The sequence below is a fragment of the Pinus tabuliformis genome, chromosome J (genome assembly GCF_031772625.1).
Source record: "Pinus tabuliformis cultivar Carrire ecotype Pingquan chromosome J, CPIR1, whole genome shotgun sequence".
NCBI lineage: Eukaryota > Viridiplantae > Streptophyta > Pinopsida > Pinales > Pinaceae > Pinus > Pinus tabuliformis.
This window is the reverse complement of record NC_142295.1, coordinates 230,385,416-230,962,131: the sequence shown is the minus strand read 5'-3', so window position 1 is coordinate 230,962,131 and position 576,716 is coordinate 230,385,416. Positions and strand designations below refer to the sequence as shown.

Sequence of the window (576,716 nt, the reverse complement as noted above, 5' to 3'; positions counted from 1 at the left end):
ATGCTCACTAGAGGTTCAAACATCGAAATCATTTATTTCTCCATATCTCCAAAAAGTATTGGATAATCATTCCAAGGTAATTGAGACTCGCAAATGCCTCCCACCTATTCATGACCAAGATCATGCTATTCATTTTATTATATGAAGTGTTCCTCCAAACATTAGACCTTACAGATATCCCTATTCTTAAAAGAGTGAAATTGAATGTATGGTTGCAAAATTGCTAGAGGTCGGTATAATTCAACATAGTCAAAGTTCTTTCTCTGCCTCAGTATTATTGGTGCACAAGAAGGATGGATCATGGTGTATGTGTCCGGATTATAGGGAGCTCAACAAGATCACTATGAAATATAAATTTCCCATTCCTGTCATTGATGAATTTTTGGATGAATTACACGGAGCAATTTACTTCACCGAGTTGGATCTTTGTTTAGGATATCATCAAAAATTAGAATGAAGACTGAAGACATTCTGAAAACAACATTCAGAACTCATGAGGGTCATTATGAATTTTTGTTCATGCCTTTTGGCCTTACTAATGCACCTTCCACATTTCAAGGTTTGATGAATTCCATTTTCAAACCCTTCCTTAGAAAATTTGTGTTAGCATTTTTTGATGATAAACAAATCTATAGCAAGTCTTAGAAGGATCATGTTCAACATGTTGACAAGGTGCGCAAATTATTGGAGGAGAAACAATCATATGCAAAATCCTCCAAACGTTTCTTTAGAATACAGGAGGTGGAAAACTTGGGTCATGTTGTATCTCATGAGGGTGTTAAGGTAGACCCTAACAAAAATAAAGCCATTAAGAAATGGAAAATCCCCACAATCATAAAGCATCTTCGAGGTTTTCTCAGGTTGACAAGGTATTATCACAAGTTTTATAAGAATTATGGGAGAATAGAAACACCTCTAACAACATTACTAAAGAAAGATGCATTTTCTTGGACTCCAGAAGCAAGGAAGGCATTTGAACATCTTAAAGAGGAAATGTGCCAAGCATCGTTCTTAGTTACGCAGATTTCACAAAAACCTTTATTGTGGAATGTGATGCTTCAAAAAATGGAATTGGTTTTGTTTTAATGCAAGAAGGAAGACACATTTCTTTTTAAAGTCGTCCAATCAAGGGAATGTATTTACACAAACCTATTTATGAGAAGGAAATATTGGCAATACTACATGCACTAAAGCAATGGTGACCTTACCCAATGGGAAGGCACTTTAAGGTAAAAATAGATCATGAAAGTCTTAAATACTTTTTGGAACAGATATTATCTTCAGAAGAGAAGAAAAAATGGGTCACAAAGATGTTGGGTTATGACTTCGAAATCATCTACAAAAAATGGAAGCAAATGATTGTGGCAGATGCACTCTCAAGAAAGGATGAGGATGTGGAAACATTGCTTTGTGCCATTTCTATTATCCAACTTGATTGGATAACCGAAGCAACGGATGAATGGAAGAATGATGAAGAGGTGTGGACACTCATTCAAAAGTTGCAATAATATACTAGTACATCTAATACATTTAGATGGAAAAATGATTCATTATGGTACAAAGATCGCTTATATCTTTGTAAGAATTCCCAAATCAAGCAAAATATTCTCTTGGAATTTTACAGCTCCCCTTAGGAGGGCACTCGAGATTTTTAAAAGCTTACAATAGGGTCAAGAAGGAATTTTTTGGGATGGCCTTAAATCTAATATTCAGAATTTTGTGGTAGAATGTTTAGTTTTCCAACAAAACAAAGTTGAGACAATGAATACCTCGGGTCTATTACAACCTTTATCCATTCCAAGTCACCGTTGGGAGGAGGTCTCAATGTATTTTTTCACAGGTTTACCCAAGTCTGAAGGAAGGAGTGTCATCATGGTGGTAGTTGATAGAATTACCAAGTATGCACATGTTTTCTACTGCATTTATGGAAACAATTCAAAATCTACATGGAAACCCAAAGATTATTGTAAGTAATAGAGATCTCATTTTCATAGGAAATTTTTGGACCGAATTGTTTTCTTATCTTGGTACTCAATGATCTCATAGCTCATCTTGTCATCCTTAATCTGACGAGCAAACTGACATAGTGAACAAATGTTTGAAAGGATATCTTCGTTGCTTTGCATATGATAAACAAACATAATGGGTCAAGTGGTTACCTCTAGCTGAATGGTGGTATAACACTTCCTTCCATACTGCAGCAAAAATGACCCCATTTATGGCACTTTATGGATATCATGCACCATCCATCACATCATCTTTAAGAGAAAATTCTAAGGTTCAAGTAGTGGAAGATCACATCGAACATCAACAAAAAGTTCTCCAACTCTTAAAGGATAACCTCACTCTAGCGCAGAATTGAATGAAACAACAGGAAGACCAACATCGCAGTGAAAGAAGTTTTGATGTAGGTGATTGGGTATTTTTATGGCTACAATCGTACAAACAAAAGTCCCTCAAGCAAGCTAAGAAGGATAACAAATTATCACCCAATTAATATGTTCCTTACAAGGTGTTTCAAAAGATTAGTATTATGGCATACAATTTGGAGTTTTTTGCATCTTCCTGAGTACACCCAGTTTTCCATGTTTCATGCTTAAAGATGGTTATCGATGACAAGCTTCCAGTTCAAACAATGTTTCCAGAACTTGACGAAGAAGGAAAAACCATATTTGAGGTTGAAGCAGTCATGAAAACAAGAACCTGACAGCTACGGAATGGATTAATTTCAAAGTATCTCATTAAGTGGAAGAACTTACCCATTGAAGATTCCACATGGGAGGATGCGAATTTTATACAAAATAATCTGTAACTACTCAAGTGTTGAGGAAAACAATTTTTTGAAGGAGAGGGGCATGTTAGGTCCCTATAATACTAGTGTATCCCCATTGTTATTATTGTTAATGTAGCATCTTACTGTTATTGTTGTGCCCATGTATCCCCCATGTTATTGTTGTGCCCCATAGAAGCCAACTATTATTATTGATGTGCCATTACATTATTATTGTTATGTAGGCTCTAATTATATTGTGACCCCTTAGACTCCTATAGATACCAAGGAGGTCTTATCATTTGTATCATCCAAGAATTTTTCATTTATGTAATGTAAAGGAGGTTTCCCCCTCGAAATGGATCAATTTTAAGTCGTTGATCTATATTTTCTTCTGCTTTGTGAGTTGGTTGCATAATAGATTTCCTATTGTCATAATGGACGAAAGATTTACAAAGGTGATATGTCACCCACAAGAAAATATTATGGTGCAACAATGGAGGAAGGAGGATTCCTTATTGTGAAAAAAAAAATATTTGGGTGCAAAAACACCACTCAAAATAAGAAGAAAAAAATTGATGCAATAAAGAAGGAAATAAGATTCCCTTATCAATGGAAAAGAAAAGAAAATAAGGTAATACACTTACTAAGAGAAAAAGTTGTGGCACAATAATGAAGGAAAAAAATATTTCCTTTATCGCCATGAAACTTTGGATGCAATAAAAGGCAAGAGGTTTCTTGTTTCACAAGGAGAAAAATATTTGGATGTTGTGTACAAGTGAAGAGTCTTCCCATTTCACAAGGAAAATACTACAATGATGTGATTAAGAATGGAAGGTTCCCTTTGTCACAAGGAAAATAAATTCCTTTTAATGCAAAAAGGTTTCCATATTTTAAAGACAAGAAGTTCCTTGGGATATGATATGTCACAGGAAAGGTAAGATCTTGGTGATATGTCATGGAAATGAAAATATTGTTGAGAGGAAATACATTGCATTTACTTTGGTGCAAAGATGAAAAAATAAAATCTTAGAGTAGGCTAAAAGTATGTACAGAAGTTGATGTGGATCATATCAATGGTAACATAGCAAGGTCCAAAGTGGAAAATGGGATGTTTGAAAGATGATGTGGAATGATACATAAGGTTAGATGTCACTATACAGATGTTAATGTGGAAATGTACATATGGTGACATGGAAGAGCCACGTGGTGACACCTTAAGTTTGTTTTGATGCCTTGGGAAAACATGCATGAAAACTTTGAGAGGCCATAACATCCTCCTCGTAGTTCACAATTGAGCAAGAGTACAGTCATTGGAAATCTCTGTTGTGCAAAATGATCTTGTATGCTTAGAAGTAGCTTTATATTGGTGCCTAGAAAGGTTGATTAAGTTTAGAAATTCATTACCCCACCAACCTAATGATGTTTAGGGGGTCGGGTACATGAGAAAATGATATCAAATATTTGATTCAAATATTTTGGATCTACTTTAGTCCAAGTGAATGCAAAAACGTGTTGTCTTGATAATCATAAGTATTGTCTAAGAGTATGAGTTCACAAATTTTCTTGTAGTTGTAATTATTGCTTATGCAAAGGATAAAGCATGTATGGTTAAATTCCTTGTGCTTAAGGAATTGATCTATAAGTTTGAAATGTGCTATAGTCATTCAATTTTCTTGTGGTGGATGAAATTAAGGATTGACTATCTAGATGTGAATATATGGCCATGACCATACTTGGAATCTTTGGAAGTGCACTCAAAATTGATAAATTGCCATGGTAAGGTAAAAACGATGTCCATGGTTGGATTTTATGTTCACAATGAACCCCCCCCCCCCCCCCACATGGTATGGTGAGATTATGTGAAGTAAACAGATGATGTGAACCCCTTTAGGGACTCTAATATGTCTAAATGTGGTGCTTCATGTATTTTTGAACTAGGTTGTATATTGCATCACTGATGAGACTTAGTTGTAACACTCGGAAGGATCATGTATGCATGAGAAAGTGAAGTTTTCTTATGCTTATAATCCAATAGAGTAAAGGTTTTTAATTCCTAAAGAGGAATATAAATGTTTACTTACTTGAATGCATGTCTATGTATCTAATGCGTGAATGTGTTGGTTGTGTAGCAAGATTTCTTGCTACCTAGTTGAATTTAGGTTGGAAGCCATGTTACATTTCACGAAATGCTTATAAAGAAACTATGCAAGAGTGACCTCTTGGAAGAGAGAAGTGCATTTGTGATTGTGTCTTTATATTTTCTTATGTGAATGAGTGTGAACTCTCATAGAACATGAGATCATAACTCTTTGTAAAAGTGCATGAGTAATGAGGAATATGTGTAGGTTATATACATGTGCACATGCATGCTAATATATATGTATGTATGTACATACATATATGCTTGAATGCATTGTTTGGTTGGTTGCATTGTGTGAAGGCATGCTTATTTTTATATATGTAAACATTTGAAATGATACAGTTGTTATTAACTCGTGAAATAATGTTCATTTTGAGAGTTATTGGATGTTGCAACAAGGGAGTTGTGTGGCAAAGTGATCATATGTGGATGTGTCGCATGAAAACTCTAACAAGAGAATAGAGTTATGAAAAATAACTAAAGAAAAGTAAATATGTAAATAAAGACCATATATGTCTTAAAATGTTATCATATAGTTAATCTAATTGAACTCATGGGCTATCCTTGGTGTTCTAGTATGTTGATTGCATTAAGGAAGGTAGCTCTACGTGAAGAACTATAAAAATTGATTGGGAATACCCAAACATGAGTGGCAACAAAACCTACAAAGGAATAGAATGGTGAGAAATATTTAGATAAAAGTGGGAAACTTTTCTCATAATAGAACTCTATCTTGTCAGAGTGATATGTTGATAAAGTAACAAGTATGGTTAGTAAAAAATTAATAAACATAGATGCTTGAATGAATCACATAGCTACCAATGAATTATGTGATTGGAAAAAAGGCCATGGAGTAGATTAGCTATGTTATTCATGTAAAATTTTTGAATCTGGGATATCATAAAAGCTACGATACCATGTAGGATTTTAATCACAAGATCTAGTTGTGACAAAAAACTGCAATAGCAATTGCAACACAAAAGAGAAGAGAAAATAAAAGATCACTCAAAAAACTAAGAGACTAAAAGACCAATCTAAATTCACTTGTATTACTTTCTTTGACTTGAGTACAATTAAATTACACTCTCATATAAAGGAATAATGTGCATTAAGTGTGGTTCCTTGTGCATGCGCAACTAGTAGAAATGAAAATTTTCCTTAGTTCCAGTTAAATAGGCCAAAAATTGAGTTAGGGTGAATAATAGAGTTGACAAAGGATACGATAAGCCAAAAATAAGTGACGACTAAAGATAGAACTTACACATAACTTTCCTAACTCCAAAAATATAGAAAAACCCAAAAAAATAGGACTAAAACTCAAAAGATAAGGTTTCATAGAATAAAGGGGTAAGTTGATAAGGGTATGGGTAAGGTTTTTATCCAAAAATAGGAAAGAAGTGTGCACTTGTGGATAAATTGGCTATGGATAAGGAAGTGCACATTAATGGATAAGAAACAGCCATGTCACTACCTAGTCAATGCCCAGTCGCTACCACATGCCATCCTACATGGCACCCTTTGCTAAAAATAGACATACTATAAATAATAACTACTAAGAATAGCAATATCTCCTAAAGGGTAGGAAATGTAGGGTAGGTAAGGCTAGGTAATGTGCATGTACTCCAAAAATGGATTCCAAACTATGCATAGCAATAGGAATGGATAATCCCTTGACTCCTCCCATATTGTTTATTATAGTTCTCAAGAAAGAGAAACCTAATATGTGTGAATATTCTAGGCATTGGAATGTTGATAATTAGAAGAAATTAATGCATTTGAACTAAAGAACACATTTGGAAATGATGTGGTAGAATGCATATGTGTATGTTAGATCATTTCTAATATTGTTAATTTAAAAGTGTTATGATGCATGTAGTAGGTATGGCATGATAATGAACATGGTTATGATTGATGTGTTGATTAAGAGTGCTTGAATACGTGGAGGGTGTAGTTGTCTACAGTGAACAACCTCATGCAAAGAAAAAATACAAGATGATGCTTGTTGAGAGGATGATTAAGGGATCATGTGAGTTCCCATGAGGCATCGGTTGATCAAATTATGTCAAGAATGTTAAATGAAACTATGCAGGTGTGAAAACTAGTCATGCTAATACAATTGGTGATTTGGAAGGAATCGGGTAAGAATGCCTTCAATCATATGTTTATGATTGAATAAAATTACATCATTGATACCTCGGGTAGGGTATGGAAAATATAGGAAGTTGCTAGCATATAAATATTGGTAGATTTTTTGTGATGCATTCATGAATTAATATGTCATGATTTAATGGATTGATAATGAGTAATCATACTAATGTAATGAATGATGTAGTACATATGTTAGATGCAATGAGGGAATACATGGTTGTGTGAAAGGGGATGCCAACAAAGCTAGCCATGTGTGAGACGATATTGATGTTGGATACAGAAAGGATATAGTTCTACACAATTGTCAAATGGTCTCCCTACTTGAATTGGGTTTTGGATTATATCTTTACCACATATATGAAGAGCACCCATAAATGGGAAGGCTTACCTACAGACTTTATAGTAGTGAATGGACATCCTTATAGTACATTTAAGGTATTGTGTAATAGAAAAGAGGTACCTAGCTCAAATTGTTGGGTTGAGTACGATGTCTAAATGGTCAATCAGGTATCAAGGAGTTGATTGGATAATGTGTTAAGGTTTGGACAGACCCTCCAACTAACCATGATAGAGTACTTGATAGAGAAATGTGTTATTTTGAAATCAATGTAGGAATTCATTGTGTACATTTGGCCACAAGTATTGTCACAATGATTTACTGTAGAAATTCTTGCAAATTCTCTACAAATCTACTTCTGAGATCTATGTAGAAAATCTAACTATAGATTAACTCAATAATTCAATATACCAAAGCAAAATACTATAATCTACTTCTACTATCAAACTTGCGGAAGTTTAAAGATCGAGCTAAATCAGAGCTGAACACATATAACCAAAAGAAGATCAATGCACGTGAAACACAGAAAATACTTAGGGGAAAGCCTCAGCTAAAAACCCCACTATCTGTATTATCATACAAGGTGGAAATATATCAGAATAATACAAAGCCTTAGCTCTCACAGCTAACCAACTCTCAGTACAATCCTCCTGGATGCTCACAGGCAAACAAGGCTTCTCACAAACCTTCTCCTCTGCCCTCCAAGCCTCCTATTTCCTTGCGCAATTTCTCCTGGGTGATCCTCCTGTTACCAAGTGTAACACTGATCTCACACCTTGTAAAACTGTACAATCCTCAAGGAACCTTCTTCCTTCTACATGCATGAGTTTCCTTTATAGGAGAAAACATGCAACTGATAGTACATTGTCCCTGTCTTTAATCTCAACTGGGTCTTTCTCATAATAGACATGCATGAGTTACTGATGAGAGAATATTAAGTTATCTGGAGTACACTAGCTGGATGCATTGAAGAAAACTAATAAACAAATAATAAAACACTCACACTCATAAAATAAATATCAGACATCTAGAAAAACCAAACATGGCGGAAAAGGCCTTAGCCTTATAACGTTCCTCACATTCTCATTATTAATCAATCCAATGTACAAAGGATGATAATAGGACAAATAAATACATGAGGAAGTTGGTCTCAAGATAGTACGTCTATCTTGGACAAACTTGGTTGAGACATTTTCTCAACAAAACAGTAATCTAGGAGAACTAGTTGGAGAGAATCTCTCATCCTAACTAAACTCCCTAGTTTGAGGAACTAACTCTTATTTCTCAAGATTTGATTTATTTAATTATGATTTTTGGATTTATAATTGTTTTATTATGAGAGTGAGGCTAACATTCCCCCCAATGATAAATCCAAAATAAGAACAAGGAACCCTCTTCCAAGTTCTCAAGTTGATCCTCAAAAAACATTTGCCTGAAAAACCGCCAAAGCTAGATGCTAAAGAAACTGCAATATGAAGAGACCATGAATCAGCTGAAAGTCTGAGTCATCTCTGAAATTCTGCTTGACAACTCCATCACGTGTCAAGCTACAAAAGGATCCATCTGTCCTTTGCTTTAAATCAGCATCATGTGTCCACTAACAAAATTTGATCAACGCTCACTGGCTGATGATGTTGAAAAATAACTCATTGTTGCTTTGCTGTGTTTGAAAAATGCTCACTGTTGACTTTGTTGTCGATCGCCCGCTGGCGAATTTTTTTGATGCTCACTCACTGATGAAAATGCCCACTGGCTGCTTTGCTGATGTTGTCGAAACTTTCAGTCTGACAACCACTGAAAATTCCCACTGGCTGCTTCGCTGATGTTGTCGAGAATTTCAGTCTGACAACCACTGTCAATTTCATTGACATTTTCCCCCCTTTGTCAGCTGAAAGGAGAGAAAATCATTTGCATTTGATATCTGAACTCCCCCCCTTCAGGTGTAGGAGAGTTTCACTGTTGTACTCCCCCATTCAACTACACGAGATGACCATCTTCATTTTACTATTGGCTGCAATATGTGTGAGTGAATTAGATTGTAAAACTTATACAATCTTCTAACCGTGGATGACCATTCCCAAGGATCAATCCATGAATAATCAATCTTAAATCTTCTTGATTTTTGTCGTGTGCTGCATTGTGTTGATGAATGATTTGACTTGCTACAATGGTGACAAGGATGGAGATCAAAACATTGATCTTCCAGATGACCGGTTCTTTGACAATCAAGGCATTTTGGTTTGACTACAACTTCAGTTTGCGCACATGTCTGTTTTCCTGCAACTTTCTCATGGCTTGTTGATGTCATTTGCACTGATGAAGTTTATCGACTTAGAATAATCAGAGATATGCAATTTTTTTTCATCTTTGGCATATCCTAATCCTCGTTGATTTTTGTTACTTTGGGTTTCTTCCCATGGCTTGATGATTGGTTTGGAAGAAAGTTGAATTGGATCAAGGACCACTTCGACACTTAAATTTGGTTGGATCAGTGACTTGGAATCAACATCTTTATCTTCATTTGTACGGATGAAAGACTTGGAAACATCACTCTTCTGTTGCAACTCATCTCTTTGAAGTTGTGAATCCAATTGAAGGAACTCAATCATTTCATGTGCATGTTGAAGATGCACTTGAATATCAGCAAGAGTTGTTTTGCTGATTTGCACCATGTCGCCAGCTGATGATAAAATCAAATTGTTAAGAATTTGGGATAGTTGAATGTGTGTCACCATGTTAGCTTGCTCACTTTGAATTCAGGCTCGCTTGTATTGTTGCTGATTGCTGATGCTTTAAACACTTGCTAGAGTTTTATAACTTGGTTGTTTGAACTCTTGATGCCACGCTCGCTTGATGACGATCGCTTTGCTTGAATGCTTCACTCACACTTTTTGAATGCTTCAATCAACTTCGCACTGGCTCGTTTGTTGTAGATGTCGTAATTTGAACTTTCACACTTGATTTTGACACGCTCGCTTGCTTGGTTGTTTGAATGACACACTTGCTTGCTTTGTTGTTTGAATGATATGCTCGCTTGCTTTGATTGTTTGAATGACACGCTCGCTTGATTTATTTCTTATTGCTCACTTGAAGAATAGAATACTAGAATTCACACTCGTTTGATGATGATTGTGTGCTAGATGGATTGCTTGAACTTGCTTGATTGATTACTGACACTTTGTGCTTTCATGAATGTACTCACTGAATGAGTTGATTTTAAAAAAGGAAGGGTGTCAAACACTATCGAAAATGCACCCAAGAGACAAATGACAAGTTCAATCTTGATGACTCAGTTGAAGACTTACTTGACTTAATGTATGCACCTTAACAATTCAAATTAGGGTGTCGGTTACAACCAAGAATGAACCCGTACAATTCAGTTAAAAAATGTTTATCTGCAAGTGATACAAAAAGTGTTGATGATGTTGATGTTGTCTTGGCTTGAAATGCTTGATTTTTGTAGCGTCCTTAACTTGATTGCTTTGATTACATGATGTGAAATGTGCTTGCTTGTAAGATCATCTTATCAAGTTGATGATGTGACACTTTGTGCTTGTGTACTTTAAGCTTTATTACAGGAGCTTGATTAAGCGTTCTTATACTTAAGCTTGCTTATGTGCATGTAGTTGTTTAAGAATAATACAAAGAGATAATTTGAACACAAGTCATGCACATGCATTTATTACACATGGTGTACCTAAGATCCCCTTATTCAATTTCAGGCGGATCTAGGACACAAGCACCATAAAAAGTTATGATTTTATTAATTACTGGAATACATCATTCTTCAATGTCACAACATTTTCTTGGAAACTTCTCAATGAGAATGTCACACTTGAAAACTTTGGAAGCAAATTGTCTTCAAAAACTACCTGTAGTGACTCAATCACTCTCAAAGTAAAATATTACTTTGGATTAGAATAATGAATTTCACTCAAACAAATTCACTTATCACTCCAAATTTACAACACCCTTATCACTCCACAAAATCACTTCAAAGAAATTCACACTTATACCTCCAGTAAAAAAAATGCACCTTTTCACAAAAATAATTTCACCTTATCACTCCAAAATATTAAAATATGTCCTTATTCCTCCAAAGGCTTGATATCAATTTATAATAAAAAAATCACTTTATGATGTAACTTAAAAAATTGAAATAAAGTGTATGAAGTCACTTATACAAGTGAAATGATTTCAAAAATTAAAATTTTGTGCTCGTTCCCTTTTAAAAAAATTAAAAAAATAATGCACATCTTTAATCTAGTTCGCCTCCACGTAGTTTTCAAAAGGTGTAGAAGCTGCAAATGCCAGGCTCATTTAGCAGCTAAAGGCATTCTGGCCCGTTCACTCCTTCTCACGATTGTTCAGTACTCAAGTATTTTTCCGATCATATGTTGGTAGCCGAGAAGCAAGAATCCGAGAAGCAGGAATCCAATCGGGCCCTAGCTGAGCAGATATTTTATCTACTAGGCGCAAGTGCTTATCTATTGTTGTCGCCAAAAATCAAATAATACAGCCATATTTTGTTTAAAAGGAAAGTTGTGAGCACAATTAGAGGGGCCGAGGGTTTCACTATATGCTGAACAAGATTCCCTTCAACACTTTCTTCAACAAGGGGCCGAGCCATACACTGAGGAAAAGGTTGATTATTCTGATGGAGCTGAATCCTTGCATTAAGAATTCATTGGGACAAATTATTGGAGCAGACTCAGCGTTTTAGCAGTGAATCGTGTCAATTCCTTATCTCAGTCGACTGGGTGCCATTTGCTTAGCCTTGGACGCAGAACATCAAGATTATTCCACTAAAAATTTTAGTACATGTTCAAATCCCACCTTGTTCTTAGCACAGCCACAGCTACTGTAATAGGTATTGGTAGCAACAATATCATTGCCCTAGAAGGCATTAAGCCCGGAAACTTATTGCTAGATTCCAAATGCACTGTTAAGATTGCAGAATTTGGGCTTAGTAATGTTATGCGCGATGGACATTTTCTTAAAACAAATTGCGGCAGCCCAAATTATGCTGCCCCCGAGGTAATATCAGGTAAATTATATGCAGGGCCAGAGGTAGATGTTTGGAGTTGCGGAGTTATATTATATGCACTTCTCTGTGGAAGTTTGCCATTTGATGATGAAAACATTCCAAATCTCTTCAAGAAAATAAAGGGTGGAATATACACACTTCCGAGTCATTTGTCATCTGGAGCAAGGGATTTGATCCCAAGGATGCTTGTTGTCAATCCAATGAAAAGGATGACCATTCCAAAGATTCATCAACATCCCTGGTTTCTAGAGAAACTTCCACGCTATTTGGCAGTTCCCCCACCTGATACAATTCAACAAGCAAAAAGATTGATGAAGAAATTCTTCAGGAGGTGATTAAAAGGAATTTTGACAGGAACCAGTTGGTAGAATCCCTTCGAAGCAGAATACAGAATGAGGCTACAGTTGCATATTATTTGATGCTGGATAATTGGTGTCGTATCTCCAATGGTTATCTTGTACAAAGAACATATATCCAAAATTAACAGATATTCCATCCGTGACTCAACAATTAGAGAAAATTACAAAATAATATGGCGAAATTTTCACCGGAACCAAGCCATTGTCGATTCCTTCCTTCATCTCGCCAAGGACAACTCACATCGCTTCTTGATCCTTCCTCTTTATCTTTGCACTCTGAGTCCTCACGACTGCTGGTTTACTAGAATAGCATGGAAGGCGTGCACAGATCCAAGGGGCATAAACTAGCCTTATACCTCTGCAATTACCAACAGGAACATTCACCTAAGTACCAAGCCTCCTCATATTTGGGATGAAATCAAAGATCATCACAAATTTTATAACAATAACAAGGGTCAATCAGCTCCACAAAACTGGTGGTTTGAAGATGTCGCAATGTTGCGCATTGATCATTTTGTTAGGGTTATCTCGACCATCAAAGTTAAGGGTATGGAACCCAACTTGGTAGGTGCAGCAATTATGCATTATTCCTCTACAGGGATATTAAACTTAGAGCAAAGTAGCGCTGTGACTAGAATAGAGGACATGAGTAGAAGTTGGGATGTTGGAAGTGATGGGTAGTAAAATTCAGAATCACAGGAGGGAGGAGAAACGACGAGAAGGAGAAGGCCAAGGTTAAGGTGCAACACGGAATTCCAGGTCTCCAGCTTGTGCTTGTACTCAACAGATACTGAAGATAACTCCCTCACCTCTGAGGCATCTCTCTGCCTTTGCTCACGTGCCACATACTTCTTTGTCAGAATTTGTGCACCGTATTCAGAATTACATATGACATGACTCCCTTGGATCAGTTACAAATTACATCTCATCCCGAGGCTCTCCACTCTGCTTCAATTCGTGTCTGCTTCTTACAGTTCTTTCACTTCTCCCACTCTTCCTTGCACAGGCTCCACAAAAATCAAATTTTCTCTGATACCACATGAAGAAAACTAATAAACAAATAATAAACCACTCACACTCATAAAATAAATATCAGACATATAGAAAAACCAAACATGGCATAAAAGGCCTTAGACTTACAGCATTCCTCACATTCTCATTATTAATCAATCCAATGTAAAAATAATGATAATAGTACAAATAAATACATGAGGAAGTTGGTCTCAAGATAGTACGTCTATCGTGGACAAACTTGGTTGAGATATTTTCTCAACAAAACACTAATCTAGGAGAACTAGTTGGACTAAACTCCCTAGTTTGAGGAACTAACTCTTAATTCTCAAGATTTTATTTATTTAATTATGATTTTATGATTTATAATTGTTTTATTATGAGAGTGAGGCTAACATGCATGCATGCATTAACTGACTGAACTCACAATTAGTTCCTCAAACAGTTTGGAGCTAATTTAACTGGACTTAACTCAGTAAACTAATTACAACTCAAATATAACTCAATCTTATCTCCTTAATTAAGGGATAATCTCCTTAACTTAAGGGATAACTATTGCATGACTTCAGAAAGACTTCTAACTTGAATTTATCCAACTAATTAATCCATAATGTTCAAGCAACTGGTGAGACTAAATTCGAATTTTAATTCAAGGAAAAATTAAAATTGGAATATTCTGGATTCTATTTTTATCATTTCTTGTTATTTTCAACACTCCCTCTCAACAAGAAAGGAATTCAACTTGATCCCGATCGTGAACCTTTGGAATGTTATGCATGTAACACTTCTCTCTAGTGTTGTTGCTCTAGCAACTCTAGAAACAAAAAAACATCCAACTTGAATCAGTATGATGCATCTGTCATCAAAGTCTCTGACTGCTATTGCCTTTGTCAACTGAAAACTTTGCGCTTCTACTAACTCTACCTTTCTGCACTGTTGTCAATCCTTCTCTGCACTCTTCAGTATCTGACTGCTCTAGCCTCTGTCACTTTGATCTCTGACTGCATCAATCCCACTGATTCCTCCCGCCACTATGTACTTTGGGCTCCCGTAGCTGTTGGCCGGATAAATCAATCTTGCGGACAAGACCGATCTCCCTAGTATCACAAGATAATCTAGCAACAAACAGACAAACAAATCTATATTTCTCTAGACATATGCAATTTACAAATAAAAACTATAGAGGTGTTACGATCCTACCTTAGATCCAATGCTTGTTCGTTGTAGTCATCCCTCGATTGTCCGAAAGAGTTATCTTTAAAGACCTGCAATCACAAACAAGCAAACATCAAATAGCACCTACATAGCAAATATCATAAATCATGTCTATTATGGTGATCAAGGAATCCATAAAATAAACCATTAATGAATAGCTTATTGAGAAAAACAAACTTATTTGTATTAACTTTGAAGTAGAAGAACCTTACAACCTTTTTCAGCCTTGATGTTGAACAAGCTCTTCCTGGGGTCCGAAACAGGAATTTCCTTTACTTTGACAAGCCTTGCACTCTTCCAAATGAGATCTTAGAGGTATGTAATCTCTCCTCATAAAATCTCAACTAAAGAAGACTAAGTTCCAGCAACATTTCTCCACAAAAATATTCAGCTTTCAACCTCCCTAGTAACTAGCCCAATGCTTCATTTTATAGTGCAAAGGAGGAGGTTACAGGTCCATCTATGAAGGGATAGAATCCTCCTTCAAAGGGATAAGCTCCTCACATCAAGGGGTTAGCTCCTTAAGGTATGGGGTGCATGAACCTTAGAAGAGCAAACTTGCCACCTCAAAATTCCTTCCAGAAGCTTCTAGAAATGACTAAAAGTGAGTTTTTTAGAATGTACTCGTGCCTTTTTAACTTTTACAAGGGTCCGCACCCATAACATAGATACAAAGCAGTCAGGTGCGCAGGGGACATGACCATTAGGTGCGGGACCGCAGGTAATGCAAAGGGAAAGTGTGAAACTAGAGTTTTAGGGACTTTTGAGGGATTTCTCTTATTTTCAAGGCTTGATATGAAGAACTGAGGCTTTAGACTTGCAAAGGAGGTAAGTATGAGTGGTAATGGACTCACACAAGTTACAGAATTTCAAGGTGACAATTTTTAGTGCAACAGATTGCCCCCTAAATTGCGAAGTCTATAATAGATGAAGATGGAGTCTTTCATGTATGAAGAGTGAAGTACTTTATCATTTCAAGGATCATCCTGTGGACACCCCAGTCGGAACCTATAAAAACATTCAATGCAAAATATATATATATATATATAGACATATCATCGCTGAGGTAGGCATTCCCATACTCAGATCAAAACTGACTAGAAAACTAACTAAATTGTTCTGATATAGGGATGATTTTGTAATACCTCAAGAGTATAGACATGCATAGACACAGTATCGACACAGCCATATGTTTATGAATATTCCACTGCATAATGAATAACAAAATTCCTCGCAGCTTGGATGGTAGAAACTAGATCCAGGGTCTTGATTTCCACTTCCCGAACTAGTACGATTCTATCCATGTGAATGAATGTGTCGAAGTCGAACATGGTAGAAACCACTTGATTACCAGTCAATGATGTGAACTATTAACAAGTGTGAGAGAAACCACCAGTAATTTCAATGGCTCTCAAAGTACCCAGTACAATCCATGAAATGTGAATAAATGAGTCGAAGTCGAACATGTCATAGAATCATTCGATCGAAGGTCAATGATGCAACCTATCGTCGAAGGCGAGAAAACTGCCATTAGGGCATGCAGCTTTCAAGGTACTGACGATTTCTAGATCAACTTCCTAGATAATGAGCTGAAGTCGATAGAAAGTGATCCGTCGTAGGCAAGCCCACAACACAAAATCATAGATCAAGTTTTGAAGAAATATATTTGCAAGGACTGACTCAAGGATGGTCAAAATGGATGACAGATATTTTGCAGATGAATGGTTTGTTTGAACTATTCTCTTGAACACATAATGACACTACAGATGGTTTGGTGACAATTGACCCAAAGCTAATACCCAGAAACCGGCTGAAGACTTTCAATATGGTTTGATTAACTGTTAGGCAAAGGATTTTCCCAACCCAGGTGAACAAAAAGTGTCATGTTCAAGAGTGGTTGACGGGTTTTTATAAAACAAAGTGTAACAAATAGGTTCATAGTTGAATTGAGGCTTCTGTGATCCATAATAGTTGAAAGAATAACTTCGGCGTAAATCACATGTAGACAGACATTTTTCGACACGTTTCCCCCACCATTTCTGGCAAGTACCTCTTTATTTTTGACAAGCTTGAGGAGGATAACATTTGCTTGTTTATAAGCTCATCCTTCGAATGAGTCCAACTTAGTTTAAAATTCGAACCCTAAGAAGGAGTGGTTCGTTCCTGTTTGAAATTGAACAGGTCCTTTACTGTTAAATTTTAATGAGTCCAGTATAGGAAAAACTTAGTGTTTTTCAATTTTAGGGAGTCAGAAGAAAAACTTAAGAAAACTCCATGGGGGTACTTTTTCGTAAAATAATCCCTTAGGCCTGAAAAAGGATAAAATAATACAAAAGGGATGACTTTTCAATACTTTAACAAGTTGAAAAAGACAAGCGCTCGACAATATTTTCATATTTAACGAGTCTGAAAAGGGTTTAAAGAGGACTCTATTGACCGTATTTAGTCAACGTGTACCTTTTTCGTAAATAGTCCATTTCAGTCCGTAAAAGGGGTAAACTTATACTAAAGGGACGATTATTCATTTATTTTAACGAGTTCGAACAATCAAGTGCTCGGCAATCTTTTCAATTTTCGAGAGTCTGAAAAGAGCTTAAAGAGGACTCCAATGTTTCGCTTTTTCGTAAATTTTTGAAAGAGTCCAAAAAAGTGATAAAAGTATGCTCTTTGTTGAAAAATGATCAATTTTCCCGAAAAATCCAATATTCTGCACAAAAACTCAAAACATTACACATATATGCTTAAGATAAATAAAAATGATTTTTAAAATTGCCTTTTTAAAGTGAAAAATAAATAAATTAAAAATTCATTTATTCAAAAAAACTTATAAAAAGGGGTTTTCCAACTTCATTTTTACCATTTGAGTTCAGAGTGAAAAGTGAGAGCTTTTGGGTAAGAAAGTTCCTGTGAAGATTCTGGAAAATCCGTCCGTCGAAATCGAAAACCGTCAGCTCCAGGTAATCCACGACCTCCTTATCTTGCATTTCATCCATTTACATTTTGATTTTAGGCTTTAGATTTAATTTTTAAGGGAAAAATTGGTTTAAAAATTCGCTCGTGGGGGTCCGCAGGCGCAACATGCGGCCCCTGTGGACCCCGAATTTTTCTACAAAGAAAAAAGTCGTGGGTCCGCACCTGTTGCTTACAGCCCGTGCGGACCTACGCACTGTCTGTAACTGGTGGGTGTGGACCCCATGAAAATGAATTTTAAAATTAATTTTTCTCCATTTTTGCCCAAAATTTTTTGAACTAGCTGGTTCTAATATGTCTTTTATGCATTGTAGGACATTCAAAATGCTTATTTGGCGAGAACGCGAGCATGAGGATGTAGATTTTGCCGCACTAAATCATATGCCCACAATGCAAGCATTGAGAGCATGCAGATTGCTAAAGTTCTGGGGCATACAGGGTATGAGGGCCCAAGTAGACCTCTTGCAATGGCTGGTAGACAAGTGGAACATACAGGACCAATGTTTCATCATTGGTGGCCATTGGCTCGAAATCGAGCTGGAGGACATATATTTTTTGACTGGTTTGTCCAAGAGGGGCAAACAATTATCTCTTTTCGAGACTAGACCAAGTGGCTGGTCTGTTGCTAGTCTCCGATTAGAGTTTTGCGATGATCAAATGAAGGACAAATGGATTGATATTAAAACTATCAACCGTCCTGAGCTTAAGGTCATTGCATTCACTGTTACCAGGTTATGCGGGAGTGTAGCATTGCATGTGGCTACAGGATCCTAGATGCAGATGGCAGTAGACTGTTTTCGAGGGAGAATATTCAACTAGTGTGAGGTTGTGTTGGCAAATGTGAAAGGCCAAATAACCAGAGCAAAGAACAAATAGTTGAAAAATTTTGGATATGGATTCATCGTGGTCAGCTTTTCTCTAGATAGGATCCCCATGCTAGCCCCGTAGCACATTCCTGTTGATGCTGGTCTTCCTCGAGAGCCTAGGATAGTTCATTGGGTTGCCTTGATGGCCCGCCACCCTGAGGAGGGTACAGAGGTTGTTCGATTTCCGCCCGAGTACTTTCGTTGGTTGAACAACCAAATTTTTGCGATTCAAGATTTTCCATACGCTGGGATGGATTATCGTGGTGACCCAGACATGATTCTCCCACCAGGAGAACAATGGGATGATTCAGGTAAAATCATTTTCAACACTTTCTAATATTTTTAAATCGTCCAAAACTGATAATCAAAATTTTAAATGCAAATGTGGGTCCATGATGACCAGCCGCTCTCCAGCCTTTTGAGAGGAGACACCCAGCTGCAGCAGCACCAGCCCCATAGGACCAATCAGCAGAGATCCTGACCGATTTGGAGCATCATCTAGAGCACTTGACGCTAGATATTCCAGAGACGGATATAGATGATATCCCACTTAGGTTGCAGAGATATGTGATTGGGGTCCCAGGACCTTTTAGGAGGTTCCTATGTAGGGTGGCCCGAGCAGTGGTTTCTTATCATGATCATTGCCAGGGATAGGATGATCGATTTTGTAGACTCATGACATTTTTGACTTTTTGTATTATCATTTTTGCCGATCATAAGGTGTTTTTCAACCTATGATCGAAGACAATGTATATTTTGAAACACTACTTCTATGCTATGATATATCATTATTACCAGCTATCTTGTGTAACATGTTATCGAATGTTATTAAATTTACTGTTTTGATTATTACAAATGTCTATTTATCATACTAGAAGCAACTACATCTGTTAATGTATTTAAATGTCTTAGAATATGCTGATATTCAATGTAGTCAAATTCACGTTCCAAGAGACGAACTCTCAAAAATAACCTTAATAACACTGGATTTCTAATGGCATAAACCCTGTTAAGCTGTAACACAACGAGTTCAGAATCCAACCTAACAATCAAACTCTGAATCCCAAATGAGATGGATTCAAATAATAACTCAATCACCGCACTATACTCTGCAATGTTATTCGTTGTTTGACCGAGGCTTACCCCATGCATAGATGCTAACTCATCAGAAGGTGAATAGATAACCCAAGCTGCGGAAGAAATGTTTCGTGTATTAAGACAAGCACCATCAACAAAACCAATGTATGTTTGAAGAGACATCGACATCTGCAATATCAAGAGATAAGCAGGAATAATGATAAGAGTGTTGAGATTGCAACAAGATGATGGAGCTTAGTGAAAAGAGTCGCCTTCACTAAGTGGGCCCGCAGGCTATTTTTGGCGCAAGTATATTTTTAGACTATGTCTATTTTTAGACATATGGATCATGTCTATGGATTGCAGGTTGCTGTTTATGGATGATTGATCAAGTTGGGAAAAAATAGATGGACTTATATTTTTGATGAAAGTGTGAGTGATCACAGTGTGAGTGATCAAAGTCTATTTTTAGACTAGCTGTCAAAAATAGAAAAGTCAAATATTATTATCTCACAATAATATTTGGACTATAAACTTAATCTTATTCTCTTGGAGCACTTCAGTTTGAGCTACAAAGGTGGCACATGCAGCTGTCAGAAGGAAATACGCTTTTCTTATGAGTCAGTTGAGTTGTTGCATGCATGACTTCAGTTAGAACTCAATCAGTTGAGTTTGGTGGAGTTGATTGTGGAGTTGATGGAGTTGTGTTCAGTTTAGCTTTGTTAAACTGGTTGTATTTAGTCTAACTGGCAAATAGACTAGAGATGAGTTGGGTGAATTAGTTATTAATTAATTCACAAGTTATTAACTCATAATACAACTAATGAATACATCAGTTAACTCAGTTGCATGTCAGTGCATGTTCAGTTCAACAGGGACAGGTGGTAGAGAATCAGATTGCTATCAGTTGTGACTATAGTTGTGCACCAGATCTTGCACAATCAAGGGATTGAGTATGCCAATGAGTTTGCTCACGTATTTTCCCACATTATAGCTTGTGCTCACGTCCAACAAAGAGTGAGTGACTATTTTGCAGGTGAAAAACGAGTTTGGTGAGCCATTCTCATCAGTTCTTGAGCAGGTATTGAGCAGTGGAGGCAGGCAAGCAGTGGAAGAGATTTGGAGATCAGATCTGAGCTGTATTGTGTGTAACAGAGGTGGAGATACTTGTGAGAAGTATTATGCTGTGTAATGTTACATGACTTAATCATTAATATACAGATAGTTGGGGTTTTTAGCGAGATGCTTTCCCCGGGATACATACTGTGTTAATGTGTGAATGCTCTTGATGTTTTATTGTTATTGATGTTGATATATTGATGATCAACGTAGAGGAGCTTATGTATTGTGTATGTTTTCCGCAATAGTACATGATCAGGATAATCTCCATTGAATATGTGTTAAATTATTCAACATTTCTACATGGTATCAGAGCGAGCTAGATAATTGTAGAAAAAGTTTCTACATGGTATCAGAGTTGTTGATCATCAGATCTACTATTCAGGAAGTGTTTACATTCTATTTCTCTAGGCAGAGCCTATAATCGGGCCAGGTAGCCTCTGGATTCATCCTTCCTTTGGAAGGTGATATATCTGGTGAATGCCCATACAGTCAATCTCTGTACGAGAAATATTGTGTTCTCACGAATTCTAGATCGGAAGCGGTTGAGTTGGAGCTGGTGGAAATTCGAATTTGCAGCAGTGTTGTTGAAAATGTCTTTCAACGGATTGCAAATGTTATTCCAAAGCAAGAGCGACCTGGCGCTCAAAGATAAACTCAGAAACATCAAATGCGAGAAGGGTGACAGTATTCCCAAGTTTCTCACGAAGTTCACTCAGTGTCGAGATGAGCTGGGAAGTGTGGGGGTTACTGTCGATGATGAGGACTTGGTGAGCTTGGCTCTCCTTGGTCTTCCAAAGAGTTGGCATTCCTATCAGGACTCTGTCAATGGTCGGGAGAAGTTGCTAGGATGGGAAAGACTATGGTCAGATCTTGTGCAGGAGGAGATCAGGCGGAGTACCAGGGACGGATCTTCGTCAAAGGGAGCTGATGAAGAGAATTGTGCTTTGGCTGCCAAAGCAAAGAAAGGGAAGTGCAAGAAAGCTTCTCAGTCTGGTGCGAAAGGCAAGAAGCAGGATATGTCCAAGGTGAAGTGTTTTCACTGTCACCAGCACGGACACTATGCCACAAATTCTCCGCAGAAGAAGAAGAACAAGCAAGCTGCTGGATCTGCAGGGGGAGAGACCTTAGCTTCTCAGTTTGAGCTTGATTTTTCATTGATCGCATGCTTGGTTTCAAGTGTGATGGGATCAGTGTGGTTCTTGGACAGTGGTGCGTCTTTTCACATGACGGGAGATAGAGATTTTTTCTCTGATCTTGGTAGATACAGTGCGACCGGTATCGGTACCATTTCCTTTGAGAGGGAGTCTGGTAAACCCTTTGTATTGAAGGAAGTCATGCATGTTCCAGGGTTGAAGAAAAATCTCATCTCAGTGGCGATGTTAGAAGACAAGGGGTATGATGTTGTTTTCAGCGAGGGAAAGGCCTTCCTACGCAGCAAGACAACTGGTGAGACCCGGAAGATAGGGGTTCGAGTGAGGAACCTTTATCAGTTGCATGTAGATGGATGTGCAGCAATGGCAGGCAAGGCAGAAGGATTGGTGAGCCGGGATGATGGCGAGTTGTGGCACAGGAGATTGGGTCACCTTCACCATGGAGCCTTGAAGATACTGCAGCAAATCACTACAGGGCTTCCTAAAGGCACACTTGCGCAGTCAGATCAGTGCAAGGGGTGTACTTTGGGGAAGTTTGTGAAAGCCACCTTTCACGAGAAGGATAGTCGCGCCACGAAGATCCTTGAGAGAATTCACACAGACGTGTGTGGACCTTTCTCAGTTGCTTCGACAGCAAAACACAGGTGTAGAGCCTCTACTTTACACTTGATTATCCATCATTACCTACAGTTTTCCCTCATTCATCTCTCTCTTTTGCCTCATTTTCCTTGCAAACCAACCCAGATCATTACATTATATGACTTTAAGCATGATTAAGGAATTTTGCTAATGTGTGACTGTTTTGTTTAGATTTTGACATATTTACAGGAATTCCGCAGCCATCTGATGATCCCGCAGCCTTTTTGTTAATCTCAAGGTTCCACGTGTCATTTTGCCAAATGAGCCACATGGGCACTTAGGAATCAAGGTGCTCGAGGTTCCTGTGCTATTGGTTCAGCCAGCCACGTCATCTGTACCTCCAGTCAACGAGGGTCAAGTTACGGTCAACAAAGGCAGCTTAACGGTGATACGTAAGCTGTTGGGTCACGTCAGTTCAAACGGTGATTTGTCCGTGTTACACAGGTTGTGGGGGACATAATCCAACTCTGGATTCAATGCCCATAACGACCAGAACCTCCAGCTCATCCACGAGGCTTATGACGTGTTATTGAACCTTAATTACGCATGACAGTTAGTTTATTTTTCAAGTTTTAGCTGTACGCATTAGGCCATCTTTCAGATGCCTATAAAAACTAGCGTTTGCATATGCTTAATGTTACTTTTTAGTTGCTGTGTTTTATGAACTCGTTATCATTTTAGTGCATTCCAAGACTCTGTTTTAATAGTGCTGTTCTAGCACTCTTGACTGTAATTTTCTGCACATGGAGTAATAGAAGCAGTGTTGTTCTGAAGTTTTCAATTCCTTGAGTCTTCTTTGGGTATTATGAATGGAGGGCCCCTGTTCATGACTGCCCTTGTATAGTATTTCATGTTTATATTCTTGCTATTTCTTCATTTTCCATTCAGCACTTCCTTTTCTTGAAACATGTACAGCTTAATTCACTTTCATGTTATTTCATTTCCAGCCTTTATTTTAAGCTGATCAGCATTGTTCTTTTGCAGGTTTTTAACCCGGTATTGTTTTTGTGTTTGTGTATTTGCTTTATATCTAGTGGTAGTTTCAGTTGACAGATTCGAAGTTGCTGCCTTTACTTTATTTTCATAGCTTATTTTTTTAGTTTACTTTCTCAAAGTTGTCTGCTAACATATGAATGATCTCTTTATCACAAATTGTTTATCTTTTAGAGATCAGAATACTAATAACTTACAGCTGGCTTTGAGTGCTTTTTAGACTAATCCTTAACTACTTTCTAATCGTGCTTTACACAGTACTATGTGTTAGAAGCAGAGAGTTAGAAAGAGCAAAACATTATAACTAGTCTTTAAAGTAGATTTTTCTCATTTTTGATCACTTTTCTAACTCATCTTTAGCTACTTTCTAATCGTGTTTTACACAGTACTATGTGTTAGAAGCAGGGAGTTAGGAAGAGATAAACATTATCATTGGTTTTTAAAGTGATTTTCTTACCTTTTATTTGCAGCAGCATGAATGGTGTCTAATGCCATTAGAAAGTGGTTCTTTGCTTTCAAGTCATTTCAAGTTATTTATTTCTTTCAAGCTTTTCCTTTTCAGCAAGTAGTTAGAAACCACTAATCACACACTCTCACTCATCTAGAACTCACCTTACACACACTATCACTCATCTGTTTATAAATCACCACTCCATCTTAGGAAGATAAATTAACCACAAACAACACCCCAAACGACAAAAAGCTCTAAGAGGTTGCTTAAGTACATATAGTACACCTTCACTTCATCAGCTTACGAGCCCCGGGTTGACAATTAATGACATCAATTTAGGAACACTAAATTGACTAAACATTTTGGCGCCATTGCCGGGGAAGTGAAATTAAGTAGCCATATTCTTAGAAAAAAAAAACATAAAAATTTCAAGGAAAGAAGTTGATAACCTATCAAAGTATGCTCTCCTCTTGCACTGCAAGGTGATCTGGAGGATCAGAAAAGAGAAAGTTATTAACTTGGTAGTTTCTTGAGTATGCTCTCTTCTTGCACCTAGAGTGAACTGGAAGATCAGAAAAAGAACTATTAACTTGACTTGAAGAAAATAATAAAAAATGACATGCATAGAGCTAGAGATTCTAGAGGAAGGTTTTTAGCTAGAGCTCGAAGTTCAATTTTTACAAGTCCATCTGCTTCAAGGGATAGACAAGAGACACCCCCCTTATCTCCAACCGAAACTCCTAGTCCTAGAATTCCTGGAATTCAAGAGCCAAGAGTTGACTCTCCTACACCTTCTATTGAGTTTGAACCAGGAAGAGACTCTTCTCTCTCTCCTACAGAAAGACCAATTGTAATTGAGGAAGTGGAATCATCTGAAGAAGAAGGAGAAATCTCTTCTCATTCACCTTTTGTAGAGGAACCAGAAGATTTTGAAATCCCTAGGAGAATCATCATGGCAGAGGAAGAAGGAGGTGGTAGAGGTAGAGGTAGAGGAGGAGGAGGAAACAACAATAACAATAATGGAGCTAGAGGTCCCCTTGGAGGAGGAAATAGAGATGGGGATAATTCATTTGGGTTTCCCATTGTTAATGAGGATTCCCGAGCCACCATGAAAAACATATCACCATCTGTCCTCCCTAACTTCCATGGGTTAAGGACTGAGGACCCTGAAACATTCTTATTTGAGTTTGAAGTGGTGTGTCGAACTTATGACTACCTGGATGACTCTCAGAAACTCAAATTGTTCCCTTCAACACTGAAGGATCAAGCCTTGAAATGGTTCATGGGGTTACTCACTCAATCCATTAGGACTTGGGATGAAATGAAACAGACATTTTTGGATAGGTATCTGGATTATTGTATGCCTACTAATCACAAGGACGAGGTTTTTAAAATGATACAAAGAGAAGATGAGAGCTTAGAAGATTTACTTGAGAGATTTCAATATAACTTGAAAAGAGCAAAAATGAGTACCTTGGATGAAGAGACCTTAAAAGCCCTCTTATTAAAAGCCATTAGGGATGAATGGATAGATATCCTAAACATGATGGGGAAAGGGGATATTTCTCAACTTTCACTCAATGATATAGCAGAACTTTGTATCCATCTCTCAAGAGGCAAATCAAAAACTCAAAAAAGGCCTAGAGATCCTTCTCTCCTTAGGGCAAATAAATCTGCAACAGGATCAGTAAGTAGGGCTGAAATCGGCAGTATGCTTGATGAATTTAAAACTGACATCTTAGGGAGTCTTAGTGAACAACTTGATACCCTTAAGATTCACAATAAACAAAAAGCAGAAGCTGAGGCTTTGGCTATCTTTTGCCTGAAGTGTAGAAAGAAACATGCTTTAAGGGAATGTCCCTTAGATGCACACGTTGCAGAAACATGTGTAATTTGCTCAGAAACTCATGAGACCAAGGATTGTCCTTCAAAACCTAGCCTCAAAGCAGTCTTTCAAGAGGATCCAGATACACTTGAATCTCTTTGTTTTATTGCAAGGAGACCTTGGCAAGGACAACAGAATCAAGGGTTTAACAACTCTATGAATTTTCAATCCCAACCAAATTGGAATCCTTGGCAACAACCTTGGCCTCAACCTCAAAATGCTTTTCAAGCATGGATGCAAAGCATGCAAAATCCTTATGGGAGATTTGCTCAATTCTATCAATATCCTCCATCATTTCAGAATCAGCAAGCCCCACAACTTCCAAATCAAGGTCAACAACTATCATTGCCATACCCTCAACAACAACAACCTCCTCCACAAAATCAAAATTCTCAACTATCACTTCAATCCCAGCAGAAATCAAATCAACTTCCCTCTCAGCCATTACCAAATCCAAATAATAGGAACCCTCAAATTGCTTACATGATGGAAGGTCAACCATTCCCTACCTATATGGTTGTTCCTCTCAATGAAGTACAACTCAGATCAGGTAGAATCTTATATCAACCTTCTACAAGTGTTCAACAACCAAGCATTTCTGAGGAAGAATCTCTCAAAGTCAATAAAGGTTCTGAAGTATCACTTCAAAACCAAAATATCCAAAAAGAAAAAGAAAAAGAATCAACCTCTACAACTCCCATAGTTGAGCAACCTACACCTTTAGCTACACCTCCTTTTCCTGAAAGATTGCAAATTGACAAAGGAGTGGAAAAGCAGATATGGGTGCCTGACTATAATTTCCTAGATGAATTGAAGAATGTCTGTATCAAGATTCCCTTGTTACAAGCCATTAAAGAAATTCCCATTCTAGCGAAGACAATAAAGGAGTTGAGTTTGAAGAAAACAGGAAAAAGAACCAGAGATACTAAAAGGATACATCTAGTTGGAAAAATTGCAGACATAATGATGGGTAAGATTACCATGCAAAAATATGTGGATCCCGGTAGCCCTATTGTCAAAACTCATATTAATGGGGTTGAAATCCCAAATACTTTGATTGACTTAGGAGCCGCGATCAACATCATGAGTAGACAGACCATGGATCAGTTAAAGCTTCCTAACCTTCTCTTTACACCTACTTTGCTGCAGCTTGCAGATAGATCAATCATTAAACCTGATGGTGTATTGGAAGATATTCCAGTCTCTCTAGATTCTTGGGAATATCCAGTTGATTTTATGATTTTAACTCCCAAGAACAATCTAGGAGGACATCCTCTTATTTTAGGAAGACCTTGGCTGGCCACAGCTGATGCTTTCATCAGTTGTAGGTCTGGGGACATGTATATATCAGATGGTAATTCCACCAAGAAATTCAACTTGTATCCTCCAGCAAAGGCAATGACAGAAATAGGAGAAGATGAGTGGGTTGATGATGAGGATACTATTCAACCTGTTCTAACCATCTCTGAAATCAGTGAGGATAGTCAAATTCTAAATACATTAGAAAATTTTGAAATACCTTTAGAATATGACTCTACACAGTTTCAGTTAGATGCAGACATTGAATATCTCTCCTCTAGACAGATGTCTCTCTTCTCAATGGAAGAGTTTGGTAGTTCTACAGTTGAAATCCTTCCAGGAAAAACATTGAACATTAACAAAAACTTGGGAAGACCACAACAAGAAGAATTAACCAAACTGTTGCAAAAACATTCCACTGCCTTTGCATGGGAATACACTGACATGAAAGGAATCGATCCTAAGACTTGTATTCATCACATCTATATTGAAGAAAATAGCAGACCTATTAGGCAACCACAAAGAAGGATGAATCCAAACCTTAGGGAAATCGTGAAAGAAGAACTCCAGAAATTGCTCAAGGTAAACTTCATTTACCCCATTTCAAATAGCCAATGGGTTTCTCCCTTGGTTATAGTGCCCAAAAAGTTTGGTAAATGGAGAGTTTGCATTGATTATCGAGAATTGAACAAGGCAGCCTTAAAGGATCATTTCCCTTTACCTTTTATTGATCAGGTACTAGACACTTTAGCAGGTAAAAAGTATTTCTCATTCTTGGATGGTTTTAGTGGGTATAATCAAATTCAGGTAGCACCTGAAGATCAAGACAAAACCACATTTACTTGTCCTTGGGGAACTTTTGCCTACCGAGTACTCCCTTTTGGATTGTGCAATGCACCCGCTACATTTCAAAGGGCTATACTAGGAATCTTTTCAGATCTGATTCATGATTGTGTAGAGGTATACATGGACGATTTCACAGTTTATGGTAATACATTTGAAGAAGCTTTGGAAAATTTGGAAAAAATACTGGTAAGATGTAAGGAAACAAATCTTTCTTTAAGTCATGAAAAGTGTTTTATGATGTTTACTGAAGGGATTGTTTTAGGACATCATATTTCAGGAGATGGGATTAAGGTTGATAGATCTAAAGTTGAAGTCATCTCTAAGTTACCTGTTCCAAATTGCCAGAAGGATGTTAGGAGTTTTCTTGGGTTTACTGGGTATTACAGAAGATTTATTGAAAACTTCACTAAGATAGCATCCCCTCTTTTCAAATTGCTTACCAAGGACTGTGAGTTCAAATGGGATCCCGAGTGTCAATCTGCCTTTGAAGCTTTAAAGACTAGAATATCTGAAGCACCCATCTTAAGGGGGCCAAACTGGAAACTCCCTTTCCACATTTCTACTAATGCTTCAGATACAGCTCTAGGAGCTGTTTTGGGACAAAAGGATTTGATCCCTTATGCCATTTATTACACAAGTAAGAATTTGACTCCCACTGAGTTAAATTATACTGTTACAGAAAAAGAGTTCTTAGCTGTGGTACATGCAATCAACAAGTTTAGACACTACATAACCGGCTATGAAACCTTTGTCCATACTGATCACTCTGCCATAAGATATTTGATGAACAAACCTGTCACTAATGGTAGAGTTACAAGATGGCTTTTACTTTTACAAGAATTCAACATTACTGTGTTAGATAGACCTGGAAAACAAAACACAGTAGCTGATTTCTTGTCTAGAATCCAAAACACTAATGAAGATTCTACAGTAGAAGATAAGTTTCCAGATGAATACTTGTTTGCAGTGACTACCAAGATTCCTTGGTATGCAGATATGGCTAATTATCTTGTTACAGGGAAGCTTCCTCTACACTTATTTCCTAATGAAAAAAGGAAAATCATTCAGGAGAGTGCACATTATTCTTGGATTTCTAATGAATTGTTCAAAACAGGGCCAGATTGTATAATCAGAAGGTGTGTTCGGGAAGATGAAATGCCTGACATCCTTAAGGCATGTCATGATGAACCATGCGGCGGGCACTTTGCTGACAAGAGGACAGCCTATAAAATCCTTTCTCTAGGATATTATTGGCCTTCTCTCTTTAAAGATGCAAAGCAGTATGTTAGAAGGTGTGACAGCTGCCAAAGAGTTGGGAAACCAACTCCTTCAAATGAAATGCCTCTACAGCCTCAGGTATGCATCGAACCCTTTGAGAAATGGGCTCTAGATTTCGTTGGACCAATTAATCCACCATCAAAGCAAAAGAAGTATATACTGGTTTGTATTGATTATGTTACTAAGTGGGTAGAAGCAAAAGCATTGCCTTCTGCCACTGAAAATTCAGTTTTTCAATTTCTTTTTGAGGATATTTTCACTCGTTTTGGTGTCCCAAGGGAAATTGTAACAGATCAGGGCAGCCAGTTTACATCTAAATTGATGGAGAAGCTGATGGAGGAATATAAGATCAAGCACAGAACATCTACTCCATACCATCCACAATCCAATGGCCAAGTGGAATCTACCAATAAAGTTCTTGAAGGCATTATCACCAAGACTGTTCATCTTCATAGAAGAGATTGGGCGGAAAGGCTCCCTGAAGCCTTATGGGCCTATAGGACTACATGGAAGAACACAACAGGACATTCTCCCTATGAACTTGTTTATGGGAAGGAAGTCCTGCTCCCCATTGAGTTCCAAATCAAGACCTTCAAGATGGCAGTCCAATTGGGAATGAGCCTCTCAGAAGCTCAAAGACACAGAATGGACCAGCTAAATGAGCTAGATGAAATAAGACAAGATGCAATTCTAAGGACCGATCTAGTTCAGCACCAAAGATCTAAATGGCATGATCGTCATATCAAAGAAAGAAAGTTTCAGAAAGGAGATTGGACTCTATTGTTTGATTCAAAATTCAAAGACTTCAAAGGAAAGTTTCAAACTCATTGGCTTGGGCCATATGAGATTGATGAAGTCTTTAGCAATAGAGCAGTTCGAGTGAAAACTATTGATGAATTTCATACTCCTCTTATTGTGAATGGCCATCGCTTGAAAATCTACCAAAAGCCATTCTCAAAAGAAGAGTTTGTCTAGTTGTTTAAAGAAGATTCTGCAATCAGGTTGGTGGAGAAGGATTCTTCTCCTCCATCAGCCTAATCTTTGTTTTTAAAAAAAGAAAGAAAAAAAAAAGAATAAATGTATGAGCCTGAAAACCAATCTCTGATTGGCAGTCTCATGCAGAAAACCTGAGGTGAAAATCAGGGTCACCTGACACCTCATGTTTTCCAAAAAAAATCTCTCTCTCTTCTATCTCATTTCGCCATTCCATCCACTTCATTCACCATCTCATCACTCTCACTCCACCTCATTTCTTTCCATCCATCCATCCATTCATCACATTTCATTCCATCAATAAAGTCATTTTTTTTTAACTGAAGTTGTTTTGTGCAGCCGGAGGGTATCACTGCAGTTTCCGCAGCTGTCTGGCAATTCTGCAGCCATCTAACGATTCCGCAGCTCTCTGCACCTGCATAAAAAAAACACAGTCTGTTTGAAAAGAAATTTACAGTTCAGAAGTCATCAACAATAAGTGGAGAAGAGTCATGCGACAGCAATAAAACAATGAAGGGTTAGTGGAAATTGATCAAAGGCAATCCAAGCGCGGATCTGAGGTATGATCTAAATCTTAAACTTACGGTTATCTCATTTTGCAAAGTTTCCGGGGTTATGTTTCTTGCCATTTAATGTAATGATTACCAGTCTTTCCCATCATGCGACCAAAAATCCACGAATCCCCCACACTTATCGGTCATGATCAACACGATTTTGAAACTCAACTGCGGCTGCTCTTCCATTAAGATTTTCGTACCTAAGTGACGTAGACTACTGTACTACGTCTCTCTACGTCATAATTCCCGCAGCCAAGTGTAAACCCATGACCGAAACCTAAGGACCTAACCGTTTCTACCCATCATTTCATAACCCTCATACTCTCGTATCATTCCATTCACGCTGTTTCATTTCCACAGTTCCCTTATTCCGCTGTGCTCACTACGCTGCTACCTTAGCCATACTCTGTTTTTCTTTTTCCTCTCTGCTAATTCTGGGTATCAGTGACCGTATGTTACGGCTGTTACAGTAGAGCCGTAAATTTACTGTGTTAGGGCCACTGTTGAAGCCGTGTAACCTTTTTTCCAAAAGTTTTAGAACAGAGCCGTAGAGCCAATGGGTAAACTCTTAAGAGTAGAACCCGAGGGTTCAAAATTTCTGGAGGGATATCCTCAAGTTAAAGAAGCTTTGCAGAAAGCAAACTGGCTACAATGCATCCAGAAATTCAGAGGTTACCACAAAGAGGTTACGAAGGCCTTTGCACGTTCCTTCAGAGACAAAGACAATCAAGTGGAGATAGGGGACCTGAAGTTTATAGTCACTGAGAGCAGTATAGCACAGGCCACTTCACTTCCACAAACTGGAGAAAGATGGTTTAAAAACAGATCAGTACAAGACCAACAGTGGAAGCAAATCTTAAAGAATCCAGGTATGGATACCAGCATTTTTACAAAAGGGATTCCTGTTACTTATGTCAAGGAAGAATGGACAACTTTACTTTTATTAGTGCAAAAATTCTTTACTTGTGAGGGAAGGTTTGGAGTTCTATATGTTTACCATGCAAAAGTTATGATGCATTTCCTAGGAGATGATATTAACCTTCCATATTTTCTACTCTCAAGTCTTAGAAAAATGTGTTCAATTGTCCAAAGGAACCCAAGAAACATTGAATCACATCTGTATCATCATGGTCTTGTTAAGATGCTAGTTGAGGAACAGTTGAAAGCAAAAAGAGATACCTGGGAGAGATTTCTTGTGAGAAACCATTTTGAAGAAGCAGGAGAAACCTCTGTGCCTAGAAAGAGTAGAAGAAAAAGAAAAGAGGCTACCCCTGAAACTGTTGTCCAAGAGGAAACTGTACAAGAACAGATTGAAGAAGAAACTGATGTACATCATTCTGAACATGAAATTGATCCTGAGCCTGCTGTGGACACTGATTAAACAGCTCAAAGAATCATCACAGAAACCCTTTCAGAACTTGCCCAAGAAGTTGCTCAAAAGAGAAAAGAGAGTAGAAAGAAACAAAAGAAAGATAAAGGCAAAGCTGTAGCCCAAGAAACTTACGCTACTCCTGAGAACTCTAGTGAAGAAGATACTCAGCCCTTAGCACAAAGAATGGCCAAACTCCATAAAACTGCCCTTTCCAAGAAGGTGGAAAAACAAAAGCAAAAGGCACAAAAAGAAAAACAGAACATCACCACCGTGAGAAGAAGCAGCAGGTTACAAAGAAAAGTGGGGGCCACAAAGGGTAAAAAGTCACTCATCATTGACTTGAGCACACCTGAAAAGATTGCTACAAGTCCTGACTTTGAGAAAAGCCCTCCACACGCTGAGTATGTTGAGACCAGTCCTCCACATGAGGAAAGTCCTTTTGAGCATGAACCTGAATATGAACATGGATCCAAATTTCAGTATGAGCCTAGTCCAAAGAAGTCACCTGAGGTTGACCCAGATCAGCAGAAAGTTTATAATTACCTGGAGACGTTAGAACAAGCAGCTGCTGGTCCAAGCACTGTTCAACCTTTGGAGCAGCAAGTTCAATCACTGAAGCAAGAAGTATTTGAGCTGGAGGTACTAAATCGCCACATCAAACAAGAAAATGAAAAACTGAAGATACAGAGCAATGTGGACAAGATGGTCCAAGATAACACCATGCTTCATATGGGCCTGTGGCAAAAGGAAAACAAAAAGCTCAAGAAGAGATGCAGGAAATTAAACAGAGCTTTGATCAATCTAAAATTCAGGTGTTTGATGAAAAGACCAAGAGTCAATGTGGCCACACAGAGAAAGAAGAGAAGGCTGGATGTCTTAGCAGAGGCATCCCAGCAGGTGGACTGAACAATGTTTTTGATTGCATGAGGACATGCAATGCCCTCGTAGTGGGGGTATGTAGAGCCTCTACTTTACACTTGATTATCCATCATTACCTACAGTTTTCCCTCATTCATCTCTCTCTTTTGCCTCATTTTCCTTGCAAACCAACCCAGATCATTACATTATATGACTTTAAGCATGATTAAGGAATTTTGCTAATGTGTGACTATTTTGTTTAGATTTTGACATATTTACAGGAATTCCGCAGCCATCTGATGATTCCGCAGCCATCTGATGATCCCGCAGCCTTTTTGTTAATCTCAAGGTTCCACGTGTCATTTTGCCAAATGAGCCACATGGGCACTTAGGAATCAAGGTGCTCGAGGTTCCTGTGCTATTGGTTCAGCCAGCCACGTCATCTGTACCTCCGGTCAACGAGGGTCAAGTTACGGTCAACAAAGGCAGCTTAACGGTGATACGTAAGCTGTTGAGTCACGTCAGTTCAAACGGTGATTTGTCCATGTTACGCAGGTTGTGGGGGACATAATCCAACTCTGGATTCAATGCCCATAACGACCAGAACCTCCAGCTCATCCACGAGGCTTATGACGTGTTATTGAACCTTAATTACGCATGACAGTTAGTTTATTTTTCAAGTTTTAGCTGTACGCATTAGGCCATCTTTCAGATGCCTATAAAAACTAGCGTTTGCATACGCTTAATGTTACTTTTTAGTTGCTGTGTTTTATGAACTCGTTATCATTTTAGTGCATTCCAAGACTCTGTTTTAATAGTGCTGTTCTAGCACTCTTAACTGTAATTTTCTGCACATGGAGTAATAGAAGCAGTGCTGTTCTGAAGTTTTCAATTCCTTGAGTCTTCTTTGGGTATTATGAATGGAGGGCCCCTGTTCATGACTGCCCTTGTATAGTATTTCATGTTTATATTCTTGCTATTTCTTCATTTTCCATTCAGCATTTCCTTTTCTTGAAACATGTACAGCTTAATTCACTTTCATGTTATTTCATTTCCAGCCTTTATTTTAAGCTGATCAGCATTGTTCTTTTGCAGGTTTTTAACCCGGGATTGTTTTTGTGTTTGTGTATTTGCTTTATATCTAGTGGTAGTTTCAGTTGACAGATTCGAAGTTGCTGCCTTTACTTTATTTTCATAGCTTATTTTTTTAGTTTACTTTCTCAAAGTTGTCTGCTAACATATGAATGATCTCTTTATCACAAATTGTTTATCTTTTAGAGATCAGAATACTAATAACTTACAGCTGGCTTTGAGTGCTTTTTAGACTAATCCTTAACTACTTTCTAATCGTGCTTTACACAGTACTATGTGTTAGAAGCAGAGAGTTAGAAAGAGCAAAACATTATAACTAGTCTTTAAAGTAGATTTTTCTCATTTTTGATCACTTTTCTAACTCATCTTTAGCTACTTTCTAATCGTGTTTTACACAGTACTATGTGTTAGAAGCAGGGAGTTAGGAAGAGATAAACATTATCATTGGTTTTTAAAGTGATTTTCTTACCTTTTATTTGCAGCAGCATGAATGGTGTCTAATGCCATTAGAAAGTGGTTCTTTGCTTTCAAGTCATTTCAAGTTATTTATTTCTTTCAAGCTTTTCCTTTTCAGCAAGTAGTTAGAAACCACTAATCACACACTCTCACTCATCTAGAACTCACCTTACACACACTATCACTCATCTGTTTATAAATCACCACTCCATCTTAGGAAGATAAATTAACCACAAACAACACCCCAAACGACAAAAAGCTCTAAGAGGTTGCTTAAGTACATATAGTACACCTTCACTTCATCAGCTTACGAGCACCGGGTTGACAATTAATGACATCAATTTAGGAACACTAAATTGACTAAACAACAGGTATTATGTGATTTTTGTTGATGATTTCTCTCGTAAGTGCTGGATCTTCTTCATGCAGAAGAAGAGCGAGACATATTCAAAGTTCTGTGAATTCAAAGCACTGGTCGAGAAGGAGTCGGGGAAGAAGGTGAAGGCTCTTAGGAGCGATAATGGTGGTGAATACATCTCGGACGAGTTCAAGGATTTCTGCAAGACAGAAGGGATTCGTAGAGAGCTCATAGCTCCCCATAACCCACAGCAGAACGGGGTAGCTGAGCAGAAGAACAGAACGATTGTGGATGTTGCACGGGCAATGTTGCATGATCATGGCCTACCCCTTCACTTGTGGGCGGAAGCATGCAATACAGCAGTTTATGTGTAGAACCGTTGTCCTCATAGGATACTTGGCATGAGTACACCCGAGGAGGCTTATTCTGGTAAGAAGCCTGATCTTTCTCATTTGAGGATTTTTGGTGCTAACGTTTACATGCATGTGACGAAGGATGCCAGGAAGAAGTTGGAGCCGACCGCAGAGGTTGGGATATTTGTGGGGTACACTGATACGCCCCACAACTATCGTGTGTATTTGCCAGACAGTGGTAAAACTGTTGTGCGACGGGATATAAAATTTCAGGAGGAGAAAGCTATGAAGTGTTCGCTTGAGAGGGAGCTACACTTGCATGCAGATGAGGAGCTATTAGTTCCTAAGGATGAGCTTCAGGACGTGGATCAGCCACAGGACGAGGTTCATGGAGTGGAAGAGACCACTCATGCAGCGCCAACCATCAGAGGGAGAAAGCACTTGACAGAAGCTGAGCGACTGGCTCAAGATGCAGAGAAAGTTGTAGGACCACCTACAGCCCAACGCAGGCAAAGACAGTCACCTGATCGGTACACTGGATACATGGCTCTTATGAGCAAGTGTGTTCTGACTGAGCCATCCTCTTTCGAGGAAGCTGTGGAGGATCCCGCATGGGTTGACGCCATGGTGGAAGAGTATGATTCTATTGTCAGAAACAGTGCATGGGAGATTGTTCCTAGACTGGAATGGAAATCGGTGGTGGGTTCGAGATGGATCTACAAAGTTAAGCAGGCAGCTGACGGGAGTGTGGAGAAGTACAAGGCAAGATTTGTTGCCCGAGGCTTTTCACAGATTGAGGGGATCGATTATGAGGAGACCTTTGCACCTGTCGCAAGGTATTCTTCCATACGGACGATTCTTGCTCTCTCAGCGCATATGGGATGGCACATTCATCAGATGGATGTGAAGACTGCGTTCCTCAACGGAGTCATTGAGGAGGAGGTGTACACTGAGCAACCCAAAGGCTTTGAAGTCTTCAGCAGCGAGTCGCATGTGTGCAGGCTCAAGAGAGCGTTGTATGGGTTGAAGCAAGCACCACGTGCTTGGTACACACGGATAGACAGCTATTTCACAGTACTTGGATTCTCCAAGAGCGAGGCGGATCCGAACCTATACCAGATTGTGGTGGAGGGTAAGTTGCTTATCAATGTACTGTATGTTGATGATTTGATTCTAACGGGTGATGAGCTGTTGATACTGTCATGCAAGAAGGATCTTGCTACAGAGTTTGAGATGAAGGATTTGGGCCTCCTTCACTATTTCCTGGGATTGGAAATATGGTAGCGCAGTGGTGGACTGTTTGTTTCTCAGGGCAAGTATGCTCGGGAGATACTGGAGAAGTTCAACATGCATGGCTGCAAGCCTGTTGATACTCCTCTTCCTGGAGGTTGGAGGAAGGAGGATGCCACTTCGGGAGAAGAAGTGGATGCCACTATTTATCGACAGTTGGTGGGGTCGCTGATGTATTTGGTCAATACACGACCTGATATATGCTATGCAGTTAACCAGCTTTCACAAGCTATGGTTAAGCCTACCAAGCTCTTCTGGAAGGCGGGCAAGCATGTATTGCGCTACTTGAGAGGCACATCGGGATATGGTTTGTGGTACAGACAGTAGGATGAGGTGAAGCTATGTGGCTTCACGGATGCAGATTGGGCAGGGAGCCCAACAGACAGAAAGAGCACATCAGGAGGGGTCTTCAGTATTGGATCGAAAACAGTTTCTTGGTACAGCAGGAAACAGAGATCCGTGGCACTCAGTTCAGCGGAGGCCAAGTATATGGCAGCAAGTTTGGCTGCATGCGAGGCTATATGGATGAGGAAGATCCTAATTGGTTTGTTCGGTTCTCATTTGGATCCTACTGTGATTTACTGTGATAACCAGAGTTGCATTAAACTCTCGGCTAATCCTGTATTTCATGATAGATCTAAACATATTGACATCAGGTACCATCATATCAGAGATTGTGTGCAGCGGAGGATCATGTTACTTTCGTACATTCCAACGGAGGATCAGGATGCTGATATTCTGACGAAGGCTCTCACCAGGAGCAAATTCGAGTACCACCGAGGCAGGATAGGGGTTGCTGATAATCCATATCTTGTCGAGAGGGAGTGTTGAGATTGCAACAAGATGATGGAGCTTAGTGAAAAGAGTCGCCTTCACTAAGTGGGCCCGCAGGCTATTTTTGGCGCAAGTCTATTTTTAGACTATGTCTATTTTTAGACATATGGATCATGTCTATGGATTGCAGGTTGTTGTTTATGGATGATTGATCAAGTTGGGAAAAAATAGATGGACTTCTATTTTTGATGAAAGTGTGAGTGATCAAAGTCTATTTTTAGACTAGCTGTCAAAAATAGAAAAGTCAAATATTATTATCTCACAATAATATTTGGACTATAAACTTAATCTTATTCTCTTGGAGCACTTCAGTTTGAGCTACAGAGGTGGCACATGCAGCTGTCAGAAGGAAATACGCTTTTCTTATGAGTTAGTTGAGTTGTTGCATGCATGACTTCAGTTAGAACTCAATCAGTTGAGTTTGGTGGAGTTGATTGTGGAGTTGATGGAGTTGTGTTCAGTTTAGCTTTGTTAAACTGGTTGTATTTAGTCTAACTGGCAAATAGACTAGAGATGAGTTGGGTGAATTAGTTATTAATTAATTCACAAGTTATTAACTCATAATACAACTAATGAATACATCAGTTAACTCAGTTGCATGTCAGTGCATGTTCAGTTCAACAGGGACAGGTGGTAGAGAATCAGATTGCTATCAGTTGTGACTATAGTTGTGCACCAGATCTTGCACAATCAAGGGATTGAGTATGCCAATGAGTTTGCTCACGTATTTGCCCACATTATAGCTTGTGCTCACGTCCAACAAAGAGTGAGTGACTATTTTGCAGGTGAAAAACGAGTTTGGTGAGCCATTCTCATCAGTTCTTGAGCAGGTATTGAGCAGTGGAGGCAGGCAAGCAGTGGAAGAGATTTGGAGATCAGATCTGAGCTGTATTGTGTGTAACAGAGGTGGAGATACTTGTGAGAAGTATTATGTTGTGTAATGTTACATGACTCAATCATTAATATACAGATAGTTGGGGTTTTTAGCGAGATGCTTTCCCTGGGATACATACTGTGTTAATGTGTGAATGCTCTTGATGTTTTATTGTTATTGATGCTGCTATATTGATGATCAACGTAGAGGAGCTTATGTATTGTGTATGTTTTCCGCAATAGTACATGATCAGGATAATCTCCATTGAATATGTGTTAAATTATTCAAAATTTCTACAAAGAGCACTCTCTAAACTAGGCACACTTTTCTAATCTAAAACACACCAGCAGTAAAGAAACTAATCTAACAAAAAATATCCACACCGAAATTAAGCATAATATCTCTTCAGATAAAGTCCATTTCTGGATTTACCCAAAGAGACACCGTCAAAATCTATCAATTCATAAGCCCCTTTTGCCAGTTTTCGCTCAACAATGTAAGGACCATGCCACATAGGTACAAATTTTCCAGCCCTAGCTTATATTTTGCTTGATCATATAGTAAGACTAGGTCTCCTTCTGAAAATTGCGAGGTGTAACATTTCTATCGTACTAAGCTTTTTCTCGTTTCACATGAGTCTCGTTTGCTACTGCAGCAGCACGTCGATTCTCATCTAGCTGAGCTAAGTACAAAAAACGTTTCTCCTCTTCAAAAGTAGTTGGGAGTAATTCTATGGCTAATTGCAATGACGGAATTTCGCATTCAATAGGTAACACTGCTTCCAAACCGTAGACCAGTTGAAAAGGAGTGAAACCAGTCGATGTTTTTACTGAGGTCCGATATGCCCAAAGTGATGAAAATAGCATGGTATGCCAATTCGACTTATGAATACCAATGATTCCTTTGATCATAGTGACTAAAACTTTATTAATGGCTTCAACCAGACCATTAGCCTGTGGGTAATACGGAGTAGAACTATCATGGCGCAGGCCAGGTTGATCTGCCAGTTCAGTCATCATGATGTTTCGAAAGTGACTTCCATGATCAGTAATAATAGCTTGAGCAACACCGAATCTAGCAATTAATGATTGAATATGAAAGTTGCAGCAGTCTTGCCATTTGCCGAAAATGTAGGCATTGCCTCGATCCACTTATTAAAATAATCTACCGCTAGGATAATATACGCATGCCCCCTGGCCGAATGAGGGTTACATGTAATAAAGTCAATACCCCACTTTTCGAAAGGACTGACAGCAATTATAAGGTGAAGAGGAGTGGGTGGAGCGCACATCTTACGATCAAAGATTTGACAATTGTGGCATTTCCGGACTGCATAGATACAATCTTTGAATAAGGATGGCCAGAAATAACTAGCGTGCAATATCTTTTGGGCTGTGGCATACCCAAACATATGACCACCACATGCTCCAGAGTGACAGTCATTTAGAACCTTTTCAGCTTCTTCATGAGTTAAACAACGTCGGAAAATAGAATCCGCTCCACGACGATAAAGTGTATCACCAATAATATTGTATTGTTGGGATTGGAAACGTATTTTTCGTCGCTGAGATCGTGAGATTTCAGGCCGAAAAGATTGGGTTTGGAGATAAACAATAATATCTCCATACCATGGATCAAGAGTACTGATAAGAAACAAGGATTCATCTACAATGGGCTCTTCTGCCACAGTTTCAGTATCAGTACGCGGGAAATCACACATCAGTTCGGCAAAAACCAAAGATTTATTTGCCTTGGATTTTTCAAATTCCAAGTCAAATTCCTGTAGGATAACTATCCATTTGGAATACTTGCCCCCTAGCAATTGTTTGGTCAAGATATACATCATAGGGTTACAGTCAGAAATTACCGTGGTTTTGCGTAATAAGATGTAGTGACGAAATCTTTGGACAGCTTGAACAGCTGCCAAGGCCAATTTCTCCACATGCGAATATTTAATCTCAGTCGAATGCAAAGTTTGACTAAGATAGTAAATCACATGTTCACTACTGAATTCATATTCCTGAACTAAAACCATCCCAATGGTGGAATGAGAAGCGGCGAGGTACAAAAAGTAATCCTGGTTGTAATTGGGAGGATGTAGTAATGGTGCATGGGTCAACGCATGTTTGAGTGCATCAAAAGATCGATCGGCAATCTCATCCCAAAAGAATGGAATATTTTGTTTTAACAGCGTGGTAAAACTTTTCGTTATCTCGGCATAGTTAGGAATGAAACGACGTAAAAAGATTGCTTTCCCTTGCAAACTTTGGAGTTGGCAAGTTTCGATTGAACATGAATCAAAAAACGACTGTACAACCTGATATGCAATTTCAAAGGGACTTAGAGGCATCGTGCCACCAAATGAATCCACCTCAGAATCGGAAGGTAAGATCCAAGGATCATCAAAAATAAGAGTATTCGATGAAATCATATGAATAGTTGCAATAGAAGGCGATACGTTAGGAGGAGGGAAGGAAAAAGTTCCTAGTAAACCAGAATCTTTAATCAAACCTAGCCAACATCCTTGTAAGGGATAGTCATTTTACCAATGTGCTGAATACTATCTGTAGAGGCTAGGTCGGATGAGAAATAAGTCAGATGGTCTATTGTAACGATCTTTCCATTATGAGGAAACTTGATAAGCCGAAAGACCGATGAAACAATAGCAGTCATAGCATAAGACCAACTATGACCCAGGAGAAGGTTGTAATCTAGAGGGGCATCAACCACTTCCACATCTAGATTTATGGTTTTTCCCTTGACCCCTATAGGTAAATCCTGCAAAATGCCAAAAGGATGGAACTTGCAGCCATCAAAAGCCTTTAGAATTGTCGGAGACTGATTGAGTGTGGGAGAACCAAGCGATTTCCAACACTGGATCGACATAATACACGTAGAAGCCCCTTCATCAATCATAGTCCTAAAGCAAGGTCTATTTTTTACTAACACTAGAATCTGGAAAGCCATTTGATGAGGGAGGTGGGGTGTACTATTCTCTAAATCGAAAACCTTGAGTAGCGAGACCAGTTCCAGGAGGAGGATATCCAGGATAACCTGGAATCGGATTTGCATTAGGAATGTTATAACCTCCTGGGAAACCAGGATTAACCGGACCAAACTGGGGTTGTTGAGGCTGTTGATAAGTATAGCTAGGATATGGTTGATACTGATAAACTGGGTTTTGCATAGTAGGACCGAATTGATACTACCCCTGGTATGGTTGATACGTAAATTGTGGTTGACTTGTAGCAATTGTAGCAATCGTACTAGCTTGTCCTGCAGGCATCTGGACCGAAGTCTGAACCGTAGGTCCTGACTGAGGCACAGAGACTTGAGGAATTTGCACTGATGCAGGGGTAGTAGAAACCGAAGCTGCTGATACTCCAGAAATAGGTGTTGTAGGTTGAACAGAGGTTGTAGTAGTTGCAGCAGTTTGGGGTGGAGTACGAGGTGAACTAGGCCCAGGTTGCTGAACTATACCAGATGCAGGGGTTTGAATAGTAGGTTGGACAGGTTGCTGGGTTGGACCAGAAACCAAAGGCTGTCTAGGTTGATTAATTAACTGCACATTAGGTTGCAAAGTCTATTGAGTTTGAGACGGATCCCACACCATGTTCATTCCGGAGTATGGACCCACAAAAGGTTGTGCATATGGAGGACCATAACCTGGTTGAACGTAGGGTTGATAATTAGGCGGTACATTTCCAGCTCCTTGAAAAAATGGTTGACCAGAAGGCGGTTGGAAACCTTGAGTTGGGTACTGACCTTGGGGTTGATAACCCTAAGGCACGTACTGAAACTGGGGTTGACCTTGAGGTATGTACTAAAACTGGGGTTGACCTTGGGGTATGTACTGAGTCTGAGGTTGACCTTGGGGTATGTACTGTCCTGAAGGTTGATAAACTTGAGGAAGCCCTTCAGGCAGTAACTGACTACCTTGGGGTTGCCCCCCAGGTGGTAACTGACTACCTTGGGGTTGCCCCCCAGGCGGTAACTGACTACCTTGAGGTTGAGGATTTGGAATACTACCAGACATCATAAGGATTTGTTCTGCGTTCAACACTTGAGTTCCATTACTTCCAGATGATAACACTTGTTCAATCGGTCGAGGAGATGCTCTTGAAAAAGTACCAGAGAGTGACTGGTACCCCGAAGGAATAGAAGGACCGCCAGATAAAAATGTTTCCGGTGTTTGGGAAAACATAGATGACTGTCTTGACATAATCGATGATGGATAATAACCTCTTGGTGTAGGATGAAAAGGAATTCGAGGTGGTGAAAAACTAAGACTCGGGTTTTCTAAAAAAATTGTCAATGAAACATACCAAGCATCACTCCTAAAAGGACTGTAGAATATTGATTCACGCTCCCTAAGATTTAAAATCTGTTGGTTTTCAGGAAGAATTACGTCTTCTTCTGGATTAACAAGTTCTTCAATAGAAATGAGGCCAGAAGGAAGATTTTGAGTAATGATATTACTTACCCTAGGTGAACCAGGATTACTAGAAGCTGGAGAAGAAAATCCTGAAGTTGGAGTAACAGCAGGTTCAGTGTCAAGCTCAAAAATTTCAGGTTCTTCAGCTAATTCACTGGAAGGAGAAATACTACCAGTAACTTCGGAAAATGAAATTGGCTCTTGAATAGACTATGTTGTTTGTATTTGGTAATCAGGATGAACAATTAAAGATGACTCTCCGGCTTCTGGTGATCCAACTCTACTGTCACTAGGTGATACAAGAGCTTGTAGCCCTTCAAGCTGGCTTGGTGAATACTCAGGAGGTTTCCCCTGAAGTCTACGAGATTGTCTCGGTAATTCAGCCACGATTAAATATTAATTACTCACACACAAACAAAGAAAATTTCAATAAAACCACCTAAAGTCTCTAAAGAAACAAACAATTGAATCACACACCTAAAAAATCTAAGAGTTCAAACCACACACAAATAGTAACTTCCCATACTAAAAACACTAGTTGGTGATGAAATCCAACTTAGTAGAAGTTTAATACAGAAAGGGCAGTTGGAACAGTTACCCCGACAACCTACTTAATGAAACAGACTAGCACAAGTTTCTTCACAAAACCATCTCGAGTGAAGAGAACCCCCCAGAGAGTCCAAGTGAGTCTAGTTGACATCTGCTCTAGGTACAGTGAGACCCGTCCTTCACCATCACCTTAGGAAATAATCTTAAGTTTATGGACACTAAGGTTACCAACATTAACAAATACAACTGGGGGAACTGTCTACAATCCGATCTACGCGCAAGGGCAGAGTAACAAAGCTCAATCCCCTTGAAGGCTCCTCGACATGATCAATCTGAGGTTTACCAACAAGTGATCCCAAGCTCCTCGACAATGGTTAATTCGAGGTTTACCGTTTATAATACGCGCAAATCTTCTATCTTTCCCAATGAAACAGACTTGATTGTCTCAAAGGTTCAGACATGATCTCGTGATTGACTCCTTTAAGAGAAGCTTCCTAGAATGTATCAATTACAATTGGATTTATTTCCTATCACAAGATATAGCTACTTGTTTGTTTTAACTATCTTGGAGAGTTAATTACTCCCTACTCCAAGATACTAGCCTAAGCTATATTGGTGATAAGAGCCCTAGAAATAAAAAAGATTACTAGATCAATTTTAATTAAGTGTTGCTTTTATGGGTTGTTCCTTAAGTCAATAGGTATGGAAATGAAACTTTGATGGTGTGAAGACTCGACTCCAAACACTAAGCACCTAAAATGAGAAGCAATTCATTTTCCTTTCAATGAAATTCTAGCTAAAAGGAGGAGTTCGAGAATGCAATTCTTTAAGAAACAATTAAACTTTCAACATGGAAATGAAAAGAAAATCTTTTTGTCTTTTTCAATAAGAACTCATAATGAGACTAATAATGAATGCTCACAATAAATCCCTTTCCTTTTTCAAAACTTGAAACTACAAGAAAAACAATTTGATTCAAAAGAGATCTACAAGTTCTAGAAAAGCACTCAAAACTACAAAAACTAATTTTGAGATCTAAAAAATTTAAAATCTAAATTGAATAAAAGCTTCAATTCTTTTTTAGGACTTTTTACTTAGTTGTTCCGTAAACTAAGGATTCATTTGTTCAGAATAACAAACCAATCAAAAAACATCCAAATATGTTTTCTTTTGTAAAAATGAAATTCAAAACTTATAACAAAGTTTGTTCAAAGATTTGCAACGAGAAAACTGAATCTATTTCTCATAAAGGATAGATTTCACAACCAAGTCAAACTCATCAAGAAGACAAAAAGACACTAGGGTGATCTAAGGTTTCTCAGGCTTCTAATCTTTGAATCACTACAGAGACCAAGTGAAAACCACTCCAAGCATGCAAACTTCTAGAAAATCATCTAAAACAAAAATACTATTGGAACTCACTCACAAGAGGTTTTTGACAGGAAAAACATAGATCTAGGTAGACCCTAAAGCTTCTAAATCAAACCTAAACCTAACTGGAAAAAGGTATTTTAGGTTTTTCAAAAAAATTTACAGGGTCCGCAGGCTCCAGAAGTAACAGGTGCAGTCCCGCTCTGTTTACTAAAGGAAAAGTGCGGAGATGCCTGCACTGTCTGTGAAGAAAAAGTGCAGTCCCCTAAAAACTTAAGAAAAAAACGAAAATACTTCCAGATTTTAAAAGCTACCCAAGCCAGTATACATCAATCAAAAACCAGAAATGAAAACACTTTTCTCAAGTCAAAACAAAGGAAAACCAAAAACCAAATCCATTCCCCAGTGGAGTCGCCAATTTGTTGGCCGGATAAATCAATCTTGTGGACAAGACCGATCTCCCTAGTATCACAAGATAATCTAGCAACAAATAGACAAACAAATCTATCTTTCTCTAGACATATGCAATTTACAAATAAAGACTATAGAGGTGTTACGATCCTACCTTAGATCCAATACTTGTTCGTTGTAGTCATCCCTCGATCATCCGAAAGAGTTATCTTTAAAGACCTGCAATCACAAACAAGCAAACATCAAATAGCACCTGCATAGAAAATATCATAAATCATGTCTATTATGGTGATCAAGGAATCCATAAAATAAACCATTAATGAACAGCTTATTGAGAAAAACAAACTTATTTGTATTAACTTTGAAGTAGAAGAACCTTACAACCTTTTCAGCCTTGATGTTGAACAAGCTCTTCCTGGGGTCTGAAACAGGAATTTCCTTTACTTTGACAAGCCTTGCACTCTTCCAAATGAGATCTTAGAGGTATGTAATCTCTCCTCATAAAAGCTCAACTAAAGAAGACTAAGTTCCAGCAGCATTTCACCTCAAAAATATTCAGCTTTCAACCTCCCCAGTAACCAGCCCAATGCTTCATTTTATAGTGCAGAGGAGGAGGTTACAGGTCCATCTATGAAGGGATAGAATCCTCCTTCAAAGGGATAAGCTCCTCACATCAAGGGGTTAGCTCCTTAAGGTATGGGATGCATGAACCTTAGAAGAGCGAACTTACCACCTCAAGATTCCTTCTAGAAGCTTCTAGAAATGACTGAAAGTGAGTTTTTTAGAATGTACTTGCGCCTTTTTAACTTTTACAGGGGTCCGCACCCATAACACAGATACAAAGTGGTCAAGTGTGTAGGGGACATGACCATTAGGTGCGGGACCACAGGTAATGCAAAGAGAAAGTGTGGAACCAGAGTTTTAGAGACTTTTGAGGGCTTTCTCTTATTTTCAAGGCTTGATATGAAGAACTGAGGCTTTAGACTTGCAAAGGAGGTAAGTATGAGTGGTAATGGACTCACACAGATTGCAAAATGTCAAGGTGACAATTTTTAGTGCAACAGTAGCAAGGTACAATGATAAAACCTCTCAATGGACCCTGCCCAATTTCAGCCTTCTTGGGACTATCATTTCACATCGCCCCGTCTCACACCTGGAGGTATGGCTGCATGTGCTCCCTCAGCCCACTTGGCTCGAAATTTCCCCCTACTGGAGGTCTCTGCATGAGCGGATGCCTCCACTCAGTCTCCTCTCAGCATCTCCAATTGTGGCTTCTCCACAATTGTCTGAGACTTCTTATATAGTTGTATGTTGAGAGGTAATTTACTCTCCCTCTCAACCACCAAGTCTCTAACATTTGCCTTGCTCCTCAAGGCTTTGCATGCATCTTGAACCTCAAGAATATATAGGTTCTTGACTTGTGAACCGATCTATTTCACATGTCTCGTGGTGATGTGTCTAAGGAAAACCTTTCCCTTACTAAAAACAACATCGTACCCTTTGTCCTCCAACATCGCGATCGATACCAAATTCTTCTTCGGTCCAGGCACATACTTCACATCTGTCAAGGGATAAGAGATTCATGCTCCCTCTTAAAAGAAACCGTTCCCACTCCTGAAACACTATACCTTTCATTGTCACCCATCTCTATGTGTGTAACGACCTGCAATTCTAGGCGCGCGGGTGGAACGTGCGTGCGTGCGGGTAGCTACGGTTGGATGAAGTGCGAGCTCTCTCTTGAGTATGTGATAGTGTTATGCGCATATGTGGAGGGTGAGCGAGTGTTTATACGCATGGAGCGTGGGATAAAACATATGGAGGCCGACCAACATTGGATGAAGGGCTGACTTGAAGATAGGAGCTTTTGCGATGGAGCAAGGGCGTGGGAGAGGTCGGTTGGGCAAGCTACGACCTCCCCCTACAACGCATATATATTGTAGAGCATTGGAACTCATTTGGAGCAACTCATTCGTTCAACATCTTCGCTCTACAAGGTAGAGGCGCAGGTCTAGTGCGCAGTTCTAAGGAGGAAGCGCAGGTTTAACAATGCACCCATTCTTGGGCAAGACTGCACGGTCATAGCACGGTTGTGGGTGAAGGTGCGGGCAGGAGTGCCCGGTGGTTGGGTGAGGGCGTGCACGGGTGTGTGGCGCTCGGTTTATGTGATGGAGTGCCCGAGGGTGAAAGGTTGGTGGGCGCCCGGTTTGTGCGACAATTTGGCACGGGTTCTTGGGCAACTCGGGTGAGCGCCCGCCCGTCGTGCAAGTGTGCACGGTGTGACTTTTGGTTGAGATTGTGAACGGAGGTGTGTCTCAGGCAGAGGCACCCATGTGTGGCGACTTGGAGGCACGCCCAAGTTGGGAAAACAACACGATCGTGCGACAAGGTGAACGAAGGGTTGGTGAGTCGTGCGGAGGCGCCGACGAGCTGGGCAACCGATTTTGCCGAAGTTGTGAAAATTGGCTATGTAAATTTGGGGTTTCCAAAGATTTAACTTGTAAAACTTTGTAAAAGTGAAGATTGTATAATATATTGATTCGAGCAGACTCATATTGCAGGGAGTTGCCCCTCCCTTATACTGTTGTGCATTTCTCTTGTATAATGTTGTTTATGTGAATGTTATGGGCTTTCACTTGTATAAGGGAACACATTAATAATACTTGGTAACGAAAATAAAACTAAGTATGGAATGTTAGGCGTAGTTTACAATCGTAAGTATTGGTGAAAAGAAAACGATTGGTAGTGCCGCACCTCGCTATAAGCGGTTGAAAGACTACCGCAGGTGTAGGGGCGTGACAGTTGATATCAGAGCTGGTCCAAGTTTTACAGGAAACTTGGTGTACTGAATCAAGGCACTGATTCTACGAAGACCAAAGACTTGGCAGGAGGTTCAAGTTTTGCAGGTGACAAGTGGAATATCAGGGTGATTCAGGTAAAGCGTGAAACAGGTTTAGCAGAGGTGAAGCTTAGTGCTTGGGCCAAGCTGAATGACAAGACATGGCAGGCTTGGAAGAATGCAAAGGGAAGCTCTTGCTTACCTTATACAGGTTGAAGCGGATGAAAGAAGAGAATCCCCGGATTCGAAAGGAACTTGAAGTCTTGGACAAGAATGTTGAAGACGAACTTCTTCAACTTGGTTGGACAATGGAGCAAGATGAAGTTGCAGATTGTGCCGACAAGGAAGAGGAAGCCGTGATGATTGAGGATGTTGCAGATATGACAACGATGGAGATTGAACTTGAGATTGATCAAGTTGGACCAGGATCGTGCAGTTTGTAGACATGGATGAATGAGGATACTCATATGGAGGAGCCTTATGATGATGATGTAAGTATTATTGATACTTGTGTTTCACTTGAGCATTTGGTAGATGGACCGTATGCAGGGAAGGGCAAAGTCAGTTTGCCGATGCAGGGGAGGATCTTACCATGGATAGCTATGGTAAAACCTTGTATGGAAAAGTAAGGATTATCGACTATTGCAGGACTTGTTGGGGTTGTTTGTGACCTTCTGATAGAAGGTGCAAAGGCCCGTGACAAGCACTACAACAAAACAGGCAATTTGCACCAGATTTAGCACCAGATTTTAGTGCATTTTTTTCTCAATTGGGATGAGCAGCCTGGCGCTAAATCTGGCTCTCTTGTACAATTTTTAAAATGTCCTCTTTTGCACCATATTTTGCATCTTTTTTACGCCAATTTTTCCATCATTTTTTGCATCATATTTTGAACCAAGATTTTCATTTGGTTTTACAATAGGTTTTGCTTCTAGTTTTGTGCCATTTTTTGCATCTATTTTTGCATCATTTTTTGCTTCCTCTTTTGTGGCATTCTTTGCTTCTAGTTTTGTGTCATAATTTGCATCGGGTTTTACACCTTCTTTGGTATCTGATTTAGTGCCTTTTTTTACATCTAGTTTGTGCCAATTTTTGCGTCTGATCTTATGCCATTTTTTGCTTCCAATTTTGTACTTATTTTTACATCTATTTTTGTGCCAGTTTTTCTACCTTTTTTATACCATTTTTTCCATCCAATTTTGCACCATATGTTGAATCTGCCAAATGTTGCATTCATTTTTGCACCATTTTTTGCATCCACTTTTGCGTTTTATTTGTCCCCTTTTTTTGCATCCTATTTTGCACCATATTTTGCATTTAATTTTGCATCATTTGTTGCATCCAATTTAGCATCATTTTTAACACCATTTCTTGTATCCAATTTTGCATCCTTTTGAGCATCTAAATTTGCATCCTATGTTGAACCATATGTTGCATCCACCTTTGCATCCCATTTTGTGTCTATTGTTATGTTCAATTTTGAGCCATTTTTTTCGTCTACTTTTGCATTTGTTTTTGCACCAAGTTTTGAATGATTTGTTGCACCTCATTTTACATCCAATGTTGCATTCTTAATTTGCATCCAAATTTGAACCATTTTTATGCCCATTTTTTCACCATTTTTCTTCTTTTGTGTCCAATTTTGCACCATTTTTTATGGTCAAATTTGCATCCTTTTTGGTATCTAATTTTGCATCCTATTTGGCTTCTAGATTTGCATCCTTTTTTCTACCAAATTTTGTGTCCACATTTGCATCTCATTTTGCACCTAGATTTTAGTTTGAATTTTCATCTAGTTATGCATCATTTTTGACATCCTTGGTTTCACGCTTTTTTAGTCCCATTTTGCATCTTGTTTTGTGTCTTTTCTTACATCCTTTTTGCATCCTAATTTTACACCATTCTTTGCATCCTCATTTTGGTGCCCATTTTTGCATCCTTGTTTGTGCCCAATTCAGTATCCTTTCGTATGCCTTATTTTGTTCCCTTCTTTGTGTCTAGTGTTGCACCCTTTTTTAATTTTACTTTAAAACCCTTTTTGTGTCATTGTTTGCATCTTGTTTTGATGGCTAGTTTAACATCCAATTCTACTCCCAATTTTGCATCCATGGTTAAATCCACTTTTGGCTTTTTGTTTAGAGTTTTATTTTTATATCCATTTATGACCCCGTCTATGGGTTCATTTTACTATGTTCATTTACATAGTGAAATATATTAAAGTTTCTAAATATCATTTTGTTGTAGGATTTAATGCATGGTTAGATGAAAATAAAACCCTTTAAATTTATCCCGAAAACCTAGGACAAACCAACTAAGAGAAAGGTTGTTCTAAGGCTTAGGATTCTTAGTAGATCAAGATGTAGAGTATAGATTAAGAAAAAGAGAAGGAATTCTTGTGAGTCCTCGCATGCAGGTCTTCTTGGAGTTTTTAGTATAGCTAGGAAACGCTCCTAGCTAGCTCCAAAGCTTGGTCCTACACATAAGAGAGAGAATAAAGAAACCTTAATAGCATAATATCTTGATAATCAAAACTATTAGAAACATATAAATATTATTGAATAAATAAATATAAACCAAAATCCCATACATCCATTAGTTAAATAGAAGAAGTAAAGAATGAATAGAAACATATGGAAGGAAAAACAACTGATCTATATTAATAAAGGAGTTGGAGGAAAGTTACAACAATCAGATGTAGTTGCAACATCACCTCCCCCAAATCATAGCTCCAAAACTCTCCCTCTCAAGATAGATCTCAGCAACGTGACAATACAAAAATTCCCATCATTTTTTCAATGGGCAAGCCTCCAATATATAGGAAAGTTAAGGCTATGAAGATTTCCCAAATTCCTCATTAGTTCAATTTGGGAAAAATATTTTGGGTGAATAATGTTTCCTCATATAAAAATGGCTGTTTCCACTTTTTAGATGATTTTGTGCTTAGGAAAAAGCTTCCCCATGCTTTATGGCTCTTTCTCGCTTTTGTGTGCTTTTATTTTTTAGGAAAAAGCTAAAGATGAGGATAAAGAGATGACATTCCACCATATGAGTTTCCGAAAGTGAACAAGAGTGTCAAATTCAAATTCTAGTTTGCTTATGTTTTAGTTTTTTTTTTTAATATATATTTAGTTTTAGTATTTTTTGTTTTTCTAAAAAAATATATTAGTTTTTGGTATTCTTTTTCTATAAGAAAAATTATATTTTGTTTTTATAAAAATGGATTTTAAATATTCCATTCATGATAAATTTGTGATTTTATGATAGGAGTTTAAATTATATATAAAAAAGTAACTGAATGCCATGTGTTGTGTCGTTGAGATGGGTGTTATACATCTCTTCCTTGCTAAGTTATAGACTTTGCTTGGGTTTCTTAATGCGATAAAACTAATTATGTTCTTCACGATATCTTGAAATGTTCATCTTGAACCAAGCTAATAAAACAATAAAGTTAAAATAAGTTTGCCTTTGTCCTTTGTAGATCCTTGTCCCCATTAATCTTGGTCTTAATAGATTAATTGTCTTATGGTGCCCTTGAGTGGTCACTTCCATTAGGTGCATGCTTTATAGTTTTATGTTAGTGACATTTTTTAGGCTTGATAATATGTTATTTAATTTATCAAAATGTGTTATTGTCCATATTATTGTTAAATATTAATATTAAATATGTTGGTTTTTTAGCATGGTTTAGAAAAACGTTCCCAAAATGTTTATAGATTGTATTTTATAATGCAATGATTCATTGCTTGATGAAATTGTTTTGGATATTTTTTTTAGTATATTAAATTGTATGTGATAAAGTCAAAAGTCACCTATTTTTTAGATTTTCATTGGTCAATTTCCCTTAAGGCCATCAAGTTCACCATTCGGTCCCAGGTTAAGGAAATATAGGAGTCATGAAGTGGAATTGTCCAAGCACTTAAATATTGAGACATGTTTTTTTTTAGTCACATTATACTTCCTTTCTATGTAAATTCTTGATGAAAATAGTCTCATGGAACATGAGGGGCCTCAATAGTAAAGGAAAACAAAGACTCATAAAAGAAAAATAGTACGCAAAGCACCCATCAATAATGTTGATATAAGAAGCAAAAATATTAAGTGAGGTTCTATCTCATATAATTAGAAAATGGGGGAGGAATTTCCAAGTAGTAGTGTTTGATGCTTAGAGATACTTGGGTGGAATGGTTATTATTTGAAATGATCAAGACATCAAGGTTACCAATATGTTTACCTCTTTTCGCATTATGAAAATACAATTTTAGTTAATTGACATCGAGGACTACTACCATGTATCCAATGTCTATGACTCCAATATCTCAAATGGAAAACCTCTATTTCTCAATTGTATTTCTAGCACAAGTAATTTATACTCCCCATCTCCATGAATTATTGGGAGTGACTTCAATATTATCAAGTGTCTCGAGGAAAAGAAAGGATGAATCACAATGTTTAACAAGACATTTTGTAATCTATACCATTAAAGCCATAAAGTAGCCTCCATTAAAGTTGTCAAGCAATGAGTCTCCAACCCACACATGTGGATCAATGAGATGTAATACATGTGTGTGTGGTGACTAACTTAATACACTGCTCTAATAACTCCACAAACTTATGTATTTCACTCCGTCACATAAATTGACAGTAGTGTGACATAAGTAAACCAAGAGTAGACATGAAAGCCTTAGGCAACAAACATTCCCTAGATCCTCAATTAGGTGCTTAAATGATGAAGTGAAAATGCAAGGAGAAAAGAGGAATTCATGATTTAACCATCACAAACATGTGATCAAGTGTGACTAGGAGTGTATATATTTATATATTTTCCAAAGAGGGAGTGAAGACATGAGTTACCATTCATTGGGCCTTATTTTTCTTTCTTTTTTCATTTTCTTATATAAAGGACTTAGGGAATAAGGTTTTCCTAAGTTTGGCACAACTCATAGATATAAGATTTACGTGAATTTTCACTTCAACTTTAGAGTTTAGACTTAGCTAAATAAATATCTTTAATGATTTTGTCTTTCACTTTTTGATTTTATTTCATCACAAACGACAAAAGGGGAAATATCTTTCCACAAATATATGAATGCTTAATCATAATGGCGTCATGTGATGAAAACAAATTAATGATGTTATTCTCTATGAAAATGATGGGTATTCTTGAGAAAATCTTATGCTTGTGGATGTCTCCTCTCTGGTTGAGAGGGAGTGAGGGTAGACACCATATTATCCATGTGTGATGTACTATGGCCAGGACTAACAATCGTAAGCCTATAAAGACACTATTAGGGATAATGGTGGATTGGATAAATATCTCGGACCAATATTCTTTGAGAATTTGGACTTTGACTAGGACTAATCGCCATAAGTCAAGTACATTAATCCAAGGTAAAAATAGTCATGAGGATTGACATTTCCTGGTGTCAAATATTATGATAGTGGATTAGAAAATGATCATGTGAGGACATACCTTGTGAACATCCTGGTGGGGTAAGTGCCTAGAGAGGCAGTGGTGTCCAAATTTATGCCTCCCAACATTGTGCTATGATCTAATGGAGAGATAAACTTTTTAGTCAAGGCCTTACTATTTTGACAATGTTGGCTATGATGATGTAAATCATCATTGATGCTTATCAATCCAGACCCCTTCTTATATGAATATTTCAACTTGAGAGTACTTTTTTGTCTCATTATGAGTACCTCCCTAGTTTAGAGGGAGGGTCATCATCTTCATTATCGCCATCATCACCACCATCACCGTCATCATTATTTTCATCATTTCATTATCGTCATAATCACCATTCATGTCTTCATCATCATCATGATTATGGACATTGTCGTCAATTGTTCATAATTATAGGTATCATAAGAAATATCATCAACCTAAAAAATGTTACGAGTGCTCGAAAAGGGTTGTTAGGACACATGATATATGAAAGAAAAATAACAACTTTATTTTTTAGAGATGATCGATGATCATCATCATCACTACCATTATCATCGTCATTATAATTGTCATCATCCCCATCATCATAACTAATATATTTTTTATCATAATTGTTGTCATCTTCATCATGAACATCATAATCATCATTCATGCCATTATTGTTCTTGATGATGACCAAGATGAAAATAATGATAATGATGATCAGATGATGATGACTTGGAAGATGATGCCAAAGATAATTATTATGATTATGACCATGACAACATTTAAAAATTGGGAAGAATGGCCAATGTCATTAGCATCATCATCATCATTATCGTTGTAATTCCCATTGTCTTTATTATCATTGTCATTATCATAACAATCGCAATTCATGTCATCATCATCATCTTCATTATCATCATCGTTATAATTATTGACATTGTCATCAGTTGTTCATAATTTTCAATGTCATAAGAAATATCATCAATGCAAAAAATATGATTGTGTGTTGGAAAAGGGATGCAAAAGTGAACAAAAAAATGGGGGTAAAAATAGATGTAAATTTTGATGAAGAGTGGACACAACATAAGTAGATGCAGAACAAGACAGAAAAATTGACACAAAAGTGGATGAAAAGGTAGATGCAATAGTTGATGCAAACTTGAACACAAAATAGGATTCAAACATGGATGAAAAAGTGGAAGAAAACATGGGCACAATAGTAGGCATAAAACGTAGCATGAATTGTGGTGAAACAAATGTGGATACTATAATGAATTTAAAAAAAAAAAAAAAAAAAAAAAAAAAAAAAAAAAGACACAAACTTGAATGCAAAAAGGAGGAAAACTTGGATGAAAAAAGGGATGTAAACATGGGTGCAATAGTGGACACAAAATTAGTTGCAAAATTGGACGAATCAAAAGTGGATGTAAAAGTAGATTCGAAATGGGATGCAAAAAACATAAACAATATTTGATGCAAACTTGGACACAAAAGAGGATGCAAATGTGGATGCAATAGTGGAAGAAAATGTGGGTTGCAATGATAGGCATAAGATATGGCACAAATCATAGCACAAAAAAAGTGGATGATAAAGTGGATGTAATAATAGACACAAAAAAAGATGCAAACTTAGATGCAAGACAAGATGTTATAAGGGATGTAAAAGTGGATGCAAACACAGGTGCAACATGAGAAACAAAACTAGATGCAAAATATGGATGCAATGGAAGTACATGCAAAAGAAGATACAAAATGAGACGCAAAACCCAACAAAAAAGTGGATGCATAAATAGATGCAATATTTTATGCAAAAGAGGATGCGAAGATGGATGCAAAATTGGAAGCAAACGTGGGTACAACAATAAGTACAAAACATGGCACAAATTGTGTCACAACAAAAGTGGATGTAATGATAGATGCAAAAAAATAAGCAAATGAAGATGAAAAATAGGATGCAAAAAGGGATGTAAAAGTGGGTGTAAACATGGATGCAACAATGGATGTAAAATAGGATGCAAAAGTTGATGCAACAAAATTCTATGCAAAAGTAGATGCAATACGAGACACAAAACCTAATGCAAATCTTGACGCAAAAGTGGATATAAAAAGGGATTAAAAATAGATGTAAAAGTTGATGAAAACCTAGATGTATATGAGGATGCAATCATGGATGCAAATTTAGAAACAAAAAAGGGTGCAAAGGGAGGTGTCAAACTAGGTGCAAATTATGGCACAAGAAAAATGGATGCAATAGTGGACACAATAACAAATGAAAAAGAGGATGTAAATATGGATGCAAAACAAGATGTAAAATTCAATGCAACAAAAGTAGATGAAAAATTAGATGCAAAACTAGACACAAACCTCGATGCAAAACTTGGCACAAAGGGGATGCAAAAAATATGCAAAAATGGATGCAAAAAATGATTTAAAAAATGATGCAAAAGAGGATGCAAGAGATGATGCAAAAGTTGATGCAAGTGTAGGCGCAAAAAGTGGATGCAATAAAGGATGCAAAAGATGGTGAAACAAAATTAGGTGCCAAACTTGATGCAAAACATGGTGCAAAGGATGGCACAAAACTTGGCATAAAACCTGGCGTAAAACTTGGTGTAAAATCTGGTGCAAAACCTATTACAATACCTGGTGCTAAACTTGATGTAAGACTTGGTGCAAAACTCGATGAAAACTTTGCATCAAGTTTTGCACCATATTTGATAAATGGACACAAATAGCACCAAAAATGGTCTCTAGATGCAAAAAAGGAAGCAAAAAGGGATGCTAATCACAGGGTTTTGTTGTAATGAAGGGAGGAACATGATGATCATTGTGGAGGATTGGGTCATGCTTTAGCCACATGGAGAATTCGCTAAGTGCCCGGCATGACTCATGGACAGATTAAAGGGAACACACTTGAGGTATGATGATGCTTGGGTGAACTTCTCATGGCCGAGACCAAGAGCAAGTCTTGGTGGAACCTTTAGTGGGGGAGCTATGATGGAAGGGACTCATGAGGATGATATGGTTGGGTGACCGAGTTCACTAGACCAAAGATTGCAGACTTGGATGAGGATGACTGATTACTGTGATGGGTCTACTTGGTTGGACTACATGGGCAACTTAGTCATGGACATCAGGTTGGAGACATGGAGCATGGCAGTCTATGTAGGGACATGATGCAGGAGCACTCGTAGAGGTGTCACTTATGGACATCCAATGAGGAGTGCCAAAGCAGGGATATTGTGCAAGTGGACTTGTTGATGTTACATGGAGATGTTTTACTTATGAGCCGATGGAGAGGTTGTGCACTCTTGTACAACAAGGCCATGGACTTGGATGGAGTTGTGAGCAGACTATGGAGCATTCCTACTACATGGAGAGCTGAGGCATCTTGCAAAGACCTTTGGGCCGAGACATGTATGCTTGCTAAGATGTTGGTTGGAGATGACTCATGGAGCTCGTGATGACATGAGGTTGTGACTTTTAGGGACTTCATATTTGGTGGACTTGGAGGATCTGATGCATTGAGGAGCTGAGGTCAGAGACTTTGATGCAGGATGGGGTGCATACTTTCAAGTACATGTATGGGAATGGCTTGAAAGAGTGACTTGATGTGGAGGATCGATATGAGACACTTTGGAGTGATGGAATTACAACGATGATGATGCCTTGGTGACAACACTTGGGCATGGGTTGAGCCGAGACTTAACCACTTTGACACATGGGGGCTGATTGATCTATGATCATGGGCAGCACATGGATAGTTGATACAGGTGTATACTTGTTTCTATGGCAGACTTGAGGGATGGCACATTGCAGATATGATGGAGGTTGCTTCATGGACCTGGATGTGGCACATCGAGAGTCAGAGTTTGATGAGATGGTCTCTTCATGTTGAGGAGGCACACATATGGATGATGATGTTGGGGTAGATGTGACTGATTTCATGCAGCACATTAGTACCAGACATCATGGACAGCATGTTGCAGATGAGATGAGGGCTACTTCATGGACTTGAGCATGGCTTACACTTATATGGAGATGGATTCTTGATCGAGTCGAGGATGTGACAGGATGTTCATAGAAATGACTGATGGTGGCATGAGGATGTGCATTCTCATGGTTTGAGCGTGACAGTTGGATTAGCTACCCAACTAGTTCAAACATGGGGGCCGGCATGTACAGAGATGTGTTAGCATTATGTTGGAGTATCATGGGAGCAGTTCACATGAGGACAACGCATAATGAGGTCGACATGAGATGTTGCAGGAAGCATGTAGCTTGAGATGGAGGGGCCAGCCTTCCACGATGGGGAGAATCATGTGGAGATTGCGGCAATATGGTCGATGGTCATGGATTCAGATGATTTCCGATGTATGACATATCGATGGGGTGTATACCTTGGTATGGTGATCTTGGTGACAGATGGTTGCTTGGATGAGACATGATGGAGACAGTGGTTCTACATATGATGCAGAGATGTTTGCAGTATGTTTAGGAGTTGACATCATGGATGAGACAGTTCTTATTGATCTTGGTGGATGGCTACCAAGATGGTATGTTGTCGAGGACGACAATGATTTCAGGTGGAGGAGGATGTAACGACCTGCAATTCTAGGCGCGCGGTAGGAATGTGCGTGCGCCTGGGTAGCTACGATTGAACGAAGTGCGAGCTCTCTCTTGAGTATGCGATGGTGTTATGCGCATATGTGGAGGGCGAGCGAGTGTTTATACGCATGGAGCATGGGATAAAACATATGGAGGCCGACCAACGTTGGATGAGGGGCTGACTTGAAGATAGGGGCTTTTGCGATGGAGCAAGGGCATGGGAGAGGTCGGCTGGGCAAGCTACGACCTCCCCCTACAACGCATATATATTGTAGAGCGTTGGAACTCATTTGGAGCAACTCATTCGCTCAACATCTTCGCTCTACAAGGTAGAGGCGCAGGTCTAGTGCGCAGTTCTAAGGAGGAGGCGCAGGTTTAACAATGCGCCCATTCTTGGGCAAGACTGCACAGTGATAGCACAGTTGTGGGTGAAGGTGCGGGAAGGAGCGCCCGGTGGTTGGGTGAGGGCGTGCACGGGTGTGTGGCGCCCAGTTTGTGTGACGACTTGGCACGAGTTCTTGGGCGACTTGGGTGAGCACCCGCCCATCGTGCAAGTGTGCACGGTGTGACTTTTGGTTGAGATTGTGAACGGAGGTGTGTCTCGGGCAGAGGCGCCCGTGTGTGGCGACTTGGAGGCGCGCCTGAGTTAGGAAAACAACACGATTGTGCGACAAGGTGAACGAAGGGTTGGTGAGTCGTGCGGAGGCGCTGACGATCTGGGCAACCGAGTTTGCCGAAGTTGTGAAAATTGGCTAAGTGTAAATTTGGGGTTTCCCAAGATTTAACTTGTAAAACTTTGTAAAAGTGAAGATTGTATAATATATTGATTCGGGCAGACTCATATTGCAGGGAGTTGCCCCTCCCTTATATTGTTGTGCATTTCTCTTGTATAATGTTGTTCATGTGAATGTTATGGGCTTTCACTTGTATAAAGGAACACATTAATAATACTTGGTAATGAAAATAAAACTAAGTATGGAATGTTAAGCGTAGTCTACAATTGTAAGTATTGGTGAAAAGAAAACGATTGGTAGTGCCGCACCTCGCTATAAGCGGTTGAAAGACTACCGCAGGTGTAGGGGCGTGACAATGTGCATCTTTAGGTCTTTATCCTCCAAGGTACTGAATAAACTTTTATTGTCGATCATGTGGAATGAGGCTCCACTGTCAAGATATCAACCACAACCCATCATCGATGACACCATGCATGCGATGAGGGTAAAGTCCATCTCGAATTGAGAGGCTAATGCCTCACCTTCAGATCCTTCCGAGGATCCCTTCTTGGACTTCTTCGATGGGAAATTAGTCGCATAATGACCCATTTTGTGACAATTAAAGCATCTCACTTTAGACTTGTCAACCTTCTTCCCTCCATGAGAAGAATTCAATTTGGAATGAGAATCTTTCTCCTTCCCTTTCCTTGCATTACTTGCTAAGGCCAGATTTTATTCATCATCCTTGGATGAATAACCCTCTCGTGTGCTTCTCTTAATCTCCTCCTGCTGAGATCCAACCACATCTGTTCCCAATCTGGCAGTTTCTCCCTTCCATTCACAAAGTCCTAGTAGCTATTCCAGCTCTTTGGAAGGCCAAGGATAGCGAGGCTCACCATATCATCATCAACAGTAGTTATTCCCACACTGCTAAGCTCATCTCTGCAAGTGGTGAGCTTGTTCAGATATGTGGAAATAGTATCGCAGTTCTCCATCTTGATTCTTCGAAGCTTATCCTTAAATGCCAATTTCCTTTGGTCGCTAATGTTCTGGTAGAGGTCCTTCAATGTCTTCCACATTGAATATGGAGTATCCTTTTCATGGAGACTTGAGACAATATGGTCTCGAACTCCCTCAAGGATGATCCATCTCACCCTCGCCACACACTTCTTCCACTCAGCCAACTCTTGTGCATTAGTTGAAGCTGGCTTTTGGATTTCTTGATCAATGAAATCCTTCAAGTCGTTGTCTTCTAATACAGCCTCCATGCGATCTTTCCATGCTATGTAATTTGAGTTGCCTTCCAAGGCATACTCGAGTCTCAAGCCATAGAATGCCATTGACCAACCTTGAAGTATGAGATGAATTCAATTTTCACCTGTAAACATGAACTTCAAACTTCGAATTCTCTTCTCCGTATACTGTTCACTGCTCCGATAAACTTGGCTCTGATACCATGTAGAAATTCTTGCAAATTCTCTACAAATCTACCTCTGAGATCTATGTAGAAAATCTGACTATAGATTAACTCGATAATGCAATATACCAAAGAAAAATACTATAATCTACTTCTACTATCAAACTTGCAGAAGCTTAAAGATCGAGCTGAATCAGAGCTGAACACATACAACCAGAAGAAGAATCAATGAACTCGAAACACAAAAAATACTCAAGGGAAAACCTCAGCTAAAAACCCCACTATCTGTATTATCATACAAGGTGGAAATATATCAAAATAATACAAAGCCTTAGCTCTCACAGCTAACCAGCTCTCAGTACAATCCTCCTAGATGCTCACAGGCAAACAAGGCTTCTCACAAACCTTCTCCTCTGCCCTCCAAGCCTCCTATTTCCTTGCGCAGTTTCTCCTGGGTGATCCTCCTGTTACCAAGTGTAACATTGATCTCTCACACTGATCTCACACCCTGTAAAACTGCGCAATCCTCAAGGAACCTTCTTCCTTCTGCATGCATGAGTTTCCTTTATAGGAGAAAACATGCAACTGATAGTACATTGTCCCTGTCTTTAATCTCAACTAGGTCTTTCTCAGAATAGACATGCATGAGTTACTGATGAGAGAATCTTCAGTTATATGGAGTACACTAGTTGGATGCATGCATGCATTAACTGACTGAACTCACAATTAGTTCCTCAAACAGTTTGGAACTAATTTAACTGGACTTAACTCAGTAAACTAAGCTAACTAATTACAACTCAAATATAACTCAATCTTATCTCCTTAATTAAGGGATAATCTCCTTAATTTAAGGGATAATTGTTGCATGACTTCAGAAAGACTTCTAAATTGAATTTCTCCAACTAATTAATCCATAATGATTTTTTAAATTATTTTTCAAGCAACTGGTGAGACTAAATTCGAATTTTAATTCAAGGACAAATTAAAATTGCAATATTCTGGATTCTATTTTTATCAATTCATATCATAGAGCAAGTGGGCGTGCATAGTTGTGCAAAGAATAAAACACATACCTAACAAGAGGATTATGTAAATCAATTTCTCCACTTCAAAGATCAAGTTATTCCCAAAAGCTCTTGTAAGCTCAGAGTAATATACATTCATGCTAAAATATATTAGACTTAAACATAAGTTCACATTGCAAATTCTATACAGCGAAAGGCATACAATTTTATTTCTAATTTACCAACAAAATTCCAAATTCCATTGAACAAAAAGCAAACATTTTTATTTATAGTTTTAAAAACAAAAATTCAAAGAGTAAATTAGCAATAATCACATGAACATAGACAACACTTATGTTAAATTCCAAGCCAACAACCTATTTTGGAAGGAGCCTCTTCCACCCAACTATAGACTTAGTTTCACATCAACTTTCTCTAGTCAACCACCCCTATGAAGGCCATGATACCAAGAGGGGAAATTTAGAACTCACTGGTAATTGAGCTAGGTGAAAACAACTTTCCTTAACACATATGATAGAGTTGGGGAGAGTCAGGGTTCTCCTTTATCAAATGATTTTGATCCTTTGTGATCTCTATATCCTTATATGCTTGGTTAGGAAAGTAACTAAGGAAATCCATTCATTTCTGTATAGTCCCTTCATGATTTCCCCACCTCTTACTTATCATGCTCAACCAACACACATCAATTTGTAGCCCATTCTACCCACCTAAAGTCCAAAACACTTTTGCAAGTGTTTGACAAGCAAAATTCATCTTTAGGGAACTTGAAACACACTAACATCATTCCAATCCACGACTGGTATTTTTCTAGGCATATTTGGGCACCCAAAATGTAGCTTAATCAGCCAAAATGCTTGCACTTGAGAATGGAAACATTCCACTCACAAATTTCACTACTTAGGAACCTATGTGTTTCTACTCCCAGTGGGTGTTTCTCCCTATGTCTGTATGACTAAATTCCTATGTGTATGAATGTCTCACACCCTTTTTTTCCTTCATGGGTCTTCGGCCCCTTCCAAAATTTTCCATAATCAATGCAGCCTATTATTGTATAGTCTCACATTTACCTCAATCTCCTAGGATATCCATGGGTCAATTTAAAAATCCAAGGAATGTTCTCAGCCCATTCCTTCCAATAAATTATGAAGAACTTGTTGTAGTGGCTACAACCACCCTCCAAAATTTTGCCTTAGCTTTGTTTTGGAGCCTCCCCACCGACCATCCTCAGCAACATGTCTTGCACTATCAAGCACATCAGCTTCATTTGTTTCATAGACTCTTGTCAGCCTGTGCATGCGAGTTTGTTCCACCTCCTTCAAAGGTTGATTTCTGGACTTAGTGTCAGTTGCTGGTTGAGCAGCTCCCTCTGGGAATTGCACAATTCTGGAGGGGAACCAGCCTTCCCTCTAGAAATTGCTGGACACCCAGCTGGGCTCCAGAATTGTGCAATTCTTCCTTACAGTCTTCCTCTCACAAATTTCGCAATTCATCCTAGGGCAACCGCTCAGGCAGCAGTCACCTGCTACTCACAAAAATTGTGCAATCGCTTTGATACAACCATCCCAATAGCTAGCAAAAATTGCGTAAATCAGTTAGGCACCCTACTAGGCTCAGAAATTACGCAATGCAGTTAGACAGGCTTCCCAGAGAAAATTGCAAAATCTGACCCAAGACAGCTGCTCAGCCTAGAAATTGTGCAATCCTAGGAGACAGTCACCTATTCCTCCCAAAAATTATGTAATCCCTCTGGGACGACCAGCTCTGCTCAGCCCAGGAACAATGCAGATTTTCATGCCAGGCTCACAGACCGATGCATGTGCCTTCAGGTTGATCGGTTCCCTCCAGGACCGAGCAAAACTGATTTTCATGCATGGACTGCTTTTCCCAAGGCATCATGCAAAGGCATCCCTAGATTTAGGGACCTATTTTTAGCAGTTGGAGGTTGCATGCAAAGCGCATTTCATAAATCTCTCACCAAGTGTTGGCTTTTCCTAGATTTGTGGCATGCGCATCATAACCTCGATCTTATCAAAACTCATCAACTGGACATTGCAGAGCTCATTCCTCACATCGACCTTGTAGCTTTGACATCCCACATTGCATCTAGGAGTCATCGGCACATTCATATCAGCTGTTTCAGGGTAAGCCCACTTTTCGTGTCTTACGCTGTGTTTCTGTCGCTTTTTGTGTTTCGCTTTGTGTGAGTGTTATCTGCTTGATTTCAGTGAGCGCTTGCTATCATTTTGATGTATGTTAGCTTGTAGAAGCACTGTTTCAGTTTTCGTTCGCATCTCACTGTTGTCACATGCATGATACTTTTTTTGCACCGACGGTCACTGTTGCGGCGACTCGCTTCACACACATGCATGTTTTCCCATTTTCTAAATCCTGCACTCACTGTTTGCATACATTATCATTCACTATTGTTTACACTTAGTTTCACCATGCATTCAAACTTCTCATGTTTTCAGTCGCCTGTCGGTCGTTCTGGGTTTCCTTGGCCCGGACCATGCCTTGCCCGGCTAGCACTGCGCATTTCTGAAAGAGGGCTTTGCCTTCCCTCCAAAAATTGTAGAAGTCTGGCCCAGCACTGACCTCCAAGCTTGCATTGTGCAATTCTTGGAGGCAGTGTCCTGCTGGCCCTAGAAATTGCACAATGCAGTTTGCTAGTTGCATGTCACTGCTGACTGAAATTTTGCATTGCGCAGTTTCAATCCTCAACATGCCATGTTGGACTATGAATTGCACAGTTCCAGTAGTTAGTCAGCCTCCTAACAGCCCCAACTATGCCTTACGCATTTTTGGCAATCAGTCTTCCGACCTCCCAGCGGAAATTGCGCAACCTTCACGATCAATCACACAGGTATGTTGCAAGTCAGTCCTCAAGTTTGTTTTGGTTTTCGACTAACAGATTTCTTGCCATGAGTGTTGCTATGTCTCTAGGCATCACAGGTGTTCTTCTGTCTCTTAGCGGCACAATTACAATGGCCTTCAGGAGAGCATAGTCAAAGGACATCGTTGAGAGAACAATGGGGGTTGCAGCCAAGCAAGTTTCTATGAGCTTTCCTACCTATGAAGACATCAAGTTGTTCGTAGACAAGGAAATCAAGATCATATGGCAGAAAAATCACAGCGAGTAGCACCATCAGTAGTAGCAGAAGTTAGCACACTCGCACACAATGAATGCAAGAGGAAGGTGGTTGACAACACGGAGATGGAGCAAAGTTGCGAGTTCAAAGCAAATCCACTCATGACGAAAGCAACTTTAGTGATTGAAGCTATGAGGTGACAGCACGACAAGAGGGTCACGCAAAGGTAGAGAAGGAACAGAGAAGGAGTTGTAGGTGATGAAGCAGAAACTCAAGGGAAAACAAGAGTTGCACAGACAAGAGAAGGAGTTGCAGCGGGAATAGGTACAACATGAGGTGCAACACACAAAGACTAATGAAACTAGCCCATACAAGTTATGGACCCATCCAATAGCGAACATGGAGAAGACTAGGTGAGCAGTGCTATCGATCGCATGCAAGGGTATTCAAGAGCATGGATGTCATTATGCGCACACATGCGATCCCACCCATTGGCACACTCACCGAGGCGAAGAAAAGAAGAAAGTCCAACTGAAGCTAAACATGTATTTCAACAAGTTGATGCGCATGGTCACCAGCACACACTCAGAGATCAGCATAGACACTATGCATCAGTATGTTGCTGGTCCAGCTGCACTCAAGACAATGATGTGCATGTTATCAGATGAGTTAGAGAGAGGAGCCATATTAGTGTACCCGAATGCAACGGAGGTAAGAGTTCACTTTCAGCAGGATGTCACCATTGAGCGCATGGACACCATCACAGATGACCAAGCTTGGCATCAATTCGACATCGTCAACCATCACAAGGATGTCGAAGAGTTGGTCTCACCACAATGGTTCGAGTGTCAGTGATGTCTTGCATGGCCTGCTCAAGCCATTTTGTCTCACATGGTACATGTGCAGATTGTATGTAACATCTTGTCAAGTGGAAGTTCAAGTGTCGATAGTTGAATGTAATAATTAGAGAGTATTTGAAGAGTCATGAGGGGAGATGAACCGTCACAAGGGGTAATGTCAAGGGTCACCCCACCCTTTGCTATAAATAGTCTCTCATAACTCATTATAGAGGCTTTTCGTCAGTCAAGCTTCCGATAGGAGTATCTTAGAGAAAGCTTGGAGAATATTGTAACGAGCCTTGGCTTCTCCACTATGCAGAGCTAGTATATCTCTTTGGAGGAGCAGGTGGCAGTGACTATAACGTTCCGCTGTCGGAACTAGTGGTTGGTCATGGTTGTATTGTATGACTGTAACTTTCACTTCTTAATATAACAGAGCCAGCACGTTTCATGCATATGTCGTATTGTATTTCAGCTATCTTGTTTACTCTAAATGATATATGTATATGTTTGCTTACGCATGCATGTGTAGCTGTTTTCTGTATATGTATGTATGAATCTTACTGAAATGTGTTTTTGGTTTAACCATCACTTTGGATTTCTAAATTACTTGCTTTCGAGTTTGTGATGCATCTTTGCTCGTGTTTTCCCTTCTTAACTCTGTGCTTTCATAGGTTTCCAAGGGGCACACTCAACTCACCCCCCATGTGATAGAATCTCTCATGCACCTTCCTTGACTTACTACATATGTCACACCCTTGCTACCAACAGGGACATCTTACTTGCCTCTGTGCACAATCGCGGTCAAGGCGATACCATACAACCCACTGTTGGGACTCCTACACCAAAAGGTCTGAGGTCTAGTTGGGTCTTATTACCGTGGAGATCCCTTGACATGATGGTGGGTCCAACACCATTAACATTTTGGTGCTAGAAGGAGGGCCAGATGATAATCTAAGTCCTCACATATGTTTTGAATCTCTTCATATCTATCATGACTAACTACAGAGTTTCTCCTCTGGAGTGTATATCTTATGGAAATAACTTCATTATCTCGGAGAAGCTCTCAGATAACTTGTCACTTAAAACATACGATGGTGGAGGCTATGTAGCCTTGGTTAGGCAAGCGGTCAGCATTGTAGGCTCATGTGAAAGACATGGAATCTTTTAATATCACATGACATACGCATTGTTTTTCTACACGCTTCGAGGACACCCAATGCACTGGTGTGCCACGCTGCCTGAAAAATCTATTCATTCTCTTTCTCATCTAGTTGCAGAGATAGACCATGCTTTCAATCACTTTAACCATAAAGCACTCGACAAAGAAATTCTGGAATTACGAAAAGCACCCGATGAATCCGTTGAACAATTTCACACACGCTTTTGTAATATTGCATACCAATTTCCTGAAGATGAAATTGATTGGGAATTTCTCGATGGAATATTTGAGTATCTTCTTCACATATCCGAAAATCCGCAATTCTTGAAATCATCTGAACCCTGCTCAGCACACTTCGGTGATGGAGTTGCGCAATCATAGGCAGGCACAGTTGTTGTCACAAGTGACTATCCGCCTTCACCTCATCAAACAACTCCACCACCGCAGAGTGATGTGGGAGATTATGCACACACATCTATTGAACTGTCACATCCTCCCACCCCACCTGCTCTTGATATCTGTGCAGATTTGGCTTGCAAGCTTGTTGGTTGTCACGCATATTCATTCCCTCAACCTCCGTCCCCGCATTTTGTTGATCCTCCAGATTGTACTGTCTTGTGTTCTTTGTGTTCTTCCATTCTGGACTCCTCACCTATTGTGAACGAGGATCAAGTTGTTGACGGAGTTAGTGTTATGTAGCCAACCTACACCATCATTCATGATGAGTATATGCAGGAATCTAAAGAAGAACTCACGGTGAAGGATGACTCCCTTCCAACCGCACCTCATCCACTTTATCGTGACATCCCTTGTGATTCTTCAACTGCTAATTTTCCCTGTGAAAACTCATTTCTGGATGTTTCTACTTTAGATTGTTCACAAGACACATCAGATGTCAGTCTGTTATTACATTGCGGAGAGGACACATCTTCCTCCAAAAATCCATCCAATTTTTCATCTTTCATTTCTGAGAACATAGAGGGTGAACATTCTTGCTTCTCATCTACCCATCTGCACGATTCATCAAATTGTGAGGATGTCGATGAACATCCTTGATTTTTTAATCTTGGTTGTCGTGATCTCTCTACTTCTTCATCTGATCACGATGTTCATTCACTCATTGTTAATTCGTCTAAGCCACTGGTCTACGATGATCTATCTGTCGACAAAGTCAAAACCTCACAGACTGTCGAGGCACTGCATCTTGAGCTGATGGTTATGTCAGGCCCTCGCTGTCTTGAGGTTGGCTTCGCTTCTAATCAAGAAATTTTTGAAACACGCAAGGCTCCTCATCACTCTCTACTTTGCATTCAAGATCAATCTAACACTCAGATTTCACTTCCTCCACTTGAACTACACGATCCCAACGCTCAAGCATTGGAGGAATCTTAAACTGCAAGCACACTTGCACAACGTAAGCAGTCTACCTTTCTCACGTTTGCTTGCATGTCACAGTCAAGAGAATGCATACACTCAACATCTGCATGTAGTGTAGCACAGCACCATGGCAAGTCCATAGAGTGCATGTCATGCGCTTTCACTCATTTTTGTTCTATGGACGCTTGTAAGCTCGAAGTGTGTATGTCTTCATCGTTATATCTTTCATGCTTGCTGATTTGCGCAACTGCGATGTTCGCGAACCATGCCTTCACCAACATGGGTCGACCAATGCGTCGGTGGTTGCATTGGAAGTATCACTTCACGTGAGACGACCCATGCACTGTTAGCTTAGGAGTAGGAGTATTTTTTTCTTTGAGTTGTTTTCTTGCATGCATGTTTGCTTCTTTCTTTGTGTGTTTTCTTGCTTGCTTGTTTGTTTGCTTACTCACTTTGCATATGCATTTGCTTCTTCTTCTTGCTTTGCATTTTGTTTTGTTTGCTATGTTTTCATTCATAGGTTAGTTTCACATGGACCATGTGCGAATCTTGAAACAAGCTTGGGTAAAGTACAAGAGGACTTGTACATCTATTAACATTTGGTTATTTGTTTTCCACTCTCTCACGAAAAACTTGTTACTTTCATTCCATGATACATCAATGGAAAATATGTACTATTCAAAGTGAACCTTGGTGAAAACACAACGCTTGCGCACGAACTAGTATCACCTACTCTAGTCGGTTATTTTTTGTTTAACCCTTGTCAGCTCAGTCAACTAGAGTAAGGTGAAGGGGGAAACCTTCACAAGCACGTCAGAGGAATATACAAACTACTTCTCTGAAGGAACAACCTCTTCTACTCTCAATAAGTCGGGATCCCTCTTCCGCCTCTGAGGAATGGAACACATAAAATATTGTAGAAATATAAACACAGAAAACGCATAAAACAAGAGAGACACAGATATACGTGGTTCACCCAGTTTGGGCTACATCCACGGAGAAATAGCCAGTCCTTCCTTTTATATTATCTAGCAAACTGAAGAGATACAACCTACAGCAGATCTTCTATAATTCCCTCTTCGCTCTCAATCTCCTCTTTCTTCCTCACTCAAAATACAGATATCTATAGACGCAATACAATTCCCTCATATATGGCAAGGGGTTTCCTTCTATAGTAAAAAACCATAAATTAAACATAACTTCTACCGTCAGATCTCCACCTAATGAACGGCCTAGATTGACTACGAAATTACAACATTTTACAAGGCAATTTTACATCTATTCTTAGCTTCGGGGGCGCTACCCCTAATCCCCCCGCCAAGGGGGGGCTCCCAAAGGTCGTAGCTATACCCTCTGGACCCCCCCTGTAGCGAATATTTTACGGTCGGAAACGTTACGAACTGGGGTCCAATGCGGTGATACCTTTGAATACATAAGATAATCAGGCTCCACACCCAACAATCTCCCACTTGGAGACTGATTATAGAAACTCAACTGCTACTTCATTTGCTGGACAATGACTCCACTTTGGACCTGGTTGTTTCTCATCTTCTTCATCATACTTGAAAACCAATTGAAACTGAGCAAATTCTCAGTTTCTCCCTGGTTACAAATTTTGTTAACATAGCTGCAGGATTTTGGCTAGTGTGTATCTTTTCCAGCGTCAACTTTCCATCTTCCAACACTGACCGTATGAAATGGTACTTGAGCTGTATATGTTTAGTCTTGGAATGAAATGAAGAGTTCTTTGCAAGATGTATGGCACTTTGGCTGTCACTGTATAACTTGCCCAACTCCTGCTTCTTACCCAATTCATCCAGAAACCTTTGTAGCCAAACCATTTCTTTACTAGCCTCTGCAGCAGCAACATACTATGCTTCTGTTGTTGAGAGTGCAACAACACTTTGCAATTTTGAGACCCAGCTAACAGTTGTTCCACCTACAATAAACACATACCCTGTTGTGCTTCTCCTGTTATCTCTATCACCCACCATATCTGCATCAACATATCCCTATAGAGCAATGTTTGAACCACCAAAGCATAATGCTTGATTTGTGGTACCTCTCAAATACCTGAGAATCCACTTCACCGCCATCCAATGTTCTTTTCCTGGATTGTTCATGTACCTGCTTACAACTCCCACTGCATGTGCAATATCAGGCCTTGTGCAGACCATTGCATACATTAAGCTTCCAACTGCTGATGCATATGGAACTTTAGACATATGAGCCATTTCTTCCTGAGTCTTGGGACACTCCTCCTTACTTAATTTGAAATGGCTAGCCAAAGGTATACTAACTGATTTTGCATTCTGCATATTAAACCTTTTCAACACCTTTTCTATGTACTCACTTTGAGACAATGTTAATTTTCAATTCTTCCTGTCTCTAGTTATTCTCATACCAAGGATTTGTTTTGTAACACCCAAATCCTTCATTGAAAATGAATTTGCCAATTTTATTTTGAGCGCATTTATTTCCTACATGTTATAACATGCAACAACCATGTCATCTACATACAATAATAATATAATATAGCTGCCATCATTTTTCCTTTTGAGATAAACACAATGATGAAAGTGACATCTAGTATAACCTTGTTCAGACATAAACCTGTCAAATTTTAGATACCACTGCCTTGGAGCCTGTTTTAAGCCATACAAGCTCTTCTTCAACCTGCACACTAGTTTCTCCTTCCCTTTTACCTCATATCCTTGTGGCTGCTGCATATATATCTCTTCCTCCAAATCCCCGTGGAGAAAGGTTATCTTTACATCTAACTACTCAAGATGCAAATCTTCAGCTGCTACTAGACTTAAAATAGTTCTAATTGAAGTCATTTTAACAATAGGAGAAAATATCTCATCAAAGTCTATACCCTTTTTCTGTGCAAACCCTTTCACCACAAGTCTAGCTTTATACCTTTTTCTACCTCCATCTTCTTCCTTCAACTTGTAAACCCATTTATTCTGCAATGTTGTTTTACCTGCAGGCAACCTGACTAAGTCCCAAGTCTGGTTATGTGCTAAGGAGTCCATCTCTTCTTTCATGGCTTGCTCCCGCATCTTCCTGGTTTCTACCTGCACTGCTTCTACATAACATTCGGGTTCACCAGAATTAGTTAACAATACATAATATAATGAAGGAGAGTATCGTACAGGGGGCCTACTTATCCTGGTAGATCTTCTAACACCACTTTCAGGTGTTTGAGGTGCTTTTTGCTGTTGTGGTTGTTGTTCTGGCTATTGATAATTATGAATTTCAGGCACCATCACTTTTCTTGTGATCTCGTCAAGCATTGTGTATCCTATGTTTTCTTTTTCTTGTTTCTTTTCCTGCAGTTGATCCTTACACAAAACCTTTTCATTGAATATGACATCTCTACTCCTAATGATTTTGTGTTTTTCATAATCATAAAAGCGATACCCAAAATCATTAACACCATATCCAATAAAGATACATTTCTTTGATTTGCCTCAAGCTTTGTTCTATTTTCTTTATTAATGTGGAAAAAGGCTTCACAACCTAAAGTCTTTAAAAAATAGTAGTTTACCTTTTTACCTATCCATGCCCCCTCTGGAATACCACCATCCAAGGAACTTGAAGGCCCTCTGTTTATTAGATAAACAGCAGTATCTACAACATCTGCCCAAAATTGTAAAGGCAATCCTGCATGCAATCTCATGCACCTTGCACGCTCCATGATTGTCATGTTCATCCTTTCTGACACACCATTTTCTTGTGGTGTTCCTGGAACTGTCTTCTCTCTACGAATTCCATTCTCTGAATAGTACCTATCAAACTCTTTGTTGCAATATTCACCTCCATTGCCTGATCTGAGACACTTCAACCTTTTTCCTATCTCATTTTCAACCAAAGCTTTCCATTTCTTGAAAGTATCAAATACATCAGATTTATTTCAAATACAATAAATTCAGGTTTATCTGGTTGCATCATCAATAAAAGTAACATAATAATGAGAGCCACCAAGAGATGATACCTGAGCAGGTTCCCATACATCTATATGCACAAGCTCTAATTTTTCGCTCTTCTTTTCTTTCCCAACTCTAAGGAATCTGACTCTCTTCTGTTTTCCATAAACACAATTCTCACAGAATTTTAAATCAACATGCTTCAAACCTGGCAACAAATTTCTTGAATGAAGAATCTGCATCCCCTTCTCACTCATGTGCCCGAGCCTATGATGCCATAATGTCGTATCTTCTCCTGTAGAGGTTAAAGCATTAACATAATTAGAAATACCATCGCATAAATACAATGTACCAACATTTCCTCCTTTCGATATTACCAGGGATCCTTTAGTGACCTTCCAGGTTTTATCTGTGAAAGTAGTTACGCAACCTTCACCTCCCAACTGCCCTGTTGAAATCAGATTTTTCTTCAAATCTGGAACATGCCTTACCTCCTTCAATAGCCACTGATTTCCATTTTGTTGTTTTATGAAAACTGTACCCATTCCAATGATTTTACAGGGTTTATCATCACCCAATCGAACCTATCCAAAATCTCCTTGAACATAATCATAAAAATGTTTCCTATCAGGTGTGGCATGGAATGAGGCCCCTGAATCTACCACCCAGGCATCAATAATATTTTCTAATGAAAGAATCAAAGCATCTTGCAACACATCACCTGTTACATTCGCTTCATGATTATTTTCTTGTTGCGTGTCTCCTTCTTTTCCCTTTCGAGACTTGCAGTCTTTCTTCAAGTGTCCTTTCTTCCCGCATTTCCAGCACACTATCCCTAATCTGGACTTGGATCTGCCTTTTCTTGACTTACTGCGATATCCAGGGCTCTTTCCTCTTTCCATTTTTCTTCCCCTAGTCTCTGCAATCAAAGCATTACCTAATGTCTCACCGGAGCTTTTCCGTCACATTTCCTCGCTAAGGATTGCACCGACAACATCATCAAACTTTAAAGTACTAGATCCAGAGACAGAGTTACTAATGGCCATAACTAAACCATTCCAACTTTCTGGCAATGAGCACAGAAATAACAAAGCCCTAACTTCATCATCAAAAGTTACCCCTACAGAACTTAACTGACTGGCAGCTGTATTAAACTCATTTAAATGATCAGCAACAGATCCACCTTCTAACATCTTCATATTAAATAAACGCTTCATAAGAAATACCTTATTTGAGGCTGAGGGTATTTCATATAGTTTGGCCAATGTCGACATTAAACCATTTGTTGTCATTTCCTTTGAAATATTAAATGCTACTGGTGCCGCTAGGCACAACCATATTGTTCCAAGTGCTTTTCTGTCGATAATATCCCATTTTGTGTCTGTCATACTCATCGGCTTCTTTGTCATTTCGCTCAATGATTGGTACAGATCTCTCTGGTACAAATAATATTCCATATGCTTCTTCCACAGCTGGTAGTTTTGGTCGTTGAATTTTTCGACCCTAAACCTACCATCTTCTGCCATTGCTCCCACACGAACCAAGAACCCTTCTCTCCTGCGAGTTTATCAGCCAAACAGACCTTCGGCTCTGATACTAGTTGTTAGATAATTATATATTACAGAGCAATGGAACACATAAAATATTGCAGAAATATAAAAACAGAAAACACATCAAACAAGAGAGACACAAATATACGTGGTTCACCCAGTTTGGGCTACGTCCATGGAGAAACAGCTAGTCCCTCCTTTTATATTATCTAGCAAACTAAAGAGATATAACCTACAGCAGATCCGCTATGATTCCCTCTTCACTCTCAATCTCCTCTCTCTTCCTCACTCAAAATACAGATATCTATAGACGCAATACAATTCCCTCATATATAGCGAGGGGTTGCCTTCTATGGCAAAAAACAGTAAATTAAACATAACTTATACCGTCAGATCTCCACCTAATGAACTGCCCAGATTGACTACGAAATTACAACATTTTACAAGGCAATTTTACATCTATTCTTAGCTTCGAGGGCACTGCCCCTGATCCCCGCGCCAGGGGGGGGGGGGGGGGGGGGCTCCCAAAGGTTGCAGTCGCCCCCCCTGGACCCCCCCTGTAAGGACCTGTGGTCCTTGGCACACCTGTCGGATGAAGTGCGACCACGAGTGGACAGCGTGCACACGGTTGGAGTAAACGAAGTGCGACTGCGATGGAAGTGCGAGCTCAACTTGGAGATATGTTATATGAGGAGGGCGAGCTGAACTTATACGCAAAGGAGCATGGTGTAAACCTTATGAAGGTTGACCCTTACTTGAAGGCAAGCCGACGATGCGTTTGTGAAGAAGTAGGGGCTCGTAGTGCATGGAGGATGAGTCGGCCAGGTGAGCCAACTCGCCCTGCCACACGTATATACATTGGAAGTGTGTGGAGGCATTTCCACATTTGATCACTCGCTCAATATCTTCGCTCAAGGAGTTAAGGTGCAGTTCTAGTGCGCAGAACTAAGGAGAGGAAGGCGCAGATTTGGATGCGCCCATTCTTGGGCTTGGTTGCACGGTGAAGGAACGCTTAACTCAGTTGTGGGTGAAAGGTGCGGGCAGGAGCGCCCGGTGGTTGGGTGAGGGCATGCACAGGTGTGTGGCGCCCGATTTGTGCGAAGGTGCCCGACGGTGAAACGGAGGAGCGCCCGGTTTGTGCGACGACTTGGCACGGGTTCTTGGGTGGCTCGGGTGAGCGCCCGCCCATCGTGCAAGTGTGCACGGTGACTTGGTGAAGTGTTGAGATTGTGGACAAAGGTGTGTCTCGGGTGGAGGTGCCCGTGTGTGGCAACTTGGAGGCACACCCAAGTTGGGCAAACAACACGATCGTGTGACGAGGTGAAAAAAGGGTTGGTGAGTCGTGCGGCGATCGTGCAGAGGCACCGACGAGCTGGGCAACCGAGTTTGCCGAAGATTGTAAATTTGGCTAAGTATGAAACTTGGAGTTTCCAAGTATACTTGTAAAGCTTGTAACTTGTAAAAGATTGTATAATATATTATCATGCAGACTCATTGTTCAGGGAGTTGCCCCTCCCTTTATACTGTGCAATTTTGTTCTCATTTATAATTGTTGATGTTAATGAATGTGTATGGGTGTTCATTGGTATAAAGGATAGCATAATAATACTTGGTTGCGAAACACAAACTAAGTAGGGGTAAGTGGTTAGGCGTAGTCCACGAACATAAGTATTGGTAAAAAGAAAGTGTTTGGTGGTGCCGCACCTCGCTAAGAGCGGTTGAAATACTACCGCCGGCTTGGGGGCGTGACAGGTGGTATCAAAGCTAGTGCCGGGGAGCTGGTGTTGGTGTTGAAGCATTGAAGCTGATACACACCTACACTTCATGACAGGTGGTATCAAAGCTGGTCCAAGTTTTGCAGGAAACTTGGTGAACTGAATCAAGGAGTTGATTCTACGAAGACTGAAGACTTGGCAGGGAGTTCAAGTTTTGCAGGTGACAGGTGGAATATCAGGGTGATTCAGGTGAATGGTGAAATAGGTTTAGCAAAGGAGAAGCTTAGTGCTTGGGCCAAGCTGAACGACAAGGCATGGCAAGTTTGGAAGAATGCGAAGGGAAGCTCTTGCTTACCTTATACAGGTTGAAGCGGATGAAAGAAGAGAATCCCCGAATTCGAAAGGAACTTGAAGTCTTGGAAAATAATGTTGAGGATGAACTTCTTCAACTTGGTTGGACAATGGAGCAGGATGAAGATGCAGATTGTGCTGACAAGGAAGAGGAAGCCGTGATGATTGAGGATGTTGCAAATGTGACAACGATGGAGGATGAACTTGAGATTGATCAAGTTGGACCGGGATCGTGCAGTTTGCAAACATGGATGAATGAGGATACTCATATGGAGGAGCCTCATGATGATGATGTAAGTACTATTGATACTTTTGTTTCACTTGAGCATTTGGTAGATGGACCATATGCAGGGAAGGGCAAAGTCAATTTGTCGATGCTAGGGAGGATCTTACCATAGATGACTATGATGAGACCTTGTATGGAGAAGCAAGGATTGTTAACTGTTGCAGGACTTGTTGGGGTTGTTTGTGACCTTATGGTAGAAGGTGCAAAGGCCCATGACAAGGGAGGAACATGATGATCATTGTGGAGAATTGGGTCATGCTTTAGCCACATGGAGAATTGGCTAAGTGCCCGGCATGACTCATGGACAAATTGGAGGGCACACACTTGAGGTATGATGATGCTTGGGTGGACTTCTCATGGCCAAGACCAAGAGATAGTCTTGGTGGAACCTCCAATGGGGGAGCTATGACGGAAGGGACTCGTGACGATGATGATATGGTTGAGTGACCGAGTTCACTAAACCGAAGATTGCAGACTTGGATGGGGATGACCGATTGTTGTGATGAGTCTACTTGGTTGGACTACATGGGCAACTTAGTCATGGACATCAGGTTGGAGACATGGAGCATGGCAGTCTTATGCAGGGACACTATGAAAGAGCACTTGAAGAGGTGTCATTTATGGGCATCCAATGAGGAGTGCCAAGGCAGGAGTATTGTGCAGGTGGATTTGCTAGTGTGACATGGAGACTTATTACTTATGAACCGATGGAGAGGTTGTGCACTTATGTACAACGAGGCCATGGACTTGGATGGATTTTTTAGCAGACTATGGAGCATTCCTACTACATGGAGAGCTGAGGCATCTTGCAGAGACCTTTGGGCCGAGACTTGTATGCTTGCTGAGATGTTGGTTGGAGATGACTCATGGAGCTCATAATGACATGAGGTTGTGACTTTTAGGGACTTCATATATGGTGGACTTGGAGGATCTGATGCATTAAGGAGCTGAGGTCAGAGACTTTGATGCAGTATGGGGTGCATACTTTCAAGTACATGTATGGGAATGGCCTGAAAGAGTGACTTGATGAGGAGGGATGACACATTGCAGATATGATGGAGGTTGCTTCATGGACTTGGATGTGGCACATCGAGAGTCAGGTTGATGAGAAGGTCTCTTCATATTGAGGAGATACAAATATGGATGATGATGTGGGGGTATATGTGACTGATTAAATGCGGCACATTAGTACCAGACATCATGGACAGCATGTTGCAGATGAGATGAGGGCTACTTCATGGACCTGAGCATGGTTTACACTTATATGGAGATGGATTCTTGATCGAGTCGAGGATGTGATGGGATGTTCAGAGAAACAACTGATGATGGCATGAGGACGTTCACTCTCATGGTTTGAGCGTGACAGTTGGATTAGCTACCCAACTAGTTCAGACATGGGGTCGTGAAGTGTGCAGAGATGTGTTAGCATTTTTTGGAGTATCATGGCAGCAGTTCACACGAGGACGACACATGATGAGGTCGACACGAGATGTTGCAGGAAGCATGTAGCTTGGATGGAAGGACCAGCCTTCCACAATGGGGAGCAGCATGTGGAGGTTGTGACAGGGTGGTTGATGGTCATGGATTGAGATGATTTCTGATGTATAACATACCGATGAGGTGTATACCTTGGTATGGTGATCTTGGTGACAGATGTTTGTCGGGACAAGATATGATGGAGACGGTGGTTCTACATATGTTGTAGAGATGGTTGCAGTATGTGGAGGAGTTGACATCATGGATGGTACAGTTGTTGATGATCTTGGTGGATGGCTACCAGGATGATATGTTGTCGAGGACAACAACGAATTCAGGTGGAGGAGGATGTAAGGACCTGCGGTCCTTGGCACGCCCGCTGGATGAAGTGTGACTGCGGGTGGACAGTGTGCGCACGGTTGGAGTAAACGAAGTGCGACTGCGGTGGAAGTGCGAGCTCAACTTGGAGATATGTTATATGAGGAGGGTGAGCTGAACTTATACGCGTAGGAGCATGGTGTAAACCTTATGAAGGCCAACCCTTACTTGAAGGCAAGCCGATGATGTGTTTGTGAAGAAGTAGGGGCTCGTAGTGCATGGAGGATGAGTCGGCCGGGTGAGCCAACTCGCCCTGCCACATGTATATACATTGGAAGTGTGTGGAGGCATTTCCACATTCGATCACTCACTCAATATCTTCTCTCAATGAGTTAAGTCGTAGTTCTAGTGCGCAGAACCAAGGAGAGGAAGGCGCAGATTTGGATGCGCCCATTCTTGGGCTTGGTTGAACGGTGAAGGAACGCTTAACTTGGTTGTGGGTGAAAGGTGCGGGCAGGAGCGCTTGGTGGTTGGGTGAGGGCGTGCACGGGTGTGTGGCGCCCGATTTGTGCAAAGGTGCCTGACGGTGAAACAGAGGAGCGCTCGGTTTGTGCGACGACTTGGCATGGGTTCTTGGGTGGCTCGGGTGAGCACCCGCCCGTCGTGCAAGTGTGCACGGTGACTTGGTGAAGTGTTGAGATTGTGGACAAAGGTGTGTCTCGGGTGGAGGCGCCCATGTGTGGCGACTTGGAGGCGCGCCCAAGTTGGGCAAACAACACGATCGTGCGATGAGGTGAACGAAGGGTTGGTGAGTCGTGTGGCTACCGTGCAGAGGCGCCGACGAGCTGGGCAACCAAGTTTGCTGAAATTGTAAATTTGGCTAAGTATGAAACTTGGAGTTTCCAAGTATACTTGTAAAGCTTGTAACTTGTAAAAGATTGTATAATATATTATCGGGCAGACTCATTGTTCAGGGAGTTTCCCCTCCCTTTATACTGTGCAATTGTGTTCTCATTTATAATTGTTGATGTTAATGAATGTGTATGGGTGTTCATTGGTATAAAGGATAACATAATAATACTTGGTTGCGAAACACAAACTAAGTAGGGGTTAGGCGTAGTCCACGAACATAAGTATTGGTAAAAAGAAAGTGTTTGGTGGTGCCGCACCTCACTAAGAGCGGTTGAAAGACTACCGCCGGCTTGGGGGCGTGACACCCCCTGTGGCGAGGGGGACTCCCAAAGGTTGCAGTCACCCCCACTGCAGCAAATATTTTACGGCAAACTGGGTTCCAATGCGGCGATACCTTTGAATACAGAAGATAATCAGGCTCCACACCCAACATGCATGACATTGTTTTTGCACCAACGGTCATCGTTGCAGCGACTCGCTTCACACACATGCATGTTTTCCTGTTTTCTGAATCCTGCACTCACTATTTTCATGCATGATCATTCACTCTTGTTTACACTTAGTTTCAACATGCATTCACACTTCTCGTGTTTTCAGTCGCTCGTCGGTCGATCTAGGCTGCCTTGGTCCGGATCGTGCCTTGCCCGACTAGCACTGTGCATTTCCAGAAGTGAAGGCTCTACCTTCCCTCCAGAAATTACACAAATCTAGCCCAACACTAACCTCCAGGCTTGCATTGCACAATTTTTTGAGGCACTGTCCTGCTAGCCGCAGAAACTGCGCAATGCAGTTTGTTGGTTGCTTGTCACTACTGACTGAAATTGTGCATTACGCAGTTTCAATCCTCAGCATGCCAGGCTGGACTATGCATTGCACAGTTACAGTAGTCATTCAACCTCCTGACAGCCCAGACTATGCCTTGCGTAGTTTTTGCAGTCAGTCTCGCGACCTCCCGGCGGAAATTGCACAACCTTCATGATCAATCACACATGTATGTCGCAAGTCAGGCCTCAAGTTTGTTTTGGTTTTCGATTGACAGATTGCTTGCCATGAATGTTACTATGTCTCCAGGCATCACATGTGTTTGTCTGTCTCTTAGCAGCACAAGTACAATGACCTTCAGGAGAGCAGAGTCAAAGGACATCGTTGAGAGCACAACGGGGTTTGTAGCCAAGCAAGTGTCTATGAGCTTGCCTACCTATGAAGACATCAAGTTGTTTGTAGACAAGGACATCAAGATGATCTGGCAGTAGAATCATAGTGAGCATCACCATCAGCAGCAACAAAATGTAGCACACCCGCACGCAACGAATGCAAGAGAAAAGTGGTTGACAACACAGAGGCGAAGCAAAGTTGTGAGTTCAAAGCAAATCCACTCATGACAAAAGCAGCTTTGGTGATTTAAGCTATGAAGTGACGGCATAACAAGAGGGTCGCACGAAGGCAGAGAAAGGAACAGAGAAGGAGTTGCAAGTGTTGAAGCAGAAACTCAAGGGAAAATCAAAGCTGCACAAACAAGAGAAGGAGTTGTAGTGAGAACAAGTACAGCAAGAGATGCAACATGCAGAGACTAATGAAACTGCACCCATACAAGTTATGGACCCATCCAGCAGCGGACATGGAGCAGACAGGGTGAGAAATGTTGTTGACCGCATGCAAGGGTATTGAGGAGCATGGATGTCATTATGCGCACGCATGTGATCCCACCCATTGGCACACTCACCGAGACGAAGAAAAGAAGCAAGTCTGACTAAAGTTGAACATGTATTTTGACAGGTTGATGTGCATGGTCACCAGCACACACTTGGAGATCAGCACAGACACTATGGATCATTATGTTGCTAGTCCAACTGCACTAAAGATAATGATGTGCATGTTATTGGACGAGTTGGACAAAGGAACCATATCAGTGTACCCAGATGCAACAGAGGCAACAGTTCACTTTCAAAAGGATGTCACCATTAAGTGCACATACACCAACATGAATGACCAAGATTGGCATCAGTTCGCCACTGTCGACCATCACAAGGTTGTCGAAGAGTTGGTCTCACCACAACGGTCTGAGTGTCAGTGATGTCTTGCATGGCTTGCTCAAGCCATTTTGTCTCACATGGGTACTTGTGCAGATTGTATGTAACGTCTTGCCAAGTGGAAGTTCAAGTGTCGATAGTTGAATGTGACATTCATACAGTAGTTGAAGAGTCATGAGGGGAGATGAACGGTCACAAGGGGGAATGTCAAGGGTCACCCCGCCCTTTGCTATAAATAGTCTCTCATAACTCATTGTAGAGGCTTTTGGTCAGCCAAGCTTCCGATGGGAATATCTTAAAGAAAGCTTGGAGTGTATTATAATGAGCCTTGGCTTCTCCACTGTGCAGATCTAGTATATCTCTTTGGAGGAGAAGGTAGCAGTGACTGTAACATTCCACTGTTGGAACTAGTGGTTGGTCATGGTTGTATTGTATGACTGGAACTTTCACTTCTTAATATAATAGAGCCATCACGTTTCATGCATATGTCATATTGTATTTTAGCTATATTATTTACTCCAAATGATATATGTATTTTTTTGCGTACGCATGCATGTGTAGCTATTTTTTGTATATGTATGTATGAATCCTACTTAAATGTGTTGTTGGATTAACCATCACTTTGGATTGCTAGCTTACTTGCTTTCTAGTTTTTTATGCATCTTTGCTCGTGTGTTCCCTTCTTAACTCTATGCTTTCACAGGTTTCCAAGGGGCACACTCACCTCACCCCTCACGTGATAGAACTGCTCATGCACCTTCCTTGACTTACTGCATATGTCACACCCTTGCTACCAACAAGGACATCGTACTTGCCTCTGCGCACCATCGCGGTCAAGGCGATACTGTACGACCCATTTCTGGGACTCCTACACCAAACGGTCTGAGGTCTAGTTGGGACTTCTTACAAGGGAGATCCCCTGACATGTTGGCGGGTCCAGCACCATCAACAAAACTATTATAGCTGCCACCCCAACTTCCATATTTATGAGGTTGACCATTCCAACTACCCAGTTATTCACAATACATTAGTTCTTGGGAAGGGGGAAAATGGCTCATATTTAAATTCAAATTTCATGGCAAGGCTTTGGCAAGATAATTCTTTGCAATAACCTCATCACTTTCACACTCATGGTAGCATATCTCGTATCAATTCTCCTATGTTCCCAATCAGTTGTGTCAGTTGGGTTCATCTAGTTTTTTTGTCACAATAGTGACACATCCATGCCAACATAGGAAATACAATGCCATCAGCATAAATAATTACAAATTAATCTAATGGCCAATATAGAGTTGTTACAATCCACTCCCCCTTAAAGGCACACCATCATTAATGTTCGTTGTTGGGGAATGAACATGAACAAAGAACAAATAACATAATCTAAAAGAAATAAACAAAATATTAATCGTGTTCCAATATGATGGATGGTGTCTAAAGACATTGTTATAGCACTTACGGCATGCATTATGATAAGAACACCACAATGCATGATAATGAGATAATACATCACCACCTCACTGATATGATCCATTCAATTTATATGTATTCGACCCATAAGGTCCTTTATTTATAGTTTTTTAATCTAACCAATTCCCTTGGATTAGGAGGATCTAGCCCATAAGAAAGCATTGACAATAGAAACCATTTTCATGAACTCCATTCTATTCCATGGGCTAATTGATTGTTTTATTTGACTTATCCTCCATTAGCTAGTTGACTACCTGATTTGACCTTACATTCAATCGATCGTATGATTGAATGCTCTGCTAGTCATCCACTCGGTTGTAGTTGATCCTTCGACTGACTATATCTTGTTAATCTATCCTTTGTTGGTTGATCTTTTGATTAACTGTGTGTAGAAGATTTAGAGGTTTGATGAACCAATAATATCTTAGGTTCGAAACACAACCCCCCCCCCCCATCAATACAACATTTTGGAATTTCAAGAGGTGAACTTATGTCTCTAAGACACCCACCCCTTTCCACAATTATAGCTTCCTGAAGTCGAAGCATACCATGTAGTTTAGAAAACTTAGATTTGGCCAATGGATTCACAAATATATCAACAATATGATCATTTATCCTACAATATAAAAGGGTGATACATTCTCTTGAACCAACTTTCTCAAGTATTGTGCATAAATTTTGATATGCTTCATCTTATTGTAGGCAAGGGGATTGTCAGCAACCTGAATTGCACTATGATTATCACAATAAAAAAACATTTGAGGTCTTAATATAGAACCTAAGCTCTCCCAATAATTGATGAATCCAAACTACCTATGTTACTGCATTAACAACTCCATGATATTCAGCTTCTATAGTCAATAAAGAGACTACACATTATTCCTCGCATGACCAAATCATGGGTCTAGCATTGATCCGTTAATGAAAATGGTATTATAAACTATGTGTGAATTTGCTTATGTCACTTAGTGCAATAGATCGAAAATATTGCAAATAACATAAACACATAAACAACTTGAAAACACATCAACACATCCAAATTTAATAAAGGAATTCACCAAACTTTCTGGCTACGTCTCCTGGTCCTTCCGCTTCCAGTGATGACCTCTTTATTTTGTCTTCAAATTGTTGTTACATGTATGAGCTCGAAAACAAAGTCTCAAATAAGAAAATGGACATCACCACTACGTTCAGCTCGAGATTTCGAGTCAAATGAGTATAAACTCGACCATATTTGGCCACTGTGACCTCTAGACCCCCTGGAATGGTCCAAAACCACCTCTGTCCCTGCAAAACCACCCTCTGTTTGGAAAAAACCACCTCGGCCTACATAAAACCACCTCAGACTGTGTGCTAGTGGTAGGGCAGGTTCGACACCTGTAATGGTTTATTAAAAAAATTGGTGGCTTGGTTAACCAAGTCCCACCCTTTGGCATGTTGGTTCTATTTCGGTGATATGGTATTGATATACCGTATGTAGTTGCAGTCTGCAGTGAATGTGGGATAATGTGATAACATAAAATCAAAGGACCGGCGGTCATGGGGTTGACCTCGACCGTCCAGCCTTTTTCCGGCAAAGATCCTGACACCAAAATAAATACAAGTTTATCATATCCATTACCAAGTCCTGTCCAATCCAATGGCTATCGTGTCACCCATTCGCCAACTATCTTGGCCGATCTCCACCGTCGATCAATCCCGCGTGATCCAACGGCTATCGTGCAATCTCGCGTGAATTCTTGCACGACCGATATCAGATCGAGAGCGCGCGAGAAAAGTGGTTTTCTCATGCTACGTGTCGCCCGCTAAGGTTAATCATGTGAAATTGAGGAATATCATTTACCATTTTATAAGCGCATGAGATACTGCTTACCGCTTACGAATACTACTCCTCTGTTCTGCTAACACATGGCTTAATCTGATCTCTTCATTTCTTAACTTTATTTTGCGCGACTTAATCCTAGTCGTCTATCTCCCTCACTCTTGTTCATTGATCTGACTGATCCAACGACTATGCTTCACTGCTTTGATACCACTTTCATCTGCATTTGAAGACTTTGATCCAAAGGCAAAACTAAATCCATTTTGGATCACTCCTCCCCACTGGAAGCTTTTGGTCCACCAAAAGTTGGTTTTAACTGTCGAGTAAGTGAGGATAAAGTTCCCTCACTTTTCCAATCTCTATCCATCATGCTTTACTAAAATTTGTACCTTTGAGTCCAACTCGAAGATACTCAACATTTCCCTGTCGCAAAGTCCTTATCCTCCTATCAAGAATTGTGTCCTCCTGTAGCTCATTGAGATACTCAGGAAAAATATATTCAATGGAAGGTAGCTGACCTTGCTCTTTTGGATCTTCAATCAATGAAGTCTCATACAATCGCAAGTTTTCAACATTTACGACATAATATATTTGCATATAAGCTGGTAGATCTAGGCGGAAAGCATTTTCACCAATTTTGTCAAGTATTTTGAAAGGACCATATCTAATTGGTTTCAACTTTTTATCTTCCCCTTGCAGTCTTTCTTTGCTGATGTACAACCAGACTTGATCACCAACTTGAAAACTATGTTCAACTTGATGCTTGTCATGTTGCACCTTATACTTTGCTTGGCTTCTTTCTAATTGTTCCTGTACTGCCTGGTGAATTTCCTAGATTTGTTCAATGAACTTGGTTGCTTTTTCCACATCACTGTGTCCATCAACTGCGATGTCTTTACCAAAGAAAAAATCCAAGGGAGACTTTGGTACAAAACCAAAACAAGTCTCAAAAGGAGATCTCTGAGTAGAAGAATGTTTTGCATGGTTGTAAACATGTTGCACATAACACAAATGCTCATCCCAAAGTTTGGGATGCTTGCTGCAATATCCTTGAAGCAACTGTATCACTGTCTTGTTGACCACTTCTGTCTGACCATCTGTTTGCGGATGAAATGTCGTGCTCTTCTTTAACTTTGTGTCCATTAACTCCCATAGACTTGACCAAAATTTCCCGACAAATCGAGAATCTCGATCGGATACAATAGAAGTGGGTAACCCAAAATGAACCCATACATTTTGAAAGAAAAACTTTGCAGTTTGTTCAGCTGTGACCTATTTATTACATGGTGTCAAAATACACATCTTACTGAACCTATCCACAACTACATACAAATAATCATGACTCTTTCTAGACTTTGGCATCCCCCAACAAAATCTATGGAAACACTTTCCCAAGGATGAGAAGGAATTGGAAGTGGAGTATACAAGCCTAATTTTCTATTACTTAGCTTGCTTGTAGCACACATAGTACATCCTTTAATATATCTAGAAATTGTCTCATTCATTTGTGGCCAATAGCAGAATCTTTGTAATTGTGCAACTATTTTACTTACACCAAAATGACCTGATATGAGAGAAGTATGTGCTTCTCGAATTATATTAACTCTTTCAGTTTGTGGAATGCATAACTTTCCCAAATGATATAAGAGTTTGTCCTTTATGAAATAATCCAATTCTTCTACCTGCTTGCCATGACTTAAAGTTGCATATACATCCTTAAAATCTGTGTCTTGAGCATATTGTTCAATGTAACTTTCATGAATTACCGAATTATGCTTAAGTATTGTGGATGCATTTATAATTGGTCTTGATAACATGTCTGCAACATTATTATGTATGCCCTTCTTATATCTGATAACAAGATGAAACTGGTGTAGAAAACCCATCCACCTGTAATTTCGTGATTGTTACAATTTACTTTGTGAGTGTAAGTATTGTAGTGGTTGATGATCTGTGTGTATGATTGTTTCTTTACCCATTATGTAATGTTTCCACTTTTTAACACTTTGAACTAATGCATACAATTCTTTATCATATGTAGGGTAGTTAACTATTGCTTATGTGAATGTCTCAGAATGAAAGCATATAGGTTTTTTGTGTTGCATCAACATTTCCCCCATGGCATATTCACTTGCATCTGTCTGGATCTCAAATGGATGCTAAAGATCTGGCAGTGCTAGTACTAGTGTCATACTGATCGTTTCTTTCAATGTGTCGAAGGCTTTCTGCTATTTGCCTCCCCACTGAAACACCTGTTTCACACTTGTCAAAGCATGTAAAGGAGCTGCAATCAAAGAAAAGTTAGCAATAAACTTTCACCAATATTGCGCTTCCCCTAAGAAACTTCTAATTTATGTAGCAGTATTGGGCTTAGGCCAATTTACAATGACTTTGACCTTAGAGGGATCTATCTTCAATTCACCACCCCCTATAATATAGCCCAAATAATTCAAAGATGTTCTGCCAAATTCACATTTTGATAGTTTTACATAGAGATTTTCTCTTTTCAAAACATCTAAAATCTGCTTTACATGGTTTACATGTTCATCCCATGTTCTACTGAAAACAAGAATATCATCTAAATAGACTATTACAAAATACATCATCTAAATACATCATTCATGACTCGCATGAATGTAGCTAGAGCGTTGTTAAGCCAAAAGGCACAACCATCCATTCATAGAGTCCTTGCTTTGTTTTGAAAGCAATCTTCTATATATCCTGTTCTGCAACTCTGATCAGATGGTAACCTCTTCGCAAGTCCAATTTAGAGTGTTGGAAATAATACTGAGAGGGGGGGGGTGAATCAGTATTATCAAATTCTTTTCAATATATCTTCCTTATTTATACTTTGAATAATTCTTCAAATATTGACCATTACTTTGTATGTCAGTATCATAAAATAATGAGCAGGAACAAGAAAAGCAAATAGTCACACAAAAGAACACCAGATATAAGGTGGAAACCCAATGTGGGTGAAAACCACCTGCTGCAATATGTCTCTATCTTCTTTCAATTAGAAAATTCCTTTTACAATGATTTTGTACTGGTGCAGTCCTTTACCAGTACGCAGGCTACAACCTGCAGAGAGCTACAACCCTCTCTCGTTCTCCAGCTTCTCCTGGAATGGAGCTACAACCCCCTTAGCTCTTGTACTAGCCAAGATACTAGTACGTAGGTGCTGGCCTACTGAAGGCTACAACCTTCTCTTTCTTCCAGGGACCACGTTTCATAAATTTTCAGACTGGATCCATGAACGTCAATCAATCATCAAGTATATCTGCATTAAACAATCTCCTTTCCCAATTAGCACTGAATCAAGTAAACACTTCTCTGACAGTTGTACCCAGAACACAGTAACAGTAACCACACACCAAATTCTGAACCCAGAATACTGCAGCAATAGACAGAGGCAGCTAGATCATAATTTAAAGATATACGCTACTTCAACAACCTGAAACCTGCGTGCAGATCTATAAAGGATAATTCCTTCTTTCAAATATTCAGACACTAATTAACCCAGATTGTCAGATTTATAGATCAAGCATGCGCCTCATATAACAGATCAAAATCATGCAAAGATACTATTATTCAAGCATAAAGATTATGACCCATCAAAAGAACTTATCCTCCTTTATGCGCTAAGGTTCCTCCTTCATTCAGATCCAGATCTGCACCATAACCCAATCACAAATATTTCAGATCTAGCACTTATTATATATTCAATTCATTCGATGATGCTTTGCCAAATGATCTCCTTCCTCTTTTATAGTCTTAGGCCTTCCACAATACCACGGTCCAAAACCATAGGATCAAAAAACTGTTGGACTAATACCATGAACCAACCATGAAAGTGCGTGAGATCAACTCTTTTGGATGCAATACCACAAGCCAAAATCATAGGATAAAAAACTGTCGGACTAATACCATGAACCAACCATGAAAGTGCGTGAGATCAACACTTTTGGATGCAATACCACGGACCAAAACCATAGGATCAAAAACTGTCGGACTAATACCATGAGCCAACCATGAAAGTGCGTGAAATTTTCTCTTCATGAAAGGAACTTTTCTCTGCATGAAAGTGCGTGAACTTTTTCTCTACAGGAAATAAACTTTTCTCTGCATAAAAGTGCATGAACTTTTCTCTACATGAAATAAACTTTTCTCTGCATAAAAGTGCGTGAACTTTCCTCTACATGAAATAAACTTTTCTCTGCATAAAAGTGCGTGAAATTTTCTCTACATGAAGGAAACTTTTTTTTTTATGAAAGAAACTTTTATCTTCATGAAAGTGTGTGAACTTTGCTGCACAATAATTTATCATCTGAGATGAGTGGGTTGCCATCAAGTACAACATATGTATCATAATGCCAACATAGAGAAGTAAACTGCATATTTTAACTGATCTAACAAATCATCAATACGAGGAAGAGGATAACGATTCTTTATTGTGATTTTATTTAATGCTCTAAAATCAATACACATTCTCCACGAACCATCTTTCTTTCGCACTAACACAATAGGTGATCCACACGATGATGTGCTTGGTCGAATAAACCCTTGATCAAGTAGCTCCTGTACCTGCTTCTTTATCTCTGCATTCTCTAGAGGTGATAACCTGTACATTCCAATGTTAGGTAGTGGAGCATCTTGCTACAAATAAATCTCATGTTCTATCTCTCGCTTGGGTTGAAGCCCTTTAGGCTCTTGAAACAGAATATCATAATTGGAAACAACTTTAACTAGATCTACTTTCTGTTTACGATTACAGCCTTAGAAAGCATCGGATTTATCAATATCCTTTTCTTTTATAATCGTAAGTAAAAATTGTTTACTTGAATTTAAAATTCTTTTCATCTATCCTGAATTTATGAGAGAGAAATTATCGTTGATTTTATGAGCCCTTACAATATATTTAGTTCCATCTTTAATGAGTTGATACTTATTTTTAGTTCGATAGAAGATAGCATTTCTATCGTACAAGTATGGACTTCCTAATACAATTCCACATATGTCCAATGGGACTATGTCTAACTCAACCTCATCTACAAACTTTGACCCAATAGAAAAATGAAGTTTACATTGTTTCGTAACTTGTAGCTTAGTTTTATCACACACCCAACCTAATGGATATGGCTTTTTATGAGGTTTTGTTTCTAGACCCAACTTCTTTACAATTGCTTCAGAAATCAAATTAACTTGTGACCCACTATCAAATAATGTATCAATTTTAGTATGCTTGGAAATGATTCTAATATGAAATAGCTCATTTCTTTTCCTCTCACCATTATCATTATCAACAGAATGCAAAGAAGTACTTGTAGATGCTTTAGAATCTTTACCTTTTATACCTATAGATGTAACTATTGTCTCATCACCTGGATCTAATCCCAAATCCTTTTGAATAGCAGCAACATTCTTTCGCTCTTTACTCCCAAACTTCTTAGGCTTCAATTCTGGATGCAATGACCAGTAGTGTGCCTCATTGTGTCCTTCCTTCTTACAATGAGTGCATGAAGGTTTATCTTTCTTCACAGTGTTTTTTTTCTTCTCCTTCCATTTAAGTTTCTTTTTGCCTTTATTCTTGCTTTCAATAGGTTTGGATGATTTCCCAACATCTTGGGTTACATTTTTGCCTCTAGCTTCTAGATGAGTTGCTTGAACCGATACATCATCTAATCTAGTTGGATTAAACATAAGTATAGTATGCCTCAAATAATTATGAAGACCACCTATTTATTTCAACAATGTCTCTGGTGAGTCCAATGATATGCCTAATGTTAAAGCTCTCTTACGGAATTCCTGAGTATAACTTTAAACACTTAGACCTTTTAATTGACATAGTGTTTTCCAACTCATCGTTGCTCATTGCATATAAGCCAAAGGATAAAATTGCTTTTTAATAGCAAAAACAAATTCATTCCAAGTTGAAATGATTTTACCATGCTTTTGGAGATCTGCTTGTGTCTTGCCTTCCCACCATACAAGTGCAGTTCCTCCAAGTCGAAGGCTAGCAAGCTGGATCTTCTTTCTTTCTGAAACAACTTTCTGCACCCTGCAATATACTTCAATTTTTCTTATCCAATTATCAAGCTTTTCAGCATTAAGTTCTCCATCATAAATTGGCAAATCAAATTTTACATCTAATTTGATCAAAGAGGATTTCTTCTTCTTCTTAGAAGGACTAGATTTATGAGAAGAAGAGGATGATGATGACGATGATGGTGATGATGGAGGAGATGGTGGAGGAAGCATTCCTCCCTTTCCCTTATCTTCTTGATCTTTAGGTGATGAAGTGCCTTCATCTTTGTTCTTCTTAAACTCGCGATACATCTCTTCCACCATTGCACGTATTGTCATGAAACTATCCAAGAATTGAGATTCTGACCCAAGTGGAGTTTCATCTGCCATCCTTCTTTGTGAAAAGACCCTTCCAATCTCTGGATTCACCTCAACAAGTTCACCTTCACCTCATCCGAGCCTCAACCTAGTAAGCATTCAAATCTCCACACAAACTTGTCAAACCTTAAAAACCTTGCCGCTCTGATACCACTTGATCCGTTAATGAAAAAGGTATTATAGACTATGTGTGAATTTGCTTATGTTACTTAGTGCAACGGATCGAAAAGATTGCGAATAACATAAACACATAAACAACTTGAAAACACATTCAAACACATCAACATAGCCAAATTTAATAAAGGAACTCACCAGAATTTCTGGCTACGTATCCTGGTCCTTCCGCTTCTAGTGTTGACCTCTTTATTTTACCTTCAAATTGCTGTTACAAGTAGGAGCTCAAAAACAGAGTCTCAAATAAGAAAATGGACATCACCACTGCGTTCATCTCGAGATTTCGAGTCAAACAAGTATAAACTCAACCATATTTGGCCACTGTGACCTCCAGACCCCCTAGAATGGTCCAAAACCACCTCTGTCCCTGCAAAACCACCCTCTGTTTGGAAAAAACCACCTCGTCCTGCATAAAACCACCTCGGATTGTGCGCTAGTGATAGGGCGGGTTCGGCACCTACAATGGTTTATTAAAAAAATTGGTGGCTTGGTTAACCAAGTCCCACCCTTCGGCATGTTGGTTCTATTTCGGTGATATGGTATTGATATACCATATGTAGTTGCAATCTGCGGTGAATGTGGGATAATGTGATAACATAAAATCAAAGGACCGACAGTCGTGGGGTTGACCCTGACCGTCTGGCATTTTTCCGGCGGAGATCCCAACACCAAAATAAATACAAGTTTATCATATCCATTACCAAGTCCTGTCTGATCCAACGGCTATCGCGTCACCTGTTTGCCAACTATCTTGGCCGATCTCCACCGTCAATCAATCCTGTGTGATCCAATGGCTATCGCGCAATCTCGCATGAATTCTTGCACGACCGATATCAGATCGAGAGCACGCGAGAAAAGTGGTTTTCTCATGCTATGTGTCGCCCACTAAGGTTAATTGCGTGAAATTGAGGAATACCATTTACCATTTTATAAGTGCGCAAGATACTGCTTACGCTTACGAATACTACTCCTTTGTTCTGCTAACACGTGGCTTAATCTGATCTCTTCATTTCTTAACTTTATTTTGCGCGACTTAATCCTAACCGTCTATCTCCCTCACTCTTGTTCGTTGATCTCACTGATCCAACAACTGTGCTTCGCTGCTCTGATACCACTTTCATATGCATTTGAAGACTTTGATCCAGAGGCAAAACTGAATCCAATTTGGATCAAGTGTTAAGGAAAAACATCTATCTAGAAGTATATTTTTTGTCATCATTGTCACCTACCCAATCGGAGTTGATGAAGCTAACTATTGAATGTAAATATTGATTGTATTCGACACCAAAATGAGAGGTATCCTTAATGTAATTAGAAATTATTTTTGTAGCTTTCCAATGGATTTCTCACAAATCATGCATGAACCAAGAAACCACACTAACAACAAAAGAGATATCAAGTCAACTATGAGTCAAATAAACGAGGCTACCAAACAGCAATTTATAAATAGAAGAATCGACTTTTAGGGTTTGACATTCTTTAGTCAAATTGACACCTGACTGAAAAGGTATAGCTCATGGCTTACAGTTTTCCATATTAAATAATTTCAAAAATTCTAATACAATCTTTGATTGAGAGAGAAAAATTCCATAAGATAATGGTAAAACTAAAAGACCAATAAAGATGCATAAGACCAAGGTTGGGCATCTCAAAGGTTTCAATAATTTGACTCTCCAATCAAATAATTTTTTCAACGTCATCACCAATGATAATCAAGTCATCAAGATATATACAAAAAATAAAAGAATCGCCATTACAATGTAATACATAAATATTGTGATCAAATTCACAATGTTTGAACCCAAGATTGAGAAAGAATCGATCAATTTTAGGATACCAAGCCTAAGGGGCTTGCTTCAAACCATACTATGAATTTTTTACTCGGTAGAAAAGATTTAAATATATCATAAAAACAGGGGGTTGATTCATATAAAATTTTTTAGATAAGTCATCATAAAGGAAGGATCTCTTAACATCCATTTGTTGAATTTTTCATCCAAAACTAATAGCAAGGGGTAGGATCAGTTGAACAGAATTCATCTTTGTGACAAGAAAAAATGTTTCAAAGTAGTTGATGTCTTGTTGCTATGAAAATAATTTTGCGACCAACTGAGCTTTAAGACACTCAACAATACTTTCATAAGTGAATTTAGTCTTATATACCATCAACACTTCACAGTATTCTTCCCTTATGATCGAGGAACTAAGTCCCAAGTGTGATTCTTCAAACAAAGTTGATTTTAGTCTACATAACATGTTCTCATTTAGATTTTCCTTATGCATCAACGTAGGATTCTAGATCACAGGTCTCGTAAACATGAGCCATCAATTCAATTTTGGCATGTTGCTTATGAATATGAGTTTGTTGGCATGAGGAAACATCGACAACATTAGGTCCAATAGCTTCAAATGTTTTAGTAACCCGTTGAAGTAAATAGGATTTGGAAAATTGGCATTTTCTTCAAAAAGTTGATCAAGAGAGTGTTGGCACACATGCAAAGTGTTGTAAATACTTATCCCTTTGTGAAATAAGAAACTAAAGTAGGTGGGGTCCCCTAGGAAAATTCTATCAACTATGTTGTAATATTACTTTCAATATGTATGATAATGGTTTGATTATTATTTTTGCATCACATGTGCTATTGATAAATAGTTTTTTGCTCATCATGAAAATTGGTTCTATATATATAAAGTTGTATACAGTATTAATGGAGAAACAAGTGGTGGTTGGATATTTCATTACTTCATTTTCAAAGCTCCATGATGGTTCTACTAGAGTCTATATGTGTTCTTTATGTGTTTGCAATAGATCGAATAAAGGATGGTTTTCTCAACATGTTACAAGGTATGTCGATCTTGATCTACATTGTATGCATAAAAGGTGTTGTATAAGCTCCTATTTTTTTTAGATAAAATATTTTTGACAATAATCATGGCTTGTATATAAATATCCTATTAACATGAAATCACAGTGTAAAGAGGTAGGAAATCATTCATGCTATGGCATTAATGAAAAGGTAATTTTTTAAAACACAGGAAGGTATGCATGAGGCTTTAAACATACATATGTATTGAGTCACATGTATGTTATACAAGTCAGGAGATAACGATGATAAAATGAAATGTTTTTTGAATACATAGGATTATGCCCTACCCATCATACTATACGAATGATGTGCATTGAAAATGCATTTATTATGTGATTTGGTAACAAACCCAAGGTGATATACTACAATCAGTAACATAGATGTTGTATGGTTAATATGAGGGTTGTGATCAAGTTTAGCGGTAGTGTGGGATGAGTTGGCTATGATGTAGCCCTCATGCATTTAAATGGCATCAATAGCACTAGCATTGCAATTGTCTTGTCTTGGAGTTGGTTATTCACATCTCAGAAACAATTTAATTACTCATTCCTCATTTTGAAACTTTGTTCTATATTCTCTATTATGAAAGAAGTTGGAACCATTCTTTGCTCGATAGTTTCTCAACCACTTGTTTAGGGACATAAACTCAACTCACAATGTTTTTATTCCTAGACAAAGATGAGTTTCTTCAATAGGGGCAGTAGATGAAACAAAAGAAAAAGGGGAAAGATATTTGGAAAAGCCAAGATCTGACTCTTTTTCTCAATCAACCGTGCACACATTCTAGGCCGAGGATGAAGACAAAAGAGAAGTGTATTTTAAATATATGCATCTCGAGATATTGTGAACTTTTATGTTCATGATGCTTATTTTTTGGATACTTGATACATTACATCTTTTATTTAATAACACATGACATTATGTTTGAAGAATTAAATAGCATACATTGGTATTTTCTATTTGGAAGACATAAATGTGATGGGATCCATAACTTTTTATGATGATGCATATGATATTTATATTTCTTTCATATGATTACTTTCTTTATCTTATTAATGGGAGTTACAAGGATGTAATGTGTGTGTGTGTGTGTGTGTGGAAGGCATAAATGTTATGGGATCCATGACTTTTTATGATGATGCATATGATATTTATATTTCTTTCATATGAATATTTTGTCGATTTTATTAATGGGGGTTACAAGGGTGTGTGTGTGTGTGCGCGCGCGCGTGCAGTAAATATAAAAAGAGCCTCATGAGCCAATGAAGTCAACAACCTTATTGAATTCTCGCAAGAAGAAACTGAAAAATCATGTGTGTGTGTGTAGTAAATATAAAAAGAGTCTCATGAGCCAATGAAGTCAACAACTTTATTGAATTCTCGCAAGAAGAAATTGAAAATTGTTAGTTCACTTTGTTAACAAAAATGAAGATCAATCATATATCATTCATCAACTATAATTTCAACTAAAAGAAACCGAAGGCGGGCTATTTGATCTCAAGTTTAAACATGAATTAACGATTGCAACATTGTGAGAGTATATTGAACAATGGTTAGCATGATTTGATAAGAATAATTGATCTTGATCCTCAAGACGCAGTTACAATTGTTAGGGCACCACCAAGTGATCAACATTTAAAGAAGACAACAACAAGAAAATGAGAGAGATTTATTCTAGCACAACGAGTAGAAAGGTTGGACATTTGACTAAGATGAATATGAGAAGTTTTGGGATCAATGAAGTGGTTTCTCTACTCACTGTGCTAGAATAAATCTCTCATTTTCTTGTTGTAAAAAGGTTGGATGTTTGACTAAGATGAATATGAGAAGTTTGGGGATTAATGAAGTGGTCTCTCTACTCACTATGCTAGATTTATTCTAGCATAGTGAGTAGAGCAACCACTTAATTAATCCCAAAACTTCTCATATTCATCTTAGTGAAACATCCAACCTTTTTACTTTTAAAGTCATTTTGAGTATCAAAGGTTGATTGTTAATTGTCTCTTATTTTGTTCTTATAGGTCCTTTATGTTTATTTTATGGTTCATGGGAGCCTCATCCCAATCAATTTGTATGAACACATTTTAATTTTTATAAAAATTTGCATATTTAGGGCTCCCAAAGAACTATTTGGGGCACATAGCTAGTGGGATCTCAAACTTTGAGTTTTAAGCAGGAAATTTCAAGCACATACCTCTTCAAATCCTTTATGACTTTTAATTAAAATATCATGTTAAGTTCTATGCATATGTGGTCATTTATTTTCATACTGCTAATGATATGTTTTGCTTTACTTGTGCTATGTTGAAAGTGATATGTTATGAAATTGTTTATTTTACTCTTTTGAGTCTTATATAATAATCACTATTGTGAATATTAATTTTCTTTAAATAAGCCCAATATTATCTTAGGTAGTTTCTTTACATATTGTATTTTTTTGGCACGTATAGCGAAGACCTGGGTTTAGGATGAATTAGCCAACAAAACCCCTCATACACCATCCCTTTCGGGATCACCCGTGAGTAGGTGAAGTCTCACCCGAGGCATCTATGAGGAACTGCATGAACCTGGATAGTTCTACAATGATGAAGGAGATGTAGATTCTACACTTATCATCAATCTTTATTCATTCATAATATAAAATTTTGATATACCCCTATTATGCGCATTAAATCCATTATATTCAATAGAACAATAAAATAGAAAACATATTATTCGTCACATTGTGCGCGGACACAGAAATTAATCCAAACCATATTTATTATTATTATTGTGAAGTATGCTTTACATTCCAATTGTCACAGCTCACCTGCCTAATAGATCAATTGTTATAGCTCGAAATTATTACATAACATCAAACTACATCATCAACACACACACAAGTATCTATTTCTATGTATATCTCTTCTACATTGCAACTGTATCTATTTATAAATTTACATTTGGGCACAAAGTCGAGAAACAACCCATTTTTACTATAGGTGGTAACTATTACCATGGGAAAAAAAGCACAACCTAAGCCTAATGGCTTTCCCTAGTTTTAGCATCTCGTGCGTTGACCCTTAACCAAATTTCCTGTGTGGTATCCTTTTTCTAAAACCTCCTATGCACAGCCCCAAATCTTTTCCTCAAAACACTGCTCCAACAAGCCCCCAACACTCACATGTGGTTTGTCGCAATCTGCTCAATCCTTTTTCTCTTTCATCTAACTTTCGTCTGTTAACAGACGAAGTTTTTATGCTTCACCAACAAACCCTCGAATCTCACAAGGTGTGTGAGATAATGGGACTAGGCTCGATCCTTAACGCCCTTGGTTTTGTGATCTACTATTTATTTACAAAGATTATTTACATCAAAGAAAATATAGACAATATAGTACAAATTTCAAAGAAAGTAAAGCATGTAAAATAGGACCAATATGTAACAGCAATGAAATAAAGATATGAATGGTAGTATAAACTAAAATGAAAGCTAATTTTATGAGCATATTTAAATAAATGTTTCGTTGGACACAAGGCTATGCAAGCATATAGCATATATTGATATAAGACTTATAAACATTAAATTATATTTTAGCATAAGATGTTCATGAATATAAATAAAAATCCAAAAAGGTATGCACAATAAATATGGCTGAAAATGATTGGTTTTATTGATCAAAAGTGTGTACAAGTTGTTGTTCGACTAGTTCCTGCAAGAAATATTTACCAGAACTTAATTCACAAGTGTCTATAATGTAAAGGAATTGCACAAAGACACTCAAACGAAAAAAACAAAGTAAGACATCATTGAAAATCCTTCTCGGGCCATTCTGATATAATAAATTCAACAAAGCTCTCAGCAAAAAATTTAGCTATTATCACTAGTATTAAATACCATATTGTTGTCGTTGCTACAACGCCCTCCAAAAATTTCACTATATTCAAATTTTGGAGCCCACTTCACTGTCGTATATATTGTCGCCTTAGTCATCAAGTGTCGTTACAAGTTATTTTATATGTTTTAAGTGTTCTTGATCATTTTTAAGTGTCGCAGTATTAATTAGAATATCTTTTGTGTACTTGATGGTCGTAACACCTTTGTTGTTGTAAAACAACACTTTTTCGTTGCAGTCACACACACTTCACCTATTGTACTTGGGGAATGTTTTTAAAGTGTCGTTTTGATGTTTACTCATAATTGTTCAAGCTTGTCTAAGTTTTCTTGATGAGTTGGTATGTGTCACACTTGGTTTTATGTCTAAACTCATTATGTTCGTCTCTTTTCCTATCTTCCTGACTTAGACAAACTTTTGTTTCAAATCGAACCCATTAAGGCAAAGAGTGCATGAGTGCACTCTAAAGACTTGATGAGGAATCCTTCGTTGTTTGGAAGTGCACCCTGTGCCCTCCAAGGGTGCATATCACACTCCTAAAGCACCTTCCCCTTCCTTTTTCTAAATTGCGCCCTTTGAAAAAGCTAAGTCTTCCTTTGAGTGCACTCCTTAGACTCGAAGAAGTGTGACCCCCTTGAGCACATGAGCGCACCCTGAATGCCTTAAGATCCACCCTTCAACCTTCCATAATGTGCCATGCACCCTCTTAACCCTTTGAGCGCATGAGCGCACTCCAAAGGCATGAAGATTCATCCTTCAACATTCAGACTTGCGCCATGCACCTTTTTTGGTCCCTTTGAGCGCATGAGTGCACTTTGAAGGCACGAAGCTTCATCCTTCAGCCTTTAGACTTACACCATGCTCCCTCTTTGGTTTCTTGAATGAATGAGCACACTTTGAAGGCATGAATCTTCAACCTTCAGACTTGCACCATGCGCCCTTCCTGGTTTATTGAGCACATGAGCGCACCCCGAAAGCACAAAGCTCCATCCTTCAACCTTCAGGAGTGCACCATCCACCCTCCTTCTCTCCCTTGAGTCCATAACGCACTTGGGAAGCATGAAGCCTTCTCATTCATCCTTTGAACATGCACCCTGCACCCTTCCTTGATTTTCTCTTTCTCTTGAGTGTAGGATGACATGTTGAAGCCTCGAAGCCTCTTCCCTTTAGCCTTTCAGCCCTTCAGCCTTTCAAAGTGTGCCCTTGTGCCTAGAAGATCTTCTTGTTCCTTCCAGTCACACTGTTAATGCATGAACAAAAAATATCCATAAAACATGTTAGAATAGGAGATTTTCAGGCTGATAGTTGCTTGTCATGAGCAATTGCAGCTACATGTACCTTAAGAACAGCATGACAAGCACACATGAAGAATATCAAAGAAGGCATCCAAAGGAAGAAAAAATAACAAAGAACACATTGAAGACTTGATAATCAAAGCACCCTAAAGACTCCATAAGATTGAAAACCCTTCAGAGGGTGAAGAATATCAAATATCAGAAGCTCCATCCAAAATGAAGACACAACTAGAAACCATGTCACCATTGAAAAAAAGTCCATGTCATCAACCACTACTAGTCCTAGTCATCAAGAATAGGGACTTGTTACATCTCATCACATGATGATGTGGAAATTATGATGTAATGATGTAATCATTGTAAGACAAATAAGTGGAAGTCCAAGACTCGTGTGTGGATGAAAGAGGCATGGAAGTTGAAAGGACGTGTAATACCAAGAGTCATATGTAATTCCAAAAGTCATTTGGAAGTCCAAAGGTCATTAGGAGTTGCAAAGTCAAGAGTCATGAGGATGTGAAAGGTCATGCCTCAAGTTACAAAAGGATCATCATTACTCATGCAAATGACTTTTACCCTTGGCTTCTCACACAAGGCATTAGAGAGAGAGTTATTACTTTTGGGGAGAAAGTAGTGGCTCTAACGCTCCACTATTGGAGCTGGTGATTTTCATTGTACTTGTGTATCTTGGAACTTTTGCTTAATACTTAAAGCCTTTTGGCCAACACATTTTCATACATAGATTGTGAATGATTTAAGACTATTCTTTGAATGTTTATGATTCATGTTTGCTTTCACATGTACTAGACTAATTGAACTACTTTAGTGACTTTGGTGCTTAACCTATTGGAAATGTGTTCTAATGATTGTAAGGATCATCGCATCTATGTGAACTATTTCACTTGATGTTAGACAAACCTTTCTCATGTGTGTGTGTCTCCATTAGGGTAGTACCATTACTTCTCTCTTAGAGGCTCACATTCTTTACCCTCTGTGGTGCAAGAACCTTAATAAATTTGTAATTGAACATTCACAAGGCACACTCTCTTTCTCATTCAAAAGAACCTATGCACTTCTCTCTCATGCTAAACAGTTAAAGCCAAGACATATCTTTAAGTAAACGACAGTCGAGCCATATTATGAATGGGAATCCTACACCAAACGACATGAGGTCTAATTGGGGACTCATACTGGGGATATCCCCTATATGTTGGCAGTATTCAACCTCGTCAACAAATACCTTCATAAGCATAAATAAATCCGGGAAATGAAAGACAACCTGAAAAGTTCACAGAAGAAAGAGATGAATTTGCTCTCCTCCTTTTTTTCACTCCTTTGTAAAATTTTGTTGTCACCAAACAAGTCAGCCTCTTATACTCAGAGAAAAAATGACAACTTTCAAATCTGGTGCATACCCTCCTCAACTATTTTCCATCCTCTCCTTCATAGTCTTCTTCCCTTTTTGTATTCTCTAGGAACAATTAGAGAGGCTAATTGTTTTTGTAATTACTTTTTCATTAATTCAATCTCTTGAGTTATTTTTATTATTATTTGGGAAGGAGAGTTCTAAAGGAATCTTTTAATTAAATTTTATAATAAGTTTTGGTAGGTGGGCTCCCCCCCATACATCTCATGAACTAAACTCACCCTTGTGACTCTCGCATGTGAATGTGCAACCACGGTGACATAAAACAATAATCTGAATGAAATAAAGTGATACGTCATCCATATCATGTAATATGAAATATATCCCTTGTAATATAAGTGCATAAATAAACAAAGTATGTCATGTTATTAAATCATGTTTTGTAAAAGCTAGGTAACACAATAAAACATTCATAAGAGAAATATGATAAATGGGGAAGGGAGTTACTCTTGCATGTTAAGAAATTTAAGTGTTCAAGGAAATCATGTCATGAAATGGACTTTATGGGAATAAAAGAGCAAATGATATGAGATATTGAAGCACTTTGACACAATATGTAATATGTATAAGCCTTTACCTTGAAGGGTTGTTTATATTTCACACACACACACACACAAGTGATAGGGTAAGGCTCATCACTGCTTGTATGTGTTCTGCAAATGGGAGGAGTAATCACATATAGGATGAGTCTTTATTCATCATAAATATTTTATCAGCATGCTTTTGCAGAGCAGTGGATGTACCAAAAGTCATAAAATGCTGTTCAGAAATCAATGATTGTTCCATGTATACCCTCTTTGCATTATAGTGTTTCCATTATGGAATGAATACAATATGGGGAAAGCATCGTTGCAACTCTGGGTGGTGAAAAGTGTTATTAATTGTGGGTGAAAACAATTTCTTTTTTGCTATTTTTCATATAAATCCTTTGAATAAAAGGGCTTTCTTTTGTCTTATGTGGAAGGGAAAGGTCAATGATGGTTGTTCTAGCTAGCTACATCGCTACGTAGTCAACTCGAGAAATTGGAATGGTGCACAGAGACACAAGAAATATCTTGACACATAAGTAAGTAGTGTGGATCGTGATAATTGATTGTACCATTTGAGTTTGACAAACTAAAGGAGGACCTGACATTAATTAGTCTCAACCTACATAATCGGTTGGTGACTTTTCCATAATGTAGAATTGGGCTAACAAATTTGAGCGAGGTCAAATAACAAAGCCATAATATGATATATTGTTGAGTTATTAGCAAAGGAATATGGAATTGCCAAGGAAAGAATCAATATTATCAAGTGATATGTATCAACATTTTCAATAAATTCTCCAATTACAAATCAAGTATAAAAACATAGTATTTACTAGAGGTGAGGTCAAATGCGTAGTGGTCTTTTTTCTTTTATTCTTCGAGCGATGGGGCCCTTTACCCAAATCTGAGAAAAGGTTCCTTGGACATATTCAACAATTTATGAAATTAGATGGGGAGAATAAGCATCGTATTGCATGTAGCAGTAAGTAGGCTCTGTAAAAGCCACCAACTAGAGAGAATGATGCTTCTAAATATTTGACCAAGGAACTCGAGTTGAATACATGAGAGAAATCAGGGCTCGGTCCTCTGAAATGTGCTTCAAGGGGGGAGCATATTTCATGCAGCGTGGAGGGTAACATACTAGTGGAACATGGGTCATAATGTTGAAAACATTCTACACATGGAACGAAAGGATTTTTTCCATCAAAGCTATGATTTGACTATATTTAGTTGCATGGCAGAGTAAGCCACATTGTGAACATCATATTTATTTAGACCAATTGCATATGTATCAAAGAATAGATAGTTCTTGATACGCATTATTTTTAAAACATGTAGAGCTAAAAACTCAGGGGGTTCGCAAGAGGAGTAGATGGTGAAAGGGGATTAACCCTTTGTAATCATAGAAAATAGACTTTGACTATGAAAATACTTGCCAAACAATTATCAGAATTGAGCCATACATTCTTCCAGAGCTTAAAAGTTGAGTAGAATGGCAGTTACAACTAGTTCTAGAGATAGGCAAGGGTTTCCACTGAGTTTTTAGCTCCACAACTAATTCTTGGTCCCCAACTAAAACAAAAACTGAAGTTTGGTATGTGATCGGTGGTTAGAGACTCAACTCTATTATTATAGCATGACTCATCTCATTACCCACTCAACTTCCTTTCTATTAAACTGTTGTACTACCAAAACTTAAACACCTCACATGTAAAGCTATGAAATATTATATCATATGTCAATCTGCAGTGGGTATTTAATCAAAGTTTGGTGTATCACCATATATCAGTTTCATGTGGCTACATTTATAGCATCTGCAATGTATAATATAACAAAGAACTTAATAATAGGCAAGTGGGATATACCATATATCAAATACAAGGATACAACATTTAAGTGAGACTCAATTTGACCACCTTCTATGATTTGGTGGATATTGGTGGCCACTTGCCTATTCCACCTAGACCCCCCAGTCAATTTCATATGTTTCCTTGTTCATTTCAGCATTTACTGTTTTTAGCAGTATTTCACGTCCTAAACTTCCGGAGCAATTTTAACCCCCTAAACGACGTTTTTTGGGGTCTGCAACCAGCCTCTAGGGCCATGTGGTGAAACCTGTAGTACTCGGCAAGACCTTTCCAACAAGGTATCATATGCACCAAATGAAGATAATATGACCAAGTTACGACCCCGGGAAGTTGGCTGCCCAACTAACCCCAACTCTTGGTATTACATCTCCTAGGGTTAGGGTTTTAGTTGTTTAGGGTTTTCTCATGTTTTCCAATAAGAAATAGGCCCTTGAGCCTCATTGTACCGCAGTTCAGAGGCATGTAGCCGCCACATCTCTTCTCAGAGATAAGCTACCATCACCCGAGCTATCTTATTTCCATTATGTTTGTAAGAATAGTTCATTATTTTTCTATTAATGAAATGAAGTTTTTTCTGCTTCATCTCTGTGTTTATGATTATATCTGTAAGTTGTTGCATTCTCGTTTATGTTTGGATTAGCGTTATCAGAGTGGTCTGCTCTTTCTTTATTTTTCTTTGCATGTCCCCAATGAGGTCAGGGTATAAGGAGTTAGGGCTTGATCTGGTTGAACCATTGCAAGATCAACCTCGCAAAACCCGACGACCTCCCATGGAGGAAGAAAATAAAGATGAGGGGGCAGGAGATCCTTTCAAAATGTTGCTCGAGGAAGCCCTCGAGTGACAGAGGGACACGATGATGGATAACTTTGCCCAAATCCTTCGACGACTACCCACAGGCAATGCATCTTCATCCAACAGCCACTCTAGAGGCACCACTCCTTTTAAGGTACAAGTTAACTTCAATATTCCCATATTCGAAGGCCTGATAGATGCAGACACCGTAGATAAATGGTTAAATCTGTTGGAAGGATATTTTTTAGTTCATGATTTTTCCAACCGAGAAAAGATTAGTATTTCACTTCTCAAAGCGCCCCACACGTCAAGGACTAGCAGGAAACCTACTGTGAACAAAAGGACAAGAGTGAACCCTCATTGTTTTTAGCTGCACCCACATGGAATTCTTTCCGAGACGCCATCAAGGAACAATATTACCCTGTCAGGAGCTATGAAGACAAATACATAAAGTGGACCATGCTACGGCAGGGAAGGGACCAAGATGTGCAAGAGTTCACAAATATTTTCCATACCCTTCGCATGAAACTAGGTATCAAGTATATTGAACGTCATTTGCTACTCAAGTACCACGGCTATCTACACAAGTACATCCAGGATGAGATGGAGTTCCTGGACATTTCCTCGCTCGACATGGTGTATCTATATGTTGTCAAGATTGAGTATAATTTTAAATAGAAGAAGTGAGACTTTGGATATGAAAATCCAAAGTAAGGAAAAGGCGCCCCCAAACCACAGAACAAAAGACCAATTCAAAGTGGGTCTACCCAAGACATCCCATCGAAGCCGCAAGCAAAGGACAACACCACGAAGATGAAGAAGGACACGGGAAAATGGTGTGAGTTCCATAAGAACTCCACTCACAATACAAGTGAGTGTCAAGCCAAGTAGTCACTAGTGGTCGAGCTGAAGGCTTCTGAATCAGACGCAGGTTCTGACTCTGAATCAGAACCTAATAAGGGAACTAACAAAGGGAATAAGATCATTGATGCGGAGCCCAATGCAATCGTGGCCACCACCAAGATCCATAAGATTGAGCCTGAAAATCTAGATGAAGGGGAAATGCCTCTTCCGCTCACAGATGTGGGTGAAGGGTTCTCTGTTGCAGTTCATTGTCAATAGCAGGAGCCAAAATAACCTCATTTCAATAGAGTTCATGAAGTGGTTGGGCCTAAACACTACAACACATCCACAGTCGTACACCATTGGGTGGCTTCACCAAGGATGAGATCTTCGCTTCAATCAGCAGTGTCGCCTTCCCTACAACATCAATCCCTTGACAGATGAGGTACTATGTGATGTTGCTCCTCTTGAATTTTGTGATGTATTGTTATGACAAACATACTTGTGGAAGCGACATGTTATATATGAGTCTATACCTCACTCTGTGATTATTACTTTGGCTATTAAGTTGTACAGGATACCGGAGGTAGCCCCGCCTACCGCGATCTCTTTGATCACTGCAAAGCAATGCAGTAAGGTCATTTCCTAGACCAGGAAATTTGTTTTCCTTATGATTAGCCCCCAGGGCAAGAATAAGGTTGTGGCCACGGCTTCTAGGCAAGGCTCCTCTACACGGAAACAACAGATGGACAAGATCATGGAGGAGTATAGGGATATTTTTGCCCCACCCACAGGGGTACCTCCACACTGTATGGTCAAGCACTCCATCGATCTAACCCTGGGCGCGTCACTGCCCAATGGACTGATCTATTGACGTTATGTTCTAGAGAATGATGAGATCAAGAGGAAGATTTGGGAACTATTGCAAAAAGGGAAAATCAGGCCAATCTCATCACATTATGGGAGCCCGATTGTATTGGTATAGAAGAAGGATGGGACCTGGAGGCTCTGTATTGACTATGGGATGCTGAACAAGATCACTGTCTAGAATAGGTACCCAATCCCACGAATTGATGGCCTTCTGGACCAGCTTAAATGGGCCAAATATTTCAGCAAGATTGACTTGAAGTCAGGTTATCACGAGGTTCATATCGAACCCTCTGATGTGTGGAAGACTGCCTTCAAATCCAAGGAGGGCATTTTCGAATGGTTGGTCATGTAGATCGAATTAACGAATGCCCCTGCAACATTCATGAGACTAATGGACGACATCTTGCAACCCATCACCAATGCATTTGTGGTCGCGTATTTAGATGACACCTTGATCTTCAGCCAAAGTTGGGAAGAGCACCTCCATCATATTTGACAGGTCCTTCAAACCCTGCGACAACACAAGTTGTGTGCTAACTTGGAGAAATGCACCTTTGGCCTAACCTAGGTTCAATATCTAGGATACATCATTGATGAGCAAGGTGTACATGTGGACCCATCCAAGATACAATTCATTCAGGATTGGCCAACCCCAACCACTCTTAAAGAGCTTTGCAGCTTTTTGGGTCTTGTCAATTTCTATCATAGGTTCGTGTTGGGGTTCTCTCATATCACTTGGCCTTTAAGTCAAGTCACCAAAGGCAGAGCGAAAGAAAAGTTTTTTTGGTCGCAAACCCAACAAAATGCATTCTCTAAGTTGAATAATCGCCTCTATTCTGCACCAGTGCTCACATTAACAGACCTGCAACAACCATTTGATATTGAGACATATGTCTTCGACTATGCTATTGGTGTGGTTCTTACTCAGCATGGGCATCCAGTGGCTTACCACAATGAGACACTTACAGACATAGTTTGAAAGTACCCCACTTACGACAAATAAATGTATTCCATTCTGCAGGCATGTTGTCAATGGAAACATTACATTCTCGGGAAGGAAACGATCATCCACACAGACCACCGACCTCTACAGTTCATAAAGACACAAGGGAAGTTGCAGATCGGTCGCCATAAGAAATGGTCCACCTATCTACAACAGTTCCATTGAACATTAAGTATAAGAAGGGCAGCACGAATAACATTGTTAATTGCCTCAGCCGACCACCGGCCATGGCGTTGATCATTGTGCTCGACTCTTGTGGGCACGAGACATCGGGGTGGCCACATCTTTACAAGAGCGATCCAGAATTCGACATCATATACCAGACACTCCTGGAAGGGAAGAAAGTTCCAAATTTTCACCTTCAAGATGCACTATTATGCCACCTAGGACACATCTGTGTTCCTTCAAGTGAGCATGCCAAGATTATTTGGGAGGCGCACTACAATCGAGTCGCTGGACATTTCGGAGTAGAGAAAACAGTGGCAGTATTACAGAAGTATTTTTATTGGCCGAAACTTCATCAGGATGTTGGGAAGTACATTAGATCTTGCACCACCTGTGTCATTTCCAAACCAACCATCAAGAAGCAAGGCTTGTATACTCCTTTACCTACTCCTAGTTGGCCTTGGGAATCTGTCTCCATGGATTACATGTCGGGCCTTCCTTCTACTAAGCACGACAATGATTGCGTTTTCGTGGTCGTCGACAGATTCTCTAAGATGGCCACCATGGTGGCCTACAAAAAGAGTATCACATCAAAGGCCACTGCTAAGCTCTTCTTTGAGCGAGTGTGGGTACACTTTGGGATACCACAATCCATTATCTCAGATCGAGATAACATATTCCTGAGTGCATTTTGGTCAAATATTTGGTCGATGCTGGTTACAAAACTTACTAAGTCCATGGCTTTAGATCCCCGAACAGAGGTTGCCAACAGGATAATCATACACATTCTACGCATGTACAACTCGAAGCATCCAAGTTCATGGGATGAAATTCTCCCATATGTCCAACACAGCTACAATAGAGCTCTCCACAACTCAACATGCCAGAACCCCTTTCAGGTAGGGCTAGGATTTCAACTATTATACCCCATTGATGTGGCCATACACATTACAGCCACTCAAGTAGATTCGGCTCACATTCAATCTGAAGATGAAAGGGCTTACAGCTTCATTGAGTGCATTCAACACATCTGCCAATAGGTCCATGATATATTGGACAGAGCAAATGCTAAGTACAACCAGCGCCATGATCAGCATCGAGTTCCGCACAAGTTCGAGGTGAGCGACAAAGTTTGGCTACATTTGCAGAAGGAGCGCCTTGCTAGACCTCACCACAAGCTCCGCCTGCTCAGATATGGGCCATACACCATCACTAGGGCTATCGGTGACAATGCCTTCGAGCTCAATACACCATTGTTCCTTGGTCTACACCCAGTGTTCATTGTAGATTGCCTTATGCCATACTTTCCACCATTGTTGGACACATCTGACATTATAGAACAACTCACACCATCAGATCTCAACTCGAACTACATGGAATAGGCCACAACTAATTAGATCATGGACACATAGATCAAGAACACTCGTCAATAGAGGATACAGTTATATCGAGTTGTCAAAGCAAGCCAACTCCTTCACTAGGGTAAGTGGAGGCTCTGCATGCAATGGAGACCATTATTTCCTAAGGGGGGAGCAATGATCCAGGTGGATATTGGTGACCACCCGGCTATTCCACCTATACCCCCCAGTCAGTTTCATATGTTTCCTTGATCATTTCAACATTTATTGTTTTTAGCATTATTTCGGGTCTTGAACAACCGAGCAGTTTTGACAGGGGCTCGTGGTGAAACCTGTAGTACTTGGTGAGACCTTTCCAACAAGGTATTGTATGCGCCAAACAGAGATAATATGACCAACTACGACCTTGGGAAGTTGGTTGCCCAGCTAAACCCAACGGGGCCCACAAACTCTTGGTATTACATCTCCTAGGATTATGGTTTTCATTGTTTAGGGTTTTCTCATGTTTTCAAATAATAAATAGGCCCTTGAGCCTCATTGTAACACAGTTCAGAGGCATGTAGCCACCACATCTCTTCTAAGAGATAAGCTACCATCGCCCGAGCTATCTTATTTCCATTATGTTTTTAAGCATAGTTCAATATTTTTCTATTAATGAAATGAAGTGTTTTTATACTGCATCTCTATGTTTATGACTATATCTATATTTTGTTGCATTCTTGTTTAAGTTCGGACAAGTGGTATCAAAGCGGTCTTCTGTTTCTCTGTTTTTCTTTGCATGTCCCAAACGAGGTCAAGGTATAAGGAGTTAGGGCTTGATCTGGTTGAACCATTGCAAGATCGGCCTCGCAAAACCCAACGACCTCCCATGGCAGAAGAAAATAAATACGAGGGGGCGAGAGATCCTTTCAAAATGTTACTCAAGGAAGCCCTTGAGAGATAGAGGGACATGATGATGGATAAATTTGCCCAGATCCTTCGATGACTACCCACAGACGATGCATCTTCATCCAACGTCCACTCTAGAGGCGCCACTCCTTATAAGGTACAAGTTAACTTTGATATTCCCATATTCGAAGGCCTCACGGATGCAAACACTGTAGATAAATGGTTAAATCTGTTGAAAGGATATTTTTCATTTCATGACCTTTCCAATCGGAAAAAGATTACTTTTGCACTTCTCAAAGTGCCCCACACGTCAAGGACTGGCGGGAAACCTATTGTAAACAAAAGGACAAGAGTGAACCCTCATTGTTTTTCAGCTGCACCCACTTGGAATTCTTTCTGAGACGCCATCAAGGTACAATATTACTTTGTCAAGAGCTATGAAGACAAATACATAAAGTGGACCACACTACAGCAGGGAACAAACCAAGATGTGCCAGAGTTCACAAATATTTTCCATACCCTTCACACAGAGTTGGGTATCAACGATACTAAGCGGCATTTGGTTCTCAAGTACCACAGCTATCTACACAAGTACATCCAGGACGAGATCAAGTTCCTGGACATTTCCTCGCTCATCATGGCATATCGATACGTTGTCAAGATTGAGCAGAAGTTTAAACAGAAGAAATGGGACTTTGGATCTGCAAATCCAAAGCAAGGAAAAGGTGCCCCAAACCACAGAACAAAGGACCAAGCCAAGGCGGGGCTACCCAAGACAGCCCACCGAAGCCACAAGAAAAGAACAACACCACAAAGACAAAGAAAGACACGGGAAAATCATGTGAGTTCCATAAGAGCTCCACTCACAATAAAAGTGAGTGTCAGGCGAAGCAGTCATAGGTGGCTGAGCTAAAGTCTTCCGAATCAGACCCAGGTTCTGACTCTGAATCAGAACCCAATAAGGGAATTAACAAAGGGAAGCAGATCATTGATGAGGAGCCCAGTGCCACCGTGGCCACCACCAAGATCAAGAAGATTGAACTTGAAGATCGAAAGGAGGGGGAACACCTCTTCCACTCACAGATATGGGTGAAGGGTTCTCCACTGCAATTCATTGTCAACAATAGGAGCCAAAATAACCTCATTTCAGCAAAGCTCATGAAGCGGATAGGCCTAAAGACTACAGCACATCCATAGTCGTACACCATCGAGTGGCTTCACCAAGGATGATATCTCTGCATCAGCCAACAGTGCCACCTTCCCTACAACATCAAGCCCTTCACCAATGAGGTATTGTGTGACATTACTCCTCTTAAAGTTTGTGATGTATTGTTAGGACAACCATACTTGTGGAAGCGACATGATGTATATGAGTCTAGACCTTGCTCTGTGATTATTACTTTGGCTAATAAGTTGTACAGGATACCAGAGGTAGCGCCGCCTACCGTCCCCTCTTTGATAACTGCAAATCAATGCAGTAAGATAATTTCCCAGACCAGGAAATTTGTTTTCCTTATGATTCGCCCCCAGGGAAAGAAGAAGGTTGTGGCCATGGCTTCTAAGTAGGGATCCTCTGCACACCAATAACAGATGGACAAGGTCGTGGAGGAGTAAAGGGATATTTTCACCTCACACATAGGAGTACCTCTGCACTGTCAGGTCAAGCACTCCATCGATTTAACCCCGGGCACGTCGCTTCCCAATGGACCAATATATCGACACTCTGTTCTGGAGAACGATGAGATCAAGAGGTAGATTCAGGAACTATTTCATAAAGGGCACATCAGGCCAAGCTCATCACCTTGTGGGAGCCCGTTTGTATTGGTACAGAAGAAGGATGGGACATGGAGGCTCTATATTGACTATCGGGCGTTGAACAATATCACTTACTAGAATAGGTACAAAATCCTATGGATTGATGACCTTCTGGACCATCTCAAAGGGGCCAAATATTTTAGCAAGATTGAATTGAATTCAGGTTATCACCAGGTTCATATCAAACCCTCTGATGTGTGGAAGACTTCCTTCAAATCCAAGGAGGGCATTTTCGAATGGTTGGTCATGCCGTTCGGATTGATGAATTCCCCTACAACCTTCATGAGACTGATGGACGACATCTTGTGACCCTTCACCAATGCATTTGTGGTGGTGTATTTAGATGACATCTTGATCTTCAGCCAGAGTTGGGAAGAGCACCTCCACCATATTCGACAGGTCCTTCAAACCCTGCGACAACACAAGTTGTGTGCTAACTTGGAGAAATGCACCTTTGGCTTGACCCAGGTTCAATATCTGGGATACATCATTGATGAGAAGGGTGTACATGTGGACCCATCCAATATACAAGTCATTCGGGATTGGCCAGCCCCAACCACTCTAACAGAGCTCTGCAACTTTTTGGGTCTTGCCAATTTCTACCGTAGGTTCGTGTTTGGGTTCTCTCATATCACTTGGCCTTTAAGTCAAGTCACCAAGGGCGGAGCGAAAGAATATTTTTTTTGGTCAGAAACACAACAAAAGGTATTCTTTGAGTTGAAGAATCACCTCTCTTCTACATCAGTGCTCACATTACCAGACCCGCAACAACCATTTGAGATTGAGACAAATTCCTCCGACTATGCTATTGGTGCGGTTCCTACTCAGCATGGGCATCCAATGGCTTACCACAGTGAGACACTTTTAGACACAGTCTGAAACTAACCCACTTAAGACAAAGAAATGTATTCCATTGTGTAGGCATGTTGTCAATCGAAGCATTAAATTTTAGGGAAGGAAACGGTCATCCACACAGACACAAGGGAAGTTGCAAAACGATCGCCAATAGAAATGGTCCACCTATCTACAACAATTCCATTTGAACATTAAGTATAAGAAGGGAAACACAAATAACATCATTGATTGCCTTAGATGACCACCGGCCCTGGCACTGATCATTGTGCTCGACTCCTATGGGCACGAGAGATCAGGTTGGCCACATATTTACAAGAGCAATCCAGAATTCGACAGAATTTACCAGACACTCCTGGAAGGGAGGAAAGTTCCAAATTTTGACCTTTAGGATGCACTGTTATGCCACCTGGGACACATCTGTGTTCCCTCAAGTGAGCATGCCAAGATGATTTGGGAGGCTCACTACAGTCTGGTCGTTGGAAATTTCATAGTAGAGAAAGCAGTGGTGGTATTGCATAAGTAGTTTTATTGCTCGAAACTTCATCAAGATGTTGGGAAGTACATCAGATCCTGCACCACCTGTGCCATTGCCAAACCAACCATAAAAAAGCAAGGCCTGTATACTCCTCTACCTACTCCTTGTCGGCCTTGGGAATCTTTCTCCAAGGATTACATGTCAGGCCTTCCTTCTACTAAGCACGACAACGATGGCATTTTCGTGGTCGTCGACGGATTCTGTAAGATGGTCGTCGATAGATTCTCTAATATGACCATCAAGGCGGCATGTAAGAAGAGTATCACAATAGAGGCCACTGCTAAGCTCTTCTTTGAGTGAGTGTGGGTACACTTTGGGATTCCACAGTCCATTGTCTCAGATCGAGACAATGGATTCCTAAGTGCATTTTTGTCAAGTCTGTGGTCGATGTTAAATACAAAACTTACTAATTCCACGACTTTCCATCCCTAAACTGATGGCCAAACGAAGGTTGTCAACATGATGATCATATACATTATGTGCATGTACAACTCAAAGCATCCACGCACATGGGATGAAATTATCCCCTATGTCCAACACAGCTACAACAAAGCTCTTCACAACTCAATAGGCCACAACCCCTTTCAGGTAGGGCTGGGATTTTAGCCATTATGACCCATTTATGTGGCCATACCATTTGCAGCCACTGAGGTAGATTCAACTCACATTCAGTCCAAAGATGAAAGGGCTAACATCTTCATTGAGCACATTCAACACATCTAATAACAGGTCCATGATATATTGGACATACCCAATGCTAAGTACAAGAAGAGCCATGATCAACATCGAGTGTCACACAAGTTCCAAGTGGGTGACAAAGTTTGGCTACATTTGTAGAAGGAGTGCCTTGCTGGACCGCATTGCAAGCTTCTCCCACTCTAATATGGGCCATAGACCATCACCAAGGCCATCGGTGACAATGCCTTCGAGCTCAGCATTCCACCGTTCCTTGGTCTACACCTAGTGTTAAATGTAGATTGCCTTTGGCCATACTTTCCACCATTGTTGGTCACATCTGACATTGCAGAACAACTCACACTAACAGAGCTCAACCTCGACTGCATGGAACAAGCCACAACTGATCAAATCATCGACACATAGATCAAGAACACTTGCCAACATAGGATACAGTTATATCAAGTTGTCAAAGTAGGCCAACTCCTAGACAAGGGCAAGTGGTTCACTAGGGACCAAGTTCAAAAGAAATTTCCTCACCTCATGGGGGCTCTGCACGCAATGGGGACCATTTCTTCCTAAGGGGGGAGGAATGATCAAGGTGGATAGTGATGGCCACCCGCCTATTCCACCTCGACCCCCCAGTCAGTTTCATCTATTTCCTTGTTCATTTCATCATTTACTATTTTTAATAGTTTTTTGGGTCCTCATCTTCCGGAGCAGTTTTGACCCCCTAAACAGAATCTTTTTTGGGTCCGCACCAGGCCCGTACCCATTAGTAAGGGTCTATGATGAAACCTATAGTACTCGGTGAGACCTTTCCAACAAGGTATTGTACGCGGAAAATGAAGATTATATGACCAAGTTACAACCCCGAGAAGTCGGTTGCCCAACTAACCCCAACGGGGCCCACAAACTCTTGGTGTTACATCTCCTGGGGTTAGGTTTTTGGTTTTTTAGGGTTTTCTCATGTTTTCCAAAAATAAATAGGCCCTTGAAACTCATTATAACACAATTAAGAGGCATGTAGCCACCAAATCTCTTGTAAGAGATAGCTACCATCGCCCAAGCTATCTTATTTCCATTATGTTTGTAAGCATATTTCATTATTTTCTATTAATGAAATGAAGTATTTTTCTGCTACATCTCTATGTTTGTGATTATATCTGTAAGTTGTTGCGTTCCTGTTTAATTTCAGATTAGTGGTATCATAGTGGTCTGCTCTTTCTCTATTTTCTTTGCATGTCCCCAAGGAGGTCAGTGTATAAGATGCCTCTAACTATGCTATTAGTGTGGTTCTTACTCAGCATGGGCATCCAGTGGCTTACCATAGTGAGACACTTTTAGACACAGTTTGAAAGTACCCCACTTATGAAAAAGAAATGTATTCCATTGTGGAGGCTTGCTGTCAATGGAAGCATTACATTCTATGGAAGGAAATGGTCATACACATAGACCACCAACCTCTACAGTTCATACAGACACAAGGGAAGTTGTAGAACGGTCGCCATCAGAAATGGTCCACTTATCTGCAACAGCTCCATTTGAACATTAAGTATAAGAAGGGTAGCACCAATAACATCGTTGATTGCCTCAACCAACCACTGATCATTGTGTTGATCATTGTGCTGGACTCCTATGGGCACGAGACATCAGGGTGGCCACATCTTTACAAGAGTGATCTAGAATTCGACAACATATACCAGACACCCCTGGAAGGGAAGAAAGTTCCAAATTTTCACCTTCAGGATGCACTATTATGCCACCTGGGACACATTTGTGTTCCTTCAAGTGAGCGTGCCAATATTATTTGGGCGACACCATATAGTCGGGTCGCTGGACATTTCAGAGTAGAGAAAATAGTGGTGGTATTGCAAAAGTATTTTTGTTGGCCGAAACTTCGTCAGGATGTTGGGAAGTACATTAGATCCTGCACCGCATGCACCATTGCCAAACCAATCATCAAGAAGTAAGGCCTGTATACTCCTCTACCTACTCCTAGCCAGCCTTGGGAATCTGTCTCCATGGATTACATGTCGGGCCTTCCTTCTACTAAGATGGCAACGATTGCATTTTCATGGTAATCGACAGATTCTCTAAGATGGCCATCATGGTGGCCTGCAAGAAGAGTATCACAGCAGAGGCCACTACTAAGCTCTTCTTTGAGCAAGTGTGGGTACACTTTGGGATCCCATAGCCCATTATCTCAGATCGGGATACTAGATTCCTGAGTGCATTTTGGTCAAGTCTGTGGTCGATGCTGGATACAAAACTTACTAAGTCCATGGCTTGCCATCCCCAAACTGATGGTCAAACATAGGTTGTCAACAGGATGATCGTACACATTTTGCACATGTAAAACTCGAAGCATCCATGCACGTGGGATGAAAGTCTCCCCTATGTCTAATGCATCTACAACAAAGCTCTCCACAGCTCAACATGCCACAACCCCTTTCAGGTAGGGCTTGGATTTCAGCCATTATTCCCCATTGATGTGGCCATACCATTTGCAGCCACTCAGGTAGATTTGACTCACGTTCAATCCGAAGCTGAAAGGGCTAACAACTTCATTGAGCACATTCAACACATCTACCAACAGGTCCATGATATATTGGATAGATTCAATGCAAGTACAAGCAGCGCCATGACCAACATCAAGTGCCACACAAGTTCAAGGTGGGCGACAAAGTTTGGCTACATTTGCAGAAGGAGCACCTTGTTGGACCCCACTGCAAGCTTCGCCTTCTCTGATATGGGCCATACACCATCACCAAGGTCATCGGTGACAATGCCTTCGAGCTCAGCATCCCACCGTTCCTTGGTATGCACCCAATGTTTAATGTGGATCACCTTCCGCCATACTTTCCAACATTTTTGGACACATCTGACATTGCAGAACAACTCACACCAACAGAGCTCAACCCGGACTACATGGACTAGGACACAGAGATCAATAACACTCACCAATAGAGGATACAATTATATGGAGTTGTCAAAGGAGGCCAACTCCTTCACCAGGGCAAGTGGTTCACCATGGACCAAGTTCAACATAAATTTCCTCACCTCATGGAGGCTCTGCACGCAAAGGGGACCATTGCTTCCTAAGGGGGGAGGATTGATCCATGTGGATATTGGTGACCACCTGCCTATTCCACCTAGACCCCCTAGTCAGTTTCATCTGTTTCCTTGTTCATTTCAGCATTTACTATTTTTAGTAGTTTTTCGGGTCCTGAACTTCCAGAGTAGTTTTGACCCCCTAAACGACATTTTTTTGGGGTCCGCGACAGGCCCATAACTATTAGCAAGGTCCTATGAAAAAACCTGTAGTACTCAGCGAGACCTTTCCAACAAGGTATCGTACGCGCCAAATGGAGATAATATGACCAAGTTACGACCCCAGGAAGTTGGCTGCCCAACTAACCCCAACGGGGCCCACAAACTCTTGGTGTTACATCTCCTGGGGTTAGGGTTTTGGTTGTTTAGGGTTTTCTCATGTTTTCCAATAATAAATAGGCCCTTGAGCCTCATTGTAACACAGTTTAGAGGCATGTAGCTGCCACATCTCTTCTCAAAGATAAGCTACCATCGCCCGAGCTATCTTATTTCCATTCTATTTGTAATCATAGTTTAGTATTTTTCTATTAATGAAATGAAGTGTTTTTCTGTTGCATCTCTGTGTTTATGATTATATATTTAAGTTGTTACGTTCCTATTTAGGTTCAGATCATTCTAGGCATTATGTGTGCGCATAAAATCTGTTGTAAGACAGGTCACACTTCATATTCCAAAACTTTGTTAATGTGAATAAAATCAAATTTCTTACCATGATATGTTGTTATGTTGGATTACGTTGTTTATACCATATGTGCTACATCATTCACAAGGCTTTCCCATTTAAACAAGTCACAACATGTTTTAATACAAATTTTTATGTTATCTTAGTGTTGTATGCCAAGCTTTGACACGTTAACTTGCAATGCGCTTTGTTACATAGAGCTTGGGATTTGGTTTATTACAATTGATATAATTCAAGGTCTAATGTTTGGGTGGGTTAATCACCCAAATCCTTTTTACTCCATGAACCCTTTTAAAGTTTGTGAGAGAAAAGAAATAAAGACCCTTTTGGGTACCATCCACAATCTATACCTTTGTAACTATCATGAGAGGCGAACTGGTTATATACTTTTAGGGGAAAAAATTGGATTTCACACCCTTTTTTTTTCGAGTAAAAATCGTAATTTTATTTAACTTGAAATAAGGAACAAAATTATTTTCTATAAATGCTAAAAGCATTCGATCATATCAGACTTTCAATCAATGAGCAATAAAATGGAAAAAATTGTAAAAATTACATAGTTTATGCCAAATTTAAGTGTGATAAAAATCACTTAACTTCTCCTTTTTTTCCTTTCTTTTTTTGAACCACGTGCCAAACCCCAAGGTTGGGATCAACTGTTATCATTGTCAATTCATTTCTAGTTGTATGCATTAAGGGAACTTATTTTTCTAAGTTCGAGGCCTCAGAGACATGATTTCTCTTTATACCCCCCCACTCCATTTTCTTTATGTGTTTCCTATCTCTGTTGTTATGATGCTTGGATCTTTGTTTTTTCAGCACCCTTTTGGATGTGGGTTGCGGTTCCAGACTAATCCACAACACCTCCATCTGTTTGGTTTCCATGTTGAGCCTGTGCATCCGTCTGTTGATGGTTCTCCATGGTTTCTTCTTCTTCTTCTTTAAAAAAGTGAGGTTTAGATACCTGTTATCCCTTTGGCTTATGCACAAGGGCTTCACTCAATGAACCTCTGACATATTACGTGCCTTCATGGCATATTAAACAATACCCTTAATTTGACTACATATTGGAAAATACCTCTAAAAGTCACATTATTTAACCCCCTATCAATATGAACCCAATACACCTTCCCAATTAAAAAAAAAAAACCTACTTTCACTAGATATTGTAGGTATCCAATTTTTCATTAACATTTTTTATACCCCTTTATATTTTTTCATTAACTTTGAGCTCCATTTTTTTATATCTGTCAATATAAAAACCCCTTACAACTTATATATCACCCAATATATTATGTCACTTTTTCCTCAATATATATCCCCCAATATGAAAGCACGTGGTATGGTATTACTCCCCCAATGAATCCCCCGTGGGCTTATGAACCCACCTCTTTTTATTTTTTGGGATCTTTCTTGCTTGTGGGATTGTGTTCTGCAAGTGTCCAGTTTGAAAACAAATTTGACATCTGAATGTCGTGTTCTCATAATTTAAAACTTGGGTCCACTGAAAGTTTTTATATTTCAATTGAATACAATCACGTAGACCTTTGTTGAGGTTTAACTCTACACAAATTCTAGTGAATGTAAAGATACATTTTTCAGTTCTATCAATGCCCATCTTTTTGAATTTTCTCAGAGTATTTCAATATACTCTAGGACCGGATGGTGCCAAAAAGGTATACGGAGATTGGGTAGTCTCACCCATACCGGCATTGTTGACATCACCATATTTGTAACATCAAAATCTGGAAACCATGGAGTTCTGAAGATCCTACCTCTGGCCCAAAACCATGGCCCATCATTTAGGATGTACTCTAAATCTTTTTGTTTGTTAATTTGAACAATGAAGAAACCTTTGGAACATAAATATATATCACAGTTTGGGGTCCAAGTTGAGAAAATCCACTAGTGTAATGTGTCGTATGTAGGCCATAGATATTTAATTCGCATATAAAAACCCTGGATTGGAGATTAGAAAAAAGAGAATTTACCTATGGATGATTAACTTCCATGGCTAGTGCTTGTTCCAATTGTTCTTTGATGTAGGGTCCTAGGTTTTTTTGGATCTAATATGATGGAAAGTGTGCCTTCCCTTACACTACATTCTTGAAAGAGACAAATCCATTGGGGTTTCTGGAGAAAGTAGCTTCTTTGTATGATACAGGGATGTCTGGTTTCCTGGTACCCGTAGCTCCACCACACAGCCTCGTAAGCATGACGATGGTGGAGTTTCTTATAATACCACACCTATGCAATGGAGATAAATCCATTAATTGCTTCCCTTTATGTAATAGGCATTGCAAAATCAAAGGTATACTAATATAGTGCTCTATCTTCTATTTTACATCCACCACGAGATCAAATCTAGACACCCATAAAAGGATCGAGCTCCCACTTAGGGTCTTCACAAAAATCTAAAAACCCTCCTCTGGATCTAGACTTTTAATCTAAGATCCTTCAATCTAAAGTAGAAATGAATCAAAGGAACCACTAACAAATATGAAAGCCCCGATCCACCAACATTATTGATCTCATCAATCATCCTTCGCCCAAATTTACTTGTGTGGAAACATCCAAGTTTCCTGCTACATCACTCCGAATATCCCAATCATCACTGAAAATTTTCTAAAATTTTACGTCTACATGAGTGTGGTCCAAGGGTTCCCTCCAAGCAACCTATGTTTCCATGAGAGCCACAGGACTGAGGCATGAGTGTTGGATGTCCTCAGAGGCATAAACTCTTTCATCTGCCATGTCCAGGCTTGGGCTTCAACCTCCACCACGTCACCAACCTCTTGGAAAAACTTCATACTCACTGTAAAAACGCTAGCAACCATCATTTCTTCTCTATCTTGATTTTTTAATTATGGTTTACCAAGTATGTCTCTTTATACAATCATAGGGTCCAATGATACATTCTTATGATTTATAATCTTTTCATTTTTTTCCCTTGGAAAAATTTGGGTAGATCAACCCCGAAGGGAATCTTTTAAAGCCTGTCGGCCAAACTAGCAGGGCCTAACCCCAAGGGCGTCAAGGAGAATTGACCCTGTGACCTCCCGATCAGTGAAGTACTTAACAACAGGGACTCGACCAGTTGAGCTAACCCTTGGGGCTTTATAATCTTGTCATTATTCATTGATGTGTTGCCAATAAAATCTAGCGATTACACACTTATTGCATTGTCAAATCCTTTTATTGCCTAGTCATGATACAAAAAACAATAAGAAAAACACCTTATGGAAACTTGTGCACATAAAAATACAACATAATAGTGTACTCATTTCCTTATTGCACCAAAGGAGAGGGGACCCCACCTACTATTTTAATTCAAATTCAATTTTATTCTTTGAAACTTTATAAAATAATTTCTTTCAAGAGAGAACTTATAAATTGTCACAGTGGTTTTCAATTTTGCAGGTAGGTGTGTCAACATTCTGGCGATTCCACAGGGATGTCTATGGGAAACAAATCAAAACTTAGGATCTATGGGGTCCAATGAATTAAACTTTTAGCAGTGAGAATGAGAGTAAGCAAGTTTTCATTTGGGGGTAGGAAGCAGGGGATGCAAGAAGTAGGGAAAGAGGAACAATCTATGGTATTTTATGTAGTAAAAGTTGATGAAATGACTAGAACAATGGAAGTATCATCTTATGCACAAGAAAAAAGGCATCATGTTTTCTTGTTTGAAAGTATTTTATTGATTAAAGCTAAAATATGTTAGCATAAAAATTTGCAGAGAATAAAACTTATATTAATCATATTAGAGAAGAACCCAATTGTAATAATGAAAGGGTTTTACTCAAGCATGAATAATGTGAAAAAGGATGAAGGAAAGTGATATAATCAACAAAGAAATAGAAGAGAAGAAAAATAACTTATTCATAAAGCGAAACAAGAAAGTAAGTTGAAATATGCAAGAAAGAAAGCAAAATAATTGACTACAATGTAAAAGAATAGAATGTAAAGCATATGTACAAACATAAAATAAAAGGCGTTATTTTATCCTTTGTTAAGATTATCACGACAATTTTCATTTTGCAGATAAAATATTATATCTTTGTACCAAGGATGATATACAAGGTCAATTTGATCCTCATTAATTAGAAAAAGGGTCGATAAAGATTCACCATTATTATCACGTTCACTAGGCTCAAGTTGTTGGGTCAGGTGAATGGTAAGATGATGTCCCTTAATAGTTTTTGAAGTAATAATCATTAAAATATGTTCTTGAATCTTGGCAAGTTAGTGTGCCTACTTTCTAGACAACATCATCTGAGAAAGCAAAAATTTGCCAGCAGGTAATGGGGCCCTTAACTCAGTATGCTTACCAAGAATGTAGTGATAAAGCTTTTCTATAACCTTAACCAACACATAAGCATGTTTTTCAAACATTGAGTACTTAAATTCATCATATGATAGGCTCTAATTCATGTACGAAATAGGGTGCTCCTCATTGATTTTTCATTTTTGCTCCCTCTTATGTTCTTTATTGTTAGTTAGCACATCGCTAGGAGAGGAAGAACTTTACAGAGGAGAAAGTTTGCTAGGGTACTTATTGTCCTTTAATGAGATTATCTCCTTTTTATTTGAAGGCTAATTTTGGATGAAATCACAAATTCTTTCATCATCAAAGGAAACTTTTCAATCCTCATCATTGTTCAGTAGGTGAGGCCTATATAAAGATTAAAGACTACAACTAGGCCTTTCGGCTAATATCTGTCTTGAAGGACTGGTACTGTCCATAACCAAGCAATCAGTTGGGGAATTTAATTCCCTCTGAACGAGAGTGATATTAAAAGCAAGGAGTTCAGAGATATTCTACCAATAAGCCTGCATGTATCAGTTAATAAATTTGTTAGAAGGAGAATAAACTTTTCCGACCAAATTAACACCAAGTTATGAATCACCAGGTGCAATGATGTATTTGCAACCTAGGGTAAGAGTTTGTTCATTTTCTGAAAGTAATGCTTCAAACTCAACGGTATAGTTAGTACAATCAAAATCAATTCTAAACACATACTTATGCATTTTCCCATGAGGGTAATAGAGCACAATCCCTACATCATTCCCTTCATTGGAAGATTCTCCATCAAAGTGTAGGTGCCAAACTTGGTCATCTTTATGAACTTAGGGAGGAGAAGGTAGATCTTCTTCAATAAAGAGAGAATAAACAACAATATAGTTTACATGAGGTTGAGGTAAATCTTCAATGTAGGGTGAAATCCTCCCTTTTGTTAGTACAATTATGTTCTTACCATCCTTAGGAAGATTCATATGGGTGCCATCCAAAGACAAATACCCACATGTTTTCATCTGTTAGTCTCTTTTGAGAATTATTGAATGGTTTCTTACCAGCATGTCCATCACTTGGATATCGTAGGTGGTTCTTGTCTCTGAGTAAGCACATAAGACCAACAAGAAAGTTTTAATTTTTTCGATGGTTTCTTGAAGTGAATTGTTGAAGGCCAATACTTTCTTAGGTGTTTGTTCAGAACAATGTATGCCTAGTTCTTCCATAATAATCTTTGGCATCACAATAGTGCCTGATCTGTCATCAACTAGGAAAAAAATTGTGATTTTGTCTTGAAACTTCATTGAAACATAGAAAGGAGGGTCTTTTGACAAATTCATAGAATTATATATAGTGAAGACCCTGTCTTAGAAAATATCCTCTTCTTGTTGCACCTTAAGAATATGTACAGGAGCAGGTATTCTCCCTTCAAGGAATTTTTTCAATTGTTGTTGTTATTCAAGGATAGTGGCCATATAGAACAGGGAAGCATCATATTTTATGTTGGCCATTTGTTTAAGAAATTTGAATCAAGGCAACTCAAAGAGGAAGAAGGATTAGAATTTACATTCAAGGGAGAGGGCATGGTGCTAGTGGTTTTTTTATTCTCGTTTTCTTTGAAAGATTAGTTTCTAGTATTCTGATTCCTAAAGTGTTTCTAGTTTTAATAGCCATTACCTAATTGTCATCATCCCAATCTAATGTGGAAATTATAGGATCAATATTTTTCCCAAAGATTTTGTCTCACACATTTTTTATTTTTATTTTGCAAGTTCTCTCATCGTGTTATTCTTCACTAAAATCACATCATGGACGAGAGAGGAGAGAATTTGGTTGATAAGCTTAGGGGAAATTCATATATTTTCTACCAAGAAGCCTGCAAGTATTAGTTAATAAGTTTGTTAGAAGGAGAATAAAATTTTTTGACCAAATTAACAACGAGTTATGAATCACCAGATGCAATGAGATATTTGCAACCTAGGGTAAGAGTTTGTTCATTTTCTGAAAGTAATGCTTCAAACTCGGTGATATTGTTAGTACAATAAAAATCAAGTCTAAACATGTACTGATGCATTTTCTCATGAGGGGAATAGAGCACAATACCTACATCATTCCCATCATTGGAAGATGCTCCATCAAAGTGTAGGTGCCAAACTTGGTCATCTTAATGAACTTAGGGAGGAGAAGGTAGACCTTCTTCAATAAAGAGAGAATAAAATACAATATCTTCTTCAATACAGTTTACATGAGGTTGAGGTAAATCTTCAATGCAGGGTGAAATCCTCCCTTCTCTTAATACAATTATGTCCTTAACATCCTTAGGAAGATTCATATGGGTGCCATCGAAAGACAAATACCCACCTAGTTTCATCTTCCAGTCTCTGTCGAGAAGGATTGAATGGTTTCTTACCGGCATGTCCATCACATGGATATCGTAGGTGGTTCTTATCTTTGGGTGAGCACATAAGATCAACAAGACATCTTTAATTTCACCGATGGTTTCTTGAAGGCCAATACTTTCTTAGGTGTATGTTTAGAACAATGTAAACCTAGTTCTTCCATAATAATATTTGGCATCACATCAGTGCCTGATCTACCATCAACTAGGCAACAATATGTGATTTGGTTGTGAAACTTCATTGAAACATAGAAAGGAGGGTCTTTTGGAAAATTCATAGAATTATATACAGTGAATACCCTCTCTTTGAAAATATCCTCTTCTTGTTGTACCTTAAGAATATGTACAGGAGCAAGTATTCTCCCTTCAAGGAAGTTTTTCAATTGTTTTTGTTGTTCAAGGATAGTGGTCATATCTAGCAGGGAAGCATCAACTTTTATGTTGGCCATCTATGTAAGAAATTTGAATCAAGGCAACTTAAAGAGGAAGAAGGATTATAATTTACATTCAAGGGAGAGGACATGGCACTAGTGATTTTTTTATTCTCATTTTCTTTGAAAGATTGGTTTCTAGCATTCTGATTCCTAAAATGTTTCTAGTTTTGATAGACATTACCTCATTGTCGTTAACCCAATCTAATGTGGAAATTGGAGGATCAATATTTTTCCCAAAGATTTTGTCTTGCACATTTTTTATTTTGCAAGTTCTCTCATTGTGTTATTCTTCACTGAAATTACATCATGGACAAGAGAGGAGAGCATTTCACTGATAATATTAGGGGTAATTCCTTATTAATGTTGAAGTTGAAGCCTCAACGTGAGGTTGTGTTGTGTTGTAACCGCTACAACAATACCAAAATTTGACCCACTTTAAAATTTTGGAGTCCTCCCTCCTCTCTAAACTTTTACATTCATTTACATTATGTTTAGGTTTCGCACTTATTGAAGCAAGACAAGTTTTCCTCCGGCACTTGAGAGATTTTCAATTTACAATTTTCAACTTAACTTTCTCTCAAAAGGCGCAAGTTTCAAGTCGCATCTGGAAGCCCTATCCTCAACTTAAAATATGTGACTTGTGACCCTTGTTAAACACACCTCATTCTGCCCAAATCGTTTGGTCATAGTTGCTTGGTCACACAACTTTGAATTTCATAAATCCAACGACTCCGTGACCTTGCAACCTCACAACCTATACTGCTCACTAAAGCTCAAGTCGCAAGGTCGCCTAGTCGCACAATTCTCGACTTTATATTTAGTGACCTAGTATTCTCTGCGACTTAGCAACCTCGTTAAGACATTTATCCACTTGGTTTCATGATTGCTAGGTAGCACCGTATGAGGGATTCTCACTCGGGAACATCCTTAGCTTGTGACCCAGTGACTTCCAACTCCACACGTGTGACCTTTTTTATATAAACCTCTCACCTTCATTTATCATTCATCGACTTGTTGGAGAGCTTGAAGTAAGCGGTTTTTGTGACTTGGTGTGCAAGCGACTTATTCTCTTAAGGTAAGTGACTCTTTGCCTACCCTGCAATCATTACTTAGGCCATGTGTCCTCTTCTCTTCACCTGACCCTGTACCTTACATTCTAGTTGGGATTTACTCACCTCAACAAGCCATTTCAAGACCAAGGCTCATCTTAAACCTTCCAACCCTTCATTGATTCATCCAACGTCGTATTTTGAGTGTCCCACTTCTCATCTGAGAAGTATCCCCTCACTATTGACTCACCTCACGATCCCCTCTACCCTTATCAGTCGACAGCAAGCCCCCACATCTCTCTTTTCCACTCAAGTTCTAACTGCACCGCCCAAATTCTCCTAAGGAACTAGGTCACCCTTGTAAAAAAATGAAACAACCTCCATCTTGTGACCTAGTGACCCAATCGCCTCATTAACCTCATGGTACCATTCACTTACCACCATTTATGAAACCCCCAGGTCGTGAGGTCGCATAATCGTGCAAGAAAGTTAAGTTAACCCTGCGACCCAAATATCTTATGAATCTGTGACCTCACCACCCAACGACCTTATTACTCTTCTCGTAGCCCTAAGTCGCAAGGTTGTAAGATCATACACTCGGTTATCCTACAAATTCGTGACCTCGTTATAGTGTGACGCGACAGTTATCCTATCAAGCTTTTGAGTTGAAAAGTCACCCTTCTTGCAGTCCTCCTTAACATTGTGACCCTACGACCTACTTGTAGGCCACCTTTGCGACTCAAGTACTTGTCTTGCATATTAAACCTCAAAACCCAGTTTACATGTTTTATTTTTGCTCTTATCAATATCAATTATGTTGTCGTTCTCTTCTTGGGATTGTTTGTTTGAAATGCTAGGTGACATTGATTTGGACCTCATATCTATATCATCCTTCTCTGGATAAATGGCATCAACAGTAGTCAAAGCCTCCCACAAGAGTGCAAGAGTGTAGAAAGCAACATCCAAGAGATAGTAGAGTGTCCGCCTCCACCACCAATCTACAAGGATACAACTTGAAACACAAAAAAAAAACCACCAAACTTGCATGGTGGGACATCTACTTAGATTTCGTAAAGAAGGACATCCCTAAATACCAAGAAGATTTCAATGTGTACATCAACGTTAAGAGGTCTTGGCTTCATAAAGTAGTTGTGCACCCACTAGTGTTCCCATGCACAGAGACCATTGAATGGATACTACATAACACTGATGCAGACCATTAGGTTATAAGGAGGCACACAGGTGAAGCTTTTACTTCTTTCACTGCTTCTAATATTGTTGCCTACTATAAGCTACCAAAGTGATAAAAATCCTTAAACACTAGGTGGTTGTCAAATTTAAAGCTACCAACCAAATACATTCTAAATTCTCGGTGGTAGGAACCCTCCAAGTTTAGAGTCAAGGCAAGTCAGGTGCATAGAACGAAGGGCCTTAGATAGGTTTATTAGCTTGCTATGGCAAGCTAGATATTAACACTTTTCTAGGAACCTGGGTCCCTATCATGTATATGGTAGCCACCTCAGGAACTATTTTCAACTAGGCAAGAATCCTAGCATCGACTCTGAAGACAAATATACAAGCAGCAAAGAACCCAAAGAAAGATCAACCATCAGAGTTATATATGGCATCATACCTCATGGATGCAATGTGTTCCCAATATCAATTCGAGGGATGGAGTTATGGCTGGACCCCAAAGATACCAGAGATTGTGCACATTCACTATAAAATCTTTTGGGATCCAGGTTACAAAAGTATGCATGAAACTACTTTTGAATCATTCATTGCGCCTTTATACCAGATGCTCTTTGGAGAAGATGCCCCTTGCATGTCTAAAAGGGCTAAGGAAACAATAAACAAGGTGGAAGATTGGTTTCCCATTGGAGAGGCCACCTATATTAGAGTATTCGACTCCTATAATCCTCCACATGCTCTTCCTACACTGGCAATAGACATAGTGCTCTTAAAAGAAGTTACTTGCCAATTAACTACAAGGTTCTCCAAGACGTTAGTCAAAGGCAAGAAAAAGCCATGACCTGTTTTCCCTATGACCATTGGGGTATACACCCTGGAGAACATCAAGAAGGATGAAAAGGAGGCAGAGGATATGAAAAGTTTCTACTTCACAGATTTGATCCACCATATATAGGACCCAAAGGGAATCACAACAACTCATTGCAAAAGGGCAGGTTTCAATTGGTCCTACATTCATACCAGGGATAGTCATGAAGACAAAGTTAGAAACTGGTACAATTCCACTATGGAAATAGGACCAAGCGAATAATAAGAGTAGGAGGATGAACAAGAAGATGACTCCCAAGAAAGTATAAGCCTAGAAGTTAAAGTCGCACTGCTTAAAAAAAAAAGAGAGCAACAAAAGGCAGATGGAAAACAAAAGAAGCATAAAAGAAATGACCAAGAGGACCCATTTGATGAGCAAGAGGGAAATAAAGATGAATAAACCCTGGAAGAAAGGAATGCATCTATTGCTAGGAATAAGTAATAGATAAGAAGGAAAATGGAAGAATAGATTAAACAATCACAAGGGGCATGAGACTAGTAGGTTGGGGAACTTCAACACCAGCAGCGGGAAGAGGAATAACAATGAGAAGAGGAAAGAAAGAGGAAGCAAGAGGAAGAAGAATGACTTAAGAAGGAAGAAAAAGAAATCAAGAATAAACAAGAAGAGGAGGAACTAAAGAGGAAGCAGGAAGAAGAGGAGCAAGAAAAGAAAATAATTGAAGAGGAATGAAAGAGGAAAACTGAAGAAGACAAGGAGAGTCAGGTTGAAGAAGAAATAAAGAGACGACAAGAAGAACTCCATAAGAAGGCTTAGCTAGGTCGCCTTAGCAAGCAACAAGGCAGTACAACAAATGACCAACAAGGGCAAGGTTCTGGGATGCAAATTGATTTATCTCCATTGGACATTCCTCCATCCACCCCAATTATTAGCAGACATCTTCCACTCAAAGAGTTGGGAATCCTAGAGGAATAAATATTGTACATTACTAGATTGACTTTTGATCAGGTCCACTGTAAGATTATGCAGGAGAGAAGAAAATGCTATGTCAAGAACCCTTCCAAGCCTTTATCAATGACTACAGAGAAGGATATTGTCCTGGATACTACAATGAACCCTGAAATGATCTCTTCATCTAGAGCCACCTTTGTGACTACAACAGATCTAAATGTGAGTTGGTTATACAAACAGGTTGCAGAAATTCAAGCCAAGCTCTACACTTCCGAGCAAAGAGCCGCTAAGGCCTAAGAAGAGAATAAATTTTTGTGCCTAGCCCATTCAAGTGCAAAGGAGTTGCAAGCGTCTATTGAAGAAGAGGTAGCAACATTAGAGGAAGCTATGACTATAGTCTATGAAGAGATGTTGAAGTTGCATCAGACTATAGCACCATTCCCAATCATACAGGCTAAAACTAAGGAGAAGACAACTATGCTCAGACAAGCCACCACAATTATCAACAACATATGTGAATGGACTACCAAATATCCAAATGCGCCAGCAACTCTCCCTACAAAATATTGGATAACTACTCAAAATGACAAAGTCCAAATTCACATCAAGGTCCAATCATGAGACAAACTAGCAAAGGATGTAGATAGAGTATTGGATTCGTATAAGCATTTGTTGAGTGGACTAGAATCTGTGATTGAAGTACACAAATTCCCTTCTATCAGATCGATCAGGGAAGTAAGGAAGTGAGAAGAGGTTCTCCAAGAAATTCAAGCATTTCTCAATCCTCTCAAACAGGCCTCTACTATGGAAAACTTGCAAGTGACAAAAGAAACAATTACTCAGTATGTGATAGAACCAGTGAGGATATATACCAAGTTGGTGACCTTATCAAATCAAATCAAGGTAAAAAATAACACTCTAATACTAGATGCCCTAGAGTGTCTTCACAGACATGGGGATGAGTAGAAAAAGGTGGTCAGCGTGGCAACAAAGTACAAGCTTTGGCATTCATATCTTGTGCATGAATTACATGTAGATATTCCTGAATTATCTTTGGTTAAATTAGTGGAGTAGAGCCATCTCTTTTATGTAGCATGTGCATAGTAGGATAGAGACAAGAGTAGAGTAGAGTCTCATGGGGGTGTGAAAGGTCACAAGGTAGCTCAAGAGTCACAGGTAGAAAAAAAGTCACCCTTCTTTCTATAAATATGTCCCCATGACACATTGTAAAGGACTTTTAGCTTTGGACTTATCTTTTGTGCATATGGTTTGAGAATTAAGAGATCTCTTAGTGAATGCAAGAAGCAATTTTCTATTTCCACTCTTGGATTTGATGGATGTCTCATGTGATGGTGCTTTGGATATTCTCAGCTTAATGTTCTAAGTTCTTTGAACTTTGGCATATTGTTTCCTCATGTATCATCGTGCATTATGGGATTCTTCTTGTGGCGAATGGCTAGTATATGATGTGCTTATCTTTTTCTAGCGTTGATAAACTATTTCATTGGAATTAGCATTATATCTTTGTGGAATCTTGTGCTTATCTATGCTTTCACATGGTTATTAATCATGAACTCATTTATGATTAATAGGGTTATCTTTAAATGTGTGTGAATCTGATTTAAGGCTTTTCTAACACTACTTTTCTTGAGGTCCACACTTTGAAGTTATGTTGTTTCTATTCATGGCATTTGTCATATTGGATTTATGTAGGTTACTTTCTTGCATTTGTTAAGTTTTACTTGTTCTCTCACGTTGACACTTTTTTTTCCAAAGAAAAATAGCACTTAATGAGATGGAAGTTGGGCCCACATACCAAATGGGACTCCTAAACCAAATGGTGTAGAGTCTGATTGGGATCCTACACAGGGGAGATCCCCTAGTTGTTGGTGGTACATTCCAGCTCGTCAACACGTTGTGATCTTCCTTTCAAAGGAAAGCATTATGTTTCTCATGTCTTGCATAAGTTGAAGGATTGACTCACACGTCAAATTGATTCATATGATCCTCTAATGGAACACTAGTTCGCCATGATTTCTTTTCATACTCCAAATAGATTTGGTGTTCATACCCTAGACTGTTAGCATTTTTCTCTTCTAATTGATGACAGTAAGGAGGGGGAAAAGTGGTGTAGTAATGTATCATGGTTTCTTGATTCTATGGCTTGATGATGTCAGGAACTGGATTGTATAATTTAGTAAAGCGTTGATTAAAATATTTAATAGATTCACCTTTTGAGAATGTGATATTATTGTATTCCTATAAAAGATCAACAAGGCTTTGCAGTTGGCCATAAGTGGATTTAAACCAATAGCACAATTCTGCCCAGGTAGAGAAAATCTTGAGAGGTAACTCGAAAAAATTGACTGCCACCTTCCCCTGTAAAGAGTTAACAAAGAGGCGCATACATGTGTCATTATCATTGAAGTTGATATTATGACAAGCATTTGAGAAGGCTTCATATGCTCATTAGTTTTGATTGTACCATCAGTCGAAAATTCAGGTAGATGGTCCTTGAACTTAGGTAATCATGCATTAGGTGGGGTCAAATTTAAGGGAGAAACCACATTCCAAGTGTTAGTTTTTGTAGCATCGGATGTGTTCTAGCCACGAGCTTTGGTGGAGAGGCTAGAATATATGTATTCTCCCATACCCAGAAATCGTTTCTGGGAATTCCACCTAAAGATGACTTAATTAGATTTATTAATCAGTTTTTAATATTTCCTAAGTCTAAACTTAGGAAATATGATCAATTATTTAGAATGAATTAAGTCATGGTGTGAATGTTCTAGAAACTCACATGGATCGATAGGGAAATAATCTGGGCCATCAATTATGTTTTAATCTTGGCCGTTGTTTCCCCAACAAAATACTATAAGAATAAGTCGATGGGTAGAAGGAGAACACACCAGTTCCATTACTTAGTTGCTTAGGCAAATCGATTTTCTCAGTCGCTGAAGTTCAACAAAGGAGATAGAGCCAAAGGGTGAGTTGCAGGGGGGAGAGAGAGGGTACCAGCAGTGGTCCGGGAAGTGCAAGACGAATTTAAGAAGAGATAGCATGAGGAGAGACACAGTCCACTATAGCATTGCACAGTCACTATGCAGAGGGTGATGCAGAGACACCAGTGTATGGGCAGAGGGTCCATCTTAAGGGTCAGGGAGTTGTTGTGGAGAGTGAGAAATTTGTTAATAAAATTCTCTCAGTATTTTTCCTCTGTTTTGTTGTCTGAATTCTTATACTTGAATTACAACTGAAAAAATAATAAAGAAACCCTCATCTGATGCACCAATTTTCCCGCATTGGTTTTTTCAGGGAAAATTGTCCAAAAATAACCTTGTCGATATCTTTATGTGTGTGCTAGAATTTCTCTAATTTTCCAACATTTATTTTTCTTCGGCAATATTTGTTTTGTGAAGGTTGCAGTGTATATGTTTCAATATTTGTTGTAGGAAACTGCAAATAGTTTGTTTAATTAATTTAATAAATAGAAGAAATATTATCATTTGCTGCATTAGGATTCCGGGTTCCAAAATTTTCACACCATGGAGAGGCATTCAAGTCCTCTTCAAATTGAAATAGTTTGTATTTCCTGATCACTTTAGCAAGATTCATTGTAGATTGAACAAGATTAAATGTAGAATAGAGATTTCCAATCTAAATAGAGGATAAATCGAATGATGAAGTTGGCGTAGAAGAGGAATAAGATTGAGTTGAGGATTGGGTAGAAGCCTAAATTCCATACATGGTTATGTGTGAAGGAGAGGTAGTCCTTTAAGAACAAGTAAGGTCCTAAAGGAATGGACGACGAGATTGGATGAAAAGAATAACCTTTCTTCTTTCGACCTCATAAATAGCATTATACTGGGGACTTTGACCATGAATTCCCATAGATAAACACAAATGTCAGATATACCTCTATCAAGTCCATTATATCCCTAGCAACGCAGTTGGGATGGGATATTCACCATATGGACACCAATACAACATTCTTGAATAGGGTGATTGAAGAAGAGGTGTATATAGAGAATCATGAAGGCTTCGAAACTCATGAGAAGCACACTCATGTATGTAGGTCGAAGAAAGCCCTATACGGGCTCAAACATGCACCTAGGGTGTGGTATGGTCGGATTGATAATTATTTATAGCAGTTGGGATTCATCAAGAGTGATGCAGATTCAAATCTCTACTACTTGATTGTGGGGAATGAGCCTCTCATTTTAGTTTTGTATGTAGATGACCTATTTTTGACAGGATCATCAGGGCTCATAAAGTACTGCAAAAGGAACCTTGAAGCAAAATTCAACACGAAGGATATGGGGTTGATGCACTATTTTCTAAGATTGGAAGTATGACAGAATAATGGGGAGATCTTCCTTGGGGAAGGGAGATATGCTACAGATATTATGAAGAGATTCAGAATGCAGGATTGTTGACCCGTGACGACGCCCATGATCACCAATTGGAATAAGATAGATGCATCAGGGGACAAGGAATTCAACCCCACCTTACACAGGCAACTCATTGGCCCGCTTGTGTATCTCGTTAACACTAGGCTAGACATTTGTTTCACTATCAATACCCTTAGTCAGTTCATGGTAGAACCGAAAAGGGTACACTGGGCAACAACTAGGCACATTCTTAGATATGTGCATGGGACAGTCGGATATGGGTTGAAATATACTCGAGGAGATGACATCAGATTATGTGGATTCACAGAAGTAGATTAGGTAGGTACTTCAGTGGACAAGAAAAGTACCTCAAAGTACTGCTTCAGTGTTGGATCAGGGATGGTCTCTTGGTGCAGCAGGAAGTAGAAGTTAGTAGCATTGAGCTAAGAAGAAGTTGAATATACGTCAGCCAACACAACTACAGAGTTACATAAAACTCTGAGAATCCAATATTTCATGATGGGTCAAAGCACATTGATATCATATGTCATTTCATCAGAGACTGCGTTCAGCGTGGGGTAGTCTAGTTGCATTATGTTCCCACGGGAGATGAGGTAGCAGACATACTCATGAAATCTCTGGAGAGAGATAAGTTCATCCAGTTCAGGGAACAGATGGGTACAGTGGATAACCCATTCTAGTAGCAGAAACAGGTGGATTCTCAGTTGCAGCAACAACAAATGAAAGGGAGTTGTAGCGCAGATGCAGTAGTTGGCAACAATACAGCAGGGTCAGCAGAAGTATAGATGCAGCGCATATCAGAGTTGCACAGTAGTTGGTGGGTAGCAGTAGCCAGACATCAGCAACGTGACAGGAGATGCAGAGACAGTTTGTTGTGGCAGCACTAGAACACTTTCCTCGCTAAGAGGGAGTGTTATTTTTTGTAGCATCGAATGTGTTCTAGCCACGAGATTTGGTGGAGAGACTAGAATATATGTATTCTCCAATACCTAGAAATCACTTATGGATATTCCACCTAAAGATGACTTAATTAGATTTATTAATCATTTTTTAATATTTCCTAAGTCTAAAATTAGGAAAATATGATTAATTAATCAGAATTAATTAAGTCATGGTGTGAATGTTCTAAAAACTCACACAGATCGACAGAGAAATAATATGGTCCATCGATTATGTTTTAATCTTAGCCGCTGGTGCTCCAACAAATATTATAAGAAGAAGTCGATGGGTAGATGGAGAACACACCAATGCAGTTACTCAGTTGCCCAAGCAAATTGATTTTCTCAGTGGCTGAAGTTAAGCAGAGGAGATAAAGCTAGAGGGTGAGTTGCAGGGGAGAGAGAGACAGTGTTAGCAATGGTCCGGGAATTGCAGGATGAATTCAGGAAGAGTCAGTGTGAGGAGAAACACAATCCACTAGAGCAATGTGCAGTCACTATGCAGAGGGTGACGGAGAGACACGAGTGTATGGGCAGAGGGTCCATCTCGGGGTCAAGGAGTCGTTGTGGAGAGTGAGAAATTTGTTACTAAATTTCTCTCAGCATTTTTCCTCGGGTTTACTATCTAAATTATTGTACCTGAATTATTGCTAAAAAATTAATAAAGAAACCCTCATCTATTGCACCGGTTTTCCCACATTGGGTTTTTCTGGGGACGATTGTCCAAAAATAACCGTGTCAATATCTTTATGTGTGTGCTACAATTTCTAAATTTTTCCAACATTTATTTTTCTTCCACATTATTTGTTTTGTGAAGGCTGCAATGTATAAGTTTCAATATTTGCTGTAGGAAACTGCAAATTATTTGTTTAATTAATTTAATAAATAGAAGAAATATTATCAGTTGTTGCAGTAGGATTCTGGGTTTCAGAATTTTCACACCATGGAGAGGCATTCAAGTCCTCTTCAAATTGAAATAGTTTGTATTTCCTGATCACTTTGGCAAGATTCGTCATAGATTGAACACGATTAAATGCAGAATAGAGACTACCAATATGAATAGAGGATAAAGCGGATGATGAAGTTGGCGTAGAAGAGGAATATGACTGAGTTGAGGATTGGGTAGAAGCCTAAATTCCATACATGATTATGTGTGAAGGAGAGGTAGTCCTTTAAGAACAAGTAAGGTCCTGAAGCAATGGACGACGAGCTTGGACGAAAAGAATAACCTTTCATCTTTCGACCTCATAAATAGCATTATAATCGGGACTTTGACCATGAATTCCCATAGATAAACACAATGCATTGGTCATAAGCCAATTATCTTTGAGCAACACTCTCTTGGAGATGCCTTTCTAAGCCTTCCCTCTTCTCTTGTATTTCAATGTACCATCTTATAACAACCCAAGAATGTTCAAGTTCAGTGAAAGAATTTGAATTATTGAGCATGTAACCAAATAAATAATGTGTAATATTTCATTGATCATTCAATTGGATTGGAATATTAGGTTGATTAAGGGACCGAACGCTCATATAACTAGAAATAATGATAAACCAGGGATATGTAGATCAATGTCCCCAGTATGGTCGCCAAAAGATGTTGACATATGAAGTTTCCATGCTTCATTGACAAACCATTGAATCTCACAGGGCATGTGAGATAATGCGACTAGGCTTAATGCTTAACACCCTTGGTTTTGTGATCTATTATTTATTTACAAAGATTATTTACAACAAAGAAAATATAGACAATTCAATACAAATTTCAAAGAAAGTAAAGAATGTACAATAAGAACAATATGTAACAACAATGAAATAAATATATGAACAATAGTATAAACTAAAATGAAAGCTAATTTTATCACCACATTTTAAAAAATGCTCCATTACGCAAACATATAGAAGAAAATGATATAAGACTCATAAACATTAAAGTGCATTTCAGCATAAGTTGTTCATGAATATAAATAAAATTCTAGAAAGATATGCACAATAAATACGATTGACAAATGGTTGAATGTATTAATCAAAAGTGAGTACAACTTGTTGTTTGGAAAGTTCTTGCAAGAACTGTTGACCAAAACTTAATTCACAAGTGTCTATGACATAAAGGACTCGCACAATGACACTTAGATGATAAAGACAAACTAAGACAACATTGAAAATCCTTCTAGGGCCATTCTGATATGATAAATTCAGCAAAGCTATTTGGAAAAAAAATAGTTATTAACACTAGTATTAAATACCAGATCTTCTATAGTTTTTTCATGTGCTAAATTTCGGCTAAGCGATACGAAGATAGGAGGGGAGTGGAGAAGCTAGGGTTGGAGTTGAAGACAGGGTTTTGGATTTAGGGTACCATGGCAGGGAGTGCAGGGGGGAGTGTTGCTCCCTCCTATAGCTAGGCAATCACAGGAGGAAGTCAGAATGCGGGAAAGAAACATTTCAAAAAACCACTGGACAAGATCTCAGAAACCAGAAGTCAAGGGACATTTGGAAGAAGCAGAGATCAGGATCAGGAAGGGGATCAACAAGAAACTAGAAAAGAAAAGGAGATTGGAGGCAGTAGTGAAAAACCGGCTTCCAAAAAGACTACGGGAGTCTGCAAGCCCAAGTCAGGCATTATTCCTCGGGTTGTATTAAGCGACCTAGCGATACAAGCTCATAGAGATCATATGACGGAGCATGCAATTATATGCAAGTTCATGGGGCTATGGCCGACGGAAAGGGCTTTACATGTCTGGATAAGGAGCCATTGGAAGCCAAAGGGGGAAATACATTTACATCTGGGTTCTAAGGGTTTTTTCACAGTAGTGTTCACAAGCCTAGAAGACAAAGACAGAGTGTTTGAAGGGGGACCCTATTTCTATGCTATGGCAGGACTCTACATGCGGCCATGGATGATGAAATTTGTCCCGGAACGTGAAACATTCACTTCAATACCAGTTTGGATCAGACTATATTCCCTTCCTCTGGATTATTGGTTGCCAGAATCTTTGAAAACCATAGGCAACAAGCTGGGACATTTTCTAAAAATCTCAGAGGCAACTCTGAAAGGGAGATATACCTCCTTTGCCCGAATATGTGTGGAAATGGATCTATCTAGAGCCCTGCCGAAAGCGATCATTTTAGAAGTATATGATGAAGAATGGGTGCAGACAATGGACTATGAGCACATACCATTCAAATGCCACAAATGCCATGAACATGGGCATCTATATAGAGACTGCCCTACAATCAACAAGGAAGATAATCAAAAAACCATTGTCGAGAGAGACCACGAGGGTTTCACCAAAGTTGGGAGTAAAGGAAAAGGAGGAAAGTGTCCACACAAGAAGGCAAATGAGGACAAACACACAAGACAAAATAGCTTCAAGATCCTGGAGGAAGAAGAGGGGAACAAGGAGACAGTCTAGGACATGGAGAATGTAACAAAAGAATAGGATAGGGTAGCTGACATGGAGGATATCACAGTAGACAACCAGCAAAAGGATGATCTACCAAGCCTGATGGAGATTAGTAGGGACCAGGAGATGACTCTAAGTGAAGCAGGTGTTATCACTCAGGTTGTCCCTTGGCTCCTTAAGGGATACGGCTGAGGTAACCACAAACCAATCTTTGGGCTGCAGGTCCTAGCCTACCTGCAGTCAGAGAGGGCTCTCTCTTTAAATTTTAGCTTTGTTTTGGGCTGATTTTAGGCTAGTTATGGTGTACATGGGTTTTGTTTTGATTTTGGTGGGAAGGATGATGTTTTCAAGCAGAGTTGGGATGCATAGAGTGAGAAGTTCAAACCATTGGGCATGGAGTCATGGATTAGGGCTTGCTGTTGCGTTTTCTTGGTCACAAGAGGAATACAAAGCAGGATAGCTACACATAGAACAATATCAAGCTGGAATAAAGATGGAATGAAGGTCAGAGATGAAAGGCAACTAAGAATCTTTCATTAGCTAACAGAGAGGGAAGGTGAATGAAAGTTTGTCTAGGAGCAATCAAGAATTCCTAAATAACAGTCATATGTGAAAGAAACAAGGTAAACATGATCATTTAAGTATGCATATTCATAACCATTTCAGAAGAAAACATATAGAAATAACAAGAACTGAGCATAGAGTGCAGTCAAGCAAAGCCTAAGCTATTCTTCTTTCTTGTTATTTAGATGGTAACACAATGGTGGAGTAAACATATATAAACTGTAAACAGAGGTAAGAAAACACTTATTGAGCCATGTAGTAGCACAGGAATTCCATAGTCACTCTTTGGCCATTAAATAACACAACAGATAGTTCTTCATCCAAAGCATTCCAGCAGTCTTTGGTTATAGAGCTCTCAAAGTATACAGCACAAGTCTAGAATGAGGATTATCAACCAACAACCGACCCCAAACATGTTCTGTGGGGCGGTATATATACAAAAAAATGAGCTACAAAATATCTAGTTGATGAGTTAATAACTCATAAGTTCTTTTCTAACTCTTGAGGAATAGTATATGAAAGAGTAAATGATGCAGTAGATATTTAGGGTATTAGCTATCCGTTCTGTCAGAGAATGTAGACTTTTGGGATCAACTGAGTCAGCTGAGGCGGTGCTTTTAATTTGCGTTTTTTGGGCCTGTTGCCCTGGTGCTTCGCTGAGTTACTGCTTTGTTATCCTGCTTTCGGTATAGATACTTGACCTTTTTATAAAATTGTCGTAGTTATATCTTGACTCCCTCTGCCTGCTGTCTTTTTCTTTAGTTCTCTATTTACAGCGTTGCCCCCTGCGAATTTTTGGGTTTTGCAGGTAGCCGAGCAATAGGAAGCTCTCCATTTTGAGCAATTTTTCTTAGCGATGCACGATTAGCGCTAAGCGCTAATCGTGCATCAAAAACTGCCTATGTTTCTTGTTTCAGGCATCCTTTGACGCGATTCTCGCCCTTTGCGCCTTTTCTGTGATGACGTCAGCATGACGTCATTGGCAGGTCCCGGGTACGGCAGGGTGACGTGGCAGTATGGCAAGGTGATGTGGCAGTGACACGTAGCAGTGGCGGGTTGATGCGGAGGTGACGTGAGCGGTGACGTGGCGCTGACGTCAGGGGCAGAGAGACAAAAGGCGGCTTGTGGTTTTATCGGACTGCCTTCTGTACGAGGGCGGTAAGTGTCAGAGGGGCTCCGATGCAATCGCGTGGAGACACACGTCTTTTGTACAGCGAAGAAACCGCTAGGCTACCAGAAGCTAACGGTCGGACGTCGGGGCGGCTCCGAAATGCACCTGGGCCGTTGGATCTGGGAGGGCGGATCGGAGGGTCGACGGAGCGCGGAGCTGGCGGCAGGTTAATGTACAGGGGCCCGCTATATATTTGATTTATTTATGTGGCGGGGGGGGTCAAACCTTTGGAAAGCGGGTTATTAATGCATCGGAAGGGGTCTGATTGCATGGAAGAGGGTTTTTATGCTTTGGAAGGGGTCCAAAAGCATAAGAAAATGTTTTAAAGAAGCAAACTAAGGGTTCTTACTAAGTTTCAAATAAACTTAGCAATTCCCAAGCATTATTTATGGTTATATTTCAACCAGAGGGAGGGGATATGTATATAAGGGGGATATTTATCATATTTTTAATAGGGGAAGGGGAAATAGATATAGATTTACGTAGTAAGTTAGAAATTAATGTGAATTTTGATTAGAAAGTGCTAAGGATAGAAATCTTAAGCTACAAAGGGGAAATAGGACTTACAGAAGAAATATGAGCACCTTTAAGCAAAGCAGATCTTTACTTAGGCAAATGTTTTGGAATATGATAACTCTTAAAGATATCAAGCAGATCTTAACATCTTATAGGGGAAATTAGTGAATGATTTGGGAAAAGGAAGAAGGGGAAGTTAGTCATGCCTCGCTTGAGCTGTTCCAAGGGAAAATTGCCTTGTACTTGTAATCTGAAGTTGATAAACACTTTGAAATACAAAATTGATCACAAATCCTCATTCTGCAACCACAAAAATGCTTACACAACCTACTTACCTAACATGTTTTCATCCTTCTGTATGGGTGCACTTAGACTTGCAGACCCTGATTATCTTCTTTTCTTTTCACTGCCCTCCTATCTAAGTGTACCCTTATCTCTTTCAAGGGCCCGGATTAAGCAGTTGGGCTCCTTAATTTCTCTACCTAGCTACTCATCTGCCAAGCTTAAGCTGTTTGGACAGATATTCATTCTCTATCTTCTAAAACAAGCAATTTAAACCTAGGGAAGCCAAGATTAAGCTGTTTGGCTTTCCCTTAACTGTAAAACTCTTCAAAAATGGTATGATTCTTCAAAATGGAACTTCTTGGAAATATGGAACCTTGCAACATGAAAAGATGACATATTTGGCATGTAATACAGTCAATCATGAAATATGAAACCTATTGCAATAGGAGGCTAATAGTGGCTCCACTTGGGGATGGTTTTTCAAGATGAAAAGCCAAGAACAGCAGGTCAGAATGCCTTGATCTTCAATTGTTGCTGTAAACTGAAATTCTCCTTCTTCTCAATGCCTTTGACTGAATTCTTATAAGCTGATATGCAGTATCCTTTTGAGCTGAATTGCAGAAAAATTACAGCTCTGCTTCTTGCCTTTTGGGTGCTTGTAAACATATTGAAATCTGCTTGAGCACTTCTTTGGGAATTATTTTAAAAACAGAAATATGAAATAAAGCTTTCTTTGATCTTTCCTTCAAAATTTGCTGCGTCGTTCCCTCTTATTGGCCTGCTATAAGAAAAAGTGCTGAAAATACAAATATTAATGTACAGATAGTATACAGAGCTGTGTTGCGTTCAACAAAATGGATCATGATAGTGCTTTAGCATTCGGCCATTGACAGGGCCTTCTTCAGTTGTGCTGCCATCCAAACTCTTCAGAAAATATGTGTTGTTGCCTTGAACAACAAAAATAATAAAGGGGCCTTTCCACAGGAAATCAAACTTGCCATGCTTTCCTTTGTCCTCTCTTCTTGAATCCCATCTTAAGACTTTGTTGCCTATGTAGAAATCTTCAGCCTTGGTTCTTTTGTCAAACATTTTCTTGAGCTTCTCTTGTAAAATCTGAGCTCTGTTGTACACTTGCTCTCTTGTTTGCTGCAAATGGATGGTTTGGTTTATTCTTCTTTGGATATCATTTGGCTCTGCCTGAATCTCTTGCAGCAATTTGATAACAGGGATTCCCAACGGAGAGGGGAACTTGGCCTCCATGCCATAGACTAACTCATATGGGCTCATCCCAATGGATCTCTTGGTTGACAATCTGTCTACCCATAGGGCATTTACAAGCTTTTTGTGCCAGTTCTTCTTGTTCTCCTCCAAGACTTTCTTAATTATGTTAATCAGACTCTTGTTGGATGATTCGGCCAAGCCATTACCTTGAGGGTAATAGGTTGTGGAGTGACCTAAGGTAATGTGGAATTTGTGGCAAAAACTGATCATTTTCTTGGATTTGAAGGCAGCAGCGTTATCTGTAATGATCTTCTCAGGACAGCCAAATCTGGACAAAATGTTGGTTTCAAGGAATTGGATGATGGTGGAGTCATTGGATTGCCTGCATGGGATGGCTTCAATCCACTTGGTAAAGTAATCAGTGGCTGTTAGAATCCACTTATGCTAGCCAGAAGAGGATGGATGGATTTCTCCAATGAAGTCAAGACCACATTGTTGAAAAGGCTTCTCGGTTGAAATGGGCTTAAGGGGCAAGGGCAGAAGCTTTCTTTTGCCTTCAAAGATTTGGCATTTGTGGCATGAAACATTGAACTTTCTCACATCAGAAAACAAAGAGGGCCAATAGAAACCAACCCTTAGTATCTTATCAGCAGTGGACTTCCAATATAAATGCCCTCCACAGTCCCCTGCATGAAATTCTTTCATGACACTGTCAGTTTCATTCATAGTTAGACAATTCAGCAATATTCCTTCATGATTTTTCCAAAACAGGGCACTATCTAAGACACAAAACTTTGATGCTTTCATCTTTAAAAATCTCTTTTTGGTTCTGGACAACCCTGGAGGAGCACAGAGGTTTAACAATATAAAACATATATCAGCATACCATGGGGATTGCAAAAAAGCTTCACTGATCTGTGGAGTCGCCAGCTCCTATTCATTGTCCAGTTGATTAATGTCTAAGGCTTGAAAATTGGTTTCGGACATCAGTTTGGCTAAACCTTGTCCCTTTATCAGCTTAGTGGGTTTTATCTCAATGTCATACTCAAGGATATTGGCAATCCATTTGCCTCTTTTTCCTTCTATGCCCTCTTGAGTTAATATGTCTTTTACAACAGCATTTGGCACATAAGCAATCACATGTGAATATAAAATGTAAATTCTGAAATCTTTGATTGCTTTAACAAGGGCATATGCTTGCTTCTCCATGATTTGGTACTTCAAGGGTGCATCTCTAAGGGCTCGGCTAAAAAATGCAATTGGCTTTTCATTTCCCTGATCATCTTTCTGCAAAAGGACAGCAGCAATGGTGTGTTCAGATGCAAATGAAAAAATGATGAAATCTTTATCAAATTGAGGACTTGTGAGGACTGGGGCTTGGGTTAAGGCAGATTTTATGCCCTCAAAGGCTTGCTTGGCCTCTAAAGTCCATTTTACCTTGGAATCCTTCTTTAACATTTTATTTAGCATTCTTATCAGCTCGGCCAAGTTTGGGATAAATCTCCTTAGGAAATTGATCTTTCCTAGGAATGCTTGCAATTCTTTGATGTTTCTCGGATAAGGGATTTGCAAAATGGCTTGGATTATTTCCGGATCTATTCTAATTCCATCTTTTGAAATGATATGGCCTAGCAATTTGCCTTCTTCTAGGCCGAAGAGAGATTTCTTAGGATTTAAGGAAATGCCATATTTCCTACAGGTTAGGAACACTTGCCTTAGGTGTTTAAGGTGCTCTTGATCAGATTTTGAGAAAGGAGTAAGGTCATCAAGGTAAACCACTAGGAAATCATGGATTTCCTTGGCAAATGCAATGTCCATGGCCCTTTGAAAGGTAGCATCTGCATTCTTTAGTCCAAAAGGCATTTTCACATATTTAAAGGTTCCCCACGGTGTTGTAAAGGCTGTCTTGTCTTGGTCATCCGGGTGAACAAGTATTTGATTAAAACCTGAAAAGCCATCTAGCAAAGAAATTCTTGAAGACCCCACTACTCTTTGTAGAATGTGGTCCATTTTTGGCAGTGGGTAGTGATCTTTAAGGGAGACTTGGTTCAGATTTCTTAAGTCCACACATAGTCTAATCTCCCCTGTTTTCTTCCTTGTGGGAACAAGATTGGATACCCATTCTGAAAATCTAATGGGTGCTATGATACCAGCCTCAAACATTCTTTTCACTTCTTTCTCAATCAAAGGGAGAAGCACAGGATTGATTCTCCTTAGTTTCTATTTGAAGGGATTTTGATTTGGCTTTAAGGGAATGGTATGTTGAATAACAGAGGTGTCATAGGACTTAAGGTCCTCATAACTCCAGGCAAATACATCTTGAAACTCTTTAAATAAATCAACATATTTTGGTTTTTGATCGGGAGGCAAAGACTTGGACAGTTTAATCATTTTGGGCTTCTCTGCTGTCCCAATATTACAGTCTTCCACAGCAGCGTTTAAGGGCTGCATCTTTGGCTTTTTGGGGACATCGTTTGAATTAAATATGTCTTCTAATGGAGTGAGGCCAGCAGGTATAAAATTGTCTTTTAAATCAATCACTTCGACCTCTGCTTCAGCTATTTCATCTAAATGCATTTGCTTCAGCTCTTGCATGTTTTTCTCATCAAAAATGGTTGGGTGCAGCATTTGATTTGTTGCTTCAGCTATTATAGTTTGCTCATTTTGGCTCATTTGTTGTTGTGGGTCATCCATGGCATCTTCATCAATGTTTAAGCTTGAGAATTCTTGCTGTAAGGTAAGAAAATTGTTGATTTGAGCATCATCCTCAAACACTTGCCAATCTTTGATATTGTTAGGGACAGCAGGCCTGTGCTTTATCTCAGCAGTAAAGTGGTGATTGGGCTCACAGGGCAACTTGCAAGTACTAGCAAAAGTATTTAGACTATGAGCATGCATGTTATGGCTTCTAGAAATCTTAGAAAGCTTGGATTCGGTGAAGGAATTGAGTATTTCTGTGGCAGCAGACCTATAAGCTCTTAGCCTATTGTCATTAGTAACAAAGTTACCTTTCATCTGTTGAATGATCAAATCGGAGTCACCTAGAATGGACACTTTTGCAGCTCCTAGAGCTTTGAGCAGTTTAAGGCCTAAAAAGAGAGCCTCATACTCTGCCATGTTGTTGGTGCATTTGAAGTTTAGTCTGTAAGCATGACCCTCTGCATGGCTGTTATGTGTATTGTGAATCCATATTCCTGCCCCTGCTCCTAGCTTATTAACAGAACCATCAAACTCTAAATACCATGTGATTTCTTGCTTGTGGTTAGTATTAAGAGTTTCAGTCATTTTAGGATTGGGTGGACCTAGGTTTTGTGCTTCATGTGGTTCTTCTTGTATGTTGGTTGCACTAATTGTTTTAACAGTTTCACGGGTATGGGAAACTGACTCTTGATTGATGCATGTTTCTTGTTCTAAAGGCAAAGGATTCTCATCAGTGGGAGGGCAGCTATCATCATTGAACAATATAAAGGAATCCATATCAAAATGGACTGAGTAAATGGGAAACTTTTGGGGTTTTTCCTCACTACTTAACACATACTTCATCAGTGTTTCTCTATACAGTCTCTTTGGTTGCCCAAAGACTGAAATAGTAGCATAGGAGAGGTCTAGTTGGAGAGATCCTTGGAGTTTTGCTCCCCAAGATTTTGATAAGAGCATGCCATAATTTGGTGGAATGTCAGCAACCACCACGTCCATTAGGATCGTTTTGTTGGGAAATTGGACTAAAGACACACAAAGGTCTTTGATTAAGCCTAAACACTTGACCTGACTAGAATCAAATGAGAATAAGTATTTGTAGGGTCTAGTGACATCAAGGTTTAGCTTCTCCATTACAGCTTTGGGCATTAGATTGGGTGAAGCACCTGAATCAAACATAGCATTGTGCAACACTTTATCATGAATGTGCAAACTGACATAAAAGGGTAGAACAGCTCCATGTCCTGATTTACCATTGACTTCAGGACCAAAAAGTAATTCAAGTTGATCATCTAAGATATTAACATCATCCCTGTTCTCTGGAATTTGCAGTGATCTTTTGATTTGCCGTCTGTACACATCATGTTTGGCAAGCTCAGAGAGAGGAATAGATATCTTAATTTACCAATTTCTGCTTCTAAATCAAAAGGTTTTTCTGATTGTGTTTTAGTATTGTGACTGGCAGATTTTCCCTTTTCAATTGTATCTTCAATGATCTTCTCTTGGTTATCAGTGATTTCTTGAGATTGTTCTGTTTTGGGAAGGCTTTGAGGAGTGCTATTTACATTGTCTTTTGAGGGAAAGGATACAAAAGGCTGGTTATTAGAGGGCTGCATGTCAGATGCATCCTATATGGTCACTTCTTTTAATTTTGGGTCTGTTTTATCAGTAGGTTCTATGATAGCGGCCTTGTCTTTTACTTTCTTAGCTTGCTTGGCATCCTTTGGCTTGATGGGATCAGACACATCAATGGTTCTTGATCTCAATTTGCATTGTTTATGGACTTCGTAGACAGCTGAATCATAGCCTTGTTTGAAGTCAAATGACTCTCCAGACTTGGTCTGAAATTGATTTATATCATGGTCATCTTGGTCTTCTTGGGTTAGAAATACTTGTTGTTCACTCTTCAAACCCATCAAGTTTATGTGAGTGTCCTCTATCTTCTCACTAGACGTGGATGCTTCAGCATAGTTTTCATGAAACGGAGGTCTTATATCATGGTCAGGACTTGCCCTTCCAACGTTTGGTTCTGATTTTTTCTAAAGTTTGGATTTCTGATAGGATTGTTTTGTTGTCCTTCACATGAGGCTTTTCTTTCAATAGTTCCCATTCTATTTTCAAAGTTGTCCATACCTTTGATGATTGTGTCCAATTTTTGCTCAAAGGCTGAAGGTTCATCTTTAAAAGTGGTTCTTCTCTCAGCTCTTGCTCTATTTCGCTTGGCAATCAGATTTGCCTCCACACTAACAGCTACATTCTGCATGTCTACTAAGTTTTGAGGGGCTCTTTCCCTTAACTGATAAGCCATGTCTGAGTCAAATCCATCAGGGAATTTGTATAAAGCAAGATCAGGTGGAGGTCTAAGGTTTTGTGGAATAGCGTTGTAAACATTGTTAAACCTGGCACAATAGTCTAAGACAGCTTCTTGAGGGCCTCTTTTGATAGTGTCATACTCGAATAATATGTGCAGAGGGTCCTTCTTCTTCTCCCATCTGTTAAGAAATGTTTGGTAAAGGGCCTCTGGGTCAGCTATGGAATTTGCAGGAAGAGCTCTAAACCAGGGCCTTACATCTCCTGTTAAACTTTGGACAAAAATCTTCATTCTTACACTATCATCATCTATTTCATAACTCTCAAAATAGTCCTGCATTTTCTTGGTATGTTGCAGGGTTGTGCTAGAAATAGTACCATCAAAATATGTGATTTTGGTTTGATAATCCTGAGGCATAGCCCCTGGATTTGCAGGTAACTGTAAAGGTGCATATCTGTTAGCCATATTTACAGGGATAAGTGGAACGACTGGAACAGCTGGGACAGCTGTAATAACAGTGGTGGTAGTGGTAGTATGCGTAGTGAATGGAGGTGTGGAAAAGGTGCTTGGAGAGGTGGATGACGAATAAGGGGAAGTGGGGTTTGAACGAAACAAAACTTTAACAGGGGTTGGAAAACAGCTTGGCTGAACTGTTTCAGGACTAGAATCAGCAAACACTTCTTGTTTTTGTTTGCTAAGGTTTCTAGAGATTAAATTGGGATTTTCAAAAACAGCTGGTGGATTTGGGTCTGGATTTGACCTAGTATTATGTGTTTTCTTCTTGGGAGCCAGCTTCTAACTTGTTTTTTGGAATTTTCTGAATAAGGTCCCCAGCGGAGTCGCCAATGATGTTATCACTCAGGTTGTCCCTTGGCTCCTTAAGGGATACGACCGAGGTAACCACAAACCAATCTTTGGGCTGCAGGTCCTAGCCTACCTGCAGTCAGAGAGGGCTCTCTCTTTAAAATTTAGCTTTGTTTTGGGTTGATTTTAGGCTAGTTATGGTGTACATGGGTTTTGTTTTGATTTTGGTGGGAAGGATGATGTTTTCAAGCAGAGTTGGGATGCATAGAGTGAGAAGTTCAAACCATTGGGCATGGAGTCATGGATTAGGGCTTGTTGTTGCGTTTTCTTGGTCACAAGAGGAATACAGAGCAGGATAGCTACACATAGAACAATATCAAGCTAGAATAAAGATGGAATGAAGGTCAGAGATGAAAGGCAACTAAGAATCTTTCATTAGCTAACAGAGAGGGAAGGTGAATGAAAGTTTGTCTAGGAGCAGTCAAGAATTCCTAAATAACAGTCATATGTGAAAGAAACAGGGTAAACATGATCATTTAAGTATGCATATTCATAACCATTTCTGAAGAAAACATATAGAAATAACAAGAACTGAGCATAGAGTGCAGTCAAGCAAAGCCTAAGCTATTCTTCTTTCTTGTTATTTAGATGGTAACACAATGGTGGAGTAAACATATATAAACTGTAAACAGAGGTAAGAAAACACTTATTGAGCCATGTAGTAGCACAGGAATTCCATAGTCACTCTTTGGCCATTAAATAACACAACAGACAGTTCTTCATCCAAATCATTCCAACAGTCTTTGATTATAGAGCTCTCAAAGTATACAGCGCAAGTCTAAAATGAGGATTATCAACCAACGACCGACCCCAAACATGTTCTGTGGGGCGGTATATATACAAAAAAATGAGTTACAAAATATCTTGTTAATGAGTTAATAACTCATAACTTCTTTTCTAACTCTTGAGGAATAGTAGATGAAAGAGTAAATGATGCAATAGATATTTAGGGTATTAGCTACCCATTCTGTCAGAGAATGTAGACTTTTGGGATCAACTGAGTCGGCTGAGGCGATGCTTTTAATTTGTGTTTTTTGGGCCTGCTGCCCTGGTGCTTCGTTGAGTTACTGCTTTGTTATCCTGCTTTCGGTATGCATACATGACCTTTTTATAAAATTGCCGTAGTCATATCTTGACTCCCTCTGCCTGCTGTCTTTTCTTTAGTTCTCTGTTCACAACGTTGCCTCCTGCGAATTTTTGGGTTTTGCAGGTAGCTGAGCAATAGGAAGCTCTCCATTTTGAGCAATTTTTCTTAGCGATGCACGATTAGCGCTAAGCGCTAATCGCGCATCAAAAACTGCCTCTGTTTCTTATTTCAGGCATCCTTTGACGCGATTCTCGCCCTTTGCGCCTTTTCTGTGATGACGTCATTGGCGGGTCCCGGGCACGGCAGGGTGACGTGGCAGGGTGACATGGCAGTATGGTAGGGTGACGTGGTAGTGACACGTAGCAGTGGCGGGCTGACGCGGAGGTGACGTGAGCGGCGACGTGGCGCTGACGTCAGGGGCGGAGAGACAGAAGGCGGTTTGTGGTTTTATCGGACCGCCTTCTGTACGAGGGCGGTAAGTGTTAGAGGGGCTCCGATGCAATCGCGTGGAGACACGTGTCTTTTGTACGGCGAAGAAACCGCTAGGCTATCGGAAGCTAACGGTTGGACGTCGGGGCGGCTCCGAAATGCACCTAGGTCGTTGGATCTGGGAGGGCGGATCGGAGGGCCGACGGAGCGCGGAGCTGGCGGCAAATTAATGTACAGGGGCCCGTTATATATTTGATTTATTTATGTGGCGGGGGGGGTCAAACCTTTGGAAAGCGGGTTATTAATGCATCGGAAGGGGTCCGATTGCATGGAAGAGGGTTTTTATGCTTTGGAAGGGGTCCAAAAGCATAGGAAAATGTTTTAAAGAAGCAAACTAAGGGTTCTTACTAAGTTTCAAATAAACTTAGCAATTCCCAAGCATTATTTATGGTTATATTTCAACTAGAGGGAGGGGATATGTATATAAGGGGGATATTTAACATATTTTTAATAGGGGAAGGGGAAATAGATAGGGATTTATGTAGTAAGTTAGAAATTAATGTGAATTTTGATTAGAAAGCGCTAAGGATAGAAATCTTAAGCTACAAAGGGGAAATAGGACTTACAGAAGAAATATGAGCACCTTTAAGCAAATCAGATCTTTACTTAGGCAAATGTTATGGAATATGATGACTCTTAAAGATATCAAGCAGATCTTAACATCTTATAGGGGAAATTATTGAATGATTTGGGAAAAGGAAGAAGGGGAAGTTAGTCATGCCTCGCTTGAGCTGTTCCAAGGGAAAATTGCCTTGTACTTGTGATCTGAAGTTGATAAACACTGTGAAATACAAAATTGATCACAAATCCTCATTCTGCAACCACAAAACTGCCTACCCAGCCTACTTACCTAACATTTTTTCATCCTTCTGTATGGGTGCACTTAGACTTGCAGACCCTGATTATCTTCTTTTCTTTTCACTGCCCTCCTATCTAAGTGTACCCTTATCTCTTTCAAGGGCCCAGATTAAGCAGTTGGGCTCCTTCATTTCTCTACCTAGCTACTCATCTGCCAAGCTTAAGTTGTTTGGACAGATATTCATTCTCTATCTTCTAAAACAAGCAATTTAAACCTAGGGAAGCCAAGATTAAGCTGTTTGGCTTTCCCTTAACTGTAAAACTCTTCAAAAATGGTATGGTTCTTCAAAATGGAACTTCTTGGAAATATGGAACCTTGCAGCATGAAAAGATGACATATTTGGCATGTAAAATAGTCAATCATGAAATATGAAACCTATTGCAATAGGAGGCTAACAGCAGGAATAGAGGACCATGAATTACAGGACATTCTGGATAGGGAAAATCTAGATCTAGAGAAATTTCAGGAACAAGGTAAAAAAATAAGGGTGGACTCCCTACCAAAAGAGGACTATGATAGAGTACAATAGCTCTTTCTCTGGAGGTCACAAACGAAGGGAGCGGAAGTCAAAAGAAATCATGAAAGCCAGGAGCCAAGTGGGGTCAAGATGATGGAGAATCCTCAGGCACAATCTCCAAAGAACTCAGGCAGGAAAAGAGGAAGAAAGAGGCAGAATGAACTATTGAACGAATGTGGAAAACTGTTGATCAACTCAGGTAAAATGAAAGATCTTACCACTTATTCCTTTACTAATCTTTCTTAATGAATTTCACAACCTGGAACATTAGAGGAATAGGTAATAGAAGGAAACAAAGAAATCTTAGTAACAGAATGAAAGAAGAAAAACCAGACATGGTTTTTATTCAGGAGACAAAATGTTCAATGGAAAAGATAAGAGATATTCATAATAAGTGGTTATTCAATTATGAGTATTTAGAGGTCAAGGCAGATCATTCGGCGGGGGGGATTCTCACTTTGTGGGACCCACAAAAATTGGGAATTCTGGATGCTAAAGCATCCAGGAACTACCTTTCCTTGATATGTCAACCTGTAGGGGACAAGGAGATATACATGATTACGAATGTTTATGGACCTCAAAAGCTAGCAGATAAGCTCAAGCTTCTCACTTCCCTGGAGGAACTTAGAGAGAGACATCCCACTCTGCCCTGGATCATTGTAGGAGATTTCAATATGATAAGATCTCTTTTGGGAAAAAAAGGAGGCACTAGACAACTAGGCAGAGACTCCATGGCCTTCCAGAACTTCATTAGGAACATGAGGCTGGTGGATATTGAAACAATAAATGGAACCTTCACTTGGAACAACAAAAGGGGAGGGGCCCATCAAGTTGCTTCCAAACTTGATAGATTCATGATTTTAGAGGACCTCTTTCTCTCAGGACCTGCCATGACAGCCTCCATTCTGCCCTTTGGAGGATCATATCATTGGCCTGTACAGCTGGAAGCCACCTTTATGGGCACTCCGAGAAACAAACCTTTCAGGTTTGAAAATTCTTGGCTCTCACATCCTAATTTCACTAATAACGTTGAGACATGGTGGAGAGAGGAGTTGAATATTCAGGGTTCAAAAATGTATATGCTCTAGCAGAAACTTAAACATATAAAATCTCGTCTTAAAGTTTGGAACAAAAATGAATTTGGAGATATCTTCAAAGCCAAAAGAGAAACTGAATTGAAGCTCTAGGAGATCAATCAGATCATCATCATAGATGGCTTCACCGAAGAGAGTCAAAAATTAACTGACTCTCTACAGGAAGAATGGGAGAATTGATGCTTACAAGAAGAAATTTTCTGGAGGCATAAATCAAGAATACAATGGATTAAAGAGGGAGAAAGAAACACAAAATTCTTCCACAAAACCACCATAGCTCACAGGGCACACAACAGAATCACAAAGATCAAAGATTCTCAAGGCATTGAGCTAGTTTCTCATAGTGATATGGAATCAGTCCTTGTTCAGCACTTCTGCAACATTGTAAAGGAGCCTCTGGAGGACAAATAAAGGTTCATTGAATAGTTCACTCAATATATCCCTCAACTGGTTACCAGAGAGGACAACCATAATCTCAACAAGCAAGTTTCGGAAGAGGAGGTCAGTGAAGTGATTAATGAAATGCAAAGTGGAAAAGCACCAAGCTCGGATGGATTCAATGTAGACTTCTTCAAGGCCTGTTGGGAAACTGTCAAACATGATATCCTCGAGGTGGTGGAAGACTCAAGAAGATCCAAAAAGGTACTAAAGGCTTTGAATGCATCCTTCATAGCTCTGATCCCAAAGCAGGAAAAGGCCATGACTCCGGATGGTTTTCGGCCCATAGCCTTATGTAATGTGATGTATAAAATTATCTTCAAAGTAATAGCCCATCGAATCAAACCACTTCTACCCTCTCTCATTTCGGAGGAACAAATAGGCTATGTGGAGGGAAGACAAATCCTCAACAATATCATCCAAGCTCATGAGGTGGTACACTCTCTCAAAAGCAACAAACAAGCTGGCATGATCATTCAGTTGGACCTCGCGAAAGCCTATGACAAATTGAGCTGGGCTTACATAAGAGCAATTCTAAAAGCCTATGGTTTTGATCAAAACTGGATAAGATGGGTCATGGCATTAGTTACCTCAACCAGTTTTTCCATACTGCTTAATGGAGCTCCTTCAAGGACCTTCACTCCCTCCAGAGGGCTCAGACAAGGAGATCTGCTTTCACCGTTCCTCTTCGTCCTCATGATGGAAGGGCTAGGTAGAGTGATTAAGATGGAAAATGCTAAAGGAAGAATTCAGGGTATCAAACTTACCGTAGATGGAGAGGCAAACACTCATCAACAATTTGTAGATGATACTATGTTGCAGGGCATACCTACCGTCAGGGAGGCCAGAGCAATCAAAAATATCTTAAATGACTTTGCTATGGCAGTAGGCACTGAGGTAAGCCTTAACAAGTCCAAAGTTTTTTTCTTTAATACTAATATTGCTATTCAAAGAAATATTACCAGAATTCTTGGATTTCAAAGAGAACAGCTACCTTCCAAATATCTTGGCATTCCTCTTACTGACAAACCGCTAAGCAAGAAAGTGTGGGAACCCATTTTAAATAAACTTCAGGACAAGATCAAAAAATGGACATGCAGATCACTAAATCTGGCAGGACGCCTTGTGCTCACACAGGCGGTCTTGCAGGCCATTCCCATTTTTATGTTTTCAGCTCTTCCTACTCCTCAAGGTATCAAGCAGCTAATAAGAAGCATTCAAAGGGACTTTCTGTGGGGCAGAGGGGAAGAGAAAAAGAAGTGGGCTTTAGTAGCCTGGGACAAGCTTTGTAAGCCCAAGAGCCATGGTGGTTTGGGGCTTCATGATCCTGAGACCCTCAACAAAGTCTCAGGAGCCAAGCTTTGGTGGAGATGGATTAAGGAACCGAATGCCCCCTGGGCTAAGCTTTGGAAACAAAAATATGCCAAGCACTGGTAGGAAAAGGATCATATTAGAATGTCAGGGCAAATTAGGGGCTCCCATATTTGGAACCTTGCCTGGGATAATAAAAACATTGTTCAACACCATTATTTTTGGGAAATTCAGGTAGGGGATCTTGCTTGATTTTGGGAGGATAACTGGCAACAGGAACCCAACCTTTATAGGGATGAATTTGCAGATCTCAAAAATGACACAGATAGCAAAGGTATGGTTCTGGTAAAATACTTATGGGATTAGGGAAGGAACAATGGAAAATGGAGGAAGTGGAAGGATCTAGGATACAGTGATGAAAACCAGCTGAAAACCAAGGCAGAAGCCCTCACCCAAGAGCTCGAGCATAGAAGGATTCTTGTCTCTTCCTCAACGGATCAATTAAGATGGGGAAAGAACACTGAAGGCAACTTTAATCTCAAAGAGGCCAAACGGGAAGTCACAGGATTTAACTTTGTGAATCCTGATCAGATCTGGAAGAAACTTTGGCAAAGTCCACATTGGATGAAAATAAAGTTTTTCATCTGGCTAGTGCATCAAATGAAGATCTTAACTTGGGAGAATCTCCTCAAGAAAGGCTTCATTGGTCCTTCTAGGTGTTACCTTTGTGGCACACATGAGGAGACGATTGAACACCTTCTCAACCTCTGTCCTTTCACTTCAAAGGTGTGGGACTGGGTGGCTGCTATCTTTAGACAAACTGATAGGGACAGTCTCAGCATATCCAACACTCTAAAGAACTGGAGGAAGAACTTCTCAGGGAATGAGATAGTTAATAAAGCCTGGATTCTGGTTCCAGGTTTTGTCATCTGGCATGTGTGGAAAGAACGCAACAGTCGAATCTTCAAAAACAAAACTCACAGGCCCCAACACATAATTGAGCAAATTCTAAGGCAGCTCAAAGACACAGTTAGAAGCTTGCTGAGGACCCTTCCTAAAGATCCTCCCCTGCCCCATGAGGAGAGAATTTTACTTCACTTGGGGCTCCAGTCTATTAATCCTTTGGGAATAATGAAGACAATGAACCTTCTAAACACGTGTGCTACCATCTGGAAGCCTCCTCCTTATGGTTTCTTAAAAATCAATATTGATGGAGCAGCTAAGGGAAACCCAGGATTAGCGGGCTTTGGGGGTGCCATAAGAGACGATCAGGGACAAATACAGATGATCTTCCATGGCCACTTGGGGAAGGCTACAAACAACATGGCTGAGCTCATGGCATTAGAGCAATGCTTGGAAATCCTGGTGAATTCAGGTTCACACAATGTTATAATTGAAGCGGATTTGGAATTAATTATTAGAGCGGCTAAGAAGATTAGTAATGGAACCTCTCCAGATAAAGTGTCGAAGCACTGGAAGCTCTTGCAGGTTTTTTACTGCATCTATTCTCACCTGCGAACCCTCAAAACTGTCAGATTTGATCATAGGCTAATATGTTAGCGGATCGGTTGGCGAATGGAGTCACAAATATGGACAGGGATTCTAGGTATGCTTTGGATTCGCTTCCCCTAGGTAAATTGCGGGAGGACTGTCTATGTAATGCTACCTAAGATATGGAACTATGGACTAATAGGGAGGATCAGAGGAACCCTGAAGACCAACAGGAGGTTGGAGGACTCCATACAGTCCATCCCTCAGGATTCCCTTTGTTTGAATGAAGAATGGTTTGACTTGGACTGTTCCATAGGGCGGGGTAGCCCTCGTCATTTGGCTTAGGTGGTGGTTGACAGAGAATCCAGGTGAATGGGATTGGCTCAAGTACTGCCCGCTAGAAGGAATTAAGGGACAGCACGTGGCGAAAGGTCAGGTGGGTTTTTACGTGAGTCAACCGGTCCAATACCACAAGCGGTATATCGGGCGGGGTCTGAATGGTTTCCGGTTTTTCTGTGTTTGGCTCTGATTCCACTCTTTGAGCGACACGTTGCGGAACAAGGAGAGAGAAAACCACCCTCATCGAGCGGTTAACTCTCGTGTTTCTCGTCCTTCCGATATCCATGATGACCGTTGGATCTTAATCAGTGGATCAATGGTGGCAATTGTGTGTGCACGTTGGTCGGACCCAAAAAATATTTAGAGTGTTATGCTTTAACTTCCTTCGGGTCCGTTTGTCCGTTTGTCAGTTTGTCAGTTTTCAGTTTTCAGTTTGACTTGTGGTGGGACCTCTTATGGTTCCATGGTGGGTTTTGGACTTGCCCTCCAAGGTTTACTATGCTCCTTGTGCTTTGTTTGGCGGTTCTCCCCGGTTTTCTAGTTTAGGTTCTCTTAGTTTTGGGAGATTGGTTTGGTTTGGCCTGCTCGCTGACTGTTGAACTCTCGCAGAGCGGGTGTGGCTCCTTGTAAATTATGTATATTTGACTAAGTTTAATAGAAGGTCCTACTCTTACTTGATCAAAAAAAAAATACCAGATCTTCTATAAGAATAAATATATGCAGGAAATGAAAGACAACTTGAAATATCACAGAAGAAAGATATGAATATACTCTCCTCCTTATCACTCTAAAAAATTATATTTCCATCCAACAAGTTAGCCTCTTCTACTCAAAGAAATAATGAATCAGAGAAAAAAATGACAACTTTCAAATCTGGTGCATACATCTCCTCACATATTTTCTATCCTATCCTTTATAGTCTTCTTCCCTTTTTATATTCTTGTGGAACATTTAAAGAGGCTAATTGTTTGGGTAATTAAATTTTCATTAATTCAATTCTCTTAAGTTTTATTATTATTCAGGAAGGAGAGTTCTAAAGGAATCTTTCAATTAATTAACCTTTAGAATAAGATTTGGTAGGTGGGCCCCCCTCATACATCTCATGAATTAAACCCACCCTTGTGACTCTTGCATGCAAATGTGCAACCATATGACATCATATAATCATCTAAATGAAATAAAAGGTCGCGTCATCCATATCATGTAATCTGAAATGTATCCCTTTTAATGTAAGTGCATAAATCAACAAGGGGGTCTCATACACCAATTTGGTGTTTGGCTTGGTCGTGACCTTAAAATTGGATATTAATAATAATAATAATGTCATAAAATCATGTTTTTGTAAAAGTTAGGGTACACAATAAAACATTCACATAAGAAAATTGATAAATGGAGAAGGGAATTACTCTTGCATGTTAAAAAATTTAAGTGTTCATGGATATCATGTTGTGAAATGGACTTTCTAGGAATAAAATAACCACTATTATGGGATTTTAAAGCACTTTGACTCAATCAATAACATGTATCGGCCTTTACCCTAAAGGTTTGTCTAGATTTCTTCTATATATATAGAGAGAGAGAAGAACTCTAGGCAAACCTTCAGGGTAAAGGCTGATACATGTTACAAATTGAGTCAAAGTGCTTCAGTATCTCATATTAGTGGTATATATGTAGAGAGACACAAAAGTGATAAGGTAAGGCTTATCATTGCTTGTATTAATGTATTTTACACAAGGGAGGAATAATCACATATAGAATGAGTCTTTATTCATCATAAATATTTTATTAGCATGCTTTTGCAAAGCAATGAATGTACCAAAAGTCATCAAACAATGTTAAGAAAGCATTGATTGTTCCATGTATACCCCTTTTCCATCTTAGCGTTGCCATTATGGAATGAATACGATATGGGGGAAGCGTGAGTGCAACACTAGGAAGTGAGAAGTGTTATTTATGATGGGTGAAAACATTTTTTTCTTTTGTTATTTTGCATATAAAGCCTTTGAATAAAAGGGAATTTTTTTTTTTAATCTTATGTTGAAGGGAAAGGTCGATGATGATTGGTCTAGCCAGTTGCATCACTACATAGGCAACCCAAGAAATTGGAATTGTGCACGGAGACACACTAAATATCTTGACACAGAAGTGAGTAGCATGGTTCATAATAGCCAACTGTATCATTCGAGTTTAACGAATTGATGAAGGAACTAACATCAATTGGTCTTAGCATGCATGCATACTCAGTTGGTTATTTTGCCATAATGTAGACCTGAGCTAGTGAAGTTGAGCAAGGTCAAATAACGAATCCACAATATTATAGGTTGATGGGTTATTAGCAAAGGAAATTGGAGTTGTCGAGATAAGAACTGATATTATCAAGTGCTATGTATCAACACTTTCGAGAAATTGTCTAGTTACAAGTAAAGGATAAAAACATAGTATTTACCAGAGGGGAGGTCAAATGTGTAGTGGTCATTTTTCTTTTATTTGTCGAGCAATAGGGGACATTTCCCAAATCTAAGAAATGTTTCCTCGGATATTTCAACAAATTATGAAATTAGATGGGGAGAATAAGCATTGTATTGCATGTAGGCAGTAAATAGGACTCTGCAAAAGCCACTAATGAGGGAGAATGATGCTTGTAAATATTTGACCAAAGAACTCGAGTTGAATACATGAAGGAAATCAGCGCTTAGTCCTCCAAATTGTGCTACAAAGAGAGATATTTTTTCATGTGGCATGGAGGGTAACATACTAGTGGAAATTGGTTCACAATGTTGAAAACATTTTACACATGGAACGAAAGTGCTTTTTTCCATCAAAGCTACAAGTTGATTGTATTTGGTGGTGTGGGAGAGTAAGCAACATCTGGACATCATATTGGTTAAATGCACATGTATCAAAGAGTAAAAAGTTCATGATACACATTATTTTCAAAAGATGCAGAGTTAAAAACTAAGGGGGTTCGCAATAGGAGAAGATGGCAAAAGCAGGTTAACCCTTTGCAATCACAAAAAACATATTTCAACTATGAAAATACTTTCCAAAAAATGATCAAAAGTGAGGCATACCTTCTTCCATAGCTTAAATGTTGACTAGACTTGCAGTTGCAAATAGTTCTAGAGTTGGGTGAGGATTTCCACTGAGTTCTTAGCTCCATAATTTATTCTTAGTTCCCAACTGAAACGAAAGTTGAATTTGGTTCATGCAGTGGATGGATAGAGACTTGGCTCTAGTTTTGGAGCATGTCTCATCTTTTTACTCACTCAACTACCTTTCCATTTAAATTGTTGTGCTAAGAAAACTTAAAAACCTAATATGTCAAGCTATGAAATATTGCATCATATGTCAATTTGCATTGGGTGTTTAACCAAATTTTGGTGTATCTTCCATATATCAATGTCATGTGGCTGCATTTATACCACATGTAGTGTATAATTTAACAAAGAACTTAATACAAGGTAAGTGGGATATACCATATATCATATCGCATATCACTTTGTTAATGCCACATGGTTAACATCAAATGCGAGGATCCGACATTTAAGTAAGATGCAATTCAACCACCCTTGAAGCATTATACATGCGCATAAAATATGTTGTAAGCTAGGTCACACTTCATATTTCAAAACTTTATCAATGCAAATAAAATCAAATTCATTACCATGATATGCAATTGCGTTGGATGGCGTTGTTTATACCATATGAGATTCATCATTCACAAGGTTTTTCCATTTATACAAGTCACATTCACAAGGTTTTTCCATTTATACAAGTCACAACATGTTACAATACAAAAGCTTATGTTGTCTTTGTGTTGTACGTCGAGGTTCAACATATTAACTATGCAATGTGCTTTGTTATGTAGAGTTTGGGATTTGATTTATTGCAATTGATGTAATTCAAGGTCTAATTTTTGGGTGGGTTAACCATCCAAACCCTTTTTACTCCATAAACCCTATTAAACCTTGTGAGAGAAAACAAATAAAGGCCCTTTTGGGTACCATCCACAATCTATAGTTCTATAACTATCATGAGAGGCCAAATAATTGCATACTTCTAAAAAAACATTTTTTTGGATTCCACACTTATTTGATTGTCAAATCCTTTTATCACCTAGCCTTGATACAAACAACAATCATAAACTCCTTATGGCAACCCTTGCACATAAAAATAGAACATAACAATGTACACATCTCCTTATTGCATTAAGGGAGAGGGGGCCCCACCTACCATTTTAATTTAAGTTCAATTTCATTATTTGAACCTTAAAAAAAAATTGTTTTCAAGAGAGAACTTATATATTGTCACAATGGTTTGCATTTTTGTAGGTAGGTGTGTCAACGCCATCTTCATTGCAATCAATATATCTCCCTATCTTTGCCTTAGTTCCATGTGCTTTATCCTAAATTTGGTGTGCTACTCCTACTTCTTTAGATTTTATTCCTTTCGTCACTTACCTTCAAGGCTACATGTACAGATTCTTTCCTCCCTAGTCATCTTTTGAAACCTTCCTAGCCCCAAACCACTACACCTAAATTTTCCACAAAGATCTGCATGCCACCTCTCAGCTAGTGCAGGTTCAAATCCTTCTGAATGTTGTAATCAACGTGACTTCGACCATCTTCATGCTACTTGTAGGTAATGATACTCCTCTGTGGGTCAGCTGCAACAACCCCATGGGCTCTAAGAAATAGTGTTGCGCTTGACTTCCTTGGTGGTACATATACTTTTGAAAACTACCCTGCATTATATCATTTGAACCTAGTATATTTAATGAATTTTCTATGGACTACACAAATTCTATAGATACCCCTGATGTCGTAGTTCTAGCCTTCTTATTTCATGTGCCTCTCCTGGTGGCTACCATTTGAGATTTTAATTGATTTCCAACTCTGCAATTATCTCTCTCTACCATTCTAGCTTTCTTATGTCGTTGTCTGCTCTCCATATGTCTTAGACACAATGAACTTGCTTGACTAAATTGCTAAAATTTATAAGTTGTTTCCATGTTGTGTCATAATTTGAAACTTTTCTGACTCAATTCCATATGCCATCACATTTAATTCTCTCGATGTATGTTGCCTTAGCGCGTGTACTTGGGTAATTGAGTATCCTATGCGAAATTGTTCCTGTCAGATCCATTACTTTGAATAGATCCTCGTCATTATAGTGAACTCATTTTGTCATTAATTAAGTGGATTTTAATCCTTGCCATGGTCATGGTGTCCATCCAACGTGGATGAATGTGTTGTTTTCCAGTACTTCTTTTGTTTTTAGCTTCCATTTTTCTCCCCTTATTAGTGATTTTGTCTATCATAAATATGTGATGTGCTCCGTCCCATGTGTTGTGCACGATTTGTAATCAAAATATAAAAATACTCTCTCAAATTTTCTTTTAATTTTTTTGTTTTATTTTTAGAACTGTGTAGATCTCCTCACTACGCAGTAGGTCAGATACTCTTATAGAGTTTCAATTGGCTTCCATTGAAAAATACCTCTATAGGTTCCCCATTGAGATTCTCTAGCTGGAAAACTCCTACCTCAGTTAGACATCTAATGGCATAAGGACCCAACCAATGCATCTTAAACTTCCCTAGATGCTTAAGGAATTTACTATCATAGAGAAAAACCAAATATCACGGCTGAAACTTCTTCTACTTTATACACCTGTCACGCCAATCTTTCTCATGTGATTTCTAAACATTCTAATGAAATCTTATGAATACACGTTCTTCCTTTAATTATAGCATCCCTAACAATCTCTTCTGTATCATGCGAGAATCAATAAAGGTTTGCTAATGTAGTAATGCATAAACTTGACACTACGAATTCCTTAGGAAATATTGCTTCTTGTCCATATACCAACCTGAAGGGAGTCTATCTTGTTAGTTTCTTACATGTAGTCTTGTATGCCCATAGAACTGTTGGAACCTATAGATCCCAATCATCTATGGTTTTATTGCAGAATTTTGTTAGAGTGTTTTCTATAATTTTGTTGAAAGCCTCGATAATGCCATTTTCTTGAGGATGATAGGGGGTACTCTTCTGGTGATAGTCATGAAATTATTCTATTAGGGTAACAATTGTCATATTTATAAATTGAGTACCTTGATAACTCATTGGTATTTTATTGCATCCAAACCTTGTAACCATGTTTTCAAATAGAAATCATGTGACTGTCTCTATGATGTAGTCTCAGACATGTTTTTATTTAGCCCATCTAGTAAGGTACTCTGTCACAGTTATTATATATCTAGTTCATGATATTTTTGTGGGCAGCATGATAGGTCCAATTAAATATATTACCCACTTTTTAAATACTTGTAGTGCTACCTATGGAAACAATGGCATCTCATCCCTTCTAGATGGCTTCCCAACCCTTTAACATATGTCCTAGTTTTGGTGAAATTCCTTAGCATCCTTGCGAAGAGTGGACCACCACAGTCCTACGTGCAACATCTTCCACATAGTGGTCTCTTGTAACTCCTTCACGTGCTTCTGGAAGTATTAATGATTTCTCGCGTTCCAACATTGTGACATCCCCTATGGGTTAATTTTCCTTGTAAAAATTTATTTGTAATTATGTAACCATAAATTAAAATGGTTGAGAGAGGGACACAGATTCCATTGCTTGAGGGAGACTGCTTGAGAAAATTGGTTATTTTAAATTAATACCAGTGATGGGATGACTGAGTGGTTTTAATGGGCCAACTGTGTATTAAATTTAGCTAGAAAAATGAAGGACAGACCCATGTGTCTTTTGGGCATATCTGCAAGCAAGAAAAGGACAAAACTTAATGGAGAGTATGGGTTGCACTGTTAAGGCGGGTTGGTCCTCGTATACCACTCGAAAGGGACAGAACCATCCTGGATGAGTTTGAGGAGGTGAGCATTATCATCAATCATACTCCACACACTAAATGGATAGGACTCCATGCGCATAGAGAGAGGACAAGAAAAAGTGGGAGGTTGAAAGGCTCTAGTAACATTCATGCTTCCATTCGAAATGGGAAGAGCTAGCACAAGGGAAAAGAAACGAGGAAACTCCTCATGAAGAGGAAGGGAACACGAAAGGAAATTTGATAGAGAGGGAGAACTTAAGCTGAAAACATAGCAGCTAAAGAAGCTAAGAGGGGTTTTTGGCGGAGGATAAAGAGAGTATTGGCTTTCCAAGGACTAATGAAGACGCCAAGAGTGGTTTACCTTGGACTAAAGAACCCACTAAGAATTTTGTGGATTGATGAAGCTACTGGCTAGGAGACAAAGATACTCAAGTACTTGAGTTGGCTGAGGAAACACTAGGTGTGGCTATGGGTTGGGAACATTGGTGCTTGCGCTCTCTTAAGAAATACCTAATAAGGGTATATCTGGACTCCCATGGTAGTTTATACAGTTGATGAAACTTCCCATGTTAAACTCTCATCCTCCTATGGTTTCCTAAGGACTAAAGAAACCACCTAGTGTGGCTTGCCTTGGGAATCATTGGGATTATTGTGATATGAAGAACCTACCGATTTATCAGTAGCTTATCAGTTGAATAACCTTCCCATAATTGCATATTGAGATTCCCTCCTCTTGTATTTGAGTAGTGGGCTATCTAGGTCTAAAGAAACCAAAAAGGTGGCTTGCCTTAGGACTGAAGAAACCACTGGGAAGCTTATGGCCTAGTGAACCTAATGATTGATCATTAGCTTGCCATTAAAGAACCTTCCCATGTTATAATAGTATTACTCTCCTAATTTAGAGATGTGATTCTCTGTGGAACAAGGGACCCTTCTGATAAAAGCTGACTAAGTTAAAGTTACTGAGATTGAATAGTGGCTTGCTTAAGGCTAAGGAATACCACTAGGAAGCTTGTGGTTTGAAAAAACTACTAATTTATTAGCATCTTTCCACTGAAGAACCTTCCCATACAACAATGAAATTATTCTCTTATACTATATATGGCAATCTCTATGTTTATCAAATACCCCCGTGATGAAGTTAACCATGAGCAGGCCCTGTGACATGATAATAGGAAAATTATTGAGAACAATTGATGGAATTAAATCCATGTGCATTTGGTTACCTAACTAGCTAGTGGGTAAAGGTGGGTTACTTTTGGAGGCCATGTTTCAGTTGGAGGCACTGCTTTACAATGTTAAGCACTCCTCCTGAAGCTCTGGAATCTAGCGCGGGGCCACTACTGCATGAAAGGCTTGGATGCAATATGTCTAAGGTTGGGTGGAGAGTTGAAGTCCCAATCTCAGTTGCTTAGCATATTTTATAAGATAAGTATATACACAAGCCTTTGTTCATTATTTGTTGTGCATGTGTTTAATGTGTTGGCTTAAGGCTTGTATTGATAATGATTTAATATGTTGGCTTATGCCTGTGATCTAATATGAAATGTGATTTCTTGCACATTTGAGGAATGCCAATTTTCTGTAAGATTTCTGGGTAATTGAATGGATTATCGTATGCATTCATGAGCTTGTTTCCTGTTTATTACTAACTTAAGAGCCTTGTAGATCTTTGAGATTTTATGAGCTTGAAATTGGTCCAATGGGTCTAAGTATAAATGAATGGGTAAAACTCTATTTTGTTTATCATGTAATTAATAGAGTTGGCTTTTAGCCTTGTTGTTAGTTGCCAAGCGTAGGAAGTGTAGTGTTATATATATGTATAATACATATATGTGTGTGTGTATGTTAAAGGGGATCAGATGATCCCTATTAAAATTTTAGGAAGGACATGACTCGACCTCGAAGTTCTAGTTATGGAAGTGGGGCCTACACACTGACACTCATAGACATCCTATAGGGACTCCAGATCACTCGAGAGCTAAACAACCACCCCAGGTGATCAATCCCAGAGCTGGAACCCTTTTTCTCTAACCTAGCATCCCAACTACATGCACAACAAGGCAAGAGTGTGGTTATAGGCCTCCAACTGAATGCACAAACCTCCTTCCATGTAGTTATGGCCTAAATAATCCAGTTTTGATCATGCGATTCCGGGATCTGTGCCACCTTTTCAGGCTAGCCTCTAGAACATCGCCCATAATTGCCTGAAACTTTCCAGAATGCAATCAAAACTCAAGCAAGAACTTGACCTAAATATGCCTAATCCATAACAAACATTTTGTCAAACATTTGGAAAACATGTAAGCTACCTGTCATGAATGCATATCTGTTCATAAACTGATAGTCTTCATCTAAGAATCACTAAGAAGGCTTTAAACCCTCTCTAGCTAGCTACAACAACACTTGTTAGTCCATATATTCATCAACCATTCGATAACTTAACAAATCATGACAAGATCCATATACAACATAAATCATATAACCAACAATTAACCAACATAGAAACCATGGAAAATCAGCCATAAGGTCAACATGATAACCAATACAAGTGTTGTTATGCAATCAACTCACAAATAGATAGATCAATGACTTCAAAATTATCCTCTTCGAGGGGGAAACCTCCTTTACATTACATAAATGAACAATTCTTGGATGTACAAATGACAAAGCCTCATTTGTATATATAGGGGTCTAAGGGTTCACAATATAATCAGAGCCTACATAACAATAATAATGAAGGGCACAGCAATAATAATAGTGGGCTTCTATGGGATCCAACAATAACAATATGGGGGCTACATGGGCACAAAAATAACAATAAGGGGGATACATTAGTATTATAGGGACCTAGCATTCCCCTCTCCTTCAGAATAGTGTTGTCCTCAATGCTTGAGTAGTTCTAGATGCTTCTGTATAAAATTCTCATCCTCCCATGTGGAATATTTAGTGGGTAAGTTCTTCCACTTAATGAGATACTCTGAAATTGATCGATTTTGTAGCTATCGGGTTCTTGTTTCTGTGACTGCTTCAGGCTCAAATATGATTTTTCCTTCTTTGTCAAGTTCTGGAAACACTATTTGAACTGGAAGCTTGTCACCTATAACCTTCTTTAAGCATGAAATATGGAAAAATGGATGTATTTCGAAAGATGCAGGCAACTCCAATTTGTATGCCATAGTACCAATCTTTTACAACACCTTGTAAGGACCATAGTACTTGGGTGATAATTTATTATCCTTCTTAGCTTGATTGAGAGACATTTGTTTATATGGTTGTAGCCGTAAAAATACCCAGTCACCTACATCAAAACTTCTTTCACTGCGATGCTGATCTTCCTGTTGTTTCATTCGATTCTGCGTCAGAGTGAGGTTATCCTATAAGAGTTGGAGAACTTGTTGTTGATGCTTGATGAGATCTTCCACTACTTTAACCTTATAATTTTCCCTTAAAATGATGTGATGGATGGTGGATGATATCCATAAAGTGCCATAAATGGGGTCATTTTTGCTACAGTATGGAAGGAAGTGTTATAACACCGTTTAGATAGAGGTAACCACTATTGTGTTTGTTTGTCAGATACAAAGCAACGAAGATATCCTTCCAAACATTTATTCACTATCTCAGTTTTCCCATCATATTGAGGATGATAAGATGAGCTATGAGCTAATCAAGTACCAAGACAAGAAAATAATCCCGTCCAAAAATTTCCAGTGAAAATGGGATCTCTATCACTTATTATAATCTTTGAATTTCCATGAAGCTTTTGAATTGTTTCCATAAATGTAATAACAACTATGTTGGGTTTAAAAGGATGAGATAATGCACATAAGTGTCCATACTTGGCAATTCTATCAACTACCACCATGATGACAATCTTTCCTTCAGACTTGGGTAAGCCTATGATAAAATCCATTGGTACCTCTTCCCAACGTTGACTTGGAATGGATGAAGGTTGTAGCAAACCCAGGGTCTTAGTTGTCTCAACTTTATTTTGTTGGCAAACCAAACATGCTAGCACAAATTTCTGAATATTAGATTTAAGGCCATCAAAAAAAAATCCTTCTTGACCCTATGGTAATTAAAAAAAAATCTTAACTACCCTCCTAAGGGAGAGGTGTGTAATTCCAAAATAATCTTTTGTTTGAGTTGCGAATTCTTACATAGATATAAGCGATCTTTGTACCATAATGAATCATTTTTCCAGCTAAATGTATCATATGTACTTGGATCTTGCTGAAACTTTTGAATGAGTGACCACACCTCTTCATCATTCTTCCATTCTTCCCTTGCCTCGGTTATCCACTCGAGTTGAATAATAGAAATGGCACAAAGAAATGCTTCCACATCCTCATCCTTTCTTGAGAGTGCATCTACAACAACATTTTGCTTCCCTTTTTGTATATGATTTCAAAGTCATAACCAAACATCTTTGTCACATTTTTGCAGCTCTTCTAAAGATAATCTTTGTTCCAAAAAGTATTTAAGACTATCATGATCTGTGTTTACCTTGAAGTGTCTTCGCATTAAGTAAGGTCGTCATTGCTTTAGTGCATGTAGTATTGCAAAAATTTCCTTCTCATAAATAGTTTTGTGTAAATACTTTCCTTTGATTGAACGATTTTCAAAAGAAATGGGTCTTCCTTCTTACATTAAAACAACACCAATTCCATTTCCTGAGGCATCACATTCCACATTAAAAAATTTTGTGAAGTCTGGCGTAGCTAGGATTGATGCTTGGCACATTGCATCTTTAAGATGTTCAAAGGACTTTGTTGTTTCTGGAGTCCAAGAAAATGCTTCTTTCTTCAGTAATGATGTTAGAGGTGCTGCTATTCTCCCATAATTATTGACAAACTTGCAATAATAACCTGTCAACCTAAGAAATCCTCGAAGATGATTTATGGTTGTGAGGATTTTCCATTCCTTAATGGTTGTAATTTTGTTAAGGTCTACCTTAACACCCTCGTGAGATACAATATGACCCAAATATTCCACCTCCTGTACTCCAAAGAAACATTTGGAGGCCTTTTCATATAATTGTTTCTCCGCCAATAGTTTGACCACCTTGTCAACATGTTGAACATGATCCTTCCAAGACTTGTTGTAGATTAGTATATCATCAAAAAATACTAACACAAATTTTCTAAGGGTTTGAAAATGGAATTCATCAAACCTTGAAATGTGGAAGGTGCATTAGTAAGGCCAAAAGGCATGACCAAAAAATCATAATGACCCTCATGAGTTCTGAATGTTGTTTTCAGAATGTCTTCAATCTTCACTAATTTGATATCCTGAACGAAGATCTAGCTTGGTGAAGTAAATTGCTCCATGTAATTCATCCAACAATTCATCAATGATAGGAATGAGAAATTTATCTTTAATAGTGAGCTTGTTGAGCTCCCTATAATCTGGACACATACGCCATGATCCATCTTTCTTGTGCACCAATAGTATTAGAGCAGAGAAAGAACTTTGACTAGGTTGAATTATACCAACCGTTATCATTTATGTAACCATACATTCAATTTCACTCTTTTGGGCACAAGGATATCTATAAGGTATGATGTTTGGAGGAACACTTGCTGGAATCAAGTGAATCACATGATCCTGATCACGAATAGGTGGGAGGAATTTAGAAGCCTCAAAAACCTTGGAATGTTTTGAATCAGTGACCGGAGAATCCACAGTTTGAACATTTTTATACCAACGTTTCGAATCCCAAATGGGATCCATCATCAGGATATGAGAATGATGATAAAAGAAGAGCAACTCAGAAGGAATAAATAGTGATGAGAATTAAATTTTTGAGAACAACACACTGTCGGCTCTAATATTAATTAATTTTTATAAACTAATATTGTTTTGCTTTAATAAATTACTTATTATTATTATTTTATTATTATTTATTAAGATTTTTGGAGGAGTTAATATATAGTACAAACCTAAGATTAAACTAGGGATAGAACTAAAAACTCAGATTAGCTTATTAAACTAAAATATATTCGTTTCTATATAAATTAAAATAATATATTAAACTTACTTATATTAACCATTATAAATAATGAATAATTATAATTGATTAATATAATAATTAATATATTAATTAATAGATATATAGAAATTAATATATTCAATCAATATAACGCTAACTATTAAGGTTACATCTAAAACAAAATTAGGCTAAAATATTAATTTTTGATTTTTATATAAGAACTAGGGAAATATATTAATTCCTATATAATTTTATTTAATATATTAACTAAATCATATTAACCATTATAAATAACTAATATTTATAATTAATTAATATAATAATTAATATATTACTTAAAGGTTCTATAGAAATTAATATAATAATAGTATTTAATGGAAGTTAATCTACTTAGATATTAATAGAAGGACAGACTAAAACAGAAGAAAGGAGAGGGAGAGGGAAAACTTACCTGTTGAGGGCTTTACCTGGGGATGTGTTTGCGATTTTTATTTTCCTGATCAAGGGAAACCAGCTCCCGCTGATCTCCATACCATTGTCTCTATTCAGATTATGAGGATGCTTGATAATTTCAAGTGCTTCTCTTATCTTATAAAAATGTTCAAACTGTGGATTCTCCGGTCACTGATTCAAAAGATACAAGCCACAGATCTCTTAAATCCAACACCTTGGAATGATTGTCCCAGACGTTTTGGAAATATGGAGAAATAGATGATTTCGATGTTTGAACCCCTAGTGAGCATAATTGTGCAATTACGCCTCATTGTTCTTTCTTCTGAAGCTTTGTCATGCCATTAGAGCTCATTATCTTTCTTGGTTTCCCTGCGATACCCATTAATTCAACTTCCTTTCCTTCCCAAAAAAAAACAAGAATAGGTCTTGAAAATTGAAAGCTAGCATCCCCAAAGATTGTAACCATTGGAATCCTAGTACAACATCAACACTCCCCATTATAATGGAAAGCATTGGACTATTCAAGACATAATCCCCCATAGTTAACTTGATGTTATGGCACTTTCCAAAGAAATTTATAGTTTCTCCATTTGCAACCATCAGTTGACACTTTAGTACTGGATATAGGAAGCAATTCAATTCCTTGGCTATCTTACAATGAATAAAATTATGGTTACTACCTGAATCAATCAACAATATTACCTTTTTCTTCTTGATATATCCTTCTATCTTGAGAGTTTGAGGAGTGGTAATTCCCACCAATGCATTACAAGATATGTTCAGATTCATTTCTTCTTTCTCTAGGGTTGGTTCTTGGTGTATATCCTCCTCTTTTGATGTTTCTTGTTCCTTTTCTTCCTCCTCTTGACAATCTATGTAAAATAATTTCTTCTCGGCACACTTATGACCTTTAGTGTACTTGATATCACAATGATAACAAAGCCCTTTTGTTCTTTTTTCCTCCAATTTTTGTGGTGTCAACCTTGTAGGTTGTGGAAGACTAGGAGCAGAAACACTTCCATCTTTATAGTTGTGAGTGGTAGACTTCCTTGTTGCCATAATTTTGCTTTCAACTTTTCTTTCCACCCTGAATGCCTTCTCCAATGAATCATGTTCCCAAAGGAGAACCTCATGTTGTATGTTATCTTTTAAAGTCTCTATGAAGACATCAATCATATGCTTCTCTGGAATATCAATTACCCTAATATTCAATTTTTGGAAGTCTTCATTGTGGTACGCCAATGAAACCTTTTGTTTGAGATTTATCAATTAGCTAAAGAAGGTGTTTCTCTTTGTATCTTCATAATGTGCTATCATTTCCTTCGTAAAAATTGACCAGGTGACAAGTGGTTTACGATAACAAAGCCATCTATACCATACAAACTAATTGGGTTCTAAATATAAAGATGCAATATGTACCTTTTGTGAGGGTTGCACATCATGTAGATCAAAATATTGCTCCATTTGTAGTATCCAAGTTACCAGATCCTTGCCATCAAACTTCCTCATATCTATCTTTGGAATGTGGTGGTTCTTAAACCCCACATTGGAGTCTTTAAAATCGTAATTGATATTCCTTTTATCTTCATCATGATTTTCATGGATTTCCTTGTCACCACTCGAACACTTTCTTCTAGCAACTTTGCCAAACCTTCCTTCAACCCCTCTATCTTGACATTCATCATTGCTTCCATGTATGCTTTTAAACCATCATTCAAAACTCCCATGTCCCTTTTTATACCATCTATCTTAGCTTCCATGTCATTCTTCAAACCATCCATCTTAGCTTCTGTTACTTTTTGTGAGAGCGAAATTTGTTGCACTTGGTCGCATAATTTTGATATATCATGTTGCATAACTGTAATTGGGATCTCCAAGGTCTGAAATTTCATCCTATGGTATCCCTCTGAGTCCTCTTTCCAACCCCGCAAGTATGATGGAGATTGGATTCTTCAAGAAAGAGTTATGCCCAATCTCCCACAATGACCTGATTATAGACTAGTTCAGTAGAGCGAACTTGTACGAAGTGCCACATATCACTGTTTCGACCTTCGGCCCTGAAAATGATATCCACAAAACTAAAGTTCGTCCTATTTTTGTCACTTTTTACGAAATTTAAATCTGATGCTCAAAGAGAAAGTTATGATGATTTTCCCAAGGTCACATGTTTGAGATGGAATTCTGAAGCCTGCAAAAACCCTAACTTCCTCGAATCATATCTCTGAAAATATAGTGAGACAAGATCTGAAATTCGTACACGGTTCACCAATATTTCAACTCCGAGTCATTTCGATTTTAGCTTCTGAAGCTTCGTATAAAAAAAGTTATAGCAGAAATTCCACGATGACCTATTTAATGCAGCGAAACCCTAGAATCCAAAGCTCTAAACCCAAATGGTATGTAACCAAATCACAAATAGATAGATCAATGACTTAAAAATTATCCTCTTTGAGGGGAAACCTCCTTTACATTACATAAATGAACAATTATTGGATGATACAAATGATAATACCTCCTTTATATATATAGGGGTCTAAGGGGTCACAACATAATTAGAGCATACATAACAATAATAATGTAAGGGCACAACAATACCAATAGTGGGCTTCTATGGGGTACAACAATAACAATATGGCGGCTACATGGGCACAACAATAACAATAAGGGGGATACAATAGTATTATAGGGACCTAACAAGTGCTCATAAATCACAATAGAAAAATAACTCTTACTAACATATGAAAATGCTAACCAAGTTAGGGATTTCCACGTACCACTCGACCATAGATTGGGTTGAACCAAATCTCTCTTTCAACCAATCACCCACGTGCCATATTCCAAGCATGAATGTGGGATCTCATGGAATAAACCAAGATAAAACCAATTAGGGATTCCATAGGCTAAACCACCTTAACCCTCAACCATAGTGATTCCACCTCTACAGTCTAGAAATCACTTACATCAACTAGATATGTCTCTACCCAAGTTGTCCTGGGCTCCATGAACTAGTAACTCAACCCACAACCTTCTACAACTTTAGAGCGTTTATTCCAACCGTGGCTCCAGGGACTAGTAATTCAACCCACCAAGGGCTCCAAAGCGTTTGTCCCAACCTATGGCTCCAGGAACTAGTAAGTCAACCCAAGTTGTTCTAGGGCTTCCAGAGCATTTCTCCCAACCTACGACTCCAAGTACTCGTAACTCAAACTAATTTGTTCCAGGGCTTCCAGAGCGTTTGTCCCAACCCACAACCATCAAGAACTTGAGCACCAATCAACAAAAACAAGTCGAAAACCCACAACACCATGTCTATCCAGGAAATGGAAAGGCAAGGCTAAAACCACTGTCAATCCAAGCAAATCTCCATGCCAATGATAACACACAACCAAAGAATCAATTGCGTATACCATGCAACCAAAAATCAACAAGGAAATCACTTATGCAACCTGTTACCTGCAAATCAATCCCATTGCCTCCTTGCACTTCCCTACTTTCCTTTTCCTTCTTTCTCCAATCCAAGTGAATGCCCAAATGCTTTAAGAATTCTCTAATATTCCTCTAAGTGTGCAAGAGTATGAGAGAAGGAGAGAATGAAACGAGAGAGCCAAAACTGAATTGACCAAAGCTCAAATGACCAAAAGTTGTGAATTGATTATCTAAAGCCTTTTTATCATTGATGCCTCTATTTTCTTTAGTTTCCTTCATTTTCCCTCTAATTTCCCTTGCATGTAAATATGTGTCTCTTCACCTTCCTTTTCTCCGATTTTCCTTTATTTTTATAAATAAATGCCAATTTTTACCTCTTGCCTTTTCCAATTTCCATAATCATTAATTAATCACAAGTGATGCCCACTAAAGTGTTTTGCCCAATATTTAGCTTGGAATACATGTCCCGTCTTATTTTATTTACAAAGAAAATCAACCAGGGGTTATTACAATCATTTTATCTAAGCTCATATTTCTCTACTCATATCATTATAGCCACTTTTTTTTCCCCTGGAAAAATCCGTAATTTTCATTAATATGAAAAATTACATGTGTAGATGCATTGAAGCATATGCCGTAGTCATTTTGTACATCTGTGCTTTTTGCAAAAAGATCGGTATGAGTTGCTGTACAGATTTACCACGCAGGGTATTCTGTTTGAGCAGATTACAGTGTGCCTTTCCGGCATCTATCTAACTGAAAACAAAAATAAAAGTTTGTCAAAATATATACTGCTGTCATATACATGCAAGTTCATTTAAACTGTTAGATGACCCGTTGTTGGATATCATTATAGCCACTTATTTATAGTTTATGCATAATTTGATCTAATACATCTTAAGGATCAAAATCAAAATATTATAGCTTAATTAGGCCAAAATTACAGTTTTTGCTTTTTGGATGCTAATGAGACACTTTGATACCCTTTATGGTGAACATGACGTAGCTCAAATTTCAAGACATTTTGAGAAAGTCAAAATTAGGGTTTATGTTAGTTCTAAAAATAATGGGCGCCTCAAGATTGCCTTTCTATTAATGGAGTTGTGTTTCCATTTTTAAAAGATGCCAAACATTTTTAATTTGAGTAGAAGATGAATAAACCATACTTAACATTTGACTTGACTTGCACTCCAAGTATTCTTTTTTCAAGTTAAATCGTGGGATAGCTACTTTCTATTTTAGCAAGTGGGTGTGTCATTTGAGTAGCTTTCCTACTTGATTTTTTTTGTTTCATATGGTTTATTATGAGTTGGAGGAGGACTGCACCCTAGTTAGAACTTATCCACATGCTTTTCTTGGAGATAAGACATGTTTTTCATTGTGGTTACACATCAATCAAATTCTATTTTGTTGGTCGAGTTCTACTCTAAGCTTTCCATCTTAGACTTGGGCACATGTTTTGAGGAGACCACTTACTTTCCATTTTTGAACTTTTTCTTATCCTCCACAAGTTAGAGATGTGGTGTACCCTCCTTGAGAGAGTGGCATTTGACTTTGGCTTCTCCAAGATGAATTCTCTCCCAAGTAAAGCCTCTATTTCAAGTTGACTTATTGTTTAAGCAAGTTTTTATTTCAAATTGGCTTGAACATAAAATGATCATCTACTCAAAGCTTGAAGAAGTGCACCCTACTTTAGAGATCATAGAATGCAATTCTAGGCTCATGCATATAATGTATTTTTAGCCAAACAAAGTGCTTCACATGTGAACCTTAGCTTTTTGGCCAACCTATCTATATTTTACATGCAAAGTAGGTGGTCGTTTATGCCTCAAGCAAGTTTTTCTTGTTGAATCTAGAGTAGTGCACTGAAGAGTTTATGGAGAACTTCTATCTATATTACATGCATTTCATATTGGTAGAAAGAAGGTGCTCCTCTTGTGACTATTGTGACAGCACTCATCAACTTTTATTGGTAGGCTAGTACACCTTGATATATAATATTTTTATGGAGTTCTTTTACTTTTTCAACAAGGCTCTTATTGGTAGGATGAGTATTTCGTACTTGGAGATCTTGTTGCTTCTCTCACTTTGTGATTTATTTTCTATTCTATTCTTGGTAGGATGAGTTTGTCTCTACTTAGAGATCTTGATGCTTTTCTTAATTCATGATTTATTGCTTTGTTGAAGACTCAAGTGAGGTTGCTTATCCCGGGCTTGGGCGAGGATCAAACAACCTAAAGCAAGTCACCTCCTATTCTTGACATTCTTTTACTCATTCCATTCTTGCTTACTTACTTTGGGCACTCTTATTCTCAATGTATACAAGCTTATGAATTAATTGAGACAATTGTTGTCTATTTCTTGAAACCATTCAATCTTTCATTTCCAGATTGAGCGAATTTGTAAGTAAGTATTGGAGTTCACTCTCATGGTGTTCATGTGGATGTCTCTCTAAACATGATGTGCATAAAGTACTCAAGAGGTCATAGTTTTTTCCGTGAATAGCTTATGGTGTAACCTTGATATCTTTAAACAACATTTTGACAACTCTAGAGTAAAGGTAACACTATTTTGGTAGCTGATTCTTATTTATGGATGAATTTGATTGATTGTTGTGGATTTTTACAAATTGACTAGCTTGTGGTATATTACTTACCCAATCAAGTTCTCTTTTCTTCTACTTCATATCCATTATATTTATGGTATAGGTAAAAAATGAGTAAAAGTAAGAAGTTTGTTTACTGAATTTTGTTATCATTACTTGCAAATTTGAAACTCATTATTGCAACTTTGAAGTTAATAATTTACATGAGATGTTGATTTTACATTCCTAATTGTAAATTTGAATTTGAATTGTACTTATTTGTAATTAAGTATTCAGTTACATAAAAGTGGGTTCTTTTTGAAATCAAATGTTTCTCATAAATTTGAAGTATTTGCAAGACACAATTGGATAACCTTTTCTTCATATTAATATGGATGCATGCTCGAGGTTAACAAAGTTTAGCCCAAAGCAAGAGGACGCTCTAAGGGGAAATTTGGTTATTTTTTCCAAGTGTTCGTTCGATTTGCTTAGGACTAAATTTCCAGGACGATTTGAAGCAATAATATTACTCATTTGATCCTCCATACATAGTTGTGCATTGCTACAATTTCACACACAACTCCACATGTCAATTTTCTACTAGTTTAAATCCTTCTTAACTTTAATTATCAAACATCAACATGGATCAAATCCTCTAAGGTGCAAACTTTTTTGAGGGTATGAATACTTAGGATTTGCACCTCAACAGATTTGATTCACTTATGTGCTTGATAGATCTAAGATTAAGATTAATCTAAGTAAGTCATTAACTTGTTTAAAAATTTTAACTTGATTTTTATTATTTTTATGATCATGTGACATACATTACACATCAATTATCATTTCAGAATGTGCCTCTCAATACAATGACGTAGATACCTTCGTCAACACTTCAATGTAAAGCTTTTTGGATGGAGAACCACACATACAACACCCACAAATAATTGATTTTTAGTTTGGTGGTTTCCACAACATCAATGCATCACTACAACTCCACATATAACTTTATGAATTGAATTTGTACCAATAACATTAGATACCTTACTAAAAAACCCAATATAAAGTTTTAACAAGTGTTGTAGGGCAACTTAGTCCATACCACTCAAGTTAAAAATTATGTTTTGGGAAAAATTGAATAAAAAAATTATAACCTACATTAGTCAATGTTAGCTAAATTAATAGTGTTTAATAGACAAATCAAATCGTATAGTTAAATTAATAGTGTTTAATAGACAAATCAAATCGTATAGTCTTGCCTTGGGAGGAACTCATGAATTGAGATGTGAAGTGGATTAATTAATTAATTTCTTTGCTCAGGCACATGGACTTCATAAATTTTGGTTAGTAATTGAGATTTACTCTTTTACTCTTAGATAAGTACTGAGAAAAACATATATAATGGGGACATGCAACGAGTGGTAAATATATTTATTTACATCTTATTCCTATTCATTTTTTTTATGTAAAGACTTGCTTAAATTATGGTGGGAAGTAACTAATGGTAAATATGTTATTTACTTCCTTCAAAATTTAAGAATAAAAAATCACTAAATTATGACCTAAAATATCCACAAATTATGAAATAAAATATGATATATGAGTCAATTATGCACATATCATTATCTTATACCATGATTCCGAGATAAAACTATTAAATTATGATCTAATCAAACCTTTGAATTTTTTTTAATAATATCAAAAAATAAATATTTATTAATCAATGCCGAAAGGTGAACCAACAAAGCAAAATCAATTGTTAGAATGTTGAAGACACTATTAACATATAGTTGGTTTAAAGTTTGACCTTACTTGACATAACTCCCCCACACAATCCGAGTCATAATTTCACTAGTGTGGAGGTGGTTTGTGGTCTCGAATATTGAGTTGGGGTCCGTAATGCTAGGCGACGTGCACCTATATGGTGAAGTTTCGGTGCTCACATTGAACTTTGTCATCATATAAAATTTAACATTGCATTACTACGAGGGTGCAGAGTATAGAGCAAATCTGTGCTACGATCGCTATATGAGTCCGGCAGAGAAGAAAAATGACGTTGCCACTCAATCAGGTCCAAAGGGGGAGGCGGAGATGATAACAACATCAGAGCATCGGTTCGGAGAGAATGACGATCCCGATGGATTTTCTGTTAGAGTTAGCGAGGTGGGTGTTTTCAAACTAATTGTTTCTCACTCTATTGGGTAGGAATCAGGCTGGAACGGTTGATGTTTTTTTCCATTTCAATTTGATAATCTGCCATTCTTGTCTCTGTCCACACATGTTTCTTGAACAAGGAGAAACCTGTTAATTCTGAACTCACATCAGGTGTTGAGCCCTTCTTCCTAAGCTCACATGTATTGGACACTGTCAAACACACATCAAGGGTGATTTGCAGAGTGCCACATTCGGACCACTATAATCAATTTCTATTTGTATTTATCCTGTATGGACCTTCGAAGCCATGGTGAAAACTTCGGAGACTAATAAGCATGGAATCCCGCTTGAGCCCTCCACTTCGCCAGCCTCAAACAAAAGTCAAAATCAATTCAAGCATCTTCTTTGGTTTCAAATTTGTATTTGATCATGGTAGATTTAGTTTGAATAATCATTGAGGCCAAACTACCGAACAATATCTTTTGTTGCTGGAAACCGAGGATTGCCTAGAGCAAGCTCCGTTTGCTCTTAAGTCTTGACCCATTGAGCAGCCCAATGACAGTGTAAAAGACTGCTATTATCTGTGGTTTAAAACAGTTATGGTCTCTCTAGGCAATCCTCGGTTTCCAGCAATGAAAAAATGTTGTTGAAATGTCTTCAAAGTAGTTTGCCCTCGCTCCGTTTGCTCTTAAGTTTTGACCCATTTAGCAGCTTAATGACAGTGTAAAAGACTGCTATTATCTATGGTTTAAAACAGTATGGTTGCTCGCTGGACCGTTGACAATGATTAAATTTGTAAATTGGTTTGGCCCGTGATTTCTTGCTATTTGATTAAAACATAATATTTTGGGGATTATTCTCATGCCTATATATTATATGCAAAGTTGTGAGATGAGTTGATGCCTCGTTTAAAATCCTCAAAAGGAATTTCCCTTAAACTTTCCAGACTAAGATACATACAACACACGAGGACTGCAGGAGATAACAGTTTGCACCATGATATTCATACCCGCAAGGGCACTATAAAGAAAGGGGCATGTAGTTAGGAGGTATAGTAGGTCACTGGCTTTTGCCCAGGATTGTCCAATATTCAATAAGGAGTCACCGATATGCCCCTTTGCCCACCACATTACGATTATTATCATTTTATATACTCTATGTTACCTCTCGAATCTTCACTCAAAGGTGTTAAAGTCCTAATTCACAAGGTGAAGACATAAGGGCAATTTGGAGGATTTATTCAATCTCACCTCAATAACCCTCACCCACTCTTTAGGTTGGCTCTTCTCCAAGTCAATTCAAGGGGGCATTCCCAAGGTAATTTAAGTTTATCAAATGATGGTGAGTGAAATGACTGCTTTGACTTAAGTTATATCTGATTTTAAATTTGAAAATATTGAAGTAAATTTCGGGTCGACCAAACAAAAAGAAGACTCCTTTACTTATTTGCAAATCTGGATTGTGAAATATAAGAAATAATTTCCAGATTCGAAAAACATAAATTAAAGAGTTGATCTTTATGGTGTTTATGTGTCTGGGATGTGAGATTAGTTCCTTTAACTTTTACTAGGCAAATGGGGTCTGTGAGAGAGTGTTGGAATGTGCTCTTTCTCATACAGTAAAGGCAAACTTAAATTAAAATGAAGAAATTACATCAACTTTATATGGCTGCCCTAGAATGCAAAAAATTTGCTTCAGGACCCTAATCAAGGGAGAATTTCAAATACATCAAGAGGGTTTATTCACTACTATGAAATGCAAATTTCAGCCACTTCACATTAAGAAATGCATTGCTCTAACCATTGTTAGCAGCAAGCAAAAGGAATTTAGATGGAGATAAATCACACATAAAACTCTTCCAAGAACAAAGTTACTCAGTTGAATTGTTGGCTTGAGGGGGCTTGACCCAGGTTTGGAGTTAATTAGCCAAACAAATCCCTATACTACTGGCCCTTTCGGCAACAGCCTGCAGAGCGCGGACTGAGGTCTCACCTGAAGTAGTATGGGGGGATGCTGGAACCAAGTTTCCGCACCCTTGAGATGTCTGAGGGGTCGGTTTAGTCCAACTGTGAATACCTTCGCGCAGGTCACTTTGCGCTCTGCCTTGACCTGCGAGGCCTTCGCGATCTATTATAATTACCTTTGCGCAGCCCTAACTAGGGGCTGAGGTGCTTCCGCGCTGCTAAGGCAACGATCTACGTTACTTCCCCAAGTTACACCACATATCTTACTTATCTTCTTATAACTGTTAGTTAACTTCGCGTAAACAGATACCTTATCTTATATTTGCTTAATCAACACAATCATATATGTTCGCTCAACATATAAACAATAGAAATGCAATTTATATCCGATACATTCAATGCGCAAACAGGAAAAAGATACACAAAAATGATGTAAAACTTCTCTTAATTACTTCTCCAAAGGTTACAGACTCGACTCGCCCTGTGCACTTAGTTGCAGGGGTCTGCGCACTCAGCTGCGGACTACTGGGCCTCTGCGCACTTAGCTGCAGGGGTTTGCGCACTCAGCTGCAGACTACTAGGCCTCTGCGTACTCAGCTGCAGGGGTTCGCACACTCATCTGTGGACTACTAGGCCTCTTCACACTCAGCTGCAGAGCCTTCTCCTACTCTACGACCCAAAGACTCAACTCTACACTTCAAACAAGACTCACTTCTTCATCTATTCATTCATGACTCTACTTCTATTCTTTTCTTTACAACTTAGAGCCTCGCTCTATTTATACAATCCCATGGTCCGCGGACCATGGGTAGATTTCTAAAGTTGACATTACATTACAAAAATGAGGGCGGACAACCCTATGACTCATTTACAATCTTCGCGCTCTGCGCCCACAAAACGCGAAGTCTTTACATCGGATTTGGTCAAAATCTGGGCTTTAAGCCCCAAAAATTCCCTTAGGGGATCCCGCACCCAACAGGCCCCCAACACAAACATCGTTACTCGCCCTCGAGTCACTCTGTTGGTGCGGAGATCTTTGCGTGGAGACCTCCCAACTTTCCCTGAACTGCTGCAAGATCGAAAACGCATTGAGCAACTCCCTGCTGTACCTCCTGCACGTGTTGTTCAGAGACCGCTGTATCAGAACTGCTGCCCTGCACCTGTTTATAGTCCCGCGCCTCCCTTCAGCTCCCTGGTGCGCTAAGACTGTGCTTCCGTCGGTTAGTCAGATAGCCGGGCCACCCGTGTATGGCTTAAATCGACTGCCATTCACTTTTCCTGGGAAAGGTTCTCCATTTAACTTTACCAACTGCACCGTGCCTCCGTTTGTGACCTCCTTAATAACATACGGTCCTAGCCAATGTATTCTGAATTTTCCCGGGAATTTATCAAACTTACTGTCATACAGTAACACCAAATCATTCACCTTGAAGGTGCGCAACTCAATATGTCGATCATGCCAGGCCTTCTCACCTTGCTTTTGTACCTGCTGATGGAATCCAGCAAAAAATCGTTCTTCTTCGAGTTCCTCCAACTGCGCGAGTCTCTCCTCCAGGGTGCCGCGGTCCGTCATACCTATGAGCGCTGCTATGCATAGACTAGGCATGATATATTCCATCAGCATTACGGCTTCCACTCCATAGACCAGTTGGAAAGGTGTTTGTTCTGTCAGTTTCTTGCATGTCGTCCTATAAGCCCATAAAACTGCTAGTACGCGTAGGTCCCAATCACTTCGCTGCGCATTACATACCTTGTTCAGTGCTTCGCACACTTCGTTAAATGCTTCTGCGTGGATAACCTCCTGTGCACTCGTTCTCTCCACACTCTGTCGTTCCATTTTGAGGAGCCGTTCACGCATTTGCCTCCCCAACACATGCTTATTGACTGTATCTCCCAACGTGAAGTTCATGTGCATCCGCGCAGGTTGTTTGCCATATGCGTGTACCCACCTGGACAGTTGTGTGCGTGGACTATCCCGTCCATTGTATTTATCTGCCAATCGCACTATAGGTTTCTCAAACTGTGAGCGCAACATTTTTCTACATGCGCGCCAATTTTCAAAGCTTCTTCTGTGCGTATCCCACCACCTTGCGGGCGTAGCGTATCCAAATTCAAGGCCTGGAAGCGTTGCTTTTCCGGCACCTCCCTTTCAAATCGGTCCAAGAAGGCATCCACCTCACTTAACCCATCATAAGTAGGTAGATCTCTCACTTCTGTCGATACGTAGCGCAGTGATCTTATCATCATATTACAGTTCAACATGGTTACCTCGTGCAACCGGTTCTGCCATCGCTCTATCTCCTCATCCGAATCCGACGTACAGGAGCTTTCGCGCTCCCATGAAATTTGTCCATCCGCGGTGGGATTTACCCAATCTTGCTCTCGTGCAGTTATTTTGTAGATGCAGTCCAAATCATCATCACTTTCATAATCGCGCACCGGCTTTGTATAGCGCGATCCTTCAGCGGGGTCCAAAGGTATAACTACGTGTAGTGACTTCTTTTCAAAAATCATCTTGCGCTTCTTCAGATTAATCACCCCGTTCATGTCAGTGGCCCAATCAATTCCTAAGAGCGTGGGGTAGGGATTGCTGTCATCAACAATCTCTATCACTTCAAAGTCTGCTAGCGTGCTCGCTCCCTCAATATCCACGGTGATTCCCTGCAATCTCCCCATAGGTATTATCTTTTGCTGGTTCGCCATTCGCAGCTGGATAGGAGACCATTGCAGTGTAGGCCTCCCCATGCGCTCCCACGTCTGCTTCGGCAGAACGTTTGCATCCGATCCTAAATCCAGAATTACTTGGTCCATCTTGTATTCTCCAATCTGCGCGGTTAACCTCATTTCTCTCCCCATCCTCGTCTTATGCTTTCCAATCTTCCAGACTACGCGTGGTTCTCCTGGCGTGGTCCTAGCGCATTTGTTAATGAGTTCCTGCAATCCTTGTACAGCCTTGCTGTCGCGCAGTAGCTTCATGCATGTTTCCAGGAACGTCGTAAGCATAGATGGGTCCATTTCTGGCTCCGGTCTATCTTTGCTTTTTGAAGTGGAGGCATCAATGAAGCTCTTCTTAGCTTCCATGAAGGTTTCCTTAGCGCGCTCCAAATAAAACTCAGCTTCTTTCGTCGGAGCCTTGCGAACCCAAGTACTATCTTCGGGTTGTTTGCCTTTATCATCTCCCGTCGCGATTCCACTTCGGAGCACAATGTTCACATTTGGATCTTCCTCGCGCGACTCAGACCTCATCATTTGTAGGTTCCGAGTCGGGGGAGGCAGTAGCGCTCCCTTGTCGTGTATCCTAGCTATCAACGTAGGACAATCTTCTATCTCATGATCAAACAAGGTACAATACAAACATGATGGATGCGTTGGATTCGTACAATCATGGGCATAATGTCCTGGCCCTCCACAATTGTAGCATATCAGCTGTCCGTGACCTCTTCCAGGTCCTCCTCCACCTTGGCCTCGTCCGCGCCCCTGAAATCTGGTTCGTGCCACTCCTGCGTTCTAGTCTAGGGGCCGCGTTTCGGCCTGAACTCTATAGGTGGGAGTTCTATCCATCATTAGCTCATAGCTTCTACAAGTGCGCTCATCGTGTCCAACCGATCTACAAAAATTACAGAACAACTGTTGCGAATTTTGCGTGTACTTCTGTAACAAATGGCAGTTGTCCATAGCATGCTTTCCTCCTATTTGACAAATCGCGCACCACAAATCACGCGTCGCGTTAGGTCCTGCTTGTGCCTCCGGTCTTAACGGCATCGATCCTCCTCCCGCGAGGTAATCTGCGAACACCAGGCAGTGGTCCTTATCTTGACCCTAACCCTTGCATTTTACGCACCATACTTCTTCGCGCACTTTTGGTCGGGCTGACTTGTCCTGTTTCAGACTCTGCATCTCAAGGCATAAGTTTTCAACTGCACATGGATCTGCTGAACTCCCAAGTTAGGATCCTGCATCAGGGTCTCATGAAGTCTCATCGCGATCTCTGAAGCCTCTACCTGAGTCATTAACTTCTGTTGTGATAGCGCGCTCCTCAGATGTGGCGTTAGCGACACTACAAACCATTCGCGGTGTTGTCCATTCGTCAGATTCATAATAGCTTCGCGAGTTGTACACTTCAACCTCTGATCCAACTCCCAAGGAGTTTCACTTGGTAGCATTATGATTTTTTTGAATCCAATGATCGACTGCGCCTCTGACTTCGGCCTGCTAAATTCTTTGTTTAGTGCTGCTTGGATGTCCGCGATTCCCGCATTTGGATTATCATTAGAATGCTTAATATACTAGGTCAGCGCGCGATCCTGCAGAGCGCTGACCAGTGTCGCTTTCTTTATATTATCATCTGTAACTCCCTGCGCTTCCCATACGGCCCTTATCACGAACCAAAACTGGTCCGGATCTTCATTTCCTACTCCCTTGAACACAAGCAACTTTATCGTGCTTGCCATATTGACTCGCGGTGGCGGCGGAGGTGGTATAGGTGAGGATGGAGGTGAAGGCAGTGAAAATGGTGGTGGTGTGGGTGGGGATGGTATGCGCAGAATCCTTTGCCTTATCAAATTGATCGCACTTCGCGGTGAGACCTTCGCGAGCTCTTCCTTGTCCCTTCGCAGAGGTGAAATCAAAGGGCTATTCTTTGGTCCCTTACTTCCTTCGTTTCTGTAGGTTTTTCCACTTCGTGTAGCTTCGGACATCAAGGTAATTGCATAAGCCTCTTTTCGCACAATAGCATTTTAATCTAAGTATTCAGAGACTTTACGTACTTACCTCACGGTCCTTTGAGAAAGCGTCGCTCTGCCTCGCTGTAGCTAACTGAAGTATTTATCGCGAACTCAGTAATGAATCCTTCTATAATCCGAACGACCAGTGATCAACAGCGCGCGCGATCTTATCCTCCGATGCTTCCAATCCGCGCACTAACTCTGGGGTCTACAGAATAGGATTGTCGAGCTTCCACCTTCCTTGGCTATCTGCTAGCTTCACAATCCACTCGTACAACTCAGTAGGGAAAGATGCGAAGAAGATTTCGTGGATCTCTGTGTATAGGTAGCAGTCTAACCACTCTTCTTTTGTTAGTCGCGGATTCCTGTTCTCCTGCGCCGCGAACTCGTGAATCCTCTTGTCCAACCAACCTTCAATTTCCTTCTTAGTTGGATTCCAATGATACGAGGTGGCCTGACCCAGGTTTAGAGTTAATTAGCTAAACAAATCCTTGTACTACTGGCCCTTTCGGCAACAGCCCGCGGAGCGCGGACTGAGGTCTCACCCGAAGCAGTATGGGGGGATGCTGGAACCAAGTTTCCACACCCTTGAGATGTCTGAGGGGTCAGTTTAGTCCAACTGTGAATACCTTCGCGCAGGTCACTTCGCGCCCTGCTCTGACTGGCGAGGCCTTTGTGATCTATTATAATCACCTTTGTGCAGCCCTAACCAGGGGCTGAGGTGCTTCCGCATTGCTAAGGCAACGATCTGTGCTAGTTCCCCAAGTTACACCGCGTATCTTACTTATCTTCTTATAACTGTTAGTTAACTTTGCGTAAACAGATACCTTACCTTATATTCCTTTAATCAACACAATCATATACGTTCGCGCATCATATAAACAATAGAAATGCAATTTATATCCGATACATTCAATGCACAAAACAGGAAAAAGATACACAGAAATGATGTAAAACTTCTCTTTATTACTTCTCCAAAGGTTACAGACTCGACTCGCCCTGCGCACTCAACTGCAGGGGTCCGCGCACTCAGCTGCGGACTACTAGGCCTCTGCACACTCAGCTGCAGAGCCTTCTCCTACTCTACGACCCAAAGACTCAACTCTACACTTCAGACAAGACTCACTTCTTCATTTATTCTTTCATGACTACTTCTATTCTCTTTTTTACAACTTAGAGCTTCGCTCTATTTATACAATTCCATCGTCCACAGACCATGGGCAGATTTCTAAAGCTGACATTACATTACAAAAATGAGGGCGGACAACCTTATGACTCATTTACAATCTTCGCGTTCCGCGTCCACAAAACGCGGAGTCTTTACATCAGATTTGGTCAAAATTTGGGCTTTAAGCTTCAAAACTTCCCTGGGGGATCTTGCGCCCAACATAAATGCTTTCTTGATATTCTTGAAAAAACCAAAATAGCTAGATTCCACTTCAGCAAAATAGATCCAAATACATCAAAGCTCAAGCTCCAAAAGCACCTATGAAGATTAAAAGCTATAGTCTCAAGTATCTCGACAAACTTCCAACAACCGTTACAAATGGAGGAGCCTTACTTTTACGAAGTTTTAGGCTCAAAACCTCTATAATAAAATAATAATGGCTATAAAAAAACCCTAGATCTAATCTAGGAATGCATAATCAATTCTCATTCCTCTAATAAATGATTTTACAAGTCAAAATAATAGTAAAATATGAGTGTGGCATAGCCACATGTGCAAGTCTCCCTAGTACAAACTCTCCAAAGTTGGGATGCATCCATAGAACATGCAACCCTCCAACTGGATTTTCTATTGGTTTGTTACCTGGGCCTATTTGGTTGGTTGGTTTGACCAATTTATGGTTCAAACCAACTAATTTTAAAAACTATGATGCCAACTGATCTTGAAATGAAGAATGACATTGATACCAAGATGTTGACATGAGCATAATGCAATCAAATTGATAAGGAGCTCCACTGAATCATCATGTACCATTGGAAATATCGATCCATATCTCCTAAGCCTAGTGATCTGATAACTAGACAATCAAGAAATAAAACCATGGAAAATGCCATCTTAGAATATCACCAAAGGTTGACTGTTGAATCCATGATCATTGGAAATCCTGTTAAACTCTAGGGGCATCAATCAATAACTTTGCACCAAACACTTCCTTTTGGACATCAGAAAACCTAATTGTTGAGGTAGCTAGTCTGAATAAGCCACAAGGGTAATGCCAGGAAAGTGTTTGTGTGACCATAATAGGCCTCTTGAGTATGATTGACCATGAATAAAAATTAATTTGTAAGTATCTTGCACATGTGATGGAATGCGTAAGGCAACAATGATGTCGCATGGTGGGTAACACTCTACATTCATGTTCATTAGCTAATGATCAATGATCTATAACTTGTCATGGATATTCTACAGGAACAATTTGTCACAACAATTCTTATACAATTTTGATTCATGATGAACCACAGTAAATGGTTCGAAACGCGTCGACATTAAAATTGTTATGTGATTTTTCTGGAATATATTCTGTATAAATCATGAATCACAGAAGCCTGCATTCTGATATCTTATATTATGCAGGTTTATCTTCTTAGAACTCAAATTAGTTATCTCTAGCTTATGGCTTGAATTTAAGAAATAACTGAAATATGAAAATGAAAGAATATGAACAAAATACGTATCATCCACACAAATGAACGCAATAGTTTTCTTGGGAAAACCCATATGGGAGAAAATCCAGCTAGAATGTGAGTCTTATGCTCAGCTCTCTTTGCTTTAGTTTTAAAAATGCACATACAAAGGAATGGGCACTTGCAATGCAGTTACCTCTTGACACTGTGGTTTGAATGGCTGATATAAAATCCTTCTCCTCCTTTGTTATTCTTTTAAAATACCATTCTTAGATGTTTTTCTTAGCTATAGAACAAGTACAACGCTAAATAATGGTAACACCCTCTCCTTCTAGCAGCCTAGGGTTAGGGTTTTGACTTCTTCAGCCCTCAATTAGTGATGAGGTTTTGGACCTATTGTCACTCAGATTGTATAGGCACTGCAACAATGACTCAGGTCAGGGGCTGTCACCCTGATCCCCAACCTTTCCATTCTAACTGTCTCCCAACAACAGGATATGGGGGGTAGACCCTATGGAAATGAAATGATGAAGGACAAGTTGGGAACCAACGAGTCCAGGAGACACAGTTGAGTGGCCTAGTTACTTGGTTAAATTTAGCAAGATTTTAAGGATTAGATTAAATTTATATTTGAGACCAGTGCCTTATGGAGTCAAAAATCTTGCTTATTGAATTAAGACCAAGTAACCAGATGGACAATTGCTGCTTGGATGCTTCACTAGCTTATATGAAATGTAAATCTTAAGACCTATGTGAGATGCAAAGATCTTGGTTATTTTTAATTAAATGCCTAATCTAAGTATGACCTTCCCTTAACTGTTTTGAAGCTAGGCTCCAAGGTAGGTTGTGGGAAGGAGGCCAACAAGAAGCAAGCAAGGGCTTGATTAACAATACCTTCTGTTAGGCTCCTATCACCCGATGCCTCCGGCGCTGCAGAGACTGTGGCTTTGACGACTGCAAGGTCACTGTGTTAACCACCGAAGAGTTGCTAAGCCCCTCAAGCTAGATGAGAAGGGTGGCCCTAGAAGTCTATCAACCAAGCTTATGCTTGGAGGTAAGTTATTAATGCAACTAAACTTAGGATGCAATGCAAGGATGTTGAGTGAGTCTTAGGTTAAGATTTGCTTAATGATTAAGTACTTAAGCTATAATTAAATCTTGAGTTAAGGAAACAAGTACTTGACAATAATATTCAAAAGACAATCTTAACCATAAGACAAGTGCCAATATGATATCAAGATATGCCCAACAAAATAAATGATTTATCAATGTGTTCAAATAGCAACAATAAGCCCAAAGTATTAATTAGAGCACTTATCTATTTAGAACACTTTGCCAATGATTAAAACTCAAAGATACCACAAGACTATTAATGCTCCTTTAAGGATCCCAAGATATGCCAACTACGGTTACTTAAAGGGACAACACGCTTATCAATGCTCCTATACAGCTAGAAACCCTCAAGATATATCAGCAAAATGATGCCAAATAACAATTTAAGAGAGATTCATCTAAATCAACAAGCCCCTAGGTTACTTAACTCTTCAATGCCAATAATAAAACAATAACGCTGTCAATGTCAGTGCTAGATTCTTTGAAAATTAGGAACACTTAGATGCAAATCACTAGATTCAAGATCACAAATTGCTCAAGATATATTCTTTAAACACAATTGCCAATTGCTTAATAGACATTCAATGATATTCTTTGACCTTAATGCCAATGTAAAGTTATCATTCACCAATAGATATTAGCAATGAAACAATAGATGCCAATATTAGGTATATTCACTTAATTAGATGAATGTGCTTTTAGGGAGTGAGTTTTTGAATTAGAAACCTTACAAAACAACAATGTTAGTGTTTCACCAAGGCAACCACCTTTCACAATGAGCAATTGTTATTACTAGAGCATGGCACAATGAAATTCCTTTATGCTGCAATCACATTAAAAAAGCAATGAATCAGCCTTTAGGACAGCAGAAAATGAATTATGATACCAGTAATTTCACCCAGTGACAAATGTGCCCAAAACAGTCCTAAACCATTGAATTGTAGCTCTTCATATGAGAAATGCAAACAGTGAGAAGATTTTTGATGAATGCAGTAAGATATGGGAGAGGCAGCCAAGGGAGGCCTAACACAATCTTTCACCAATGATGTGTGTGATCTTTCAACAATCTTTCACAATTTATCTTACATTCACACCATAACATTGATACATAAATCATATTAATTTAATTCTAATACCTTCCCTTTTATCATTTTAGGGTTTCCTTGTCGACTCTTCCATTTTTACCCTTCCCTTTACCTATTTATGTTAACCTCTTATGTGATCAGTCTTTCATATATCTTTTTATCCTGATGATGAACCACGATAGTAGGTTCGAAACGTCGGTCAAAAATTTATGAATGCAATGGATTTGGAAATCAAGGTGCAACAAGAAAATGGTCGCAAAAGTCTAAAATTTGAAAGCACCACTTGCCAACACATGACAAGGATCTCACACAACCAAGTTTGATCTCCGCTTGGGGGGATTGCCACTTGTCAAGGATCACACACAACCAAGTCTCTGCTTGGGGGGATTACCACTTGACAAGGATCATGCATAACCAAGTCTCATCTTTGCTTGGGGGGATTACCATTTGTCAAGGATCACGCACAACCAAGTCATTGCTTGGGGGATTGCCACTTGACAAGGATCATGCACAACCAAGTCTCAACTCTGTCATCCATGACGACCCCTTGTGGGAAGGGTCACATCCGTTAGTCCAAGCTGCTCTCTGAAAACCAATAACTTCCCTTTTCGTAAAGGCTTGGTAAGTATGTCAACTATTTGATCATCAGTTGCAATATGATGGAGTTTCACTGCTTCTCTCTACACGATATCCTGGATATAGTGATACTTGATCTCAATGTACTTGGACTTGTCATGGAACACGAGATTTTTAGCAAGTCGAATCCCACTCTTATTGTCACAGTAAATTATTGTTGTATCCAATACATGCTCAAACAACTCTCTAAAGAGCTTCCTTAGCTATACTACTTCACAACTAGCCATGGTAGGAACAATGTACTTGGCTTCAGCCGTGCTAAGGGATACAAACTTTTTCTTTCTGCTCATCCAAGATATCACGGTAGATCCTAAGATGAAGCAACACCGTTTTTACTGTCAGTAGAGTTACCAACCCAATCAACATCCCGAGTACCCATGTAGTCTTACTTCTCCAACAGTATATCTCAATCCAAGATTGGTGGTCCCATGCAAGTATCTCAACACATGCTTTGCAGCAATCCAGTGTACATGTGATGGCTTAATCATATATTGGCTCAAAGTGTTGACCGCAAAACATATATCTAACCTAGTATTCACTAAGAAGATCAATGCCCCAATCAATTTTCGAAACTCAGGAGGATCAGCCAAATCAGGTCCTATAACTTCACCACATAGCTTCTTAAAATTCATCTCCATTGGAGTATTCATGGACTTACATTTTGTCATGCCAAATATTTCTAGTAGTTTGACAACATATTTTCTTTGAGAAAGGAAAATCTCACCAGGTTTTTGCCATACTTCTAGACCCAGAAAATAGTGCATCAAATGAAGATCTTTCATTTCAAATTTAGAAGCTAACTCCTTCTTACACTAGAGGATAAGAGGTTCACCACCAGTCAAAAAATAAATCATCAACATATAATACCAAAATCAAAGGCATACCTTGGATTGAATTGAATTGCATAGTTTTAAAAACTGGCTGGCATGAACCGGAAACTGGTCAAACTGACCGGTTCATTAGGCAACCGGGTCGAACCGGGCAAAAAACTCGGCTTAAGGGTTGACTTCACCAAAAAATCACAAAAATCGGACCAAACCAATCGGTTTATGACGGAACCGACTGCTTTATGGTCAAACCGGCCGGTTCCATCATAAACCGATCGGTTTATTGCTAGGCTAGCTACGGACCCCACAAAATGCAGTTTTGTGAGTTCTGAAGTCCATCCTTTTACTTAAATTTTTAACATTACCATGAAATGACTTAGGATGTTTGAGAGTGGTTTCGACCTCATTGGATTTCATATGGAGAAACTAGAATTTTATATTTCACTCAAAATTCAGTAGAGTTAATGGCTTTCAGGATTTCATGTTTTGGGGGTTTGCAATGTTTCCATTTGATGCTATTATGCATGAGGGTATGAGATTGGCATTTGATCAAGAGCATGAAGCCCTTTAAGAACCTTGATGTTGGTGGCATTGATTGCTGAACTTTGTTGATGTTGGTGGTATTGATTGTTGAACTCCTCTACCATAGCCTTAACAAGAATGTACCCTTCACTCAAAGGAAAACAACTGGTTAGGCATGCTAATATTTTTCTACCACATTATAAGGTTGAGGAGATGAACCCTTCACTCAAACCAAAATCATTGTTTAGGCATGTTAAACTTTTTCAATTTGTATCATGTTACAGGGTTGAGCAATCCAAGTCTAAAGACTTTGAGCTAGATGACGTTTATGTATCTCTTGTTGATGATCCCATTTATAGCAGCGCTGAATCAATGATGAGTTTCATGAGTGACCATGTTGATCAGTGATTTGTAGTTTTGATGTCTATTTTTGCTACTACTACTACTACTACTACTAAAGTTGTAGATGAGTTTTAGGAGTCCTCAAAATCTGAGCCATATTATTTATGTAGCTCATGTTGATGATCCCTTGTCTGGTAGTGGTGATGAGTTTGATCATGACGAGGAGTGACCATGTTGTTGATCATTGATATGTAGACTTGTAGTAGGTCAGTGGCCCCATAACTTAGAGCATTGTTTTTGGAATCTAGAGGCCATTTAGAGCCTCATTGATTATGTATTTTGTTGCTGATATGTATTGAACTTGGTGCCATTTTGATATATTCACCTTTACATGGTATATAGATGAGCTAGCCTTGCATATTTTATCTCTATTGGTTTGGAATCATGGTTTTAAATCTTAAAAATAGTTTTTTTATTAAAAGCTAATTATTTCATGTATTTTTTTAAAGACCGATTCATTGAGATCTGGCCAGTCCTGTTTGAAACCTGGTTTATTAGGTTGACCAGTCCGGTCACCGGTTCCGGTTTTTAAAACTATGTTTTGAAGTAAAGATTTGGATCAACATTGCTTCTAGTAAAACCAAGCTTCATCAAGAAGCTATCAATGCGAGCATACCGAGCTCTTGGAGCTTGCTTCAAACAATACAAGGCTTTCTTTGTTGAAGAATGTAACTAGTGTCGGTCTTCATAATTATATTGAGTCATAATGTAATGTATTTGTCAAAAGAAAGAAAAATAAATTGACTTATTAAAGTATGGGTTTCATGCTTGGGTCAATGATTAATAGGTCAAAGTCTCCATTGTAGGATTCTAGGGTTTATGTCAAGAGTCCTTGTCCATTGCATCATGTAATAGACCCTTCTTGGGCTTTGTTTATCAAGAAAAAACTTATTTTTATGTAAAATGAGTTACTTAGGCCTCCTCCACCAAGTCGGCCTCAACCCAGACAAGTCGGCCTCATTGGGAGGCATAATCCACTATATAAGGGCAACAATTTGACCTCATTTGGAGCACATTCACAACAAGTTCGATCTGTAGTTGTTGGAGAAGAAAAGGGAAGAAGGAGAAAAACCCTAGCGAAGGAGAAGAAACCCTAGCAAAGAAGTTTGAAGATTATTTTCTCTCTCTTTTGACTCACATGTACGAAATTTTGAAGCTGGGGGCCGAAATTCTGACTTGAAGCAGTTTGACAAAAGTTGACTTTTGGTGTTTGCTTCATCATCTTGGAAGGTTGACTTGGTGGAGGAGGAAGGTTTTTTGGTCAGGTCTAAGGTCTTGGTTTGTCTCAATTTGATTTGAATATTTTAGTGGAAGAGTTTGACTGGGTTTTTGTTAATTTTAGGTATGTTCTATGCTAGAGCAATTTATTTAAATTTTCACAGTTAGCAATCACATCAGCATTAAGATAAACTACAGATAGAACACAAATATAAGTCGCAGAAGACATGCCAAGACAAGAGGACACAAGATGTGGCGCTAGCCAGAGACAAACCCCACAATGTGTGGGGAAACCCTTAATCAATTATTCCTTTATGTTCTTCAAAGTTCAACAGAGAAAGAGAGAGAGAGAGATAGTACATTTACAACAGAAGTCAATATTTTGACTTGTCTAGATCTAAGCATAGATCATCTCCTATAACGAAGAGATCAATTGAAGACATTCTGCCTCAACTGATACCTATCATCGTGCGGCATCTGGTCCTCTTGCTGCACCACCGCATACTGCACCATGCTGCACTAATCATGATTATTATCATGCTGCCCATGTCCATGATCTTATCATGCTGCCCTTCATGTCCATGATCTCATCTATCATCATCATCAAGCTGCCCATGCTCATGATTACATTCATCATGATGTTGTCCATGTTCCATGCATCATTGTGCTTCCCTTGCACATCATACATCATGCTGCTTATATATCATGCTGCCCAGATGCTGCCCATATACATCATGCATTATGTTGCTTATATATCATGCTACCCAGATGCTGCCCATATACATCATGCATCCATATGCTGCTTATATATCATGTTGCTCAGATGCTGCCCATATACATCATGCATCCATATGCTGCTTATATATCATGTTGCTCAAATGCTGCCCATATACATCATGCATCCATATGCTGCTTATATATCATGTTGCCCAGATGCTGCCCATATAACAATTTATATGTTTTCACCTGCGAGTATATATGTCCATTTTGTCAACCACATATATTTGCTGTGTATGACAATTTATATGCATTTTGGACCAGCGTATATATTACTGCCCAACATCTAGCGTTTGTGTTACAGCCCAATGACCAGTGTTTACATTCATCATAAATATGACTACATTCATAATGACTATGGCCCGTATATCTCTGCATTCCATATAATTGCGTCCATAATGAATATGACCCGCATCTCTGCATTCTATTCATCATAAATATAACACTGCGTATTTTATATATCAGCGGGTTCTGTGACTGGGTTCTTAACTGCGGCTCTTGACAGCGGTTACAGTGTGTCAAGATAACACATGAATAGCGTGCATATTGGCTGTAGTTTCAAGCTTTGACTGTGGCTCTTGACTGTGGTTATAGTGTGTCAAGATATTTCATGAAACCATGACTGCGTGTGCAATCAACTACCTTTTATGACTGCGTTCCTTGACTATGTGGATTAGGGCCTGCGTATAAGGGTTTCTTGCACAACGTATTAGAGTCTTCTTAGGGCCTTTCCTTTGGCTGCGTATGACAACGTCTATGATGCTGCGTGTGACAGCGTATGATGCTGTGTGTGACAGCGTATAATGCTGTGTGTGACAACGTATATATATTTGCATGAGTTTCCATGTCTGCGTGGAATCCTCATTACAGCGAAACCATCCGAATATATTCACGTGTGAGTTCTATTCTTTTATGGCTGCGTGAACAGGTCTTCTGGACATCGTATAAGTGCTTCCTTAACTGCGTTTAGGGTTTCTAAACAACATATGAGGGTATCTCCATTACAGTGCGTCCTATTACAGCGTGTAAATATAGCTGCGTTGTGTCTCCATTGCCTGCGTATATGTTTGCATAGACATGAATTAGGGCATCACTTTGAGGGCAACACGTTGACTGTGATTAGGGATTTATTTGCAGCTAGGGCTTCTTCTAGGCCAGCGTATTCTTTTGGTTTTCTCCTTCTCCAAAAACCCAAGATGTGGAGAGGAGATCACCTCAAGAATGTGTACAAATGATATCAAATCCTCATCTATTTATACCAAAAACGCATAGGTTGAATAGACATGACGTTTGGGCTTTTAGAGCTTACACAAGAGTTGGCCGGCTTGATAATAATTTCATAGTCAAAATAAATTCGTATCTCCATAAATACTTATCGGAATTGGATGATCTTTGGATCCAATAAAACTATCAGCTGCCATAAATAAGCTGACCCACATGGAGTTTGGCCCTAGTTGCCAATTTAACACTCCCTCTCAACTAGGGAGTACTCCATCCGGTGATCCATAAGTCTGACTGTACTATCTCTGCCATCAGTGCCCTGCACTGCTTTGCCCAACTCTGCTCAGCTCTGTTGGCTCTGCTATGCTCTCATGGCTCTGCTAGCTCTGCTCTGCTCTGCTCAGCTCTGTTGGCTCTGCTGGCTTTGCTAGCTCTGCTGGCTCTGCTCTGCTCTGCTCAGCTCTGTTGGCTCTGCTATGCTCAGCTCAGTTCTGCTGGCTCTGCTCTGCTCTGCTGAACTATGAAGAAGAAGAATTGATCGAGAATGTCTCATACCATTCTCCACTGACCCGAAGTCAGTCTCAGAGTGCATACCACTGGTCCCAGACCAGTCTCAACTGACCCGAAGTCAGCGTCATAGTGGGTACTACTCCTACCACTGGTCCTAGACTAGTATCGCAGGATTAGAGAGTGTACCACTGATCCCAGACCAGTCTCAACTGACCCAAAGTCAGCATCATAGTATGTACCACTCTCACTGGTCCCAAACCAGTCCTACACTGACACGAAGTGAGTCTCAGAGTATGTACCACTAGTCCCAGACCAGTTTCCACTGACTCGAAAAGTCAGCGTCATAGTGGGTACTACTCCTACCACTGGTCCCAGACCAGTATCGCAGGCTCAGAGAGTGTACCACTGGTCCCAGACCAGTCTCAACCGACCCAAAGTCAGCGTCATAGTATGTACCACTCTCACTGGTCCCAGACCAGTCCTACACTGACACGAAGTCAGTCTCAGAGTATGTACCATTGGTCCCAGACCAGTCTCAACCGACCCGAAGTCAGCTTCATAGTATGTTACAACTCCTACCACTGGTCCCAGACCAGTATCATTGATCCCAGATCAATGGAGGTCATCCTAGCGTAGGGAGTACGGTAGATACAACGATGCGTCCATCGATACTACTATGGTCCCTAACTTCATTTCCCTGCTCATTGATCAGATGAGAGGTACTTCCCATGAGTCCCAGATTGCATGGGTAGGATGCCTCGACAGGAGAACTAATCAATCCTGTCCTCACAGGAGAACACATCAATCCTGCTATAGTCGCCATGGAGAACACATCATTCCAGGCCGCCATGGAGAACACGTCAATCCAGGCCTCACAGGAGAACACATCAATCCTGCTACAATCGCCATGGAGAACACATCAATCCAGGCCTCACAGGAGAGCAAATCATCCTGTTCCACAAGAGAGCGAATCATCTTGTCCCACAAGAGAGCGAATCATCTTGTTCCAGTGTGCACCACCAGGGGAGGGTGAGTCACCCTGTGGTCGTATGTTGCTCCAGTAAGAACCGCAAGCCCCCCAGAGCTCCCAGAGCTCAATGTATGCAACATGCAGGACCCTTTTACAAAGGCCTCTTGACAACTCCAAGTCGTTCGGGAAAATCACAAATTTGATCTTTCCCCCGGGGCTTTAGCGACTTGTACATCATCTCAGTGCGATGGAGCCTCCTTGCTCATCGACTTTCCATATCCCAGATAAGGCAATATCTGATGTCTGTCTGCTGGAGCAATTGTCGAATACAGGATTCCTCAATAATCGAATCCCACCTCTGGTTGTCACAGAGAAAAACAACTCACTTAAGAGCTTCCGCAACCATGCAGCTTCATACGAGATCATACTCGTAGCCATGTATTCGGTCTTGGCGGTGCTTATAGTGACCGACTTCTGCTTCCTGCATCGAAGCAGAATCCAAAGAGAACCAACACTGAAAAGTGCTCTAGTGATCCTCCACACTGCCTGCCCATTTAGCATTCGAATAATAATGCAATTTCATCTTTCCGGCAGTGTATCTCAATCCATGAGAGATTGTGCCCTGAAGATATCTCAGAAGATTCTTGGCACCAATCCAGTGAGGCTCAACCAAATATGAGCTCACCATGCTAACTGCAAAACATATGTCCGGACGGAGGTTCACCAAGAACATCAATGCGAATGAGTTTATGAAACTCAGAGGCATTCCCAAATCAAGTCCGACATCACTACCATATAACCTCTGAAAGTTAAGATCTTCGAGGTAGTCACAGGCTAGCAGTTTATCTTTCCACATTCGGAATCCAACTCCCTCTGTCTTCTACAAATGAGAGGGTCTGTACCTATCAGACATAGGTGTCGGTATGAGAGGCCTGTCATCCACAACCTTCAGATGGTTTGGATAGATTTCACTCCTAGTGAATCTTAGCTTCATCAGACAGCTGTTGATCCTCTCATACTATGCTCGGGGTGTCTTGCTTCAAGCCATAGAGGGCTTTCTTCCACCAGCATACGTGAGATTCCTGATCATCAATCTCAAACTCCACGGGTTGTTCCAAACCTGTGGACCTGCTACATGAGGGGGAATGGTCCCCTTGTAAGATTTTCCTTCGATACATCTCAGACATGTACCTACATGCTCTTTTGAATTTAGGCATCTCTGTCACCATCTGACTCACAGACCTCTGGTGCTGTGTCTATGGTCCCCAGTGGACTTCCTGCAACTTGATACAACCCTGAACTCAAAAACATCTTTGAAAATTCAATTTTCAAACACGTACCTTTCCATTGACGAATGCCACCATAAAACCTTTGACTTCCATTCCCTTTTCAGGATAGGTGGCATCGGCTCCAAGTGTAATCCCATGATTGTTTCCATCTCTATCAAATTAGAGAGTGCACCCTTCTATCCGATGAAGTGCCTTGAAGCACTACAATCAATATGCCAGATTCCCAAAGAATCTAAAGGAGAGGGCCAATATAAGATAACACTTCTTTATCAAAAAACAATATTTGATTTTTCTTACCTGGGGTTCCTTGCTTCCTTGAAGAGTCGGCCGTGTCTTTGATGACCTGCATCTCTGTCATTCGGACACTCCTTCGCATAAAGGCCGAACTCATAACCAGGACATCTACCTTTCCATCCACCCTTAGATCCGAACTTCCCAATGAAGTGATCTTTAGGTATGCCATCATAAACTTCCGCTGCGATATTCTGATAACATTCTCTGCTTCAACTTCACTCTAGGTGAATTATGAGGAACCCATTGATCCTTCTGTCTTGTCCCAACTATCTTCGGTGATTGCTCTTTCACTCTTGCTTGGGCATTGTCTTCACCTCAGCTCTGATACCATGTTAATTTTAGGTATGTTCTATGCTAGAGCAATTTATTTAAATTTTCACAGTTAGCAATCACATCAGCATTAAGATAAACTGCAGATAGAACACAAATATAAATCGCAAAAGACATGCCAAGACAAGAGGACACAAGATGTGGCGCTAGCTAGGGACAAACCCCACAATGTGTGGGGAAACCCTTCATCAATTCTTCCTTTATGTTCTTCAAAGTTCAGCAGAGAAAGAGAGAGAGAGATAGTACATTTACAACAGAAGTCAATACTTTGACTTGTCTAGATCTAAGCATAGATCATCTCCTATAACGATGAGATCAGTTGAAGACATTCTGCTTCAACTGATACCTATCATCGTGCGGCATCTGGTCCTCTTGCTGCACCACTGCATACTGCACCATGCTGCACTAATCATGATTATTATCATGCTGCCCATGTCCATGATCTTATCATGCTGCCCTTCATGTCCATGATCTCATCCATCATCATCATCAAGCTGCCCATGCTCATGATTGCATTCATCATGATGTTGTCCATGCTCCATGCATCATTGTGCTTCCCATGCACATCATACATCATGCTGCTTATATATCACGCTGCCTAGATGCTGCCCATCATGCATTACGCTGCTTATATATCATGCTGCCCAGATGCCGCCCATATACATCATGCATTATGCTGCTTATATATCATGCTGCCCAGATGCTACCCATATACATCATGCATCCATATGCTGCTTATATATCATGTTGCTCAGATGCTGCCCATATACATCATGCATCCATACACTGCTTATATATCATGTTGCTCAGATGCTGCCCATATACATCATGCATCCATATGCTGCTTATATATCATGTTGCCCATATGCTGCCCATATAACAATTTATATGTTTTCCCTGCGAGTATATATGTCCATTTTGTCAACCACATACATTTGCTGCGTATGACAATTTATATGCATTTTGGACCAACGTATATATTACTGCCCAGCATCCAGCGTTTGTGTTACAGCCCAATGACCAGCGTTTACATTCATCATAAATATGACTACGTTCATAATGACTATGACCCGTATATCTCTGCGTTCCATATAATTGCGTCCATAATGAATATGACCCGTATCTCTGCATTCTATTCATCATAAATATAATACTGCGTATTTTATATATCAGCGGGTTCTATGATTGGGTTCTTAACTGTGGCTCTTGACAGCGGTTACAGCGTGTCAAGATAACACATGAACAACGTGCATATCAGGCTGTAGTTTCAAGCTTTGACTGTGGCTCTTGACTGTGGTTACAGCGTGTCAAGATATCTCATGAAACCATGACTGCGTGTGCAATCAACTACCTTTTATGACTGTGTTCCTTGACTGTGTGGATTAGGGTCCACGTATAAGGGTTTCTTGCTCAGCGTATTAGAGTCTTCTTAGGGCCTTTCCTTTGGCTGCGTATGACAACGTCTATGATGCTGCGTGTGACAACGTATGATGCTGCGTGTGACAATGTATAACGCTGTGTGTGACAGCGTATATATATATTTGCATGAGTTTCCATGTCTGCGTGGAATCCTCATTACAGCGAAACCATCCGAATATATTCACGCATGAGTTCTGTTCTTTTATGGCTGCGTGAACAGGTCTTCTGGACATCGTATAAGTGCTTCCTTAACTGCGTTTAGGGTTTCTAAACAGCATATGAGGGTATCTCCATTACAGTGTGTCCTATTACAGCGTGTAAATATAGCTGCGTTGTGTCTCCATTGCCTGCGTATATATGTTTCCATAGACGTGAATTAGGGCATCACTTTGAGGGCAACACGTTGACTGTGATTAGGGCTTTATCTGCAGCTAGGGCTTCTTCTAGGCCAACGTATTCTTTTGGTTTTCTCCTTCTCCAAAAACCCAAGATGTGGAGAGGAGATCACCTCAAGAATGTGTACAAATGATATCAAATCCTCATCTATTTATACCAAAAACGTATAGGTTGAATAGACATGACGTTTGGGCTTCTAGAGCCTACACAAGAGCTGGTCGGCTTGATAATAATTTCATAATCAAAATAAATTCATATCTCCATAAATACTTATCGGAATTGGATGATCTTTGGATCAATCCTACACCTCTCGACGAGAGGGATCCAATAAAAATATCAGTTGCCATAAATAAGCTGACCCACATGGAGTTTGGCCCTAGTTGCCAATTTAACAATTTTCCCTTTCTTAGGGGTTTTAGCCCTAGCTGAGTGCCTACTTCTAATGTCATTGATTTTTATGCTTTTGATTTGATGATTGCTTGCTGAGAAGAAGATAAAAGAAAAACAAAAAGAAAGCTAATAAGAATATAAGAATATCACAAGTAATTGTTAATATAAGAAAATCTTTCTGCCTTTCTGGTTTTCTAACATTCTTCAACCTACATATATGAGTTTTTCAGTCATGTACTTCCAAACCTTGTGGTTGCTCAACAAATACTTCTTCCTTGAGGAAGCCATGCAGAAAGGCAGTCTTCACGTCCATTTGGTGAAGAATCCATCCTTGGCTAGTAGCTAGAGCCACAATAGATTGAATGGTGGTGTATCGGGCAATAGGTGCAAAAATATTATCATAGTCTATTCTCTCTTTCTGAGAGAAACCTCTGGCCACAAATATAGCTTTATATTTTTCAATACAGCCATCAACACCATGCTTAATTTTATACAACCATTTAGAAGACACAACATACTTACTTTGGGGTCTTGGAACTACTTCCCATTCATCATTATGAATGATGGACTCATTCTTCAACCATTGCATCTTTCCACGCTTGCTCTGTCACAACTTCTTCAAAAATGCATGGTTCAACTTGAATAATGTTGCTCATGGCTACAACATATCCCTGGAACTAACATGGTTTCTTACTTTCTCTGAAGGTTCCTTTGGGGGCAGCATGTTTATCAACAACTTGAAGAGTGTCACAAAGCCATAATGGTCTTTTTCTAGCAGGAGGATCACATGGCGGAGGATCTAAGGGGTCCATGGACTCCAGGGGTTCATCAGCAAGATCAGTTTCAATCTTAGGATCTTCTTGTATTTCAAATACGTCATCTTGTATATCAACATTAGCAGGAGGAAGAGGAGTGTCTCTTGCCTTTCCAAGAGCTGCATCTTCATCAAATGTCACATCCTTGCCAAACTCTATATTTCTTTGTCTAGGTATGTATATTCTGTAAGCTTTGGAATTCTCATAATAACCAACAAACGTACCTTTCTTACCTGAAGCTTCCACCTTGTTCCTCCTTTCTTTTGGCACATGGAAGTATACAAGACAACTAAGGATCCTCAAGTGCCCTACCTCAGGCTTTTCACTAGAGAATACTTCTTCAGGAATCTTGTTGTTTAGGGTACGGTGAGGGGATCTATTTTGGACATAGACAATTGTGTTAGCAACTTCTCCCCACAGGAACTTTGGTAATTTCTAATCATGCAACATAGCTTTGACTACTTCCATGATAGTTCTATTTTTTCTTTCAGCCACACCATTTTGTTCAGGGTTATATGGTACGATAGTCTATTTCCTGATTCCAGCTTCTTTGCAGAAGTCAATGAAATCATTGGAGGTGAACTCTCCTCCATTGTCAGATCTGAAGATTTTGATTTTCTTTCCAGTTTGTTTTTCTACCAGAGATTTGTAGTCTTTAAATGTGTTAAATGCTTTTTATTTTTCAAAAAATAAATCAATGTCTTGCGAGAAAAATCATCCACAAAGATTATATAATACAAGTAGCCACCAAGAGAAGTTACAGGCATAGGTCCACATAAATCAGAATGTACAAGATGAAGTACTTGACTGGTTCTACTTTTGCTCGGAGGAAATGGTCCTTTGACTTGCTTTCCACTAGCACATCCTTGGCAAACTCCATCATGATTTGCTCTAATCTCTGGCATTCCGGAAACCATCTTTCTCACATGAGGTAATGCTTTATAGTGTAGATGAGCGAACCTTCGATGCCAAAGTTCACTTTGATGATTGTTGTCATGGATCAATGCATGAATTGGTCTTCCATTGACTTTGTACAAACCTTCACATCTTGATCCCAGAGTGAAGGCATCTCTCATGCTAGATTTCATCGACCAAGTGAGAACTTTACCATTTATGAAAGCAACTTTCATTCCTTTATCTTCTAAAGCAGATATGGATACAAGATTCTTCTTTAAACCAGGTACATATAAAAATTCTTGAAGTGTCATAGTTTTACCTTGATCTAGATGGAAAGAAACAGAACTAGATCCCTTTATAGGATATGTAGAGTTGTCTCCAAGAATGATTTTCAAATTTGTCTCCCTCTCAACCAGATTTGAGAGCACTTCTTTATAACCAGTAAAGTGCCTTGAGGCACCACTATCAACCAACCAACTGTCACAAGAATCTGCAAGAGAGGAACTAGAAAGAGAAGAAACAAGAAAGTATTCTGATTGTGTTTCAGCTGCATTGTTGTCTGTTACGCAAAAAGTTCGTACTCTACAATAATCTTTAGAACACTTGGTACAGGAAGACATCTATTATGGATAATATACATTGAATATTAAAATATATGAATAAGAATGTGATGATTTGATTACAAGTGAGAGTTCGTATATATAGCTAGGCAGGTACCCTTTCACGAACAGTGATGTCCATAGAGACATGCCTCTTCAATATTAATTAATTGTTAATTAATCATTATTTATTATTATTATTATTATTTATATTATTTGTATTATTTATATATATATTTTATTCATAACACTGCCTTCTTCTTCAAAAAGCTTTGTTCTCAAAGCTTATTGTTGACAAGGCATATCATTTGTTTCTTTGTCTTTTAATCCTTTCATATCTTTCGTAGTTCTTCGAGTTGTCATCTTCGGTGATACATGATGATATGATCCTAGTGACAAACAAAATTGTTGTACTGAGAAGGGATCTGACCATCCTAAATCAATCTTCTGTGGAATCTTGCGGTTACTGGAAATTTGAGATGGATTTTTACCACAAGATTGAATTGTGGTGACATCGATATTTTTTGGAACATAAGTCATTTGTTTTTGATATGAATGGTATGGATTTGCAAACTGGTTGAGTTGTCTTCTCTTGTGTGTCATATCCCCAATAATTAAATTTTTGTCTAAGGAGCATTTCCAGTTTTGGCAGTTTTGCTTTCTACTAAAATATTTTGGAGTTGGACTTTAGGAGTTGGGTTAGAAGACTTAGAATGAAATTTCTACAAAAGGGAAGGAAGGCAACTTAGGAAAAGTGGGTCATAAATTAAAAGGGGTGAGTGTGAGGACCACACAAAAAGGAAAATCGAACCCATAGGAGGAATTCGACCCACATGGAGGGAAAACACTCAAAGGGGCTCGATTTGGTGGGGACCACATGGGGAAGAGGAGAGCAGCTACAAAAGGCAAAGGCAAGCTCATTTTTGGGGTTCCTTGTTCATTCATCTAACTTAGAGTTTGCTTGTGCTGATTGCCAAGTCAACTGGTGCTTTGAGTGTAGGAATTTCCAAGGAGTTCGGTGGACTTTGAGTGCCACCCTATGGAGGAATTTCTGAATTTAGTGGGAGGTGAATTTGCTAGAGTTCGTGGTACCTTTCAGCCCATTTCTCAGCCAGTTCAAACTTCCAGGGAGGACGCAAGAGTCAAAGTCATACCACTGAGTTGAGAGAGATAAAAGTGGTATTTTGGCCAGAGGATTTAGCAGAAATTCCACTTAGTTTGGACCGGCAATTGCAGAGATTTTTAGGGTTGGGAGTTGTAGTTTTTGAGAGAGCCAAAAGTGTCACTTTAGGGCTTGCGCGGTAATGTTTCTATGCAAAACTCGTGGAGCTGGGTTCATTTCACTTGGGCCGGTTTTTGGGAGGAGATTCACCCAATTCTTCCAGGTGAAATTTTTAGGACATTCCTACAACTGTTTGAGGAGGGAAAGTGGCACATTCAGTAGTTGTGGTTGTGGAGGACGTAAAACTCTGCTAGGGAGGATGTAGCACTAAATTTGGGTAATTCCGGGAGGTCGGAATTAGCCCAAATCCTTTCTGGGTTTTGTTGGACTGGCTTCAAAGAGTACACTCCTAATTTTGTAGAATTTTTGGAGGTGGTTTGGGCCCTCAAACTTCAGTTCACCTACAACAACAGTGGGTATGAGGGCACATAAATGACCCCATGGGTCTCCATATGAATCGAAGATGCTTGTAGATCCTCTGCAAGGGTTCGAGTGGTGGAATGAACGCTGCCATGACATCGTACAGGTCTTGGGACACCTGCCAAGGGTGTGGGGCTCCTGTGGGGACCAATGGCTCTTTATGCACGCCAATGTAGAGCTCTGGGGGTTAGGATCCCGTATAGGGAGACCAAACCCAAATGGAAACCACCTATAATCTTGCATAAGATCCAATGCGTCCCCTAGGCTTCCAGTACAACCAGTCATTAAAATAATTAGGTAAAAGAGTTTACAAATCATGGATAACAAAGTGGGCACTTCATAATGGCATGCCCTTTCATAGTGGGCTTTGGCATGTGCTAGTGTCTCCAAGCTCCAAAGGGGGTTAACCAAGTACCTTATTAGGTGGTTTCAACCCTTAAAGGGGATAGTATGTCCAAGGTACATCCCTCTAATGGGGGTGGCAAGTGATAAATAAGTGGAATGGAATAGGGAATGAGAGGGGAAACCCTGGGCCACATATTGGGGCATAGGGGTAGTTGGATAAGGGGAAGCCCACACCTGGGTATGTAATGTGTAGGAGGGAGCAATCATGGTACACGAGGTGCCCCGACCTTGATTTTTCCACCCTTCTTTATATGCCTTTTGCCTTTTATGAATTTTCTTTCATTAACTGCTCGGGGCTCAAAGGACAAGAGCATGATGTGTAAGATATAATAGTGATTACCCCCTTTTAGGTAGGGCGGTTCATTGCCCTCCAGGGGTTGGGACAATCATGGGTTCCTGAATGATAAAGGAGGCTCATCTAGGGCCTATGGAACCAGGGTGATGACCATGGATTGGGGTAGAGCTCATGTATTGGCTTTTGCCCACGTGCTAATTATTTTTGCCCCAACCATCTTTTGCATTTTGTGGTACAATTTCTTGTTAAATGTGGCCAATTATGCTTTTTCTTTTTCTTTTAGCTGCTTCAACCTCCGGGGCATCATTCTAGGCCTGACCCAAGGTGGGGGCAAGGGGATAGGGAGGCTGGCCCTATGTGGACCTAGAATGGAAATGTGGACCCAGGTGGGAGAAATGATGAATGGGGGTATAGTGAGTGGAAAGGGAGTAATATATGTGGATAAAGGAGCGGGACCACGCACCCAAAGTCGGGTTTTCCCAAGTAGTACCACCCTAGAACCAAATGGTTGATAAAGGAGATCCCACGGGACTAAGATCCAAGGGTAACACCAAAAGAGATAAAGGGGACAAAAGCACAAACTAAGCCTACCCTTTCCACCAAATCCCCCCATCAATCCATACCCAGAAGTATCCATGAGAAGTAAACCCAATACTCAATTACCAAATGACAGGACATACCTTTAGATTCGGGAGGCCCACCTTCAAACATACGATCAATATAGGTGGGTGAGGGACCACATGGCTGGCTCAGGTGGCAGAGAAATGGCACAATGAGCTAGCAGGAGGCTGCAAGGGGCTGCTGGTTGCCGGCTAAGGTCCATCATGGAGAAAAAATTCTCCTGGGGATATCACCCACGAAGTGGTGGGTAATAGGCCCCACTAGCTGTCCCTGTTGTTGGACTAACGAAACTTCTGCTGATTGATTCTGATTCCCTGCAGGCATCTCTCAAGATCTCCTAAAAGCTCTGTCCTCCATGAACTTTACATCTCGTCTCACTACAATCTTCCTACTGCTAGGAATGTAGATCCTGTATGCCTTTGAGGTCTCACTATACTCGACGAGGAACCCCTTCTCTGCAGTCTGATCCAATTTACTGTGTTTTTCATCTGGCATGTGGCAGTAAGTTGCACTCCCAAAAATCCTCAAGTGACTTACTTCAGGCTTCTTTCCTGTGAAGACTCCCTCTGGCGTTTTCTTCCCCAATGCTCTATGAGGAGTTCTATTTTGAATGTACACTGTTGTGTTACATGCCTTTGCCCATAGGAATCTCGGCAAATCTTGATCATACAACATAGCTTCCGCAGCCCCAATTATTGTTCTATTTTTCTGCTCCGCTACTCCATTCTGCTGAGGGTTATATAGAGATATCCATTCTCTTTTGATGCCTTCCTTCGCGCAGAAATCTGTGAAATCTTTATCTATGTATTCTCCACCATTATCTAAGCGAAGCACTTTGATCTTCTTCCTTGTCGTGTTCTCTACGAGTGCCGTAAACTCTTTGAACTGATCAAAAACTTCATCTTTGGTCTTTAAGAAATAGATCTGGGTCTTTCTGGAATGGTCATCAATAAAGGTGACGAGTATTCGCCACCACTAAGTGCTCTAGTGGACATAGGGCCACAAATATTTGAGTGTATCAATCCTAACACGCCATTTGCTCTGCTTCTCAGGAATGTTGCCTTCGCGTACTTCCCAAGTACACATCCTCTACATACGTCATCGTGTTCCGTACTGAGATTTGGAACTCCTGTTACAATTTCTCTGAGCATTTTGAGTGCTCCATGGTGTAAATGTCCCATCCTCCCGTGCCGCAATTCGATCAACTCCTTTCCACTGCTACTGTCACTGCCTATTAGTGCCATTGGAGAATCGCGCTGCAACCTGTATAGCCTGTTGCTTCAAGCTCCAATTTGTTTCACCTTCTTCTAGCTTGAGTGTTTGACATACGCTTTCTTCCCTACGAAGTGTACGTCATACCCCTTGTCCTGCAAATGGGAGACTGAAATTAAGTTCATACCCAATCCAGGCACATGCAATATATTAGTAGCGCTGGTGCTGGCTCTTGACTCCCTCTGAAAATCTATGGTGCCTCTCCCTACAGGAGTACATTTTGTTCTATTGCCCATAGTGATCTGGAAGTCCCTTTGCTCTTTTTGATAGCTAGAGAAATATTCTCTAACTCATCCTGACTGTTAATTTTGTGCATAATTTTCTGTGCTATTTCTCTTTCCTCCCGACGCTGAATCTGCTCAGCAAACTGCTGCTGCTGCAAAAAAAAAAATTTCTGCGTCCAGCTAGAGATTTGCTCTGCAAAAAATATGGGGCTTCTCCCTCTGCCTCTGGACTTTCTTGATCTGGAGAAATCAAGTTTTTCTGTCACTCTCTTAAAAAAGCTGATTTTCCTCAAGAATTACGAATTCTTGGCCAACAGACTATGTTGCCCCGGGATTCGAATTGCTGCACATGCTGAGCAGTAAACCTTTTCCTTTATTTGCTACTGAGCTCTCCGACTGATCACATTGGCTCCGATATCATGTGAAAATTTCATCTATTGCAATAACTGAAAAATATTCTTCTAACTGTCAAATAGATTATGCAGTTTATTTGCTACGACAAATATCGAATAAGTTTACTATTGTAATTTTCACAATAAATTACTGCGGAAAATAAAATGCTGGAAATAGAGAAATTCTAGCACACACATAGAAAACATTAACACAGTTATTTTTGGACAATTGTCCCCAGAAAAACCCAATGTGGGAAAACTGGTGCAGCAGATGAGGGTTTTCTTATTAATTTTTGGAAACAAATCTGAATACAAGGATTCTAGCAATGTAGACAGAGGAAAAAATACTGAGAGAAATTTTATAAGAAATTTCTCACTCTCCATAGCAATTTCCTGACCAAGAGATGGACCCTCTGCCCATACGCTGGTGCCTCTGCGTCACTCTCAGGGTAGTGACTGCGTAGTTCTCTCGTGGAACACACTCTCCCTCACGTTGCCTCTTCTTGAATTCAGAAATCTGCCTTTTGGACTCCTGTTGCTACCCTCCCTCTCTCACCTGCTATTCACCCTTTGGCTCTATCTCCTTTGCTGAATCACAGCCACTGAGAAAATCAATCTGCCTAGACAACTGAGTAACTGCAATGGTGTGTTCTCCATCTACCCATTGACTTCTTATAATCTTTTGTTTGAGCACCAATGGCCAAGATTAAAACATAATTAATGGCCCAAATTATTTCCCTGTCGATCTGTGTGAGTTTCTAGAACATTCACACCACGACTTAATTAATTCTGATTAATTAATCATATTTCCTAAGTTTAGACTTAGGAAATATTAAAAACTGATTAATAAATCTAATTAAGTCGTTTCTAGGTGGAATTTCTAGAAACGATTTTTGGGTATTCTAGTCTCTCCACCAAATCTCGTGGCTAGAACACATCCGATGCTACAAAAACTAACACGATTTCATAGGCATCAAACCACATACATCAGAATGAATCAAATCCAAAGTTTCCATAGATCTTGTTTGGAAATGGTTTCTTAATGTTCTTTCCAAGAGCACATCCTTTACATACACCATCGTTCTTTATTTGCAATTCAAGAACCCCTGAAACTATTTAACTTAATTCAGGTAATGCTCTAGTATGAAGATGTTCATACCTTCTATGCCATAACTCACTTGGATTGATCTCATCATGTACTAGTGCTTGAGCTGGTTGACTCACATGTCTATACAATCTCCCATCACGAATCCCAATATCCCTAGCATCATCTATACTAGAGCCCTTGGACCAAACAAGTACTTTTCCTTCCACAAAAGCTACTCTTATCTCCCTTATCTCCCAAACAAGAAATAGAGACAAGATTCTTTTTCAAAAATGGTATGTGTTGTTGCACAAACTAACATGCCTTGTAAAGAGGCAAGAGCTAGAGAGCACAACAACACCCTGGGACAAAGACCCATTGTCACCGTAGCCTAAGTCCCCTTCTCTTCTCGGATTTTCACAGACTGGAGGAGTCCCAGTATCCCTCACTTATAATAGATATGATTAGGATGGGCTTGAAGTGAAGCAAGGTGGCTCATTCAATGGAAAGGTTCAATAAACGCACAATCTTTGGGAGAAGCTAGTAATACTTTCCACGAAAAACCCCTTGGAAAGGATCCTACACAAGACCTAGGGTTGAGATATATGATGATATATGGGCACATCCAAGGTCAAGGTAGGCAAGAGAAAAGGCTAAGAATGATATACTTTAACAAGTACTAAAGTGCAAGCCTTCAAAGAATCCCCAAGCTGAAGGATGGTTTCTAGGGTTCCCTCTTGGTGCGATGGCTAGGGCATCAAATTTTGTGAAGAATCTTGAGAATTGCCTCAATTCTGGAGGAGAGCTAGAGGAAACACCAATGCAGAAGGCTGTCCAAACGGTTTTGCAGAAGCTCTTCTCTAATGCAATTCACGTCAAGCCCTAGGGAGGCCTCCTTTTACTTAAAGGGGCGAGGAAAAGAAGGGAGAAAGAGGTGAAAAGAAAGATGATTCATTGAGTTAAGAGTGATCACCAAGGATTTAGGACCAACGCCTGGCTATTGGGAGAATAGGAGTAAAAATGATCTTGATTTGTTAACTTCGCTCTTCAAGGAGATCTAGAGGCAGCTTCACTAAGCCTTAGTGGAGGCAACTACAGGACTACTCTAGATATTTATACTTCGATGGAAATAATTAAATGGAGTTTCAAAGATGCAATATGGAAAATAACCTCTAGGAACATTCATTCACTCACTATCCATGAATAACATGCAAAATTTCCAATAGCTCCAATGTCCTAACAAAATTTCATTAATCATGGCACATTTTTTGCTTGAGAAAGAAACTCATAAATTTATTCATTTGAAAGAGGAACAAAGTTTAGATTTTGTATATGCTGAACGCATTCAAGTAATCTGCCTCACGATAGAGCAACTAAGCCTAAAGGCCACACAAGATGCAAGCACACAAGCCTGCTAAGAAACCCCAAAAAGGGCAACCAAAAAACTAGAAAAAAACCTTAAAGGGTGCAAAGATATATAAGCCAGTAAACCCCAACGAAAATGTTGGCCAAGTAACTAGCCATAGGCCACCTAGCAAGGCTCAACAAAAGCAAGACCAAAAGAAGCCTCGAAAAAGAGAAACAAGCAAGTGCCAAAACAAAAACCCCACGACACCCAAGTGAGAAGCAGCCTCAGAGAATCGACGACAAGGGTTGTTGGTTAGCAAGCTGCATTACGAAATATAAATTTTCACCGAGGGTTACCCATGCAGATGGATTGGTAGCATGCCACAAAAATGATTTTAGATAAGTTTGAAGCATGTTAGAGGCTAATGTCACCTAGTTATCAGATGGGTTTTCTCAGTTTTCTACTCATGGATGAATGTGTGTGAATGATCAAAACATGAAAGAAGAAACTACTATGAGAACCATGAGTGATGTGGTGATAATGGGCTTCCACCTCATTGTTGTCCCTTGGTCTAGTTCTTGTCTTGTGAGCCCTCTCACAAGACTTGCTAGATTTTGAGGTAAGATGGCTTACAATAGATGACCCACCTTCATCGGATAAGTAGGCTAGATCAATGAGTGCATTGATCAAAGAATGGATGAGAGTCACTAAGCCTAGGTATGTGTGGATCATGGTAGGGGTTGTTGGTTAACACGCTGCGTCATGAAAGATAAATTTTCACCTAGGGTTACCCATGCAGATGGATAGGTTGCATGCCACAAAAATGATTTTAGATAAGTTTGAAGCATGTTAGAGGCTATTGTCACCTAGTTATCAGATGGGTTTTCTCAGTTTTGTACTCATGGATGAATGCGTGTGAATGATCAAAATAGGAAAGAAGAAATTACTATGAGAACCATAGGTTGGAAGCTCTTTCTTTGGAAATAAATTTGATCTTTTTATATTTGAAATATCAAATATTATATGGTGATATTGGGTATGTAGATTGGTAGAGAACTTTTGATGGAGGTTACTTTGGGTTATTTAATCATGTCAGAGGTTGAACCCTTGCATAAGAGGAATAAAGGTTCTTATTTTGTTAGGTATGTAAGAGCATAATGTAGTGAATTATAGAGCCAATTGTAAGTACTTGCACTATGGATTTGATCTTCTATTTTGTACTGGGAAACCCTAGTGCACTTATACAACTTTTTGGAAAGGGATAATAGTTGTAAAATATAAAAAGGTGCATTGTCACTACTTACAACAAGGAGACGAAGGGTGCCAGGACACTGATGAGGAGTCCCTACGGAGTCCAACAAGTTGGAAGACTTTGAGCCAGATCTTGTAGTTCATGTGTTGGATCCCACTTTAATGGTGATGAGATTGATGATTAATCATGTTGATTAGTGATGTGTAGTAGACTAGTAGCTTGTAGCATCATGCATGTTTTTTTGGATTCAAGAGGCCATTTCGAGACTCATTGAGTATGTATTTTGTTTTTGTGCCATTTCGATGTTTTTCCCCTTACATGGTATATACATGAGCAGACTTTGCATATTTTGTATATAAGAAAAAAATTAAAACTTTATATATTTTTTAGTAAACCGAGTCATATAAATCAAACCCTATCAAATGTAACTTGCTACCAACAATATTTATGGTCAATATTCAACTAAGTACTCCCTTTCAATGCATCTTCAGATATTCATACTCGATCAGATTGGATTGCCAACAGGACTTGATCTGCTACTGGGCTGAAACTCATAAAAATATAAGGCTGACATTGCTAGCTTTGTCACAGTAGTGATACCTTTGTCTTACGATTGGATCGTGTCTGAGCATGCCCCATCGGGACATGATCGTGTCCCGATTCTAGGACACGTGTCTCGCTTTTTTGACCTCCGTGCGGCCATAAAAGGCCGATTTGGGCCATTCTAACATCACAATACTCATTCTCTCTTGCTGTGGGTGTGTGAGAGTGAAGAGCAAAGGGTGTGGGAGCATTTTGGAGGTGATTCAAGCAACAGGTAAGTGCATTTTCTCTCTATTTATTTTGCATTTTTATTACAACAATTTGCATGTGCATTTGTTTTACAAATTTGTGCATTTTTTCTTTATTTTTTTACAGCATTCATGGTTCAATCAAGGGCAGCAGGGAAGGGGCAAAGGAAGGGGAAAAATGTCCCCATTGGAGATGCCCTCTTCCAATTTCATCAGGGTCTGCAAGTGTTACCTCTATTGGAAGTGGGGTTGCAACAACAACTTCAAATCTTGAGGAAAGACAACAAACTCAAGATAACAAATATCCCTTGTGGAAATATGTCACAAGAGAGCAAGGGCTAGGAAGCAAGATGAAGGGAGGAGGCAATGTTGCTTGGAAATGCAACTATTGCAAAAATCATTTCATGAGCACATATTACTGTGTGAAAGCTCATTTGTTGGCTTTACCAAGTTGTGGAATTGCAACATGTACACAAGTGTCTTTAGCTAAGAGGAAGGAAATGGAAAAAGAGGCCAACGTTGGTATGGCAAAGGTGGCTGCAACATCTAAAAAAAACAAGAATGAAGACCCCCTTCCATTCTTGAGGAAAAGCAACAAAAAATTTCCATTTGAGAGTTTTGGTGGGGGACAAGCAACAAAAAGAAAGGCAATGGCACTTGGTCCAATGGACAAGATTTTTCAGAAAGAGAAACGGGAAGAGCTTGATCTCACCATTGCATTTTTTTCTCTATCAGAACTTCATATCCTTTAATGTTGCACGCTCACCTTTATTTATTGAGATGTGCCGAGCTCTAACTCAAGGGGCTCCATCAGGGTATGTGCCTCCTAGGTCAGAGAAGCTTAGAACCACATTGTTGACGAAGGCAAAGAAAGAGGTGGACAAAATGCTTGAGCCTATTAAATCAACATGGCCAACATCTGGGGTTAACATTGTTTCTGATGGATGGATAGATCCAGCACGACACCCACTCATCAACTTCATGGTGTCTTCCTTGAATGGTCCAGTTTTCTTGAAATCAGTGGACGCACTTGGACAATACAAGGATGCAAAATATATGCGTGAGTTTGTTTATTAAAGTTATTGAAGATGTAGGTGTTGATTCTTGTGTGCAAATCATTACAGATAATGCACCTGTTTGCAAGGCTGCTGGCATGATTGTGAAAGCTAAATATCCATAAGTATTTTGGACACCTTGCATTTTCCATTCTTTGAATTTAGCACTTAAATCTATTGCTTCTAATGTGCTTTGGATTGGAAGCATTATTGAGGATGCACGACATATCCGCAACTTTGTACAAAATCATACAAATGCCCTCACTATCTACAAGGAGTACACCAATCTATCATTGTTGAAGATTGCAGATACACGATTTGCCTCTTCATTCATCATGTTGAAGAGGTTGAGGGAGGTCAAGACTGCTCTTGGGGCCATGGTTATTTCAGAGTTTTGGTCTTTTTGGAGAAAGATAGATCAAGCAACCTCAAAAAGAGTGAAGGACACAGTGTTAGATGATGCTTGGTGGAAGAGGGTAGATCTACTTATTTAGATCATGGACCCTATCATTTCTTTCCTTCGATTTGTAGATACAGACCATCCCATCCTAGGAGATGAGATTCCATGATTGAGTCTGTGAGGAGCATTATTTTACAGAGTGAGTGCCTCGAGTATGAGACATCATCAGAGGCCTTCTTCACCACCATATAGGATATTTTTGTTAGCAGATGGGACAATAATTGCACACCTTTACATTGTTTGTCTCACTCATTGAACCCAAAATACTACAACCATGAGTGGCTGAATGGTGGACCTTCCTGTAGATTCCCTCCTCACATGGATGGGGAAATTTCACAAGGGAGGAAAGATGCATTGAGGTGGATTTTTCAGGATAGAGCATCCCTTGATGAGGTGGAGGATGCCTTTGCAGAGTTTTCCACTAGCACTGGTCGATTTGCAGGATATGATGTGATTAGAGATAGGGGGCTAAGAAGCCCTATTCTTGGTGGGCAACTCATGGGGCAACAAACCCTCCTCTACAGTAGTTAGCCATGAGGCTCCTCTCTCAGGTGACTTCATCCTCTTGTTGCGAGAGGAATTGGAGCACATATGGGAATTTGTATAGTGTCAAGAAGAGTAGACTTGAGCAGTCCAGGGTAGAGACAATGGTGTATGTGCACACCAACCTTCATCTTATTTACAGGTAGAGGGATGAGTGGGGAAAGACAAAGATGTGGGATGTCTTTCCTGATGATATGGGTTTGGACAACAGTGTTGAGTTGGCATTTGCCAACTTGGATCTTAATGAGCTAGTGTTAGAGCCTGTCACTTTTGATGATGGTGATACTGTAGAGGGGTCATCCTCCACACCAGTAGATGTAGAGATGACATTGGATATAGAGGAGGAGGATGCAGCAGAGGAAAGTAGTGGTGACCATGGTGATGAGTACAATGATGCTTATTTTGATGATGAGGATTGATGACTCATGAGCTACCTACTGCCTTGAGGCTTGTAGTTGTTTTGTATTTGCTATTTCTATTTGCCATTGGCATTGCTACTACCTATGTAACTCATTTTGATTTTGATGACTCAATGAGAAAACTACAATATCTTGTCTTTCTCCTATTGGATCATTGATGAATATGTATTATGTCACAATTGTATTGGTATGCATAATGTTACTTTGTAAAACTTACATCTAGATGAAGGTCTATGTTTGAATCAATGAATTTGTATCATGAATGAGAATTTGTGTAAGAAATATCTAATTTTTAATATATATATATATATATATATATATATATTTTAATAAAAAATATATAACGTGTCCTAATGTGTTCTGTTCCGGGGGGTCAATGTGTTCATGTTCGACACTCGAATCCTAGTGTCCTTTGTGTCCCGTGTCCCCATGTCAAGTGACTTAGTACAAAACTAACATAACTACCATAACCAACCAATTGACATATACTCGGAAAAATTGAGACAACAACAAAAGACACCTGAAACATCTACCCATCAAAATTGAGTACCATCTGCCTCCTCTGGAAGGCGGTTCAAGTCAATGCCCAAATTGTCAACAGGAATGTTGCTCACAGCACTGGTGACTTCAACAGACCAATCCTAGAGCTGGAGAGACTGAATATTGCCTTGGAGTGCATCCACCTCATCAGTTAATTGAGAGAAATTGGAATGGAGTGATTGGAGCATGTCCGAAACCCGAGCTAGCTTGGTTCCTTGCTAGTGCAGATCCATGCGAAGTTAAAAATTTTCCTTCTGGAGAGCCTCGTGAGTATTTTGGCAGTCACTGCAGATGACAGTGTCTGAGGAATCCAAAGGACTGGTGACAGAAGTAGATATACTGCATCGAGGGATCATTTTCAGAGGAGACGACCAAGGGAGGGAACGCAGAGAAGCCATGGAGAAGGGATCGCTGAAGGTCAACACGCAACCAAGAGCTGACGGGCCACCACAGAGGAGCGGAAGCATAATGGAAAAAGTTAAATCCCAGCATCCATGGGCAATTAGCAATGTAACTTCCCGAGAAACATGCTGCGTCTGGGCACAGAGTTAATCGAAATCTACTCATTTTTGTTTAAGAAAAAAATTGACATAATCAGCCCATAAATACCAACATTTTTTGACTCTGAAGTCTCTTGGATATCAATTTTACAACCTTCATTTGCCTTCTCATTAGCTCCTTAAAAGTCACAAAGTCTGCAACAATAAATACCCCTCTTTGTGTAGAATGAGGAACCAATGAACTTTTTTGAATATCAACCACCCCGATCACAAAGGAGACTCAATGATCAGATCTTTAAGCTGCTAGAAAGGACTCCTAATGCTCAAAATGCAAATGCATTTTGAGAGGTAACAATCGCAAGGTGAGTATTCAAATGCCTTCAAATTTGTTGGATGTCTTCACCTCTACAAGTCGCAAGTCACTTCAAAATCATCTGAAACAAGGTTTTGTTGCTTCATGGAGCTTCCAGAGGAGAAAAGATATCCAAAGAAATACCCTCATTGAATCGTTGTGGCCAATCTCCTTAATCTCGGGAACTGGACTTTGTCCTTGGCAACCATGCCAATTTGTTACCTTCTAGACTTGCACTCAAAGATATTCAAGTCCGTGAACAAAGTGCATATCTATGGGCACTCGGGAAGGTTGCCTATTCCCACTACAACCAATCTTCCTCTCACTTTAGGCTGTTTCTTTTTCAGCACAAGGGGGGAAACCCTAGAAAATAAGTTTATGATATTCTTTAGAAAGAGGGATGATGGACTACCAAGACTGGTGTCTATTCAATCGGGCAATCAAGTCAAGATCAAAGAGCAAGAGGGTTTGAGTATTACAGAGAAGACATAATTAAGCCATTCATTGATGCACCATAATTAGCCCAAAACAGATTTTCACATTGTACAGGAAGTGAGAGCCCTTATATAAGATGTGTCATCACAACTGTGAAATTACAGTCAAGAACAATCTGCAACAAATATTAAGGAATGACCATAATATGAAACCCTAGATGAAGTAGACAAAGTAGGATAACCTTCTTATTGAATGAACAAACAACAATTCATCATTTCTTCAAATCTGATTGCATAATAAGATCAAGAGGATCATCTTGGCCCTCAAAATGCTTATTTTTGAGGTCTTTTCCAACTATGATGATTTAAGGGAAGTTACTTTTTATTCCTGGCAGCTTGAAGAGCCCTTTGGGAAGCATTCGTGAAATAGCTTGTGTTGCTATGCAGCATCTGTTTAGTGGCTGGCTTATATATATGGTGATTGGTTGTGATATTGTTCAGCTTGATGATCTTTCAACTATGTTCTTAGACCATGTCATTGCAGATCAGCCATGACTGTGTTTGCTATGCTGATTTTAGAACACCAATTCAGGCTTAATCTGGGCAGCCTTCTAGACTGCCTTTTCAGTGGTTATCTAATGGTCTGATTCAGAGCAAGGGAACTCTGCTTTTAAGGGTCTACTAGCTACAGTTAAAACTTAAGCGGTATTTTATTTGATAAATCCCTGTAGTCTGCCAATTAACACTCAAATCAGCAGTCAAAGTACTGTTTGGAGCGATCTTCAAGTTTGGGATACATCATCTTGTAGGGGATCTTCATGGCTGTTTTGCAGACCACCTGTAGCAGATTTGTGAGCTTATCATGGGATGAGTTGGTTTACTTTCTTGGCTATTTTTACCAGCAGTAAAGACCTGAACTTCCAGCATATAGCTACAGCAGAATGGGTCATCTCCTGGCACCTTATTATGCATCATTCTTAGGTATGAAATGTGTTCAAAGTATTTTCCATCAAGTGTATAGCATGGTCAAGTGTTAGCATAAGATGCTGATCCATTCTTAAGAGTTTCTATTACTGATCTAAAAAGAATTATTGAGCTAGTTTGAGGAGCACTTGCTTGTTCATCACCTTTGGCCCTTGCATTTGGAGGATGTCCCGCCTTTCATGCACATTCTCCTAGGGTGCACCTTCATGGCTCCACCTTTGTGCCTATTGTTTTAGATCACAACACGTGGTATTTAACCCTATTTGAGAAATGTTCCACTCTTTTGACCCTTTGTTTGAGAATGATTGGTTGTTTGCATGTGGATCTATGCCTTTGCACATGCTCCTAGGTCACCCCTCTCTTGGAGGTTGTTACAACAACCAAAGTGGGCCTTCTTTGCACATGTTACTATGAGATCCATTGTTTGAGGAGTTGGTTATTGCATTGAAGGAAGTGACCTAACTAACCTTGCTATTTTTGGTATGATTTTGCTATCTCAAGGTGTTTGTCTCATTGAACAAGTGGAATGCTTCCCTAGTTGGCATGTTGGCACATTTATTGACGACATAACTACCTTGGCACACCTATCTAGGGCACTCAACTTAGAGGGAGTATCTTAATATTCTTGTTGGAGACGTTAGCCATCTTTGCACACATCTCAAGGGTACAACTGTTTTGGACTGTTTTATATTACTTTTTCTCAGTGAATGTGGTCCTATGGCCACCTTATTGTGCATTCTTCAAGGGTCTTGAATTATTTTATATTATATCATATATGACATGGTCAAAGTGGTCCCTTAATCATTTCCTTGAACACATCTCAAGGGGGCACCTCTTGTAAGGGGATGTCTATATTGTATTGTTGGTAAAGGGGCTTCTTGGAGAATGCCATATTCGTTATGATGACATATGGCATTATAGTTTCCTTTCTTAGAAAGCAGTCCCCATCCTCTGACTCGGTGCATATTCATATTTTATTGGAGATGATTGAAGATCATCCTTGAATGTAGGTTTTAACCCTCTACACAAATTACCTGCAAACAAATTCGTAAAACATAAAAATATACAATGGCGAGAACGTAAAACAAATATACACAAAGATTTTCCCCTGGATCCCAAAACCGCGAATATCAGATTGATTTTTCATTATATTCCTTTCAATGTTACAATACATACATATACATGCCAAAGCATTTATAAACCCCAATCCACTAACACTGGATTAGAACATAACCAAAGTTCCTTTGACTAGATCTACAAATACCATGGGAAAAAACCACCGTGCCCAAAAACCATGAGTAGGTCCGCCCACCATCTTCGGGTCTGCATAAAATAAAGTTTTTTCATATAACACACAACCAACATTCTCCCACTTGTTGTTTTCTTTTCACACCGGGGCTTATAGGAGAGCTTAGTGATTGGTCTAGGGTTGCAATGCCCATTGTTTCTCTACACCAAGAAAACTTCTTAGTGCTCATAGACTTTGTCAATGCATCTGCAACATTCTTCAAAGTGTCCACCTTTACCAGCAACACCTTTTTATCTTCAACCATATCCCTCACAAAGTGATATTGAACATCAATGTGCTTTGTCTTTGAATGATAAGCAGGGTTCTTTGCCAAGAAAATTTCACTTTGGTTGTCACAATCTATCCTTATAGCTCGTTGTACCAACCCCATACTTGAACACAATATTTGCAACCAAACTACTTCCTTGCTTGCATGAGTGGCTGCCATGTATTCAACCTTTATAGTTGAAAGTGCCACTACAGACTGTCTCTTGCTCATCCAACTGACTGCTCCTCCAAATAGGTTAAACGCATTGTAGATTTTCTCCGATCTAGATCTCCAACCTAGTTTGCATCAACAAAGCCACGAATGTCCAAAACTCTGTCCAATCTTGGTCTTCCTTGGTAGCACAAACCATAATCACTAGTGCCAAGCAAATACTTGAAAACCCGCTTCACTGTTGTCCAATGGTCCTTCCCTGGTGACAAAGGGGGGAAATGATAATGGAATTGAAGATGGTTGTTAGACTAAAAGTTTCGACAAACTCAACAAATTTGCCAGTGGGCATCGAAATTTTCCAATGGGAAAGCAATTGGGATGCTGATTGAGAGCATTTGTGGACATTCTTTTGTTCACTTGGATGGTCATTGGACCAAGCAAAGGATAGATGGATCCTTTTGCATTGCAGCTTGGCATTTGATGGAGTTGTTAAGCATTTTCAAAGTTGTATCAAACTTGCAGCTGATTCATTTCTCTTGGTGTGCTCTCTTCATATTGGAGTTTTCGGCATCCAGTTTTGGCAGTTTTTCAGGCAGTTCTTCATTGAGGATCAACTCAGCAGTTTCAGCATGAAGACTTGGAGATGGTACCAGGTTCTTACTTTGGACTTATGATTGAGGGGGGGAATGTTAGCCTCACTCTCACATAAAACAATCAATAAGTCCAAAATAATTAAAATTATAAAACTTGGAATAATTTCTACTTGTCTTTAATTCTAGAATGAGTCAGTTCCTCAAACTTGGGAGTTTGTTTAGGTCTAGTTGGTTGAGAGATTCTCTCCAACTAGTTAGGTTGCTAGATTAGAATGTGGTTGAGATATTCAATCAACCAAAGTGATTGTGTGTCCAAGATAGATGAACTATCTTGAGACATATTCTATTGAATCATTATCATTATTTTGTGAGATACAATACATTGAGGCTTAATGCCTTTTTCGCCATGTATATGTTTGTCTTGTAATTTTATTTATTTTTATTAATTCTATTACTCTTTGCTCTTGATGAAGCACTGTATGGGTTAAAGCAGTCACCAAGGACGTGGTATAAAAAAATTGATACATATAGTTCAAAGACCCTAGTTCAAAGACTTAAGATTTCTTCCTGAGGAAATATAGCCATGTATTCCTCGAGAAGTCATCTATAAATGAGACATAGTACACATACTTACCCAGTGATGGAACCAACACAGGTCCAAACACATCACTATGCACAAGCTCTAATACCCCTTTTGCCCTCTTAGCACCTGTTGACCACTGGAGTGGCACTTGATGATTATATGGAGACTACATGCCCAAGGATGATCCAGAGAACACTTGTACCATCAGATATCGTCACTCAACAGAGTTTTTTAACTCTACTTCTATCTTCTCATCATCTTTCTTGTATCCAGATTCCACAGCCTACGGGGAATTGTAATAATTGATACTGGTAAAGACGAGTTTTGAGTCTGTAACAGGCCTAGGATGTTGGGACTCGATCAATAAATGAGTACACCTTGGAGTGTTTTTTTTATCTGGTTAATTATCCCTTCTTTTTCAGAGGCGGATAATTTTCTGGGTTTTTTCACTCACGTTTTACCCCAAAGCCGGGGTGACGGTTTGAAGGTTGAGCCCCTGACACATCTTAGTGTCTAGAGTCGATGTATATTACCATACTAGATCACACAAAAAATTTCGTGGAATTTGGTTAGGTCTAGGTAGTCATTTTTTAATTTTTTAGATTTCCTGCAGGTCAAAAATTGCAAATAAAATTGTATTTAAATTGTAATAAGTGTAGTCTAAAGAAGTTGTATGGGGTATAAGTAATCAAAATTACACCTCTCATCAACTTTCTACTATAACATACTTCGAGGGGTTAATAATGTGTTTTGGACCCTCAAAACCCACTTTTCCTAAGTTTAGTGGGAAATCTGGCAATTAATTAAGCCAGAAATTAAATAAATGGAGAAAAATAAATATCCACATGCTAAATGAGGTGGAAAATTATGGGGAGTTAAAGTGGAGTCCAAAGGTGATGTGGACTCTTAAAATCAAGGAAAGGACATGTGCTCAAATAAAATTGAATTTCTGGCATTAAATGAAAAAGCTGCTTGGAAATTCGAATTTGTGAAGTTAATGCACATTTGGGAGGATTTGGGAGAATATTTGGTGGAGATTTTTGTGGGAAATTGTCTCCACATGGGTTACCACCCATATACACTTGTCATTCCACCATAAAATTCGAATTTGGCACATAAGGGAAGAAGAAAATGATGTCCACTTGCCAGAATTCGATTTTTACACTTGGCATTGGAGCTCCATTCAACAAATTCGAATTTCTCTTTGGGATTGTCACCTCATGCCACTTGTTTAATCACTTCTACATTGGGATTGGCTCCAATGCCATTTGTCATTGTCATTCTTCATTGGGATTTGCTCCCAACTCTCTATATAATAGAGCCATGGGCTCTCACATTGTATAATATTGTTACTAGCTATTGTGCTTGCGGAAGCGCTGCTGCCTTGTACACTTTCAGAAATATCAATAAAGACTTTGGGGTTTCATTCATGAGGTGTTCCTCCTTTTTGAGTGTGATGAATTGTTGAGCATTGGTATAATTCCTTTTACTCATGCTTTGATCTAATTTGCTTCCATATGCTCTTGTAGATTTGTTAATGTAGAGCTATCTTGCATTGACATTTGATTTAGAAGTATGCTCTAGGTATAGAATGCTCTAGTTGGTTTTAAATAAATCTCTAGAGTTTCTTATCATTGCTAAACCTATATGGAACTAATTCTTGATTGAAGTTTTGTAGAGAGAACATCTTGTTGGGATTACAGAATCAAGCGTGAGGGGAGGTCTTTGGAGAGACCAACCCATTCTTGATACATTCTTAAAGGAGCTCTCATTTGTTCTTTGAACCTTCATAGTCTTATCTTACAAAGTGGTTTTGCAGGGATTTCGGCACATAGCTTGTGCACAAGCCGAGAACTTCTAAATTTAAATCTCTTTTAAAAAAACATTGTACTTCATTTCTTTCATTTGCTATCTAAGAGCTTGAAGATGGCTAAGCAAAGACAAGAGTTTACTCTCACTCTTTAGCTTAGCCTTTTGTAAATTATAATTGTACATATACATTTTATCTTGTTGATTTTTCCATTAATACTTAACTTATTTTGCAGCCATTGTTTGGATTGTTTGCTAACTCTTGTGTGGCAGATTTTGAAGAGCAACTTCCCGCAACATCTAACAAGTGTTTGTAGGACCTTTGGCAAGTGTTGGGGGTTCGATTTCCAAGGATGTCGTGAGCCCTTTTGAGGCTTATTTTGGCCAAGTCGAGTTCACTAGAGGGCTGCCCATTTTCCTCTTTAAGCTGTGGGCATTTGGAGGAAACTCACACCTTGTTTCCCTTGCATAAGTTTTGTGAGATCTTGTCACTACTTTCTCAAGAAAGGAGGTCTAGTGTCCAAGTTTCAAGCAATTATTGTGAGGACTCTCCTTGAAGTATAGTTGAGAACTTTGAAGGGCCCTCTTCTCATTGTAATATTAATAAAAGATCTAACTTGCTTGTGGGAGCTTGGGATTTCTCCCATGGTATCCTATCTCCCCATTTAGAGGGAGGTTTCTCTTGGGTGGATTGACATTTGCATGGTTTAAGCTTTCATACTTCATTCACTTACATGCATGCTTTAATTGGAAATTAACACGTCACTATCACATTTCATTAAGTTAAAGTTTGTTACAATTTCATTTGAGCTTTGTATTTTCTTTCTCATTGTTGCTTGGAGCTACAAGCTTACACTTTACTTTGGGCAATTTATCCTTTACATGCAAGCATTTTATATTCTTAACAAACTTTGATTCGTTTCCATTTACCTTGGTAAATTGTTTCATGAGCACTTGAATACATGCTTTAATTTTATGCTACATTGTTATCTTGAATATTGGAGCAATTTATTGTCATTGTCTATTTGAAACAAATTTTACTTTCAAGCAAATTACTTGTATCATTTTAATTCATCGATGAAACACATGCAACACTTGTAAGCAAATTTTATTCCTCCAATTGAAGTTATAATTGCAACTTATGTTGAACACTATTTCATTTTCAAGCATTGCAAATCAATCTCTTTGAAGCATTTGCATGTATCATTATTTTAATTTGGGGAATTAACACAATTTGCATTTCATCTAGGCGTTTTAGTGTAGGAAGGCTCGAAGCCTCTTAAAATTTTACCTCCAACATAAGTTGGTTGAAGTAGACATCTTAGGGATCCTCTACTCTATTGACTCCTCACTTTGAGATCCATATCATGGGGCGAGGGTGAGGTCTGAGGATTGAAGAGTTAAATTGTAATCTTGTTGTAGACCTAATTAATAAAATTAACTAAGAGCACTTTCCATTACATTTACTTTACTTGTCTCTTGATGGTTTGAGTTTTCATATGCAAAGTCTATTCCAAAAGCAAGTATTGTGATCATTTCAAACAAGTGTTTTCTTTTCATGTTTAAAGTCTAATTGCATATTGATGTCTTGGTTTAGTACTTCCTTTCTTTTACATTTCCAAGATAATTACTAATTTCTGGGTTTTGGCAAGATATGTTTCACATGTTTTGATTTATAAAGTTGATTATCTCAAAAGCATTTTGTATCTTACATATCTTGTGCTAACAATCCTTATTTACATTTAAGGGTTACTTTGTTTTCTCTTTTGAGAGCATTGCATTTTACTTTGAGCAAATATATCTTTAAATTGTTGAGCAAATTCCTTATAAGGCACTGGTTTTATGGTTTTTAATCATATTAATGATTGGCATTTTTATTTCAAGTTGCTCACTTCATATTTGGCCATAAATCCTTAAAATTAATCCATTTTCACTATAACACTCTCCTAGAAACTCACATCTTTTAACTTAACTTTCATTAGGGACCCACCCCTTTAGCTAACCTAGGAGATGGCTCAAACGGAGAGAGTCGGGATTAGTGTGACAGCCCCTTCTCTGAGTTCCCTGCCACCAACCACACCTTGTGGGGTTGAAGACTTTTCTCATTGACTTGTAAGTAGGTGTAGGCGGCAGGGTCAAGAACACCAAAGGGGAAACTCATCCGATTTTGCTTCCCATATACACAATGTTCACAAAAATCGAAATCTAGAGAGAAATTAGACATATCTTTTACCATAACATTACCTTGTAGTATTCGAAGGCCCTTCTCTCCAATATGTCCAAGTCTTTGATGCCACAACATAGTCTTTTCTCTAGAGACCACTAGATTTTTTTCTCCACTTTCAAGAACCACAAAACTATTGCATCCATCAATAATAGTTCTACCCAGAAGCTTGTACAGAGTTCCAATCCGAACTCCCCGCATCAATACTAGTGCTCCCCGAACCATCCTGCAGGTATCTTTTTCAAACACTGTTTTTACACTTGCATCATCCATCTTGCTTATAGAAATAAATGCAGGAATATGCAGAATACTAGGAGGTGTTCTAATCCTTCCACCTTGCAACTTCAACTTGACTTTTCCACGTCCCATGATTCTTGCCTTCTTGTCATCCCCTAGACATCACCACCATCAGATTTCTCATACTCACAGAACCACTCCTTATGAGGAGTGAAGTGACAGGATGTACCTGAGTCAATCAACCATTCCTCATGATTTACGTGTGTACTTGAAGAAGAAGCCAAGTACACATCCCCGCTTCATCTGAGATAGTTTTCGCCTCTACAGAAGGAGCATCATCAGATCCTTTTCCTTTCTCAGGAGTTTTATATTTACAATCCTTTTTGTAGTGCCCTTCTTTTCCACATTTCTAGCATACCTTTACAGGTTTTCTTGGAGATTTAGATCTCCCTCTAGATTTAGATCTCCCACTTGAGGACTTATTTCTGTTTCTGTTATGGGACCGTCCTCTTACAGACAAGGCATCTCCATTCTGGCTCTCCATATTTTTCTGTCTCATCTCCTCTAACAACAAGGATGAGACTATTTCATCAAACTTCAAGGTAGTTGTATTGCTACCTATAGCAACAACCAGACTATCCCACGAATCTGGTAGAGAACACAACAGACTGATGCACTTATCTTCATCTAAAATTTTAATATCAACAGATAACAACTGACTTACCACAGTATTGAAGGCATTCAAATGCTCTGTCACCAAGTCTCCATCCTTCATCCTCAGGTTATACAACTTTTTCTGCAGGAACAATTTGTTCACCAGAGACTTAGATTGATACAAAGTCCCTAACTTGTCCCACAAAGCCTTTGCTGTAGCTTCCCCCGGGACATTCAACAATACTGAATCTGAAGGACACAATCATATTGTGCTCTTCGCCTTCCGATCTAACTTCGCCCAGTCTTCTATAGGCATTCTCGTTGGTGCCGAACCTAGATCTATAATGATCCACTGATCTCTACCCACCAACAAATCCTCCATCTTGAGCTTCCAGAACTCAAAACTTTGTCCAATGAATTTCTTGATCTCAATCTTTCCACTGTTCGCCATCTTCTTTTACCGCAAGAATCGATCCTACAGATCTCCCACTGTAACAGGGTCTACCATAGGCTCGAGCAAAACCTCTCAGCAGTGAAGGCATCCCCTTGAAGCCGAAACAACTTTGATACCAAATGTAGGTTTTAACCTTGTACAGAAATTACCTGTAAACAGATTCTTAAAACAGAAAAATATACAATGGCAAGAGCATAAAAAAAATATACATAGAGATTTTCCCTTGGATCCCAAAACCGGGAATACCAGATTGATTTTTCATTATATTCCTTTCAATGTTACAATACATATATGTACATGCCGAAGCATATATAAACCCCTGGATTAGAACATAGCCGTAGTTCCCTTGATCGAATCTACAAATGCTATGGGCAAAAACCACTGTGCCCAAAAACCATGTGCAAAAACCATGGGTAGGTCCATCATTGGGTTCTCCCGAGTCCCAACTACTATTGGGTCCACATAAAATATTTTTTTTTCCAGGGCGCTGCCCCAAACCACATGATGCGTAGAAAGAATATAACACACACCCAGCATTGAAGGGCCTTCCAATGAAGGAAAGGACAAGTGTTAGCTTGCATGATGAACTAGCCCAAGCTAGTGGGGCATTTTGCATATGTGGCATGTCACTTGTCATTGCTTCACTATTTTATTTGTTTATGAAGGCATTTTGCTTTGGAGAGCTCCATTGATTTTTTGTTTTGGTATTTTTCTTGGAGAAAAGCATGGATCTAGGTACAACTCTCCTTGGATTATTTTATATTATGTGACATTAATCATTTCCTTGAACACATCTCAAGGGTGCACCTCTTGTAAGGGGATTTCTATATTGTAATGTTGGTAAAGGGGCTTCTTGGAGAGTGCCCTATTTGTTATGATGACATATGGAATTATAGTTTCCTCTCTTAGAAAGCACTCCCCATCCTTTGACTCGATACATGTTCATATTTCATTGGAGGAGTTTATTGAAGATCATTCTTGAAGGGCATTCCAATGAAGGAAAGGACAAATGGCATCTTGTGTGATGAACTAGCCCAACCTAGTGGGGCATTTTGCATATGTGGCATGTCACTTGTCATTGCTTCACTATTTTATTTGTCTACGAGGGCATTTTGCTTTGGAGAGCTCCATTGATTTTTTATTTTGGTGTTCTTCTTGGAGAAAAGCATGGATCTAGGTATACTTCATTATAATTTCTAGGAGATGAAAGTGGATGTATAATTCACAAAATTATTTTTTTATTGCAAGGAGATGGAGCTAAGTCTAGAAGAGGACTAGCTCTCTCCATTGTTAGGCATGATTGGATTTGGGGAGATTCCCCCTTGCATCTTAGTTGAACATCCTTTTGAATTTAAATATGCAAGTTAAGTGTTTTTCTTGTTGAGGCACATGTTTCGGAATTCGGATTCAATATTGTTGAATATGGATGATAGAGATCATTTGCAACAAATATGCTATGAAGGGAAAAATTCTAGGTAACTTTATTCCTCTTTTTAGAAATACTTAATTGATAGTCATTTCCCATCTTATGTATCTTTGTCTCTGTGGATGGAAATGTATTGTTGTATCATTCATCTTAATTCGTGTTTGTTGCCACGTTCATATTATTCATTGGTAGGCACATGGTACACCCTTATGCATGTTTTAAAGGTTTCCTTCATTGTGATTCCTCCAAGACAATTTTTGCATATGTGGGCAACAAAGGTAGGACAATTGTAGTTTGTTTATCCCAACTTCATTTTGTTCTTTTATCGTAAGAAAACAACCCTTAAAGTTTTATTGTTTGACTCCATATCCCAAAAATGGATTGACACTAGTCTTGATCCACCCATCAATCATAATTCTAAATGCATAATACTTTTTTCCTATGGAAACCCCCTTGTGTCGGAGGAGAGTTGGCATAAAGTGAGAGATGATGCTATTGTGGTGATAGTGAGGTAGCCCTCTTAGCTCCTCTGAGGCCTTGTATCTTAGGACTTTATCACAAGAAGTGATAGTATGGGTAGTAACAAATCAAAGAGGTCTCACCCTAACCAAAAAATTATAGTGATAGATTCCTTTGATAATTCAATGTTACATCAAAGATTAGGGAGGGATTACAACCTATATCCTATTTCTTATGTGACAAACTTGCTCTTCTTCAAAGATTATTTAGTAGCAAAAACCATGGAAATTCTTGCAAAAACCATAATCATCTATGAAAAGAATAAAGATAAGGAAAAATCTCACATTGGATGAGTCTTTCTTTCAATCATCCAAGATATATTTAACTAAGCTTAGAGGGAAACTTCCATTCTTTCAACCATGCTTATAATAAATGAATTCTCTCCTATTTTTATATCTTTTAAATCAAAACCTAGTTCATAAAATAATATTTCTTTTCAGAAGACCCTAGAATCCTCCTTTGAGTGGATTGCTACCTTTTTCCTCGAGTGAATAAAATAGGTCCACAATGCCACTTGTTATCTTCATAAGGAAAATGCCCTTTCTTCTAAGGGTTTGATCATGTCAATGATGGCACAAATTGTCTCCTTGTCTCCAAACATGTAGAAAAAACCTCAAACAATGTGTCTATCTCCAAACAGCCCAGAAGGTGAAATATGCTTCCAAATATGTGAAAACAAATTAATAATGTGTCCTTACTGCCAAAAGTTCTCCTTAAAGGGGCAACTGTTGATTTTTGTATCTCAGGCAAGTACTTCCACACAGGCCTTGTGCCTAGGCATGTGGAAGTTGCCCACATCTCCTCAGAACACTTGCTCTAGGTTGAGCAAGTTGTCTAACTTAGGAAAATCACATATTAGTATGTTGGCTTATTGTGGTAATAGAAACTTAGGAAAAGTAATTTTCTTTAGTAAGTTTTAATCTTAGTCGTTGATTTTGAGTGAGGTGACATTTAATCTCGACCATCAATCACTTCAAAATCAGGGTTTTGGCTCAATGTAAAGTTATAAAAGCAAGGCTAGGGAGAGGGAGAAGACACACCATACAATGACACTAGTCTCAGGAGGGGTGTGATGCTCCAGAGTTCCAGGTTTGAGGGAGTGCAGAGAGGCTGAAGATCCAGATCTGCATAGAAGCTTGAGCACCGATCTAGGGCAGATCTGGTAGATCAGATCAAGGGTTATTTTGTATTCTGTATTTTCTCAGTTGGGTCGTTATCCCAAGACGAGAGCCTAAGTAAGTTTTGAATCATAGTTAATGATGAACTGATTTGATTGGGCAGAAATCTGTGTGTCATATGTTATTGAGATTCGTTGTGTAATTGTGATTCCATTGAATATTTTGTTAGGAACCTAGTCGTGTGTTTGTTCAGTAAGATTTATGCTAGGAATTAAATGCTAGGCGGTGGGTTCAAGAAAACTAACATCAACATTGTTGTATTGTTTCTTGAAGGCAGTTCTTCGCTGCGAAACTGCGCCGAGAAACCAACTTGACCAAACTTTAGGTTCAAGCTGGCCCTCGAACTAGAGGGGGCTCCCTCAAGTGTTACGAGGCTTTTTAATGTTGTTCATTGTCACTGGATAGCAGCCTATCAAGCAAAACAACTAGATCTAGGATTTGTATAGGTGGTTGCTGATGAGTATCCAATCTCTGCTCAGAAATAAATCCCTCTCTTGTAGAGGCCTTATCAAAGTTCCAACGTCCAGCTTTGACAAAATAACATAGCTTTAAAGAGTTTGGTAGAAGAATAGAAGAGAAATTAGATAATCAAGTATCCTCCTTGAATACTTAATCATCTAACAAGAGCAGATGCGTACAGGATAATCTCTGTAACCCACATAAATATGTTTAAGAGACGATAAAAGACAATAATTTAATGATGCAAAGGAACTAATTTAAACAGACTATTCAATTAGCTAGTCTTAGTGTAGATGATAACTTTGCAGTGGGTTGTCAGGGAGGTTGATACTCAAACCTAGCCTTTCCCTAACTTCTATATTACCTCAAACTTATGAAGAAACAAATTATGAAATCACTGGAAAAGACATACATGAGAAACAAATTCTGTCATAAAACTAAAGCCATAAACCTTCAATTAAAAACTCTACAATAAAAGTATTTACAAAAATGGCAGGGTTTTGGCATCAAAATCCAACCCTTATACAATGAAAATCAAATAATATATTGAGGATTACATCAAACTAACTGTGTCTAGCTTTCTGGAATAAAAATCTGAACAATATACTAAAAACAAAAACAATCTTTGAAAAACTGCAGGAAATTTGGAGCTGTTTGCAAGTCTTCTGCCTTGAAATCTTGAGCTGCTTAAACTGTTTGTTGGAAAACTACACTTTGATCCTTAGTTTGTTGATCTTCTGCTGCTAGGTGTTTTTTGAGTGCTAATATCTCTGCCTCTAAATCTGAATAAGAATGACTGTTGATCTTCCTCCTTCTTCAGATGCTAAAATCATGTCCATAATGTGGTTGACTGATCCTTTTTATAGAATTGATTAATCCCTTGTCTTTTGATAAAATCCTTTGATAATTCAATTGATTATCTTTCAGGTGCTTAATCATTGTCATAAAATTTGGAGATGATTTGGAAATCATTGATTTTCTGTCACTCTTTAGTTTTCAAAAATATTAATTTTAAGTTTTTGGGAATAAGATATTTTAATAAATTTTCCAAAAATCTATAAAATTATATTTCCATATTTCCATAAAAGTAATTCTTGACTGTGGTTTTGAAAAACCATGTCTTCAATAGAAAACCATGTCTTGTTTTGACCTGTAAAACTATTCTTTTCTTCATGAATTTCATAAATCAAATCTCTACATATTTCCTTAAATAATCTTTGCTCTGTAAAACCATCCATGGTTTTGAAAACCATGTCTTGTAATACTTTTCCATTGTAGCATTTATTTGTTTATGAATTTCATAAATGAAATTTACAACAATTTACCCAAACCATCCACTGTTTTCATATTTAGTTTTGCCCACTTTTGGTATACTTATGATTCATGAATAAATGAAACTTCATAAATAATTTTCATTTTTTTATGCAAACCATTTACTGGCTAGCTCCCCATGGTTTTGAAAACCATGTCTCCAACCATGTTTGGTAAATTATGAAAATATCTTTTCTATCCTCCTTTTTCACTCTTGTAAAAACTTTGGATATGAAATTATCCAATTTTTCTATTCACGTGCATTTTTCCTCTTTATAATTTTTTTCCTCCTTATACCATAGCAAAAAACATTCATTTGTCTGCTTTGTAAAATTTCATTTTCACCTCTGTAAAATTATTCCATAGGGAGGAAATATTTCCTTATAACATTGGAAACTCCATGATTTCTATTGAAATTTGAAATGTACTTCTAGAACATGTATCTTCATTTTTCCCTGCATGAAGATATATTTAAATTGTTGACCTAGCCTCCTCTTACCTCAAACTTTCACCCATAAGCTCATTCCAGAAAAATAGAGCTATAAAAATCTTCCCTTCATTCTCGCCTTAGATGCAGACTTTATAATTTTAAAAATTTCCCACCTCACATTTATAAATTCAAATCAATATGGTAAATGTTATGGCAATGGTATTTCAGGGGGGGGGGGGGTAGGTTAAAATTCAGATAGTCTGGGGTCCCCGCAAACCATCGATTTAATATTTCACACATCTCGAGGTATTATAGATTATGGTGTTTTAATGTGTGAAATGCAGGGTGGGGACATAGGTTTGAATGGACTTATTGATTTTGACTTTTGACCCCCGTAATATATGGTAATAAATGTGGTTGTCGTATTTAGAGATTGGGGTTGACTCAATATTTTTAACATAAGTTTAATATTTTAAATAAATAATTTTATAAAAATATAATTATCTATATTTTATAAAATTAAATTTTATTTAAAATGAAAAATATAATAAATAATACCCTAGAAACTTGTGTAAAAACCAAATTTTCCAGCGAGTTTCAATATACTCGAGGTTCTGGCCAAGAAACCAATTAGAAAAATTTTGTAACTTTTCTTGGACAAGAAAAAGTTACAACAAACACTTTTCCAAATATGTGGAGTATGCGTCGAAGAATGTGTAGTGACACCAAGGGACCTCTTTTAGCCATATAGATTCTTCTATTGTCACATGTCACCAGTCCAAGCAACATGTTCCTCCTTTGGCTTCTTTTCTTGGCACCTAAAATGTTTTGGGCCTCTTGCAAGGTAGGACATTTGCTCCCTTAGCCTCTTTCCCTGATACATATCATGGTCTGGATGCCCTCCAAGGTAAAGTGTTTTATGCTTGGGCCATGTTTTGACTTTTACTTTGAGGTAGGGCATTAATCTTCTAGGGCTTCTTGCTCGCATCCTCCATCTTATGAGGTCCTGAAGCCTTGGCTTCAACTTGGTTGTAAGACTCTTCCTCAATGATGCAAGAAAGCAGGGTATGAACTGTGTAACCATGCCTTGAGTATGTGTGAAGTGTGCCCAAGTGGAACCTCATGATGAATATGTCCTTGGAAAAGCCTCCACCAAACTATCAGTACTCCTTAATAGTTCTGTCCTTTCTCTGGATGTTGGGAAGTGCTCAGGCATGCTAGAACAAGGTGCGTGGCCTCCAACTCTCCTCTTGTAAGCTGTGATTGCCATTGAACTCTAATGATATCCTACTATGCTAGTAAGTGAAGAAAGACACATGAAAATGCGAAATGAACCTTGTATTTTCAATGGGTAACAATGTCCTCTAAGGAATGCTTTGGATTGGGAGGACTTGACTAGGTGTAGGAGGAACCTTGGAATGCTTAACTGAAGTTCTCCCATCATCCATGCACAAAGAGAAAAAATTGGTAATGGGTGTTTGACCAATCGATTTGAATTGTGAGTTAATATGCGAAGTTAAGCAACCTAGGGCAGGGTATGAACTAATCAGATCTATTAAATTCTATATTCTCTGATAAATATATTATTCACAATGTTAAAATTTATATTACCATTTGTAGATGGCTAAAAGCAATCAATGGGGATGGTACATGTTCAAAACATGCAAAAGGGAGTCCATAAATTACATCTGTCTGTCTAAGAGTAGCTTCTCAAGATCAAAGATAGATATCTAACATAGTTCAAAACATGAATCAACTTAGATTTAAGATGCAAAATCAACAAACCGTTTTGTAGTAGATACAGTGCTCTCTAACTACAGTAATCATGCAATATATCTACCAATGCAGATCATATGCCTTGTTTATTCTCTACGAGTAGAAGGTATTTATGGTGCTGGGATTGTTATTTTGTTTAATCATAACCTCATTACATAGTCATTGTTGTCGATTTATTTATTTTGGCCCTAGATAATCTAAATTCATTATTGTTTTGAATTGATTTGCTAATTTGTAGTTAAAGCTTTTAAATTTCTAGTACTTCATTTATTATGTTGTGGCACCAAGATGAGTCTATTGGTTTTTCATGGACTCTTTTATGTATCACTATGTAGTACCTTTCTGAAATTTAGGTGATGCAAGAAGATTATGGACTATTTGTGTGGCCTTGCAGCATTGTTTTGGCTGAGTATGTGTGGCAACAAAGAGTTAGATTTCTTGGTTCTAAAGTGGTTGAGGTAAGAAACCTTCATATAGACTCAATTTCATTGTTTATATGATTGCTACTATCCTTGTATCATCATTGCTTACAGATAGGCATGTTGTTTTTTACAATGTCAAATATTACTTTTATTAAACTTACATGGCTTTGAGGACTGGTGATTTAAAAGGGATGTATATAAAGTACCCTGCATGACATCCTAAAATATGGGTACATGGGCATTGGCATATAGTGCGAAGAATACAAAAAAATATGGATATTCATTGAAGCAATAAAGTAAAAATTCATAAGAAAACAGGAGTACAAAGACGTAAATGGGATCAGGGAACATTCTTTTAGGATGTGACAAGCAACCTGTTTGTGGAGATCTTGTCCTTTGGTCATCTTAACAGAAGTACATGAATGAATTGGAAGGGATTCTCATGCAGTCCTCATTCAAGCACATAGATCATGCGCTTTACAATGAGCACATGTCCCCAAGTTTATTATTATCCTTGCGCCTTAAAATGATAAGAAACCAATAATTACATTCCACTTCGAGGGGGAAGCCTCCTTTATGATAAATGTAATGAACAAGACAATATTGATGATTCTAAGATTAGGTCTCTATAGTGTATATATATATATATATAGGAGACAAATGATACACTTATATTAAAATGGGAGACAAAACATGAAGATCACAAAAAACAGAGAACACAAGATATAGGCTCCAAGCCAGGGCGAAACCCCTCCAAAGGGGAAACCTAGAAAAAATTCTCTTCTTATAGAACCAGATCAGAATGAGATATCCAAGACCCAAGACCAAAAACCAATGTTCCATAAGCACCAGGTCAACCCTCTATTCTATCCACAAGATGTAAAAATTATGTTCGTCAAAGAATCTTCAAAAACTCAGAAATCTTGTCTTCATACAACCTCTTCTCCTCCTCAATAGCATAAGGGAAATTCATATTCCTTTCCACAAGAAGTTTGCATCATACCTTGGGAGAAACTCACATCTAGCTTGAGTAAATTTGCTTGTCTTGACACCAAACTGCAAAAACAACTTGTCCAAATTGGAAGAGCACGCTGGCCAATATATAGTAGTTCGTGTGTTTGAAAAGTCACATTCTTTAGGCAGACCGACATGATCATCTGGTGGGCCAACCTGGTCTTGTGGGTACATATTTGACTCTTTTCATTTAAAAATAAAAAAAATGGGACTTTGACTCAATAAACCTAGGGGCATTGTTAAAATTGACAACTAGTGCCAAATTCCACTTTAGACAACTCATTTGATGGAGATGATCATTGCATTGAATTCTTCTCTTCGAGAGGACCAAAATCGACCTAAAGATCATCAAATTTGGATAAGCAGAAATGTGTTTTTGAATTTATGCCCACACGTGTGAATTGTCAAAGTCAGCCACATCATGTAGGCTCATGAAGACCAAGAGACATGTCACTTCACCCTCAATGACTTGTATAAATATGAGAGACCTCAAACCTCATTTGGCATCATCTCATCTCACACATTCTTCTCTTCCCTCATCTGATTGGTTTGTACAACTTATTGGGCATCTCTTTTCCTCATACGTGTGGCAGCGGAATGCTGAATTGTAGGATGAATTATAGGGCCGAAATTTCAGTCTGTTGTAGGTTTGTCCAGTGTTGACCAGAGGTATTTTGACCACATTTGACTGTGATTTTTGGGTCAGAATTTCATTTTTGGCAGGCCGCATTTATTGGCACAGGAACCGAGGCGTTTTGTTGACTTTGACCATAGACAAATCACATAGTTGACCATAGAGTTTGACAAGGTTTGACCACTATTTTCATGACTGTTTTGGGCTGAGTTTGACCACATTAGAAGGCTGAGTTTGACTGGGTATGACCAAGCTGCTTAGAGGATAGTTTGCTACTGCTTTGACCAACGTTGACTTTCTGGTTAGCGCTGTTGATTGCTCTAGAAAATTTCAGATTTGACAGGGCTGCTTTAATCATCAATTGACAAGTCAATTTTGACTTTATTGTACTCTCTCTGCTGAACATTTGATATAATAATAAGAAGAATTGATCAAATCGTTTTCCCCATCTTGGGGTTTTTCCCTGGCATTAGCCAAATTTGGTGTTCTCTTCTCTTGGCCTGTATTCTGCATTTTACTGTTCATGTTCTATCTACAGTTACTGTTGTTGAAATATGTAACTAGGTTCGGTCTTCATAATGACATGTGTAATCATGATTTTAGGTAATTGATGTTAGAAGAAAAATAAAAATTATTTTGTAATGCTTGAGTCATGGGTTTCATGCTCAAGTAATTTTATAGATGAAGCTCCCATTGTGAGCTATTAGGTTTGGTCATCAAGTCATAAGTGTTAGTTTTTGTAGCATCGGATGTCTTCTAGCCACGAAATTTGGTGGAGAGGCTAGAATACATGAGATCTCCAAAACGCAGAAATCATTTATGGAAATTTCGCCTAGAAGTGTTTCAATAAGATTATTTGATTTTTAAATATTTCCTAAGTCTAAACTTAGGGAATATGGTTAATTAGTCAATATTAATTGAGATAAGGTGAGAATCATCTAGAAACTCACACAGGTCGATCCAGAGATGATCCTAGCCATTGATTAAGTTCTAATCTTGGCCGTTGGTGCTCCAACAGTGGATTATACGAAGAGGTCGATGTGGTGATGGAGAATACACCAGTGCGGATACTTAGTTTCCCAGGTACTTCGATTTTCTCAGTAGCAGCAACTCAGTAGAGAAGATAAAGCTAGAGGGTGAGTAGCAGGTTGAAGAGGAGGGCAACAACATTCCGGGAGGAAGGTTTCTAGTCCCCGGAAGAAGCAAAGGAAGAAAGGCTGAAATTCTTAGAGGGCTAGCGTAAGCTCAGCGAAAAGGGTGACGCAGGGAGCTCAGTGCAGAGGCTAGGGAGGCAATTTCGGAGGCAGAAAATAACTGTGGGGTGAGAGAAAATTCTCACGATAATTTTGCCAGTATTTTCCTCAGATTAGATTGCCAGTTGGGCATCTAAATTATTGTACTCAAAATTGCTGTTGAAGAATAATAATAAAACCCTCATCTGCTGCATCGGTTTTCCCACATTGGGTTTTTCTGGGGACAATTGTCCAAAAATAATTGTGTCAAAATTCTTGTGTGTGCTAGAATTTCTCAGTTTTCAATATTTTATTTTCTGCAGTATTTTTATGGTGAAAATTGCAGTTGTGATTTTATTCGTTGTTTGCCGTAGCAAATAAACTACATAATTAAATTTTCAGTTAGAAGAATAATTTCCAGTTGCTGCAATAGATAAATTTTTTACAATAAGTATAGTGAGTCAATGTCATGTATTGAAGGCCCATTTGGGCATGTTACATATTGTAAAAAGAGAATTTGTTTGAGTCATTAACTCTCCTAGACCTTGTCACGAGTACTCCTTCAAGTCAACCCTCAAAAGGAGATGGAGATCATTCTAAAAGAGCATGCCGACCTACTCATTTGCACAAGTCAACTTATTTCATGGGCAGATCACTATATATAGTGAGGACTCAGCCTCACTTGAGACACCACTTGATCAAGCATCTGAAATACAACAAGAAGTGCGAGAAAAAGAGTAATAGGAGCCTCTCATCCAGCGAAGAAAGAAGAAGAAGAAACCAAAGTGTTTTTGGCATTGTTTTTGGGTTATTCTCCTCGCACGTGTGACAGGGATTAGGGTTTCTGCAGTAGGGTTACACCAGCCATTGAAGAAGCCTAGAAGAAGGTCACTAAACCAACATTCTTGCTAGCCGAGGTCACAAGGAGAAGCCCTCAAGTCAAGCGAAGAAGGAAAATACCATCAAGCTCCATCAATCAGCCCACACGTGTGAAATTGCAGAAGTTTCAGGCAGGCCAAGAATTGTAGGACTATGGAAGAGGGCCGAAATTTCAGAGTAACCGAAATTAGCAATGCTAGAAGTTAGTTTGACCAGTGTTGACTTGGGTAAGAAGGAGAAGCAGTGAAAAAGGGTCTTGTGACTTGGTCTTGGAGAAGTTGATAAGTCAAGGGTCTTGGTCTTGGAATTCGTCACTTGAAGTTTCTATAAGAAGAAGAATTCGTTTGGGTTTTCCTCTCAAGTTGGAGAGGTTTTGGCCCTGGTTGATTGCCTACATTTTGTGTCTCTTGTCTCATGCTTATTCATGATTTGGTAGCTACTTGATGATAGAAAACATTAACATAATCAAAAGAAAGAAAGAAGCTAATAAAAGACTAAGAAAAGTTGCATCACAAGCAGTTATCATTTAAGAGAAATCACCTCATCCCTATGCCCTAGATTTCTCAACAAATGTCAATTTGATTTATGGTTAATGTGATTGCTATTGGAAACTAATTTGGAAATTGTCATTGGGCTGCTAAAAGTACATTGAAGTACTTGTGCTAAGCATAGAACTTACCATTGTTAACTAAAATTAACATGGTATCAGAGCCCAGGTGAAGACAAAGCCCAAGCAAGAGAGAAAAGAAATCACTAAGAGAGATTTGTTGGACAAGCCTCCATGGCATCTACATCTTACTTCAAGATCGAGGACAAGCTCAATGACAAATATGACTATCATGCATGAAAAATGACTTTGGACTTGACTTTGGAAGAACATGATGCCATGGACTATGTGCAAGGAAAAGCGGTAGAGCCTCCTTCAAATGCACCGGTTGCTGCTAAGACAAAGTATAAGAAAGGTGAGGTCAAAGCTAAGAAAATTATCATTGGCTCCATTCAAAAGCATTTGATTGCCTATATTTCTGATTTAGGAACATCTAAGGAGATGTATGATAAGCTGGTTGGGATGTTCAAAGTGAACAATGAAAATCAAATCCTCTTTCTCAAAAACAAGTTGAAGGATATCAAAATGAATAAAGGGGAGTCTATCCAATCCTACTTCATTAGAATAACTGAAATCAACAATGATCTACTATCTATGAGAGAAGTTATTACTGATAGGAGCTCACTGTCATTGCACTTGGAGGTCTTACAAGACCTTGCGATGTATTTGTCACCATTATTACAACAATGATGGGATACCTGGTTTCGATGAGTTATTGGCTAGATGCACTCAAGAAGAGACTAGGATGATGGAGAGAGATAAGCCCTCAAATGGAAATGAACCTATTGCCTTCTCCACTCATGCAAGAAGGAAGAATAATGCTGGTTCGAGGAGTCAGGGTCAAGGGTTCAAGAAGGGATTCAAGGAAGGAAGAAAAGGAAGGTGCTACAATTGCAACAAGTTTGGCCACTATGCTAGAGAGTGTCCTCACAAGAAGAATACTCCAAGGGATGATGACAACAACAACCACAACAATTACAAAGGCAATGGCAATCAAAGAAACAATAGGTTCAACAACAAAGGAAAGAGGAATGCTCCCGCTGCTCGAAATGGAAATGGTCGACCTCCCAAGAGGACAAGAAATGCTAGGTATGATGAAAGTAATGTTGTAGAAAAACAAGATGAGTTTTATCTTATTTCCGCTCTATCTATTACCTCTCCTTCGGATACGTTGGATCATTGGTTGATTGATAGTGGAGCCTCAAGGCACTTCACTGGATACAAAGAGGCCCTCTCAAATTTGGTTGAAAAGAAGACTAATTTAGAGATCATACTTGGAGATAATGCCACCTACCCTGTGAAAGGGATAGGTATTGTCACTCTTCACTTGAATCAAGGTCAAACCATTCACCTACAAGAAGTATTGTATGTGCCCGATTTGAAGAAGAACTGGTGTCTATTTCTGTAATGGAAGATAAAGGTTTCAAGGTAGCATTCGTTGATGGAAAGGTACTTATTTGGCAAAGAAACCCTAAAGATGCATTTACTCTTGGATTTAGGGTTGATGGTCTCTATCAAGTTGGTGGAAGTCCTTTGGGAGCTTTGGCAAGCGATACTTCACTTCAATTTGAGCTATGGCACCGAAGATTTGCCCACTTACATTACAAAGCCTTATTTGGGGTAAGGAAGATGATCACAGGTATGCCCGAGTTCAACATGAATCATGAAGGTGTTTGTCAGGGTTGTGCTGCTGGAAAACTTACAAAGGGACCATTCCCTTCTAGTGAAAGCAAGACTTCCGATATTCTTCAACTGGCCCATTCCGATCTGTTTGGTATGTTGCCCGTAACATCGTTGGGAGGATACTTATATTATGCAACCTTTGTGGATGACCACTCTCATAAAACATGGATCTATTTCTTGAAGAGGAAGGATGAAGTGTTCAAATGGTTCCATTCCTTCAAAGCATTGGTGGAAAATCAAATAGGGAAGAAGATCAAGATATTGAGGACCGACAATGGAACCGAATATGAATTAAATGAATTCAATGAATTTTGCAAAGAAGCTAGCATTAAGAGGGAGACAATTATTCCATACTCCTGAGTAGAATGGTGTTGCTGAAAGAAAGAATCGAACAATCATGGAAACCACCCATGCCATGCTCCATGATCAAGGCCTGCCAAAGTTCTTATGGGGCAACACTGTCGTATATGTTCAAAATAGGATCCCGCATCAAGCCTTGGATCTCAAGACACCCGAAGAAGTCTTCATTGGCAAGAAACCTTATGTTTTTCATTTTAGAATCTTTGGTTGTCTGGCATATTTCATGTGCCTAAAGAGAAAAGAAACAAGTTGGAAGCATCTAGGAAGAAAGGTATATTCATTGGCTACAGTGAAAATTCAAAAGCATATAGAATCGATGTGCTTGGTCAAAGAGATGTGGAAGTAAGCTGTGATGTCACCTTTGAAGAAGATATTGCCCTTGGGAAATCCAAATATCTCTCCATCACAAGGAAAGACAATGATGATGCTGCTACTGAAAAACAGGATGAATCTCTGACAAATGAGCTTATGCCCTATGTTGAAGGCCCAATGGATCTTATTGATCCACCTCTTGGCGATCCCTCTACCTCAAGGAAACACCCACTATGGCTCAAAGATACTCTCGAAGATGCTTAAAGACATATTGCTCCAAGAGGGACATTTCGTGAAAGTAAGAAGCCAAATAGGTATCAAGGTTATTTAGCTGCTAGGAGTACTATTGTTCAAGTTGAATCTTGCACGTTTGAAGAAGCTGTAAAATGTCACGTATGGAAAGATGCGATGAGTGAGGAGCATGAGTCAATCATGAAGAATGATGTCTGGAATGTGGTGCCTAGACCCAAGGATAAGTCTATGGTCACTTTTAAATGGATTTACAAAATCAAACATGGAGCTAATGGAAGTGTTGAAAAATATAAGGCCAAGTTCGTTGCTCGAGGCTTCTCTCAAAAGGAAGGAGTGGACTATGACGAGATATTTGCACCGGTGGCCCGATATACCACTATCTAATCTATCATTGCTCTCGCTACCAACCAAGGACGGAGCCTACATCAAATGGACGTCAAAACTGCTTTCTTGCATGGCTTGCTTAAGGAGGAAGTCTACTAGGAGCAACTTCAAGGATTTGAAGTACAAGATCTAAGGACATATATGCAGGTTGAAGAAAGCTCTCTATGGGTTGAAGCAAGCCCTTAGGGCTTGGTATGAGAGGATTGACAGTAATCTCGTGAAGCTGGGATTTACGAGGAGCTATGTTGATCCTAACCTATACTTCAAGGTTGAAAACGACATACCTCTTATTTTGGTTCTTTATGTTGATGATCTCTTTCTGACTAGTGCAAATCCTCTCATTTATCAATGCAAGAGGGAGTTGACTTCCGAGTTCGAGATGAAGGACCTAGGTCTGATGCATTACTTCCTAGGCCTGGAGGTCTGGCAAAAGCTAGGTGAGATTTTCCTTTGTCAAGGAAAATACATTATAAAGCTACTAGAGAGATGTGGGATGGTCGATTGCAAGTCTGTGTCTACTCCAATGGAACTCAACTTCAAGAAGCTATGTGGAAGTGCTACTGGGCTCGAATTGGCAAAACCTTCCGAGTATCAACAACTTGTGGGGGCCCTAATGTTCTTGGTAAACTCCCAACTAGACATATGCTTCGCTGTGAATACTTTAAGCCAATTTATGGTTGAACCTCACCACATACATTGGATTGCTGTTAAGAACCTCTTGAGATATCTTAGTGGCACAAACAACTATGGGCTGAGATACACTGTCGAGAATTTGAGGCTACATGGATATTTTGATGCCAACTGGGCTAGCAACGTGGTGGATAGGAAGAGCACATCAGGATGTTGCTTCTCTTTGGGGTCTGCTTTGATTTCTTGGATGAGCAGGAAGCAAAAATCGGTTGCTCTAAGCACCGCCGAGGTGGAATACATTGTTGCTAGTATGGCCTGTTGTAAAGCTATATGATTGAGGAAGCTCTTCAGTGAGCTATTTGAGCATGTACTGGATACCACTATGATCTATGGCGACAACCAGAGTGGGATTCGCCTTTCAGAGAATCTCGTGTTCCACAACCGCTCTAAGTACATTGATATCAGGTACCGCTTTATCAGGGATATGGTACAACGGGGAGCAATAAGGCTCCAACACATTGGGACTGATGCGTAGATCGCTGACATTCTCATGAAGCCCTTAGGGAAGGTCAAATTCTTAGCCTTCCAAGAGAGACTTGGAGTCATGGAAGGAGCCTCCCATGAGGGTCCCGCTTGAGTTGGACATTGAGCTCTGGGAGCTCCTAGGGGCTTGGGGTACATCTTGGAGCTATGAGCAAACATAGGGTGAGTGGTTCACCTTCCCCTACAATTGATGACAAATGTGTGTAGGGTGAGTGATTCACCTTCCCCTACGATTGATGATATATGCATAGGATGAGTGGTTCACCTTCTCCTATGGCATATGAGCAGGACAAGCGATTCACCTTCTCCTGTGGATGCCCCAATATACATCCTACCCATGTAGTCCGAGACTCATGGGAAGTGCTTCTCATCTGGCCAATGAGTTGGGAAAAGTGGTTAGGGACCATAACACTACAGGTGGACGCATCATGTACTGCTGTACTCCTTATGTCTAGGATGCATGGTGTTCAACAACTTGATCTGTGATTAAGTCTGATTGGGGTTCTAAACCTGGACTGACTTTTGTAAGTGGAGAGTGGTAAGGTCTTGTGAATCGCTCTCAATCGATTCTTCTTCATTATCTATATCAGTGTTCAACGGAGTTGAGACGAGATGCAAAGATGGTACATGATGATAGGATGGCATGATGATGGATGGATTGGCAGGTGGAATTCTCCCTAGTTGAGAGGGAGTGTTAAAATTGGCAAATAGGGCCAATTCCACTTTAGACAACTCATTTGATGGTGATGATTATTGCATTGGATTCCTCTTTTTGGGAGGACAAAATCAAACTAAAGATCATCATATTTGGATAAGCAAAAATGTGTTTTTGAATTTATGCCTACACGTGTGCAAATTGTCAAGGTCGGCCATATCATCATGTAGGCTCATGAAGCCCAAGAGACATGTCACTTCACCTTCAACGACTTGTATAAATATGAGAGACCTCAAACCTCATTTGGCATCATCTCATCTCACACATTATTCTCTCTCCTCATCTGATTGGTTTGCACCACTTGTTGGGCATCTCTTTTCCTCACATGTGTGGCAGTAGAAGGACAAATTGCAAGACGAATTACAGGGCCGAAATTTTAGAGTTTGTTGTAGGTTTGACCAACATTGAGTAGAAGTATTTTAACCACTTTTGAGTCTTGACTACGATTTTTGGGTCAAAATTTTGTTTTTGGTAGGCCGCATTTATTAGCACAAGAACTGAGGCATTCTATTGACTTTGATTGCAGACCAATCACATAGTTGACCATAGAGTTTGACCAGGTTTGACCATTGTTTTCATGACTGTTTTGGGTTGACTTGACCACATTAGAAGGCTAAGTTTGACTAGGCATGACCGAGCTGCTTAGAGGACAGTTTGCTACTGCTTTGACCAATGTTGGCTTTTTGGTTAGGGTTGTTGATTGCTGCAGAAAATTTCAGATTTGACAGGGATGCTTTAATCATCATTTGGCAAGTCAATTTTGACTTTATTGTACTCTCTCTCTGTTGAACATTTGATATAATAATAAGAAGAATTAATCAAAGGGTTTTCCCCATCTTGGGGTTAGGGCTGTTGATTGCTGCAAAAAATTTCAGATTTGACAAGGCTGCTTTAATCATCATTTGGCAAGTCAATTTCGAATTTATTGTACTCTCTCTCTCTCTTTGCTGAACATTTGATATAATAATAAGAAGAATTAATCAAAAGGTTTTCCCCATCTTGGGGTTTTTCCCTGACATTAGCCAAATCTGGTGTTCTCTTGTCTTGCCCTGTCTTCTGCATTTTACTGTTCATGTTCTATCTACAGTTATTGTCAATGTGATTTATGGTTAATGTGATTGCTACTGGAAACTAATTTGGAAATTGTCATTAGGCTGCTAAAAGTACATTGAAGTAATTGTGCTAAGCATAGAACATACCATTGTTAACTAAAATTAACAGGCATGAAATGCATGGCTTGTCTAGAAAAATAATAATAACAAATTTCTTTTTTTTCTTCCTTCTATGTTTACAAAATACATTTTGATACAATTATGAAGACCAAACTTAACTATATTCTCCAACAAGGGGTTCTAGCCTACATAACAATATAACAATAGAAATGTAATCACTCAATATCTAGGGCTTAATAAGGGTTTTTTGGGTTAACATGGGCTTATATAGGGCTTAACATGCCCCTCCCCTTCAAAGAAGTGTTGTCCTCAACACTTGACTATCTGTGGGTGTTTCTGCATGAAACACTCATCTTCCCATGTCGCTTCTTCCACTGGTAGGTTCTTCCATTTAATGAGGTACTCAATAATTGCTCGATTTCTTAGTTGTTTAGTTCTTGTTTCCAAAATTGTTTCAAGTTCTAATATTATTTTCCTTTCATTGATCTCTGGTAGAATAATTTGGACTAGGATCTTATCATTGATGACCTTCTTTAAGCAAGAAACATGGAAGATTGGATGTACACGTGAAGATGGAGGCAACTCTAATTTGTAGGCCATACTTCCAATCCTTTGCAACACCTTATAGGGGCCATAATACCTTAGAGCTAATTTATTGTCCTTCTTTTGTTGCTTGAGGGACATCTATTTATATGGTTGTAGTCTCACAAATACTCAATCCCCCACTTCAAATTCCCTTTCACTACAATGTTGATCTACTTGTTGTTTCATCCTATTTTGTGCCATAACCAAGTTGTCCTTCAATAGTTTGAAAAACTCTTGTTGGTGTTGGATGTGGACCTTTATTGTTTGAGCCTTTATATTCCCTTTCAAGGGTGATGTGATGAATGGAGGATGATATCCATAAAGGGCCATAAATGGTGACATTTTTGGTTAAGTATGGAAGGATGTGTTGTACCACCATTCTGCCAAGAGCAACCATTTGACCCATTTTTTCTGTTTATCAGATGCAAAGCAACATAGATATCCTTCTAAACATTTATTCACAATCTCAGTTTGCCCATTAGATTGAGGATGGTAAGATGAGTTATGAGCCAATTGAGTACCCAAACAAGAAAATAATCCAGTTCAAAATTTTCCAGTGAAAATTGGATCTCTATCACTTACAATAATCTTTGGTATTCCATGTAGATTTTGGACTGTTTCCATGAATTCTTCTGCCATAGTACTTGCTTTAAAAGGATGAGAAAGAGAGAAAAAGTGGGCATACTTTGTCATTCGATCTACCACTACCATAATGACACTCTTTCCTTCAGATTTGGGTAAACCTGTAATAAAATCCATTGAAACTTCTTCCCAATGCTGGCTTGGTATGGCTAATGGTTGAAGGAGCCTTGGGGTCTTGATAGTCTCTCCTTTATTTTGTTGGCATACCACACATTCTGCCACAAATTTTTGCACATCTGCTTTAAGACCTTCCCAAAAAAAATATTTCTTGATCCTATGGTATGTCTTCAAGAACCTTGAATGTCCTCCTATAGGAGAAGTGTGTAATTCCAATAGGACCTTCTGTTTGAGTTGAGAATTCTTACATAAGTATAAGCAATCTTGATACCATAACAAATCATTTTTCCATGTAAATTTTTCTATTGCATCAGGGTCCTCCTGTAGTTATTGAATGATCTTGCATATCTTCTCATCTTGTTGCCATTCTATCCTTGCTTCTTCCACCCAGTCAGATTGTGGAATGGAAATAGTACATAGTAAACCATTTGTGTCTTCCTCTTTCCTTGAGAGTGCATCTGCCACAATATTTTGTTTTCCCTTTTTGTAGATAATTTCAAAGTCATAACCCAACATCTTTGTGACCCATTTTTGTTTCTCTTCTGAAGATAGTCTTTTCTCCAAGAAGTACTTCAAACTATCATGATCTATTTTTACTTTGAAGTGTCTTCCTATTAGGTATGGACGCCATTTCTTAACTGCATGTAGTATGGCCAACATTTCTTTTTCATAGATGGGTCTGAGTAAGTTCTTTCCTTTAAGTTCGCTACTTTCAAAAGCAAGGGGTATTCCTTCTTGCATCAAAACTGCACCAATGCCATGGCCTGAGGCATCACACTCCATAATAAATATTTTTGTGAAGTCAGGTGTCGCTAAGACGGGAGTTGTACACATAGCCTCTTTAAGTTCTTCAAATGCTTTGGTTGCTTCTTTAGTCCAATAAAATGTTTCCTTCTTCAATAATTTTGTTAGAGGTGCTGCTATTTGACCATAATTCTTGACAAATTTGCGGTAATATCCTATCAATCCTAAGAATCCTCTAAGTTTCTTCAAGGTATTTGGGATTGGCCATTCCCTCATAGCTTTGATTTTGTTAGGATCCACCTTGACACCATTGTGTGATACAATATGACCCAAATATTCCACTTCTTGAACCCCAAAGGCACACTTGGAAGGCTTTGCATATAGTTTTTTCTCTTCCAATAGTGTCAATACCTTGTCAACATGTTGTACATGCTCTTCCCAAGATTTATTGTAAATTAGTATGTCATCAAAAAATACTAGCACAATTTTTCTAAGGAAGGGTTTGAAAATAGAATTTATCAAGCTTTGAAATGTTGAAGGTGCATTTGTAAGTCCAAATGGCATAATCAAAATTCATGACCTTCATGTGTTCTAAAGGATGTTTTGGGAATGTCTTCTTGCCTCATTCTGATTTGATGATATCTAGAACAAAGATCCAACTTAGTAAAGAAAATTGCTCCATGCAATTCATCTAACAATTCATCAATGACAAGAATAGGAAACTTATCTTTGATTATCATTTTGTTGAGTTGTCTGTAGTCTGGACACATATGCCACGAACCATCCTTTTTGATAACCATCACCACTGGTGAAGAGAAATCACTCTGGCTAGGTTGAATGATGCCCGTGTCTAACATTTCTTGAACCATATGCTCAATCTCACTCTTTTGTGCATGTGGATATCTAAAAGGCCTAATGTTAGGTGCTATACTTCTAGGTTGCAAATGAATAGCATGGTCATGTTCTCGGATAGGTGGAAGACCCTTAGGCATTTCTCCAAATACCTTGGCATGATTGTTGATAACTTTTTGAAGATCCATTGGAGCAGAGGATAGAGATGTTTGAACATCTAATGAACACAATTGTGCAACTACACCTTGGTGTCCCATTTTTTTATTATCAATTTTGTCATGCTATTACAACTTATCACTTTACTGGGTTTCCCTTGTATACCTCTAAGCTCAATTTCCTTTCTATTTGAGAAAAATCTTATGAAAAGATCTTGGAAATTAATTGGTTCCCAATGATTGTAACCATTGGACCCCTAATACAACATCAACACCACCCATTTGGATTGCAGTCACGAGACTAACCAATAGATACTCCCCCATATTAAGCTTAATCTTATTGCACTTTCCTAAACAATTTCTCTTACCTCCATATGCAATCATCACTTGAAATTCTAGTGTTGGATATACAAAGCAATTAAGAAGTTTTGCTAGTTTCTAGTTGATGAAATTATGGGTACTTTTGCCGCAAAATCTAACAAACCTTGGAGAGGGAAACCTTACAAGGTATAAACTAGACCTATAAGCAACAATGGCGTAGTGGCCCACTGCCACCACAACCAAACCTCCCTACTCTTTACAGACTTTCACCGATGGGAGGAGTCCTGGTAGGATAGAGATCACTTAAATATGTATTCTATGGTTAAGGTATGAAATGATCTCACTAGGAGGTCTTCAAGAAAGACAATTTTGGTCCAAGGCTTCACAAGGAAGCAATTCGCTTTCTATGAGGACACCTAGAAATAAAGTTACAAGACCTAGGGTTTGATTGATTTGACAAGTGTTGTGTTGAAATTATGATGTTCTAAGCTGTAACAATTACTTATTCCAAAACTTCTTTTTGCTGCAATATTAGTTAAACGATTGTAGATAGTACATAAACCAAATGCACAATTGAAGGCAGCCAAGAACAAGATAAGACATAGAGAATTTAGGTCCAATGACCAAGGAAAAACCCACAAGTGGAAAACCCACACGGATTCTTCTTCTATTAGATATCAATTGTTCAACAGAGATACAAAGTACAATGAGAGATCAAGAGAATGAGTAAGTTCACCCAAATCTGAACAATCTGTAGCATGAAGATCACTGGTAATATCAAATGATGCAAACATTGAATCAACCTAGTTTTGCTCTTACTCCCCAAGTCTTTCTCTCTCACAATCTTCTTCAAGTCTCTCCAATTCTCTTTCTCAAGTTCGAATGCTTCTTTCGCAATGCACAAGTAGTGAGAATGAGATATATATATATATATATATATATATATATAGGAGGAGCAACAAATTCTGGTCATAAAAAAGGAGCAATACACATGTCTTGAGGATGAGTTACATATGCCATTTAGGGAGGTACACATGCCTTTGTAACTCATGCCATTAAGGAGGTATGCATGCATGCCTTAGTAACTTATGCCATAAAGGAAAGAATGTAACATATGCATTAAAGAGTGCGTAACTGGAATCTTTTATGACATCCTTTAATGAGTGTGTAAGGGGAATATGCCATGCTTTTAATGAGTGTGTAAGAGAGAGTGTAACATATCCATTAAGTGAGAGAGAGTAACATATGCATTAATTGAGGGGAGTTACATATGACATGATTGAGTGCCATGATTGAGAGACATGAATTTCCTTTTAATAATAATATAATAGTATCATAAAGGATAATAGTAATAATAATAATATTGATGATTAAGTCGAGATTGAACTATTAGGATTGATTAATGATAAGTTAAGTGATTTTCCATCAACTATACTTGATTACCAATTGATGCAAGGTGATTTACTATTTTTGGAAAGTCATACTTGAGATGCTAGACATGACTTTCTATTTTTAGAAAGTCACTCCAAAATTGTCAGAAATGAGATTTTAGATAAGGAAATTCATCCCTGAGCTGCCAATTTTCAACACTCCCTCTTAGTTAGGGAGGAATTTCTTTCTGCATCAAAGATCTCTGCTTTCTCTACTCATCTCTGTTCATTTCTTCTCTGTATCATCTAGAACAATGATGTCTCATTCTAACGATGATGTTCCTTTGACAGTTTTCCCAAGAGCACATCCTTTGCAAACTCCATCATGTTCAATCTTAATTTCAGGTACACCTTTAACAAAATCCTTCATTCTAGATAAAGCTTTATAATGAACATGAGCGTACCTTCGATGCCATAGTTCACAAAGATCAGAGGTGTTGTGTATCAAGGCTTGAATTGAGCGACCAAGGAGACGATATAGGCCTCCTATTCATACACCAATGACTTTGGCAGATTCAAAGGAGGAGTCTTTCTTCCATACTAGAACTTGACCATCAACAAAGGCAATTCTATATCCTTTGTCTTCAAGAGATGAAATGGACAACAAATTCTTCTTCAAACCAGGAACATATAAAATATTGTTAATAGAGACATTACCTCCTGATTCCAATTGGAAAGATGATGAACCAATGCCCTTGACTTCGTACTTGCCATTGTCTCCAAGCTCCACCCTTTGAGCTATCTTCTTTCAACCAATTCAGAGAGATTCTCATGACTTCCAGTCATGTGCCTAGAGGCACCATTGTCCACCAACCAAATTTCATCATGACCTGCAATAGAACCTGTAAAAGCAGAATAAAAGGAATATTCATCATCATAATCTTTCTTCCTAGACCTCCTCTTATGTGAGGGTTCATTAAGGTCAACTGCAGAAGCATGGTGTTTCCCTTTCCTTTTTCGATCATCATTCCTTTGAGGACACCTATTTTGATAGTGACCATATGCTTGGAAACAATAACACTGAACATTTGTCATGTCTCTTCTTTCTTGAGAGGGAGGAGGAGGTCTTCTTTGTGGAGCAGGTCCTCTTCCTGGAGCAGGTCTTGGAGCAGATCTTGAAGTAGGTCTTCTACCTGTACTTCTTTGAAATCTTCCAAAATTTCTTCTACCCTTGCTATTCTTTGAGTGGGCTGCAAAAGCTTGAGAATCTTCACTTGGATTTGGAATCTATCCTTTGGACATAAGCCTAGATTCTTCTTGAGGGCAAGCAACCCACAACTTGTCAAAGGTAGGTGCATTTTCTCTGCCACTAATGCTTGCTACAAAAGAATCACAAGAGTCAAGAAGACCACTAATTGCTATAACTACTAATTCATCAATAGCTTTGAGTTGATCTCTCAATTGAGAGATCCTTACGAAGTATGATGTCACAATATCATTCTTTGTCATCTTAACATCACAATGTTGAATTCTTAGACTGGTAGATTGATTAATGTTGTTGATGGTATATAATCCAATAAGAGCATCATACATTTCCTTGGAGGATTTGAGATCAACAATATAAGGAATCAAATGATCTCTAATAGATTCCACAATGATGCTCATGGCCAATATGTCATCCTCTTGAAAATTTTCCTTCAACTAGTTTAGTAACCTTTCCCAATATAATACTCATGACCTTATTATATGGCTTGCAAGGACAAGATCAATTCTAGTCTTCCACGCTCTGTAGTTTGTAGCTCCTTCAAGCTTGTTTTCTGTCTTCATGAATGAATTCATGATGAAGACGAGCAACCAAAACAAAAGGATGTAGGATCTCAAAGCTCTTTAAGGTGCTCTTCAAGGTGATCTCAATGCTCTTATCCCTTCACGAAATTTCTAATACCATGTTGATTTGCTAGTGCAATCAAGACTAGTACAATTTTTCAAACTAATAACTACTTCCAGTGATACAATTTGACTTCTTTAGAGCATTCCAATCATTAAGCAGTTACACATGAAAAATTTCAACCATTAACTTCTTCAAAAGAGCAATAGAGATCACAGTAAACAATACAACGAAAACCAAAATTTATTGGGACAAAACCTCACAAAGGGGAAAACCCAATAATCTTTCCTTATGAGAGAGTTCAATTCATCAAAATGTACATTAGAATATTCCAATCAAAATGCCAATCTCTGACCGCAATATCTGCTAAGTCAAAATCAGTCAAAGGAGAGAGAAAAAGACAATGCTGGTCCATAGTCAAAGTCTACACAAGAGGGCCGAATTTCGGCCTGAGGCTTCTGGTCAAAGGGCCAAAATTTGGCATGCAATTCTTTAGTCATAGTCTTGGTCAAACTTCGGAGGTTGACTTGCGGTCAAGTCTGGGTCAATGACCTAGAAACAGTGATAAACTTCGGTCAAACAAAGTCAACTAATCACAAAAATTCGGCCTCCGAATCTAGTCAAATGCTTGGTCAAACAACAAGAAGAATACCCAAGTTAACGCTGGTGAAAGACAGAAACAAGAGAGGTCAAAATTTGCTAGAAACTTTGTCTTCTTTCTCCTTCGCACGTGTGAACATAATTGCTTGTTTCAGATTGAATGGATGAGTTGTGATGGATGCCAAATGAGGTCAACAAATGTCTAATATATATGTGTGCTATGAGATGGGTTTTGACCTTGGGGTCAAACCCCCCTTCAAGTGTTGAGACCGACTTGTCCATTTGAGTCTGACTTGGACAACTTGAAAAGTACATAATTTCTTCTTTGTTTTGCCAATGAAAACACTGATCGAAGCTACCAATTTTCATATCAACCAACATTGTCACATAGCAAGGCCTTGACTAACAAATCTATCTCTCCACAAGATCTGAGCTCAACGCTGGTGAGACCAATGATTTATAGACACTCTCATCATTGTCTCTCTCAGAACATACCCCACCCGGGTTCTCAGGGTGTGTTCCATTAGGACTATTCTTATCTTGGATTCCTAGTCCTCAAAGAATATCGATCCTCCACGACTACTCTTATCTTGGATGCCCTATCTCATCCTCAAAGACTATCAGATGCCAAACTATTACCCAATCCTCTCATTCTATCTTCCCAAGTGAAGACTAGAATGATGTGTCTATCTCTCCCTCTCAATTAGGGAGGACATGTCTATTCCAATAAAGGAATTTACTCATTCCTATACAAGGAATGTACCTAAGCTCCCTCTTGGCTTAGGAATTTCCAAGTTTCTTCCAAGTAAGAAACTTTTCAGGCTCCCTCTAAAAATAGGGACCTACAACAGCTCCTCAGGTGGAGATGATGGGACAACCAGCTGCTTGAAGAACTCCTTCCTTCGATGTCATGAATTTCTTTGTCACAAAGTCTTCATCTTTTGGGACTTCTTCATAGGGCACAAACCATCCATCACTTTCATTCATGAGTTAGTGATGTCATCATTCCTTTTATCAGAAAGTGATCCATCCGTCTTCATCCTGTATTGCTTCATGTTATGCTACCTTCATCATGCTTTTCTTTCTAGAAGGTTCTTGTATCCTTCTACATGGTTCTTTATAGAAGACATTCATAGTTCTTCCCTTAGGTAGCCCTGCATAAGCCCATCTAGATACTGGTTCATTAATAATGAATATTTAAATCATAATTACCTTTGTGATGGTCTTTCATCATGACATCTTCCTATAGGCATCAACATCCTGCATATATGTTGACCCATCTCCTAAAGATATGTATTGTCAAGGGTCTCCATCTTTTTCCAGACTTCCTTCAGAGTCTCCATATCTTTCTGGGAGATATCATAGTCAATATATTTCTTGGTCTTTCGGATGTTGATTGCTTTTACCATTGTTGCGTGATCTCTTCCATCCTTTCTTCACACATTTCATTTCCAGGAGCTTCAAAGTTCCTCAGTTGTAGTCAACTACCTCATACTCCATATGAGGACATATTATGTTGATTTCATCTAATTAAATATGTGAACCATGCATTCTTGCATTCAGTGATCCCTGTTGTCTGTAACCATATGACATGACTTCCATAATATCAAATGTGAGCATACATGCCTCATCTTTCTTTTGGATCATCTAGACTTCCTGCAACAGTTTTCTTTGAATGAAGGGACTTCATTCCCTTGATCTGCTTCACAGTCATGTTATCGTACCATCATTTTATGAATTCCACAAGATTGGAATTCTTGAAGGACCACTTACTTTTCCTCTTGATCGGTGAATCTTACAATGAAGATTCCATCAGAGAATCTTGAGGATCTTGCATATCCTATCATGCAAATGTTACCTTTTGACAGATGTATGATAACCCTTTTTGTAGATGACTTCTTCCTTCTTCATAAGTATCACTTGAGATTTTAATGAGGTTTACCAAGAGCTATAACCTACATAGTTGACTTCCATAGGTTTTGTTCCAGACATTCATCATATTACATATGTCATGAGCTCTTACTTCTAATGCTTCTATCATGATGCCATTCTCTAATATGATGCATCCTATCTTATTTACAAAGTTTCCTATCTATAATACAACAAAAGAGTACCTTTTAGTGAAGGAGATTCTCTTAGTCATAGTAGAGATCTTTCACTTCCTCCTTCTTAGGCTTCTTTGTCTCAGGCTCTTCTACTTCTTCAGTAATATGGGCTTCTTCCTTATTCCTCTTGTTATTGTCCCTCTTAAGCTTAGGACAATCTCTTCGATAGTGCCCATATTCTTGACATCCATAACATTGTACTTTAGCCATGTTCTTCTTCTTTTGAGGACCGAATTTTCCAAACTTTCCTTTTCTTCTTGACATAGCAACATACGCTTGATTCTGCTCATTTGTTCCTACATCTGACTTTGCTTTCAGTCTGGTTTCTTCGATCTTACATAATGACCATAGATCTTGAAAGGGAGTGGCTTCTTTCTTCCCATAGATACTTGAAGTGAAGTTGCCCCATTCCTCCGGTAGTGCATTCAGTACTACAGTGGTCATTTCTTTGTCAGACATTATTTCACCCAGATCTTGAAGTTGATCTCTTATCTCAGAAATCCTCATAAAATATGAGGCTATTCCTTCTTCCCTTGAGATCTTTAATTTGTAGAGTTCTTGCCTTAGAGAGATTACTTCTCCAGCAGTACTTACGGAAAATAACTCTACCAATTTGTCATATATAGATTTTGCAGTGTCTAATTTTGATACATATGGGATGAGAGAGTCTTTGATGGATTCTATAAGAATCCTTTGGGCTCTTACTTCCCCCTTCATGAATCTAGCATGTGCTTGAGTATCTTCTTTGGGAGGTTGAGTTATTGACCCTTTGATGTGGTCCATGACTTCATTCTCAATGAGATTTAGGTCTGTTCTTTTCTTCCATGCAAGGAAGTTTGCAGCCCCAACTAATTTGTTGCTTTCCTTGCAAAAAGACATTTTGATAGTATCAGATGAAGTCATAAACTTACTTGAGTATTTGCTGCTTGCTTCCTCCTTAATCTTGATGTTGATAGAAGACTACTCCTTGAAATATTGAGAGAGAGTTTGCTTCACGATCCTTCTTGAATGTTCTAGCGATCTTGGAAATGCTTCTAGGGTTTTGGTCTTTCCTTTTGCTTCCTTCTTGAGTATGGTTTCAAGACTTCTTGCTAGAGTAGATTTCTTTGATCTAGGGTTTCAGTATGATGAAGATCTTGATCTCTTTGCTCCTTCTTTGAAACTTGATTCTAGTGTGTCTTCTTGATTAAATGCCCCTTCTTGACTTTAGCACCTAAGCTCCGATACCATGTTGAGAAATCGAGGGCATTAATGATTAGGGGATTTCTCTTCTTGATAATTGCTTGTGATATGCTTTTTCTTCTTGTATTATGATCTTCTCTTCGTTATGTATCAATGTGTTGTATTCATTAAGACAATTACCAAATAAACAATAGAAGACAAAGACACAGTATGTAGGCTTATCAGCCAGGGCCAAAACCTCTCACTCTTTGAGAGGAAAACCCAATCATAAATTCTTCTTATAGATATTCAATTGACAAATACCAAGACCATGACAAAGACCCTTGACTCTAGAATCCTCCAAGACCCTTGTCACTAACCTTGATGTTCTGCCTCTTCCCTTTCTCGGCTTCCTTCTTCTCTTGAACTGCTCTTCTCGGTCTCTATCCTTCCACACTACTCTTCTCGACTTCCTCTAGAGAATCTCGGTCTCTACTGCTCTTCTCGGCTTACCCAGAGAAACTCGGTCTCCTAGGTTAGCCCTAGATTAGAAACCCTAGAATAGTGTTTCTCCTCGACTTCCTTATTACGAGATCTATGCCCAAACAAGGTCACTTTAATGCAACAACAAGTTCTACTTCGATCTTCTCTTGATGCCTTCGGTCCTTCTTCTTTTGCACGTGGGAGAGTATATGACCCAAGACAAAAACCCCAGAAGAATCCTTCCTTCGCTATCCTTTCTTCGCACTTCTACTTGTAGTCCCTTTCTTCACACTTCTGCCTATGTTCTTCACCGAATTGCTTGCCTTTAAGTGAGCTGAGTGTGGCTATATATACACAGTGTCTCATGTTCTTTAGGTCGACGTGATCACTTTAGGGAGAGCCGACATGATCTTCTAGATTGCTTCATTCGTTGTAGGCCGACTTGAAGAGGGCTAGTGACAAGGTCTTGGAGGAATAATTTACGTAAACAAGAATTCCTCTTTACAATGTGTAACATGACTTCATTACATGACAACGACTCTTTTATTCTTTTATGAGTAGATGACAAAATTCCTAAAGGCTCTCAATGGGAGCCTTGACTTAAAAATAAAATCTCTTGCTCATGAAACCCATAATGCAAGCAATACAATAATTTTATTTTTCTCCTTTTCATCTCTTTACATAAAAATACAATTATATGTCATTATGAAGCCCGAACCTAGTTACACTTTTTCAACAAAGGCGGGCCTCCCGAACCTAAAGGTATGCCTTGTCATTTGGTAATTGAGTATTCTCGTTTATTTATCATGGAAACTTTGGGCATGGATTAATGGGGGGATTCGACAGAAAGAGTGGTCCAGGTCTGTGCTCTTGTCCCTAAGGTCTCTTTTGGGATATTAGCCTCGCACCCTAGTCCCGTGGGATCTCTTTTACTGACCTCCTGGTTTTAGGGATGGTACTACATGGGAAACCCTAATTTTGGTTGCGTGGTCCCGCTCCGCGACTCACATATATTACTCTCCTTCAGCTCATTACACCTCCAATCATCTCTCTTCCCACCTGGGTCCACATTCCTCCACTGGGTCCACATAGGGTCAACCACCCCCTCCCCTTGCCCCACATCTTGGGTCGGTCCTAGAATGATGCCCGGAGGTTGATGCAGCTAAAAGAAAAAGAAAAAGCATAATTGGCCACATTCAACAGGAAATTGTACCACAAAATGCAAAAGGTGCCTTGGACAAAAGCATCTAGCACGTGGGCAAAAGCCATGATATGAGCTCTACCCCATTCCATGGCCATCACCCTAGTTCCTACATGGCCCTTGATGAGCCTCCTTTATCATTCAAGAACCCATGATTGTCCCAACCCCCAGTGGGCAATGAACTGCCCCACCTTATAAGGGGGTGTCCACTGCTATACTTTATGCATCATGCTCTCATTACCTAGAGCCCCGAGCAGTTAACCAAAGAAAATCATAAAAAGGCAAAAGGCATATGAAGAAGGGCGGAAAAGCAAGGCCGGGGTAACTCATGCACCACGATTGCTCCCTCCTACACATTATTTACCCAAGTGCGGGCTTCCCTTTTATTAGCTACCCTTGTACCATGGCATGTGATCTAGGTTTTCGCTTTTCATTCCATACTCCATTCATCTCTTTATCACATGTCACCACCGTTTGAAGGATGTACCTTGGACATACTATCGCCTTTAATGGTAGAAACCACCTAATAGTGTACTTAGTTAACCCCATTTGGAGCTTGGGGACATTGGCATATGCTAAAGCCCACTATGGAAGGGCATGCCATTATGAAGTGCCCAAATGTTGTCCATGCTTTGTAAGCTCTTTAACTCAATTTCCTTAAATGACTTCTTGTACTGGAATGCTAGGGGGGACGCATTGGATCTTATGCAAGATTCCAGAGGGTTTCCATTTTGGGTTTGGTCTCCATATACAGGGTCCTAACCCTCTAGAGGGCTACATTGCCACATGTAGGGTGTGTGTAGAGAGATATGCGTCCCCACAACAGTAGACAACACTCCATGGATCCCCAGTGATGTTCAGAGATGTCTTGAGATTCAACTATTGGATGGGGAATATGCACCTGGTTCACCATGCCCAGTCGGCCCCATAGTTGTACCATGCACTTGGCAGATGAAATAGGACTTGTATGTTGATGTGGCATCACTTACACCATCATTTGACCCCTTATAGATGGTCTACAAGCATCTTCAATCTACTTGGAGACCCATGAGGTTACTTGTGTGCCTTCACACCCAATGGGAGCACCACAGGTTTATTATTTGGAGAATAAGGGGCCAACCCCTTGTCCATTACTTTTGGGAGTCCTATTCATAATTGTGGCACTTATGGACTTCATCAAGCTTCTTAGAAGGCCCAATGACATGTATTATTGATCATTCGACCTCTTGAGAGGCTTATTCTTTTGTTTATGAGCTAGTTTGGTGGGCTTGTCACAAAAAGTTAGTTGTTTTGCACATTATTTTATTCTAGGGGCTAATGTAGGCCCAAGTAGCTAAATCGAACTCATTAGAAGTGTATAAATAGAAGTGATGAGGATTCATTTTAGCATCATCACTTGGATTTGGAACTTGTATCTCTTTAGAGATTTTCGCTATCCTTCTTGGAGGACGAATTTTTGGAGCATGGAATGAATTTTGATGTTTGGATAATTTTCATATGTCTTGGAGCTTCTTGATGGCAAATTTTTGGATGGTTGGGTATATTCTTACACATGTAAGTACATTTTAATGCTATTCTTTCTTTCTAATTTTGTCACATACATTGTTGCTGGAATATCGCTCTACTAGGGCTTATTTGTTGCATCTCTTATGCGAAGTTGTGGAAATTTGTTTCTGGATAGTGACTACTTCATGTATGGGCCATGTATAATGAATGAATGTTCCTAGGGATGTTTCATTACTGCAAATCATCTTGACAAGCCATTTATCTTGCAAAAAGAAGTATAAAGTCATTAAAACTGCTTTTGCCGTTGCCCTAGTGCTAAGCAAAGTTGTCTTTGAGGCCTCCTTTACCTAGAAAATTCAAAGGTCCATAGTCATAATTCTACCTGACTCCAATCTCCCCGAAGGATTAGGCACTGGTCCACCCAAAGGTGATCACCTTAAACCTATTTTCCTTCTCCCATTTCCTCTTCTCTAGGTCTAGTCGTCGAGGTCACCTAATGCATCAATTATATCACGATCCAACCATCCAAATACTTCGATTTTTGGTCCAAAACTGCGTTGGTGTGTGCTGAAGAATCCCTCCAAATTTTATGAGCTTTCAATGGTGGGATCTTGAGATATTGCAAGCCCTAGCTCGAAGACCAATTCTTGCCCTTGGTTTCCCTTAGGCTAGAAACCTCACTGGGATCCCCGCATTGCCTTTCATTGAAATTTCATTCCTTGATCCCTTTCCCCTCCCTAATTATGTCAAGCATATCATTGGTTGCTAAATCCTATCACCTTGACCGAACCTCGAGTCCGTTTGGTCCAGTGTGGTCCCGTGCATTATCAAGGCTAATTGTTCAAAAACCACTTGGGAAATCAAGTTCAACAAGGATTTTAGGGTTTAGGAAGCTTATTTACAAGTAACATCCCCTAAGCCAAGCCCTCAAATCCCTATTCCCCTATCCTAGAGAACCTTGCAGCTTGCTTAAAAAGCGAGCAAGTCCCACTCTTGAGTCTGTTCCAGGAAAGGGTCATCGAGATCACTTCACGTCCATCTTAGTTGATCTATCCTTCATAAGTGATTCTCTATATATCGAGTCTCCTCCCATCAGTGAAAGTCCGTAAAGAGTAGGAAGCTTTAGGTGTGGTGACAGTGGGCTTTAGCTTCATTGTTGCTCTTGACCTAGCAAGTGCCCCTTTATGACCCCCTGCTAGTTTGAGCGGTAACATTTTGGCGCCATTGCTGGGGATGCGAAACGTGTGTTTTGTCCCCCCTACGACACATTGACATATCATTATTGGCGACTCCATTGGAAGAACAAAGCCCTAGTTCTTCATTGAACTTTATGGTCGATGCTTGTAGGGTGAAGCAAGCTCTAGGCATCTTTAAAATCACCTTGGTGACTCCTACATAATTTACATGTATACCCAATGTAGGGTGTCTTTCTTTAATGATTTTATTGCTTTGGACATCGCTAGCATCCTTGAGCACCCCAATCATGTCACTCGAAAGATGGTACATGGGTTACCCGTGTTTGATGGTGATCCACTCTCTGCAATTGACCATGTAGAAAGATTTAATGCACATGCTTCAAGAAAGGAGGTCATTCACCAAGATGTCCTTATGTTGTTGTTCATGGGATCTCTCGATGGCCATAACTCATGGCTGCATGATCATGAACCTAGGAGCATCTCATCTATTGACGAGTTTGTTGATGGATTTCTTAGACGTTTTCAAGTATGCCCCACATTAAGCATCCAAGAGGAAGCCTTCGTTTACCATCATCAAGGCAATGAGAATCTACGTAATGAACAGGAAGACGAGTCCTCCTCGGGTCCACATGATGAAAAGGATGATTTTGAGAACACATGTGTTGGGAAGGATGAAGTTGAGACCATCTTTACCTTTCTCGAGGATATCACTCATGATGACTCTCCTTTTGAGAACCTTGATGAAGGTGATCCCATTTGCCCCTTAGAAGATGACATTGGAGATTACTTCCATATTGAAAGGGAGAAATGGGAATGGGAGATTACTTTCATTCATGATGACATATCCATTGATACCCTTGGGAAGGAGAATTATTATTTTCCCTTGCATGAAGAGGGGCAATTAGAAGTGATCGATTCCCCTTTCAGGAGAGACCAAATCTTTGATACTAAGGAAATCAATAAGGCTCCCACCCATCGTCAGCGTGATTCTATATTCAAATCTCTCAAGCCTCTAGATTATGATTTTGGGGAAGAAGAACCCGTTGAATATACTTCTTTGCCCAACCCTTTGCCTTTTCCTCTTGTTCAATATCTTGAGTCTTCCTCAAGCGATTCCCTCACCCCTTGTCATATGATCCCGATTCCCAAGTGACCGTGAGCCTTTTCCCCCTTATGAGTATAGTGTCAAGGAGCAGCGCCTCATTGACCATACTTTGTCTCCTTGGACACACCCTTAGGGTTTTGATCACTCCATGACCTCCCACCTCCAATGTGACCATCACCTTGAGCAACTTATTTGTTGCCCTCCTTCTTTCCCTCACCCTTCATTCCCCTCTCATCACAACCTTGTAACATCTATAAAACACAGTACTATGAGCAATGATTGTGATGAGGTGTTCTTAAGGATAATCATTCATTCCACCATTGTGTGCTTAGAGGTAAGGTCTTACTTTGGTTTGACAAGCATGTTAGAGAGATAGCTAACAGGATCCAACAAAGTGGGCAAGCTAGGCTTCAACCAGAAGTAGCACCTTCAGTAAAGAGAGGAATAATTGACTGCTTGTAGTAACGCTTCAGCATGTTCCTTAGGTTAGATTCTTGTTCACCTCTTCTAGATTGACTCATGTTCCTTATCTTAGAGATTTCTCTCATCTCACATGGAAGCCATATTTTCCCACCTCCCGCCCACATCATCTTCCATGTGTTTGCGTTTGCAATTGCCTTGGGATTTGCTGCTTGAGTAATCATATAGGCAGACCTATTTATATTGATTTGATGATATGTTGGTTGCGCTAGCTTTATGATTACACTTTATATTAGCTTCGTCGTATGAATGTTAGAGTAGGATGCATTGTGTTGTCGCGCAGATTGACACGACAACCCTCAGACCGGGGGCTGTGACTCTGATCCCCGATCCCTCCGTTTAAGCCTGTCTCCTGCGGCTAAGGGGGGTAGTCCCTGTGAGATGATGAGACCAACTGTCGACCAGTTGGTTGGGAGACACGAGATACGATATGATAAGCACTAGATGGATTTGATTAATTTAACAGACCAGGGCCTTAAGAGATTGTGTTTAAAACGATTACTTGTTAAATGATATGGAAACATAAACCGTGAACAGCAATCATTTGTCATCAAAAGGTATCAGCTAAATCATAATGCTCTTAGAATGACCAAAACGATATCCAGCAACTGAAAATTTTGAAAAGATGAATGCTTTAAACCACCACGAATCATAAACCATTAACCAGATATCAATTTCGCATCTCGACTTGAAAATTTAGATCTCAGCATGAAAGATATGACAATTCCCGAAAATAACTGGATCTAAAAATTTCCACAATATTTTTATATTTTTTCGAATTTTTTTTTTTTTTTTTAAATGAAAATTCTAAATCTAAACTATATATAAAAAAATTAAACTAAACCAAAATTAAAATAAATAAATCCTTTTTATTTTTTAATTTTCATATAATAAAAATCTATAAAGAAAAAGAAAATGATTAACTATAAAAATTAAAATCTAAAAAAAATTTAAAATCTAACAAAATATAACTAAGGCTAACACATTAAAAATTTAAAAAACAAATCTAAATAAAACAAAAATTAAATCAAACTCTAATTAAAACTAAGTCTAAACAAATCTTTTTTATTTTTATTTTTTATATTTAACAAAATGAAACCTAAAAAAAAAAAGAATTAAAATCTAAAAAAAATAAAATACGTAACTATACAAAAATTTAACTCTAAACCTAAAATGAAACGTAAGTCAAAAAAAGGCTATGAATACAGCAACGTGAAACTACCTACGCACATGGATATCGCAGTCAAACAAAGGGTTTATCGAGCCAACCTGAGACTGAAAACGCATGGAAATCTATTTTGATGACCCACGCAGAGACTTTAGGGAAGCAACGACTTACGATATTACCTGAGCTGCCGAGAAAGAAAAACGTAACCCAGCCTCAGAACCAGAAGAAATTTGATGCGCTGAGACCATAGACCATTGAAAAGATGAATGCTGAGCGTTTGTCCTTGGAACGGTTTTGACTGAGATCAAATCTGAGAAATTCTGCAGCAAATAATTTCGTTTTGAATCGGATCTGCCGCCTGATCAAAATGACGAATCACGTCAAAGGCTCATGAACCCTGCAGCTTCCACGCTGAATAGCCACACTTGGACGCAGAAAGGAAACGACAGCAGGAGGAAAATCGATTTAAGCCTGATAGGATCACGTCAAAGGCTGCTCCAAAACACGCCCCTTTCCTGACGATTTCTGCGTCATATATCTGATATTACTTGCCCAGTGACTGGTTTTCAAATCGATTTAGGGGTGCTGATCAGATTAAGGAAATACGCAAATGTTGTGATCTGAGTAGAGCTGCGGAAGAGATCGTGACTGAGTTCAGGCACAAACAATGCACCTATACTCAAACAATCTGAACGATTTTATGTTGAACGATTTTGTTTTGAATCGGATCCGCTGACTGATCGAAATGATTGAGCACGTCGAAGGCTGCCACTGCACCTCTTATCTCGTGCCTTTCACTATCGCTGGATTCAATGGCGGTAAATACTCTGCTGCGTGACCCTCAGATCATTATTTGATATGCGTTTGCAGTTTGAGGGGACAGCAGAGGCTTCTGACGGCGGTGGAGCAATTGACAAAACGCTATATCTGCAAAAAGAAAACAAAAACCCAAATTAAAAAAAAATAAAAAAAATCTGTATAAAACAGAAATTTAAAACCCTAATGAAAAAAATTGTGAAAAGCAGGAATTTGAAATCCTAAATCAGAATAATTTGAAACCCTAAGACAGTTAAATAATTTACAAAATTTTTGGCCCCTTAGCAGCCAGATTCGGCAGTAAGCACAGAAATATTTTAAAGAAATAAAGATTTTCAGATTTTCACTGCGAAGAACTTTGGAAAATCTCTCATGTAAATTAGAAAAATAAACCGAATGATAGACCCAGGATCAAATCCAACTGGGCTCAGCAAAAATGCTTGCGGGAGTTGGCTGGTTCAGCCGAGAACTTCCCCTAACGCCCACAATTTCCTTCAGAAAAGGTTTTCTGCACAGCTCAGAAACAACCATCAGTAAAGAGGGCAAAAATGCTGCTAGATCTCAAGAAGTAATGGAGATACCTGCCATTACTTCCGAAACCCTAACAGCACCCAAACCCTAGCAAGTGAACAAGATACCTGTACTCACAATACTCTACAAAAAGCTATTATTAACGGCTGAAAATAACATATGCAGAAAATTAAACAATCTCACAGCATTTCAAGAGAGTAACACCAGCAAGATATGGACCCCAAAGTCTTCTTTTATTAACCAGAAACAGATTTACAAGAGAGCTTCTTCAGTCTTAGACTCACAGATCCCCTGATCTGAAATGACCCCTAGCACCCTATTTAAAGGAAATGATCCCAACGGCTAGTTCGAGTGATCCATGTAGAAATGATCTCGACCGTTGATGAGGATCAAGACATCTCTTGATCTCATCCGTCGATTTATTCACTTAAAATATTATTATTTTATTAGTTAGGGTTTTTGCTTTATTTTTTTAAATTTTTTATTTATTTCATTTTTTAATTTTTATTTATTTTAAAATGGATCATCGAACTAAGCCTTCGGAAACATCACCTAGGACCTAGGACTTAGGACTCATGAGGGGATTCAAAACATTTTTCGACCCTCAGGACACATTACATCATGACTTTTACAATTTACATCTTAAGGGAGAAAACCCCTTTAACATAGACCCTCACAAATCACCCAGTTCTGCGACACAACTATAATCTAGCAGATCAACACACTAGGATTCTCCTAAAATTCTAATGACAAAATCCGTCCCGGCTTTGGGGTCAGGTTTGAAGGAAAACTCTGCCGATCCATGGATCGGTGAGACGAAAAACCTTCCGGGACGTAGATTACCACTAGAAAGTTAGGTCCACCTAGGCAATTCACATACACGACTTATATCTGCTAAGATTATTTACAATTAATACATGCAGACTGGGTTTACAATTAGATTGATCAAGCTGCTGATGACTGCTGGATGGCACGGACACGCTGATCAGGTGCTGCCCCTTTCTTGCAAAGAAAAAGGGGGTGTACTGCATGGGTAGTTGACCGGTAGAGGTCAACATCTGGCTCTACTTGGGGACACGTTGATGCTTGCAGGAATGTGAGAATCCAGAATCTGCATCCATACAACACAAAAATAAGTAGCGTCCATCCAAAAATCATCATATACATTAAAAAGCTCTTCATTTATTAACTAATCTAGAAAAGCAAATCTAATCCTAAAACAGAAATAAAAATGCGGAAAAAACAAGGAGTAGGGTTAGAAATACGATACAAAAGATGCCCCATGGCATCAGATGTGTTCAATATAGTGCATACTGAGCATTTGCCTGCTTTCAGGCAAATCTGTCGGCTGCTTGTCGGATGTGCCATGTCCAATTTTGCATATGGTAGGACTTTTGCCTATCCGAAAATCAAGCTGCTCACGGCCGTCTGATGCGTCAAATCTTCTTCTTATTTTCTTTCTCTTGCGCTTTTTCTTTCTGGCAGGTTGAATTACTGATGATCTGGTACTTTCTGTTTCAAAACTATCAGATGAAGTGTGTAAGATATGCATGCTAAGTCTTTTTGTGTCTTGCATCTGATTTTTATCGTTTTTAAGCTTATCTGGATCATCTTCAATTAACCACCTAATGACCTCCTCATAATAAGATGGAACTTGTTGCGGCAAATGAGAAGGCTCCTGGTTTCTCTTATCATCTGACCATTGTTGAATCTTTTGAACTTGTATTCTAATGGCATCCATCTGACTAGAGCATTCATCCCTTATAGCACTGATTTGTATGGCATGGTGTTCTTGCATGTGTTTTATTACTTTATCATTCTTTTCCTTTATGTCCATCAAGCAATGCTGCATGAAATTTATTTCTTCTTTATGATTCGCTTGCATGTCAGCCAACTGATTGTTATGATTGAACGTCATAGAGTCAATTTCCCTATCATGATCAGCTTTCATGGTCACCATATTTTCCTCTAAGACTGACATCTTGCTTTGCATGCTTCTAATTTCTGTTTCATATTTAATTTTCATGGCCTCAATTTCCTTAGCATGCTGATTTTGCATAATCTCTATCTCCCTATTACGTTTTTCAAGGTGGGTGCACAAAGTTCTCACGTCATTGACATAATTAGTTTGATTAGCCTCCATTAGATCTTGTAAAATTTGCTTTTGCTCTTCCTTTTCATTGTCATTTGTCCCTGATTTTTCACTATCATGAACTTGGTCTGCGATATTTCCGGTGGATGACACATTCTGATCTTGAAAACTTTCTTCAACAGCTGGATTTTTTATAAGATTACTTTCTTTCGTTTGCACAATTTTAGAGGTAGAAGGCAAGCTGTTTGGACTATCATATCTATCTTTAAAAGCATTGAGAATGTCTTGTAAAGAAGTGAAAAAATCATTAGGAAAATTATTAAACCAATTCAAGGCATCACCCTCTAAAGAATGGACAAATAGACGCATCTTGAAATCTTCATGATTATATTGAGGAAGTCTACAATATATGATCATTACACAAGTAAACATGTTTAAATGATGTCTAACAGCGACCGGATCATCACCCGAGAACTTAAATAATTTAGAAATGGCCTCTTTCGGAAGATCATGGAGATTATCAGTAAAATGACATGGTTTACATGAATAATCCATGATGAACAACAAGGGATCAAATGGATGATAGAAAGAGATTTCTGCTCAAGAAAATTAAGAGATGAGAGAAGTGGAGTCGCCACTTGAACAATGAATCTGATTCTAGGATCCAAAAAGTAACCACAAGCAGATATGAGGAAAGCTTCTTGTCTGGGAAAAATGAGAAAGTGGAGTCGCCACCCAAACAAGAAACAAACCGAAGAGATGCTACTGATATGGCGAAAAATAAGGCAATAAAAGATCCAAATGATAACCCACAAGGTTGAATTTGCCAGCTCAAAAAGAAATAAGAACGATGGGAAGATGAAAGAAAAGTCGTTGAAACACCGAGAATAAAGACTCCCCGGCAACGGCGCCAAAAAATGTTGTCGCGCAGATTGACACGACAACCCTCAAACCGGGGGCTGTCACTCTGATCCCCGATCCCTCCGTTTAAGCCTGTCTCCCGCGGCTAAGGGGGGTAGTCCCTGTGAGATGATGAGACCAACTGTCGACCAGTTGGTTGGGAGACACGAGATACGATATGATAAGCACTAGATGGATTTGATTAATTTAACAGACCAGTGCCTTAAGAGATTGTGTTTAAAACGATTACTTGTTAAATGATATGGAAACATAAATCGTGAACAGCAATCATTTGTCATCAAAAGGTATCAGCTAAATCATAATGCTCTTAGAATGACCAAAACGATATCCAGCAACTGAAAATTTTGAAAAGATGAATGCTTTAAACCACCACGAATCATAAACCATTAACCAGATATCAATTTCGCATCTCGACTTGAAAATTTAGATCTCAGCATGAAAGATATGACAATTCCCGAAAATAACTGGATCTAAAAATTTCCACAATATTTTTATATTTTTTCGAATTTTTTTTTTTTTTTTTAAAATGAAAATTCTAAATCTAAACTATATATAAAAAAATTAAACTAAACCAAAATTAAAATAAATAAATCCTTTTTAATTTTTAATTTTCATATAATAAAAATCTATAAAGAAAAAGAAAATGATTAACTATAAAAATTAAAATCTAAAAAAAATTTAAAATCTAACAAAATATAACTAAGGCTAACACATTAAAAATTTAAAAAACAAATCTAAATAAAACAAAAATTAAATCAAACTCTAATTAAAACTAAGTCTAAACAAATCTTTTTTTTTATTTTTTATATTTAACAAAATGAAACCTAAAAAAAAAAAGAATTAAAATCTAAAAAAAATAAAATACGTAACTATACAAAAATTTAACTCTAAACCTAAAATGAAACGTAAGTCAAAAAAAGGCTATGAATACAGCAACGTGAAACTACCTACGCACATGGATATCGCAGTCAAACAAAGGGTTTATCGAGCCAACCTGAGACTGAAAACGCATGGAAATCTATTTTGATGACCCACGCAGAGACTTTAGGGAAGCAACGACTTACGATATTACCTGAGCTGCCGAGAAAGAAAAACGTAACCCAGCCTCAGAACCAGAAGAAATTTGATGCGCTGAGACCATAGACCATTGAAAAGATGAATGCTGAGCGTTTGTCCTTGGAACGGTTTTGACTGAGATCAAATCTGAGAAATTCTGCATCAAATAATTTCGTTTTGAATTGGATCTGCCGCCTGATCAAAATGACGAATCACGTCAAAGGCTCATGAACCCTGCAGCTTCCACGCTGAATAGCCACACTTGGACGCAGAAAGGAAACGACAGCAGGAGGAAAATCGATTTAAGCCTGATAGGATCACGTCAAAGGCTGCTCCAAAACACGCCCCTTTCCTGACGATTTCTGCGTCATATATCTGATATGACTGGTTTTCAAATCGATTTAGGGGTGCTGATCAGATTAAGGAAATACGCAAATGTTGTGATCTGAGTAGAGCTGCGGAAGAGATCGTGACTGAGTTCAGGCACAAACAATGCACCTATACTCAAACAATCTGAACGATTTTACGTTGAACGATTTCGTTTTGAATCGGATCCGCTGACTGATCGAAATGATTGAGCACGTCGAAGGCTGCCACTGCACCTCTTATCTCGTGCCTTTCACTATCGCTGGATTCAATGGCGGTAAATACTCTGCTGCGTGACCCTCAGATCATTATTTGATATGCGTTTGCAGTTTGAGGGGACAGCAGAGGCTTCTGACGGCGGTGGAGCAATTGACAAAACCCTATATCTGCAAAAAGAAAACAAAAACCCAAATTAAAAAAAAATAAAAAAAATCTGTATAAAACAGAAATTTAAAACCCTAATGAAAAAAATTGTGAAAAGCAAGAATTTGAAATCCTAAATCAGAATAATTTGAAACCCTAAGACAGTTAAATAATTTACAAAATTTTTGGCCCCTTAGCAGCCAGATTCGGCAGTAAGCACAGAAATATTTTAAAGAAATAAAGATTTTCAGATTTTCACTGCGAAGAACTTCGGAAAATCTCTCATGTAAATTAGAAAAATAAACCGAATGATAGACCCAGGATCAAATCCAACTGGGCTCAGCAAAAAATGCTTGCGGGAGTTGGCTGGTTCAGCCGAGAACTTCCCCTAACGCCCACAATTTCCTTCAGAAAAGGTTTTCTGCACAGCTCAGAAACAACCATCAGTAAAGAGGGCAAAAATGCTGCTAGATCTCAGGAAGTAATGGAGATACCTGCCATTACTTCAGAAACCCTAACAGCACCCAAACCCTAGCAAGTGAACAAGATACCTGTGCTCACAATACTCTACAAAAAGCTATTATTAACGGCTGAAAATAACATATGCAGAAAATTAAACAATCTCACAGCATTTCAAGAGAGTAACACCAGCAAGATATGGACCCCAAAGTCTTCTTTTATTAACCAGAAACAGATTTACAAGAGAGCTTCTTCAGTCTTAGACTCACAGATCCCCTGATCTGAAATGACCCCTAGCACCCTATTTAAAGGAAATGATCCCAACGGCTAGTTCGAGTGATCCTTGTAGAAATGATCTCGACCGTTGATGAGGATCAAGACATCTCTTGATCTCATCCGTCGATTTATTCACTTAAAATATTATTATTTTATTAGTTAGGGTTTTTGCTTTATTTTTTTTTAATTTTTTATTATTTTTTATTTATTTCATTTTTTAATTTTTATTTATTTTAAAATGGATCATCGAACTAAGCCTTCGGAAACATCACCTAGGACCTAGGACTTAGGACTCATGAGGGGATTCAAAACATTTTTCGACCCTCAGGACACATTACATCATGACTTTTACAATTTACATCTTAAGGGAGAAAACCCCTTTAACATAGACCCTCACAAATCACCCAGTTCTGCGACACAACTATAATCTAGCAGATCAACACACTAGGATTCTCCTAAAATTCTAATGACAAAATCCATCCCGGCTTTGGGGTCAGGTTTGAAGGAAAACTCTGCTGATCCATGGATCGGTGAGACGAAAAACCTTCCGGGACGTAGATTACCACTAGAAAGTTAGGTCCACCTAGGCAATTCACATACACGACTTATATCTGCTAAGATTATTTACAATTAATACATGCAGACTGGGTTTACAATTAGATTGATCAAGCTGCTGATGACTGCTGGATGGCACGGACACGTTGATCAGGTGCTGCCCCTTTCTTGCAAAGAAAAAGGGGGTGTACTGCATGGGTAGTTGACCGGTAGAGGTCAACACATTGTATGCTCAATTTTGCATTAGAACTAACATCATATGATTTTTCTCATGATGGATTAGCTGCATTTAGATTTAAAGATTGCATTTGAAAGTTTATTTTTATGAGTCGATTTTATTGGTCTAATCCAAGCATGTGCGATCATGAAATGTCGCGAAAGCATGATGCCCTGTGTGTTTCGTCGATTATATGTACAGGTAAAAGGTCTACGGTAACCAAGTGATTGCTAGAATTCTCGTGACCTCCCATTTGAGTAGCTTCGTCCACTTTTTCGAGAGATCACATCCTAGTTGGAGCCAGATGTTACCCACCATTTTGTGGGTGATATCCCTAGGAGAATTTTTTTCTCCAAGATGGTCCTCGGTCGGTAGCCAACAATCCTTTGCAACCACCAACTAGCTCGTTGTGCCATTTCTTCGCCACCTGAACCAGCCATGTGGTCCCTCATCCATCTATCATGATCGTATGTTTGAAGGTGGGCCTCCCGAACCTAAAGGTATGCCTTGTCATTTGGTAATTGAGTATTCTAGTTTTTTTATCATGGAAACTTTGGGCATGGATTAATGGGGGGATTTGGCTGAAAGAGTGGTCTAGGTCTGTGCTCTTGTCCCCTAGGTCTCTTTTGGGATTTTAACCTTGCAACCTAGTCCCGTGGGATCTCTTTTACTGACCTATTGGTTTTAAGGATGGTACTACATGGGAAACCCTAATTTTGGTTGCGTGGTTCCGTTTCGTAGTTCACATATATTGCTCCCCTTCCGCTCATTACACCGCCAATCATCTCTTCTCCCACCTGGGTCCACATTCCTCCATTGGGTCCACATAGGGTTAGCCACCCCCTCCCCTTACTCCACACCTTGGGTCGGGCCTGCAATGATGCCCAAAAGGTTGATGCAACTAAAAGAAAAAGAAAAAGGATAATTGGCCACATTCCACCGGAATTTGTACCACAAAATGCAAAAGGTGGCGAGGACAAAAGCATTTAGCACGTGGGAAAAATCCATTACATGAGCTTTACCGCATTCCATAGTCATCACCCTGGTTCCTACATGGCCCTTGATGAGCCTCCTTTATTATTCAGGAACCCATGATTGTCCCGACCCCTGATGGGCGATGAATTACCCGCCTTATAAGGGGGGTATCCACTGCTATACTTTACACATCATGCTCTCATTATCTAGAGCCCCGAGTAGTTAACCAATGAAAATCATAAAAAGGCAAAAGGCATATGAAGAAGGGTTGAAAAATCAAGGTCGTGGTAATTCATGCACCATGATTGCTCCCTCCTACACATTATTTACCCAGGTGTGGCTTCCCTTTTATTAGCTACCCTTATACCATGGCATGTGATCCAGGTTTCCCCTTTTCATTCCCTACTCCATTCATCTCTTTATCACAGGCCACCACTCTTTGAAGGATGTACCTTGGACATACTATCCCCTTTAAATGAAGAAACCACCTATTAGGGTACTTAGTTAACCCCATTTGGGGCTTGGGGACATTAGCACATGCCAAAGCCCACTATGGAAGGGCATTGTAGTGTTCCAAACTTAAATAAATAGTGATATGCAAAGCAAAAACGATTTACAACACAAAAATTTTAAACAATCAACAAATGCTCATAAAAACTCTGGAATTAAGAACCAGCTGATCCATTTTATTAATCAATGGAGCAAGTACAATAGTATGGAGGAATGCACCTGGGCTTGCCTCGATGGTAAGTGTGACAAAACCCAGGTGATAATACAATGATCTCAAACGCTGGAAATGGCTGGTCCTCTAATGCTCTGCGTTGCCCAAAAAACTTCATCACTGTCTAGAAAGGGACTGCAAGAAACTCCTCCTCCGGTGCTTAGAAAATGATGAAACTTTAGGCCATAAACACCTTGGCGAAAACCCACAAAAACCCAGAAATGATTTGGCCCGATTTGGACTTCCCAAAATCGACCCCCAAAGGCACTATTCACTCCCCAACAATTCTACACTGTCTGCTGCAAAGATATAGCTTAAAACCCCACCTCTGGTGCTAAAAAAATTATGAAATTTATAATTGGGATCCTTGTCAAAAATCCTAGAAAAACTCAGAAAGGATTTTGGCTGGTTAAGACTTTTGAAATTCGACCCCCTTGGAGCGCAACCTCAGCTGCAACTGCTAAAACTCGGCATTTTGGAAACTGCCTGTAAATCCTCCCAGAAATGCCCCCAAAGTGCTGGGCTGACCCTTGCTATCCAATCCTTGACTTCCCGGGTGAGCTCTTGGCCTAAGACACCTGCTCCTAAGCTCCACGAAAAACTGCTGAGTGGCCTCTGTGTTGTCCCCTAGCCCAACAATTCGAACTGCTGGAATGCTGGCTCTGCTGGCTGTAAAACTCAGCAAGAATGCTGGTCTATTGCTGCTATCTCAGCTCTCTAACTCTCCGGCAAACAATCTGATCTCTGCTGGCCTCTATCTCCCTCTGCGTATTCTCTAGCTGCCCAGAAATATGCACTCCCTGCTCTGTGCTGGTTGGTGGTGCTATGTCACTTCCCGGAACTCCTGAAATCCTTGTAGAACTGCCTCTCTAGGGCGGGCACGAATGGTCCCCCGAAGTAGAGGTTGAATCTCCCGCTTGAGAGATTCGTGGCTAAACAGCCGGTTGACTCAGCTAAACAACAGAGTGAACAGTCAAGTGATTTTGTTTGCAAGATGTATGAATGAATCCCAAAATGAGAGCTGCTCCCTCCTTATAACTCCTTGGGCCTCCCTTGCCTCATGTGCTCCCCTCTAGCCACCTATTCGACTTTCCCTCCAAGCTATTCGAATTGACCAATTCGAATTCCCATGTGGGTGGCCCCCACATTCCACTAGCAACCAAATTAAGTCGGATTGCCTCCTAAGTCCCTAAGTTGAAAATGATGGGTTCTCTTCCTTAGCCAAAATTGTGCAAAATTGTGTAGCAGCACCCTATTACAAATGTGTTTGAGAAAGGACATGACAAGCATGCCATTATGAAGTGCCCACCTGTTGTCCATTGTTCTTAAGCTCTTTAACTCGATTTCCTTAAATGACTTGTTGTACTGGAAGGCTAGGGGACGCATTGGATCTTATGCAGGATGGTTGATGGTCTCCATTTTGTGTTTGGTCTCCCTATATGGGGTCCTAACCCTCCAGAGGGCTACATTGGCACATGTAGAGCCATGGGCCTCTTTAGTAGTAGACAACACTCCATGGATCCCCAAAATGTTCAGAGATTATTCGCGATTCACCTATTGGACGAGGAAGATGCACCTGGTTCACCATGCCCAGCAAGCCCCACAGTTGTACCATGCACTTGCCAGATGAAATAGTAGTTGTATGCTAATGTGGCATCTCTCACACCATCACCTGAGCCCTTATAGATGGTCTATAGGCATCTTCAATCTACTTGGAGACCCATGAGGTTACTTGTGTGCCCTCACACCCATGGGGAGCACCACTGGTTAATTATTTGGAGAACAATGGGCCAACCCCTTATCCATTACTTTTGGGAGTCCTATTCATCATTGTGGCGCTTACGAGCTTCATCAGGCTTCTTAGAAGGCCCAACGACATGTATTATTGATCATTTGACCTCTTGAGAGGCTTATTCTTTTGTTTATGAGCTAATTTGGTGGGCTTGTCACAAAAAGTTAGTTTTTTTGCACATTATTTTATTCTAGGGCCTAATGTAGGCCCAAGTAGCTAAATCGAACTCATTAGAAGCGTATAAATAGAAGTGATGAGGATTCATTTTAGCATCATCACTTGGATTTGGAGCTTGTATCTCTTCAGAGATTTTCGCTATTCTTCTTGGAGGACGAATTTTTGGAGTATGGAATGAATTTTGATGTTTGGATAATTTTCATGTCTTGGAGCTTCTTGATGGCAAATTTTTGGATGCTTGGATATATTCTTATACATGTAAGTCCATTTTAATGCTATTCTTTCTTTCTAATTTTGTCACATACATTTTTGCTAGAATTTCACTATACTAGGGCTTATTTGCTGCATCTCTTATGCTAAGTTGTGGAATTTTTGTTTCTGGATAGTGAATGCTTCATGTATTGGCCGTGTAAAATGAATGAATGTTCCTAGGGATGTTTTATTACTGAAATTCATCTTGACAAGCCATTTATCTTGCAAAACGAATTATAAATTCCTTGAAGCTGCTTTTGCTGCTGCCCTAGTGCCAAGCGAAGTTGTCTTTGAGGCCTCCTTGACCTAGAAAATTCAAAGGTCCATAGTCATAATTCTACCTGACTCGAATCTCCCCAAAGGATTAGTCACTGGTCCACCCAAAGGTGATCACCTTAAACTTATTTTCCTTCACTTTCCTCTTCTCTAGGTCTAGTCCTCTAGGTCACCTAGGGCATCAATTATCTCACGATCTAGCCATCCAAATAGTTTGACTTTTGGTCCACAACTGTACTGGTGTGTGTTGAAGAATCCGTCCAAATTTCATGAGATATCGCAAGCCCTAGCTCGAAGACCAATTCTTGCCCTTGGTTTCCCTTAGTCTAGAAACCTCACTGGGATCTTTGCATTGTCTTTCATTGAGAATTCATTCCTTGATCCCTTTCCCCTCCCTAATTAGGTCAAGCATATCATTGGTTGCTAAATTTTATCCCCTTGACTGAACCTCGGGTCCGCTTGGTCTCGTGTGGTCGCATGCTTTATCAAGGTTGATCTTAAAAAAACACTTGGGAAACCAAGTTCAACAAGGATTTTAGGGTTTATGAAACTCCTTTACAAGTCACATCCCCTAAGCCAAGTCCTCAAATCCCTATTCCCCTATCCTAGAGAACTTTGCACCTTGCTTAAAATGCAATTGAGTCCCACTCTTGAGTCTCTCCTAGGAAAGGGTCATCGAGATCACTTCACATCCATTTTAGTAGATCTATCCTTCATAATTGATTCTCTAAATATCAGGTCTCCTCCCATCGGTGAAAGTTCGTAAAGAGTAGGAAGCTTTAGCTGTGGTGATAGTGAGCTTTAGCTTTACTATTGCTCTTGGCCTAGCAAGTGCCCCTTTAGAACCTCCTGCTAGTTTGAGCGATAACAAGGCAAAAACTGGTTCGGACTGGTGATGTGAACCGTTTTTGGCCGGTTTGATATTGAATTGGCCATTTTTGTCGAACCGACCGGTTGGGTAAAGCTACGTAGAATGCAACAAGTGGGGCTTGTTACCACTCAAACCAATAGGGGACCTAAAAGGGGTTCCTATGAGGGCAACTCTAGGTTAAGGGTAACGGTGGAGGCTTAGCCCATTGTCACCACAACTAAGTCTCCATGCTCTTTACGAAATTTCACCGATGGGATGAGTCTTGATAGTGGAGGGATCACTTGTAAAGTATATGGCAATGGATAGGTGGAAAGTGACCTTGGAAACCATTTCCCAAGGATGGAGTGAAGAATGGAACTTTCTTGCTCTTTAAGCAAGGGACTTGGTCTTCCAGGGGTAAGGGGTGAGGATTGGAGGGTTGAGGGAGAAGGAATAGGCTTATAGATGAGGTTCCCAATCCCTATAATCCATGGGAAACTTGGATTCCCAAATGGTCCTTGACAAATAATCTTTATTAAGGAGTGGGACCACACAGGGCAAGTGGAACCAGTCCAGGTTCGGGGATGGAATGTAGCAACTAATGATGTTCCTATCCTAGACAGGGTGAAAGGAAAGGATCAAACAAGAATATTTACTTCAAAAGGTTGAATTGATCTTGTTGAGGTCTAGCCTTGGGGATGCGATCCTAGAGCTAGGGCTTGGGATTACCGGAGATTCCACTGTTAGAATTGCCTCAAATTTGGAGGAGAGGGAGGGAACCCACCTTTGCAGTAGTTTGTAGGAGATCGAAATTATTCCTTGGGTCAATTCTCGGGAAATTGATGCCCTAGGTGACCTGATGGGGCTAGACCTAGGGAAAAAAGGGAAAAGGGTAAAAAGAGGGTTAAAATTATCACCCTTTTTGAGGGATCAATGCCTAATTCACTTGGGGATATGGGGTCAAGGACGATGATGAGTAAGAACTTGGTTTCTTGATCAAGGAGGCCCGAAAAGTCAACTTCATCCAATGTTGAGAGAAAGAAAAGAAAATTGATCTTCAAGCATCTATACTTCAAAGCAAATGATGCAATCTTATCGAGACAAATAATTTCTAGGACATTTCATTCATATAACATTGGCCCATACATTAAATTAGCTAAATCCTAAAACATGCTTAATTCCACATTTCAATTATGCAACAACTAGCCCTAATTTTAGCAATTTGCGGCAACAAGAATAACAACATCAAAATTTTTCTTACAACGTTATTGTTAATTTTAGATAACAATGGTATGTTCTATGCTTAAGAGCAATCTACTTCAATTTTCCTTATTAGCCCAATTTCAATTTCCAGATTAGCAGTCACATTGAAATGACAGTAAATGCAGATAGAACATAAATAAAAGGCTGAAGACAAGAGGGCACAATATTTGGCAGATGCCAGGGAAAAACCCCAATGTGGGGAAACCCTTTGATCAAGTCTTCTTATTATTCTTCAAAAGTTCACCACAAAGAGAGTACATTATACAAAATTCACTTGCCCAAACCTAGTCAAATATGTCTAGTCAAACTGTAGTCAACAGGATGCCCTAACCAAAAAGTCAGCGTTGGTCAACTTAGCAGAAATCTTCCTCCAAATCAGCTCGGTGAAACCCAGTCAACTCAAGCTCCAAGGATAGTCTGAATCAACCCAAAACAGTCCCGAAAATATCAGTGAAACTCGGTCAACGCAGAGTCAAACCTGCGGTCAAACTTGCTACGGTTAACGCTAGTCAAACAACACAAAAAATATCGGTTTCTATGCCAAAGAATGCGACCTTCCCAAACAGAAATAATCCCACAAAAATCGCAGTCAAACAAGGTCAACGTTGCTTAGTCAACGCTGTTCAAACTTCCTGCAATTTGGTCAATGCTGGAAACAAAGAATCGTAGTCAAACTTCGCACGTGTGGAGGAGAAGAAGGCTGCCCTGAAGTTGTATGACCCAATCAAATGAGGAGAGAGAGATATGTGTGAGAATGAATGATCAAATGAGGTAGATGCACCTTCCGTTTATATGCAATGTTAAGGATGAAAAGACATGTCTTTTGGGATTCTGAGCCTATTTTAGTTCGCTGGCCGACCTTGACAATTTGTCCATAAACGAAATAAATTTATAATTCCATTTGTACATGTCAGAATGAGATGATATTTAGATCAATCCTACACCTCTTGGAAAGAGGAATCCAATAAAAATATCAGCTATATCATATGAGCCGTCCAAGGTGGAGTTTGGCCCTAGTTGCCAAATTTAACACTCCCTCTCAACTGGGAAGAACTCCTCCTGCCAAATCATTGGTCAATCTATACCATCTCTGACATCCCTGTTATAATTTGCTCTGCTGAACCATGAAGAAATAATGAAGAAGAAATGATCGAGAATGTGTCATACCATTCTCCATTGACCCAAAGTCAATCTCCAATAATCGAGTGTAGCATACCACTCTCCACTGACCTGAAGTTAGTCTCCATTGATTACAGATCAATATCAAACACCTAGCATAGGGAGTGCGATAGTACACGATGTATCCATCGGTAGTACTATGGTCCCTATCCTCATTTCCCTACTCATTGGACAGATGAGAGGTACTTCCCATGAGTCCCGGACTACATGGGTAGGATGTATAGGCAGGAGAAGGGGAACGAATCATCTTGCTCATATGCCATAGGAAAAGGTGAACCGGTCATCTTATGCATATCTCGACCATCATGGGGTATCACAGGGGAAGGTAAACCACTCATCCTATGCATATCTCAACCATCATGGGGTATCACAGGGGAAGGTGAACCACTCACCCTGTACATCGCGCACCACTAGGGGAAGGTGAACCACTCACCCTATGGTCGCTCATCACTCCAAGAAGTACCCCAAGCCCCCAGAGCTCCCAGAGCTCAATATCCAAATCAAACAGGACCCTCATAAGAGGGTCTCTCCACAACTCCAAGTCGTTCATGGAAGGTTAAGAATTTGACCTTCCCCAGGGGCTTCGTAAGAATATCTGCGACCTGATCATCAGTCCCAATGTGATGGAGCCTTATTGCTCCCCGTTGTACCATATCTCGGATAAAGTGGTACCTGATATCAATATGCTTGGAGTAGTCATGAAACACGGGATTCTCAGAAAGACGAATCCCACTTTGGTTGTCGCAATAGATCACGGTGGTATCCAGCACATGTCCAAACAACTCACTAAAGAGCTTCCTCAACCAAACAACTTCACAGGAGGCCATACTAGCAGCAATATATTCAGCCTCAGCGGTGCTCAAAGCAACCAACTTCTGCTTCCTACTCATCCAGGATATCGAAGCAGAACCTAGAGAGAAGCAACATCTCGATGTGCTTTTACGATCCACCACACTGCCAACCCAGTCAGCATCAGAATAACCATGGAGCCTTACATTCCCGACAGTGTATCTCAGTCCATAGGTGATTGTGCCTCGAAGATATCTCAAGAGATTCTTGGCAGCAATCCAATGTATGTGATGAGGCTTGACTATAAACTGACTCAATGTATTCACCGCAAAACATATGTCCGGACGGGAGTTCACTAAGAACATCAAGCCCCCCACAAGTTGACGATACTCAGAAGGATTTCCCAAATCGGGTCCAGCAACACTTCCGAATAACTTCTTGAAGTTAAGTTCCGTCGGAGTTGTCACGGACTTGCAGTCCACCATCCCAAATCTTTCAAGTAACTTCACAATGTATTTTCTTTGAGAAAGGAAAATCTCACCTGGCTTTTGCCAGACCTCCAACCCTAGGAAATAACAGTGCTAGGTCCTTCATTTCAAACTCGGAAGCCAAATCCCTCTTACATTGATGAATAAGAGGGTCTGCACCTGTCAGAAAGAGATCGTCCACATAAAGTAGCAAGATGAGAGGTCTGTCATTCTCAACCTTTAAGTAAAGGTTCGAATCAACTTCACTTCTTGCAAAGCCCAACTTCATCAAATAACTGTCGATCCTCTCATACCAAGCTCGGGGAGCTTGTTTCAACCCATAGAGGGCTTTCTTCAACTTGCATACATGTGTCTGACGATCTTGAACCTTGAACCCCTCGGGTTGTTCTACATAGACGTCCTCCTTAATTGAACCATGCAAGAAGGTGGTTTGATATCCATCTGGTGTAAGATCCATCCTTGCGAGGCAACAAGGGCTATAATCGAACGGATGGTGGTGTATCGAGCAACAGGTGCAAATATCTCATCATAGTCCACACCTTCCTTTTGAGAGAAGCCTCGAGCAACAAACCTAGCCTTGAACTTTTCAGCACTTCCATCAACTCCATGCTTGATCTTGTAGAGCCATTTCTAGGTCACAATGGATTTGTCCTTGGGTCTAGAGACCACATCCCAGACATCATTCTTTATAATTCACTTATACTCTTCGTTCATAGCATTCTTCCAAACTTGGTGCTTCACAACTTCTTCGAATGTGCAAGGCTCAGATTGAACAATGGTGCTCATGGCAGTTAAGTACCCTTGGTACCTATTCGGCTTCTTACTTTCACGAAATGTCCCCCTTGGTGCAACATGTCTCTCGACATCTTCGAGAGTTTCCCTAAGCCATGAGGGTCTCCTTTTTGAGGAGGAGGGCTCATGAGGAGGTGGATCAATGGGATCCATTAGTCCTTCAACATCAGGCATCGGCTCATCCTATGGTTCTCCCTACTTTCCTGTATTTGCTTCTTTGTCCTTTCTTGGAATAGGAAGGTTACTAATCTTCCCAAGGGCAGTATCTTCATCAAAGGTGACATCATGACTTCTCTCCACTTCTGTTTGACCAGGCACATAGATTCTATACGCCTTAGAAGTTTCACTGTATTCCACAAATGTTCCTTTCTTCCCAGATGCATCCAATTTGCTTCTCTTTTCTTTTGGCACATGAAAATATACGGGGCTACCAAAAATTCTAAAATGAGAAACATCAGGTTTCTTACTGGTAAAAACTTATTCGGGAGTTTTGGAGTCCAACGCTTGATGAGGGCATCTATTTTGAACGTACACAACAGTGTTGGTAGCTTCTGCCCATAAGAACTTCAGAAGGCTTTGATCATGAAGCATGGCACAAGTGGCTTCTATAATAGAACAATTCTTCCTTTCAGCAACACCATTTTGCTCAAGAGTATATGCGGTAGTAGTCTCCCTCTTAATGCCAGCTTCTCTACAATAATCATTGAACTCATTTGATTCATATTCGGTTCCATTATCGGTCCTCAATATTTTGATCTTCTTCCCGGTTTGATTTTCGACCAAGGCTTTGAAAGAACAAAACCATGAGAATACTTCGTCCTTCTTCTTCAAGAAATATATCCAAGTTTTGTGAGAGAAATCATCCACAAAGATAGCATAATACAAATATCCACCTAAAATGTCACTGGCATCATACTAGATAGATTAGAATGAATCAATTGCAAAATGTCGGTAGTCTTGCTATCACTTGAGGGGAATGGTCCCCTTGTATGTTTTCCTTTAGCACATCTCTGACAAACACCTTCATGTTCTACTTTAAATTCGGGCATACCTGTCACCATCTTCCTCACATCGGGTAAAGCCTTATAATGTAGATGAGCAAACCTCCGGTGCCATAATTCGGATTGAAGAGATGTGTCGCAAGACATACCTCCCAATGGGCTTCCTCTAACTTGATATAGGCTATCAACCCTAAATCCAAGAGTAAATACTTCTATGAAATTTCTATTCCAACCACGTACATTTCCATCAATGAATGCCATCTTGAATCCTTTGTCCACCATCGCCGAGATAGATACCATGTTGTTCTTTAGATTAGGTACATATAGTACTTCTTGTAGATGAATGGTGTTTCCTTGATTCAATTGAAGAGTAACATTCCCAACTCCCTTCATGGGATAGGTGGCATTGTCCCCAAGAATGATCTCCAAATTTGTATCCTTTTCTATCAGATTTGAAAGAGCTTCCTTATACCCAGTAAAGTGCCTTGAGGCATCACTTGAGGTGTATCCCTTCTATTAGGACACTCCCTAGCATAGCGGCGAAACCTGTTACAAATGAAGCATCTTCCCTTCCTTCCATCTTTGAATCCGGGTCTTCGTTGACATTGCTTCTTTGAACCTGCATTGTTCTTCTTTTTAGCATGAGCGGAGAATGCAGTAGGATCATTCCTATTTGAAGGCATGTCTCTCTTCATCATCCTGGTCTCTTCTTGAGTGCATCTAGTCAACAATTCATCAAAACCTGGAATCCTGTCATTGTTGAGGATAGTAGTGTTGAACACATACCATTCACGAGGGAGTCCTCCAAGGGCAATGAGAGTGAGCTCTCTATCAGCAATAACTTCTCCAATTGAAAGAAAATCATTTTTGATCTCGGTAATCCTCATGAAGTAGGATTGGATATCTTCACCTCTTCCCTTCTTTATGTCCTTCAACTTGTTCTTGAGGAAGATAACTTGGTTTGCATTCCTAACTTTGAACATGCCAACCAATCTGTCATACATCTCCTTAGATATGTTCAAATCGGAGATGTATGCAACCAAATGCTTGTTAATAGAATCCTTGATGATCTTCTTTGCTTTGACTTCACCTTTCTTGTACTTTGTCTTAGTGGCAACCGATGCATTTGAAGGAGGTTTAGTAATCTTTCCCTGCACATAATCCATAACATCCTGCTCTTCCAAAGTCAAATCAAGAGACATCTTCCATGCATGATAATCAAACTTATCATTGAGCCTGTCATCAGGCTTGAAGTAAGATGCGGAGGCCATTGACTCTTGTCCTTGTCCAAGAAATCTAAGTGATTGCTTTTCTTAGTGATTGCTCTTTTCACTCTTGCTTGGGTTTTGTCTTCACATCAGCTCCGATTCCATGTTAATTTTAGAAAACAATGGTATGTTCTATGTGTAAGAGCAATTTACTTCAATTTTCCTTATTAGCCCAATATCAATTTCCAGATTAGCAATCACATTAACATGAGAGTAAATGCAAATAGAACATAAATAAAAAGCATAAGACAATTCAAGAAGAGAGGACACAATATTTGGCGGATGCCAGGGAAAAACCCTAATGTGGGGAAACCCTTTGATCAAGTCTTCTTATTATTCTTCAAAAGTTCATCAGAGAGAGAGAGTACAATATACAAAATTCACTTGTCCAAACACAGTCAAATTTGTCCAGTCAAACTGTAGTCAACAGGATGACCTAACCACAAAGTCAGCGTTGGTCAACATAGCATAAATGTCCCTCCAAATCAGCTCGGTTAAACCCAGTCCGAATCAGCCCAAAACAATCCCAAAAATATCAGTGAAACTCGGTCAATGCAGAGTCAAAGTTGCTTTGGTCAACGCTGGTCAAACAACATAGAAAGTCTCGGTTTCTATGCCAAAGAATGCAGCCTGCCCAAATAGAAATAATCCCACAAAAATCGCAGTGAAACAAGGTCAGTGCTGCGTGGTCAACCTTGGTCAAACTTCCTGCAATTTGGTCAACACTAGAAAGAGAGAATCACAGTCAAACTTCGCACATGTGGAGGAGAAGAGGGCTGCCTTGAAGTTGTACGACCCAATCAGATGAGGAGAGAGAGATATGTGTGGGAATGATTGATGACCAAATGAGGTAGATGCACCTTCCATTTATATGCAACACTGAGGATGAAAAGACATGTCTTTTGGTTTTCTGAGCCTACATTAGTTTGCTGGCAGACCTTGACAATTCGTCCATAAACGAAATAAATTCATAATTCCATTTGTACATGTCAGAATGAGATGATCTTTAGATCAATCCTACACTTCTCGGAAAGAGGAATCCAATAATGTTAAAATTGGCAACTAGGGCCAAACTCCATGTGGGTCACCTCATTTATGGCAGCTGATATTTTTCCTAGATTCCTCTTGTTGAGAGGTGTAGGATTGATCTAAAGATCATCTGATTCCGACAAGTATTTATGGAGATATGAATTTATTTGTATTTACTTGACAAATTGTTAACGTCGGCCAACAATTAAATGTGTGGCACACATGCCCAGTGAATCATATAAATACAAAAGAGGTTGATTCATTTTCTCATCATCTCATCTCACTCATTCTTCTCTCTCTCTCCTTAGCTTTGGGTTACACAAGGAGTAGTTCACACGTGGGAAGAAGGAGGACGCATTAGGGCAAGGAGGACGTAGAAGCAGCTGAAGGTATCTTTGACTTGCGTTGACCAAGCGTTGACTCATCAAGGGTGCGGTTTTGGTGTCGCTGCCTCTCCTAGGCAGGCTGCAGATTTTGGCACAAAATCGAGGCAATTCGTCCACAGGTTAGACCAGCGTTTACTGCCCTAGTTTTGGGCAACAGGTTGACTTCAGTCAACAGCAATTTGACTATGTTTTTGGGGCTATTCAAGGGCTGTTTGAGGGCTACTTGACCAGAAATTGACCATGCATATTGTAGGTCAATTTCAACTCGTTTGACCAAGTTTGACTTTGCTGATCTAGGGTTTGCTACCGCTGATATAAAATTACAGAATTTTGATTTTGTACTATTTCTCTCTGCTGAACTATTGAAGACAAAAGAAGATTTGATCAAAGGGTTTCCTCGCATTGGGGTTTGTCCTTGTCTAGCCACCACATCTTGTGTCTCTTGTCTTGGCTTGTTTTCTGTTGATCATTTAATGTTCTATCTGCACTTTACTTAATATATATGTGATTGCTAATCTATGGCTAATAAGAAGAAAAGAAGTAAACTGCTCTAAGCATAGAACATACCATAATTTAACATGGAATCTAAACTGAGGTGAAGACAAAACCCAAGCAAGAGCAAGAGCAAGAGCAACCACTGAAGAGAAGGTTGGCAAGGCTATCCTAAAAACTTCATGGGGTCCTCAACATTCTTCCCTACCGAAGAAAAGCTCCGTGAGAAGTCTGACTATCACGGATAGAACGGTTCGTCCTTTTAACAACACCATTTTTCTCAAGAGTATATGTGGTAGTAGTCTCCCTCTTACAGCCAGCTTCTCTACAATAGTCATTGAAATCATTTGATTCATATTCGGTTCCATTATTGGTCCTCAATATTTTGATCTTCTTCCCGGTTTGATTTTCGTCCAAGGCTTTGAAAGAACAGAACCATGAGAATACTTCGTCCTTCTTCTTCAAGAAATATATCCAAGTTTTGCGAGAGAAATCATCCAAAAAGATAGCATAATACAAATATCCACCCAAAATGTCACGGGCATCATTCTAGATAGATCAGAATGAACCAATTGTAAAATGTCGATAGTCTTGCTATCACTTGAGGGGAATGGTCCCCTTGTATGTTTTCCTTCAGCACATCCCTGACAAACACCTTCATGTTCTACTTTAAATTCGGGCATACCTGTCACCATCTTCCTCACATCGGGTAAAGCCTTATAATGTAGATGAACAAACCTCCGGTGCCATAATTCGGATTGAAGAGATGTGTCGCAAGACATACCTCCCAATGGGCTTCCTCCAACTTGATATAGGCTATCAACCCTAAATCCAAGAGTAAATACTTCTTTGAAATTTCTATTCCAAACACGTACATTTCCATCAATGAATGCCATCTTGAATCCTTTGTCCACCATCGCCGAGATAGATACCAGGTTTTTCTTTAGATTAGGTATATAGAGTACTTCTTGTAGATGAATGGTGTTGCCTTGATTCAATTGAAGAGTAACATTCCCAACTCCCTTCACGGGATAGGTGGCATTGTCCCCAAGAATGATCTCCAAATTTGTATCCTTTTCTATAAGATTTGAAAGAGCTTCCTTATACCCAGTAAAGTGCCTTGAGGCACCACTTGAGGTGTATCCCTTCTATTAGGACATTCCCTAGCATAATGGCCAAACCTATTACAAATGAAGCATCTTCCCTTCCTTCCATCTTTGAATCCGGGTCTTCGTTGACATTGCTTCTTTGAACTTGCATTGTTCTTCTTTTTAGCATGAGCGGAGAATGCAGTAGGATCATTCCTTTTTGAAGACATGTCTCTCTCCATCATCTTGGTCTCTTCTTGAGTGCATCTAGTCAACAATTCATCAAAACCTGGAATCCTATCATTGTTGAGGATAATAGTGTTGAACACATACCCTTCACGAGGGAGTCCTCCAAGGGCAATGAGAGTGAGCTCCCTATCAGCAATAACTTCTCCAATTTAAAGAAAATCATTTTTGATCTCGGTAATCCTCATGAAGTAGGATTGGATATCTTCACCTCTTCCCTTCTTTATGTCCTTCAACTTGTTCTTGAGGAAGATAACTTGGTTTGCATTCCTAACTTTGAACATGCCAACCAATCTGTCATACATCTCCTTAGATGTGTTCAAATCAGAGATGTATGCAACCAAATGCTTGTTAATAGAATCCTTGATGATCTTCTTTGCTTTGACTTCACCTTTCTTGTACTTTGTCTTAGTGGCAACCGGTGCATTTGAAGGAGGTTTAGTAATCTTTCCCTGCACATAATCCATAACATCCTGCTCTTCCAAAGTCAAATCAAGAGACATCTTCCATGCATGATAATCAAACTTATCATTGAGCTTGTCATCAGGCTTGAAGTAAGATGCGGAGGCCATTGACTCTTGTCCTTGTCCAACAAATCTCAGTGATTTCTTTTCTTAGTGATTGCTCTTTTCACTCTTGCTTGGGTTTTGTTTTCACCTCAGCTCTGATTCCATGTTAATTTTAGATAACAATGGTATGTTCTATGCATAAGAGCAATTTACTTCATTTTTCCTTATTAGCCCAATATCAATTTCCAGATTAGCAATCACATTAACATGAGAGTAAATGCAGATAGAACATAAATAAAAAGCATAAGACAAGTCAAGAAGAGAGGACACAATATTTGGCGGATGCCAGGGAAAAACCCTAATGTGGGGAAACCCTTTGATCAAGTCTTCTTATTATTCTTCTAAAGTTCAGCAGAGAGAGAGTACAATATACAAAATTCACTTGCCCAAACACAGTCAAATATGTCTAGTCAAACTGTACTCAACAGGATGACCTAACCACAAAGTCAACGCTAGTCAACATAGCAGAAATCTTCGTCCAAATCAGCTCGGTTAAACCCAGTCAACTCGACCTCCAAGAATAGTGCGAATCAGCCCAAAAAAATCCCAAAAATATCAGTCAAACTCGGTCAATGCAGAGTCAAACTTGTTGCAGTCAACGCTGGTCAAACAACACAGAAAGTTTCAGTTTCTGTGCCAAAGAATACGGGCTTCCCAAATAGAAATAATCCCACAAAAATTGCAGTCAAACAAGGTCAGCGCTACTTGGTCAACCCTGGTCAAACTCCCTGCAATTTGGTCAACACTGGAAACAAAGAATCACAGTGAAACTTCGCACATGTGGAGGAGAAGAAGGCTGCCTTGAAGTTGTACGACCTAATCAGATGAGGAGAGAGAGATGTGTGAGAATGATTGATGACCAAATGAGGTAGATGCACCTTCCATTTATATGCAACGTTGAGGTTGAAAAGACATGTCTTTTGGGCTTCTGAGCCTACATTAGTTTGTTGGCAGACCTTGACAATTCATCCATAAATGAAATAAATTCATAATTCCATTTGTACATGTTACAATGAGATGATCTTTAGATCAATCCTACGCTTCTAGAAAAGAGGAATCGAATAACAATATCAGCTTCATCATATGAGCTGTCCAAGGTGTAGTTTGGCCCTAGTTGCCAAATTTAACAGTTATAGAATATATTCAACCAACATTTCGTTTGCAAGACAAAGCTCCAAGACAAGAAATATAGCCCAAATCCATACGTCAAAATTCATCCATCTCCAAAAAACATACTACAAGGAAAAAATGCGAAGTTCTTTATGATTAGAGAGATCCCAAGTCAAGTGATGATCCAAATGAATGTATCTAACATCAATATATAGCCTCCTAAGGAGTTCGAATTAGCCTATGGGCCTACATTAGCCCCTAATGATAAAATAATGTGCAAATAAAACTTCTATTGGTGACAAGCCCACCAAAGTAGCTCACAAGTGTAAAAATAAGCCTCACAAGGGGCCAAATAATAATATTTACATGTCGTGGGGCCCTCAAAAGGGCTAATAATGTCCTGAAGTGCCATATTGAGGAATAAATTCCTCGGAATATGATGGAAAAGGGTGTGGCGCTTGTTCTTCGAGTAGTAGACCTGTGGTGCTCCCAATGGGTCTCAGGGCACATAAATGACCTCACAGGTCTCCATATGAATCAGAGATCCCTGTAGATCCTCTGCAAGGTTCCGAGTGGTGGAATGAACGCTGCCATGACATCGTACAAGTCCTGGGACACCTGCCAAGAGTGTGGGGTTCTTGTGAGTGCCTGTTGGGCATAATATACCAAGCATATATTATCACCCAATGTCGCGAAAATCACAATATTATCGCGATAACAATAAAAAATCGCGATTTTTTGAAAATGCCGATATTATTGCCCGATTAATACGATTTTTTTCTCAAAAAATCGCGAAATTATCGCACTAACTTCAAATTGTCGCTATTAATTCGTAATAATCACGATTCGATCTAATATTATCATGGGGGTGGCGGACAATGGGTTTTATAAGGCAAAAAATGTTTTTTTTTTTTCATTTTGAACAGACAGCGGCAGCGGCGTGGATTGGGAGCTGAGGAGAAAAAGCGTGGTGGATTGGGAGTTGAGGAGGAGAAAAACCCTAGTGGATTTAGAGCTGAGGAGGAGAGGAACCCTGAAAGGCGTCTACTAGGGCAGAGGAGGAGGAAGCTTGGATATTTTAGCATCCCAAGCTAGAGAATTTCGTCTTTGGATCAAATTTCTTCGACAAACCGTGGTTTCCAAGTATGGGCACCGAATTTGCCCATTTTGTTTTGGTTTTTTGGTTTTTGTTTTTTCTTGGGTTTCAACTTTCTATAACCCATTGTTTATCAAAGATTTTTGAGTGGATTGATGATGTTTTTTTTTCATTTTTGTTGCATAGAGTGGAGAGAGTTCATTTTGAATTGAGTTGAGGTTTTTTTGTTTGTTAAATTGTAAAAAATTCAATGTGTTGTGTCATGTATGTAATTTTTTTTAAATTTTTGTAACTTGCAAGTCTTATTGTGCCATAGGTTCAACTTCAAAGTTCAAACTTCATCTTACATTAAAACTCAAGAGTTCAACCAAGTTACAAACATGCTAAGGAAATTGGACTCTTTGTGGGAATTTGGTGAACCTGATGGAGGGTGTGATAGAATGAACTTGATTTGCAAGTTGTGTGGGCATCATATGTCAGGGGGGGTTTATGGATTGAAGTATCACCTTGCACAAATCCCTGGATTTGATGTAGGGCCTTGCACAAATACAAATGCGGAAATCATCCGAAGAGCCATGAGATCATTGGAAGAATTAGAGCACGAGAGAGTGGCCAAAGCAAAAATGAAGAAGCAATTAGCAAGAAGCGTGTTAGGCTCAGGTGAACATGGAAGTGGCTCTGGTTCTACTTCAGCATCAATATCTACAACCAACCCGGTAGCTGCTTCATCATTTTTTGTTCCTAGAACCACGTCTGGTTTACAACCATCTATCACTTCAATGCTTAAAAAAACTGAGAAAGAACAAGTTGACAAGTTGTTGGGAAAATTTCTCCTTTGGAGTGATATTCCTTTCAATGTTGCAAGGAATAATCCATTTTTCCAGCCTGCTGTTGATGCTATTGCAACTGTTGGCCCAGGGTACAAAATCCCTTATTATGATGACTTTAGAGGCAGGACTCTTCAAGATGAAAAGGTTGACGGCACCAAAATATTGGAGGAGTTTAGGGCATCATGGGCACAAATAGGATGCACTGTGATGTCAGATGGTTGGACCGACCAAAAGGGGAGAACCCATATAAACTTCTTGGTTAGTTGTCCCAAGGGGACAATGTTTATAAAATCTGTTGATGCATCTTCACATATCAAAGATGCAAAAACTTTATGTGATTTGCTGGATGTGTTTGTTTTGGAGGTGGGTGCAGAACATGTTGTCCAAGTCATAACGGACAATGTTACAAATTATGTTGCTGCTGACAGGATGCTGATGGAGAGGCATCCTACTTTATTTTGGACACCTTGTGCTGCACATTGTATTGATTTGATGTTGGAGGACATAGGAAAAGTTTCCTTTGTCAAAGATATTGTTGACTCATCAAAAAGCATTACAAAATTTATATATAATCATACATCTGTGCTTAGCTTGATGAGAAAATTCACCAACAACAAGGAGTTGGTGCGCCCCTCCATTACACGGTTTGCCACCAGTTTCATATCTCTTCAATCCCTCATGAATTGTATGTGGGGTGTGAAGAAAATGTTTCTTTCAGAGGAGTGGTGTGCTTTGACAATGAGCCGCAAACCAGAGGGAGAGGCCATATGCAGATTAGTTTCATACCAGGAAGACTTCTGGGTGGGAGTGCAGGAGGTGTGCACCGTTACTGAACCTTTGGTAAATGATCTACGATTAGTTGATGGTGAGAAGTCCGCAATGGGTTATTTGTATGAGGCCATGGACAAGGCCAAAGAATCCATTCGGGCCTACTATGATGATAAGGGAGATGAGGGGTTTCAGAAACAATTCCTCCTATGGGAAGTGATTGATGAACGATGGAACAACACACTCCATCGTCCCATTCATGCTGCAAGGATCTACCTAAACCCCACATTTTCTTACCCATGTGGGTTCGTATTTGATGCTGAGATCATGAATGGATTCTTAACCTGTGTTCAGAGGATGGTGCGATCTCCAGCAGAACGTGCAGAAATCTCCAAAGAAATGGAGATATACAGGATGGCAGGTGGCACATTTGGCTTTGAGATGGCTGTGACTAATAGGATGACTAAAATGGCAGGTATTTTTTAGTTTGTTTCAAATTTCATTGTCTCTTCAAGTTCATAACTTCATACTTTGCTTCAACTTTCAAATTTCATTTTTTTCTTATGTTTATTTAAAATTTTATTTGTAATTTTGTTGTAGATGCATGGTGGAGAATCTATGGTGCCAGGGTACCCCATCTGCAAAAGCTTGCCATTCGAATCCTCAGCCAAACATGTAGCTCTTCAGGATGCGAGCGCAACTGGAGTGTATTTGAAAAAAACACAACAAGAAGCGCAACAAGTTAAACTTAAAACTTAAAATATTGCAAATTTCGAATTAATTTTTTGAATTCATTAAACAATATTTTTGCTATAATTATTATTTTATAATCTTTGTACAGGTTGGAGTCCCAGCGACTTAATGACATGGTCTACATCTATTACAATCTTCGATTGTGGGTGAGGCAACTTGAGAGGATACCTGATATGGAGGCCATTTCATTGGATGGGATTGACACCACTGTTGCATGGAGGGTTGAGGCCGAGAGGCTTCTCATGGAGTCTGCCAATGATTGGTTAGAGCAGGAGGTAGTGGAAGGCGTAGAGGAGGAGGAGGAGGAGGAGGAGGAGCAACAGGAGGAGGTGACACCACCTACCGGGGCTAACCCTGCCACCAGTAGAGGACGTGGTCTACCTCCTGTAGCTCCTAGTTCTTCAGCTTCTAGAGCATAGCAGAGTCCACTGCCAACTCCACCGACATCTACATCTAGAGGGAAAGGGGCTTCCCCTTATCCAACTACCCCTATGCCCCAATATGTGGCTCGGGGAGTGATATCTTTGAGAAAGGTAAAGTCAGTCTCGACCCTACTTTCCATAACTTCATTCTCCTCAATAGATGTACTGTCAAAATCATCCTGTCCATCCTATAGCCCCGACGAGGACTCATCTTCTTGCTCATCATTGAGATCCTCAAGGTCATCTTCATCTTGGTTGGTCGATAAGTGGGACCTCTCTTCTTCTCTCTTCTCTTGAAGAACAATGGCTAAGGTATTTGTTACATGATTTTGGTAGTATGCTTCCAGGAGGAGAGCGTTAGTAGGGTTCTCCTTATATTCACATTTCATCTTATGAAGCTTCACTTCTTCATCATATAAGCAAGAGAAAACTTCATTAGAATTATATTCCCTTACTACCTCCCTGCATGACCTACTATATTCATCCATTCTTTCTTGCGTGACTTGGAGGCTCTTGGGATCCACCTCTTCGTCATCCCCAAAGGAGGTATTCCTTTTCATATTAATGAGGTTATCCAAAATATTCACGACACAAGTTATGTAAGCAAGGTCAAGGAGACGACTAGGATCCTCTTCGTAAGCACACCTTACTATGTCGAGTTGTACTTCTTGCGACCTATAAAACCTAAGCATAAATTCCATATCCATGCTCTCCAACATATTTTGAAAAGTTCGTGCATGTTCGACAACTTTCTTTATAGCTCTTGAATCTCTTGGTCATTGAGTTTTTCAAATATAGGACCAAGAGAAATCTCCATCCTCAATGATTTTGCATATTAAGATTATAATGGAGTCGCCAGGGTGAATTGAGGTGCCTTGATAGATGTTTGCTTCACCCTACAAGCATTAACTTCAAAGCTCAATGAAGAACTAGGGCTTCGATCTTCTAGTGAAGTCGCCAATAATGATATGTCAATAGTCGTACGACGAACAAAACACACGTCTCGTGTCCCTGACATCGGCGCTAGAAATGTTACCACTCAAACTAGTAGGGCACCTAAAAGGGGTTCCTAAGGGGGTAATTACTAGGTTAAGGGCAATAGTGGCAGCTTAACTTACTGTCACCTCAGCTAAGTCTCCTTACTCTTTACGGACTTTCACCGATCGGAGGAGTCCCGGTGGTGTAGGGATCACTTGTAAAGTATATGTCGATACCATGTTACTTGGGAGCGGGAGCGGGAGCGGGGAGCGGGAGCGAAAACGGGAGCGGGAGCGACCATTTTTAGAAGCTCCCGGTTTGGGAGCGAATCCCGGAGCGATTTTTTAAAAATATATATATTTTTTATATTTTTTAATTTTTGATACATATATGTCAACAAAAACATGTAGAATGATGAATTAGATATAAAAAACATTAAAAAGCATAGATTGAACCATATAACAACAATCATCTAGAAGTTATAATCTTCATCAACCACGTCCGCAAGTTAGTAACATAGTAACATACAACATATTGAGTCTCATGATTCATCAATCTTAAAGTTTCAAGCTTTCAAAATTCAATATATAACATTTATCATCATTGATCACCAAAGTTGTACTTGTAAGCTAAGTGTAACCATTACAACAAATAATATCTAACATGAAATGAAATGTTATAAAATGAAATGAAATGAAACAACTTTCAACTTTCATGAAGCATCATATTCATAATTCATTACTAATGAGTTATAATTGCCAACTTCAAACTTGAATTGTCATATATTGTTTAAAAAAATATCATAATAAATATGAAAGAGTCAATAGTTATAAAAGCTACTAGAAACTAGAAAAGAGAAGTAAATCTATTATCTATTTCTTATGCTTGGGCCTCTTGCCACCACGAGAAATGTCTAATTTTTCAGTCTTGTTGCAAAATCAGGATCTTTGTCATTAATATCACCCTCCAAGCATTAATATCCAGAGGTATCTTTGTCATTGCCTTTGTATTTGTATAGGGATCTTTGTCATTAATATCACCCTCTAAGCATTAACATAAGATAGAAAAAGCATAGCATGTCAAGTCAAGATTTTGTTTGAGTGATGCGTACATTTTTAGAAGGGTCATGATAGAGGAGTTCGACAACCAATGTCACTAACATCAAGGTACATAGAGGGATTGGTACTCTTGATTAAATACGAGTTCCATACCCTAATACATGACAAAATTCAATGGAAACATTGCAATCCCCCAATCCTGAAATCCTGAAAAACTGATAAGTCTGCTGGATTTTGAATGAAATCTAAAATTCTACTTTCTCCATATGAAATCCAATGAGGACGAAACCACTCTCAAACATCCTGAGTCATTTCATGGTAATGTTAAAAATTTAAGTAAAAGGATGAAAATGAAAATTAAAGAAAATGTCACATTTTCTTTAATTTTCATTTTCATCCTTTTACTTTAAGAATTTAACATTACCATGAATAGCATATCAATACTAGGGCCTAGACTTGATCATTAAGCTGCCCCACTCAAAAACTATTTGTTTCTTTAAAAAAAAATTGCATTTCAAACATTACTACAAAAAAAAAAATGCAAAAAAGGCAAAATGCTCCCGAAAACGCTCCCGAAAAGGCAGGGAGCGAAATTTTTTTTAGGGAGCGCGCTCCCGACCCGCTCCCGAGTCGCTCCCGCCCGGAGCGCGAATTGGGAGCGGGAGCGAGGGGGGGGGGGGCGCTCCCCCGCAACACCGTGTCGATAGATAGGTGGAAAGTGACCTTGGAAACCCTTTCCCAAGGATGGAGTGAAGAATGGAACTAGCTTGCTCTTTAAGCAAGGGTCTTGGTCCTCCAGGGGTAAGGGGTGAGGATTGGAGGGTTGAGGGAGAAGGAATAGGCTTATAGATGAGGTTCTCAATCCTATAATCCTTGGGAAACTTGGATTCTTAAATGGTCCTTGACAAATAAGCTTTATTGAGAAGTGGGACCACACGGGGCCAAGTTGACCCAGTCCAGGCTCGGCGATGGAATGTAACAACCAATGATGTTCCTATCCTGGACAGGGTGAAAGGAAAGGACCAAACAAGAATATTTACTTCAAAAGGTTGAATTGATCATGTTGAGGTCTAGCCTTGGGGATGCCTAGGCAAAATTCGATCCTAGAGCTTGGGCTTGGATTCACGAAGATTCTACTGTTAGAGTTGTCTCAAATTTGGAGGAGAGGGAGGGGACCCACCAGCGCAGTAGCTTGTAGGAGATCAAAATTTTTCCTTGGGCAATTCCCCTGAAATTGATGCCCTTGGTGACCTAATGGGGCTAGACCTAGGGAAAAAGGGTAAAAAGCGGGTTAAAATGATCACCCGTTTTGAGGGATCTGTGCCTAATTCACTTGGGGATATGGAGTCAAGGATGATGATGAGTAAGAACTTGGTTTCTTGAACAAGGAAGCCCGAAAAGTCAACTTTCATCCAATGTTGAGAGAAAGAAAAGAAAAGTGGCCTTCAAGCATTTATACTTCAAAGCACATGATGCAAACTTATCGAAACAAATAATCTCTAGGACATTTCATTCATACAACATTGGCCCATACATTAAATTAGCTAAAACATGCTTAATTCCACATTTCAATTGTTCTACAACTAGCCCTAATTTTAGCAATATGCAAAAACAAGAATAAAAACGTCAAAATTTAATTACAACATTATAGAATATATCCAACCAACATTTCGTTTGCAAGACAAAGCTCCAAGACAAGAAATATAGCCCAAATCCATACGTCAAAATTCATCCATCTCCAAAAAATATCCTCTAAGGAAAAATGCGAAGTTCTCTATGATTAGAGAGATCCCAAATCAAGTGATGATCCAAATGAATGTATCTAATATCGTCAGAATATGATGGACAAGGGGGTGGCCCCATGTTCTCCAAGTAGTAGACCTGTGGTGCTCCTAGTGGGTCTGAGGGCACATAAATGACACCATGGGTCTCCATATGAATAAGAGATGCCTTTAGATCCTCTGCAAGGGTCCGATTGGTGGAATGACTGCAGCCATGACATCGTACAAGTCCTGGGACACCTGCCAAGAGTGTGAGGCTCCTGTGGGGGCCTGCCGGGCCCAATGTAACAAGCATATTTCCATCATCCCAAAAGTGGATTGCTAGTAGTCTCTGAGCATTGATGAAGATCCGTAAAGTGCTGTCTACTGCTGTGGAGGCCAATTGCTCTCTATGCACACCCTATATGTGCCAATGTAGACCTCTGGTGGTTAGGATCCCATAGAGGGAGACCAACCCCAAATGGAAACCACCTGTAATCCTGCATAAGATTCAATGCGTCCCCTAGTCTTCCAGTACAACCAGTCATTAAAATGATTGGGTAAAAAAGTTTACAAATCATGGATAACAAAGTGGGCATTTCATAATGGACTGCCCTTTTGTAGTGGGCTTTGGCATGTGTTAGTGTCTCCAACCACCAAAGGGGGTTAACCAATACCTTATAAGGTGGTTTCGACCCTTAAAGGGGATAGTATGTCCAAGGTACATCCCTCTAATGGGGGTAGCAAGTGATAAATAAGTGGAATGGAATAGGGAATGAGGGGCACCCCGGGCCACATATTGGGGCATGGGGGTAGTTGGATAAGGAGAAGCCCACACCTGGGTATATAATGTGTAGGAGGGGGCAATCGTGGTACATGAAGTTCCCCGACCTTGATTTTTCCACCCTTCTTTATATGCCTTTTGCCTTTTATGAATTTTCTTTCATTCACTGCTTGGGGCTCAAAGGACAAGAGCATGATGTGTAAGATATAGCAATGATTACCCCCTTTAGGTAGGGCGGTTGGGACAATCATGTGTTCCTGAATGATAAAGGAGGCTCATCTAGGGCCTATGGAACCAGGGTGATGACCATGGATTGAGGTAGAGCTCATGTATTGGCTTTTGCCCACGTGCTAATTATATTTGCCCTGGCAATCTCTTACATTTTGTTTTACAATTTCCTGTTAAATGTGGCCAATTATGCTTTTTTCTTTTTCTTTTAGCTGCTTCAACCTCTGGGGCATCATTGTAGACCTGATCCAAGGTGGGGGAAAGGGATAGGGAGGTTGTTCTATGTGGACCCAGAATGGAAATGTGGACCCAGGTAGGAGAAATGATGAATGGGGGTATAGTGTGTGGAAAGGGAGTAATATATGCAGATAAAGGAGTGGGACCACGCACCCAAAGTCAGGTTTTCCCAAGTAGTACCACCCTAGAACCAAATGGTTGATAAAGGAGATCCCACGGGACTAAGATCCAAGGGTAACATCCAAAAAAGATCAAGGGGACAAGAGCACAAACTAAGCCCACCCTTTCCGCCAAATCCCCCCATCAATCCATACCCAGAAGTATCCATGATAAGTAAACCCAATACTCAATTACCAAATGACAAGACATACCTTTACATTCGGGAGGCCCACCTTCAAAATACAATTAATACAGGTGGGTGAGGGACCACATGGATGGCTCAGGTTGCAGAGAAATGGCACAACGAGTTAGTAGGAGATTGCAAGGCGCTGCTGGTTGCCAGCTGAGGTCCATCATGGAGAAAATTTTCTCTTGGGGATATCACCCACAAAGTGGTGGGTAACATCTCGCTCCAACTGGGACGTGATCTCTCAAAGAAGTGGACGAGGCTGCTCGAACGGGAGGTCACAAGAACTCCAACAATCTCTTGGTCACTGTAGGCCAGTTGTTTGAACATGTCAAAGATCAAAGCCACGAGGCAACATGCTTTTTACGGTGTCTTATGATCACCCATGCTTAATGTTAGCCCATAAAGCAACAAGAAATAAAATATGCATTTTTTAAAAAACCTAAATCTAATCTATCATGAGAAACATCATATGCGGTTGGTTCTAATGAGGAAAATCAATATGCAATCCATCCTACCCTAACATGCATATAGTAATGTTAATACTAAGTGTAATCATAAAGCCAGTGCAACCAACAAATCATTACATCTATATACATATGCCTCCCAGTATGATTACTCATGTAGCAACCCCCAAATCGAATGAGGACATAGTCACATGGCGGATGAGGCGGGAAAATATGATCTCCATTCGAGATAGAGGGAGGTCCTAGGAGAAAGAAAACTTGTCTTTCTAGAGGTCCAGGGCTCCTCTTTTATGTACAAAATGGAGGAATGAATGCTCACTCTCGATAACTCCTGATCACAATCACTGCTTGTAATAACATGCTTTGAGGATGTCACATGGTTGTGATGAGAGGGGAACGAAGGGTGAGAGAAAAGAGTGCAACAAATAGGTCTCTCAATGTGCTGGTCACAACGGGGAGGGGAGGGCACAAAGTGATCATAATCCTGATGATGGGTCAAAAATGATAAAGTATATTCAACGAAGGGTTCCTGCTTGACACCATATTCAGAAAGGGGAAAAGAGGCATCGTCATTGAAGGTCATATCAAAAGAGATGAGGAAATTACTTGAGGGAGACTCGAGGTGATGAACAAGAGGGGAAGGCAAAGGGGAGGGCGAAGTGTCATATTCGATGGGATTTCCTTCTCCACAATTTAGAGGCTCTAGTGATTTGAATACATAGCCATGAGGTGGGTAGGTGGGAGAGTCATTACTTTCCTCTATATAAGCATCAAATATTGGGCTTTCGTTAAAAGGAGAATCAATCATTTCCAACTGTCCTTCATGCAAGGGAACATAATAATACTCTTTCCCAAAGGTATCAATGGATATGTCATCGCAAGTAATGTTCGGGATAAAGGAAAAACCAATCTCAATTTCATCTTCCCTGTCAGTATCATAAATTGGAGCACAATCTAATTGGGGCCCAAAAATTTCCCACGTCACCTTTTTAATAAGGAAATAATCTCCAATGTCAACTTTCCAAGGAGCTTACGGGATCACCTTCCTCAAGGTTTTCAAAAGGGGATTCATCAGGAGTGATATCCTCAAGAATGGTAAAGTCAGTCTCGACCCTACTTTCCATAACTTCATTCTCCTGAACATATGTACTCTCAAAATCATCCTGTTCATCCCGCAACCACAACGAGGATTCATCTTCCTGCTCATCAACGAGATCCTCAAGGTCATCTTCATCTTGGTTGGTCGATAAGCAAGACCTCTCTTCTTCTCTCTTCTCTTGAAGCACAATGGCTTAGGTACTTGTTACATGATTTTGGTAGTATGCTTCCAGGAGGAGAGCGTTAGTAGGGTTCTCCTTATATTAACATTTCATCTTATGAAGCTTCACTTCATCATATAAGCAAGAGAAAACTTCATTAGAATTATATTCCCTTACTAACTCCCTGCATGCCCTACTATATTCATCCATTCTTTCTTGCATGACTTGGAGGCTCTTGGGATCCACCTCTTCGTCATCCGCAGAGGAGGTATTCCTTTTCATATTAATGAGGTTATCCAAAATATTCACGACACAAGTTATGTGAGCAAGGTCAAGGAGACGACTAGGATCCTCTTCGTAAGCACACCTTACTATGTCGAGTTGTACTTCTTGCGACCTATAAAACCTAAGCATGAATTCCATATTCATGCCCTCCAACATATTTTGAAAAGTTCGTGCATGTTTGACAACTTTCTTTTGCAGCTCTTGAATCTCTTGGTTATTGAGTTTTTCCAACATAGGACCAAGAGAAATCTCCATCCTCTATGATTTTGCATATTAAGATTATAGTGGAGTCGCCAGGGTGAATTGAGGTGCCTTGATAGATGCTTGCTTCACCCTACAATATATCCAACCAACATTTCATTTGCAAGACAAAGCTCCAAGACAAGAAATATAGCCCAAATCCATACCTCAAAATTCATTCGTCTCCAAAAAATATCCTCCAAGGAAAAAATGTGAAGTTTTCTATGATTAGAGAGATCCCAAGTGAAGTGATGATCCAAATGAATGTATCTAACATCAATATATAGCCTCCTAAGGAGTTCGAATTAGCCTATGGGCCTACATTAGCCCCTAATGATAAAATAATGTGCAAATAAAACCCCTATTGGTGACCAGCCCACCAAACTAGCTCAAAAGTGTAAAAATAAGCCTCACAAGGGGCAAAATAATAATATGTACATGTTGAGGGGCCCTCCAAAGGACTAATAATGTCTTGAAGTGCCATATTGAGGAATAAATTCCTCGAAATATTATGGACAAGGGGGTGGCCCCTTGTTCTCCAAGTAGTAGACCTGTGGTGCTCCCAGTTGTTGATTTGGGGTAGCATTGGATGTGCTCTAGCCACGAAATTTGGTGGAGAGGTAGGGGCACATGAGATCTCCAATACCCAGAAAGGGTTTGGACAGGTTCTAAACAGTTCATGAGATATTAAAATAATTCATATTTTTAATGGAGTCCTTAAGTCTAAACTTAGGGAAAATAAAATATTAATGGGAATTAATATGAAACTGTGTTAGAATGGTCCAAAAGACATGGATCAAGCCAGATCTAATCTTAGCCATTGATTAGGGACTTAATCTCGGCTGTTGAGATGTCGACAGGAAAAGTATAAGAGGGGGCTTGAGGGTCACTTGGAGAACACACCAAATGATCAGTCATTCTATTCTCTAGAGCGGGGTTTGCTAAGAGAGATAGAATCAATGATCAGGAGAGCAGCTGAGGGGCATTGAGTACAGAGAAATAGAGAAGGTAGAGATTGTGCCGGGAGAGCAGTGCAACAACCAAGGAGGGTGACGTAGAGCCAGCAAGGGCTCATGCAGGGCCACGCAGAGGCAACCAAGTGCGGTGCAGAGCACTAGAGGGGCCAGCGCAACTGACGCAGAGGCTCCCAGAGCTGACGCAGGGCCTCCTGGGGCTGACGCAGGCCTAGAAAGGCTGACGCAGGGCCAACGTGAGACAGAGAGGGGCTGACGCAATCCAGTTTGAGTAGACGCTGGGGTTGCAGAGCAATTTTGTGCTGAGGAGTTGCCGAAAGGGTTTTCCAGGGTTTCAACCAAGAGATTTCTCTCAAACTGTAAGGTATAGCTGCTAAGGAAATTCTCTATTGGGTAGGCCAATTTCAGAACCCAGATTGTATTCTAATATTGCTTAATAAGATAACCCTCAGATAGCTGCACCGGTTTTCCCACATTGTGTTTTTTCGGGGACATTGGTTCAAAAATAATGGTGTCATGTGGTGTGTTTGTTCTTGTTTCTTTTAGTTGCTGATTTGTAATATGTCAAGCATGCACTGGCGTTTATTTTCAGTATTTACTTTGTAAATAACCTGTTAAAGGAAAATTAACAAGTAGGTAGGAATAAATCAGAAAAAGTGCATGAAGGGTTTCTAAACGAAGTAAGTTTAGAAACTTCAACATGGTATCAGAGCGTGCTTGCAGATCACAGGTGGACTAATAGACATCAACTGAGCAGAGCAATAGCAGCAGAAAACAACTTTCCCGAGGTGATATAAGCTATTTCTAGAAGCACAAAGGCCAAGAAGTGTGATGCAGAGCCAACCAGAGCCACGCAGATAAGCCGAGAGCTGATTAGAGCCTCAGAAAGGGCAGCATTGCTGACGCAAAGGGCCAGAGGACTGACGCAGGGCATCCCAGGGCTGACGCAGACCCATCTGGGCTGATGCAGAGCTAGCGTGAGGCAGAGAGGGGCTAACACAGTTCACAGAGAGGCAGTTGATGGAGTCTAGAAGGCTGTAGGAATATTGCAGAGTGGAGCTGGTGAGGTACTATAGTCAGAACAGTACCTGATAGAGGAGGGCTAGAGGAGTTGTTACCGAGGGTTTCTAGCCGAGGAACCCGGATCAATAGTGCAATTGTACAAGACGATTAGAGTAGGGGGCATCTCGACAAGTGGCAGGAGGATTTCCAGGAGGGAAATCAGGACTCAGAGGGAGTCCAGAAGAGAACTTCCAGATGGGAAGTAGAGCTCAGAGGAGTCGAATAGAGAACTTCCAAGAGGGAAGTAGAGGAGCATCATGGCACTACACGGGGCAAGAGACCAAGATACACTGGACGTAGCATCGAACCTCACAGTCTGGAAGGCCATAATCTTATCAGTGCTTGACAGGAATCGTGTCAAGAACTTCGCCTTGAAGACAATAACTATCCCAGTCTTACCAGTGCAGGAAGGCACAACGAGGTGTGCAATGGTGTGAGATGTAAGAAGTTGTTGCAACAATGCAGAGGTTAGAGAGGGAGCACTTGTCAGCGGTAGAGGGAGCTTCAACATTAGTGGGTGTCTCTAGCCCAATAGGGAGGTCAGATTGGGAGATCAGTTACTTACTTCTCAGTAACTGAGTTGCAGTGCAGCAGTGGGCAGCGCGATGCAGCATGATGAGAGGAGGTGTAGTGCGGATGCAGTGCTAGGAGAAAGGACCAGCAGCAGTACGGATGCAGAGGGAGCTGTCATACAGATGCAGCAGTGGCAGTGGCAAAACCATGGGCACTAGTACAGGATGCAGTAGTGCAGAGGATGTTGGGCAGGAAGGCCTAGCATCAGCATAGGTACCGATGTCGGATGATTAGAGTAATACTTAGTGAGGAGTATTGCTAGAGCACAGTCCTCGCTAAGAGGGAGTGTTGATTTGGGGTAGCATTGGATGTGCTCTAGTCACGAAATTTAGTGGAGAGGTAGGGGCACATGAGATCTCCAATACCTAGAAAGGGTTTGGGCAGGTTCTAAACAGTTCAGGAGATATTTAAATAATTAATATTTTTAATGGAGTCCCTAAGTCTAAACTTAGGGAAAATAAAATATTAATGGGAATTAATATGAAACTGTGTTAGAATGGTCCAAAAGACATGGATCAAGCCAGATCTAATCTTAGCCATTGAGATGTCAACAGAAAAAATATAAGAGGGGGCTTGAGGGTCACTTGGAGAACACACCAGATGATCAGTCATTCTATTCTCTAGAGCGGGGTTTGCTAAGAGAGATAGAATCAGTGATCGGGAGAGTAGTTGAGGGGCATTGAGTACAGAGAAACAAAGAAGGCAGAGATTGTGCTGGGAGAGCAGCGCAGCAGCCAAGGAGAGTGATGCAGAGCTAGCAAGGGCTCACGCAGGGCCACGCAGAGGCAGCCAAGTGCTGTGCAGAGCACCAGAGGGGACAGTGCAGCTCACGCAGAGGCTCCTAGAGCTGACGCAGGGCCTCCTGGGGTTGACGTAGGCTTAGAAAGGCTGACATAGGGCCTCCTGGAGCTGACACAAGGCTAGCGTGAGACAAAGAGGTGTTGACGCAGTCCAGTTTGAGAAGACGCTGGGGTTGCGAGCAATTTTGTGCCGAGGAGTTGCCAAAAGGGTTTTCCGGGGTTTCAGCCAGGAGATTTCTCTCAAACTGTAAGGTATAACTACTAAGGAAATTCTCTGTTGGGTAGGCCAATTTCGGCACCCAGATTGTACTCTGATATTGCTTAATAAGAAAACCCTCAGATCGCTGCACCAGTTTTCCTACATTGGGTTTTTCCGAGGACAGTGGTCCAAAACTAATAGTGTCATGTGGTGTGTTTGTTCTTGTTTCTTTGAGTTGCTGATCTGTAATATGTTGAGCATGCACTGTTGTTTATTTTCAGTATTTACTTTGTAAATAACTTATTAAAGGAAAATTAACAAGTAGGTAGGAATAAATTAGAAAAAGTGCATGAAGGGTTTCTAAACTAACTAAATTTAGAAACTTCAACACCGGTGGGTTTGAGGGCACATAAATGACCTCATGGGTCTCCATATCAATCGAAGATGCCTGTAGATCCTCTGCAAGGGTCCGAGTGGTTGAATGAATGTTGCCATGACATCGTACAAAGCCTGGGACACTTGCCAAGAGTGTGGGGCTCTTGTGAGGGCCTGCTGGGCATAATGTACCAAGCATATCACCATCATCCCAAAAGTGGATTGCTAGTAGTCTTCGAGCATCGATGAAGATCTGTGTAGTGTTGTTTGCAATTGTGGAGGCCAATGGCTCTCTATGCACACCCTATATGTGCCAATATAGACCTCTGGGGGTTAGGATCCCCTATAGGGAGACCAAACCCAAATGGTAACCACCTGTAATACTGCAATAGATCCAATGCATCCCCTAGGCTCGCAGTACAACCAGTCATTAAAATAATTGGGTAAAAGAGTTTACATATCATGGATAACAAAGTGGGCACTTCATAATGGCACACCCTTCCATAGTGGGATTTGGCATGTGCTAGTGTCTCCAAGCTCCAAAGGGGGTTAACCAAGTACCTTATTAGGTGGTTTCAGCCCTTAAAGGGGATAGTATGTCCAAGGTACATCCCTCTAATGGGGGTGACAAGTGATAAATAAGTGGAATGGAATAGGGAATGAGAAGGGCAACCTTGGGCCACATATTGGGGCATAGGGGTAGTTGGATAAGGGGAAGCCCACACTTGGGTATGTAATGTGTAGGAGGGAGCAATCGTGGTACACGAGGTGCCCCGACCTTGATTTTTCCACCCTTTTTTATATGCCTTTTGCCTTTTTTGAATTTTCTTTCATTAACGGCTCGAGGCTCAAAGGACAAGAGTATGATGTGTAAGATATAGCAGTGTGTTGTCGCATAGATTGTCACGACAACGCTTAGACCGGGGGCTGTCACTCTGATCCCCGATCTCTCCGTTTAAGCCTGTCTCCCGCGGCTAAGGGGGGTAGACCCTGTAGGGAAATGGATGACCAACTGTAAACCAGTTGGGTTGGGAGACACGAAGGAACAAGCACTAAATTGATTTGTTAAATAAATAGACCAGTGCCTTATAAAGTTAATGTTTAAATGATTACTTACTAAATGCTGTAGAAAAGTAAACCATGTAGAGCAATCATTTATCATCAAATAGCTCGAACAGAGACTAACTTTTACCAAATGAGAGAAAATGCTTAAATGATATTCCAGCGATTAAAGCTTCAAAAGATGAAATTCGATATAAAACCACGAAATTTTAAACGCTAACCATATATGACATTCATGATCATTCAAGCATGTTAAATCGCATAAACATTAGCTTCACATCAAAATTTTAGCCTTAGCAGAAAAAGATAAAACGTGATAAATCCCTGATCCAAGATTGAATTAGGTAAAATATTTCCAAAATATTTTTATGTTTTTCAGAGAAAATTAAAGAGTAGATCAAAAATTCTAAACAAAACTAAACTAAAAGGAACATTTTTATTTATTTTTATTTAAATCAAACAGCTAACTAAATCTAAAATCCAAACTCTAAAAAACAAAAAGAAAATTTTATATCTTTTTATATTTTATATATTTTTTTATGAACTTAAAATTTTATATTTTTTTTATGATTTTATATTTTTGAAAAAAAAATAAAAATAAAAATTAAATTTAAAATAAAATAAAATCTAATTTAAGACAGAAATTGATTTTGATATTTTTTATAAAGATTCAAAATTAAAAAAAGGACGGAGCTCTGAGCGACTATGCGCGCTCGCATGGCTGACCTCTGAAGCGCCCCGCTTTCCCGCACCTGGCAGCTTTGCTGCTGGGCTCTGCGCCCCCGGCTCCAGGGCCTCATGCCCTTCGAGCTCCCCTCTGCTCGCTCCTGATCCGTCCCGGCCTCCTGCCATCCCTGCTTCCCTCTCTGCCGGCTGCGCCCTTCTGCTGATCCCGATCTCGCTTTTCTGCTGCGCCTAGCAGCGCTGCTGCTAGGTCGCTTCTCTCCTTGTTCTCCCTGAGGCGGTCTGAAAATGATGTCCTCGGATCCCTCTTGTCAGGATCCTGAAGAGTTGGAGAAGTCTTTTGCTTCCCTCACCAATGAGATCCCTTCTGATAGGATTAGGCCCTCTGCTTCGCGATTCATTAAAAAATTGAATGAAATACCGTTAGTCTCGCTCCCCCCAGCCCTTCCGAGGAGAGCAGCTGTTGCTTTAGCGGACAGAGGTCTTGTTGGACAGTTCACCGGACTGTGGCCATCCCCCCGTACGGTCCAGCGATGGGTGGAAAGGAACTGGAACTCAATAGTTCAAGGAAAAATAGCAATAAGATTCTGCGGAAGAGGGTTTTTCACATTCCTCTTTGAAACAGTGGAAGACCGCAATTTAATCTTCAGGAATGGACCATATTTTATGGACACAAGAGGCCTCTATTTGAACAGATGGACCCCCGATTTCGATCCGGAGATGGATGTACCTAGTGCAGTTCCGGTTTGGGTCCGGCTCCCCCACCTTCCTCTTCATTGCTGGGGAGACGAGTCAGTGAAAGCAATAGGAAACGCAGTGGGGAAGTACATAGACAGATCGGAGCCGAAGGAGAACATGCATGCATGCGCAAGAATATGCGTAGAAGTGGATCTGGGAAAGGGACTGCCAGAAGCTATCAAACTCAAAGTAGATCAATGGACACACATCCAACAAGTGGACTACGAACAGCTGCCATTCAAATGCAAGGTATGTCACGAGTATGGGCATTTCGCTAATAGATGTAGCAAAGTAAATTCTAAGATTTCCGAATCTAACCCTGATGCAACAGAGGAAGTCTGGGAAACAATAAAAAAGAAAAAACCAAACCCAGCTCAAGGAAATCCCAAAAATCCTCCAGTAAACCCTACTCCTTCATCCCAGCCAGGCCCGACCTTTCCCTCTTCGTCTAACCCTTTTGAAACTTTATCAGAGGAAGACCCGCCCTCCCCTCCCCCTTCCCCAAGGGCTCCCCCCATTATCCCCTCCTCCCCTCCGCTGTCCCCAAGGGCCCCCCCCATTATCCCCTCCTCCCCTCCGCCCTCCTCCCCTCCTCCAACTGTAGAGAGAATCTTAACAAGAAACAAGTCCAAAGAAAACAACTCATCTATAGAACCCCCAAGAAAAGTTGGACGGAAATCCAATAAGGAGATAAGAGATGAGACCGCAGCAAAAGAAATGACCACAGGGATTCAGCAACCAATGGATACCTATCTGGACAAGACGAAAGGAAGCGGAGAGAAAGGAAAAGAGAAAGGCGGAACTCACAATAAGACAGGTAAATGATGAAGTTGGTCTCTTGGAATTGTAGGGGGATGGGCTCCTCCCTTAAGGCAAATGCAGTCCGAGACATTCTCAAAACAGAACAGCCAGACATCCTCCTTCTCCAGGAGACCAAAATCAAAGAGCAAGAATTCAATAATAATTTAAAAAGCAGCAAAATCCATGAAGGAATAGCAGAAAGTGCATCAGGAGCTTCAGGTGGGATAGGAACAATATGGGATAAGAGAAAATGGAAACTTTTAGATCAAAGGAAGTGCAGCTGGTGGATACGAACAGACATCCAAAACACATCCAAGACAGAAGAATACTCTATCTACAATGTTTATGCCCCCCCACACTTCCGTGACAAAGCTGCATGCTGGAACTCAATTGCAGCAGATCTTTTGGAAGCCCAAGGAAGAAACATCTTCTTGGGGGGGGATCTGAACTTAATAAGGAATGCTGAAGAAAAGTTAGGGGGGAACTTTCTAGCAGACGCCTCAAGGGATGCCTTGGAAGAAATCATTCAAACATACAAATTGATGGACTTCCATCCTCATAACGGACGCTTTACCTGGTCCAACAAGAGAGCAGGACGAAATAACATCAAAGAAAGATTGGACTGCATTCTGGTACAAGAGAAAATAGTTAAAAATTTCTCAAGCATTAAAAGCCTCATCATCCAAGGGTACTACTCAGACCATAAACCGGTGGCTCTAAATGTGGAAACAGGGGAAAATATGGGGCCGCTCCCATTCAGGTATAACAGAGCATGGGATAACCAGGAAGAGTTTAAATCTCTTATAAAAGAGAAGTGGACAGCAGAGACCATAGGATCCCCTCATTTCGTTTGGGAATCAAAGTTAAAGATCCTACGCCTGGAAATAAAAAAGTGGGCAAAAAACAAATCAATAGAAGAGAGTAAACAGAAATCAGAACTCCAAGGAAAAATAACCCAATGGAACCAAGAGAAAGAAAACAGACAAGAAACGGAAGGGGATCAAATCAAAGAGCTGGAATTGCAAAAGGAATTATACCAGCTGCACAGGAAAGAAGAGGAGGAACAAAGGCAAAAGTCGAGGTGTCTATGGCTCAAGTCGGGAGACAGGAACTCTTCCTTCTTCCACAACAGTATAAAAATGCGGAGAGCTGGGAACAACATAGGAAAAATTACAGTGAATGGAAAGGAATTAAAAGAGCAGAAGGAAATAATGGAGGCTGCGTCCTCTCATTTTCAAAATCTTCTCACAGCGGAACCGCAGGATAGGGACAGCACGGAAATCCTGGAGCCAATGGAGAATAAAATCTCCATGGCCGAAAATGCAGTGCTGGATAAAGAAATCACGGTGGAAGAGGTAGAACAATCCATTTTCAACATGGCCTCGGACAAGGCCCCGGGACCTGATGGATTCACAGTGGATTTCTATAAGACTCATTGGGATATCATTAAAAAAGACTTTATCAGGATGGTAAGAAACTTCTTCCAAAAGTGTAAGATGGGCAGCGGAACGAAATCCTCCTTCTTAGCCCTGATTCCCAAGGATCCCAACCCCCAGTCCTTTGACAGATTCCGTCCAATCTCACTCTGCAATGTGTCCTACAAGATAATTACCAAGATCCTAGCCAACAGGCTCAAATCTATTCTCCCTTCACTCATATCAGAAAACCAAGGGGGCTTCGTCCCAAAGAGACAAATATCAGATAATGTAATTCTCATTCAAGAAGCCATTCAAAGCAGCATTACTAGAAAAGAAAAGGGAATGATAATTAAACTGGATATGGCGAATGCCTTCGATCGGGTCAACCATTCCTTCCTCCAGGCTGTCCTTAAAAAGCTAGGAATATCAGAGCTCTTTATAAGTAGGGTGCTGGAATGCATATCAGGGAATTGGACAGCTCCCCTCATCAACGGCAGACCTAGCAAAGCATTCAAAAGCACAAGAGGATTAAGGCAAGGGTGCCCTCGCTCTCCTTTCCTCTATATTCTCATGGCAGAATCGCTAAGCATGAAGCTGGAAAGCATGAGGAAGAAAAGAGAAATAACAGGGATTGAAATAGTTAGAGGATCGAAAGGAATCAATCACTCCCTCTTTGCTGACGATACTTTATTAATAGGAGGCGCATCGAGCATTATGGCGAGGAGATTCAAGAAAGCTTTAGATCTCTTCCTCCAAGCTTCTGGAGGCAAACTCAACAATAACAAGTGTATGATTTATACCTGGAATGTCTCCAATCATATCATCCAGCGAATATCCCTTATCATGGAAATCCCAGCTAAAAGGAATTGGTCCCATTTCATGTACTTAGGGCTTCCTCTGGCAAAAGAGAAAATTAAAGCAGAGATATGGACAAGGATAACAGAGAAACTAAGAGGCAAACTTCAAAGTTGGGGAGTTTACTGGTTAAATTTAGCGGGTAGATCTGTTCTAATAAAGTCCATCCTTGCCTCACTCCCTATATATCAGTTCGCAATTTCTTTAGCTCCGGCCAGCATTCACAAGCACATGGAGCTGATAATGCGTAGCTTCCTGTGGCAAGGAGGAAAGCAAAACTCCAAGAAGTTCAGTCTAGTCAAATGGGGAAAAGTTATCCTCCCGTTGGAGAAGGGTGGGCTAGGAATCAGGGTCCCTAGATTTGCAAACTTGGCAATGGGCTTCAAACTCATTTGGAGAATCCTCAACGAAAAAGGGGCATGGTGGACAAATGTCATAAAGAGGAAGTATCTGAATGGTGAGAACAGTAATATCTTAACAGATAATATAATAGAAAGACAAGGCACTCCAATCTGGAATCTAATCAAAAAATCGCTCCCTCTTATAAAACCATACATCTCCAGGGCACCGGGGAATGGCTGTGCAGTAAGTATATGGAATGATAGAATAATGGGAACAAATGCTAGAAACATGATTCCTCATCTGCACCCTCTCCAACGATGGATGTCAGAGGCTAAACTCCTTACTCTCTTTGACATCTCTATTTGGGATCAAGACAGCTGGATAAGTTGGAGACCGCTCAACCTCCCTACAGATCTAGATAAGCTTTGGGAAGAGCTCAAGAGTTCCTTATCAGGCTCTGCGCCTACCAACAAAGGAAAAGAGGATAAATTTGTCTGGGATTCCAATGGAGGAAACTACTCGGTCAAAGAAGGATACAAAGTTCTGCAAGATATCTCAGCTGTCAACAACTGGTCCCTGTACAAAGTTGCTTGGCGCCCTGAATGCCTCCCTAAGGTCAAACTGTTCAACTGGACTTTACTTCATGGCAAAATTCTTACGGCTGAAAACCTTAAAAAAAGAGGTATACAGGGGCCTTCTATCTGCTGTATGTGCAAGGCAGCGGAAGAAAGCATAACGCATCTCTTCATTGATTGTCCTTTGGCAAAAGCCTGTTGGCAAAACTTTTCCAGACCAATCACTACAGAAGATTTACCCACCCAGATATCAACCCTCCACAAGAATTGGGAAAAAAGAATACCTCATTTCAAAAAAGACAAATCCATCGTAAACAGGATCTGGAACAGCATCCCTTCAAACTTATGCTGGCAAATCTGGAATGCACGAAACAAGAGCATCTTCAACAATGAAAAGCCAAGCATAATAGGCATAATGGCAAAATCAATTGCCCTGATTTCAGAGACTATCGAAGCCAATGGAGTGTACCAGATGGACACAGAGTTCGAGGATGGAAAGTTTAAAGAATGGATGGGCAAATTCAAGCTCAAAACAAATCCAAAACCAGGCATCAGGGAAAAGAAAAGCAACTTGGACTGGAAGATTCGAGGCACTGAAGAGGAAATCAGGCAATGGATTAGCAAGCAAAAAAGACATGTCTTGTTCTTCGATGGGGCTTCAAAGAAGAATCCAGGCCAAGCAGGAGCAGGCGGGATTATTAAGGATCCCCAAGGAAAAACCATTGCGTCCTATGAATGGGGATTAGGCCAAATGACAAACAACAAAGCTGAGGCATATAGCCTCTTCCTGGGATCTCTTATCTCAAAGAAACTGGGTTTACAGAACCTCCTCATTATAGGGGATTCTGCAATAATAATTGCAGCCATGGCCACAGGGAAGGACTTCAAGCAATTGGCGCTGAATAACATAAAAAGTAGAACTCTGGAAAACACCAAAGCAATAGGGGATGCGATCTTTAAGCATGTTCTAAGATGTAATAATAAGGAGGCCGATGAACAAGCGAACCAGGCGGTTAAGAGGAAATCGGGACAGGTCAAAGAAAATGACACAATCTACAATAAAGAGATTCCTTAAGAACAAGCTCTCCATCGCTGCAGCCCAATGGAGAAGTCACCTCGAATCTTCTGCCAAATCCCCATATCTCCTCGGTTGGCACAATGACAGATACACTCGTGACAGGGGCTCAGAACTGATAATCTTCCTCAAAATTTGCGTGATCAATCACCTCTCCAACGTAGGCAGGTTCTGCGATTTCGGCCGAACCCATGGCCCTGGTAAGCAAAAGGACAGCATAGGAATCATGAATATTGACCGAGCTTTAGACAAGATCCGATTCATTCAGACTCAGCTAAATCGAAAATCGGACCCCTCCTCTTCTATTTATTGCAAAGAGAAGGTAAAGAGATCATCTGCTCAAGGTCAAGCCAGAAGATCAAAGCTCAGGTGTCGGAGAGAGGCTCTTTGCTCACTCAGAGATCCGGGTTGCAGTTCGTGCTCCGGGGTAAGCTTAGCTGCGCAGCAAGTTTTTTTGTTTCAATCTAACAGTGATTTCTGTGTTTACAGCAGCGCCTTCTCCAAGTTCCCGAGTTCTTCCCTCCTCCATCTTCAGCACCGCTGCCTCCCTGCTCCCCTCGGCGCGGATAATCCTCCCTCTTCACTTTGGATTATTATAGCCAGTCGCTGTCAGGCAAACTCGATGGAGGATCAACCAAACCATCCAGCAAACCAGGCGCAGAACAGAGACCCCCTGGGACACATATTCAACAACAAGGAATGTAATATGTGCAAGGCACATACCATCATGATAAATAGCCTGATCAAACAGGTGAAGGAGCTAACAGAAGACTACCATGTTGATAGAATCTCCACGAGAAAGAAGCCGGAAAAAAGAAAAAAGGAGATCGAAGAACTAAAGGATCGCTGCATCCATATGGAGGCAGTTATCGTTCATCTCCGTTCCCTCACTGAAAGCCAGCAGGCTGAAGCCTCAAAAAGAGCAAGCGCCCGGAAAGATCAGCCCAAGGAAGACTCGGTCACTCAGCATCTCCCTCAATAATATGCACTGCAAATTTTCTTGGTTAGGAGGATCCTATGTAAGGCAATATAGCCGTTTATTTCAAGCTTTGTGTTCAATCAAGAGAAGCTTCGAGGATCATGGGTCTGTGTACCCGATTTTGTGCCTCAGCTCTCAGAACTTCCTCCCTCTTGTAATAGGTCTTTTTTTTAGTTCGCTTTTATAATATATGAGTAACCGACTTTGTAAAAAAAAAAAAAAAAAAAAAAAAAAATTAAAAAAAAAATAAAAATAAAACTAAATTCTTAAACTAAACTTAAATCTAAATCTAAACTAAAAAATCTATTAAAAATAACGAGTCCTAAAAATAAAATTTTATGAATTATAAATAAAACAAAACAAAAATTTAAATTTAAATCTAATTAACTTAAAAATTTTAAAACCTAAAATAATCTAATTATAAACGAAATCTAAAAAATTTATGAAGTTCTAAAAAAAAGAATTAACAATACCCACGTTACCCGAAATTTAAACAAGATTCTAAATCTAAGTCTAAAGCAACCGATTGCATATGTATAAAAAACACTACGATAATTCTTTAAAAGAAAGGGAAAACGAAACTATTAAAAAAACGAAACTATTCGAACCAGTCGATTTACCCTTACGCTGAATTGGAACGCAGATATGCTGGCTTGCGTGACTGCTTACAGGTGCGACGGGAACAGGCATGCGTTGAAGGATTGAGGGGCGGAGCTGATGAGTGCTTGTTCCACGCAGAACGCTGAGGGGTATGCATACACCAGAACGCACACACGAACCGGCCCACTATCAGAAAACTTTTTCAAAACAAAAATTTAATTCAACGGGGTTTTAGCTTGACGGCAGACAAAAACTGCTGATGGAAACTATGTATGAGTTCACGGAGTTTAAACCACAAGTGCGCAGGTTTTGCAGTGCGTGGGTAAGGTAAGGAATGGCAACAACGTTTGATGGGTAGGAGAAAAAACTGCGTGGAGTCGTTGTCAAGAATGGGAAAGCCGTCGATAGCTCAAGGATTGACGTTGAGGATGGGCAGTCTGATAGCAATCGACAATATTGCAGAATTTAGCTAGTCCCAGCAGCAGTGGATACGCAGGTGGCTGAAGCAGCTATGGAAGATGGCAGCAGAAGTGAATAATAGTGATTGAAATCCAGTAACTTGATCACAAAATTTTCAATCTTTCCCGCTCCAGAAACCCTGAAGAATTTCTCAAACCCTGTACCTGCAATCAAAAGAAAATAAAACCCTAATGAAATCTGTGTATAAAGCAAAATTTAAACCCTAAATCAGCTAAACAATTTACAGCTTTTGACTCTTTAACAGCCACATTTATCAATGATAATCAGTAGTAATATTATCGAAAATTCCAGATTTACTATGAAAAACTTCAGAAAATCTCTCATGCAAATTAGAAAAATAAACTAAATGATAAACCCAGGATCAAAACTAGCTGGGCTCTGCAAGAAAATGCTTGCGGGAGTTGGCTGGTTCAGCCTAGAACTTCCCCAAACGCCCGCTGATATTCTTCAATAAGGGTTTCCTGCACAGCTCACTTCAACCATCAATAAAGAGAGAAAAAATAATACTAGATCTCAAAAAGCAATGGAGATACCTGCCATTACTTCAGAAAGCCTAATACCATTCAAACCCTAGCAAGTGAACAAGATACCTGTGCTCAACAATACTCTATAATAAGATGTTACTAATGGCTGAAAATCAAAATATGCAGAAAATAAAATAGCTCACAACACTTCCAGAGAGTAACACCAGCAAGATTTTAACCCCAAAGTCCTTCTTTATTAGCACCAGAAAAGTTTACAAGAGAGCTTCTTCAGCACAAGACTCCAAGATCGAATGATCTCAAATGACCCCTAACACCCTATTTAAAGGAAAAGATCCCAACAGCGAGTTCAAGTGATCCGCGTCAAAATCTCGACCGTCGATGAAGATCAAGATATCTCTTGATCTCATCCGTCGAATTTTTAATGTATTAAAAAATTGAAATTCTGAATTTATTTACTCAAAATATTATTATTTTATTATTTTTAGGTTTTTTACTTTATTATATATTTTTTTATTATTTTTATTTATTTATTATTTATTTATTTATTTTTTAAATGGATCCTTGAACTTAGCTTTTGGGAAAATCACTTAGGACCTAGGACTTAGGACTTATGAGGGGATTAAAACATTTTTTAACCCTCAAGACACTTTACATCATGACTTTTACAACTTTACATCCCAAGGGGGGAAAACCCATTTGACATAGACCCTCATAAACCACCCAGTTCTGCGACACAACTATAATCTAGCAGATTAACACACTAGGATTCTCCTAAGATTCTAATGACAAAATCCATCTCGGCTTTGGGGTTAGGCTGAAGGAAAACTCTGCCGATCATGGATTGGTGAGACGAAAAACCTTCCGGAGCGTAGATTATCACTTAGAAAATTAGGTCCACCTAGGCAATTTACAGACATGACTCATATCTGCTAAGATTATTTACAATTTATACATGTAGACTGGGTTTACAACATAAATTGATCAAGCTCTCGATGACTGTCGAATGGCACGGACATGTCGATCAAGCGCTACCCTTTTTGCAAAGAAAAAGGGGGTGTACTGCTATGGGCAGTTGACCGGTAGTGGTCAACATCTGGCTCTACTTGGGGACACATTGCTGCACTGTAGGAATGTGAGAATCTAGAATCTGCATCCACGCAACACACAACAGAAATAAGTAGCGTCCATTCAAAAATCACCATATAACATTTAAGCACATAAAAGATAGAAGCTCTTTAACTATGAAAAGTAAATCTAATCTAAAACAGAAATGAAATGCTGAAATGACAAGGAGTAGGGATAGAAATACAATACAAAGGATGCCCTATGGCATCAGATATCATCTTTGAAGAACAGCTTGAGCATTTGGCCATTCGCTGGTAGATCAAGTGGTTCGCCATCCAGTCTGCTCAAGTGGAATGAGTTTGGTCCAGCTATATCTCGAATGATGTAAGGTCCCAGCCACAAACTGTCAAACTTTTTATGTTTTCCTGGTTTCTCATTCTTGCGGTCCCAAAGTAATACCATATCTCCCACCTGCAAAGATCTAGATCGAGAGAATTTATCAAAGCTTTTCTTAATGTTAGATTGATTTTTACATATAGCATCAAAAGCTGTCCTACGAGCTTCATCTAACTCCACAATCTGATCTATTCTATTCTGAACAACATCTTTATTAGTAGAAAAATTCTGGAGGAGCTGATAAGCTGGCAATTTGAGGTGCACAGGTAAAGTTACATCCAAGCCATAAACTAATTCAAAGGGAGATTTACCAGTAGCTTTCTTCTTAGTGATTCTATCTGCCCATAAAGCATACTTGATTTTGCTGTCCCATGATCTCTTATTATCTCCTACTATCTTCTTGATAATGGTTATGAGATTCTTGTTACTTGATTCAGCCAGACCATTACCCTGAGGATAGTAATTTGACGAATGAGATAAGACAATGCCATACTTGAAACAAAAAGATGAAAACTCTAAGGAACTAAAAGCTTTGGCATTGTCAGTAGTAATCTTAGCGGGGACACCAAATCTAGTAATGATGTTATTTTCAATAAAATCCATAATAACCTTTTCAGTGGCATTCTTAGCAGGAATGGCTTCAACCCATTTAGTAAAATAATCCGTAGCAGTCAAAATCCATGAGTAGCCATTGCTAGAATTTTCATGGAACTTCCCTATGAAGTCTAGCCCCCAATGCTGAAAAGGTGCCTCTACAATGATAGGTTGTAGAGGCAGGGCAGCAAGCTTCTGTTTCGCAGTGAATAGTTGACAGGCTTGACAGGCTCTAACAAACTTATGCACATTAGAAAAAATTGAAGGCCAATAATAGCTAGCTCTCAGGATTTTGTGGGCGGTAGTTCTAGCAGCATAATGACCACCACAAAATCCTGAATGAAACTCAGAGATTAATTTCTTGGACTCAACGTCATCAACACACCTAAGCACTATGCCCTTAGGATTTCTCCACCCAAGGCCATCCTTCATAAGGCAATACTTAGTGGCTTTTAGTCTAAGAGCCCTTCTCTTATGAGCAATTAAATGGTTAGGACATGCAAGATTCATCAAGTAGTAAACTATGTCCTTGTACCACTCATGCTCTGCTAATCTTTGCAGTTCCGGCGAAGATAGATCGCTAAGACAGAACAAACCAAGAGTCTTTTCGTTACCTTCAGTTAACATCTGAGCTAAACCTTGGCCTTTGACCAACTTGGTGGGTCTGATTTCTAAATCATACTCTTGTATTTTAGTAACCCACCTAGCGTGAGTCCCTAAGCAATCGGTTTGAGTTAATATATCCTTAACAGTAGAATGTGGGACGAAAGGAATGATTTTAGAATAACCCACATAAGTTTTAAAGTGCTTAAGAGACTTGACCAGGGCATAAGCCTGCTTTTCCATGGTATTGTACTTCAATTCGGAATTTTGAAGTGCTCTACTCATGAAAGCAATAGGCTGCTCGTGACCATCTTTATTCTTTTGAAGCAGGACACCAGCAATGGTATCTTCGGAAGCGAAAGAAAAAATCATGAAATCCTTGGAATAATCGGGACTAACTAAGACAGGAGCTCTTGCAATAGCACATTTGATTTCTTGGAAAGCCCTTTTGCCGTCTTCTTGCCAAACAAATTTTGCATCTTTCTTTAGAAGATTTTGAATAGGCTTAGCTATTTCTGCATAATTTGGAATAAACCTTCTAATAAAATTTATCTTTCCGAGGAAAGACTGAAGGGACTTAAGATTATGAGGGAGAGGAATCTTCTGGATTGCTTCAATTCTTTCAGGATCAATCTTGATTCCTTCCTTAGAAATGATATGGCCAAGTAATTTCCCTTCTGTTACTCCAAAAACAGACTTAGCCGGATTCAAAGAAATCCCGTATTCTCTACATCTATCGAAAACCTGCCTAAGATGATTTACATGACTGATACCATCTTTAGAGAAAACAGTAAGATCATCTTGGTAAATTTCAATAAATTTCCTGATTAACCCTTTGAAGGCATAATCCATAGCCCTTTGGAATGTAGCCCCAGCGTTTGTTAATCCAAAAGGCATTCTGATGTATTCAAAGGTACCCCATGGTGTGGTGAACGTGGTTTTATGACGATCTTCCTTCTTAACACATACCTGATTATACCCAGAAAAACCATCTAGCAATGACATCATTCCAGAACCGATTACTCTTTGCAACAAAGTCTCCATGTTTGGCAAAGGGTAATTATCTTTCTTGCATGCTAGATTGAGGTTTCGAAAATCGACACACAGCCTTATCGTACCATTCTTTTTCCTAACAATCACCAGATTCGAACACCATGTCGAATGCCTTGTTTGAGCGATAATCCCTGCTGCAAGCATTTTCGCAAGTTCTTTTTGAACCAAGGGGGCTAATTTAGGATTAATTTGCCTAAGTTTCTGACGAAAGGGTTTAGCATTTTCATCTTTTAAGGGGATAGTATGTTCCATGACATCTTCCCTATAGCCCTTTAATTCATCATAAGAAAAGGCTAAAATATCTCGATATTCGCGAAGTAAATCAATTAACCTTTTTCTTTCCTCCACACTAGTACCTCTACCAATTTTAACGATCTTTGGGTTTTCAGAAGTACCAATGTTTATCTCGAGATATTCGCCTGGGTCCATCTTATTTTCTTCTCTCAGCTTCGTGGCATCATGCCGATCAAAATGTTGCTCTAAGGCAACCACATTCCTAGGAGTAGGATTTATGATATGCTCATGATTTAAAGATCCATCCTCCTCAGAAACTATCCGGAAATCCTCAAACTCATCCAAACTATTAAGAAAACGAATGACTTGCTTTTCATCATTGAAGACCTGCCAATGCTCTGAGTTATCTGGAACAGATGGTCTGAATATTACTTCCATTTTGATCTTATCTTTAATTAGCTCATCAAATAACTGAAAAGCAGTAGTAGCTACGGCAAGTTCATCTGCCAAACTATTTTTCTCTCTTGAAATTGCCTCGAGGTCAAGGGCATCAAAATGCTCCATAGTATCCCACACAGCATTTAGATAATTTCTTAATCTTTGATTTCTGCATGTGAATTTATTTTTAAGCTGCATGATAACTAAATCAGAATCCCCCTTAATGCTAAGCAATTTAACCTTCAAAGACTTGGCCAACTCAAGCCCCAACAATATAGCCTCATATTCAGCGACATTGTTGGTTGCTTCAAATTCTAATCGATAGGCAAACTTGAAAATGTGACCAAGGGGAGATTTAAGCACTATTCCAGCACCTTTACCATGCCTAGACGCTGCACCATCGAAGTACATATACCAAACTTTACCCTTGAGATCCCTAATCTTATCATCGGGAGGAATTATAAAATTAGACATGATGGCATAGTTCCCAATGTCAGATTGCTCTTTGATTATTTCGTTGTGAGGTCTCTTAGGATCTTCAACATGAAATTTTCTTTCGGGCTCTCTATTTAGTCTTACAAAACCATTACCCCTAGGAGAAGGAATCATAGCATATGACCAATTCATTTGAATACTTCCTCCTAAATCAGAGGCCCACTTTCTAGATAACAGCATACCCCAGGCATCAGGCACATCCACAACAACAATATCCATGACAACCATGATGTCTGGGTAAACTAAAAGATGAACTTGCAAATCTTTGATTAAACCATGCACTTCGATTTTCTTAGAATCCATGGCGCATATGTTATAGTAGGGTCTAGAAACTCTTAAGTTAAGCTGTTCCATGACCCTTTTAGTCATTACACAAGCTGATGCACCAGAATCCAACATGCAATTATTCAATTTATACCCATTAACTAATAAGGTGATAAAGAAAGGCTGGTGATCTTTGTTATCAGCATCTAAGCTTTGCAGATATATGGGAGCATCATGATAGTCAATTTCCCGAGTCTTCTGTTGAGAAGTATTGACTTGAGGACCTTGAATCGCTTTTAGTAACTTGTCTCTTTGGGAAGGGATTTTAGCAATCTCGGAGACAGGAACCCAGATTTTAGCATTGTTATACCAACTTCCCAAATCGACATCTATTCCAGAGTTTACACCAGGGTTAAAAGTTCGAAGGGGAATTTGGTTCCCGCTTTGATCTTTATCCCTTCTCTGATAGGTCAAACCCTTATCTCTAGCAATCTCCAAGATTTGCTTGGGAGAGGGCTTTTCACCATATAACCTAGCCAAAATATCATCTTCATTTTCAAGGTTATTTATACTAAAAGCTGATGAAGGATTCACAACATCACGACTCTTTTCCTTGACCTCTATCCAATCATCCATAGACAAAGGAAACTTGCTGCCTACTACATTTATTTGATCACCTGTTCCAAACATTCCATTATCTAAAATTCTTCTAACGATGGGACAAGTGGCCTCTTCGTGAAGAGCATCACAAACCCGACAGTAAGGAGGAGCATTATCAACCAAATTACTTAGCGGATTAGGAGGTCTCTGCTCACTAGATTGACCCTTCCTTTGCCAATTGTTATTTCTATTATTATTATTTCGAGGTTGAAAATTCTGTGTTTGCAATCTTTCCATTTGGATCAACCTATTATGCAAAGTGGTTATCTCCTTGTTATGATTAATTTCCATAGTTTCAATTTTTTGAAGCAATTTGAGAACAAGCTCACTCTCAGGTTCTTGAACTGCTTTTCCTTTAGGTTCCTTTCGTTTCGTAGCAGCCCTATCGAAACCTGGGATCTCAGACTTCCCAGATGCGGCCTTGTCCTTTTCAAGCTCTATAGCTAAGGCTTGGCAATCTCTATAATCATTAAGTTTAGCACGCCTTAATTCATAAGATGGCTCAGGACTAAAGGCATCAATGTAAAAATCTTGGAGAGTTTTGTCTGTAGGTTTATAGTCTTGAGGTAATTCTCTAACAATACCATTAAACCTTTTATTAAATTCTTCAATAGTTTCATCCTCTCTCTTTTTGATTAGGCTAATAGCTTTTACGAGGTGTCTTCCTTCTCGCTTATCTCCATATTTTTCTTTAAATGCATTAATGATCGATTCTAATGAATCAAATGAATTCTGGGGTTTTTCAGTAAACCATTCATGAACATCACCCCCAAGGTTAAAATGAAAAGAGTCATTCTAACATCTTCATGATCGAAATCAGGAGACCTTGCATATTTAGCCATCCATATACTAAAGTCTCTTAGATGCGAATTTGCACTAATAGCATTATCTCCTTGAAAGTTAGGCAATTTATCTATCCCAACTGATGGAATAGCATTGGGATACCCTGGAATGTTAGAAAAATTGCAAGGGGCATACATATCCATGATGCTGTGCCTAACTTGACCTTTAAAAAGCAAATGAATGTCAGAGAGGGCTTCTTGTCTAAGGTTAACAAGAAGTGTACGAGAAGAGAGTTTGTGTAATCGTACCCTGAGGACCTTTTCAGGATCAGGAGTAGGATTGCACAGACTGCTTGGATGTCTTCTAGTATACACTCTTGAAGAAAATATATGAAGTGGAGTCGCCACCTGAACAAGAAGTGAAACACGAAAAAGCTCGAGATGAAAGAACCAAGGACAGAAAAACTCTATCCCCGACAACGGCGCCAAAAAACGTTGTTGCACAGATTGTCACGACAACGCTCAGACCGGGGGCTGTCACTCTGATCCCCGATCTCTCCGTTTAAGCCTGTCCCCGTGGCTAAGGGGGGTAGACCCTGTAGGGAAATGGATGACCAACTGTAAACCAGTTGGGTTGGGAGACACGAAGGAACAAGCACTAAATTGATTTGTTAAATAAATAGACCAGTGCCTTATAAAGTTAATGTTTAAATGATTACTTACTAAATGCTATAGAAAAGTAAACCATGTAGAGCAATCATTTATCATCAAATAGCTCGAACAGAGACTAACTTTTACCAAATGAGAGAAAATGCTTAAATGATATTCCAACGATTAAAGCTTCAAAAGATGAAATTTGATATAAAACCACGAAATTTTAAACGCTAACCATATATGACATTCATGATCATTCAAGCATGTTAAATCGCATAAACTTTAGCTTCACATCAAAATTTTAGCCTTAGCAGAAAAAGATAAAACGTGATAAATCCTCGAGCCAAGACTGAATCTGGTAAAATATTTCCAAAATATTTTTATATTTTTCAGAGAAAATTAAAGACTAGATCAAAAATTCTAAACAAAACTAAACTAAAAGGAACATTTTTATTTATTTTTATTTAAATCATACAGCGAACTAAATCTAAAATCCAAACTCTAAAAAAAAAGAAGAAAATTTTATATCTTTTTATATTTTATATATTTTTTTATGATTTTAAAATTTTATATTTTTGAAAAAAAAATAAAAATAAAAATTAAATTTAAAATAAAATAAAATCTAATTTAAGACAGAAATTGATTTTGATATTTTTTATAAAGATTCAAAATAAAAAAAAAATAAAAATAAAACTAAATTCTTAAACTAAACTTAAATCTAAATCTAAACTAAAAAATCTATTAAAAATAACGAGTCCTAAAAATAAAATTTTATGAATTATAAATGAAACAAAACAAAAATTTAAATTTGAATCTAATTAACTTAAAAATTTTAAAACCTAAAATAATCTAATTATAAACGAAATCTAAAAAAATTTATGAAGTTCTAAAAAAAAGGAATTAACAATACCCACGTTACTCGAAATTTAAGCAGGATTCTAAATCTAAGTCTAAAGCAACTGATTGCATATGTATAAAAAACACTACGATAATTCTTTAAAAGAAAGGGAAAACGAAACTATTAAAAAAAAACGAAACTATTCGAACTAGTCGATTTACCCTTACGCTGAATCAGAACGCAGATATGCTGGCTTGCATGACTGCTTACAGGTGCGACGGGAACAGGCATGCGTTGAAGGATTTGAGGGGCGGAGCTGATGAGTGCTTGTTCCACGCAGAACGCTGAGGGGTATGCATACACCAGAACGCATACATGGACCGGCCTGCTACAGAAAACTTTTTCAAAACAGAAATTTAATTCAGTGCGGTTTTAGCTTGACGACAGACAAAACTGCTGATGGAAACCATGTATAAATTCACGGAGTTTAAACCACAAGTGCGCAGGTTTTGCAGTGCGTGGGTAAGGCAAGGAATGGCAACAACGTTTGATGGGTAGGAGAAAAAACTGCGCGGAGTCGTTGTCGAGAATGGGAAAGCCGTCGAAAGCTCAAGGATTGATGTTGAGGATGGGCAGTCTGATAGCAATCGACAATATTGCAGAATTTAGCTAGTCCCAGCAGCAGTGGATACGCAAGTGGCTGAAGCAGCTATGGAAGATGGCGACAGAAGTGAATAATAGTGATTGAGATCCAGTAACTTGATCACAAAATTTTCAATCTTTCCCGCTCCAGAAACCCTGAAGAATTTCTCAAACCCTGTACCTGCAATCAAAAGAAAATAAAACCCTAATGAAATTTGTGTATAAAGCAAAATTTAAACCCTAAATCAGCTAAACAATTTACAACTTTTGACTCTTTAACAGCCACATTTATCAATGATAATCAGTAGTAATATTATCGAAAATTCCAGATTTACTATGAAAAACTTCAGAAATCTCTCATGCAAATCAGAAAAATAAACTAAATGATAAACCCAGGATCAAAACTAGCTGGGCTCTGCAAGAAAATGCTTGCGGGAGTTGGCTGGTTCAGCCGAGAACTTCCCCAAACGCCCGCTGATCTTCTTCAATAAGGGTTTCCTGCACAACTCACTTCAACCATCAATAAAGAGAGAAAAAATAATACTAGATCTCAAAAAGCAATGGAGATACCTGCCATTACTTCAGAAAGCCTAATACCATTCAAACCTTAGCAAGTGAACAAGATACATGTGCTCAACAATACTCTATAATAAGCTGTTACTAATGGCTGAAAATCAAAACATGCAGAAAATAAAATAGCTCACAGCACTTCCAGAGAGTAACACCAGCAAGATTTTAACCCCAAAGTCTTTCTTTATTAGCACTATTCTTTATTAGCACTAGAAAAGTTTACAAGAGAGCTTCTTCAGCACAAGACTCCAAGATCGAATGATCTCAAATGACCCCTAACACCCTATTTAAAGGAAAAGATCCCAACAGCTAGTTCAAGTGATCCACGTCAAAATGATCTCGACCGTCGATGAGGATCAAGATATCTCTTGATCTCATCCGTCGAATTTTTAATGTATTAAAAAATTGAAATTCTGCATTTATTTACTCAAAATATTATTATTTTATTGTTTTTAGGTTTTTTACTTTATTATATATTTATTTATTTATTATTTTTTAATTTATTTTTAAATGGATCCTTGAACTTAGCTTTTGGGAAAATCACCTAGGACCTAGGACTTAGGACTTATGAGGGGATTAAAACATTTCTTAACCCTCAAGACACTTTACATCATGACTTTTACAACTTTACATCCCAAGGGGGGAAAACCCATTTGACATAGACCCTCATAAACCACCCAGTCCTGCGACACAACTATAATCTAGCAGATTAACACACTAGGATTCTCCTAAGATTCTAATTACAAAATCCATCCCGACTTTGGGGTTAGGCTGAAGGAAAACTCCGCCGATCATGGATCGGTGAGACGAAAAACCTTCCGGAACGTAGATTATCACTTAGAAAATTAGGTCCACCTAGGCAATTTATAGACATGACTCATATTTGCTACGATTATTTACAATTTATACATGTAGACTGGGTTTACAACATAAATTGATCAAGTTGTCGATGACTGTAGAATGGCACGGACATGTCGATCAAGCGCTACCCTTTTTGCAAAGAAAAAGGGGGTGTACTGCTATGGGCAGTTGACCGGTAGTGGTCAACACAGTGATTACTCCCTTTTAGGTAGGGCGGTTCATTGCCCTCCAGGGGTTGGGACAATCATGGTTTCCGGAATGATAAAGGAGGCTCTTCTAAGGCCTATGGAACTAGGGTGATGACCATGGATTGGGGTAGAGCTCATGTATTGGCTTTTACCCATATGCTAATTATTTTTTCCCTGACCATCTTTTGCATATTGTGGTACAATTTCCTATTAAATGTGGCCAATTATGTTTTTTTCTTTTTCTTTTCGCTGCTTCAACCTCCGGGGCATCATTCTAGGCCTGACCCAAGGTGGGGGTAAGGGGATAGGGAGGCTGGTCCTATATGGACCCAGAACGGAAATGTGGACCCAAGTGGGAGAAATGATCAATGGGGGTATAGTGAGTGGAAAGGGAGTAATATATGCGGATAAAGGAGCGGGACCACACACCCAAAGTTGGGTTTTCCCAAGTAGTACCACCCTAGAACCAAATGGTCGATAAAGGAGATCCCACGAGACTAAGATCCAAGGATAACATCCAAAATAGATCAAGGGGGCAAGAGCACAAACTAAGTCCACCCTTTTCGCCAAATCCCCCCATCAATCCATACCTAGAAGTATCCATGGGAAGTAAACCCAATACTCAATTACCAAATGACAGGACATACCTTTAGATTTGGGAGGCCCACCTTTAAACATACGATCAATACAGGTGGGTGAGAACCACATGGCTAGTTCAGGTGGCAGAGAAATGGCACAACAAGCTAGTAGGAGGCTACAAGGGGCTGTTGGATGCTGGCTGAGGTCCATCACGGAGAAAAATTTCCCCTGGGATATCATCAAAGAAGTGGTGGGTAACAGGGCCTATTTTGCTTTTTTCTTTTAATTTTGTCTTAGCTGGGCACTAGCTCACAATAGGTGCCTCATATTCAAGCCCATGACCCTACTATTGCTATGCAATTCATGGTAATGTTTAAGAATATAAAGTAAAAGTGAAATTCTCATTTATCTTTCATTTTCATTCTTCTACTTAAATTTTTAACATTACCATGTAATGACTCAGGATGATTGTGAGTGGTTCCGACCTCATTGGATTTCATATGGAGAAAGTAGAATTTTAGATCTCACTCAAAATCCAAGAGACTTAGTAGTGTTTTATGATTTCAGATTTGGGGGGATTGCAATGTTTCCATTCGATTTTGTCATGTATGAGGGTATTGAACTAGCATTTAATCAAGGGCACCAATCCCTCTATGTACTTTGATGTTAGTGGCATTGATTGTTGAACTCCTCTATCATGATCCTATAAAAAATGTACCCATCACTCAAAGAAAATATTGAATTAACATGCTAAGCATTTTTATCTTAATTTAATGCTTAGAGGGTGATATTGATGATAAAGATCCCAATATAAGAAAATATTTTGATGATATGTAGGTATTTGTTGTAGCATGATTTGTTTTGGATGCTAGAGGCCATCTAGGTCTTGTTTTTTGATGTATTTTCAGTTCAAAGATGGATTGCATTCGGTGTTATTTTGGTTATGTGCACCCTTACATGCTCTATAAATGAGAACTTTTGTTTATTTGCATATAGATTGTTTGGATTCACATGGATGCACATGAATATATGTGGTTTTCTTTAAAATTTTATATTTTATGTGTTTTTGGTTGACTGGTTTTTTGGTCTGGTTATTTTACTGGTTTCCGTACAGTTATGACCGTTTCCCGGTTCAGGGGGTCCACCAATTTGATGACCAGTCTGGTTCTTATAACAAAAACTAGACACAAAAATACATGAGGCAAAACACATTTTGATCAATAGACAACAAAAGAGTATAGGTTTCGAAATCTAATTTCTCATTATCACTTCATCTTTCATTAACACTCTTGCTCTCTCTCTGGATATCTAATTCTCTTGCTTCCTCTTTGCCTCATTGATCTGTATTTTTCCTTTGATATTCCAATGGCTGGCTTACCAAAACACTGCTAAGACCTACATATACTAAAGGAAGCCTATGCCCTACTTCATGACTATCCTTTTTTATTTTCAGTGCTTTAACATAAATTTGAAAAAGCAACTTTCAGATTTTTAACTACTATGACAGAAAAAAGCATAACTAGAACAGCAAACCTGTTAAACTGTAAACCTGATGTGGGAAAAGCCAACAAGAAATGAAGGTTTGTGCCTTCTGTCTTCCATATAATGGAGATTTTAATATGGAGTACAAAGCAGTCCAAGCTTGCCGCAAAGCTATGAAACACCATGGTCTTCTACAGTCCTTTACAAATTGTTTCTCTCTATATGCTCTGCTGGTATCTCCTCTCTCCTATTTTTTAATGTACTATTGGTTAGTTGTTGGAGGATGTTGCTTCTTCTTAGGCTAGATCTAGGGTTTTGACCTCAGATCTTGTTATTTTATTGTAAATAAAAATGGACCTCAAACCTATATAAGGGTTTGTTCTCTTCATCATTTGTCACGGATGGATTTTTGGAGTTTCCATCCTTGGAGCTTAATGGATATATTTTTCTTGGAGCATATGTGATGTGTAAGGGTTCTCTCCTTTAATGCATCTCTTATTGTTCTAATGCTTTGTTGGCCATGGTTGTAGAGTTCCTAGAACTTGCTTTGTTGGGCCAAGAGAGAAGGGTATGTTGATCATGTTGGAAGGGTTTTATGTCTGAAGTCTCCTCCCTCTTTTTCTCTTTGATGTCCCATTCATGAATGTGTTATCTTGCTCCTATCATCTTGTAGAGTTGTTGTTTGTAATGCTTCACTATGTAGGTGTTAAAATTGGCAACTAGGGCCAAACTCCATGTGGGTCAGCTTATTTATGGCAGCTGATATTTTTATTGGATCCCTCTCATCGAGAGGTGTAAGATTGATCTAAAGATCATCTGATTCCGATAAGTATTTATGGAGATATGAATTTATTTTGATTATGGAATTATTATCAAGCCGACCAGCAACTTGAGTAGGCTTAGAAGCCCAATAGACATGCCTATTCATCATCTACGTTTTAGTATAAATTGGCAAGGACTTGAAGTCATTTGAACACACATTATTCATGTGATCTCCTCTCTACGTCTTGGGTTTTTGGTGAAGGAGAGACACTAATGAAGAATGCCCTAGCTGCAGATGAAGCCCTAGTCACAGGAGATTCTACGCAAGTCATGAAGACTCATACGCAGTCATTGATGACACTAATTCGCAGATCATGGAGATTCTATGCAGGTCATGAAGACTCATATGCAGTCATTGATGACACTAATTCGCAGATCATGGAGATTCTACGCAGGTCATGAAGACTCATACGCAGTCAATGATGACACTAATACGCAGATCAGGGAGACTCATATACGCTGTACATAATGATACTTATACGCAGATCATGGAGATTCTACGCAGGTCATGAAGACTCATACACAGTCAATGGTGACACTCAAACACAATTCTATGCAGGTCATGAAGACTCATGACCTTGAAGACAAATACGCTGTCAATGATGTAATCCTAACACAGTTGTAGAGACACTTATACGATGGTATATAGAGAAACTTATATGCTGGTATGAGGGACACTAATACGCAGTCATGGGAGATATGTTCACACAATCATTGTCATGAGAAACATGTTCACATGTTCATCCTCTGCTCTTGGATTGAGATATAGCCGCTGCCATAATGACAATGATCACATATATCATCCGCGGCTCAATATTATGACCTGTTCAGGTACTATGACTTGATGGGCAGTAATGTTGATGCATATAGCAGTCAATGGTATAATCTAGAATGGAATTGTGTCAGCATATTCATTGACATGGCATGGAAGGTACACTATGTATAATGGCAGAGGGCAGCATGATGTATGAGCATCATAATGTATGAGATTGTGGGCATCATAATGAATGAGATCATGAACATGGGCAGCATAATGATGCATGATGTATGGACAACATGATGAGATCATGGGCATCATAATGAATGAGATCATGAACATAGGCAGCATAATGATGCATGATGTACGGACAACATGATGTAGATCATGGGTAGCATGATATAGATCATGAGCAACATGATGTATGGACAGCATGATATAGATCATAGGCAACATGATGTATGGGCAACATAGTGAGTAGATCATGGGCAGCATGATGTATGGGCAACATAGTGATGAAAGCATGAGCAGCGTGATGATGCATGATGGTACCTCACGGCAAGGTGCAGGAAATGGACGAGATGCAGCATTATGATAGGTGAAGGAGTCACCTTAGAGAATCAGTTGAAGAAATATGCCTTCAGTTGATCTTTGTAGATATCAAAAGTCAAAGTGTTGACTTCTATTGTAAATGTACTATCTCTCTCACTTTCTCTGCTGAACTTTGAAGAACATAAAAGAAGAATTGATCAAGGGTTTCCCCACATTGTGGGGTTTGTCCCTGGCTAGCGCCACATCTTGTGTCCTCGTGTCTTGGCTTGTCTTCTGCGATTTATATTTATGTTCTATCTGCAGTTTACTTTAATGCTGATGTGATTGCTAATCTGGAAAAGATATTGGAAAATTAAAATAAATTGCTCTAGCATAGAACATACCTAATCTTAACATGGTATCAGAGCTGAGGTGAAGACAATGCCCAAGCAAGAGTGAAAGAGCAATCACCGAAGACAATTGGGACAGGACAAAAGGATCAATGGGTCATCATCCCTCTTCTAATTCACTAAGGGTGAAGTCGAAGCAGAGAATATTATCAGAATGGCGCAGCGGAAATTTCTGATGGCCTACCTAAAGATCACTTCATTGGGGAGTTCGGATCTAAGGGTGGAAGGAAAGGCGGATGCCTTGGTTACAATAAGTTCGGCCATTATGCGAAGGAGTGTCCAAATGACAAGATGCAGGTCATCAAGGACACAACCAACTCTTCAGAGAAAGCAAGGAACCCCAGGTATGAAGAATCAAATGTTGTTTCTGATAAGATAAAGAAGCATTATCTTATATTGGCCCTCTCCTTCAGATTCTTTGGGAATCTGGCTTATTGATTGTAGTGCTTCAAGGCACTTCATCGGATAGAAGGGTGCACTCTCTAATTTGGTAGAAACAACTGTGGGATTATACTTGGAGCCGATGCCACCTATCTCGGAAAGGATGTTGGGAATGTTATCCCTCAACTGAATGGGGGTAACTCAATTCATTTACAGAATCTCTTTTATGTACCTGATCACAACAAGAACTAGGTGTCCATTTCAACAATGGAAGTATAAGGTTACGTGGTGGCACTCATCAATGAAAAGCAGGTCCACAAGCTTGGAACAACCCGAGGAGTTTGAGATTGATGATCAGGAATCTCACGTATGCAGGTGGAAGAAAGCCCTCTATGGCTTGAAGCAAAACACCCCGGGCGTAGTATGAAAGGATTGATAGTTGTCGTATGAAGCTGAGATTCACTAGAAGTGAAATCGATCCAAACCATTACCCGAAGGTTGTGGATGATAGACCTTTCATACCGGCACCTATGTCTAACAGGTGCAAACCCTCTCATTTGTAGAAGACAGAGGGAGTTGGATTCTGAACGTGGAAGGATAAACTGCAAGCCTGTGACTACCTCAAGGATCTTAACTTTCAAAGTTATATGGTAGTGATGTCGGACCAGATTTGGGAAATGCCTCTGAGTTTCATAAACTCATTCGCGTTGATGTTCTTGGTGAACCTCCGTCTGGACATATGTGTTGCAGTTAGCATGGTGAGCTCATATTTGGTTGAGCTTCAGTGGATTGGTGCCTAGAATCTTCTGAGATGTCTTCAGGGCACAATCTCTCATGGATTAAGATACACTGTCGGAGATGTGAGACTACTTGGATACACAGATGCTGATTGGGTAGGCAGTGTGATGGATCGTAAGAGCACTTCTGGGTGCTGTTTTGTCCTTGGGATCTGCTTCGATATCTTGGATAAGTAGGAAGTAGAAGCCAACGACTTTGAGCACCGCCAAGGGAGAGTATATTGCTGCTAACATGGCTACCTGAGAGACAGTCTGGTTACGAAAGCTCTTCAGTGAGCTGTTTGGATACCACCATGTAGCAGGATAATTAGTTCTCCTGTGAGGTCTGGATGATGTGTTCTCCATGACGATTATGTAGTAGGATGATTAGTTCTCCTGTGAGGTCTGGATGATATGTTCTTCATGACGACTATGTAGCAGGATGATTAGTTCTCCTGTGAGGTCTGGATGATGTGTTCTCCATGACGACTATGTAGCAGGATGATTAGTTCTCTTGTGAGGTCTGGATGATGTGTTCTCCATGACGATTATGTAGCAGGATGATTAGTTCTCCTGTGAGGTCTGGATGATGTGTTCTCCATGACGACTATGTAGTAGGATGATTAGTTCTCCTGTGAGGTCTGGATGATGTGTTCTCTATGACGATTGTGTAGCAGGATGATTAGCTCTCCTTTGAGGCTTGGATGATGTGTTCTCCATGGCGATTGTGTAGCAGGATGATAAGTTCTCCTATGAGGACAGGATTGATTAGTTCTCCTGTCGAGGCATCCTACCCATGCAGTCTGGGACTCATGGGAAGTACCTCTCATCTGATCAATGAGCAGGGAAATGAGGATAGGGACCATAGTAGTATCGATGGACGCATCGCTGTATCTACCGTACTCCCTATGCTAGGATGACCTTCATTGATCTGGGATCAATGATACTGGTCTGGGACCAGTTGTAGGAGTTGTACCTACTATGACGTTGACTTCGGGTCGATTGAGATTGGTCTGGGACCAGTGGTACATACTCTGAGACTGACTTCGGGTCAGTGGAGGACTGGTCTGGGACTAGTGAGAGTGGTACATACCAGTGTTGAAAATATTGGTATCGGGAAAATATCGGTGAGGATCCAAAAAATATCTATCGGCAATATCGACAAAAATATCGGCAAGCATAAAAAATGCATAATATATTCATTTTTTTTCAGATTTTTAAACATATAAAGCAATAACAACATGAAATAAACATATTGGCACATAAATATGAAGAAAGCACTGATATATATGATGTCAAATAGAAATGATACATCAAAGGCGACACCAAATCCTGCTGATCCCTGATAATTATCCATTCAAGGACTCAAATGTGGAGAACCAATACAAAAGAACATCACATATATAAAAGTATCTCATCATCATGAGTTATATGTAGCATAACAAATAAAATTAGCAGCTATCTATCTGAAATCATTGCCCTCTCCCCCTTTTACGGGAAAACATGATGGGCTGCTTGCCAGGCCTGCCCCTAGTAGTAGAAGGCCCTGACCCTGCCTCTGCACCTAATGTCAAATAATGAGTGCTAGGTATGGGGCTATGCTCTCCTATATCTATAGCAGATGGTGTTGATGCTGATGCTCCCGCAGTGTCCTCCTCCTCCTCCTGCTCCTCCTCTGAGTGCTGCTGCTCCTCCGAGTCCTCCTCCTCTTGCTGCCCCTGTTCTAATGGATCATCTGCCACTGGCTCTAACCATGAAGGTGACTCCTCCAAGATGGGCTCCTCAGACTCCACCCTCCACTGAGACAATACATCAATATTGTCTAAGGAAATGGCATCTGGATCCATTGGTGATTCTATTTGCCTCACTCGAAGTCAGATGTTGTAATGCACATACACCAAATCGTTGAGGTGTGCGAACTCCAACCTGTTAGAGTGTCAAAAAAGTAATGAGTCTTGACTCTTGACACTTGAAGGTCATAAATTAAAAATTAAAAATTACAATAAGTGTAATTGCTCAACTGAAGGCTGGAGCTCAAAGTTATACCTGTTGCGCTTTTTTGCGTGTATTTTCTCAAATACACTCCAATTGCGCTCACACCCTAAAGAGCTACATGTTTGACTCAAGATTCGTATGGCCAATTTCTGCAAATTTGGTGCCCTTGCACCATAGCTTCGCCACCAAATATCTACAACAAAATAATGAAATAAAAAATTCAAAAACTTAAAACATAATTAAACTTTCAAATAAAAGTTACATAATTGAATTTAAAAAAAATAGAATTATAAGTAAGGAAATTCTAAATTGAAAATTCTAATTTCTAATGAGTGATGACTTGTCACTTACGTGGCATGAAGAGGGTCCTTTCCCTAATAGCATCATCAAAGCCAAATAGGCCAACACAATCCCGATAAGACTGTATCTCGCGATTGATTTTGCTACGAAGCTCAGGATCAGGTACCATCCTCTGAATACAGGAATGAAGCCCTTCCATCACCTCGCCATCAAAATCAAAGCTGCATTTGTATGAAAATGCGGGGTTGAGGAAGAGTGCTGCTGCATGAATGGGTCGATGAAGCATCCCTGTCCACCGACTATCAATCACATCCCATAACATCATTTGCCTATCAAGGCCAACAGAACCCTTGTCTGCATAATAAGAACGAATGGCCTCCTTGGCCCTATCCATGCCCTCATACAAATAAGCCATTGCAGGCTTCTCCCCATCCACCAATCTGAGAACCTTTACTATAGGTTCACTAACTGCGCATGCTTCTTCTACTCCACGCCAAAACGTCTCAGAGTACACCATTTTTGCAATGGCTTTCCTGTCCTGTCTCCTGTTGTATCTACAATTATGCCAATCATCAGACACAAACATTTGCTTCAACTCGAACTGACATCGAAGCAAAGACTGAAGAGTAATAAAGTTTGTGGCAAAATGTGTGATCGCAGGACGCCGCAACTCCTTGTTTCTAGTGAACCTCCTCATGAGGCTAAGAACAAAAACATGGTTATAAATAAACTTGGGGATGCTCCTAGCCATATCAACTGCCTCCTTGATGAAGGAGAGTTTCCCCATATCCTCAAGCAACAAATCGAGACAATGTGCTGCACACGGAGTCCAGAACAATGTGGGATGCCTCTCCATAAGCATCTTGCCGGCAGACACATAATTAGCTGCATTGTCTGTTATGACTTGCACCACATTCTGCACACCAATCTCCAGAATGAACCCATCTAACAACTCACATATCATTGCTACATCTTTGATATGTTCCGCTGCATCCAACGATTTAATAAACATGGTACCTTTAGGACAATGTACCAAGAAATTTAGAAGGGTCCTACCCTTCCTATCTGTCCAACCATTAGACATCATTGTGCATCCAGTAACTTCCCATGTCTTTTTCAACTCCACCAATCTAGAGTTGATGTCCTGCTTTTCTACTTGAAGAATTGGCCCCCGCAACTCCTCATATGTGGCACTTTTGTACCCTGGGCCCACAACAGCAATAGCATCACACATTGGCTGCCAAAATGGATTGGTTTGGGTGATGTTGAGAGGTAAGTCACTCCAGAAAATACACCTCCCCATGACTCTATCTACTTCTTGCTTCTCCTTTTTTTTAACAAGCAATTTTATGCCAGGTTGTGCTCCAGGTCCTGTTCGTGGAACAAAAAATGATGACCTCGCACTAGCAGTAACAGGTGATGATGTGCCAGCTGTGGAGCTCCTCCCACTACCCTCAACATCAAAAATCAGGAGAAGATATCCCGAAAGATCAACTTGCACGTTCAGCTTTGTTTCTTTCTGCCTCTTCCTTCTTTCTATCTTTTTCATCAATTGCCTCAAGAGCTTTTTGTATAAGCTTCGAACTAGAAACTGTACAAATCCCAACATCATGTCCACTGAGTCTAGCAAGATGGTATTTCAGTCGTGTAACCCCACCTGTCATCCTGGTCCCACACAATTTGCATGTAAGATATGCACGATTTGCCCCACCATTAGGGTTCCCATACTCCCAAAATGGGTCCAAGGCTTTTGGCATATTTGTATTTTGTAGTGGGCTAACTCAAACCTAGGGCACCAAAAAAAAATTGGAATTAATAACTTAATAAGTAATAACCACATCATTTTACAAAACAGTTTTTTTGCTACATTATTTGCAATTTTGCAATGTGAATTGAAAATTGAAAATTCATAAATTCATTTGAAATTTCATAAATTCATACATAGAATTTACTTTTAGAAATAGGCAAACGGTAAACCTACCTCACTGTTCACATTGCACAATAAGAAACTAATTTCTAAGGTGAAGAAATTTTATAGAGATGAACCCCTAATATATAATAAAATTAATAAATAGCCTTTGCAGCTATGAACTCAAAAAAAATGGAGTTTGCTCTCCAAATATGGAGAAAACTTGAAAACTTAAAAACTTAAAACCCTTGCATTTGCTCATGGGCATGACAATCTTTTCAAATGGGAAAAAAAAATCAAGCAAAATGATTGTAGGCAAATAGGCAAGCAAGAACAATCCTAAAACTAACAAAAAATTCATTAAAATAGGGGTTTATTTGAACATAACTGTTAATGGAAGAAATGAAATTGTCTCACTGTTCTTGAAGCTTAGATCAATGAAATTTTCATTGTTGGTGGCGATAATAGCTATGGAACGCTCAAACCCTCCTTGGCAGCAAGCACATAGCTCTCCCCTTCCTTCTCCAGCAATCAGAAATGAAAATGATTCATAAAAACCAAAATCCGAATTTTATAACTCGCGCGGATATTTTCTACTATCTCCCGGCAATAAATTAGATTGTCGCATGATATTCTGCCAAAATATCGACGATATTTCGGAAATATCGCGATATTTTCGGGAGCCAAAAATATCGCGATATTTTCTCTGCGATATTTCGGCTCATCGAAAATATCGCGATATTTACGAAGATCGCCGATATTATCAACACTGCATACTATGATGCTGACTTCGGGTCGGTTGAGATTGGTCTGGGACCAGTGGTACACACTCTGAGACTGATGATACTGGTCTGGGACCAGTGGTAGGAGTGGTACTCACTATGACGCGGACTTTGGGTTAGTTGAGACTGGTCTGGGACCAGTGGTACGTACTCTGAGACTGACTTTGGGTCAGTGGAGAATGGTATGAGACATTCTCGATCAATTCTTCTTCTTCATGGTTTAGTAGAGCTATGCAGAGTAGAGCAGAGCCAACAGAGCTAGCAAAGCTAAGCAAAGCCAACAGAGCTGAGCAAAGCTGAGTAGAGCCAATAGAGCTGAGCAGAGTAGAGCAGAGCCAATAGAGCTGAGTAGAGCTGAGCAGAGCTGAGCAGAGCAGTGCAGGGCACTGATGGCGGAGACAGTACAATCGGACATATGGATCAGCGGATGGATTTCTCCCTAGTTGAGAGGGAGTGTTAAAAAACTAGGGCAAAACTCCATGTGGGCTAGCTTATTTATGGTAGCTGATATTTTTATTGGATCCCTCTCATCGAGAGGTGTAGGATTGATCTAAAGATCATCCGATTCCGATAAGTATTTATGGAGATATGAATTTATTTTGATTATGGAATTATTATCAAGCCGACCAGCAACTTGAGTAGGCTCAGAAGCCCAATAGACATGCCTATTCATCATCTACATTTTAGTATAAATTGGCAAGGACTTGAAGTCATTTGAACACACATTCTTCATGTGATCTCCTCTCCATGTCTTGGGTTTTTGGTGAAGGAGAGGCACTAATGAAGAATGCCCTAGTTGCAGATGAAGCCCTAGTCACAGAAGATTCTATGCAGGTCATGAAGACTCATGCGCAGTCATTGATGACACTAATTCACAGATCATGGAGATTCTACGCAGGTCATAAAGACTCATACGCAGTCATTGATGACACTAATTTGCAGATCATGGAGATTCTATGCAGGTCATGAAGACTCATACGCAGTCAATGATGGCACTAATATGCAGATCAGGGAGACTCGTATACGCTGTACATAATGATACTTATACGCAGATCATGGAGATTCTACGCAGGTCACGAAGACTCATACGTAGTCAATGGTGACACTCAAACACAATTCTATGCAGGTCATGAAGACTCATGACCTTGAAGACAGATACGCTGTCAATGATGTAATCCTAACACAGTTGTAGAGACACTTATACGCTGGTATATAGAGAAACTTATATGCTGGTATGAGGGACACTAATACGCAGTCATGGGAGATATGTTCACACAATCATTGTCATGAGAAACATGTTCACGCAGTTAGAAGAGACATGTTCATCCTCTGCTCTTGGATTGACATATAGCCGCTGCCATAATGACAATGATCACATATATCATCTGCGGCTCAATATTATGACCTGTTTAGGTACTATGACTTGATGGGCAGTAATGTTGATGCATATAGCAGTCAATGGTATAATCTAGAATGGAATTGTGTCAGCATATTCATTGACATGGCATGGCATAGCATGGCATGGAAGGCACACTATGTATAATGGCAGAGGGCAGCATGATGTATGAGAATCATAATGTATGAGATCATGGGTATCATAATGAATGAGATCATGAACATGGGCAGCATAATGATGCATGATGTATGGACAACATGATGAGATCATGGGCATCATAATGAATGAGATCATGAACATGGGCAGCATAATGATACATGATGTATGGACAGCATGATGTAGATCATGGGCAGCATGATGTAGATCATGAGCAGCATGATGTATGGACAGCATGATATAGATCATGGGCAGCATGATGTATGGGCAGCATAGTGATGAAAGCATGAGCAGCATGATGATGCATGATGCAGCATGATGGTACCTCACGGTAAGGTGCAGCAAATGGACGAGATGCAACACTATGATAGGTGAAGGAGTCACCTTAGAGAATCAGTTGAAGCAATATGTCTTCAACTGATCTCTGCAGATATCAAAAGTCAAAGTGTTGACTTCTATTGTAAATGTACTATCTCTCTCACTTTCTCTGCTGAACTTTGAAGAACATAAAAGAAGAATTGATCAAGGTTTTCCCCACATTGTGGGGTTTGTCCTTGGCTAGCGCCACATCTTGTGTCCTCGTGTCTTGGCTTGTCTTCTGTGATTTATATTTATGTTCTATCTGCAGTTTACTTTAATGCTGATGTGATTGCTAATCTGGAAAAGATATTGGAAAATTAAAATAAATTGCTCTAGCATAGAACATACCTAATCTTAACAGTAGGCCACATCCCTTCAACAATGTTTTGATTTGACACTTTTCAAGGTCTTGTAGCATTTCTTTGCTTCCATTTTCAGCAATGTTGAGTTCTTCTTGAGACATGCATATTGTGGTCCTTGTAGTCTTACCCTTTGATGAGCTTGATCTCTTGGATTGACCTTTTGATTCCATTTTCCCTTGTTGGATTGACACTAATCTCTTGGACCCTCCATCACTCTTTTTAACTACTTTAAAAAAAATACAAAAAACATTGTTTTACTAAAGCTACCCTATTATCATCTTGTGCCTCATTGTTTGGCTTTAGTAATCCTACTTAGGGATGCCTCCCTTGAGTTGAAGGAGAGCTGACCTAAAGTGAAGAGGATAGGTTGCTTAGGTGGCAGTGGTAACCATATTAGTAGTTTTCTCTTGGGTTGCACCATGTGAATTAGGGCTTTTATCATTAAGTGCCTGCTGGGGAGGTATAGAGAGAAAAGCAAGGATTCATCAAAACTAGTTATCGTAGACTATGATGTGAAACTTGAAGATGGAGGGCACCCAAGGAGGAATGGGAAGCGACAATGACTGTTTAGTGGACGTGTATGTACAGAGTAGATATAGTGTAGGTTGTATGGAATTACAGCTTTGTGGAAGGAAAGGCAGTTGTATGGTACAATATGCTAATTGGTGGAACAGGAGTGACAATTGTATGGGCTATTCATATTGTAGAACTGCAAGTTGTGGAATTAACTCACAAATTGGTCGAATCAATGGCTTTGATACTGAATAAAATAAACTGTCCTTGCGTATTATGAGATTGATAGTGTATGTCTGCAATTATATAGTAGAATGTTAAATACTATGAATGATGTCTACAGTGAACCTGGTAACGGTGTATAAATATGAATTGACTGGTGATGAGGTAAGGAGTGTGTGGCCCTTGATGTTTCATTAAACCTTATTATTATTGTTATTATTATTATTATAATATTTACAATAATCTCTATGGACACTGGTTTATTTGCCAAGAAAGTGTTGCTAGTGTTTGAGGGCTTGGAACAAGATGTAAAATTCATTTCCATTGCCATTTCTCTTTAATTCATCTTTGGTCCAAGCGTAAAATGCACTGTCATATGTACTGTAATTCATCTTGACGTTGGAAATATTTTTGAATGATATGCTATTGGATGCCCTCCTTGCTTAAGAACAACCCATAATACACATTGAGAGGTGTCTTCTTTGACTTTACAGTGTCTTGCATATCTAGCAATGCCAATGAAAGAGCTGCACATAGTGCATCTCATAGTTATTGGAAATATTTTTTGTGCTTTGTTCCCCAATTGAGTGTTTTGGTGTTTTTCGTAAGTTGATCTAGGGTTAAGGAACATGAAAAGTAGCAAAAGAAATTTTGGCGAAGTTCATGACCCCAAAAAACTTTTTTTATTTTTATTTTTTATTCTTTATCTTTTAGCGTTGTCGTGGGGGTTATGTTCATTGTTGAGTCTTCATTATGATATTTATCAAAATTTAACATTTAATCATTTTAAAGGTACCTGTAATCAACCCTTTCTTAAGTTGATACATCGAGGGAATGCTCTCTTGATAATTTTTAAAGCATAAATGGATGGAAGAATGGTTGCATCCCTTAATAATTTTCTCTGGAGAAGATAAAAATTACAAGGCTTCAAAAAAGTTTATAGTGGAAATCCACATGTCAAAGTTATGGCTGTAATAAAGCTGAAGCTAGAGTGTGCTAATTGATTTTGTACTCCATTTTGTTTTGAGAGAGAAATCACCATTGTTGAAATATTCTAGTCAGTAAAGAAGAGATAGTCTTCTAAGGGTAGGTTATAAGAGGAACACTAAAGGTGCATAGCATTTTGATTTAACAATAATCTTTGAAGGTGGGGAGTTCATGTAAGCAATGATGTAGATAATTATTGATCCAGTGGTACTTTCTTTGATCATTTTATGTTCTTGTTGTTGCTTTAAGAATCATGATTGGTTGTAATGGTACATTTTACTCGGCTTCTGCCTCAATTTACTTCAGTTCTCTTTTATCTATTTTGAATCATGTTTATTATATATTTTTCTTAAGAGTTAATCAAGCACTCCCTCACTCTTTGCATCTTACTTGCAGATGTCTTTTGGTTTTATTTATGATTTTTTGGTCACTTGAGGACATTGATGTTATTCCAATTTCATTTTCATATGTGAGTGAACATTTTACAAAATGAGATTTAGGTGGATCAACTATGATTTTTATAGCTGTTGTTTTAGTTATTTTTCTACTTTTTACAGCTTGGAGCAGGAACTGCATTGCCAGGAATTGTAGCTGCCAAATTGGGTGCTGATGTTACTCTAACAGATAACTGCAATAGACCTCAGGTGAATGAATAAAATATCGGAGCTTATACTCACTTCTAGGATGAATCATAGAGACTTATCTATGTATCAGTTTTCAGTTCTACCTAGCTTGGAGTCCTTGTTAATTCAATTGCAAGTATTGTATGTTGTTTTATCATATATTATTTTTTAAGTTAATATTTCAAAAATTGGAAATAACTTTGTTACAAAGATTTTCAGAAACTGGAAGTGCCTGGCTGATATTTTGAAAACTGCCTAGAATTATGCAATGGTAACAGACTTGTACAGTATAAATTGCAATGCACTATTTGAGGCATGCACTTCAGTTTGATTGGATAAACTTCAAACTCTGGTTTTGAAGAATTAAGAGTTTGACGTTCATACATCTCCAGATCTAATGAGGGAAGAGGGATGCAAGCATACCAATATAATATCTGGTTTATATTCTGGATCTTTGTATTGTAATTAGTCTTTAGAAACCAGTCCAAAAATGCAATGGAAGCATTAATTCATCCTTGGTTAGCTGGCATAGTCATTATAGCCTTAATCTTAAGAAAGATGAAACTATGGATTTATTAATCCTGGTAATAAATTCCCAATACATCCACTTGATAAGTTCACAATGTGGAATTTTAAAAAATTCTGCGTTTAAAACACTGTAGAAATTTCACCTCATTTACTTGAGGTTCCCCAGCTTTATTTTATAGAACTTTCAGCCTTATGGCTAATTGTGAAATATTTATTACAGCAGCAAATAGTTAGGTTGTGTCCAACCTTTTTCAAGATGGAGTCTGAAAATATGCTTGAAGGGGTGATGAATATCACAGACCATAGGGCTCAATCTCAATCAACACAGATATGAAAATTACTTTTATCACAGCATATTTGTAACAGCCCTAAATATTTTTCTAACACTCAGGGACTTGATTGGATTTGAATCTGTGACCTATGGCCTCCTCGTCGGCACATGCCTTGGTCACATGGTTTAATTGATTGAGCTAATGGTACCCCTCAAAGGATTAACTTTCTGGAATTCTCCTCTCTTCCTTGGAATCCTAGATGGAGAGTGGTATTAATTGCCAGCATGCATGAGCTGCTAGTAACCCCAAATGTAACACCCCCAGGATAACCCCTGTGTATATTTGTACATGTTATGATTAGATTGGTGAGCCAGGATTTTGTTGGGCTTGCATGCCCATGTGTATATAAGTATTTTGGGTCTGCATGCACATTTTACATGTTTTGAGGCCAGAATGCCTATGTGATTTGAGTCCAGTGAACCTATGTGCTAAAGGCCAGTGAACCTAGCTATGTAAATATGTATTCACACTGAGATTAGTAGAAATACACCATTGCTGCATACTGAGTTAGCCAGGAGAGTTGGGGTGCTTGGACTCCATGAGGGGGAAAGGGGGCTAAGGAGTAAGTGATGGCCTTAAGCCAAGGGTCTTAGCCAAATATATAATTAAATCCTAAAGTCATTATGCATATACTTTTATCCTAAGTTTCCAAAAAAGTGGCAAGTGACTTCTTTGACTGCCACATGTCATTGTTGGAACATACACACAAAAAGTGGGGCTTTAGTGTTATTCTCGATCATTCTACTCGACCATTCTAACAATTAGGATCACTGTACTTGCTTTGAGGGGAGTGTGACCCTGTGGATTCTAGGTGGATTTGGTGTGTGTACTTCTCCTTGGGTTGCCTTGGGGAAGGTGGGAGCCTTGGAGGGAGAAGTGTGGGAATAGGTTCCTTAATGTGAGACCTAAAGGGTACTTGGAGACTCTTGGGGGTAGTTGGAACTCTTGGAACCATAGGGCTGTGAGACTCCCTAGCTGGTTTGTTCTGGAAGCCCTGGAAAAGTAGTGGCATAGCCCAAGGGATTGAGGGTGCGTTAGATTCGGTTGTGCAAGCTGATGGGGGATGAGAGGCTGCTATAGTCTAGTACCTTGGTTTGACCTGTTTTGTGCTATCTGCATGGCCATAGTTGGTTTTACGTGAGCCTTTGCCCTGGTAGAGTCATAGCCCCAGCATTGAGAATATTGGAGCAACTCTTGGAACCATAGGGCTGTGAGACTCCCTAGCTGGCTTGTTCTGGAAGCCCTGGAAAAGTAGTGGCATAGCCCGAGGGATTGAGGGTGCAGAGAAGGGGGTGCGCTACATTCGGTTGTGCAAGCTGATTGGGGATGAGAGGCTGCTATAGTGTAGTGCCTTGGTTTGACCTGTTTTGTGCTATCTGCATGGCCATAGTTGGTTTTATGTGAGCCTTTGCCCTGGTAGAGTCATAGCCCCAGTTTGGGGTGATGTACTATTGAGAATATTGGAGCAGTGTGGTCTATGGTTGGGTGGAACATCTAAGTTTTGTAGCTAGTTGGTGCCATTTTTAAAATAATAATGTTCTTATTGTATTTTTATGCTTCTGCTGTGTTTATCTTATGAAAATATGATGTTATAACTCGTGTATTCTTCATGAATAATATGTTGTTATTACCATGTTAATGCTGCATATCATGTTAGTATGCATTACTATTAGGCATGCATGAACAGGGATGAATTATGTTACCAAGGGTGATCTATTAAACTGTTACCTTGGATCTCTAGGTAATAATTGTTCGGTAACAATGTCTTTCAACAAAGGCACTTCATTGTCATCAGTTATATCATGATTCTTGTTCTGCATTGTTCTATTTACAGTTTCTGCATCAAAGAAATACAAGGATGTAGGTTCCCTCATTTGGGCCTTTTAGACTAAAGAATAATTTTGGTGGTGGTATATTTTTTGTATTTGCCTATGGTTTTGAGATGACTTATCATTTGTAACTGCCTCCAATTTCCATGTGAATTGTCTCAGAGATTTGAAGGTTTTAATGCGCTACAATGTTTCCAATACCTTGATGACTTTCTTAGTAGGTCTAACTATGGTATTGTGTATCTAGGTATTGGAAAACATGAAGAGAACATGTGACCTCAATGGGGTTGATTGCAAGGTGCTGCACCACACACAGTTTCCATCCTTTACTTTCAAAACCATTGCATGCTTATGTTACAAAATGACGTTGAATGCGTTTGTTCTGTCCTTTGCATGCTTAAGCTGGTGAGGAATTTCTTTTTCTTATTGATCCAGATTATGGGTCTAACATGGGGGGAATGGGATTCAATGTCTTTTGATCTGCACCCTCAAATAGTTTTGGGTGCCGATGTCCTGTATGAAAGTAGAGGTAAATTGTTTTCTAGTATTTCCTGTTTTTGATATCCTTGTCTTTGTTATGGAATTAATGTTCCTTTTTTTCTATCCCCAGAATAAACTAATGTCTGATTTTCTTGGTGTGCTTCTTGAAGACTTTGATGATCTCCTTGCAACTGTGAGCTTTCTTCTGCAGAATGCTCCTAATGCCATTTTCATTACTTCCTATGAGAGACGTAGGTATGTATTATGGGATAATTTTCTACGAGATGCTTTGTGTTGTATTTTGTAAAATTACCCATCCTAAAGTATTTGTTATTTAAGCAATTAGATAGATTATAGTCACTGCACATATGTTTCCATGCTGATCTTCAAGGAAATGACATACTCATTCTAACATCTGCCATATTCTTCTCAACTGAAGGTTAAAAATTCTATGTAAGGTTGGCATGGTAGTGAGCTTGGCATTTTCTTGAAGTGATCATTGGAGACCAGAACTGTTAGTTTTTGTAGCATCAGAGGTGTTCTAGTCTCGAGACTTTGTGGAAAGACTAAAACATAGGAGTTCTCCATAACCGAGAAATTGTTTATGGAAATTCCACCTAGAAGTGTCTCAATTAGAATATTAACCAATTTTTAAAATATTTTCTAAGTCTAAATTTAGGAAAAATGGTTAATCAATCAATATTAATTGAGAAAGGTGAGAATTATCTAGAAACTCACACGGATTGACTAGGAAATAATCTTAGCCATCGATTAAGATTTAATCTTGGCCGTTGGAGTCCCATAGTGAGATTATAAGAAGTCGATGGGTAGATGGAGAAATGCACTTGTGACACTTGAGATCAATTTCCTTGGACAATTTGATTTCTCCAGAGAGCAACAACAGTGGTCAGAAGAGTTTGAGCTAGAGAAGGGAAGCAAAGACAGTGAGTCCGGAGGAATTTTTCTAGTTTCGGAGAGCCAGAAAGAGGAGGCCGAGATTTCCTCGAGGAGGCTACGCAAAGGCAGCGCTGAGCCTTAAGAGGGAAATTTGATCCAATTGAAGAGGAAGACGTTTTCAGTTCCAGAGGCCGGGAAAGTTTTCCAGAGGGTTGAAGAAGCATTTTCCCAGTTAGCAGCAGGCAGGACGACTAGATTGGCAGCTGATTTAGGCATAGCGTTTGAGGGTCTGCGCTAGGGTGACGGAAGGCTTGCGCAGAGCTGGTTGGATGACTAGCTTTTTAGAGGTAGTCAGGTGTCGGGATTGCTCGGAGAGGGTAATTTCCCTCTGAGAATTTTTTTTCTTCAGTATTCCTCTTGGATAGATTCGCTAGTTTGGCGATATTTATTGTACTCACAATTTCTCACTGCTGCTTAATAATAGAAACCCTCGACCGCTGCACCAATTTTCCCAAGTTGGGTTTTTTCTGGGGACTTTTGTCCAAAAATAACTATGTCAACCTTTATGTGTGTGTGCTAGCATTTCTTAGTTTCCAGTTTATCTTCCGCAATATTTTTTATTTGTGAAGACTGCAGTGTGATTGATTCGTTGTTGTCGTAGCAATTAATTGCTAAATTATTTAACAGTTAGAAGAATTAACTCTAGTTGCTGCAATAGAAGTTCACTTGGTGAAATTTTCACATGGTATTAGAGCGATTTTGATCAAACAGGGAAGTTAAGAAGCGGAAGCAAAAATTTGCTGTTCAGCGGGAGCAGCAGGACAAACTTTTGGGGGTTGCGCAGAGCCTAAGCTAGGCAGTCTGAGTTGTTGGTAGTTCAGTTTTTCAGTGCAAGATTGGTAGAAAAATTCGGCTTGCTAGATTGAGTGATTCCAGTAGGCAGAGGGAGCAACAACTTAGTAATTTTTGCTGGGCAGATTCCTTGTTTGGGCGCAAAAGGGTTTTGCAGTGGTTTGCTAGAGCAAAATCAATGCCGGGTGGAAGAGAAAGTGCACACACAGAAGGAAATTTCTCTCAGAGGGTTTCTAGGCTAGAAATACATATTTCTAATTGCAGCTAGTAGTTGTTGCAAGCAAATTGTCTCAGTCCAAAAGGGAGTGTGAATAGCAGATTCAACAACCGAGCAGGGGGAAGAGGGAGATTTTCGTTCCAGATTCAGAGATGACCACAACTAGGCTTAGAGATTAGGATAGGTTGGAAGGAGCTTCCAACTATGTCATCTAGAAGGCTAGGATGTCCTTCCTGCTGGATGAATTCGGCCTGAAGACCTATGCAAAAAATGTTGTGGTAGTGTCAAATGATGCGGATCAGCTGAAGGAATATAGGAAAGAGACGGTGAAGGCGAAGTGGATGATCTTGGATGGAGTCCGGGACCCTATAGTCTCGCATATATTGGCCAAGAATACAACCAAGGAGATGTGGGGTGCTCTTTCTTAGCTATATTAGAATCATTCCGAGTAGTAGAAGATGTTCTTGTAAGAGAAGCTGAGAAACATTAGGATGCAGAAAGGTGAAGGCATAGATCCCTTCCTCACTAGAAAATATGGGATCAACTTGCAGCCGTTGGGGAAGTGCCTCAACCTGCAGAGCTTGTGCGTTTGGCCCTAAATAATGCCTTAGAGGAGTGGCGAGTCTTTGTCCAAAGCATCTTGGGACGAGACACATTGCCAAGGTGGGACCGATGTGGTCAGACCTGCAACAAGAGGAGATGAGGCGAGCTCTAGTAAAGAGCTCCATCAATGGAAGCAACAACAAGGGTTTAAAGGGTAAGGAGGAAGAGGAGAACGAGGCCCTTGCATTAAAGGGTCCCAGTCAGGGACATGGGGAGAAGAAGAAGAAGGACCTATCTAAGGTCAAGTGCTTCAGGTGTGGCTAGTTTGGCCACTATAATACTTAATGTCCTCTCAAGAAGAAGGACAAGTAGGAGAAGCACGACTAGGCTTTAACATCTGCAAAGATAGACAAATTTTCCTCCAAGTTGGAGGAAGAATTTGCCATGTTTGCAGCTATACCTCTAGGAGTGAGGTGGGGCGGTATGTAGCTATAGTCCTAGAGTATCATGGAGGATTGGGCAGGGTCCATTGAAGTGTCTTCATCATGGATCATTAGTTTGCTACAAGCGCCCACAGTATTTCATAGCAAGACGGATCAGTGCCAACAGACGCAGTCAGACATCCGGGTAACAATTGCAGACTAGTTGCAGTGAGTGTTGAGGAGCGCAGAGCAGTGTTGGCAACATAGTAGGAGGCTTAGTAGCAGAGTCAGTAGCAACGCAAATTTCTTAGTAGAGAGTGCAAATGCTAGTAGCAGTCAGATGCTCAGGAGACAGATGCACCATAAAGACACGATTGATTCAGTGTTTCAGATACTTCTCAGTTGTAGTAGTTGCAGTAGCAACAACAACAGTTGAGAGGGAGTTGCAGTGCAAATGTAGAGTTGGCAGCAATATAGCAGTGTCAACAACATCACAAATGCAACATTAGAGTAGCGTAGTGGTTGGTGGGCAGTCACAGTGGCCAAACATTAGCAATGTGTATGGAGCATGATGCAGAGACAGGGTGTTGTAGCAGTATGACACTAGAACACCTTCTTCGCAAAGAGGGTGTGTTAGTTTTTGTAGCATCAGAGGTGTTCTAGTCTCAAGAATTTGTGGAGAGGCTAAAACACAAGTTCTATAACATAGAAATTGTTTCTGGAAATTCCACCTAGTGTGTCTCAATTAGATTATTAACCGATTCTTTAAATATTTCCTAAGTCTAAACTTAGGAAAACTGGTTAATTAATCAATATTAATTGAGAAAGGTGAGAATTATCTAGAAACTCACATGGATCGACTAGGAAATAATCTCAACCATTGATTAAGATTTAATCTTGGCCGTTGGAGTCCCACAGTGAGATTATAAGAAGTCGATGGGTAGATGGAGAAATGCACTTGTGACACTTGAGATCAATTTCCTTGGGCAATTTGATTTCTCCAGAGAGCAACAACAGTTGTCAGAAGAGTTTGAGCTAGAGAAGAGAAGCAGAGAGGGGCAGAGACAGTGAGTCCGGAGGAATTTTCCAGTTCTGGAGAGTTAGAAAGAGGAGGCTGAGATTTTCTCCAGGAGGTTGTGGAGAGGCAACGAAAAGCCTCAAGAGGGCAATTCGATCCAACTGAAGAGGAAGGCATTTTCAGTTCCAGAGGCCAGGAAAGTTTTCTAGAGGGTCGGAGAAGTATTTTCCCAGTCAACAATAGGGAGGACGACTATATTGGTAGCTGATTCAGGTAGAGTGTACGAGGGTCTACACTAGGGTGACGTAGGGCCTGCACAGAGCTGGTTGGACGACTAGCTTTTCAGAGGTAGTCAAGTGCTGAGATCACTCGGAGAGAGTTGAATTTCCCTCCAAGCATTTTTTGCTAGTATTCCTCTTGGATAGATTCACCAGTTTGGTGATATTTATTGTACTCAGAATTTATCATTGCTGCTTAATAATAAAAACCCTCAGCTGCTACACCGGTTTTCCCAAGTTGGGTTTTTCCCGGGACTTTTGTCCAAAATTCACTGTGTCAATCTTTATGTGTGTGTGCTAGCATTTCTCAGTTTCCAGTTTATCTTCCGCAATATTTTTAATTTGTGAAGATTGCAGTGTGATTGATTCGTTGTTGCCGTAGCAATAAATTGCTAAATTATATAACGATTAGAAGAATTAACTCTAGTTGCTGCAATGGAATTTTAGTGGTGAAATTTTGACATGAACAGGGCACTGCATCAGGTTCATAGTTTGGGTAGTGAGGGGCTTGTGTAAAGAAAATGTTTACTTGCTGACTATGGTAGTGTTACCCCTCATATTGATATGAGAGGTAAAATGGGTTTTGTGTAGATTGGTGGTATCATTCTATCCTTCAAAAGGTTGGGATATTGGTGGAGGTTGCTTCAATGATGATTCTTTGTCTTTGTTATGGTGATCACATGGTCATATCCTAGTTACTTTCACTTTGTGTTGCATGGTTAGATCATAAGTTTGCTCTCATGTACTTCCCTAGCATTCAATGTTATTTCCATAATTTTACTTAGGTAATGTGTTTGCTGCAAACATATCATCACATTTTACCATGTAAATCCACTTCATATATACATTTTCACTACACAACCATTTTGCCTAGAATATTGTGTATCACATCAATTCTTGTCTTTTGCCTAGGCAAAAGTCATTTTCAATTCTACTTTTCACTTCACTCCATATCCTAGAAGGTGTGTGGTACTTTATGCCTATAAGTCCCTAAGTTCTAAAGTGTATTAATTCCTTAATTCTCATATTTCCACTATTTTCAGTGTGAACACACGTAATTGGTTACGATATTTTAATTAAGCTCTAAACCTTAGGTTGAGTGCTTAAGTAATGGCCTATTAGTACTTTATTGTTCTAATTCCTTATTGAGGTCTTTTCCCAAAGTTTCACTTGCTAATTTATCACTAAGAGTTGTAACTTAAATTCCATGTGGTACACATGGAATTAGGTGCCTTTGGTACATGCATTGGCGTAACACAAAAAAAAAACTAGTTCTCCCTAACCTACCCTTGTTTGCACGTGCTAAGTCATACATGCTTCATTCTTTAGCATGAGATTTGAGGTGTTAGCTAAGGCTTGAGTTGATTGGGAGGCTAATTAGTCATGCTCACCATGGTTTTGACTCTCCATCTCAACCATCCACCTCATAATCTACTTTATCCACTCATACACACATCCCTAGGTGGTGCGCTCCACTAAGAGGACATTCACTCCATGCATAACCTTGTTTACACCTTGCACATATGTGAAGTGACTATTGTTGGTTTGACTTGGTCAAAGGGGGTTCATTTGCACACATTTTGAGATCCCATGGATTTGATGAAGACCCATTTACACAAATACCAAGGGCACACTTCCTATGGAGAGATCTTCATGGTTGACTTGGTTAAAAGGGACACAAATGCACAAACTTCAAAGGCACACTCTCTTTCTCTTCAAGGGCACATACATATGTTATTACAACAAAATCTTGCTCCCTAGTGCAAAGCCTCACTAGGTGACTAAGACAAAGAAGAACATGGGAGAGTCACCACTACCATCCTAAGTCACTTGACACCAAGGCACAAGACACAAGACACAAAGGAAACGAAAATATGAGTATCCGACACGTGACACAACGACCGCTTGAAACATGACTTGGAGGACACGTTATATACTATATATATATATATATATATATTAAAAAAATTAATAGATATTACATAGTTTCTCATTCAATTTAGAAACTAAAACATGTACATGATGATGATACAAATTCAATCATACATTATACATACAATCATGATTCATCAATGATACAACTAGTAGTCTAGTACTTACTACTACATCAATGACGATAAATTGACAAACACAAGAAATTAACTATAAACTGCATTTTTCTCATTAAGTCATCAAAATCAAAATGTTCTTGAGCCTGTTGTCTTGCTAAAAGGATGTTTCTCTCAACATTTGAAACTGTTGTTGCAGCCCCACTTCCAACAGATGGAATACCAACATACCTTGATGAAATTGAAAGAGATGTGGGATATTATCAATGGGGCCATTCCTCCCCTTCTTTTGCCCTTTCCTGCTGCTCTTGATTGAGTAATGATTGCTATGAATATAAAGAAAAATGGACTGCTGTAAGGCTGTGCATGTAAACAAAAACATACTGTCAGATTGGTGTAGCAAAACTAAAAAAGTTTGGAAGGGAAATCCACTTGCTTGCACCTTGAATCTCCTCTAAAACATGTCCTCTTCATTTGTTGGTCATCCACACATGCCCACAACTCCAAAACAACAAATACAAGTGAGGGATTTCAACCTAAAAGCGAAGCGTACAGGGTTGATTTTTGGCGGACACATGTCACATTGTCATAGAATTGGGACACGATTTTGGCACGTGCCTAACACGAGTCAAATTTGTGTCTCTCACCTTGGACATGAGTCAAAGTCGTGCTCCTCACCTTGGACATGAGTCAAACTTGTGTATGACACGTGTCAAACTTGTGTCAGACACGTGTCATCATAGTATTGTGTTTGACACGAAAGATTTGTGACACGAGGGGGGGGGGATGTGTCAGGTGACTTAGCTACCACCTTAGCAACTACTCTTCTAGTTTTAGTGATGGATACAATCAAAAACAAGAGAGGCTTCCCTAGTAGAGGATCAAATAACCCAACCAAACTAAGGTAAGAGCCCCCTAAGTATTATACAATGATTACCACCAAGAAATAAAATTAGGCAATTAAGGTTTAAGGTGGAATTAGAGGTAATTTCCAGATTTGAGTTCAAAGCATCCTATGGCTGTTTTAGAGTCCTAAATCAACCGATACAAGCTCAGTGAAAGTCCCCAAACACACACAATCAAGAAATTGGAGTATGCTATAGCAAACTAGCTTGTATGATATGAAGTGAAAAATATAGGGGTATGATAAGAGTAAAATAGAGACTTAATTACAACAATTTTCCTGCAATAAAAGAGCATCTAACAAAAACAAAAACCTATATGCCAACCCATGAAGTGGCTGAAAAATGTACTTTTAATGACACTTTGTATTTTGTAACATATTCCAATCACTTTTAAACCCTAGGATTAAGACACTAAAGTTATTTAATGCTTAAAACTAAATATTTTTCTCTAACTAAACCCTAAATTACCCTAAAACAAAATGCCAAATGGATATTTCCATAGTCAATAAATTGCTCTTAATGAAAACTTCTTGAGAACAACGTGTTGTGTTTATATGTTTGCCCAACGTTTCAAGTGAATCCTTCACCCATCTTCAGGGACTTGAAGTCTTAACTTCAAGTTCCTAAAGATGGGTGAATGGTTCACCCGAAACGTTGGGAAAACATATGATCACAACATGTTGTTCTCCTTAAGTTCAAGCCCCTGAAGATAGGTGAAGGGTTCACTTGAAATGTTGGGCAAACATATGATCACAACACACTGTTCTCCAGAAGTCTTCATCAACAACAAAATGCCAAATGTTTTTTAAGGAAATATGGATTGGCACAAGGGAGAAGACTAGTGCCTTTCTCAATCTAGGGCATATGGAGTCAAGGATCAATATTCTTGGAAGAGGATTGGAATAGATATATGTTCAAAAGGCTATTGCAAGTACACACACCCTAAAGATTTGACGCAAGGCGTCTCAATATATTGTTGAAACCTAAGGTCCTATTGGTTCATCACACCTCTGGAGCTTTTGAAGACAATTAGTTGAAGGATTGACCTACAAAGAATCTACTAATAGGAGATAGTCAGTGGAGGGATTGACGACAGTCAAGTGGTCGACCAAAACAATCAACTAACCAACATAATAGAGTGGATTTCAAGGAAATGATTATAATTGCCAGCGCTCATTTATGCACTGAATCTTCCTCAAGTTAAGGGAGTTTGTTAGACTTGGTCACTATAAATAAAGGACCCTAGGGGTTGAATTGTAATGTATTGGATAATAATCATATCAATCATGCATTGTGATGTTTTGATCACAATGCGTTGTGCTTAAGTGTTGTACTGGTGTCTTTAGATGCTACTCATCATCTTGGAATGTGATTACTCTTTTGTTTCTTTCTTCTAGATTCTGTTATCTATTCTTTGTTTGAATTGATTCCCCAACATGGTATCAAAGCTATTAGTTTTGGCCTTGCCCCGTTGTCTTCAAATCTTGCTATGTCAGACCTTGTTGTGATTGACTCTAGGTTGATTGATTTGTCGACTGGAACCTATTTGGATAGTTCAAATCTAGTTATTTTGAATCGATAGAATTATGCTGATTGGGCACCAATATGAAAACCATATTGAAGAGCAAAGGGCTATGAAATTATACGAAGAATGCTATTCCAGATTTGAAGGATGACCGAATGTAGTTTTTCATCAATGGGAAGAAGGTCGAGGCTGTTAGGGTCATTATATTCGTTTTCATATGAGTGGGATTGATTGTCCTTATGAGATTTGGAAGAGGTTGAAGACATTTTTTGACAAGGTCGACGAAAGTCGAGTCATGTAGTTAGAGAAAGAGTTGATCTCTCTTGATCCCCATTCCTTTGAAAGGATTGAAGGCTACTTAGTTCGTGTCATGGTGTTGTAGTTAAATTGGGAGAATGTGGGAATACATTTCCGAAGAAGGATGGACAACTCATTGAATTGGTCCTGATGAATACCTTATGATGTGTTATGCTTCTCATTCCACACTAACTGGAGATTGTGCAAGGAAGATGGTAAGGGTTACAACTTTGACACCCTTTGTGATTTGTTGCTCAAGGACCAACAAAGGTTACTTGATGACGGAAAGCTGGGTGGTAAGCACTAGGCACACTTACTCAAACGAAAGACTAGGTCGAATTAGAAGGAGAGTGAATTTTGGTAGGATTTCCTTGACCAGAAAGCTGAAGAACAGGGTGATGGGTCGACCACAACTAGGAAGAATCGAAAGAAGGAGATATGTCACTACTATGGGAAGGCATGACATATGGAGAAAACCTGTTGGAAGAAGAGTGGCAAGTTGAGCAGAAGGTTAAGATGCTTGAACGAAATGTGTTAACCAAAAAATAAACTAGTTGATTTGTTGACAACTTAAGCTTCTCAGTCAGAACTCAACCATTACGTGGTCACATCGTGTAGAATGAATGGGTAGTTGATATTGGTTGCACTCATCATATGGCGAAGGATGCTTCTTCGTACTTCTCTTTAGATAAAACTGCCGAGGAAAAGATTTATCTCATAGAAAATTTTGCTCTACCCTTGTAGGAATGGGAAAATCATGAATGTCTATCATGTGCCTAGTTTGAGCACAACCTTGTTGTCAAATTTCCAATTGACATAGACTAGTACAATTTTTGAGTTTTGGTCAAATTTGTTTCTTGTCAAAAATCCGAGGAAAGATAAGTCAATTGTTGTTGAAGGTATTTTCGAACCGAAAGACTGACTGTATAAGTTTCGTGACTTGTCCTGACTAGATGTTGAATCGACTGACCACTGAAGTCGACTCTTGCATGAATGACTTGGACATTTGAATTTTCAAAGTCCGAAGACAATGACAACATAGAACATGCTTGATGGCTTACCAAAGGTCCTTCCACCTGATGGAGTCTGTAGAGATGTGTGTTGGGCAAGCATCATCAGGCACCTTTTGACTTTGGGAAAGCATGATGTGTGCAAAAATTGCTGGAGCTGGTTCATAGTAATCTTTGCTACATAAATAGGCTTTCATTGGTATGTGCCAAGTATATTTTGACCTTTATTGATGATTTATATAGGTTGGGTCTATTTCTTGAAGAATAAAAGTCATGTCTTCAAAAAATTCAAGGAATTTAAGGCCTTGGTTGATAAACAATGCAGTGAACCCATTAAATGCCTGGGATATGACCAATGGGGGAGAGTATGTAAATCGGCGATTTGAAGAATATCTTGCCTAGTCAAGTATCTCTTGGTAGAGGTTGGTCCCCCATGCCTGACAACTGAATGGTGTGGCAAAACATAAGAATCAAACCTTAGTCAAAATGGCTCAATGTCTCTTATAGGTCAAAGATTTACCGATAAAGTTTTGGGTTGATGCTATCTAATGTGCCAATTACTATGTTACCGGATTTGCCAGGCTCGGGTACTAGATTAGTGGATCCCCGAATCATATACATATTCATATCCAGATCTATTGGGATTTGCCCAAGATTCATATGGACAACAGTCAATGACATCATTGTGTTACTTGCATCAACTTGTGGACTATATGATAGACAAGACAATGAATTTTTTTTCGGGTTACCATTGATAAATGGATTACTCGACCAACAAAGGTTTTTCCAATAGTTATGGTTAATATTAAAACAAAATCGAATCCCCATCGTCTTGATGCTCATAGGAAGATGGTTTGGCACTTTGGGCCTTATCTTCCCCCCAATCTCTGCATTTTCTAGTCGAGTTGCATACTCCTATATAACTCGCTCTATGTATTTCCTTCGGGTCGACATCTCCTCATATAACTTATTAGCCACCATAGGTAAAGGATTAGGAGAGCACTCTTGCTTTTAGTTTCGTCGAGTTTAGAAATGAGGCTTTAAGCACATGTTTTTAAATATATAAAGGTAATGTTTATAAACCATGACCATTTTCCATAGCTAAATTAAATGTGAACTTTATAAACCACTCAAAAGTTAAAAGGAAAGTTTATACTAAGGAATCTTAAAGTAACGTGTTAAAGTGACATGGTTTATAAAGTAACTTATTTAATAAGAAATAAAATATTCGTATCTGAATCTGAATCTTGGTAACTTAGGCCAATTACCTTCTAAATCTTGTTTCGACTAGAGCTATTAGGTCTATGACTCTTGTCGAAAGATTGTGGGGAAAGTAGTCCTCTGCCGATCACGTCAAAGTTTTTGGTCCATTGCTTGGGCACATTTTTGACAATAGTAAAAAATTGAATGTATAGAATCATGCTTGCATCATGATGGGCTACTATGAATAGTCGAAAGCATATTGACTGTTTGATCCTAGCAAGTAGCAAATCATTATTAGGAGAAACCTGATATTTTATGAGAAGTCTTTTGGCGTTAAGTTGTTGAATTCTTTTGGACAATTGTACAATGATCCCTTCAATATTGTCCAAGACAATGGGTTGATTGACCACTTTTCCAATGTGATTGTTTTATTGGCTGGGTCAACTAACTAACAATCCTCTATGACTAAAACTATAGCCTCCCCCAATTGCCTTTTTGAAGAAAATATAAGTTCATCGACTCCTTGTTTACCTTGGTGGGCTGCTAAAACAATTGAAGTTGCTGGACCTGATGTTGGTGATATTTCCTCAAGTTGATGAACTTGTAGTTAAAAGAAACATGCTAGTATTGCATTAATGGCTCATGTTCATGAGACTTGTGATCCAGACTCCCATGACAAGTTGAATGGGAACTAGCCATGCACGTTGAACTCGATTCTCTTTTAAAGAATCACACTTGGGACTTAGTTCCTCGATCACAAGGGAAGAATGTTGTGAAGTGTCAATGGGTATATAAGACAAGGTTCACTTTTGAAGGTGTTGTTGAGCATCATAAAGCTCGGTCTCAAAATGATTTCTTAGTAGGAAGGCATCGACTACATTGAAACCTTTGCCCATGTTTGAAAGATGAAATTTATTCGACTAATCATGTCCCTAGTTGCTTGTTTGGATGGTAAATTCATTATATGGGCGTTAAGAGTGCCTTCCTTCATGGTGACTTATCCAAAGAAATCTACATGGAGCAACCCCCCCATTTTGTGATAGATTCAAATCTTGTTTGTCGACTGAGAAATTTGTTGAATGGTTTGAAGTAGGCTCCTCGAGCTTGGTATGCTAAGATTGATCGATTCTTTCTCAATCTTGGGTTCAAACACTATGAATCACATTGTAGTCTTTATGTATTACATCATAATGGTGATACTTTGATTGTTGATGTATATGTTTATGAATTGAATATCACTAGCAATAACATTGAATAAGTTCTTAGATTGAAGAGCCAAATTGTGAACACCTTTGAGATGATTGACCTTGGTCTTTTGCATTTCTTTCTTAGTCTTCAAGTTTTATCATTTTCTGATGGTCTTTTTCTCTCTCAATCAAAATATGTATTGGAATTGTTGAAATGGTTTTAGATGGACAACTGTAAGCCATGTGCTACACCTTTTTAGTCGGGAGTCAAATTGACTAAAGAATGTCAATCCTTGAAATTCCATGCTACCCTTTATCAATAGTTGGTTGGTAGCCTTATTTACTTAACTCATAGTCGACTTGATATCTCTTTTGTTAGTGTTGTTTCCTGGTTTATGCAATATCTACGAGAAAGCCACTGGGAAGTTGCAAAAGGAATTGTTTGTTACATTAAGGGCACCTCTCACTTTGGTATCAAATAATGTCAAAGTTCAGATTCATTAGTCAACTTCAATGTGTTGAAAATGTAACTAGTGTCGGTCTTCATACTGTAATATAATTTTATCATTAATGTATTTATCATATTCATTATTATTATTGTTTTCGTCAAAACATGTTCTTCATGCTCAAAGAATCAGTCAAAAGGATCTTTTATGAGTCAAAAGAATTTGTAATTGAGTCAAGTCCCATTTGGACTTTTGAAAGAAAAAGAAAAATAATTTTTATTTTGAGTCAAAATGTCATCACAAAGACCAAGTTGGCCCTCCTTGACTAGTTGGCCTATGTGGCACCTTTTCGACCCTCCTGGACAGCTATAAATACAAGTCAACTCAACCACTTGGAGAGCCAATCATCCCTCAACACATCACATTGGTTTATGTGCCAAAGAAAGAAGAAAAATAAGCCGAAGTCAAAGGAGAGAGAATTCACATTTTCTACCTAGTTTTTGCTCACACATGCAAATTTTTGAGGAATTTCAAAAGTACTATAGGGCCGAAATTTGACCTCCATTGCAGGGCCGAAAATTTTGTGATTTGACCAGATATCAGAGGTTTGGCCAGTGTTGACTTTTGTTGACTTTGACTTTGTTGGAGGAGACTTGGAGGGTTGACTTGGGATCTTTGTGACATTTTTTGGTCTTGGTCTTGGAAATATCATTTTGATCTGATTCTATAAGAGAACGATTTGTGGTTTTCCCCCTTGTGGGGTTTTTCAGTGGCTTGGATCTTAATTTCTCGTGTTCTTTGTCCCTTTGTGATCTTTGTATTTTGAACATTTGTATAATTGCTTGATGAAGAGAACATAAGAGAAGTAAGAGGACTGCTAAAATTCACAAGTAATTATCAAGAAAGAGAAATCAAGCATTAAACTACATAGCCCTTGGTTTCTCAACATGGTATAAGAGCTAAGGTGAAGGAAGGAAGCTTGAAGATCACAATCTATTGGCACCCTTGATTGAAGACTTTTTGGAGCAGCTCTCTCTCTCTCTCAATGGCAAAGTTCATGAAGGATTGTTTTAAGGCTCTAAGTATTCTCATTGAATCCATCAAAGGATGCATTATAAAGTTTTTTTCCAAGCTATCTAGAGTAGTCAAGGATGGAAGTCTTTACTCTTCCCTTACAGGTTCATTTGAAGATGACAATACTTGGGTAATCGATAGTGGAGCTTCAAGGCATATGACAGGTGAATGTGGACAACTCAATACTCTATCAAAAGGAAATTCTACTCACACAATCGAGCTTGGAGACAAGAATAGCTACTCGGTCAAAGCAATTGGCTCTACTTCTATCGAACTGGAATTTGGTGGGAACATTCATCTCAACAACATCCTCTATGTTCCAGGTTCGAATTTTTTTGACTTTCTATTTCTTGTTTAGAAGATAAAGGAGATAGAATAAAATTTAATATTTATTGATGGAAAATTATTGTTTGGGCCAAGGGATCTAGTATCGAAAATGCAAGGACTATTGGGATTCGTGAGGGGAGGTTTTATAAACTCCTAACACCTCCTCCTCAAGCTTTAGTACATTTTGACATCAATCCATGTGAATTTTGGCATAGAAGATATGGTCATCTCCATTTCAAAATATTGTCATCCTTAAATCAAATGGTTACTGGCATACCTCAATTGAAGGAAGAACATGGAGTCTGTAAAGGGTGTGCCCTAGGCAAAAATGTAAGAAAGCCTTTCCCTAGTAGTGACTCAAGATCCAAGGAAATCTTGGACCTAATCCACTCTGATGTTTGTGATCCTATGTCAGAAAAATCACTTTGTGGTCATCACTACTATGTAAATTTCATTGATGACTACTCTAAAAAGACTTGGATATATTTCCTAAAGTCTAAAGATGAAATATTTGACAAATTCCAAGAGTTCAAAGCCGAAGTTGAAAATTTGACAGAAAATAAGATCAAAATCCTAAGATTAGATAATGGAGGGGAATATACATCTAAAGAATTGGTGGCCTTTTGCAAGGAAGCTGGGATTAAGAGGGAGCTAATTGTTCCTTACAATCCTCAACATAATGGTGTAGCCAAAAGGAAGAATCAATCCATTGAAGAATTTGTTAGAGCCATGCTACATGACCAAGACCTGACCAAATTCCTATGGGGAGAAGCCTCTATGACAACAATCTACATTCAAAATAGAAGCCTCCCAAAATTCTTGGCAACATAACTCCAAAAGAAGCATTTACTGGGAAGAAGCCTAATGTTGATAACCTTAGAATTTTTGGATGTCCTGTATATATTCATATTTCGAAAGATAAAAGAAAGAAGATGGACCCTACATGTATGAAAGGAATCTTTGTTGCTATAGCACCTCATCTAAAGCATATAGAATCTACATCAAGGAACAACATTGTATTGAAGTAAGCAGAGATGTCACATTCGATGAAAGTGTTGCATACAAGAAGTCTTAAGAAGTCGCCATTGACTCTGATGAAGAGAGTCCAAGGCAAGTCGATCCTCCACAGTCTACAGTCAAACATCATGGAGAACTAGGACCATGCAAACTTGTACAACCTGTCATCATTCCAGAAACTTGTAAGAGACCTGCTTGGCTTAGAGCCACACTAGAAGGAGTTGAAGGTCATGCAACCGCAAAAGGAACTTTAAGAGAAATCAAGAAGCCCAAAAGGTATTATGATAAGTTGCACAAAACGCCGAAACATCTAGAAGTTTCTGAAACTGGGACGGCCTGAAACACGACCCTCGAAAGTGGAAACGCAGCCAAAAAGCCATATATAGATATTTTATAAACAATCAATATTAAATAACACATTATTTTGCAAGAAAAGATAGATTGAGACATATAAATGACATTTTATAAGGAAATCCAAGTTTATATTAACTCCAACAGATGATTACATGATGCAAATATCCAAAATTAGCCTTTATGGGGCTTTACATCCAAAACTCCAAAATCAACCTTTATATGTGAGGATATATGACATGTGCTAAAACTAAAATAAAACATGAGCTAAAGACAAATATGGCTAGATTAAAATATCATTACTAATAAAACTCCTCATCCTCATCAGCGAAGATAGAACAAGATGCTTGTTCAACAGAAGAGGCAACTCTGCTAGTACTTCCAATTGCACTTTACACCACCAATGGCACAAATATCAAGAGCAAAAGAGAGCTCTAAATATGGACATTCTACATCCACATCCCAATCTTTATGAGGTCCACTTGTATATTCTTCACCTGTATGGGACATAAGGCATAGATTTGAATGCACATATACAAGGTCCTCTGCCTTCTGCGATCCCAACCTGTTGCACTTCACACTATGAATGAAACTATAGGTGCTCCAATTACGTTTTGCTGATGAAGAGCTTGCCACTTGTGATAGAATACGAGTGGCAAGACTTTGCAAATGAACACCACTTTCCCCATGACAAGTCCACCACTTAACTGGGTCCATGGTCCTCCTCTCATCCAAAGCTGATATGTCTGCAAAATCCTCTAATCCAGCAGCAAAACAGGCAAATTCTTGCCTTACATCAGTTTGTAAAGAAGCTGGAAACAACCTCTGAAAGGCTTTCTTCACTCCATTGGCCACCTCCTTGCCCTTATGTGGAGCCTTCCTCTTCCCATTGCTTTTAGCAATGAATTCTTCATCATAAAATTTTGGATTCAAAGCATGTTCCAAAGTGTGTAATGGAGTGTTGAAGCTATTCCACCTGGTAACAATAATGGACCTCACTTGTTCAGCAAAATCAAAACCCACAAAAAGAAGAGTGTGAGCCTCTTGTGTAATATTTTCCACTATTTCTTCAACCATGGTATCCACGCCGTCATAAACCTCTCCTAGGAAAGGTTTCTCTACGTCTGCGTCCTGAAGAAGATCAAATATAGGTGATGTGAACTTGAGCAAGAAATCAATCTTGCTCCACCAATCTTCATCAACCAACACCCTCCTCACCATACTTCCCTTCTTTGAATCTGCCTGTCTCCACTCAACCCAAGTTGGACCCACCACCATACTCATTAATGCATTTTTAACTTCAACAAGGCGACGCAACATGATGAAGTTTGAGGCATACCTTGTCTCAACAACTTTCAACAACTCCAATTTGGAGTATTCTCGATATATTGCTTGAGATTGGTGGTGGTTGGTGATGAATTTTATAATCTCCCTAGCCTGCCCTGTGACCTCCTTAATCCATTCTATTTTTGCCTCAATCTCTTCTAAAATTAGATTCAAATTGTGGACAATGCAAGGAGTCTAAAATATGTGATTGTATGTGATTGTATCTACTCTCAACAATTAAGTTTGCAACTTTGCAAACAAGTTCATTATCTGTGATAACTTGCACCACATTTTCTGGCCCTACTTGTTCAATAGCAAAAATTAAAATATCAACAATGAACTTACTATCCTTTATCTCACCCGAACAATCTTCTGCTTTGACGAACATAGCTCCTTTTGGTGAAGATGCAATGACATTAGTCAAAGGTCTGCATCTTGTATTAGTCCAACTATTGAGATAATGGAAATCCCTGTACTACCCCATGAGTCACGAATTGGTTTCAGAGCATCATCAAGAAGTTGCCTCTCTTTCTTCAACAAAACTGTTCTGACTTTTTCATAGTTTGGCCTGTTGTAATCTTGAGGGACTTTGTTAATCGCTTTCACCAAATCCTGCCAATATGGGGATCAAACCACATTAAAAGGGATGCCACAAGCAAAGATGGCCCTTGCCACTCTTGAGCCAGTTTCTTCTCTCCCTTTACTATCAAATATTTTCAACAATCTGTTGTCTTGAGTTGCAGACAATGGCTTTGATAACTTTCCTTCTACTTCTAGTGCCCTCCTCTTTCTTTCTTCCTGAACAATCCTTGGCTCAATGCTATTAGGCATGCAAGGATTGGTAGTGCCCGTGCCGATTTTGCTTCTTTGCTCCATCAACCTTTGAGCATCATCGCTCTCTTTCTTGAATTTAGCCCTCACCTCTGGATATTTGGTGTGCACACGCATCAATACCCTTTATCTCCTCATGCAAATTGTGATCCTTCACTCTTGTGTAAGAGCCCTTGAAAGTATTTTCATTTTTGCATAAATTGCACCTCCATTCCCATGTACCACTGGTACCCTTCTGCTTCACTTTGGTAACATACTTCCATGGAGGATAATATTCTTGCTGCCTGGTTGCTTGGGTGGATTTAGGGGCATGAAACACAACTTCGAGAAGCCATGAATGCTGCAAAATTAGAAAATGAAAAACTCACCCAATTTAGGGGCGCATTTGAAACATAACTTTGAGAAGCCATGAATGCTGCAAAATTAGAAAATGAATGCCCACGCCCTTCCTCTTGCTGCCCACACTCCAAAACACAAACAAACTTCGTGCTGTTGCTATAGGAAACTCTTCTTGCAGAACAATGTGAGAAATGAGTGAATGAAGTGACTTTTTAAAGAAAAGAAGAGGCTCGTAGGGTTTCTAGAGAATTCTATTTTTTTCATCTTCTAGAGAATTCTATTTGTAATTTTTTAATTATTAAATTTAGTTAACAACCACAAAAATTGTTGTATTAGTGTATTTGGGTCTTAGATGGGGCCCATGCCCTTCTTCACCCCTTGAGCTAGTTGAAAAAGATAAAAAAAATGAAAATCGTCTTTCTGTTGCCCGAAGCACGGCCTGTAGCGATCGAAATGCCGTTGGCCATACCAGATGACATTTCGAAATCTCGAAATGTCGTACAGTACAACCAACGACGTTTTGGCCCCATTTTAAGGCCGGTTCGACATTTCAGTCCTTTTAATCTCTTCCAGCCAACAGTGCCTGAGAGCCACCTTGTAGCTGATGTGATGTGCCATTCATATCTTTGCCACCTTAGTCATATGTCTCCTTGTCCATTTGTCAAGAGCACATGTTGGAAGGTGGGTTTCTGATCAAAAGGTACTTTATTCATTTTGCAATTAGGTGCTTATGCTTGTTTGTATTTGGGAATTTTGGCATGGATTGGGGTTGTTGTCGCACAGATTGTCACGACAACCCTTAGACCGGGGGCTATCACTCTGATCCCCGATCTCTCCGTTTAAGCCTGTCTCCCGCGGCTAAGGGGGGTGGACCCTATAGGAAAATGAGTGACCAACTGTGAACCAGTTGGGTTGGGAGACACGAAGAAACGAGCACTAAATTGATTTAGTTAAATTAAGAGACCAGTGCCTTATGAAGTTAATGTTTAAGAAATTACTCACTAAATGTTGCAGAGATGTAAACCATGTAGAGCAATCATTAATCACCAATTAACTCAAACGATGCAAGATATTTTGTAAATTCACAATGTTTTAACGATGATCTAGCAACTTAAAACTTCGAAAGATAAAACTTTGAACATTAACCAGATACCATTTTCATGTAGCTAATCTTTAAAATGATCATTCATGCATGCCAACTCACATGAAATAGTAAACATTCATTCCACATAAAAAATCTAGCCTTAGCCGAAAAATAAAACGTGATAAATCCCTGAGCTGAGACTGAAATTGGCAAGATATTTCAAATTCTTTTTTATTTTTTATTTTTAGATAAAAGATTAAAACAAAAGTTAGAGCTGAATAAAAAAGGAAAAATCTAGAAATGATCTAAATGACATTAAATCAAAATCTAAATTAAAACTTAAAAGAAAAAATTACAAAATCTAATCTAAATCTGAGACTAAAGCTTTAAATCTAAAGGTTAAACAAAATATAAAACCAAAACCCTAATTAATTTTTTTTTTTAATTTATTTATTATAAAATCTAAAAAAGAAACTATTAAAATAAATCTAAAATTAAACTAAAAAAATATACCTAAATCGAATCCTAAAAAGAAACCCTTTCAAATGCTAAACTACAATCTACACAAATAAATATCATAACATCAAATTTAAAACAATAAATCTACTAAAATGCTGAACACTGATATCAAAATGAAGACGTAACCCTAGACGAATACGTAAGACTCACTCACGTTGAAACGATAAATCGATACGCAGACATTACAAAGGAAATACCTGACCCGAGAGTGAAGATGGCGGACAACTTACGATTGCAGTCATTGCCTGGCGAAACTGAAGCTTCCACGCAAAGTACTCACCGCTGGTTCACTTGAAAGCCTTTCACGTTGGACGCAGTGACAGGTAGACGGAGTGAACGCATTTTTCTTTGTCCAGCCAATGCACCGATGCATGAAATGATTGCCTAGACAACTTTAACACATGATTTGCGGCCTCAGATCAGAAGTGCGTGAGGCGCAAAGAGATGATAAAAGAGTGAGTCGTTCGTTGATGGCCCGTCTTCTTACTGCAGGTTGAAGTTTCCAACAGTCACGTAATCCCTCATTGCTCACGCCTGTATCGAAACACCAATACCAAGAAGATGATGAACTACTCCCAGATTTGCACGCAGATATATCTAGGTTGCTAATTTTATTTGCGTGACTGCTTGCGGGGTTGAATCAGGACGGCGGGATTTTGCTTGATGGCAGAAGAACAGCGATAAATGGTCTGGCCACAAATGGGAAATGCATGAAGCAGATACGGAGCGGACAGATGCAGGCAGAAGGGGGACGTGGGTAGCTTAGGAAGTTGCAGATCTGAAATCAACTGATATCTGGAACCCTTGGATAGCTGAGATAGAGATCCTGCAAAAAATAAATTATCCTCCAGATCTTATCTCAGGCCTGTAACCTGTAAATAGAAAACAAAACCCGGCAGATATATGCAAAGATAAAAACCCTTCAAAAATAATCTAAAATCGCAAAAAATTACAGCTCTAGGATAGCTAGATTTGTCAGTTACATCATAAAAAAATTTAAAACTTGAAATTTGCTGTGAAAATACTTAGAAAAATCTCTCATGCAAACCAGAGAAGTAAATTTAAATGATTAACCCAGGGTAAAAATTAGCTAGGCTCTGCAAGGAAGAGCCTGTGGGAGTTGGCTGGTTCAGCCTAGAACTTCCCCAAACGCCCACCAATCTTCTTCAGTAAGGGTTTTCTGCACAGCTTAAATCAACCATCAGTAAAGAGAGAAAAAATGATGCTAGATCTCAAAAAGCAATGGAGATACCTGCCATTACTTCAGAAACCCTAACACCATTCAAACCCTAGCAGGTGAACAAGATACCTGTGTTCACAATACTCTAAAATAAGCTGTTATTAATGGCTGAAAAATAAAATATGTAGAAAATAAAACATCTCACAGCACTTCCAGAGAGTAACACCAGCAAGATTTGAACCCCAAAGTCTTCTTTTATTAACCAGAAACAGATTACAAGAGAGCTTCTTCAGCACAAGACTCACAGATCGAATGATCTGAAATGACTCCTAGCACCCTATTTAAAGGAAAAGATCCCAACGGCTAGTTCGAGTGATCCATGTCGAAATGATCTCAACCGTCGATGAGGATCAAGACATCTCTTAATCTCATCCGTCGAATTTGTTAATTCATTAAAAAATGAAATTTTGCATGTATTTACTCAAAATATTATTATTTTATTATTTTTTAGGGTTTTTGCTTTATTTTATAATTTTTTTATAATAATTTTTTATTATTTATTATTATTATTATTATTTTTTTATTATTATTTTTTTTTATTTTTTATTTACTATTTTATGGATCCTCGAACTTAGCCTTTGGAAAAATCACCTAGGACTTAGGACTCATGAGGGGATTTAAAACATTTTCCAACCCTCAAGACACTTTACATCATGACTTTTACAATTTTACATCCCAAGGGGGGAAAACCCTTTTGACATAGACCCTCATAAACCACTCAGTTCTGCGACACAACTATAATCTAGCAGATTAACACACTAGGATTCTCCTAAGATTCTAGTGACAAAATCCATCCCGCCTTTGGGGTTAGGCTGAAGGGAAACTCTGCCGATCATGGATCGGTGAGACGAAAAACCTTCTGGGATGTAGATTATCACCTAGAAAATTAGGTCCACCTAGGCAATTGACAGACATGACTCATATCTGCTAAGATTATTTACAATTTATACATGCAGACTGGGTTTACAACATAAATTGATGAAGCTGCCGATGACTGTAGAATGGCATGGATATGTCGATCAAGCGCTACCCCTTTAAAACATTTTCCAACCCTCAAGACACTTTACATCATGACTTTTACAATTTTACATCCCAAGGGGGGAAAACCCTTTTGACATAGACCCTCATAAACCACTCAGTTCTGCGACACAACTATAATCTAGCAGATTAACACACTAGGATTCTCCTAAGATTCTAGTGACAAAATCCATCCCGCCTTTGGGGTTAGGCTGAAGGGAAACTCTGCCGATCATGGATCGGTGAGACGAAAAACCTTCTGGGATGTAGATTATCACCTAGAAAATTAGGTCCACCTAGGCAATTTACAGACATGACTCATATCTGCTAAGATTATTTACAATTTATACATGTAGACTGGGTTTACAACATAAATTGATCAAGCTCTCGATGACTGTCGAATGGCACGGACATGTCGATCAAGCGCTACCCTTTTTGCAAAGAAAAAGGGGGTGTACTGCTATGGGCGGATGACCGGTAGTGGTCAACATCTGGCTCTACTTGGGGACACGTTGCTGCACTGTAGGAATGTGAGAATCCAGAATCTGCATCCATGCAACACACAACAGAAATAAGTAGCGTCCATTCAAAAATCATCATATAACATTTAAGCACATAAAAGATAGAAGCTCTTTAACTATAAAAAGTAAATCTAATCTAAAACAGAAGTGAAATGCTGAAATGACAAGGAGTAGGGATAGAAATACAATACAAAGGATGCCCTATGGCATCAGATATCATCTTTGAAGAACAACTTGAGCATTTGGCCATTCGCTGGTAGATCAAGTGGTTCGCCATCTAGTCTGCTCAAGTGGAATGAGTTTGGTCCAGCTATATCTCGAATAATGAAAGGTCCCAGCCACAAACTGTCAAACTTCTTATGTTTTCTTGGTTTCTCATTCTTGCGGTCCCAAAGCAATACTATATCTCCCACCTGCAAAGATCTAGATCGAGAGAATTTATCAAAGCTTTTCTTAATGTTAGATTGATTTTTACATATGGCATCAAAAGCTGTCCTACGAGCTTCATCTAACTCCACAATCTGATCTATTCTATTCTGAACAACATCTTTATTAGTAGAAAAATTCTGGAGGAGCTGATAGGCTGGCAACTTGAGGTGCACAGGTAAAGTAACATCCAAGCCATAAACTAATTCAAAGGGAGATTTACCAGTAGCTTTCTTCTTAGTGATTCTATCTGCCCATAAAGCATACTTGATTTTGCTGTCCCATGATCTCTTATTATCTCCTACTATCTTCTTGATAATGGTTATGAGATTTTTGTTACTTGATTCAGCCAAACCATTACCCTGAGGATAGTAATTTGACGAATGAGATAAGACAATGCCATACTTGAAACAAAAAGATGAAAACTCTAAGGAACTAAAAGCCTTGGCATTGTCAATAGTGATCTTAGCAGGGACACCAAATCTAGTAATGATGTTATTTTCAATGAAATCCATAATAACCTTTTCAGTGACATTCTTAGCAGGAATGGCTTCAACCCATTTAGTAAAATAATCCATAGCAGTCAAAATCCATGAGTAGCCATTGTTAGAATTTTCATGGAACTTCCCTATGAAGTCCAGACCCCAATGCTGAAAAGGTGCCTCTACAATGACAGGTTGTAGAGGCAGGGCAGCAAGCTTCTGTTTCCCAGTGAATAGTTGACAGGCTTGACAGGCTCTAACAAACTTGTGCACATCAGAAAAGATTGAAGGCCAATAATAGCCAGCTCTCAGGATTTTGTGGGCGGTAGTTCTAGCAGCATAATGACCACCACAAAATCCTGAATGAAACTCAGAGATTAATTTTTTGGACTCAACGTCATCAACACACCTAAGCACTATGCCCTCAGGATTTCTCCATCCAAGGCCATCCTTCATAAGGCAATACTTAGTGGCTTTTAGTCTAAGAGCCCTTCTCTTATGAGCAACTAAATGGTTAGGACACGCAAGATTCATCAAGTAATAAACTATGTCCTTATACCACTCATGCTCCGCTAATCTTTGCAATTCTGGCGAAGATAAATCACTAAGACAGAACAAACCAAGAGTCTTTTCATTACCTTCAGTTAACATCTGAGCTAAACCTTGGCCTTTGATCAGCTTGGTGGGTCTGATCTCTAAATCATACTCTTGTATTTTAGTAACCCACCTAGCACGAGTCCCTAAACAATCGGTTTGAGTTAATATATCCTTAACAGCAGAATGTGGGACGAAAGCAATGATTTTAGAATAACCCACATAAGTTTTAAAGTGCTTAAGAGACTTGACCAGGGCATAGGCCTGCTTTTCCATGGTATTGTACTTCAATTCGGAATTTTGAAGTGCTCTACTCATGAAAGCAATAGGCTGCTCGTGACCATCTTTATTCTTTTGAAGCAGGACACCGGCAATGGTATCTTCGGAAGCGAAAGAAAAAATCATGAAATCCTTGGAATAATCAGGACTAACTAAGACAGGAGCTTTTGCGATAGCAGATTTGATTTCTTGGAAAGCCTTTTTGCCGTCTTCTTGCCAAACAAATTTTGCATCTTTCTTCAGAAGACTTTGAATAGGCTTAGCTATTTCTGCGTAATTTGGAATAAATCTTCGAATAAAATTTATCTTTCCAAGGAAAGACTGAAGGGATTTAAGATTATGAGGGAGAGGAATCTTTTGGATTGCTTCAATTCTTTCAGGATCAATCTTGATTCCTTCCTTAGAAATAATATGGCCCAGTAATTTCCCTTCCGTTACCCCAAAAACAGACTTAGCTGGATTCAAAGAAATCCCATATTCTCTACATCTATCGAAGACTTGCCTAAGATGATTTATATGACTGATACCATCTTTAGAGAAAACAGTGAGATCATCTTGGTAAATTTCAATAAACTTCCCGATTAACCCTTTGAAGGCATAATCCATAGCCCTTTGGAAAGTAGCCCCAGCGTTTGTTATTCCAAACGGCATTCTGATGTATTCAAAAGTGCCCCATGGCGTTGTGAATGTGGTTTTGTGACGATCTTCCTTTTTAACCCATACTTGATTGTACCCAGAAAAACCGTCTAGCAGCGACATCATTCCAGACCCAGTTACTCTTTGCAACAAAGTTTCCATGTTTGGCAAAGGGTAATTATCCTTTTTGCATGCTAGATTAAGGTTTCGGAAATCAACACAAAGTCTTATTGTACCGTTCTTCTTCCTAACAATCACCAAATTCGAACACCATGTCGAATGCCTAGTTTGAGCGATGATCCCTGCTGCAAGCATCTTTGCAAGTTCTTTCTGGACCAAGGGGGCTAACTTAGGATTAATTTGCCTAAGTTTCTGTCGAAAGGGTTTAGCATTTTCATCTTTTAGGGGAATAGTATGTTCCATAACATCTTCCCTATAGCCCTTTAATTCATCATAAGAAAAAGCTAAAACATCTCGATATTCGCGAAGTAAATCAGTTAACTTCTTTCTTTCCTCCAAACTAGTACCTCTACCAATTTTAACCATTTTCGGATTTTCAGAAGTACCAATGTTAATCTCAAGATATTCGCTTGGGTCCATCTTGTTTTCTTCTTTCAGCTTCGTAGCATCATGCCGATCAAAATGTTGCTCTAGAGCAACCACATTCCTAGGAGTAGGATTTATGATATGCTCACGATTTAAAACTCCATCCTCCTCAGAAATTATCTGGAAATCCTCAAACTCATCCAAACTATTAAGGAAACGAATGACTTGTTTTTCGTCATTAAAAACCTACCAATGCTCTGAGTTGTCTAGAATAGATGGTCTGAATATTACTTCCATTTTAATCTTATCGTTAATTAGTTCATCCGACAACTGGAAAGTAGTAGCAGCTACGGCAAGTTCATCTGCCAAACTATTTTGCTCTCTTGGAATTGCTTCGAGGTCAAGGGCATCAAAATGCTCCATAGTATCCCACACAACATTTCTATAGTTTCTTAATCTTTGATTTCTGCATGTGAATTTATTCTTAAGCTGCATGATAACCAAATCAGAATCTCCTTTAATGCTAAGCAATCTAACCTTCAAGGACTTGGCCAACTCAAGACCCAACAATATAGCCTCATATTCAGCGACATTGTTGGTTGCCTCAAATTCTAATCGATAGGCAAACTTGAAGATGTGACCAAGGGGAGATTTAAGCACTATTCCCGCACCTTTACCAATCCTAGATGATGCACCATCGAAGTACATATACCAAACTTTATCCTTGAGACACCTAATCTTATCATCGGGAGGAATTATAAAATTAGACATGATGGCATAGTTCCCAATGTCAGATTGCTCTTTGATTATTTCGTTATGAGGTCTCTTAGGATCTTCAACATGAAATTTTCTTTCGGGTTCTCTAGTTAGTCTTACAAAACCATCACCACTAGGAGAAGGAATCATGGCATATGACCAATTCATTTGAATACTTCCTCCTAGATCAGAGGCCCACTTTCTAGATAACAACATACCCCAGGCATCAGGCACATCCACAACAACAATATCCATGACAACCATGATGTCTGGGTAAACTGAAAGATGAACTTGCAAATCTTTGATTAAACCATGCACTTCGATTTTCTTAGAATCCATGGCGCATATGTTATAATAGGGTCTAGAAACTCTTAAGTTAAGCTGTTCCATGACCCTTTTAGTCATTACACAAGCGGATGCACCAGAATCCAACATGCAATTATTCAATTTATACCCATTAACTAATAAGGTGATAAAGAAAGGATGGTGATCTTTGTTATCAGCATCTAAGCTTTGCAGATATATGGGAGCATCATGATAGTCAACTTCCCGAGTCTTCTGTTGAGAAGTATTGACTTGAGGACCTTGAATCGCTTTTAGTAACTTGTCTCTTTGGGAAGGAATTTTAGCAATCTCGGAGACAGGAACCCAGATTTTAGCATTGTTATACCAACTTCCCAAATCGACATCTATTCCAGAGTTTACACCAGGGTTAATAGTTCGAAGGGGAATTTGATTTCCGCTTTGATCTTTATCCCTTCTCTGATAGGTCAGACCCTTATCTCTAGCAATTTCTAAGATTTGCTCGGGAGAGGGTTTTTCACCATATAACCTAGCCAAAATATCATCTTCATTTTCAAGGTTATTTATACTAAAAGCTGATGAAAGATTCACGACATCACGACTCTTTTCCTTGACCTCTATCCAATCATCCATAGACAAAGGAAACTTGCTGCCTACTACATTTATTTGATCACCTGTTCCAAACATTCCATTATCTAAAATTCTTCTAACAATGGGACAAGTGGCCTCTTCATGAAGAGCATCACAAACCCGATAGTAAGGAGGAGTATTATCAACCAAATTAGTCAGCAGATTAGGAGGTCTCTGCTCACTAGTTTGACCCTTCCTTTGCCAATTGTTATTTCTATTATTATTGTTTCGAGGTTGAAAATTCTGCGTTTGCGATCTTTCCATTTGAATCAACCTATTCTGCAAAGTGGTTATCTCCTTATTATGATTAATTTCCATAGTTTCAATTTTTTGAAGCAATTTGAGAGCAAGCTCACTTTCAGGTTCTTGCACTGCTTTTCCCTTAGGTTCTTTTAGTTTCGTAGCAGCCCTATCGAAACCTGGGATCTCAGACTTTCCAGATGCGGCCTTGTCCTTTTCGAGCTCTATAGCTAAGGATTGGCAATCTCTATAATCATTAAGTTTAGCACGCCTTAATTCATAAGATGGTTCAGGACTAAAGACATCAATGTAAAAATCTTGTAGAGTTTTATCTGTAGGTTTATATTCTTGAGGTAATTCTCTAACAATACCGTTAAACCTTTTATTAAATTCTTCAACATTTTCATCCTCTCTCTTTTTTATTAGGCTAAGAGCTTTTACTATGTGTCTTCCTTCTCTCTTATCGCCATATTTTTATTTAAATGCATTAATGATCGACTGTAAAGAGTTAAATGAATTCTGAGGTTTTTCTGCAAACCAATCATAAGCATCGCCTCCTAGAGTTAAGATGAAAAGAGTCATTCTGACATCCTCATGATCAAAATCAGCAGATCTTGCGTACTTAGCCATCCATATGCTAAAATCTCGCAAATGAGAGTTAGCACTAATCACATTATTTCCTTGAAAATTAGGCAATTTATCGATCCCAACAGATGGAATATCGTTGGGATATCCTGGAATATTAGAAAAATCACAAGGGGCATACATATCCATGATGTTGTGCCTAGCTTGACCTTTAAATAGCAAATGAATATCAGAGAGGGCTTCTTGTCCAAGGTCTACAAGAAGTGTACGAGAAGCGAGTTTGTGTAATCATACCATGAGGACCTTTTCAGGATCAGGAGTAGGGTTGCACAGACTGCTTGGATGTCTTCTAGTGTACACTCTTGAAGATAATATATGAAGTGGAGTCGCCACTTGAACAAGAAGTAAAACACGAAATAGCTTGAGATGAAAGAACCAAGGACAGAAAAACTCTATCCCCGGCAACGACGCCAAAAAAATGTTGTCGCATAGATTGTCACGACAACCCTCAGACTGGGGGCTGTCACTCTGATCCCCGATCTCTCCGTTTAAGCCTGTCTCCCGCGGCTAAGGGGGGTGGACCCTATAGGAAAATGAGTGACCAACTGTGAACCAGTTGGGTTGGGAAACACGAAGAAACGAGCACTAAATTGATTTAGTTAATTTAAGAGACCAGTGCCTTATGAAGTTAATGTTTAAGAAATTACTCACTAAATGCTGCAGAGATGTAAACCATGTAGAGCAATCATTAATCATCAATTAACTCAAACGATGCAAGATATTCAGTAAATTCACAATGTTTTAACGATGATCTAGCAACTTAAAACTTTAAAAGATAAAACTTTGAACATTAACCAGATATCATTTTCATGTAGCTAATCTTTAAAATGATCATTTATGCATGCCAACTCACATGAAATAGTAAACATTCATTCCACATCAAAATTCTAGCCTTAGCCGAAAAATAAAACGTGATAAATCCCTGAGCTGAGACTGAAATTGGCAAGATATTTCAATTTTTTTTTTTTTTTAGATAAAAGATTAAAACAAAAGTTAGAGCTGAATACAAAAGGAAAAATCTAGAAATGATCTAAATGACATTAAATCAAAATCTAAATTAAAACTTAAAAGAAAAAATTACAAAATCTAATCTAAATCTGAGACTAAAGCTTTAAATCTAAAGGTTAAACAAAATATAAAACCAAAACCCTAATTAATTTTTTTTTTTAATTTTTAATTTTTATTTATTATAAAATCTAAAAAAGAAACTATTAAAATAAATCTAAAATTAAACTAAAAAAATATACCTAAATCGAATCCTAAAAAGAAACCCTTTCAAATGCTAAACTACAATCTACACAAATAAATATCATAACATCAAATTTAAAACAATAAATCTACTAAAATGCTGAACACTGATATCAAAATGAAGACGTAACCCTAGACGAATACTTAAGACTCACTCACGCTGAAACGATAAATCGATACGCAGACATTACAAAGGAAATACCTGACCCGAGAGTGAAGATGGCGGACAGCTTACGATTGCAGTCATTGCCTGGTGAAACTGAAGCTTCCACGCAAAGTACCCACCGCTGGTTCACTTGAAAGCCTTTCACACTGGACGCAGTGACAGGTAGACGGAGTGAACGCGTTTTCCTTTGTCCAGCCAATGCACCGATGCATGAAATGATTGCCTAGACAACTTTAACACATGATTTGCGGCCTCAGATCAGAAGTGCGTGAGGCGCAAAGAGATGATAAAAGAGTGAGTCGTTCGTTGATGGCCCGTCTTCTTACTGCAGGTTGAAGTTTCCAACAGTCACGTAATCCCTCATTGCTCACGCCTGTATCGAAACACCAATACCAAGAAGATGATGAACTGCTCCCAGATTTGCACGCAGATATATTTAGGTTGCCAATTTTATTTGCGTGACTGCTTGCGGGGTTGAATCAGGACGGCGGGATTTCGCTTGATGGCAGAAGAACAACGGTAAATGGTCTGGCCACGAATGGGAAATGCATGAAGCAGATATGGAGCGGACAGATGCAGGCAGAAGGGGGACGTGGGTAGCTTAGGAAGTTGCAGATCTGAAATCAACTGATATCTGGAACCCTTGGATAGCTAAGACAGAGATCCTGCAAAAAATAAATTATCCTCCAGATCTTATCTCAGGCCTGTAACCTGTAAATAGAAAACAGAACCCGACAGATATATGCAAAGATAAAAAACCTTTAAAATAATCTAAAATCGCAAAAAATTACAGCTCTAGGATAGCTAGTTTTGTCAGTTACATCATAAAAAAAATTTAAAACTTGAAATTTGCTGTGAAAATACTTAGAAAAATCTCTCATGCAAACCAGAGAAGTAAATTTAAATGATTAACCTAGGGTAAAATTTAGCTAGGCTCTGCAAGGAAGAGCCTGTGGGAGTTGGTTGGTTCAGCCTAGAACTTCCCCAAACGCTCACCAATCTTCTTCAGTAAGGGTTTTCTGCACAGCTTAAATCAACCATCAGTAAAGAGAGAAAAAATGATGCTAGATCTCAAAAAGCAATGGCGATACCTGCCATTACTTCAGAAACCCTAACATCATTCAAACCCTAGCAGGTGAACAAGATACCTGTGTTCACAATACTCTAAAATAAGCTGTTATTAATGGCTGAAAAATAAAATATGCAGAAAATAGAACATCTCACAACACTTCCAGAGAGTAACACCAGCAAGATTTGAACCCCAAAGTCTTCTTTTATTAACCAGAAACAGATTACAAGAGAGCTTCTTCAACACAAGACTCACAGATCGAATGATCTCAAATGACTCCTAGCACCCTATTTAAAGGAAAAGATCCCAACGGCTAGTTCGAGTGATCCATGTCGAAATGATCTCGACCGTCGATGAGGATCAAGACATCTCTTAATCTCATCCGTCGAATTTGTTAATTCATTAAAAAATGAAATTTTGCATGTATTTACTCAAAATATTATTATTTTATTTTTTTTTAGGGTTTTTGCTTTATTTTATAATTTTTTTATAATAATTTTTATTTATTTATTATTATTATTATTATTTTTTATTTTTATTATTTTTTTATTTTTATTTTTTATTTACTATTTTATGGATCCTCGAACTTAGCCTTTGGAAAAATCACCTAGGACCTAGGACTTAGGACTCATGAGGGGATTTAAAACATTTTCCAACCCTCAAGACACTTTACATCATGACTTTTACAATTTTACATCCCAAGGGGGGAAAACCCTTTTGACATAGACCCTCATAAACCACCCAGTTCTGCGACACAACTATAATCTAGCAGATTAACACACTAGGATTCTCCTAAGATTCTAGTGACAAAATCCATCCCGGCTTTGGGGTTAGGCTGAAGGAAAACTCTGCCGATCATGGATCGGTGAGATGAAAAACCTTCCGGGACATAGATTATCACCTAGAAAATTAGGTCCACCTAGGCAATTGACAGACATGACTCATATCTGCTAAGATTATTTACAATTTATACATGCAGACTGGGTTTACAACATAAATTGATGAAGTTGCCGATGACTGTAGAATGGCATGGATATGTCGATCAAGCGCTACCCCTTTTGTAGAGAAAAAAAGGGGGTGTACTGCTATGGGCGGTTGACCGGTAGTGGTCAACAGGGGTAACTTGGAGAAAAAAGGGTTTTGGCTATTATGATCTTGTTCCCTCACCTTAAATGGGGGTTTAATTTTCAATCCTAGTCCAATGGGACGTCCCCTAATTGCCCATGGATTTTGGAAGGGGCACTACTTGGGAAGCCATGATTGAGATAGCGTAGCCCCATCTATCCCTATCCCATACCACTTTCCATCTTACATTATGAGCCCATAGTCCACCTTCCTTCTTCGGGTTCAATTGACCACTGGTTCTCTGGGATTTTGCACCCACACTTCCTCATAACTGGGTAGGGCCTAGTAATGCACCCTGGGAGGTTGATGGAGCTAAAAGAAAAAGAAAGAGCATATGATGGCCACAAGAAAAAAAAAATCAAAATGCAAAAGATGGCTAGGGCTTACAAATTATCACGTGGGCAAAAGCCAAACATGAGCTCTACCTCTATCATATGGCCATCACTCGGTTTTTGAGCTAGTGTTTCCCTATCTCATAGAAGACAAGGAACCCTTGCATGTTCCAACCCTTGATGGGCGATGAACTACCCCATCCCAAAGGTGGTAATATCTATACACAAATCAAACTCCTATTCCTTGAGCTACAAGTAGTAATACAATGAAGAATCAAGAAAAAGTAAAAGGCATATAGAGAGGTGGAAAAATAAATGTTGAGGTAACTCCTGCAACTGCAATTTCTCCCTCTTCACATATATACACCCAAGATGAGGTACTCCATCATAGCTGGCTCCTTTGACCATGGCACTTGGCCATGGAGTTTTTTCCCCTTCGTTCCATCATTAGTCACATGGCACCCATTGATTGAAGTGTGGACCAAGGACATGTCACTTCCCTTTGGGGGTTGGGAACACCTAATAGGATAGTTTGTTAACCACTCCTACCTAGGGAGATAACAGCATTATGTGACTAAGGCCCCAATTTTGAAAGAGAAGCCTCATAGGGAGTGTTGTTTTGCCCATTTCTTTCTAGCTTGGTTCACTTAGATGCAATAATGATTAATGTACCTAATGGTGAAAGTTGCAGCACTGGATATTGTGTGTGATTGGCAAATGGTTTCATCTATAGGTCTAGGCAACTTAATCGGGGTCCAAGTCCTCCAGAGGGATATATTGACATCCACAAGTGATGTGTTGAGAGCCATGGGACTCTGGACATTTGAAGAGCATCATTCATAGCCATGGGTGCCTTTGACACCCATAATGTTCTTGCATTTGCTTTATCATTCATGGAATGATGCACTTGGACCAGCTTGCCCCCAACCGACTTAGCAATTATCACATGGTTTAACAGTTGATCCAGGGCCCATATGAGAGTTGTCTCATGCCTTGAGACATTGGAGGGCTAGCACTATCTTCAACGCCCTCAACGTTCGAGCAGAATCAGGCTTATTCACCAGTTGGAGACCCATGAGACTCAATTTTGTGCCTTAGACCCACATTAGGGCTTTACAAGATGATTTTTAGAGAGCTTTAGGGGCGAACCCCTAGATTATGATTTTAGAGCCCCTTTACAATTGTCATGGCACTTGAGGAGCTCAACGCTTGCCCTAAGAAAGCCTACGCTAGCATGATGTCCTCATTTCGTTTTGCATTTATGGAGATAAATCTGATTTCACAAAGGCTACTAGGTCGACTTGTGACCTAGGCTTATGTTGCACATTATTTTATGATTATTTAGGGTCTTATAGGCTAAATAACATTTGACCTCCTCATATAAGTAGAGGAGAGTCTCATTTGAGTCAAATCATCTCATCACTTGAATTTTTTGGCCCTCTTGAGCAATTCACACTTTTCTCTTGTGGAGGATTTGGAGTAATCTTAATGCACTTTGACATTTGGATCTTATTTGTCTATCTTTGGAGCTATTCTTTGGATGAATGGAATGGATTCTTTGCATGTTATCTTGTAAGTGTATCTAGATGTTGAAAATTTATTTCTTACATGTATAGTGTATGGAATTTTGTTGATTCTAGCAATTGTAATTGTGCCATAATTTGTTAAATATCTATTGAATGCCAATCTAGATGATCTTTTGCATGCATTACTCATAAATAATGTGTAAATGAATGCCCTTAGTGGTGAACTCTTGATAGCTCTCCCATGAAAAGTCCATCTTCCATTTAATTGTTGGAATTTTGCTTGCCAGGGCATCAAAATTTTGGCCTCCTTAGAAGCTCTTTGGCCAATCCAATACATTAAGGAATCCATACTCCCAAGGAACAAGGGACTTGTCCATTTTGTTGGTGATCACATCTTAATTTTATCCATATTTTGTTATGAATAAAATATAGATATAAATAATAATAACACATCATAAATAATGATTAATTAGTAATTAGTTAATGAAGAGGTATGTCTCTAAGGACATGACCTTCCATGAAGAGACACCTGCCTAGGGTATATAAGCAGGCCCTCACTCTCATTTGTATCATTCTCATTGATACATTTTAATATATATTCTTGTATCCTTAATGGTGATCTTCATATTCCAAGTCTTTTGGGGTATTTAACTTCTGAGTATACAATCTTTTTTCATTACATTGATATTAGAGTATTCCTTTGAGTATACGAACTCTGTTCATTACATATTTTCTCTCTCTCACCTCGACCCTTTAAAGGCTAAGTTAGGAAACTAGGGCTTGGTGTGAATCCCTAGGCAAGAGGAATTTTGGTGGTTGGAGAGCCTAAACATCAAGAGGGTAGTATTTGCCACAAATTCTATCCTATTGGTGGGAATCCAATTCAATTTCATCCATAAATTTCCTTTCCCTAGTTACTTGCCCAAGAGAGAAACCCTAGTTATCCTTCCTTCAACTTAAGGGATTTCTTGAAGGTTTCATGAGCCTTGGCTTAGCTGATATACATTGTAAGAAACCTTTTCTCCTAGCCTTGACCTTTGGTTTCTCCAACACTCGTCAAATTTATCAAGCCCTAGGTCTTGTGCCCTTGTTTCTAGGTTCCTTCATTGAAAGCAAATTGCTTCCTTGTAAAGCCTTGAACCTATGTTAGGATATTTCGACACATAGGAAATAGTTAAGTATAACTTCGTCTAGTGTATAGTTAGGTAAAGTGTGTTTCTTTAGTATGTACTTTTTGTAACTTACAATTCGACGGTCACGATATGTTCTAGACATGAAGTGATTCGACTATTCATTCTCTCCTCGGTATTACCGACACTTGATCCATGGCTTAACACCTGATTGGTCCATGATCTCTATTTAAAGAGCATGGAGGGTCATTTGTAAGGTGACTGTTTATGAGAGAAGCTTATGTAAATTTTCTTTCTTTTACATTAATAAATTGCCTGAAGTGGTTGCGTTGACTCAGGTTGTGGATTGTTTCCCGCTTTGAGGGTTTTAACCACGTCAAGAATACTGGTGTACTGATCTGTGATCTGTTTGTGAGCGGTGTCCTTTGGTGTTCTATCTGAGGAACTTACCCTGTAAATTTCTACATGGTATTAGAGCTATTTGAGGGCCGCATTCGTTGGTGATCCAAATCTGAAGCGGTACAACTACATCCGACTGTCGTTTCCTAGATCTATTGTTTCTGACCACTTTTGGGTTGAGAGGACTGCTCTATTGTGTTAGGAGCATCTCTGTTCTAGTGAGGAATCCCTTTTGTTTCACGCGAAAAGGTTTCCGGTAGCCCTAGCTACGTCATTTTTAAGATCTGGAGGTATACAGTCTTTATTTGCAGTTTTAGTTTTTTATCTCTCTGTTTATTTCGGTTTATTTTTCTCTATTTTTTATTACCGGATCCATACCTTTCATTTCTGCGTATGCTCTTTGCCTCGTGACTCTGTGTGATCGGGGCAAATCAGAAACAGAAAGGAAGGATTTTTATCATGCATATGCTCTTTTCTGCTGCGCCTTAGTGTGATCTTGGAAAATCAGAAACATTGAGGAAAATATTTAGTTTCCGGTGAAATCTAACTTGAAACCGTAAGGGTTGGTTTTTTTGTGCATGTGTGTTTTGGGTTGTGTGGTTTTTTGTTTTGTAGGCAAAAAGGGCTTTCTCAAGTAAGCATGCACTCCTAAGCTTCAGTGACTAAAAGAAAAACCCCCCCCTTCCTCTTTTCCAAAAATTACTAACCTTTTAAACTAGCTCACTTGGTCCAAAATTACTTTATGAGAATAGAGGTCTTGGGTTCAAGTCTTCCTTTTGTTGGGTTACTTTTTCAAAAACACATGTAATTTATGTTTTAAAGTTACTTTATTTTTTTCCCCTTGGAAAAATCGTAATTTTCATTATTAAAGGAAAATTACATGTTGTAGATGCTGTTCGCATATGCAGTATGTGAGGCTGTGTGCCTGTCAAGTAAGAAAAAAAACAAAATATAAGCTCTCTGCGCAGGGAGGCTCTGCCTTCAATAGTGTTCATAATAAAGTTATCAAAATAATACTCTACGCAGAGAGTATGTATGTCTGTAAATACAACTGGTAATATATAAACATGAAAATATTAACAAAAAGCAAAAAAACAGGCTCCTGCTGAGCCTAAACTGTAAAGTCCATGAATGGGCGATGGTAAAACTGGTAGTGTGCTCCATCCCTCTGCTCCTGAATCAGCCATGAGCCACGAGGCCTGACCGCTGCCTCCTTGGATAGCTGATCGGCAAGTGAGTTGCGTTGCCTGTAGATATGACGACAAGCAAAGTTGTCAAAAAAAGAGATGAGTCTATGGGCCTCGTCCAAGATGGGCCTCAAAGTGTAAGCATAATAATTTGATGTTTTGTTAATCCAATTGCATACAATTTTTGAGTCCCCAAATAGTTGTAGATTTCTGCAATGTTTTTCTAATGCATATTGAATGAGATGTTTGGCAGTAATAAGCTCTGCAAAATTGTTTGTGCCCCCTCCTAGCCCCATTTGGATTTGGAAGTGATGGGTATCCAAAAGATATAGGATGGCACCACCCCCACACCCATCTTCTTGTGCAGAACCATCAAAGTATGCCCATGGCTGGGAGTGGTCAATGATTTTTGGGACAATATACCCGGGGGGAGGATTGTCATCGTCTTCAAGAATGTTACTATAGTCTGCTAGAAGTCGGGCAAAGATGGAGGGTCAGTGAGGAATGAAATCCTGAAAAATGAGACGGTTATGAGCAATCCAGATTTCCTAGCATATAAGGAGGGGAAGGTTCCTAGCCTTTGTCGGGGTTGCGGAAGTCCACCATGTGGTCCAAGCTTCTCTGGCTGACAGGCCCCACCATGTGCACTGGGAGGGGATGATCGAGAGGACAAAATTCCATAGGTCTATGGTGATAGGGCAAGCGAGGAAGAGGTGGTCTGCAGATTCTGAGCTGTCTTTACATACACTGCACCAAAAAGGTCCATGCTAGCCTCTCTTGATAAGATTGTCTCCAGTGGGAGTCTTGTTTTTCAGAATTGACCACATGAGTAATCTGGTTTTGGTGGGTGCTTTGAGTTTCCACATGCTTTTCCACCATTGTTCTATAGTCCTTGGTCTATGATTGCTTGCTAAACAGAGATATCCCTCTTTGGGGGAGTATCGCCCGTTTTTTGCATGCGCCCAAATAATCTCGTCCTCCCCTTCTAAGATTCTGATGTGTGATTCAGTTAAGGTAGTTGTGTAGTCCGCCCAATATTGATGCCACTGTTGAGGGATGTATAGACTGCGGGCGGATTTCCAGGCCTGGTGAAGAAAGGTGGAGTGATCCATATCTGCAATGTGGCTGATATGAGTGATGCCAGAGTTGGCAAGGAGCAACTTAAGTTCTTCTAGCAGCTTGTGGGCGTTACCACACCCAATCCATGGGTCTAGCCCAATGCGTACAAATGTGTCTGCTTGTATTCTCCAGGTGAGTTCCTCTCGGATGAGTGGCAAACAGTTAAGCACCGCTTTCCAGATGACCGAGATCCCTATTTTATTCCAGCTTGTTTGTCTGAGCCAGTTCATCAGATTTAGTGGAGCTATGTATTTAGAGGAAGCCACCATAGTCCAGAGGATGTTTGATGTGATCAATTGCTATCCTAACTTGGCCGCCAGAGCGGAGGAGAAATCTTCCAGTTTTTTAATACCCCACCCTCCCCATTTCTTTGGGAGGGTAAGCAATTGCCATTTTGCCCATGCAAATATCCTCCCTGTTTGTTTGCCTTTCCAGAGGAACCTGCAACAGAGGTTTTGTATTCCAGTAAGGATTCCTCTAGGTATCCATGCTAGGGACATCCAATACACTAGGGTGTTTTCAAGGACAACTTTGATGAGTACTAGTCTTCCGGCCCTGGAGAGATACTTATGGTACCAGATGTTGAGTCTTCGTTCTAGCTTTGAGATTAACCATGTCCAGTTTGCAATTTTGTAGCCATGGGGCTTCAGCCTGTAACCCAGATATCTATGTCTGTCCTCCAACTGTAGAAGGGTGAAGGGGAACCGGTGAAGAGAAAACTGTATCTCATGAGGGGTGCAACCTGTAGCTGTAATGGTGGATTTAGAGTTATTGATGACCATGCCTGTAGCAGTTTGAAAAAGGGAGATGGTGTTCTGTAAGGTAGTCAAGTCCCCTATTCCACCATTGAGGAAGATCAACACATCATCCACGAAAAGTAAATGAGTTATTATGCATCTATCAGTGATCCTGATTCCCATGAGTCTTCCCCCGCAATGCATATCTTTTATAAGTCTACTGAGCCCCTCCATATCCAGCAAAAAGAGTAAGGGGGACAGGGGGCATACCTGCCTGAGGCCTCTTTTAGAGTGAAAGAAAGGCGATGCCGCTCCATTGAACAAGACACTAAAAGAAATGTTAGTAATGTAGCACATGATCCATTTTATAAACTGTTGATTTTGGGTAGCATTGGATGTGCTCTAGCCATGAAATTTGGTGGAGAGTTTGGGGCAAATGAGATCTCCAATACCCAGAAAGGGTTTGTGCAGATTCTAAACAGAACATGAGATATTAAAATAATTAATATTTTTAATGGAGTCCCTAAGTCTAAACTTAGGGAAAATAAAATATTAATGTGTATTAATATGAATCTGTGTTAGAGTGGTTCAAAAGACATGGATCAAGCCAAATCTAATCTTAGCCGTTGATTAGGGACTTAATCTCGGCCGTTGAGATGTCAACAGGAAAAGTATAAGAGGAGGCTTGAGGGTCACTCGAAGAGTACACGAGATGATTAGTCATTCTATTCTCTAGAGCGGGGTTTGCTAAGAGAGATATAATCAATGATCGAGAGAGCAGCTGAGGGGCATTAAGTACAGAGAAACAGAGAAGGCAAAGATTGTGTCGGGAGAGCAGCGCAACAGCCAAGGAGGGTGACACAGAGCCAGCAAGGGCTCACGCAGGGCCACACAGAGGCAACCAAGTGTTGCGCAAAGCATCAGAGGGGCCAGCGCAGCTGACGCAGGGCCTCCTGGGGCTAACGCAGGGCTAGCGTGAGACAAAGAGGGGCTGACGCAGTCCAGATTGGGCAGACACTGGGGTTGCAGGAGCAGTTTTGTGCTGAAGAGCTGTCGGAAGGAATTTCCGTGGTTTCAACCAGGAGATTTCTCTCAAACTGTGAGGTATAGCTACTAAGGAAATTCTCTGTTGGGTAGGCTAGTTTTGGCACCCAAATTGTACTCTGATATTGCTTAATAAGAAAACTCTCAGATAGCTGCACCGGTTTTCTCGCATTGGGTTTTTCTAGGGACATTGGTCCAAAAATAATGGTGTCATGTGGTGTGTTTGTTCTTGTTTCTTTTAGTTGCTGATTTGTAATATTTTGAGCATGCACTGGTGTTTATTTTCAATATTTACTTTGTAAATAACTTGTTAAAGAAAAAATAACAAGTAGGTAGGAATAAATCAGAAAAGTGCATGAAGGGTTTCTAACTAAGGAAAATTAGAAACTTAAACATGGTATCAGAGCGTGATTGCAGATCACAGGAGGACTAAAAGACATCAATCGAGTGGAGCAATAGCAGCAGAAAACAGTTGTCCCGAGGTGACAGACGCTGTTTCTAACAGCGTAGAAGCCAAGAAGTGTGATGCAGAGCTAGCCAGAGCCATACAGAAGAAGTCGGGAGCCGCGCAGAGCCTCAGAGAGGCCAGTGTTGTTGACGCAAAGAGCCAGAGGGCTGATGTAAGGCATCCCAGGGCTGACATAGACCCATCTAGGGTGACACAGAGCCAGCGTGAGGCAGAGAGGGGCTGACACAGTTCACAGAGAGGCAGTTGCTGGAGTCTAGAAGGCTGCAGAAATATTGCAGAGTGGAGTTGGTGAGGCACTGTAGTCAGAACAGTACCTGACAGAGCAGGGCCAGAGGAGTTGTTACTGAGGGTTTCTAGCCGAGGAACCTAGATCAACAATGCAGTTGCACAAGACGATCAGAGTAGGGGGCATCTCGACAAGCGGCAGAAGGATTTCCAGGAGGGAAATCAGGACTCAAAGGGAGTCCAGAAGAGAACTTCCAGATGGGAAGTAGAGACTTAGAGGAGTCGAACAAATAACTTCTAGGAGGGAAGTAGAGGAGCGTCATGGCACTACACGAGGTAAGAGACTAGGATAGACTGGACGGAGCATCGAACTTCGCAGTCTGGAAGGCCAAAATCTTATCAGTGCTTGACAGTTATCATGTCAAGAACTTCGCCTTGAAGGTTATAGCTATCGCAGTTGACCCCAATGTACGAAGAGGCGATGGCGAGGGCCAAGTGCATTATCCTTGATGGGGTCAAGGATCATGTGGTACCACATATAGCCAAGAAGGAAACGACAGTTGAGATGTGGGAGGCTCTCAAGAACCTGTACTAGCATATTGCTGTGTAGAGAAGAATGCTGCTCGAGAACCAGATGAGGTCATATCAGATGAAGAAGGGTTAATCGATTGATACCTTCCTCGGAGGATTGAATGAGATTCGAGACCAGTTGATTGCTATAGGAGCGACACCGAATCAAGAGCTTATGGTGAGGACAACCCTGAATGCTATCTCAGAAGATTGGGAAGTGTTTGTCCAGAGTATCCTGGGCAGAGGGACTCTCCAACCTTGGGACGAGATGTGGGCAACTCTTCGCCAGGAAGAGATCAAACAACAGTTGAAGACAGGTAGCAGCAACAAAGGGATCAAAGTTCAACAGGAGGAGGAGGATGTGGCCCTAGCATCTGAGGGAAAGTAGGAGAAGCGGAAGAAGAAAGATCTCTCCAAGATCAAGTGCTTCCACTGTGGGGAGATGGGTCATTATGCGACCTAGTGCCCAAGGAAGAAGAGTAAGGGAGAGTCTTCTAAGGCTAAGGTAGTGCCAGCACGGGCAGAGAAGGAAGTTTTGACAGACGATGACTGTGCCATGAGTGCACACGCACCACTTGAGTGGAAGTGGGGAGACATCGAGTTGTAGTCAGGTGGACTACATGCAATGAGGGGTAGGATCCTCGAGGTACCCATCATCTTGGATTAGACCTTGCTACAGGAGCCTCGTTGAGGAGTAGCACGATTGGCTGAGTGGGTAGAGACGGATGCGGATGGAGCGGCAGAGAGAGCTACATTGGAGGAGTCCTGAGACAGCGCGAGGCTAGCAGGTTGCAACAATGCAAGAGCAATGACAGTGTTGCACCAGTGCAGGATGGCACAGAGAGGTGTGCAACGGTGTGAGATGTAGGGAGTTGTTGCAGCAGCGCAGAGGTCAGAGAGGGAGCACTTGTCAGCGGCAAAGGGAGCTTTAGCATCAGTGAGTGTTTTTTGCCCAACAGGGAGGTCAGTTGGGAGATCAGTTACTTACTTCTTAGTAACTGAGTTGCAGTGCAGCAGTGCGCAGCACGATGCAGCATGATGAGAGGAGGTGCAGTGCTGGGAGAAAGGACCAGCAACAACACGGATGTAGAGGGAGCTGTCGTACAGATGCAGCATTGGCAGTGGCAGAACCATGGGCAACAATACAGGAGGCAACAGTGTAGAGGATGGTGCGCAGGAAGGCCTAGCATCAACACAGGTACCGATGCCGGATGATCAGAGTAATACTCAGTGAGGAGTATTGCTAAAGCACAGTCTTTGCTAAGAGGAAGTGTTGATTTGAGGTAGCATCGGATGTGCTCTAGCCACGAAATTTGGTGGAGAGATTGGGGCACATGAGATCTCCAATACCCAGAAAGGGTTTGGGCAGATTCTAAACAGATAAGGAGATATTAAAATAATTAATATTTTTAATGGAGTCCCTATGTCTAAACTTAGGGAAAATAAATATTAATGTGTGTTAATATGAACCTGTGTTAGAGTGGTCCAAAAGACATGGATCAAGCCAGATCTAATCTTAGCCGTTGATTAGGGACTTTATCTTGGCCGTTGAGATGTCACGAGGAAAAGTATAAAAGGAGGCTTGAGGGTCACTTGGAGAGTACACCAGATGATCAGTAATTCTATTCTCTAGAGCGGGGTTTGCTAAGAGAGATAGAATCAGTGATCGGGAGAGCGACTGAGGGGCATTAAGTACAGAGAAACAGAGAAGGCAAAGATTGTGCTGAGAGAGCAGCGCAATAGCTAAGGAGGGTGACGCAGAGCCAGCAAGGGTTCACGCAGGGGCAGCCAAGTGCTGCTCAAAGCACCAGAGGGGCCAGCGCAGCTGATGCAAAGGCTCCCAGAGCTGACGCAGGGCCAGCGTGAGACAGAGGTGCTGACGCAGTCCAGATTGGACAGATGCTAGGGTTGCAGGAGCAGTTTTGTGCTGAAGAGCTGCCAGAAGGAATTTCCGTGGTTTTAGCTAGGAGATTTCTCTCAAACTGTGAGGTATAGTTGTTAAGGAAATTCTCTGTTGGGTAGGCTAGTTTTGGCACCCAGATTGTACTCTGATATTTCTTAATAAGAAAACCCTCAGATAACTGCACTGGTTTTCCCACATTGGGTTTTTCTTGGGACATTGGTCCAAAAATAATGCTGTCATGTGGTGTGTTTGTTCTTGTTTCTTTTAGTTGTTGATCTGTAATATATTGAGCATGCACTGGTGTATATTTTCGGTATTTACTTTGTAAATAACTTGTTAAAGAAAAATAACAAGTAGGTAGGAATAAATAAGAAAAAGTGCATGAAGGGTTTCTAACTATGGAAAATTAGAAACTTCAACATAAACTCATATGGGAACCCTAAATGAGTTAGAAGCATTCAGAGGTATAACCAACTTACTCAATCAAAGGCCTTTGAGAGGTCTGTCTTTAGGATCATACCTTTAATCTTCTTCATCTGTATGGAGTGCATCACTTCTTGTGCAGTACCAACTGCTTCATGAATTTGTCGATCCTGGAGGAAGGAAAATTGTTCAGAGGAGATGTGGGTGGAAAGAATGGGTTGGAGGCGGTTTGCTATGATTTTAGCAATGATTTTATAAATGTAGTTGCACAGGGAGATGGGGTGGAAGTCATCAAAGGAGGCCGGGTTATCTGATTTGGGGATGAGGGCGATGAAAGTGGAATTGATGGCCCCATACATTCGACCAGTGGTCCGGCAGTCTTTAATGACCTTAAGTAGATCATCTCCAAGGATGTCGAAAAAAGTTGTATAGAACTCCACCGACCAACCATCTGGTCCAGGACTCTTGTCGCGCTTAAACCATTTCAAGGTAGCCTCCAGTTCCCCCATAGAGACCTCCCTGTTTAGCTCCATAACATTCTCCTGATCTACAAACCGAGGAAAGAGTTGTGCTACTCTGATGACTTCAGCAAGAGTGGCATTGGGAGGTGCCTGGTAGATCTGCTTGAAGTGAGTTGTGGCCAGAGAGGCTAGTTGCTGGAAGGTATGCACAACATTCCCCTGCTCATTTGTCAATTGCCATATGGTATTGATTGCTTTTCGGCCATTTGCAAAATTGTGGAAAAATTTTGTGTTGTCATCTCCCTCCATCAACCATATTGCTCTACTTCTCAATCTCCAGGTTTCTTCTCGATCTTTTAGGATTTTGCCTCTCTTCAATATTAATGCAGTGAGCTTATCCTTTTGATCGTTTGAGGTGAAAACCCCTCCTTGCTTGTCCTCCAAAGCAACAATCTCTGATTCAGTGTCCCTTAGGGTTTGTTCTTCCTGTTCTCTCTTATTATGTGCCCAGATTTTAGATAGCCTTTTCAGCTCTTTTAAGTTGTTGACAAAGCCTTATGTTATGTTCCCACCAGCAGCAGGGGGGTGGGTCTTCCAGAAGTCAGTTACCAATCGAGTATAGGCGAAATCCTTCAACCAAGTGGAGTTGAATTTGAAAGGGGTTCTAGGTTTGCTGAGTCCTCCCCTTATGTCAAGGAATATCGACGAATGGTCAGATATACCACTTGATCCAACCCCTTGCCTGTATATGAAGCCCAAACCCAGTAATCGTTCCTTGATGAGAAAACGATCAAGCCTCCTTGTGAGGCTATCCTCTCCAATCCTTCTGTTCCTCCATGTAGGTAGGATTTTAGCAGAGGGGATATCAATAAGGCTGTGGTTCTCCAGGATATTTTCAAAGAAAGTAGATAGGGGGTCGACCTGGGCACGATGTACCCAAGATTCCGAGAACACCATACAGAAGTTTAGGTCCCCTCCCAGGATGATATTGTCTGATTGCAGGAGATTACAGGTCAATAATTGTTCCTAGAATACTTCATGGTGTTGACAAGGCCCATACACATTAACAAGTCTGATATCTGTGCCTAGTTCAAATGAGAAAATGTCTGCTCCTATGTGTCCAATGCCTCCCCAAATGTTACACATCTTGATAGAGCGGGAATTGTATCCCAAGGCTATGCCACCCGAACGACCATTTACATTGAGGGCTTGGAAGGACCAACCGGGGAGCATGGATTCGAGGAGGCGACAAATAGCTTCAGCAAGGCCCAGGGTTTCTTGTAAAAAAAACAACATCTATATGTTCGGTCTTAAGAAGTCTTCGCAGAGTTAGTTTTTTCTCAGGGCTAGCTAACCCCGAAGTCTTCGCAGAGTTAGTTTTTTCTGAGGGCTAGCTAACCCTTGACAATTGAATGAAAGCAACTTCATGGGGGAGACGAGCCCAGGGTGTTCTGTGCTTTAAGAACCCGGTCTATTGTAAGTTGTCGCCCCGCGACAATCTCCTCCCCTGCTTGCAGCTTGGCTTTGGATAGGGAGGATGGCCGACCTCTAGGGGGTTTCGGGGGAATGGGGGAAGATACCAGACCAATACCAATGGAGTCAGGGGCCTGTGATCGGGATAGGGATCGTAGCGGATATCTGTGGGGAAGGGAACCTTGATCAGAGTCAGAGGATGCAAATGGGTTCGCCTCCGGGAAGGATGGGGGGGTACAGGAGTATATAGGGGGAGGGGGATGTAGAGAGCAGGCCAGAGTAATGGGCAGTGATGGCATGAAAGTAGAGCTCTGATGTAATCCCAATGAGACATCTATGCATTCAGATAAAAAAGTGTATTGAACAGAGCAGGGTTCAGAAGAGGACATACCCGAAGATAGTGCAGCTTCCGCAACTGCCCTTGACCTAGTCAGAGGAGGAGAGGGTGGCCGTTGTGATGCTTTGCCGTGCTTCTTCGGAGCCTCCACGACCGGGGAATTCTCTGCTGCTTCAGGGGCAGAGTGTTCCATTGCTGCATCTGTAGAGGTGTGCCTTGCTGATGCTTGAGGATCCTTCGTAGGTATTGTCCTTCCCTTATTCCCATTCCTCGCTTTATCGGTCGGGGGGAAGTCCCTGAAGAGGTGACCAACCTTATGGCAGTGCCTACACGTAAATGGAACCCCCTCGTAATCAAGAATTTGCATTCGCGTGAAATTCCTCTAACGCAGAGTAATTTGTTCCTGTAGCCCCTCTCTGATGTCCAAATGGATTAAAATCCTCGCGTATGCCATGATTCCAGTGGAAAGGTATGATTTGTCATACTCCAGATAGGTGCCTAGAGAGTTCCCAATGTGTCTGAAAATGTCCTCAGACCAGAATTGTAGCGGCAAGCCGAGAAGGCGAACCCATAGAGGCCCAACGCCTAACTGTTCCCTCTCTGGATCGAAGAGGGGGTTCCATCTCCTCAGCAGCATAGGGGCCTGTTCAATATGCCAGAAGGATGACAATACCCAATTTGTATGCTTGACCCGAGCGAATCGCAACGCAAACCAACCGCGAACAAAAGTTTGAACGAAAGGTAGCTCGGCCAGGTGTTGTCCCCATACTTCTGCAGTCCATTGTTTTAACCGTGCCGTCGTGTAGTTCTTGCCCGGAACCCTTCCAACCAAAACTTGTTTGGCAGTGTCCATGGTTTCGTCCCACTATATGTCTTCTCCCAAACTGATGATAATGTCTTGTGCCCTAGATTTTCACACTTCTGCCTTTTTCTTGGCCTATGGCCCACGTCGGTGGTGTCCTCTTGTGGTTCGCTGCGAGGAGGGTTTGAAGGGTTAGGGTTGGGGGGGTTCAGTGTTGATTTGGGGTAGCATCGGATGTGATCTAGCCACGAAATTTGGTGGAGAGGTTGGGGCACATGAGATCTCCAATACCTAGAAAGGGTTTGGGCAGATTCTAAACAGATCAGGAGATATTAAAATAATTAATATTTTTAATGGAGTCCCTAAGTCTAAACTTAGGTAAAATAAAATATTAATGTGTATTAATATGAATCTGTGTTAGAATGGTCCAAAAGACATGGATCAAGCCAGATTTAATCTTAGCCGTTGATTAGAGACTTAATCTCGACTGTTGATGTGTTAACGAGAAAAGTATAAGAGGAGGCTTGAGGGTAACATGGAGAGTGTTAGCTCTGCTACATGTTGCTGATGTCCGAGGAGCAGAAGTAAGCTTGGTCCTTAGTTTTTGCTCAGAGAAGGTCTACACCGGTTCTCCTCGCCTTTCTTTGTTCCCTCGCCCATTCCCCTCTCACCTCCTTTACACATGCTTCTGTCTAAAATCGCATAAAGTGCTTTTCCTTAAGCCCTGGGCATTAAAACTCTGAAACCCATATAACCGCGCGCCTTTGCAAAATTCCTAATACATCGTTTCCCTGTCACATCAGTCGAAAATCTGTGCGATCACATCTACGCCGTCCGATCAATCCCCGCCGTGATCGGACGATAGTCGGTCCTCCCGCGCCTTCGAATTGCCCGCGCGTTAACTCGCGATCAAGCAGTTTTCGTCATGTCCTGTCTGCCACGCGTCGCCCGATGATAGGTATCGCTCCCCCGCGTACGATTACCGCCCGACCCCCAATAGCGGTGTGAGCAATACTGCTTACCGCTCAAACCCGCTCTCCTCGCCCGATAAACTCTGTGCAGCTTCCGCGCCCGACGACCGTTGGATCTGCCCGCCTGAGATCCAATGGCCTGTGATCATCCTGCCTCCTCCGATCTCCCAGTTGACTCATCTCCGCTGTCTATCCGTCCGATCCAACAGTTGATATTGCTCCGCCATTTGACCACTCTGCCCACTGTACAATCCATGTACTGTAACCATTCTACGCTCCAGAAAGGACGAAGGTAGTCAATTTCCGGTACCAGGTGCATTTCCTCCTCAACAACTTCGCTCTACGAACAATATGGCCGAGGAGAAAAGGACAGAGTCCGAGCAGGTGAACGCATTTAACAGTGACAGAATTTTATCCTCCACAACACTCCACCTACCCGAGAAGGACAACAGAGCATCCAAGAAGATCAATTTTGTTCATTAAAGCAGGAAGATTGCATCAAAAACTCTATTAGACAGTTAAAGCGGTTGGTGGTCCATTATGACCCCTCCACGCATAGAATAGCAGAAGCATTTTTGTAATCAAACTCTATATATACCCAAAAAACAGATGTAATCAGGGTTGATGATTGTTGTTTTGATGTAAGGTTCAACTTCTGGAGATTGTAACTGCTTTGATACTTGCAGCGTCTCGTCGGCATTTTCAGCTAATACAAGCTTCTTTTTCTATTAATTGCTCACTTTCGACCTCTTTTCTGTTCTAAGTCGTGCTTGATTTGCATTCTCTCTAAACTCCTAATGTTTAGCATTAGAGGGGCTGTCATCCCACCTCTACGTTTATATCTTGCATGTATCAGTGAATGTATTGATCAGGTTTCTTTTCACTCAGTGGCAGAGAGCTGTCATCTTGTCTGTTCACTAGGGAATTAGATTTGCAGACATTTTTACTGGTTGCAACTGGCCATCATAGGGTCCTGTGCATCTGTTGGTGTGGTCAGTATTCTCCATATTCACCCACTCCTTAAACTGTGAGTAATTGGTGGTCTAAAGCTTTGTAGTCTGGGGGTGTTCACGCATGTCTGGAGTCAAGCAAAGCAGGGGTGGTTATCTGGCTTGAATATGCATCATTCCTTCCATTCATCTGTTTCCAACATCAAGTTGAGTTTGTGATGTCCCGAGCATCTCCGAGCTGCAACCTAGGAGAGTTTCTTGGGGTGATAACATCGATTGGCGCTGTTGTCGGGGAGAGGAGATTGAAGCTCAGCTTCCCTAGGAGAACGACACAGTTCCATGCTTTGATGATAGACAAAGTTTGGACACATTTCTGGTTGTAATCATCTATCTGGCGACTCTACTGGAGAACCTACCTGGTGGCGACTCCACATTTCAGTTCTGGCTCAGTTTGTGAGGCATACCCAGAGAAATCCTCAGAAATCACCAATTGCACCAGTGCCTGACCCTGAGAAAATTGCTAAGTAGAAGAAAACATCGCAGAAAGGAGCATCAGGATCAGGTAAGCCCAAGAAAACTTATGCATCTCTGAAAGATAAGGTTATAGCTGAGGATATACAGTTTGAAGATTTAGAGCCCAGCATTGTTAGTCAAGAAATTCCTTCAGAGATTAATAGAGCTCCTTGTTTAGTCAGTTCCCCTTTGGATCTCAGTCCAAAGAAAGCCTCCCATACAGTCCATCAATTTCCTTCATTTCTGTCATCTATTTCATTACTTCCTACCATTCAATCTGCCAGTATCCTTCCACATATCCCAGTCATGGCAGGCCAGCAAGCTCCCACGAAGATGGAAAGAATTATAGCTGCTAGGTATGGACCCCTGGTCTTGCTTGTTCCTTTGAATGCCATGCCTGCAGGAGAATATCAGAAATATATGCCCAAATTCACTGGTACAGAGGGGGTAACAGCTGAAGAACACCTTGAGTCTTTTTATAGTTATGCTGATAACTTAGATATCAGTGAGGATGATGTGTGGATGAGAGTGTTTGTTCAGAGCCTTGATGGAGAGGCTAGGAAGTGGTTCAGAGAATTGCCCTATAGGTCCATAACAAACATTGAGACATTGGATGATGCATTCTTGAAGCAATGGGGAGATAGAAAAGACCTCCTCTACTACCATATAGAGTTTGGAAACTTAAAGAGGGAGAATGGGGAATCTTTGCCTGATTTTAATTAAAGATTTAACTGTATGTATAGTAAGATACCAGCTGAAGTAAAACCTACCCCCACCTCTGCCAAACTCACTTATGCCAATGCTTTTGACTTGAAATTCTGCTTGCTTTTGAGAGAAAGAAGATGTGCCACTCTAGCTGATATGCAGGATGCATCACTGGAGGTAGAATAAAATATTATGGCTGCAGAAAAGCTTAAAAGTCATGTTGACAGAAGAAGGCAGAGAAGTGAGGCTTCTTCTTCCTCTGCTTCATCTGCAGATCCTAAATTGGATAAAATGACTAAAATGATAGAGTCATTGGCTGCTGAGATATCTAAGCTGAAAGTAGAGCAGAGTTCTGGGAAAACAAGGTTCTAAAGCACATTTGCTCCAAAAAACCCAAATCCATTTAGAAGATCAAATGACGAGTTGCAAATCATTCAAAGGGGTAAAGAAGCAAATGAAGAACAGAAGGTCAAGGCTCCTTTCCAAAATGTAGTCATGGAGGAGGAGCAGTTTGAAGAGGAGGATGAAATTCATTGCATGGAAGATAAAGGTAGTGCTACATTTTTGACATTGGCTGCATATGAAGAGTCACTACTGCAGGACCAAATCAGTCAAGAGTGGGACAGAGAGGCTGTTTTGCAGACTGGTGAACAACAAAGATATAATCTGAGGTCAAAAGCAAACAATGTCAGGGAGAGTCCTGCCTAAAAAGCTGCTGTCCGACAGAGTCACAGAATATCAGACAGAAAAGACCAGCAACTGATCCAGTCATCGTCAGAGCACCAGATCAAGAGGTAAGAGGTCCTGATAAGTCCCCTTCCCCTTTCAATTTTGAGTCAAAAGTCCAGAAGTTAAAAATATTTGTGCCTCTGTTAGAACTTGTAAAGAGTGAAGTTTTTAGAAAGCCTATCCTTGAGGCTCTTGAGCTGAAAGCCACACAAACCTCCACTGACTATGTCAATTTGCAAGATGACAAGCTTGCAGTTGTGCTTAGCCCTATGATCGAACCTGCTGATAATAATTCTCCATCATTTTATGTCTCCTTGACCATTCATGACAAAATCCTCCACAATTGCTTGCTAGACACGGGGGCCAGCCACAATTTGATGCCTAAAGCTGTCATGGAAGAGTTAGGCCTTGATATCACTAGAACTTGTCACGACTTATTCTCATTTGATTCAAGAAAAGTGAAATGTCTAGGGTTGATCAAAGATCTAGCCATTACCCTAACTCAGCTGCCCATGAAGAGTATGATGATGGATATTGTGGTAGCAGATGTCCCTCCCAAGTTTGGCATGTTGTTGTGCAGAGGGTGGATTAAGAGACTAGGTGGGACATTACAGAATGATCTATCTTATGCCACTGTCTCAGTTTTTGGAGGAGAAATCAGGAGATTGTACAGAGAAGCACAGCTGGCCTATATCATCAGTGATGAGAAGAATCTTTTTAATCATCCCATTTATGCTGTGGACACTGACTTTGGAGCTTGTATTCTCCAAATTGAAGAATCCCAGAAGGCCTCATTGCAGATCAAGAAACCAGTCAATCAGGCTGAGGTTGAGCAAGGGAGTCAAGTTTGAGAGATGCTCTTTGATGGAGCATGTTCCAGGGAGACTGCAGGAGCAGGGGTGGCGCTGATATCTCCAAAACAAGAAATCACCCATTTGCCTTTCAAGCTAGCTTTTCAAGTCACAAACAATATAGCAGAGTATGAGGCTCTGCTATTGGGCCTTAATGCAGCTAAAGACAGAGGAATCAAGAATATAAAGGTGGTTGGAGATGCTGACCTTATCATTCAGCAAGTAAACAGAACATTTCAAGCAAAGCACCCAAGGCTGAAAGCATACAGAGATGAGGTATGGAGACTTAGAGATTCCTTTGATAATTTTTGTATCTCATATGTCCCTAGAGCCAAAAATTAGCTTGTTGATTCCCTTTTTGTGTCTGCTAGCATGTTTATTCCTCCCATGCCTCCTAGACTTGTTTATGAAGTCCAAATGAAATATAGACCGTCATTGCCTGATAATGTCCAGCATTGGAAAGTTTTTGAGGATGATGCTGAAGTAAATAGATTCCTGCAAGTCATTGATGAATTTTTTGAAATGCAAATTGACCAAGAAAATGAAGCCTTGGAGGAAAGTCCCCAGTCACAGCTTGGAAACAAAATTGGCAAAGATAGCATTGTCCAACTGCCCAGCAATCATATACCTAAGGGCCTAGTTCCATTAGAAAAGATGTTTGACCAGAATGATGTGCCCTACAAGGCTGCCCAAAAAGAAGACCAATCTGCGGCCTGTAAACATAATATAGGGAGTCCAGATCAGCCAAGATACATAAGTCTGTCCACCTGCCTACCTGTCGACCAAAATGCTGAATAGTGCAATTTAATGAAGCAATTTGCTGATGTTTTTCCTTGGGAATATAGTGACCTGAAAACATATGACAAAAATATTATCCAGCATAAAATCCCTTTAGAGAAAGACACCATCCCTTTTAAGCAGAAGCTGAGACCGATAAATCCTTTGCTCCTTCCTTTGATTGAAAAAGAAATAAAAAAGTAACTGGCTGCCAAAATCATAGTCTCTCTCAGATACTCAAAATGGGTAGCCAACTTAGTGGTGGTGAGGAAGAAAAGTGGAGAAATCAGAATTTGTGTTGATTTCAGAAACTTGAACAAGTGCTCTAAAAAAGACAACTATCCCCTGCCCAAGATGGAGCATTTGCTGTAGAAGGTCTCAGGAGCCAAAGTGAGGTCTTTCCTAGATGGATTTTCAGGGTATAACCAGATTGCTGTACATTCAGATGACCAAGAGAAGACTGCATTCACCACTCCTCGTGGCACTTTTATGTATTCCAAGATGCCTTTTGGGTTGATGAATGTTGGAGCCACCTTTCAGAGAGCTATGTATATGGCATTTGTAGGAGAGAAGGATAAGTTTGTCCTTATCTACCTCGATGATATAACAGTATATTCCAGCAGCCATCATGACCATTTGCAGCATTTGAAGAAAGTGTTTCTGAAGTGTAGAAGGTTTGGGATTTCAGTCAATCCTAAAAAGTCACAGTTTGCTTTAGAGGAGGGCAAGCTGTTGGGACATGTTGTTTCTGCTGCAGGTGTTAAAATTGACCCAGAAAGAGTAAGAGCAATACAGACTTTGTCTGTCCCAAGATCAAAGAAAGACATCCAGTCCTTTCTGGGCAAAATAAATTTTGTGAGGAGGTTTATCCCAAATTTTGCAGAACTTGTAAAGCACATTACCTCCATGTTGAAAAAGGGGTCAGAGATTAAATGGACTGATTCAGCAAGAAAATCCTTTGAGTCCATTAAGAAGGCTATTATGGAAGCTCCCACTTTAAGAAGTCCAGATTACAGCAAGGAGTTCCACATATTTTCTTTTGCCTTTGAAGACACCCTTGTAGCAGTTTTATTGCAAGCAGATGAAGAAGGCTCAGAGCATCCAGTGGCATTTTTCAGCAAAATATTAAGGGATGCTGAGCTGAGGTATGATATTATGGAGAAACAGGCATATGCTCTTATCAAGTCTTTAAAAGCTTTCAGAGTTTATATTCTGCATTCCAAGATAATTGCATATGTACCCTCTGCTTCAATAAAAGATGTCTTAACACAGCCTGATGCTGATGGAAGAAGGGCTAAATGGATTGCAAAGTTAATTGAATTTAATATAGAATTGAAGCCCACCAAGCTTGTTAGAGGTCAGGGCCTTGCCAGACTATTGGCTGAAGAAAATTGCAGAACGCTGGACATAGATTTCATGGGCACAATTGCAGAAAATGGTCAAACAGAAGAAGAGGAAGCAGCTGAACCAGGGAAAGAACAGTCATTAGCAGAAAATCTAGCTTCTTGTGATTGGTACTCTGCAATAGCTAAATTCTTGTTGAAGCTAGAAATTCCTCCAGACCTTACTCAAAGTCAAGCCAGAACTGTTAAGCTCAGGGCAGCAAAATATTGCATTCATGAAAATCTGCTCTATTAGAGGGACCCCTCTGGAATTCTTTTGAGGTGCCTGGATAAAGAACAGTTAATGGAGGCTATGCAGCAATTTCATTCCAGCATGTGTGGAGGACACCATTATTGGAAAACCACAGCCCACAAAATTCTCAGAGCTGGGTATTATTGGCCCACCTTGTTTTCTAATGTCTTTTCATTTGTTAAATCATGTGACAGGTGCCAAATATTTGAAGGAAAACAACAATTGAAGCCCCTGCCCTTGAAATCAATACAGACAAATGGTCCTTTTTAGAAGTGGGGCTTGGATTTCATTGGAGAAATCAATCCACATTCTAGTGGCCAACACAGATGGATCTTAGTAGCCACTGATTATTTCAATAAATGGATTGAAGCAATCCCTACCAGGAAGGCTGATCATAATGTGGTCATCAAGTTTTTAACAAAGAATATCTTCACCAGATTTGGTTGCCCACATAAATTAGTCACAGACAACGCAACAACCTTTAGGGCAAAGGAGTTGGTGGACATGTGTGACTCAATGGGCATTAAACTGGTTCATTCCACCTCATATTATCCCCAAGGCAATGGTCTAGCAGAATCTTCAAATAAAAGCCTGATAAGGATAATTAAAAAGCTGCTAGAAGACAACAAAAAGAATTGGGATTCTAAGCTCAAATATGCACTGTGGGCTGACAGAGTGACCGTTAAGAAATCCACAAGCAATTCTCCATTCAAGTTGGTATATGGCATTGAGGCTGTGTTTCCAATTCAGTTAACTCTCCCTGTGGAAAAATTCCTACAAGGAGAACAGAACGAGGAAGAAGACATGGCAAAAAGAATCACTGATCTAGTAGAGGTACACCAAATCAGAGAATAGCTGGTTGAAAGGTCTGCAACATATTAGAAGAAGATCAAGGAAGCTTTCGACAGGAGGACAAAATCAGATAATTTTCATGTTGGAGACTTGGTTCTTAAGTGGGATGCATTGAAAGAAGAGAAAGGCAACCATGGGAAGTTTGATGCTTTTTGGACAGGGCCTTTCATTATTTCTCAGATCCAAGGGAACAACATTTTCATAATGCAAAGTATGAGAGGAGAAGCAGTTTTTGATGGCCTAGTTAATGGGCGTTTTCTGAAAATTTATGTGGTTTAAGGTCTTTTGGCCATAAAGTTGTAAATATGTTGCTTTATTAATTTCAGTATAGGATCAGTTAGACTCCATGCCCAATGGAGCACTAGGAAATTTTGCTATTTTGTTTTCGCAGGGAAGGAATTGATCTGCGAGTTCTTGAGACCTCACAGGGAGGATCTCATCCCCAAAAGGAGCCAGTGTTAGCTCTGCTACATGTTGCTGATGTCCGAGGAGCAGAAGTAAGTTTGGTCCTTAGTTTTTGCTCAGAGAAGGTCTACACCGGTTCTCCTCGCCTTTCTCCGTTCCCTCGCCCATTCCCCTCTCACCTCCTTTACACATGCTTCTGTCTAAAATCGCATAAAGCGCTTTTCCTTAAGCCTCGGGCATTAAAACTTTGAAACCCATATAACCGCGCGCCTTCGCAAAATTCCTAATACACCGTTTCCCTGTCACATCAGTTGAAAATCCGTGTGATCACATCTGCGCCATCTGATCAATCCCTGCTGCGATTGGACGGCAGTCGCTCCTCCCATGCCTTCAAACCACCCACGCGTTAACTCGTGATCAAGCGGTTTTCGTCACGTCCTGTCTGCCACGCGTCGCCCGATGATAGGTATCGCTCTCTCGCATACAATTACCGCCCAACCATTGATAGCGGTGCGAGCAATACCGCTTACCGCTCAAACCCGCTCTCCCCGCCTGATAAACTTCGTGCAGCTTCCGCGCCCGACGACCGTTGGATTTGCCCACCTGAGATCCAACGGCCTGTGATCATCCCACCTCCTCCGATCTCCTGGTTGACTCATCTCTGTCGTCTATCTGTCCGATCCAACGACCGATATTGCTCCGCCATCCGACCACTCCGCCCACTGTACAATCCATGTACTGTAACCATTCTACGCTCCCGAAAGGACGAAGGTAGTCAATTTCTAGTACCAGGTGCATTTCCTCCTCAACAACTTCGCTCCACGAACAGTATGGCTGAGGAGAAAAGGACAGAGTCCGAGCAGGTGAACGCATTTAACAGTCATGGAATTTTATCCTCCACAACACTCCACCTGCCCGAGAAGGACAACAGAGCATCCAAGAAGATCAATTTTGTTCATTAAAGCAGGAAGATTGCATCAGAAACTCTATCAGACAGTTAAAGCGGTTGGTGGTCCATTATGACCCCTCCACGCATAGAATAGCAGAAGCATTTTTGTAATCAAACTCTATATATACCCAAAAAACAGATGTAATCAGGGTTGATGGTTGTTGTTTTGATGTAAGGTTCAACTTCTGGAGACTATAACTGCTTTGATACTTGCAGCGTCTCGTCGGCATTTTCAGCTAATACAAGCTTCTTTTGCTGTTAATTGCTCACTTTCCACCTCTTTTCTGTTCTAGGCTGTGCTTGATTTGCATTCTTCCTGAACTCTTGATGTTTAGCATTAGAGGGGCTGTCATCCCACCTCTGTGTTTGAATCTTGCATGTATCAGTGAATGTATTGATCAGGTTTCTTTTCACTTAGTGGTAGAGAGCTGTCATCCTGTCTGTTCACTAGGGAATTAGATTTGCAGACCTTTTTACTGGTTGCAGCCGGCCATCACAGGGTCCTGTGCATCTGCTGGTGTGGTCAGTGTTCTCCATATTCACCCAATCCTTAAACTGTGAGTAATTGGTGGTCTAAAGCCTTGTAGTCTGGGGGTGTTCACGCATGTCTCGGCTCTCGAGTCAAGCAAAATAGGAGTGGTTATCTGGCTTGAATATGCATCATTCCTTCCATTCATCCGTTTCCAACATCAAGTTGAGTTTGTGATGTCCCGAGCATCTCCGAGTTACAACCTAGGAGAGTTTCTTGGGGTGATAATAGAGAGTACACCAGATGATCAGTCATTCTATTCTCTATAATGGGGTTTACTAAGAGAGATAGAATCAATGATCGGGAATGCAACTAAGGGGCATTGATACAAAGAAACAGAGAAGGCAAAGATTGTGCCAAGAGAGCAGCGCAACAACCAAGGAGGGTGACGCAGAGCCAGCAAGGGCTCATGCAGGGCCACGCAAAGGCAGCCAAGTGCTGTGCAGAGCACCAGAGGGGCCAGCGCAGCTGACGCAAAGGCTCCCAGAGTTGACACAGGCCTACAGAGGCTGACGCAGGGCCAACGTGGGATAGAGAGGGGCTGACGCAGGGCCAACGTGGGATAGAGAGGGGCTGACGCAGTGCAGATTGGGCAGACGCTGGGGTTGCAGGAGTAGTTTTGTGTTGAGGAATTGCCGGAAGGATTTTCCGGGGTTCCAGCCAGGAGATTTCTCTCAAACTATGAGGTATTGCTGCTAAGGAAATTTTCTGTTGGGTAGGCCAGTTTCGGCGCCTAGATTGTACTATGATATTTCTTAATAAGAAAACCCTTAGATAGCTGCACCAGTTTTCCCGCATTGGGTTTTTGCAGGGACATTGGTCCAAAAATAATGGTGTCATGTGGTGTGATGTTCTTGTTTCTTTTAGTTGTTGATCTGTAATATGTTGAGCATGCACTGGTGTTTATTTTCAATATTTACTTTGTAAATAACTTGTTAAAGAAAAATAACAAGTAGGTAGGAATAAATCAGAAAAAGTGCATAAAGAGTTTCTCAACTAAGTAAACTTAGAAACTTCAACATGGTATCAGAGCATGATTGCAGATCACAGGAGAACTAAAAGACATCAACCGAGCGGAGCAATAGCAGCAGAAAACAGTTGTCCCGAGGTGACAGAAGCTATTTCTAGCAGCACAGAAGCCAAGGAAGTGTGACGCAGAGCCAGCCAGAGCCACGCAAAAGAAGCCGGGAACTGCCCAGAGCTTCAGAGAGGCCAGCGTTGCTGACGTAGAGGGCCAGAGGGCTGACGTAGGGCATCCCAGGGTTGACGCAGGGCATCCCAGGGCTGACGCAGAGCTAGCGTGAGGTAGAGAGGGGCTGACGCAGTTCACAAAGAGGCAGTTGCTGGAGTCTAGAAGGCTGCAGAAATATTGCAAAGTGGAGTTGGTGAGGTACTGCAGTTAGAACAATACTTAACAGAGCAGGGCCAGAGGAGTTGTTACTGAGGGTTTCTAGCCGAGGAACCTGGATCAGCAGTGCAGTTGCACAAGACGATCAGAGTAGGGGGCATCTCGACAAGCGGCGGAAGGATTTCCAGGAGGGAAATCAAGCCTTAGAGGGAGTCTAGAAAAGAACTTCCAGACAGGAAGTAGAGACTCAGAGGAGTCGAACAGAGAACTTCCAGGAGGGAAGTAGAGGAGCGTCATGGCACTTCATGGGGTAGGAGACTAGGATAGACTGGATGGAGCATCGAACTTTGCAGTCTGGAAGGCCAGAATCTTATCTGTGCTTGACAGGAATCGTGTCAAGAACTTCGCCTTGAAGGTTATAACTATCCCAATCAACCCCAATGATAACAACAAGTACGAAGAGGTGATGGTGAGGGCCAAGTGCATTATCCTTGATAGGGTCAAGGATCATGTGGTACCACATATAGCCGAGAGGGAAATGATAGTTGAGATGTGGGAGGCTCTCAAGAACCTGTACCAGCATACTTATGTGCAGAGAAGAATGCCGCTCGAGAACCAGATGAGGTCGTATCAGATGAAGAAGGGTCAATCGATTGACACCTTCCTTGGAGGATTGAATGAGATCCGAGACTAGTTGACTGCTATAGGAGCGACACCGGATCAGGAGCTTATGGTGAGGACAACCTTGAATGTTGTCTCAGAAGATTGGGAAGTGTTTGTCCAGAGTATCCTGGGCAGAGGGACTCTCCTACCTTGGGATGAGATGTGGGCAGCTCTTTGCTAGGAAGAGATCAGATGACAGTCGAAGACAGGTAGCAGCAGTAAAGGGATCAAAGTTTAGCAGGAGGAGGAGGATGTGGCCCTAGCATCTGAGGGAAAGCAGGAGAAGTGGAAGAAGAAAGATCTTTCCAAGATCAAGTGCTTCCACTGTGGGGAGATGGGTCATTATGCGACCCAGTGCCCAAGGAAGAAGAGTAAGGGAGAGTCTTCCGAGACTAAGGCAGCGCCAATGCGGGTAGAGAAGAAAGTTTTGACAGACGATGAATGTGCCATGAGTGCACACGCGCCACTTGAGCGGAAGTGGTGAGACATCAAGCTGTAGTCAGGAGGACTACAGGCGATGAGGGGTAGGATCCTTGAGGTACCCAACCTCTTGGATTAGACCTTGCTATGGGAGCCCCAACGAGAAGTAACAGGACTAGCTGAGTGGGTAGAGATGGATGCAGATGTAGTGGCAGAGAGAGCTACAATGCAGGAGTCCCGACACAGTGCAGAGCTAGTAGGCTGCAACAGTGCGAGAGGCACAGGAGTGTTGCACTAGTGTAGGAAGGCACAGAGAAGTGTGCAGTGGTGCGAGATGCAGGGAGTTGTTGCAGCAACATAGAGGTCAGAGATAGGGAGCACTTATCAGCGATAGAGAGAGCTTCAGCATCAGTGGGTGTTTCTAGTCCAACAAGGAGGTCAGTCGGGAGATCAATTACTTACTTCTCAGTAACTGAGTTACAATGCAGTAGTGGGCAGCACGATGCAGCGTGATGAGAGGAGGTGCAGTGCGGATGCAGTGCTGGGAGAAAGGACCAGCAACAACACGGATGTAGAGGGAGCTGTCGTACAGATGCAACAATGGGAGTGGTAGAACCATGGGCAACAATACAAGAGGCAATAGTGCAGAGGATGTTGGGCAGGAAGGCGTAGCATCAGCACAGGTACCGACGCTGGATGATCAGAGTAATACTCAGTGAGGAGCATTGCTAGAGCACAGTCCTTGGTAAGAGGGAGTGTTGATTTGGGGTAGCATCGGATGTGCTCTAGCCACGAAATTTGGTGGAGAGGTTGGGGCACATGAGATCTCCAAATCCCAGAAAGGGTTTGGGCATATTCTAAACAGATCAGGAGATATTAAAATAATTAATATTTTTAATGGAGTCCCTAAGTCTAAACTTAGGGAAAATAAAATATTAATGTGTATTAATATGATTCTGTGTTAGAATGGTCCAAAAGACATGGATCAAGCCAGATCTAATCTTAGTTGTTGATTAGGGACTTAATTTCGGCCGTTGATGTGTCAACGAGAAAAGTATAAGAGGAGGCTTGAGGGACACTTGGAGAGTACACCAGATGATCAATCATTCTATTCTCTAGAGCGGGGTTTGCTCTGAGAGATAGAATCAGTGAGCGGGAGAGCAGCTGAGGGCATTGAGTACAGAGAAACAGAGAAGACAAAGATTGTGCCGGGAGAGCATCGCGACTACCAATGAGGGTGACACAGAGCCAGCAAGGGCTCACGCAAGGCCATGCAAACGCAGCCAAGTGTTGTGCAAAGCACCAGAGGGGCCAGCGCAACTGACGCAGAGGCTCCCAGAGTTGAAGCAGGGCCTCTTGGGACTAACGCATGCCTAGAAAGGCTGACGCAGGGCCAGCGTGGGACAGAGAGGGGCTGATGTAGTCTAGATTGGGCAGACGCTGGGGTTGCAGGAGCAGTTTTGTGCTGAGGAATTGCCGGAAGGATTTTCCGGGGTTACAACTAGGAGATTTCTCTCAAACTTTGAGGTATAATTGCTAAGAAAATTCTCTGTTGGGTAGGCCAGTTTCGACACCCAGATTGTACTCTGATATTGCTTAATAAGAAAACCCTCAGATAGTTGCACCGATTTTCCGGCATTGGGTTTTTCTGGGGACATTGGTACAAAAATAATGGTGCCAGGTGGTGTGTTTGTTCTTGTTTCTTTTAGTTGTTGATCTGTAATATGTTGAGCGTGCACTGGTGTTTATTTTCAATATTTACTTTGTAAATAACTTGTTAAAGAAAAATAACAAGTAGGTGGGAATAAATCAGAAAAAGTGCATGAAGGGTTTCTAAACTAAGTAAACTTAGAAACTTCAACATTCAGTCCAGGCCCAGAGGGGAAGGATTTCGAAAGAGGAGGGATATTTGTAAAGCTGCCAGAGAGAGGGAACGATATCGGGGCCGAGTGAGGGAGACCTTGGGCGGAAAGCGGAGGCTCGTCGAGGGAAGAAGTTGAGGGAAAATGGGATCTTGCGGATGGCGGGAAGGGTGGACAGCCCGAAGAGCAGGCAACGAGGTCTGGGCCTATGCAGTGGGCCACAAATTGGAGGGAGGTCGGCGACAGAGGAGGTGTAGCGAAAGGCGGCCAGGAGGGGGAGCTGCGGGTAGGGTGATAATTGAACAGGAGGGCCTCGAGATTGAGGGTAAGGAAGCAATAACCTCTGTCAATTCTTTGCTGTAAGGGAGAAAATCTTCCGTGCTTGAGTGTGGGGTAGTCTAGATGGAAGCATCCTTGAGAGGGTCTTCTGAATAATCAACTATATCCAAGTCCATAAGTACTCTGGGTGTTACGCGCCAACTGCCGCCATAAGTGGGAAACCATCGCTATAGGAGAGACCAACTGCAGAAAGGGAAAGACGGTGAGGGCACGACGCGGTCACGGGGGGAATATGCTCGAGGCTGTGAACGGGAAAAGAGAGGAGCTCAGAAATGATGTTCCAGAGGTGTGGTACCAGATGGATGACGATGCTAAGCTAGGTCTCAGGGGAGGGAACTACAGAGGTCTACATACAAACCCTAGCCCATGTCGGGGTTAGGTTGCCATCTCTAAAGTTACTTTATGTAAAAGTGTTCTCACCCATTATAAAAAAGTGAGTCACTTATAATTCTAAAGTCTCTTTATCTTTTATTTAAGTTACAATTTAGTGGGTAGCTCATAAAGTACCATTGTAAAAGTGACTTTCACTTATTTATAAAAGTGGGTCACATATTTTTTTTTTTTTTAAGAGTGAGCTAATTATATTAAGTTTGGAGGGGGGGATTTTTCTTTTAAATATAAGATTGTGATTCACTTCCGCACATTCATGTACTTCGTCGACATCTTCAACAACTTTTCTTCAAAAGGCCATAACTTCTTCATCCGAAAGCCGTTTTCAAAGCCGTTTTTTTTGAATCGGCCTACTTTTTCGAGATCTTTCCATTGGAACACTTAGTTTTAGTATCTACAACTTCAGCTTTTGTTAAAATGGAAATTTCATGCCAAGTTATTCTTGACAGCACCAACTACTTCCAATGGTTGTCCTACATCGAGGATTTACTTAGAAGTAAAGGTCTTTATAGAATAGCCTTAGGCCAAGAGGCTAAACCTAAAGATGAAGATAAACAAGCCAAATGGGAAAATAGGCAAGATCAAGCACGTGGGTTGAATGGGATGTCTATTTCTCCAGACCTTAGATTCCATATCGCAGAACTTGATACCCCTGACGAAGCAATGAAACAACTTAATAAAGTTTTTGGAATTAAAAATGAAATTAGAACCCATCAACTCGAAAATGAGTTGCTTACGTTGGACCCCAATAATTTTTCTTCTATTGAAGATTTTTTGTCCAAGTTCAAGACCCTTAGACTTCTCTTGGAAGGTGTTAAGTTTAAAAAAGAAGATGGTAGCCTTATCTATTCCATTCTTACTAAGTTGGGATCAACCTACTCTGTGTTTGTTTCCACCTTCCATTTTACAAGAGAAGCCTTTATTTCTCAAGGAAAAGACTACAAGACCCCCTCTTTTGATGCCTTTTGTGATTTTTTACTAAGAGAACAAGAAAACTCTTATATCTTGGTCTGCTTAATATTGTAAACTCTTCTAAGAAAGCCTTAGCAGCCCAGCAACAACCAAATTCAAAGAATCCTAAGAAGTAGCATCCTAAAAAGAATGGTCCTAAACCAAACAAGGGTCCTAAGCAATTTCAGTCTCAAAATGAAAAATCAATTCAACAAAAAGATAAGGCAAATAAAAACAAATGGAAGAAGACTGATAGACATTGCAAGTTTTGTAATCGTGATGGCTACTTAGAATCCAAATGTTTTAAAAAGATGGAAGCCTTGAAAGCAACAATGAAGAAGCATAACATCCATTTGGAGCACTCTTCAACTTCAACTTCATTTTCAGGAATAACACTTTCTGCATGTGGTTGTTAAGCATCTCGGTTTGGTTATGCACTAAATGTATCTTCTTCTTCTCATTCTCATGAGTGGCTCATTGATTTTGGAGCTTCTTATCACATGGCCAAAAATAAAGCCATGTTTTCTTCTTTAAATGATTGTAACACCAAAAATATATATGTTGGTGATGATAGATCTCTTAGTGTTGTAGGGACTGGAATTATTCATCTAGACAAGGTCAATTTAATGATGCATTATGTGTTCCTACCTTATCCTGCAACCTTCTATCTGTATATCAAATAACTCATTCAGGTAAAGGTAAAACCGTTGAATTTTCACCTCATGATGTTGTAATTAAGGACCTAAGAGATCCTAGACAAATTTTAGCTACTGGCATTACTGATGATTCTACAAGGTTGTATAAGTTTAACAACTTTGGATCATCAACTCTTCCCTCAGTATTTGTTGCTCATAATGATGAAGTGAGCAAACTTTGGCATGAGCGATTTGGTCACTTAAACTATTGCTCCCTTCAAAATCTATGTAAGGAAAATATGGTCACAGGTCTTCCTATGGTATCTTGTAGAGATGGTGTTTGTTCCGGATGTGTACTTGGAAAACATCATCAGGATAGTTTTGAAAAACGTGCCTCTTGGCATGCCTCAGCCTCTTTACAACTTGTGCATAGTGATTTATGTGGTCCACTTCCAGTTGTTTCATTCTCTGGCTATAAGTATTTCTTAACTTTCATTGATGATTTCTCCAAATGCACTTGCGTATACTTCTTAAAACTCAAGAGTGAAGTTTGTAACATGTTCTTGGCCTTTAAGGCCTATGTTGAGAAACAATCTGGACATCAAATTCTTAAGCTAAGATCTGATAATGGCGGAGAATATGTTAACAACAAATTCATCAACTTTTGCACTGAGCATGGAATTCAAATGCAGCATACAATTCCATATACTCCACAACAAAATGGTGTAGCTGAAAGGAAGAATCGCACCTTAAAGGAAATGGCTAATTGTATGCTTCAATCTAAAGGACTTAGTCTTAATTTTTGAGCAGAAGCAATTAACTGTGCAAATTACATAGTAAATCGCACTCCTACTAAGGTTTTAAAGAATATCACTCCAGAGGAAGCAAGTAGCTCAATTAAACCAGATGTAAGTCACTTTCGTGTTTTTGGAAGTGAAGCATGGGCTCATATTCCAGATGAGAAACATAAAGCCTTAGAACCTAAGAGTGAAAAATGTATTTTTGTTGGATATTTTGAAGATGTCAAAGGATATACACTTCTTCCACCTAAATCCAAAAATGTTATCATTAGAAGAGATGTAAAGTTTGTTGAAAATATATCGGCCTACGAGCCTACTTCGGCGGATGTGCCACCTCTCTCTATCCCTTCTACTTCTGAAAATATTTCTTCTTCAGATGATAACAACGAGAATGATAATCCTCCCCCACCTTCTTGGGATCCTCCTTCAGCTCCTCAGCTTCCAAAATGGGTCCGCGCTACTCGGGATGCAACAGGTGCTCTTGCAAATGATCCTATAGATCAGCGTCGCACATGTTCTCAATTTGATAGAGCCTCTTCTTTATTGGCTTAAGCTTCAACGAATTATGATCCTGACACCTTTGTAGAAGCTTCAGGCCATCTAGATTGGGACGCAACTATGAATGAAGAATATCGTTCATTATTGGCAAATGATACATGGGATCTTGTTCCTCTTCCAAAGGGACGAAAACTTGTGAGATGCAAATGGGTTTACAGAACCAAGTTTGGAGCAAATGGAAAAGTTGATAAACATAAAGCTTGTCTTGTTTCTAAGGGTTTTTCACAAGTTGAAGACATTGACTATACTAAAACCTTCTCCCCTGTTGCCAAAATGAACTCTATCCGCCTTGTTCTTTCCCTTGCTGCCTCTTTCAAATGGGAAGTCCATCAGATGGATGTTAAATTTGCCTTCTTACATGGGGACTTGCATGAAGAAATCTATATGGAACAACCTCCCGGCTTTATATAAACAGACTCCAACCTTGTATGTCGATTTAAGAAATCCCTTTATGGTCTCAAGCAAGCCCCTTGGGCTTGGTATGCCAAAATGAATAGCTTTCTTTTAGATACTGGCTTTTCTAGGAGTCATTCTAATAATACCATCTACACCAAGAAAGTGGGTAAGTCTCTTATCATTCTTGTTCTTTATGTTGATGATCTTATCCTTACTGGTAGTGATCCCAACCTTATAAACCATGTGAAGTCTAGCTTGAAAAAGCAGTTTGAAATGACAGACTTAGGACACTTGCATTATTTTCTTGGTCTTCAAGTCTTGCAATCCAAGGAAGGTATTTCCCTTTCCTAGTCCAAGTATGCCTGTGATCTTCTACGCCACTTTCACATGGAATACTGTAAGCCAAACCCTTCTCCCTTTCAGTTTGGAGCCAAACTTTCAGTCACTTGTACTTCCCCTAAAGTTGATGCTACCTTATACCGTCAACTTGTAGGAAAACTTTTGTATCTGACCCATACCCGTCCTGACCTTTCCTTTGCTATTGGCCTTATTGCTCGATTTATGCAAAACCGACATGAAAGTCATTAGAAAGCAGCTAAAAGAATACTTCGTTATGTTTGAGGTAGAGTTCAGTTTGGGATTCATTACAGTGCAGAAGCATCTCCTTTTATTGGTTGGTTTCACTAATTCCGATTGGGCTGGTGACCTTGATGATCGGAAGTCTACTGCAAGTTATGTCTTCACTCTTGGTTCTGGACCTATTTCATGGGTTTGCAAGAAACAAAGTGCCATTTCTCTTTCTTCAGCAGAAGCAGGGTATCGTGGCGCCGTAGAAGCTAGTAAGGAAGCCCTGTGGCTTTGTCAGATCCTGTCAGAGTTTGGCTTTCAGCAGCATCATCCGACTACACTTTGGTGTGATAATCAAAGTGCCATTCAACTATGCAAAGATCTAGTCCAACATCAACGTAGCAAACAAATTGAACTACACATGCACTTCATCAGAAAGCTCATTCATGACCATGTTCTTGAAGTGCAATATTGTTCAATCGATGATAAAGTTGCAGACATCTTTACAAAGGCTTTCACAGAGGGGAAGTTTACTAAACTTCGATTTATGGTTGGAGTTCAAGAAGTTGTCACTAAGGGGGGATAGGATCTAATGCCTCCTTCTTTCTCCTATTGTGTCATATTTGTACATCCTTCAATCCTATCCCAAGTTGTTCTTAAAGGGGGATGTTAGGATATTCCGACACATAGGAAATAGTTAAGCATAACTTGGTCTAGTGTATAGTTAGGTAAAGTATGTTTCTTTAGTATGTACTTTTTGTAACTTACAATCTGACGGTGACGATATGTTCTAGACATGAAGTGATCCGACTGTTCATTCTCTCCTCGGTATTACCGACACTTGATTCGTGGCTTAACACCCGATTGGTCCATGATCTCTCTTTAAAGAGCATGGAGGGTCATTTGTAAGGTGACCGTTCATGAGAGAAGCTTATGTAGATTGTCTTTCTTTTACATTAATAAATTTCCTGAAGTGGCTGTGTTGGCTCAAGCCGTGTACTGTTTCCCTCTTTGAGGGTTTTAACCACGTCAACAATACTAGTGTACTGATCTATGATCTGTTTGTGAGCGGTGTCCTTTGGTGTTCTATTTGAGGAACTTACCTTGTAAATTCCTACAACCTAAATTGTGTATTTCTTGAAGAGTTCTTGGTGAAATTATTTGACATAGTAACCCTAGAATACCTATTATAAGTGATCTCTCTCCTACTGGGACTCCTCTCATTGGTGAAAGTCCGTAGAGAGCAGGGGGTTTTTATTTTGGTGACAGTGGGCCACTACCCATTGTTGCTTCATGGTCTAGTTTACACCTTGTAGGGTTTCCCTCTCCAAGGCTTGCTAGATGTTGTGACAACAAGGCTTAAGTCTTCGACGATATAATGTTATAGTGCTTGGTCTTGTAGTGAATGCTTGGACATAACGTTGGGCGCGTGGGGATATAATTATTCAATGAGATCGCATTAGTGTTGGTTATTGCAATTGATCATGTGGACTATGGATGTTTAGGAGCTGATCAACTGGTCATTGAGAAACAAAGAAATTTTATGGTTGAATTCGAAGAAGTATCACGAAAAGGGAGTATTAATCTAGATCTGTCATCAGGATCACTTATTTCTTCCTTCTTGTTTAGCTAGCTTAGGGAAACAAGTGATAGATAAAAGGCCACACTTATTCATGTGTTAGGTTACAGAGACCTTGGATCTCTTCTTGACTCCCTAACCCCCCTCTTAACATGTTGTCCCACCTTCACAAGGCTTCTTAATAGATGTCATCGTAGACCTTTGGCTAGGCCTCACAATATTGGTAGTAAGAGCAGTTCTAGGATGGCCAAGAGAAAAAGGTAGATTCTTTTTGCACAATGTACTACTCTCTAGGCTTTGTTGAGCAACTTGTTGCCCATTTGAAGATTTTTTCTCTTGGCGTTTACTATTAAGAGTGATGGGCCTCCTCGATGTAGGGCTCCCCCTTGGATCCCTCCTAAAATACACAGTTGGCCTATCTTAGCCTTGGGTACTCTGTGTATCGATGCCTGTGCGATGATCGAGGACTCAAATTTGGAGACTTCCTCCTCTTCTCCCCCCATTTTTGGCCTCAACTTCTAGTTCTAGCTCCTCTTGATATGCTCTAAATGAGTTTTCGATCACATAATCATGTATTTATTATGTTTATGTTGAAATCATGATGTTCTATGTTGTAACAGTCACTTATTACAAAACTTATGTTGCAATATTAGATAAGAAATTGTAGATAGAACATAAATCAAATGCACAATAGAAGACAACCAAGAATACAATGAGACATAGAGAGTTTAGGTTCAATGACCATGGAAAAACCCACAGGGGGAAAACCCAACCAAATTCTTCTTCTATTAGAAATCAATTGTTTAATAGAGATACAAAATACAATGAGAGATCAAGAGAATGAGTAAGTTCACCCAAATCTAAACAAGTTGTAGCATGAAGATCACTGGTAGCAAGAATAGATAAACACACTAAATCAACCTTCCCTTCAACTAAATCAACACTGGAACTCTGAAGCACTGAATCAACCTTGGCTCACCATGTTTTGCTCTTACTCTCCAAGTCTCTCTCTCACAATCTTCTGCCTTTCTCCAACTCTCTCTCAAGTTCAAATTCTTATTTCACAATGCACAAGTAATGAGGAGAGAATGAATGAGGCACATATATATAGGATGAGCAACGAATCCATGCCATAAAGGAGGAGTAACTCACATGCCAAGAGAGAGAGTAACTCATGCCATTAAGGAGGTATGCATGCCTTTGTAACTTATGCTTTTAAGAGAGAGTGTAACTTATGCATTAAAGAGTGTGTAAGAGGAATCTTTTATGACATGCTTTTACTGAGTGTAAGAGCATTAATGAGAGTGTAAGGAATATGCCATGCCAATAATGACTGTAAGAGAACATTATTGAGAGCCATGATTGAGTGACTTGAATAATAATATAATAGTATCATAAGAATACTAATAATAATTTTAATGATAAAATATTAAGTCGAGTGATTGACCATCATCCCATCCATCCACAACCATGTCATTCAACAACCGGATTGAACTATTAGGATTGATTAATGATAAGAAGTGATTTTTCATCAATAATACTTGATTACCAATTGATGCAAGGTGATTTACTATCTTGAGGCTTTCTAATTTTAGATTTTCCATTTTTAGACTTTCTATTTTTTTAATTTTTTTTTAATTTTTTTTTATAGATTTTCTAATTTTAGAAATTCTATTTTTAGGCTTTCTATTTTTTTTAAAGAAATTCATCCCTGAGCTGCTAATTTTCAACAGTTTCTGTCTCTTTCTTTATTTTAGCTAGGAGTTAAGATTTATTCTTAGAATTTTATTATTGTTGTTAGTGTAAGTATTGGAGCTGCATTTGCACTCATAGTTTTTATATTACAATAGGTGTAATATTATAGTTTGGTTGACCCTTTTTTATGGCCATTCATTGAACATTAATAAAATTATCTTATCCTATCTTATATCTTTGGCCTTAGTTTTTAGGATAGATTATTTTGATAGCATTTGAGTGTTGCCTAGGGATATCTATCTTGGTCTTCTTAGTCCCAAACATTTTGTAGATATCATTATTAAACTTTGCATTGATACCTTCATGGTGATTGATAATGGCCAAGACAATTCTTCTACCTCTATTTCTACTTCTGGTTTAGAGATTGGTTTCATTATTTTCTTCTCCTTTTTCATATTGGTGTATTCATCTTTAGCTATCACTAGTGTTTTTCTTTGTGTTTATCCCTAACTTTCCATGGTAGGTGTATCGATATGACACATTTAACTTTGAGCAAATGATTAGATAATCTGTAATTTGGTAACTTTTTCATTGATATGAATTTGAAAAAACAATAACTATAGTTATGATTTTTCATTTTTAAACTAAGCACATACAAAACTTGCTTAATGGCATTCCAAAATTTTAAAAAGCAAGTACAACACAATGTTACGGTACAAAGGCTCCATGTCTTCTGCATCTTTTGCATTTTCATTATTAGCTAGGCTTAAGTCTCAGTAGGCTTTGTAGGAAAACATTGATTTCGAGCATTGAGTCATTTGCATCATCTGAAGTTGTAGTTGGAGGCGGCTCAACAATGGCATTTGGTTTTGGCATCTTGTTATAACTTACTTTGCCCTTTGAGATAATTGAGAAAATTGATTTAGAGGTCATATGCTTCTTTTGTAGGTCCATAAATCTTCCTAACTGCGGTCAGGATACCTTTTATCACCTCTCTATATTGGGAAGGGCCCCTTTTTTTTGTTCTCTTGGTGTCATACCATTGTTGGATGAAGGACAATGGACATATGCTGCCATGTGAAGTGGCATATTTGGTTTATTCCACAACCCATGTATCAATTTTTACAGTTGTGGCCATAGGGTGGGATCTCTCCTATTCATGATGGATTGAATCTTGCCACACATAGAACCGATATTCTCATAAATCTCTCCCAAAATGGATATCAACATAATGAATCACAATTCAAGAGTAAATCTAACATCTGCCCAAAATTGTCATCCAAAACAATATGCTTTATCTCAATCGCTCCCTCCATGGTAGATTGCTTCCACATTTCGCACATCTCAATGAAAACTATGAAAGCTAAGGCCCCCTTCACCTCCAATAACCATTGAAGAAGAATGTAGTAGCTGTCAAATTTCATATAATCTGGTTCAAGCAACTCCTTTTGGCAAACTTTTGGTGGATGGCTTAGTACAAGCCTGAATTTTGCACCCATTGTGAATGAACTTGGAAACCCAATCAAGTTCACGATTGTCTTTCAATGCATTATTCATAGAATGCACTAAATATCGTGTCCAAAAAATATGCTTTGTTTATTTGGATTATTGCCTCAAAATCTAGCAGGAAGGGCCAAACCTTGTTGCAACAATGAGGGAGATTGCCATTGTCACCTCGACAATCTTCCTCTTGCTCTTTAGTGGAATTACACCACAAGGGAGGACACCCAGTGATCACCTAAAAGATATTTTATGTTATATGGCTTAATGTGATATAGATATAGACTAGGTAAAGATACTCTTCAATGGACAAAGGCATAATTATGTTTGTATAGGAGCAACGTATCATATACCAAGCCCTAAAAAGAGACACGTGACCTAGGGTTTCAAGATATAGATCAACAAAGGAATATCTAGGTATACAAGCAGTAAGGGTTTGCAAATGATGTAATCAACAAAGGAGAAGGAAAACCCTCAAGTTAAGCCCTAGCTAGGATTATGGTTATTCTAGGGAAAAAATTGCTTAGGGAGGTTGATGTCAGCCCTTCTAGGGCAAATTCAACCATGTAAAATCTGGATTTTGAGTTAAAAGAATCAATAAAGTGAACTTTAAGCCAATTAAGCTCCACACCTATCCAAGAATTGCCCTAATTGAATTCGGCCTTAGCAACTAACCTTAGTAGCTTGCGTTGAGGGACTAAGAAAAATAGAAGAGAAGAAAATATTTAAGTTTTTGTATTTTTTGACCAACACAGGGATTCCTAGTGCCTTTTCCCATTTGGGTGATGGAGTCTTTAGGGCTAAATTTAAGAGAATATGAATTAATGCTTGGAGTAAGGAGGAAAACCCTAGTTTTCACTTGATAAACCCTAGCTATCTTTTTCTGTGAGGGGAGAAATTAAATAGAGGAAGCTCTGTAGGAGGTCCCCTATGGATTTCAAGGAAGACAAATTTAACATGCAATAATCAACCAAGATATTCCATAAATAATATGCATTTAGGCGTGGAATAAGAAAAACCCTAGCATTAATTTATCACATGAAAAAAAATAAAATTATGCAATTAAACATACAATTCTTCCATGAAATAGCCTTCTTTCAATCCCAAAAAGACATCTCCAAGGAAAAATTCAATCTCTAATAGCAATTGCTCAAAAAAGACCACATTTTCACAAGTAGCTAGTTACAACTAGGCTAAGTCGAGCTCTAAGGAGGCCAAAATATAGGGGTGCTTTGAGGTGTCAGTTAGTTGTTGGAATCATCGAAGTGCCCAATGCTCTATTGTGGGGGGAAATGCTACATATGCAAGGTAATCACTGCTCTCCGTAAGTGTAGTATGGCTTGGGCATCATGTGGAGTAGGCATGGAGTGGGTGTGCCCTAAAGGTCTTTGTTGCTCTATGAAGGACCACTTGACAAAACCATCTCAAACTCAAGTGAAAGCAACCACTCATTAGAGAGAATGACCATAAATGGATCATAGTAGATCGTACATAATTGTTAAGGGTGTAGTATTACTTCAAACCAGGATCACCTTCAAATATCTAAGTAGACCAAGTCCTGTAAAAGTGTTCCCTACCTTATTAGGCTTGGCTAGATGGTCAACTGTATTAGGTGCTTCCAACCCCTAAGGGGAGGTGACATGTCCAATGTCAACCTTTCAATTCATAGGTGTTTATGATAATAGTGGCAACAGAGGGGAAAGGCTTCATGGCTTGGTGCCATGGTCATGGGACTAGCAGATAGAGGTCCATCATCCTAAGTGTATAGATGTATGGAGGGAGCAATCATCCCCTTTTCCTCAGCGTGCTTTTTCCACCCTCTAGTGCGCCTTTTACTTCTTTTTGATGATGCTTTAGTAAGGAGCATAACTTAGGTGTCCACGCTTGCTTTTAATGATGTGGCTTTTATTTACTCCTTAAGGATGAATTGGTTTCTCACTCATTAGGGTTGGGACATGCAACAGTTCCTTATTATATGGTGGTGCATTTAGTGCTTAGGAATCGGGGAATGGCTAATGAGCTGTGTAGAGCTCATGCTCGGTTTTTTCACACAAGCTAATTATTGTCCCAACCATCTTTTGCATTTTAACTTTTCTTTTTCTTTCATTGTAGCCATCTTATGCTTTTATCTTTCATTTAGCTGCATTGACCTCCAGAGCAAAGTTTTCCAGCCTTCACTCAAGGATGTGGATGTGAGGGTGCCAAATCTTAGAGGACCAATGACAACAAACCCAAAAGATGGATGTGACATCAAGGAATGATGAAAGGTGTTAATTATGAAAATATCATAGACACGCTAGTTCAATGCAAGTTTTCCAAGTATTGTCCCTCCTATAACCCTAAGGCCTTAAGGGAGGTTCCATTGGACTAGGGCTGGAGACCCCCTAGTAAGGTGAGAGAACAAGTTTATAGTAAAAATTGGTCAATCATCCAGATCACCCGTTTATCCATGTTAGAATGCCCAAAATATTAAGTAAAAACATATGACTGGAAAATGGATAAAGTACCTACTTAGTGGTGACCCACCTTCCATCAAGAGGAATGTCGGATGGTGAGAGGTGTATGACTGGAGCAAATGGTGGAGGAATGTGGCATATCATCATAACTGAGTGATGTATAGGGCTGCTGATTGGCTGGTTGTCCAAGATAGGAGAAAAAAATTCTCCTATGGGTTTACACACTTTTGGTTTGTAACATGGAACATTAACCCTGCTGCAAACCAGAGCTACATCTGGGATAACCCAGATAATATTAGATAGCTCTACCTCCTCAATTATCTCACATAATTGGTCCTTGAAGAAGAACATGTTATTTTGTTGCCAAGAACAATATATTTCCCTTCAGAAATAGTGAACTGCTGTTTTGGGACTTGTGCTGGTAGTGGCCCAACTGCAGGTTTGACAGCCAAAAATTCGAAAAAAAGTAAAATAAATAAAAAACAAGAACATTAAGGCCCCAAAACTCTAATCCCTTCTTTATAAATACATCCTCACCCTTTTTCCTCATTCACTCGATGAAAGTTTGGAAATGGAAGTTTCATTGCCTGGCTGATAAGGACAATCATATTTGTATTTGCAGATTTCTTTTTTATTGCCTAAGACAATATCCCATGGCTTCGAGGAAGGAGGACCTTGCATGGCCATGTTCACAAGGAAATACATGCATCTATTGTGGGAAAATAATAAATGGGGGATACAAATGCTGAAATGCCACATAGGCCATCTTTCTGGGAATGTTATAGGCTTCCTAATGATGACAACTGATTTAGAACATTAAGTGGAAGTAGTTGTTGAAGTCATTCAGCAAGAGAGTAAAATTCAAATTGCTGGACTCAGCCAAGTCCGTGTAATGAGTCAGATTTTAGATTAAATTCTTCAAAATCATTTTGACCCAATGCTGTCCCCAAGGATCTCAGTATTTGCTCACGAGATTGGAATTTCAAGATTTTTGTCCTCTGGAGGTCATTTAGAGGTTCCTTGTTTATTTATTTTGTCTCAGAACCTTAAGTTCATCTATCTCAAAATATATAGATTATGTGTCTCGGTATAATTTTTCCTATTAACACCCTTACATGAAACAAAAACTTGTATATTTAGTGTCTGATCGTATGTATTTACATTGATGCACGAGTCTAAACTTTTCTAATAAAATCTTGAATATTTTCAGTGTTTTTTATTCGGCCGAGCCATTCACTGAGTTGAAGACCGAATTTGACTTTTCATGTAGTTTTTGTCTTCACCGAATCCGAGTCTGATAACTTTAATTAAAGCTTAGTGATGTGCAGAAGCAAGTTCCTTGCAGAGCTTACCTGTAAATTTGTAACTTAAAAATACTTAAAGGGACAGTAAGCAAGATGGTTAAATTGTTGAGTTGACATTTCATTGTTTGATTTGCAGTGGCCATCGATTGCTTGAATATTTGATGATGAAATGGAACTTGAAATGTGTGAAGCTTTTGGATGCATATGAATTCATCCCTTCATTTAAGGCATCTATGATCTCTTCCTCTATTGAAGTAGCAGAAATCAAGATAAAATGCTAAGTTACCAGTAATGCTCATGTAATGACAAGCGACGTCCGGTTGAAATCTATTTCTTTGTTTTAGATGATAACCCGTGAAATCGCATAGGTTCAATGTACTATAAACTATTGTCAAAAAGTTTTTTATTTTATGTTGAGGCATCATTATTTTGAGTTGTTTTAGATTCTGGAGTATTACAAAAAATTTACTTTGCAATGCAGTGCCTCATGGTTATATGCTATTGTTACTTCAGTTATATTCAACTGTTGATTAGTTATGGTGGGACGGTTGATTTACTTTAATTAAGCATGGAGATAAAACATTAGAGAACACTTTTATAGGATGAGAATATAACATAGGACAACAGATTTATTGGAGATTAATAATATAACATAGGACAACAGATTTATTGGAGATTAATATACATAAATATGCAAATTTTGAAAAAAAAACATATATTTTCATGTGCATCTATATGAATCCAAACCATTATATACAAATATGCAAAATTTCTCAAATATATAGCAAGGGTGCATATAACCAAAATAACACTGAGTGCAATTCATCTTTGAACTAAAATATATGAATAAAGAGCCCCTAGATGGGCTCTATCCAAAAAAATTCATGCTGCATGTCAAATCGAGATTTTCTTTGAGTGATGGTTACATTTATATTAGGGTCATGAAAGAGGAGTTCAACAATCAATGCCACCTGTTGATTTTGGGTAGCATTGGATGTGCTCTAGCTCCGAAATTTTGTCGAGGGGCTAGAACACATGAGATCTCCAAGACCTAGAAATCGTTTGGAGAAATTCCATCCGGATTGTATTTTATTAAAATAATTAATATTTTTAATGGGGTTCCTAAGTCTAAACTTAGGAAAATAAAAATATGAATGGGTATTAATGAAAGTATGGGTGAGAAGCTTCTAAGAGATGAGGATCAAGTCTAATTTAATCTTAGCCATTGATTAGGGACTTAATCTCGGCCGTTGATTCATCAACAAGAAAAGTATAAGAGAAGACTTAAGAGTCATTTGGAGACATCGGGCAAATCCTCAGTAACCCAAGGGAAATCGATTCTCGAGGAGTAGTTCGATTTCAGAGGGAGAGTTGCAGGGTGAAAGAAGAGGGGGGCATCAACATTAGTCGGAGATTGAAGAGGAGGTGACGCAGAGCATCAAAGGGACAATGCAAAGGGAAGATCAGAGAGACATCGCAACAAGGGATGCAGTCCTCACCTAGGCCTGACACAGAAGTGACGCAAAGGTGACACAATGAAGGTTGGAGGGTCTCTGGGGTGTCAAAATTTCTCAAGAGCAAGGAGGAAAATTGTCTCAAGTGTTTCTATATTATGTAAAATCATTCCTTGTAAAGAGATTGTTGCTAAAGAATAATATATAAACCCTCATTTGCTGCACCGATTTTCCCGCATTGAGTTTTTCTGGGGACTATTGTCCAAAAATAACTGTGTTGATGTGATTGATTCTTGTGCTTGTATATCACTGTTATTTTCTCTATGCTATATGTGACAACTGCAATAGAATTTATTTTGATGTTTATTGAAGGGTTTTGTAAATAACTTATTGTGAAAAATAAGTAGGAGAAATAAATCAGTTACTGCAGTGGAATTTCATGTTAGAAATTTTCACACCACCAACATCAAGGTACATAGAGGGCTTGGTGCTCTTGATTAACTGCTAGTTTTGTACCCTCGTATATGACAAACTATAATGGAAATGTTGCAATTTCCCCAATCCTGAAATCCTGAAAACTATTAAGTTTGCTAGATTTTTGAGTGAGATCTAAAACTCTACTTTCTCCATATGAAATCCAATGAGGTTGGAACCACTTTCAAACATTCTAAAACAAGTAATGGTAATGTAAAAAAGTTAAGTAAAAGGATCTCATCCTTTTACTTTAAGAATTTAACATTACCATTAATTAAATTAATAGGGCAATATGGTCAAATACTAGGCTCCCCCACTCATAAATTAAAAAAAATCATGTTCAAAGGGTCATAGGTGGCATTGTACAGAACCGGATGTTTCGTATATAACCCATTGGTTTGGTGAAAAAATGTCATTTCAGTACTGAATCGACTGGTTTCGTACAAGAGCTAGTTAATTCGGTATTGAACGATCCTTTCTAGTCCATGACAATGGTTTGGATTGGTTTTCCCTTGAAAACGGTTACACTGACTAGTTAGGTATGATCTAGTTTGGTTCTTATAACATTGTATATTGCTCCTTAGATGCCATTGCCATTGTATTAACTGGTTCCTCTCAGCGAGCTCATTGTATATTTGCTAAGGTTTCATGCCTATTATAGTTAGTAGGCATCTTGATGAATAGACTCCCCTCATTCAGGTACTCCTTTGATGCCCTTGTCCATCTCCTACTAAACTAGTAGTAGTTGGACATGATCATCAGGGAGGACAATTACAAGCAATAAATTTAGATCAACTAGGTAGATCCACTAGTGGGCTCAAACCCAAGATAGTCTTCTATCTAGAGCATATCATGGAGACGAGGGATGACCTCGTTGTCAAACTAGCCTATATACTTCACCACTAGATGCATTCCTTTAAGATCCCCCTTAGCCAATTTTAGGTTGGTTCTCATTGCTTTGGGTGGAAGTCGATCACCATATTCCCCAAGCAGATGGGGCTTGTTGACTCAACAACCTACATGAATCCATGACCAAAGAACATTTCATTTTCAATGCACCATATATTGTGAGATCCAAAATCAATACCGTTGCCTTTTCAAGGAGTCCCAAAACTTCCTCTCCATCTTCTCCAAGTATTTAGGAAACCAATGCTTGGATTTATAAACGAGCGAGGCTTTATGCTTAGACCAACCCCATCATTAGACACTACTAAGATTATCACCTTCTTCTCAGTGTTCACATACATAGTCACCAAGAGGTAGGTGAGATCTTGAGGAGACTCTAACTTTTCCCTTCTCTTTGTTCCTTCCATCTTTATCATTCACTCTCATTTCTCAATCATTTCATACTCTACGAGAGTGGATGAGCAAGATTATAATATAAGCTTTGATAGGTTTGTTATCCTCATTATTGTTATAAAAGTAAGAAAATGCATAATTCATCATATTTTGATGCCCCATAAAAGGAAGTAACAGTTAGAAATGAATCTTGTTATGATCTTCAAATCTCAATTTAAAAATTAAAACTTTGATTATGTTCTTCATTTTGGAAAGTGAATTTCAAATACTAATTCCTATATGCAAAATGACGTGTATAAAAGCTAATTCAAGACTTAGCATAAAATAGTTTCCCAATACATATGAGGCTTAGTGGCCAACCTATTAATAGCTTAAAATAGTTTCCCTTGAATTGATACCAATACATATGAGGCTTAGTGGCCAACTTATTAAAACACAATGATATGTGCAAATTTATAACTTTGACTGAAATTTCCATATGCAATCTAAAATCGCTCCCCGTAAACTTGTTTTGGTATGTGGTAAAGGTTTATATACCATCATTCATCACTTTTCTTAACTATTTCAACTCACTTTCATTTCAGATCCTTTTTTCCTTGCACAATTTGCCCTTCATCCTCCTACTTAGCTTTCCTTGTTTATTAGGTTGGATTTATTGAGCTTGGTTGTTTTTTGGTGCAAGGAGGAGGATTCTGTCTAGTGTTATTTCATATTTATTGCATTTCCTTTAACTCATGAAATTCTTAATATTTTGCCATGAAAATTTTAAGAATTATGAGTTAATAATCAATCAAATCCTTATTCTTCGATAACATGATTTTTCTTAATGAGTGAAAATATTATTGACCTCATTTTCCAAAGCTTTTATCCATGTTACAATCTCACCATACTTTTATGCACTTTTGAGTTAATTTTTATGTGAACCTTTTGTATTTTATGCATGTTACAATCTCACCATACTTTTTGTTCTTTTGAGTTAATTTTTATGTGAACCCTTTGTTTTTTCTAATCTATTTTGTATGTTATTTTTATGCACTAGTCTCCAAATCCGGTAGAAAATGTCCTAGAAATATATGGGCTGCACATACTATATGTCCCATCTACTATATTTATATCCCAGATTTATGTGAAGACATGCAAATTAGTGAGCATTATGCAAAATGTTTCTGCTCTTGCAATAAGTCATTAAGTTCAAGCCTATGTTGCATGAAATGTGAAAACATGTATTATTTTTGAAATGAGTACATGGAAACATGTGCATCAAAACTTTGGAAATAAAAACACAATTAAAAAATACGAACAATATAAATATTTCAAAAATATTATTTATTTATATATTAGATTATATTGAAAATTTAAGTAAAATGATAGACAAATGATAATTTAGCAAGAAACCAATGTCTATATTATCTCCCATAGATGAAATATTATGCAAAATCGAAAAGAAACTTTTATGTATGATGTTATATGTGACAAAATACATAATGAGGTAATATCTAGCAGTCTCATCTTCATCTTTGTCTTCAATCTTCATAAAAATAAAATTGAGCATGATGTATGTGGATCAATAAATTGTGGAATATTTAGTGCAATAAGGGAGGTCCAAGTCCAAGGATTGAAAATCCTCATCTCACTCTTTATGAGGTTAATTTGTATATTCTTCAACCCTTATGAGATAAAGGGTGAGCATTCAAATTCACATTGGCAAGATCCTTGGCCTTTTATAATGCAAATTTGTTATTCTTCACAAAATGAATAGAACCATAGGTGTTACAATGTTTTTATGTGAATGAAGATTTTGCCACTTGTAAAAGAATATGAATGATATAGGCATGTGAATGTATACAATTTTCTTTGTGAAATGTCCACCATTTCGTTGAGCTAGGTTCATAGTGCTCATCTCATCTAATGCTGATAATGTTTGAATAGTTATCCAATCTAGAAGCAAGGGAAACACCACTTCAAAAAGCCATTGATTTTTTGAACATAATAAAGAAAGCTGCTTTCCAAATAAAAAGAAGCCCACAATGGTGTCTTGTTGCCCAAAAATGTCTTCTTGTTGGGACCACTAAAATTTGCTCCGAATGCTCCAAAGCATGGTAAAAATTCTTGCTATTAATGTAGGAAATCCTTATTGTTAAATAAAGGGGGAGGAATGAGTGAGAATAGGGTACAGCCCCTAATTTCCTATGAGAAAGACCATATATATATATAATTTTATTTATTAACTATTAATTTAATTTATTGATTTTTTCTTTTCAATTAATGTAGAAGAATTAATTCTTTTTAAAAACGAGATTTCTGTTAATTCATCATTGCTTACAAGTTAAATGGTGTGCTTGTGCATGTTGTGGATCCTACACATCTTTTGAGAGCTTTTGTGGGCTCAAAACATGCCTGTTTTGCAAAAAACATGTTCAAAATGCGAGCTTGCGTTTCAAGTGACACTTTTAGTGTTGGTTAAAGTTGTCATTGATGTCAATATGGCATTGTTGAAGATGCCCTAAAAACTTGACCAAACCTCTCATAGCAAATTGTCCTCTAATGAAACGCTACCAAATCCTAAATGACCAAATCCTAAAAAGCCCTAATGATTGAAAACATTCTTGATTATAAAACCCTACCCTTGCCCTAATTGTTAACAATCATTAGATGTAAAATAAATGCATTAATATCACTAAAACTCTACATATCCTTGGCTTTCAATATGTTTTGAAACAATATTAAAAATTCCTTATTAACAACAATAGAATGACTTTGATTAATGGCAGACGAACATGGCATACATGTTCCCTATTACCATAGATGATGTGATACATGTTTGAAGGGATGGCAGATGGGACAAAACACTCACATGACAAACAAAGTTTTTTTTTGCAAGGTGTTTTATATGGTCCATCTTTCACATGGCAGACATATGTAATGCATACATCAGAGCGCAAACCATATAAAATTTGATGCTCTATTGAAATATACATGGTGTGCTAAACATTCGTATAACCTTAGTGCAATAATTGATTATAATGTAATGCATATAGCACATGGCAGACCATCTAAATTTGATGCTATATTGAAATACACATGATGTGCTAAACGTTCGTATAACCTTAGTGCAATAATTGATTATATTACTGTATATCCCCTTTGTAACATGGAAATCCCTTTGAGAACAAGTTAAGGTTGTATGCCATACACAATAAAGTTGTCTACAATATATGAATTAAAGGTACATGCCATATACGAATTAAAGTTGTTTGCTACAAATTAATTAATATAAGGTCGAATGCACAAAAAAAGGAAACTCAAGTCGGCTCCCCAATAGTCGTGTCTCTTGGAATGAGGCAAAACACTGTAAATACAAGCCTATGCTTCTGAAATTCGATTATCCAACTCGACTTACAGGAGAGAAGATACAAAAAAGAGCGAGGAGGCTAGAAGGATTAGAAAGGCTGAAACTCAATAAAAATATCTTGCATACTAATGGCAACAAATAACTTGGACCTGTAAAGATCTATTTATTATGCCCTGTGGAGGAAATCTATGAAGACTGAATTTCAGATCTAAGATTTGTGGAGATACATTGTTAGACATTAGTGCAAACCTGTAGTGGATTCCATTCCACTTGTGATTACAAGATTGTGAAAAAACTAATCTTTTGCATACCTGTGAAGGTTTCTTTTGATAATAGACCTAAATTCTGATCTATGTTATTGTTGCAGATCTGTGAGAGAGTTCTGTGTAGACTTAAGAAACACTTATTTTCAGACCAGTGATCTCTTGAAATATAGTTTTGGACCTGTGAAGATTATACTTCAGACTTGTTAGATTGTTGCAGATCTTCATTGGAGTCACAATTTTGGATTTGTCTTGTAACTACAAGCACAACATTTTTGGAGACTGCTCTTGTACCCTCTATTTGTGAATAAGTGTTGAGAGTAATCTTGAAGCAGGGTTAAAGAAAATTTGGAGAGTTCTCTAAGCAAGTCTTGGTCAGCAGTTAAAGTAGACTTGAAGGTATTCTTGAAAGGGCTTTGTTTGGACATAATTGATACACACATTGACCGAAACTTGGAGACCTTTGAAAACTTGGTGACATTATTGAGCAACTTAGTTAATACTTGGAAACAACCTCTTTGAAGAGATTTTGTAGCAACAATATTAAAGCATTACCAAGGAATTTGTGTTGAGAACATCTTGTTGGAGCAAGCATGGTTGAAGAACCTTTTTTTAGAAGCTGAATTGGAGGCATTAGTTGAGACCTTAATGCATGACTGAAGCCCTCATGGTGTAAAGTAACCTAGAAGAAATTGCTTGGTATCATGAAGAATATTGGCGACACCTTTTATGGTTGCTAAAGTTGTCATTGATAAAAGAAGGATTCTTGAAGATTGACTGAGAGTGGTATTGAAGATTGTCAAGGCTTGTTACGGAAGGTATTGAGGAAGCCTTGAAAAACCATTGTACTTGTCTTGAAGAGTTGAAGCAAAGGGTTGGATCCCTAGAGTATAGGAGTCCTAAAGAAGATCAGGTTGGAGCCTATGCTAGTGGAGAGGGTTGGAACCTTGTGGAAGATAAGGTTGGAGCCTCATAAAGACCAAGTTGGAGATTAGCACCATACAGGTCAGACCCTGGTTGATTAAAGACTGGAGTCATCATCTAAGGTTGGAGCCTTGAAGCATTATTGTACTTGATTTGTTGTAAAGAGGATTGGAGTCCTTGTCAATCTTATTAATAAAATTATTTATTTTGTTCTTGTTCATTTTGTGTTCTGTTCATAAGTGATCTTAATTGGCATAAAAATAACAGTTGTAAAAGAAACACTGATTCACCCCCCCCAGTATTTCCAACAATTGGTATCAGAGCCAGTACCTTCGAGCCTTATCCTAACAAGCTAGAAGGTAGATCAAACAAGAAGGATGTGGGAAGCTTGGAAGAATTGTTGATGGCCCTAGTTTTAGCAAAAGCAAGGAAATTAATCAAGATAACCTTAAAAGAAACCCTACTCCAAGAAAGTGTGTAGAAGGTGTCAAGAATCCAAGAGGTAATGGATAACATCAAAGGATCTCAAGGCAGCAATACTTCATAAGTTCATTAAGGAAAGCTTCATCCTCTAGGTACCAAAGTATATATTTTTGGTTATTTCTATTCTTGTACAAATTTTGGGCACATGGCAAAGGATTGTAGGGCATACAATAACGACAAATATAATCGCCCCCATCAACCTCCTAATAGCAATTTTGCAAGAAGTTATGTCTCCTCATTAATGAACAAGATGGAATGCTTCAAATGTCAAAATATTGGTCATATGGCTTGTGATTGTAACTTGATTTTGGTTCCTAAACAAGCTAAAATCACGACAATTGGTATCAGAGCCAGTACCTTCGAGCCTTATCCTAACAAGCTAGAAGGTAGATCAAACAACAAGGATGTGGGAAGCTTGGAATAATTGTTGATGGCCCTAGTTTTAGCAAAAGCAAGGAAATTAATCAAGATAACCTTAAAAGAAACCCTACTCCAAGAAAGTGTGTAGAAGGTGTCAAGAATGCAAGAGGTAATGGATATCATCAAAGGATCTCAAGGCAGAAATACTTCATAAGTTCATTAAGGAAAGCTTCATCCTCTAGGTACCAAAGTATATATTTTTGGCTATTTCTATTCTTGTACAAATTTTGGGCACATGGCAAAGGATCGTAGGGCATACAATAACAACAAATATAATGGCCCCCATCAACCTCCTAATAGCAATTTTGTAAGAAGTTATGCCTCCTCATTAATGAACAAGATGGAATGCTTCAAATGTCACAATATTGGTCATATGGCTTGTGATTGTAACTTGATTTTGGTTCCTAAACAAGCTAAAACCATGACAATTGGTATCAGAGCTAGTGCCTTCGAGCCTTATCCTAACAAGCTAGAAGGTAGATCAATCAACAAGGATGTGGGAAGCTTGGAAGAATTGTTGATGGCCCTAGTTTTAGCAAAAGCAAGGAAATTAATCAAGATAACCTTAAAAGAAACCCTACTCCAAGAAAGTGTGTAGAAGGTGTCAAGAATGCAAGAGGTAATGGATATCATCAAAGGATATCAAGGCAAAAATACTTCATAAGTTCATTAAGGAAAGCTTCATCCTCTAGGTACCAAAGTATATATTTTTGGTTATTTCTATTCTTGTACAAATTTTGGGCACATGGCAAAGGATTGTAGGGCATACAATAACGACAAATATAATGGCCCCATCAACCTCCTAATAGCAATTTTGCAAGAAGTTATGCCTCCTCATTAATGAACAAGATGGAATGCTTCAAATGTCACAATATTGGTCATATGGCTTGTGATTGTAACTTGATTCTGGTTCCTAAACAAGCTAAAATCACGACAATTGGTATTAGAGCCAGTACCTTCGAGCCTTATCCTAACAAGCTAGAAGGTAGATCAAACAACAAGGATGTGGGAAGCTTGGAAGAATTGTTGATGACCCTAGTTTTAACAAAAGAAAGGAAATTAATCAAGATAACCTTAAAAGAAACCCTACTCCAAGAAAGTGTGTAGAAGGTGTCAAGAATGCAAGAGGTAATGGATATCGTCAAAGGATCTCAAGGCAGAAATACTTCATAAGTTCATTAAGGAAAGCTTCATCCTCTAGGTACCAAAGTATAGATTTTTGGTTATTTCTATTCTTGTACAAATTTTGGGCACATGGAAAAGGATCGTAGGGCATACAATAACGACAAATATAATGGCCCCCATCAACCTCCTAATAGCAATTTTGCAAGAAGTTATGCCTCCCCATTAATGAACAAGATGGAACGCTTCAAATGTCACAATATTGGTCATATGGCTTGTGATTGTAACTTGATTTTGGTTCCTAAACACGCTAAAATCACGACAATTGGTATCAAAGCTAGTGCCTTCGAGCCTTATCCTAACAAGCTAGAAGGTAGATCAAACAACAAGGATGTGGGAAGCTTGGAAGAATTGTTGATGGCCCTAGTTTTAGCAAAAGCAAGGAAATTAATCAAGATAACCTTAAAAGAAACCCTACTCCAAGAAAGTGTGTAGAAGGTGTTAAGAATGCAAGAGGTAATGGATATCATCAAAGGATCTCAAGGCAGAAATACTTCATAAGTTCATTAAGGAAAGCTTCATCCTCTAGGTACCGAAGTATATATTTTTGGTTATTTCTATTATTGTATAAATTTTGGGCACATGGCAAAGGATAGTAGGGCATACAATAACGACAAATATAATGGACCCCATCAACCTCCTAATAGCAATTTTGCAAGAAGTTATGCCTCCTCATTAATGAACAAGATGGAATGCTTCAAATGTCACAATATTGGTCATATGGCTTGTGATTGTAACTTGATTTGGGTTCCTAAACAAGCTAAAACCATGACAACCAAGCATGAAAGGAAAGTTACACAAGTTTGGAGAAGGAAGCAAACTGAATCACAAGGAGACCATGTGGGAAGTGTCTTGGACACTCAAGGTGTCAACACGTATTGTTGATCCGATGAATGCATCATTGGCAGAGATAATATTCCAAGTTTTGATGATGAGATTTTGCCAATTAAGAAAAAGCCCATGCAAACTGTTAGGGGGAGCTTGTGACATTTGAATATTCTTGATCCAATCCTTGATGAGTCACATATGGATAATGATTCCATGAGACACATAGATATCTTTCTCTTGATGACTATGATGAATCATCTCTCAGAATTTCTGAAGAAAAAATTGACAAGTTGGTCTCTTCCACTGTCATCTATCTCAAGGAGCATGCAAAGCTTAGGGGAAGAAAAGAATGATATTTTTTCTCCACCACACATCCATTATTGAATATGCCTTCCACTCAAAACATTAATCTTTCTTATCTTGGGACATCAAGAGGAGTTTATGCACGCAAGGGGAGCTAGTTGATCACATGAAGAAATGCAAACTAAGACATATTTCTTGTACCACATTGCCAGAAGAAGGAAAGAAGATAACAGGGGGAACAACATGGTAAGAAGAATCACGATAGGGGGGGCACTTGATGGAAAAAACCACTGTCAGGACACCCCATTTTGCCATGGGGAGAGAATGTTGAAAGGGTGAGAATATTGCCATCAATGACAAAGGGGGAGATTGTTGGTTAAAGTTGTCATTGATGTCAATATGGCATTGTTGGAGATGCCCTAAAAACTTGACCGAACCTCTCATTGCAAACCTTCCTTCTATGAAACCCTATGAGATCCTAAATGACCAAATCCTAAAAAACCCTAATGATTGAAAACATTCATGATTAGTAAACCCTACCCTTGTAAAATAAATGCATTAATGCATTAATATCCCTAAAACTCTACATATCCTTGGCATCAAATATGTTTTGAAACAATATAAAAATTCCTTATTAACAACAATAAAATGACTTTGATTAATGGCAGACAAACATGGCATACATTTTCCCTATGACCATACATAATGTATAAGTGCAACATGATGTGATACATGGATGATGGGATACAACACTTGTATGGTAGACAGGGATGGTAGATGGGATACAACACTCCCATGGTAGACAAAGTTTTTTTTTGCTAGTTATTTTCATGGTCCATCTTTCACATGGCAGACATATGTAATGCATATTGTTGTCACTCACTACATTATGAATTCTCAGTTGGTCAAAGTTGTCAAAGAACAGTGAATTTTGAAGCCATCTTCCAGGCCACAAAAGCACTAAAAGCCAAATCAGACCCTCTCTATTGCATAATGCTTGGAACGATCTTTCCAACAGTATATGGAAGTCTGAAAATGGACTTTTGGATTTGAAGATATGGCCTGTTGAAGTTCACGGGTTTTGTTGCCTATGAAATGAAGGAAAAAAGCTTATCGGAGGTCCGGGAGCAGATCACAAATCGCAATTGCAGTTTCCTAGCAGCAGCAGTGGGGAAGGACACAACAAACCTGCGATAGAGGGATCGCTGATATCGACGATCAGAGGGATCTCAAAGTGTGGTACAAAGGGGAAGACCTATGATATCGACAAATTAGCGATTAGTGGGTCCAACGGAACATCCTTAAGGAATTGCGGGGAAATACACCGATAGTGTTAAAACATCAGGGGAGGGCCGATGCCGATTTACAAAGGAAATCAGTTGCAAAACCAGAGGCAGGCGCGCCTTTTCTCTCTCCTCCAGGGGGGCCATGCGACATAATCCTATTGGTCCTAAGTATCCACAAGGGCAGCTGACGTCAGCATGACGTGGTAGTACAGAGGACACGTGGCACGTAGATTCGACATTTTCAGGGGTCCTATGGGGGCGTATCCGGGTGACACGTGTCACCACTTAGGAGGTGCCACGTGGCACCGATGATGTCATCAATCTCGGGGTCCCTCCTCCGCCATCAAATAAACAACCCCCATCTTCGGACGGCCCAGATTGACTCCGCCAGATCAACGGCTCCTAGGTCTTTTCGCCCCCCCGCCATGTTTCCCTTTATCTCTGGGGGGGGGGGTTTGAAAAGTGGTTTCCCCGCTGGGCCCCTTCGCTATATGTCTCTCTCATATCATTTCGCACCCCCCTCCTCACTTACCACTTACCGCTCATGCCCCCGTCTGAAAACCACTCGTCCTCAACACTCTCCCATAGTGCGATTGCGATATCCTGGGTGGGCCCGATCCCGCAGATCGACGATCGCAAGTATCAAGGGGAAATGCCAAAGGTAAAGTGTTATGAATCGCCAATATGTAGGATTCCAAGTAACAAAGGAAAAAGTCCCCCGGACAAGAGTCTAAAGGCCCTAGCGTCCAAGGGACTAAGCACTTGGTCATAGCCCCGGTCACATGAAGCTAAAGGGGCTAAAGCGGATATGGAGGCCCCGTCCTATAAAAGCTTTTTAGTGAGAAATCCCGATATGAGAACTCCACGACTAGACAGTACAAAACTTTAAAGGTGTGGTGGGTCGACAACTTTGGCATTTAATAAGGAAGATGAAGCATTCAAGCTCGACATGGGCTGATCCAGAAAGGTCCTCTGTGACACGGAACCAGGGTCGACATTGACAAAAGTGAACAAGGACTTGGTAGCTCGGGAAGACTTGATGATCCAACATGGTGCCTCCATACAGAGGGAAAACGAAGTACCGCCTAGGGGTCCTCTTCTTCAGTACTGCGGCATGAAACTGATAGTGCCCACTCCCAACTTTGAAGGATGAATGGTTCAAGCAGTAAAGGCAGAAATGATGGGAGTCGGCTGAGCAACACAGGAGGCCATACCGTGAGAAAACTACAACCTGAAGAAGAAGCAATCATAGGGATGGGCATGAAGATATTTTGTTAACATTGTTCATCTGATTGATTGACTGATTTGTTATCCTATAAATGTGTCACCCTTTAATGAGGCAATTAATATTTTGTAATTCTTTTGGGCCACATATCCATCCCTGGCCAAGACAACTAGTCAACCTAACAGCTGAGACTCGCCGGATAATTTTGATGTAATGAATGTTCAACGCTCCCCCTCTCCAGATAAATAGGGGGAAACAACACTTCACAAAGGTTCAAAAATCCTAAAGAAAACATTATATGTTATTTTAAGACTGTATACCTTTATAATACAGATCTTTCAGAATATCAAGGAAATGGTGGTGATTCCCCCTTCAAGTATTACAGTATGTTATCCCTTTGTTAAAACCCATTATGTTCATGTTTCTTCTCTAAATTCATGCAATCATAGTTGCTAGAAATATTTCACACTACTTCACAGATTCATTTGTATTGACTTATTAATGCATGCGCCTGTATGGATCATTGAAATTATATCTTTAAATTTGAGCTACATGAATCATAGCATTCAACTTCTCTTTTGTCCATTATTTCTACCCATAACTCAAATAAGTGTAGAAATCCTTAATGCTTCAAGCTCTATGTGTTAATGGTAGAATTCTTGATGCTTTAAGCTCTATGTGATGAGTTATTCCTTCTCCTTATCCTCTCTCATTACTCTGCAAAATCTTATTAAACTGTAAGTCCTTGAACTACTCGACCTCCATTGTTTTATGCATATATTATTGTGATTTGTATATGTGAAGGAATGCCAAAAATCCATGGCTTTCTCCTTTAGATGAATGAACCAACCCATTTCACTTATATATATACATTTATAAAGTATATGTGATGTCTTCAATCTCTTGAGAATCTTTAGAGACACACAAAATCTAGATGTGCCCAGGCACTGGTCTTGTTAGCAATCCGAGGCTCTCTCTGGGAGTGACAACATCATTTGGCACCATTGCGGGGGAACTTATTCAAGGATTTTTCCCCTGGGATACGACAGGTTGAGTACTCTTTGTATAGGTGAGCAAAGGCATTCTGATTGCAACCATATCACCTTGGCGACTCCACTGCCCCCATTATCCTTTATCATCCTAGCTTTTACGAAGCCCCACACTTGCTCATATACCTCTCAGCATAAAGCTCCATTTTCCTCTGACCCCGAGAAATTAATTTTCAGGAAAGTCTGGAAGGAGAAAACTCCTACTACCTGCGCTATTGTCCCATCAGTCCTCATCCAACGCTCAACCCGCTGTTACTCACTACTCATGAATTACTCCTAAAACCTTTACATACCCTGCTTTTAGTCTAGCCACTCCTACCACTATGTTTTTAGCCCAAGTTCCTCAGGCAAGTCTCAATCCCCCTCCATTAATCTAGATGGCTCTTCCGAGTTTTTTTTCTAAATAAATATGCCTCTCTTAATTTATGTCAGCCCCTAAGCGCTATGCCCCAGGACTACGTTAATATTCTGCCTAGGTTCAATGGGGAGGATGATAAGCTTGCACAAAGACACGTCGAAACCTTCTATGCTTTTTTGGAGAATCTTAATGTGAAACAACTAGATGTGGTCATGAGACTTTTTGTACAATTCCTAGATGGTTTAAAGCCCTACCCAATGCCTCCATCACTACCTGGGAGGAACTTGAAAACTCTTTCACACAAAAATGGGGTGAAAAGAGAAATCATGAGTACCTCCTCACAAAGTTTAATGCTATAAGAAAGAAGCCAAAAGAGGATATCTCAAAATTTATCAAAAGGTTCAATAAGCAGTACAATAACCTGTCGGGTGAGATAAAGCCTCCTCCAGTTGCTGCTCGAGTAGCTTTTTTGGGAGCCTTTGAACCCGAATTTGGTTTTACTCTAAGGGAAAGGAAGTCCCTCACTTTAGATGAACTCCAAATCAATGCTCTTGAGGTGGAAGCAAATTTCACCTCAGTCGGGAAGTTAAGAGGAAAGAAGGAACCTACTGAAAATGAAAGAGGGAAAGAAGAGGCATCCTCCTCTGGTCAAGCTAGAGAATCACCAGACCTGATGCAGGAGCATTCAACCTAATAATGTCATTGTATTTTAGTAGACATAGGGGTATTGTGTTTTCAAAGGAGTTGGTCTCCTAAGTGTGAATTAATGTAATTATTTAGGCTTTTGAGTGATTTTAATGAGAATATGATTTAATTGAATATTGTGAGGCATAATTGTAAATGTTCCCGAATGTAGGAGAACATGAGGGATTTAGGATAGTTGAGAGATTGAGGGATTGAGAATTAATTGAAAAACTCAGATTAAGAGTTATTTCATGATTTTATGGATTAGAGAGGATCCTTAGGGATGAGAAAGAGATTTTAGGATTCTTTTGAGGAACCTATGGATCTAAACCAGGAATTGGTTTTAGAATCCCTTTGTATAAATGTAAGCCAAAAAGGCAAAGTCAGAGGTTAGAGAGTTAGATAATTAGTTGGTCAAGCTAGTTAGAGTGGGATTTAAGCCTACGGGCAGATTGTAAATAGAGGCCATTGTAATTAGAAGATCAGGCCAGAGAGACAGAGACTCGATATGTAATCATTGTTATGTGTTTATATATATACATGGATTGATTCGAACTTGTATAAATGTGTGATTGAATATCGAATGATAAATTACAATGAATCAGAGATTTGCATAATCTATATATGTAGGCAGAGTTCAGCGAATGCATAAAAAGAAAGAGAGTGAGACAGAGGAGCGTAATGGATATTTGAATCCAATTGAAGGATCAAAGTAAGACTATGGAATGATCATGATATAGAAATCACAGAGTTAAGCTCAAGCAGAAGCGAATTGAGTAGTGGAAGAGCAAAAGGCAAAACCTTTGGAAAACCCGGAAACCACAACAAACACTTAAAACAACGTAAAATCTAAGTAAAAAGGAAGAGCGGAGAAGTGAAGTATCGATGCACAGTAGCTGTTAGATATTTAAGATCAATGGTCAGGATTAAATCGCATTGGCGAAAGCCTTATGGATAGATCGGAATCGGGCTTTGGAGAGTTGCGATGAGTGACTACCGATTGATCGTGAACCATTGGATCAGGACCAGATCAACAGTCACGATCTAATCTCAAATTGGATATTGGAGAGGTCAAGGGATAATGAAAATAGAAATTGCGATAGCGATGTGGCCGATATGCCGATAACAATAAAGCGTTGATCGACGATCGAAGGTATCGGTGATCAGGGCTTCGGAGATCGGAGTGGTGCAGTGGAAAGGTGATATGGCAGACCCGATAAGTTATATGGGTGCAGTTAATAGAGTTTGAAATCCGATATTGCGTCATCGCATATCAGATGTGATAGAGGCCTGTGTTAAGAAACGACAGAGGATGCGATTGTGATTAGCGATAAAGGTGTATCTCGATAACTCTGAAGAGGCTGTATAAAGGCGGAAAAGGTATGTTTATGCATATTTCTTTTGTAAATGGTGTATAATGGAATTAAGCGTGGATAAACGGTTTATGTGTTAAACTATATGTAAGTCCAACATTATCAAAGGATATAAAGGTTTTATGTGGTTAAATTATATATAACCAATGCATAAAGAGGGGAAAGCTTATATATATGCGGCAAAGGTTTAATAAGGGTTAATGAGTCCCGATAGGATGGATTATAATGAAAGGTTAAATAAAGTCATATTTGAAGGCTTGAGGGGTGATTAAGACCCGATAAGTGTATATTGCTTAAGGGTTAGCCTATGTTGGCATTGGTAAATCATTCAACATAGGAATTGATTAATGGGGCCTTAACCTTAAGAATTGAAGATTTGACTCGTTAGTGAGTTAAAATTCCTTATGCATAAGACATGCATACTATGGGTAAAGCAGGGGTAACCTTGCGTTATTTAGTGTCAGAGCATAATTGTTATTGGAACAATTGATAGCAGAATAGAATAAGGGAATTTTGTAGAAAAGGACTTAAAACATAGGTGTTTTAAGATGTGTATGCAGGCAAGGGAGATCAGATTTTAATATGATAAATAGTAAGGACATAGAGATAAAGTGCAACAGAACTTGCAGATACAAGAAAAGAAGAACTATCCATTCAAAGTACAGGTGGAATGGTGGAACAAGATCATGTAGAGATCTTGAAGGTGAGATGGCATGTTTTGTTTTGATTTGAATATTGGAGAATATGTGGTTGTTATATTGATATACAGGTGATAGCATAAGGAGGTGAGAAGATTGCAGCAATAGCCTAAGAGTAAAGAGTGCTCAAGAGAAACTGAAAATAACTTGCAACTGTGGTTGGGTAGAAGTTGTTGAGGCATCTCCACAGTTGCGATTGTGGGTAGAGTTGTCTTAGAGATAACAATTGCAGCGAAAGAAGTGTTGGGTAGAATTGTTAGTCAGTAAGAGGTTTGAGGAAAGAACCAGAGAGATGCTGAACGACTGAGTTCAAAGGAGAGAAACTTAGTGAGGCATATGTAGAAAGGAGAAGACTTGTTACTACAGAGGTATTGTTGCAGATCACAAAGGTAATTCCACAAAGGATGTGGGTAGAATTTCCAAGGTAATGAAGGAAGCTGGTAAGACTTTCTAAGTGAAAGAAGAAGTGGTCAGAACCAAGTATTTCATGGTGATTGAAATACAAGAGGACAATTGTGTTCTTGAGAGATGTAGATGAGTGAAGCCTAGAAGGAGCAAAAAAGAGTGCTCAAAGGAGGTTCCAGAGATAGAGAACCAATTGCTTGCCAAAAGACCAAGTACAAAGGAAAGCTTGGTGAGGTAAGTTGCAACAAGGAGGACTTGTTGTTGCAGAGGCTTTAGTGTAGCTCATAGTGAATGAATGAGGAACTCATAGAAAGAGGAAAATGGCTACTGATAGTCATAGCAAAGGTTCTGAGGAAGACCACAACAAAAAAAAGATGAAAGAAAATGCCAAGACAAATGGCAAGATGATGAGTCAAGAGGAAATTGACAAAGAGATTGCAGAGTTGAAAGGACAACTTGATGTATTGATGATGATATTAGAGGAAAGCCAGAGACAAGGTTGGGTATTAAAGAAGAAGCCAGTGAAGTGGCATAAGTTACAGAGAAGGCTACAACAAAGGAAAGTAAGGTGGCTAATGGAAAAACTCAGAGAAGCTGAGTTGGAAATGGAAGTGTCCATTTGTGAACCAGAGCAGGGTGAAGTTCTGGGTGAAGATGAAGACTTGAAGACTGAAACTTCAAGTGAGGGCAAAAGGTCTGAAGATTTTAAATCTGATAATTTGTGTATGTTTGTAGGTGAAACATGTAAAGAAGGACAATTTGCTGATATTGTCATAAAAAGGGAAGAAAACAGGCAGAATCTAAATTCTATTTTAAAAGAGGAAGTAGGGAAGGATATCAAGCAATCAAGTAAAGGACTTGATGAGATTGAGGAGAAGACCATCGAAATATTTCTAAGTCATGTAAATGACTTGGAACAACTGGAGGAATTGGTGATTGAATCATCAGATGCGATGATGGGGTCTCGTGGTTTTACAACTGATAGTTTGTGTGTGAATGCAGGTATTGCAGAAGATAAACCATTTTATGGAAATGTCTTGAATTGAAGCTGAAAATTGCCAGGTAAAGTATGATGATGACTGCCTTTCAAATGAAGATCAAGTTGAGTTATTACAGCAAAAGGAGTTCATAAATTCCATACTTAATGGAGGAAATATCTTCAGTAGAGATGAGACAGTTGTGTCCTATGATAAGAAATTTTCTATTGAAGAGAATAGCAAGGAATTAATTTTCTTAAATGATCAAAGGGAAAGTGATGGACATACATCTAAAGTTATCAAAGGGATAGAGGATCAGAATTTTATTCTAATCGAGAATGAAGAAATAGTGTCAATAAGTTATGCTTGTGACTGTAACAACCTCGAAATTAAAACATGCAACTAATTAGATCAATTATGTGGTTTACAATCAAGACACCTATCTTCAACTAATTAGCATAGAATTTTTAAGAAATATGAGCAAAAACAACTTACCTGTAGCAATGATATTCCTTACTTATAATTTCGGAGTTGAACGTTATTTGAATCCTGCTAACCGCAACAAAGTTTTGGGGACGACTCTCCACCCAACCGTAGGCTCAGTTGCAAAAAATCTTTCTACCACTGGCCACCACCGAGCCCTCAATCAACGTACTACTGCCAGGGAATCCTTTGTCTCACAACACTTCTCTCCCAAGAGAATGGATGATGGAATGCCTCTCATTTTCCTCACCATCTATTAAATAGAGCAAACATTGGAAGGGGAACCACATGCACACACTCCATGTGTCCACATGCAACTTTACTGCTTTCTTGTTTTATTTCTTTTGTTTTTACTTTTTGATAGCTTTACTGATTTTTACTGCTTTCTTGTTTTATTTCTTTTGTTTTTACTTTTTGATAGCTTTACTGATTTTTACTATTTTTTGTTTATTTTTATTTATATTTATTTAGAGCTTTAGTATTGTTATTTATTATTTTATTATTATTTATTATTTATTTACTATTACTATTTTTTATTTATTGTTTATTATTTATTTTCTTGTATTTTAATATTATATTATTTATTATTTATTATTTTTATTATTATTTATTATTAAAGGAAATTACATACTCCCCCACTTTAAGGAACTTCGTCCCGAAGTTAAGTTGAATTATTTAACATTTTATTGAGTTAGTTATTTATTACTTCATGTTTTCCTTACACCCTTTGCTGAACTATTATAGCCAGCAGGCATTGAAAGTTTCCACAACACCTGGGAAATTTCAAGGAATCTCTATCCTTTTTCCTACTTTCGGAACCAGGCATAAGCCTCCTCGGTCTGTATCCTAGTCCAAGGCTGGCCCCAAGGCTCGCGCCTGACTCAGACCTCATCTGCCCCAAGGCAGGCATCCGGTACGATACTCAATGACTCCGGGCATCTCGCAAGGTTGGCCCACTCCCTCCACAACTACTAAGGCGCACAACCCTAGGCATCGAAGTCCTTACACCCCTACCAGAATTCGACATCCCAATACAATACTAGGCACCTAGCCTTCAATATCAGGCACTTGGCCTCCTCAAGATGGTCCCATAGCCCTCAAGAGCTATCCATCAAGAGCTATACAAGACAAAGGAACCACTGGCATATGTAGTGTTGATTGAGTTTGTCCCCAGCCCATATGGTGTTACTTATTCTCTCTCGTGTGTATAGGCTCGCACGAGATAATCAAATAAACTGGCCCTTTCGGCCCATTTGAGGAGTCCTGTCAATCATCACACCTCAACATGAACCAATGCATTAGCTATATCATCATAGTATCATAGAAAATAATCCACATGCCAAGTCTTGCATGTCATCATGAGAACATTCATTATTGTTAATCGCAATATTATGAATAATAACGAACTACATGCTCATGCATGTCATAAATTTATACGCAACTATCACATGCTTCACCTCATGAAATACCATCATAAGTTATAACATCAACATATTTGCATCAAAGACATATCATGACTTCACATAATAAATGAACCACATGTCAATAAACCTCATATTATAGCATCATAATTCCTATGCCACGTTATGCATATCATATCCATCATGAGTATTCAACATTAAATACCTATCATCACGTAGTAAATGAATATGTCAATATACCTCGACATAACATCATAATGCCTATGCATATCATCATCATCATAAGGATACATCATCACTATAAGAACCACATGTGCATTGTTTTCCTCCTACCATTATATCACGAAACCTCATGTAACATTATAATCAACATCATAACAGTTAATTAAACTAAACTGAAATCATAGTGTATGATTTAGATGTATCATAAAGTTTAAACAATAAAACATGATTTAGATGCTCCAAGAAATGGAAGAACAAATGGCCACAATGAAACAGAGACTAAAAGAAGCCAGGGATCGCCAGAAAAGTTATGTTGATGCAAAGAGAGTTGATAGAAACTTTGAGGAAGAAAGCCAAGTTTTTATTAGAATCAAACCCTTTAAAAGTCCCTTTAGGATTGGTAAGGGAACAAAGTTATCCCCTATATTTGTTGGGCCATTAATGATCCTAGAGAGGATTAGACCAGTTGCTTGTAAGCTCGAGCTGCCATTCCATCTAAGGATGCATAATGTGTTTCATGTTTCTATGCATAGAAGATATGTAACAACCTTGAAATTAGAACATGCAACTAATTAGATCAATTATGTGATTTACAATCAAGACACCTATCTTCAACTAATTAGCATAGAATTTTTAAGAAATATGAGCAAAAACAACTTACCTGTAGCAATGAAATTCCTTACTTCTGATTTCGAAGTTGAACGTTATTTGAATCCTGCTAATCGCAAAAAAGTTTTGGGGACGACTCTCCACCCAATTGTAGGCTCAGTTGCACAAAATCTTGCTACCACTGGCCACCCCTGAGCCCTCAATCAACGAACTACTTCCAGAGAATCCTTTGTCTCACAACACTTCTCTCCCAAGAGAATGGATGATGGAATCATGGAATGATGGAATGCCTCTCATCTTCCTCACCATCTATTAAATAGAGCAAACATTGGAAGGGGAACCACATGTACACACTCCATGTGTCTACATGCAACTTTACTGCTTTCTTGTTTTATTTCTTTTGTTTTTATTTTTTGATAGCTTTATTGATTTTTACTGCTTTCTTGTTTTATTTCTTTTGTTTTTACTTTTTGATAGCTTTACTGATTTTTACTATTTTTTTGTTTATTTTTATTTTTATTTATTTAGATCTTCAATATTGTTATTTATTATTTTATTATTATTTATTATTTATTTACTATTACTATTTTTTATTTATTGTTTATTATTTATTTTCTTGTATTTTAATATTATATTATATTATTTGTTATTTGTTATTATTATTATTATTATTATTATTTATTATTTATTATTAAGGGACATTACAGTGACAAAGAAGAAGATAGTGATGATTGTACAGAACTTTTGGGAGAAATTCCAAGTGAGATGGCAAATTTGACATGAGTTAAGTCTTTTGGGAAAAAAGCTAGAAGACCAAAAAGTAAGTGTTCAGGTAGTAAAATCAGAATTGAACAAGAATGAAGAAGTTCACTACAGTGAACAGGGACAGGAAGACATCATTAGAACAGATGGTGTGGAGGAGAGACTAGTTGACAGTCTCATGAATTCTTTTGAGAATTCAAATCAGCATACTGATGTGTTGATAGAGGAGGAGAAAACAGAGCAGCAAGCTAAATTGTTGCAGGTTTAGTTGCAGATGCTGGAAGAATTATGGCAGATGATGATGAAACAATCCATATGGAGGAGATTAACAGTAGCAGAAAGCATGATCAATCAGAGTATGAACCTGACTGACAAGGAGAGGAAGCTGAAACAGAAGACATCAGACATACAACAACAACAAAGGAGCAAATCATTTGGGCAGCTACAAACTAAAGTTTGGGACCTTGGAGGTTTTCTAATCAGGAGATCATGAAAATTTTCTACTTTGGGAGTTTGATGCTGGAGCATTCAGCCCAATAATGTCATTGTATTTTAGTAGACATAGGGGTATTGTGTTTTCAAGAGAGTTGGTCTCCTAAGTGTGAATTAATGTAATTATTTAGGTTTTTGAGTGATTTTAATGAGAATAGGATTTAATTGAATATTGTGAGGCATAATTGTAAATGTTCCCGAATGTAGGAGAAGATGAGGGATTTAGGATAGTTGAGAGATTGAGGGATTGAGAATTAATTGAAAAACTCAAATTAGGAGTTAGTTCATGATTTTATGGATTAGAGAGGATCCTTAGGGATGAAGAAGAGATTTTAGGATTTTGTTGAGGAACCTATGGATCTAAATCGGGAATTGGTTTTAAATCCCTTTGTATAAATGTAAGCCAAAAGGGCAAGGTCAGAGGTTAGAGAGTTAGATAATTAGCTGGTCAAGCTAGTTAGAGTGCGATTTAAGCCTACGGGCAGATTGTAAATAGAGGCCATTGTAATCAGAAGATCAGGCCAGAGAGACAGAGTCTCGATATGTAATCATTGTTATGTGTTTATATATATATATATAGGGATTGATTCGAACCTGTATAAATGTGTGATTGAATATCGAATGATAAATTACAATGAATCAGAGATTTGCATAATCTATATATGCAGGCGGAGTTCAGCGAATGCACAGAGAGGAAGAGAGCGAGACAGAGGAGCGTAATGGATCTTTGAATCCAATAGAAGGATCAAAGTAAGACTATGGAATGATCGTGATATAGAAATCACAGAGTTAAGCTCAAGCGGAAGCGAATTGAGCAGTGGAAGAGCGAAAGGCGGAACCTTTGGAAAACCCGGAAACCACAACAAACACTAAAAACAACGTAAAATCTAAGTAAAAAGGAAGAGCAGAGAAGTGAAGTATCGGTGCACAGTATCCGTTAGATCTTTAAGATCAACGTTCAAGATTAAATCACATCAGCAAAATCCTTATGGATAGATCGAAATCGAGCTTTGGAGAGTTGCAATGAGCGACTGCCGATTGATCGTGGACCGTTGGATTGGGACTAGATCAACGGTCATGATCTAATCGCAAATCGGATATTGGAGAGGTCAAGGGACAATGACAATAGAAATTGTGGTAGTGATGTGGCTGATACACCGATAACGATAAAGCGTCGATCGTCGATTGAAGGTATCGACGATCGGGGCTTTGGAGATCGGAGTGGCACAGTGGAAAGGTGATATGGCGGACCCGATAAGTTATATGGGCGCAGTTAATAGAGTTTGAAATCGATATTGCGTTATTGCATATCAGATGCGATAGAGGCCTGTGTTAAGAGATGACGGAGGATGCGATTGCAATTAGCAATAAAGGTGTATCTCGATAACTGTGTAGAGGCTGTATAAAGGTGGAAAAGGTATGTTTATGCATGTTTCTTTTGTAAATGGTGTATACTGGAATTAAGCGCGGATAAGGGGTTTATGTGTTAAACTATATGTAAGTCCAACATTATCAAAGGATATAAGGGTTTTATGTGGTTAAATTATAGATACCCAATGCATAAAAAGGGGAAAGCTTATATATATGCGGCCAAGGTTTAATAAGGGTTAATGAAGGGTGAATGAGTCCTGATAGGATGTATTATAATGAAAGGCTAAATAAAGTCATATTTGAAGGCTTGAGGGGTGATTAAGACCTGATAAGTGTATATTGCTTAAGGGTTAGCCTATGTTGGCATTGGTAAATCATTCCGCATAGGAATTGATTAATGAGGTCTTAACCTTAAGAATTGAAGATTTGATTCCTTAGTGAGTTAAAATCCTTGGGACAGATCAGATATATGCATAAGACATGCATACTGTGGGTAAAGTAGGGGTAACCCTGCGTCAAGACCTAAAGTGGGATGAACTGGATAAACTCATCAGGAGTTTATCACATAAGGTTGGAAAGCTTGAACTTGAGAACAAGAGTCTCTCCAAACATAATGCTCAAGTCAACAACCGGGGTTATAACCCACAATATCGAAGGCCTCCATTGCAAATACTTCCAAGGGAAAGAAAGGAACAACTCGATCAGATCCCTCATCCCCTATATTTAGAAGATGAGCCCGATGAAAAATTGTCGGATACACATGAGATGCAAGGAAACTTGTATTCCGCATTCCCTGAAGAAGAACATGAAAACATGGCTCACCAGGAGACCAGTCATGATAGAGAAGCAACAAAAAATGAGGAGGATATGGATTATTATTGTAAACAATTTGCAGATTTCATGCAAGCACAACCACACTGTAAGTATGATCTAAGATCTTCAAAGAAGAGGTCAAGGGAACCAGAACTGCTCCCCAAGTTATTCCCCCAGTATTAGATAAATGGAAAGGTAAGCTAAATCCCGACCCTTCCAAGATAAAGGTCTCCTCTAATAAGGAAAGCAATAGTTCCGAGGGACACTCAGAAAAGGAGGCACATGTTCTGCAAAAAACTGCCGGTGGTAAAGAAGGAGAAGCAGAGCCAAGAGGTATAGAAAAATTCCAATCTACATTCAATCTTCAGAAGGAGCTTGAAAGGGTAAAGATTCCGGTTCCTTTGATTGAGCTTCTAAAGCAGCCTATTTATAAAGCTCAAGTCTCTCAATTCATGCATCCATCCGCCTCAACACCAACCCATGACAGTTTAAATCTTCAAGAGGAGAGGCCAATGGTTGTTTTTGGGCCGCATGTGGAAGAACTTGATCCTTCTACTGCACCCTTCTACGTGACCCTAGTAATCCATGACCTCTTGTTGCATAATTGCATGTTAGACTCCGGAGCCTCACACAACCTCATGCCATTAGCAATGATGGAATAACTGGGCTTGCAGATCACCAAGCCCTACAAGGACCTATATTCCTTTGACTCTAATAGGGTCAAATGCTTGGGAATGATAAAGGATATGGTGGTAAACCTATCTTAGATCCATGTAAAGAGCGTGGTAATGGACATAGTAGTGGCAAACATTCCCCCTCAATTCGACATGCTCCTATTTAGATATTGGGGTTCCAAGTTGGGGGCCCCTATCAAGTTAAATTTGACTTACACCACTATTCCCACTTTTGAAGGCGAGCAAAGGAGGTTGTACAGAGAGTCCAAGTTTGTAAAAACTATGACCCCAACTAAAGGCTCAGAAAACTCCCTAGTGCATGGGAAAGAAAGCGACCTCTCCTGCCTGTTCCTAGAAGAAGATGAGACCATCTTAGAGGAAACATCAGTACACCTAATAAGGTAGTTAGAACACCAACACGCAAATGAAAACAAAGTATGGAAATTATACTTTGACGGAGCAAATTCCAAAGAGGGAAATGGAGCAAGAGTATTGTTGGTATCTCTTGAGGGCAGCTTGATACCCCTCTCATTCAAGCTAGAGTTTGAGGCGACCAACAACGTGGTGGAGTATGAAGCATTTCTCCTTGGGTTAAAAATGACAAAGAATATGAATATTGAATGCCTAACGGTCTATGGAGACTCTGAGCTGGTCGTAAGGCAGATCAGAAATCAGTGCCAGGCCAAACACCCCAGACTGAGGACTTACCAGAATGAAGTGTGGGATCTAATTGATAACTTCTTCCTGGCCTTTAATATCCAATTTCTTCCCAGAGAAGGAAATAGAATGGCTGACTCCCTTGCTGTAGTGGCAAGCAGTTTCAGGCCCCCTCAAAATCTGCTCGTCAGGTATGAGGTAGAAGTTAGATACATACCCTCTATACTTGATAATGTCAAACACTGGCAGGTATTCGAGGACGACGAGCAGGTGAAATAATTCATAAAAGTCGTTGGGGAGTTCGCCCACTCTGTTAGCGCTCGAATTTGTCTCAGGCTGAGGAAGGTGAAACTCAAGGCAACATCAAACCAAGCTCAGCCTCGTAGCTAGCCCTACGAGGACAGGAGAGGGCTCTCTCCGGGTCTATCTCGGTAAAAGGTCTTCAAAAGGGCTGAGATGACCGATATGAATATTGATTTTAGGCTAGTAAATTGATAAGATAGTTTGATTTAAGATTTTTAGGGTCTTGTTGGAAAACAGGGAAAGGCAATTTTGGGTGCGGGGATGTGACACAGTTTTTGCAGAGGTCTTTTTGGGGCAAGGTAGGCAATCGTCCTGATGTCTTTAAAGGAATTGAATGGATAGAAATGACTGGTGAGGAGCTAAGGAGAGCGAGAAACTTTCAGGAGTTCTCCTTAAACAGATGAAAACATAGATATTAAACAAACTTAAAGGCAGAGCATACAAGATTATGAATTCTACCTTAACACTTCATTTGTTTAATTTGCAGAAGAGAATAGTAGGAAAATGATACACATAACAAACTTACAAGTACATGAGAGAAACACACCATCAACACAAATAACCACAGGAATCCCAAATAGTGCTGCAAAACCCTGGTCTTTCCTTTGCCAAAATTGCAAAGATACAATGTGTAATACAGTCTAAGCTTATCTCCCAAGAGTCCAACCTGTATTACTGAATGAAAATTTACATATATAGACCAAGCTAACCTCATTCCCTAACCTCTAGGGGTCGAGCTCCTCCTTCTAGGAGCTGTTTCAACCAATTCTAAACAAGGAACTGAAAACTAGGTAGTCAAACAACTAACCCCTATATGCTAGGAAACTGATTCATTCATTAAATTTTTGCTATTTTGTGAATGAATCATCTAGAATAGGTAAATAAGTACCAAATTTACATCATGTACATTAAATTACATCAAGACAAACCAAAAATTACATCAAGAGGTGAAACTGGTCATAACTGGCCGAAATTCTGAGCTGGAAGGTGAAAAATTGGCCAAAATCCTCAACGCGCAGCGCCCTGATCTCTATGCGCAGTGCACTTTTCAGGCTGATTTTGAGGCACTTCCCGGCATCCAAATTGAGCTCAGGTTGGCTTGTTGGAAAGCCCTGGATGTCTGCTTTCCAACCCAAGTGGAATTTTCCCATTTGGAGCTCATTTGCCCCCTCAAAACTGCATTCTCCCAGAGGTACTTCCTGCTGTGGCAAAAGGTGGCAGCAAGGTGGTTTTTATGGTGTTTTTGAGCCTTTTGACCATCCAGATCTCGATGAAATGCTTCGGCAATAGCTGAGCAGACATATTTCATCATGACAAATCCAAAAATGCAAACCATTTGTGATTTGGACCTCCCAATCTTACGGGCAGTGCGTTGCGCGTTGAGCCAAAAAACCTGTTTTTAGAGCCAAAAAATTCAAAATTGACAAAATTTTTTCCAAATTCCTTGAAATTTGGGCTGGGGGTCCCTAATCAAGTATCATGCTAAGCCAAAGAGGCTTCGGCCAAAATCCGAAGACGATCAAGCTCTTTTTGTCTTTTTTGCTTTTTGACCGCTTTCTTCAATTTTGCCTTTAGACTCCTAATTCGCGCCTTGCAAACTAGGTTCCGGGCCTTGTAATGCATAGTCATGTGTTTCAATAATGCATTGTCTCTATTGGCCTTTTTCAGTCGTTCCTCCAAGTAGATGTTGACCCTCTCGAGAGTAGCCTCTCGATCCTTATTTACCTGTTCAATGGGTGTCATCTCATGTATATGTCTTCGAGCAGCCTGCCGGTCTTCACGGATGTGTCACAGCTCCATAAGTGTGTGTTGAAGTCCAAACTTCAATGCATACTCAAAACCCAAATATGTTTACCAAAGCATCATACAAACCATACCATAATAATAATGCTCCGTTTTCAATGATTTGACACAAAACAGTCACCTTTTGACAAATGAGCAAAATACAATGTGTGCTCTTTGGAATGTTTGACTAGGGTGCACAAATGAGCAAGGAGCTGGTGTTTTCATCAATGGAGGATGAGGGACATTTTACTAAACCACCCACATATTTTTAAAACAACTCAAGGGATGCCTTTGTTATGAACCTAGGGTTTCATTTTCCCAAAACCCAATACATTAAATCTCATTTTTGAAACATATATCCGACACCCTAACATTACTAGGCAGCAATAACATACCTATTTGCAAGCTAGGAATAAGTTTGGTTGAGTTCTGGACGCATAGACAAATGTTCCCTGTGGCTGTGTTTCAACGCGCAGCGCGCCACCCCAACGCGCAGCGCACGCTCCAATGCGTAGCGCCTTTGTAATTTTGCACTGGCTCAAGTCACCCAACGCGCAACGCACTGCCCAACGCGCAGCGCGCACTTTCTATGCGCAGCGCGCACCTGTAAGACTGTCCACGGGTCTATAAACTCAGTCTTTCACCTTCCAATGCTTGAACATGCTCTTGCCTTGATTGTTGGTGAACAAATAGACTTGATTTGCCCTTTTATAAGCAAACAAAATATCTCATTTGAATTAAATTGAACCAAAAACCCACTTTGTAAGGTTTGGGTGTTGACACTTTTTTGAATTAATAGGCTCTGATTTCTGGTTTCACTTTTTAAAACAAATTGGTTGAAATAATGATTTCTTCTGATGATTTTTGCAGGGATAGCTCTGAAATGCTTTGGCAAAGGAAACCAAGGCTGCGCTTCAACCTTTGGAGAACTTGAAATTTTGACAGTTTTTTACAAAAACGAGACGGTGACTTGTGTTTTTCAAAAACAGAGTTTTGAAAACAAAGTCCAAATTTAGCTGTATAATGAAATGATGAGAATTATTGAAATGATGCTCTATGAAGGACATCCCTCTGGCCTGCTGGTCCTTTATGACTTCTCAAGACAAAATTGACTCAACCCTAGACTTAAGACCTCGAAATTTAAAACAAGATGATGAATGACCCTTGAAGACTTTATTTACTTAAACAGACCTAAACCAGCAGTGCCAAACACGAGGGGAATAAATGACACAAAACTACTCCACCAGAGTTATGGCATGCCTAACGGAATGAAACTGATCACACTGATGAGACACCTAACCATGAAATGCAAAGAGCTTTGATCTCTGACGGAGGGATAACTAGACCGACTCTAACACACTCCACCATCGATCAAGAAGAAGAAGAAGCAGATCAAGAAGCCACTTTGTGGAAAGACACAGTGGCTGGGTGCAAAATTCTGCAACTGAAAGGGAATACCATCCCTCGCGGACTAGTCCCATTGGAAAGGATTTTTAATAAGGATGACATAGCCTCCAAACCAATGGCTCTAGAGATAGATGATCAAGTAGAAGATTGCAATATCGACTCAGAGGAGGAACCCTAGATGATCAGGCTATCAAAAGGAATCCCCTTGCAATACAGATAAAGGTATTTAAATCTATTCAAAATCTACAAAGATGTTTTTGCTTGGTCTTATGAGGATTTGAAAGCATTTGATACTAACATCATACAACATAAGATTCCTTTGAAGAGTGGAATAAAACCATGCAAGTAGAAACTTAGGCAGATAAATCCACTCTTACTCCCCTCCATTGAAAAATAAGTGAGAAAGCTACTACATGCAAAGATCATAGTGCCTTTAAGGTACTCTGAGTGGGTGGCCAACTTAGTCCCTGTCTGGAAAAAGAACAGAGAAATAAGGCTATGTGTAGATTTTCAGAATCTAAATAGGGCGTCGCTGAAAGACAACTACCCACTGCCTAAGATGGATCATATATTGCAGAAGGTGGTCGACGTAGTCAAAATGTCCATGATGGATGGATTCTGTGGTTACAACCAAGTAGCAGCCCACCTTGATGATCAGAAGAAGACTGCTTTCACCACCCCGTGGGGAACATTCATGTACACTCGCATGCCTTTCGGTCTTATTAATGTAGGGGCCACATTTCAAAGAGCCATGGACATAGCTTTCGTAGGGGAGCAAGACAAATTCATGGTGGTTTATTTAGACGATATCACAGTCTTTTCTAAGACTGATGAAGAGCACATCCTCCACTTGAAGCTCACCTTTGAAAAATGCAGGAGGTATGGTCTTTCTTTGAATCCTAAGAAATCTTAGTTCGCCTTGAGTGAGGGGAAGATACTAGGACACATAATCGCGTAGGAAGGGGTGAAGATTGATCCTAAGTGAGTCGAAGGCATCAACCATATTCTCTTACCCATGAATAAGAAAGAGGTCCAAGCCTTTTTGGGTAGAATAAATTTCTTGAGGAGATTCATACCCAACTACGTAGAAATAGTCAAGGGTATTACAAACATGCTTAAGAAGGAAAATGAAGTCAACTGGAACCCTGCCCCCCGAGATTCTTTCATTAGAATTAAAGAAGCTTTTGCTGAAGCCCCAGTACTAGTCAACCTCGACTATTCAACGCCCTTCTATATTTTTTCTTTTTCTTCCCAACATACTATTGCCGCAATTCTGCTACAGAAAAATAAAGATGGTTATGAACAACCCATCGCCTTCTTCAGCCAAGTCCTGAGGGATGCTGAGCTGAAATATAACATCTTGGAGAAACAAGCCTATGCACTAGTCAAGGCTTTGAAGGCATTTCGTATGTATGTGCTACAATCAGAAATCACAGCATTTGTCCCAATGACAACAATCAAGGACATCTTGGTGCAAGGAGACAACAAAGGAAAAAGGGGTAGGTGGATAACAAAAATACAAGAATATGAGCTAGACATAAAGCCTACTAAGCTCATAAAAGGCCAAGGGTTGGCCAAGGTTTTATCCGAATCAAATTGCCAAGCTTTAGGGATAAACTTGATAATAGAGGAAGGCAGACTAGAGGATCATCAGAGCGGGATTAAAACATCTGAGCAGAAGATTTATGCTAAATATGAGGGATCACCCTGGTATAAGAACATCGTTCATTATCTCTTATTCCTGAGGTGCCCGCTGGGGCTGGATAAATCCAAATACCGAACTCTGAGATTGCAAGCACAAAAATATATCATATCCAATGGTCTACTCTACTGGAAGGACCCGGTGGGGGTATTGCTGTTATGTTTGGTGGAGGGCAAAACCCATAAGGTGATTGAGGATTTTCATGGAGGAGTTTGTGGAGGTCACTACAGCTGGAAGACCACAACACATAAAATCCTCAAGGCAGGATTCTACTGGCCTACACTGTTTGGGAATGTTCATTCCCAGGTCAGGTCATGCCAGAAGTGCCAAGTGTTTGCTGAGAGGCAAAAGCTTTCTCCTCTCCCCCTGATTCCAGTACATGTGGAAGAACCTTTCAGACAATGGGGACTAGATTTCATAGGAGAAATAAACCCACCATCTAGTGGCCAACACAAGTGGATATTGACGACCACAAATTATTTCACCAAGTGGGTAGAGGCCATCCCAACCAGAAATGCTACAGACTCAGTGGTAATCAAATTTATGGAGGAGAACATATTATCTCGCTTTGGTTGTCCCTTCAAAATTATCACTGATAATGCTCAGGTCTTCAAATCTGCCAAGTTCATCAGCTTTTGCCATAAATTCAATATCATCATCGGGCACTCCACTACCTACTATCCTCAAGGTAATGGCTTGGCTGAGTCCTCAAACAAAACTGTGGTGAGGGTGCTAAAGAAGACCATCGCCAAGAATCAGAGGAACTGGGACTCCCAACTGAAGTTTTCCCTATGGGCCAACCGGGTAACTCCTAAACGATCCACGGGGAAATCACCTTTTGAGCTAGTGTATGGTAAGGCTGCAGTCTTCTTGATCCAATTAGCGATGCCGATGGCGAAGTTACTACAAGAAGCTGAGGAAGAGCCAAGTGCCCTGACACGAAGGATAAATCAGCTGGTTGAGCTTCATGAGAACAGAGAACAGGTGGGGGCCAAATTGTCAAATTACCAACAAAATATGAAATCCCTGTTTGACAAGAAGGCCAAGGATCAACCTCTTCAACCAGGAGATTTAGTTCTCCACTGGGATGTTTGACGGGAAGACAAAGGAAAACACGGAAAATTCGATCCGCTATGGTTCGGCCCTTTCAAGATTGCAGAAGAAAGAGGAAATAACACGTACATGCTTGAAAATTTGGACGGTGAATCTTTGGAACTACTGGTAAATGGTCAGTTCCTCAAACTTTATTTCCAAAACTAGAGGTACCTATCTTGCACTCATTGTAAATATTAGTGTGTGTATTGTAATTGTTATATGAAATTTCCAGTTTATGTTGAAAAGTCCACTTTCACAGAATTATCGTTTGTTTAGAAATGACTCCATGCCCAATGGAAGGAAGGCTACTGGTCTGCAGGTTCTCAGCACCTTGCCAGCAAGGCACTGTCCCCAGTTGGAGCCAATGTTGTCACTCACTGCATTATGAATTCTCAGTTGGTCAAAGTTGTCAAAGAGTAGTGAAGTTTGAAGCCATCTTCTAGGCCACAGAAGCACTCAAAGCCAAATTATATGTTATGAAACCAGCTCAAGAAAAGATAGAAAATATAGATCAACGCCTTAGAATTCAGCCTCTTCGAGGGGGCAACCTCCTTTACATTACATAAATGAACAATTCTTTGATGATTCAAATGACAAAACCTCCTTTCTATATATAGGAGTCTAAGGAGTCACAATATAATCCAGCCGACCTAACAATAATAATATAAAGCCACAAAAATAACAATAGAGGGATTCTATGGGGCACAGTAATAACAATATGGGGGCAATAGGGGCACAACAATATTAATAAGGGGTATAACTACAATAGTAATGGGGTAATCACTAGTATTATAGGGACCCAACATGCCCCTCTCCTTCAAAAAAGTGTTGTCCTCAACGCTTGAGTAGTTCTGGATACTTCTGCATAAAATTCTCATCCTCCCATGTGGAATCTTCAGCGGATAAGTTCTTCCACTTGATAAGATACTCTGAAATTGATCGATTTCGTAGCTGTCGAGTTCTTGTTTCTGTGACTGCTTCCGGTTCCAATATAATTTTTCCTTCCTCGTCAAGTTCTGGCAATATTGTTTGAACTGGGAGCTTGTCGCCTATAACCTTCTTTAAACATGAAACATGGAAAACTGGGTGCAATCGAGAAGCTGCAGGAAGCTCCAATTTGTATGCCATAGTACCAATCTTTTGCAACACCTTGTACGGACCATAATACTTTGGTGATAATTTATTATCCTTCTTAGCTTGCTTGAGGGACATTTGCTTATATGGTTGTAGCCGTAGGAATACCCAATCACCTACATCAAAACTTCTTTCACTGCGATGTTGATCTGCCTGTTGTTTCATTCTATTTTGTGCCAACACGAGGTTATCCTTTAAGAGTTGGAGGACTTGTTGTTGATGTTCGATGTGATGTTCCACTGCCTGAACCTTAGAATTTTCTCTTAAATATGATGTGATGGATGGTGGTTGATACCCATAAAGTGCCATAAATGGGGTCATTTTTGTTGCTGTATGGAAGGAAGTGTTATACCACCATTCAGCCAGAGGCAACCATTTGACCCATTGTGTCTGTTTATCAGATACAAAGCAACGAAGATATCCTTCCAAACATTTGTTTACTATCTCAGTTTGCCCATCAGATTGAGGATGATAAGATGAGCTATGAGCTAACTGAGTACCAAGACAAGAAAATAATTCTGTCCAAAAATTTCCAGTGAAAATGGGATCTCTGTCACTTACAATAATCTTTGGGTTTCCATGTAGCTTTTGAATTGTTTCCATAAATGCAGTAGAAACTGTACTGGCTTTAAATGGATGTGATAATGCACAAAAGTGTGCATACTTGGTAAGTCTGTCAACTACCACCATGATGACACTCTTTCCCTCAGACTTGGGTAAACCTGTGATAAAATCCATTGAAACCTCCTCCCAACGTTGGCTTGGAATGGATAAAGGTTGTAATAGACCCGGTGTCTTAATTGTTTCAACTTTATTTTGTTGGCAAACCAAACATTCCGCCACAAACTTTTGAATATCTGATTTAAGGCCATCCCAAAAAAATTCCTTCTTAACCCTGTGGTAAGTTTTTAAAAATCCTGAGTGCCCTCCTAAGGGAGAAGTGTGCAATTCCATAAGAATCTTTTGTTTTAGCTGGGAATTCTTACAGAGGTATAAGCGATCTTTGTACCATAACGAATCATTTTGCCAGCTAAATGTATCAGACGTACTGGAATCTTGTTGTAACTTTCGAATAAGTGCCCACACTTCTTCGTCATTCTTCCATTCCTCCCTTGCTTCGTTTATCCAATCTGGTTGGATAATAGAAATGGCGCACAACAATGCTTCCACATCCTCATCCTTTCTTGAGAGTGCATCTGCCACCACATTTTGCTTCCCTTTTTTGTAGATGATTTCAAAGTCATAACCCAACATCTTTGTGACCCACTTTTGTTGCTCTTCAGAGGATAATCTTTGTTCTAAAAAGTATTTAAGGCTATCATGATCCGTTTTTACCTTGAAGTGTCTTCCCATTAGGTAGGGTCGCCATTTCTTAAGTGCATGGAGTATTGCCAACATTTCCTTCTCATAAATAGCTTTGCTTAAAAACTTTCCCTTGATTGGACGACTTTCAAAAGCAATGGGTCTTTCATCTTGCATTAGAACAGCACCAATTCCATTTCCTGAAGCATCACATTCCACAATAAAGGTTTTTGTGAAGTCCGGTGTAGCTAAGACCGGTGCTTGGCACATTGCCTCTTTAAGATGTTCAAAGGCCTTTGTTGCTTCCGGAGTCCATGAAAATGCATCTTTCTTCAATAATGTTGTTAGAGGTGCTGCTATTCTCCCATAATTCTTAACAAACTTGCGATAATACCCTGTCAACCCAAGAAATCCTCGCAGATGCTTTATGGATGTGGGGATTTTCCATTCCTTAATGGCTTTAATTTTGCTAGGGTCTACCTTAACTCCTTCATGAGATACAATATGACCCAAATATTCCACCTCCTGGACTCCAAAGAAACATTTGGATCTTTTTGCATATAATTGTTTCTCCTCCAATAGTTGTAGCACCCTGTCAACATGTTCAACATGATCCTTCCAAGACTTGCTGTAGATTAGTATATCATCAAAAAATACTAACACAAATTTTCTAAGGAATGGTTTGAAAATTGAATTCATCAAACCTTGAAATGTTGAAGGTGCATTGGTAAGGCCAAAAGGCATGACCAAAAATTCATAATGACCCTCATGAGTTCTAAATGCTGTTTTCGGAATGTCTTCAATCTTCATTCTGATTTGATGATATCCTGAACGAAGATCCAACTTGGTGAAGTAAATTGATCCATGCAATTCATCCAGTAATTCATCAATGACAGGAATGGGGAACTTATCTTTAATAGTGAGCTTGTTGAGCTCCCTATAATCCGGACACATGCGCCATGATCCATCCTTCTTGTGCACCAATACTACTGGAGCAGAGAAAGAACTTTGACTCGGTTGAATTATACCAGCCTCTAGCATTTCTGCAACCATACGTTCAATTTCACTCTTTTGGACATAGGGATATCTGTACGGCCTGATGTTTGGAGGAACACTTCCTGGAATCAGATGAATAGCATGATCATGATCACGCATAGGTGGGAGACCTTTGGGAGTCTCAAATACCTTGGAATGATTGTCCAGGACTTTTTGGAGATCTGGAGAAATAGATGATTCCAATGTGGAAACATCTAGCGAACATAATTGTGCAATTACACCTCTTTGCTCCTTTTTTAGAAGCTTTGTCATACCATTAGAGCTGATTATCTTTCCTGGTTTCCCTGCAATACCCCTTAATTCAACTTCCTTTCCTTCCGTAGAAAATTTGATGAAAAGTTCTTGAAAATTAAAAGCTATTGTACCCAAGGATTGTAGCCATTGGACTCCTAGTACAACATCAGCACCTCCCATTGGAATGGAAAGCATTGGGCTAGTCAATACATATTCTCCCATGGATAGCTTGATATTATGGCACTTTCCAGAGCAATTTATTGTTCCTCCATTTGCAATCATCACTTGACACTCTGGTGCTGGATATAGGAAGCAATTCAATTCTTTTGCTACCTTACAATGAATAAAATTGTGGGTGCTTCCTGAATCAATCAACACTATTACCTTTTTCTTCTTGATTTGTCCTTCTATCTTGATGGTTTGAGGAGTGGTAATTCCCGCCAATGCATTACAAGATATGGTCGGATTTATTTGTTCTTCATCTAGGCTTTGTTCCTGGAGTATATCCTCTTCTTTTGACCTTTCTTGCTCCTTTTCTTCTTCCTCTTCACAATCTATGTAGAATAATTTCTTCTCAGCACACTTATGACCTTTAGTGTATTTGCTATCACAACTGTAACAAAGCCCTTTTGCTCTTTTTTCTTCCAATTGTTGTGGTGTCAACCTTATAGGTTGTGGAAGACTAGGGGCAACAACACTTCCATCTTTATAGTTGTGAGTGGTATGCTTCCTGGTTGCCATAATTTTGCTTTCCATTTTTCTTGCTAACCTGAATGCCTTCTCTAATGAATCAGGTTCCCAAAGGCGAACATCATGTTGGATATTATCCTTTAAAGACCCTATGAACACATCAATCCTATGCTCCTCTGGAATATCTTTTACCCTTATGTTCAATTTTTGGAACTCCTCAATGTGCTCCATTATTGAACCCTTTTGTTTGAGACTTATCAATTGGCTAAAAAAAGTGTTGCTTTTTGTATCCTCATAATGTGCTATCAATTCTTCCGTAAAAATTGCCCAAGTGATAAATTGTTTACGAGAGCAAAGCCATTGATACCATACAAACTGATTTGGTTCCAAATATAAAGTTGCCATACGTACCTTTTGTGTGTTTTGCACATTATTGAGATCGAAGAATTGCTCCATCTGTAATATCCATGTGGCGGGATCCTTGCCATCAAACTTCCTCATATCGATTTTTGGAATATGGTGAGTCTTCGATCCAACATTAGAGTCTATGGAATCATGATTAACATTTCTTTTGTTCTCATCATGAGTTTCCTTTACTACCCTTTCACCTTAGTAACCATTTCTTGTAGCAACTTATTCATATTTATCTTCAATTCTTCCATCTTATCGTCCATGCCATTCACCTTAGCTTCCATGCCATCCATCTTAGCTTCTACGCCTTTCTTTAAACCATCCATCTTAGCTTCTACATCTTTCCTTAAACCATCCATCTTAGATTCTGTTGCTTTTTGTGCAAGTGACACTTGTTGCACTTGTTCTTGTAATTTTGATATATCATGTAGCATTTCTTCCTCTTCTTCATGAGTCATGCTAGAGCTTTCAGGTTCCTTACTAGGTGTTTGCATTTTCTTTCCTCGGGGCATCAGTTACCGATAATAATGCTCTACTATGCCCTTTGAATTCCTTCAAAATAAATTTTCAAACCAAGCTTAAGCAAAAATTTAAGAAAATCTACACACCTTTTTTCACTTTGTAGGAGCTCGATATTGCCTCTGATGTATCTCTGTACTTTCCGATCATCTAGTTCTGAATTTGTGACCTGCAGTAGTCCTCTGTGTCCTCTTTCCAATGCCACAAGTCTGACTCAAATTGGATTCTCCAAGGAAGAGTTATGTGAAATCTCCCACAGTGACTTGATTATAGACTAGTTCAGTAGAGCGAACTTGTACGACGTGCCACGAGTCACTGTTTCGACCTTTGGATCTAAAAAATGCATATAAGAAACTACAGTCCGTCCTCTTTCTGTACCTTCTTACGAAATTTCAATCTGATCCCTAGAGAGAAAGTTATGACGATTTTCCCCAGGTCACCTGTTTGGAATGTAATTCAGGAGTCTGCAAAAAGACCAACTTCCTCAGATCATATCTCCGCAAATATAGTGCAAAAAGCTCTGAAATTCGGACCCAAGGTTCAACGCAATTTCTTCTCAAATGGGTTTTTTTTGCAACTTCTGAAACGTCACAGAAAAAAAGTTATAGCGAAAATGCCACGATGACCTGTTTGGAGCAGCGAAACCCTAGAATCCAAAGCTCTGATACCAAATGTTATGAAACCAGCTCAAGAAAAGATAGAAAAGATAGATCAACGCCTTAGAATTCAGCCTCTTCGAGGAGGCAACCTCCTTTACATTACATAAATGAACAATTATTTGATGATTCAAATGACAAAACCTCCTTTCTATATATAGGAGTCTAAGGAGTCACAATATAATCCAGCGGACCTAACAATAATAATATAAAGCCACAAAAATAACAATAGAGGGATTCTATGGGGCACAGTAATAACAATATGGGGGCAATAGGGGCACAACAATATTAATAAGGGGTATAACTACAATAGTAATGGGGTAATCACTAGTATTATAGGGACTCAACATTATGCCTTCTCTATTGCATAGTGCCCGAAATGAGCTTTCCAACGGTATATGGAAGTCCGAAAATGGACTTCTAGATCAGAAGATATGGGGTGTCGAAGTTCAGGGATTCTGTTTCCTCTAAAATGAAGGAGAAGAGCTTATCGAAGGTTCAGGAGCAGATCGCAAATCGTAATCACAGTTTCCTAGCAGCAGCAGTGGGGAAGGACACAACAAACCTGCGATAGAGCGATCTCCGATATCGACGGTTGCAAAAGTCAAAGATCCAAGGCGTAACATATCGACATATCGGTGATCAACGAGATCTCAAAGTGCAGTACAAAGGGGCAGACCTCCGATATCTACAAATTGGCGATCAGTGCGTCCAACGGAACATCTTGAAGAAATTGCGAGGAAATACACTGGTAGTGTTAAAACATCAGGGGAGGGCTGATGCCGATTTACAAAGGAAATTAGTTGAAAAACTAGAGGTAGGTGCGCCTTTTCTCTCTCCTTCAAGGGGCCACGTGGCAGAATCCTATTGGTCCTAAGAATCCACGAGGGAAACTGACGTGAGCATGACGTGGAAGTACGAAGGAAACATGGCATGCAGATTCGACATTTTCAAGGGTCCTATGGGGGTGTATCCGGGTGGCACGTGTCACCATTTAGGAGGTGCCATGTGGCACCGATGACGCCATCAATTTTGGGGTCCCTCCTCCTCCATCAAATAAATGAACTCCATCTTTGAACGACCTAGATTGACTCTGCCAGATCAGCAGCTCCCAGGCCTTTTTGGCCCCCCTCGCCATGTTTCCCTTTATCAGCCGGGGGGGGGGGGGGTTCCGAAAAGCAGTTTCCCTGTTGGGCCCCTCTGCTATGTGTCCCTCTCATATCATTTCGCTCCCCCCCCTCACTTACCACTTACCGCTCATGCCCCCCTCCGAAAACCACTCGTCCTCAACACTCTCTCCCATAGTGTGATTGCAATATCCTGGGTGGGTCCGATCCTGCAGATCGACGATTGCAAGTATCAAGGGGAAATGCCAAAGGTAAAGTGTTATGAATCATCGGTATGCGGGATTCCAAGTAACAAAGGAAAAAGGCCCCTGGACAAGAGTCTAAAGGCCCTAGCGCCCAAGGGACTAAGCACTTGGTCATAGTCCCCGGTCACATGAAGCAAAAGGGGCTAAAGCAGATCTGGAGGCCCCGTCCTGTAAAAGCTTTTCAGTGAGAAATCCCGATATGAGAACTTCGCGACCAGGCAGTACAGAACTTTAAAGGCGTGGTGGGTCGGCAACTATGGCATTTAATAAGGAAGATGAAGCATTCAAGCCTGACATGGGCTAATCTAGAAAGGCCCTCTGTGACACAGAACCAGGGTCAATGCTAACAGAAGTGAACAAGGACTTGGTAGCTCGGGAAGACTTGATGATCTAGCGTGGTGCCTCCATATAGAGGGAAAACGAAGTACCGCCCTGGGGTCCTCTGCTTCAGTACTTCGGCATGAAACTGATAGTGCCCACTCCTAGCTTAGAAGAATGAATGGTTCAAGCAGTAAAAGTAGAAATGACGGGAGTTGGCTGAGCAACACAGGAGGCCATACCGTGAGAAAACTACGACCTGAGCCAGAAGCAATCACATGGATGGGCATGAAGATATTTTGTTAGCATTGTTCATCTGATTGACTGATTTGTTATCCTATAAATGTGCCACCCTTTAATGAGGCAATTAATATTTTATAATGCTTTTGGGCTACAGAGCCATCCCTAGCCGAGACAGCTAGTCAACCTAACAGCTGAGACTCAACCAGATGATTTTGATGTAATGAATGTTCAACGCTCCCCCTCTCCAGATAAATAGGGGGAAGCAACACTTCACAAAAGTTCAGAAATCCTAAACAAAACGCTATATGCTATTTTCAGACTGTATACCTTTATAATACAGATCTTTCAGAATATCAAGGAAATAGTGGCGATTCCCCCCTTCAAGTATTACAGTATGTTATCCCTTTGTTAAAACCCATTATGTTCATGTTTCTTCTCTGAATTCATGTAATCATAGTTGCTAGAAATATTTCATACTTCCTCACAAATTCATTTGTATTGACTTATTAATGCATGTGGCTATATGGATCATTGAAATTATATCTTTAAATTTGTGCTACATGAATCATAGCATTCAACTCCTCTTTTGTCCATTATTTCTACCCATAACTCAAATAAGTGTAGAAATCCTTAATGCTTCAAGCTCTATGTGTTAATGGTAGAATTCTTGATGCTTTAAGCTCTATGCGATGAATTACTCCTCCTTATCCTCTCTCATTACTCTGCAAAAGCTTATTAAACTGTAAGTCCTTGAACTACTCGGCCTCCACTATTTTATGCATATATTTTTGCGATTTGTATATGTGAAGGAATACCAAAAATCCATGGCTTGCTCCTTTAGATGAATGAACCAATCCATTTCACTTATATATATACATTTATAAAGTATATGTGATGTCACCAATCTCTTGAGAATCTTACGAGACACGCAGAATCTAGATGTGCCCAGGCACTGGTCTTGTTAGCAATCTGAGGCTGTCTCTGGGAGCGAAAACACATACATCACATGACAAACCATATAAAATTTGATGCTCTATTGAAATACACATGGTGTGCTAAACATTCGTATAACCTTAGTGCAATAATTGATTATATTACTATCATGGCAATCCCTTTGAAAACAAGTTAAGGTTGTTTTCCATACACAATAAAGTTGTATGCCATATATGAATTAAAAGCTATCTACCATATACTAATTAAAGTTGTTTGCTACAAATTAATTAATATAAGGTCGACTACACAAAAAAAGGAAACTTAGGTTGGCTCCCCAAAAGTCGTCTCTCTAGGAATGAGGCAAAACACTATAAATACAAGCCTATGCTTCTGAAATCCAATTATCCAACTCGACTTATAGGAGAGAATATACAAAAAATAGCGTGGAGGCTAGAAGGACTAGAAAGGACGAAATTCAATAAAAATATCTCGCAGATTAGTAGCAACAAAGAACTCAGACTTGTAAATGTCTGTTTATTCTGACTTGTGGAGGAAATCTATGAAGACTGAATTTTAGATCGAAGATTTGTGGAGATAAGTTGTTAGACATCAATGCAAACCTGTAGTGGATTCCATTCGACTTGTGATTACAAGACTGTGAAAAAACTATTTTTTTGTAGACCTGTAAAGGATTCTTTTGATAACAAACCTAAATTATGATCTGTGCTATTGTTGCGGACTTGTTAGAGAGTTCTGTGCATACTTGAGAAACACTTATTTTCAGACCTGTGATCTCTGAAAATATAGTTTCAGACATGTGAAGATTATACTTCAGACTTGTGTTAGATTGTTGTAGATCTTCATTGGAGTCATAGTTTTGGATTTGTCATGCAATTACAAGCACAACATTTGTGGAGACTTCTCTTATACCCTCGATCCGTGAATAAGTGTTGAGAGTAATCTTGAAGCAGACTTAAAGAAAATTTGGAGAGTTCTCTAAGCAAGTCTTGGTCAGCCATTAAAGTAGACTTGAAGATATTATTGAAAGGGCTTTGTTTGGACATAACTGATCCACACATTGACTGCAACTTGCAGACCTTTGAATATTTTGTGACACTGTTGAGCAACTCATTGAATACCTGAAAGAACCTGCTTTGAAGAACTTGTGTAGCAACAATATTAAAGCATTACCAAGGAATCTGTGTTGAGAACATCTTGTTGGAGCAAGCATTTTTGAAGAACCTTTTTTTTTAGAATATGACTCAGAGGCATTAGTGGAGACCTTAATGCATGGTTGAAGCCCTCATGGAGTAACCTAGAAGAAATTGTTTGGTATCATGAAGAGTATTGGCGACACCTTTTATGGTTGCTACAGTTGTCACTGATAAAAGAAGGATTCTTGAAGATTAATTGAGAGTGGTATTGAAGATTGTCAAGGCCTGCTGCAAAAGGTATTGAGGAAGCCTTGAAAAACCATTGTACTTGTCTTGAAGAGTTGAAGCAAAGGGTTGGAGCCCTAAATGTTAGGAGTCCTCAAGAATATCAGGTTGGAGCTTGTGCTAGTGGAGAGGGTTGGAGCTTTAGAGGTTGGAACCTCATAAATACAAGGTTGGAGCCTTGTGGAAGACATGGTTGGAGCCTCATAAAGACCAAGTTGGAGCTTCACACCATACATGTCAGAGCCTGGTTGATTGAAGATTGGAATCATCATCTAGGGTTGGAGCCTTGAAGCATTATTGTACTTGATTTGTTGTAAAGATGATTAGAGTCCTCATCAATCTTATTAATAAAATTATTTATTTTGTTATTGTTCATTTTGTGTTCTGTTTATAAGTGATCTTAATTGGCATACAAATAAAAATTGTAAAAGAAACACTGATTCTCCCCCCTCCCAATATTTCCAACATTTAGACTGTAAAACACTACATGAAGTATTTTTGGTGCATACCAAACATGTAATGGGGCCTTGATATGAAGGGGGAGCTCATTTCCTACAATATAGTTTAAAGCATTACATGGTTAAGCATTATTAACATTCCAAGAACCTATGTAAAAGACATGCCCTAAAAAGAGTCCAAACTTCAAGAAGTGGACTATGCAATAAACTTATGTTGGACACTACATAAAATCATATAGAAAATGAGGCAAATCATATTTTTAAATGCAAAATAAGCAAATGTTTATAAAACTATGTATTTGTAAATAATAAGGTATGTGATATTTATACACAAACAAATCTTAGTTGCAAGTTGTGTGAAAAATATATTTCTAAGTTACATGTGAAGTTTGATACAAGCAATTGGTCCAATGAAAGGGAGAGAGATATGCTCATAAAGAATTGAGCATCTAGTTTTTTTTCCTTGAATTACCAAGGACTACGTATTAATAATAGAAGAATGTGATAAAATTGGAGATTGGAGATATAAATAAATATTCAATTGAATATAAAACTAACTAGGGATAAACTACTCACAAAAATTAACTTTTCTCACACAATGGTGCAACATAGTGGTCGCGTCCCATGCACTTCATGCCCAAACTGTAACCTGGATGACGAGCTCCAACTTTTGTGCGGTATGGATGAAGCCTCATGGAAAATCCGTGACCTCCAACCTCATTGGAAAACCACAAACTTCAATTGGCGCAGTAACACATTTCTTCTCTCTCTATATATAAAATTTCTTCCTAGTTCTTGTAGGTTCTAATACCTGATGCCAACCTAAGCCAACTTTACCCACAGTATGCATATAAAATGCACAATCTCATTTGTCCCAGGAATTTCAATACCCTGCCTAGTCAAACCTTCATAAATTAAGGTTTAAGGCTCCTTAATTAAATCTCCTGCAGAAATGTTTTAATTGACTGTCCATAGTCTTAACCTTAATTAATCCTTTTGAACAAAAAATTATTCAACCCTTCTTAACCTTTGGTTAATTCTTAATATCCGCTCATCTTAACCATACCATGGTTAGAGTTTGGTAAAACCCGACTTAAACCATAATACCTTTCCGCCATTCCACGAACTTGCACATTTTCCGACTCTCACCTTTATCACATTCAGCCTCCACCGTTGATTTCACTCCATCGACTGTCGCATCGTATTGCCACTTAAACCCATTCATCCGTTGGAACTCAAATCACTTAACTCGCGTTGATAAACTTCTCGGGTCCGCTCAGGCCCAAGCCTTATCAGCTTCAATCTCCGCCGTTGATCTCACCCTTCAATCTGACAGTTGATGATTCACCCAACCTAATCGGTGATCCTCCACCGTTGATCAAGGTACTTTTGATCCAACGGTTAACAACGATATTGGGGGGGGGAATCTTGCGCAACGTTTAACCGCCCTTACGGAGCCAATAAGGAATATAAATCCTTGATCTATAAATGTTCGGGTTTGATTTTGAAATTAAAGTTCGATCACTTTATGACCTGATATCTGTTGGATATAAGAGGCCATCAAATCTATGGTTTGCGGGACTTCAACTAGCACACGAATTAAAACGACCTTACCCCCGCAGTTGACTGTGATCTAAGAGGTTGAATATGAGATCGACGGCTAGGAGTGAGTGCGGGACTTCAACCACGATCAAGGAAATCCATACTCTCCTACCCCTGCAGTTGCTGATCACCGTTGATCTAACAGATCTGTCGATTTGACGATCCAGATCTATTCCTCCGCCATTCTTCTTCCGCCATTAATATCCGTCGATCTAAACAATCCGATGGCTCCTGTGCACGTTTACTTCCTTCCTTTGTGCCTTTACTTTCTTTGCCTTTACGTGGTTTCTCAAAGTTCTCTGTGGTTTCGGGTTCCTCCAGGGTTTCTGGTCTTTGATTGTTCTGCAACACAACTCCCTCTTGATTTAACTCCGTGTACTCTTAAACACTGTCACTCCTGAACTTCACATTGATCCTTCAATTAGATTCAACGATCTGACACGATCCTTCATCCTCACTTCTTCTCTGTGTTCTGCCCAAACTCCACCTGCATACATATACTATGCAGAACCTCTAATTCACACACAATTTATCATTCAATTACTCAAACCACACACTTACACAATTTAGGAATCTCTCTCTCTCTCTCTCTCTCTCTCTCTCTCTCTCTCTCTATATATATATATATATATATAAACAAATGATTACATAATGAGACTCTCTGTCTCTCCGGCCTGATTTTCTAATTAGTGGCCTCTGTTTTCCTACCCGCCGTAGGCTTACAATCAAACCTATCTAAATCTTGACCTGACTGACTAACCAGCTAACCCCTGACTATGCATTTTAGGCTTACATTTATACAAAATGGTTCTACAACCAATTCCTGGTTTAGATCCATAACCTTCTCAACAAAATCTTAAAATCTCTTCCTTATCTCTAAGGATCCTCTCTAATCCACAAAATCATGAACTAACTCCTAATCTAAGTTTTACAATTAATTCTCAAATCTCTCAACTATCCTGATTCTCTCATGTTCTCCTACATTCGAGAACATTTACAAATATGCCTCACTATACTTAATTAAATCCCTATTCTAGCTTCTCTCATTAAAATCACCCAAAACCTTAATAATTACATTAATTCAAAACATAGGAAACCAACTTCCTTGGAAACACAAGACCCCCTATGTCTACTAAAATACAATGATATTGTTGAGCTGAATGCTCATGCATCAATACCTAATGATGGTGATGAAAATGGTTCTTTCTAACCTTTTCAACGTACAAAGTCCCCCCATTCATTATGTTAGATCTCAATGTTACAGGAATTTTGTTCCTCTAATCGTTACAAGAAGATGTTTACTACATGATTTGCAATGTCCTGTAATCAATTTCCCAATACACTCTAAATAACCTCAATCCTTCACCTAGGTGTTGCAATAGCTTGGTCTTCCTATCAATTCAAGGAATACAAACTCGGAAAGCGTTACTTATAGGCCTTGAGCTCCAAACTCATGACTTTGTAGTTGAGAGAGGTCTATGAATAATGATGAAAAGATGAGGTGCTAAATCATCACCGAATTGTTGCAGGTAATTGTAAACTTGATCCATAGTCCAATAAGCTATCAATTCACTCCATATAATTAAATTCCAGATTTCTATAAATGCTACAATGAATTATCAGAACACCATTGTAGAAAGGGAAAGACGGTCATATGTAGAAAGGGAAAGACGGTCATATGGCCAAAAATGCCAGCTCATCAAACTTCCAAACAACCTAGAAACTCTCTAGAATCTGGCCACTTGCACTTACACGAAAATTTTCCTATTTCTAGATTTTATCCAAATTTTATTAGAGGGAATCCTCCCCTTTGAGAAAATTGTCATGACCCCTTTGGGTCTAGGAAAAGTGGTTCGCTTAGGGGTTGATGCTCCTGCATCAGATTCCTTAGGTAGAAAATTTATGACTTCTTGGTCATAGGTCTTTAATTTGTTGAAGTCCTTGAAGGTCCCAAACTTTGTGCTGTTGCTGGTCATGGGCTTGTTCTTATTGTTTTGCTCCTATCCTTAATGTTTGAGGGTCCCATACCTTGCTTTATTGTGTTCTTCTCACTTTGCTGGTGCAATCCTTCACAACTAGCATCATTTTCAATATATTACCTCCTTCCCTTGGTGGTTTCCATAAGTTTGTAGAAATATCATGACGTCTTGCTTGGCCATTGCTATTCCCATTCTACAACTATTATGTAAAGGTTGGTTTTCAACCAAGACATAATCCAACCAATCTGCCACTAATTTACGCTCTTCCATAGGTTGTCTAAAAATTATGTTAATTATGATTTCAAATTTACAAGTCATGGGACTTCGTAAAAACATCCTTTTCACATATTCTTTTTGCAAAAGTTATAGTGTCTATGCACCATTGTTTGGGCGCTTCTTCCTTGCCACTTCCTCAAATTGATACTTTATTCTCAGAAAGCTCCATTCTCACACCAAGACATGATTGTATACTCCCTTTTAAGATATTGATTATGGTATTGTTCTAGTTGCTATAACAACACCCAATTTTTTTTGCCTACCACCCAAATTTTGGGCCCCCTTCTGCTTTTCAAGGTCATAAATAGGTATGTCTCTGTATTAATTGGTTAGATCTTTCAATGACCTATATTTCATTAAATCCTATGGTTTCTTATGCATGCACAATTCATATTGTATATATTTTCCTTGATTCATCTTGGATCTTAATCTTATTGTTGCATTAGGGTTTAGGGAATTTGCTGCTCTAATGGTGCATTTAAGCCTCATGCACCCTCAAGCTTCATATATGCATGGTAGGCCTTGTAAATTATAGGCATACATCATGTGTTGTTGACCATATTGCACCTTTGACTATCATGCCCTAGTTTGCATATTCAAGCCTCAATTTCATTAACATTTCATGGCCTTTTTTAGTCATGCTAGTTGCATCATCATTGTTGGAGATTGTGTTCTACATAAATGCCATGTGCTTGAATATTGAATTGGTTTTCAAATTCGAGTGGCTTTTTCTAAATCCATGCAACTTCTAACACTTCTTGGATACTGCATATAATTTGTTTTAAAGGGATTCAATTACAATGCAAGATTTAATCCTCATAAGTCTTTGGTCATGAATAAGGAAGAGAGCATATATATCATTGCCATGAACTCAGGAGTAGGTTTTCAAACTGTCACATTATGCATTAAACTTGTTTCAAGAGAGGACATTAGAAACATCTCTCTCATTTATATTTGCAAATCATTTGGACATTTAGACTTTTGGGTTTCTCTTGAAGCTAATGCTTGCAATCTTTATTTAGGGTGCATCCTAGGTTTCAATATTCAAGTTGCAAACAACTCATCTTTGCCTTGCTCATAGAAATCATTAAAAATTTGGAATTGTCCCTTCTTATGGACAAAGGTTATTCAATGGGCAGCTACCTATACAAGGCACAAGACCCAAAAGGAAACCTTATCATGATGGTAGCCCATACAAGATGCAAGCACCAAAGAGTCCAATGTGTGAAGAAACACCTATTTACATGAATCTCATAGATGGACAAGTTAGGATATCAAGGCAACATAAAACCCTAATAAACATGGGAATTTTGCAAACCCTAATTTCATGAGGACATGGTAACAAGAGCCTAGAATGGGGCTCAGGAAGATTTCCTCTCCATGATAGAACATAAATGTTCATTATCCTTCGAGGCCACACTAAGGTTGTTAAGAGTTGTTGTTCAAGGTATATTAAGCACTACCAGGAAGGGAGACTAAGTTGAATGTCCAAAGAAACAATGGAGGTAATACCATAATACAAAAGCGTTGGGTCAAATATCAAAACAATGCGTGGCAAAGGAACTATAAGCAATGCATTGAAAGGAGTAATGAATAATTTGTTGCAAGGTTGCGTCAGATATCAAGTTTGAACATTGCGTTACAAAGTTGCAGATAATATATTCGAGTTGTGTTGGGAACAAAATACAATACAATACATTGCAATTTTTTGTATACGAAAGACTATGAGAAAGTAACAATAAGAACATACCCAAAGTTGTGTTGGAGGATGATATATTATAAGGCATCGAAAGACATCCTACATGATAGGGATACAACTTGTGAATGCATACCATTTGTCTAGTTATGGATTGGGAGATCACAAGAGTGCTATTAAAAGGCTTGATGCCGTCTCGAAGTTGGACAAACTGATTTCGATTGCTTGTATAAGGACAACCACAAGAATGCAACAAAAAATTGCGATCAAGCCATAATAATGCATGCTATTGAAGACTAAGGGTATACGATTAATGGATGTTATGGCACTGCGCTGCGATAAGGCTCATAAATATGTGATGCAATGGAGATGTGATCAAACTTGTGATGAAGACAATGGATGCTATGAAAATGCGATGCAATAGTGGCTAGGTTAAATGTCTGCGATCAGACCATGTCAAATGTTGAAAGATTGAAAATAAAGCCATGCATTGGAAGAACATGCATGTAACACACGCGACGGAATTTATACAGTGGAGGTTATGTAAAACAGTGCAATAATACCATCTTATGAAGCTGCAATGAAAGGCTATAATACCATGACGAAGGCTACAATAATACCATGTCAAAATGTATGCGTTGGAGATGCGATCAAACTACAATATAAGAATAAGATAAGAGATGATAATATCAAACACATTGAAAGGAATATGCCAAAGGGTGGTTCGTTGAAGAGACATAAATTCCTTTTGCATAAAAGGCAAAAGACTATAACAACAATACGAGAAAGACTATGGGTAAAACAATGCACTGAGAGATTACACATGAACATTGAAAAACCGTGTTAGAGATCGCGTATTTCTATGTCAAAGCAATGCGAAAACAATATATTAAATGCAACGATGAGTGGATACAATACAACACAACAAAAGATGAGACATTGGGGTTGCGGTAATGTATTATTGCATTGAAGGATATGAAAACAATCGTAAGACAATACGATCAAGGAATAATATATTGTAAGCAGGGAAGAATACAATGCACTATAAAAGAATTTACAACACCGCGTTGGAAAACATAACACTATATTGGAAGGAGATGAAGATAACACAAACAAACACATTGGAGGTCTGGTTGAAGATACACAAATGACACAATGAAACTATATATTAGAGCACATGCGATAAGGGAAAGGGGGCCACGATATACGAAACAAAGGTGGTTATAAAAGGATATAACAATGGAATGCAAAGAAGACTGAAGGTAGGCGAACAATGAATAATTGCAAAATTGCATGATAGTGAGGTAGCTAGCCTATCACTATACCATTAAAATGCGATAATGCGACAAGAGGTATTCGGGCATGAGTGCAATCGCAATAGCACAATTTAAGGCAACAAAGTTTGACTCACCTACTACTAAAACTCTCACCTCTGCAAAAGCACAATCAGTGATTGTAGCCACATCGCATCAGTCGCAGTTTGATGTGATGTCAATTCGTCTTCAATCAAGGCAATGTGCGACAAGTGAAGACAAATTGGTTTGAAGATGAACAACCATAAATCGAAAAAGGTTATATATGCAAGAGACGAATATTATATCAAATACAGGTAAGGCTGTAAGTTTTTGAGCGATGCACTAAGACTGCGATGAAGAGGCTATTTAGTCACTTTTGCGCACTTCAGGATAGTTCTTTGAGGAATACCTTCACTTGGAGACTATGATGAAACTACGCAATAAAAGGTGCTCTATCATACAAATATCATGCAATGTATGCAATGTCACAAATAATATGTATGTCAACGCTACAACAAGTCACACCATGTGAAAGGATATGAAAATCATGTCAAAGGAGGTTACATCAAAGCATGTAATGGATAACATATTAAAATGTTGTTGCACATCAACGGTGGGAAGTTATTAAATATTCCATTAAGGTTATATATTAACACAAGCGCTAGAAAATATGTATGAATATTGTGATAGACTTGTATACCGATAATGCGAGAAAACACATTAATTCCACATGCGGTTTGCACATAATTATTTTCAGAGTGCATACAATAGACCATTACGAGGACGTGATGCGATGAAGGATAATAAAGCGCTATGAGCAAATCTATGGTCAATGATTGCTGTGATAAAGATTAGTAACGACTACATGGAAAAGAAACGCTTAGAGTCGAGGCACATGAGTGAAATGGATTGATCAATTCGTGATCAAAATTTCAGGGTTGTCAATTCCTTCATACCTTTTACTATTGATTTGAGCAATTTCATTTGTAATGGATAACAAGAAACTGATTACAAATTTTATATTTTGTTATGTTAGTATCTTATGATCTTATACCCTAATTAGTGGTTGTGTGTTTTCAGGGTTGATTGAAGTTGTGTTAATAAGAATCTTCATAGTCCCACATTGGCTATTATAAAATCCTTTTGGTGCTTCAAAATCCCGTATTGCCATGAATTGGAGCATGTGAGGGGATGCTCTAGTTTCATTGAGTTAATGGATTTGCATCGGTTATGAAATTAATAATTAAAGTTATGGAATTAATAATTAAGGTTATGAAATTAATAATTAAGGTGTAGCTTCATACTTATAATAATTAAGGTTATGAAATTAAGGTGCAGCTTGGAATTTTTTTTATTTTTTAATGAAATAGTATTTATAATAATCAAGGTTATGAAATTAAGGTGTAGCTTGGAAATTTAAAACACCATTGATACATAACTCCCTTTCTTTTAAAGCTATGGTTTGGTTTGTTAGAGAATTTCGCTTTAAATGCCATTTATACATATCTCCCCTACTTTTAAATTTCTGGTCTCTTTTGCTAGAGAATTTGGCTTAGAATATTGATACATATCTCCCATACTTTCAAAGTCATGATCTCATTTTCTATAAAATTTGTGTTTTTTGGTTTCTCACAAAATCTAGAAGAAGGAAACCTTCAAGCTATGAGTTTCATACTAAGCTCTTTCTAAAATAGATGGAATTTTGCAATAGTTTAAAGAATTTATTTTGTTAAAGAATTTAGCTTAAAATATGATTGATACATATCTCTCTAACTTGTAAAGTTATGGTCTCATTTACAAGAGAATTTTGCTTAAAATAACATCCATACACATCTCCCATATTTTCAAAGTTATGATCTCTCGAAAATTTACTTGTTTATTAATTTCTTACAAAATCTAGCAAAAGGAAAGCTTTAAAAAAATATGAGTTTCACACTAAGATCTTTCCAAAATAGATACAAGTTTGCAATGTTTTAAAATTTTTATTAAGCCCATCAAACTTCTAATTATACTTGAATGTCTTCCCACCATCACAACTCTTTCCAAGATAGATACAAGTTTGTAATCCTAAGTTGTTTTAATTTTTCTTCCAAAATCATAATATTTATAATTTTCAAATAATATATATATATATATATATATAATTATAATTTTCATATAATAAAAAAAGATAGATATATTTATGATAATAAACCTTTAACTATTATTTGGATTATCCATTAATTATAAGAAATAATAATATTCTATTATTATTATTATTATTATTTTTTATAACAAATATTTTAAAGTGGTGAAAAAAATGAATTAGTTGAAAATATGTGTGATAACTTTTATAATGAAATATTTGAAAAAAATATGTGAGGAGGTTTCATAAATATTGTGTAATATTTTTTTTTTAATAAGAATTTTAGTTTTAAAAACATGAAACCAAAATATAACTATGTTATTATTATATTTAGCCTGTCTTTTTAGTAGAAATAATATATGAATTATAATAATAAAAATAATCATATTTTTTAGTTATTAATTTCTTAATAATTATAAATAATTAGAAAATATAATAGTTTATTATATTTAGCATGTTTTTAAGTAGAAATATTATATTAATTTTAATAATAAAAATAATTATATTGTTTAGTTATTAATTTCTTAATAATTATAAATAATTAGAGAATATAGTAGTTTAATTAAATTTATGAATGAATAATTATTCTAATAATAATAATTAAATAAATAAATATATTTAGTTTTAAAATATTTACAATTAAATTTAAATTTTTTTATTGTAATTTTTTAGATTATTTTATTATAAAGAAGAAAATTAAATTTACACTATTTAATTTAATAATATTGTTTAATAATTATTAAGAAAGAGGTAAAAATTTAATTTATAATTTTTTATTAACTTGTGAATGGAATTTACGTCTTTGTAATTTTAAGAGTTTTATATAACTTTAAAGATTTTTATAACGTTTCAGAAATTTGTGAAGTTCTTTGTCTAATATGATAATATTCACATACGTTTTTTATATCATATATTGGATTTTTGAGAGATTTCAATCAAAATTTGATCTAATTCATTTATGAGTGTAACTTGTTCAATTCCATTTATTTATTTATTGATTATTTTTTTTGTCAAAAGAAAGTTAACAAGAACTCACTTAACTCTAAATGTTTCTTGTAAAATCTTATCAATAATATTGGAAGCAAGTTTCTTAGAAATTAACCTACCTTTAAAAAAGTCTTATTGGGGAAGTTAATGATAATAAATATGTTTTCATGGGACCATTGGAGGCATGCCTTACTAAGAAAATATCTATTGTTTATCTTCCCTTGGATAACAACTCAATATGTTGTGTGCTGTAGAAACATTGACTTCCTGTGCTTGCACCTAGTATGTCATGTGTCAAAGTCAAACATTATAAGAACTTGTCTTATGAAGAATTTGGTTGAGATGAAATTTTATTAGTTTTACAAACATGTTTATGTCAAATTTTTACATATATTTACATATTAATGGTATATGCATAAAATGCATTATTGAGAAATGAGAAAAAGTGTCAAGCTATATTTGATCACTTCTTTCGATTGTGTTTACATGGAACTCAATACTTTGGTTGATAAATGATCAAAAAATGGACTTTAAAGTTTAGGAAGGCTAGATTATTTTACTTGAGTTTATAAATGGTTTTCTTGTCAACATTCTTTTGTCAATTTAAACATATATATTTTTTTCTTGGATTAGTTTATATGTATTAGTTTTTTTTTCAATTCTAAAGGTCTATGATGGAAACTTATATGACTTAGACGACTCTTACATGCTTAAAGTAAAAATCTATTGATTTTATTCCTCTATACTTTGATTTCCTTCTATTAATTAACTCTATAACTCTTACAATACACCCCCATCCAACTAAATTTATGCATAGCCTTCTCCCATACTGTTGGCCCTCAATTTTGGTCATTTTTGCCTTCCTAAATCTATTTATTTACCACCATATTCCATTCAATTTCACCTATATATGCCTCATTTTAGTCCTATCTTGCATATTCAAGTATCTAGATTAAGTTTTTTCAATTTTTGGAAATTTTTGTAAAAATTGGGTTTTAAGAGTAAATTTGGACTGGATTAAAACTTCCCGTAATAGCTCCATTAAAGTCATATGTGCAGCACACCTAGGCAAGATCTGAGCACATATTTGGAAATATTGAGAACCACAGATGAAGGAATGCCTATTATTTCAGTCAATCTGAGCAAAAACAGGCTTGGTCAACGCTGGTCAAACTTGACCTGTCATTGAGGAATCACTAGTAAAAGGGGGCAGATTTATTATTTTGTGAACCAGACTTGATGAGTTTGACCTGTATGGATGGAATATGATTGATAAGGTTGTTAGAGCCATTATAGCAAACTTTGTTTGTGATTTTCTTATTTAAACAGAGTTTATGGACTATTTAAATGTGTGAAGGAGAAGTGTGTAATTTTGTATTAAGATTATTTGAGACTTTTGAGATAATTTGAAGAATCATTTCTACTGTTCTATTTTCTGTTCATGCTGTGGATACTCTATTAAGTTATTTGTAGCTGAAGAGTTCTTCAGGTGTACAAGGCAAGGTTGGAGGGCCCCCATAGCAAGCTAAGTACACTTTGGTTAAATTTTGTATAAATTAGCATAGTTTTGCTTCAATATTTCTTATTTCAGTTTTATGATTCATTTACTTAGATGTGTTATGATTTTTGTATGATTTTTGAATGATTTTGGTTTAAAATCTAATTTGCGTATGAAAGGACATCCAAGGGTTTAAGTTAAATTATCTTTCTATCAAATTATGAATCACAACTAAAAATCATCCTTTTGCATTTCTTGAATTGTTTCTTGAATTCTAATTTATTATTTGATGCAATGGTAATGTTGTTGGGGTAGAACTGTGAGAAATGACAACCAGGACCTCCTAAGTTAGGAACCTCTTCTCTTGCTTTCTACACATCACAAACTGATGCTCTTTAGTTTCTTTTCTTAAGGACAATACTGTGGGGAAGGACAATTAGGAGCTCCTACGTTAGGAGCCTCTTCCTTTGCTTACTGCATCTTGAATCAGAGACTTTTTAGTTTCTTTAAATAGAACTTATTTGTAATATGCATTTCCTTTAACCTTTGAGCCCTAGCTTCCGAAATTGACTTTACGTGAAATCCATATATTTTGGACGTGCTTCCAAGTCTAAAAACCCGGATTGACAACTTGCGTTAGTTTACTTAGTAAGTTGACCTAGCATTTTTGGCGTCGTTGTTGGGGAAGCACTCTTAGATAGAGTTGGTTAGGAAGATTGTTTATAAAACATAAGAAAAAAAACAAAAAAAATATTAAAGAAAAAACACTTTTCATTATGGTTATTCATGTTTAGATATAGAAATTAGAAAGGTAGATCCCCAAAACAAAACCCCCAACCACTAATAAAAACTCACTAACTACAAAATCCATTTGCAAAACAAAGATCTATAAAACATGATGTTAAAGAAATCATTTAGAGAATGAGGGTATGCCACCACAAGGATCTTCTTAAACCCTTGCCCACAATTTAGAATGGTTACTAGGGATGAATATTCATTTCAAAATATAGAAGAGGAACAAAGCATCCATGAAGAGGATCCACAAGAAGAGAACCTAGAAGCTTCTTCTAGTTATCTTTGTAAGGATATTAATGAGTTATGGATCACATGCGATGAAGTTCAAACAATAGATCTAGAAATTCAAGAATATCTAGCATATGATCCCTTGTGCATTCATGATTTTGAACACATTCCACAAGAAGAACTTTGTGATATGAAAATTAAGGAGAACCAAAAAAACAAAGATCATTTCAAAACTTGGTTTCAACTAGTCATTAGGCCACAACACCACTCCATTTTTCAACATTCCTTAGCATCAAATCTTTATGATCAACTAACTTTTCATGTCCAAGCATTCATTAAGGTATATTTTTCAAACTTGGATATGAGTCTACTTATGATCTTGTTACGCAAATGGATGCATTGGAAATTCTCTTATACTTGAGAGAATGTTTATTTTTATTTTTATTTTTTTACAATAGAGTAGGATAGAATAGAATAAATAAATAAATAGGTAGAACGAGTTCACAATAAGACTTTTGGTTCAAACTCTCATGAATAAATTCTTCAAATCATTGTTCAATATTCATTTGGAAGGATTTCATGGAAAAATGCAGGATCATTTTCAAAGCATGTTTTTAAACAAGGTATCTCTTGAAATATAGTTTTTAAATCCATTTTGAAATTTTCAATTTGGATCACAAATAAAAAATATGATCAAAATAAAAACTAGGTCTCAAGTGAAATTTTGAGGACAAAGTTAGTACAACCTTGATTTGAGGGGTTTAATGGAAACATTTTAACATGATATTTATAGGGAAGATATCCCTTGGAATATAGTTTTCAAATCAATTTGAATCACCTCAATCCGCTATCATATGAAAAAGTTATACTCAAAATACTAACTACTTGTCAAAAAATCTGCATGGTGACAATTCTAAGTCTTGACTGTTAATTGACATATTTAACATACCAAATCATCTCCTTTTGAAACCTTGTTTATATGGGAGATAAATATTCAAGTATAGATCAATAAACAATTTGAATCATCCCATTTGGAGGACAAATGAAAAATTTATGCTACATTTAGTGACTGCATGTCTTAAAATCAACATAATGAAACTCTGTCTCCTAGGTCTATTCATAAAACATTTTGGGATATCAAACCTAATAATTTTAAAAACTTGTTTGTGATGGATATACAAAAATGAATCTATTTTAATCTCAAAGTGGAATGACATTGATCTGATCTTTAACGAAAAAATTACACTCTAAATAGTGACTATTGGTCTAGTAAAAATTTTATAAGAAGCTCTATCAAACATGTAATTTCTAAACATTTTTAGTGTATCATTTTAAATCATTTTGAAAACCTATTTATATTGAAAGTATTCATATGAATTCACTTTAACTTGGCTTTAGAATCACTCTAATTGGACATAAAACAAAGATTTTGTGAATAAAATACCGCTAGGAGGTCTAGGTTGGCCACCATTCCTCAAGGGGTAAACAAATGCATTTTCTTTGAATGTCATCTTTGGACTTGTTTTTAAGTAATGCTTGTAATTATTTTACATATTTATTGAAAGAAGAGAGACTGTACACCTCTCTTCCTCCATCATCTAATATTGTATTGCAGACAAATGTTATGTTTTTGTGGGTCATAAGAAGAATTAAGGAGTGAACTCCATGGATGAAGGAATTTTCAAAGTCAATCTTTAAAAATTCATATATGAGAATATGAAATGCAAATATCAAAGTCAAAGTTGTTGAGTTCATTTAAAGAAACTCAAAACTCTTGAAGCTTGCTTTCAGTTGCTGACCAACAACACCAACAAACCTACAAGATGGATTCAGATCGAGGCAAAAGACATGAATTCAATCATCGAAAGAACAAGTCAAGAAGCCTTTCATAAGCCATATTGTTCATGATTCTATTCATCTACCATATTGTAATTTAAGCACACTCATTCATGTTGAAGTCCAGATTTAATATTTACATATCCATCTACTCCTGGATCATGAATTTAACCTAACCTACTTTCATAAGCTTTCCATACTTCCCTACACCATTATACCCCACCTCCATCCAGAAAAGAGAAATAAAATAATAAAAAATAATAAAGGCGTTTGGTTGTAAAAATCTAGGATACTGGCACAATACAAACTCGAATTCATATTGGAAAACCAACTTGTTTGGCCAATATGAATTCTCTTTTATGTTTTTCAATTTCATTTTGTAAAATCATCCTCCAAAATTCAAAGACTTGAGGACAAGTCTCAAGATCAACAAAGGGGAAGATTCATAATAAACCAACAAACTATGCAACTAGTTTAATGTCAAACAACTGTATTGCAGAAGGGACCTGAGACATCATAATTAATATTTATGATTAAGAGATCTGAACAAGGTTAATGTCATACGTTATTGTTGTTGCACCTGTTTCCCATAGGCAGTCCTTGGCAGCTAAAACTATGCCAGGAAACCAACTCAATCAGCCTTTAGGTTAAAGCTGGCCCTTGAACCAGAGGGGGCTCCCTCAGTTGTTACGAGGCTTTGTTTAATGCTGTTCACCTGTCACTGAACAACAACCTTTGAAGCACAATGGCCAGATTTATGGTTTTAATTAGGGGTGGTTGGTGATCAATGATAATCCCTATCCATGATTAAAGGCCTCTCTCACAGGGTCCCTTCAGAATGTGTCAGCTTCCAACCTGATAGAATGACTTAGCTTTTCAAGGATTATGATAGAAGAATGTAAGGAGATTCTTAATCATTAAGCAATCAGACAAACTTCTTAACAACTAGGGAAATTTGGATGCGTGTAGAAGATTTCTACAACTCAACAAAACATATTTAGAGTATTCAAGAAGGCAAATTGAAACCAATTCTAAGAGGAGCTATTTCGGATAGATAGTCCAATAATTTAATCTCTTTTAATGGCTATCAGAAAACATAAAGCAAAAACCAATCAAAGAGGAGTTATCTTGGACAAACAGTCCAATAAGCTAATCTCTTTCTAAAGGTTATGATTTTGCAGGGAATTACAGAGAGATTAAGACTTAATCTACCTTACCCAGACCTTCCTACAATTGCTTTGAACATATGTAGAAACAAGTTATGAAAACACCAGAAAGACATACAAGAAACACAAAATTCTGTCATAACTAGAGTCAGAAGGCTTTCATTAGAATTCTACAAGAGAAGCTATTACATAGTTTAAGAGCCTTGACATAAAAAACCAACACATATTACTTCAATTGATGAAGTATTTATACAATTTCCTCACAAAATATCTTGATAAAAATATCAAGAGCTATTGCAAATATCTGAAAACTATATTACAAAAATAGAATACAAATAAAGGTAACTAAAACTATTTGAAGTTTTCTTGTACTATCCTTGAGGATTTCTGTTGATAAATAAGAGAAATTTGAATTTGATTGCAACTCATATTTGATGAGGTGGCCTCCAAGTCACTAACTATCTTTGAGCTTTTTCCTCCCGAATTTTTGAAAAATAGGGTCCAGTCATCCCTTTGAATATCTCAATCCGAGCTAGCTGTGTGAAAACTGAGAGAGGTTTTTATAGTATAGTATCTTAGGAACAAACACCACCTCTAGTTTCCCAAGATTTATATATGATTATCCACAATAGTTTATGCAAAAAGGTGGCTTAAACATGACATTGCATAGTTGGAAAAATAGGCTAAACATGATGAGAGTGTATCTCCCAACCCTGGACACCTATATGAAAAGTGACATAGAATTTTGTATTGTGGAATATTATGAACCAAAACCTCTTCCAATTTCCAAATTTTCATCTTTGTTTAGTCACAATATCTTCTGCAAAAAGGTGACTAAAACAGGAAATTTCCGGAAAACATGCCTTCAAAGATGCATTTGTATATCCAAAAATGTAATACTTGTTACAAATCTGAGAGAGGTGTTTGTACATGAGGATGTTAGAAACAAAAACCTCTTTTAGTTTTTGAAAATTCATTCTCAGCTGTTTGTAAATCATGTTTTAATTTACTTTATTACATCATTTAATCATGTTTAAATGCATGATTAACTAAATCAACCAGCTAATGAGACTTAAATTTACATTTTGAGGGCACATTTACTCTTGCAAACCCATTTATTATTTCTAAACTACTAAAACCTATTATATCAGCAAATTTAAATTATCAAAACTAATCATGTTACAATAGAATCAATAGTGAAGGCACTTATAACTTTTTTCTCCAAATTATTAATCTTTAACCATGCATAAACTGGAACACATAAATATAAATCAGAGCATAAACAATGAACATGAAACATGAAAACCATTCAACACATAGAACACAAGTATGTTTGGTGGAAAACCCTCTCTAGGGAAAAAAACCACCTGCTGTTGCTGCACTGCTCAAATATTCTATTATGTCAAATAATTCTTTACATAGAGATTCAAATGGCTACTTTCAACTGGAGACTCTTTCTCATGAAGATCTACGGACTACTATTTGTTGAAGGCCACCACGATCAACGATCCTCGCTCGATTACTCTTGAACTATCAATCGACTCTACAAACTCCAATCTGTTGGAAGCCACCACGACCAACGAGCCTCACCCAGTTTCTGTCAAACTATCCAACCACCATTGGATTGAGAAAACTACTCACTTATATTGATTTCTTTGGAGTCCTACAACTCCACTCCTCTATGTGGTTCTCGTTTCAAAATATTTCAGTTTGGAACTGAGAAATGCTCAGCATGAACACTACAACAGCGTATAATCAAAGCACACAATCAAAAGCTAAATCTCCAGTCTCTAAATTCACCACAATCTACAACAAAATCTCTCTACACAATTCTACTAATCCATACTTCACCTTCTCACTCACTGCATAAAAATGATGGTTGGAACATATTTTTCTATCTTCTACAATACTTGCAAACTGCTTCAAAATTTTTGCATTATACAAATCACACAACTTGCACACAATCCTCCAAACTCACACTCACTCCACACATAGGAGAATAAACCAACTATCTTTGAGCTTCCTCCAATATATGGATGAACATAGAAGCTCAACTCAATAATTACAAAGAAATACTAAGCCCCACAACTCTATTCATATGCTTGATTTGATCCAGATTTATCTCATTGACTCGATCAATCCACTAACTCCACTTGCCTTTTGATATTTTCAACTTTGATTAGCTTGCAGAGGCCCCACTAAATTTTCCAACCATATGTCGAAAAGTTCTAATCAAGAATGTTGCCATAACACCAAAATTAACTGAGTTGTGCGAGGAATGCAGAGAAAAACTCATGAAAAGGCACGGTCACACGCACAACACCACACAAACTTGATTAGAGCTCCTCAGTCGCACCCACAGGCCTGCCTACTAACGATTGTAAAGTTTTAGTCACTCCCATGACTCACCATCCATGCGACTGGGCAGAGGATGAAGGAAAAACACAACCAAGTCAGCTCAAAGCTTTGCCAAACTTCAGGAACACCTTCATTAGCTCCAAAACACACCTCCAAGCCTCTATGACAAATTTGCACATATGACATAGGCCAAAGAATCCTGCAACAAGTCAGTGATAAGAAGTCCTTAGTTTGCCAACCTCATCACCAAGACCAACACCTCCAACTCCTCAAGCAGCAATGACAACCTGTCTAAACACCTCCAACACCTGTATAAACATCTCTAACTCTTGTAGCAACATCTCCAACTCTTGCAGTAACAACATCATGTCATCCAACTTCCTCCAACACTGGTAGAAGCACCTCCAACATATGTAGCAACATATCCAATGCTTCCAACACATGTAGAAGCATATGCAACACCTGTAGCAACACTCCAACCACCTGCAACAACAACATCATATGACAAGCCAATCATAACATGCCTTGCAACCATCTCTACTCAACCTCCAAATCACCTCCACTAAGTCATGTCATAAGTATGTTGACATCAATGCCAACCAACAAGACCATCAAGTTGAACACTGCAACTACCAAACACTCATCACACATCATGAGGACCACTTCATCATCAGGTAGACATATAACAAGCAACACCATAACCTTGTTGACATCAATGCCAACACTACAATTCCAACAAGCTCCCCCTTTGGCATTGATGTCAACCTCAATCCGATCTCCAACAAATGAGGCTGATCTCCACACACTATCCAACAGTAAAGCTGTAACTCTAAAGATGATCTCTATCCATCCAAATTCTATCCCCCTTTGACATCAATGGAAAAGGTCCATACAAACACTGAAATACAATACCAAATAATTCCGGATGAGAGTAGGACTCCCCCTGTTATACACAATATCATGTTGATGCAAGGCTGAGGTAGACCAAGAATATACATATAAAACAAGAAGCTCAACTACCAATCATGTATCTAGCCACTGCCATGCAATCTCTGAAACTAAACATGCTCCTCCTAAGCATGTAATGAAGCTGCAAACACCTCTCTTTGTTGCTGAAGCAACACATCCTCTTCACTGCTATAAGCCTCCTTGCCAAGTGCAAGAGACTACTCCTCGTAAACAATAACTCTAATTGATTTTGCACAATGATATATAATGAAGTACAACACATGCTATGCTTCATGGAGTAAATACAAGGCTATGAAAAATACATATGACTGACAGATGAATCCTCTATAAATTCTCCTATAACTAACCAAGACTTCTATAGACCCAAGTTTACATCATGCACCCAAAGTAGTGGGGTTACATCAATGATATACAAAATAATACATGACTTGGACTTCCATTGACCCATACATAACTAAGACATACTAGACACCTTGGGTCTCTCCATGAGAAATATACCCAAAAGATGACACAATGATAATACATGGATTTTACAATTACACACATTGGTGTCTTCTTCTATACATGCCCAAAACATGAAATGACATGATTACATGGCATCAATGAGAAATAATATATGCTCCATATGGCAGCAACAACAATAAGAGGACTATCCAAACCAAATTCTAGTGCATGGCCACTCAACACTTTGGCCATCACCATCCCAACAATGAAGATCCTGCAACAAGATCATAAAATCCACTAGCAACCACAATGATCCACATGGGTACAACAATAAAATCATCTACTAGCAGCAACATGGAAATATGTCATGGAAGCAACAACAAATACATATCCTCATCATGAGAAGCAACATTCTTTCCATATATAAGCAACCATATAAATCAACATGACTCAAACATATGAATATTCAACACATCATAAGAAGCATAATGTTCTCTCTCCATGCAATAACAACATATAATTCAACCATATAATACATATCAACAACATACATGATTCATCTAGAAATGAAAACATAAGAAATAAGGTATATACTTTAGATGAGCCAACTCTAACAAATCATCATATCTCCATGGTAGCAACAAGTATAATAAATCATGTCATAACAATGATCTAGCAATGAAAACATTAGAAGCATGCCAAGTTTTCCATACAACCATACTATCTCATCCAACTAGTAGAATGTGGCAGCAACAACAAAAATCACCTTGCATCAAATCAATGTCTAATATATGCACAATGAGCTCCTCAATGCTAACACTCTATAGGTCCACTAGGAAGCAAAAATTCTCCCCCTGAATGTGTGATCCTCCATTACACAATTACATGGCTGCCATATCTTCATTAACATCAATAGAAACCAAACGTATAGATGCTCCAAAACTATCAACATATGTACAGGAATGATCCAACTAAAACAAAACTGAAATAGAAATAGATTGGAAATGAAAATGCATTTCAAACCTCATAAACTCCCCTTGCATATAATATACCTCATGAGAATATTGATCTTGTGGACCTAAATATGCATGGTTGAACTAGATCAAAAACTCATTATTGTTGGTACTCCTCAAGCTGCCAACACTCCCCCTGAGACCATGCTAGTCTCATGCATACTACTGCAGTCAAGTAGATCTAACATGTAAGAATGAACTGCAGTATGGATTGATATCATCTAATATGAATTCGATGAGGAAGAGTACTCTCTTGGTCTCTTCTTACTTTTCACTCTTCTCTTCAGCACATACACATTATCCGGTGTCTTGACTCCCTTGGAAATCACTCTCTTTGATCCTTCCTTCCGGATGATGCAACCTTTGGAGTTGAAAATCACTTCCTTACCCCCATCAACCATTTGGCTCACACTCAATATATTATGCTTTAGGCCTTCAATGATCCAAACATATTCTGCATTTGTCCTCTTCTCACCAAGATTGACTTTTCGCTTCCCAACACTCTAGCCGTTTCACTTCCTTCAAACACAACATGGCCACTCTTGGTTTTATTGAGAAAATGAATTTTTATCCTATCTCTTGACATATGGTGTGAGCATCCACTATCTATATACCACATGTCAACTCATCATGAGAACAAAGTGCAATGCCACATCTTCCTAGCTGCTGCTCCTTCTTCCATGTGTTCCTTGGTTGCACATTCTCCCTTGACTGCTGCTTTTGAACAAATGGCCTCAATGATATAGGCATCTTACAATCCTTGGCCATGTGCCCAAAATTATGTCACACATAACACTTTATATGACCAAGATATGTAACCAAAGGATTTAATCTTTTGTTGCTCAGAATTGACCTCCATCTTCTCACGCTAGATTTGCAATCAATGGCTTTATGCCCAAACATGTTTTGAAAGAACTTGCTTACTTGAATGTAGGTCCTCTTTTTGGTTGATCATACTGTTGCATGGATGTGTGTATTCTCCTTCTACAATCAACTACCACATGACCAAAATTGTGACAATTGAAGCACTCAATCTCGTCCATCAAGGGGGCAAAGGAGTTTTGATTTCTCCTCTAAAATATGCCACCATAAATCCTAGGAGTGAATGGTTTCCTTGGTTGTCTTCTTTGCTACTACTGGCGGATTTGTTTTCTTTCTCTTTCTCCTTTCTTGCTATTGTTGGTCACATTCTTTGCTGCAGGCTTCTTTGGTTATGCTTTGTTATTATTTCTTGCATGCAAACTTGTCTCACCCTTTTGAAAATTGCTGCTAGATTTTCTCACTGTTATGGTGCTCTTCACTTTTTCCAATTGTTGGTTCTTTTCCTCAAGCTCCTTTCTCAACTTTTCAATCACACCTTCAAGCGCTTCAACATAATCCTTCCTATCAATTTTCTTGTTGCAATTGACTTCTTCTAATCTTTTCGATTCTACCAGCTGTGTTCTCAAGGTAGTGATTTCTTCCTTGAGAATTTTCTCCTTTTGATCACAACCCTACAATTTCTTCTCATGCTCCTTGCATACATTTGTTACTCTACCAATTTCACTAGAAAATTCTTTAATAACAATCATGACAGATTCATATTTAGCCTTACGAAGCATATAATTGTGATCATCATCTCTTTCACTAACAAAATCTGAATCATTGTCAAATATAACTAAAAAATATTTCATTATGGATTATACGTTCAGATTTATTGTTCCTTTTCATAGCTAGTTCTACTAGAGCTTCCTTCTTTTTTTTGCTACTCTTCTCAACCTCTTCATCATTGTTGTTGTTGCTGGCTCCATATAACATATGCAATCTATCCCAAACTTCCTTAGCAGATTTCAAATCTCCAATTTTCTCTAAATCTGCATTATGGAGATTTTCAAAAATAATTCTCCTTGCTTGAGCATTTTTCTTCCGTACTTTAGATGAAGGAAAATCTCCATCATATCCTTTACAAACCAATCTCCAATTGTTAGAGCCACAAAGAAATATTTTTTTTCCAACTTTTGAACCAAACCTTGAAATTTGTAGTAGTAAGAACCAATTTCCTTGGAGAAATCATTCTGAAAAAATGCAAATTTCTACCAAAATCTCCAATATCCACTCTCCAACAATCAAGCTGCAACTGAGAGTCGTTGCTTTGATACCAGTTGTTGGAAACTAGATCACTACTAGGGGGCGGGGGTGAATCAATAGTGAAGGCACTTATAATTTTTTTCTCCAAATTATTAATCTTTAACCATGCATAAAATGGAACACATAAATAGAAACCAGAGCATCAAAAATGAACATGAAACATGAAAACCATTCAACACATAGAACACAAGTATGTATGGTGGAAAACCCTCTCTAGGGAAAAAAACCACCCATTGTTGCTGTGCTGCTCAAATATTCTATTATGTCAAACAATTCTTTACATAGAGATTCAAATGGCTACTTTCAAATGGAGACTCTTTCTCATGTGGATCTACAAACTAATATCTGTTGAAGGCCACCTCGATCAACGATCCTCACCCGGTTACTCCTGAACTATCAATCAACTCTACAGACTCCGATCTGCTAGAAGCCACCACAACCAATGAGCCTTGCCTAGTTTCTGCAGAACTATCCAACCACCATTGGATTGAGAAAATTGCTCACTTTTATTTATTTCATCGAAGACCTTCAACTCTACTCCTCTATGTGGTTCTCAATTTCAAAATATTTTAGATTACAACTAAGAACTGTTCAACATGAGCACTACAATAACGTATCATCAAATCACACAATCAAAAGCCAAATCTCCAAATTCACCACAAACTGCAACACAATATCTCCACACACTGCTACTAATCCAAACTTCACCTTCTCACTCACTGCACAAAAATGATGGCTGAAACATATTTCTTCTATCTGCTACAAGACTTGCAAATTGCTTCAGAAATTCTGCATTTGAAAACTCATACAACTTGCATACAATCCTCCAAACTCATACTCACTCCACACACAAGAGAATTAACCAAATATCTTTGATCTTCCTCCAATATATGGATGAAATGAGATGCTCAACTCAATAAGTACAAAGAACTACTAAGCCCCACAACTTTGTTCATTTGCTTGATTTGATTTATATTTATCTCATTGAATCAATCAAGCCACTAACTCCACTTGCCTTTTGATATCAACTTTGATTAGCTTTTAGAGGCCCCACTAACTTTATGACCATATGTTGAAAAGTTCCGATCAAGAATATCGCCATAATACCAAAATTAGTTGATTTGCACTTGGAATGTAGAGAAAAACTCGTGAAAAGGCTCAGTCACACGCACAACACTACACAAACTCGACTGGAGCTCCTCAGTCACACCCACATGCCTTCCTACTAGCGACTGTAAAGTTTCATTCGCTCGCTTCCATGACTCACCATCCATATGACTGGGTAGAGGATGAAGGAAAAACACAACCAAGTCAGCTCAAAGCTTTGCCAAACTTCAAGAACACCTTCATCAACTCCAAAAAACACCTCCAAGCCTCTGTGACAAGTCTGCAATAGATGACATAGGCCAAGGAATCTTGCAACAAGTCAGTGATAAGAAGTCCCTAGTCTGCTAACCTCATCACCATGACCAACACCTCCATCTCCTCAAATAGCAACGACAACCTGTATAAACACCTCGAACACCTTTAGAAACATCTCTAACTCCTATAGAAACATCTCCAACTCCTGCAACAATAACATCATGTCATCCAACATCCTCCAACACTGGTAGAAGCACCTCCAACATATATAGCAACATATCTAAGGCTTCCAACACATGTAGAAGCATATGCAACACTTGTAGCAACATTATAACCACATGCAACAACAACACCATATGACAAGCCAATCATAACATTGCCTTGTAACCATATCTACTCAACCTCCAAATCAACTCCACTAAGTCATGTCATAAGTATGTTGACATCAATGCCAACCAACAAGACCATCAAGATGAACACTGCAACTACCAAACACTCTTCACACATCATGAGGACCACTACATCATTAGGTAGACATATAACAAGCAAAACCATAGCCCTGTTGACATCAATGCCAACACTACAATGCCAATAGACACAACTTGACTTTGATGCTGGAGAGCATCAATTGGTTGATAAAAATTTACCAGAGGGTGGGCCCACATAGTGACCTCCTACATGTCAGACATAGGACTAGGAGGTTGGAGGTTAAAGCCACAGGTACTTGGGAGGCAATGAAAGCCGCCACCAAGGACATTTATTTACATGGGGAGTTGTTTGACATCCCTCTGGGCCATTGTACTAGACATCATGGTCCGATTCCACTCATATATTTTAAGAATGTTGATGCACCTCATTTTGTTTATGATTGATTCATTGGAGCTTGCGGCTAGTTTCCCCACCATGACCAGGCCCCCTTTACTTTTCCCGACATGTATATGTGAAGTTCATGCTGTAAATTAGGCCAAATTACACAAGCACTAGATCAGAGTTTTATTGATATGACATAGGACGTAGCTATGATCATCCTGGGGCTTACAAGGACCTTGCGCATGTACCATCACCTTCGAGATTGGTGTCAATACCATCTCAGAGTGTGGTATTGTCGATCGATCTAGAGGAGCCATCATAGATTAATGTTGAGCCTAGGGATATCATTGCAGAGAGCATGCATACCAAATTGGCCAATGCATAGTTTGCATTGCGTGGAGGGATGAGAATACCACCACCGTTGCCTCATGACCTGCCTAATCCATTAGTGGATGATTCAGTGCTCGAGATTTTACCCCATGACCAAGTTTTGGCATATGCACGTATGTGTCGTGATGCCATCCGCGAGATTTATAGGGTGTATGACCAACGTGACATAAGCCAAGTCCATATATATAGAAACTTTGACTCTTATTGTCAAATTATGCATTATTTATATAAATAAGTTCGTATTAGATTGCATTTATATTAATAAGTTCATGATCACATGTAGACACAGGGCTATATGGATGAGCTTTTGAGGTCATCCAAGGGGGAAGTTGATCGTCCAGAGGAACCTCTACCTCCACATCCACCTCATCACACTCATATGGAGGAGAGTCATGATGTAGAGCCACATGGACCAACAATTGAGGTAAGCATTTTTATTCCTAATATTTTAACATTTATTTTTTTTAATTTACATGCATGCTAATTAATTCATAGACTACTTATAATTTGTCTTTGCCATTGTGTACATAGGAAAAAAAGTAGAGTGGTGTCTAGGTCGGAACAACATGGGTGTCTAGGCCACAATGGCATGATTGCATGAGTGGGATGCTGGGTATGGAGGTGTTGCCGATGTAGGTCCATCCATGTAGGCTACAATCATTGAGCCATAGGTATAAGAGCACCAAACTCAGATTGATAAGATTCCCATCCCACCTATCTTTCATTTGGACTCTAGTTAGGTTAGTAGATTCATATGCAATTAAATGTGTTGGCATTATGGCTAATGTGTTGTCCTTGATGGAAACCTAACTTATAAATATGTATTTAATGTCAACATTGTGATAATATGATGATTGTGGAACTCATACAAATTGGTACAAATACTACATAGGACATGGACATAGGAATGACAGTTTGATGAAAAAAGTAAAATTTCAAGAAAGTATATGCGGTTTCTATGAAGAAAGGTCACATACATATGCAGGTTTTGCGAGCAAAAGTCGCACACAGATTCTGAACCATGGAAATTTTGATGCCTGGAGTCATTACCATGGTATTGGTCCATAGTAATTGGAGTGACAACTATTATTTGATCCCGTCAAAGAATAATAATGACATTACTAGAGGACATCCCTAAGGTATTGGCTAAGGAAAAATCTATATAAGGAGATGGAGATCAAATTGTTAAGTGTGCAAGTAATGATTTATTCATGTGTGATTTGATCTGGAATAGGTGTGCACTAGGGAGCAAGGAGAAGACTCATATATGAAAGATCTGAAGTATGTTGACATATATGTTTAATTGATTTACTTATTGCAAATGTTTAAGTAACTAACAATGATATATATGTGGTTATAATGATGTTGTGATCTAAATGAATTATTCATAAGTCTATAGTTTTGATAGTAAAGGTTGCGGAGAGTGAAGTTATGTTTGCAGCGAAAGTTTTCAGATCTGTACGCAGATTTATCTTTGGATGGTCATGTACATACGTGGATCTATCTCTGTAGGGTCACGTATATATTCTGAGATATGGTCTTCAGTATGTTGAGATCTGTATGCAGGTGTTATGCATGGTAGTCACATACATACACTGATATGTTTCATGGATGTCACGTATATGTTCTAGGGTTTTGTAGTATGGTTTGATAATGACATTTGATGAGTTCTGCTTCGTTTACTACTGTCTGTTAATGTTGTCTCTATCTTAATGATCTATGTATGACAATGCTGATTGGGTTTAATGAGGCTTGGTATATTGATCTTTTCAGTAAGTTAGTATTGATGTATTTTTTGATTCAGTATCCAATGACTGACCTAGTGATTCAGTTTGACAGAAATTTCAATAGTCAGTGTTTTGAGATCTGTACACATGTATTTTACAGATGAAGCGCATATATACGGGGGTTTTGTTTTGTACAGTGGCATATACAATTTGAAATCTGGTTAGGGTTTTCAGTGTTGCTAGTTGATGGGTTCTGTGTACTTGTTATGATGACTTGATATGGATGGTTTATATCTGTTATGGATTGGTTTGATTTGGTTGCAATAGTTGGTTAATATTCAATGATTGGTTTTTTGATGTTACAGTGATTTAGTTGGTTCAGTGTTTGGATGATTTGATTCAACATTTGGTTTCAGAGTTGTTACTTGGTACTGAGCTTAATGTTGGTGTGGGTCCAGTTTGAAAATACGATGAAAGGTGGCCTACAAGTTTGATGTTTTGAGTCGGGTGGATCTCGTCTGAAATATTATGAAGCATGGTCCACAAGAGGTGCTGAGGGTTGGAGCCTTTAGTAAGGGAGTCCGAGCTTCCTTTCAGTGGTAGCTAGTAATTTTTTTCAGGGGGTAGGAGCTCCCTTCTATTAGGAGTTAGTAAATGAGATCAGGTGGTTATAGCTCCCTTCCAGTGGGTGTTGGAGAACAAATGGAGATTGTAGCCTCTTGTAGGTGGGTGTATGTGTGTTGATAAGAGTCTATGCTAGTACAATATTGTAAGAATATTTTATTTATATAATAAGAAAGAAGACAAAGATGGTGACAATGATGGTTTTATCCCAAATTGGGTTTCCACCTAAAAATATTGGTGTTATCATGTGTTGTTGTGTTGCTTATGTGTGATGGTTTATTTTTCTCTTACTACTCATGTTTACTGTTTAATTAATGGATAATAAAATAATGAAGTACTGGTTGAAGATGAACATTTGATGAAACACATAAAAATTAGTTATCTGGATATATTCGGTTTTCATTTACCATAGTCGTGCACATAATGAGTTTCATGAATAACAATAGCATACAAAAATCAAAATATGAAATGAAAAGTTAAAGAAAGTTTAAAATACTGATTCACTCACCCGCCCCCCCTCTCAGTGTTTTTCCTAACAATTGGTATCAGAGCAAGTTTCTCCAGCAGAAGCTTAACCGCTTGAGAGTGGATTAGGGACAATGGGAAAGATACAAAAGAGGAAGGAAACTCAAAGGAAGAAGCCAATTTAAGAAAATTATGGCAGTGAGAGCGATATATTAGATTCAATTACTATTATAGATGTCAGCAAATTTTCAACTACACGAACACCCCGATTTCTATTGATTAAGAATGAATAAGATAATGAAGATAGTGATGAGCAATTACCAGGTATTGATTCTTGTCTTAATTGTGGGCGTAATAACCATTGTACAAATGATTGCACATTTTCCATCTTATGTAGTGATGATGATAATGAATCAATTAATATTTCCCTCTTGGGTAAAAGTGAAGATAGTCATTATGCAGAAAAATTAGATTAAAAAATGATGGCCCTAGAAGCAGAAATTAAAAGGCTCACATATGAGAATAGAGATCATCAAAAGTTACTACAACTATTTGATGAAAGGGACTGTACCTACAAAGAAGAGATTATCATGTTAAAGAATCAATTGGAAGAAGGAAGAAAAATTGAAGAAGGAATGAGGAAGCAATATAAGGAAAAGGAAGATCAATGTCAAAGATTGGAGGATGAAGTAGTGTCATTAAGAAATAAAGTGAACGAAGAGAATAAACAAACCAAGGATCTTAAAGAAATAACCCGTTACTATGAAGGACTTGAAGTAGAAATTATCTCTCTCAAAATAGATCTTGAAAAGTCAAACAAACGATATGAGGAGATTTTTCAAGTATTTGAAGAATAAGAAAATGGGCTTAAGAAGGAGATCATTGAGTTGAGAACTCGATTGGAAAAGATTAGAGGTGAAAAAGAGGTTTAGGTAATTATTCTAGAAGGTAAGCTAGCAGAAAACAATAAGAAATTGAGATTTCAAGATAGTACTAAGATTTTGGATAAATTTCTTAGTAGTCAAAGGTCTCCTGCCATTAAATGTGGTCTTGGCTTTCATGAAACTGTAAAAGGATAATCTAGTTCACAAGATTGTGTAAGGAACTTGAAGCATAACAATGCAAAGTATGAAATTCTTGATAAAGAGATAAGAAGTCAATCAATTCAACATATAAGGTAAATGAATTTTTAAAGGAAATCAATTTCTCCCAATAATAAAAATATTAATCAATCTCTCCTCTGATCAATGATGTTGAATGTTTTATATGTCATAACTATGGACATATTGCAGCCAATTGCAGAAGCAGATTGTTTTGATCTCAAGCAAATAACCACTTCATAGGAAGATCATCAACTCCTAGGTACTCAGGTTTCTTTAAGGGATATTTCATTTCTTGCAACACATTTGGTCACAAAGCTATTGATTGCAATAGAAGGAATATGAGACAGAAATATTATGATTTCTATGCTTCCTTTTCTGGTCATATAAGATGTTATACTTGTAACAAGTTTGGGCATGTAGCAATAGAATGCAGGAACAAGTCAATGAATCCACATAGACAACAAGTTGGTTTCCTCCAAAGAAATCAACCAGACAAGAATATTGTTACCAGAAGACTTGAGAAAGATGGATCCACCAACACTTCTCATAATAAGCAGAAAGAAGAAGAACATATAAGGTGTGGCCTTGCTCTTTTTTGATTTTAAGATGAAGATGAATGGTACATAGACATTATATGCTCTCATCACATGACTGGAGATAAGAACAAGTTTGAGTCTCTCAAGAAAAAAAAAGATGGTAAGGTTATTCTTGGAAATAGTGCTCTAACAAAATTTATGCGAAAATGTAGAATTAAGCTTGATAAGTATGCAAAAGTAGCTCATGCCTTATTAGTTCAAGGGCTAACATGAAATATTCTAAGTGTAGGTCAAATGGATGACAAAGGACATGTAATTGTATTCACATCAACTAAATGCAAAGTTATAGAAGAAGCATATGGAAAGGTTATAACAAGAGGATACATAAATCCAAACAAATTATATGTGCCAAAAAATAATAATTCAAGAACAAATAAGAGGTATAGTTCCTCTTCTTTAGATTCAGAGTAAAAGAAGATGGTCCCCACTGCAGTCTATTTTGTTTAAACAATGCCTGCAGAACTGAATGGGAGGTAGATAACCTCATGAAGAGCAGGTGATGATTATCAAGTCCACAAAATCAGTAGTGTATGATCTCAGGGGGAACTATGCATGTATATCTTGATGATGATTCCCTATGTTGTTTTGATATTCATTTGGTGATGCTTATACTACTGACATTGCATTGATGAAGAGAATGTGAACAACAAACATATAAGACATGTTCAGGGAGAGTTGTGGTTATGAAAGTTCAACATTTTACTTTTTTGCATGGATCACATGAAGGAGAGTCACATGTATACACGTTTTTTGATCTAGATAGTTGCATATGTTTCTCTAAGATGAATAAATAATGACATAGATTAATGGGGAGCCTCTCATATGTTTTTATCATTTGGTTATTGGAATTCTTGCACTGACATTGGTTTACTGCAGACCATTAATAATGCCCATATGATGCTTAGGAATGATGTTGGCTCATGATGGTTCATGAGTTGTTGGGAAATGTTATTACTAATGTAGTTATTTGATGGATTTGATGATTGATGAGATGGATATGATAAAATTTGATTGACATAGGTTCAAGGGGAGCAACTGCTATGCCTCTAACAATGCATTGTTGGAATTATGATTGCTTGAGTACTTCTTGTTTCATAATGGGTTTATGATGAATACATGTCATTACTAATGTATGGTTATTATTGCGGTTGCTGCTGAAGATACATATGCTATTGTCATGAATTATCAATGATGCATGGTTTGCATGAGATGAAGTTATGGATGATGACTTGCAATTGGTGAAATTGGTTAATACTGCTTAATATTGACAAGAATGATATATATGCTCTGTCCATTGAATATGCTAGTTAGGCTAAAGGTTCTCTTTGTTTACACATATGTCATTGATGCATTTACATGCTGCCTATGGTGTTTGATATTGCTTCTTGAGGATTGTGGCTCTTCTTATGTGTGAAAAGAACATGTTGATATTGATGACATGAGATCAAGGAGATGAGTTACTAATAGAGCTTGATTGCACAATTTTATGCTATGATTAGTTGATGATGATGATTTCATGATTTACTCACTATTGTTGTCATATCTCATTGATAAGAAGATATATATATATATATATATATATATATATATATATATATTTCTATCACTATGTCATGGGTTATCAATGATGGATGAATTACAGATAGTGATCTTATGGATGATTACTTGAGTTGCATTTTGGTGAAGTTGTTTATGGTATGATAATTCTACTTGATACACTTGATGAAGTATATGCTATGGTCATTATTGATGTTGAAGGTTATCCTTGTCTTTGATGGATGCATGGAGATAATATGATGGAATTGTGGTTCAAGAGATTGATATTGTTGCCTATGGATTATGGCTCTTCCTATATGTGGAAAAAGCATGTTACATGAATTCAAGAGGATGTTTATTGATATGTTGCTGCTACAACTACTTGGTGATGCTTGGAAACACTGCACATTTGGTCACATGTTGATGATATTGGAGGGATTGATACTACACTGTCTTATCTTACATGTTGATGATGAGGATGTTCATATTGTTGTCTATATGTTGCTGCTATTAGATGTTTATGTTTCATATTTCTATATGATGAATGATGGTTGTTAATGACTATTATGGTCTTGCTGCCTGATGGTGGAGGTTCCTATATTTGGTTACAAGTGTCATATACGTATCTTGATGTAAAGGTAATTGAAAGACCCATGTTGAAAATCATTGTAAAATTCATTCATATATGGGCTATTGGGATAAGATCAAGTCATGTATGTAATCTCATTATTTTAGGATATTGATGTAAAATTTGGGTCCAATATGTAAACCCAATATGTTGGGTAATTAATGTAATCATGGGATCATAGAGTCATTGGTGATAGGAAAGGTCATATTTGGTTGAGTCATAAATACTTCTATTTTTATTGTATATCTTTAAAAGGTCCATCATATGCTCAGGGGGAGCATGGTCAGTATGCATACTTCAAGATTCATATCAACAAATCAAACCTATAGAGATCAGCTACAAAGGAGGCACTTCATTAAGTTTGGTTCAACCCTTTTCCCTTGATGTCAAAGGGGGAGAGATGCTTGGTGTTTGGAGAAGAATGCTTAGAGAGAAACTTGATGTGGTTTGAGAGAAGAATTGGTTTTTGTGTTTGTAGGTATATTTGCAGGTGGTGTCCAAACACCAATGTGGTTGCCATCAAGTCCAAAGGGGGAGATTAAATTGGAATTATGGCTAATGTGTTGTCCTTGATCACAATTTGATTGATAAAGATGCACTTGATGTCAACATTATGATAATACAATGATTGTGGAACTCATATAAATTGATACATATACTACATAGGGCATGGATAGAGGAATGACAGTTCCATGAAAGTTGGATGACAAAAGTAAAAGTTCAAGAAAGTATACACGGTTACTATGAAGAAAGGTTACATACATACGCAAGTCTTGTGAGAAAAAGTTGTGTACAAAATCTGAATCATGGAAATATGGATACCAGGAGTCATTACCATGGTATTGACCCATAGTAATTCGAGTGACAATGATTCTTTGATTCTATCAAAGAATACTAATGACATTACCAATGGATTTACCTAAGGTATTGGCTAAGGAAAAATCTATATAAGGAGATGGAGATCAAGGTGTTAAGTGTGCAAGTAACGAGTTATTCAAGTGTGATCTGATCTGGAATAGGTGTGCACCAGGGAGCAAGGAGAAGAATCAGATATGAAAGAGATGAAGTATATTGACATATATGCTTGATTGATTTACTTATTTCAAATGTCTAAGTAACTAACAATGATATATCTGTGGTTATAACGATGTTGTGATCTAATTGAATTATTCAGAAGTCTATAGTTTTAACAGTAAAGGATGTAGAGAGTGAAGTTATGTTTATAGTGAAAGTTTTCATATTTGTACATAGGTTTATCTTTGGATGGTCACTTACATACACATATATGTCTATGTAGGGTCACGTATATATTTTGAGATATGATCTTCTGTATGTTGAGATTTGCATGTAGGTGTTATGCATGGTAGTCAGGTACATACACTGATATGTTTCATGGATGTCATGTATATGTTTTAGGGTTTTGTAGTATGGATTGATAATGACATTTGATGAGTTTTTCTTTGTTTGTTACTGTCTATCAATGGTGTCTCTATCTTAATGATCTGTGTTTAACAATGTTGATTGGGTTGAATGAGGCTTGGTATATTGATCAGTGATGATGCTGCATTATGACTAGGTTTTTAATAAGTCAATATTGATGTATATGTTATGATTCAACATTCAATGACTGACCTACTGATTCAGTTTGACATAGATTTCAGTAGTCAATGACTTGATATATCTACATAGGTATGCTATAGATGAAGCATGTATATACAAGAGTTTTATTTTGTACAATAGCATATACAATTTGAAATTTGGTCAAGGTTTTCAGTGCTGCTAGTTGACGATAATTGATGGGTTCTGTGTACTCGTTATGATGACTTGATATGGATGGTTTATATCTATTATGGATTGGTTTGATTTGGTTACAATAATTGGTTAAGATTCAATTATTGGTTTGTTGATTTTACAGTGATTCAATTGGTTCAATGATTGGATGATTTGATTCAACATTTGGTTTTAGAGTTGTTACTTGGTACTGAGTTTAATGTTACTGCGGGTCCAATTTGAAAACATGATGAAAGGTAGCCTACTGGTTTGATTTTTTGAGTCAGGTGGATCCAGTCTAAAATATTATGAAACATGTGCGAATCATTCTTAGGGCTATATTGTTATTTGCTTTGATAATTGCATTTCCTCATTAAAACATTACATTCACCCCATAACGTCTTAACATTATTAAAATTTACATCATTATTCAAAAAAATATACAATTATATAGAAAGAAAAATATCATCATCATCAATGCAATGGAACATAAATGAATAATATAATAAAGACATTCACACATAAAGACACCAGGATTGGTCAAAGACTAGGGAAAAAGCCACTATGGGGAAAATCGTTTCAAATTCTTCTTCTATAATCGAATGATTCAGAAAAAGAGAGTACAATGATCCATATTTTCATTCATAAAACTATTAATCAAAAGAAACTAAAACATCCATGAAATGAACCCAACAATGCTTATACTCAAAATCTTGATTTTGAAGCCTATAATGAACTGTCACTACCCGTGTTCAACTGCCGAACACTGCGGTCACTGAGAAAAATATTAGGAAAAATGAAATTACATCATTTAGGTCTTGGTCGCATGGAGGAGGAGTCATGCATGTGACTAAGAATCTTCTAGTCACTCTTTGGAGCCTACAAGCGAGCGGATGCAGTCTACAACTGAGATTCTGAAAACCTAGATTTCGCTCGCACGAAGGATGAGCTGTCTGTGCGATTGAGATGCTTTGGTCTCATGGATGAGCTTGGTAGTAAGCGAATGCAGTTGAGATCTCTCTGTCCTGTGCTTGTGATTGAGGCCTAAAACCCTAAAAAAGAAATGCGAGCTTTGAACCCTACAATTTCATCTTCAAGCGAACTTGTTCCTCTACGAACGAGCCTTAGACCCGTGCGAGACAAAAATCAAATAAAAGAGTGTCTCATGATGATTTGAAAATGAGGCAGAGGTCAATTGTATTTATAGCCTTCCAAGGGTGTCCACTTTGCTTTAGGGTCGACCTTATCAAATATGCACATGTGAGATTTTCTTCATAAGTACACTTTCCCTTATTCGATATGAGTGATATTTAGGTTGACTTTTGTCCTCTCGAAAAGAGGAATTTAATGCAATCATTATCTCCATCAAATGAAATTTCTAAAATGCAATTTGACCGCAGTTGCATATTTTAACACTCCCTCTCAACTAGGGAGAATTCCACATGCACCATGTCATGTGTATCCTTTCAACATATCATATCCAATCTCAAGTATCTCATCATCAAATATCGTCATTGTTCATATCAATTAATCTCTTTATTATTCTTTCTTATATATTGATTGTCCCTACTCATATGCTGAACATTCTTGAATCTAAAATAAGAATAATTTTGACATCGGAGGGGAGCTCAATCTACCACTCTCTATTCATCGGGGAGCCACTACTACCACATGAAATCTCTTCTAGCAGGGAGCCCAATGATACCACCTGGGAAACATTAGAGGGGAGCTAAATATACAACCCACATCATCATTGGATAAAATATCATCAGGGAGCACATCTCAACCTCGAACCACATCGGGGAGCATATCTCAACCCAAAATCTCGTGGGGGAGCTAAACATATATGACCCCATATTGAGCAATATGTGATATAGGGGAGTTACTACTCGACCCATTCTATTGCCTACCAATCTTCCCAACAATGACCCTCAATGGTCATGTGGTAGAACACTTGCATCATAATCAACTTTGGTTGTACACCACAAGTACACTCTAAACCCGCTGGCCAGACGGGGAGCGGTAATACCAACAAGCCTAGCTTATGGGTATGATGCCAACTCGGGTATACTCTACAAAGACCAAGATAGGGTGAGATACTATAACCCTATGGGTAACAGATTGGGGAGCAACATCTACAACCCTATTTTCTAGAGATTCCTCAACCCTAGGAGCCCTCTATCTCAATTCCTCACCTTGGGAGCTTAGACAGTGAGGAAGAGTTGGTTCACTGTTCTTGATCAACGATGCCCTCTATAGATCAACAACATATCATAATTCTTATATCTAATAGTCATCATGTCTTAATAGTAGTTGTCTCCTATTCATACAAGACATCAAATCAAATATCATATGAGAACAAAATATACATATCATAAAAAGGATACCATAGTCATCCTCTATTAAAAATATGAAACTGCGGTCAAATTCCTTTGGACAACTCACCTGATAGAGATAGTGATTGCATTGAATTCCTCTTTTCTAGAGGACCAAAATCGACCTAAAGATCACTCAAATTAGATAAGGGAAAGTGTACTTATGAAGAAAATCCCACATGTGCACATTTGATAAGGTCGACCCTAAAGAAAAGTGGACCACCTTGAAAGGCTATAAATAAAAGTGTCATCTACCTCACTTAGACACAATGATGAGATACTATTCTATCTTGTTTTTGGATTGCACAGGTCTGAGGCTCTTCTGCGGAGGATCAGGTTCGCTCTGAGGTGAAATTGCAAGGCCTAAAGCTCGCATCTCTGATTTAGGGTTTTGGGTTCCATTCGTAGGCACAAAACATGAACGATTCAACTTTAGTCGCATGCACAGAAGCTCATCCATGTGAATAGAACCTTCTAGTCACACAAACAACTCTCCATCCATGCGATTTGGGGTTTAGGGTTTCTGAAGTCTAGATCTGACCCCAGTCGCTTGCATGTTGGGCTTAAAGGAGCGACTGGGAAAACTATAGTTACTCACATGACACCTCCTCCGTGCGACCAAGATCTAAAATATGAAATCTCAGGCTTCTAAAGATTTCGCTCAGTGACCGTAGGGTTTGGCAACTGATTACAGACAATGACAATTCATTACAGTCTTCAGAATCAAAGTTTTGAGCATATACATTATTGGGTTCATTTCATTGATGTTGTAGTTGTTTTGGATCTTTGTACTCTCTTTTGTTGAATCATTCGATGACAATCTAAGAAGAAGAATTTGCAAGCGATTTCCCCCTAGTGGGTTTTTCCCTGGTCTTCGACCAATCCTAGTGTCTCTATGTGTGAATTATTTTCTTCTATTGTTCATTTATGTTCTACTACATTGATAACAATGATATTTTTATTTCTACATAGTTGCATATGCTGCTAAATAATGGTGTAAATCTGAATAATGTTATGATGTTATGGGGTGAAATTAATGTGTTAAGGAAAAAATGCAATTATCAAGGCAAAGAAAAATATAGCCCTATGAAAAATTAACATGGTATCAGAGCTGGGCTGAAGAAAAGTCATGGAGATCACCACCATGGAGACACCTTTAATGGAAGCAAGAGAAGATGGAGTAAGCCTAAAAATAATTATAAGGTTTTAAAATAACCTGAGGAAATTTGTGTATTAGGGTTTGATGGATATTATGAGGTTAGGGTTTGAGAGAAACCCTGGTTTATGGAAAAGATATGATATATGAAATCTAGCATGGTCAATGTAAATATGCTCAAGAACTTGTAACAGATTTGATGAAGCCCTAAATGGGATAGCCTCTAGTAGGCCTAGATGATAAAGTTGGTTGAAATATTGAAAGCAACATTGTTATATGGAAAATGGATAGTGATGGCTCTTGAAGGTTGGTTCAAGAGGGAGAGGATCACATGTCATGGAAGATAAGTAGCTCGTGACCTATGATGCTCCTTTATGTCTTTACTTTTGTTTAGACTTATAGATTTGATTATTGTTTTGATCATTACTTATACTTACTGCATGTATATTTGAGTATTTGGATGTTCCTAACCTTCTTGATGAGATGCAATAAGAGGATCCTTCTTGATGACCATTTGAGATGCAGGAAAGAAAATCTAGAGCTGGAAAAGGTAAGGAGGCACCTAATGAAAATATTACTAAGTGCTACATGGTGCCTATATCAAAAAAAAGAAAGGTGCACAAGTATTTGAATACTACAAGGTATGCATGGTATATTGTTTCAATGTTATTCTTCAGCTGTAATATTAACAAGCCCTAAGGTATGATGAGAACGTTTCTTTCTCAAATGGTTCACACATGCATATGAAAGTAATTTGAATTCATGATTCTTATGATGAAATGGTGCAATTGGTGTTGAACAAGTATCTTACATAATGAACTTCTTGATTCTATGAGGCTACTTAATATTGATATTTGATATATTGGTATACTTTATCATCTATCATTTTTGGATATCTTGATTCCATAAAAGGTTAGCACCTTGTTACACAAAAATATCGTCACCATGATTATTTGCAGTCAGTATGGGTCCATCATCACTTGTACTGTCCTCCTAAGCAAGTCTAAGACCTCAGCTCTTCAAATCAAGCTTTGGAAATGGGAGAAAGACATTGAAAATCAATAAAAAGTCTGGTTCCGCACTTTCTCCTACTGTCACCTGTGGGCCCGCACCCTTTCTTCATGTCAACTACGTATCTGCACGCTTTTTCTGTAAAGGGATGGGTGTGTACCCCTATGAAAGTCAAAAGGCGCAAAGTTTATCTTAAAAAAACTCACTTTGGGTTAATTCTAGAGTATTCTAGAAGGAATTTTGACGTGGATTGTTCGCTCTGAGGTGGTTCATGTATCCCTTTGAAGGAGGGATTTATCCCTTTGAAGGAGGACCTAGTAACTTCCCTCCATTTCACTATAAATACAGGCATTGGGGTGAGGACTAGATAGGTTAGAAGCTGAACATTTTGAGGGTAAATGCTGGTGAAATTAAGACTTCCTAGTTGAGCTTAAGAGGAGAGATCACATACCTTTTTGGATTCATTGGGGAGTGAGTGAAGCTTGTCAAAGTAGAGGAGACTTCTTGTTGGACCCTGGGAGGAGCTTGTACAACGTCAAGGCAAAGGTTGTAAAGTTCTTCTTCTTTTGAATTAATACAATCAAACTCATTTTTCTCAACAAGTATCTTATGTTATTTGTTTCATGGACTCCTTGACTTTCATGTTAAATATGTTTTATGCAATTGGTTTTTCAGGTGCTATTTAATTTGTTTGCCTTGTTTGTGTTTGCAGATTCGCGAAAAGGAGCTCACTTGGATCAAAGAAGCGAGGGCATCCACAAGCTTGCGTTGGACCTAAGGTAGGCCCTAAAAACACTTGTTTACCATTGTTTACAAAAGCATATTTAGAGAAAGATAGTGTCTGGTTGGTTTGCTTGTCATTAGGTCTTCTTTAGATTCTAGGAAGGTCTATCTTGTCTGCAAGATCGACTCATTCCGTGTGACAAAATGGCGACTCCGCTAGAATTGGTACTGTCCCTGGTACGGTTGATAAATGATACGGTTGATAAATGAATTGTGGTTGACTTGTGACAACCGTACTTAAACCAGGTTGTCCTACAGGCATCTGAACCGTAGTTTGAATCATAGATCCAGATGGTGGTAAAGATGTCTGAGGAGTAGATACAGGAACAGTAGAAACCGGAGCTTTCGATACTCCAGAAGTAGGTGGGATAGATTGAACAGATGTTGCGGTAGTTACAGCAGTCGTTTGAGATGGAGTACGAGGCGCAGTAGGCCCAGACTGAGAAACTACTGAAGGCACAGAAGTTTGAATGTTAGACTGGACTGGTTGCTGGGGTGAACCAGAAACTAAGGGTTGTCTAGTTTGAGATGACAACTGTACACTTGGCTGCAACACCTATTGGGTTTGCGATGGATCCCACACTATATTCATTCCGGGGTACTGACCCATAACAGGTTGAGAATATTGAGGACCATAACCAGGTTGAGGGTAGGATTGATAATTGAAAGGTACATTTCCCATTCCTTGAACATACGATTGACCTTGGGGTGGTTGGAAACCTTGGTTCGAGTACTGACCTTGGGGTTGATACCCTTGAGGCACGTACTGATACTGGGGTTGACCTTGAGGTATAAATTGATACTGGGGTTGACCCTGGGGTACATATTGAGTCTGGAGTTGACTTTAAGGAACATATTGTACCGTAGGTACATACTGTCCTTGAGGTTGCCCCCCAGATACAAATTGTGTACCTTGAGGTTGCCCCCCAGGTGTTAATTGAGGCTGCCCCCTAGGCGGTAGTTGGCCACCTTGAGGTTGAGAATTGGGAATAGAACCTGACATCATGAGAATGTCTTCTACGCTCAACGGCTTTGTACCATTGCTTCCAGTTAATAACCCTTATTCAATGGGTTGAGGAGATGCTCCCACAAAAGTACCAGAAAGTGACTGATACCCAGAGGGAACAGAAGGACCGCCGTACAAAAAATATTCAGGCGATTGAGTAAACATGGACGACTGACCTGACATATTTACAGGAGTATAAAATCCTCTAGGATGATAAGGAGTACGAGGTGACGAAAAACTTAACCCTGGGTTTTCCAAATAATTAGTCAAAGAAAGATACCAAGTAGTGCTCCTAGGCGGACTGTAAAAAATTGATTCACGCTCCCTTAGATCAAGAACAGGTTGATTTTCAGGGATAGGGATGCCTACTTCTTCTTCCGGAGCAAGTTCTTCAATAGCTATCAAACCAGAAGGAAGATTTTCGGTGAGTGGTTTGTAAAATCTTTGTTGCCAAAGATCACTGAAGATGTGGCTAAAGCCGGAGTTGTTACTGAGGAGCAAGTGATTGCTCAAGCACAATACCTTGACTTGGTCTATACTCAGTCAGGTACGTTACACGAAAAGATCCCAATCTTCCCAAGTCAAATCAAATCGCTGCAGCTCCTTCGGGATCTCATGCCGCTGACGGTATGATTGGTACGATTAACACTAAAAGTAAGAAGAAGTCTTCCAAGAATTCTTCTCCTATCATAACCTTGCCTGATTCCCCAACAAGAGATTCTTCTGCAGAGGTTTCCACCGATATTCACACTGTAGAGTCATCTACAGATAAATCAAAATCCGGTGGGAAGAAGAAAGGAAAGAAGAAGAATAAAACGGACAAAAATTCAAAGGAGAAACCTGAAAAATTGGAATCCAATGATGAAAAGTGCAAACCTCGTTATCCTTGTCTCATTTGTGACGAAGAACATTTCACAAGAGACTGCCCTCATCGTGCAGAGGTTGCGAAGATTGTCAAAGGTTCCCAAACTCCTGCTGTCTTGAAGGATCCATTTCCAAGTCAAGACAGTAAGATGATAGGTTCATCCTCGAATGCCAATGAAGAACCCATATTGATGATGTCCCATGTAAGGATTGCGACTCGATCACAAGATTATGGTAGTAAAAGTCCTGTTGATGGTAAAGAAGCAGAATCTTCTCATTCTAACCCATCAACCTCAGCTCCCGGTTCTGATCCACTACAGATCGAGAAACCTAACCCAAACTTAGTAATCAAACCACCCGCCAAGGGTATACTTCGAAAGTCTGCTTTCAATCCACATGCGAGAGCGGCCCAGAAGTATAACATTGTTGAGGATTTAGCTGTTTCACCCTCAGCAATGTCGGCTTTGGAAGTGCTGCAATCATGCCCAGCACAACGTAAATTACTTTTGTCAGGTATAGGAGCTGTTGATGTTCAGGACCCGAATCTAATAATCTTCGATCTAGAAAATAATACACCACGTTTGCTTCATCAAATGGGTTTCCAGATTCCAGTGATAGTAAAAAACAGGCCTATTCATCGGACTGTAATTGATGAGGGAGCCTCAACGTGTATTATGTCGATACAGTGTTGGAGATCGCTTGGTTCTCCTTCACTAAATCAATCCCCGACAATTCTTAAGGCCTTTGATGGCCGTGGCTTTCATCCTTTTGGCATTCTACAGGATTTGCTGATAGGGGTTGAAGGAAAAACCGCTAGTCTAGGTGTGGAGGTGGTTGATGCCCCTCTAGATTACAATCTTCTCTTGGGTCGAAGTTGGTCTTACGCTATGACAGCGGTCGTTTCATCGGTATTTCGAGTAATAAAGTTTCCACATAATGGAAAGATCATAACAATAGATCAGCTGGCTTACTTTTCATCCGACCCAGCCTCTTCAGAGAGTATTCAGCATGTTGGTAAAACAACTATCCCATATAAGGATGTTGGAGTAGGATTAGTTAAAGATGCCAGTTTACTGGGAACTTTTCCTTTTCCTCCAATCAACGCATCGTCCTCATTTGCAACAATTCATATGATTACATCAGACACCATTGTTTATGATGATCCTTGGATCACTCCTTCTGAATCTGAGATAGACTCATTTGGTGATGCTATGCCTTTGAGTCCATATGAAATTGCTTATGAAGCCGTGCAGTCGTTTGCCAACCCTTTTTCAACCGAAAATGACTTAATGAATGTGGTCCGTGAGGAATCACTTTTCACATCAACCTCAGGTTTAATCACGTTTCCTGAACTTGTTCACTCTGACGAGCAAATTCGCGAAATCCTATGTGTAGATGATTTACCATGGGAAGATCTCCATCACAGATCTTCGTTTTTACCTGAGGATGATCATTTTGAAAATGATTTCTCATCAATTTTTACAACTGAATATGTCAAGGAACCTCAGAATCCAATGAAACATCCTAATTCCGAGTTGAATTTGGGAAATATCTCTCGAACTGTTCCTATTGACATTTCGGTTAAGCCCGGAATTGTTGAGAACATTCATATAGGTGCCTCGTGTACAGATGATGAAATTCAAATATATAAGGCCCTATTTCAAGAATTCCGCGACGTGTTTGCCTGGTCCTATGAGGAAATTCCAGGAATTGATCCCGCGATTGTTGTTCATGAGATCAAGACTTACCCGGACGCTAAACCCGTCCGGCAACGTTTGTGTCAGATTCACCCGAGAAAAGCTGCTGCAATTAAAGCAGAAGTGGAAAAACTATTAAAAGCAGGTTTCATTTAACCGATCCCGTTAACGGATTGGGTATCGAATATTGTCCCGGTTAACAAAAAGCAGGGAACAATAAGAATATGCATCGATTATAGGGACATTAATCGAGCCTGTCCAAAGGACAATTACCCAACTCCCTATATCGATGAAATCATTGATGATTGTGCCGGCAGCGAAATATTTTCCTTTATGGACGGTTTTTCCGGATACAATCAAATCAATATTCTACCTACCGATCAACCAAAAACGGCTTTCATTTGTCCATGGGGGACATTTGCTTATTGAAAATTACCTTTTGGGCTTAAGAATGCCGGACCAACTTTTCAACGGGCGATGTCTTATGCATTTCATGACATCAAGCACATTGTGCAACCGTATCTCGATGACTTGCCTGCTCATTCATTACATCGAGCTGATCACCTTGTCCATTTACGCGCAATCTTTATGAGGTGTAGGCATTATTGGATTCGGTTGAACCCACACAAATGTGTCTTCTGTATAGAAACGGGTCGATTGCTGGGGTTTGTTGTTTCAAAAGCCGGCATTCGCGTTGATCCCTCGAAGGTCGAAGCTATCATCAATATGCCTCCTCCTTCGAGTCTTCGCCAACTCCAAAGTTGGCAGGGGAAAGCAAACTTTTTACGACGATTCATTCCTAACTATGCCGAGGTTACAAAGGGTTTTACCCGGTTGTTGAAACAGAACACTCAATTCTATTGGGATGAGATAGCTCAGAAATATTTTGATGCACTCAAACACGCGTTGACCCATGCACCGTTGTTGCATCCTCCCAACTACAACCAGGATTACTTCTTGTATCTCGCCGCCTCTCATTCCACCATTGGAATGGTCTTAGTTCAGGAAGATGAATTCGAAACGGAACATGTGATATATTACCTTAGTCGAACGTTAAATCCAACTGAGCTAAAATACTCACATGTGGAGAAATTAGCATTGGCAGCCGTTCAAGCTGTCCAACGTTTTTGTCACTACATTTTACTACGTAAAACTACAGTCATTTCGGATTGCAACCCTATGATCTACATTTTGACCAAGCAATTGCTAGGGGTCAAGTACTCTAAATGGATCGTTATCCTGCAGGAGTTCGATTTGGAATTTGAGAAATCCAAGTCTAAGAAATCTTTAGTTTTCACGGAGTTAATGTGTGACTTCCCGCGTGCTGACACGGAAACTGTGGCAGAGGAGCCCATTGCAGACGAATTCTTGTTTCTAATCAGCACTTTAGATCCGTGGTATGGGGATATCATCGTCTATCTCCAGACCCAATCCTTTCGGCCAGAATTTTCAAGGTCGGCGGTCATATGTGTGGGTATGCCACAGCCCAAAAGATATTGTGCGCTGGCTATTTCTGGCCGTCCTTATTCAAAGATTGTATTAACGCGGTCTGAAAATGCCACAACTGTCAAGTGTTTGATCGAAAGATGTGCGCTCCACCTGCTCCTCTCCACCCTATAATTGCTGTTGGTCCTTTTTCCAAATGGGGTATCGATTTTATTACATGTAACTCTCACTCGGCCAGGGAGCATGTGTATATCACCCTTGCGGTAGATTATTTTACTAAGTGGGCCGAGGCGATGCCTACATTTGAGACAGACGGAAAAACAGCTGCAATTTTTGTTTTCAATCACATAATTGCTAGGTTTGGTGTCCCACAAGCGATAATCACTGATCATGGGCATCATTTTCGAAACGTGATGATGACAGAACTTACAGGCCAGCTTGGTTTACGTCACGATAGTTCCACCCCTTATTATCCACAAGCTAATGGTCTGGTTGAGTCCATCAACAAAGTTTTAGTTATCATGATCTGACGAATCATTGGCATTCATCGGTCGAATTGGCACAACATGCTATTTTCAGCGCTTTGGGCGTACTGAACCTCAGTGAAAACATCAACAGGGTTCACTCCTTTCCAACTAGTTTATGGTTTGGAAGCTGTGTTACCCATTGAATGCGAAATCCCGTCACTGCAAATGGCCATCGAGTTACTTCCAGCTACTTCTGAAGAGGAAAAGCATTTGTTATACTTGGCTCAATTAGATGAGAATCGACGTGATGCTGCATTGGCAATCGAGACTCACGCAAAACGTATGAAAGCTCAGTATGATCGAAATGTGACCCCTCGAAATTTTTCGGAAGGAGACCTAGTGTTATTGTATGATCAAGCTAATGATAAATTAGGCGCTGGAAAATTCATTCCTATGTGGCATGGACCTTTTATTGTCAAGCGAAAGCTAGCAAAAGGGGCCTATGAATTGGTAGACTTTGACAGGGACTCTTTAGGTAAACCCAGAAATGGTCTTTACCTGAAGAGGTATTATGCTTAAAACATGGGTATGGAGATTCTTTAGTTAGGTTAGTTTTTCTTTCTAGCTGGTCTGTTTTAAAGTGTGCTTAGCTTAGAGAGTGTTTTTTCGTCATTATTCCTACTTATCTTGGTTTTACTCTTGATATTGCAGATGTCGATGCCTCTCCAAACATACATTGGATTTGCTGATGGCGCTTGTCGTAATACACAGAACATTTCTTCCACAGCCTGGGTTATCTATTCGCCCTTTGACGAGTTAGTTTCTATGCATGGGGTAAGCCTCGGTCAAACAACAAACAACATTGCAGAGTATAGTGCAGTGATTGAGTTATTATCTGAATCTATTTCATTTTGGATTCAGAGTTTGATAGTGAGGTTAGATTCTGAACTCGTTGTATCACAACTTAATAGAGTGTATGCCATTAGAAATCCGGTGTTACTGAGATTGTTTTTGAGAGTGCGTCTCTTGAAACGTGAGTTTGATTATATTGAATATCAGCATATTCCAAGATCTTTAAATACATTAGCAGATGCAATTGCTTCTCGAATGTTAAGTAGACATTTGCAATAATCATACATGTAAATTTAAAAAACATTTCATCACACATGTTTAACAAGATAAACCGGTAATAGTGATATATATATATAGGAGTGTGTCAAAAAATACATCGTCCTCGATCATAGGTTGAAAAACACCTTATGATTGGCAAAAATGATAAGTACAAAAACAAAAATGTCACATGTGCCCACAATAGGCGATCATCCTATCACTGGTGATGATCTCTATAAGAAACCACTGCCCGGGCCACCTTGCAAAGGAACCTCCTAAAAGGTCCTGGGACCCCAATCACATAGCGCTGAAGTCGACGAGGAATGTCATCTATAGTGGTCTCGGGAATATCTCCTGTCAAACGCTCTAAATGACCCTCCAACTCGGCCAAAACCTCTGCTGATTCGTCCTATGGGGCTGGCAAGGGTGCAACTGGTTGTTTCCTCTCAAAAGGCCGGAGAGCGGCTGGTCGCTATGGACCCACATCTGCATTTTAAATTTTTACTATCAATTTTGAGACGATGGAAAAATAAAAAAATAAAAATAGGAAAAATGTTGAAAAGGATTTTACCTGAGTCATCCCACTGCTCTCCTGGTGGAAGAGCCATGTCTGGGTCACCACAAAAATCTACCCCAGCGTAAGGGAAGTCCTGAATAGAAAAGACCTGGTTTTCCAGCCATTGGAAATACTCAGGTTTGAATCGAACAACCTCTGTCCCCTCGTCCGGATGACGGGCCATAACTGCGACCCATCGCATCAGTTTGGGCTCTCGAGGAAGCCCAGCTCCAACAGTAAGGTGCTGTGGGATCAGCATAGGAACCCTCTCCAGGCCAAAACTCATGACCAAAGCCCCATAACCAAAGGTCTTTAGTCGTCCTTCTTTGGCCCTGGTCAGTTGGCCTTTCAGATTGGCCAACACAGCATCGCACCAGTTGTAGATGGTGCCTCGAAAGCAATCAACTGCCATACGCATCTAGGATCCGGTGGCAATATGTAATGCGGCAGCTCCGCAAAGTCTGGTGACAGTAAACGCAATCACCATGAGTTCAGGACGGGATATGGTCTTTATGTCTATCCCTTTGTCTCTAGCCTGGCTGTTGCAGAACTCTAGCCTGAGGCTATCGACAGACTGGCCACCTGGCCTAGTCCCAGATAGAGTCAAGTCTTCGCCTCTCTTAGGCAAACCAGTCAAAAAGTATATGTCTGCCGGCTCGATCTCGAGCTGGTGGCCACCAATGAAGAAGCACTGGTCCTGTGTGCTCCACCTGTCAACCAACCACTGTAAGAAATCCACCTGAGCCCTCATGCCAGGAATGGTCCAGAATTTGTACAAGCTGCACGCCCTCAAAGCATCAAGTGAAGGTTGATGATTCCATGCGGCAGCATCCACGTCCTCATGCTCTCTTTCACGCCAATCTAGCATGATGTACTCTCTGCATCAAGTAAAAAGATTAATTAAATTGCTAGAAATGTTTTTGTTTGGTCCAATTTTGAGAGTTTTTGGGTTAAAACCCTTGCGGCGGGGTACGCACCCTCCGGGTTAGACACAGTGCGTGGGACCGCACTTTGTCTACACGGAAGGTGCGGACCCCGAGCTTTTTCCCAATGGAGAAAAAGTCGGGGTCCGCAGGCCAGCAGTGGTAAACCTGCGGGCCCCCGCGCGCGGATTTTATGCCTAAAAACCCTCTTAAAATGAAATGAATGACTAAAACAGAAAATGAAATGGTTAAAAATGAAGAGTAAGATGAAGTGGATTACCTGGAGAAGATGGCGTTCGATTCTGACGGTTGGATTTTCCGCAATCTTCACAGGAAGTTTTTTGAGAAAAAGCACTATTTTCTCACCCAAACTGAAATGGTAAAAATGAATTGTCAAAACCCCTTTTTATAAGTTTTTTGAGTAAATGAATTGCAAATTTGTTTATGTTTCACTTTGAAAAGGTATTTTACGACATTTTTATCTATTTCAAACAGGTATGAGTAATGTTTGTGTTTTTGTGCAAAATAATGGATTATTCAGGTGAAATCTATCATTTTCAACGAAAAAACAAGTAGAGTCATCTTTAAGCCCTTTTCTGACTCCTAAAACATGAAAAGATTGCCGAGCGTTTCTTTTACACTCGTTAAAACGGATTTAAAAGACGGTCCACTTACAGCTCTTTTCCGACCGTAAAAACATGAAAAGATTGCCGGATTTTTGTCGTTTCAAATTCGATATTGGTTATAAAACGACGTGTCGTTGATCGCTTTTTTACTTTTTTGGATCAGTGACACTAATGACGAAAAGTACTCCTTGGTCGTAAGATCAAGCGGTTCTCTCAGGTATTATTTTATACTTTTTCGGGCTTGGGAGACACAAATTTACGAAAAAGGTCAACCCTGGAGTCTTCTTAAGTTTTTTCAGACTCTCTAAAATTGAAAAACGCCGAGTTTCTCCTATACTGGACTCGTTAAAATTTCACAGTAAAGGACCTGTTCAATTACAAGCAGGAACGAACCACTCCTTCTTAGGGTTCGAATTTAAACTAAGTTGGACTCATCCGAAGGATGAGCTTATAATAAGGCAAATGTTATCCTCCTCAAGCTTGTCAAAAATAAAGAGGTACTTGCCAGAAATGGTGGGGGAAAAGAGAGAAAAATGAGCTTGTTTGTCATACTTTGTAATCACTCTTGAACACGACACTTTTATTCACCTGGGTTGGGAAATCCTTTGCCTAACAGTTGATCAAACCACATTGAAAGTCTTCAACCGATTTCTGGGTATTAACTTTGGGTCAATTGTCACCAAACCATCTGTCGTGTCGATATGTGTTCAAGAGGTCACTGCAATTAAGCCATTCATCTGCAAAATATCTGTCATCCATCTTGACCATCCCTGAGTCAGTCCTTGCAACTAAATTTCTTCAATTTGATCTATGATTTTGTGTTATGGGCTTGCCTATGACGGATCACTTTCTATCGACATCAGCTCATTATCTAGAAATATGATCTAGGAATCGTCAGTACCTTGGGATCTGCATGCCTCAATGGCAGGTTTCTCGCCTTTGACGACAGTTTACATCATTGACTTTCGATCAAAGGATTCCGTGGCATGTTCGACATCAACACATTTATTCACATCTCATGGATTGTACTGGGTACTTTGAGAGCCATTGATATCACTGGTGGTTTCTCTCACGCTTGTTAACGGTTTACATCATTGACTGGTAATGAAGTGGTTTCTACCATGTTCGACATCAACACATTCATTCGCATGGATAGAATCGTACTATTTCGGGAAGTAGAAATGAAGACCCTGGATCTAGTTTCCACCATCCAGGTTGCGAGGAATTTTGTATTCATTATATGATGGACTATTCATAAACAGATGGCTGCGTCCATACTATGTCCACATGAGTCTTTATTTGTGATGTATTACAAGATCATTCCTATATCAGAGCAGTAGTTAGTTTTTCTAGTCAATTTTGATCTGAGTATGGGAATGCCTACCTCAGCAATGATATGATCTCATATATATATCTTTCACTTGAATGTTTTTATAGGTTCCGACCGGGCTCTCCACAAGGTGATCCTCGAAATGATAAAGTACTTCACTCTTCCTATATGATAAATGAAATCCTCATCTACTACAGACTTTTCACTTTAGGGGGCAATCTATTACACAAAAATATCGTCACCATGATTATTTGCAGTCAGTATGGGTCCATCATCACTTGTACTGTCCTCCTAAGCAAGTCTAAGACCTCAGCTCTTCAAATCAAGCTTTGGAAATGGGAGAAAGACATTGAAAATCAATAAAAACTCTGGTTCCGCACTTTCTCCTACTGTCACCTGCGGGCCCGCACCCTTTGTTCGTGTCAACTGCGTATATGCATGCTCTGTCTGTAAAGGGATGGGTGCGTACCCCTGTGAAAGTCAAAAGGCGCAAAGTTTATCTTAAAAAAACTCACTTTGGGTTAATTCTAGAGTATTCTAGAAGGAATTTTGACGTGGATTGTTCACTCTGAGGTGGTTCATGTATCCCTTTGAAGGAGGGCTTTATCCCTTTGAAGGAGGACCTAGTAACTTCCCTCCATTGCACTATAAATACAGGCATTGGGGTGAGGACTAGAGAGGTTAGAAGCTGAACATTTTGAGGGTAAATGCTGGTGAAATTAAGACTTCCTAGTTGAGCTTAAGAGGAGAGATCACATACCTTTTTGGCTTCATTGGGGAGTGAGTGAAACTTGTCAAAGTAGAGGAGACTTCTTGTTGGACCCTGGGAGGAGCTTGTACAGCGTCAAGGCAAAGGTTGTAAAGTTCTTCTTCTTTTGAATTAATACAATCAAACTCATTTTTCTCAACAAGTATCTTATGTTATTTGTTTCATGGACTCCTTGACTTTCATGTTAAATATGTTTTATGCAATTGGTTTTTCATGTGCTATTTAATTTGTTTGCCTTGTTTGTGTTTGCAGATTCGCAAAAAGGAGCTCACTTGGATCAAAGAAGTGAGGGCATCCACAAGCTTGTGTTGGACCTAAGGTAGGCCCTAAAAACACTTGTTTACCATTGTTTACAAAAGCATATTTAGAGAAAGATAGTGTCTGGTTGGTTTGCTTGTCATTAGGTCTTCTTTAGATTCTAGGAAGGTCTATCTTGTCCGCAAGATCGAGTCATTCCGTGTGACACACCTCGATTATAGTAGATGGTAATTTGGTACTATTGATGGTGTTTGTGAAAAGCATAATAGACATGATGATAGAAGTGTAACAATAAGATTGATATTCATGATCTTTTGTTGACCATGGTTATGTTTTGATGTGCTTAGTGATTGTGGCATATGGTAAAATTGAATGCCCTAAATTATTGGATTGAGTAATGTGACAAATAAGTAATTTTGTGATCATGATTCTTGAAATATGCTCCTAGTAGCTATTTAACACTAATCCGTGATGAAAGATGAAATATTGATGTCATGATTTCATCGCTGATGGTAACATATATGACCATGATGAATATGTGGATATAGACTAACTTTATGATCTAACAGATCTACTAATTCATGACAATATTATAGGCAGGTTGATGGCATGAATGAAGATGACTAAAGTGGATTCCCATTCAGAGGAAGAACTGTTATAGACATTTTTGTGTCCTACAACCCCAAGCATGAAATGTCCATAAACCTAGGGCTCTTAAGTCCCTAAAAGTGTTGTTCTAACCCCTAAAGGAACAAGGTCAACAGATTACAGCTTCTCCCAGAAGTTCTCCATGAAAAACTGCTAAGAATTGGTCAAAACAGGATCATTGCAGCTGCTCCACTAGCTAAGTGCATTGCATCTCACCTAAATACACTATGAGGGTTCGTTGCATTTCAAAAGTCCCTTCTGTGGGGTGCGATGGGCGAGAAATGACAAATGGCAGTGTCATTCCGCGAGGTGGAGAGGCAATGGAAGCTTCTAGAATCTTCTCCTGTGACACTTTCCTCACTGAATTCGACCAAGGATGAGTAAGAGGCCCTCAGTCTCCAAGTGGAAGCAAGAACTATCAGAGAGAAGACACTAATCAAATCACAAGCTGACTCATCTCCCTTAAAGATATCTATATATGGATCCCTCATCCCAGAGATCCAGAGGCTGGAATTTTGCATATTGTAAGGAATTGTTGTTGGTTTCTAGAGACAAACATCAGATTGTTGGGTGATCTAAGCTTTGTTTGAGGTGAAGTGGGGCTTCTTTGCTGGGAGGTTGATGCTGGGTCGGAACAACTGGTTGTAAATCCTCCTGGCTCTTTTCTTGTTTATCAATAAAAGCTATTTGAGTTTTCCTCCATGCTTTTGTATCATTGATGCTTGTTACATTTGTATGGTCAATTTACATCTGATCCTAGATTGTTTATGATTATAGATCCATGTTTTTGTATGGTGCTATGCTTCTGTGATCTTACAGGTACTTGGTGAAGCTGGGCGTGCAAGGGAGCAGGTAGCTGAGGACTATCAAAGAAGAGAGGGATCGAATCAAGGGATTAGTGCAAGATAGAGGTTGGTCTTTCTGTTCCTCTCTATCTATAATTCATAAAGGAAAAACATAAGTAGCTTTTCTCTGTTTGTTTCTAAGGCAGCTGTCACACCTTAGTGGGATAGAGCAGTTCTATATAGACACTTTTCCCTGTAACAAAATGGCGACTCCACTGGGGAGATAATTAGTTAGTTTGTTTATCATTCTTTGTTGTCTATTTCATAAACTTACAAGTAGCATTCGAACTGCATTTGCCATAACAAATTCAAAGTAGACAACTGCTACTTCAATCCATCTACTGGATCTGTTTATGATTTAAACAACTGATTCACAAACTATCTGATTGCCCTTGTGATAGCTCTTAGATCCTCCTTAGATCTACCCCTGATTGTTGCATTACTGATTGCTTTTTACTCGGCCAAAAACCAAGAACTGAACTGCAAACTGTGACCCAAAGATCGAACAGAGTCTCGTTTCTGGCCCAGCGCAGGTACTATTCAGAGATTCTGAATTTCAGCGCACTTCCCGAGTGGACAACCTGCGTTGCATTTCAGATTCTCTGTGTTACAGGTGCGCTGATCAGACTAGCTCTGTGCAGTTGTGGTTTCTGTGGATCATTCTTTCCAGTTCTATTCCTGAATTTTGCTACCTGTGATCAGTATATGTCTGTTTGAAACCCCTTTTCCTTGCTGTTATTCCGCCTCCTTTGTACAAAAGAACTGTAGATGTTTTTGTGTGTTTGTTGAGTTGTTTACAGTTCTCCTTTGCAAAAGTAGCATAATCGTACTGTCGCCCTTTGATTTGAAACTGTCACAAGTGTCGATTTCAATCGTAGGAAAGAGTTTGATTGCTGTTGATGGTCGATTATCCTGTTACTATTGCTTTTGGTCTGAATTTGTAATTTTCTAGTGTCAAGAACGAGTATTCATTTCAAAATCGTAAGGTGTCGTAATCGTCTCCATTTTTGATTTCAAAAAGAAGCTTGTTTATATTTGTCGCTTGAAAAGAAATTCAGATTTGTGCATCAGCTTTCTTTTTAGCATCCATATACTAAGAAAGTCGAAAAACAAATACATGCATGTGCATTTGCATATAGACAGTCTGATTGGCTTGATTTAGGAAAAGTGCATTTAGAGTGTGCTCTTTGCTCTTTGTGAAAAGATTCTGTCTTTCTTTTCCCTAGTAGCTAGGATTTTCATTGCATAAAGAAGATAAAAAGTTTGTTTATCATCTTAGATTGCATTTTAGGAATTACATCTACATCTCGTGGTGAACCCGAAAGGCAAACTTCATAAACAAGATCAACTTAAAATAAATTCAATGAATCTAACAACGCTTTGGAACTTAACGCACAACATTTAGAAGTCTAGGCTAGAGACGTATTCCGGCGTCATAAAGCCTGGTAACTATTGTTCTCACTGATGGTTGGGTGATTCCTCCACTTTGAGACGATAAGTGCCAGTACGGACTTGTGCTCCCACGTACCGTCGAGTATATTTTGGGAGACCCCTATAGGCTTAAATCCTTTATCCATAGGTAGCCGTGTCTGCCACCCTATCGATCGCAATGCATTGAACACAGTATTCGGGAAGATTGAGTGCCGTACCATAAAAAGTATTCTGCAATTTTGCGATTGGTTTGGTACTCCCTCTACCTAGATTTCCAGAGCAGTCCCTTTCGTTCCTTTTCAGACTCCTTAATGGAAAAGGTCCATTTGAGCACTTGTCACTTGAGGCTCATTAAAAATCGAAGGCAACTAGAGTCATCTTTTGTTTTTTCTCGACTCTTAAAAACTGAAAAAAAAAGTTCTGTCAAAGCGTCTAAAATTTATTTTAAACGGAATATTCATTACCCCTTTCCTACGCTGATCTTGGGTTGAGAAAATGGAATCCACCAACCAAGGAATTCCCCTTGGAGGAAATCCTAGTCCGTTCTCCTCTTGGGGAGATGTTGGTGCACCCCATATGGCCACATTGTCGCTTCCAGGACTGACAATTGGTTTGCCTGTATGGCTCTTCTCAACCTCTGTCGTTCAGAACACCACAATTCCTAAACAATCGAGTCAGCAATTAGACGAGTCCAAAGTTACCCACCAACCTTCTACTTCCTCCAATTCTTCCTCTCCTCCTTCCTCTTCGCTTGATGGGGCTGGTAAAGCCAAAAGTCAAGTACCTAAGGAGAAGGACAAGAAGAAGAAAGAGAAGAAGAAGAAGGAGCCAAAAGCGAATGGGGGCAAATGTGTGTCGTCTAGCGAAAATCCACACACTGCACCGACCAGGCCTAAATCGCCATGTGTCATCTGCAAAGGAGACCACTATCACAGAGATTGTCCTTGCATCCCTCGGATCTTAAGGGACTGGTCTCCTTATTTGCACAACCCAGTGTCGTCAACCTCTGATGATCATGTTGAAAACACACCGTCAACTAGTGAAAGTGAAGCCCCAGGACAAAAAAGGAAAATATATATTTCCTTGTAAACTGTGCGAAGGCGATCATGCCGTCCACCGTTGTCCCTTCTTAGATGAAGCTAAAAGAGTTTTGGACGATCGTCCGGTTTCACCGTTACGACTTCCTCCTGGATATAAAAAACTCTTGTCGAGTCCATCATTAGTTGAAAATCTGGCTGGCCCGCTCAGGTGGTCGGCCGAAGCATCTATCATTGAAGATAAACCATCTGAATCCATACCAGACGAAAGTCAAAAGGTCGAGGCGGTAGTTGACCCGGTCTTGCCTTCAGAGGTTCCATCTTCAGATGATATAGTCACTGAAGAGAACAAGGATGACACCGTCCAAATTCTTTTCATAAGCACAGACTCCAATGAACATGGGGGCAATTTACCCGTTCCTTTACTGCAGGAAGGAAGTTCGTCAGAGTCGTACCCAGCTGTCTATTCAGTCCCACCTCCAAGCAACCTAGTTGTCTCCTTCGACTGGAATCAACTAGGCAGACCCCGTTTACCAGCTAGTATACCATTCCAGATTATTGTTCAAATATATATAATGGTTATGGCTGGTACCATCATAGATGAGGGGGCTTCTGTGAGTATCATTTCCTCAACTTCTTGGAAAGCGCTTTGTTCGCCATCACTTTTGCCTGAGATGAGAAATCTAACAGGTTTTGATAAAGGAACCAGTCAACCATTAGGGATCCTTCCCAATGTGCCCATAACATTGAGAGGGAAAACCGTTCACATGAACGTTATGGTAGTTCAAGGACCCATGGATTACAATCTACTCCTTGGACGAGACTATATTTATTGCATGAGAGCCATTATCTCATCACTCTTTAGAGTGATGTGTTTTCCGCATGAAGGAAGAGTGGTCAAGCTCGTAGACCAGCTTTCATTTCCCGGATCACGCATAGCAAATAGTCATATACCATCCCTAAATGGTCTTTTCACGCAAGAAATGTCTCAGTCTCCAGCCCGTCCACCCGATGAGCGCGAGTGATTCGGGGGGACATGACTGAAACCCAGGGGGCATGCACCCTGGTCTGCTTCGGCAGGAAAACCTCGGGTATAGGGTAGGTTTCCGTGAGAGTATATGAACTTCGTACTCCCGTCTGTGATTGGAAGAGGGAGTTGGACTAGAATAAGATCCTCTTGTCAAAGTTATGTGAGTTGGCGGGCATCGCCACTCACCTTTGTTTATCTCGATAGACATCGCCGAAGAGGTGTTTTGTTTACTCCGTAAATAGAACTATCTTTGGTAACCTGTAAGAGGTAGGCCTCTCTCGGTAAAACAAGTGTTTTAACGGACTAAAGAAGGGGTAACCTTGAAACTCTGTTTTATACCTGGGGGCATGCAAGCCTTTTGGCATGCAAGCGAAGAGCGACTATTTATTTTTTAAATTTATAGGACCTCTAACCCTTTAAACTCGTAGGATTGGTCATTTCCTAACTTTCATAAAGAAAGGATGTGGGGCAAAACTCTAAAAGTTTCCGTTTTACATGAGACATTCTTATCACACGACTGGATTAATCGAGCAGTTTTAGCACATAGTTCAAGCTCGTTAAAAAATAAACATAAGACATGAGCAAATTTTTCCCCCCGCGTTTAAGCTCGTTAAAAAATGAACTATTTCCTAGTAAATAACCATCGTGAATGTAGTACTTCAGCCTTTAAAGCCTTGGTCGTGTTTGCACCGTCACCTCCACTTTTGCATTGGCCAATCATTCACCTCCATTTGATTGTTTACCCATTTTGAGGAACAGCTGCAAAGAGTGATTTCACTAGCCATCCTTGTGACACTGCCATGATCGGAAAATTCCAAACATTACCTGGAATCAGCTGCTACCCATTTTATCACTCGTTCCTCAAAAGACGAGTCTCCTTTAAGCTCTTTTCAACTGACTCGTAAAATATGAAAAGATTTCCGAGCCATTGGCCTCTCCAGCTCGTTAAAGGGACATGAAGTGCTATCCCTCCTCTAGATTTTAATCATTTTGGACCTAAGGGATTATTACACAAAAAGATCGAGCGCTTGTTTTGTTCGGCTCGTTAAAAGTATCGAAAATCCATCCCTTCTGTATTGTTTTATACTTTTTCGGACTTAAGGGATTAGATGACGAAAAAGGAATTTTAGAGTTACCTTTACGTTCCTTTTCAGACTCTCTAAAATTGAAAAGGATCGAGTTATCTTTGTCGTTAAACTCGTTAAAAAGATTAATAGCGACAAACTTGTCTATAGACAAGAACAAGTTTCACTATCGCTAGGCTCGTTAAAACATAGCGATGGGTTTGCCCGAAGGGCAAATTATAGAACAAGCATATGTTATCCTCCTCAAGCTTGAAAAAAATAAAGAGGTATTGGTCAGCAATGATTGGGGAAAAATTGGGAAGAAAACTCAAAGAAACTTTGTTGGTAGCAAGTCGCTCTTGAACATGACACTTCCGCTTCGTGTCCGAGTCGGGTTGGGTTGTTTCATTCACCGGTCACATCACCATGGTCACGCCATACCATCCACATTTGGGGTTAATGCTACCAATCCATTACATCAGTGTCTCCGATATGTTCAAGAGAAGTCATTCAGAGAATTCACCTGTGTCTCACCCACTACCATACATTATACTCCATTCTTTCATGACCGCCACCCTGAACCTTATATCACCAGATCGTCCTCACCTCCATTAAAATCATTTGCTCCGTTCCGTGTCATTGATGTGGGATTCATTAAGGCCCTCCTGTGACGGATCACTTCTTGTTGACATTAGCTCATTATCCAAGAAGTTGATCTAGGAACACCCCATTCAGTACTTTGAAGCTTGCATGCCTCAATGGCAAGTTTCTCACTTCCAGCGACAGGTTTACATCAATGGCCTTCGACCGAAAGATTTTGTGTGGTGTTTGACGCCAAGTCCTTTATTCACACCACGTGAATTGTACTGCATTACCTTGAGGGTCATTATCATTATCGGTGATTCCTCTTGCGCTTGTTAACAGTTTACATCATTGACTGGTAATCAAGCGATGTATTTCCATGTTCGACTTCAGAGCATTTCTCACATGGATCGACTTGTACTTCGAGTGAAGATCAGACGAGATTGAAGACCCTGGATCTAGTTTCATCCATCCGGGCTGCGATATATATTCAGGGAAATAAAGACATTAAATGTACATCATTTCCGCACAGATAATCATCCACTCAAAAGGATGATGGCTCTATCAGAATCATCAGTCTACACTCAGACGATTATCTGTCCTATGTACATGAAAATGAATTTATAAAGCTGAGCATGGGAATGCCCGCCTCGACTAGATCATGAAAACAGTATGAAGATAATGTATTGTATTGTATCTTATTACAGGTCTCCTCCTAACATTGAAAGAACTTCGGATCCTCATAATAAAGCATTTCACCCGACACCAAAAGGTTAACGGCCTCATACTTTAAGGAGCAACTGTTATAGAAACTTTTGTGCCCTACAACCCCAAGCATGAAATGTCCATAAACCAAGGGCTCCTAAGTCCCTAAAAGTGTTTTTCTAACCCCTAAAGGAACAAGGTCAACAGATTACAGCTTCTCCCAGAAGTTCTCCATGAAAAACTACTCAGAATTGGTCAAAACAGGATCATTGCAGCTGCTCCACTGGCTAAGTGCGTTGCATCTCACCTAAATACACTGTGAGGGTGTGTTTCATTTCAAAAGTCCCTTCTGTGGGGTGCGATGGGCGAGAAATGACAAATGGCAGTGTCATTCCACGAGGTGGAGAGGCAATGGAAGCTTCCAGAATCTTCTCCTGTGACACTTGCCTCACTGAATTCGACCAAGGATGAGTAAGAGGCCCTCAGTCTCCAAGTGGAAGCAAGAACTATTAGAGAGAAGACACTAATCAAATCACAAGCTGACTCATCCCCCTTACAGATATCTATATATGGATCCCTCATCCCAGAGATCCAGAGGCTGGAATTTTGCATATTATAAGGAATTGCTGTTGGTTTTTAGAGACAAACATCAGATTGTTGGGTGATCTAAGCTTTGTTTGAGGTGAAGAGGGGCTTCTTTGTTGGGAGGTTGATGCTGGGTCGGAACAACTGGTTGTAACTCCTCCTGGCTCTTTTCTTGTTTATCAATAAAAGCTATTTGAGTTTTCCTCAATGCTTTTGTATCATTGATGCTTGTTACATTTGTATGGTCAATTTACATCTGATCCTAGATTGTTTATGATTATAGATCCATGTCTTTGTATGGTGCTATGCTTCTGTGATCTTATAGGTACTTGGTGAAGCTGGGCGTGTAAGGGAGCAGGTAGCTGAGGACTGTCAAAGAAGAGAGGGATCAAATCAAGGGATTAGCATAAGACAGAGGTTGGTCTTTCTGTTCCTCTCTATCTATAATTCATAAAGGAAAAACATAAGTAGCTTTTCTCTGTTTGTTTCTAAGGCAGCTGTCACCTTTTAGTGGGGCACGTTCGCATATCGAAAATTACCCTTTGGTTTAAAGAACGCAGGGGCGACGTTTCAGAGGGCAATGAATTATGCCTTTCGTGACATTAAAAACATCGTTCAACCATACCTCGACGACCTTCCGTCTCATTCGCGAAAGTGGACTGATCACCCGCAGCATTTAAGAGCGATATTTCTACGTTGCCGACACTACAAGATATGACTCAATCCACACAAATGTGTATTTTGCGTCAGTTCTGGTCGTTTGCTTGGCTTTGTAGTCTCGAAGGACGGGATTCGTCTCGACCCATGTAAGGTCCAGGCAATCATAAATTTGCCTCCACCTTCGAATTTGCTTCAAATTCAGAAACTCCAGGGGAAAGCGAACTTTCTGAGGAGGTTCATTCCAAATTACGTCGAACTTGCTAAAGGTTATACACGTCTTTTGAAAAAGGAAGTGCCCTTTGTTTGGGATCAGGTTGCGCAAGCTTCCTTTGATGCTTTAAAAGAATCACTAATGAAAGCATCATTAATGTACGCTCCTGATTATCAAAAAGATTTTAACCTGTATCTGGCTGCAGCGGATACGACCATCGCAATGGTTTTAGTTCAAGAAGTCGATGGAATAGAACATCCCATATATTATTTAAGTAAAAACTTAAATGATACAGAAAGAAAATATTCTTACGTTGAAAAGCTAGCACTCGCAACTGTTCAAGCGATACAGAGATTTCGACACTATGTCCTCTTTCGGAAAACTACCATTCTGTCAGATTGCAACCCCATGACTTATATATTGTCGCGACAGTTGCTGGGGGGAAAATATTCAAAATGGATAGCAATCCTACAAGAGTTCGATCTGGAATTTGTAAAATTGAAATCGAAGAAAGCTCTAGTCTTCGCAGAATTATTGTGCGATCTCCCATCATCGTCGTAGAATGGTAAAAACGTATGTCCCTGATCAGCTCTTAGCTGAATGGTTTATCAAGTCATTACTACCTTCCATCACGGAAGATGTGGCAAAGGGGGGAGTCATAACAGAAGAGCAAGTTATCGCTCGTGCGCAATATCTGGACTTGATTTACACTCAGTCCGGCACGCTCTATGATAAAATACCTGACGCCCCTAGACCGAAATTCTCAATTCCTCCTCCTCCTAAATCGAACAATAACTCTCATGCCGGTGATGGCGTGATTGGCACAACAGACACGAAATCAACAAAGGCTACATCCAAAAAGGCCTGTAAGATTTCAAGTCAAAATGCAAAAGATGAACTTCTTGCTTTGGAAGTAAATGCCGTATCAACAGATAAAGGCAAAGAAACCAAACAACCAGGGAGCAAGAAGAAAGGCAAAGGGAAGAAGAAGAAACAGGAGGAATCATCACCTGAAAAATCTTCTTCAAACCCTCCTGGAGATAGGAAACCAAAAAATCCATGCCTCATATGCGATGAGGATCATTGGACCGCAAATTGTCCACATAGAGCTGAGGTTAAGAAACTCTTTAAGAGTTCAAAAACCTCAGCGGTATTGACTGATCCATTTCCAAGCCCGGGAACCAAAGTGGTTGCTAATCAAAATGCTTCCCGATCCCAAGTGCTTATGTTTTCTATCTCAAAGCAGAAAAATGATGCTTTGACAAGGAATAAAGATTACGGGAATCCACAGCTGTCGAATAACAAGGCTAATGAACAACCTAGTAGTTCGACAACAACTTTGACCAAAGTTGTGCCACCCATCATTCCTGAACCAATGATAAAGTCGCCAAAGGGAGTAGTACACAAATCAACATCTAATCCTCGTGCAAAAGTAGCACAAAATTATAATATAATAGAGGACCTGGCCCAATCGCCGTCCGCTATGTCGACACTTGGGGTACCGCAAAATTGCCCCTCCCAAAAGCAAGCTTTATTATCAGCAATAGGTGGGATTGGCCCAATGGATTCCAATCTTGTGGCCTTTGATTATAAAGGATATGACCCTCAGTTACCAGCTCAACTAGCTTTCCTTATTCAAGTGAAAGCCCTCAACAAAACTGTTCATCGAACAATTATTGATGAGGGGGCATCTACATGTATTATGTCAATGAGTTGCTGGAAAAATTTAGGCTCACCACCCTTGTCGTGATCGTCAACGATGTTAAAAGCATTTGATGGACGATCATACACTCCATATGGTATTTTAAGTAACTTGCAAGTTGAACTGGGGGGCAAAACAGTAGAAATTGATGTTGAAGTAATCGACGGAAACCTCGATTACAACATCCTACTGGGAAGGCCCTGGATATATGCCATGGCCGCAGTTGTGTCGACCTACTTCAGGAAGATTGCATTTCCCTTCCAAGGAGGAATTACAATCGTTGACCAACAAACATTTCTCCCCAACAGTTCACAAGTTACGGGAAGCATTCCAATGATCCATGGAAGTAATCAGTTGCTTCAAAATATTGGAGTAGGCCTCCTAAAAGACCCTACCTTAATGGGTACTTTTGCCCTACCGCCTCCGAGTAATTTGGCGGAAGTGGCCACAGTGGAAACCTGCAATATGAAGTCTTCTATATCTAATGGATTCAGAAGATTCCTAAACATTTTGTCAGCATGGATCATCGCCATTTTATAAATATTGTAGCAATCAATTTTCTTGGCTTGGCGGGCAAACCCAAATCAATGCTCATTGAGTGTTTGGATAGATAGGTCTAAGGAATATGGCACCTCTTCAGATCCTTGGTCGCATGTACATACTACAGACGAAGGAATCATTCAATCAATGATGATAGGAGAGGCACCATGGGAAGATTACCACCATCGTTCCCTTCTTCCGGATTGTGAAGAAGATACTCCTGATGACCTTCATCATCCTTCAGTTTTTGATTTTCTATCAAATACTGTAAATATAGTGGATTTCGAGGATGGTTCTTTTACTGTGTCAACCTCATTAAAAAATGAAACAAATCCCCTTTCCAAATCTCAAAGGTAAACCTTCATTCCAACCATGGAGTTGAATGCAATGAAGCTTGGGGGGCATGCACCTAGATTTGCGTCATTATGCTGGGGGCATGCAAACTTATCATGAGCAGTGTTACTGCAAGGTTCAAGCTCGTTAAAAAATAAACCCGCATCGAGCAGTTTTAGCACATAGTTCAAGCTCGTTAAAAAATAAACATAAGACATGAGCAAATGTTTCCCCCCGTGTTTAAGCTCGTTAAAAAATGAACTATTTCCTGGTAAATAACCATCGTGAATGTAGTACTTCAGCCTTTAAAGCCTTGGTCGTGTTTGCACCGTCACCTCCACTTTTGCATTGGCCGATCATTCACCTCCATTTGATTGTTTACCCATTTTGAGGAACAGCTGCGAAGAGTGATTTCACTAGCCATCCTTGTGACACTACCGTGATTGGAAAATTCCAAACCTTACCTGGAATCAGCTGCTACCTGTTTTATCACTCGTTCCTCAAAAGACGAGTCTCCTTTAAGCTCTTTTCAACTGACTCGTAAAATATGAGAAGATTGCCGAGCCATTGGCCTCTCCAGCTCGTTAAACGGATAGGAAGTGCTATCCCTCCTCTAGATTTTAATCTTTTTGGACCTGAGGGATTATTAAACAAAAAGATTGAGTGCTTGTTTTGTTCGGCTCATTAAAAGTATCGAAAATCCATCCCTTCTGTATTGTTTTATACTTTTTCGGACTTAAGGGATTAGATGACGAAAAAGGAATTTTGGAGTTACCTTTACGTTCCTTTTCAGACTCTCTAAAATTGAAAAGGACCGAGTTATCTTTGTCGTTAAACTCATTAAAAAGATTAATAGCGACAAACTTGTCTATAGACAAGAACAAGTTTCACTATTGCTAGGCTCATTAAAACATAGCGATGGGTTTGCCCGAAGGGAAAATTATAGAACAAGCATATGTTATCCTCCTCAAGCTTGACAAAAATAAAGAGGTACTGGTCAGCAATGACTGGGGAAAAATTGGGAAGAAAACTCAAAGAAACTTTGTTGGTAGCAAGTCGCTCTTGAACATGACACTTCCGCCCCGTGTCCAAGTCGGGTTGGGTTGTTTCATTCACCGGTCACATCACCATGGTCACGCCATACCATCAACATTTGGGGTTAATGCTACCAATCCATCACATCAGTGTCGCCGATATGTTCAAGAGAAGTCATTCAGAGAATTCACCTATGTCTCACCCACTACCATACATTATACTCCATTCTTTCATGACCGCCACCTTGAACCTTATATCACCAGATCATTTTCACCTCCATTAAAATCATTTGCTCCGTTTCGTGTCATTGATGTGGGATTCATTAAGGCCCTCCTGTGATGGATCACTTCTTGTCGACATCAGCTCATTATCCAAGAAGTTGATCTAGGAACACCCCATTCAGTACTTTGAAGCTTGCATGCCTCAATGGCAAGTTTCTCACTTCTGCCGACAGGTTTACATCAATGACCTTCGATCGAAAGATTTTGCGTGGTGTTCGACGCCAAGTCCTTTATTCACACCACGTGAATTGTACTGCAGTACCTTGAGGATCATTATCATTATCGGTGATTCCTCTCGCGCTTGTTAACAGTTTACATCATTGACTGGTAATCAAGCGATGTCTTTCCATGTTCAACTTCAGAACATTTCTCACATGGATCGACTTGTACTTTGAGTGAAGATCGGGCGAGATTGAAGACCACAGATCTAGTTTCATCCATCCGGGCTGCGTTATATATTCAGGGGAAATAAAGACATTAAATGTACATCATTGCTGCACAGATAATCATCCACTCAAAAGGATGATGGCTCTATCAGAATCATCAGTCTACACTCAGACGATTATCTGTCCAATGTACATTAAAATGAATTTATAAAGCTGAGCATGGGAATGCCCACCTCAGCTAGATCATGAAAATAGTATGAAGATAATGTATTGTATTGTATCTTATTACAGGTCTCCTCCCAACATTGAAAGAACTTCGGATCCTCATAATAAAGCATTTCACTCGACACCAAAAGGTTAACGGCCTCATACTTTAGGGGGAAACTGTTATAGACATTTTTGTGCCCTACAACCCCAAGCATGAAATGTCCATAAACCTAGGGCTCCTAAGTCCCTAAAAGTGTTGTTCTAACCCCTAAAGGAACAAGGTCAACATATTACAGCTTCTCCCAAAAGTTCTCCATGAAAAACTGCTCAGAATTGGTCAAAACAGGATCATTGCAGCTGCTCCACTGGCTAAGTGCGTTGCATCTCACCTAAATACACTGTGAGGGTGCATTGCATTTCAAAAATTCCTTTCTGTGGGGTGCGATGGGCGAGAAATGACAAATGGCAGTGTCATTTCGCGAGGTGGAGAGGCAATGGAAGCTTCCAGAATCTTCTCCTGTGACACTTGCCTCACTGAATTCGACCAAGGATGAGTAAGAGGCCCTCAGTCTCCAAGTGGAAGCAAGAACTATTAGAGAGAAGACACTAATCAAATCACAAGCTGACTCATCCCCCTTACAGATATCTATATATGGATCCCTCATCCCAGAGATCCAGAGGCTGGAATTTTGCATATTGTAAGGAATTGCTGTTGGTTTCTAGAGACAAACATCAGATTGTTGGGTGATCTAAGCTTTGTTTGAGGTGAAGAGGGGCTTCTTTGCTGGGAGGTTGATGCTGGGTCGGAACAACTGGTTGCAACTCCTCCTGGCTCTTTTCTTGTTTATCAATAAAAGCTATTTGAGTTTTCCTCCATGCTTTTGTATCATTGACGCTTGTTACATTTGTATGGTCAATTTACATCTGATCCTAGATTGTTTATGATTATAGATCCATGTCTTTGTATAGTGCTATGCTTTTGTGATCTTACAGGTATTTTGTGAAGCTGGGCGTGCAAGGGAGCAGGTAGCTGAGGACTATCAAAGAAGAGAGGGATCGAATCAAGGGATTAGCGCAAGACAGAGGTTGGTCTTTCTGTTCCTCTCTATCTATAATTCATAAAGGAAAAACATAAGTGGCTTTTCTCTGTTTGTTTCTAAGGCAGCTGTCACACCTTAGTGGGATAGAGCAGTTCTATATAGACACTTTTCCCTGTAACAAGAACCTCTCCATAAGATCCCTTCTCCTATTGTCATTTGCATTATATACTCTTTACTGTTGAAGTATGATTTATGGGCATGAATAGACAAATATTTGACATTGTTGATCTACAACAAAGTTCTGATATGAGGTGAGAGAGTTTTCTCTTACTCTAAGCCTCATTCACACGGAAGAAAGCCTATAGGTGTGACTATAGCCTCCTAGCCTCACGAAATCAATCTCAAGGGTGCGATCGAGGCACTGAGATAGTTTTGGGCAGATCCAACCACATTCGCTCGCATAACATATTGAAGGATGCGATTGTGATCTCCCAACCGCACGCAGGAAGGCCTATGGGTGTGACTATGCCTGCTGGACACAAAAATGAAGTTTTGTGCATAAAATCAGATGCTCACTTGAAGGATGTTCCTACAAATGTGGAGTAGACATCAAGAAGATTTGTGAGCTAGAAAGTTTGAATGTTTGCTATAATATGAATATATATACTGAACTTGTGTTTGCAGGTGACCGAGACATGCATACAAATATGTCATTATGTTTAAAGTTTGTGCTACAAGAGTTTGACATGATTTGGATGATTGATATAGATGAGCAGTGTTTGGAGTTTTGACATGATGCTTGATAATGACTTAGAACTTTGACTTGATGTTGAGATATGTTTTGGACTATAGATCTCTCTATGATAGAAAATTTGGGATTTGACCTAATGACTAATGATTTGATTTGACGACTGATGATTTGCCTTGATGAGAATGATATATGAAATTCCAATGAATAATATTGGTATTTGATAATGGTTTTGTATTGACAGTTATGATTCCGCATGAAGCTACCTCCATGAATTATTGGAACCTGCTTGACTTATCCTTGGTGTATGCATTTGCATCTAGTGACTTATATTATGATCATGAGGATGACTTGACGAAATTTGGATTGATATTTCTTATGAAAACTTGTTGGCATGATAATATATAAGTCATCACTTGATGAGAGCTCTACCTGTCACCTGGTCTAAAGAGTCTGATAGTGTGATATTGTGATGATATTGATGTTGGTTCTGATATGGCATCTAAACTTTGATAAGATAAATTAGTTGATTTGACTGTACAATATTATGAATTTGAGCATATTGGTTTGGATAAGTGTTATGTTTGTAGATAACACTATATGAAGCAAGCTCCTCGATCTAGATATGTCTGCATTGACAGTTATCTGGTAAAGACAAGTTGGTGTGTTGATCCAAACCTCTACTTTAGAAGTGTTCCAAGGTACGAATTTGATTTTATATACTGATGATCTACTATTGACAAGAAATTAGCTTATGATCTAAGTAATAGGGGGATGGCTTTTGAAGCTCAAAATACTAAATCATGGCATGATGAATCGATTTTTGAAGTTGGGAAAAGAAAATCTATATTGCGAAGATATTGAAGAATTATTGGAAAGTGAAAATGCAAATCCTTGGACACTCCGATTGAATTTCAAGAAGTTGTGAAGAGATATTGTTGAACTTGACTTGGCAACCGACAATTGATTGAAGCATTGATGTTCCATTTTGAACATCCATCCATATATATACATGATGTGCATAGAACCTAAGTCGATTCATGATTGAGCTGCTTCATTCACATTAAGTTGCTCCCTATAATTCTTAAAATTACTTGCATGGGACGATCCTCATGTGATATGTGACTACTTGAGCATACTGATGATGCCATTAGGATCATTATTGATGGGATGATTACATTTGGATGATACCTTAGTATGAGATATGTCATGATATCTTAGATGAGAGGTCCATAGCACGACCGAGGTTGAGTACAATGTTACTAGCATGACTATCCATTTGGCAGGATGAAGAAGCTCCTTGGAGAGCTGTCTGAGTAAGATCTAGATATGACATGGATACGTCATGATGAAAAAAAGTGGGAACTGATTGGAAGAGAATCCCACATATAGCTGGGAAAGAGATACCTTCATATATTGAGATAGTGCTGCTATATGAGACAAGCTCAATTTTGTGATTAGCACCTCCTTGAGAGGGAGGACGAATATGGTATCCTTTTTCTGATATATATGATTATTTATGTTCTAATATGATATTTGATTTGATTTCCTATATGAACAGGAGACAACTTCTATTGAGACATGATGATGACCAGATATGAGCACAATGATATGTTTCTAATCTATAGAGAGCAGGGCTGATCGAGAATACTGAGCCAACTCTTCCTCCCCTGTCTGAGATCCAAGGGTGTGGAATTGAGATAGAGGGATCCTAGGGTTGAGTGAACTCTGGACAATAGGGTATCACCCATATTTGTTACCCATAGGGTTGGAGTAGTAGCTCACCCTATCTTGGTCTTTGCAGAGTATACCCCAGTTGGCATCATATCCACAAGCAGGGCTTGTTGGGATTGTCCCTCCCCGTCTAGCCAACAGGTTAAGGAGGCTTGGAGGTGTGTGATCCTTACCTCTTGGTAAGTTGGGTATGTCGTCTGAGCTCAAATTATGATGCAGGTGTTCTACCACATGAATATTGAGGGTCATTGTTGGGAATATCAGTAGGCAATAGGATGGGTTGAGTAGTAGCTCCCCTATATCACCTATTGCTCGATATGGAGTTGTAGTATTAGCTCCCCCATGATATTTCAGGTTGAGATTGAGCTCCTTGATTTAGTTCTAGGCTGGGACATGCTCCCTGATGATATGCTCTTCGATGATGATACGGGTCATAGATCTGACTCCCCGCCAATATTCCCAGGTATTAGCCTGCTGATAGAGATTCCGGGTAGTAGCCCACTAGCAGAGATTCCGAGTAGTAGCCCGCTGATAGAGATTCCGGGTAGTAGCCCACTGATAGAGATTCTGGGTAGTAGCCTGATGAATAGAGGGTGGTATCCTAGGCTCCCCTCTGATGACAAATTATTCTTCTAGATTTGAGAATGTTTAGCATATGAGTAGGGACAGTTAAGAGATAAGCAGGAATGAGCAAGAGAGGATTTGAGATGATCAATGATGATACATGATGATGAGATACTTGAGATTGGATATGGTCTGATGATAAGATAAACATGACATGATGCAGGACGAATTATCCCTAGTTGAGAGGGAGTGTTAAAAATATGCAACCGCTGTCAAATTTCTTTGGAAAACTTACTTGATAGAGACAAAGAATGCATTGAATTCTTCCTTTTGAGAGGGCCAAAATCAACCTAAAGATCACTCAAATCTGATAAGGGAGACCACATGTGCACATTTGATAAGGTCGACCCTAAATAAAAGTAGACCACCTTAAAATACTATAAATACAAGTTCCCTCTACCTCAATTGGACACAATGATGATACACTCTTTTATCGCACAGGTCTGAGGCTCATCCATAGAGGTTCAAGTTCACTCTGAGGTGAAATTGCAGGGCCCAAAGCTCTCATCTCTAATTTAGGGTTTTGGGTTCCAGTTGCAGGCACATAACAGGAAGGATTCGACTTTAGTCACATGCACATAAGCTCATCCATATGACTAGAGTCTTCTAGTCGCACAGATAACTCCCCATCCATGCGACTAGGGGTTTAGGGTTTTCGTAGTCCAGATATGACCCTAGTCGCTTGCATGCTATGCTTAAGAGAGTGACCAAGAAAGATATAGTCGCTCGCATGACACCTTCGTGCGACCGAGATCTAAAATATGAAATATCATGCTTTTGAAGATTTTTCTCAGTGACCATAGGGTCCGACAGTTGATTGCAGACAGTGATAGTTCATTACAGTCTTCATAATTAGAGTTTTGAGAATATACATTGTTGGGTTCATTTCATGGATGCTGTAGTTGTTTTGGATCATTGTACTCTCTTTTTCTAAATCATTTCATGATAATATAAGAAGAATAATTTGAAAGGGTTTTCCCCATAGTGTGTTTTTCCCTAGTCTCTGACCAATCTTGGTGTCTTTATGTGTGAATTCTTTTCTTTTATTGTTCCTTTATGTTCCACTACATTGATAATTATGATATTGTTCTTTCTACATAGTTGTGTATGCTGCTGAATAATGATGTAAATATGAATAATGTTATGATGTTATGGGATGAATTTAATGTGTTAATGAAGAAATATAACTATCAAAGCAAAGAAAAATATAGCCCTATGAAAAATTAACATCCTCCCTCTCAAGGAGGTGCCAACCACAAGCCTAAGCTTGTCTTGTACAATAACACTGTCTTAATCAAGGTGTCTCAGTCCAAACTTTATGCATGATTCTCTAGCAATTAGATCCCACTCTTTGTCATCGCAATGTATCCATGTCATATCCAGAACTTTCTCAAACATCTCTCCAAAAATCTTCTTCATCCTGCCTCATAGCTAGCCATGCTAGCAACCTCGTACTTAACCTCGGTCGTGATTAAAGCTGCAGATCTCTCATATTGCGACAGATCTCATACTAAGGCAGCACCTAGATGTGCTCATCAATAATAATCCCAAACATCATCAGTACATCCATGTAGTCACATATCACATGAAGAATGTCTTAGTCTAAAAACAATTGTTCTTTCCATGCAAATATTTCAAAGGGTGCTCAGTGGAAACTCTATGTGTATGAAGTGGCTCAATCATGAATTGAATCAGGGTCTATGTTCAACATATATGTATACAGACGAGTGTTCAATTGGAACACCAGTGCTTCTTTTATAAATCTCAGAGACAGTCCCTGGCGGTGGGGGAAACAATGCTCGAGACATATTAAGATTGAATAGAAATAGTTAAAATCAGTGGCTGGAGGGACATACCATGAGGGGTTGCAACCAAAAATTCTAATTCTAAAACCCTAGCTTTCCAAAATAGATTGGATAAAGGAACTCTGAGAGTTGCAGGTCTTGAACTAAAAGAGTGATTTGAGGAAAAGAAAGATGACATAGTTCATACCTAGGCAATTAAGAATATGAATACAACTGTTGTAGAGAGAATACTAAAAGGTTGAGAAAATGTGGATGAATTTACAACACAATGGTGCGCCCTTTAAGGGTTCTTTAAATAAGTTTTGCAGGTACTATATGCTGAGAAAACAACATTAGTAAATCTGCTAAATAAAAGAAACCAACAACTTCATTACCCTCATGTTGATAGAGTAAAAACATTCATGAAAAATGGGAACACAAGAAAAGAAAACATTTCTGCAACTACTCCAAAAGTTGAGATCAAAACTACTGTGTGTTCTATAATTTCAAAGAAAATTTATAATTACAATGTCGGTCATCAGACCTGGACTCTGACCCTCCAAATCCATATAATCATTTTTTTCCTGATTTTAGCCTCACTTTCTAGCCTAAGTGTCCAAGAATGTGGTTTGCAAAATTGTTTTTATAGATAGCTACGTGACTCTCTTTTCACCAATAAAATTTCCTTTTTTTTACATATACATGGCTTTATTTTAGTTTTTTGGAATACTTTTATAATTTTAATATTATATATAACATAATATATATAATATTAATTTATATTTTTATGTCAATAATATAAGAAATACATCCTTTAACAATATTCTGTACATTGCATATTGAAAATATATGGAAGTTTTGAATCATATAAAAAGAGATTTGGAGTATAATAAAAATATGCGCGGGTCCCATCAAGCTGCAGTTAGATAGTCGAAAACAAAAGATTGTATGGTTCTATAAAACCCCAAACCGCCTTTGGGATCACCTTTAGGAGTTTCTAAAATGGAGAAGAGGTGATGTTGTTCCTCCAATGCTCAGCATAGGTCTCCAAATAATGCTAATTTGTTTTATAAATTTTCCCAAATAGAGTGTGAGTCCAAATACTTTCTCAAGAATCGTTAAAAATGTTGAATTCATCCTTGGGCCATGCTTCATTCAAGTAAAAGGATTGTCAACCATTAACCCTCACCTAATGTAGCTAGCCTCAAATTCTTCCATTCAAGTGAAAGCATTGTCAACCATTAATCTCACCCTCACCTAATGTAGCTAGCCTCAAATTATTCCTTTAGGTGAAAGCATTGTCAACTATTAATCTCACCCTCACCTAATATAGCTAGCCTCAAATTCTTCCTTTGCTGAAGATGATGCCAAGCAGGAAACTTCTAGCTAGCCTCAAATTCTTCCTTCAGGTGAAAGCATTGTCAACTATTAATCTCACCATCACCTAATGTAGCTAGCCTCAAATTATTCCTTTGCTAAAGATGATTCCAAGCAGGAAAGTTCTGTGTCTTTAATTGGATGTCTCATATAATCACCTTTATATTTAATGTCTACACATGTATGGCGACTAAATCCAGGTAATATCTTCTCTCTTGAGCCTATTTGAAACCATGCGTTTGCTTGAAAAATTAGCCATTTTTATTTGATGGCCTCCACTATCACTGGAGCTGAAAAGTTGTAGAATTGGTGCTTCTTTACAAAGGATATGATAAATCACCCTCCCAACCCTGTAGCTACCTCTAGTTGGTTGAAATAAAGGGAGGACACTACAATAGAGCTCTAGTAAGCATCTCTAGAGCTTTTCCAACTTTTGTTGACATAGATAATGATATTATTGGTCAAGATGGAATCCAAAGTCTCGTTATGGCCAGTTTTCTCCATTCTAAGAATCCTTCATAACCATGTAACCACTTTATGGGAAGAGAGATTTGCGAGTTTGAAAAAATTAATAAGATCATAGGAATATAGTCATAAAGAATCCATTTGAGCAGAGAGCTACCTGTTGGAAGAGGTGTGGTTCTGATATTGAGCTTGTCATGGTTCTATGGAAGAATTGGCCAATTAGAGGTATCAAGAGAAGGCGTAATGCTACGGATTTTTATCATATGTTTTGTTTCCACTTACTTTTCCCTAGGCTCTACTTCCCCACCACCATGACTATTTCTTCATCCACCCTTTTCTTTCTCCTCACTTCTTCATCTTCTCCGACGTCGTCATCATGGATGATCAATAAAACCGCTATACACAGTTTCACTATTGGGCAATGCTTCGCAGATGTGAATAAGGAGAACTCCGACAATGAGGCTAAATTTTCAATGGGGAAAGGAATTTATAAAAAATAGGATCCATATCAAGGTAACTTCGTGTCGAGTGTAGAGTTTCAGTCCTCCATCTGTCAACTTCTGTATCAGTTGTTGACATGTACCAATATTCGAATGATTTTCCAATGTGATGTGTAGCATGCAATGATGAGTGGCAGTATTGCAGCAAGGATGCTGCAACTCCTTGGCTACCAGCTTTACTTATCAACCCAGGGTTCGTATAAACTTGGAGGTGACAGTGATGTATGCACAAGTAAAAGTGAAGGTCCTGCCTGTTGTCACTGTTCGTCCGGCGAGAGACCTCAGGGGTTCCAAGCCAGACTTCTATAGAGTCAGAAGAAGCTTGATTCTTTGATGGAAGAAGAGAAAATCTACTCTAAGAGAGCTACTCTACTGCAGTAATGAAGAAAACAACATGTAATGATAAATCACACCATATCTTAATTAACCATTTAAACAACTATGCTAAGAAGAATTGCTAAATCAACACTAAACAAATGCTACTATCTAAGCTGCAGAAGTAAAGATCATCAAACCATACTAGTGTGTAAGCAAAAAAACTAAACTAAATCTAGTTTCACTTTTGTTTTTTGTTTTTAGGCAAAATCAAGTATGCAAATTAATTGTTCTTGTGGATGTGACAGGTGAATGGAAGGTGATGGAGGATGGCTAGAAGGTTTATGAAGTGGTTGAATGGTGTGGAAGGGTCCTAGGAGGCTTTGTGTGACTTCCTAGAGGTTTCCCATCAATTCGGCCTCAAAACAGGCTTTTAAGGAAAACCTACAGGATGATCCTGTAGGAATTACAAGAAACCTACAGGATACAACCGAGAGTTAATTGTGAGGTGTTGGGAAGCTTGGGAAAGGTGTATGATGAGTGGAATGGGGTGTTAGAAAGTCTAGGAGCAATAAGGAGTCAATATCCAAGATAAGAGATGGCTAGATTCACTCAATGTAACTGGGGGAATTTCAATGAAAATGATAAAAAAACTAGTGAGAGTGATGGTTGAGCAAGAGATGGATAAGGTGGATGAAGTGGAAGGTGGCTACTGGTGATGAAGTTTGGGTCTCCTCCTGAAGTACCTATTTTTCTTAAAACATGTGTGTCTTCCAAGAACTATGCAACAAGATACATTTTCATAAACTAGAAAAGCATGAATCAATTGCCTATATTATGCATGAAGAAAGTTGCTAAAGGGAATGAAAGAATGAGTGAGATCTTATTGTAGAAATGGAGATGGAAAAATATGACAATGAAATCCTCCTTGCAACGTGAACCAAATATTGAATCAAAGACAACAAACTCCAAAGCTCATGCAAGAACTATAAATCTGTGTTTTTGGGGTTGCTGAAGGGTCCCTTCCTCAAGTCATGATCCCAGGGAAGGAAGTGAGGCTGAGTCACCTACTGACAACCTTATGGTGATCTCTTTTTATCCTTGCTAACCTGCTACTTGAAAGAAGGCATAAATGGAAGCAAACTATCACACAACCAATCTAATCTACACTGCTGTAATGGAAATGCATCTACTAAGAAAATGAACAATTAGACTATGAATCTATACTAGCATACATGTACAATAAAGAGGGGCCTTGGCTGCTAGGGTTGGGCCCTAACCCAAGAGCTTTAGTCCTCTGATTTAACTCAGTGCTGGCTCAAAGAAAAACTCATTCCTATTACCAAAACAATGGATTACATAAAAAACAATCACAAGTCTTTCAACTCGAAAATAGAGTAGATTTTTACAATAAAAAATCCGAATCCTATTGAGGTCCTAGGCCTCTCTACTTATACATCTAAATTATCCAATGACTTCCTTAAAATTAGGTTGGCTCGGCTCCCAAACTCAAGATAAACTGGTGCTTTGTCTTTCACTTGCTCGACTGCCTTCTAGTCCTCATGATTTGGCTGTTTTCACTTCGAGTTGATGGAGGAATATTCAAATGGAGGGGTAGTAAATGAGGAGGATTTACCTCCTATAATCCCTCTCCCTTGTCCCATTCGAGTTTTTACCATGGTCTTTGCCAAAATTCCTTGCTTTTATCCTTTAATCCTGCGTTAAATGCACATTAGACCACAAAGAAAAATATCCAACTCTAACTCATCTCATAAACAAAATATAATCAAACGTATGCAATAAGTTATGATAATAGTTGGTTGACTAAGCTAGGAGGTTAATTAAGGCCCATATAATTACCCAATGATAAGGCTCATGATCACCCCCCTACTGAAAGTGTTGCTCATCCTCTGAGAAAATTAGTTAATATCCATATCCTTCATGGCTTTGGTAGCCTCTTTGACATCTCATGCCTCTGCTGTGGTCTATACTTCTTGTTCATAGAAGCCTGATTTCCTTTCTACTTCTTCCCACTGCCTCTTTTCTTCTTCTTCTTTTATCCCTTCTACCATCCCTAGGAGTAGTGGTGGATTGAGTATTGGGCCTATCCAATTGACCTTCAACCTTTACATAGATTGCTTATACATGGGTCTCCTGTTGAGTGCCTCTCTCAACCTATGAGGGGAGTGATATTCTCTTATCTTCAAGCTATGTGGCAATGTGTTATATCTTCTTAGGCAAGCATGTATACTATCATCTCCTAGCAGCCTAAAAATGTCCTCAAAATGTGAAATTGCTTGCTCTTGGACAACAAGATATCTAGGTGCCAGCTGAGGATCATTTGTAATCAAATTATGGGTACTTATGAGGGCCATGGGATTTGATTGTTCAACTCTGATCAAAATAGGTTCAATATGCTCTCTGGCCAATATTATTTTCATCTCTGTAGCTCTTGACTCCTCATGGTTCATCCATGAAGCCAAAGCCATTAATTGTAGATCTCCTAGCTTGGCATTAGGGTCCCAAACATTCATGTCTATGAGGGCCATGTTGTGCAAATAAAACTCAGCCATTTTGGCCCTATCCTCTAGTGTACTTTGATCACAAAGATCAATAAACTGCCTGTAGTCCTGAAATGGCATGGTTCCCCTCTGTGCTAGTGTCTTAATATGAAACTGCAACCATTGTTCTTTGAGGTAAAGAGCATAGGATTTAGCTGGCATCCTACATTGGATTGCCTCCAAGGAGAGGTTGGCCATACATGCTAGTTGGTTCTCTCTTTCCTGCAGCTGTCCCCTCAGCCATGCATTTTCTCTCTCAAGTTGACTTCTCATTATAACTTCTCTGTCCCTTAAGCCACTTAGCTCTTTGCCCATTTCTTTGAGTTTCTCTTCCATGTGCCCAATGTCTTCCACCCCCTTTGATTTGGCGATCTGCATCCATCGGTGGGTTTTGGCCCTCTCCTTCTCAAGCTCGAAGAACAGTGGGATGGAAAATTTTTGAGGTATGACCCTGCCTCCTTCAATAAACTGATAATAGGAGTCTTTGGGTCTTCCTATTTAGCTTCTTGCTACTCCCCTACCTTGCTTTCCAATTTTTGTGCCTCTTGTAGTTTCAGCAGAGTATCCTGTAGGACTGTTTTTTCTTCCTATAGGTTTTTCTGTGGATCTTGTAGGATTTCCTTACCCTTTGAGGAAGTTGATCTAGTAGTAAGCCTCCTTACATAGGTGATAGGTGACATAGGGGAAGGCATTTTGTCTTTTTGTGTAGGGGAATCTTCAATCTCAATAGGAATTTTTGTTGATGTTTGTGGCTTCCCCTATTTTATTCTTGTGCTCTTTCTTGTTTTGAAATATAGTGGGGTTTGCCTCCTCCTTTTTCCTTTTTGCTTGATTGGGGTGCTGAGAGCAGTGAGGGCAGCTGCTGCCTCTCTCCTAGTGGCCTCTGGAGGCACCCTAGGTGACTCCTCCTTGTATTCTTTCCCCTCTGTTTTATTACCTTCTTCTTCTCTATTTTTCTTGTCTTCTTCCTCTTATGGATCTTCATCATCTCTATCAGTTTCCTCCTTAATTTCCTCCTCTGTTTCTTCATCATCCTTAGTTCTCTTATCCCTCTTCTTCAACTTCATCATGTTCCTCTATGTTAGCTTCTTCTTCATCCATCTCATCCGTATCTTGTTATGTATCTTCCTCTTCCTATTTTGCTTCCTCTTCACTAACAGTAGGACTAACATCATAAGTTAGGGCTTTAATGCCATCCTCTGCTGGCAAGTCTCTGAAGACTGACCATGTTATAGGGATTCTAAGGTTTTGGAGGGAATCTTCAATGAGGATCCTAATCAACTCATGGTGAGCCAATTTTTGGGAATTCCCTTCCTTCACTTTGTTGCTAGAGTCTATGAGTGATTGCAACAAGAAATAGGGTATGCTGAGTCTTTGGTGAGGTGGTGTTTCTATCCCAAATCTTAATTCCTCAAGGATCCTAAAATGATAGCCATAAACAACACTATATCTACCCTCACATGAGATGTATTTGATGAGTTGGTAGCCTACCTCACTCCATGGGTATGGCAGATTGTCCCTCCTTACTCCATTTTTTTCCTTAGTGGGTTCTTCACCTTCTAAAAAGAATTTCCTTTTTGCCACCTAGTTGTCTCCTTTGTCTTCTTTTCTCCATGGAATTCCTAGGGGAAGTGTGGTGACCCTGCTGATGAGCTCTGGGGTGAGATCTATAGTGAGGCCCCTTACTACAATAGTGGCATGGATTCTGCTGTGTGGAGTGAGGGAGTGAGAAAATTCTTGAGCCACCTCATCATCATACCCTGTGAATTTTTTGAAAAACCCCATCCAGTTGTGTCTTGTAAAGATTTCAAGCACCTGGGGGTGTTGTTGTATTCTCACAATGTTTGTGGGCTCTCTCCTATTAAACCCTCCTGTCATCTTGCTAGTGAAGCTTGAGGAGAAAATGAGAGGGTTGACACAATTTTTCAAATGCAGGAGCAAAACAGAGTTGACTGTGTATGTAATTTACTTCTCACAGTTGCTAAATTCACTAGATTTTAGAGTATCCCTAGTGTATTTTCTTGCAAAGGGGGATGAAATTTTAGAGCCTACCTCTTTAGAATGGTTGTAGTGGCCAATTCCCGTGATATCCCCTCTTGAACTCTTCTCTGCCTATCCTGTAGACTATCTCTGTGTATCCTGTAGGAATTCCTGTGCATGCTCCTGTAGGAATTCCTATGCAGAATGATGGATCTTTTCTTTTGGTGGGTGGCCTAGGTTATGAGAGTGACTTGAGTGAGGGAGTTTCGAGGAGGTGAAATGCATGAATGCATGGGAACAATGTTTTATTTCCCTTTATGGTGATTCATGGTGAGGTGGTGTGCTGGCAGCAAAGGTACGTTGCCATTTTTGGACCATTGGTCCCCACTACCACCTCATCATTTCCCACTCCTCGTAATTAGCTCCCACCTCGTAGATCCGTAGTTTAACCACTTTTTGTCCTACTCTTTCTCTGTCTTTGAGTTGACTGTAGCCACGTGTGAGAGGACACCCGGTTCTGCATGTGCTGACTAAATGAAGGTGGCCAAGTTAACTAGCCACCTTTTCACTTATAAAACGACTATCTCATAACCCTTACAACTTTTAACTACATGATGCATATGAGTGAGCGAGCGCGATACTTACCTATGGTTTTGATGCTATGCTGCAGTTGTCGAAGAGTAGAGGTGCTGCTTTGTATATTTGATGCATGCCATTGTTCTTCCTCCTCTTTCTGTATGCTAATGGTTTCTTTGCTTTTGCAGGTATCTATGGCTAAATATCTGATGCTGCTGCTGCTGTGGAGCTCTTGGATCATCCTAGTGAAGACCTGTTGCTGGTGTGATTAGCATTCTATGTGATAGGTTGCTACAGGATCCTACATGATGTCCTGTAGCTGCTTCTCCCTCATAATTTTTTAATCATGTTGTTAAATAATGAATCCATACAGGTGAGAATAGTTTTTAGAGAGGAGGAATGACCTATTACAGAGTTTTGTGAACCTAACGTTTCAGACTACCAAGTGAGTCCATCATCAAGGGATGCGTTAATAGATATTCTTCAGATCTTAATGATATTCTCTAGATTTTAACCATGTTGCTAGCTAGGGCTATGAGGATGGTGTAATGAATGAAAAGGAGTAGAAGTGTGTAGAGCAAAGGATACTCAGGTAATGCTCTTACTCCTCTCTGTTTTCCTTTTTTTCTAAGATTGGCAGAAACTGTTGAAACTAACTTTTTTTATTTTGAATGGTGAGTGCAGGGATGATGATGGTGGATGAGGTGAGGTGCTAGATCATGCATAGGGTGAATTTTAGGGACCTAAAAAACCTATCATGTGCCTTTGGATTGCTTCCTGTAGGTTTTCCGGGTCACTATAATTCCTACAGGATCATCTTGTAGGTTTTCAAGGGATCCTGTAGGAATACAGGGGATCCTGTAGAAAACATAGTCTTTGCATAAATCGAAGCAATGGAGTGGAAAAATGATAGAAATGATGGAGGGATGCATGGTAAGGAGTGGAGGAGATGAATATGTGAGAGGCAGGGTTCCCTTTGGATCCTCTTTTGCTCCTTGACTATCTTTCTTGCCCACCTGCAAATGACAATTATATATTTTTCTCCTTTTTTTTGTTTTTTGTTTTTTATTTTTGAAAAACAACTAGGCCGCCTTAGAGAGGTTTTCACCCTAGCTGTTTGCCTAGGTGCCTCAAGGAAGGTTTTCACCCAAGGATCTTCTTATTCTTTTTTCTTGTCTTTTTTCTCTTTTTTCCTTTTTTTTTCTTCATCATTGGGCCACCTCACGAGGTTTTCAACCCAAAGATGGGACTCAGGCACCTCATGGAGGTTTTCACTAGAGTCCTTATTCTTTTTTTTTTCTCAGTGACTTGATGAGAGAGGAGTTGGAACTTGCTCCACCATCATCACAGTTTTATTGATATTATCAATGAACTCTTGTTTTGATAAAGGTCTCTTGTACATTTCCAATCAATGCCCATTAGCAAGCAAAGGAATGGCTTCTTCATCTATAGTTCTGATTTGCACTGAACCATTATCATGGCATCTTTCCACAACATATGGTCTGAGCCATCTTGTCCTTAACTTTCCCTTGAAGTCTTTATACCTAGAATCATATAGCAATGCCCAATTTCCCTCTTGAAATTGCTTCTCCTTAATATGTTTATCATGCCATATCTTCCTCTGAAGTTGAACTATCTCTGTATGTAGGAGGGCCTGCATTTTGAATTCATCCAAGCCATTCAATTGGAAAAATCTCTCTTTCTGTGCATTGCTGAGATCTAATTCTAGTTGGGTTGCCATCCTTAATGTGTTATATTCAAACTCAATGGAAAACAAGTCCTTTTTCCCATAGACTAGCTCATAGGGTGTGAATCCAGTGGTGGTATTCCATGTGGTATTATAGGCCCAGGTGGCCTCAACTAGTCTTTCTACCCAATCCGTCATGTTGTTGCTCACTACCTTGGTTAATATGCCCTCCAGAGCCCTGTTAGTCACCTCCACTTGCCCATTAGCTTGTGGATGATAGGGAGTGGAGGTCCTATGCTTGATCTTGTGATGGCTGAGAATGTCTTCAATCATGTTGGAGGTAAATTGGCTACCTTAGTCTGTGACTAGCTCTCTAGGGTACCCAAATTTGTAGAATACATTCTCCCTTAGGAACTCAACCACCTTTTCTTCTGTTGTTGCCTTAATTGCCTTGGTTTCATCCCACTTAGTCAAATAATCAGTGCACAAAATAATGTACTGTTTTTGCTTTGAAGGAGGGTTGATAGGCCCAATGAAGGCCATTCCCCACTTGTCAAATGGCTCGAAAGTCACTTGAGGCTGTAGGGGAATTTCATCTCTTAGAGTAGGCCTTCCCATCCTCTGGCACCGATCACATTGACTAATGTACTTTTTCACATCCTGATGAAGAGTGGGCCAATAATAGTCTGCTTGTAACACTTTGAATTTTATCCTCTTTGCTGCAAAGTGACCTCCACAAGGCCCATCATGATAGGTTAGAAGGATGTCAAAGATTTCCTCTTCCTTGAAACACCTTCTCAAGATTTGATCTGGGCCAAGTTTGAAAAGATTGCGCCAAATCCAAGTGAAGGGGGCACTTTTGCTGACTATCTTTCTCTTTTCTTTGGAGGGCAAGTTTGGTGGGAACTCTACTGATACCAAATAGTTTGCTATATCAAAAAACCATGGAGAGAGAACTAAAATAGCAAACAAGTTCTCATCTCGTAATTGGTCATCCACCATTCCTTCTTCACCTGCAGGCACATTTACCCTAGATAAAAAGTCTGCAACAACATTTTCCTTACCAGGCTTATCAACAATGGTTAGATCAAACTGCTGTAATAAAGAAACCATCGTGTAATTATAGCATTCACATGTGTTTTGTTCATTAAATATTTGATTGCAACATGGTTAGTATGCAAAAATGTTTGATAGCCTATAATGTAATGCCTGAATTTGTTTAATGAATGCACAACAGCTAGGAGTTCCTTTTTGGTCACTGTATAATTTAGCTCAGCCTTTGACAATTTCTTACTGATAAAATAGATGGCATAAGGCAATTTTCCTCTACCTGACCTAGGGCTACTCCTATGGATTTATGTGAGGAATCAACATGAATATGAAAGGGGTGGGCCTAGTTTGGGCCTCGAAGAATTGGTGCAGTGGTTAACTTACCCTTTAGAATGTCTAAGGCCTCTTGATAACTTTATGACCATATAAACTCAGAATCTTTAGCAAACAACCCAAATAAAGGAGAGGCCAATTTGCTGAAGTCCTTTATGAACCTTCGGTAGTATCCAACTATCCCTAAGAAACTCCTTACATCTCTCTACTTTTGAGGTGGGACCCTTTGGATGATGGCTATTTTGTTCGGGTCCACTTGCAGTCCTTGCTGAGATATTGAATGACCTAGCATGGTCCCTTCAGTCATTAAGAATTCACATTTTTCAGGACTAAGAGACAGGTTCATTTCAATGCATTTGTGCAGTACTTTGCCTAGGTTAGTCAAAGCTTCTTGAAAATCACAGCCATAAGGTGTAAAATCATCCATATAAATTTCCACCGCATCATGGACTAATTCGGCGAAAATACTCAAGACTGCTCTCTGGAAAGTGGCAGGAGCATTGCATAGGCCAAAAGGAAGGACCCTATAGGAAAAAGTACCCCAAGGACAAGTGAATGTGGTCTTATCCTAGTCTTCTGGGTATATTTGGATTTGGTTGTACCCACTGAATCCATCTAGGAAAGAAAAAAACTTTTTCCCTGCCAGGCCGTCTAGCACTTGGTCAATGAAGGGTAGAGGAAAATGATCCTTCTTTGTGGCTTTGTTCAACTCCCTGTAATCGACACAAATCCTCCACTTACCATTTTTCTTGGGAACTAACACTAAAGGGGAGACCCACTCACTGTTGGAGATAGGGTAAATGAATCCTGCATCTAGTAGTTTTTGTAGTTCTTCTTTGACTATATCTTTAAGAGCTGGATTCATCCTCCTTTGTGGTTGTCAGACTAACTTGCAACCTTCTTTGATGTATATGTGGTGAGTATACATTGAGGGGTGTACTCCATTAATTTCCTTGTAACTCCAAGCTAAGGCTTCTAGGTTTTCCGTTAACATGTTGCATAACTTCTCTTCGAGAGAAAAAAGAGATGGATTAATTTTCAGGTTTTTATCTGGGCCAAATTATATGGTTTTGACATGCAGTGGGTTGGAATCGATCAAGCATAAGTCAATTGGATGATTGTTCTGGGTTTCCCTTATGTCTTCTTCTAATGGTAATGAACCAGGAGTTGGACTTTGGAGTAGGTGTTCAATCAAGTCATCCTCATCTTGCTGTCCTCCTCCCATGGTTGCTTCTAAAGCATAAATTTGGGTGGAATAAACCTCATCTTCTTCCTCCTCCTCCAACCATAAAGGTAAATCATGCTCTAGAGATGGTTGAGCAGGAGGGTATAGGACTAACTGCTTGGACATATGCCCATTCTTGATGGTCATATTCCCAGCTCTGCAGCTAATGTAAGCATTGACTGTGGCCAACCATGGCCTCCCAAGGATGAGAGGATAACCAGTAAGCTTAGCCTTAGGCTAGAGAACTAGAAAATATGCAGGGTACTCCTAGGAGTCAATGGAGACTATCACATCCTCCACAATTCCCTCAGGGGTTACTATGGAACAGTCTACAAGTTGTAGAACTTTTTTGTTCTTCCTCAATGACCCTTGAAGGTTGAGCTTGAGCATGGTTTCCTTGGTCATCACATTAATGACAGCCCCAAGATTGATAAGAGTGTGCGGGACAATGGTGCCATTGATGTGCACATATACTATAGGGCTTTCAGTGTCCAAATATTTTGGACATATTACCTGTGCCAACATTAAGTTGGACAGCTGCCCAATGACATTAATGGTAGGGGCATCCCTTTTTTGTCTCCCTGGATGCTTGAAGCATTTCTCCTTAATCAACTTATTGTAAATGGGAACATCTTTTATTGCCTGGAGAAGGGGGATCTTTACACATAGATTTTTCAATTCTCCTAGAAGTTCAGTTTCTTCTAGGGTAGGCTGGAGTGGTTGGGCTAATCTCTCAGGAAAGGGTGGATTTAATTTAAGGTTGCTTTCCTCTCTTTCTTCCTCAACCTCCCTAGGTAGAGGGGGAGGTTGGTTATCTAGGAGAACTCTCCCAGATCTCAGGTTAATCTCCTGGATTTCCACAACATAAGCTGGATATGATGTCTCTCCACTGTATACTTGCTAAGCCTGCCTATTGTTTGGGTTCAGATTTGGTTGGGTAGGCATCTGGGGTTGCTTGGGTGGAGCAGAGTGTAGGAGTTGTGGTTGGGCAGGTGGTGGAGGCAATAGAGCTGGGGCATTGTTGTATTGGTGTCTCCATCCCTGGAGTGGTGTATTCCACTGAGGTTGTGGTAGAGCGTAAGGTTGAAATGACTAGCTGGCTAGCTCGGAATGATACTGAGATGCATAGGACCAAGGAAGGGGTTTAGACCAGGAAGGATGAGTAGGGGATCCCCAAGAAGGTATAGTTGTGGTTTGGTTGGGGTTATAATATGCATGGGATGACCCTTGCATGCCCTGATAGTATGGTCTAGGCCCAGGAGGTCTCCTTTGGTTAATGTAGCAAAGTTGCTCAGTGACCCCTTCAACTCTTTTATATACAACTTTGAGTCTGGGTAAAGAAGGGAACTTATCTATGGAGTGGTTTTCTTCATAGACCAAGAAAATTTCAATACAGTTCAATGGACATTTGTTCCTAGGATGCCTCCTGGTGCATCTAGGACAAAAGATGGCCAAGGCTCTCTCTACTTCCTCTTGCTTCCTTTTAATGTTCATGGTGTCCATTTGCAAGGCAAGGGTTTGCAACATCTCACTTTTGAAATCTTCCAGCATATTTCCAATTTCACCCTTGATGGATGAGTTGGAAGATGATGTACTGGCCATAGGTTGACTACCCCTACCCTTTTTCCTAGCCGCCCTAGAATGGTTTCTAAAGACAACCTTGATATCCTCATAGGGTAATTGGTAGATATTTCCTCTTGCTAACAAATGTAAGATATCCAAAAGATCTTCTCTTACTCCCTTGAGCAGGACCAGCTTTAGTGACTCAGCGTCAAGTGTGCACTTGGCCCTTTTGTAACTGAGATGGAATATTTCTTTGTAGTCTTCTAAGGATTCATCCTGGCCTATGGTCATCCTAAAAATTTCTTCTTTAGTATCCTTTGATCTACAATAGTCCTGATATTTTTTGTTAAAGGCCTACTGCATCTGAGCCCAAGTTGTGATGCTATCTCCAGGTAAGCCCATGAACCAATGCAATGTTGCATCCTTGAGGGTAGATGGAAATATTTTTAACTTTTGCTCATCATCTGTATAGTCATAGGTTCGGCATATAACAACAAACTCAAATAGGAAAGTGTCATGGTCCTTTGTGGTTAGGCCATGGAAATGAGGTAGGGCAGAGGGGCTTATATTTTTCATCTTAGTGTCCTCATTAGTTTCCATGATGGGGAAGGCACCCTCAACTCTCTCTCTATTCCCTCACTCATTTCAGTTTTCAGCCATTGGTTTAGTAGGAATGGGTTCCTCTACTTATTCTTCCCATGTAGGTTCTTCAAATATGTCAGGTTGCTGACCTAAAGGTTCCTCTAGTTCACAACCACCGAAGATGAGAGAAGGTTGGTTGTTGCATGTAGTGGGTGTATTTGGTAAAAAATTCCCTAAGTTGTCCCTATTCCTATGAGGCATGAAAGGAAATGTTTTTGGGTTGGTTTTGTATTTTTTTTTTTAAACTGGAAAGTACTTGCAGAAATGAAATTGCTGATTGAATGAAAATCACTTACAGAATGAAAAAGCTACTTGCTGAATTGAAATCCTACTTGCAGAATAGAAAGGAAAGCAGATAATGGAAAATGAAAGAAAGGAAGCAACTAGATTACTTTTGCAGAAATAAACTAACGACAGAATATTGAAGACAAGAAATAGAAGAAAAGAAAGAAGTAATCACATTCTACTCTGACACCTCCCCAGCAACGATGCCAAAAAGTGATGAGCGTTAGTATTGCAGCAAGGATGCTGCAACTCCTGGGCTACTAGCTTTACTTATCAACCCGGGGTTTGTACAAACTTGGAGGTGACAGTGTTGTATGCACAAGTAAAAGTGAAGGTCCTGCCTATTGTCATTGTTCATTCGGCAAGAGACCCCAGGAGTTCCAAGAAAGACTTCTATAGAGTCAGAAGAAGCTTGATTCTTTGATGGAAGAAGAGAAAATCTACTCTAAGAGAGATACTCTACTACAATAATGAAGAAAACAACATGTAATGCTAAATCACACCATATCTTAATTAACCATTTAAACAACTATGCTAAGCAGAATTTCTAAATCAACACTAAAAAAATGCTACTATCTAAGTTGCAGAAGTAAAGAGCATCAAACCATACTAGTGTGTAGGCAAAAAAACTAAACTAAATCTGTTTTCACTTTTTTTGTTTTTTAGGAAAAATCAAGTATGCAAATTAATTGTTCTTATGGATGTGACAGGTGAATGGAAGCTGATGGAGGATCGCTAGAAGGTTTATGAAGTGGTTGGATGGTGTGGAAGGGTCCTAGGAGGCTTTGTGTGACTTCCTAGAGGTTTCCCATCAATTCGGCCTCAAAACAGGCCGTTTCAGGAAAACCTACAGGATGTACTAGAAACCTACAGGATGATCCTGTAGGAATTACAGGAAACCTACAAGATACAACCGAGAGCTAATTGTGAGGTGTTGGGAAACTTGGGAAAGGTGTATGATGAGTGGAATGGGGTGTTAGAAAGTCTAGGAGCACTCAGGAGTCAATATCCAAGATAAGAGATGGCTAGATTCACTCAATGTAACTAGGGGAATTTCAATGAAAAATGATAAAAAAACTAGTGAGGGTGATGGTGGAGCAAGAGATGGATAAGGTGGATGAAGTGGAAGGTGGCTGCTGGTGATGAAGTCTGCGTCTCCTCCTAAAGTACTTGTTTTTCTTTAAAACATGTGTGTCTTCCAAGAACTATGCAACAAGATACATTTTCATAAACTAGAAAAGCATGAATCAATTGCCTATATTATGCATGAAGAAAGTTGCTGAAGGGAATGAAATAATGAGTGAGATCTTATTTCAAAAATGGAGATGGAAAAATATGACAATGAAATCCTCCTTGAAACATGAACCAAATGTTGAATCAAAGACAACAAACTCCAAAGCTCATGCAAGAACTATAAATCTGTGTTTTTGGGGCTGCTGAAGGGTCCCTTCCTCAAGTCATGATCCCAAGGGGAGGAAGTGAGGTTGAGACACTTGTTGACAACCTTATGGTGATCGATTTTTCTCCTTTCTAACCTGCTACTTGAAAGAAGGCATAAATGGAAGCAAACTATCACACAACCAATCTAATCTACACTGTTGTAATGGAAATGCATCTACTAAGAAAATGAACAATTAGACTATGAATCTATACTAGCATACATGTACAATAAAGAGGAGCCTTGGCTGCTAGGGTTGGGCCCTAACCCAAGAGCTTCAGTCCTTTGAGTTAACTCAGTGCTGGCTCAAAGAAAAACTCATTCTTATTACCAAAAAAATGGATTACATAAAAAACAATCACAAGTCTTGCAGCTCGAAAATAGAGTAGAGTTTTACAATCAAAAATCCAAATCCTATTGATGTCATAGGCCTCTCTACTTATACATTTGAAGTCTCCAACGACTTCCTTAAAATTAGGTTGGCTCGGCTCCCAAATTCGATATAAACTGGTGCTTTGTCTTTCACTTGCTCGACTGCCTTCTAGTCCTTAGGATTTGGCTGTTTGCACTTTGAGTTTATGGAGGAATATTCAAATGGATGGGTAGTAAATGAGGAGGATTTACCTCTTATAATCCCTCTCCCTTGTCCCATTCGAATTTTTACCATGGTCTTTGCAAAAATTCCTTGATTTTATCCTTTAATCCTGCGTTAAATGCACATTAGACCACAAAGAAAAATATCCAACTCTAACTCATCTCAGAAACAAAATATAATCAAAAGTATGCAATAATTTATGATAATAGTTGGTTTGACTAAGCTAGGAGGTGAATTAAGGCCCATATAATTACCCAATGATGAGGCTCATCATCACCCCCTACTGAAAGTGTTGCTCATCCTCTAAGAAAATTAGTCAATATCCATATCCTTCATGGCTCTGGTAGCCTCTTTGACATCTCATGCCTCTGCTATGGTCTATTCTTCTTAAAATGCTACATTGCATGATAAAACTTTATGTCCCACATGTTCCCATAAATATTTTTTAAAGGGTTTGTATTGATGGAAGCTCATATCACATATTGACACATTGGGCATAATGTATGTACACCTTCCTAGGTCATAGGCTTCTCAGGCACCAACTCAGCTCTAAAGCCTCATGGAATTTCAACGATGGCATTTTTTTATTTTCCATATTATAGGTCTGATCCCACATCAAGCAAAAAACAAAAATATAATTCTTTCACATACCTGATTTCCCGAAAATTATTTTGATATGTAGTGTAAGCTTTTGGTGTTATTATGAGATTTCTCCCTTGGATGTACTTTGCAATTTATAATGAAGTTCCAAGGTAATGCAATAAAAATTATCGAGGGACTCATTGGTCACATTTTACACCCATTGTAATGCGAATACATCTATCCCATATTGATCAAAGAACACGCATAATAAGTGCTTATATGCCTCCATAGTTTAACAAATTATTGATGCGTTGCACGAGAGTGTCATATTCTTCGTGGCATCTCCTCTTGGTTCGAAAAATATATGTCGAGCCTCTTTGAGACTTAGTCTCAGCTTGATAAATGATAAGCTCCTACACAATGACTTTCGACTACTCCAAAAGAAAAACGTGGCAATTTTTTTAAATTTTCCATCATGTGTAATCGTAAGCCCATCATGTGTAATCGTGAGCCCTAATGAAACTATTGCTCTCCTTGGAAGAATTTAGCTGCAACATCCTAGATCCAATAGTTTTTTTTCCATCATGTGTAATCGTGAGCCCTAATGATACTGTTGCTCTCCTTGGAAGAATTTAGCTGCAACATCCTAGATCCAATAGTTTTTTTTCCATCATGTGTAATTGTGAGCCCTAATGAAATTGTTGCTCTCCTTGGAAGAATTTAGCTGCTACATCCTAGATCCAATAGCTCTCAGACCATTGGCTTCTATTGGGCATTTAGTTGCAACATCCTAGATCCAATAGTTCTTAGACCATTGGTTTCTATTGGGCATGGAGTCAGACCAAAAACTAAACTGATCTTAATTTGAAATCTTTGACAATTCCAACCTTTCTGAAATCTCTATTTTCTAGACTTTACTCTTCTCTTTGTTAACTGAAACAAAATTTCTTGAAAATTGAAAACTAAATGCTCCTTTTTCGAGCTTATTTATATACAAGTCCTACTTATATACAAGGTTGAATTCCTTTAGGTGAACTTAGTCTTCCAATGGTACCAACCCAACAGTGTTGGACCTCATGACTGTATAGTGGCGAGATTCAAAAATTAAAATAAACATGCACCACATGAAATTTTGAGATAAAACAACTAATACATACCCTATAATAAATTCTTGTTGCTACAAAGGAAATCTTCCATATAATCAACTACTAGATTATAAATTGTATGAGAAAAACTAGCAACTGCCTCCTTTTCTTGCATAATTTGTTGACATCTATCTCTTTGCACAAGGCAACCATAGACCTTGTTAAGAGTTGTCATTGATGGAAATTTATATCTAACCATAACCCTAATCCTTTCTTGGTCCTAACCTTTCGTCCTAATCATTTCATGAAACCCTAACCCTAAGTCCATACCTCAAACCCTAACTCTAATCCTTGTACCCTAACCCTAAGTCCATACCTCAAACCCTAAGTCTAATCCTTGTCCTAATTCCTTATATATATTAAAAATCCTAGCTATATCAAAATTCTGAATCCTTATTTCCTAACTTATTCATATATTAAAAACCTTCATAATCCTTATTTCCTAACTTATTCATATATTAAAAACCCTAGCTATATCTAAATTTCCTACTCCTTACTTCCTAACTTATTCCTCATCAAAATTACCCTATATTAAAAATACCCTAATCATCATCACAAGAAATCATATATATCATTTATCATTCTTAATTTTCCTCATACTTTTCATTAATATTATCGTCTGCTGCACTTCTTCACATAGACTCCTCCATGGGTTGATTGTACTTTTGTTAAAACACATATAAATATGGCTCGGCTCTTTGATTATGGAGTGGATTTCGATCAAGTAGGACAAAAAAGTAGTTTACAACTCGTGAACTTGAAGATACGGTCGAGGTGTTGGAAGTTTAGACTTTTGGAGCAATGTTTTCTAGTTTCTTCACGTTGCACAGTCTCAGGCCACAAGAACAAAAATCTCAGACCATGGTGATGCTCTCTAATACTCTCGGACCAACGATACTCTCCCTCTATGCAAACCTGTAATTCTCCACGAAAACCTGTGACGATTTTGGACTTACAATTTTTTTTTCTACTTGAACCAGTGATGTTGTGATGCTCTCTACTCGTGATGATGTGATGATCTTGGACCTGTAATAAAAATTCGGTGGATTTTTATGGGTTAAATACAATGCAAACATTTGATTTGTGGAACACAAACACTCAATTTGTGTGGAAAACAATCACCTTTTTTGTGCGTTACATACAACGACACTTGATTTGTGTGGAACACAAACACTTGTTTTGTACATACACTGCTGTCATATTACATCAATCACCGTTCAAAGATTTGGAAATACGTGGAGCTGTAGTTCAAAACTATTTTTGGAGAATCTTTGTGGCATTGAAGATTGGATGTTGAATCTCCTATAAAGAACCTAAGACATTGAAGATCAGAAACCTGTTGAAACAACATCAAGTATCACAAACATTGCAAGCTGATGAGGAATGTCCAATGAACATGAAGTGAATCATTCAGAACTAATGGTCCTTTATCTCAAAAACTAAAAAGGAAGAAGGCCATTTATCTCAAAACTGAAGAAGCAAAAAGGAAGGAAGATATTTTGAAGAACAAACCAAAAGAAAGAGAAAAAATGTGTGAGAAACTTGAAGCTGAAATTGTCTATCTAAAGAAAGAATTGAATCATGTTAATAAGAGTTTTCAAAGTTATCAAACTCTTATCATCCTTAATACTCAAAGACCTCAACATGATAAGAATGGAATTGGTTTCAAACATGAGTCATCAAGTTCAAAGAAGAATGCTAATAAAGGAATTCATAAAAGCTATGCTTATCCAAAAGAAGAGAGGTCATTCCACCTAAAACAAAGATCCACCTACAACAATCCAAGGAATGAAAGAAATCTATCTCCACGAAGGAATAATACATCGAGTCAAGGCTATCCAAACATGTATCAAACTATCTCTCCTGGTTATTGTTTCTACTGTAAAAATTTTGGTTATCAAGATAAGCATTGCAAGGCTTATAAGGATAATAGCTCAAGGAGATATAAGACCAATTATCAAAATAAGTTGCTTGGTTCAAAAGAACAAGATCAAATCAATACCTACAATTCATTTGATCCTTTGTCTAAGTATGGTTTATAATGTTCCAGATGCAATAACTTAGGTCATGATGCACAAAATTGTCCACTTATATAAGAAAGGAAAGAGTTGGAAAAATGGGAACCCACTATAGATAAATGTGGTCTAGCTTTATGTGCACAAAGTGATGAAAATCAATGGTTTGTAGATAGTGGATGTTCAAGACACATGACAGGTGAGCAAAAGAAGTTTATCTCATTAAATAAAAATGATGGAAATGTATCCTTTGGAAGTGGATCTGCTAAGATTGTTGGAAAAGGGAGATTGACTCTTGTTAATGGAAAAGAAAAATCACAAAACAAACTACTAGTAGAAGGGATCAAGCACAATCTTTTGAGCGTTAACCAAATTTGTGACCAAGGAAATAATGCTATTTTTAGTACTAAATATTGCGAGATAAGAAAATCCTCTTCAGGTGAAATTGTGGGAAATGGAGTAAGAACACTAGATAATGTATATATTTTGAGTAAAATTCAAGAAGAAAAATGCTACATGAGTCAAACAGATGAAAGATGGTTATGGCAAAGGCTATTGGAACATCTAAATTTTGAAAATTTGGTTAAAATCAACAAAATAAATGCAGTTAGAGACATTCCAAAAATTTTAAAATCGAAACAAGTTGTTTGTTGCCCATGTCAACATGGAAAGAAAACTAGGACCTGCTTCAAGACCAAGGAATTCTCAGCATCAAAGCCTATGGAGGTCAGACATGTAGATTTATGTCAACTAACCATAACTCCAACTCTACAAGGGAAATGTAATTTTCTCTATTTATAGATGACTATACGAGAATGATGTGGGTATTTTTTATAAAATTTAAATTAGAAGCACTTGAATGTTTTAAGAATTTAAAATCTCTTGTGGAAAATGAAAAAGAATAAAAAATAAGTGTCTTAGAATAGGGAGAGGTGGAGAATTTACTTTAAAATAATTCAATGAATTCTGTGAAACACATGGAATCAAAAGAGAAATTTTTGTTGCTAGAACTCCTCAACAAAATGGAGTAGTTGAAAGAAGGAACATAACTGTACAAGAGATGGAAAGAACAATGTTGCTTGCAACTGATTTGTAGGCCAAATTTTGGAAAGAAGCAGTTGGAGTAGCATTGTATACCTTGAATAGAGCTCAACTCTGAACAAATAAGGATAATACTATAGGTTTTAAACCCGTACAGAAATTACCTGCATACGAGTTCTAAAACACAGAAAATAAATAATGCGAGAGCATAACACATAAAACACATATACACAGAGATTTTCCCCTGGATCCCAAAACCAGGACTACCAACTTGATTTTTCATTATGTTACTTTCAATGTTATAATACATATTTATACATGCTGAAGCATCCAATACCATGGACTGAAAACCATCGCGTCCAATACCATGGACCGAAAAACCATCGCATCCAAAAAACATGTGTGAAATCATGCACAAAACCATAGGTGGGTCCGCCCAACCTAACATAGGGTTCAAAATCAAAATTTTCTAGGGCGCTACCTTGGACCCCACAAAGTGGGGTTATGGGTACCCCTAAAACCCCCTGTTAACTACGTGGAAAGAATATAACATAACCCAACATTCTCCCACTTGTTTTTCTCTTTCCATAGGGGGCCACAGGAGAGCTTAGTCGTTTTTCCAGCCCTGAAACACCCATTGTCTCTCTACACCAAGAGAATTTCTCAGAGCTCATAGATTTTGTCAATGCATCTACATTATTCTTCAAAGTGTCCACCTTTACTAGCAACACCTTTTTGTCTTCTATCATATCCCTCACAAAGTGATACTGAATATCAATGTGCTTTGTATTTGAATGATATGCAGGGTTCTTTGCCAAGAAAATTGCACTTTGGTTGTCACAGTCTATCCTTATAGCTTCCTGTACTAACCCCATACTTGAACACAATCTCTGCAACCAAACTGCTTCCTTGCTTGCATGAGTGGCTACCATGTATTCTGCCTCTATAGTTGATAGTGCCACTACAGATTGTTTCTTACTCATCCAACTGACTACACCTCCAAATAGGTTAAACACATACCCACTTGTAGATATTCTCTGATCCAGATCTCCAGCCCAGTCTACATCAACAAAGCCATGCATATCCAACACTCTATCCAACCTTGGTCTTCCTTGGTAGCACAAACCATAATCACTAGTGCCACGCAAATACCTGAAAACTCGCTTCACTGCTGTCCAATGCTCCTTTCCTGGTTTTGACATAAACCTGCTTAATACTCCCACTGCATGTGCAATGTCTAGTCTAGTACAGACCATTGCATACATCAGGCTACCGAATGCACTTGCATATGGAACATGGGACATGTCCTCTTCCTCTTCTTGTGTCTTGGGACACTGTTCAACAGATAACCTCACACCTACAGGAATAGGAACCTTCACTGGTTTACTATCCTGCATATTAAACCTTTGTAGTGTTGTCTCGACATACTTCCTATGATTTAACCAGAGCTTCCTCTTTGCCTGATCTCTTTTAATTTCCATGCCCAAAATATAGTTTGGAGCACCAAGATCTTTCATGTCGAATTTGGAGGACAATTGGGTCTTCAAATCCTGGATAATTTCTCTGTCATTTCCAACCAACAAGATATCATCCACATATAAGACCAGATAAATAACACGGTCACCAATTAATTTAAAATACACATAGTGATCTGATTTGCTTCTGGTGAAGCCAAGTCCCCGTATAAATGTATCAAATTTTTGATACCACATCCTTGGTGACTGTTTTATTCCATAAAGAGACATCTTTAACTTTCATACCAGTTCTTTCTTACCCTTCACCATAAAGCCTTCAGGTTGCTTCATGTATATTTCCTCTTCCAGATCCCCGTGAAGAAATGCTGTCTTCACATCCATCTGTTCTACCTCAAAATCAAAGTAGCAGCAACAGATAAAAGTAATCTAATAGAAGTTACCTTGGCAACAAGAGAAAACATATCACCAAAAACAAGTCCCGGCACCTGGGAATAACCTTTTGCTACCAACTGAGCTTTGTTTTTCTCCACCTTTCCTTCTGCATTTATCTTCTTCTTGAACACCCATTTGCTGCCTATGGGTTCCTTCTAGCCAGCAACCCCACCAAATCCTAAGCCTCATTTTTGTGCAAGGATGCCATTTCATCAACCATGGCCTCTTTCCAGAGTTTTCCATCCTCTAAATCCACTGCTTCCTTCACAGTTCTGGGATCATCATCAGTAACAGACAAAGAAAAATTTGAACAGAAAGCAGATGGACTATACCTTTCTGGCTGCCTTCTTTCTCGAATTGATCTTCTCACAGCCGGAGTTTGTGGTTCTTCATCTTCTGATTCCTCCTCTGCTGTAGAGTCTGATTCTTCCTCCTTTAGCTCAAACTCTATCTTCTCAGGTTCCTTTGGTTGGACTTCATGTTTAATAACATCTTTTACCTCTCTGAACACCACATCTCAACTGTACACAACCTTCCGTGTGACTGGGTTCCAAAGCTTATAACCTTTTAAACCATCCTTATACCCAATAAAGATGCACTTTTCAGATTTATTATCCAACTTGGTTCGTTTCTCCTTTGGAACATGTACATATGCATCACATCCAAATACCCTCAGATGTGAAAGAGAGGGTTTCTTACCAGTCCATACCTCTTGTGGAGTCTTATCCTCCAACGCTGATGAAGGTGACTTGTTGACCAGGTAACATCCAGTATCCACTGCCTCTGCTCAGAATTCCTGTCCTAACTCGGCACCATTGAGCATGCTTCTTGCCATTTTCATCAACGTCTTATTCATTCTTTCTGCAACTCCATTTTGTTGAGGTGTATATGGAGTAGTCTTCTGCCGTGCTATACCACACTTCTTACATAATTCTTCAAATTCCTTACTGCAAAACTCTCCACTGTTATCTGTCCTTAGCACCTTTATCTTCTTCTTTGTTTGGTTTTCCACCAGAGCCTTAAATTCTTTAAACTTGTCAAAGACTTCAGATTTATTCTTAAGGAAATATATCCATGTATTCTTTGAGAAGTCATCTATAAATGATACATAGTACATAGACTTACCTAGTGATGGAACCTTCACAGGTCCAAACACATCACTATGCACAAGCTCTAATATCTGTTTCGCCCTCTTACTACCAGAGGGGAAACTCACTCGATTCTGCTTCCCATATACACAATTTTCACAGAAATCAAAATACAGAGAGCTATTACTCATACCTTCTACCATACCTTTACCATGAAGTATTCGAAGGCCCTTCTCTCCAATATGTCCAAGCCTTTGATGCCACAACATGGTCTTCTCTCTAGAGACCACTAGATTTTCTGCTCCACTTCCAGGAACTATAGAACTGTTGCACCCATCAATAACAGTTATACCTTGCAGCTTGTAGAGAGTTCCAATCCGAACTCCCCACATCAATACCAGTGCTCCCTGAACCATTTTGTAGGTATCCTTCTCAAACACTGTTTTTACACCTGCATCATCCAACTTGCTTACAGAAATTAGATTTTTGGCTAATGCAGGAATATGTAGAATACCTGGAAGCATTCTAACCCTTCCACCTTGCAACTTCAACTTCAGTTTTCCACGACCAATGATTCTAGCCTTCTTGTCATCCCTCAAGAAGACATCACCACCATCATATTTCTCATACTCGCAGAACCACTCTCTATGGGGAGTGAAGTGAAATGATGCAGTTGAGTCAATCAACCATGCCTCATGATCTACATGTGTACTTGAAGAAGCCAAGTACACATCCTCACCTTCATCTGAGGTGGTTTTCGCCTCTGCAGAAGGGGCATCATTAGATCCCTTTCCTTTATCAGGAGCTTTAGATTTACAATCCCTTTTGTAGTGCCCTTCCTTTCCGCATTTCCAGAACACCACCTTTACAGGTTTTCCTAGAGATTTAGATCTCCCACTCGATGACTTATTTTTGTTTCTGTTCTCGGACCATCCTTGTATAGACAAGGCATCACCATTCTGGCTCTCTGTATTTTTCTGTCTCATATCCTCCGTCAGCAAGGCTGAGACTGTTTCATCAAATTGCAAGGTAGTTGCATTGCTACCTATTGCAATAACTAGATTATCCCAAGAATTTGGTAGAGAACACAACAAATTGATGCACTTATCTTCATCTGAAATTTTAATATCAACAGACGCTAACTGACATACCACAGTGTTAAATGCGTTCAGATGCTCTGTCACCGAGTCTCCATCTTTCACCCTCAGGTTATACAGCTTTTTCTGTAGGAACAGTTTATTCACCAGAGACTTAGATTGGTACAAAGTCCCTAACTTGTCCCACAAAGCTTTCATCGTAGCTTCCCTGATACATTCAACAATACCGAATCTGAGACACACAATCGTATTGTGCTCTTTGCCTTCCGATCCAACTTCTTCCATTCTTCATCGGACACTCCCGTTGGTTTAGCACTCGGATCTACTGTGACCCACTGATCTTTATCCACCAACAAATCCTCCATATTGAGTTTCCACAACTCAAAACTCTGACCATTAAATTTCTTGATCTCTATCTTTCCACTGCTCTCCATCTTCTTTCACCAACAGAATCGATCTCGTAGATATCCCACTGAACAGGGTCTACCACAGGCCCGAGCGAAACCCCTTAGCAACAAAGGCGTCCCCTTGAAGCCAAAACAACTCTGATGCCAAAAGTAGGTTTTAACCCCGTATAGAAATTACCTGCATACTAATTCTAAAACACAGAAAATAAATAATGCGAGAGCATAACACATAAAACACATATACACATAGATTTTCCCCTAGATCCCAAAACCAGGATTACCAGCTTGATTTTTCATTATGTTCCTTTCAATGTTATAATACATATTTACATGCCGAAGGTGGTAGAAAGTATTGATGTAAAGACTGATGAGGCACCTCAAGAAAAAGAAATTTAAATCCTTGAAGACGATCCTATTATTGGAGAATATGAATAAGATACTACAAAGGAAGAAAAGGATCAAGAAAGTAAAAAAGAACCATCTCAAACTCCATCAAAAGTAAAATTTGTACAAAAACATCATCCAGAAGAACATGTTATTGGTGATGTAGATGATGGAGTACAGACCTGAAGAAGGATGATAAATATACCAAGAAAGAGTGATGCTTCCCTCCTATCTATGATAAAACCATAAAACTTTGCCCAAGCTAGTAAGGATCCTCGTTAGATAAAAGCTATGGAAGAAAAGAAGTATCAAATCGAAAAGATAGTACCTCGTCCAAAGGATAAAAATATTATTGGAACCAAGTGGGTGTTAAAAAACAAAATGAAAGAAGATGGACAGATTGTTAGAAATAAGGAAAGGTTGGTATGCAAATGATACTCAAAAGTTGAAGGAATTGACTTTGAAGAAAATTTTTCCCCTGTAGCTTGATTGGAAGCTATAAGAATGTTTTTGGAATTTTCTTGTTCAAAATGTTTCAAAGTTGATCAAATTGACATAAAATCAACATTTCTAAATGGTATCCTAGAGGAACAAATCGTTAGAAATAAGGAAAGGTTGGTATGCAAATGATACTCAAAAGTTGAAGGAATTGACTTTGAAGAAAATTTTTCCCCTGTAGCTCGACTGGAAGCTATAAGAATGTTTTTGGCATTTTCTTGTTCAAAATGTTTCAAAGTTGATCAAATTGATGTAAAATCAACATTTCTAAACGGTAACCTAGATGAACAAGTTTACGTGGAGCAACCTAAAGGTTTCGATCTAGCAGAAGGAAAATATTTTGTTTGCAAATTAAAAAAGGTGTTGTATGGATTAAAACAATATCCTAGAGCTTGGTACGCAAGATTGGATCATTATATACAACAATAAGGTTTCAAAAAGAGAGTGGTTGGAAGCAATCTCTACATGAAGATAAACAAGGATAAACTACTAATCACACTTTTATATGTTGATGATCTAATTTTCGCCAACAATAATGATGAGATGAGTCATGAATTTGCTCAAAACATGTCTAAGGAATTTGAAATGTCTATGATTGGCGAATTATCTTATTTCCTTGGAATTCAAGTAACTAAAATTAAATAGGCATGTTCATATCCCAAACAAAATATCTTAGATACATGGTTAAAAGATATGGGATGGAAAAATGTGCTATTATGAGCACACCCGTGACTATAGATTGCAAATTAAGTAAAGATGATGAATCCCCTTTGGTAGACATAACTCTTTAAAAATCAATAATTGGAGCTCTTTTATACTTAATTGCTTCATGACCCGATATTATGCAAGCAGTAGGAATGGTGGCAAGATTTCAGTCAACTCCTAAAGAATCCCATTTGATGGCTGTAAAAGGAATCCTTAGATATTTGAAAGGTACTCCTAATTTTGGCCTATGGTATCCCAAAAGCACAACTCTTACTTTGACAACATACACCAATGCTGATTTGGCTAGAAGCATATAAGACCAAAAAAGTACTAACGAAAATTTATTCTTCATGGGAAATTGTCTTGTATCTTGGCTCAACAAAAAGAAATCATCTATATCTCTGTGCACAACTGAAGCTAAATACATAGATGTTGCAGATTATTGTACACAAATATTGTGGATGAAGGAAGCTCTAAAAGATGTCGATATAGAAACAAATCAACCAATCACTATCTATTGTGACAACACCTGTGCCATCAGTCTTTCAAAGAATCCAGTAATGCATTCGAAGACAACACATATCCCAATAAAATACTATTTCCTCCAAGAAAAAGTTGTGGAGAAAAATCTTAGATTGGAATATGTCAATACAAAGGAAAAAATTGCAGATAATTTCACAAAACCCCTACCATGAGAAGCATTTGAATATATTCGCCAAAATATGGGGGTAATTTCTCTTGCATCACAATAAGAAAACACATTGATAGTGGGAGGAGAACCATGATAGAGGGAGGAGCACCATGACAGGGGGAGAAGCATAATATGAATAATTTTCCATTGATGGCAAAGGGGGATAGTGCATCGAAAGAGGAAGAGTATTGCCATCAATGAAAAGGGGGAGATTTTTACGAGTTGTCATTGATGTCAATCTATCTCTAACCCTAACCCTAATCCTAATCCTTTCTTGGTCCTAACCTTTCGTCCTAGTCATTTCATGAAACCCTAACCCTAAGTCCATACCTCAAACCCTAACTCTAATCCTTGTCCTAATTCCTTATATATATTAAAAGCCCTAGCTATATCAAAATTCTTAATCCTTATTTCCTAACTTATTCATACATTAAAAACCTTCTTAATCCTTATTTCCTAACTTATTCATATATTAAAAACCCTAGCTATATCTAAATTTCCTAATCCTTACTTGCTAACTTATTCCTCATCAAAATTTCCATATATTAAAAATACCCTAATCATCATCATAAGAAATCATATATATCATTTACCTTTCTTAATTTTCCTCATACTTTTCATTAATCTTACTGTCGGCTGCACTTCTTCACATTGAATCCCTCATGGGTCGATTATACTTTTGTTGAAACACATATAAATATTGGCTCAACTCTCTGATTTTGGTGTGGGTTTCGATCAAGCAGGATAACGAAGTGGTTCACAACTCGTGAACTTGAAGATAAGGTCGAGGTGGTGGCAGTTCAGACTTTTGGAGCAATGTTTTTTGGTTTCTTCACATTGCACAATCTCGTACCACATGAACAATAATCTCAGACCGTAGTGATGCTCTCTAATACTCTCGGATCAATGATACTCTCCCTCTACACAAAAAAGTAATAGGCTCCACGCAAACCTGTGATAGTTTCAGACCTATAATTCTCTCTGTCTACTTGAACCAGTCATTCTATGTTGCTCTCTACTTATGAGGCTGTGATGATATTGGACCTATAATAACAATTCGATGGATTTGTAGGGTTAAATACAAAATTTTTGATTTGTGAAACACAAACACTCAACTTTTGTGGAATGCAGTCACCTTTTTTGTGGGTTACACACAACAAAACTTGGTTTATGTGGAACACATACACTTTTTTTGTACATACAACGTAGACATATTACATCAATCACTATTCAAATATTTGGAATTATGTGAAGCTATAGTTCGAAACCTTTTTTTGAGCATCTCTGTGGCATTGAAGATTGGACATTGATTCTCTTGTAAAGAACCTAAGACATTGAAGATCAGACACCTATTGAAGCAACCTCAAGTATCACAAACATTGCAAGATGATGAGGAATGTCCAATGAAGATGAATTGAAGCATTCATACCTAATGGTAACTCTGTAAACCTTGGTAACCTTTTATTTTAGGGTTTAATCGCTCCACGTTCTATCTCTGATGAATATGATTGGAGTCCTTAGGGTTGGAGCCCTAAAAATTTATTTTACAAGTTGGAGCTTGTAACCATTGTAAGGAGGATTGGTGTTCTCATCTGTTTTTCAATAAAGTTCTTTTTATTTACTTTCTAGTTCTAATTGTGAAAAATTTTAACTGGAATTAATAATAACAATTGAATGAAATACTGATTCACCCCCTCTCAATGTTTCAAAGGTCCCCACTTTGCTTCTCACATTTGGTCTCTTTCTTAAAAAGCTGCTGCAGGACATCTTTTGCCATTTGTGAGATGACCAATCTTCCTGGAAAGCTGCAATTGGGTCTTCACCCTTTGAATTGTAAATATCATAGATTGGGGAATCTACTGACGAACCCAAACCCTCATCTGAAAAATCAACATCATACACAAGAGCATGCTTGAAATGGACAAAATAAGACTTGGAAGAATTATTTTGAAGTTGACTTTCTCCTCCTTTCACAAGGCCATATGAGTTATGAAAGTTGCATCTATCTTGAAAAGACTCAAGGGGATAGTCCACACATACACCATACTCCATGACATATTTTTGAAGAACAAATTTTACATTTTCTTGATCAAAGAGTGGTTGTTATCGATGTAAGTCTAAAATTTTATTATGTTTATTGCTCCCTTGATAAGCTTAAGCATGGTCAACAAATCTTTTGTTTGTGAAATTGTTAAAGAACCATTTTCTTTTAACTATCCAACATCATTTACAGAAAAACATTGCTTCTTACATTGAAATACCTCTTTGCCAATAAATCTACTATGATCCCCTTGAATGGTTGATACATCTCACCATAAATTCTTGAAGTTCTTTCTCATTAGTTTCCTCAACAAGATCATCATAAACCTTAAATTTGTTTTGAAAATCATAATACTCACAATAATCTTCAAAAGGAAACTCTTGTGAATATAAAGTTTTGCAAAAAGAATTAGACACTGGATGGACATATTTCAAAGAGGAAATGCTTGAACAAGGTAAAGACCTATACCAAACCCTAGCTCCTTGGTCCAAATAAAAAATAAACAAATTCATTTTCACATCTTCATAAATAATATTCTGCTACTCCATGCATTCTTGAAAATATTTAAGGTGTTGGGCCCAGCTTTCATTTACAACACCACTGAATCTAGGAAAATAGGTATTCCATTCATGAAATGGAGGTACATGATGAGGATAGCCAATAACAGAAGAAAAATTTAGTGGGGAAAATTTGTTAGATAAGAATGTAGAAAGAGCCATTTTGAAAAATCCCTACTGGGCACCGCTTCATGGATGTGAATAAGGAGAACTCCAACAACAAAGCTAAATGTTCAACGGGGAAAGGAATTTATAAACAATAGGATCCATATCAAGGTAAATTCGTGTCGAGTGTAGAGTTGCAGTCCTCCATACGTCAACTTTTGTATCATTTGTTTACATGTACCAATATTCAAATGATTTTCCAATGAAATGTGAAATATGCAACATGTTACAAATTTATGCTTATTTCATGATAACTCTAGTACTGTTCAAAATTAAATCCAAATTATACTGACATTTGCAAACCTGGCGCCACTTAGATAATTAAAAAGGCTCCCTCAATTTTATGGGCATCAAAATTCATCAACTCTCATAATTTCGTTTGAGCAAGCATGTGTTTATATGCATTTTCCAACTTAAAAACATATTTATTCACAATGATGATTGAGATTTCTCCCTTGGATGTACTTTGCAGTTTATAATAAAGTTCCAAGATAATGCAATAACAATTATCGAGGGAATCATTGGTCACATTTTTCTCTCTTTATAATGTAAATACATCTATCCCATATTGATTAAAGAACACACATAATAAGAACTTATATGCCTCCATAGTTTAACCAATTATTGACATGTTGTGCAAGAGGGTCAAATTCTTTGTGGCATCTCTTCTTGGTTCGAAAAATATATGTTGAGACTCTTTGAGACTGTGTCTCAACTTGATAAATGATAAAATCCTACACAATGACTTTAGAGTGTTCTAAAAGAAAAAAATGGCACTTTTATAAAATTTTTCCATCATGTGTAATCATGAGCCCTAATGAAATTGTTTCTCTCCCTAGAATAATTTAGCTACAACTTCAATCAACTGTAGGTTTCCAAGTTGAGTTCAACAATATATCTTCAGAACTTCTTGAAATTCAATTGGAGTGTCCAAGGATTTTCTTTTCCACTTTCCAACACTACTCCAATAGCTTCACAATATATATTTTCTATTCCAAACTTCAGAAATTGATTCATCATGCCATGGTTCATTATTTCGAACTTCAATATCCAGCTCCCTTTTACGTAAATCATTAGAGGCTCATTACCTGTCAATAGTAGAATGTCAACATATAAAACCAAAACCAAAATCAAAATCATACCTTGGAACACTTCTGAAGTAAAGGTTTGAATCAACACATCATATTGGCTTCACTGGATAACTGTCAATGAGGAAACATCAAGATCGAGAAGCTTGCTTCATACAATTCTCTCTACAAACTTAACACTTTACCAAACCAATATGTTCAGTCTTACATAAATCAATATTATACAATCAAATCAACTAAGTCAACTTATCAAAGTTTAGATGCCATATCATAACTAATATCAAAATCATCAATATCATAGTATCAGATTCTTTAGACCATGTGACAGGTAGAGCTCTCATCAATCCATGACTTTATCTATTATCATGCTAACAAGTTGTCATTTAATTATCAAACCAAGCTTCATCAAGTCATACTCATGATCATAATATAAGTCACTAGATGCAAATGCATATACTAAGAATAGGTTCCATCCATTTATTATGAGATTACTTCACACTAAATCACAATTGTCAATACTTCAACCATTGTGCTAAGAACAAGGAGGCCAATACAAAACCATTATCGAATACCAATATTAGTCACTGAAAGTCACTATGCCCATATAACATTGTTATCAAGGCAAATCATTAGTCGTCAAATCAAATCATTAGTCATCAGGTCAAATCCAAAATTTGCTATCATAGTGAGATCTATAGTCCAGAACATATCTCAATCATCAAGTCAAAGTTCTAAGTCATTATCATGTCAAAACTCCAAACAAAACTCATATATATAAATCAACCAAATCTAGTTAAACTCTTGCAACACAAACTTTAATGGTTAAATCATAATGACATATCTATATGCATATCCTGGTCACCTACAAACACAAGTTTAGTCAACATATTCACATTATAGTAAACATTCAAACTTCCCCACTCATAGAAATTTTTGTTGTCTACTCCATGTCTGTAGGACTGACATCCTTTAGGTGTACTTCTGATTTTATGCACAAAACTTCATTCTTGTGTCCTGCAGGCATAACCACATCCATAGGCATTCTTCTATGCAGTTGGGGGACTACAGTCGCACCCTTGACCCTAATTTTGTGCAGCTGAGAGGCTACAATCGCACCTGTAAGCTTGCTTCCATGTGACTGAGGCTTAGAGTAAGGGAAAACTCTCTCTTCTCATATCAGAACTTTGTTGCAGATCAACAATGTCAGATATTTGTCTATTCATGTCCATAAATCTTATTTCAACAGTAAAAAATATACATATAATGCCATTGGTAATAGGAGTAAGGATCTTATTGAGAGATTCTTCCTCTGAATGGGAACCCACTTTAGTAATGTTTATTCAAGTCATCAACCTATCTATAATACTGTCATGCATCAATAGATCTATTAGATCATAAAGTCATACTATATCACATATTCATCATGGTTATATCATGTTATCATCAACTACTTCATCATGAAATCAATCTATCATCAAGGGTTAGTGTCAAATAACTAATAGGAGTAAACTTCAAGAATCATGATCACAACATTAATTCTTTGTCACTTAAATCAATCCATCAAGTTAGGGCATTCACTTTTACCATATGCCATAATTACTAAACACATCAAAACTTAACCATGGTCAACAGAAAATCTTGAATATCAATCTCATTATTATACTTCTATCATCATGGCTACCATTCTTTTCATAAACATTATCAATAGTATCAAGTTACCATCTACTAGAATCAAGGTGCTAACCTTCTTTATGGAATCAAGATATCCAAAATTATAGGTGTTAGCCAAACATCAAATATATCAAAGATCAATCTTAAGTAGCTTCATAGAATCAAGAAATTCATATGCATGCATGAGCTATTTGAGAAGGAGACATTCTCATCATACCTTAAGACTTACCTTACCATGAATGTTGCAGCTGAAACATAACTTTGAAACAATATACCATGCATGCCTTGTGTTATTCAAATATCTGTGCACCTTCTTATTTTACATAGGTAGCTTGTAGCACTTTGTCACCTTTTCATCAGATGCCTCTTCCTACACTAGTCATGATCCTCAAGAAAGATCCACTTATCACAACTCATCAAGAGGTTAGAAGAATCCAAATACTCAAATATACATGCAAGAAGTATAAGTAATTCTCAAAACAATAATTAGATCCATAAGTTTAAACAAAAGTAAAGACATAAAGAAGCATCATAAATCGAAAAGTACTTATCTTCAATGAGAGGTGACCATCTCCCTTTTCAACCAGCCTTCAAGAGAGGCCACTATCCATAGTCCACTTGATGCCTTCAATATATATTCATCAACTTCATTGACAATCAAGCCTACTAGAAACTATCCCATTCTAGGGATTCATCAAATCCGTGACAAGTGCTTGAACATCTTCACATTGACCATGCTAGGGTTTATATATTTCATATCTAAAATATTTGCCATAAACCAGGGTTCTCTCAAACCCTTCTAATACCTGTCAAACCCTAATACACAAATTTCCTAGGGTTTCCTTCAAAACCTACAATTCTTTTAGGTCTCCTCCATCCTCTCATGATTCCATCAATGGTGTCACCATAGGGGTGATCTCCATAATTTTTTTCAGCCCAACTCTGATACCAAGTTAATATTTCTTAGGGATATATTGTTTTCGCTTTGATAATTGAATTTCTTCATTAACACAAATTTACATTCACCCCATAACATCATAACATTATTCAGATTTACATCATCATTCAGTAGCATATGAAATTATATAGAAATAATAATCATCATCATCAATGTAGCGGAACATAAAGGAACAATAGGAGAAAAACATTCACACAGAGACACCAGGATTGGTCGAAGACCAGGGAAAAACACACTATGGGGAAAACCCTTTCTAATTCTTCTTACTATTATATTTTCATCAAATGATTAAGAGAAAGAGAATACAATGATCCATATCTATTGGAAATAATACTGAGAGGGGGGGGGTGAATCACTATTATCAAATCAATAAAACTTTTTCATTTCCATATTAAGATTCATATATGCTACTTTAGTTAAGTGAACCCGCGTGTATACGCAAGTGTGTCTAATGCAACTAGCGTATATCCATAATACTTATGATTCAGTTAATCCATTAAATGTTGATCTTTAGTTAGTGCATCAGAACTTCGTTAACCACATGAAACGTAAGCAAGTGCAGTAAAACTGAACAGATCACAACACACAAGAAGCACACATGAACACCATGATATAAGGTGGAAACCCAATGTGGGTGAAAACCACCTACTGCAAGTCGTCTCTATCTTCTTTTAATAAGAAACTTCATTTTACAATATTTCTGTACTGGTGCAGTCTTATACCAGTACACAAGCTTCTACTTGCAGAAGGCTACAACCTTCTCTCGTTCTCCAGACTCTCCTGGAAGGGAGCTACCACCCCCTTAGCTCTTGTACTAGCTGATCCTTTTACTAGTACGTAGGTGCCGGCCTACTGAATGCTCCAACCTTCACTCGTTTTCCAGCTGCTACTGGAAGGGAGCTACCACCCCCTTAGCTCTTGTACTAGCTGATGTACTAGTACGTAGGTGCTGACCTACAGAAGGCTACAACCTTCTCTTTCTTCCTCCAGGTACCATGTTTCATGAATTTTCAGACTGGATACTCATGGAACACAACATCATAATCTGAAGGCCACGTTTCATCCAATTTTCATATTGGACCCATCAACAACATTGAAGCACAAAATCAATCATCACTGCAAAACACCCATCAACTACACCTGCATCATCAATCTCTGAATCACCCAATACTAAAACACTGAAACCCTATCAACAACACAATCACCAGAACACAAAACAGACAACAGAACTCTGCAACAATAACCAGATCCGACTGCAGCTTCAAATATCATGTCTCATAATGTATACGCTACTATGATGAATCAAACCAGTGTACATACGCGCTTTTACTAAAGCTAACCCGCGTACACATCTGCAGATATTAACTCAGATCTTTGCAGTTGTTCCAGACATTAGTCATACCCAGATCATAACATTTACAGAACATTACATGCATCAGTATACATATCTAGACTAAAAAAGATCAAACCGTATAGAGATGATTCATTCCAAGCCATTAGATCCTGATCTATCCTTATATCTTGTTCTCCATCAACCATTGAGATTCCTCCTTAGCTTAGATCAAACAAAGCATCATGAACCCATAACCTGCATACTGGATCTCATACTTTATTAGATATTCAAGACTTTCTCCATGCTCCTGCCTAATGATTTTCTTCTCCTTTTATAGTCTTAGGCCTTACTCAATACCATGGTCCAAAACCATTGAGAACCAATACTAGGGACCCATTACCCAGGTTCAACACTTCGGATGCAATACCAAGGACCAAAACCATAGGTCTAAATACCACGGACCCAAAAATAAGCTTTCCCACACGTACGCGCTTTTCCGTGCATGAAAGTGCATGCATACGCATATGCGACTTTTGATTGGCAATCCCGTGTGTATATGCATCTTTGTATATAGAGAACCTGCGTGTATACCCTACTTGGTATATAGTGAACCTGCGTATATATGCGACTTGGTACATAGTGAACATGCATATACCCTGCCTATGTACGCGACTTGGTATATATTGAACCTGTGTATGTACTCTTCTTTCTTCATTGATCATCAATTCTTTGCTGCACTATAATCTGTCATCTTGTGTGAGTTGCCATCAAGGACAACACTTGTCACATAATGCCAACAATCTCCCCCTTTGGACTTGATGGCAAAGCTAACTTGTCATACTGAGAACTACCATCCTGTCACATCTGATATCTCTTCTGTAGAACCATCAAATTATATATTTTTCTTCTACGGGTGGGTTGCCATCAAGTACAACACATGCATCATAATGCCAACAATCTCCCCCTTTGGACTTGATGGCAACACCACCAAATCACTCTCCCCCTTTGACATCAAGGGCAAAGGGCGGACCAAGATATTCTCTTTCCTTGATAAACATTCTGTTGTCCATACAACCCCTGAGTACCTGTTGAAATATCTAAATGAGCTCCCCCTTTGTGTATGCTAAGGTGTACCAATCTGTCCATGCTCCTTCTGAGTACATGCTGAATGCTCTGTTCTGTTGAAGTGTGTTGTTCATGCTCCCCCTGATTGTAAGCAAGGTCTACAAAAAGATGTTCTACAAGAAAGAACATGACTCTATACCAAAGACACATACATACATCCATCTCCCAACCAAGTGGGGATATACCAGAATTGACTCATCTACCCAACCAAGTGGGGATACACCATAAGTTTACATATGACAAATAAGTACATTACATTATTCATCCCAAGCATAGTGGGGAAACTAACATAGGCCGTCACATGACCTTGATAAGAAAAGATATACATGACATAGAGATGAAATATTTAAAACTGATCTATGAAAGTCATCAGCAACATCTGTCAATCATCATTCAGATCAGCAACCATGTTCTCCTTCTGCACCCGTTCCACCTAAAATCAAATCAAACATATACGCGACTGTATCCACAGAAACAGGTGTATATACATGGATTTTCTTCATAAAACTCGCGTACAACCACTTCCAGATCAGCAACCTATAAATGTCCTGTAACAAGGTATGACTGCACTCATCCTTTTGAACATCATCATAAAATCATTCACATTATATCATATGTGAAAAACACCATAGTCATCTCATCATCATCAAGATCTGCATGATCTTATATACCATCCATGTAACATTACACGGGAATATCCCTTATCTGACAATCATCAATCACTATGTATCTAGAGCTCAAGACTTCTTGATATCATCAACAGCCACAATCCATAGTAATCCTGCATCATAACTATATTGTATGATCTTTATGCATATGCCAACAACAGCATATGAGTGGCTCATCACCAAGTACTTTGTAGATCACCATATATATATATATATGCATCATCAAAGAATCAACCACAAATCTGAATTAAACACCAACTATGTAACCCCAAGAATCATATGAGATGGAAAACTCATAACCATATCATAGCAAGATATATCATTTAGCCATACAAGCATCATCACCAAGGACTACTAACCATAATGCCAACAATGCATTATTAAAAGTATATGCTCCCCCTGAACCTGTGCCATCTGTTCACTGTCAGATCTGATCATGCATATATCAACAAGAAGTATCAAGGCATCATCATCATGAAACACTTTAAAACATCTTACAAGTATCAAGACATTTCCACACATCATCAACAGATTATAATTATTATCAAACAGAGCAAGTAATGGACTGAATCATATCAGACCCTTTTCCTGAGCCTGTCCCACTGCTTTTCTCAAACTGACATATACGTGACTGTGCACTGTATAACTCGCATATATACGCGACTTCCCTTTATGAAACTTGCGTATGAGATTTAGGATACTGAAGTTTTACACTTTCAACTCCCTCTGAGTTGATTATGTCTATACATTGTGCTGTGCCACCTCTTTTTGACTGTACTTCCTTCTTCTTCCATATCTTCAAGTGTGATGATGATGTTTTCTCCTTTTGGTATGGTGCCCATACTTTGTTCCTGCATTCCTTTGCTGTATGTCCAAGCTTGTTACATGCATAACATCTTACATGTTTCATATTCCTCCTGTAGCAATCAGCAGCTTTGTGACCAAACATATTGCAAGAAAAACAATATCCATTAAAGTACCTGGAATGTGATGATATTTCTGCATGACGGTCTTGAACCACTCTTCTTCTACATCTGGCTGCAACATGTCCAAGATTATGACATACATAACATTCAACACTATTCATCGGAGGAGTAAAAGATTTTCTTTGAAGAATTTCTTTCCTTGGCTATTGATGGGGTTGACCTCTCATCTCCTTGTTGAGCATTTCAGGTTTTGCATTAGATTCCCTTGTCTTACTTTGTGAACTAGATTCTTCTTCAACAGATTCATGAAAACCAAGACCAGCTTTGATAGCAGGAGACCTTTGACTACTAAGAATATCATCCAAGATCTTAGTACTATCTTGAAATCGTAAGAGCTTATCTTTTTCTTCTAATTTATCTTTTAGAATATTTACCTCAACCTGATGTTGCTCTTCCTTTTCAAGATACTACTTCTTCATGTTTTCTTCAACATTTCTTCCTTCTTCCAACTGATGTCTTAGATCAAGAAATTCATTTTCTTGTTTTTCATGAGCTTGGAGAAGTTCTTTATTATGCTTCTTTGATTCTTCAAGATCTTCCTTTAGCGAGAGGATCGTAGCTTCAAGCCTTTCATAGTAACTGGATCTATCTCTGAGTTTCTTGATTATTGTGCTCCTTTCATTCACTTCATCCTGCAACTTTTGACATTGATCTTCCTTTTCCTTGAACAGCTTCCTTACCTTGTTACCTTCCTCTAGTTGAGCTTTTAGTTTGGTAGCTTCTTCTTTGAAGGCACATTCCCTTGTTTAATAGATGTTGTTGGTCTCTAATTTTGTCTGTAACCCTTTTAAATACTGCCTCTATTCGATATCTTTCTTGCTCACCCATAAGAGCAAATTTAGTTGTTTCGCTATCGCTTTCATCGTCTTCCAATGGATAAATAGATGTGTCACCAGAGGATAACAAATTCATACCTGATAGTTCTTCATCTTGAAGTGATTCTGAATCTGAGGTGCTTCTTCCACATATTCCCCAATCGATTCTCCCACTGTCATAGCTCTTCTGAGATGTCTTCTTCTTCTTAGGTGCTTTCTTCTTACGCTTCTTTCCCATTGTTCTATGGATCTCCTTCAAGCGATCAAGCTTCTACCAAAGGACCTGCTTTGATTATAATTGTTGGAAATAATACTGAGAGGGGGGGGTGAATTAGTATTATCAAATCAATAAAACTTTTTCATTTCCATATTAAGATTCATATACACTACTTCAGTTAAGTGAACCCATGTGTATATGCAATTGTGTTTAATGCAACTAGCGTATATCCATAATACTTATGATTCAATTAATCCATTAAATGTTGATCTATAGTTAGTGCATCAGAACTTCATTAACCACATGAACAGTAAGCAAGTGCAGTAAAACTGAACAGATCATCACACACAAGAAGCACACATGAACACCATGATATAAGGTGGAAACCCAATGTGGGTGAAAACCACCTGCTGCAAGTCATCTCTATCTTCTTTTAATAAGAAACTTCATTTTACAATATTTCTGTACTAGTGCAGTCTTATACCAATACACAGGCTTCTACCTGTAGAAGGCTACAACCTTCTCTCGTTCTCCAGACTCTCCTGGAAGGGAGCTACCACCCCCTTAGCTCTTGTACTAGCCGATCCTTTTACTAGTATGTAGGTGTCGGCCTACTGAATGCTCCAACCTTCACTTGTTTTCCAGCTGCTACTGGAAGGGAGCTACCACCCCCTTAGCTCTTGTACTAGCTGATGTACTAGTACATAGGTGCTGACCTACAGAAGGCTACAACCTTCTCTTTCTTCCTCCAGGTACCACATTTCATGAATTTTCAGACTGGATACTCATGGAACACAACATCATAATCTGAAGGCCATGTTTCATCCAATTTTCATACTAGACCCATCAACAACATTGAAGCACAAAATCAATCATCACTTCAAAACACCCATCAACTACACCTGCATCATCAATCTCTGAATCACCCAATACTGAATAACTGAAACCCTGTCAACAACACAATCACCATAACACAGAACAGACAACAGAACTCTGCAACAATAACCAGATTCGACACAACTTCAAATATCATGTCTCATACTGTATATGCTACTATGATGAATCAAAATAACGTAAATACGCACTTTTACTAAATCTAACCCGCGTACACATCTGCAGATATTAACTCAGATCTTTGCAGCTATTCCAGAAATTAGTCATACCTAGATCATAAAATTTACAGAACATTACATGCATCAGTATACAGATCTAGACTAAACAAGATCAAACTGTATAGAGATGATTCATTCCAAGCCATTAGATCCTGATCTATCCTTAGATCTTGTTCTCCATCAACTGTTGAGATTCCTCCTTAGCTTAGATCAAACAATGCATCATGAACCCATAACCTGCATACTGGATCTCATACTTTATCAGATATTCAAGACTTTCTCCATGCTCCTGCCTAATGATTTTCTTCTCCTTTTATAGTCTTAGGCCTTACTCAATACCATGGTCCAAAACCATTGAGAACTAATACTAGGGACCCAATACCTGGGTTCAACACTTCAGACGCAATACCAAGGACCAAAACCATAGGTATAAATACCACGGACCCAAAAATAAGCTGTCCCACATGTACGAGCTTTTCCGTGCATACGCATACGCAACTTTTGATCGGCAATCCCGCGTGTATACACATCTTTGTATATAGAGAACCTGTGTTTATACTGTACTTGGTATATAGTGAACCTGCGTATATACACGACTTGGTACATAGTGAACATGTGTATAACCTACCTATGTACGCGACTTGGTATATAGTGAACCTACATATATACTCTTCTTTCTTCATTGATCATCAATTCTTTGCTGCACTATAATCTGTCATCTTATGTGAGTTGCCATCAAGGACAACACTTGTCACATAATGCCAACAATCTCCCCCTTTGGACTTGATGGCAAAGCTAACTTGTCATACTGAGAACTATCATCCTGTCACATCTGATATCTCTTCTGTAGAACCATCAAGTTATATATTTTTCTTCTATGGGTGGGTTGCCATCAAGTACAACACATGCATCATAATGCCAACAATATCTTCATTCATATAACTATTCATCAAAATAAACTACAACATCCATGAAATGAACCCAACAATGCTTATACTCAAAATCCTGTTTCTGAAGCTTGTAATGAACTGTCACTGTCTGCGGCCAACTGCCGAACACTGTAGTCACTGAGAAAAATCTTCAGACAACTGAAATTCCATTATTTAGGTCGGTTGCATGGAGGAGCGTGTGACTGATAAGCTTCTAGTCACTCTATGGAGCCTACAAGAGAGTGACTACAGTCTGTAACTTAGATTTTGAAACCCTAGATGCCGTCGCACAGAGGATGAGTTGTGTGTGAGACAAGGATGCTTCGATCACACAGATGAGCATGGTAGCAAGAGACTATAGTTGAGATCTCTTTGTCCTGTGCCTGTGAATGAGGCCCAAAACCCTAAAACAGAAATGCAAGCTTTGGATCCTACAATTTCATCTTCAAGTGAACATGTTCCTCCGTGGACGAGCCTCAAACCTCTGTGAGAAAAAAACCAAGATAGAAGAGTGTCTCATGATGATTTCCAAATGAGGTATAGGTCACTTGTATTTATAACATTCCAAGGGTGTCCACTTTTCTTTAGGGCTGACCTTATCAAATATGCACATGTGGTATTTTCTTCATAAGTAAACTTTACCGTATTCGATTTGAGTGATCATTAGGTTTATTTTGGTCCTCTCGAAAAGAGGAATTCAGTGCAATCATTATCTCCATCAAATGAAATGTCCAAAGTTGAATTTGATTATAGTTTCATATTTTAACAACGTGGTCCACAAGAGGTGCTGAGGGTTGGAGCCTTCAGTAAGGGAGTCGGGGCTTCCTTCTAGTGGTAGCTGGTAAACTTGTTCAGGGCATAGGATCTCCCTTCTAGTAGGAGCCGGTAAATGAGATTAAGGGGTTGTAGCTCCCTTCTAGTGGGTGCTGGAGAATGAGTGGAGGTTGTAGCCTTTTGCAGGTGGGTGCTTGTGTGCTGGTAAGAGTCTGTGCCAATATAAGATTGTAAGAAGATTTTCTTTATATAATAAGAAAGAAGACATATACGACGACAAGGGTGGTTTTATCCCACATTGGGTTTCCACCTAAAAATCTTGGTGTTCTCATGTGTTATTGTGTTGCTTATGTGTGATGGTTTATTCTAGTCTTATTGCTCATGATTACTATTTAATTAATAGTTAATACAATAATGAATTATTGGTTGAAGATGAACATTTGATGAAACATATAAAAATTACTTATTTGGATATAAGTAGTTTTCATTTACCACAATCGCATACATACACATGTTTCATGAATGATAGTATTGTACATAAATTAGAATATGAAATGAAAAGTTAAAGTGAGTTTAAAATACTGATTCATCCCCACCATCCCTCTCAGTATTTTTCCTAACAATATGTGGTTCAAAACCATTTGTTTCTATATTGTTTATTTTGTAAATAATGATAATTAAATTGAATTTGAATTTGTTATATTGCGGTACCGATATTTGGATGCCTTGTTTGAGCAACAATTACATAGGGATAACAGTACTTAGACCACATAGTTTGTATATTTTCAGGCCCATTTCATAGGGCACTTTCACATGTGTATTATACTTTGTATATTTTCATATGGACAATTTATGGATACATGAACATTATTTCAGTTTATGGATGCTTATTATTTTATTTTATGGATGTTCATGCAATGTACTTTGTATATATTTTCATATGGACAATTTATGAATACATTCATTATTTCAATTTATGGATGTTAATTATTTCACCAGTTTAAAAAAAATTCTATAGTATAACTTTTATTAAAAATATAACAATAATAATTTAAAATTAAATAAAAGATCAATTTTTATATTTTAAAATATACTTTTACTTTGTATTTAATGGCTTTTGTCATCCATCTTGTGAATAATTTTCAATTATATGCTAGACTAAAATGATCTCTCCATGGTATTGAAAAAAAGGTTATAATGAATCCATATGTAATCAACTCAAAAGTCCATGGTATAAGATTTAAGCATTATGTAAGACTCACCCTCAAGCCATGAATACAAAATTTACAAGATTTAAGAAATAAAAGCATTATGTAGCCACCATCAAGCCACAAATATGAATTCTACAACATTCAAGAAGTAAAATTTTACAAAATATTCATTTTGATTTCTAGTTTCATGGACTAAGAAAATAAGTACAATATTACTATGATGCAAGTCACTTTGATACTTAAAATGAACTAAAATATATCATGTATCAATTTCATATTTGTTGAAAAATCAAGGAATTTGTTGATTAACATTGATTTTCCTTGATAATTACTTGTGATATTTGTTGGCATTTTATTATTATGTTTTACTTCTTTATCAAAAAATTATAAAAAACATGAAGATCACAAAACACAAAGAACACAAGATATAGGCTCCATGGCAAGGCAAAACCCCACAACTGGGGAAAACCCGAATAATCCTCTTCTTATAGAATTAGATCAAATGAGACCTCCATGACCCAAAGACCAAGTCCAAGATCTTTGCAAGCCCCAAGTCATCCCTCCACATGATCTCTTCCAAAAAAGACATCTACCAAAGTCAACGAAGTTCAATCTCTTCACAAACAGCTCCTATAAAAGTCTCGGTCCTAGAACTTTAGGTTTGCAATTCGACCTGTAACTTCAACCCCTACAACTCACACAGAAAACCCTAGTATACTCACATGTGTGGACATAAAATATATATTTTCAAGCCTTCTTCCTCGCTTTGACTTTTCCTTCTTATTCTTAACTTTTTTCTCTTCTTTCTTCTTTTCTTATTGCAGATCAAACTTGTGTGTGTACTTCAATAGGTCGAAGTCTATGGCTATATATACACTGTTCAAGAGGTCAAATAGGCCTGTTGTTAGATCCCTAAAATACTAGTGTATTCCCCCATTTTTATTGTCAGTGTATCCTCCTTATTGTTATTTTTGTGCCCATGTAGTCCCCATATTGTTATTATTGTGCCCCATAGAAGCCCACTATTGTTATTGTTGTGCCCTTACATTATTATTGTTATGTTGACTCTGATTTTATTGTGATCCCTTAGACTCCTATATATAGAAAGGAGGTTTTTTCATTTGAATCCTCAAATAATTGTTCATTTGTGTAATGTAAAGGAGGTTTCCCCTTCGAAGAGGCTAAGTTTAAAGTCTTTGATCTATCTCTTCTTCTATTTTGTGAGCTGGTTGCATAACACTTGTTTTATGCTGACTTCCAATGTAGGGATGACTTGTTCTTGGGATTCCAAATTGACTTTATAAACTCAAAAATGATGTTTCTTTCTTAATACATATTTCCCAAAAGTGTCATTTACATATGACAATAATTCTATTGACTTATGAAAAATATTTGACAAACCCCAGGAGCATGAAATGCATACTTCACCTAGATGACCATTAAATGGAGCACGAAACCCATGCTCAAATAAAATTCTTTTTCTTATTTTACATGAAATACAAATTGATACAAGAACAAATATAAATATGAAGACTGAACCTAGTTACTTTTCAAACACCCCCTCTTAGATAGGGACGCATTCATAATGACTCAACAAGTCTATCTCAAGTTGAAATATTCTCATAAGAAGGGATCCATATTGATAGGTCACAAGGGTCATTATAGCCAAAATTATCACATTACCAAGGTGTTGAAAGGTACACTCTATCTCTCATAATATCAAAGCATAATGTCGGGAGGCATTCCATGGGACACCACAATATCTCACCAAGGTACGTACTCCACCTAGGATACCCAAAGTATGTCTTCCACTGGATCATTTCCATCAATGAAATGTCCGTTTATTAGACCATTTTTTATCCAAGTCCATGTACTTGAATTAGGATCTCCATCCTAATCCATCACAGTACATGACTCAAGAATGTCCATCCAATATTCTAATAAAATCCATAATTCTCCTTATCCATTTCCATGTACCTAACTTAGGGTATCAATCCTAATCTGGCATTGTACCTAACACAAGGAGAACCATGCTAATTCAATCCATCATTCTCCCTATCCATGTGTTGTAACAGCTGCAACACCCTCCAGAATTTTGGATTGCACTCAAATTTTGGAGCCTTCCTTGGTCTTCCTCTTGATAGTTGCAAACACTTAAGCTCATTTTATGAGCTTTCCTAAAGCCCTCTGACCCCTTTTGCTTGTTGGATCAGTTGTCATATTTTGGCATGTTTGACTAATATTTTATGTTTGTGAACCTTTTTTGGTGGTTTCAAAGGTTGTTATTTGTGTATATGAGTTGTCCTATCTATGTAAACACTCGTCGCACTCATACACAAAGTTTTGAGAACTATTGCACAAGTTTCGTCACAGTTGTCCTAAAGTTTATCTCAAGTGTTGCACTTGTCGCTTCTTGTTATGAGATAGTCACAAAGAGGGAAATAATTTCTTGTTTCTTTGGTGGTATATGTTGTCATGTCATCGAAGTATGCTAAATGTCTGGTCACAAGTTCAAGATCATAACAAGTCTATCTCCCTCTTCACTTAGCCACTTTTCCAAAAATCTTCCTGATAGAGAAACCCGACTGCATCAAACCCTGACTGAACTGCACACTGCGGAGTCTCAACCCTTAGTGTTGTGACCTTTCTACCTGGAACTATGCAGTGCATAGTCACTATCCTCTAGGGCAGTTACACTATGCAATTCCAGAGCCTAGTAGCCTTCCTTGACCCCAAAAATTGCATAGAAGTTCCTCCTAGTGTGACTTAAACTACACACTTCGCACTTCTAGTCCTCAAGCTCTTCCCCTTTCCTGCTAGAACCCCGTAATGCAAAGAGAACCCAACCTCACTTGGCCTCTAGAACTGCGCAAAAGTGTTCCCAGTGTCCTCATTTAGTTGTAGCTCACTAACCTCAAGAACTGCGCAGATTTGTCCTCTAGGTCTCTTTGCTGCATAATCCTCCTTTCCTCTAAAAACTATGCAGATCTGTCTCCCAGGATCCCATCCTGCATCAACCACTGTCTGCCTGAACTGTGCAATCCTAACTCCTAGTGGCCATTGCACAATTTTTCTCCTCAGTGAACACTGTGCTAAGAGGTTCCTCATTCAAGCTTGAGATGCACTCTGTGGAGTCTTAGTGATTAACCCCTCTCCCTCTCACCAAGAACTGCGAAATGCACAATTAATGGGCCCTCTCTCCTAGTCTGTCACCAGTCCTAGGCTTAGTTCATGGATAACATGGATCATGTTAGATTAGGGAGTTTTCAGATTGATGTCGTCCTGTCATGAGTGAATTGCAGGAACAAGTACATTGTCAATTCATGCGAGATGATGAAGAAGGAGAAGAAGGAGGAAGCATGCCTAAAGACTCACTTGTAGCTAAATGGAAAAATGAACCTACCAAGAGGAAGAAAAGGGAACACAAGTGTGCAACCACCTTCCAAGACCAAAGATCATTGAATAGCCTGCATCATCAAGCTATGCGGAGGAGAAGAGAAAGCACATCCCAGAACACATCTATCACTTAGCAGCAGTAGTGGCTTGACATTGCCACATCATCAAGCTAGTCCATGTCAGCAGTGTCATGTCAAGTTGTGTCATGAGTTGTCACCTGCCACATCACTATTGTGGACCATGTTTATTGTAAATCAAATGTATTGTAAAGTGGAATTCCAATGGACACACATGAATATGAAGAGTCATGTAAGTTGAAAAGTTAAAGGAAGTTGAAAAATCATGAGGGTAGTCAAAGAGTCACAAGGGGTAAGCATCACCCCTTGGTTACCCCCTCATTGTATGAGAAAATTAATTTTCACCTTGGCATCTCCCGCAAAGCATTAGAGAGATTAGTTAGTTCTTTGAGGAGAAAGGAGTGGCTCCAATGTGCCACTACTGGGGCTAGTGATGTATAATGTAAATATGTGTCTTGGAACTTTTGCTTAATTACAGAAGCCTTTTCAGGCCAACACATTTTCATGCATGACTTATGAATGTTTGTAAGACTATTTTGTGAATGTTTGTATTTCATGTTTTCTTTCACATGTACTAAGATAGTTGAACTATTTTGGTTATTTTAGTGCTTATCTTGTTGGGAATGCGCTGTAATGGTTGTCACTGTTGTCTCATCCTTGTGGACTATTCTGCGGGATACTAGACAAACCTTTCCTTTCTTATCGGTTATAACGACCGTCACATCCGCTGTGGACTATTCTACTAGATGTTAGAAAGATCTTCCCTTATTCATTGGTTGTAACGACTATCTCATCCACTGTGGAATATTTTGTTGGATGTTGGACACACATTTCTAATTCATGTGTGTCTCTTCCTGGGTGGTACTATTACCTCTCACTTATAGGCTCACTTTTCTCCCCCCTTTTGTAGTAAGAGAACCTAGACACAGTTGCATTGCACACCCACCTTGATTTTTGAAGATACCATTGCATCACTTGCTTGTGCTGACGACTAGAGCCGAGGCAAATATTTAAGTATTTGGAAAGTGAGCCTTTATACCGGATGGGACTCCTACACCAAATGGTGTGAGGTATGATTCGAACTTCATATCGGGGAGATCCCCTGAATGTTGGCGAGTCCAACACTGTCAACATTTTTAGTGCTAGAAGGAGGGAATCTAGTATTTTATGGATGATTGTCCCATCGACCCCATTAATACATCCTCTGGTCAAGGCAATAACGTTTACTCCATCTCCCCTACTCGTAATTATGAAATTGGTAACTCTTCACCGCCCAAGCCTAAATGTGAAATCCTGTACCATCAACTTCAGGCTGTCCTCCCCATCACTCATCAATTTGCAAAAGGTGTTGGATTGATTCTGGGAGTAATAGCTCTTCCATATTCTCAAAAGAAGAACAAGAACAACCCCACAGGAGTACTAGTCTTATTTGTTGAAGAAGCAATTCTCGCAACTCTTGAAGAAATAACAAAAGTTATGGAAAGGGAAGAAGAACCTCCACTCTTTCAAGGAGGAGAAGGAGGAAACCATTTACTCTCTGGTTCAAATTTTGGCAGGGGAGGTGGAGAGGAAGGAAACCAAGAAGAAGAGGAGGAGGAACCATCAGATTCAAAAGAGGAAGAGGGGGACAACAAAGAAGAAGACATGGCAGAGAAGAATATGGATTGGATGAATTCGGGCCCATTGACAAGTTCGGGTGTCCTACATAAGATGTTGAGACACACAAAGAAGCTCTTGATGAAATATGACCCTGACAAGAGGTGAAGGATGAATATCACTTAGACAACTTTTACCTACAACTGCAAACACTTGAGGTACGTTACGATGATGTTGCATGCATACTTTTCCTCTGTACCTTGGATGGTAGGGAAGTTGTATGGTACCACAACCTTCCTCCGATCTCCATCCAAAATTGGAGGACATTCAAAAGAATCTTTCTTGAGAAATTTGCTGAAGATAAGACCCTTGCCATGCTATTAAAGGAGTTGGTTAGTCTAAAGATGGAGCAGAAGGAAAAGTTTAAAGATTTCAATTAGAGGTTGAATCACATCTTGAACAAGTTTTCAGATGACACAAAGCCTCATGATTCCATCACCATTGACTATTACACTTTTGTCTTACCGACAAGTATTGCATAGTTTGTAAAGTGAACTATGAGACCAACTTTAACAGAAAACTATGAAGAGGCTGTTGCCATAGAGAAGGACTTGTATGCTATTGGAGTCATCACAGATGATGAACCCATAAAGGACTCCAAAGACACAGGTAAGAGGTCTCAGGACTCTATGAGAAAAGCCATGGAAAAGGAACTGAATGATCTTGAAAGGCTTATTTGTCTCGTCAAGTCCCTGACCACCCAAATGGATGAACTTAAACAAAGGACAAGTGAGACTACTATGAGCAGTAGGACCCCTAGGTTCATGTCTAGAAGGAATGCAGCTTCTGGCAATAGCAACAATCAGTCGAAAAAAATATGTGCAGAGTTCCAATGTGGTGCTGATCATTGAAAAAATTGGCATAGACTCATACTTCTCATTTCATAATGAGAATTATTGAGAAAAAACGTATCCACAGTGGAACCAACTCGCAAGCAGAATAACTGCACAGGTTGTGGACACAATCATGGTTGAGGAACAAGATGAGCCTGATCAAGATGAGAAAGAAGCTATTGTAGTTGATGAAGCTCTAGACACTCGGCATGCAGTAAACATGTATCATTGTGTTCTTGCAACCCAGAAAAGTACTACCGATAAGGAACCTTCGAGTGATGGTCTAGACCAAAAGTAGAGTAACCGATACAATTTGAGAAGTCAAGGGCCAACTGCTATGATTGAGGTGCCGAAATAGAAATTCAAAGAAAATTTGTTAAGAAAACTAAGTCCTCTGGCTAACTCAATGCAGAATACTCAGAGAAATTCCAGGAAAATAGTTCCAATAAAAAGTGTTTTCGCTAGAAACAAAGACAAAACCATTCCATTGGAAACCATAAACCTAGTTCCATCCTAGAACACCTTGGTCAGTCTTCTCGCTGTAGATTACAATATTGTAGAATATATGAAGAAGGTTCATGCAAACATATCCCTGTTTGAACTTACCACAATCACGAGCCAGTGGGACATCCTTCTATGGGCACTTTGACAAACTTCTACTAGTAATGCTACCTCTTCAGATAATGGATATAGTAAGTCTCCTGACGCTCTCACATTTGTGCTTAATGCACTCCATTTGGAGGCAAACACACTCTGCCCATCGTTCTTGTTAACGTTTGAAATATTCAACTTCAATGTACACAATTTCTTGGTTGATTCTGGTGCATCGGTAAATGTCATGCCACTATCTATGGCCAAGAAGATCAATGCTCAATGGGACAGGATAGATGTACAAATGATTCAACTGGAAAAAACTTGTGTTCTAGCAATTGGTGAGCTCAAGGATGTCATCATGCGATTATCAATTGATGGAAGAGTTAATCAATGCATCAACATTGTAATTGTGGACATTCGAGAAGCATATGGGGTATTACTGAGCAGAGACTAGTCAAGCAAGTTGCACAGATACTTTGCCATAGAATGGTCAAACTTATGGATTTTGTAAAGAGGCAAGAATAATCAAATTCAAATAGAGTTAGAGAGATAAATGAAGCACACAGTGATTCCCTTGAATGGGCATAATGAGCTGTTGTATTTCGCAGAACTTGTTTTCAAAAATTGTTTTTTAGAAACACAGTTGGGGTGCTATCTTGCAGAGCCATCCCCAGTTCCACCAGACACACAATTGTACCTCCTTCCATATCCAACTAGTGATAATGAACTTGTAAAGTTACCAATAGTGGTAGTAGCAATAGTAGTACTAGTGCAATAAGTAGTAGTACTAGTGTAATAAGCAGTCCTTGTACATATGATATGTGGAAAATGTACTTTGCTAGATCCAAGACACAAGAGGGCTCTGGAGATGGTTGTGTTTTAATAAACCCATTGTAGAGGAAACCTTTAATCTATAGTTGCTTGGAATTCAAGTGAATGAATAAAAATGCAGAGTATGAAGCACTCCTCTTGGGCTTACAGAAAGCCATTGACCTCAATGTTGTTGTCCTGAAAATGGTAGGTGACTCTGAAATTGTGTGTGTCAGGTACGTAACACTATACATTGTGTGTCATCTCATCTTAAGAGTTATCAACAATAGGTATGGAGATTCATCTCTCACTTCCAAGATTTTAATATTATTTCAGTACCAAGAATGCGTAACAAAGCTGCAGATGCCTTGGCAAACACAACTGCTAGGATGTTACCTTTACGAGACGAATTTTTTGTTGAAATTATGTATAAACCATCCATCCCAGATAACATAATTAACTTACACATTTTTGATGACAACCAACATATACTGTATTTTATGGCCAACAATGACGCATTCAAAGATGCAATGATTGATGAGGACGAGCACGAGAAGACACTGCAAGACACAACCAATGCAAACAAAGGCAACCTCATCCCTAAGGGTGTGGTATCACTGGAAAAGCTGTATGATCTGTAGAACCACTTCTAGGGACCTGTGAATGCCAAGACCCATAGTTCTACATTGTCACATGAGAAAATCAATTTATAAATTGAGAAAGATCCGAAGTATCTTAATCTCAGTACTTGCTACACACCACAAGAGTGACAAGCCTTCATCCACCTATTCAAGCATTATTGTGATATATTCGTGTGGATGTACGATGATATCAAGAGATATGACACACAAATAATCCAACATGTGATACCAATCAAGGAAGGGGCCAAGCCATTTCCGCAAAAATTAATAAAAGTTCACCCAATGCTTGAGTCCCTCATATAGAAGGAAATGATAAAACTTTTGGATGCTGAGATCATTTACAAGGTGTGACATTCAATGTGGGTATCAAACCTAGTTCCTGTGAGAAAGAAGTCTGGGGAGATTCCCCCGTGTGTAGATTTTCACAATATCAACCATGCCTTAGACAAGGACAATTACCTAGTTCCGTCCATGGAGAAGATATTGCAAACAATATATGGGGACGAAATGTTTTCTTTTCTCGATGGATTTTTGAGTTAAAACCAGGTTCTAGTAGCAGATCCTGATAGATTTAAAACTACATTTCTGACCAAGTGGGGCATGTTCACATTTTGACGAATGCCATTTGGGCTGGTCAATGTTGGTGCAACATTCCAACGTGTAATGGACATCACCTTCCACAGGCTTATTGGACAGAGCATAGTGGTTTACCTTGATGATGTTATAATATTTTCCAAATAGAGGTCAGACCACCTGCACCATTTGAAGAAGATTTTTGAGCAATGTCGAAAATACGGGATATCCTTGAATCCCAAGAAGAGTATCTTTGCAATGTCTGAAGGTAACCTTCTTGGACACATCATTGCTAAAAGTGGGATCAAGGTAGATCTGGACAGGGTTCAGACCATCACGCAGATTCAACACCCAGTGAATAAGAAAGCCATGCAGCCTTTCTTGGGGAAGATTAACTTCCTTAGAAAGTTCATCTCTGACTATGCTCAGATTGTTAAACCAATACAGGAGATGATCAAGAAATATGAAACCTATAAATAGGATAAAAGGGAAAAGGACACTTTCACCCATATTAACCAGGCTATAGCAGAAGCACCCGCGTTGTACAACCCAGAATTCAACAAAGACTTCTTGGTCTACACTTTCACTTCCGACACCTCTCTTACTGTTATGATCACTCAAAAGGATGAGTTAAACAATGAACGACCTATCTCCTTCATGAGTGCAAGCCTGTAGGGACCAGAGCTCAATTACCCTGCCGTGGAAAAACAAACTTATGCAGTGTACAAGGTGGTAAAACACTTCATACCCTATCTATTGAAAAACCATTTTATTATCATTGTTCCACACCCAATAGTTAGGTCACTTCTTGTTCAACAAGAGTTGGGTGAAAGAAGTGGTGAACTGGATGACCAGATTACCAGAATATGATCTTGACGTCAAGCCAGTTCACACCATCAAGGGTCATGGTCTTTGTAAGTTAGCAACATAAGCATTTAACGCAAAACAAGAAGAAGAGCTCACAGGATGGGAGAAAGAAATCGAAATGTAGAACGTGTTAGCGCTCAAATCTGCCTCAGGCTGAGGAAGGCAAAAATCGAGGCCACATCAAACCAAGCTAAGCCTCGTAGCTAGCCCTACGAGGACAGGAGAGGGCTCTCTCCGGGTCTATCTCGGCAAAAGGTCTTCAAAGGGGCTGAGATGACTCAAATTTAATACTGATTTTAGGCTAGTAAAGAAATAGGAAAGCTTGGTTTAGATTTTTGAGTATTTTTTTGTTGGAGAAATGGGAAAACCAATTTTGGGTGCGGGGATTGAGATCATATCTTTGCAGAAATCGAGTTGGGGCGAGGTAGGCAATAGTCTTGATGCCTTTGATCAGGTGTATGGATAGATCAGAATGACAAGGAGTTGAAGAGGGCAAAAGAGAATATGAATCCTCTTCAAACCAACAAAAACATGGAAAATCAAACAAACTTAAAGGCAGAGCATAACAATCTATGGATTCTACCTTAACACTTCATTTGTTCAATTGCAGAAGATGAAAGAAGGAAAATGATACACATTAACAACTTACAATTACAGAAAGAAACACACCATCAACACACAAAGCCACAAGGATCCCAACAGGTGCTGCAAAATCTCCGATCTTTCCTTAGCCAAGATATGAAAAAATATGTACAATAGTGTCCAAAATCTTCCCAAGAGTCCAACCTCTGCTACTGAATGAAAATTTACATATATAGATCAAGCTAACCTCTAGGGGTTGAGCTCCTCCTTCTAAGAGTAGTTTCAACAAATTCTAAACATGGAGCAGGAATCTTGGTGACCAAAACAACCTGCTTCTAAAAAGAAGGAAACTGATTCATTACATTAATTGTTTGCTAATTTGTGAATGAATCATCTAGAAGAAGGTAGATAGG

The 576,716-nt window shown here is 39.1% G+C and overlaps 2 protein-coding genes and 1 pseudogene across 7 annotated transcripts; 2 read left to right on the top strand and 1 right to left on the bottom strand.

Moving 5' to 3' along the window:
* Window positions 1-12,219: 12,219 nt before the first annotated feature.
* LOC149226571 (SNF1-related protein kinase catalytic subunit alpha KIN10 pseudogene) lies at window positions 12,220-12,929 on the top strand (annotated as a pseudogene).
* A 161,156-nt stretch (window positions 12,930-174,085) lies between these two features.
* LOC149226569 (uncharacterized) lies at window positions 174,086-410,322 on the top strand. 6 transcript variants are annotated; one of them, XM_089375320.1, is made up of 7 exons: window positions 174,086-174,412; window positions 229,820-229,883; window positions 333,541-333,627; window positions 336,543-336,593; window positions 336,731-336,824; window positions 336,946-337,030; window positions 410,017-410,322. In XM_089375320.1, the coding sequence occupies exons 1-7, from the start codon at window positions 174,375-174,377 to the stop codon at window positions 410,159-410,161; spliced, it is 564 nt and encodes a 187-aa protein (XP_089231446.1). In that variant the 5' UTR covers window positions 174,086-174,374; the 3' UTR covers window positions 410,162-410,322. The 6 variants fall into 6 exon arrangements, with proteins under 6 accessions (XP_089231446.1, XP_089231444.1, XP_089231442.1 ...); XM_089375316.1 differs by lacking the exon at window positions 410,017-410,322 and adding an exon at window positions 409,199-409,451 and having other exon boundaries at window positions 174,091-174,412; window positions 229,779-229,883; XM_089375317.1 differs by having other exon boundaries at window positions 174,092-174,412; window positions 229,779-229,883; window positions 409,787-410,079.
* On the bottom strand, window positions 305,492-326,813 carry LOC149226570 (uncharacterized). Its single transcript, XM_089376847.1, has 3 exons — window positions 326,348-326,813; window positions 326,048-326,189; window positions 305,492-305,579 (listed from the first exon to the last, which is right to left on the bottom strand). Exons 1-3 carry the CDS (start codon window positions 326,811-326,813, stop codon window positions 305,492-305,494), a joined length of 696 nt encoding a protein of 231 aa, XP_089232973.1.
* Window positions 410,323-576,716: the final 166,394 nt, after the last annotated feature.

Coding starts and splice junctions, on each gene's coding strand:
- LOC149226569 (XM_089375315.1), top strand. CDS start 174,278: ATGAGTCCGGCAGAGAAGAAAAATGACGTTGCCACTCAATCAGGTCCA. Junction 333,628..336,542: donor ATAACTGCAATAGACCTCAG/GTGAATGAATAA, acceptor TTGTGTATCTAG/GTATTGGAAAACATGAAGAG. Junction 336,594..336,730: donor TCAATGGGGTTGATTGCAAG/GTGCTGCACCAC, acceptor TTATTGATCCAG/ATTATGGGTCTAACATGGGG.
- LOC149226570 (XM_089376847.1), bottom strand. CDS start 326,813: ATGGTGTACTCTGAGACGTTTTGGCGTGGAGTAGAAGAAGCATGCGCA. Junction 326,190..326,347: donor AAGGACCCTCTTCATGCCAC/GTAAGTGACAAG, acceptor ATTTTGTTGTAG/ATATTTGGTGGCGAAGCTAT. Junction 305,580..326,047: donor CACGCAAAAAAGCGCAACAG/GTATAACTTTGA, acceptor TTTGCTTACCAG/GGCCATGGGTTCGGCCGAAA.